The 576,716-nt window shown below is 46.8% G+C and overlaps 7 protein-coding genes across 17 annotated transcripts; 4 read left to right on the forward strand and 3 right to left on the reverse strand.

Moving 5' to 3' along the window:
* The first annotated feature begins 2,528 nt into the window (after positions 1–2,528).
* On the forward strand, positions 2,529–75,879 carry PRDM10 (PR/SET domain 10). Of its 4 annotated transcripts, XM_077839622.1 has the most exons (24): positions 2,548–2,647; positions 12,684–12,929; positions 18,062–18,251; positions 20,634–20,798; positions 22,685–22,744; positions 26,285–26,404; positions 27,937–28,156; positions 28,741–28,982; positions 29,941–30,144; positions 31,754–31,826; positions 32,740–32,857; positions 33,980–34,109; positions 39,208–39,435; positions 50,783–51,130; positions 53,900–54,055; positions 55,889–56,068; positions 57,245–57,355; positions 58,610–58,810; positions 60,004–60,147; positions 65,139–65,309; positions 67,081–67,221; positions 69,153–69,321; positions 70,315–70,427; positions 72,188–75,879. In XM_077839622.1, the coding sequence occupies exons 3-24, from the start codon at positions 18,159–18,161 to the stop codon at positions 72,422–72,424; spliced, it is 3,624 nt and encodes a 1,207-aa protein (XP_077695748.1). In that variant the 5' UTR covers positions 2,548–2,647; positions 12,684–12,929; positions 18,062–18,158; the 3' UTR covers positions 72,425–75,879. The 4 variants fall into 4 exon arrangements, with proteins under 4 accessions (XP_077695747.1, XP_077695750.1, XP_077695749.1 ...); XM_077839621.1 differs by lacking the exon at positions 12,684–12,929 and having other exon boundaries at positions 2,529–2,647; XM_077839624.1 differs by lacking the exon at positions 12,684–12,929 and having other exon boundaries at positions 2,529–2,647; positions 18,062–18,209.
* Positions 75,880–79,013: 3,134 nt separating this feature from the next.
* NFRKB (nuclear factor related to kappaB binding protein) lies at positions 79,014–113,118 on the forward strand. 4 transcript variants are annotated; one of them, XM_077839764.1, is made up of 27 exons: positions 79,014–79,160; positions 81,517–81,617; positions 82,846–83,015; positions 83,729–83,930; positions 84,385–84,512; positions 87,851–88,025; positions 89,010–89,111; positions 89,939–90,012; positions 90,919–91,003; positions 91,718–91,898; positions 92,201–92,309; positions 93,609–93,735; positions 94,577–94,642; positions 95,723–95,802; positions 95,902–95,945; positions 96,914–96,974; positions 98,112–98,286; positions 99,623–99,729; positions 100,228–100,351; positions 101,633–101,712; positions 102,543–102,763; positions 102,903–103,176; positions 103,474–103,695; positions 104,304–105,089; positions 107,385–107,491; positions 109,076–109,211; positions 110,069–113,118. In XM_077839764.1, the coding sequence occupies exons 3-27, from the start codon at positions 82,881–82,883 to the stop codon at positions 110,192–110,194; spliced, it is 3,927 nt and encodes a 1,308-aa protein (XP_077695890.1). In that variant the 5' UTR covers positions 79,014–79,160; positions 81,517–81,617; positions 82,846–82,880; the 3' UTR covers positions 110,195–113,118. The 4 variants fall into 4 exon arrangements, with proteins under 4 accessions (XP_077695890.1, XP_077695889.1, XP_077695892.1 ...); XM_077839763.1 differs by having other exon boundaries at positions 82,860–83,015; XM_077839766.1 differs by having other exon boundaries at positions 82,860–83,015; positions 96,917–96,974.
* Positions 113,119–119,706: 6,588 nt separating this feature from the next.
* LOC144278380 (transmembrane protein 45B-like) lies at positions 119,707–124,468 on the reverse strand. Its single transcript, XM_077839636.1, has 4 exons — positions 124,285–124,468; positions 122,834–123,043; positions 121,303–121,487; positions 119,707–119,928 (listed from the first exon to the last, which is right to left on the reverse strand). The coding sequence occupies exons 1-4, from the start codon at positions 124,466–124,468 to the stop codon at positions 119,707–119,709; spliced, it is 801 nt and encodes a 266-aa protein (XP_077695762.1).
* Positions 124,469–128,825: 4,357 nt separating this feature from the next.
* On the forward strand, positions 128,826–222,659 carry ST14 (ST14 transmembrane serine protease matriptase). Its single transcript, XM_077839732.1, has 26 exons — positions 128,826–129,039; positions 132,074–132,220; positions 178,063–178,222; positions 179,100–179,227; positions 179,763–179,833; positions 181,291–181,451; positions 182,305–182,340; positions 182,995–183,232; positions 185,015–185,154; positions 185,552–185,649; positions 186,497–186,606; positions 188,202–188,332; positions 189,387–189,491; positions 191,959–192,066; positions 193,397–193,510; positions 193,925–194,050; positions 194,528–194,714; positions 196,212–196,486; positions 197,162–197,298; positions 198,251–203,032; positions 204,469–204,680; positions 205,700–205,850; positions 209,469–209,570; positions 213,530–213,635; positions 215,409–215,505; positions 222,473–222,659. Exons 2-20 carry the CDS (start codon positions 132,206–132,208, stop codon positions 198,410–198,412), a joined length of 2,502 nt encoding a protein of 833 aa, XP_077695858.1. The 5' UTR covers positions 128,826–129,039; positions 132,074–132,205; the 3' UTR covers positions 198,413–203,032; positions 204,469–204,680; positions 205,700–205,850; positions 209,469–209,570; positions 213,530–213,635; positions 215,409–215,505; positions 222,473–222,659.
* ZBTB44 (zinc finger and BTB domain containing 44) lies at positions 210,152–359,887 on the reverse strand. Of its 5 annotated transcripts, none has more exons than XR_013348587.1 (8): positions 359,802–359,887; positions 333,725–334,793; positions 329,959–330,043; positions 317,761–317,924; positions 314,667–314,750; positions 299,482–299,675; positions 282,400–282,590; positions 210,152–212,195 (listed from the first exon to the last, which is right to left on the reverse strand). XR_013348587.1 is itself a non-coding variant. In XM_077839733.1 (6 exons), exons 2-6 carry the CDS (start codon positions 334,740–334,742, stop codon positions 311,468–311,470), a joined length of 1,851 nt encoding a protein of 616 aa, XP_077695859.1. In that variant the 5' UTR covers positions 334,743–334,793; positions 359,802–359,887; the 3' UTR covers positions 306,203–311,467. The 5 variants fall into 5 exon arrangements, 2 of the variants coding, with proteins under 2 accessions (XP_077695859.1, XP_077695860.1); XR_013348585.1 differs by having other exon boundaries at positions 314,450–314,750; XR_013348586.1 differs by lacking the exon at positions 210,152–212,195 and adding an exon at positions 268,911–268,931 and having other exon boundaries at positions 314,450–314,750.
* A 23,723-nt stretch (positions 359,888–383,610) lies between these two features.
* Positions 383,611–409,039, reverse strand: ADAMTS8 (ADAM metallopeptidase with thrombospondin type 1 motif 8). Its single transcript, XM_077839893.1, has 9 exons — positions 408,331–409,039; positions 393,872–394,111; positions 392,817–392,949; positions 391,831–391,998; positions 390,840–391,138; positions 388,434–388,617; positions 387,689–387,861; positions 387,402–387,577; positions 383,611–384,593 (listed from the first exon to the last, which is right to left on the reverse strand). The coding sequence occupies exons 1-9, from the start codon at positions 408,961–408,963 to the stop codon at positions 383,861–383,863; spliced, it is 2,739 nt and encodes a 912-aa protein (XP_077696019.1). The 5' UTR covers positions 408,964–409,039; the 3' UTR covers positions 383,611–383,860.
* Positions 409,040–433,235: 24,196 nt separating this feature from the next.
* ADAMTS15 (ADAM metallopeptidase with thrombospondin type 1 motif 15) lies at positions 433,236–459,716 on the forward strand. Its single transcript, XM_077839761.1, has 8 exons — positions 433,236–434,201; positions 447,102–447,234; positions 449,239–449,406; positions 450,767–451,050; positions 452,067–452,244; positions 456,403–456,584; positions 457,459–457,634; positions 458,936–459,716. The coding sequence occupies exons 1-8, from the start codon at positions 433,236–433,238 to the stop codon at positions 459,714–459,716; spliced, it is 2,868 nt and encodes a 955-aa protein (XP_077695887.1).
* Positions 459,717–576,716: the final 117,000 nt, after the last annotated feature.

The following is a 576,716-nucleotide window of genomic DNA, read 5'->3' on the forward strand; positions in this document are numbered from 1 at the left end:
TCCCTTCCTGTGTTTGCCACTCAAACATTTCAGCATCATGTCAGTGTGAAAGTATGAAACTGACAATAATAATAATAAAGGAAAAAAAGATGACCTTTTTAATTGTCTAAGCAAGCACACAGTATAAGTGGAGAAAAGCAAAACAGACCAAATCTTGCTCCCTTTACTCATGCAAGTAATCCTACTGTCTTCAATTTTTAAAACTACTTTAGTTTTAATAATCTCAGGTGAAATTATTGACAGAGGGTAGGCAATGTGCATATATGATTTTTAAATTGACAGTGTCCCTGTAGGTTTTAACTTTAAATAATCTAGTGAACATTCAACATTTGAGGAGACTACTTCAGTGTATACCCATTAGCCCTTCCCGCATAGAAAAACTGAGTATCATACATCTTAAAAATAGAGGTTCTGGACTAGATCCACACCTGAAGATCAGTTCTATTGAGTCAATAATGCTCCATCAATTTATGTCTGATGAGGATCCAGTCCTCTGTGTGCTCTCCTAAGATATTGCGTTTCTATGGCACTTTTTGTAAGAGTAATGCTTTGCCTTTGCATCCTTGATCAAAATTTCCCCTTCCCCCACTGCCCTGCTCTGTCAGTTGGCTGCCATACTCTACTGAGGATATAACTGCTCACAAGGCGGCAGCATTTCAGTGGCGCTGTAAATATATCATTTGTAAAGCAATTTGGAAGATTATGAGAATGAAAGCTGCTAGGAAGTATTCTTTTTAAAAAAAGAACTTGCCAAATAGAAAACTTCCTGGGTATGTGGTAAATAAACACTAAGATAATTAGCAAAAAGAGTATTTTTCTGTCCCATAACCAATACAAAGTCTTTTTCCCCCCTTAGAAAGAACAGTGGTAACCCCAAAAGAAACTGGAATATCAAATGTGTAGGTCAAGTTTCTGAACGATGTCAATTATTATCCTTGATTTCTTTTAGATGACACTTAAAACTCAAATTTCTTATAGAACACATGAACAGAAAGTAGCAGTAAAAGAGACAAACAATGCAGGAGTTTCCAGAGTATATCAGGGCATTATCTAATAGTCAGGTAGGATCACCCCCAATTGAATATGCATTTCCTTGTGTACTGAAGTTACCCCAATCACATTTTATAGTTTTCACTTTAGAATACCAATTCTAAGTGAGTCTATGAAGAAACAAACCAAATTGCTGTTTCTTTTATAATTTGCAAATATCCTTTCCCAAAGAATCTTGAGAGAGTGCAGATAGTGGTAATGTTTTAAAAAAACCACCTTTTTCAGCCAGGCTAGACAAAACTCAGAGTAAAATGTGCATTAGATTAATAATTTTGTATTTACATTTTTTTATAAACACCTGTGAAGCATTTTGTGTTCACATCAGTGCTAAAGATGCTATACAAAAATATAAAGTGTCAATGGACTAGGATCAATGTCCTTATACAACAGAAGCCAATTGACCACCCCCACAAAAAACAACAACAAAAAGAAAACCAACATTCTCAAACAAAAAGTGAGTTTAGGTTAGATTTTAAATTTATTTTTTCCCCTACAGAATAATACAGTGAAGATGAAAGGATCAATTATGTCATCTAGTTCCTTCCTCCATAAAGCATCCCTAGAGCATGTGCACCAGTGCTTTCTTCTGTCTATAATATAATAATTCCTTACATTTATACAGCAGCCTTCATCTCAAAGGGTCTAAAAACCCATTACATATGATGCAGGCACAAGAATGCCTTTGACTCAAAAGTGCAGCCACCTCTCAATGGCAGGGGGCTGCACCCCAGTGCGCAGTGGGAAAGGTGGGGAAATGTAGACCAAGAGTACCAGGCAGAAGCCCCCTCTTACAAGAAATGTCCCCTGGGCAGAGCAGATGGAGACACAGGATGGAAGGTCCCATCCCTGAAACGCACGCATGCAGCAAATGATACTGAACTCAGTTTACCTGGAGGATGAAGGGCTGGCTGAGTCCTGGAGTGGGGGGCCTAGAGAAGAGAGAATAGGCTGAGGGGCTGGGTGTCAGGACCCCTGGGTTCCATGCCCTGCTCTGTCACTGCCGAGCTAGACAGCCCAACTCTCCCTGTACCCATCTATTTGCTCCCCTTACCCCTTGGGTCATTCCCCCCACCAGCAGGGGGCGTTGCTGGGCTTCCCTTCTCCCCATCTAGCCAACAGGGGGCACTGCTCTACTCCCCTCACCTCCTCCCACAGCAAGAGGGCGGAGCACCACGCTGAGAGGAACACTGTGATTGGCGAGCAGGCCCGCGGCGGAGCTGCGGTTGGATGAGAGCGGCGCTGTGATTGGTGGGTGGTGCTGGGGTGGGGTGGAAGCCCGGGCAAGGGTTCCCCCTTTCCTGTGGACTGGGGGGAGGGGGGGGCTTTGCTTCACCTTCCCCCTGGGGACCAGGCCGCTTGGTGCTTTTTTGGGAGGGGGGTGCGTTTGCCCGGTCTCCCCGGGCTCGGGATTCCTGGCCAATCAGCATGCGGCACTGATAGCTGTTGCCAGGCAGATTATGGTAATGAGGTCCGGGCGGCCGCCCCCCCTCCTGGTCTGCAGCTACCATTGTGAGGTGAGGACAGGTGGGGGGGTTTGGGGCAGCGGCGGCGCCTGCGGCGGCGGCCGGGGCGCGGCATCCGCATGGGACCCCTTCAGGTAACGCGATGGGACGGTCCGGGAGGGGAGTCTGGCCCAGGGGCACCGCGGAGACATGCCAGGAATTTGGGCTTGTTGTTTTAGTCGCACCCAAGATGGCGCCGGAGCCGGCGGCTCCTTAGCGCTGGGGCCGGGACAAACCGTTCGCTCCCGCGGGTGGGGGGGAGTAGGGCGCTGTCATTTCCCCCCCACTTGCAGGAGAGGTACAGTCCGCTTCTTCCCCCCCTCCCCGACCGGGATCCCCCACCCGCCCCGGACAGGGGGGTAAGGGGCTGCCCCCACCCAACTTCCCCCCCTCCCGGATGGTACAGTCCGGACCCCGGCACCTCATTAACGGGGGGGGGGTGTCGGAGCCATTTTACCCCCCCTCCAACACGCTGGGCATTTTGCCCCTGTATGGCCCGTTCATCTTCCCCTGCCCCCATGGTTGGATCATTCCCCTTCCCCTCGGCTTCGGTCTTCTTCCTCTCCCAGCCCATGCGGCGCAACCTCTCTGCCTCTTCCCCCCTCCCAGTCCCAGAGTGGTTGGGGCTGAGTGACCGTTGGGTGCCAGGCCAGCTCTGGGGGCTGTTGCGCCTCACGCTTTGTCGAGGGGAGAGGAGTCTGTGCGGTGGAGAGGTCCTTGTTCTGATTGGCCAGAGACTTCGCACCCCTGTCTCCCTTGGATCCGGGGGGGGAGGGGGGTCGCGCCCCCTCCTCTGATTGGCTGGTGCCGGGGGTGTCTTTGTGTGTATGTTGGGGAGACCGTTAGGCTCTAGGGCGGGGGAGAGGTTCTGCCCCGGACTCTGATTGGCTGGGGTGTGTCTTGTCCCCCTTCTCCGATTGGGGAGGGGAGGAGTGGGGGAGACCATGGGGCTGCAAGAGCCCAGTTCTATTGGTGGGGCTGTTTTTCTGCCCAGGCCCCCCCCCCCGTGATTGGCTGTCCAGGGCGGGCTTGGCTGGTGCCTGCTCCTGGTGTGCTGGGGACTGAGGCCCAGTGGGTTCCTCCCCACGCCCGGCAGGAGCCTGGAGGGTTGCCCGGCATGCAGGTTGAGGGAAGAAGCCGGGGTGTGGGCAGGCATCTTGTGGGTGCTTGGGAGGTGCCACTGCAGCAGGCGGGGCCTCTCCGGATCGAAATGCGAATGACTTGCCATGCAGCCACCTGTGCGGGACCCAGATTTGACTTCGGGGGACGGGAACGTTTCAGGATTTCTCCATTTGAGCGATCGCTGTCCTCGAAATACTATGGCAGGGCTACCTTACTGAGACTACCAAGCCCAGCATTGTTGGCACTGTGCGGTTTTTTGTTGGGGGGTGATCCTTCCTCCCTAGCTCATGGGACACGACTGTGGCCTTAAATCACCGGGGGCGGGGGGGGGGGGAGCTGTTGAAATGGGACTATATTGAGATACGCTGACAATTTGCGATCTCTGTCATAGAGCCAGCTTTTGTCTTCCAAATCTTTTGAGAAGTTTAAAATGGCATGATACTTTAATCTAGAGATTTAGCAAAAAGATAGAAACACTAGTAGAGGAAAGCAGAAAGAAATACAGAATTGGAGCAATTAGGAGATAAAACTTTGGGATGAGTGTGGTGAGCAAGAGGAGGAATACAACAAAATGACCGATGTAGGCTGGGGCGAACCCAAGCAATATTGTAGTGTTGATATGTTTCTGTCACCTCCCTTTATGGAAATCTAAGAATGCTCTGTACCTGGATGTTCTGTACATGTCAGCTTGTGGCACATGTACTTTGATAAAGCCCCTCATTTTGCTTTTATCTTTTCCAATTTCTGAGGCCTCTGTATTTTTTTTCATTAGGTAGCTTTATTTTACTACTGCACATACCCTTATAGTGTTATGTAAGCAATATGTTGCTGTTTCCCGAACAATTTAACAGGCAAGGGCCCTGACTCAAATTCCTTAGAATCTAATAGGCTATGTCTACACTACAGCTTATGTCGGCAGAACTTAAGTCACCGAGGGGTGTGAACCCCCTGAGCAATGTAAGTTACACCTACATAAGCGCCAGTGTGGATAGCGCTGTGTTGTCAGGAGTGCTTCTCCTGCCCACGTAGCTTCTGCTGCTTGCTGAGGTGATTTAATTATGCCACCAGGAAAGCTCTTTTCTGTCAGCATAGAGCGTGTTCACCAGAAGCGCTGTTGAAGCACTGTACAGGTAGACATGCCCTAAGTCTGAGTAGTTTGATGTGTGGGAGATCAGTCTTAGTACCAGAAGGCAAAGCAGTATCTTAATAAGATTAGAGCAAGAAATCTTTGTGAAAGAAGGAAATTTGAAGGAGACTGTGCCAAATTTAGTGGGCAGCATAAAGACTAGAAGGCCAAGAATGGGAGAAAGACAAAGGGAGTAGTTAGAGAAGCTGATGTGTAGCAGCTTAGTTGACAAGAGGAGGTGGAGGATGAAATGAGGACACAGATTTAGGTAGGAGTTTGATGAAGTCGTTGTAGTCCAGTCAAAAAGACTAGGACTGTTTCTTTGATAGACAGATCTGGGTGCAAATTACAGTCGGGAGTTTGTAAAAGGAATCACATTTCTTTTAGTAGAAGATTCCTGTTATAATTTGCAACCCCCGGTCAGTTGGTATGATTGCGTTTTGAAAAAATTCAAGCATCAAAATGTTACACTGTCCTGGGATTCATTCAGAATGGTTGATTCCCTGTTATACTTCATGGTTAAAATAAATAGATTTTTAGCAGCTAAATCTAATAAACTGTGGGAAACGATTTAGGAACATCATAATGAGATTTTAGATGATCAGCTAATATGATGACGGACATGATATAAGAACTAGATAGATCCATTCCGCACAATTTGAGTAAAGATTTGTTTGTGTTTGGCCAAATTATTCTCTCTATTATATGGTTAAATAAATTGCAACCATTACTCCTGTCCTGGAAATAAATAGACTTTTGTGTCCTAGCTGTAAGTGTGATTTCCATCTCTATTCCACCAGTGAAATATAAATCTTGTGGTCCTACTTTACCTGATTACTAACATGCAACCAGAATGCACTAGAGCCAGAGTTCCTTGAAATAAATACGTTTTTGATGAATGAAAATTCAGAAAAAAGACAGCAGTCATGACTCAGTAGTCAGTGAGGTTAAACATATTGCACCTTCCAGCCTTCTTGCTGCCATGAGAGCAAATTCTTCCAAAGGTTCTCAGAAAATTTACTGACTTACCTCCCATGTGTGCTGGGATAATTAAGTTAAGTGTAGGATACAGCTTGTTACAGACACATGGGTTTCTACTTTTGAGCATAATAAACCATTTTGATATTAAAAGCTGGATGACAATTCACAGCATAATTTAGTATAAAGCCCACCTTGCATGATGATCTTGCTGTCCTTGTATATGATTAGTGGTGAAAGAGAGTATTCAATGCTCAGCACCAATAGCATTCAGCTAATAGCCATTCCTGTTTTTGCTGTAAGGAACCTCAGCATGCAAACCTCTTCTGTAGCCTTGAGTAAATCAAAGCAACTGTTTTATGCAGCCAATATTGTAAAGGGATTCTCATTTGAGATATTGCCATGGTTTTGTGATTCTCTGAGCTGAGAGGTGGACCATTACACTTGCATAGCTCCAGTCTTCTTCCATCTTTATCCTATCAGATCAGGGGCAACAAAGAATGTTTGGAAACCCCTTGATTTTGGTTTCTCTGTGGGATCTCCCTAGTGGGCTCAGTGGGGGCACTGCTTTAACTCCAAGGGTCCTGCTGCAGAATCTGTCCTCTCCATTTGTCAGAGTCTTCTGCATATTCTCACCATTGAGAAAAGGTGCCCTTTCCCCAACAGCAGGAATATAAAAGGGCAACACCCTTGAAATACATATACTGTTTAGTATTTTGTATGTGTGTCCACTTCAGGAACCCCCATATCAAAAATCCCTATGGAAGAAGAACCAAAATATATTGAGCCCAGCTATTCCCAGGAGAAAAATGCTACCTCCAGCCATGGTTTCCAGCTGAGCGACTCTGATCTGAGAATGTCTACACTACAGCTTATGTCGGTATAACTTATGTCACTCAGGGGGGTAAATAAATCACCCCCAAGCAACATAAGTTACACCAATATAAGCGCAAATGTGGACAACACTGTCAGTGGGAGACCTGTGGGAGACCTTCTCCCACAGACATAGCTTCTGTTGCTCACGGGGGCTGGAGTAATTAAGTCAACAGGAGAGCTTAGCGTGGCGACATTAGAGAGCTTACAGGGGTGCTGCGCCACTGTAAATTCTCTAGTGTAGCCATGCCCTGAGTGTCCTCATAAGGAGATGAAAGAAATCACTCTCCTTCTTTGCTTCCCTGAAAAAAAGGTGGAGAACGAATTACTGTGGTGGCCAGAAGATATTGGTATGGTGGAAGCTGTTAATGGATGCCATCAGGCAGGTCTTTGATCTATAGACCAGGGGTTCTCAACCTTTTTCTTGCTGAGGCCCCCCCCCCCATCAATATGCTATAAAAATGCCAGGGCCTGGCAGAGGGTGGGGGGGAGAGCGTGAGCCTCTGGGCCGGGGTGACCCTTGGGCATAGTTTTACTTCTATGCGGGGGGGGGGGGGGGGCAAGGGCTGGCGAGGCTTGAGCCAACTCCACACAGCAGGGTGTAGGGAGGGAGCGCCACCTCCATCCCTTGACTCACTCAGGAGGCCACCCAGCCTGTCTGGGCTGTACGGGGACGCAACCAAAAATATAACTCCGGGGAGGGGGTTGGTGTCAGTTCAAAAAGTTTGAAAATAGCTCAGGGTGCAGGCAGAGGGTAGCTAGGGGCTCTGTGAAGTGAGGGGAGTAGCTCAGGGTGCAGGGAGGGGGACAGCTAGGGGCTGCGTGCGGGCAGGGGGGTAGCTCAGGGTGCAGGCAGATGATAGCTATGGGCTGTGTGCAGGCAGGGGGTAGCTAGGGGGTGTTTGCAAGCAGGGGGTAGCTCAGGGGGCAGCTTGGGCCTGTGTACGGGTCGGGGGGGCTCCCAGTGCGGCTCCCAGCTTCAGCGGGGAGGGGGGCGCTGGGGTTCCCTGCTTCAGCCATCCACTGTTCCTGGCTTGGGAGGGGGGGGCATCAGTTTCAGCCCTGCACCACTCCTGGGCTGGGAGGGTGAGGGGGTGCAGGCTTCAGCCCTGCACCGCTCCTGGCTTCAGTGCTGGGGCTCAGGGAAATTGGGTTTCAGTAATGAGGCTCCGCAGCCCCCCCGAAAGGGCTCACAGACCACCAGTTGAGAACCGCTGCTATAAAGAGACCTGGTTAAAGTCATGGGTGTGCTAAACATCCTTCTTTCTGGCTGGCTGGAAGGAGCAATTAAATGTTCCTTTATGAAGCGAGATAACTGAAAACTACAGAAGCTTCTGGCCAAGGCAGTGGGCTACATGACAAGGCTTGAGAAAAAACTAACCCTGGGAGAATAAGAGGGTTTCCCTGGTACTGGTTGTAAATGCAGGGCTAGAAGATTGTTTTGACAGGCTCTTTGTGAGAGGCAGAGAGCCAGCAGACAACCAGCGAAGCAGTCATGAGCATGACCCAGAAAAGGATCAGAGTGACAGCTCCTTGAGCACAGAACTGACTGGAGGAGCAGACTCGGAAATAGTGAGCAAGGAAACTTCCTGCTGTTTTTTTTGTTTCTACTGTATTCAGGGATGCAAGACTTTGTGTATATTCTTTGTAAATAAATAGGATTGAACCAAAGAAAGTAGCTGAGTGTTTCATCAGTTTCTCTGCCTAATGGAAACAACACTGCAAGGCCCTATGTATTGGCTAACCATTCAGACCAAACAAGCAACACTATCTGTGCCCCAAAAAATGTGAAGCGAATGTTCTGTGCTCAAACACCATAGCAATTATTGTAATGTAAGAACCTAAATAGAAGAGAAAAGAAATGGAATCATATGAGTGGAGGAAAGCTCTTTGGAGAGCCTCTCAAGAAAGCAGTTATATAGGCAGTGGACAAGGAGCAGATGTCTTTTCCCTCTAAGCAGATGGAAATATATACATCATTTCACAGAAATAAGCCCTACTTGTGGGGCTTCTCTGCCTCCATATTCATTGGACCAGAAAACAGGTACTTACCATAAGATGACCTCGGAACTGACTCAGAATCAACTTATTTCAGAGCACTTTGCTGTAACATGACCTCAGCATGATTCACCACCTTGCCTGCCTAAAGATCTGTGTCCCATGGGGAAGACTCCTCAACTTTGCAACTCCTGGGGCTTCTGCTTTGAACAGGTAGTAAGGAGTATGCAACAGAATCTCTTAGCACCCTCCCTCCCTTTAACCTCTTCTTAATCAATTCTTCCCTCTTCTCAGTTTGTCCATTTTCCCCAAGAATTCCAGATTCAGGAAGTTAGTTCAGACTGGAGTAATAGAAGTTGTTCTAAGGAAAGAGAGGTACCAGGAAGTCAACTCTTCCTTCTTGGTTTTCAAACAGTTTGATGGAGTTGGGAATTCTGGATTTATATCTCTTTCTCCAGAATTTCTGAGTCATCCCCAGTTCAATATCACTGTTCCCCAATCAATAATCTGCTTAGTTTACTGGACTGAGAAGCACAGGGTCAAAGCAGTTCATCCTAAATCGAATTGACCAGATCCACATCAGTGGATACCAGTCTTTTCAGCTGGGGAGGCCATTCAAACAATCAGTTAATGCAGGGGCCAACTCTTGCAGCATCAGCTTTCCAGAACTAAGGTATGTCATTAGCTCTCATAAGGTAAAATTATCAGCATGTCTTCATTATAGCCAATACTATGACCATGGCCTATGCTTGCCAGCTGGGGGACACCAAACCTCATTCCTTATACAAGAAAGTGATGTACTTTCTCAGGTATTCAGAGATAAATATAGCCTCTCTGAAAGTCTTTGATACTGAAAGGGAACTTTTTGCCACTGTCTTCTAGCTCAGTCGGAAGTGAGTGGATTCATCATAATGGAGTTTTCAAACCTTCCTTCTCAAAAAGTTAGGAAACCTCAGTAATAGCATCATGCAGGGAAAACCAGTGCTTTGGCTAGACCCGTAGCTCATGTATTTTCTGAGGCTGCCAGCAATATGGTGATATGGATACTTGTCCACCGGAACTTGAACTGAGAATCCCATTAAAGCCAATAGCAAAACTCCCATTGACTTTGGTGGGGCTGGATTTCACCTCCCATCCGCAACTCACTTCACAATGATCTGATGATACAGGGGCTGATGTAGACTTCTGATTCAATGAGTACTGGAGGGTGGGGAACTGGGGGGGGTAAGAGAGGGCCCAGGCCTTTGGGGTTGCTGTCTTCCCTGTGGAGATGGGGGGCTCTGCCCTGCGTGCAGCTGGGGGTCTGCTTCCAGTTCTATCTTTCCCTGAGCTCCAGACCCACTGCTGATGGGAGCGGTATCCCTGAATCTGCGCCTACCGCCGAGCTCTTGCCCTGGCAGGTTGACTTGGGCCCAGCATGATGATGCCAGTGGTGGTGATATTGGGATCTGGGACAAGCAAGTTGCTCCCTGCACTACCTATGGCAGGTGCCAGACCTGATTGGTGCTGAAACTGCATACACCAGTTTGCAACTCCGTTCACTCAAATTTGGCCTGGTTGTCCCTCCATCAGACCAGGACAAACAGACCCTTCGTTGGAGGGGTGGCCAGGCTGAATTTGAGTGAATGGCATTGCAACCTGGCACAAGGGGTCACAGTGCCACTCTGTCAAATTTGGCCTGGCAGCGCCTGCATCGTGATGGGGGGACAGCTAGGCCAAGCTTGAGATGGGGGTCCTGTGAAAATGCACTGAGTGCATATTGGTTGGTCTGGGCCTGATTTCTGTGTGTGCAGTTGCACCCGTGGACCTCGACTAGAGCTTCCCTGGGGTGCTAATAAGTTAGTCGCTACTGTTGTAAACTGGATTCAAACTGGTGGTCTAGAAATGAAGAGCACGGTTCTCTTCTGTCCGCATCTGAAGCCTTCCAAGTGTTTAAAAAGGTTTGTGTGTGTGTTTGTTTTTTAATTATTAATTTGGTTAAAGACATTTTGTGTTATGGAAGATATTTACCAAATAGAAACATCAATTTTCGTATAAATGACAGACATTGCTGCTGGAATTCACTCTGAGGTGAGGTTACACTGGTGCCATGAGTACAAAAGTAGAGGGTATTTATTATTCTGTATTTGTTATAAAGGTGCCACTGTCCCTGTGCAAATGACTTTCTTAGCTGAACGGTTATATTCTGCAAGTAAAAGGTTAGACCCCTGTTATTCAGAGAATAAATTGAGACAAATTAAGAATTTTACGTTTGTAAAATTTAGTAACCAGTATACGAAACAGTTCCTGGCCCTGACACTGCAGTAACAGAAATACCAAGTGACAGATTATTTGTCATTCTCTAATTCAAAATCCATCATATCAGTAAACGGTTGAGCAGCTTTATTTTCTAGTGAACATTTCTCAGATTAAGGGCATGACTGAATCAATGTAAGTGCAGCTGCTTGTGCATAGTGCTTCCTCCAGAGCTGCATGCTGTAAATGTGAGAGCTAAATACAAATTGGTTAGGGGAGGGGGCAGAACAGGGAGGAGGTGGGGGCAGCCATAGAAGGTGAGGGGAGGAGGAAAGGGGAGGGAATTGCTCCTTCCCTTCCTTGTCCTTGCCCCTTCTGAGTCCAGTTACCCCTGGTTTCTTTTTTCCATGTAATTGGTGAATTTTCACCACCCTGTGGTGTGGGTCAAGCCCCTTCACTTGAGAATTCCTGAATTAAGCTCATTATTTTGTACATTTCCAGTTTTCCAAGTTGCTGCTGAGGTGCACACCTGCATTTTGTCTTGCCCCAATCTTCCCTCCAATTTTGGGGAATCTCAATGGAATAATATATTATTTTGTGTATGATTGTTTCAAAGAATTTGAAGAATTAATAATAGCGTTGCAGTTAGGGACAATATGTGACAAGGGGAAGAAGTGAGACATGAGAAGGTATCAAAGGAATAAAGGCAGGTTTACACGTGAGGCTTGGAAAGAGATGGAGAATTGTAGAGGCAAGAGACTGGAGCAACATTGAGATTTTGGAAAGGTCAAAGAGGAAGCAAGTGCTGGAAGAGAAGAGGGACAGAGTCTGTGAGGTTTGCAGAAGTCCCCAGAGGATTTTAACAAAAGTAGGGCAATTTTAAACCGTATCCTGAAATGAATGAGGAGCTAGTAGAATCGTCTGAGGAGTTTGCTGATGGGGTTGCACTTTATAGATTTGAGAAGACAGGCAGCTGCATTCTACATGTGCTGGCATCTGGAGGGCGGGACCTAATAAAGGGAAATGTGTGGGTTTCACCTCACACCATATCCTGCTGTGTTGTTTATGCTGCATTCTATTGGTATCCTGTTTCTTTCACACTCAGGGATGATGATATGATGTATTTCTACCCATTAGCATTGCAGCCCTTGTGTCATCACCTGATTCCATACTGAGTGAGGCATGGCTTCTATTTTGAGGAGGAAAATGCTCTCTTCAGGGGTGCTGTAAATGGTTTAGCATATTGCACATTGGCATACTGCTTAACATGCTGCTTATGCTCTATATAGGTCTCAGGGATGCTATAGAAATGCAAGTAATTGAGTTACATCTGGTTCACACTGCATCTGCATGCATCTCTTCTGACGCAGCAAAATCCCCCATTGGCATATTTGCACGGATATTCCTGTATTCCTAAGATGTCAAACTTCTACACGTGGTGTGGAAAAGCCCCCAAAATATTTGGAAAGAGAAATGCATACATGTAGAGAATGATCCATAGACAGGTAGCATGGATAGAAGAGAGTATTCCCTCATTATGCCAGAAGTTTGGGTATCCCAGGCAAAGGACAAGGCCCATGCAAGTCACCTTCTAAAATATGCAGAAGCCCAAGAAAAGATCTTTCATCTATAATTTAATGGAGGCACCAGTCAGAATGATGGACTAGCACAGATTCGACAAACTTTCCATATAATTAAAATTAATTGCAATCTTGTGCATAGGGCTATATTTGAAGAAACTAGGTTGTAATTAAGCTAAATATTAATGAGAATTGTGTCTTGTTTTTATGGTTTTATAGCAGGGGTGGCCAAACTTATTGGCCCTCTGAGCCACATATGACAATCTTCAGAAGTTCGAGAGCCAGGGCACACCTGCCGGGAGCCGGGGGTTGGAGCTTTAGCTCCGCTCCTGCTGAAGCCCTGAGCCTTGGCAGGAGCGCCCCTCAGGGCTGAAGCCCCAAGACCCCCCTCCTCGCTGGGCAGAAGCCCCTACCACACCATGCTGCTGCAAGGCAGAGGTCCTGAGCTTCCCCCACCCAAGTCTGGTAGGTGGAGAATGGTGGGGGGTGGGGGTGGGGGTGGAATTGGATGGGACTGGGGTGCTCTGCATGCCACACTTTAATGGGAAAAGAGCCTCATGTGGCCCGCGAGCCACAGTTTGGCCACCCCTGTTATATAGGCTACAGACAGTAAAGTAAACAGTTCATGTAACCCTTAAGTTGGGCCATTGTGAAGTCACTGTCAACTCACTCAATTACCACCCTTTCTCAACAGCTAATCTAAACGCAACATTTCTGTTGGGTGTAATGAGTCAGGGGGAGACTGGACACATGTCAAGAATTTTCCTTGGTAGATGACTTGACCCAACTGTCACTGCCTTTTAAAAGTTCCATAGCCACATGCCAGCTTGGGTATCTGTTACTCCACTGTGCACTGAGCCAGTACTGCTGGGAGAACTGAGAAAAGATCATAGGGGAGCCCTGAAGTGCAGAGACGTTAGCACTTATTTCTTATAGGTCAGAAAGCTGGAGTGGATCTTGAGGATGCATTTGGAGGGAAGAATAGCAACCTCCCAGATTAATTCAAGGAGGGTCACCTATGCATAAGGTTCAGCAAGGAAACTTCTTTCAGCCTGTCCCCTTAGCATCCTTCTATGAGCTCAGTTTTAAAACTTATTCAGGTCTGGTCTGCACCTCAAACTTAAGTTGACCAAGGTACATTGCTCAGGGCTGTGAAAACTTGCATGCCCATGCAATTGCAATCTATAGTTAGGTTGACCTAACTCCCAGTGTAGACACAGCTAGGCTGACAGAAGGATTCTTCTGTTTACCTAGCTACCACCTCTCAGAAAGGTGGGTTACCTATATCAATGGGAAAACCTCTTTTGTTGATGTAGGAAGTGTCTACACCATGGCACTATAATGGCAAAGCTACAGCGCCATAGCTGTGCTGCTGTAATGTAGACACCCTCAGGTATTTACATTTCCTGGCATTCTCGCCTTCAATGTCTCAGGGTGGAAAGTGACTTCTAACTAAACCATTTTCAAACTTTCTGAAGTCGTGGATTCTTTTTCAAAGGCCTTGTCTCCACTGGAAGTCTTTTGCTCCAATTTAGCAGCACTGGCGCAAATGCACTGCAATGATTACAAAGAGACTTGCAAATTCCCTTGTGCCTTGTTCCAGGGAAAGGTGTTTTGCTGTATATTCTGATTATTAAAATGGAAGGATAAAAAGACTAATGAAGAACCAATTTTTGATAGCCATGTATTGCAGCTATATAGCCATTCAAATCGAACAATAACTTACCAGATTTTTTTTTACACTAATTGAATCAAAGGCATGAACAAGTTCTGCAGCTTCTCAAAAGAAGGTGGTTTTCAGAACCAACGTGGTCTAGTAGTTACAACAAGTGACTGGGATCGAGTATTCCTGGGTTCTATATGTGGCCTTGGACAAATCACTTAACTTCTCTGCCTCAGTTCAGCTATGGTGTAAGCAAGATTTCCTCATCTGTAAGCAGTGAAATCTTCACTGTTCTCTGAACAGAATCTAAATACATCAGGCCAGATCTTCAGCCACTGTATAACAGCATAGCTCCATTGAACTGGAGCTATAATGGAACTATGCCAGTCGATAGAAGCTGAATCTTTGACCCACTGAATGTAGACCAAACTTCCTCTCTTCCTGAGATTTGGTTTTATCAGTAACTCAGAGCCACAGCAAAAATTTAAACTACACCCTATGCTTTCTCCCTAAGCTTGGTTGTTCCTGGTGTTTTCCTGCTGTGATTATATTGTAAAGTTCAGTTTGGGGCCAAAGAGTCATCCCAACCTCCCTTATATTCAACATACAAGAGTTATTCCTACCACCGTGAGCCAGCAGGAATGAATCAGCATCTGCCTTCAAGATTTCAACACCTGTTTAAAGGGGGAGTCAGTCAAAAAACTCTGCCACCCTGTTACACCATCTGTTAATTGGTTATATTCATGCCTTCCGCTTAATTCAATGCTTGGTTTACTTGATCAGATTCTTAGTAACCAAATCTCTCTCTCTCGTGTGTGTGTGTGTAAATAGAATAAATAAACCAAACAATAAAACTTCAGCATTTATTTTGATCCATTTTGATTGTTTTAGGCAGGTAGTTATTGGATAATTGATTAAAATACTGGGTATGCAATTAATTAATTCAGTTAATACCGACGGCCAAAAACTTAGAATAAATTGATAGAAAAGGAGCGCAAGAAAGATTGTTATGATATTAAGATAAATTCAGCTAAACGCTGTCTTGTTCAGACTTTGTTATTAATATTATGAACACTATCATGCGCTACACAATCCATTATATACACCCTGGTGATCATAGGGCTAACAAAATCACTGAATTATTTTAGTTAAAGGAAGGATTTGATAAGAATAAGAAGAAAGTCTTATAATACTTACCTACATTACAAAGCACTTTGAGGTGTTTGGATGAAAGATGCTATAGAAGGTCAAAATACTATGTATTATTATTTATTATAGTAAACTCTTTCTTTAACACCTTATAATGTAGCCTCTTGGACAGCAGTGTTAGATGATTCTCAGCACTGACCATTGTTCAATGCAGCTAATAGTGTTTTTTTCTTACTAGTAAGATCCCTGGCTAAAGCGTCACTCATTGATTTGGCATTGCATTTTTTCTTACCTCTTCATCTCTTTGCCCAGATTTTAGGGTTATATTTTAGGATATATATACCGTCATTCATGAATGTAACATTTCTGTTTTCTTTTCCCCAGAGTCTAACGGCATGAGTGTTTATGAAGTCACATGACATATCCTACTTTCTTCCGTCACCCCTTGGGTTGAGCAAAACATGCATGCGATGTGTTTCTTAGCATGAGGGAGTCAGTGAGAGGTTGTTACCAGTGATGATAGCATGACATACTGTCTAATAAAGCACAAAAGCCTCTTTCCTCCATTTGTTGTTTTTCAGTGTGGCGATGGTGTTAATTTTTCCATCACTCCACGGAGTGAGGTTATAGTAAAGCTTTCCTGAATTATTGCTTTGTGCATTGCAGGGAAGGCCTATGTAGGATGTATGTGCTCAGGTCCTGCAAGGCTCCTTCATTGTTTGTGAGATTAACAGAAGGCAGAAAATGCCTGCTTTTTTCCCTTTTCTTTTTCTAGCTTGTCAGTGACAAACCGAATGTCAGAATTTATGGGAATAAATTATGACTATAATAATTTGCCTTTAAAATGTAAATCAAGGATAGCATCAGTGAGGGACTGTCAAGGTTCCTTCTCCACTCTGAACTCTAGGGTACAGATGTGGGGACCTGCATGAAAGACCCCCCTAAGCTTATTCTTACCAGCTTAGGTTAAAAACTTCCCCAAGGTACAAACTTTGCCTTGTCCTTGAACTGTATGCTGCCACCACAAAGCATTTTAAACAAAGAACAGGGAAAGAGCCCACTTGGAGATGTCTTCCCCCAGAATATCCTCCCAAGCCCTAAACCCCCTTTCCTGGGGAAGGCTTGTTAAGAATCCTCACCAATTTGTACAGGTGAACACAGACCCAAGCCCTTGGATCTTAAGAACAATGAAAAAATCGGGTTCTTAAAAGAAGAATTTTAATTAAAGAAAAGGTAAAAGAATCACCTCTGTAAAATCAGGGTGGTAAATACAGGGTAATCAGATTCAAAACACAGAGAATCCCTCTAGGCAAAACCTTAAGTTACAAAAAGACACAAAACCAGGAATATACATTCCATCCAGCACAGCTTATTTTACCAGCCATTAAACAAGAGGAAATCTAACGCATTTCTAGCTAGATTACTTACTAACTTAACAGGAGTCGTAAGTCTGCATTCCTGATCTGTTCCCGCAAAAGCATCACACAGACAGACCAACCCTTTATTCTCCCACCCCCCCACACACCTCCAGATTTCAAAGTATCTTGTCCTCTCATTGGTCATTTTGGGTTAGGTGCCAGCTAAGTTACCTTAGCTTCTTAACCCTTTGCCGTTGAAAGGATTTTGCCTCTGGCCAGGAGGGATTTTATAGCACTGTATACAGAAAGGTGGTTACCCTTCCCTTTATATTTATGACAGGGACCTTCTGCTTTCTTCCTGTTGCACAGGCAGGTGCTGGCATCAGATCAGCCCAACTAGACAGCCAGTATAAAATAAAGTTAATTGGACTTGCTGAAAAATCAGATGGGCTCAGCCTCATGCTAATTCCTCAGTCTATGATTTAATATGACATTGGAGATGAAGGACTGGGAAGGTGCTAAAGGACTGACTAACCCAATCAGCAGAGCTGTAAATTACACTTCTAAGATTCCCGATGGCAGCTTGAGAGGCTCTGATAAAATCGCAAGGGGTGAATAAAACCTAGCATGGAAGCAATTTGTCAGGATTTCCAGGCTTACATCGATTAGAATTTAAGCTTCATTGTTCTTCTCTTTCTCTGTTTAAAAAAATGTCTAGTTTAATAGTATGTGAAATGCCAGCTGGGATTGCAGACCTGTGCATGTGGAGAGTTGCCTCTAAATGCAGGATCGGTTGCACTAAAAATTAAACAAATACATTGAGAAAACAGTGGCTGCCTCTGAACATAATGATTATTTTTGTGAAAGACTGAGGTTCAATTCCCAGCACTGTCTCTTGATCCGTAGGCCATTAGAGGCTGCAAAAGTTGTAGACGGAACACCTTGTTGCCAGGAAGAAACAAACCCCTTCTGACCAGTGCAGGAGCAGTAGTGATGGGATTCAAAGGGAATCCAGTCTAACCCTAAGCTGATGGATGGTCTCTGTAATGTGATGACTTTGAGGGAAGGGAAATGGATCTTTTTTAAACTCCTCTCTCTGCTCTGCAATGATTATCACATTCAGTGCTGCAGGATGGGAGGGTTGCTTCATGAGTATCTGTTTCTCCCAGGCCTCCTCAGAAGCTCTGCTGTTTGCAGTTGTTGGCCTGTTTCCTCATCTACTGTAGATAGAAAATACTGTACAGCAGGATTTGGGAAAGAGAACTGAGAAAAAATATGTTCGTAAAATTAAGACTTCTTCTGTCATAGAAGCACATCCCTGCATGTGGTAGATAGTAACACCTTTCAGCTGCCTTTCTGTTACAATTGAAATTGATTGCAATGTACTCGGCTGTTTAATATCTTGGGTCTCTTTTCTCTCGTTATAGCCATGTTACAGAAGATCACCTTGTCTTGTGTGAGTAGAGACATAGCGAACAGATGAATCTATTCAGCCAAACACTGCTCCTGTAATTAGCTATCACCATGGAGCACCACAGCAGGGACGAGATGGACTCAAAAGAGGAAAGTCCACAGGTGTGGTCTGAATCTACTGAGCAGGAACAGAATACTGCTCAGGTGACTAGTGGCTCCTAGAAATTTCTCTAATTATTTCTTAGAGTGAGGGATTGAGTTGAGCTTGCTTGCAGCAGGTCAACAAGCTCGTACTTTTTTTCTGGAGCCTGCCACCTTGTGCTCCAGAAGCTAAGCTTGAAAAGAAATCGAAGCCTAGCCCCTATGTTTGCAAAGTAAAGCTTTAGCAATTGAACTGAGTGTAAGCCAATGCTGTGAAGTGTGTCTGAGTTTGCAGACAGCCTGAAACAATAGCTCTGAGAGGTATTAACTATCTCTATTCATTTTGAGGGGTGTGATCTCTGGAGCCTATCAATGGTCATTTAAATGTCAACATTGTTCACAATTTCACTGCTAGTATAAGCACGCAGGGCAGGGGGACAACAATCCATAAGAAGCTTTGCACAATCTGCTGGTACAGGCATCAGAAGTGGACATAGCTGGGCTTGGAAGCATGGGTGGAAGCTTGGGAAAGAACCACAGTTTCTTTCTTTCTAATTGGACCTCTGGTTAAAGTTTTGTGGTAGTGTAGGAGGGAGTGATGCCAAAAGGAAATATGTAGTTTCCAGTGACTGCTACAGCCAAATCCTTCTTTTATGTGTAAGGATTCATCAAATTAGTCCAACTGATGTCAGTAGGATTAGTCACATGACTAAGACAAGACCATAATACATATGTAGTAGATTCCTACTGCCATTTTTTCATTGTAAGCATGACAGAAAGTCACATCACACATCCTCTTTTCTTTAATTTTCTAGCACCAATGTGGATCAGTTCAAAGCATCACTGTCAAGAGTAATATCGTATATACAGATTTTTTTTTAAACCATGGTTATTATTGGGCCTTAGATTTATAAAAATCTCATTTACTTTACATTGCTTCTGTTTCACTCTTTGCATTCCACTCAGTTTGGACAGCAAAACTGAGATTGATTAGTTTCACATTAGTTTCAAATCAGTTTCATGTTTACTTCTCAAATATTAGTAAGATACTGTTTCTCAGAGTCTCAGCAGTGCAGAGGAATGATTTAAAATATACATTAAAAACAATTATTCAATTTTTGTTGAGCCGAATTTGCACAGGATTGTGAATAAGGCCTTGGAATCCTGGCTGTCCCAATAACTTGCTCTCTGGACTTTGCAAGAAACTGCATTTCTCTGTACCTCAGCTCCTCCAGCTGTAAAATAGAAATAACAATACTTACTACCTCTGGCTATTGCACAGGGGTGTTGTGAGGGTTCATTAGTATTTTCACAGCATCCTGGAAATGAAAGGCACTGTATGCATACTATGTATTAGTCTCATCATTGTTATTAGTTTTGAAATGGCATTTTATTTTACAAGATCTACAGTAGTGCCTAAACTAAGATGCTTATGTTTTTTCTTAGAAAAAATATCCCAAAAGATCAAGCAAAATCAATTATTTTATAACAAGTTTTAATAAAATAAGATTAATTTTATTTCAAACTCTGTGAAAGTGCAGTACCTGCGTATACTTTGGCTAAGATACTTTGGAAATGGAGATCTAAAGTTAGGTTCCTCACTCCATATTCAGGTGTCTAAATAAATGGCCCAGTTTTCAAAAATGCTGAGCACTTCAGCTCAAAGTTGTCAAGAAGAGAACACTTGCCTACTGGCAACAAGATTGAGAACAGCTCATTTCAGACAGGCCACCGTGGACAACAATTTCTAGTCACTACCTGGGTAGATATGAACTGCTGGCCTGGAGGTGCAGTCTCTATATCCCATTAGCAGCTTTAGGAGCATCAAATAGTTTTTGCGATTATATTTTTTTCCCATTCAAATAGCTTTATGAATGTACATCTTACAGGGAAACAGTCCCACATATCACATTCTAATATCACAGATATAGTAGTATCATTTGCAGCAGCATCAGTAAGTTAATGAACTATTTTAGCTGTTCAAATAAGAACTAAATAATTACCATCCAAATACAAAACTGAGTGAATGAAATAATATAAATCCACAAGATTGCATTAAAATAAATTGAAAAAGTATATAAACAATTAATAAGGCTTGTCCTGTATCATATCTACTTCTTTTTGCAAAAAGCAGAAGGGAGAAGAATGATCCAAGAACTAAGTGTTAGGGATGGCTGTGTATAAATATTTATGTCTCTAGTTAAAATGCGGAGTAAAAAGGAAAAGTTGTAGTGATTTTTATGACCAGGTTTCTACCTCACTGGCATTTAGATTAGGCTTCTCAGTTCAAATTATACAATGATTTTTGTGTTATGTCCATAACAATTGGCTATGTAGAATGGACTCAGGAGGCCTTTACATGATGAATTTGGCTATTCTGAGTGTGTTTGTGGACACTTTCACAGAGACATTTATTTAAGGATATCATCTTCATTTCTTCTCCAGGTGCACTTTGTCCCTGAAGGTGGAACAGTGGCACAAATTGTGTACAGTGATGATCAGGACCGTCCCCCGCAGCAGGTGGTCTACACAGCAGATGGCACCTCTTACACCTCAGTGGACACCTCGGAGCACACGTTGGTTTACATCCATCCTGTGGAGGCTACGCAGGCACGTGTAGTTCCACAGCCGTCCCCTTTCTGCCCCCTGTGGGCCTTACAGAGTAATAATTTAATTCAGGATTAAAGCCAGCTACCTGCAAAGTTATATGGTTTGTATTAATGGCCATCAGCTGTGCATAGCCACCTCTCTCTAACCATTGGTGAAGAGGGAGTATGTACTATTCATTCCAGTCAACTCTGCATATGTGGTAATCAAGGGATGTCGGGGCTATTAACCACAATGTACTGGCTATTGCACTTCAGTTAGACTGGACTGTAATTAAATCAAAGGTGTTTTTAATCACTGAGAAATTCTGCCTGCACTATATATATATAAAATGCTAAAAGCTGTAGGCTGTGAATACTTAGGAGAGGGAAGAGGTGCTGCTTAATCCATGCTTTTCTTGGAAACAGTCTCCTTATTTTGCACAGCACAGTTCTGGTAATTAATAATAATAGAGTCTGCACTTGCACAGCACTTCTTGTCATAGGATCTGAAAGCATTGGCTCTAACCCAATAATCCTTATTTAGGCAAAAGAATTGATTTCAGAGGCCTGATTTTTGTCCTGCATAATTATTAGATTAAATAAATATCTAATAACTGCTGTTCCTGATAGTATATATTTTATGTGATATATATATGTATGTATCTAAATCTCCATGTGTATATATAATATATTTAAAGGGAGAGAGTCCTTGTCAAGAGCATTTAATCCCTTTGCTGATATGGCAGCATTCATATTAACATTGTAAAGGAACTGTATTTGGTATATGGGGCAACACCAGAGTTGCCTTTTGCCTCATTTTCCACCTATGTCATACAGCTCTGAGCTAGTATATACAGAGTTTCTCATACAATGGTGCATAGGCTGCCAGCAGTCTTCAAGTCCCATCCAGTTTGAGAACAAAGTAGTGAGGGACTGAGGTGTTGAGAGGAGATGGCTCACAAGTGGCAATTGCCTAGAAAGTTACTAATCATGGACCTCAAAAGGCCCTCAGACTTAGATGCTGTAGTTTGTAAATAGGACAGTAACTTAAATCTGAGCACAATGCATTATAAAGCACGGATTGAGTTTTTACCGTATTGTGTTTATTCAACCTACAGCCAGACCCCTTCAAGCTGTGATATTTTTAAATCTCAGAAGCCAAGTAGAGTTGACCTTGGTCAGTACTTAGTTTTCCTAGGGTTTTCTCTTCCCAGATGCTGTGAAAAGCAGTGATTGTGGTTCACTGGGTGGCACTCCTTCTAGTTATCAAAACAATGCTGGAGGTGTCATTTCTCACATGAGACTAAAACCCAACTTCCTGACCACTTGTCGCCTTTAAAGATTGTTTAAATATAGGAGCTATTTGATACATCTTCTCCCACACTTGCAGAATGATGGAATTAGTAGTCTCCAACTTCTTTGATCCTGGTTCAATTCCATTTTACCTCTCTAAATCCCCCTGTAATTTCAGTTGAATCCAATATGTCTAAATTCTTGCCCTAAATTGTTCTGTAGTGTTGCTGTGTACTGTTAAACAGCTGTTGTATTTCATCCTAGAGGTTGTTACCCTTTAGCAATGGAGAAAAATATTATTCCATATATACGATCAGTAAAGTCTATAAACACCTGTTGGGTATCTGAATGAAAGGTGCTATATTAATGTGAAATTATTATTCTTTTATGGAGCTGCCACTAGTCTATATGGAGGCCACTGGTTTCAGTTTAATTTCTACATACATAGGGTTACTGGTATAAATTGAATACAGCTGCCACAGTAATATGCACTTTGGAACTTCAATAAAATAAATAATTCTTACATAGGTTGCGTCTTAACAGGACAGTAATTCTCCTTGTGTGATTTGGTAGTAAATTGAGGCCTGATTGATAAGCCTTTTTTGCTTTGTTTAGACTCTGTTTACAGACCCGTCCCAAGTGGCTTATGTCCAGCAGGATGCCACAACACAGCAGGTGAGAAGCACTTTTTTCTATTGGATCCTGAATACTACACTGAAGGAATTCTCAGGGAATGCAAAGGGGCACTGTGTATTCTACTGTGGATTGTGTATTAGACTGTGATACTTTGAGTTATGTCCAAAACAAATCGTGTTCTCTTTCAGTCATTCAGTACCAGCTTCTTGGTGATCACGAACAACCAACCTTACAATAACAAGCCAGTGCTATCTTGACCAATGTGTGTGTAAATGAGTAGAAAAATTGTAGCAGAATTCAATTTTAAGCTTTAAAGGAGTTATATTACTACTACTCTGATTTGTTTCTCCTTAATATTATGAAAAATCCCTCGACAGTGTCCCTTTAAATGGGAGAATCGATCTGTGTGATTTTTTTGTTTTGTTTTGTTACTTCTTTTGGTTTTTAGTGTAGTCACAGGTAGCCAGGGCTTCTAAGTTTCCTCATACAGGGTCTGATCCAAAGACCATTAAAGTCAATGGAGTCTTTCTACTGATGTCAATGGACTATGGATCCAGTTCTTAATTTGCCAAACATTTCTCAGGTGTTTCTTAGGAAAGTAATTGTAAGGGCTAAATAGTTAAATTACTTGGTCCATGTCTGATATGTGTATTCCAGGCTTTCTGCTTGATGTGCTCACCAGTTTGAAATTGACTGGGAGCAGCATGAAATTGAGAACTGTGGTTGTGAAGGCTGGATGATGTAAGTTTTTTTTTTTGGGTGGGTGGGGAAGGATTGTTTTTCATTGTGTCTAATATATATCTAGGGACTGGATAGTTCAAGGAAATGGTAATAAGATATGGATACTTTCACTTCTAAGTTATTGGTTCAAAGTCAGCCCTAGTCATTACTGATTTAAAAATCATTACCATTTGATAGCTGTTTCGTAATCTGTATGAAGTGAAATGGTAGCTCTCAATCAGTTCCACGGTATAAAAGCTACCGCTACAATTGATTCTATCCTGCAACCTTGTTGACAGCCTCAGCAGAGACTCGAAGGAATGAACGGAGACAGAGAACAAGGTCCTTTCTCACTGCTAGAAAGAGACCCTCCAAATCAGGGTTGAGGCACATTGGTAGAATGTGAAGAAAGCTTTCAGTGCTGTTGTCTGTACTCCACCTATTCTGTGAATAGAGGATTGCAGTCCATAGTTGCCAGTCTGGCATTTTTTATTAGATTGGATTCACATTTAAAAATAACAAACATCCCCCACCCTTATTATTGTCTGTTTAATCTGTGTTTTTTCAGCAGGCTTTTAGCTGTAAATGTATGATCAAACTTAAAATCAGAAACCTTATGTACACAATGCAAGTTATACACTTAAAACACAGCAAAGATACTGGCTCCCATCCCCACACATACGGTATCTCCTGATAATGACAGGATATGCCACGTGAGTACTAAGCACTTTATCTCTATATCCCCAACCCTCCCACCAAGTTCCCGCCCCTACACCAACATCTTTTAATATCATAATTTTCCCAGGATAGGACTTCCATGTTTTTTGTGAACCATTATCATATCATTAGAGCAGCTGCTGCTTCTGCGAGTGTTATACATACACATTTCCTGTGTGAAATCTGAGCTAATCATAGCAGTTAAAATGATAGTGAAGGCTCCTCCTGTCTTTCAAAAGAACTTGGTATGAAAGGGCCATTCCAAGGTTTTTTTTAAAAGTAATGTTGATTCCTTACAATGCATGTAATGGAGATGAGAGTAACAATGTGTTTGAAGTGTGATATATATGGGGGTGCTAATATGATATATGCACAGACACAAGCTTTGTGTGAACGCCTCATTGCTGGCAGGTCTGGAGGCATGCCACTGAATAATGATGCCTATTGCATTGCCATTTGGCATCAGGAAATGTCAATACCCGACAGTTAATTTCAGCTGTCTTCTTGGCTGAATCCTGGTCATTTTCACACTGTTCTCTGCAGCCCTAATTTGAAAGCAATTTTATAAATTAGACCAATTAAAACAACAACAAACTCAAAGGAACTAGGAACTTGAGTATCCATGTATTTTGGGTTTTTTTGTTGTTTTTTTTGTCTGTTCCCTGAGAGAATACTTTTTAGCCTTTTGGGGAATTGCACTAATTTACAGCTCTCTAAAGCCTAGTCTACACTAAGTGGGGGGAGATCGATCTAAGTTACGCAACTTCAGCTACGTGAATAACGTAGCTAAAGTCGACGAACTTAGACTTACTCACCGCGGTGTCTTCACTGCGTTGAGTTGACAGCTGATGCTCCCCGTCAACTCTGCCTGTACCTCTCGCTCCGGTGAAGTACCAGAGTTGACGGGAGAGTGCACAGCGGTTGATTTATCGCATCTAGACTAGATGCGATAAATCGACCCAGCTGGATCGATCGCTGCCTGTCGATCCTGCGTGTAATGTAGACAAGCCCTAATATACTAGCCAATGCATCCTTTCTGTTGTGCCCACTCTAGCCCATAGGGAAGCCTGGGCTGTTCTAATATTATCTCTTTTAGAGCAGAACTAGAATTAGAAAACATATACCACCTCCATGTATATATCTATAAGAGGGACTTCCTCCCTCTCTGCTCTTGACTGCACACGTTTAGTCTGGTTTTGATCATCATTTAGTTCTCTCAAGGCCTCTCTATAGATGGACAAGGGTTTGTGTCTCAGTTGAAAGACTGCTTATATAATTATATACAACACAAGCGCCAGTGCAGTGGTAATGGTTAAGAAAGGTGAAAGTTCAGACAGGACAGTGATGAAGATCATGTAAAATACCTGCACGGATAAGTAGAAAGCAGCACTCAGAAGTCAGGAAAGGTCATTTCTGTAATGTTAATTCAGCAGTTTTACACAGCTAAATTGTTCTATGGGAGAAGAAAATTAATACACTCAATAATACTGTAAATTAAGATGTGCGTTACTATAACAAGGAAAAAAGAATAGAAAAATACTGCACGTGCCATGTGGCCAACTAAGGGGGGCAGTAGATAATGCTAACTTTTGGAATCCCGAGTTTTGAGGGCTTCATCTCTCAACTTATTCTCATTATTACTAGTTTCTTTAACGTATTGTCCCTTGGCTTGTTAAAGGAAAAGAAACAGAGAAGAAATTAGGGAGCTATAGTCTTTGTTGCAAGGGAAAGGAAAAGGGAGGGAAAAGTGTGTATATGGGAAGAATAAAAGAAAAAATAAAGTCCCTGGTGCACTAGTTCTAGCAGGAGCCAGCTAGCTAAAGGGCATTTAAGCACACTTGCACCTAGCATGGTTTTAATCCCAGACTGGAAAGGACCTTAAATTAAAGCTGAAAGCTGGAGATGGACTATTCCAAAGCTGCAAAATTCAGATCTGGATTCAAAACCCTTTCCCTCAAATTCAGGAATGCTTGGGTCCAGGTGCTTTGTTCAGGCCCATCATCTCCACCAAAAACACCTTTAGAACTCTGCATTTTTTTCATCTTGTGAAGAGCTCCAAGAAGCTTTGTATGCAGGGCACTGCCCATATGTAAGTGACTGATGGAAATGCTGCAGTGCTAAAATGAGTGCCTATGATTTTAGGTAACCGTGCTCTTGCCTGCTGCTGCTCAGAGCATGAATTCCACCAACCTCTCCGTGCTTGGCAACGTTGCCGAATCCCCGCAGCAAATGGCTCTGGAGCAGGGTCCACAAGCAGACAGAGTAAGTTGCCAGGACCCCATTTCTTTTAAATGTAAAGGTACTCTGATTTCACTGCTCCATGGAAACAGATGATTAAATATGTCCTGATGCAGGAAGCGATGCAAAAAGAGTTTTAGTGAAGGCTTCTACAGCTTTCCACTGTCTTGTCATGCAATGTGAGACTTTTTTGAGGGGGTGGGGGATATTTGTTTAATGTATAGTGAAACATGGACTGTTCTATCTAGGGACTGTTCTATCTGAAGCAATCACTTTAAAGCAGCGGTTCTCAAACTGTGGGTCGGGACCCCAAAGTGGGTCTGGACCCCCTTTGAATGGGGTCACCAGGGCTGGATTAAACTTTGGCTGAAGCCCAAGCCCCACTGCTCAGGGTTGAAGCCAAAACCTGAGGGCTTCAGCCCTGGGCGCCAGGACTCAGATTGCAGGCCCCCTGCCTGGGACTGAAGCCCTTGAGCTTCAGCTTTGGCCCCCCTGTCCAGAGTGGTGGGACTCGGGCAGGCTTAGGCTTCAGTCCCACTTCCTGGGGTCAGGAAGTAATTTTTGTTGTCAGAAGTGGGTTGCGTTGCAATAAAGTTTGAGAACCCCGCTTTAAAGTATTCTCCAAAGGCTTTGAGTATCAAATTTAGTAATCCCTACTATTATATGTGACCAGTGACTGTTGGTCTCTTTTTGGTAGTCTGTTAAGACAGGTTTTACAATATATAATCTTTCTTATTCTCTGTCTGAGATACCTGTTTTGGAGGTTGGATATTTTTGTACATTGTGTAGAATTTACCTCTGCTTTTTTGTGTGGGTGAAGAGAAAGTAAATCTTCATTAAAATCGGAGCTAAAACCAAATACCCTTTAGCTATTAAGAATCAGCCTCATTATCTTATGTTGTTAGGGTTTTAGATCTTAATTATCTACTGCCTTATTGAACTCTGCCTCTGTGTGTGTGTGTGTGTGTGTGTACACATGTGCATGTGAGATAAAGTGTGTGTGTGTGAGAGAGAGAGAGAGTGTGTGAACTCTGCCTCTGTGTGTATGTCAGGTGTTGTTTTCATTTGCTTTCGTGATAGGAGGGAGAAGATCATATGCCAGAGCATTGAATAATTGCATTTTATAAATCAAAATAAATTAAACTAGCCCATGGAGACCCAAGGTACTTTCTTCAAGCACAGATAGGGAGTGGGATTTGTTTAGTTGCTAAGACCCTCTGTGAAGATTCAAAATTCCTCTCATTTGATGCATCCTCCCCACATGTCACTCTTTTATGGGGTTAGGTAGATATTTTCACAACGCGCCTACTGGGCAAGGTTCACAGTACTATGAACAGTGACGCATTACAGGGCACATAGCCTCAGCAGTGATATACACATGATTTCACTTTCTCTCCTTCTCTGTTTGGTTACCAAAGGAAACAAACAGGTGAAGAGTAGATTGTCAATAATTTTGTTTTCTTGCCTTTGTGTTAGAGGTGATGATCTAATTGTGAGCTTTGATCCCCTCTGGATAGGAGAGCCATCTAACTCTGTGTTGTGAATTTTTTCCTCAGGCATCATTACCAGTGCATAACCAGGTATTACCTCCTATGGAGGCAGTGGATAGTTCTGATCCTTTAGCACCTCTCCAGAACCCAATGGGGAGGATGGAAACGAAAGAGGAAGAGGATGACGATGACGAGGATGATGAAGATGAAGATGAAGACGGGGAAGACACCGACTTGGATGAATGGGACCCAGATCCACCTCGACCCTTTGACCCCCATGATCTGTGTAAGCATAAGAGGAAGCATTTAGTTTATTGCCCTCTTCCCCCAAAGGTAGTTGGTTCTTTTCTCTTTCCTCCTTCTCTGTGGCTGTTGTTTTAAAAAGAGGCAGCTAACTTTATAACCCATTATAGTGGTTCCAATCCTTCGGGCAAAAATTCAAATAGGAATCTTACCTTTCTCAACCATTTGGTAAGTGGAGTCGAAGACCATGCAGGGCTTTAGAGGTCATAGCCAACACCTCAGATTGCACCTAGAAGCATATATACTCACACCAGCCTATCTGACTTTGAGAGTATGCAGCTGCATTCTCCATGAGCTGGGGCCTCTGAGAAGCTTTCAAGGAGTGAGTGCACTGTTTGCTTATAAGTAAAACGGGAGGCTTCTATGTTTCGCTTTAAGATGACAACCTTCTTAAAGCATAAAGAGACACCATTGGCCTGAGTGCTGTGGTACCTGCATCAGTTTCTGGCAAGTATTCAGGTCAGAGGCGGTTAAAGGGAAATCATATCTTATGTGTAAGGGCCTTTCTTTATGCCAGTGCATGGGAATTCATGTCAGTTATTCATTTCCTCTCTGACTGTGTTGCAGGGTGTGAAGAGTGTAATAACTCACATCCCTCGGTGTGTCCGAAACATGGACCCTTGCACCCAATCCCAAACCGGCCAGTGCTGACCAGAGCAAGAGCCAGCCTCCCCCTGGTGCTCTATATAGACAGGTTCCTGGGGGGAGTGTTCTCCAAAAGACGCATTCCCAAACGCACACAGTTTGGCCCCGTGGAGGGACCTCTGGTCAGACAAACTGAACTGAAAGACTGCTACATCCATTTAAAGGTAACACTCTGAGGGTGTGTGTGTGTGTGTCTGAGAGAGAGAGAGAGAGAGAGAGAGAGAGAAAGAGAGACACCTTACACCTACTTGTTTTTCATGCCCTAGAATCTGTTGTTCTGACTTTATCAGAGGTGTTCTCCTGACACCTTCAGCTTACTGCAATGCAACTGTTCCCAACCATGTACAGCCAGAGAGCTACTTAGTCATCCAAGGTAGTTGCAGGGAGCCACAAAATAGTCAAGGTCCACATCCTGATTCTATTGTGCTGTGACACACATGATTCACTGTTAGTAGACTTAAAGCAGAGTGTCAACACAAACGTTGCAACTCCGTCTCAGGACATTTTGCAGCCATTGCTTTGTGGCATGCTGTGACTTCAGTTGCCAAATTTCTTCTTTCTGCCTCTTCCTCCCCTGACTTCTAGACAGAAGGGGGATTTTCTCCCTTTTTCAAGTCTGTTTGGATAAAAGAGGAGGGATTTGAATGGCTCTGATCTATTTGCTCACTGATTTGGATGCAGGGAGTACTCCTGTATTCAGTGGAGGTAAGGCCACAAAGAGCTTTGAGAATCTGTAGAGGCACCGACTGATGACCACTAGTCCATATAACCTAATACATTAGGTCTTTGCCATCTCCAGCTTCCATGGCCCATTTGCAGAGGTACATTAGGTATAGATGAATGAACATACTTCTTTCACTCACCATCTGAGGAAGGGACCACTGTCTTTGCATGTCCCTTATAATCATGGATCCCATCTGTGTCTATTTTTAAGCCCCTTCCTAAGTTCCATCTGTTGCCGGAGTCCTGTGGGGAAAGTGAAAATCTCAGCTCTGGCTGCATTACCTTCCTCATGGAGAAGCTGTTGGTGTCAGAACAGATTTTTAAAGGCTCAGGTTCCTTTGTTTTATGTGACCACTGTGGAATGTCGACTACTCTGGTGTATTTTGGTTTTTGCCTTAGGTGTCTCTTGAGAAAGGTGACAGAAAAGACAGGGATTTACAAGAGGATCTGTGGTTTGAGCTGTCCAGTGAGGCGCTTTGTAATTGGATGATGTTTGTGCGTCCAGCCCAGAACCACCTGGAGCAGAACCTGGTGGCATACCAGTATGGCCACCATATTTATTATACAACAATTAAGAATGTGGAGCCCAAACAGGAACTGAAGGTAAGAGACTTCAGTGCTCACCCATCATGATTCCCCTTCATAGTGGGAAAGAATGTAAATTGAATTGTAGAAAATAACCCAAATACCCAATGCAGTTAAAATCCCACCTATGCTACAAATTGAAACCCTGTTATCCCTGGACTTGGTTGTTACTTTAGTGTAGACAAAGCCTTAAGCATTAGCATTTATTGCTCTAAAATAGTCTGAGCAATTTCTTAACCTTTTTAGCTTGGTAAAGCATATGGGACCTGATCCACAGTCCACTGAAGTCAGGAGACAGATTTCAGAGTAGCAGCCGTGTTAGTCTGTATTCACAAAAAGAAAAGGAGGACTTGTGGCACCTTAGAGACTAACCAATTTATTTGAGCATAAGCTTTTGTGAGCTACAGCCCACTTCATCATCCGATCAGATCCTAAGTGAGGAAGCTTAAAATAAATGTATACAAATGATCTCTCTCTCTCTCGTAGTGTACTCTTAGCAGCCATCTTGACTTGTACTCCTCTGATTATAACCTAACTAGTACTGCAGCAGCTTTATGCTCTGTTTTCCTCTTCCCCTTCGTCCCACCCGCACATGAACATCATTGGCTGCTGGAGTACTAGTGCTCTGTAAACTAATGAGGTCTCTTACTTCACTCAACTTTCCTGTGACTTTTTAAACTTACACTCCGCACATGGAATCTAATTTTTAGGTTTCTGGTTAAGAACATGTTGAAGTTACTTTTTGTCCCAGACTGAAAACATTTTAATTCAATTGAGCTTAGTGCGGGATGGTTGGGAGAGGCTGCTTTAATTTCAAACATCTATTCTGAGAACTAATTAGAAGGCTGATTGCTGCTGTCAGGAATTTTCTTGCTTTTGTCTGTGTCCTTCAGCATAGAGCGGCTACACCAGAGATCTGCATCGGTACAGCTGCGCTGCTGTAAGCTCTCTAGTGTAGATATAGCCTAAAATCCTGTTTAAGACTCATCTAAACAAGCCATTTGTAAATTCAGTCTTTTTAATGGGATGGGTTGGTAACCTCTGAATCCTGACCTTGACCCTGCCTCTACTGAAATCCTTATCCAAGCTGTAGTAATTTTCTGTCTTTCTTAGGGCTCTTCCCTCTTCATTAGGCTTCCTAAATCCCTATTCTCTAAATTACAGGGAGTCCAGGTTTTTCTTTAGGAAGCAGGAGCATGATGCTCCAATCCATTATTACCTTAGACACATTTTAAATGAATCTCTGCATGCCATGCTGCATATTGTCTGTAAAGAGAAAAGCGACCATCTCTTCTGGAAGAATCCCTGCTAAATATTTATTCCATCTTTTAAGTTTAAGATTAACCTCATTTCCTTTCCAAGTAGTGGTTACCATGTGTGAGATGAAGATTCATATTAGGAAACGGTACCTGGAAATTAAATGGATACACTTTGTGAGCAATGCTGTTTTATTCCTCAGCGGGGGCACAATGAACTCAGCAGGCTTTATCGAGGGTGAGAGGAGAAATACAAGTTATTGGGTCAGATGAGAGGACTAAATGCAGTGCTTAAGAAAGCCTCCAATGAATTCCCCTCACTTCGGGGTTCATCTAAGAAGATGCCTTTTTGCCTTGTGTGTCTGCTCCAGGTGTGGTATGCAGCCTCCTATGCAGAGTTTGTGAACCAGAAGATCCATGACATATCCGAGGAGGAAAGGAAAGGTAGTTGGTTCTTTTCTCTTTCCTCCTTCTCTGTGGCTGTTGTTTTAAAAAGAGGCAGCTAACTTTATAGTGGTCCCAATCCTTCAGGCAAAAATTCAAATAGGAATCTTAGCTATGCCAGAGCTCCAGTATGGGGCCCTCCGTTTGCTGTTATACATGCTGAAATCAGGATAATTCAGCCTCGTGCTTAAGGGCTTCAGAGTATTACCAGAGAGTGGGCAAGGAATTTCCCCCCATGTATATGGGTATATTACTGGGGGTTGCTTTTCTCTGAAATGTCAGGTCACTGATGGCGGTGGAGTCCTGTACTCGAAGTACCAATGGTATGATATATCTGTGTTGCAGTTGTTTTTCTGGGAAGTTTTGTTGGCCAGTGTAAAATACAACAAAACCTAACCTAAGCTAAGGAGAACATCCTCAGTAGGCAACCTCCTGTCTTAAATAACTGCTTCAGAGTCTCAAGGAGGTTTAACCACATCTACAAAGGAATTGATTTTTGCTGGTCCAATAAGCCAAGCTTAAGTTTCTGGGTATGTTGGACTGTATTTTTGTAATTATTTATTTGAAAGACTTATCTGTTATTTAGAAATGCAACTTAATATAGGGAGTTTGTTAGGAGAGCAGTGTAAATATTTAATCTGTCTCTGGCCTTCAATATAAATGTTCCTCAATCCCATTCACTACCCTCTGCATTTTTCTGCAATCAGCTGATGTCAGCCTGTAGATCAGGGGTGCTAAGAGAGAAGCTTGCAAGCCACATAGAGCTATATGGTAGAGTGATTGCAAGACACAATCTTCAGTATGGAAATGTGTCCCACAGAAACTACTGGGGACAAAAGGGCTTGGAGAAAACTTGGGACATTTAACTGTTGATGACTGAGATGCTGTCATTGATATTTCCAACTTAATATAGTTCTCCGAGACCAAGAGAAGAATTGGCCATGTTATGAATGCAATCGTCGCTTCATGAGCTCAGAACAGCTCCAACAGCACCTCAACTCCCATGATGAGAAGCTGGACTTCTTTAGCAGGTACTTATGATTTTGCAGTAACTGAGTTTCCCAACTCCCAGCACTTTACGTCCTGTATATTGATAGCACTAATGATAGGTCAATCTCAAAAGATCTGGCTTTATTATCAATTATATAGCACTGTAGATATACGAGGTGTTTTACAGAACTGGTAAAAGAAAGGGCCTCTGACACCCAGGAATTTACAGTCCCACGCAGACAAACATGGGACAATGGTTCAGGCAAAAGAATATAGGGAGATATCACTGGGGAAGTGATTGGCATAGGTGGCTTTGTATAAGAAGTGATATGAAGGAAGGGAAGGGCACTTATTATGTGGGAAGTAGGGGTACAATCCTGTCCTATTGAAGTCAGTGAAAGTTTTGCCGTTAACCTCAACAGGGTCAGGATTTTAGCTGTTTGGATGCTTATTGAAATTACCGTGACCTCTTGAGTCTACAGAATTGGGCTAGAAATCTCAAGAGAACCAACTTTCTAATGATATTTCTGGTGCATCAGCTCCCTGTTGGGTCAGAAATCGAAAGTACAGAAATGTCCAAAAATTACAAGTGAGAAAGATATCCACAAACATTTTAAACCTCGAAAGGTTTGAATCTAGAAATGGATGGCAGATCAGCAGGAGAGAGGGAAAATATCTCTTATTTTTTCCGAACCTGATTCCCTGTCTCTCATTATCAAGTGAGTGCTAAAACATCCATGTAAAAAATGGACCCCCTCCGACTGCTGTCTGATATCAGTAGAGCAGCGTCTTTCTTGGGACAGATGTTATGCTTTCAGGCTTTAATGTTTTCCAGGATGCCTAGAGGGCTGCTACTAGCTGTCACTGTAGAGGACATGATAAGAGCCAGTAGCTCCACTGCTTGTCCTACAGTCCCACATCAAGTGACATATGTTTGTTTGGCATGGGGTTTTATTTCCATTAGAGGGGTGATAGAAATATGCACCAACCAGAGACCCAATTTTTGCTCCCAAGGTTTCTTCACATTTTATAATATACTGGAGGCCATTATTACTGAACCGTCTGGGTAGTTCAGGGGTGATTGCTTAGAAAAGGTGCAGGAAAAGAGTGGAATCCAAATCCATGTCCTCTTTCTCTAACTTGGAGCGCTGTGTGTTCTGCAGAGCAAGAGGCAGAGGTCGCGGGCGAGGAAAGAGGAGGTTTGGGCCAGGCAGACGGCCAGGGCGCCCACCGAAATTCATGCGCTTGGAAGTAACCAGTGAAAATGGGGAAAAGTGTGAAGAAGGAACACAGGTATATTTGGGGGAGCGGGGGAGAAAAATGTCATCTACGATGTAATCTCTTGATTTATGCCTGTGTTACTGGGGGCAGAATTCAGCCACTAGTTTTTATTGTTCTGGCCGTGGCACCTCAGCCTGGGGAAAGCACAGTAATTTATTTCTAACTTGCATTTCTACAGCACTTTTTATCCCAAAGCAATTCACCGCTTACTGGAAAACAGCTGTGGGATGGAACCTGGCAGCTGTTTAACAATACAACAGCAGTGACAGCATTACACAGCTGTGTAGGGTGGACAGTGGAAAAGGTCAGCTCCAGTTGAAACTGCAGAGGGAATTTAGGAATTTGGCTGGGACACTAGGGCCAGGTCTACACGAGAAACTTGCTATATAATAATGTTGGTTAGGGGTATGATTCTTTGCAATATTTTTGTACCAGCCAAAAGCCTTAGATCCAGTTATACCAGCATAAAAGGTCCTTTTTCTGGTACAGGTTATTTCATTTGGGGAACTGATATAAGCTATCCCTGCAAAAAACCCGCTCTTTTGCCAGGAAAAGGTGTACCTCACCTGGGAGGTGGGGAGTGTTGCTGGTATAGCTTTGCCAACAAACTCTTTCTAGTGCCCATCAGGCCTAGAGTTAATGCCCTTTCTTTTACGAAAAGTGTCAAAAGTGATCAATGGTTCAGTTTTCTGTCTCAGATGAAAACCGACATCTGGAGCAATGATCTGCCCTTTGGCGTGATGCTGGGGCATTGGTTCAGTACTGACTCAGAGGGAAGATTGCATACGTTGCATACAAATGACTCTATTGCATCTTTTAAAGCCACACTTAGGAAGAGGCAGGTCTACCTAATTGGGGACTCCCTAACTACGAAGAACAGATAGGCATGTCACCAGAGCTGATCTGGAGAACAGAAGGGAGCTAAGGTATGGGATGTGAACCTGAGGCTGAAGAGGATCCTAATGAAAGCAGGAAAGAATCCACTGATTGTCATTCATGTGGGAACAAATGATACTGCTAGATTCTCACTGGGATGTGTTAAGGAAGACTATGCCAGGCTGGAGAAGATGCTTAAAGAAATGGAGGCTCAGGTGATCTTTAGTGGGATTCTACCTATCCCTAGAGGAGGAGAGCAAAGGCGAGACAAGATTAAGATGACCAACAGATGGCTCAGGCAATGGTGCTATAAAGGGGGCTTTGGGATGTTCATCCACTGGGAGGCATTCTCAAACAGAGGACTGTTCTCATGGGATGAACTCTATTTGAAGAAAACAAGGAAGAAAGAAGTGGACAGCTGAGCATTGAGGATAGGGTAGAGACTAAAGGTAATCTAGGCATGGGCCCACACCTAAATGGATACTTTGCCTCAGTTTTTAATAAGGGTAATGAGGAGCTTGTGAGTAGTGGCAGGGTGGCTAGTGGGAGCAAGGATATGGAAGTCGAAACGACCACATCAGAAATGGAAGCCACACTCAAGAATTTAGTGGGACCAAATCCGGGTCCCAGATAATCTCCATCCAAGAACATTTAAGGAACTGTCATACGAAATGGCAAACCCAATAGTAAGGATTGTTAATGAATCCATAATCTCAGGGGTTGTACTCTATGGCTGGAGAACTGCAAATAAAGTATCTATATTTACGAAAGGAAAAAAAAAGTGATCTGGGAAACTACAGGCCTGTTTGTTTGAGCCCCGTGGCATGCCAGATGTTAGAACATATTGTGAAAGATAGAGTCATTAAAGGTAGCAGTAAATGGCAATTGGGATAAAGTACATCTTCGCTTTTAAAAAGGTAGATTGTGCTAGACCAACCTGATCTTTTTCTCTGAAAAGAGAACTGATTTTCTAGACAAAGGAAATGCAGATCCAATCTGCCTGGATTTCAGTAAAGCATTTTGTACAGTTCCACAGTGGAAACTATTAGTTAAATTGGAGAAGATGGGGATTAATATGAGAATGGAAAGGTTAGTAAGGAACTGGTTAAAGGGGAGTCTACAATGGGTCATACTGAAAGATGACCTGTCAGCCTGGATGGAGGTTATTAGTGGAGTTCCTCAGGGATCGGTTTTGGGACCAATCTTATTTAATGTTTTCATTAGTGACCTTGGGACAGAAAGCAGGAGTCTGCTTATAAAATTTGTGGATGACACAAAGTAGGGATGTATTGCCAATGCAGAGGAGGACCGGAATATCATACAAGAAGATTTGGATGACCTTTAAAAATGGAATAATAATAAGTCAAAGTGAAAGTCATGAGTTTATGGAATAACAACAAGAATTTTTGCTATAAGCTGGGAATTTACCAGTTGGAAGCGGCAGAGGAGAAAAAAGATCAGGGTATATTGGTCAATCACAAGATGACTATGAGCTGTCAATGTGCTGTAACCATGAAAAAGGCTAATGCAATCCTAGGATGCATGAGGCGAGGTATTTCCATTAGAGACAGGAAAGTGTTATTATCATTATACAAGGGACTGTTGAGACTGGAATACTGTGTGCAGTTCTGGTCTCCCGTATTTAAGAAAGATGAATTCAAATTGGAACAGGTACAGAGAAGGGCTATTGGAAGATGATCAGAAAAATGGAGAACCTGCCTTACAGGAGAAGACGTAAGGAGCTTGGCTTGTTTAGCCTAACAAAGTGAAGGCTGAGGGGAGAGATGATTGCTCTCTATAAATACATCAAAGGGATAAACACCAGGGAGGGAAAGTAGTTATTTAAGTTAAGGGTCAGCATTGGCACAAGAACAAATGGATATAAACTGGCCATCAACAAGTTTAGGTTTGAAATTAAGCAAAGGTTTCTGACCCTCAGAGGAATGAAGTTTTGGAAGAGCCTTCAAAGGGGAGAGGCAAAAAACTTAACTTTTGTCAGACTGAGTGTGATAAATTTATGGAGGGAATGGTACGATGAGGTTGCCTACAATGGCGTATGGCCAATCCACGGGCGCTATTAGCACATACAGTAGAACCCTCTTTGTCCGACCCTCCATTATCCAGCTCTCCGTATTAATCGAACAACCAGCGCACACAGGTCCAGAAGCGGGCGATCTCTCCTGTGGCCACAAGATGGCACTGCAGCCTTGCAGTTTCCCTTTATCCAGATTATCTGAATTTTTGATTATCCGATCTGGCCCTAGTTCCAGTTAGATCGGATACACGGGATTCTGCTGTATCTCCAACAGCTGGACATGGGACACTAGAAAAGGAGGGCTCTGAGTTACTACAGAGAATTCTTCCCCAGGTGTCTGGCTGGTGGGTCTTGCCCATATACTCTAGGTCTAACTGATCACAGTATTTGGGGTCAGAAAGAAATTTTCCCCTCGGTCAGATTGGCAGAGACCCTAGGGGCTTTTTGCTTTCCTCTGCAGCATGAGGCACGGGTCACTTGCTGTTTTGCAGTAGAATACATGGTGGACGCTCGGTAACTTGAAGTCTTTAAATCATGATTTGAGGACTTCAGTAGCTCAGCTAGAGGTTATGGGCCTATTGCAGGAGTCACTGGGTGAGGTTCTGTCGCCTGCAATATTCAGGAGGGAAAATTAGATGATCATGATGGTCCCTTCTCGCCTTAAAGTAAATGAGTCTAAGTCTCCCATCCAAGTACTGATCTGGCATAACCCTACTTGTCGTAGCAGACAAGGCTCAGGGTGGTATGGCCACAGATAAATATCATTAAGTAGGTCCAAAGGATAGAAAGGCTACTACACTCTACAACTGGCACCCTGTGAACACTGCGCCATGTCAACTCTGAGTGCCATAGGAGCCTGCTGTGTACAGCGCTGCTAGGGAGGAGAGGTGGACGTGGTGTAGAACAGCATCTTATATAGGAGGCTCTCAAACTCTGCAGCCACTATAGCTGTGGTAGAGTTGGAGAGTTGCCATGACACTGAGGAGCACAGTGAAAGAGGCCTGATGCCCTCCTGACTCACATTGACTCAACTCAGTGCTGCGGGTTATCCATTGCTTAAACGAATTGTCTTGCCCAGCCTTTCATAGATTTTAAAGTCAGAAAGGACAATCGTCATCATCTAGTCTGACTTCCTGCGCAGAACTTCAACCAGGAATTCCTCATCAAGTTCAGCAACTTGTGGGAATTTATCAACCAAACCAGGATTTGAACCTTGGATCCTCAGATTAAAAGTCTCCCCTGACTGAGCTTCAGGGCTTGTAACTGGATGCATTTCTCCTCGCAGTGCTCTCTTTCTCCTCCCCCTACTGCTGAGCTTTGCCAGGACACCTCTTGAGCTTGGATGCCCTTGGCTCCCCATTTCATGGCTTTCATCTCACTCAAATTTCTTTAGTTGTTTTGTAAGCAGTTAATATAACAATTCATTATTTTTCTAAAGCTATTGGAATCTTCCATCCCAGAATATTTATTGAAATTTGTCAGAGAAGAGAATGTGGGGTTTGGGGCATTCTGCTTCTCATTCCCAACATCCCCTCCTCTTCTGAACTGGTTCTGAGAAACAGAAAAGCAGCTCTGCTGTGTAACAAATGGAAACTCAACACACAGTTTGGTTTTGCTGCTGCCTGGAGAGGTGGAGACTGAGAGTCAGAGATGAAAATCAACAGGGCACAATTTTATGTCCTCGTGTCTTACGCCTAGCTTCACCACTCCTGTTCGTTTGCTGTGCACATGACAACACGATAATATTTCAATTCACTTGACAATTAACTTGCACAAGAGAGAGACCCTCTGTATTTCCCCTGAGGCCTCATCTACACTAGGATTTTTCCTTAAAATTTCCCACTATGGCTAACAGGTTCATCTCCCTTGGTGATAGGAATGGTAGGGCACTAATGTAGCTAGGCCACCTGTGGTTTAACCCCTGTGTCATGAGCAGGCTTGGACAACATGGTGGTTAGAACCCGGGCTTCCACCAGCATCACCAGCTACACCACTGCTCCAAACGTTGCTACCACTGGTGGACCTGAGCTGCTGTTAGCAATGGGACATTTTAGCGGAAAAAGGCTCGTACAGACCAGTGTAATGAGTGTGATCATTTTACAATATGCAGAAATCCAACCACCTGCCAACTGAGTATTATTAGAGCCTTTCTCGCTGGGTGAGGGAAATAATCACTGGCTGTGTGATTTGCAATTTCAGGACTTGCTAGATTTTTCCAGCAAGGGGCAGTTTGATGAGGCTGGACAGGCTACACTGAATGGGCTGGAACAGCAGGAGCAGACCCCAGTGCCGCCAGAGACGCAGTCAGCACTGGGTCAACAGCCAGAAGGCCATCCACTGCAACTGCAGCAGCAGCATGATGAGAGCCCGGTGCCTACACAGAGCACCATGACAGCAGATGATATGCGGCGAGCAAAGCGCATTCGGGTAAGTGAAGATGATGGTGGCCCATGCCCTCTTCCGCCCTCTGACTTTGCTTTAGCCAGTGGAAGGCTTGGTTAGCCAGTTAGGCAACAGCTGGTCTTTTTCTCCAGTGTGGTGTCCGTCTTCAAATCCCAAACACAGCGTCTCGAGCTCAGAAAACTCCCTCACTCAGAAAGTAAGACAGACCTAATACAAAGAGTTAGTGTGTCATGAGATGCTAGTGAGATTTGGTCACCAGTTGGAGCTGGTTCAATTCCAGCACAGTAATTCTTTCATAGAAACATAGTCCATCCAAGTTGGCAGGCAGGAGCCCTCTGAACAGCCGGCCGAATCATAGTGCTGTGGCATGGACTAATGGCCTGTTCAGAGCACCATCTGCATGTCTCGCAGATGTGTTGGCTTTAGAAGTCATTGCCAAAGAAGCATTGTGTCCATTCATTCCTATGATGATGAAGATTTTTAATTATAAAATTATTTCTTGGAGTAGGAAACCTCCTCCTTTTATGAGGGTAAAAGCTATGCTGAGAACTTTACATACCAACCGCAAACACTTTGAACCTGTGCTTCGTGGCAGCTGAGAAAGCTGCTTTTTCCACCATGTGTGGGAGGGAAATGATTCAGGCAAATAATCCTCCAAGCAATGTAATTGTGAGATTGGTTTATGTAGCTTAAAATCTTTTTTTCCCCTCCTCCATGTGTAAAATTTTGATTACAGAAGGAAACAGCTGCAAACAAGTTGAGACTTCATTTTTAGGGGATGAGCGAAATAGAGAGAGAGGATTAAAAAAGGAGACAATGCATGATTCTTATAGGGGGACCCTGAGCCAGATTTTACTCTCTGTACACCAATGTATATGTGACTGCATTGATGGTGTTACTTAACAGATACAGGGACTTAACTAAGAGTAGAATTTGGCCGAGTCACACTAAAAATACATGTGTGTGAAGCTTATAAAATGCTTGGCATCTAGGAGTCACTGTTCTGTGAAGTGGTCTTTCTTTCGATCTTCCTCTCTGTTGAAAACACTAGACTTGAAATGGTGTGTTTATGTAAGGCACCAGACAGCTGTAACCCAAGAACACTGGGAACATGGCTGGTAGGAGCAGACAGTGGTGATCAAACTATTATAGAGTAAGGAGCCAGCTGCTGAAGCTCTGACACTAAATAGGATTGGACCAGTTCCCAAGTGGGTCTTGATTCATTTTGCATAAGATACAGTAGTACAACTTCTGTCCTAAAAGGTACAGCTGTGGGTGTGATACGTAGAGAGGTGGTTTTCTTTAATTACTGGATTTAACAAGGTCTGAAGGTCTCACTCTTGGTTTGGAGGTAACGGGGAAGAGATGGAGTTGGTTTGTCTCATGCATTAGCCTGTTTCCTGGAAACTTGAGTTTGGGTCACAAGTGAGATGAGTGTGGTGGTTATTTATTCCTCAGTGACATGTTTGTATCACAGATCTCCTCCCTCAGCTCCCCTTTCAGATTGGCACATTTGGCAACCCTTGATTAGCAGAGCCCTAGAGATGTATGGTTCTTAAAAGCAGAGGTTCTTCAACTCAAAGGGCATTGGAAGGGATGTGGGCATTGCATGTGGGATGGTTGCATAGAGGCTGCCTAGGTTATGTTAGACTGTGAGCAGTTCTGTCATTCAACCTTGGATTTTAAACATGAAAATTCACACCATACTGTGACAATTTGTCAGAACTTACTCTTCCAATGTGTGCGTGCAATTCACTGCACCCTGTTATCACAGCGTGTGGCTAGGAAATGTCATAAACCAGCAAAGGGAAGCCAAAGTTATGGTTTCAAATATGTAAAATGTCATTTATTTTTAAAGAACGGGTACAAAATTTGTGGCTACCCACTGGGACCTGGACCTAGGTAGCTGTAAGTCACGCTGATTACTTAAATAGTATTTCTTACTCAACAGCAATAACTTGGCGCTTGTCTTGACCTGACAGTTGAGAAACTGTATGAGAGACATGAAAGTAATTTTATTTTTATAAATCAAGCTTTGTGAACCTCTTCTACCTTTTTAAGAAAGGAATAAAGCATGAGGTGATGGTAGGACTGCCCCTCTTCAGGCAAACAATTCCAGTCAAAGATTTAAAAGAAATAATTATCATGAGGAGGCCTTCTGTGATTTTTTCCAAGCCTTTATTAGGCACAAACCTCAGTTTTACTATGTCTCCTTCTGTTGCACTCTGAAATTAAACATAAAACGGTATCCTGGAGCATGAGTAATATTAAAAAAATAATAAATCTTTTACATATGTTGCGACATTTGCATCCTAGATGTAACTGAAGGCGCCTTGTTCAGTGAATTGACATTCTTTAGAAATGACACATGATTCTTTTATATCTGCAACAAAGGGGAGCAATATTCTTGTATTTTAAATAACAAAAAATGACTTCTGCATTACAATACACAGTAATAATAAACTAGCTCTTAATGGATATTCACACTTGTACCATTGCATTAGCGTTTATATCATCCTGTAGGATGCAGTCTCTTGAGAAAAACATAGTAACATAAACCTATGCATCTGCAAGGCTGGCAATGGGTCCAGAAGAGGGCACTATGCATGTAGGGCTTGATCCAGCCCCCACATTAGTCAATGGAAAGATTTCCATTGGCTTCAATGGTTGCTGGATCAGGTCCACGCTGAAGGAAGTACATAGATTTGTCTGTCTGTCCTCTCTTGGATTTCTTGTTTACAGCTTTGGCATTGATTTGCCTTTGCAGTTCTAGAACCTGTTGCCTGAAGCAGACATGTGGAGGGACATCACCTTTTTGAATGTATTCCATGAAGTAAATAATTCTCTTGAGACATTTTCTGTTTCATTTACTTGTGCAACATCACATGGCAAAGATACAAAGCTGTCATAACAAAGTGTTACAACAATCAATATAAATATAAGGCTTGCATTTGGAAAGCACCTGTCAAAATCAGGACCATCCTGCATGTTTTGGGAAGGTACAAATCTACTTCCCAAGAAAGCTACAATTTTTAGGCTATAAGTCAGAGGGAACGGCTTAATGGTTTAAATTTCTAGTTTGAAACACTGAGATTCACTGGAACTGTAGGTTCAAATCCTGGAAGGGTCAACACATGCCTTCTTCTGTAGAGTTCATGGAGTTTACTCTGTGGGAGACTTGAGATCAGAGCTTAAACACTGAGGTCCTGCCTTGTTTTGTGTGGACACGAAAGATCCTGTGGGACACTTTTTGTAAGAGTAGGGTGTGACAGCCTGACAATATTCTGGACAAATCTTATGGAATTAAGATAAACTTTATTGAATGAATTTAAACCTTATTGAATTAGGTTTAATACCTTTGGGGTCCATTGTATTAAAAATGTGTTACTGTGGAATCACATGTAACTCCTCAAGGAGGAAGGGGATGCAAATGTAATTCCTCCGGTTATCAGCTCTTTGAAGCTCCTCCCTGGAAAGGTTCAGATATACTAGTTCAAATTGGATTCTTCAGGGACCGACAGACAAAGAAACAACTTTTGGAAAGTTAGCCTGGTTTTACACAGGCCCAGGGCTTTCTTCCTGATACCATAACTAGACAGGACCCCTGGCCCATGGCGGGTCCCAATCCGCAGGGAAGGGCTGGAAGAACTGGGCCTAATGAGACACCATAACACTAGGTGCTTGTTCTGAGATGAAGCTATGATGAACTTGAAACCTTGGTGGGGTGTTGAAGGACTGCTCCTGCCGGAGCCCATTTTAGAGTTGGGGTGATCTCTGATAGCCTATTAGCATGTGCGTAGGTTCTTTTATTATTTGTAATGTATTTTGTCTGTCGTGCTATTACCTAAAGAATAAAAGAGGCTTGCATAAAAAGAGCTTTGTGGTAACTATACCTGTGGGCAGTCACACTGTTAGCCATCTCTGAAGAGAAAGCCAGCAGGCCAGCTTGAGCAGCCTGTCTCTGCTGGGAATAACACAGTGAAGGCAAGGAACTGCTCAGCCTGGAAATAGCCCTCTCAGAAGGACATGAGATGCATGTCTCCCTTCAAGAGAGGTGATGGCCAGGGGAGCCAGTGGGTGCTCTTGCTGAAACATAGGGGGAGAATACAGGTGCAGTTGCCCTGAACTGTGACATGGGGGATTACATCATTGTCCTTGGTCAAAATAAATGTTTCCTGCCCACTGTTGTGCACCATCCAATGTGTTCGTTAGTTGCCACTCTCTGGATGCATTTCAGAAATGGCTGTACTTACTGAGGCTTGGTCCTGAAAGTTGCTCCGTGTGGATGATGCCCTGCACTCATGCAGAACAGCTTGCAGGACAGAGGTGCAGTTTGTAAAGCACAATGGGATCCTTCAAGCTGAAAGGCACAATAGAAATGTAAGACATTATTAAATTCTGACGAGTATCGACCAGTAGGACAGCACTTAAATAAATCACTACCCGTTACTTCTCAGCAATCTGATTCTGGCATCCATAACCTCTTTATCTTCCCATAGCTACCACCTCTTGCCAGGCACATTTCATTCTCACTGAAACTCTGCAGGGTTCATTATATAATTTTTAATAAACACGATATCTGACAAAACATGAAAGGCAGAAAGACACTGTGTCTTAAAGGTTATCTGTGATTTTCATCTTCACCCTTTAACTCCTTCTAGGCAGTTATTAACGGAAGGGCAAATCCTGAACTCCCTGCTTAGTCCTTACTGAGGCAAAACTCTCATTGGGAGTTTTGCCTGAGTGAAGACTGAGCTAGGACTTCCAGATCTGGCCCTGACTGAGAATGACCCACAGGAGACTGCCGAAGTCAAGTCTTCTGTTTTACGGTCCATTTCGTAACATCAATATTTTTCTCTCCCCCAATGCTGCCTGCTCAGTTGGAGCTGCAGGTAGGTTTGGTTTTTATCCTGTGTCTAACCTAATGGAACGAAACAAAATTGCCTTCCATGTCGTTTTGTGCAACCTCTGCTTAATGTCTCCAGATGGAATCTGCGTTGTTGATGGTCTTGTGTTTGTTCTTTTGTACAGATCATGCACAAAACTGGGTGTCATCCCAATAACTATTGTTTGCATAGTTTCTCTTAGTCCCCTTCAGACTGATCCACTGCAAGGACTTAATAATAATTAGCTCTTTAAAAGATGTTTAAATGGATCATCCAAAACTTTAAGCTGGGTATTGAATGGGCTGTTCCTTTGTGGCCTCAGAACCTGATTCAAGTCTGTCTGGTGCACCTCTGTGTACCTGATTTTGGTAGTTTATGTTAGTCTTCGGTGGTTTTAGTAGTCTGGCAGAGTGTGCACCATAACAATATATTTTAAACCTTTCTGTCTAGTGCTTTTAACAGTTCCCACTTAGGAAATACCTAATATGGAGTTGCATGCAATTTGAAAGAAACATTTTCAAGTACCTTGGGTCCCAAATTTTACCCGTCTTAAAACTTCCTTAAATTTGGTCTTCAGTCATATAGATTCATCTAAATATCTAGTTTTCTAGTGATTTAGCATTTCTTGTAATGACTATTAACAGGTATTGTGGTGATAAGCTCCATACTAATGCCTCTAAATAAATAGCTTTTAAAAAGGCATCACTTGGTTGTTGATAAATATATTTCAACAACTACTCCCAAACATTCATTGTTGAAACTTTTGGGGGTAAAATCCTGGACCTATTCAAGACAAATGGGAGTTTTGTCATTGATTTCAATAGAGCCAAGATTTCACCCTGGATTCTTTAGCAATAATTAAAGAGACACTGGTCAACATAAAACTAATTTATAAAAAAAAAATCCCTTATCTATGTTACTAATAACAACTACAGCTATTACAACCTTGAGAATTTAAAAAATCAGGTATACTTTTACTATTGCTGTTTACTTACTTTGAATGTAAATGCAAAATATTATGTATTTATTTATATTTTAAAATATGCTTATCAGATATCTTTAAGCATACTTACAGAAATAACACATTCATTGAATAACAAAATAACATACAAAAATTGTGCACATCACTCAGTTTTGGCTGAGACTAGTCTGGTCAATATCACTTACGTTCCCAGTCAGTTTCACTTTCTGGTTCTCATGGCACTAGCACCTTAGGGCAGTGTTTGTGTTTATAACATAGTGAAAGGGGAACCTTTAAATCCAAAACTAAATGGAAAACAAACAAGCAGTCCCCTCTCCGCCCCCAACGAACCACAAAACCACCACCACCAACTAGAGAAACATAGGTACTGATAATAGGTTTTGTAAATCCCCTTACCTTTTTCAAAATCTAAAGTGTGGGTTTGTAACTAGTTGACAATAGTTCTTTAATTAACAAACTATCTCCAGAGCAGATCTGGCATCGTCATGATGTAATTGTACATACAGAGTAGTATACAGGAAGTGCCATGCAGGATCAGTCCCAGGGTCCAGATAGTCCAATATTCTGTCTCAAATACAATATGAGTACCAGAAGAAGGTGTAAAAATCCCACAGATGTGCAGCAATCTGCTCCCCCCACATTAGGTCTCATCCTGATTTCTAATAATTAAAGACTGGCTTACACCCAGCTCCATTAAACCATATGAAAAGGAAACGGGATGGATCATGGAATTGGTAGCTGGGAATCAGAACCTTTCCCCCTTCTTGGTCATCTGTTCCAAATTTGATGACCTTCTTGGTCATCAAACCTGATCAGAAGAAACTGGAGAAGGGACTTGTTGCCATCTTATACATGTTTTTTGGCCTGCATGAAATGGGTCTCAGTCCAGTTCCCAGTGAACAGATGTTTACATCATTATTGGCCCACATTGATCGCCTCTGCTAGGACATTCATGAATATAAGGGCAGCAAAATCTGAATCAAGATGCAGTGGGCTGCTCTGAGAGTGGAATTTTGCTCTGAAATTAAAGCCAAGCCTGACTGCTTTTCTAAAAGACTTTGTTCATTTCAGTTCTCAGTCACATCTTACATATTACCCCATCAAGGAAGAGCCTCATTGGCAGTGGGTGAGGAATCGGAATGATGTAGCTATCTATAAAATAAAATCCAACAAAATACGTTACTTCCCCCACCTTGTAGCTGTCTATGGTTTTCTTTGACTGAGGGTAGATCTTTTGTAACACTTGCATACGACCATGTAGAGTGTGACTTCATTGTTTCAAATTCTGCAGTTCATTACACTTAGAGGTGAAAAAGGCAAAGGACAGAAGTGATAAGAAAAGAAATACGATTTTTAAACTTCTAAGAGATAAACGGAGGAGAGTATAAAAGTACGCAAAAGCCTGTTTATAGAGCCTCCTCTGGGGTAATGAGTATAGCGTCTTTGACATCAATGGAGCTTTGGCAGTTTATTCTGGATGAGGATCAGGCCTCTGTTTTGCCATTCTGATAAAGTATTTGGGTTAAATACATTAAGAAACAGTATTGGAGGAGATAGAAATTTGAATTCCATCTGTCTAGACTGTTTGACTTCCTGGTAAATCCCTGTAACTAGCAGAAAATTATGCATTTTTTATTTCAAAGCACAAGTAAATTGTTATACAAACAATAGAAACATGTAAACCCAAGATTATGGGACAAATTGAATCACTGTGTAAGTGCACATAGGGAGTTACACCGGCTTACTCTAGGACTGAATTTGGCCCAGTGTTTCTTAAGAGAAATGGTTTTAGTTGTTAGAAGTGGGGACAGTGAGTCAGCACTTCTGGGTTCTGTTTCTGCCTCTGTGTGACTTTGGGCAAATCACCTCACTTTCCTTTCCCTCGGTTCCTCCATCTGTAAAGGGGAGATAACAACACCTCCCAGGGACACTGTGAGGTGTAATTTCTCATATTTGCAAAGTGCCTTGAGATCCTTGGCTAAAAAGGGGAACAAAGAGGACCCGGGGAATTACAGACCAGTCAGCCTAACTTTGATACCTAGAAAGATACTGGAACAAATTAGTAAACGATCAGTGTCTAACCACCTGGAAGTTAAGAGGATTATAAGGAAGAGCCGGCATGGATTTGTCAAGAACAAATTCCAAACCAACCTAAGTTCCTTCTTTGACAGGGTTACTGGCCAAGTGGAAGCAGTGATATATCTTGATTTTAGTAAGGCTTTTGACACAGTTGCACAGAATGTTCTCATAAGCAAACTAGGGAAATGTGGTCTATATGAAATTACTAGAAGGTGGGTGCACAAGTGGTTGAAAGATCATACTCAAAGAGTAGTTATCAACGGTTCGCTGACAAACTGAGAGGGTGTGTCCAATTTGGTCCCTCAGAGGTCAGTCCTGGATCTGGTACTGTTTAATATTTTCAGGAATGACTTGGATAAAGGAGTTGAGAGTGTCTTATAAAATTTGCAGATGACACCAAGCTGGGAGGGGTTACAAGCACTTTGGAGGACAGGATCAGAATTCAAAATGACCTTGACAAATTGCAGAATTGATCAACAAGATGAAATTCAGTAAAAACAGGTGCAAAGTATTTCACTTAGAAAGGAAAAATCAAATGCATAATGACAAAATGGGGGGAAACTGGTTAGGTGGTTGAACTGCTACATCTGGGGGTTATAGTGGATCACAAATTGAATATGAATTAACAATGTGATGCAGTTGCAAAAAAGGCTATTATCATTCTGGGGTGTGTTTTTTATGAGTGTTGCATGTAAGGCACTGAAGGTAATTGTCATGTTGTACTCAGCGCTGGTGAGGCCTCCCCTGGGAGTATTGTGTCCAGCTCTGGGTGCAACACTAGGACAGATGTGGACAAATTGGAGAGAGTCCAGAGGAGAGCAACAAAAATGATAAAAGGTTTAGAAAACCTGACCTCTGAGGAAAGTTAAAAAAAAGGGGCGTGTTTAGTCTTGAGAAAAGAAGACTGAGGGGGGACCTCGTAACAGTCTTCAAATATGTTAAGGGCTGTTATAAAGAGAACGGTGATCACTTGTTCTCCATGCCCACTGAAGGTAGGACAAGAGGTAATGGGCTTAATCTGCAGCGAGGAAGATTTAGATTAGATATTAGGAAAAACTTTCAAACTACAAGGGTAGTTAAGCTCTGGAATAGGCTTCCAAAGGAGGTTGTGGAATCCCTATCACTGGAGGATTTTAAGGACAGTTTGGACAAACAGCTGTCAGAGATGGTCTAGGTTTACTTGGTCCTGCCTCAGTGTAGGGGGCTGGACTTGATGACTTCTTGAGGTCCCTTCCAGCCCCATATGTCAATGATTCTATGAAAAGTGCTATAGGAATTTGAGGTATTATTGTGTCTTAAAATAAAGACCAACCACTCCAAAATTTGACTCAGTAACAGAGCAACATGCCTCCAGTATAAGAGTGACTCCCAACTCCAGTGAAGTCCATTATAAGGCATTTGGGATTTCAGCTAAATTAATCACTGGTGTCGCTGAACATTCCAAATCATCTGATTGTGACTAGAAATTTTCCTTATGCCATGGGATGGTGTCTGAGATTACCTGGGAAAAGGGAAATGTGTGTGTGTGTGTATATATATATATAGTGTTTTTTAGTTTTCTATAAACAGTTGCTCTTATGTTTCTCTTTTACTGGAAAGAGTGCATGGTTTCCTCCTTTTACAGTTTAGACAGTGGAGAGAACCATTCAGATTCTCTTCATGTGTCTGTAGCCCAGTACTCCAGAATAACTGCTGAGGTGTCTTCTAATTCTGACAAAGCAGCTTTGAACCCTGCTTCATCAGTATCTGCTTTTGACACTGACTCAAGAGTAGCAGTGCATGCCAGCCAAGAAGTCCCATAAAGAAAGGAGAGTGGAGATGGTTTTAACCAGGGAATTTTGTTCTTTAAGACTCTGTTTACTCTAAAGTATGCTAATAACAACAAGCATGTTCAAACACAGTAACTAGCAGCATTCTAGCCTTGTTTCCCTGGCTAGCATGGATGTGGATTAAAAAAAAAAATTAGAGAAGCTGAGTGAAAAGGAGACAACAGTAAACACTGGACGGGAGATCCTGTCTTGAAGGAGTGTAAAAATTCCTTAGATGTCAATAGCACCGCGAGAGAAATGGCAGAATCCCCAGGCCATTTCAGTCTTCTGCAATGTAATATGAGATTTCATATTTGTCAGGGTAGTCTGCTCCCATATGCACTGCCAGCCAGCATAAAAAGTTCCTGGCCACTACTGAAGTGCAGGCCCACTGGGCAACCAACTATTTCCACAGTTTGCAAGTCCAGCTGTGACTGCTCCTACAGCAGCCAGAGCAGAGATCAGGAGCTGAGCAGGGCTTCGCTGGATTTGTCTAATCTAGCAGGCAGGAGAAGGAAAGAAACAGCAGTTGTTAAATGTTATAGGAAAACTAGATCAAAGGAAAACAGACACTGAAAGAGGGGACGAGAGAGAGAGAAGAAAAGATATACGATAGAAAGAGAGAATGAAAGAAAGAAAAATGGAATGAAGGAAAAGGGAAAGAGAAGGAAGAACAATAGCAGGAGATACATTAGAAAGTTAATTTAAAATATGCATTTAATAGAGTTTAATGTCTAAACATTGTAATGAATAAAAATGCAATTAATGCTTGATTAGATATAATCAAATACCTTTGATTGGCCCACAAAATTCTACCAAAGCTCTTACCAGAACTCTGTATGTGTTTCTCTGTGAGTGTGTTTACGTCTCTACTTCACTCACAAACACACACACACAGTGTGCGTTTAAGGGTATAATTGTGTGGGTTCCTCACAAGATATTACGTGTTGCTCTTGAAGCTGCCTATCTGGCCCTGCTATAATGTTTTTGAAACTCCCATTCCTCTTTTTTAATAATACTGAGAAGGTTTAGGTTAGCACAGAGATCCACTTGATCCAGCATTATTAGTTTGGGGCCATGCTAAACCACTGCTGCAGATCTCTCTGATGCTCCGTGGTGCAGAAACTGACCCCCCCAAAAGGCTGCAGATTCCCAGAGGCTCTGCTAACAGACAATGCGTATGAGTAATTGGGAGATGCCTCGATGTGGTGGCTCATCTACAAATATAAATACACAGAGCCTCGTCCTGAGAGATCAGTTGCAGGTTCCCAACATCTCTCAGGCTCAAGCCCACCCTGGAGAGGAAAGAGTGAGTTTATGTTACAGAAAAATTGTATATCAAAATGTGCTTAGAGCAGGGCATGGGGACTCAGGACTCCTGAGTTCTGTTCCTGGCTCTGCTACTGTCTCACTGTGTGACCTTAGGCAAGTCTTGGAATCACTCTCTGCCTCAGTTTCTCCATCTGTAGAATGGAGATAATACATTTCTACCTCAAAAGGGGTCTTTTGAGATTTAACTGCTCAATATCTTGGCTCACTTAAATTTGACAATACTTGTATGTAAAGTCTGTATGTGATAATAAACACTGATGTTCTTTCTTGGGTGTGTCTTTCAGAATGCAGCTCTTCAGCATCTATTCATCCGAAAGTCCTTCCGTCCCTTCAAATGCCTGCAGTGTGGGAAGGCGTTCCGGGAGAAGGACAAGCTGGATCAGCACCTGCGATTTCATGGGCGGGAGGGGAACTGCCCTCTGACCTGCGACATTTGCAATAAGGGTTTTATCAACAGCAGCGCTCTGGAGAGTCACATGAAGTTCCACTTGGACCAGAAAACATATTCCTGTATTTTCTGTCCTGAATCTTTTGACCGCTTGGACCTGCTTAAAGATCACGTGGCAATCCATGTCAATGATGGCTATTTCACCTGCCCTACCTGTAAAAAGCGCTTTCCCGATTTTATCCAGGTGAGTGCCATGCTGACCACAAGCAATGGCTTCCAGACCTTGGGCACGTGTAATGCTTCTCAGTACTGATTCCATTCAGGCCAGCTTATGCTGTAAGTCTGTATGCTCTTACAAGCTAAGCAGGATCAGTTTGTGGATGGGAAAACTGACAGCATTGCAGGAAGTGGTAACGTTCATTTTGTAGATGGCACTTTTCCCTCTCAGTCAGTAGTGACCCAATACCCCAGCATGGTGTAGTGGTGTTGGTGCAGTCTTTTGGACAACGTGAAGCAGAATTCTTGATCGCACATGGTTGTTTGAGAGGCATGGCACAACAGATTCTTCCCTCTTGCTGGATGCAGTAGACATCAGAATGTACACTTGTCCCTGTCAAGGTTCCTTCCCCACTCTGAACGCTAGGGTACAGATGTGGGGACCTGCATGAAAACCTCCTAAGCTTACTTTTACCAGCTTAGGTTAAAACTTCCCCAAGGTACAAACTATTTTGCCCTTTTCCCTTGGACTTTCGCTGCCACCACCAAACGTCTAACACCAGTTACTGGGAAAGAGTTCGTTTGGAAACGTCTTTTCCCCCCAAATCCTCCCAAACCTTACCCCCCTTTTTCTGGGGAAGGTTTGATAAAAATCCTCACCAATTTGCGTCGGTGAACACAGACCCAAACCCTTGGATCTTAAGAACAATGAAAAAGCATTCAGTTTCTTAAAAGAAGAATTTTAATAGAAGAAAAGTAAACAGAATCACCTCTGTAAAATCAGGATGGTAAATAGCTTACATGGTAATTAGATTCAAAACATAGAGAATCCCTCTAGGCAAAACCTTAAGTTACAAAAAGACACAAAAACAGGAATATCCATTCCATTCAGCATATCTTATTTTCTCAGCCATTTAAAGAAATTATAATCTAACACATATCTAGCTAGATTATTTACTAAGTTCTATGACTCCATTCCTGTTCTGTCCCCAGCAAAAAGCATCCCCCAGACAGACCCAGACACCTTTGTTTCTCCCCGCCCCTCCAGCTTTGAAAGTATCTTGTCTCCTCATTGGTCATTGTGGTCAGGTGCCAGCGAGGTTATCCTAGCTTCTTAACCCTTTACAGGTGAAAGGGTTTTTTCTCTGGCCAGGAGGGATTTTAAAGGTGTTTACCCTTCCCTTTATATTTATGACAGTCCCTAACTGCTGAACTTGTATATTAAAATGCATTATATGTTTAAAATCCCATTGCCTTTTTTGCAAGAGTAATGCTGTTGAGTCCAGGGCAGTAATTCCAGAGCATTTCAGTATGTTCTGCTTCCCTAACTTCCTCCTGTAGGTTCAGTTGAGTATATTCCTCTTCAATTCCATGTTCCATGCAAGAAGTAGCTGCGCTTGAGTGGTGGGTGATGTAACCCCTTTGTGCAATTTGTGGAGTCCTTCAAGATGAAAGACATGATAGACATTTTAGAGTACTGTTTTCTTGCTTGGTGAGAAAAATGTAAACCTACCCTACATACATTCATTACACTTAACATGAATAAAGAAGATGACATATATCTCACAAAGGTACCGTGACCTGAGACTAAACACGGAAATCCAGTTTCAAGTCAAGTGATAAATCCAGGAACTGATAGGCATTATCCAAAAGTTCATAGAAGAAAAGATGGTGTGGGGGGGTTATTAATACAACCCTCCATCCCCAAAATAATCCAGCCTCTATTAACATGGAGCAGAAAGAAAATAACAAGCTGGTTACCTAAGCTATGACCATCTCCCCCATCAATTTTTCAGTTAAACTGATCTAGTAAGAGAAAGGTTACCAAATTCTTTCCACTTTTTCATATACTGTTGTATGAATAATTAAGTCCAGTCACTCTGGGAATTAATCATCAGAAATCATGGTCTACGTCCCTGAGTAATTATTGTTGAGCAGATATAGAGACCAAGTGGCTCCATGGTGCAGGAGGAAAATAAGGATTGCATCAAAGGTCCTGTTCTCTTCATGCTGGGATTTGGAATTCCAAGCCTTACTAGCTGTTTTATTACAGATCTTGCTGTGCACCTGACCAGGCAAAGGACATTCCTAAAACATGCAAAGGAAACTGCACGCCGGAAGGTGTTCAAAATGAATTGCTCCCTACGTCCCATGCGTACTGTAACCACCACCTAATTCTTTCTGATCAAAAGGAATTAATCTGTGTTCTCAGATTTCCTTCAAATGAAAGAAATAGAGGGAATGAGCATCAGCTGACTGTGTAACTCGAAGATGTTGGTCTGGTAAAAGTTGCCACTACGTCAGCCATCCTTTTTTATCGTCTTTAAAATACCCAGTCATGCAGTTGCAGGTGCCTTCGAGAATCATTCCTCGGGAGATCAGAGTGTCCATGCAGATCTGTAACAAAGATTATGAGGATTCATTCATTATGCTGTTAGCATCTGTTAAGCTATTATCAGGACCCCAAGTATTCTGGTAAACCACTGAAGAATTGAGTTTCCCTGGGACAGACTAGAGAACTCTTAAAAACTCTTTTGGCCCATCTCCACATCTCCCAGGTGTGCAAGAGAGTAGGATTCCAAAGCACCTCTAGGGAACTGCTTTGTCTAATGTTTTCTTGGAAACTGTTATTCAAGGCTGTTCAGTTTCTTGTGCTGATGGATTCTATCCAAAGAACAGAGCTTCAGCAGTAACCAAGTCTCCCCCTAGTGTTGCTAAGAGCTGCTGCGACGGTTCGGTGGTCTGTTTGCTCCACATCCGGAGTGCCCTGAGTTTTCTCTGTGGTCTTCGCTGCCAGGTGAAGAAGCACGTGCGCAGCTTCCATTCGGAGAAGATTTACCAGTGCACGGAATGCGACAAGGCTTTCTGCCGTCCCGACAAGCTGCGACTCCACATGCTGCGACACTCGGACCGCAAGGACTTCCTGTGCTCCACCTGTGGCAAGCAGTTCAAGGTAAGGTCTCTACGAGGCTGTGGTGTTCCCAGAGCGATGCCGGGACAGCTTTCTCTCCCTCCTTTGCCAGCAAGGTTGCCTTCCCAGAAACGGAAGCAATCAGCACCTGTAGGCATGCTAGGTTTGCACGCAGTTTGCATGCGCCAATCTATGCAGTGTGCATGCTGCGGCATACATTTTTGAATTACTCTCTCTGGCCTGAGCAAACTATTGAGCTCTTGCTTGTGATCAGCTTGTTAACACCAACGGGCAGGTCCATCCTCCTTCCATCCACTTGTAGAGTCACTTTGTTGCACAGCGTTAGTGCAAAGTGCCCCCAACATTGTGCTTCCCATTACTTGGTTTCGGAAATCTTTTTTATTGGAAATCCATTTACACCAATGGACTAATATTCCACACAAGCCACGAGAAATAAGTTATAATAAGTGGCAATGGACATCTGATCTTAAAATTAGAACTCTAAGTATAGAACAGATGGAATTAAACTGGTGTAGAGATTTTTAAAGGGACAGTATGAAACTGAACTGGACCAAAGGGGAGCAGAAATCTAATAAACACGTGTGAGAGTTTTCTGGTAAGATCCAAACTACAATAATGTTGTGAGTTTGGTCACCACTGCATAAAACTGTAAGTTGCTTCAGCCTCTGAAAAGTTAAGAAGTGTAGCAAAATGTGATCATAGCATCAAACTAGAAGGACAAATAAAACAATGGCATTCATGCTGCCTAGGGAAAGGGTTATTTTAGAGGAAAAGTGACGGAAATGCTCTGTTAATGAGAGGAAGTATTGTGTCATTGGCTGTGCCCAGGAGTCGAGACTCCAGGCTTCCATTACCAGCTGTGATCTTGGTTTATTGTGTGGCTTTGGGGAGGTCACTTTAATCTCTCTAGGCCTCAGTTTCCCCATCTGTAAAATGGGTGTAATAGTATAGCGCCTATGATACGTCAGAAGGATAACAATGCCTGTAAAGCATTTTGAGATGACAGCTGCTGCAAAAGTGCAAAATATTACAACATTGTTATTATTATAAAGCCTTTCACAGCATGGATAACATCAGCCCTAGTAGCTATTGTTACCATTATGCACAGTGCAGGACAGAGGTGCGTAAATGGAAAGGGTTGGGTAGAAAAAATGTACAACAACAGTGGGCCACCTAGTGAGATCATTTTTAAGTAGGACTCCCACTGAAGTCAGGAAGATAACTAGAAATGGATACATGTGCATCTTTGCATTGAACAGAGCAAACTGCAGCTGCCCTCTGTATTTTCCCCTTATGTTTTGCATGTGTTTGTGAAAAGTCCCATAATTCAGCCCTGAGACCTCTACCCAGATATAGCCAGTGGAGGTACAAGCCTCGTCTCTGCCTTTGAGGAACTATTTCTAGGGGGGGAGGAGGGAACTTGGCCTCTACAGCTTAGTCAGCAGTTGGGCTCTGCCATCGAGGGTTACATTTCGTGCCAACCTGTAGTCATGGGAACCCTTTGCCACTGGGAACTGGACTGAGACCCACCAGCTCATCTCTCAGAGACCAGTGAATTAGTGTTAGCCAGGTAACAGCTTTCAGTGCCTGCCAACCATAAACTTAGAAATGAAAGGTTCTATAGCTTCTTATTGATCCAGTTCTCTTGTCAGCTTCTTTAATAATGAAGTGCAGCCCACAGAAGCAAAAGTTCCCAGCATGCCATGCTCCATCCATATCTTAGCTGCCTGCTCCATTATTGGAGATGACAGTTCCAAGAATGGACCTCTCTGTGGTATGTATTTTGTCCACCCCTTTAACAAACAAATGCTGTAAAATTGATTTTTCTTCCTCTCTGACTGTTGTCCTAAACAGAGGAAAGACAAGCTCCGAGAGCACATGCAAAGGATGCATAATCCAGAAAGAGAAGCTAAGAAAGCTGATCGAATCAGCCGCTCCAAAACCTTCAAGCCTCGGATAGCTTCCACCGACTACGAGAGCTTCATGTTCAAGTGCCGACTGTGTATGATGGGCTTCCGGAGGAGAGGCATGTTGGTTAGTGTCCTGATGCTCTTGAGATCTCTGCCAGTGAACTTTTGTCGATTAGGCATGATTTACTACATAAGATAGCTTTCGTATTTAGCTTTAGTGAATAATAAACAAATGCCTGCAAATTTCAGGTGATTAGAACAGAGGAATGTTGAGAAAGAACTGCAGGAATTGTAGTTCTTCCAAAGGGTCCTCTTTTTGTTTCTTTCCTTTTTTCTTTTTTTTTTTTTTGGCCTGTCCCCATGGTGTATAAGCATTGTGATGTATAATACATCCATCATCGTGCTGTCTGGGCACCAAGTTTGAGATCAGTAATACAATTGCATGGTCCAGATGGGACAGGGAGGCTCCACCGCTCAGTTTCCAGATGTTCCTTTATTATTTACTAGGAAGTTTGTTTTGTTCCTCTGTCCCCATTACTATTTCTCTCTCTTTTCTCTTTTTTTTCTCCTTCCTGTGTGGGACCTCACCAGCCTTTGTCACTGAGGGAAAGCTTGTGCAAACACATCTGTATTGTACGCCACATTGGCTCAGGGTGGTTGCGATCTCTGCTAATAAAGAGTTACATAGCCAGGGGGCTTCTGGTGATAAAACCTTGCTCCCAGCCCTGGAGAGTTTGACACTCTTCTCCTCTTATGTGGATCAGGCATGCACATTCTAGTATCTGCCCCACAAGAAATAAAATGCCTCTTTGGGAAACCGTCCCTGTGAGATTAGTGGGGAAGGATGCTCAGTGCATTGGGAACCTTGTTACACACACAAACTGTACTGCTGCCTGGAGCCAGCAAATTCTGGAGCAATGCGAAAAATCAGTCTGAATCAGACACCTCCCACCCCCCTTGATTTTCCATGGCACTGGCTCAAACAAAATTAAACTAGCGTGTATCAGGAGCGTTCACCAAAGGAAATTCATGTGAGTACATTTTTGCTTTTTCCAACAGCAAGTCTTTCAGCTCAACAAACTGGAAGTGGGATGCAGGGTGACTAGGTTCACCTTCAGCAACTGACCACAAATGGACGTGAAGCCCAGTGCCCTCAGGTGGGCATGGCGTGGCTGGTTAGCAATGTTTTGGTGGGGCAGTGCGCTGGGGAATCCATACTCCCCGTGACCAAGAGAAGAGTCCATTGTTTAGCTTCCAGCTGTAACATATTTTCTTCTTCGCATTTGCTTCTTTCTCTCAGGTGAATCATTTATCCAAGAGACATCCAGACATGAAAATAGAGGAGGTGCCAGAGCTAACATTGCCCATCATCAAACCCAACAGAGATTACTTCTGCCAGTACTGTGATAAGGTATGTGAGGAAGTCACCAATGAGAGCACAACCCTCTACCTTCTTGCAACCAATTTGTGTGTATGAACATGTGGCAGGACTTGTGATTTTCTTGAGATAATACCTGGCTGAGCTGGCCAACGGCATTCGTACCAGCTCTGTCCATACAGAAATGCATTGAAGCTAAGGCAACTAAATGCAAACCAGACATTTCAGTTCTGTTTTTCTCCACTTTGTTTTGGAGCCTGTTCTAAGGACTCCGTGTCTGATCTCGGTGTTGAAGGTTGCCAGTCCAATTAGGGGGTTGCACACTTCATAGCGTCTGTAGGCTCAGCTATTTTTCACACACCACGAGCTCCTTGCACTGTCAGAGCCCATGTGGCGAAAGGTCTGGTTTTCAGGGGTGCCATGAACCCGCCGTTGCTTTTGACTTCAGCGGGAGCTGTGGGTGCTCAGCACTTGTAAAAAGGAGTTAGGCACCTATTTATCTTGAAGGATTTGGCCTTTTATTGTGAGCTATCCACTACTCAGCCACATTCCAGTGATTCCCAGTGTTCTGTAGCCTGCAGCTTCTTCTCCTTTGCCTTTGGTGGGTGCCTCTGCTTTCCCTGAGTACGACCTGCTCATTGGCCTCTCTCCCTGACACGGACTTTTCTTTATTCTGGAAAAGTTGCCTTCATAATGTGGTTCACTGATGCCTCCTATCTGTGGTTGAGAAGAGCATCCCGCTCCTTGCTGATGGTTTCTTTAGTTTTGTTTAGCTTGCTTCTTCTTTTAACATTAGTATACAGGGTTACTTTGCTGTTTTTCTCTAACTGGAGCTCCTAAGATGTGTCTAAAGAAACTAGACTTAAAACAGACTTGCTGATCTCTTGTAGTTATTAAAGACCCAGTGATGCTTGAGCAAGAGTGGAGATGTTAATCCTAGTAGCCTAGGCAAGGTGATTCCAGTTCAGGTGATTACATTCTGCCTCCCATTGTCAGTGGAATAGGGTTTTCCTTCTCAATTCCTGACCTAAGTAGTTGTGTAGCGCTGGGTTTCTGTGCAGTGTCAAGCAGTTATTACACTCCATCCTGGAGATACTTCTCTCACCGGCTGGTAAAGTGATACGTGTGTGTGTGAGACAGAGAGAAAGAACTATTATATAAAATTGTTATGCAAATCCCTGTTAAAAGAGGCGTGTGAATTTTCTGGATGGAGACACACAAACTCTATCTGTTTTGGGCACTGCCGTTGGTGTTATGCTGCTCTCATTCGAAATTTTTGACCCACAGGTGTACAAGAGTGCCAGCAAACGCAAAGCCCATATTCTGAAGAACCATCCCGGTGCTGAGCTACCTCCGAGTATCCGGAAACTGCGCCCAGCAGGACCGGGAGAGCCAGACCCCATGCTGAGTACTCACACCCAGCTCACGGGCACTATAGCCACTCCACCAGTCTGTTGTCCTCACTGTTCCAAACAGTACAGCAGTAAGGTACTGTGAGTGTCTCCTTGCCTCAGAACAGAGCCCCTCCCTTGTGACCTTGTTCCACCACAGATCTTGCATTGGTCAATCCAGGGGTTCAGCCTTTTCATCATGAATCAGACAACTGATTTCAAGCTGACTGAGTGCTAACAATGTGAACACAGTTTATTTGATTTACAAAGAAAGGAAGTGTTTAGTGGTTAGATTAGGGAACTGGTTGTCAGGATTCCTAGGTTCTATTCCAAGCTCTGCCATTGATTTGCTGTGTGATGTTGGATAAATTGCTTTATCTGCCTGGGTGTCAGGGCTTGTCTATATGTGGAAATTGACCAGAATAGCTATTGTGGAATAAGTTCTTACAGAATACCTTCCCATGTAGACACTTCTATTGCAGAATAAAATTGTTTACACAGAGTGTTATTCCAGATAGCTATAGCACTTTACATTCAGACCCTACCATATTCCGGAAAAACATCCCTTAGCCAAAGGAGATAATACTTACGCCCCTCCTGGGTACATGAGTTTAAAACAGTGTTTTTTTTTCCTTTTCCAGGGTTGAGTCTTGATGAATTCCTGGTTTTCTAGGAGTGGGCCTCGCATGGTACACGCAGAGCTTTCGCTCACAGTATTTCCTGCTTTTTAAACACTGGTAACCAGGTTTTCCAAAGTGGCCTCTCATTTTGCACACCTCCATTTTGGGATGGTCACTTGCGACATCTTGGGCCTGACTTTCAGAGGTGCTGAGCATTCACAGCTCCACTTGAAGACAACGGTTGTTGCAGGTGCTCAGCACCTGTCAAAATCAGGCACAGCGTGTCCCAGGTTGGACACCCAAACTCTGAGGCACCCAGAATCAGGGCCACTTTTGCAAACGTTGTTTGTGGGTTTTTCAAAACTGTCCCCTTAGGTTTTTTTTGATGGGTCTTTTTTTATGAGATGGATAGTACAGAGAGGAAGGAAGGAGTCAGAGACAGAAGAGACTTTCTGCTCTCTTCTGAACAAGTACTCAAAACATTTGATGGTGTGGGGGAGATTGGTCCATGGGGCCATGGAGTTTGAGAGGCAAAAGCTCATCATCAGGCAAGTCTAATTCATATGAACTCCATGGTCTTTGTGTTTTCTCACTGGTGACCGGAGCATCGCATGGTCTGAGGAATCTCGCTGGCCATCTCCCTAACCCTCTTCTCTGCACCCCTCCACAGACCAAGATGGTACAACACATTCGCAAGAAGCACCCTGAGTTTGCTCAGCTCCCTAACACGATACACACGCCCTTGGCAGCAGCCGTCATCAGTTCCACCCCTGCCGTTTTAACCACTGACAGCACTACTGGGGAGACTGTTGTGGTAAGAATGCAAAGGATGGTAAATCAGGCCATCTGAGTGAAACAGTCAGATATCCTAGATTATAATGATTATTAGCATTTGCTTGGCTCCCATCGCTTTGGTATTACAAGGCTTATGTTGAGACATTCCCATAGATCACTTCTGTATATGAATCTATGCAATTTACTGTTGTTCCTCTAGAGGGTCTGTATTTCCCTGTTTAAAGATCTAAAGATTTGCCCACTAGCCTTACCCCACCCTCTCCTGTCCTCACTACTCATATGTTATGGACTCCAGATGGTATTTTCAAAAACACCTGAGTGATTTAGGGCACAAGTTTCAGTGATAGTCGATGGAACTTGTGCTCCTAAATCACTTTAGCGCTTTGGAAAATCTTCTGTTCCATCCTAATGGCCGAGGACTGGATTATACTCCCTTTAGAGCTAATCAAAGCCACCCCTTAATCATTTGGGTGGGGTGTTATTTGAGTGATCTCAGCTCCCTCCATCACCACTGGTGAAGCGTGCTGCCTCCACAACACTCGCAGCTGCCAAGTCAGCGAATGGCAGAGACCAGAAAATTGTTCTGGTCTCCCCTGAATGGCAAAGGACCAACCTCCTGCAAAATTTAAAAAAAATGTCATCCACACTTTAAACTTTATTTCAAGACTGTTCACTGAAACTGTAAATAACAGTGACCAGTGTGTGCTTGAGAGAGGGCAAACTCGTCCCTAATTACTATTATTATTTATATTACCATAGCACCAGTGGCCAGAACCCTATTGTGCTCGGCCCTGTACTAACAGAAAATGTTCCTGATGCTTCTGGCTTGATACATCAGATGAGCCCAGTGTTAATTGTTTCTTCATGTTTAGTAAATACAATAGCACAGAGCAGCACTGCTTCACTTAGGTAGGTAGGATAGCTGGAATATATTTGCAGAAGTGATTAGTCAACCTGGAAACACAGACCAGGCTCCTGGAAGGACAACATTTCTGCTTCTATAAAGAATAATTCAGAGCTTGTGGATACAATTTTTTGTTTATATATTTATTATTTGTTCATTCTATTATGATGACACCTAAGAATACCAAACAGGATCTGGGCCTGTTGTGCTTAATGGCTGTATAAACACAGAGCAAAGAGCAGGTTTCAGCTTCATTACAATATCACATTCTAGTGTCTGGGCACTTAAATCTGCATTAAGATGTGTAAATTGTGCATTTATGTGCCTAACTGCCACTTTAAGTGCCCTTATGCTGGAATAGGACTTTCTCGATCGGGCTTTTGATGCACGCATTTGCTCCAATACTTGAATAAAAATGCTACAATTGCAAGGAGCAGAACTTCCTCTTTATTTTTGTGTAACCTTAAAATACTATTGTAGAAATCATTTTCTGGTTGACAGGGCTGGTGCAAGCAGAGAAAAACAAACAGCCACTTTGCATCCTGCTCTTTAGGGAAATATGAATCTCAGGCGAGATCTGTGACTCATAAAGCTGCCTTATCTGCTTCTTCAGCAGCTGGAACAGATGGGGAATAAGCTCATCTCTTGCTGCATAGGACCCTCTCTTGCTTCGCAGTCCTGTAGATCATAAGGATGGCACTTACCATTCAGTTCAATTATACCAACAGGAAGGTTTTCAGAATGTTCCAAAGACGAACGGTTACATTTCCCAGCTGCGAATCCAGATCTCTTTTGGCTTGTGAATGAAGATAGTAACAGTGTGATGTTGGCATGTGGGGTTTCTCTGCACATGGCTGAGTGAGGCTAAGGCTGAATTAAGCGGGGCGCTGAGGATCACCAACATAGGTTCTGTAGCTGGGAATGGATGGAACTAAGTTTGGAACCCACTAGCATAGGTAGCAAGAGTCAGTGTATAGTAACTCCTCACTTAATGTTGTAATTATGTTATATATATATATATACACACACACAGTATAAGTTTTAAACAAACAATTTAATACCGGTACACAGTGATGATGGTTGTGAAGCTTGGTTGAGGTGGTGAAGTCAGAGGGTGGGATATTTCCCTGGGAATGCCTTACTGCTAAATGATGAACAAGCACTTGGCTGAGCCCTCAAGGGTTAACTCGTTGTTAATGTAGCCTCACACTCTACAAGGTAGCATGAATGGAGGGAGGGAAGACAGCATGGCAGAGAGAGACCAAGACACACACCCTGTGTGTGAGAGAATTGCTTCTTTAAGTAAGCTTACCCAACTCTTAAATACACTGCCTTAATCAGCAAGCTGAGACAGCAGCTGCTGCCAGGAAGCTCCCTCCATCCTGAGCCCTGTCGTGTGTCCCCCCTGCTCTATGGAAGATGGAGTAAACAGGGTGCAGGAGCAGGGGGGAGGGGGACACCCTGACATTAGGCCACACACACGCACAGCAAGTAGGAGGTTCTGGAGAGATGCTCCAAGGCAGAGGGCAGGAGCAGCACACGGCAGTGGTGGGAGGGACAGCTGAACTGCCGGCAATTGTAGCCTGCTGGGCGCCTGCTGCACAGGGAGCTTAGGGAAGCAGGGAGCTGATACGGGGGCTGCCGGTCCACCCTGGTTCCAAGCCCCCACAGCTCGCTGCAACGGGCTGCTCTTCCTGCAAGCAGTGGACAAAGCAGGCAGCTGCCAAAGGACATTATAAGGGAGCATTGTACAACTTTAAACGACATTGTTCCCTAATTGATCAGCAATGTAACAACGTTAACCAGGACGACTTTAAGTGAGGAGTTACTGTAGAGCTTCAGCCTTTGATTCCTGAGCCAATCTAAATGGGCAGAGTGGGCACAATGCCAATCACAGAGGCACTCTCCACAGTGCCAGGCAGCATGAGGAATATTGACCACCGCTTTGGAAGCTGCTGAATTCCCCTGCTTCCCTTCATGCAGTGGGAAGAAGGAAACTATTGGGTCCCTCAGCCTATTGCGAGGCAAGAATTAAATCCCTGCTCTCCAACAGCTAGGGAAGGCGAAGGGAGGTGGAACCCTTGTTCCCAGGAGCTGGGGGTGGAAAGGGAGTAGAGATGTGATGACAATCTTATGAAACTACATCTGTACAAAATAGCAAGACTATTGGCAAACACTAAATCAGTTGAAAACTGGCTAACAGATAGGTCTGAACATGTAACAGTAAATGAAGAATTATCATCTATCAGGTCTGTTTCCAGTGGTGTCCCACAGGGATCGGTTCTTGGCCCTACACTATTTAACATCTTTATCGATAACCTGCAAGAAAACATAAAATCATCACTGATAAAGTTTGCAGATGACACTAAAATTGAAGCAGTGGTAAATAATGAAGAGGATAGGTCAATGTTTCAGCGTGACCTAGATGCTTTGTAAACGGGGTGCAAGCAAACAATATGTCAGGGGTCTCAAACTGGGGGTCAGGATCCCTCAGGGGGTCGTGAGGTTATTACGTGGGGGGGTCAGGAGCTGTCAGCCTCCACCCCAAACCCCGCTTTTCCTCCAGCATTTATAATGGTGTTAAATATATAAAAAGTGTTTTTAATTTATAAGTAGGGGTCACACTCAGAGGCTTTCTATGTGAAAGGGGTCACCAGTACAAAAGTTTGAGAACCACTGCAATATGTGTTTTAATGTGGCAAAGTGTAAATGTATACATCTGGGAACAAAGAATAGATTGCAGACCGTACTAACGGGATGTGGGACTCTGTCCTGGGAAGCAGTGCCTCTAAAAAGATTTGAGGGTCACAGTGGATAAATTAGCTGAAAATGAGCTCCCAGTGTGACGGTGTGGCCAAAAGAGCTAATGCAATCCTGGGATGCATAAACAGGGGACTCTTGAGTAGGAGTAGAGATGTTACTTTACCTCTGTATGACTGCTGCTGGAATCCTGTGGCCGGTTCTGGTGCCCAAATTGGAGAAGGATGTTGATAAATTGGAAAGGGCTCAGAGGAGAGCCAAGAGAATGGGAAATATGCATTATCATGATTGACTCCAAGAGCTTGTATGCAGTGTTGTTGTAGCAGTGTCAGTCCCAAGATATGAGAGACAAGGTGAGTGAGGTAATATCTTTAATTGGACACTTCTGTTGCTCAGAGAGACAAGCTTTCGAGTTACACAGAGCTCTTCTTCAGGTCTGTGTAAGCTTGAAAGCTTGTCTCTCTCACCAATAGAAGTTGGCCCAATAAAAGACATTACCTCACCCACCTTGTCTCTCAAAGAGTTCTATTTAGCTTAACAAAGAGAAGGTTAAGGGGTGACTTGATCACAGTCTGTAAGTAGCTGCATGGGGAACAAATATTTAATAACGGGCTGTTCAATCTAGCGGGGAAAGGCATAACACAATCCAGTGGCTGGAGGTTGAAGCTAGCCAAATTCAGACTGGAATTAAGGCATAAATAGTGAGAATAATTAACCATTTGAACAATTTACCAAGGGTCATGGTGGATTCTCCATCACGGGACATTTTTAAATCAACAGTGGATATTTTTCTAAGAGAGCTGCTCTAAGAATTATTCTGGGGCAGATCTCTGGCCTGTGTTAGACGGGAGGTCAGACTAGATGATCCCAGTGGTCCCTTATGGCCTTAGACTCTACGAACGTATGAACTGTTCTCTCACAATTATTCGCCAGCATGACACACCCATTGCAGCCCCATCACAAGATGTGTTTATTTTGTGATTGTCTGAAATGTCAGTCTTTGGGAAGGTGGCCCATAGCAATTAAAAGCTGAGTACAGCTGTATTGAGTAACAGGAGAGTAAATCTTAACCTGGGAGAGTGTGATGTTCCTTCCTGTATGCCTTGTCCCTGCCAGTGATAAGGAAAGAGAGTGAGCATGAAAATATGGGTCCCCCACGATGTAGAACAGAGCTCTCCCACTGGCCTGATTGCTGACAGAATCTCATTAAGCGGAGCTCCATACACAGTAAGCTCTTCTAAATTACTGACCAGGCTTCAGTGGTTTAGGTTAGGTTAAGTACAAACGTGCAAAGTGTTCAGCCCAAGAGATAACATTGCACGATGCACTGTGCCTCTCTTCCTCAGACAACAGATCTGCTGACGCAAGCAATGACAGAACTGTCCCAGACCCTGACGACAGACTATCGAACGCCACAGGGAGATTATCAGCGAATCCAGTACATCCCTGTGTCACAATCCACAGCTGGCCTGCAGCAGCCCCAGCACATACAGCTGCAGGTTGTGCAAGTGGCCCAGGTAGGTAATCTACTGAGGATATATCTTAGATCTCTCCTCAAGCCTAAGTGACACCATGGTTTTGAAGACTTTAAACAAAATGTTATGATGGTGAAAGGTTTTGGGGAGGTCTCACCTGGAGACTGAAGCTCAAGCTAAATTTCCGGTGCTGCTCCAGGGGCTGCCCCTCGGGAATTGACAAAGTGAGTCAGAGGGTGACTCACTTCTGCACTTGGGAGGAGCAGTTTGAACTTCTTTTTTCTCCCGGAGACCTGGAGCCAAAATCTGAAAGCTTGGCAAGTGTTTGCTTTCTCCATGTATTAACTCTTAGGGTGTTCGTCCTCTGTGATATTCAGTAACCCCTTTAAAAATAAATAGAGAGGGTAACTGGATTAATGGAGCTGGGGAAATGGATTTCAGGCAGCTTTGCACAACCAGATCAGCTCCTTTATATCCTTCAGCCTCTGATTGCTTGGGTGGATCTGAAAGTGTCAGACAGGTTATATTTGAGCCTGAAATGGGGAGCTGTTTCCTGTCCTTTTGTTGCTCATTTTTAGCAATACTGCACCCCTTGTTAACGGTGGCCTAAATACTGGCACCGTTTGACATAAATTTATGAAGTTTTAATGATTTAGCTGCTGAGATTCTGGTGCCTGCAGCTTTGCATTGATTTTAACAAGGTGTGATGTCTCTAATTAAATTACTATAATTAAGTAGAAGTTGGTGCCTCTAAGGGTCTTTAATAGGTAAGACACTGGAAATTTCACTTTTCTTTCCCCTAACGTAGATCTGTATCTGGACCATCCTTCCTCTCTGTAAATGTATGGATATGCAGTTCTGGAATGTATGAACACATACATTTACAGAGAGGAAGGATGGTCCAGTAGTTAGGGCACTAGTCTAGGACTTGGGAGTTCAAGTCCCTGATCTGCCATGGATTCCTGTGTAATTTTGGGCAGATCACTTACTCCTGGTCTACACTACAGAGCTAGGTCGACGTAAGGCAGCTTATGTCGACCCAACTCTGTAAGCATCTACACTAAAACGTAGCTCCCACCAATGTAACTCGCCCACCACACCGACTGGATGGATAACTCCACCTCCACGAGAGGTTTAACGCTTAGGGTGATGTAGTTAGATCGACACAGTGTCAGTGTAGACACTGCATTGCTTACACTGTCTGGCGCTGCCTGTCAGAAGCCGTCCCACAATGCCCACACTGGCAGCTAAATCTGCGCAAGTGCTCCTGGTGAGGACGTGCACCACCAGCATAAGGAGCGTAGCGTAGATATGCAAAAGTGATTGAATTACTGTGGTGGCTGTACGTCGACCTAACTTAGGTCCACTTAATTTTGAAAAGTTGACTTGCCCTTAGTCTCTCTGTGCCTGGGATCCCCATCTGTACAGTGTACTTCTCTACCTCACAGGGGTGTTATGAGAATAAATACATTAAAGATCGTGAGACACTCAGATGCTATGGTAATTGGCACCATATAAATGGATAGATTTAATAATTAGAGAACTGTCTCTTTGCGCCACTAAATTTATCATTTACCTTCCATTATGACTCAATTTTTTAGCCCTGTTTACAAGTTAGCAACAACCCTGTTGTAATGCAGGCTACTGATCAGTCCAAGTGTTGCTTATTGTTTAATATTTGTATTATGACAGTGCCCAGAGGTCCCCATTAGGATCATGGCCCCATTGCTCTGGGTACTATGCAAACAGAAAGGTGGACACAGTCCCTGCCCCAGAGAGTTTACAGTCCACAACTCTGCTTTGATTTTCCCAGGCTACCTCACCTCACCAGTCCCAGCATTCCACGGTGGACGTTGGACAGCTGCATGACCCCCAGACGTACACCCAGCACGCCATCCAGGTGCAGCATATCCAGGTCACAGAGCCAGCCCCAACAACGCAGTCGTCATCACAGGTATCCCACGCTCTCCATGCAAAGAGCATTCTCCGTGCCAGGATGCTCAAGCTGGAGTTTTATACAGCCCTGTGCAGCTGATGCTCTGTCCGCAGGACTCCCCTTGAAATCCTTAAGAGTACTGCACAAGAGTACCGTTGCAGCATTAGGACCTTGATATTATTTAATAGTTCCCAGATATTCCCATTTATCGCAGCATATGCAAGGTAGGGGTGTAAAGACACTTAGGTGGACATATTTATGACTCCATATGGTTAAAGGGATGAAAGAAGGTCACAGATCTGCGAATACTGGCCATCCTCAAGGGAGCTCATGGGAAGATGTGCATTTTAGAGAGACGTTATGGACTCGGCATGAGGCTAGCAAATCCTGAGTTCTAATCCTGGTCTGCCATTAACCAGCTCTCTGTGCCTCAGTTTTCCCATCCGTATAATAGGGCTAATGATACTTAGAGTGCATATTTGAAAATATAAAGTGCCCACGTACAATGGTGGTGGGTATTTTAGAAATGCAGAGATAGCTTATGAGAGATATGGATAATGATTTATTAATTTATTTAGATTGTTTAAATGGGCAGTTTCTTTTTAAAAATGCAAGTCTCTTTATGTATGTACAAGATTAACATAGTATTTAAACAAAAGCATTTACATGCTGGTTTGGTGCCAATAAAGGATTCTCAGGAGTCTCCCAGTCATCTGTCCTAAAACCCTATTTGACTTCATCCCTCCCTCAGAAAAGCTTGAGGTAAAATATAGGCCTTGCAGTCATCAAATCAGGCTGTGGCAGACACAGGAGTGAGGTAAACTCCAAGGCCCTTCACTGAAAATGCTCTCTCAGCAGCCCTCTCTTATATAAGCCAGGGGATCATGTAGAGAGGCAGCCTTGAAGGTAGGTACAGCCCCCACATTACTCTCTGGCTACTTGTTTTAAAGCAGTGATGACTAATGGCAGAGGTATTCCCAGGCAGTTAATTCCCAGGCTCTGAGACCAATAATGAATTATTTCTGTTACACACTGAAACTATCTGAAGAAGAATTAAAGCCCTTTTCCTAAGCATCAGAAAGTTCAAAATTCAACTCTTGTTGCCCCAGAGAGTGTTCAGTTTGTAGTACTGGTCTTTTCTGAGCAGTTAAAAGACTTGTACTGTTTCTGGTTCTGATCCCGGCTCCCTGCCCCAGACTTGCTGCGTGACGTTGGGCAAATCACATCTCTGCCTCCGTTTACCTATCTCGGAACTGGGTCTAATAGTAGTGACTGAGCACACAAAGAGGTTGTGAGGCTCTTTGGGTGGAAGGTGCTATAGAAGGTCAAAGCACTGTTATTATTACAGTATCAGAGGGGTCGCCATGTTAGTCTGGATCTGTAAAAGCGGCAAAGAGTCCTGTGGCACCTTAAAGACTAACAGATGTATTGGAGCATGAGCTTTCGTGGGTGACTCTTTGCCTATTATTATTACAGTGACCAGTGGTAGAGCAGGACTTAATTGTAAACATGCAACGAAGTTTATAGTTGTCCACAGAACAGGTGCAGCATGGGTGGCAGCAACGGAAGATATTCCCATACTGTTCTGCCACCCTTGCCCTGGTATGAAAGAGACCTGAGGATGAGAAAGGAGTTCATGCTCCACGTGCATTCATTCAGAGTTCGGCCTCTTCTGAGACTGCCGGTTGTGGGAGTGGTTGTGATACGGACATTTTTTCAACTAGGAATGACTCAGGGAACCCACTGATTCCTGTGCCAAAAGACAGCTGCAAATGTACAATAACTATTGATCGCTGCCGACCTGGGCTGAGGCTTGCACTGTCAACTAAAGGATTAGTCCGATAGTATCCTAATACTAAGAGGAACGTACCTCCAGCAGTACAAATGTGTGTGAGCCTTACCGTGCTGGCAGATAAATAATTATGTCTGTTTTCATGGTGTTGTTCTAGGTGGGAGCTCAGCCATTGAGTCCCTCATCACAACAGTCTCAGCAGGAACTCAGCCCCTCCCAAATGCAAACAACCACATCAGCACCAAGCCAAACTCTCCAGCAACAGCAAGGATCCTCGGTCCAGCACACGTATCTACCCAGCACATGGAACTCGTTTCGTAGCTACCGTAAGTATCAGAAATGCGAGGAGGTCAGCAATCACACTAACTCCTTTTGGGACTGGATTCAAGTCTCTTAGGCCCTTTTCCTCCATTTCCCCAGATGTAAAATGGGAAATGTAATACTTCCCTACTTCACAGAGGATTGGGAGGATTCATTAGTTAATGTTCATTAAGCTCTTTGAAGAGGAACAGGGCTATATAAATACAAACTATTATTATTGGACTTTCCCCTTTCCAGGCTGGAGTCACACCCTGGTGTTTTAAGTGGTCTGTTTTAGCAGGCTGGCTTCTCTTTTCCAAGGGGAGTGCATCTGGCACGAATAAGTCTGACTTGGAGAATGGATTGTTTAAATTCAGAGGAAAGCCTGAACGCATTTCGAAAAGGCTCATTTAGGAGAGGGTGACACAAAATGGACTTTTCACACCTGATGTCAAGTACCTTCCTGTGCAACTCTGTCCAGCAACCCTCTATGAATCCTGGAGCAACACATCCTTGAGGAATACTTCCATTTATGGCAACGATGGGATATGATGGCTATGATCTAAAGGCCAGATCCTGAGATGATGTCAGTTGGTGTAGCTCCACTGAAGTCAATAGGGCTATGCAGATTTTCACCACCTGAGGATCCGGCCCTAAGTGTCTGATTCTTTTTTCCACGGGAGCTCAAATTTTGCCCAGATGAAGGCTGTGTTGACAACTCACCAGAAGGCCAACACTTAAATTGCATGATCCGGCATCAGTTGCTGCCTAATCTTCCAGCCCTTGGAGACTGGGTGCCAGCATGAAACTTCCATCTTGATTTAAGCAGCCGCACTGCACTTCATGCTGAAACCTATACTCTTGGCCAGTCAGCCTTACCTCTACGTTAAAATGGGGATAGTCTCAGGCCCTATTGTAGCACTCCCAGGCTTTATTTGACCCTCAGGCTACCCTTATTATTGTCTTCCATACTAACCTCTGAGAGTGTTTTAACTATAATTCTTCATCCTCTTTTCTAGCATCTGAAATTCAGATGATGGCCATCCCACAGGGTCAGTATGTGATCGCAGAGACCTCTGTAGGCACTCCTGTCACCACAGTGAACACAGGGCAAGTAAAAGCAGTCACCCAGGTAAGCAGAAGGATGGCAGTCTTTGTTCTGGGAGGATGAATTAGACATAAAGCGCTCGGTCTGAACATATTAAAGAAACACCAAAAGAAATGTCAGGGGGGCCCAAAGTAGGAAACATGGTGGTGTCATACCAAGGGTACATGAAAAGGTGTTATCTGAAGTTAGGAGCTAATGTGCCTTACAACTGATAAAAACTGAATGTGTGTGTGTGTGTAAGTGACAGAGAGAGAGAATTGTATGATCTAAAAGGTCACAACTGAATATGTGTGTGTGTGTGTAAGTGACAGAGAGAGAGAATTGTATGATCTAGAAGGTCACAACTGAATGTGTGTGTGTGTGTAAGTGACAGAGAGAGAGAATTGTATGATCTAGAAGGTCACAACTGAATGTGTGTGTGTGTGTGTAAGTGACAGAGAGAGAGAATTGTATGATCTAAAAGGTCACAGGCCTTCTGCAACACTTGTACCAAGTACCATATTGGGGCAGTGTCCGTAGCTACGCTTGCAACCCTTAGTTACGTTACATGCTGGGACTCAGGAGGCCCAAAGCTGAGCAGCAGTGTGGCATTGTTCTTTAGGCTCCAGGAGACAAGAAATAATCTATTTGGTGGGAAAGTGTCAGTCATCTACTTCAAGGGAAAACATAGTTAATTATTTATGTTGTACCACAATCCCTATGAGGTGGGGTAGCAAGGTGATCTGCCTCTTTAAGGGGCTGCAGAGCTAGGGAGCAGCAAGCCCTGGCCTAAGGAGAAGCCCAGCAGGTAGGAGCTGGGAATCAAAGCCAATCATTAGCTGAAAGAAAAGGAGTACTGGTGGCACCTTAGAGACTAACCAATTTATTTGAGCATGAGCTTTCGTGAGCTACAGCTCACCTCACGAAAGCTCATGCTCAAATAAATTGGTTAGTCTCTAAGGTGCCACCAGTACTCCTTTTCTTTTTGCGAATACAGACTAACACGGCTGTTACTCTGAAACCAATCATTAGCTGCTGCTTAGTTGGATATGCTGATCACCCTGCTACACACAAGTGAAAATGAAGAACCCTGTACCAATGCATTTACAGTCTGATGCCACCATGTGGCAGACATTTACTCGTATGAGTGGCTTTACATGAGCAAATAGTTTCATTTAGCTCATCAAACTGAGTCCAGGACTATTCCCTTGCATAAATGATTGCAGGATCAGGGCCCAAATTAGTAGTATTGATTAGTTATAATACTTCAGATAGGTAAATATTTATTAAAGCTGGCTACAGATAGAAATTAATTTTCAAAACAGTTTTAGAAACTTTTAAACTCTTTGCATAACTGAATGGTATGAATAGACTCAGTGAAAGCTGCCATGATACTCATATTGTCTAGCAGGAGATCCAACATACTGATATAGAATACAGAAAATACAGCTCCCACTGGAATGTATGGCAAAATAGGAGACTTTCAGAGTTATTGTAAAGTGAGTTAGTTATTTTAATTTTTTGCATGGGTGGGTTAATTATACAGTTGGTTTTAGCCAATGTTAAATTAACCCCTTTTTTTATAGTAGTTAAATGAGCCGTACAACTCTGAAAGTATCCTGTTTGTGTTTTTTTTTCTGTCAACGTTTAAATACAATACAGTTTAGTTTTATAATCGCTCATTCATATAGACAATATCCCCCAGTGCTGAGACAGAAAAGTTGTAATAAGAAGGTGTCAGAGAAAGATGGCAATTCAGCAGGTCTGAAACACAACTGTGACTTGTGCTTCTACTCTCTGTGCAGACCCATTATGTGATATCTGAAGGACAACCCGATCTGGATGTAAAACAGAACTCTTCACTCTCCAGTGGGGTGCAGGTGGGTGTGTCTCAGCCATCAGCGCACTGTGACCCCTTGGAATCACAACCAACCAATCAACAGCAAACCACGCAGTACATCATCACTACAACCACCGACGGGAATGGGGGCAGTGAAGTGCACATCACTAAACCAAGAACATTCTCCGCAGAGCACGAATGAAGAAACCCCATTGTGTCACCTGACTTTAAGGACAATCTCTCCCCCAAAACATCTGGATGTCCTGGAGCTCATTATGTTTTAAAGTATTCATTCACATAACTTCAGCTAGAATCTTGGCGCTCTTATTGATGCTTTATAAGGGGGTTTAAGTCACAGCAACAACTAAAAAATACCCTCAAAACCCTTTGGGAATGGTGCCATCTTATGCAAATCTTTAAGGAAAAGGAAAAAGTGAGAAGCGGAAACTGCTTGCCCAGAACTTTGCTTTTTGGCATGTCTGATGACCCTTATTTTCCCTTTGTGGAAGTATCACAGTATACAACATTTATTATAAAGATGGGAGAAAATACTTGCCAAACAATTAGCTAACGGCAGATTATGCCCCATGTACATTTCTACCATCTACAGGTAAACAAAAAGACATCATATAAACTGCCTGTGGTATTTGCTGTATGTCAGAACTGCTCCCTGTGTCTTTATTTTTAAATGGCCAAGGAAGAAGGGAACATACCAGCTAGATAAAGAGCAGACCGCCTGGAAAGAAGCAGCAAATCGGTGACTCCTTGTGTGTGCGTGAGTGTGAGAGAGACAGATGTAACAATGAAGCTGTGAAACTGTGCACAAGCAGTCAATTAAATTATTATTTTAGCAACCTTTTAGAACTGTTTACATGTTCTCTGCGCTGCCCTGCCAAGAAGTTCTGGGGAGAATGAAAGATGCAGTCTTGAAACCTCAATGTTTGGAATTGAAATCCTAATCGCACATGACGGTAACACTGAGCCTATACTGTGTTTCCCCTGCACTCACAGGGAACTCTTCTTTTCCCTTGTAAACCAATAAAAGGCTCAGTAATGCTTAAACCTGAATAGTAGCTTTGTGCTGTGACCCCTAATGAGAATGGGGGGAGAGAGTTTAAAGAAATTGATTTTTTTACAAAAAAACCTTTTCTTTGGTAGTTTTAAAGTAAAAAGGCACTCCGAACTCTGTGCCTTACAATTGCTGTTTGAAACTCACTTTAACCTGCAATGTCAAAAGAGAACCTTTGTAACCTGCTCCCTGTGTACACACTTTTCGCAAATGTGGTATACTTATATCTCTAGGGCTGCCTCAAAATTTAATTTCTTTTCCCCATGAAGGTTGAATGGAAAGTTGGTTGCGCTGATAAAGTTGGTTGCTCTGATTTTCCACGTACCTTGTGCTGCAATTCGTATGGACTGTTTCATAAAATGACCAGCCTTGGACTCAGGAAACATAAAAAAAGAATGCTAGTGGACCACTATTATAGGACAATGAAAGCCATCTCAAAGGATTGCTTGATCCGGCAGACCTGGTCTTTTATAGAGCTTGTGTTATGGTTTGGGACCAGGAGAAAGGGAAGCTGTGTCTTTAAAGCAGTTTATTTTTTCTTACATTGCTCCCCTTTAAGGGTCTGTTTGTTTGTTTTTAAACTAAGGGGAAGGGGTAATTTTTACTCTGGTACTTAGGAGAATATCACCACAGCTCCACTGATTGTTGATGGGAGATACTAAATATGCCTAAATCTCTAGTGACTCTGTTTGAAAAGCTACCCCAAAGTGTCAGAGTCTAATAGGATACATTGTAAACTTTGGTCTTAATGGCCTTTTGTGATGTAATAATTAACAGATGAGATCTCTATTTTGAATAACTTTTCTTTCGTGCTGCACTGAAGATCCCTGGCTTATACACATGTCCCCATTGGTTTTGGTGGGGCGACTTGTGAGTGTGTGTAGGAATTGCAGTAGCAGGCCCGATGATGCCAAACCTTAAAGTGAAATCACAATTTAAAACCGTAACTGGACAACTACTTGATGGCGAAGCCTGGTGACACATATTGCTGTGATAAATAACATATCCGTTCATATGGAGTGGAAATAATGACCGTACACGATGAGGTAAACCCTGTTTAAATATTGGCCAGCTCAGCATTGCTTTAGGGTAGTTTTGAAGTGATTGGCCAAAATGTAGACTAAATTTGTACCTGGGATCTTCCTGCTTTGACTGTTCTGAAATGCTGGGGCATTAACAAGTGAGGGGCTTGGGTCCTGATCCAAAGCCCATTGAAGTGAATGAGCATCTTTCCATTGACTTCATTGGGCCTTGGATCAGGCCCTTTCTTTGCAGAGGTGCTGAACAACGGTCATCCTTATTGATTTCAACTGGAGTTGTACGTGCTGAGCACTTCTGAAAATCAGGCCTTTGGTATGTTGTTTGTGTCGGAGAAAAGAAGGAAGCTAACTGCCCTGACTTTGCCTCACAGCTTCTTATTCAAAAAAGGGGGGCTTTTCTTAAATTGCCAGACGATCTACTGACTAAAAATGAAGGTATACACATTCCTCTACACAATTCTACAAATTTAAAATCAGATATGTGGTATTACAGATAATGAGAAGTAGGAGATCTGAAAATGTCACATGGTAAATAGTTACCGTTTTACAGGAGTCTTTTAAAGTCTTTCAAGGTCCAGTTTCCAGATATGAAGAATAAGCCTTTAAAGCATTGCAAATGTAGGCTTTAAAAAGTAATGTTTTCTTCAACTCTGTTTAGAAAACATTGCTAAATGGGGACACTTGTTCTTGTACCAGTTATTTCAAGTTGAAAACAAGCCAGTTGTTATGGAATGCAGTTTGAAAATGGCCTTTTTGAACTTGTATCTTGTTTATCAAGGATTTTTGTCCTGTGTCTCACAGAGGCACCACGTACAAAACCACCAGCCAGAAACCAAAGTGGTGGTTCACTTTGTGTCCCAAATTAATGGATGGATGAGAATACAATACAGTATATACAAAGAGAGACATAATCTTCCCTGGGAATTAAGCATCATGCATATTCATTCCAAGGTAATGAATTATAATGGTTACACAGATTTGGGGAGAGAACAGAAATTTGGTAGTGAAAAATAGTCCTACAGTTGGGTCTGTAGTGCAAGGCTCCTCTTAAAAAAGAAAATCTGTTTCTATGGCTGCACTGACCTGCAGTGCAGAAAACATATGAATTTCTTTTCTTTTGCTGGAGCCAGCCCAAAGATCTCTGTCTCCTAAATAATGTCCCATCAGAGCTTAATTCTGGAGTACCCTTCATTGTCACTGAGAGCTAAAGGCTGCCCTAAGAATTACATGCTGGGTGCTTCCTTTGGCTTCCAGTGGGGCCCCCTGCTCATGCTGCATCTGAGCGCAGAAGTTGGCCCTGACTCTGTACTCTCCAAAAGAATCTTACTTGCTTCTTTCCAAGAACTATTAAAAAACCTGGAACTAAATCTGGATGTTTCGTGAGACACTGAAGCTGACATACTAGTTGCATCATTCTGACCCTGTTCTGTTATTTAAATGTGTCTGTTTATTGTACATTCAGTGACCGTTATAGTGTTAATAGTATTGTGATTTCTGGCAGGTGTAAAAACAAAATTAATAAATTTTTCTTCTTTTTTAAATACTGAACATGATTTGTGCATTCATGATGATTGCAGCAGCAGGTGTTGTAGTCAAATATGATTCAGCTTACACCAGTAAGTTACTTGTCTTAAGCTTCCAGGTCCCCTAACTTCCAAGGTGCTGCATAATTCTGCCCCTCCATACTTCTGCCCTTGGGACTTTTTGTATTACCCTCCACTTTGACATATACTGATCATATAATTCTCCAATAAACACCTTCTCATCTTCTTCCATGCTGCCTGCTCTGCATGGAATGTCTACCTAAGTTCACATGCAAGGCCACTGTCTTTGCCTTGATCAAATCCTTCCTCAGGACCCAATTTATCATCACGCTAGCAGCGTAATTTGGGATTCTTTATTCTATAGATAGCCACTGTGTCATTACATTTTTGGCGGCATCCTGATCATACACCTAGACCATGTCTACACTAGAGACGTTATATAGCGGCGCAGCTGCACCGCTGTAAGATCTCCCGTGTAGCCGCTCTATGCGGATGGGAGAGAGCTCTCCCGTTGACGTAATTAAACCACCCCCAACAAGCAGTAATAGCCATAGCATAGTGTGGCGGCTACCGGAAATCAGTAGATGAGCCGTTCAAATCCATCCTATGTCGCTAGTGGCTAATGGCTGATACCATGTGATGACTGTTTGGTGGCCTTTGTGAATATGGGTGTCAGTCCAGTTCTTCATGACAGATGTCTCCAACACATGGGGAAAAAACATATCCAACCCTTGTTGGCAGTCTCAGCAGTATGAATGGAGGGCCATGGACACACCGACCCACTCCTCCTCAGATCCCTCTAAGTTAGGGTTCAAGCACATTGACCACACCGTGTGGAAAAGCTTGTACAGCTGCTACCTAAGTTGCATCTGTGCTGTGGAGAATCTGAAGACATGAGGTTCCTGCACTATCAATCTGGCACCTTTTCACCAAAACTAAATTAAGTGATAGGAAAGAAAATAAGTTTCTTTGTTTTTTCTTGCTCCACAGCCTGGCAGGGGCTGTGAACACTACATACTCCTCATCAGCAGCCCTGCCAGCAAGAATGGGGCAGATTCTGAAGGTACAATTGGGCCTTTGGGACTGGAGAGATGGTAGCTATGATACAGGGTATGATGAGTGGGGATGGGGACAGGGAAAGAGGTCCTCATGGTTCTGTAAGAGATGCTGGAGATGGGAACCTCATAACTGAAGTGTTTACAAAACTGTTTGAGGCCTAGACAAAAAAATGAAATACAGACTATGCTGGTATAACCAAAGATTACACTCAGTGAGCTAAAAAGAAATGGAAGGATCCCTGTATCTCAGAGTCACACGGGGCATACTAGCCTCTTGATATCTTTTCTGCAGAAGGATGTACAGATCCAATGATGAAATTGTTAATGTAGTCCTTCAGAAATATAAGAGATAGGACTTCATATCTGAAAAATCAGAGGGGCTTTAATCCCATCACTGCTGTGAATGTATGAACTGGCCATGCAAACAGTGGTTAATTCCAAGGAGAGAGAAGTGTTACTTAGTGATTTAGCATCACATCAGCACCACATGACTTACCTCCATGTATTCTTGATGCAGTTCCATTTTGACATTTTAGGCAATGATCTTTCAGAACAGTATTTGAGGAACAGAGCTGGCTGCATGAGAAATGCAGACCCAGGGTCGAGGAGGACAAGAGGAGCAGGGGAGAAGAAGGGTCTTGGGGGACTCAGAGGACTGAGCAGTGAGGAAGGGAAATAAAATGAAAACGTGCGCACTGTAAAAAGTGGTCTGATTGTGTGTTTTAATGATGGGAGCTAGTAAAGAACTTCCCCTAAGGTCATGCTATTGCATAATTGTCTACTATAGAGACAATTCCTTCCTCCAAAGACTTGGCAACAGACATCGTAAGTAAGGCTACACATCTGTCATGGATTCTGTGATTTTATGAAACCTCTGTGATTTCTTGAAAATTCCAGTAATTCAGCCCCGGGTGGCAGGGCTCGGGCTTCGGCTTCAATAAATCCATGATTTACTATTTATTGTCGGCATCCCGTCTGTGACATTTGATAATAATACCAGTGCCAAAATCATAGCCTTAATTATAAAAGAAAGGATACTGGATTAAATGGATCTGAGCGAGTATGGCAACTCCTCTGTTCTTAAAGGGTGGGGAAAAGGGAATGAAATGGATTCCAGAAGAGAAGATTGAGGGACAACCTACATAACTGTTTTCTATTTGCAGCCAAACTGATTCCCCAAAAGGAGCTGCACTCATTAAAGAGCCTCATATGCGGTTTTAAAGCCAGGTTTAACCTGGTCTGGCAGCTGTCCAGACGGCTCAACCACAGCATGTGATAAACCAGTTTTGGCTGGAGAAACGCATCAAGCATGGTTAGAGACCTTGGAACTAGCAGGTGCAAGGTCACCCCTACAAGGAGAATGCTGAGAAAAGCTCAGACACTATCAGACCCCCCCACACACACATATCTATCCGCCTCCTCCACACCAATGCCCCCCCACACGTCTATCCGCCCCCCTCCACACCAATGCCCCTCCCCCCCACGTCTATCCACCCCCTCTACACCAGTGCCCCTCCCCCCACGTTTATCCGCCCCCCACCAGTGCCCCCCCTCACGGCTGTCCGCCCCCTCCACACCAGTGCCCCTCCCCCCACGTCTATCCGCCCCCTCCACACCAGTGCCCCTCCCCACCACGTCTATCCGCCCCCTCCACACCAATGCCCCTCCCCCCCACGTCTATCCACCCCCTCCACACCAGTGTCCCTCCCCCCACGTCTATCCGCCCCGCTCCACACCAGTGCCCCTCCCCCCACGTCTGTCCGCCCCCCTCCACACCAGTGCCCCTCCCCCTCACGTCTGTCCGCCCCCCCCACACTAGTGCCCCTCCCCCTCACCTTGGCACCCGCAGCCGCACCCCCCGGGGCACCCAACAAACCTTGCTCCCTATTTTTCCCGGTACCGCCCCCCGCGCTGCGCTAACCCCACCCACCCAGAGCCACGCCCACTACGTGACATCACGCCTGCGTGATGTCAGGCTGCCGCGCAGGCTGTTGACGCTGAGGCCGCCGGGAAGGGCAGGTGCGCATGCGTAAGAAGGGTCCGCCAGGCTGAGCTGGGGGCTCCGCCTTCCGGGCACCGTGCTCGTGCTCTGGGGAGCGGGTGCGCGCGCACGCGCCTCTCCTCCCTCCCCCCCCGTTACTCCGCGAACTCCGTGGCTGCTGCGCCCCTCCCGACATTTGGGAGCTGGGTGAGCCGCGTGCGGCCTGGAGCCGGCTGCGCGGGACAGGTGAGGGGGGGCTCCTGGGGGTGGGGAACGGGGGGACAGGAGCCTGGGGGGGGAGCTGGGTGGTCCATGGGGCTCCTGGGGGGGCTCCTTGGGGGGGGGGAGCTGGGTGGTCCATGGGGCTCCTTGGGGCGGACTTCCTGGGGGGTCCATGGGGCTCCTTGGGGGGGCTCCTTGTGGGGGGGAGCTGGGGGGTCCATGGGGCTCCTTGGGGGGGCTCCTTGTGGGGGGAGCTGGGGGGTCCATGGGGCTCCTTGGGGGGGCTCCTTGTGGGGGGAGCTGGGGGGTCCATGGGGCTCCTTGGGGGGGCTCCTTGTGGGGGGGAGCTGGGGGGTCCATGGGGCTCCTGGGGGGGGGTGGTTGGGTTCCCAGGGATGAGCTACTGGCATGGTGTGAGGGTTCCTGGGGGGCGGGGTGATCCGTGGAGAGAGTGGGGTTTTTGTTGGGGGTGCTTGGCAACGTCGTCCAAGACACTGTTTGTGACCCGGGTAACCGTATTCCTTTCTAGCGGCTTCTGATCCCTTGAGTGGACATGTGTCCTCAGCCAGGCTATTTTTTCCTCCATCCTGTGCACTTACTGTTTGTTTGTTTGTAGTGTTGCTGCTGACTTTGGTTATCCACTTTTGTTGTTAGCAGAAAAAGCATTGAATTATTTTGGGGGATGAGCACTCCCTGAAGAAATACCTAGCCATTGCAAACAGATCTATCTATGTCCATCCTTCTTTCCCAGGGCTCTTTGGAAGGGATGGTTAGAGGGTGATGATCAGTGCCATTTGAGAAGTTTGTTTTGTTATGTGATATGTTAGCACTGGGGTGGGCAAACTTTTTGGCCCAAAGGCCACACCTGGGAATAGAAATTGTATAGCAGGCCATAAAGGCTCAAAAACTGGCTTTGGGATGCAGGAGGGGGTGAGGGCTCTGGGGTGGGGCCAAAAAGGAGGAGTTTAGGGTGCGGGAGGGGCATCCAGGCTGGGGAGGGGGAGTGAGATGTGGGGTGGGGCTTGGGATGAGGGGTTTGGGGTGTAGGAGGGTGCTCCAGGCTGGGATCAAGGGGTTTGGAGGGCGGGAGGGGGATCAGGGAAGGGGGTTGGGGCTTGGGGAAAGGCTCAGGGATGCAGGCTCCGGGCGGCGCTTATCTCAAGTGGCTCCTGGAAGCAGCGGCATGTCCCTTCTCTGGCTTCTATTCGGAGGCGCAGCCAGGTGGCTCTGCATGCTGCCCTGTTCGCAGGCACTACCCCTGCAGCTCCCATTGGAGCGCCGGAGGGGACCATTGGAGCGTGTAGGAGCCGGAGCGGGGCCATGCTGCAGCTTCCGAAGCTGCGTGGAGCGGCCCCCAACCCTGCTCTCCTGCTGAAGCACCAGAGCCAGGCCATGCCACGGCTCCCGTGTGGAGTGGCTCCACACCCTTTGCCCTGGCTGGAGCACCGGAGCAAGGCAAGCCCCAGACCCCACTCCCCAGCGGGAGCTCGAGGGCTGGCTTAAAATGGCTAGCAGGCCGTAGATTGCCCACCCCTGTTAGTGGGTGTATGTTGTTATAGTCTCTGTGGTTTGCGTTTGAGCATTTGTTTTGTTTTCATTTTATCTATGGTTGATGTTATATTTTGTAAGTGCTTTGAGCCTGGTATAGGCCGCAAGATCTAAATAAATTTGGAAAGCCCTTTAAAAATAAATGAGGGTGAACTGGAAGAATTAAGTAACTGTGTCTTATTTCAGAGTAACAGCCGTGTTAGTCTGTATTTGCAAAAAGAAAAGGAGGACTTGTGGCACCTGAGAGACTAACCAATTTATTTGAGCATGAGCTTTTGTGAGCTACAGCTCACTTCATCGGCTCACGAAAGCTCATGCACAAATAAATTGGTTAGTCTCTAAGGTGCCACAAGTACTCCTTTTCTTTCTGTGTCTTATAGTAGCTAGTGTAGAGTATCATGATTGTAATATTTTTAATAGGGAATGGTAGGTCAGGCATTGAATTTGCTGTGTAAACAGTCTTTTGGGCAGTGAGAGCAAGGACTGCTGAGATTTATTCCTGACTGCCACTGGCTCTTAAGCAAGTCACTTAATCTCTGTGCCTCAGTTTCTCCCTGTATAGTGGAACTAGTATGACTTCTCATACCTCACAAAGCTTATAGAGTATATTTTGTAAACCCCATTGAAATGCTAGTTGACAATGTTGGATTATAATTGTCTTTATTGGCAGTGTAGTTGTCTGTTTCTCCAATTTATGATGAATTCACATGGTTTAACCAGATTATTTATGAAGCGAGAAGTCCTAGAACTTGGGTTTTAATTTTAAAAAAGTAAACGTATTCCCATTTTTCTACTCTTATTGATTAAAGTTCAATCTCTTGTTTATTCACAGATCAGGTACATTTGAGATGACTTCAGTTCACATACTTTAATCCCGCTTCTCTAATGTTCTTAATCCTTGGCTAGAGTGTCCACGCTTTCTGCAGGCAAGAGGTAATTCCTCCTCTGAACCAATTTAGTTCTGAAAAGGAACTCATCCCCTGTGATATATTGAATCAAACTGCACTATGGCTTGGAATAGAAATGAGATTTCAAAATTAATTACGTTCAGTGTTCCAGTGGCTGAACATGAATCGGGATTCACATGTAGGGCAAACTAATGAATGGCTTAACATTTGCTGTTTGGACAAGCCTGATGCTGCTGAGTAGTTGGCCCTTTGTAGATGGTGTATTGAAGTAACAACCACAGAAGCAAAGGCTTGAATTCTTTCATGTCTACATCATCTTATTGTGGCATATTTTGCATGGTGGCAGAGAGCTCAAGAGTGGAGGCATGAGAGTAATGTATAACTCACTTGTAAGAAAGCTTCAGGCTGCTATGGAAAATAAAGGGAAAATATTTACGGGTCTCGCATCTGGTCAGAGCCTTGAAGTATCTTTGCAGACCTGTAGCCCGAGGTCTGGTTTGCTCAGCAGGCAACACCCTCTAATTCTAGTAGCTCTTACTTCATCATTCTTTTTACACTTGTCATCTATCCCCATATCTTGGATTTTTCTATTTCTTGTAGTTTGCATTACTCTACTTATAGGTTTCACCCTCTTCAGAGTCTTGGGTTGTGAGGCTTCTGAGCATGAACCATAAACCATGTTGTAAGAGTGAATTGAATGTAAAAGTGATTTAAGTTTAGGCCTCCAAATTAGTTTGTATATAAAAACACTTTTTTTATGTGGATTTAAACATTCCTCAACAGTGTTTCATCCCAAATATTGCAGCAATGATGTAGTGCATAAGACTCAAAGTGAAGCTGACCAGGCCAGTCTTTATTATTAAAGTTTAGTGACAGGCAAAATATAGATTGCATATATAGTGAAAAGTAAATTATTAGTGTTATAAGTGGAACAGGTAAGAAAAATGTAAAACTATGGCTATTAATCAGCTAATGTCCATTTCTGTTTCCCTAGTGGTGTTTATATATACTCTGTGTATGTTTGTGTGCTGGCATGTCACCTGAAAGAGTGATTGTCCCCAGTACGTCTATTGGATCTGCATTGTCTATTTCACTATTTAGTAAATTCACATGGCAGTTTCACAATTCTGTGGAACTTGAATGGATTGTGTTAAAATAATTTCTTCATCAAACCTTCTAAAAAACTGACCCTTTCAGTTGTATCTGAGAATTTTGGACTTTGTTGTTGGCAAGTTTATGCCAGTAGATGATAGTTTCTTTTGTTCAGGGACTGAGAGTACAGTGCAGAATGGATTCTCTGGACCACATGCTGACAGACCCATTGGAGCTGGGACCATGCGGGGAGGGAAATGGCACACGGATCATGGAGGACTGCATGCTGGGAACAACAAGAGTTAGCCTGCCAGAGGACCTCTTAGAGGATGTAAGTAATAATAAGAGCACTTTCCATTTCCAGAGTGTTTGTCAAACGTAACTACTTACTCACCTTGCAAGGAGGTTGTGGATATTATTCTCACTGTTTCACAGAGGAAAGTCAGAGCAGTTGTGAGGTGGGGGAAAAGAGAGGTAACATCCCCAGGTGTCCCAGGCCCTGCTGAAAAAAGGTGGGTTTTGAAATCAGCTTGACTCAGTCTGGTTAGTTTAACACAAATGGAACTTCCCCTTCCCCGACACCTGTATAGAGACATTTTAACAGCTAGTGGTTGACAGCTTGTTGTCTTGTAGCCTGGGTTCCCTCCTAGATTATAACATAGCTAGCTAAACATGATTTTAAAGGTGCTGAGTGGTGTTTCAAGTCATGTTAGCCAAATCTATTTTAAAAGCCCCCTTTTTTCCTAGTCTGTTCTTTTATCTAGTAAACGTAGTGAGTCTCACTGTCTTCTCAGATCTAATATTAAAACGTCTTTCTGTTACTTTTATACCTCCTGATCTCTCTCTCTCTCCATCTGTTATGGGTCCTCGTGACTGGAATCCTTTAATACGTTCGCCTTTCAGTGTTTTACACTACCGCTTTCCACAGTCTGCACCACACAGTGTCTTGTGACTTATATTTAACTCTGGAAACCCTTGAGGGATAAAGATTTGTTAAAGATGCTGAAAGGTATTTTGCTTCATTCTTGTCTTTGTCTCCTTCAGCCTGAGATCTTTTTTGAAGTTGTCAGCCTGTCTACGTGGCAGGAGGTGCTGACAGACTCACAGCGAGACCACCTAAAAAAGTTCTTGCCCCATTTCCCGGAAAACAACACTGAGCACCAGAACAAGCTCATCCCAGCCCTGTTCAGCGGAGAGAACTTCCGCTTTGGAAACCCACTGCACATTGCCCAGAAACTCTTCCGAGGTCAGTGTCAGCTCATTCTGCTTTTAATTTTTTTTTATTGAATGTATATCTGATGAAAGGTGCCAGGTTGATCGAGAAGGAGACTGGAGCTCTGTTTATTCATGGGCTTGGTACAACACAGACCTGTTTGCTGAGACTGTCAACAAGGCATCAACTAGTGCCTTTTTTGTGATGTGTACACTTGTCTGCTGAGACCTCCAGACTTATTTCTCAGAGGCCACTGTAATGTGACAAGAACTCTTGGTCATCTGACCTAGAACAGCAAAGCTCCAGATCTTGTCACACCTCTGAGAAATGTAATCTCTTTGATATTATACTTGATTTTTCAACAGGTCGTGGCTGCTGTAGCATCTGGATTATTTATGTAGAGAAAATAAACTGAAAACTTTTAAAAAAGGTTTCCTTTCAGCTTGTAGCTAAGGGAAGTCAAAACAGTTTTTATTCTTTTCTACAGATGGGCACTTTAATCCTGAAGTTGTGAAATACCGACAGCTCTGTTTCAAGTCCCAGTACAAACGCTACCTGAACTCCCAGCAGCAGTACTTCTGCCGACTGCTGAAGCAGATCCTTGCTTCCCGCAACGTAAGTTCTTGCCAGGGGCAGTGAGTTACTTGATGCGTTACATGAAAAACATGGTTTCAGTTTTTGTCTGTTGAAGGATTTGGTGGTGTTCATGTAGCCACTATTCCCTGCTGGAATGTTTTATTAAATACTGCCGTTGTTTTGATTTGAGGCTTGGTTGGTCGCTAAATGTAAAGTTGCTGAAAGGATTCTGGATGCTCACGCAGATATTTGACCAGTATCTATCTTGCCCTGAACCTGCACAGGCGCCTTACTCTTCTATGCAGCACCCCCCCACACTTTTTTTTTCCTTCCCCCATGAGAACCTCATTGTTCTATAAATAATGTATAGATTCCACGGTCAGAAGGGACCATTGTGATCATCTAGTCTGATCTCCTGTAAAACACAGGCCATAGAACTATCCCCAAAATAATACCCAGGGCAGAGCTTTTGGAAAACATCCAGTCTTGATTTTAAAATTGCCAGTGATGCAGCATGACCCTTGGTAGATTCTTCAAGGGGTTTGTCAGGGTTCCTTCCCCACTCTGAACTCTAGGGTACAGATGTGGGGACCCTCATGAAAGATCCCCTAGGCTTATTCTTATCAGCTTAGGTTAAAAACTTCCCCAAGGTACAAATTTTGCCTTGTCCTTGAACCGTATGCTGCCACCACCAAGTGTTTTAAACGAAACAGGGAAAGATACCACTTGGAGACGTCTTGTCCCAAAATATCCCCCCAAGCCCTACACACCCCCTTTCCTCGGGAGGCTTGAGAATAATATCCTAACCAATTGGTTACAAAATCATCAAAGACCCAAACCCCTGGATCTTGGAACACTGGAAAAATCAGTCACGTTCTTAAAAGAAGGATTTTATTTAAAAAAAAAAAAGGGGGGGGGGAGGTAAAAATAATCTCTGTAAAATCAGGATGGAAAACACTTTATAGGGTATTCAGTTTCAAAACACAGAGGATCCCCATCTGGGTAAAACGTTAAATTTACAGAAAACAGGAATAAACCTCCCTCTTAACACAGGGAAAATTCACATAAAACAAAATATAAACTAATCCGCCTTGCCTGTCTTACCTATACTGGTTGTAATATGGGAGACTTGGAATAGGATGGGTTGGAGAAGATGGATTTCTGTCTGGCCTCTCTGTCCCAAGAGAGAACAACCAAGTAAACAAAGAGCACAAACAAAAGCCTTTCCCCAAGATTTGAAAGTATCTTGTCCCCTTATTGGTCCTTTGGGTCAGGTGCCAGCCTGGTTAGCTGAGCTTCTTAACCCTTTACAGGTAACAGGATGTTGCCTCTGGCCAGGAGGGATTTTATAGCACTGTATACAGAAAGGTGGTTACCCTTCCCTTTGTATTTATGACAAGTTAGTTACCCACTGGTATACATTTTCAGCTTGTTTCCCCCAGTCTGAACTGGTTTAGGTTCAACCTCCAGCCTTCTCTGTTAGACTGAAGAGCCCATTGTTAAATATTTGTTCCCCATGCAGATACGTATAGAGTGTAATCAAGTCACCCTTTAACCTTCCCTTTGTTAAACTGAATAGACTGAGCTTTGAGTCTGTCACTAGAGAGATGTTTTCTCATCCTTTAATTGTTCTCTTGACTCTTCTCTGAACCTTCTCCAATTTATCAACCTCCTTCTTGGATTATGGGCCCCAGAACTGGACCTAGTATTCCAGCAGCAGTTGCACCAAGGCCAAATATAGAGACCAATTATATTTAGCTCTCAGCCTTTCTCCCTCACCCCCTTCCATCCCAGCAAAATAAATATTGTCATTTTAGGGGCTGGTGAAGTGCGGGTCAAGTGACTTCCCCCAGCATCATGTTGTTCAGTGTCAACGTTGGGAATAGAACCAGAGAGTTCGGACTCCCTGGGCTAGTCCATTCCCAATGCTGACTTCTTGTCACCTGTGATAGCAAACCACTAGTACTGACTCCAACTATTTTTCTCTAACCATTAGTCTGCATTCCATTTTCGTTAAGGCATTGGCATCTTGGCTTCTAAATGTATCTGACCGGGAGTGCAGTGAAGTATTGTTTTAGGTTATTTTTAATATAACAATGTTTTCATCAAGTTGTTAATAGTCATGAAAAAATACTACTGTATTAAACATTAGATACAGTTTCTCTTCAGATTGTATAAATCTTTTGCCTTGTATTAAAGCTGGTTGCATGTGTTGTTTAGAAGGCTAATTGGACAGTTTTTCTCCTGCTGAGATTGAGTTCAGTGTCCCGTTTCTTTTGTAAGTGGTCATAAAAACCTAAGCTTATCCGCTTGGATGTTACTGATGCCATACCCTTTAGCAGGGGAAACCCAGAACCCGAACTTGAGTCTCTTGGTAGATAAGGAAAGAGGAACTATCTTCCATAAACCATTTATTTGTACCAACGTCGCCACTTCTGCTGTCAGTCAGTAGTCTCACCTTTCTTAGGCAGTCCTTAATTAAGGACATGACTCCTGGATCTTTAATCTGAGGATCTCAAAGCATTTTACAGACACCAATTAAACTTCACTGTCTCTTGAAGAAGCAGTCCTTGGAAGCTGCAGTTTGAGTGAAACTAGACAGTGCAGTGGAGGTACTGAGGTCAGGAGTAGGGAGAGTTTCTGGCTGCTGGTAGGTAGAACAGGTCTGGACTTGTGGAAGGGCCTCCTCTACTGGGAAGATCGCTCAGTCTGTGCTCCTGAAGCATCTTGCCTGTCCCTCAGGCCAGAAATCGGAGAGAAGAGATGTCACAACAGCAATGTAGGCTGGAGGCATATAATTACTGGGCTCCATGCTATGATGGTGGCTTTTGGCTAAGGTTAGATAGTCAGAGGGACTGAACTGTTCTACCTGTTGAGCGGGACAGGAGCTCTTACACTGGGGATGGGAATGGGAGCTGGGGTTTGCATGTGGATCAAATATCTCCTCTTTGTTATCCTAAGGGTTAAACAACTGTTTTCTTTTGAAGTGCTAAACTTCATGGGGTGCAAACTTCTTCAGGTGCTCTTCCGAACAATGAAAAGCCCGTACTTGACAAAATGGATCATATAGAATGAGAATAAGGGATAATGAGAATGGAAAGCGATGCAGGAATACCGTCAGTTATTAGACTTCCCCTTTATTAAGTACTGGCATACTTTTTGGGATTCCCTACATACTAAATACTAGAATGCTGTTAGTTAGCTTATAAAGAACTGGGTAGGTAATACCAGCAACCATGTAATGCTGGTATATGTTATAATTTTTTTAACTAATTAAATTGACCTGTAGGTGGGTATAAGTTACTCATTCCCCTCAAAGCTGGACTCTGCATCCTAGAGTCTTCCCTCTGTTGTAGATGTCTGTCTCTTTACTACAGCACCTGCTGGAACTGGCTAGGAAAGGTGGCCCTGATCTGACCCTTAAGAAAAAATATCCATCCCCTCCATGTGGCCCAGAAGAACGGGATAGACGGACACATCAGCGCTACCTGAAGGTTCTGAGGGAGGTGAAGGAGGAATGTGGAGACACCACTTTATCCTCTGATGAAGAAGGTAATGTAGCCAGTGTGTTCCAGGAATAGCATGAGAGATGGGGGTGTGGGCTGGTCTGAAAAGCTCTCTGCAGATACTGGCACAGTTGAAAGCCTTCTTTGGCCTTGATGCCAGCACTGGACATTGGAAAAGTCACTATTTCCTAGGAATTTTACTTTTTATTGGAGAATAATAAATCCTTCCTCAATACGTTTCTGACATAAACTTGCCTTACACGGGGCAATGGATGGCTCAGGGAACTGATGGATAACAGATAATACAGACTTCCAGCTCTGGGTTCCTGGTTCCAGGGGTGCCCAAGGTGGTAGTAATCAATGGTGTACCACCTTCTGATAGACTTTATGCTTAGGTGGGGGTTGAGAGTCAGGTTCCTAGCGGATAGGCGTGCACATCACGGAAACAATCACCTTTATTTACTATAAAAGTTCATATGTTTTCTTTCCCTGACAGTCTTTTGTGTTTGTGCAGGTTGGGAAACGGGTGGACCATGGTTCTCCTGCTTGTACTGGGGTGCATACTCAGACTGTTTGTTTTCTGGGGGAATCAATAACACCTTATTTTTTTTTCAGAGCTCTATACAAAATTTTAGTAGTAATGCCTCGCAATATTGCTGTTAAAGAGATAAGAAAGGGAAATTGAAATATTCATGCAAAGATGAAGTGACTTGGCTAAAACCATGCACCGCATCCGTATCGGTGTTGGGATTAGCCCTGAGACTCAACTACCAGACTATTAAAACACTGTTCCTCTAATTCAGGTCTGCTTTTAATGGCTGTTTAAATAACTAGTCCAGTTGGTGGAAGGGAAGCTACCAGGGAAGTGAGAGGATGTGGAGAGTGTCTTTTTGATAGGAAGGTAGCTATTGGATTCGTGTTTCATTGGCTTGGCTCCTTTGAACCCTGGGGATAGAGTTAATTGGCTATTTGGGCAGCATTCCCTGTCGGGGGGGGAAAAAATTAACTTTACAGCTTTTTGTTTTCTCAGATCTAAGTTCCTGGCTTCCAAATTCTCCAGCACATTGCCCGAGTCCAGCTCTTCCTCTGAGAGTGATTCCCACATTGTCAACTCTGGATATGAAAACAGCAGGTGAGAATTGAGCGAAGGCACAAATGAAGTAGTCAGAAGGTGCTTGGAACTACTTAGGCCATGTCTACTCTACCATGTATGTTGGCAAAACTTATGTTGCTCAAGGGTGTGAAACATGCTCCCCTGCACACCTTCCCCCAAGTGACACACACTCTCTCCCATTGTCATAGAGCAGCGACACGAGATCTTACAGCGGTGCAGCTGCATCAGTACAGCTGTGCTGTTGTAAACTCTCTAGTATAGACATAGCTTTATTCAGAAATGGTGATTCCTTCCAGTCCCTTGTGAAAAGTCAAGTACTGAAAGTTAATGACATCATGGACATGATCTTTTGAAATGCTTCACTTTATTCTTGATCCGTGAGGTCTCTAGATATACTCCTTCCGGTTTCTTTCAAGGCTGAATTTCTGTTGAGGCAAGCTAGTATTTTAACACACAGCCTTTCTTCCTCTCTGTTGCTCTGATGTGTATGTTCATTGTTCACTCTCTAATGGATAAAGCAGCGCCCCATAATGCAAGTTGAACGGTATTGTATATCAAGGGAGCTAATCCTAGGGCTGTCTAGTCAAATCTGCACACTACTCTTACACACTACTCCCAAGAAAACCACCAAGAAAAGCTGGATAAGAAAGTGTTGTGGTGGCTTTTCATGACCTGCTCTGGTTGGGTCACAGACTGAATTTCAAGCTGTCAAGTTGCATTTAGCTATTAAAACTTGAAGATTGTTGAAGGCGGGGATGGATAAGGAAAAGGTATGTTAAATTACTGTAATAACAGACTGACAGGGAATTCTGGTAATAGCTTTTCTTGGATTTATTTCATTACAGATAAACTTGATTTTGGGGAGAATGACCTGAAGATGATGCTGAAGAAGCATCATGAGAAACGGAAACGTCAGCCTGTAAGACACCTAGGAGACACGGGGCTGGGAATTACCTCTGTTTCTTTTTTAGCTTGTCTGTCAGCTGTAAGGTATAGTGCAGTTATGGCTGGTAAAATTATTGTAACTTCTTATGGGCCCTTCTCATACGGGCCCTTCTCATACAGCCCCTCTACTTTCCATCTGTCATATCTGCCTCCCCACACCCCACAATGAGAAGTTTTTTATCTCTTTCAGCCCTTCAAAGTCAATACAGCTATGGGAGACCCAAGTTGGCTTCTATTCTTCCTCATGCATCCTCAGCAAAATTGTCAGCTAGGTTGTGGCTTTGGAATCTTTGAGGATGGAAGAGGTAGAATTCATCTTGGTTTCCAAATCCCAGAATGTTGGGGAGTTACGGCTTTGCAGGCATGGTCCCTGAAAGTGCCAGCATTGAGATGCCAGGAGTTAAATGTTTAAGTTTTAAACTGCAGTTTGATTTGGGAGCCCAGGGAGAGAATACATCTGGACTCATGAGGGCTTTGTCACTTGTCCAAAGCATAACCAGTTTAACCTTTATCACGCTCTGCAGTTAAGTCTACATAGATATATACCTTTTGTCTTTTATTTTGACATCTACAGAGGTCTCCTAGAACTCACCAGTGATGTGTTATGGGGAGATTAAATGTTTGTGGACTGTATGCCATGCTTTGTATGAACTATATCATAATTATATGTCGGGGTGAATGTGGAGGTTCCAGGGGGATGCTCTGAGGTACGGAATGCCACAAGGGTTAAGTAGTTTCCTAGGTTCACCTTCAGTAAGTTGAGTTTCTGTAGGCAATCCACAGATACATTCTAGGTCTTTACCATGGCCTCTTCGTTATTTTAACACGCTGCCCTTTTTCTCCTGTTCCTCTTTTCCCTATCCCTCTTTGTCCTGTGTAGGACCACCCTGACCTAGTGACAGGGGACCTGACTCTTGATGACATCATGACCCGTGTGAATGCTGGCCGGAAGGGCTCCTTGGCAGGTCAGTGTTGTCATGGGAATGTGCCCCTTTGGCTTTCTGTTGCTGCAGCTCTCCAGAGGGAAGTAGAGTGTCCATCAACTTACAGTGCAGTTTGTCTGTTAGCAATGAACAGCTCAAAATATTAACAAAAATAAACATAGCTATAGATTTGGGTCTGGAAAAAATTTCCTTCATGAAAATAACCCTAATTTAATGATTACTTGGTAGGCTAGTGGATATAAATAATGTAGATGCAGGAGATTATGTGCACAAGAAAAGCTGAGGATAAATGCAATCTGTGGCATGTTAGATATCTAGGTAAATATGCCAGTCCTCCCAATCTCTGATGTCACCTATTTTTTTAAACACCCCTTTCCCCAGCTAAAGAGTTTCTCTAGTCAAGACCAGTACATTGAGGAAGAGGAGGGGATTTCCCACGGAATCTCCTTACAAGTAATGCAGAAGATTGAATAAGTGCCCTGTGGCACCAACTGCTTATTTTGCAGCAGTTATGGGCGAGATGCTGTTGTATGGGGATATGTGTAATGTTATACAAACATCTATAAAGATATAAAAAGTCACTCACTCCAAAAAGTTAATCCATATTCCAGTGGAATAATTTGGTGGTAGCATACATTTCCAAATACATAATTGAGTATCTAGTTCATTTCTGATCCCTACTGTTATAAACTGAAGTGTTTCACTGAGATTTGTTCTGTCTCCTATTATCCAAAGCCTTGTTTGACCTTGCCATCCTGAAGAAGAAGGTGAAAGAAAAGGAAGAAAAGAAGAAAAAAAAGTTGAAGGTGATTAAATCTGAGGTGGAAGATTTGGCCGACTCGTTTAGCAATGCTGATGGAATCCCACCAATACCACAGGACCCATCCCCCATTGCTCTGTCAGCTGTTAAAGAAGAGTAAGTGGTTTCCAAAAAGTGAATAGAGGGGTGGGTGTGATAGAGAGAGAGTGAGAGACAGGCTATAGCTATACTACAAGCGAAGGACATGATTCCCAGCTCACAAACACACACTCGCATTATCTCACTGAGAGCTAGCGTGGGTATCAATAGTAGTATAGCCACAATGGCAAGAGCAGCAGAAGCAGTGGCATGGCTAAGCCGTGTTGAGTATGCTGGTAAAATGTTTTTAAACCCAAATTATTTAATATTTTGTCGTTTTTGTTTTTTTGGTTTTGTTTTTTTTTTTTCTTCATTCAAAGACCTCTTGAAGAGATCAAGCCATGTCTTGGAGTAAATGAAATCTCTTCCAGCTTCTTCTCTCTTCTTCTGGAGATCCTCCTTCTAGAAGGACCTGCTACTCTGTCTGTGGTAAGGATCTACTAATTTATAGGTCTTGTAGAAGTCTTTCTATACTCAGCAAAATTGTGGAATTTTGTGCTAGTTAAACATGTCAGTGATTCCCCTGAATCAAGTGAACAAGCCTTTAGATACCCTTCTTGGTTTTAAACGTGTGTTTCATAAACTCTGGGAAAGGGAACTTTTGCACCATTCATAATAAATTTGAAGCCATCTGACTGTAGAACTTTTCTCTCCCTTTCTTCCTGTTCATATATTAACGATAGATGAGGGGGGAGCCACTTGTTTTTCACATGTGCAGCCTTCGTTCACACTGGTGCAAGAGCTTTCTCCTCTGCAGCTTCTGTTGTCTGACATATCCTTTTCCTATGTGTGTCTCCTCACAATTTAGCTGGTGTCAAGGTTCCTTCCCCACTCTGAACTCTAGGGTACAGATGTGGGGACCTGCATGAAAACCTCCTAAGCTTACTTTTACCAGCTTAGGTTAAAATTTCCCCAAGGTACAAACTATTTTACCCTTGGACTTCCACTGCCACCACCAAACTTTATCAGGGTTCCTGAAAAAACGTAGTTTGGTCACGTCTTTCCCCCCAAAATCCTCCCAACCCTTGCACCCCACTTCCTGGGGAAGGTTTGGTAAAAATCCTCACCAATTTGCATAGGTGAGCACAGACTCTAAACCCCTGGATCTTAGAACAATGAAAAAGCATTCAGTTTTCTTACAAGAAGACTTTTAATAGCAGTAAAAAGGAATCACCTCTGTAAAATCAGGATGGTAGATACCTTACAGGGTAATTAGATTCAAAACCTAGAGAATCCCTCTAAGCAAAACCTTAAGTTACAAAAAAGACACACAGACAGAAATATTCATTCTATTCAGCACAGCTATTTTCTCAGCCTTTAAAGAAATTATAATCTAATACATACCTAGCTAGATTACTTACCAAGTTCTAAGACTCCATTCCTGTTCTGTCCCCGGCAAAAGCATCACACAGACAGACACAGACCCTTTGTTTTTCTCCCTCCTCCCAGCTTTTGAAAGTATCTTGTCTCCTCATTGGTCATTTTGGTCAGGTGCTAGCAAGGTTACCTTTAGCTTCTTAACCCTTTACAGGTGAGAGGATTTTTCCTCTGGCCAGGAGGGATTTTAAAGGTGTTTACCTTTCCCTTTATATTTATGACAGCTGGTCACATCTTTTTCTTTTTTGGCTGCCCTTTCTTTCTCTCTGCTGTATATTCTATTATCTTACATATTAAACCTTTAGCACTTGTATGAAAGACACTATAAATGCATCTTGTTTTCTTTTTCAGCTTGAGGATAAAGTTCTGGATTGGCAGTCTTCCCCTGCGAGCACTCTGAATAGCTGGTTCTCCTTTGCCCCTAACTGGTCAGAACTGGTTTTGCCTGCTCTGCAATATCTGACAGGTGACAGCAGAGGTAAAAATCTCATACTCAAATGCCAGTACAAACAACATTACTGTTTTTAATCTGTGCTGGTCTGTATTTTAACCCCAGTCAGCAATTAATTCACAAAAGCACTGAGTCATTGCCAGTGTTGCTTGCACATCTGATAGGGGTTCTGCAGCATGGTTGAGTGGTGTTGCAGTTGTTTTGTATCCTGTTACCACAGTGCCTGGGATCCAGCTTGGTTCCTGATCTCTTTATAAACTTTGTATGTTGAGCTGAGTGCTGGTGAAAGGTGCCTGAAAGAGCCCAGGGAACTGAAGTTTTCTGATTATCCACAGAACAGGTACGACCTGGGTAGTGGCGGTGCAGGCTTCTTCCATTAAGACTCCAACGCTCGGGGCACAAAGAGAGTTCAGTCTCCATCGCCCATTTGGTCCCTGGCTCCTTAGCTGAGGCTTCCAAAAGGGGAGCAGGTAGTATCATTTGTGAGGATAGTCTTTGCAATGTGGATTCTTCACTGGGAATTGGGCTGATGTTTCCCGAATTCATTTCATGTTGGCCAAAAAGCAGCCGTCATATGGTCACTTCTGGTCTCTTTCATTCTGAACAGGATTCAAACTGGCAACCTATAAGTGAAAGGCTCAGTATTCTGTTCTGATCTATTGAGGTTTCCACTGCCACCCTGACCTGCTAAAATACCCTTCATCAACTCCATATTTAGAGATGTAGTGACTTAATCTGTTAGAGTGCTTTATTTTTCATCATGAGACTAACTGCAGCTTGAAAGACAGTAGTAAAAGTTTGCATGTGCGCCTTTGTAAGACATCCGTGGAACATGGGGCATGAAACGCCTTTGTCTTTTCCATTGCAGATGTTCCTTCCAGCTTTTCTCCCTTTGTTGAATTCAAGGAAAAAACTCAGCAGTGGAAATTGCTTGGTAGGTAACTTGTTTCATACCATGTTTTCTAAATAGTTAAGATCAGATGTTTTCTCCAGGTGTTTCCTTCCCAATTTGCTGCAGCTTGGAGAAATGAGAAGAGCAGCTATTTCAGTAGTCGGCTACTCTCTCTACTGTTAGCTGTGGCAAGGTATCTGTACCCTGCAAGACTTACAAGAGGGAAGTCTTGTTTGTGCCATCAGTGAAGTCTCAATGATACACACGGGACAGCTATGTAGAGTAAGTGGCCAGAGGGGATGGAGCATCTTGCTTTGTGTTGCTGACCTTCACTTCCATCCTTCAAGCGTGACTAAAACATTTTTCATGTTTGCACTTCTATAGTGCCTTCCTCCCAAAGATCTCAACGTATTTTGTAGAAGTTAATTATGCTCCGCAGACCTCTGTGAGGCAGGTCTGTGTTGTTACACACAGTTTGGGGAGCTGAGGCATAGCTTGATAGATGCTTACCCAGGGTGTTAGTAAGTAAATGGCAGAGCCAGGAAAAGGGTCCAGATCTCTCTACTTCTAGTTCTGTGCTCTAGCCACCAGGCAAAACTTCCTGTCCTTAACCACAGTGATTCTTGCTCATATTCACAGGCTTAAACCGATTGTGAGCTTTGGACTCAGGAAGGTACTCCTGCACTCACTTCAGAATTTTGGCGTGGGAATTTTCTGCTCAGGGATTGGGGTACTGGGGTCCACTTTTCTGGAGTTCACTTGGAGCACTGAGTGAGGATCTTCTGTCAGTATCAGATGCACTTATCCCACACAATCTTTCTTGCCATTGCTGAAGTTTGGGGAGTTGGATCTTGACTGTTGTCTTCCTTCCCTATACTGCTGTACCCACCTATGGGACACCTAGGGCTTCCTGAACAGTCTGTGTGTATTTAACTCTGGCATTATCATGGTATGTATGGAGAGTGACTTATCTGTAAGTGGAAGTTGCTCTGGAGCTGAATGAATGCAAAGTGGGGGGAGGTGGTGGGAACTGATCAGGATGTACAGGTAGGAGGGTGCTGGCTCCATAAAGAATAAAGAACTTCTGTGAACCATTTTTTCTTCTTGGACTTCTTGTACCAGGCTCTTCCCAAGACCACGAGAAGGAACTGGTAGCACTCTTCCAGCTCTGGTTGGAGACCAAAGACCAGACTTTTTTCAAGGTGAGGCAGTCTCTCCTTTCGTAGTACGGTTACCTGCGGGGTAGTAGCACAGGTACGAGCAGATACCACAGGCTGACATTTCTCTTTGTTTCTTGACAGGAAAATGAAGACAGCTCAGACGCCACCACACCGATTCCCCGGGTGTAAGTATTGGGCAATGAGAGAGCCTGAAAGTCCAGGCCTGTGATGCCTTCTAAAGCTGTGGGGTTCAGTCACCAGGCCTCTGGGCCTGAACCCCTGCTTCTGGAACAGCCGTCACCACATACTATCCTTTCTTTTGGTAAAGCTTCTGTAAGGGCCACTTACTCAAGATCTTTGCTGATGACTCTCTACTAATGACATAAACAAACCTTTGTCAGTAAGCCTTGCAGAGCCAGTACAGCACCAGGAGCATGAGCTGGATTCTGTGCTCCTTTGTGCATTTCTGACCGTAGAATCTTCACTATGGACCACAGCTCGGTTTCCAGATCTCAGGTGTAGTTTGTTGTCCTGGCAAAATTCCTACTCTGGCAATTTAGTCTCTTCCTCCTTAAATTCCCCCTGCCATTTAAGTTAGATGGGGAATTCTTCTTTGCTTCCTGTTGTAGATTCTGTGTCGTCTGACTGTGCTTTGTTAGACAGACGCTACATTCCGTTCCAGCCGTAGCAGCGTTTTGATGGTCCCTGTATTACAGACCATGTGCATTTCCGTAGCATCTTTTCCCTCTTTGTCTCGGAGCTCTTTGTATTTTAAGAAATCTACCTCGCAGGGAGGTTGTGAGCCATGTACAAATACTGTCGTGTAAATGGGGGTGCAGAGAGGTGAAGTGACCTTTTCCTCAGTCCAGATAGGATTTCACTGGCAGAGCTGGGGATAGGACCCAAGTCTCCTGACTCCCAGAATCCTGCTCTAGCCTTTAAATGATGCTGCTTTTCCATGGATACAATCTGGAGAATGCTTTGAGATCCTTAAAGATGAAAGGCTCTGTATTAATGTAGATTCATTCAGAATCTATTCCTCCTGTCCAAGACACATTTGCAGGTAGGCTGTGTGTGGCTAGTCCTGCTTGATATCCTTTGGACCTGCAGTTTGACTGCAGTCACTGAGGGCTGACACTAATCTTTGTTTCAGAAGGACTGACTACGTGGTCCGTCCCAGCACGGGGGAGGAGAAACGCGTTTTCCAGGAGCAGGTGAGGGGAGAATCCATTTTTGTTTCAACATGCATGTGCTTAAAAGTCAGCTGGCAAGTAGGATAATTTAGAACAGGAATCAAATATCTTCTGCAAACCACTTACAGTGAAAACGAGAACCATTGTAATAAACCTGTGCTGCCTTCACGCCTGCTGGCTTAAAGCATGTTTCATTGAGAATAGAGCCCAGCACTTTCAGTTCTACATACACTAGTGCTTCCCACGTGGGATAAAGGAGAGAATCTATTCAAATCAGTAATATTAAGGCTTGCATCCATGTTGCAGCTTCCTGCCTCTTGAGCATTACCTAATCAATACTCTTGAACAAGTGTGATTCTGTCCACCTGCAGGCCATGGATCATGGTTGCCCACACCAGGAAGTATTCAGTGTAGAAGATGTTGTTGGTTTCAGTGTATCTTACAGGCTGGCAGTCTATGTAAGGGCCTGTGAACGAGGAGAATTTCTCTTCACCTCTTCCATGTGTACGCTTCATATTTGTTTTGCTTTCAGCAGTGTGACCTGCATGCAGCAGGTCTATGAAAAGGGGTGGACTGAGTCCTTTGCTTTCCACTTGTGGTGTGGTATACATTTACATGAGAATCCTCGCCACCTGGGTGTACTAGGGTTTCTGACTCCATTCACTAAACAGGAAATAAACTAGTGGAATTCACCTTTCATGTTTGGAATCTCTAAATGATTTGACACTTGTGATAGTTGCTTAATTTCTGCCACACTTCACATTCCTCTCCCGCCCCCCCCCGCCCCCTTGACTCTAACGGGTGGTTAGATTAGCCAATTCAAACACAATACATTTCATTTGTATTAAAAATAATCCTTTGTGTAAGAGATGTTATATTAAATTAGGACCCAAGGGCACCAGCTGGCAGATGCTTCAGGGAGAGGCTTCAAACCCACTATTGCACTTCATAGTGCATGGTATTGAATCACGGGAGCTATTCTTTTGTGACCTGACTGGTACTGCCTCACACCCTGAAGCATGATAGTCATTTCACTCAAGTTATAGTGCAGATGCTCTGCTCTCTAGATAGACGACTAATCGTCAAATGTGCTAAGACCTTTTTCTTCACCATATACCTCCTGCTGAGCTGTGTCCTCTCCCATCTCCCCACATCCAGGAGCGCTACCGTTACAGCCAGCCCCACAGGGCCTTCACCTTCCGCATGCATGGCTTTGAGTCAGTGGTTGGTCCCGTGAAGGGAGTGTTTGACAAGGAGACCTCGCTGAACAAAGCTCGGGAGCATTCTCTCCTGCGATCCGACAGGCCGGCATATGTCACCATCTTGTCTCTTGGTAAGGTGGCAGTGTCCTCTGCAATACAAGCTTTTTTTTAAATCTTTCCTACCAACTTGCCTCACTCGGGGCTTTACACAGCGAAAACTTAGCAGGAGGAGCGGGGAATTGGGTGACCTATGCAAGGGTAAAAAAAAATTTCAAATGAGGAGCTGATAAGGAGCTGGAGAGATTCAGGGAGGCTGTTCCAGATGTCAGGAACAGCAGAAGTGAAGATTTTTTTTTTTTTTTTTCATTTGAGAGAGACAGAGGAAATGGGGAGGAAAGCAGAGAAGGAGAGATGAGGTCCTTGAGGCTGGTTGGAGCAAACCATGGAGAGTTTGGAAATCAGGAGAGGTATTTTGGGCTGGATCCTGATATAAAGAGACCCCAGGGGAATTGTTGGGCAGTGTGGAGTGAGAAGGTGGGTGTTGGCATTCTGCACATGCTGGATTCAGGCATTACAGAAGGGGGGCTGCAGTAGCCGAAGTGAGAGAAGTTGACGGAAAGATGTAGAGTGGAGGTGAATCCAGCTTCGTTCTAGAGAGCTGGCTCTTGTCTTATGCTCCCATGGATAACATTTTTGACAGTGTTTCTGTTCTGCATTTTTATGCCTCATGAAGAAAGGGATATGGATCCGTTACAGATCAGCCCTTAGTTTTGGAAAGAGCCTGTTAGGAGCTATTAGCCATGGGGATTTAACTCATGCCTGAATGCACTATGGTACTGCCTCTTCACGACGCAGAGTGTTAAGCCTTCTGGCAGAAGGCCCGAAGGCTTAGTCCACAGTACAGGCAGAGATAGCCATGACTCAGAGCTGCCCCTTCCCTGTAACTACAGTTTGAAGAAAGAAAGTCTTTAGCAGTTGCAGGTTTCTATTGCTGAAACAACCTCTACTGATTTACAAGGGAAGTTTCAACCAGGCGCAAATGTTAGTGCAGAAGGTATTTTACTTTAAACCATTATAGAAGAGTACATGCAGATTAGGTACAGCCCTTGGGCTCTGACCTAGTTGCCAGATTGGTCCTCTGTATTGCAAAGTTTGGATGCTGAAGTTGAGTGGCAGAGCCAGAATTTGCACCCAAGTTAGTCCCTCCAGCCCACAGGCCCCCAGGGGTTGAAGATGCTGCATATTGCACTGGAGCTGCCCTTTGCCATCTATGCCAGTCTCAGTATGGTGGATTCTGGGAAGGTATTCGTGGGAGGCTCTCCTCAGTCAAAGGAAAGAGCCCATGATGGGGAGCCTGTGAATGAGATGGAGAAACAAAACAGGAAAATATAAATTGAGGGGCTTGAAGACAGCTGCTTAGATTTGCAGCTGGAGCCCTGACTAAGCCTTGTTTTCCTGTCATCTCAGTTCGCGATGCTGCGGCCCGCCTTCCGAATGGAGAGGGTACACGTGCTGAAATCTGTGAGCTGCTTAAAGATTCCCAGTTCCTGGCTCCCGATGTCACCAGTGCCCAAGTAAGTTGGATGACAAAAGTCCATATAGGGATAGTTGCCATTTCTAAGCCCCAGAAACCACCATCCCCTGCTAAAAAATCCATTGAGGAAGATAGGCACTATTTGGTGACTGACGTAAGGCCCGGTACCTTGTGGCTCATGGAGGTGGAAATGGGAGCTGTATACATTTTATTGGGCTACTACAGCGCCCGCGCACCCTCTGAGCTTTCGATGGCCAAAATACAGCTAGCATGTCAAATGTGGCCCACAGAGTTCATACTGCTCTCATCTTTGCTACAGAGCTGAAAGTCTTTTGATATGGGTAGACAAACAGCAGCATAGGCTGGAACCTGTATTCTCCAAAGGCTGCACCTCCTTGTTCAAATGAGGTTCGCTAATAGTCGCTTCCATTTTTATGCCAAATAGATTCAGCCTTTAAATTCCTGGCCATTTGCGAACATGACCATTGGTTGGGTAAAGTTTGGGCACGTTTAGTTTACTGAGAGTTCTGTTTTTCAGGTTAATACAGTTGTGAGCGGTGCCCTGGACCGGCTACACTATGAGAAAGATCCCTGTGTGAAATACGATATCGGACGCAAACTGTGGATATACCTGCACCGGGACAGGAGTGAAGAGGAGTTTGGTAGGTGCTTGCTGTAGGAGCCATATAGCATTTGGAGTGGACTTGTTTGTGATACTTTAAAATCTTAGTTTGTGATAGTTTAAAATCTCTAGGGTTAGTGTGAGGTTAAAAATGTCCTGGCTTATTAATACAGCAGTAGGGAAGCAGTGGCTCTGAAAATGATTTGTGGGTTGTGGTGGATAATCAGCTGAACATGAGCTTCCCAGTGTCATGCCCCGGCCAAAAGAGCTAATGGGATCCTGGGGTGCATAAACAGAGGAATCTCAAGTAGGAGCAGAGAGATTATTTTACCTCTGTATTGGTCACTGGTGTGACCACTTCTGGAATACTGTGGCCAGTTCTGGTATCTGCAATTCAAAAAGGATGTTGATGATTTGGAGAGGGTTCAAAGGAGAGCCATGAGAATGATTTAAGGGTTAGAAAATATGTCTGATAAGTCTGAAGAAGCTCAATCTATTTAACGTAACAAAGCAAAGGAATAAATATTTAATAATAGGCTCTTCTATCTAGCAAAGAAAGGTATAAGGCAAACCAACGACTGATAGTTGAAGCTCGACAAATTCAGACTGGAAATATGGCACAGATTTTTGACAGTGGAATAATTGGAACATTTTACCCAGGGTCTTGGTGGATTCTCATCCCTGACAATTTTTAAATCAAAGATCAGATGTTTTTCTTAAAGATCATCTCCAGGTATTATTTTGGGACCGTTCTATAGCCTGTGTTATACAAGAGGTCAGACTAGTTGATCACCGTGATCCCTTCTGGCCTTGGAATCTATGAAATACCTCTTCTATTATTAGAAATTAGAAAATGCTAAAAATCTTATTTTCATCTTTCCTGTTGTTGCTCATCTTGTGTAATGAAATGAGTATAGTCTGTTTCACTTCCCTTTCTAGTCACTTTCTGGTCTTTGACACCACTCCATTTGCTGTTGAGCACTGATCAACAGAATAATATATTAAGCTGAAAGACTTGAATGTTTGCCCAGAAAAGGGATGATCCATGTGCAAGAAAAGTGTACAGGTGTACATACAGCTGTGGTAGATGCATGTGCAATTGTCTGTGTGTTTCTGTGCACATTTTTTTCACATGGATTTCCATCATTTTGGCCAAACTTTCAGGTCTTTCGGTCCGATTTTATTTTTTGTTGATTGGCAACTGACAGCTTTTGATGTGGTGTCTCTCAAGACGAATCTAAAGTTGGTGAATAGCCATTCAAGTATGCTATTTCAGCTTTTCTTTATCCGGCGATTGTCCCACAATTGTTCCTGTCTGCAGAACGGATTCACCAAGCTCAAGCTGCTGCAGCAAAGGCCAAGAAAGCCCTCCAGCAGAAACCGAAACCTCCAGCCAAGACAGTAAGTTGCTTTGTGCAAGTGTGTGGCACAAAGAATACAAGGGATAGGATGGCTTTGTGACACCGAACTTCTCAGTTTGAGGCTATTGGTTCAAATTCAGTTCTTGTTCATGGGGCTTCAAATCATTACCATCTGTTTGGAGTTATATTCACACTCACACAGAATGAATTGGTGAGTCACAATCCAGTTCCCAGTGGACAATTGTCCATGCTACAAAATCCACACCACAGTTGGCACTAATAGTCATCGGTGGTGGTGGTGGGCTCAGCAGAGAGGCCAATGAAATGGAATTATGCATCCTTCCCTAGGTTGAGGCTCATTGGCAGGATGGGGGGGGCGTGTGTGTAATGCTTGTCCTGCCATTACCCATGCTGTTCTTAAGCTATGGTTAAATAGAGGACTTCATTCTCTAGGGCTGTCAACCAGCATTTTTTTATTAGCACTAAATTAATTTTTGAGCAAAATAATTTCTAGTTAGCAAACTAGCCAGTTGGCAGTGGGAGACATGAGATTTTTAGGTCTGTCTGACATAGTGGAAATAGAAGACCTAAGAAATCTGCATACATCCACCACTACTGAAATGTAGTCATCCCTGAAAGCATCAGCAGCCAAACAGCTGCAGTCACCCTGTGCCACATTGGAAAGGGAGGAGAATCATTTGCCTCTAACCTCAAGGTTCTGCTTTTATTGAAGGTGCTTTAAGAGCTCATTTACGTCCGCACAAAGAAGCGTACCTCCATTTTTAAGGGCTCACCCACAATATCCCTGCGCAATGAACTACTGCGCTTGTTTCCATAGGGACCCTCACTCCAGTTGTACTTCTGTTGCAGAAGTCGAGTAGCAAGGAGAGTTCAGTGAAAGTGTTCCCCAGCAGCACTTCAGAGCCAAGCCAGCTGAGCCTCAGTGACTCCAGTATGCCACCAACTCCTGTGACTCCAGTGACACCCACCACACCGGCATTGCCAGCGACACCCATTTCACCTCCTCCAGTCTCTGTGGTTAGCAAGACTGTTACAAGTGTTGGACCGGAGCCAGCTAAGCCAAGCCAAAGGTAATGCTTCCCCTGCGCTCCTTTGTGTTCCAGTGTTAGCAGAGAACAAATTCAATGCATGAACTGTGGGCACTGTTGGTCTCTCTTGTTGTCTTTCTTTATAGCTTCATTAACCCACTGACTTTCCATTTCTCCGTAGCGTTCTCTTGGTGTCCTCTCCTCCCATGCCCCAGCTTGGGACGCTGCTCTCCACAGGTCAGAGTGCACAGACGCAGGCTGGGTCACAGCCGCCTCCAACCAGGGTGGTAAGCCATACCACCTCCTCCTCAGGACTCCCGCAGGTCCGTGTGGTCACTGCGCAGTCCAGCCTCCCACCTGTGTCTCAGCAAACCCCAGTGGTAACACAGCAGCAGCAACCTGCATCAGTGCCTCAGATCCGTGCGACAGCCACACAAACAAAAGTACCACCTCAGGTGAGAATAGCCATGTAGAAATGGTGAACCAGCTCTCGACTACTTTTCACTCTGATAGATCCCATAGCACTCTGGAGATGATATATACGAATCACTCACCAGCTGCTAACAAGCCATCTCATCTGAGGTGGAACAGTTTTCAAGGAGGAACGTGATGAATGGAGGCATATGGGTCAGGGCAGGGAGAAGGGTCCCAGGTCTCTTGGACAGTGTGCCGGCGAGTGGCAGAAGGGCACAATGGGGAAGTGAATATCTTGCCCGTGACCATGCGTCTTTTGCTTTCACTTTTTACATTAGGCTGTTATGACCGTACCAGTGAAAGCCCAAACCAGCCCAGTGCAGGTGCAACGGCCAGGTGCCTCTGTGACAGGGCAGGCAGGTATCGCTGTGACAGCGCTCTCTGCAGCATCCAGCCCCACTGCAAAGCCAGCAACCAGCTCTCCAGGCAGCTCTGCACCAACCTCCTCCTCTTCCACTACTGTCATCCAGAACGTAGCTGGCCAGAATATCCTTAAGCAGGTGAGAGGCACAAATGGGGAGCTGGACTGTGACTCACTCTTCTATTTCTTTTAGCTTAACAGAGGGCTTAGGTATCCAGATATAAAAGGCTAGTGGAAAACTACAGCAAGTCCATTACCGCTGGAAGGTTTTGTTGCCTGTGCAGGTTCAAGCAGTTGAAGGCTTGCTGTATTTGGACCATGTTTTCAAATTCCAGTGTATGCACTTGGTCACACTGCAAGTGTAGATGTGGGGTGTGCGTGTGTGGAACATGCAGACTCCAAATGAACGTTTTTGACCCCTTCGGTAACCAGACGGATAGGCTTGGATGTTTCTTCCTGAGCTTGACTGAAAGGGAACTAGTATCTATTGTCCCTCAATCTCTTGTATGGCATGTGAGGGGAGGAAAGAGGTGCCAGCTAATGAGTCTTCGACACCATTTCCAGCAGCACAGTGCTCTCTAGAACCTTTGTTGGAGAATTGGTTCAGTTCTGATGGGGGAAGAGGTAAAAAGAGCAGCATCTGCTGAGTAATATCTGCCTGTTGGGAAGTTTTGTTTGTGTCTGGCTGCGTCTCGGGCCATTTCCTCACTGGATATAACAGGATTGTACCTCTTTTTGGTTTTCCAGGTGGCTATTACCGGGCAACTTGGCATGAAGACCCAGGCTGGAAGTGGCATCCCACTCACAGCTGCTAACTTCCGGATCCAAGGCAAGGATGTGCTGCGCCTGCCTCCCTCTTCCATCACCACGGATGCCAAGGGCCAGACGGTGCTGCGCATCACCCCAGACATGATGGCCACCCTTGCCAAGTCCCAAGTCACCACAGTCAAATTGACTCAGGACCTCTTCACAGCAGCCGCCGGGAGCAGCACTAGTGGGAAAGGCATCTCTGCAACCTTGCATGTGACGTCCAATCCTGTCCAGGCTGCTGATTCCCCAGCCAAGACTAGCACAGCCGCTTCTGCTTCTCCCAGCCCTGCTGGGACCACGGTGGTTAAAGTGACACCTGACTTAAAGACTGCGGAGTCGACCAGTTCAGCTTTCAGACTGATGCCCGCTCTGGGCATGACTATGGCAGATCAGAAGGGCAAAGCCGTTACGACAGTGGCGTCCACTGAGGCTAAGCCAGCTGCCACCATAAGAATTGTGCAAGGACTGGGGGTTATGCCGCCGAAAGCAGGGCAGACTATTACTGTGGCCACTCACACCAAGCAAGTGCCCTCTTCCTCTTCAGTGAGCATACCTGGCACAGTTCATACCTCAGCTGTTTCTTTGCCAACCATGAGTGCTGCGGTGTCCAAGGCAGTTGCTGTGGCCTCCGGGGCAGCTGGCACTCCAATAACCATAGGAACAGGAGCCACTGCTGTGCGGCAGGTACCAGTGAGCACCACAGTCGTATCCACATCCCAGGCAGTAAGTAGCTCATGCTGTCCCTTGTGGTTGGGGTGAGAGGGGATAGTCTCATTCCGTCTTTCTGCTGAAACCTCCCAGATCCCTCTTAATTAGGGCACTAGCTGAACTTCAAGCATAGAGCATTTAAGGACTAACCAGCTCATAAGAGTTACACAGTGACTGCTAAGAAGCATTGTGCCAGGAAGTGGGATGGCTTCTGGCCACTAGGAGGCAGATTCAGTTAGGTCATTTGCCCCCGCTGCTGGTTCCCAGCCCTCCCCTCAGGCCAGGAGCCTGCACGTTAGAATTGGGTGAGAAGCAGGAAGGCGCCCTCGTTTGTTAAGTGTGTGGGTTATGGAGTAAGATTTAGAGGGGTGGGAAGGGTCTTACCCGTCCCAGTCCCATACCAGTGGTCAGAAGGTTGGCAGAGCTCCTGCGTCAAGGAGAGTGGCGACGGGGAGGGAGATGGGAGCTGAATTTACTTTCCTCCTCCCATTTCAACAAAGAACTGATTTAAAGATAGGGTCTCACAGGTCTACCCTACCTGGGAGCTCAACTGTAGAAAAGTGGATACAAGTTTATAAAGCGTGCCAGTCATCAGTAACCAATGTTGATGGGAAAAGGTACAAAAGGGAGTTAAGAGACTAAGGATGAATCTGCTAAACTAGTTCTAATGATAACCCATCTCTGGCTGCAGTTTATAGTCGCTTTTTTTCCCACCCCACCCTGTCCCAGATAGGCCTCCTTAGTCTGGACAAAATCCAGAGCCAAGGTGGGCTGCAGGGAGAAGACTTGATGCTGATTTTTCCAAACTGTCAGCACATTATTCCAACTTGATTCTCGGCCCCAGCAAAATAGCCTCACCAAGATGGCAAGCAAGGCCCCATGTACTCTGCAAGCTGGATGGAAATTATGTGGCAAGATCCCTGGATTCTGCAGTCCACCAGGGCAGCAGGCTGGAGATGCTGTGTCAGCTTTGGATAAACTGAAAAATTTGAAGTTTTCACTGAAATCAATATGAAAAGGAATAATCCAGTCACTGCAGTTTTCCGTTCTGTTTAATTTAATATTCAATTCAGTATTATTTTATGCTGCCCGACAAAGTTGATTTTTTAATATGCTAAAGAATTTTATATAAAAGTTGCATAACTATTATTGAAGCTGTTGCAGAAGCTGAAGGTTGGGAAGCGGGGTAAGGTAGGGTACGGTTGGGGTTGTAGGCATCAGAGGCAGTATGAGAGGCAGTCAGTGTGACAGTCCTTGTTACCTGGATGTTAAAATGATCAGCAGTGAAATAATAAGTAGATTTGACAATAACATTTCCACCTTTTAAATTCAACATCAATACTTTACTGAGGTGAATGGGGGCAGTTTGGTGCTCTCAGATCCTATTGCTCAGGCTCTCAGCAGACTCCGGCAGACATAACTCCATTGGTGTATTCTTGGTTCATGTTTGGAAAGCTTTCTTTGCAACCAGAAAGGCTAGAAACCATTTTTTGTTGCTAAGCATCAGAGGGGTCGCCGTGTTAGTCTGGATCTGTAAAAGCGGCAGAGTCCTGTGGCACCCTTATAGACTAACAGACCTATTGGAACATGAGCTTTTGTGGGTGAATCCCCACTTTGTCAGATGCATTTTTTGTTGTTGTTTGTTTTTTTAATGGGGGCTTATAGTATAAAAGGTGATTGTGCAGCTAATACCATGGCTGCAGAACCTTGAAATATGCTTGGTCTTGGCTAAAAGCTGCCTTCAAAACGCTGGTGGAGAGGGTCTTCCTTCTCATGTTACGGTAAGTTTTCTCTGTGACAAGTTTGTCCCTACTGCAGTAGTGGCCTAAAATCCTCTATCTTGTCACTTAGCCACACAAGCCTCTTTTGCGCCTAATAAGATTCTCTGGAACATGTACCTCCTGGAATGGCGTCCGCTTTGGAATTTCATGAGGTGCTGCCTGCGTGGAGCTGGGAGTTCAGGAAAAGTTGACGCCAGCCCTTTTTGAGTTGTAATGCCCAAAGATAAGCACCTGAAACAATATCTCCGTAAAGGCAGCTAAATAAGTGGGCTGATGACAACTTTAGGCTCCCAAAAGTTAACCAAACAACCCTTCCCTGAGAAATGCTGCTGTGGAGACACAGGGGTGAGCAAGCTGTTGGGTGGGGAGGGTAGGGTGTATTTTAAAAAGCCAGAAACGAGAGACAGATTTCATTAGCAAAGCTGAGAACTGCTGTCGCTTTCTACCCCAGGACTGCAAGTGGCACCTGTATGTTGCCAGGCTCTTCACTGAACTCCCAATATTGTCTAATATTCTTCCACTTCCCTAGGGTAAACTGCCAGCTCGAATCACGGTGCCGCTGTCAGTGATCAGCCAGCCGGTGAAAGGCAAGAATGTGGTGACAGCCCCCATCATCAAAGGCAACCTCGGGGCCAAGTGAGTCATGTGCAACCTTCCAGTGAGCAGCATCTCCGTTTGTTGGATCTCTCCTTCTCGCATAGAGAGCAGTTGGGTTCATGGAGAGCTAGAAATAGAGGCTGGACGTGCCACAATCACAGGAAATCTGAGGGGATATGCCCATCTTGCATGATCTGATCACGATTCCTGCTCAGTGCTCCAGAGGAAGGCACTTCCAGATAATTCCTCCAAGGCCATGGTGGGCAACCTGCGGGCCACATGTGGCCCAGGCGGGTAATCTGATTGTGGGCCGCAAGACATTTTGTTGACCTTGACCGTCTGCAGGCACCGCCCCGCAAAGCTCTCTGTCCACGGTTCGCCATTCCCAGACAATGGGATCTGCGGAAAGTAGCAGGCTGCAGAGACCTGCTGGCCGCCACTTCCCGCAGCTCCCGTTGGCCAGGAACGGCGAACCGCAGCCACTGGGAGCTGTGTGGGGCCCTGCCTGTGGACGGTCAATGTCAGTAAAATGTCTCGTGGCCTGCAATCAGAATATCCTGATGGGCCACAGGTTGCACACCACAGCTCCAAGGTCTTTGTCCTGGAGGAGAATTTGTTCCCTACTCTGAACTTAGCTATCAGCTCAGCTTTCTCACATGAGCGAGAATCGCCCTGATGAAGTATCTAATCCTATTCATGATTTGAGGCCCAGTCAACATGAGAGAAACTAGGTCACAAGTGTAACTGCATCAACATGCACTGACATTGACCGTCCACAGGCAGGGCCCCACACAGCTCCCAGTGGCTGCGGTTCGCCATTCCTGGCCAACGGGAGCTGCGGGAAGTGGCGGCCAGCAGGTCTCTGCAGCCTGCTACTTTCCGCAGATCCCATTGTCTGGGAATGGCGAACCGTGGACAGAGAGCTTTGCGGGGCGGTGCCTGCAGACGGTCAAGGTCAACAAAATGTCTTGCGGCCCACAATCAGCATGCAAGTAATGGTCCATTTTCATTCCTAGATTCCTTGTCACATTACTCTAGCCAGCACATCCAGGGCAGGAAATTCCACATGCTGATTGCATTCTGCATTATCTAGGAGGGTGTTTCATTACCCACCATCTGGTTAGACTAACCCACGGACAAGAAGCAGGGATGACCCTCAGAGCTGCTGGTGTTGCAGTCAGATGACTAGCATGCCGTTCCTTCTGCCATGCAGCATGGTGAATGTTAGCATAGCTGATTTGTTCTAACCTCTGTCAATATAGTCAAATGACAAACTAAAAACCAGTGCTAAATAAGTCCGGGGCTTTCATCTCTTAGCTGCTGAAGAGCAGTTTAGTCACAGAAACACACATACTTTCTTACAAAATCAGCAGTTACTGCATTTAGCTAAGTACAGGTATGCTACAACAGAACCATATTATCATTTGCATTTCCAGCTACTTTTGAAAATAACCAAAATTTGGTAGTTACTCTTAAATGCCAGGGTGGTCCCACTGTCTCGCTCACAGCTAAGTCGGGAGCTGCATGCAGGGCTATATGGGGAGTCCTAGGTTGTGTCACTGAGGTCCAGTTGATTCAGCCCTCTGCATCACTATTAACTTCACAATTGGTTTCTGTCTTTAGCATCAGTGGACTGGGTCGGAATATCATCCTGACTACCATGCCAGCTGGGACAAAACTGATTGCTGGGAATAAACCAGTGAGCTTCCTGACAGCTCAACAGCTACAACAGCTGCAGCAACAAGGCCAGGCCACGCAGGTAGGAACTATAGGTCTGCCCTTCCGGTCTTCACTGCAGTAACATCTCCATAAAGGTCTTGCCCTTGAAGAGACAAGGTTCCATGGACATTGGTACCCAATCTGCAAATGTATGTCTTTGGTGTTTGCATTGAGCATATTTAGTTCATTGCCCCACTTCTATTTATATAGCATCTGGATTTATGTTTTAAATTTTAACGAAATGGGCTGCTGGATAGTAAGGTTGAAGAGAGAGAACGATATTAATGTCAGGCAGCTTTTCTCCCTCTGTGGTGGCTTAGGGCTAAAAAGATTGTATCTTACAGTTTTGCTCTTCTCTAGCACCTTCCAGCCAGAGATCTGCAGCTTGAACTCCCTCTGTCTCCTAGGGCAAATCACATCAGTCTTTGTGCATCAGTTTCCCATCCATAAATTCAGTATGATAATAGTGATTGGGAAGTTGCAGGGTACTTCAAGAGCCTATGATATGAGGCCTGTAGAAGTCCAAAGTATCCAACAGATCAGATGCCTTTGTTCTGAAAATCTGAAAGCTGCTGAGATTTGGGATTTTATTCAAACTGGTGATGAATCCTTTTTTGCTAGAATCTGTCTCTTACCCCGCCACCCCTCCCTCCTCCACTGCACCGTCCCAGACAGTCACTGGATGCTTTGAACTTGCTGATGACAAACTGTGCAGTCAGTGGCTTTCAGTATTGCTCATATGGGTGACTTTTGGACTAACTTTAATGCTGGCTGAGACTGAATCAGGTGAAGTCTTTGCCCTGAGTTAATGCTGGCCCACTGGGATTGATGCTGTGCATGCAGTGTGATATCCTATTGTGCTCTGGTGTGAATTAAATGCTCTTTCATTTCAAACAGGTGCGAATTCAAACAGTATCGGCCTCCCATCTCCAGCAGGGAACAGTGTCAGGCTCTACCAAAGCAGTCTCTACTGTTGTTGTGACAACAGCACCATCTCCGAAACAGACACAGGATCAACAGTGAACATCAGCTGTGAAAAGGAATCACTTTGCAAGAGCTTCCCTGGCCGCCTTATCCTCCCCCTATCCATCACCAGTCACGGCTTCTTAGGTGCCAACACTGGCCATCCAGAGATTGGACTGGAGCCCCACCTGTGCCAAAAGCAAAACATGGCTTGCCTGGAAGCAGAATTGTGGTATCCACTGGAAACCTCAGTAGAGCAACACAAGACTGTACTTAAGAATCTAAACATCTCAGTTCAGAGTTGTAAAATCCAGCTCTAAGCAGTGACTAATTGGAGATTTTACTATGCGTCTTCATTCGCTTCTCATTCTAATTGCCCCTTTTGCAAATGGCAGTGTCCTTTGCTGTCATTGCATTATGTTCTGGGTTAGCCTCAGGCAGTCAGCCTGCGTTCTTCCTTTACCAGTGAAACTTGCTGCTAGGGGAAGAGGGATTCGGTGACTCTCTGAAGTCATGGACAAGCTTCATTCTTGATCTTGAAGTCCAGCTGTCAGTTCCCTTTATATCCTGTAGAGGTGGCTGTAGTTGGTGGCTGATTTTATTGTTGCGGCTTAACCTGTATGTAATACAAATTCTATATATTTATTTATTTTATAACTTTTTAAGGCCTCTGCTTTCACTTCCCAACTACCACCACCATGTCAGATTTCTGGAGAAACTTTCCCTTTGTTATCCTTGCAAAGGCCAGAGAGAAGAGTCCTGTCCCATAGCATGCCTGATGAAGAAAACCTCTGCTGTAAAATAGCTAATAACTATTGGTGGGAGGAAATCTGCATGTCTGAGAGTCTGGCTGTGAATTAGCTCAGAGCAAGGACGCAGGAAGAAAAGTCTGCCAGGGAATTTCCCTTCTTACATTTCTCAGTGACTGAATCATCAGCCAGAGAAGACGACGGCCTGTTTAAAAGGAAAAGAGAACAAGCCTTCAGTTTTGTCCACGCTGCATTCACTCTGACTCAAGCAGGAGAAGTGTTTTTACTTTTAACCTATGTTGATGCTGGCCTGGCCTTATTTGATTTTTATCTGTCTCCGATTTTTCTTGATATGCAATTTGTTGGGATTGTGCATGTTACAGATCAGGAGATGAACTGACTTCTGCTCCGAACTCTGACATCACTGGAATGCTTTCTCTGAATGAGTCTAGAAGAAGTGTCCGGGTACGAAAAAAAAATAATGCAGAAAGCAGTTTTATTTACAACCCATGCTCCAGAGATCTAACTACCCTCCCACTTAAATCCAACTTGCCATCTCCCTTCAATTCTAGACAGACCATTTCATTTTGGCAAGGAAAGAGTTCTGTCCTACTGTTGTGAAATGCAGTGTGATATCTGATCTGCTAAGGGCTAATAGACACTGTTCGTCTACATTTATAAGGTTTCTTTAACGTTGTTCCTCTTGTTTTTTTAATACACTGTTTTTTGCCTTTGATACCATCATTGAAGTAGTCTATTTAAAAAGGAAAGCCCTGCTATTCACCATCTTCCAATGTTTAGCTGAATTGTTGAGGCTCAATTCTGCTTGAAAGCCTCAGTTGTAGCTAGTCATTGCTGGCTCAGGTACTATTGATCCAGGCAGCATGAGGCTTTTGATCGAATTTAGATTGAGACCTTGTATGTCATGCACTCTTTTTTTTTTAAAAACGATAGCCAACCCACTTTGGGAAAATCAGGTAGAAAAAATATATCAGGAGGCAGATGGCAGCTGCATTTGAGCAGAGCTAGGTACCTAAATGCAGCATTTGAAAATATTCTCTTGAATCATGGTTTTTGTGCAATTAACAAGATCTGGAAAGATAAAGCTGCCTTTCCGTCCCCATCCCCATATCAGTCACTTCCTGCGTCTTTGTCCCTTTTCCTTCAGGATGGAGAACAGGAAATCTTTTGGTTTTGAAGCTGAATTCTTTAACCCGAGTTTAGCTCCGTCAGGTAACCAAAGCTAGTCAAATATAGAGCTCAACTGAGGTGCTATCCACAATACACCTGAATTTTTTATATATAAATCCTATCCCAAATCAGGGTAATCCCCATTTGCAAGTCATATTTAACAGAGTTATGTCTCAGGCCTTGGAGACGTGCAGAATGTCTTTTTTACAGTGTGCAGCCCTGCGGCTGTAGTGTAGCCTGTTACTGGTAATTAGATGTGGTTTGTAACTCTGGAACTCATGGCATTACACAGGGGAAAAAAGCTGTACCCTAGCATCAAACCAGATGCATTATTGTGGTGGGAGATATCCTCTGTTGTGCAGAAGGTGGGGTTTACTCAGGGCCAGCCAGGCTCTATTAAACTCGACCCTCTTGAACCCTTGCCCCCATTATTTTTGATGGTTTTGAGCTTGTTTTCCTTTCACCAGCTGGTGCCACAGATAAGTTATTGATCATCTGTGTTGTGGTAGCACCTAGAACCTACATGTGAAGGATCAGGGCCCTGTTGCTTTGGGCACTGCGTACGCACACAGTGGAAAGATGGCCCCTCCCCCAAAGAGTTTACAGTCAGTTTAAAACTGACTCCTCCACTCAAGATACTTGGGGTATCCATGCAGCATTCATCGGCTCTACCCACCCAGGGAGAGTTTGAAAGCCATTTTCACCAAACCAAGTTCTCCAACAATTTTTTTTGTTTGTTTTTTTCGCCAAACCATTCTAGCAGTTTAGACAAATGTTCTGTTTTCCTCTGCTATTTTTAGGTTTGGCACAATTCACTTTTTAAAAAATAATTTCAATGGATAATTCAACCTTTATCTTTAAGCATTTTTTTTTTATTTTTATCATTTTAAATTTTCATAGTTATGGGAAATCATGGGGGGGATCGGACAATATTTTAATGACCGTAGATGTTGATATTCAAAAGTTTAAAGCTTTATAACCAATAAAACACCAATTGTCAATATGTCAAAATGTACAAAGTAAATATCCTTAAATCAAACTTCAGTACTTTCTCACGCAGCACTTTTCTTTCTTTGCCGATCTGTCTGCTTTGGTTCTTATCAGTGGAACTTTTTTTTTTGTCGTGTGTGTACGTACCATGAAGTTAGATAGACAAGATGGGTGAGTTTTGGACCGACTTCTGTTGATGAGAGAGACAATCTTTCGTGCTTACATAGAACTCTTGTTCAGGTCTGGGAAATGAACTCCGTGTTACAAGGCGGAATAGAATAGATTGCATAGCATGGGTAATTAACTCCTATTTCAAGGGACTATTCAAGGTGAAGTGGCCTGTTAGCATTTTTCCAGTCATAGAAGGGAGGTGGAGGGGCGGGGCAGGAGAGAGAGAGATGGGTTATGGATTGTTGTAATAAGCCATAAATCCAGTGTCTCTGTTCAGTCCATGTTTTTAGTATCGAGCAAAGTTATTAATTTAAGCTCCCAGGCTCATCTTTTGTAGGAGCTGTGCCAGGTTTCCTTTGAGGATGTGGACTGAGAGGTCAAATATAGAGCCATCACTTTGTGAAAAGTGTTCACCCACAGGTGATGTGGTGTTTCTCTCTTCTATCATTCTTCGATGTGAGCTCTTTGAGAGCGTAGTGACAGTCTCGTTTCACCCACATAGTTGTTGGGGCATTTCGTGTACTGGATGAGGTACACCACATGTTGTGATAGGCGCATGTAGAACCCATGGATCTTGAAAGTTGTGTTTTGGGGGGTGTTGATTATCGTAGCAGTGGAGATAAATCTATAGGTTTTGCACCTGTTGTTCTGGCAGGGTCTGGTGCCACTTTGAATTGGTGTGTCCTGGTCTGTGGGGAGCTTGCTTCTGATGATGAGCTTGAAGGGTTGTTTGAAGGCCTGAAGAGGGGATTCAGAAAAGACTTCTTTCAGGATGTGGTCCCCGTCGAAGGTGGATTGTAATTGTTTGATGATTTCCAGTGTGGGGTGCTAGGTGACAACTAGGAGTGTGCGTCAAAGGGGGTTTAATTTCTGTATTGAAGCAGGTTCTCCTGGGGTATTTGGGTACCCTGTTCCATGATACAGTCTACTTCTCTAGTGGAGTGTCCTTGATTGGTGAAGGCATTTTTAAGTGTGTTATGGTACATATCCCAGACTTCCTTGTTGGAGTATATTCTTTAGTAGCTGAGTGCCTGGTTTCCTGGTGTTTTTGGGGTGTTTACTGGATCTGTGAAGGTAGATGTGGTGATCCATAGTTTTCTTGCTTATAGTTGTTTGTGGAGTTCCATTGCTGAAGCTGATTGTGGTTTCCAGGAAGTTGATACTCATGTGGGATTGTGGGTTTATGGTTTGTTCCGACAATCCTTCCACTTAAACCCCTCACCCTATTCTTTTGTTTTGTTTTCTTCCTTTCCTCCCTGTGACTGGAGAGGTGTTAACAGGCCACTTCACCTTGAATGGTCCCTTGAATTATGACGGTCTTTTCCACCTTCTATTTAGCTGCGACACTGAGTACCTTTCCCAGACCTGAGGACGAGTTCTGTGTAGCTCGAAAGCTTGTGTCTCAGCAACAGAAGTTGATCCGAACAAAGCTATTACCTCCCTCACCTTGTCTTGCTACTGTCCTGGACCAGCATGGCTACAACACTGAAAACAGTGAAATTGATATTTACCAACCATCTAATCCTTTCAAGCCTACCCTATTTCCTCCACTGAGGATAAGAGGGGATACCCCTTCCCAGAGAGCTTTTGTAGAAGTCTGATGCTTTACTCTTAGGTTTGCTCTGAAGAAGTCTTTCCTACCAGACAATGTTCCATGTTTTTTCACTGTTTGCTGGAAATGCTGGGGTCATCTATAGCATTTGGTTAAAACTGGACCTTTGTACTTCACTCTAGCTGATGCACTTTTGTTTCTCTGCAGTTAAGAACTTGGGTCTCTAATTCACTTGCACCTTGTCGCAGATACAGTCAGGCTCTCCCTGCTAGCAGCCCAGCAGATCGCTGTGAAGGGAATCCCTGGGCGCCGACTGTGTCTGCTACGCCTTCACGGAAATAGCACCCCTCCGCCCACCTGCTGTAGGCCCCTAGGACCAGTACTGATCTCTGGAATACCCCAGTAGATTAAACGCACCCTCTCTGTGTTCTACCTGACAAGGCGAGCCTTCTGGTTTACCTTTCCAATGGGTCCAGGGGAGTTCTGACACACAACACATACCAACTTTGCACAGTACTCAAACACTGTGTTGCTCTTTAATAGTCTGAGAAATACACAGAGTACAGCTCATATAGAAAGCAACAAATAAGCTGAAAGCAAGCCACTCGCTAGCTCACCTTTGCGTGGTGTCCATCTATGTTAAGGAAAGTAGGCAGGGACCCCTGCTTCATCAGGCTTTGCATGCTGGGTTGCTTCTCCCTCCTCTTTCGCTGGAGGAAAAAGTCCCCCAGAGTAGAGCAGCTCCTGCCCTTTTATAACTTTCAGCCCCCCCTTTGTCAACCCAGCCATATCATGCAGGGCTGTGGAACATCCACACCCCCAGTGCAGACAGTATTAGGTTGATGAAAGAATTCTTCCATCGACCTGGTCCCGCTAGGATTACCTGTCTCTTGGTGTAAGTAGCGTCTACAGTGAAGCACAGTTGCAGTGTACCACTGTAGCGTTTCAAGTGTAGACCAGCCCTCAGGTGATCAGATCCCTGCCAGTGACTTCATTGCCCATGTGACCATCTCCCTGAGTTCAGAGTAAAAAAACTAGTTTGCTCTGGGCAGCAGCCGTCTCCGTATCATTTAGATGGAGGATTGTCAATGTTTAATGACTCTTATCAGGCCTTTGCGTTGGAATTTCAGAACAACAGGAAGGCAACGGCACAACAGAGAAGACAATGACTAGCCCCACATTCGAAATGGAGTTTGCAGCTTGGTAAAGATACAGAGTTCGTAATCTGACAATGGATTCATAAAGTGTACAGGCAAATCCCCCAAATCCTCACACACCTCTAGCTCTAAATGTTATGTGCCATTTAGGGACAAATTCCTCTGAAATTTTTGAAGAAGCGAAGTACAGTGCAATATTAAAATGATTAAATTAGCTTATACCAGCCAAGAAACTGCTCTTGGCCCTTCTTATTACAAAGCCAGTACTAAACTAGTGTTCGGTTGCTAACTCCACCCCCAACCCCCACCAAAAGGGGTAGAACTTTAATATCCCTGCTCCTTATGGGCTCTTTAAATGGCAAGAGTTTTTCATTCTTCCACTGTTGCTGCTGAGCTGTTGGCTGAACATGAGCAGCCCTCCCGGGGTTACTGTTGCTCTGAAGCTCCTTCTGCTAGAATTTGAGGTTTTTGGTCTGAGGTGCAGGAGGTGCATAAACCCTTTGTCTGGAAAAGCTACACATGGAGTTAGAAAGAAGGAATGTATTATACGAGTGCCTTAATACCTCCTCCCTCCACCAATGGGATAGACCCATTTCTCATCAAGAGAGTAACTTTTAGCCACCACCCACAAAGGACTAAGGGCCCTGGTCTCTGTTACAGAATTGGGTTGATGCAAGACAGCTTGCATCGATGTAACTAGGGAGGCAGCTACACTTAAATTTTGCTCCTGCCTGTGTAACTGCCCAGCTCCGCCAATTTAATAACTCCACCTCCGTGAGCGGTGTAAAATCAAGGTTGGTGCAGTTTGGTCGACACAGAGTCTGTGTAGATGCTGCATTGCTTTTGTCGACTGTTACTGGCTTTCAGGAGCCTTCCTGTGATACCCCCCGCTGACAGTACAATCAACACAAGCCCTCCTTGTGAGGAAGCGCACCACCGACACAAGGAGCCAAGTGTAGACATGTACAAGCGATGTAGTTGCTGCTGGGGCTCTATGCCGACGTAAGTTAGGTCAACTTAATTTTGTAGTGTAGACATGACCTTAGTACACTTCCCCTACCCCCCCCACACACACACACACACATCCATAAAATATTAACAGCTGTAAGGAGAAGCAAAGTCTGTCTTTTTTTTTTTTAAACAACTGGTGGGTGGGTGTGTACTTAAAAATAAAAAAATTTAAAAAATGAAGCCAGTCTGTTCTGTAACTGTACAGGGTACCCTGACAGCTAGAAACTCACCCTGGAGATACTGCTAGGGGGGTTCTTAATTAAAATGACTTTCCAGACCATGATTTAAATGTTAGGAGCCACTTTTTCATCTTCAGCATGCTTTACAATAATTCTTACACTGTAGCTGAGGTAGAGAAACCCTTTTTAACTCATTTTTAAAAAGAGGGAAACTGAGGCACGTAGCTGCGACATGGCCAAAGTAGCGGAAAGTGGCAGATCCAGGCTTAGTACTTGTGACTCCAGTTCTGTACCTGGTGCCTATTTTCAATACTTTGACATCTTTCTGTCAAGTATTATTTACATAGCTCTAGAACTGAATGCCAGGCTAACGCCTGCGCTCCTGCCTTAAACACCTTAAAGGCACAAATGATACACTCCAGAGCACCAGGCAGCGTTGTTATGTGGGAAGGGAGAATGTGCTGCTGTTTCTGTTTAATGGAAAGGGTGTCTCTCTTAGCAGGGGGGTGTCTTTATACTTACTAAAAAGAAGCAGAGAGTAGGAATGGAATGATGATGATGAGCAAAATTCTCAAAGTGCTTAAGACGCCCCACTGAAAGTCACTTTACCTAAGTCCCTTTATATTCTGCTGAAAGAGAAGTGAATGACAGCTAGAGTATGTTCATTTGCATTTACAGTAGTGGCTAGAGTATAGCTGGGTGAATAATTCATTTTTCAGTTCACTTGGCTGTTCTGATGGGGGTCGGGGGGGGAGGGAGGGCCTGATTGAAATGAATTTGAAGATGGGAGAAAATGTTGCTGAACTGAAAAAATCTGTTTGGGGGTGAATGAAGCATGTTGTTAACAAATGTTTTTGTGCCTTCTTAAATGACCACGTTCACAAAACAACCAGAAGAGGAAGAGGTGGTGATGCCTTTCCTCCATTTTGTGGATGGCATTAAGCCGGGGGTGGGAAGACGGGGATCTTGTGAATTTGGGTCAGTCGGTATTGCACCTTTTTTTCCAGCAAATAAAGTGTGTGAAATTTTTTGGCCTAGCTGTAATCTAGAGCACTTGACCAACATCATATCCCCTTTGTGCTAGGTGCTGTATATACATAACAAGAGACAGTCCCTGCCCTGGAGAGCTTACAATCTGAATAGACAGTGGTGGAAAGGAAATATTGTTATCCTCATTTTTACAGCTGATTAACCGAGGCACAAGAAAGGTTAAGAGACTTGCCTAGAATCACAGAGCAATGTTTGGGAGGAGCTAGGAATTGAACCCAGATCGCCGGATTCCCTGTCCATTTTTCCGCTCATTAGTTTGTCATGGCGGGGTGGGGGGAGTCAGATACTGTTTGGTTTTTTTCTCCATTGGTCCATGACGTTTCTGGGAGGCCTCAGGATAGGAGCCCTCCTGCAGGGTGAGTGTGGGATGGGCTCACTCTCCAACCTTCCCCAGGGTCTCCCAGCCTTCAAGGGTTGACCCAATCCTCCCCCAAGGGCCTTCCATCCCCAAGGGGCAAGACCCAACACCACCACTCTGACATGCCCCCCTGGTACCTTTAACATTTCTTCTTAAACCTGTGACTTTTACTAAATGTAGCGCTCTGTGATTTTTGTTAACACCATGACAAATCTGCAGCCCATGTTGTTTGGGGGGCAGGAAAATCCTCCTGGCTTCTAGGAAGGAAGAGACTCCAGCGTGGAGTCAACATTTTCCATGTTATCCGTTTGCAGTAGGAGTGGAGTATAGGAACTCATGTCGAATGTCGAACTCCCAATTTTTCCCTGTCTGCCATATATCTTCCGTCTCTCAATGCAACTGTAACAGATTAATATTGATACAGGCATAGTTAACAAGCTATGAGACAGCCTCCCAGCTTCAGGAAATGAATCAAGTGAGAGAACTAAGATTTATATGACTTTTGCATAATTTTTAATCTTCAGGGTTAAATTTTAACAAGGTCCTGTTGCGTGATGAGAGGCAACCCTTCACAAACAGGTCCTAAATTGACGATCCAACTCATGAGCCAGTGCTGAGTATACCATGTATGGGATAGCCAAGTAGCCATGTTTTCTTCAGGATACCCTAGGCTCATCTTGCCTGTCTACAACATGTAACTCAATAGACTGGATATTCCGTACCAAACTGTGTCTGGAGGGAATTTACATTTTGGCAGCAGTGAAGCAGTTAAATGTCCCCTCTTGTTGCTGCTCTAGCGTTTAAATAAGTTCAGAAGGGGAGCATGTTCAGTGTGTTCTATTTTAGATTGAGCATCTCAAGTTGCTACGTTAGGGGCTTGTTTGCCCATGGAGTAAGTGGATATAACCACCGTTGACATCAATGGCTAGGCAGTGCTGGAACTGCTGCTTATTACACCAGTCAGAATCCTCTCCCTCTCCCATCTGTTGTCTCTCATCAGATACATAGATGATAAACTCTGTGGGGTGGAGGCTATCTTTTTGTTAGGAATGTGCACAAGGGGGAACCCTGATCCCTCACTGGGGGCCTCTGGGTGCTACCACAGTACAAATAACGGGAGTTCTTTGCCCACTGTATATAAGCAGATCTGTTATCTGTTGTGTGTCACTGACACAAACCAGGGCTCATGACGGTCATATATGCACAGACCGTTCTCCCACCGCCCGGCCCCACTACGTACCAGTACACGATGAAGTAGCTGATGATAAAGAGGAGGAGAGCACCTAGATAGTGCCAGCTGAAGCACATGGTGAGGAACATGATGTTTCCATGATCAGTCTGGTCCCAGCCTGGCCCGCCCCATGGTGGGTACAGCACAAACCCGATCTAGTTAGAATAAGTGGTGATCTGATGAGCAGGCCAGCTCCTCCAACACCCCATCCTCTCCTTTATTACACGGCTTCAGTATCGAATATGGATGCACTGACCAAAGGCTCCCCATTGTGCTCTAGTGTCTGCCTAGGAGATTGCACTCCTTTTATACCTGTGCCTTCCTGCAGCTTTGCACACCAGTTTGACCTGCTGATTATGCTATTCTAACATGCTGTCTTGGGACTGCTATAGGAAACCATCCAGACACTTCAAGGAATGCAGAATTTGCTTAGTGACCAACTACAATGAGTGTATTGCACTGGGTCCTTGTGTGCATCCAGGTGAAATTTCCAGTGTGTTTTTAATCTGCAAAGCCTGATATGCTTTGGGTCCTGGCTATGGAGACAGCTCATCTATCTGGGGTACTAACATTAGTATAGTAATGGGGGAACTATCCAGTTTTTCTTTATCTTCATAACACCCCTCTGAGATAGGGAGGTATTAATATCCCCATTTTACAGATGGGGAGTTGAGGCACAGAGACACTAAGTGATTTGCCCAAGGTCACGCAGGCAGTCTGTGGCAGAGCAGGAGATTGAGTCCAGGTCTCCCAAATCCAAGGCTAGCACTTTAACCACTAGCCTATCCTATTTTCCCAATGCACCATCCTGTCAGCTGAGATCATCTGAGGTGCTTGTCCTGACGGTCCTTACCTTTGAGTTTAGTCAGAAGGGGGCAGGACTTAGGTCTCCCTGCTTGTCTGACAGAGCCCAAGGCTGCTGACCTCGAGGGCACAGTGCAAGACTTGCTTGGCTTCTAGATGAGTCCTGATTCTATTACATTGTGAATGCTATAATGTAAAACAAAATGACCAACATTCCCAGGCTGAGCCGCTCTTACAAATGTTGTGTTTTTTTTTTCTACAAAATCAGAGGTAAAGTTTTCAGAACCAGTGTGTACAGTTATAACCTGGAGGGAGAACTGCTGTAACCCAGAGAGGAGCTGTAGCTGTGCTGGTCCCAGGATATTGGAGAGGCAAGGTGGGTGAGGTAATATGTTTTTATTGGATCACCTTCTAAGCTGGTGACAGAGACGAGCTTTTGAGCTTACACGTCAGATCTTGATCTGAAGAAGAGTTCTGTGTCAATTGAGAAACTTGTCTCTCACTAACCGAAGCTGATCCAATAAAACACATTACCTCACCTCTCTAATAATCTGGAGAGAGAACTTAGTAAACAACGCATCATGGCTAAAATGAATTTAAGTCCAAGTCTGACAGTTGTAGATCATGATGGTCCCTTTTGACCTTTGAGTCTGAGTGTTTTACCCCTTTTTTGCTCTCCACTATAGAGTCAGTCAGGCTGAAAGTACAGGATAACAATTACTAACCTGCAAGAACCAGGATCCTTGGAGAAGGAACATGGTCGTCCTTAAGAGCTCCAGGACTGGGTTATCTCGCATGAACACTTCCAGAAGGGAGCAGAAGGCACCACCAAATATGGCAACGAGCATCAGTGAGTGGATGTGCTGATCCAGCGCAAGGCGGTGATGGGCATGAAAATAAAAGAGAAAACCTGCCAAAATTCAAACCAAATTGTGCTAATACTGCTTAAATGGTTAGTGAAGAACTGGATGCAAAGAGCCAACCAGTGACCCTGGAGCCTAGGTTGCGGTTGATGAGACAGATATTTTCCCTACCTTGTGCACATGTAACTGCTATGTATTTGGATAGGATAGTGCAGTTCACAGGGAGGACCTATTGTTCTGAATGGAGATGTTGCCACTTAAAAACTCGAGGCAAGCAAGTAAAGAGAAAATGTCTGGGAAAAGCCAGGTCCTATTGTCCAAATGACTATGAGGCAAACAGTCTGTCCCCAGTTGTCTAGGCAAGTCACTGATAGGTGACTGTAAGTCAGGTTTTTGAAGTACCCTTCTTCCTGTAAATAACTGACGGTTCTGAATCCCACTGTTTTGGAACAGAGCTTTGTGTCTTTCTTCCAGTGCTGATGCCTGAGTTTCTGCCCATTCTTTGAAAATATGTTTTCTCCCTCTTTTTTTCTTTTGACAATGAAACTCTGCCCATGTGCCCAAATGTTTTCCAAGTTTCTCTCTTAGCCATTGATTTGAAATGAGCCAAGAGCCTCCACTGAAATGGAAGTCTCAAGAGAATAATTTACAGATGAGAAGGATTTTTATAATTGTTTAAGCCACATCGGCCTGGTCTACACTTAACATTTAGATCGACCGAGCTGTATCGCTCAGGGATGTGAAAAAATTCACACCCCTGAGCACCATAGTTAAGCCAACCTAATCCCCAGTGTAGATGTGGCTAGGTCGAGGAAAGAATTCTTCCATCGACCTAGCTGCTGCTACGCGGGGGGTGGATTACCAACATAGACAGAAAAACCCCTTCTGTCGATGTAAGGAGCATCTATGCTCCAGCAGCATAGCTGCAGTCGTGCCCCTATCGTGCTTGTAGTGTAGACGTAGCCATAGTGTTGCTGATGGTCTGAAGAGTTAACAGGATTTTTGAAACCTGTAAGACAGAGATCCCCAAACTGTGGGTCGCACGCTCCTGAGGGAGGCACAGAGGAACGGTTGGAGGGCGCGGCGGGGCCTGAGCCAGCTCCCACAGGGGGTGGGGAGGGAGCACCGCCCTGTTCCGCTCCCAGCTCTGCTCCAGCCCTAGCTGCGGCCGCAGCCTGCCCGCTGCTCTGCACTTGGCCCTGGTCCCAGCCCCTGGCTGCGGCCCTGGCCTTGGTCCCCTTACTCCTGTCTGCATCCACTCCAGGCCCTGACTTGGGGGGTGGGGGAGGGGGCATGACCCTAAAAATTTTGGGGACCACTGCTATTAGAGCTTCTGACTCATCTGTTTCCTAGGCTGCTGTAGCCTTTTGTCAGAAGTGCGGTTGCTACTAACCTTCAACACACAGCGCCTGCGAGAGCATGAAGCGATCCAGCCCTGGGGGCAGCCCAAGTGGGAGGGGGATGAGAATATCCACTAGGCCAGAGAGGCCATAAGTGAAGTACATGGTTCCATGTGTCCAAGTCAGCAGGTCCACCCACTTGTGATCCTGGGTGTAGAGATGCAAATGGGGGCCCTCGGGAATAAACTGTCCAGCAAGAATCCCTATCCAACAGGAAAAGGGCCAGTGTGAAGGGAGGACAGGATCCAAGTCACTGAGAAAGCTATTAGCACTTAACCACCTTTCTACTCTAGGTTTGGCACATAGGCGAGTAAAGGATCAGAATCCAGGCGTTGGGCAAGGATCCCCTTGCCCCAGCCTTCCAGCTCTGCCTGTTTTGCCCCTTGCCCTGTCGTGGTACAGGAAGGCAGGTGCAGCTGCGACAGAGGTAAGTATTAACCTAGACATGACATGGAGTCAGCACTACTGCCAGGCATAGCGAGACCTCTTGTCTTAAGTCTGCAAATGATTTACAGTGCATCTGCCTTCTTTTAGCTTCAGAAAGATCTGTTACTGTTCAAAAACCCAACATGGCCTAACTATGAACTTTAACTGGAAGACAGGGCAGGCTATTGGAGCCTGCTGAGCAGATCCTGCCTGCTTTCCCATTGTCTATAGGTAGGGCCCTACCAAATTCACGGTCCATTTTGGTCAGTTTAACAATCATAGGATTTTAAAAAATCATAAATTTCCTGATTTCAGCTATTTAAATCTGAAATTTCACGGTGTTGTAATTGTAGGGCTCCTGACCCAAAAAGGAGTTGTGGGCGGAGTCAAGGTTATTGTAGTGGAGGTTACAGCACTGCTACCCCTACTTCTGCGCTGCTGCTGATGGCGGCGCTGCCTTCAGAGCTGGGCAGGTGGAGAGCGGCAGCTGCTGGCCGGGAGCCCAGCTCTGAAGACAGCGACCCGCCAGCAGCAGCGCAGAAGTAAGGGTGGCCTGGTACGGTATTGCCATTTTTACTTCTGTGCTGCTGTTGGCAGGGTGCTGTCTTCAGAGCTGGGCACCCAGCCAGCAGCCGTCACTCTCCCGCTGGCCAGTTCTGAAGGCAGTTCTGAAGTAAGGGTGGTAAGACCGTGACCCCCCCTAAAATAACCTTGCAACCCCCCTGCAACTCCCTTTTGGGTCAGGGCCCCCAATTTGAGAAATGCTGGTCTCCCCCGTGAAATCTGGCCTGTTGTATGCTCTTACCCTATACTATGCAGATTTCATGGGGGAGACTAAACTTCATGGTCAGTGACGTGGTTTTCATGGCTGTGAATTTAGTCGGGCGCTATCTATAGGAGGAAACTTATTTGGTGCTCATTATTCTGATCGACAAGTGTGGGCGCTGACACGTCAGGCAGCTGGGGGAATGATGCACTGCTACTAGCTGAAAGGAAGGTAATGAGCTCCAGTCCTTACCCACTAGAGCAATGATAACTTTGCCCAGCCCTTCCAGGAGCTCCAGATACTGGTACCACTTATTTTTGCTGATGTTTTCATTCTTCCTCTGCATGAGATACTTGATGGGGTGTTTCACAGACCACAGGACCCCAACAGTCAGGAAGTAACACCCTGGCAGGGCATGACCTTCAAAGTTTTTCATCTCTGAGAGCCATGAAAAGAGAGAGCCATCAGTGTTGATGCTGGAAAGCAAATGAGGTGTTTTTTGATGCTCTTAATTACACAGATAACTGTGATTTGTATTGTATTACAATTATAAATTGCTCATTTGTAACTGGCCAGCAAAATGAGCAATTCTTCCCAGCCTATTCATAAAGGGGTGATTGTTTTTCAAAAGTCCTGAGCACCTACAAATCCTATTGATTACTTCTACCCACCCAGGTTTGAAAATTTAACCTGAATAATCAGGATTTTTTGTGTAGGGGTAAGACTAATTCCCGCCTCAATGTTTTCCTCTTTTTCTGAGATCCTAGCCAGGTTTCCAGCCAACACAATCCTAGAGAGTAAAACGTCACTGGATTTGGAAAGGTTATGTTTAAAATAGTTTATGGGGACTTTGGCTCTGAAGCCAGAATGGGTTATGGCTTTGCAGGTGGCAATTATTTCATGAGAAAGATGCTGTTATGATGGTTTTTTTCCATGCATGTTTCCAGGACTGATGATTTTCTAATGACGTGGAAGAGCCGGTGAATAATGAGGTGACCACTTGTATTATTATTATTTAAATATTCTAGCCAGTGTAGGTAGGACTGTGTACGGTTAAGGTTGGTCGAACACTTCCTAGTTATAAGACCCTGTTTTCAGTTGCTTATAACTTTGCCAGTCTTTAATAGTTTGAGCTGAAATTTGCCATTCTAGGTGTCTACCTCAGGCTGAATTTTTGGGGGAAATTTCAGGTAAAACAGCTGGGTCATTTTTGAGAACGAGATTAGGAAGAAACGCATTTTGCCCATTTAAAAAAAAAAAAAAAAATCTTACCACTGTTTTGTTGAGAAGCTGTATTCCCCTGTGATTTGGAGCAAGGACTTGAAATTTAGCAGGGGGAGCTGTGGGTGGTGGCTGTGGTGCCAGAGATAGGCCTTTGGGCAAACCTGTGAAAATGCATCCAAATTAGCTCAAGTTAGAAGTCTCTGGAAAATCTCTGTTCACACACGTGCAGCAGAGACTTGTTAGAGTCTAGCAACTAAACTCTTCAAAGATTCTGTCTACACAGAGCACACACCATCCTGTCACAGCTCGTGGTGCTGTGTGGACTACGTGCCATCCCCAAAGAGCCACTGAGCAAGCGTTGTCCTTGGGGCAGCCAGCTCTGGGCTGGACTTTCCCTGCAACTGCTCTTCTGTCTCCACCACCTGCTATGGTGCCAGGTACCAGAACTGAGAGCTTGGTGTCTTTTTAGCTAGGCCAGGAGGAGGAGGAGAGAAAATTTGGCAATATTGTAAATCAGGAGTTTCTTGCCTAGGCAAGAAGAACAATAGTCTTATCTGACCATCTTAGTTTCTGTTCTTGGAGAACTGAACCTCTCACTCATCTGTGGTTCCTCAGACAAAGCATCCTACACAATGTCAGCTGTTTTCTAGGATATGTCTACATATTTCCCCACAGCAGAGCCTCAGAGCCCATATTTACAGGCTTGGGCTTGAGCTACGGCACTAAAAATAGCCGTGTAGACATTCGTGTTCGGGCACTGAAGCCTGGGACGGAGGGTGGGTTTCAGATCCCCAGTTCCAGCCCAAATCTGAACATCTACATTGCTTTTTATAGTGCCATAGCATGAGCCCTTGTAGACCTGGCCTCAGAGACTCGATGCTGCAGGGTTTTTTTTTATCATGTAGACATATCCTCCTTGTATTTTCTTCCTAGGTGACATTCAGGACTAGGTCGGTGGACCATATTTTGGAGTAAACAGATGAGGATAGTTTCTCTGATTTTTGAGGCCAGGAAGAATTAATTATTATTAACCATTGCAGGCCTATTTGTCACCTGTACCTCTCCCATTCATAGAATAATAGAATCATAGAATATCAGGGTTGGAAGGGACCTCAGGAGGTCATCTAGTCCAACCCCCTGCTCAAAGCAGGACCAATCCCCAATTAAATCATCCCAGCCAGGGCTTTGTCAAGCCTGACCTTAAAAACTTCTAAGGAAGGAGATTCTACCACCTCCCTAGGTAACGCATTCCAGTGCTTCACCACCCTCCTAGTGAAGAAGTTTTTCCTAATATCCAACCTAAACCTCCCCCACTGCAACTTGAGACCATTACTCCTTGTCCTGTCCTCTTCTACCACTGAGAATAGTCTAGAACCATCCTCTCTGGAACCACCTCTCAGGTAGTTGAAAGCAGCTATCAAATCCCCTCTCATTCTTCTCTTCTGCAGACTAAACAATCCCAGTTCCCTCAGCCTCTCCTCATAAGTCATGCGTTCCAGACCCCTAATAATTTTTGTTGCCCTTCGCAGGACTCTCTCCAATTTATCCACATCCTTCTTGTAGTGTGGGGCCCAAAACTGGACACAGTACTCCAGATGAGGCCTCACCAATGTCGAATAGAGGGGAACGATCACGTCCCTCGATCTGCTGGCTATGCCCATACTTATACATCCCAAAATGCCATTGGCCTTCTTGGCAACAAGGGCACACGGCTGACTCATATCCAGCTTCTCGTCCACTGTCACCCCTAGGTCCTTTTCCGCAGAACTGCTGCCTAGCCATTCGGCCCCTATTCTGTAGCTGTGCATTGGGTTCTTCCATCCTAAGTGCAGGACCCTGCACTTATCCTTATTGAACCTCATCAGATTTCTTTTGGCCCAATCCTCCAATTTGTCTAGGTCCCTCTGTATCCTATCCCTGTCCTCCAGCGTATCAACCACTCCTCCCAGTTTAGTATCATCCACAAATTTGCTGAGAGTGCAATCCACACCATCCTCCAGATCATTTATGAAGATATTGAACAAAACCGGCCCCAGGACCGACCCTTGGGACACTCCACTTGACACCGACTGCCAACTAGACATGGAGCCATTGATCACTACCCGTTGAGCCCGACAATCTAGCCAACTTTCTACCCACCTTATAGTGCATTCATCCAGCCTGTACTTCTTTAACTTGCTGACAAGAATACTGTGGGAGACCGTGTCAAAAGCTTTGCTAAAGTCAAGATACAATACATCCAATGATTTCTCTTCATCCACAGAACCAGTAATCTCATCACAGAAGGCGATTAGATTAGTCAGGCATGACCTTCCCTTGGTGAATCCATGCTGACTGTTCCTGATCACTTTCCTCTCATGTAAGTGCTTCAGGATTGATTCCTTGAGGACCTGCTCCATGATTTTTCCGGGGACTGAGGTGAGGCTGACTGGCCTGTAGTTCCCAGGATCCTCCTCCTTCCCTTTTTTAAAGATGGGCACTACATTAGCCTTTTTCCAGTCATCCGGGACTTCCCCCGTTCGCCACGAGTTTTCAAAGATAATGACCAATGGCTCTGCAATCACAGCTGCCATTTTCTTTAGCACTCTCGGATGCAACTTGTCTGGCCCCATGGACTTGTGCACGTCCAGCTTTTCTAAATAGTCCCTAATCACCTCTTTCTCCACAGAGGGCTGCCATCTACTCCCCATGTTGTGATGCCCAGCGCAGCAGTCTGGGAGCTGTCCTTGTTCGTGAAGACAGAGGCAAAAAAAGCATTGAGCACATTAGCTTTTTCCACATCCTCTGTCACTAGGTTGCCTCCCTCATTCAGTAAGGGGCCCACACTTTCCTTGGCTTTCTTCTTGTTGCCAACATACCTGAAGAAACCCTTCTTGTTACTCTTGACATCTCTTGCTAGCTGCAGCTCCAGGTGCGATTTGGCCCTCCTGATTTCATTCCTACATGCCTGAGCAATATTTTTATACTCTTCCCTGGTCATATGTCCAACCTTCCACTTCTTGTAAGCTTCTTTTTTATGTTTAAGATCCACTAGGATTTCACCGTTAAGCCAAGCTGGTCGCCTGCCATATTTACTATTCTTTCGACTCATCGGGATGGTTTGTCCCTGTAACCTCAACAGGGATTCCTTGAAATGCAGCCAGCTCTCCTGGACTCCTTTCCCCTTCATGTTAGTCCCCCAGGGGATCCTACCCATCCGTTCCCTGAGGGAGTCGAAGTCTGCTTTCCTGAAGTCCAGGGTCCGTATCCTGCTGCTTACCTTTCTTCCCTGTGTCAGGATCCTGAACTCAACCAACTCATGGTCACTGCCTCCCAGATGCCCGTCCACTTTTGCTTCCCCCACTAATTCTTTCCTGTTTGTGAGCAGCAGGTCAAGAAAAGCTCCCCTCCCAGTTGGCTCCTCTAGCACTTGCACCAGGAAATTGTCCCCTACGCTTTCCAAAAACTTCCTGGATTGTCTATGTACCGCTGTATTGCTCTCCCAGCAGATATCAGGAAGATTAAAGTCACCCATGAGAACCAGGGCGTGCGATCTAGTAGCTTCTGCGAGTTGCCGGAAGAAAGCCTCATCCACCTCATTCCATTGGGAGGAAACCAGTGAAGAGTTTACCGAGTATTTTTACAAAGCAAAACCCAGACAGAGAGCAAGCACATGCAAGTCACCCTGGAACAGCCAAAGTCTGCTGGCTACAGCACTCACCTGGGATGCTAGAAACTCTGGTGCAAGTCTCTGGTCTGCATCAGGCAGCACAGAGACTTGAAGCTGCGTCTCCCACAGCTCGGGTGAGTGTCCACCCCTGCAAGCTATTGATGTGTGTGCATGTCCTAGCTCAAGGAATTGGCGTTTTCCATTGAAAAACCACGATCGAAAAATGCCCGATCCACTCTAATAATAATACCTCGGAGCAGTAAAAAAAAAAAAAAACCCAAAAGCTTTTCTGAACGCATTTAGTTTTCCAACCAGCAGTTGTGAGCCTTATAATCATTTCAAAACAACCCAGTTATGATGGTCTAGCCTTGCTCTTGTGATAACCACCTCAAACTCGGACGATTACTGTTTTGCAATGATGCGTATTATTTAGCAGAGATGATTATAGCAGCTTTCCTGAAGTCTGTAAGATCAGAACCAAAGTGCCCATATCAGAAGGAAAGTGGGACCTGTGATGCTTCAGAGATTGTTCTTGTCTGATGTAATGAACCTGTACCAGATCTTTAAAGGCTGGGTCCTTGTTTGTAATTTACTGAGTGCAGTGTTTAAAAATATAAAAATCCCTCTCTCATGGGTTCTTCATCTGCTCACTCCTGTGATCTCTGCACTGGTATTCCTGTTGCTAACCTCCTTGGTCTCTGACTCAGAATTTAACCCATTAAAAAGCTTTTGTATTGCAAGGGCTTTGTACAGTATTCTACCTATTCACCTCCCCACCCCAAAGCTCTTTCCTAGGGTTTCATTCAACGCGGTGGAAGTGTCAGATTCTTTTAACTAACTTTATAACTTCAGTGATATTTCTCTTTCCTTTATTTACTGCTTGTAAACCTGATGCAGAAGGAGGCTTAAAGTCATTTTTTCTGGAGATGGGGGAGTTTGATGGATCCAAAATATTGGTCATACTCTCCGTGTCTTCCACCACCACATAGATAAACTCTCTATTTCCATCCTCAACACTATACATTTGCTTGGGGGCTTGAGGGAGACCCCCCCTCCCCCAAGAGACTTTGGGGAGGTGAGGAGAAGGCATATAACTGCAGGAATTGCCGTGCCCCTGGACTCACTCCCAGGGCCTTTTCCCTCCCCAAGGACCTGCACTCCGCCTCCTACCAGCGAAGTCTGGATAACGGACCTCCCAAAGCTCCGTGGTGTCCCCACTGTGACCATCTCTTTGGCATCCAAATGATGCTCCCCTCTCTGATCCATCATCAGTTTCCAGTCTGAGTGGCCCGGCCCCACATAAGTACCTAAGTTGATAGTTACAGTCCCCATTGTGGGATGAGGAGGAGGAATTTACCTGTGCTGCCCACGCCGCTCTGCTCATGGTCTGTCCTCCTGGCTGCAGAGAGCAGGGTGCATCTGCCCTCCTTGATCTCAGGATGCTGTATGAGCTACGGCAGGCTCGGGGTTGTTCACCTGGTGATAGGGTGGAGAATAGACAGGAGCAGCCATGTGGATGAACATTCCAAAGATCAAAATCTCTGGGTGTTCCCTTCTTTTGCAACATTTAATCCATATAATTGCTGAATCTTCTATAATCTCTTTCCCCACATTTATGGTCTTTGTATTACTGAGATTTCCCAACGTTGCTTTCTCTCTCTAATTTAAATGTCATTTGAATGTTATAATTTTTTTAATTAACTTCTCGCCCTAATTTTTCTTTGTGGCATAAAGGAAAAGTGGGGGAACACGTACGGTTTCTTGTTGTTTTTTAACCTTAGAAATACCAGGAATGGCTTTGGTGGAGTATCTCTGGAAGGTTTTGGGTGTTTGTTTAATTGAGTGGGCAGGGGGACTGAATCTTTAACAAATGTTAATAACTGAAATTAAAGAAGTGATGACCATTTATTTTTGGTAACTCTTTTTTTTCTTGTAAGGATCAAGGTGAGGAGAGAGTTTAAACAGAAACTGCTTGGGTAATGGGCAAATGTTGTAAGAAAGCATGGAAGAGAATGTGAGGGTTGAGTATAATGTATTGCCTAGTTTGAAAGAGTTTTTAAAGCAAGACCTTTAAAGCAAAGACATAACTATCCATGTGTTGGAAACCAGCAATCAAAAGCTAAGTTCTTTGATCAGCCTCATGATATGGCATCCATGCTAGCCCTGTACAAAGTGTCCTCATTTTATGGTGGACTGGGGCAAGATGTCCCCTTCGCTGGCCCTAGTTAGTGTTCCTGGCCCCTCATCCTGACCCTCCTGTCCCCTACCCGAGCATGCTGCTCCACTACCCAAGCAGCTCACATCTCTCAGTCACTGCTTGGATTATCACTCTGCTGATCAACAGTCAGAGAGACAACAAGGAGTCTGGTGGCACCTTAAAACTAACAGATTTATTTGGGCATAAGCTTTCGTGGGTGTAAAACCCTACTTCTTCTTCAGATGCATTTTTTTACCCACAAAAGCTTATGCACAAATAAATCTGTTAATCTTTAAGGTGCCATTGGACTCCTCGTAGTTTTTGTGGATACAGACTAACATGGCTACCCCTCTGATACCAGTCATAGAGAGCAGACATCCTTCATGGATTGCAAATTCTATTGTCTGGATTACCCAGTTATTTTTTCATAGAAGTTGAAAGGACTTATGAAGAGTCCCTCACTGAGGGACGTATGTTCGGGCATGTCTTCTCTGAACCGTTAACCTGAGTTCTTTCCCAGGTTTTAGCCCAACCGCACCCTTTACCATCCACGCAGAAAAACCACCCACCCAAGTTTGGAGGTGCTTTAAACGCAGGCTAGTTTACTTGGCTGGGGATACTGAATGAGGGAGGCAACCTAGTGACAGAGGATGTGGAAAAAGCTAATGTGCTCAATGCTTTTTTTGCCTCTGTCTTCACAAACAAGGTCAACTCCCAGACTACTGCACTGGGCAGCACAGCATGGGGAGGAGGTGGCCAGCCCTCTGTGGAGAAAGAAGTGGTTTGGGACTATTTAGAAAAGCTGGTGGAGCATAAATCCATGGGGCCAGATGCGCTGCATCCGAGAGTGCTAAAGGAGTTGGCGGATGTGATTGCAGAGCCATTGGCCATTATCTTTGAAAACTCATGGCGATCGGGGGAAGTCCCGGATGACTGGAAAAAGGCTAATGTAGTGCCCATCTTTAAAAAAGGGAAGGAGGAGGATCCTGGGAACTACAGGCCAGTCAGCCTCACCTCAGTCCCCGGAAAAATCATGGAGCAGGTCCTCAAGGAATCAATTCTGAAGCACTTAGACGAGAGGAAAGTGATCAGGAACAGTCAGCATGGATTCACCAAGGGTAAGTCATGCCTAACTAATCTAATTGCCTTCTATGACGAGATAACTGGCTCTGTGGATGAGGGGAAAGCAGTGGACGTGTTGTTCCTTGACTTTAGCAAAGCTTTTGACACGGTCTCCCACAGTATTTTTGCCAGCAAGTTAAAGTAGTATGGGCTGGATGAATGGTCTATAAGGTGGATAGAAAGTTGGCTAGATTGTCGGGCTCAACGGGTAGTGATCAATGGCTCCATGTCTAGTTGGCACCCGGTATCAAGTGGAGAGTCCCAAGGGTCGGTCCTGGGGCCGGTTTTGTTCAATATCTTCATAAATGATCTGGAGGATGGTGTGGATTGCACCCTCAGCAAGTTTGCAGATGACACTAAACTGGGAGGAGAGGTAGATACGCTGGAGGGTAGGGATAGGATACAGAGGGCCCTAGACAAATGAGAGGATTGGGCCAAAAGAAATCTGATGAGGTTCAACAAGGACAAGTGCAGAGTCCTGCACTTAGGACGGAAGAATCCCATGCATCGCTACAGACTAGGGACCGAATGGCTCGGCAGCAGTTCTGCAGAAAAGGACCTAGGGGTTACAGTGGACGAGAAGCTGGATATGCGTCAACAGTGTGCCCTTGTTGCCAAGAAGGCCAGTGGCATTTTGGGATGTATAAGTAGGGGCATTGCCAGGAGATCGAGGGACGTGATCGTTCCCCTCTATTCGAAATTGGTGAGGCCTCGTCTGGAGTACTGTGTCCAGTTTTGGGCCCCACACTACAAGAAGGATGTGGAAAAATTGGAAAGAGTCCAGCGGAGGGCAACAAAAATTATTAGGGGACTGGAATACATGACTTATGAGGAGAGGCTGAGTCAACTGGGATTGTTCAGTCTGCAGAAGAGAAGAATGAGGGGGGATTTGATAGCTGCTTTCATCTACCTGAAAGGGGGTTCCAAAGAGGATGGATCTAGACTGTTCTCAGTGGTAGCTGATGAGAGAACAAGGAGTAATAGTCTCAAGTTGCAGTGCGGGAGGTTTAGGTTGGATATTGGGAAAAACTTCTTCACTAGGAGGGTGGTGAAACACTGGAATGCTTTACCTAGGGAGCTGGTGGAATCTCCTTCCTTAGATATTTTTAAGGTCAGGCTTGACAAAGCCCTGGCTGGGATGATTAAGTTGGGAATTGGCCCTGCTTTGAGCAGGGGTTGGACTGGATGACCTCCTGAGGTCCCTTCCAACCCTGATATTCTATGATTCAGGTTAGAACCTGGGGGGTCCCACTTCCCCGCAGGCTGGAACCTGCCCGCTTCGCAGTGAGGACCCAAGCAAAATCACGCACGTGCTAATAGTTCTCAGTGCCCCTCCCAGAAGGCAGACACAGTTTCCCATGACTGACACACATGATGTGGCAAAAATTGTAGAGCGTCTCAGCACAAAGAACAATGGGCTACACCCCCACCCACACATGGGCAAGTGCAGACACAGTAACAGGGGTAGGGCTTTGCTGTGTAACCTTCATACCCAGGCTAGTCTAACTTGGGTGCTGCAAATCACCCAGGTTAACTGTGCAGTGAAGACATACCCTCTGCACATATGAAGGCCTATCATTCCACTTTCCATCCGGGAAGGCTGTAGTGTCCAGGAGGAGACAAGAAATACAGCCTGAGGAGATCCTGAGACATGGGACAATGAAGCCGTCGTAGTGGCTTAGAGGGAGGCACAAGGAGTTCCCATCCTTACCCACGAATTCACAGAGCAATTTGACCACACCTTTGTGGAGGTAATGGAAGCTGGAACAGGTTTGTGCAATGGCAGGACCTTGGCATCTGCAAGAGTTATTTTAAGGAGCGCTTCAGAGATCACCTGAACCCAGCCAAGAGGAAGACTGCCCAGAAGGGCAAAGTCTCCAGATATAGACACCAGCGCGGACCCAATTCACCAGAGCACCTAAAAAAGACACAAGACCTCAATGATCCTTAACCAAATGCACATTCACTGTGCAGAACCCTGGCCAACTCTGGCTTGGTAAGCAGAGTTCCTATGGCTTGGTTTGACTTGTGCTATTTACCTATCAGGTAAGTAGCCAGTGAGCTGTTACTCTGCATGATGTCCAGCTTCTGCCACCCAGAAACCTGCACAGACTAGAAATAGAGAGATGAGCACATGGGATGAGATTAATCCTGCCCTTGCCCAATAGCTGTTGGTGGGGGGAGCCCCATCTCTGGCTGCACGCAATAACTGGAGGTGCTGCAGCAGGATGGTGAGAACAGTCAGCCAGCATGACATAACTACGGCGTCGTTCTCCCCTGCATGCTCCGAGGCCAACTCTTATTACATGCATTTGGCAAAGTCTCAACACAATATTATTGCTAGGGAAGAGTGTGGGTTTAGACTTTCTTGTGCCCGGTGGCACAAGAGGTAAGCTAGTTTTCTCACTGCTGTCTACCCAGAGCAACAGTTTGACTCCATTGTAAATTGTCTCCATGAGGGCAACGCCCTTTTAGATCATCCTGTGATAGGTCATTCTTTGTCCTCCATGCTGTCTTTCTCTCTAGATGGGATCCAATTTAAGATTGACTTTGTGCTTCTTCCACGGGATAGCCCATAGTTCAACCACCACACTGTGTCTGTCTGATGCAGTCTGCTCACCTGCATGGCGCAACAATTCCACACTGTTTGACCAATCTCCCCAATTAAATCCCAAGATAATTTGTACACAGTGCTGGTGGACTGCGTTCAATCTTCTTTTGTGCACTTACACCATCTGCCACATAACTGAGGTGTACAATAGCACTGGGAGAAGAACAGTGCTAAACAATCTCACTTTAGTGTTCAGATGTATCTTCTTACTCTTCCAAATGTTTGAAACATGGAAGAAAGATCCACTGACTTTGGCCATTCTTGCCTTCAGTTCTTTAGCGATCTGGCCATTTGAAGATACTGCGCTTCCAACGTAGATGAAGTCATCAACTCTTCTCAATCAATCCCAAATGCAACCGTATTGACAGCATTCTGTCTCTGACACACAGTCCATTTTGGCCTCTTCTGTTTTTATGCTCCTGAAGAGTCTTTTCATTCCATCCAAGTTGGTATCCAATATGACCCTCTCATCTGCAAACTCTAAATCTCGCAGCTTATCTCTTGCCCAGACACGGCCAGTTTCCTCGGCAGCAACCATCGCTCTTCGCAGCACAAAGTCTGTGAAAATGCAGCAAAGCAGTGGAGATTACATGCACCCTTACCTTAAGTCAGTAACCATCTTAAACCATTCCGTGTCTCCCCTCTCTATCCTGATGCACACGCAGACTCGCCAAACAAAGCTTTGATTAAATTAATAATCTTTGCTGGAATTCCATAGTGTCTCAGGATCTTCCAGAGTTTATCAGTAAACTCTAAAAAATGCTGATAAAAACCATCATCTGCTGGTATTCTAAGCCTTTCTCAGTAAGTCTTGGTAAAGGTGAAAGTCTGGTCTGAACATGACCTGCCAGGTTGAAATCCAGCCTGTTCTTCTCTGAGTACTTTGTCAAAAGCTGTTTTCATCCTATTCAAAATTATCGGGCAAAACACTTTTCCAGGTACAGATAGCAGTGTCACCCCTCTGCAGTTATCACAAGCAAGCTGGTCCCCTTTTTAGAGATTTTTGCGGATAACATCTCTTCAAGCTTTAGGACAGACCTCCTTTTGCCCATTCTGTACAGCTTGCATATGTAATTCACAATCCCTTCCTCCCCAGCTTCAAATATTGCAGCATCTATCCCAGGGGTGGGCAAACTTTTTGGCCCAAGGGCCACATCTGGGTATGGAAATTGTATGGCAGGCCATGAATGCTCACAAAATTGGGAGTTGCGGTAGAGAAGGGGGTGAGGGCTCGGGCTGGGGGTGTGGGCTCTGGGGTGGGTCCAGAAATGAGGAGTTCAGGATGCGGGAGGGTGCTCTGGGCTGGGGCACGGGGTTCGGGTGCAGGGATCTGGCTGGGGGTGCAGGCTCTCGGGTAGGGCTGAGGATGAGGGGTTGGGGTGCAGGAGGATGCTTCGGGTTGGGACGGAGGGTGGGAGAGGGATCAGGGTTGTTGCAGGGGGTTGGGGCACAGAAGCGGGTAAGAGGTGTAGGCTCTGGGGGGCACTTACCTCAAGCAGCTCCCAGAAGCTGTGGCATGTCCCCCCTCCAGCTCCTACGTGGAGGCACAGCCAGGCTGTTCTGCGTGCCGCCCTGTCCACAGGCGCCACCCCTGCAGCTCCCGTTGGCCGTGGTTCCTGCTCAATGGGAGCTGTGGGAGCGGTGGCAGCTTGCGGAGCCCCCTGGCTGCCCCTATGCTTAGGAGCAGGAAAGGGGACATGCTGCTGCTTTTGGAAGCCGCCTGGAGCGGGACAAGCCCCCGACCCTGCTCCCTGGCGGGAGCTCGAGAGCTGGATTAAAATGTCTGGAAGGCCGGGTGCGGCCCCCGGGCCGTAGTTTGCCCACCTCTGATCTATCCTATCACAGCCTCGTGCTTTACCACTCTGTAGCTGGTTTATACCCTTAGTTACTTCTTCAAAGTTGATTACTTCTAGTGATGTAGGTAAATCCACTGTTTCTTCACATCTCTCAACGTGTGTTAGTGGTTCTGGCTCGTTCGTAGCCTGGAAATGTTCCACCCAATGGCCTCTCTAACCACAGAGGAAGGACAAGGTTTTACCATTTCCAGGCTTTCATAGCAGTGTGAGAATTGTGAGGTTAGTTATTTAGGACTACAAAAGGATTTTTAGAATCCTGTCTGGTACACCACCTCAGCTTCTTTTGCTTTATTTTTCAGTGCTTTCTTTTCTGTCTGATCTTTTAACTTCCTTGTCTCTGTTCACGTATGGTTGCCACAGAATAGCTCTTTTTCTGCTGTCTTATTCCTGTTGAATTCTCTTCTTCTTTAATTTTTTTCTCTCTTTAACAAGCCCCCATGTGTTTGGCTGGAGCCATTTTTCTTTCTTACGCCAGGTCTACGCTACAAACTTATATCGGTATAACTCTGTCACTCAGGATATGAAAAATCCACACCTGTGAGCGATGGAGATATACCGATCTTACCCCTAGTGTAGACCGTGTTATGTCAATGGGAGAGCTTCTCCTGTCAACGTAACTACCAGCACTCAAGGAAGTGAATTAACTACACCGATGGAGAAGCTCTCCCATCGGTGCAGTAACGTCTTCACTGAAGCGCTACAGTGGGGCAGCTGCAGTGCAGTATGTGAAGACAAGCCCATAGGGCATGGCTACGCTTGCAGATGTAGAGCACTGGGAGTTAAACCAGCCTTCAGAGATGGCAGCAGGGAAAACGCTGCCGTGTGTTTACACGGTCAGCTTCAAGCACACTGGCATGGCCACATTAGCAGTTCTTGCAACGCCACAAAGAGCAGTGCATTGTGGTAGCTATCCCAGTGTGCAAGTGGTTGCAATGCACTTTTCAAAGGCGGGATGGAGGTGGAGTGTGACAGGGAGTGTGTTGTGTGTATGTGGGGGGAGAGAGGGGAGGTTTTGGGGGGGGGCTGAAAGCGTGTCAGCATGCTGTCTTGTAAGTTCAGACAGCGGCAGAACACCCCCCCCACACACACACACAAAAACACACACACTCACAACAGCAGCATTCCACACTAATGGCTTGCTTTGTCCCAGAGCCGATAAGCATGCCGGCTGTCAGAAATGGAGCTTTGAAAGGGGATATCCGCATTCCTGTAGCAGAGCTCAAAACAATGAGAAGAGTGGCCACTTGATTGCAGGGGATTATGGGACGTTCCGGAGGCCACTCACAGTGCAGTAATGCAACACCTCATTCACACTGATGCCCGGGCGTTTCAGCCAGGGTGCAACAAGCTTTATGCTTCTCGTGGAGGTGGATTACGAGGAGCACTCCAGCTGCAGAGTCCAGGCACTCGACGTGCCTTGCCAGTGCGGACACATCGGGAGTTAGGGAGTTTCCCGCAGCAGCGACTCTCTTAGCACTGGAGGATTCTCCCCTCACCCAGCGGTGGTTTGGCCTGGTGGAAATGGATCCCTGACTGGCTGATGTGACTCCAGGCAATGGACGGTTGCTCGTGCAACCCGGCGCCTGGCACGGCTTTGCAGGAAGAGCCCTCTCTGGAAAGGGCTAACAGAGAAAAGCCTCCCAAGGTAAGCTGGGAGTCTGGCTAGTTTTTCTCTGCCAGAGCTGGATTCATGGCCAGGGCTCGTTGGGAACAGGTTGAGCCTGCTGCAGGGAACCTTGCTCCCACTGCTGTTCTTGTTGGCACACAGCACACACTGGTTATACCTCTCCTGTTAGTCCACAGCAATCAAATTATGGTTCCCTCCTGAACAGGGGCACTAAGAGGGGCTAAGACCCACTGCACGCTCTCCCCCTCTTGCACATATATGCACAGCAGCCATAAATTACCCTTTACTGTTTGTAAATCCCTGTGAGCGACTCGGATCCAGGGATGGTTTTATTGGCTATGGTGCAATGAACTTTGGTTCAGAAACTGTTGATGGGTTTGAGTCTCTGATGGGAAGATAGAGATATGTAAATCTCACTGCCCATGCACAGACAAGTAACAGACAGGAGCTGGGAGCGACTGAGAGCAGGCAAGACTCAAACATACAACAGTAAAACAAGTCTGTACGCAAGAAAAGGCTCGAGGAAGAGGGATCAGGTGGCTTCATGGGGATTTTCAGATCACATCTTCGCAGTATATTTGCATTCTACTATCCCAGCAACTGGAGGCTGCTGCTAGTTTTCCAAGCATCCAGCCAGCTGCTGCTCCCTTAGGGCAGTTTTGTCTTTGCATCTCTCGCTATGGCAGAGTTACAAGCCATATCTTTGGGATGTGAAGAGTAACAAGAAGGATTTCTACAGGTATGTTAGCAACAAGAAGAAGGTCAGGGAAAGTGTGGGACCCTTAATGAAGGGGGAAGGCAACCTAGTGACAGATGATGTGGAAAGAGCTGAAGTACTCAATGCTTTTTTTTGCCTCGGTCTTCACAGACAAGGTCAGCTCCCAGACTGCTGCACTGGGCAGCACAATATGGAGAGGAGGTGAGCAGCGCTCAGTGGTGAAAGAACAGGTTAAGGACTATTTAGAAAAGCTGGACATGCACAAGTCCATGTGTCCAGATCTAAGGTATCCGAGGGTGCTGAGGGAGTTGACTGATGTGATTGCAGAGCCGTTGGCCATTATCTTTGAAAACGCGCGGCGATAGGGGAAGGTCCCGGACGACTGGAAAAAGTGCCCATATTTTAAAAAGGGAAGAAAGAGAACCCGGGTAACTACAGACCCGTCAGCCTCCCCTCAGTCCCTGGAAAAATCATGGAGCAGGTCCCCAAGGAATCAATTCTGAAGCACTTGGAGGAGAGGAAGGTGATCAGGAACAGTCAACATAGATTCACCAAGGGCAAGTCACGCCTGACCAATCTGATTGCCTTCTATGATGAGATAATTAGCTCTGTGGATATGGGGAAATCAGTGGACATGATATATCTTGACTTTAGCAAAACTTTTGATACAGTCTCCCACAATATCCTTGCCAGCAAGTTAAAGAAGTATGGATTGGATGAATGGACTATAAGGTAGATAGAAAGCTGGCTAGATTGTCGGGCTCAACAGGTAGTGATCAAAGGCTCGATGTGTAGTTGGCAGCCGGTATCAAGCGGAGTGCCCCAGGGGTCGATGCTTGGGTCGGTTTTGTTCAACATCTTTACTAACGATCTCGATGATGGGCTGGATTGCACCCTCAGCAAGCTTGCATGTCCCACTTTTCCAGTTCCTTGGGTCTGCTGCAGGGCTGTCCCCACTGATTTAAATCCTGGTTTAATTACTTAACCATTCAACAAACCAGAAGAAAAGACTGGCTGCTTCCCCCATGTCCCCTCTGCTGCTGAACAATCTTATCTCTAGCTTTATGGGCCAAGAGAAATCTCTCTCGCTCGCTCTTAGGCTCCCCTTTCTAGCCCTGTCACTGACATTTCTTCCTTTAACTCCATTTTCCTTTCCTTTCCCCTTCATGGACCTAAGCCAGAATCCCAGATCCAGATCCCTCCAAGCGTAGAGTGACCGTACGTCCCATTTTGGCCAGGACCGTACCTTTTTAAGCCTTGTCCTGGCTGTCCCAACTTTTTTGGCAAAAACGGGCATTTGTCCCGTTGGCTCTTGATCAGTTGATAAGAGCAAATGGGAGAAATGCCTACTTTTTTTTTTTTTTTTTTTTTAGAAAGGTGGGGTGCGAAGGAACATGGGGCGGGGTGAGCGGCGATGCCAGCCCCGGCCTTTGGAAAACATGGTCACCCTATCTCGTATTTGCATCACTGCTTGCCCAAGCCCTGCCTGCCCACCCCACGCCCCTGCGGGGATGGGGGCTAGGACGAGCAACTCAGGCCAGCTCCACGTGGGTAGGTGAGCTTGGGCCAGCCGGGGGAGGGCTCGGGCCAGCCCTGCACAGTGTCCAATTTGCCCTTTGGTGAAAAATGGTCACCCTATCCAAGCGTGAAGGAAGTTCCCGATCTAGAAGTCAAGGTTCCAACTCCACATCGTTCCTTCAGACTTTCAGGTCCTCTTATTGTCTCTCCCCTCCTATTGCAGCTGTTCCACAGCTCATCTGACACACATTGCTCATACTCCTTCACCCCATCCCAGCACAAATACCCTGACTTCCTGACTGAAGCATTCCTCTGCCAATCAAGCTGGTGCAGGGGGCAGGACATTCTCTCACAGACCCCAGCTCACTTTCCCTTGTGAAAGGTGACAAGTCAAGGGAATGAAATTGGACTCTGCCTTTTTCCTCTTTGTGCTGAGCCATGCAGAAGTCTTCAATCCCTCCTCCCACCTTTTATTAACCTTAGAAATATCAGGAATGTCAAATCTGGCCTCCCTTAGTGCTTCTGGTAGCCCCACTGGAGGTTTCAGAAACGTGGAGTGTGAGGTTTCTTGTCCTTTAATCAAAGGGTAAGGGAGTCTGTTGACTCTTTAACACCGATATTTTCTCCCAAGTGTTTCTCAAGTGTCTGAGTTAAATACATTGTTAAAATCCGTGTCTGACTAAATATTTCTCATTCAGATTTAAATGCATGAGGTGAATCTGGCCTCCACTGAAGTCAACAGAGTGAGGATTTCACCCATAGTACTTTTAATGCCATAATCCTTTTCATTCTCCAGTCATCCATGGAGTCTTTTGAGGAAAATTGGACAGAGGAGATCTAGTTTCCAGTGCAAAAGCACCAGCAGGAAAAACCCAGCCACATGTTAGGCCCTTGCTGTATCTCATAAAGAAGCAAAAAAGAGCTCCCACTTCCACGTTGGCAGGTCTCGTTCCAGCTCCTCTGCTGTGTCATTTTAGAGCTGCCATCGACACGTACTTTGTACTGCTGTCTTCCTGGAGAAATGCACTCTCCTTCCCGACTGCTGCTGCTGGCTCCTCTTCTACCGAACATCTGTATTTGGAGCCAAACCCCAATGTCTTCACTTACTTGGGAGTTTTGCCTAACAACTAAGTCCCATTTCTCTTCCCAAATCACTGGTATTTCCATGGCTGAGAAAGCAGATCCTCTTTCCTCTTCATCAGAGGGCCACCAATCACAGAATGATGTGAGTTTCATTATTGCCCTCTGGAAGGTGGAATAAGACGGGTTCAGCTTCATCTCCTTCCTCCTCTACTGCTAACAGCAATTGTCAATTATTAGCTCTATTGGTGTGTGCTTTTAAAGCAGGAAGAGGCTGTCAGCAAGAGGTTTTGAATCTGTACAGAGGAGAGTGGTCATCATGAAGCTGTAGCTAGTCATGGATTTGTTTCAATACTTTACCCTTTGCAAATGTGACTGAATTTACCCTCGTTCCCTTCCTGAGAAGTATGTGATCTCAGAGAGGGACCGTGGCTCAAAGAGGTGAAATGACTTACCCAAAGCTACGGAGAATCAGTGGCTGAGCCAGAAACCCCCTCCTGACCCCCCAAAACTCCTGACTCCCCATTCTGTGCCTCAAACACCAGATCAAATGCCTTTGTAGGGTGATATTAAGTTCCAAACACCAATTCAGAAGCAGCTTTCACTTTAATTGTACTTAGCTCTTCTAGATGGCTTTCACTGAGAGCTCTCAAGAACTTTACAGCTGCATGTTTTTGTTTCATCCACCTGTTGCTTTTTATCATTAACATACACTGTAAATGCTTTAGCACAGGGATTTCTTTTTTAGTGTGTTGGTACAGCTCCCCGCAAAATGGACAACCTGAGAGCTCTCGGCATTGTGTCATGACAAATGGGAAACAGGCACAGAAAGACAAGTTGACTTACCCAAAGTCACCCAGCAGGTCCATGACAGAGCTGGGAATGGAAAGGAGTCCTATGCCCAGATCCTCAAAAGTATTTAGGCACCTGATTTCCATTTGAAATCAGTGGGAGGAAGGCGCCTTTGAGAATCTGGGCCCTAGTCACTAGCATCCCCAACAGCTTCAGCAACAGCCCTCAGGATGTTTATAGAGAAGCATGGGTGGGAAGGACCCTGTCTGTAGAACAGCTGCAGGAGCCTTACAGTTGTCTGCCTGGATCACTTCCCTGGTGTGATGCAGACTATTACAGTAGATGTAACTATAGGTAGCATTTATGGATATCGTTGCCCGGAGCACTTCCTGTTGCTCAGCACTAAATTGGATTGCCAGATCCTTCTCCCATGTGCTCGTTACTGGGAGGGAGGTTCAGGCACTAGCCTATCTAGTCTGGAAATCCGCTTCTGGGCACCCAGCTTTCCCAGCAATGTGTGTGCTAGCTCTGTTGTTTGATCTACTTTACTCCGATTGCTGCTTCTTGGAGGGCCCGGCTGTGCCTAGCTCTGGGATGAGCTCACAGTGAGGGAGCAGGCACAGGAGGGGACTCTGGCATTAGCAATGCTTGTAGGAAGCATATAAGCAAGTTCCAATAAAGGGAAAGAGTGTGAGGGGGCGGGGGATGCAATGCAACCTGTGGAAAGGGGTAGCAGATGCCAGTGCTATGTGCAATCCCTGGACCATTGGGCCTCCCTGAGGTGGTGTACTTCTGGGAGCTGCTGCAAGGGTAGTTCTGTTCTAGTCCGGTTCTTACGGCCCTCATCAATGTCATACAAACTCACTGAACATTAAATCCCATCAAATGAAGGTAAATCCATCCTCATCAGCGTATCCACACATTATACTCCACACCTGAACATAGCCATTATATGAACAACATAGCCCTATATCTCAATGTCTGTACTTTGACCCGTTAAACTTTTACCCCCAATCGGGGAGATTGCAGATTATGTATTCCTTACGCCACCTGTTCCTAAACCGAATTTCGCAGCCCTTGATAATCTGTACCTTATTCCCTGATAACCAGAAACTTCTACGCTTAAACTCTGTACCGTTTTCTTTTTACTTCGACATCATCTTAATAAAATTATTAAATCTGAGCCCCTGCCTGAAGTGCATTTGCATCTTCCCGCAGTGATCCCTTCTTTCTCTCTCACTCTGCCCAGGGAGAAACCATGTGGGGATGATTAATTCTGTTTTACACAAGTGATATGTAAACTCACCTGGACACCCTGCTACCATGAAAACAATTGGAGCAGCCACTGCTTGACCACCTCCAGTGAACACATCTTCAAGGTGTTAAAAACTGTCAGAGGTAGGTGCTAACATGTTTTAAACCACACTTGATTAAAGTATAATAGCCAGCGTGAGGTGGTGTTTTTTTATTAACAAAATACCATTTTTCTCCCTAAGCTAGACAAGGCCGAAGTCATTAGATCCTGGTTTGTAGTTTCTCAAAGTTACTGGCTCCTGGGTTGACCATTTAAACCTGGACATGGGTTAGCAAAAATGGGACCACCGTGGTGAACTAGAAATTCATAAACGCGGTCACCCACTGCAATCCAGCCAGCTCTCTGACTGGCGCTGCTCAGACAGGGCCATTCCACTCACTGCATTTTGCCAGCTCTCGCCAAGGTCTTGCTTTCCAAAATATCATTTGCAGCCAGGCTTTGCAGGACTGGGAGAACGATGAAAAGAAAATCTAAAGGTGCCATACCCTCCCTGACCTGAGTAAGCTGTCTGGTCTGCTGCTGTGAATCGTGACCATCTTAACCCACTCTTTTCACTCAGCTTTGGATTTTCTTTAAATGTTATGGAAACCCATCAACCCAGCTCCCCACCCACTGCTGGACTTTAGAGTCTGCTCCTCCATTAACACCATGTGTGGCATATTCCTCGCCACACTTTTTTTTTTTAAACTCTTTAGTTACTTAGGAAGTTGTAAGAGGTTTACAAATCCTTGCTCTGTAAATAGAGGCAAACCAATAATCGTTACCACAGTGAGCTTTTGTTTAGAGAAATATTATACAGTAATAGGGCTATCACATCTCTCTATTGAACTGGGTGTTACCATATCACAGAGTTACCATCTTGACAGTACCCAGGACATGCTGTTGCTAGTGATTTTATTAAATTGAGTGAAATCCCTGATTCCATGTATTTAACAAAATAGGCATTTCTATTAAATGTTGTTCAAAAATTTGGACAGGTGTGCTGGTTTGTTTGCAGGCAAATATACATTGAATATTGAATAAATGGTAACCAGATATGTAAATATCTACCTGTCCCTTATTTATAATTGGTGCATTAATTTTTCCATTACAACCACCTCTCGTATTTTTTGTACCATTCCTGTAAAGTTGGACTATTTTTCTTATTCCAATGAGAAGCCATCAGTATCCTTTCACCTACTAGCAGGCAAGATATTTATTCTTCATTTCCTCTTAGTGTGACCATTTCTGCCCGAAAGCTCCCAGATGATTACCCAAGGATCCTTTGGTAACAAATATCCAACCGTTTGTGATATTTGGTTAAGAACTGCATCCCAGTACTCTCTGCTGACTAGACATGTCCAGCATCAATGTGCAAAATCTCTTCTTTCACCACAGTTATTCAATCTTTTATTTATACATCCAATCTATGTGTATTACTTCTTAACCTGACTGGTGTGCGCTACCATTGAAACAGTAGTGTAAAGAAATTTCCTTTTCTTGTACTACACACAGAGGTTTTTCCAGATCAAACCTCGTTCCTCTGACACAACTGGTCTATCCAGATCCTTTTCCCAGAGTGCCCACACATTTTTTTGTATCAAATGTCCCTCAGGAATACAGTGACTGTCACTTTGTCTCAAAGAAAAAAATTCCAACTGATTTCAACTTTATGCAGAGGAGATTTGCCTGCTGCAGTACCACATCGATCCACTAGATGGATGATTGCCTCAGAGATATCTCAACAGGCTTGAGAAATGGACCACTGTACCCGTATTCATGCTCGGACTTGTACTGCTTGTATTTTGCATCCCAATTTAACTCCTCCCATCAAAATACTTCCAACGCAAATTGTCTGTCATGGACCAGCAAAGTGAACTGATTTATGACGCTTGCAAAAGCCTGAGATCCTGCCTTTAAACAGGTTTCAGAGTAACAGCCGTGTTAGTCTGTATTCGCAAAAAGAAAAGAAGTACTTGTGGCACCTTAGAGACTAACCAATTTATTTGAGCATAAGCTTTCGTGAGCTCCAGCTCACTTCATCAGATGCATACTGTGGAAAAAAGAGAAGATGTTTTTATACCTACAAACCATGAAAACATGGGTGTTTACAACTACAAAAGGTTTTCTCTCCCCCAACCCCCCACTCTCCTGCTGGTAATAGCTTATCTAAATTGATCACTCTCCTTACAATGTGTATGATGATCAAGGTGGGCCATTTCCAGCACAAATCCAGGGTTTAACAAGAACGTCTGAGGAGGGGGGTAGGAAAAAACAAGGGGAAATAGGTTACCTTGCATAATGACTTAGCCACTCCCAGTCTCTAGTCAAGCCTAAGTTAATTGTATCCAATTTGCAAATGAATTCCAATTCAACAGTCTCTCGCTGGAGTCTGGTTTTGAAGTTTTACTGTTGTAATATCGCAACTTTCATGTCTGTAATCGTGTGACCAGAGAGATTGAAGTGTTCTCCGACTGGTTTATGAATGTTCTAATTCTTGACATCTGATTTGTGTGCATTTATTCTTTTACGTAGAGACTGTCCAGTTTGACCAATGTACATAGCAGAGGGGCATTGCTGGCACATGATGGCATGTATCACATTGGTAGATGTGCAGGTGAACGAGCCTCTGATAGTGTGGCTGATGTTATTAGGCCCTGTGATGGTGTCCCCTGAATAGATATGTGGGCACAGTTGGCAATGGGCTTTGTTGCAAGGATAGGTTCCTGGGTTAGTGGTTCTGTTGTGTGGTATGTGGTTGCTGGTGAGTATTTGCTTCAGGTTGGGGGGCTGTCTATAGGCAAGGACTGACCTGTCTCCCAAGATTTGTGAGAGTGTTGGGTCATCCTTCAGGATAGGTTGTAGATCCTTAATAATGCGTTGGAGGGGTTTTAGTTGGGGGCTGAAGGTGACGGCTAGTGGCGTTCTGTTATTTTCTTTGTTAGGCCTGTCCTGTAGTAGGTGACTTCTGGGAACTCTTCTGGCTCTATCAATCTGTTTCTTCACTTCAGCAGGTGGGTATTGTAGTTGTAAGAATGCTTGATAGAGATCTTGTAGGTGTTTGCCTCTGTCTGAGGGGTTGGAGCAAATGCGGTTGTATCGCAGAGCTTGGCTGTAGACGATAGATCGTGTGGTGTGGTCAGGGTGAAAGCTGGAGGCATGTAGGTAGGAATAGCGGTCAGTAGGTTTCCGGTATAGGGTGGTGTTTATGTGACCATCGTTTATTAGCACTGTAGTGTCCAGGAAGTGGATCTCTTGTGTGGACTGGACCAGGCTGAGGTTGATGGTGGGATAGAAATTGTTGAAATCGTGGTGGAATTCCTCAAGGGCTTCTTTTCCATGGGTCCAGATGATGAAGATGTCATCAATATAGCGCAAGTAGAGTAGGGGCGTTAGGGGACGAGAGCTGAGGAAGCGTTGTTCTAAGTCAGCCATAAACATGTTGGCATACTGTGGGGCCATGCGGGTACCCATAGCAGTGCTGCTGATTTCAAGGTATACATTGTCCACAAATGTAAAATAGTTATGGGTAAGGACAAAGTCACAAAGTCGCATGGCCCCACAGTATGCCAACATGTTTATGGCTGACAGGCCAGTCCTTGTCTACAGACAGCCCCCCAACCTGAAGCAAATACTCACCAGCAACCAAATACCAGACAACAGAACCACTAACCCAGGAACCTATCCTTGCAACAAAGCCCATTGCCAACTGTGCCCACATATCTATTCAGGGGACACCATCACAGGGCCTAATAACATCAGCCACACTATCAGAGGCTCGTTCACCTGCACATCCACCAATGTGATATATGCCATCATGTGCCAGCAATGCCCCTCTGCTATGTACATTGGTCAAACTGGACAGTCTCTACGTAAAAGAATAAATGCACACAAATCAGATGTCAAGAATTATAACATTCATAAACCAGTCGGAGAACACTTCAATCTCTCTGGTCACACGATTACAGACATGAAAGTTGCGATATTACAACAGTAAAACTTCAAAACCAGACTCCAGCGAGAGACTGTTGAATTGGAATTCATTTGCAAATTGGATACAATTAACTTAGGTTACCTTGCATAATGACTTAGCCACTCCCAGTCTCTAGTCAAGCCTATTTCCCCTTGTTTTTTCTGACCCCCCCCCCCCCCCCCCGTTCCTCAGATGTTCTTGTTAAACCCTGGATTTGTGCTGGAAATGGCCCACCTTGATTATCATACACATTGTAAGGAGAGGTTTCAGAGTAACAGCCGTGTTAGTCTGTATTCGCAAAAAGAAAAGGAGTACTTGTGGCACCTTAGAGACTAACCAATTTATTTTAGCATGAGCTTTCGTGAGCTACAGCTCACTTCATCAGATACATACCGTGGAAACTGCAGCAGACTTTATATATACACAGAGAATATGAAACAATACCTCCTCCCACCCCACTGTCCTGCTGGTAATAGCTTATCTAAAGTAATCGTCAGGTTAGGCCATTTCCAGCACAAATCCAGGTTTTCTCACCCTCCACCCCCCCACACAAATTCACTCTCCTGCTGGTGATAGCCCATCCAAAGTGACAACTCTTTACACAATGTGCATGATAATGAAGTTAGGCCATTTCCTGCACAAATCCAGGTTCTCTCACTCCCTCACCCCCCTCCAAAAACCCACCCCCATACACACACAGACTCACTCTCCTGCTGGTAATAGCTCGTCCAAACTGACCACTCTCCAAGTTTAAATCCAAGTTAAACCAGAACATCTGGGGTGGGGGGGGGGGAGGAAAAAACAAGAGGAAATAGGCTACCTTGCATAATGACTTAGCCACTCCCAGTCTCTATTTAAGCCTAAATTAATAGTATCCAATTTGCAAATGAATTCCAATTCAGCAGTTTCTCGCTGGAGTCTGGATTTGAAGTTTTTTTGTTTTAAGATAGCGACCTTCATGTCTGTGATTGCGTGACCAGAGAGATTGAAGTGTTCTCCGACTGGTTTATGAATGTTATAATTCTTGACATCTGATTTGTGTGCATTTATTCTTTTACGTAGAGACTGTCCAGTTTGACCAATGTACATGGCAGAGGGGCATTGCTGGCACATGATGGCATAAATCACATTGGTGGATGTGCAGGTGAACGAGCCTCTGATAGTGTGGCTGATGTTATTAGGCCCTGTGATGGTGTCCCCTGAATAGATATGTGGGCACAATTGGCAACGGGCTTTGTTGCAAGGATAAGTTCCTGGGTTAGTGGTTCTGTTGTGTGGTATGTGGTTGTTGGTGAGTATTTGCTTCAGGTTGCGGGGCTGTCTGTAGGCAAGGACTGGCCTGTCTCCCAAGATTTGTGAGAGTGTTGGGTCATCCTTTAGGATAGGTTGTAGATCCTTAATAATGCGTTGGAGGGGTTTTAGTTGGGGGCTGAAGGTGACGGCTAGTGGCGTTCTGTTATTTTCTTTGTTAGGCCTGTCCTGCAGTAGGTAAGGAGAGTGATCACTTTAGATAAGCTATTACCAGCAGGAGAGTGGGGTGGGGGGAGAGAAAACCTTTTGTAGTTGTAAACACCCATGTTTTCGTGGTTTGTAGGTATAAAAACATCTTCTGTATTTTCCACAGTATGCATCCGATGAAGTGAGCTGGAGCTCACAAAAGCTATGCTCAAATAAATTGGTTAGTCTCTAAGGTGCCACAAGTACTCCTTTTCTTTTTGCCTTTAAACAATCCACCCCAGAGCTCTTCTGTGTGAGTGAGATTTTGTTGCAGACAATTGCAAGGCAACTGAAAGTCCGTTAAGACCATTGGCTTGCAACAAACCAGCAAAAAGCGAGCAATGCCAATGTGTGCACTTCACTTGCAATCAAGTCAAGGCATCTAGATACCTGGTTCTAGTTTATCATAAAGACAGGGCCTTAACTGTGTCTGTCACGGTTGGGCATGCCTGACTCTTTAGCCTGGTTTCAGAACACACAACACATTGGGAACCATGGCACCAAGTCATTTGACTCGGTTGCAGTTAAAAAGCAGTTGGCAAGTGCTGCCTTTTCTAATTCACAGCCTACTGCAGAGGTTTTGCCTTTGAAGCCATGATCATAGAAATGCAGGGCTGGAAGGGACCTCAAGAGGTCCTCTAGTCCAGCCAACCATGCTGAAGCAGGATTCAGCAGGTAAACCTAGCCCATCCCTGACAGGTGTTTGTCTAACCTGTTCTTAAAAACCTCCGGTGATGCGGATTCCACAGCCTCCCTAGATAGCCTGTTTCAGGGCTTAACAAGTCGTATAATTAGAAAGTTTTCCTAATATCTAATTTAAATCTCTCCTGCTGTGAACTAAGCCCATTACTTCTTGTGCTACCCTTGGTGGACATGGAAAACAATCAATCACCATCCTCTTTAACACACCTTTTCTGAAGACTGTTCTCGTGTGCCCCCTCAGCCTTCTCTTCTGAAGACTAAACGTGCCCAATTCTGTCAATCTTTCTTCACAGGCCACGTGCTCTAAATGTTTTATTTTTATTGCTCTCCTATGGACTCTCTCCAATTTGTCCATGTGCAGTGCCCAAAATGGGAAACAGTACTCCAGCTGAGGCCTCACCAGTGCTGAAAGGGCAGAACAATTATGTCCCATGTCATACATATGGCACTCCTGTAAATACGCCCTAGACTTTTGCCGCAGCGTCTCACTATTGACTCATAGTCAATGTGCAGTCTACTATGATCTCCAGATCCTTGCCGGCAGCACTGCTGCCTAATCAGTTTTTCCCCCTTTTTGTAGTTGTGCATCTGATTTTCCCTTCCTGAATGTAGTACTTAGCTCTTGTCTTTATTAACTTTCATTTTATTGATTTCAGACCAATTTTTCAGTTTATCGAGAAAAACTTTTATTCACTTTTTGAATTCTAATCCAGTTGTGCAAAGTGCTTGCAATCCCTCTCCCAGCTTGGTGTTAGTTGCAAATTTTGCACACGTATCTTTTACTTCTTCATCTAAGTTGTTAAAGAAATTATTGAATAGTACCAGACCCAGAACAGATGCCTGCAGGACTCCACTCGATATGTCCTCCCAGTCTGAAAGCAAAACAATCAGCAATTCTATGTAAAAGAAAAATTGGCAAAACCATACTTATGCCAGCAAGATCATGGTCTAAGTGTTACCTTGTCTATTCTTACTCATTATCCATAATAACAACTTATTAAAAAATAACTATCAAAGTTCTTAATGTACCTTTAACAATTCTTCATTGTATCTTTCGCTCTTGTGAATCAGTATATATCACCTACTACCCTTTAGTCTGTTAGAAGTGGGGGGGATTATGGAAAACATGGTGCTTTACTGTCAGCATTCCAGATCTTCTTTAAACATGGGTTTTTCATTCAAAGTCCAGTTTTGTTTGTGAATTACCATAATTCCTCCTCCCCCCCCCTCCCGCACTTCATTAGAAATTTTCCTGTGAATGTACTTTGAGGGAGTGGCTCAGTTTTAGGACCTTGATATTTAGTTGTTTTTAATAGTATCCCAACAGGTCTTTCTGAAAGAAGGAATCCAATTTCAAGGTTCTTACAGGGGTTGTAGCTGGTATCAGGAGATGAGCTGCCATTCAGGGAACCGCGAGCGGTCATCTAGTCCCGCCCCCTGCACTCAAGGCAAGACTAAGTATTATCTAGACCATCCCTGACAAGTGTTTGTCGAACCTGCTCTTAAAAACCTCTAATGTTGCAGATTCTACAGCCTCCCTAGGCAGTTTATTCCAGTGCTTAACTACCCTCACAGGAAGTTTTTCCTAATGTCCAACCTAAATGCAAGCCCATTGCTTCTTGTCCTGTCCTCAGAGATTAATGAGAACAATTTAGTACACCGCAATTATTGAACAGCTTTCTAAGAGTATTAACACATGTCGGCTCATGCCCCCCAGGCAGTGCAAGGGTACTTGTGTTATGACTGCTTTAGTCCTGAGCTACTCAACCATAGATCCCTGGATTACCTGTTCCCTGCTCTTACCCCACTAGACCATGCTTCTTCTATGCTTCACACTCTCCTGGGCATTGCATATTTAGCTGAGAGACTAGAGTGGTTCTGAATGACATTTTCCGCTCATTGGCTTTTGCTGTGTCTCCTCCTAGTGAATCAGCTTTTTATTTACTCTTTGAAACATGAGGTAACTGGACACCACGTACATTTCATTTCTCTTCTGATCCCACTTTTATCACCATGCGAGTAGCTGGATGAGATTTATGTCTCTTCTTGGAAATGAATGTGGACATAGATGGATTGGTTTCTGTATGACTGCCTCGCAGAAGTGTGTGTGGGAGGAATGGGTGTTAGCGACTGCTGCTGGAGGTTGGATTTAGGACCTGTCTCTGAGAGCAGAGCACTTAGAGTTTATTGACTTCCAGTAAAGGAAGCACCTTAGCTTTGAAACAGTTTGAACTCAGCCCTTCCCTAGCCAGGGAGCGTGAATGCTCATAGATTTAGTTCAGCGTGGACTATTGTGATTATCTAGTCTGACCTCCTGCACAGTGTAGGCTACAGAACCTCACCCCACCCCCTCCTGTACTAGACCCCTAACCTCTGCCTGAGTCACTGAAGTCCTCCAATCCCGATTTAAAGACTTCAAATGCAGAGAACTGAAATTATTGCTGTTATAGTATGCTATGGCGTGAGAAGTACCAGGAACTTGGCAGTTAGCCGACATCTAGAAGTCACTGTGTAAGCACGCTCCCAGTCCAACAGCAATGGAATGGCTAGCCCCCCTGAACACAGCACATTGGTGTACTATCTTAGTGCTTTAGCTCATCATGAATGGATATCCTTCCTATCTGATAAATGTTGTACAGGGCAGATAGTGTATCAAGCCTCACCTCCATTGGCTTCTTTAACCTGTAATGGATAACTCCTGGAACAGTTACGGCATGATTGCTGTTTCATACCAAAATACATTCACTGTTAAAGATAAGGACCCTCCCTGAGATCAGTTTCAACCCTGTAAATCTAATGGCTGAGTTCCACCCAGGATGAATTTGGCCTGTAATGTTTAAATGGCGTATGAAGAACACAGTCACACTCTTCCTAAAGGAGTGACTGTGTCTGAGTAAAAAGAACAGGAGTACTAGTGGCACCTTAGAGGCAAACCAATTTATTTGAGCATGAGCTTTCGTGAGCTACAGCTCGCTTCATCGGATGCATTCAACGGAAAATACAGTGAGGAGATTTATACGCACACCGAACATGAAAAAACGGGTATCATCGTACACACCCATTTTTTCATGTTCTGTGTGTATATAAATCTCCTCACTGTATTTTCCGTTGAATGCATCCGATGAAGCGAGCTGTAGCTCTCGAAAGCTTATGCTCAAATAAATTGGTTAGTCTCTAAGGTGCCATTTGTACTCCTTTTTCTTTTTGCAAATACAGACTAACATAGCTGCTACTCTGAAATGTGTCTGAGTAGTTAAGCAGCAAGAGCTATGAGTCAGAACTCCTGAGTTACTCATCTCTCTGCTCCAATTTCTGCATCTGTTAAAATGGCTCATTATACTTCCTTCTCTCACAGGGGGCTAGAAGACTTAATTGATTACAACTTGGATTAGTGCTTTGAGATCTTGGTACTTCTCGGTCCCTTTCCCCCAAAGAGTTGTTACTACATTTATTAGAGTCATGGAGTTGAAGGTCAGAAGTCTGACCTCCATGTATCACAGGCCAAGAGCCGCACAGTAAACCCAACAACCGAAATGTGAGCAAATATTACAGGCCTCAGGCACCGAGAGAGTTCTGTGCCACAGGCAGAGAAGAGAAGGGACTGAGGTGCACTGGTGCCCCAGGCCCTGGCAAGGAATTGATTTAAGTGAGCTGTACCCAGATGATTCTGGTAAGTGACCCACACCCATGTGCTGCAGCGGAAGGTGGAAAAACAATGAAAAAGCCAAAGTCCCTACCATTCTGCCTGGGGAAAATTTCTTCTGCCCCTACATAGGGAGATGAGTTAGATCCTGAGCTTGTGAGCCAGCCAAGCATCTGAGAGAGAGAATGTTCTTTGCCACCTCCGAACACTGGCTCTCCCGCTCCAGTTTCCCATCTCCAGCCGTAGCCATCCCTGATGGTTCAAAGGAAGGAGTCATACAAAATCACTGGGGGGGGGGAGAACAGGGGCATTCCTTTCTGACCCCTTCACACGATCATTTATTTTGTTCTCTCTCCCCTGATCTTTATCTAACAGTGTTTAAGTGACTTATGTTCATGATGTATCAAAACCCAATAAAAATATAACCTCTGTGGAAAAAAGAAAGCTTTGGGAGAATATATCCATCCTCTATATAACTGCATACCATTGAAAACATGCCAAGCAGATTGTCAGCTCAGTGGGGCAGAGACCATCTTTTTGTTCTGTGTTTGTACAGTGCCTAGCACCAGGGGCTCGTGGGCCATGCCTCGGGTTCCTGAGTGCTGCTGCACCATGAAGAATAAATCAATAATACCATTATTGCAGTGAAACAGACCTAAGGCCAGCTCTCTGCCCCCAAACTGTAGAACTGAAAGGCCGTAATTAGCTTGGGGCCCCTGACTTCTCTGTCTCTTTAGTTCCTTTGCATCGTCACATTTTTCCCCCCAGACACTTCAGATTGCTGCCTCGTATGCAAAAAGCTGCTCAGCACAGCAGGTGAAAGCATTAGCCTGTAAGCAGTAGGAACCTGATTCACCAACGTGCTGAACACTCCCAACTCCAGGTGACGTCAGCAGGAGTTGTGGGTGTTTGGAAACAGTAAATCAGGATGGCAGCGTACAAATCCTGTCTTCAGCCCCAGCGCGGAGCTCCTTCCGCTCCCAGCAAAGGCACTTAGCTTGATGACACAATGGGTGCTGAGGAGGGACTGGAGAGGGAAGAGAGGGCAGTGGATCAGTTCAGGGAGGGTGCTGCATGGCTCAGAAATGCCCTTCCGCCTGCCTACCAGTGTAACACAGAAACTGCTCTCTGGCCGGCAGCCCCCGAGGCTCCCAAGGCAGGGAGTCTGGTAGAAACACAGCCAGCTATTGCACAACACAGCTGGCTCTCGTCCAGTCAGTCTTCTATGATACTGCATAGGCCACCTGTAGGCCCCACCTGCTCCTGAGACCAGCCAGCTATCAGTTTCAGGTTTCGAAGGTTAGTCTTTATCTAAGGATACTTCCTGGTTAAGTGATTGGGATGGTAGGAGCTTGTGAGAGAGCAGGAGAAGGGGGGTGGGGAGGGAGTTAAGGTTTCTACATGCAGGAGAAGGAGCTGTCAGTGTACATTGTGGTTTATATGTACACAAAGAGCAAATCGTAGGAGCAGATCTTCCACACATGGGCTGCAGGAATGGCCCACGGCAGATTTGCAATCAGAATGATATAGTTTAGACTAAGGAAAACAACAGAGAGAGTGAGCACAGGATATGACAGGTTTCAGAGTAACAGCTGTGTTAGTCTGTATTCGCAAAAAGAAAAGGAGTACTTGTGGCACGTTAGAGACTAACCAATTTATTTGAGCATAAGCTTTCGTGAGCTACAGCTCAATTCAACGGATGCTGTAGCTCAAGAAAGCTTATGCTCAAATAAATTGGTTAGTCTCTAAGGTACTCCTTTTCTTTTCACAGGATATGAGTGTGTCTCCTCTGTCACAGGCTGTCCCAGCCACAAGTGTGAGAACACAATGGCAGCTTCTGCTGTGCACTGGCAGAGTTTTTAGGAATATAAAAGATCCCACTTTCCCAGCTCCATCCACCCCACTCTGTAAGGATGGATTAAGGCTGGATCCGTGGGGGAGAGACCAACTGGTGTGAAAGGGACCCAGGTCAGCAGTGAGGAACACAAGGCCAGGCTATAAGGGGTGTGGCAAGCGTATTAGAAATTCATGTGGATCATACCCAAGTCTGGAAAATGGAATTGAGACGAGGTCAGACTGTTTTGCTGGTGTAGCTATACCCGTATACCAGGCCAGCAAACATCAGCAGAATGGGTGCAGCTTATACCGACAAAACTGTGCTTTTGCCAGTCGCATCACTTATTCCAGCCTCCCTGAGCAAAACAATCTGTACCTGTCAATGTTACAGTTTTGGCCAAATAACTTCATCTGCACTAGTGGCTTCTGCCAGCACAGTTATATATCGATCACAGAGCGGACCTCCTCTCATCTTTGACCAGCACAAGTATGCTGACAAAAGCTTTTGGAGAGTAGACATGGCCTAAGGAGGAAAGAGCTGGGTTGGAAGAGACCCTGTGAATGGCAGGAGAGGAAGATCAAAGCGTTGCAGGAGAGGAGCTGGGCAGAAGCTGAAAAGTTGAGGTGAATCCATGTTTCATTTATTCTTAATCCACCCCTGAGCCTGGAAGATTAAAAATTAGGGAGTTCAGGGACTTGGCCCCTTTTTGGCCACACACCTCGTCCCTAAAGAAATAGCCGTGGAGGAGAATGTGGGTGGATGGAGTTTCAATATAAATAGGCCCCACCCACAATTTTCAAATCTGCCTCCAGATCAGTTTCCCCAAAGTTTGGATCTGAGGTTTTGTTGTGGCTTCATCTCACAGTCTAGCGATAGATCCGGTCAGTCCCACTGCAGCCACATCTGTTGTTAACCTTAACATCTGATGGTATGGGCACCACATGCCATGCTGTAGGCATTTGTCTGCATCCTGAAACTGTTACCAAGTAAATGCCTTCCCTTGATTCATCAGAGCTTAGCTGCCCACAAAAGTGGTGCTGCTTTAACTAGTCGGGTATTACTAGAATGGTATAACCTCCCTGTTGTGGATGCAGTTATATCAGTATAAAGCTGATTTATGCTGGCATAGGTATTCACATACACGAAGGGGACTAGGCTATACTGGTCTAAGACTCCTTTATACCAGTATAACTGGCCACGCTAGGGGTGTACCAGGATAACTAGTCTGGTAAAAAAAAAGTCACTCCCAACAACAAATAGTTATGCTGGTACAAAAATGGTGTGTGGACCGAACCATGGTGACCAAACACATAGGGACACCCAGGCATTAGAATCTTTGGTGCAATCTGCAACCCTACTCAAAGCAGTGAGAAGATGGGACCTGGTGTTTGCTGGCATAGACTCCCCGCTGGGAAGTCCTTTGTTCACTCCCTGTTGCTTCCCAGCTCTATTCTAGTGGCTCACATTGTCAATTTCACCTTAGCAGCCTATTCAGAAAGGTTTGATTGCTCTGTGCCTGCATGAAATTAGTGCATTTCCCCAGCACAACCTCTCCCCTGAGAAGTAGGGCTCCATTGTTACCTTTTGGCTTCAGTATGTGAGAGAGAGAGAGAGTGTGTGTGTGTGTGGGGAGGGGGGGCTCAATTGAGAGGAATCTGCTGTAGCTCAGGAAATCTTATGCTCAAATAAATTTGTTAGTCTCTAAGGTACCACAAGTCCTCCTTTTCTAATTGCTGTGTATCCCCCCCAAATATCCACTCCCAGCTAGTGCCTGGGGGTGTCCCCAAAATTTGATAAGGTTTTGGGGAAGGTTATTCTAGTGGGAATAAAGGGGGCTTTTCTGCTGCTTTGATTTACCAGCTGGCTGGTTCCTTTATGTATACATGTTTATTTCTATGGGGGGGGGGGGCTCCTCGTGTTACTGTAAATCTAATTAATTTTTGGGTCGCCCAGAGTTTTTCTAATTGTTAAAATATATGAAATGCTCGCTCCTCACCAGTGTGTGTGGGCACCCCTGTATCTGGGTGCCTCACAGGGACAGAGGACTGGAACCACCAGGGTTTTTTTTTTTGCAAGTGAATAGAGTTGCTGAATGAGCCTTTTGCAGGGGCAGGATCTTTCACCTGCCAGAAGAAAGAAGAGAGAGAGAGAGGAGGGGCTCAGGCGAGGTAATCTCGTGTGATCACACACACAGAGAGAAACAGCCACACCTTGAAACTACCTGAGCTCCAGGAGAAGGGGAGGAAAACTCCAGATAAACAACACAGGGAGGAGAAAAGGGCAAGGGAAGGGGACCAAAGTGCGGGACCCAAGTGGGAGGGTAACCTAGGGAGCAAGGAAGTACTGTACTCCGAGACCTTGCAGTTTCCACAGCTGGCTTCACCCGGTCTCTGAGTTTCAGCTGAAACTGATCAGCCATGGACTCAGGTTTTTGAGCTACTCAGGCACCAGGAAGGATTTTGCACACCGCAGCAGGACCAACTGCTCTGTGCGCTGGGACTGAAAACGTTGAATTGTTTGGGGTGCAAACTCCACATCCCCGTTCTCCCAAACCTCCAAAAAAAAAGGGGGGGGGGAAGGAAAACATGAACTATTGGCCTTCGGAAGAAAGAAAAATGAATGATTATCAGCTTTCCCCAGGAAGAAAACTGAAAACCTCGGATTCAGGGCTGAAGTACAACAATAGAAAAGAGGTGAGCTGCATTTGAGGGGGCTGTTTTCTAACCCTTTCCCTCTCCTGTTTGAGGAGTGAGGTGGCTTTCTTCAGGGAGGGGAAGGCCAGTTCTAAGGGCGCTTGCTTGCAAGATGCAGCTTTTAGGGCGTTTTCTAAAATAAAAACGAGTTCCAAGTATTCCCTAGTGCTGGCTCGAAGGCTTGTGGAGTGACCGGGAGCATTCTGCTTTCCTGGCTTGTGGGATGGATAAGCAGCAGCTCTTGCACAGCAAATCACACGTAGTGGGGAGGGAGGCTGGAACTGGTTGCTGCTTTAGCTCAGGGTGTCTTCGATTACAGGGTTTGGGCTGGTCTGATGAGTCCTTGCAGGGCTTTTCATATGAGAAATGCTGTCTGTTAGTTTTCACAGCAACAGAACTGTTGGATAGGCCTTTCGTCCCACATCACCTTAGCTGGAGGTGACTTACAGGAATGCTCTTGTTCAGACTCTTTCATGCAAACTGGAACCTGTTTTGAATCCGTTTTGGTTAAACCAGCGGACAGCCTTGTATGGACCATCTTACATAGACTTAAACCTCAGGTTGTTTTGATTTTTAGCTTAATGCAGGCTGTGGCTGTGTTACAAACTGTACTGTGCCAGCTTTGAATCAGTTTGAATGCAAGTAATTGAGTTCAATACAGGGGTAATTGGGTGAAATGCTGTGGTTTGTGTTATACAGGTCAGACTAGATGACCTAATAATAGTTCATTCTCACCTTAAAATCCATGACTCTAAAAACCAATTTAGTTAAACAGGTGCAAAACATAATTTCAGTACTCTTAACTCAAGTTTGAACCAGGCTTATATCGTTTTAGGTTAAAACGAGTACAGATATTTTCAATAGCTATAAATGCAATTTAAGTGTGTTAAGAGTCCACACTGTTTTGCACTGGATCTAACTCAAATAGTTCAAAATCCCCCCTGTATGTGATCTAGAGCAAGTTACTTGTGCAGCCCAGGCCTTACCTCAATTAAGGGGCCTGTTTTGTTGCTTATTGGTTGTGTGGATTATTGCTCTTGCCTTGTGAGAGGGCCAGGCTAACCTGGTCTTGTCTCTTAACTCCAAGGCCTTGGTTTGGAATTTCCTGCTAAGGTGTTGAACGTTCTGGTGAGGCCTTATCACTTGAAGGGTAAGGTCATGTCAGAGAGGATATTTTCTGAGAGTGGATTTGGGCCACTGGTGCTCACCCAGAAGCATGTGCACCTCTTGCAGTTTCTGCTTATTTTAAAACCTGGCGTTTAGAAAATTGTATTTTTATATTAAAACAAAGTGCAAGTGACTTCCCAGATTGTTTCTAGTCTCTTAGTTTCAGAGTAACAGCCGTGTTAGTCTGTATTCACAAAAAGGAAAGGAGGACTTGTGGCACCTTAGAGACTGTACTCCTAGTCTCTTAGTTGTTGATCTTTGATCTGTGGGTTCCTCCTAGAGTGATTGTTAGCGGGCAATGGTGAAGAATTGCTGAGTCACTTTCTTCTCGCCCTGAATGAAGAATTTAGTTATTCAGGGCAAATGGCCCCATCTGGTCTCAGGCTGTGAGAATGTCTTTGATGTAGAGTTAACTCTGCATCAATCTACACTCAAGTTACTCCTCTCCAGTGAGCCTAGCTTGTAGCCATGCTACAAAACAACCCTCAAGTGCTGTCTCGGCACAGGTCACGGCAGTGGTGCGAGGAGGAATGATAGGAAGGCATTGGAGGACTAGTGGTGCTACCCTGCATTCTGGTTGTCCTAGCAGCTGATTAATTGTGCTCCCAGTCTGAACGTCCTTCCAGGCCAGCCAGCTTGAGTTAGCACCACTGACACTGAGTGAAGGGGTTTTGCTGTGGATGGGATTCTAGGAGCAACCTGGGAGTTAACTTTGCAGAGAAGATGAGCCCTGTCTTCACTGCAGAGTTTCTACCTATTATCTTTCCCCTGCCCTGCCTAATGGCTTGTTACAGATTTAAAGAATCAGTAATTGTATCTGCATCTATGCAGCCCAAGCAGATCAGCTGCTCTGTAAAGACCTTTATCGTTTCATATTCTGTGGTGCCGAGAGCTTTCATTAAGCAGAAAACTGAGAGGTTCTCAGATTTGGAGTCACATTCTGTTCTGTGTCTGCCTCAGAGCCCCGCAGGAGTCCCTGACGCGAATGAGAGCAGAACGTAGGCCCTTTAGAAATACCATTGGTGGAGAATCCATAATGCAGCCAAGCAGAGAAGAGATGGCAAGGCCTGATTGCTTTAACCTTTCCACGCTTCATGTGCAGCTTGTTCAGAGGTAATCAGTGTTGCAGCTGAGGAGCTCGTTCTGGTTAGCAACTTCAATTACAATTCCTCCTTGGGGTGACAAGGAAAGACTGTGTGGATCTGCAAAGCTTTGTGGCCATGCCATTTGTGTGAGCTGTATAGTTAGTCCATCCTGGAGCTGAGTGAACTCTTCCCCAGGAATAATCTTACCTGATTAATTCAGCCTTTATTTTCTCTTCATGTGTTAGCAGCAAGCAGGTGGTCTGGTCAGTAGAACAATTCCAACTACTTCACTCAAATGAATTTTATTTAGCCTTTGGGCTGTTTGGTGACCTACTCGCTGCAGCTCTCAGCGGTGTCTGATTGCAGCTGTTTCTTGCTCCTTCAGTGTGTGATTTCCCCACAGGGCTTGTTAAGGCTACTGTTGCTGACAACATGCAGCAGAACTGGTGCGCGAATAAGCACTATTTTGCTGCAGTTGTAGCCAAGGAGGACAAATTATATTCAGGACTAGTTCAGTAACCATGGTTGAATCTGCTCTGAGCAGGAGGATAGACCAAAGATGGCCAGTCAAATGCACAGACTCATAGACTTTAAGGCAAGACGGGACCATCATGAACATCTAGTCTGACCTCCTGCTTGTTGCGGGCCACAGAGCCTCACCCACCCACTCCTGCAATAGACCTCTGACTGAGTTACTGAAGTCCTCAAATCATGGTTTCAATAATTCAAGTTACAGAGAATCCACCATTTACCCTTGCAGTAAACTAGTGACCCATGCTGCAGAGGAAGGCAAAGCCCCCCCCTCCCCCGAGGGTCTCTGCCAATGTGACCGGGGGAAATTCCTTCCTGATCCCAAATATGGTGATCAGAACTCATGAGCCAAACTATTTGAGACCTTTGCACTGCAAACGAAATTTGCTCTGTTTGTGGTGGGAAATGACTGAGCAGTGTTGTTAAAGTGAATACATGGGTTGTATTGGACCAAATTTTCACAAATTAGTATTCACCCAGATCTGGGAAACATATTATTTCCATCCATTGGAGGGTTATAGAGCCGTATATTCACTGGCCTTTTCATTGAAGCCTTCTCCATAATATCAGACCAAAAAAATCAAGCAGAAACAAGTAGCTAATATGAAGACAACAGGATGGTTCCACCTACACACACACTTCCTCCTCTACCAGGCCTAGGTGCTGGTATGTAGGTGGGGGAAAGTTTGTGACTGAAAGAAGGTGTGTGTTTGCTAATGATGTTGACTGGTAGCAGTCCTAGGAGTTTTATGCTGCATTTCCAAGGTGAAGGGTCTGTGGTCTGTTCAGAGCAGGGATTAGGCAATAATGAAGGAACAAACTGTAGACCTTTTAGGGTAGGACTAGTTTTAGTTAACAAAACTTCCTGCTGTTTGACTCCTGCCTTAGATTGCAAGGCTCAAATTTGTCAAAGACGACTCTGAAAAAGCACATGGGAGCGATACAAGGAGGACGCTTAAAATGCAAAGAGGCAAAAGGGGCCTTTTTCATCCAGGAAACTCCAAACCATGAGTCCTTTCAGTGCTAGCCCGACAAAAACTGTGTCCCTGCCAGCCTTTGGCAACAGAAAAAAATGTTTTTCCAACAGGAGTAGCTGGTTTTAATGTTGCCAATCCTAACTGCTCAGGAATCCCAAAAAGAAAAGTACTACTTGTGGCCCCTTAGAGACTAACCAATTTATTTGAGCATAAGCTTTCATGAGCTACAGCTCACTTCATCGGATGCATACTGTGGAAAGGATCTTCTACACTTTCCACAGTATGCATCCGATGAAGTGAGCTGTAACTCACGAAAGCTTATGCTCAGATAAATTGGTTAGTCTCTAAGGGGCCACAAGTACTCCTTTTCTTTTTGCGAATACAGACTAACACGGCTGTTACTCTGAAACCTGCTCAGGAATCATGACCCCTGCTCCTCGTCATATCACTGGCATAAAAATCATGAAAGGGCAAATAAACTTTTTTTTAGGGGGGAGGATATTTGCCTTCTGGGTTTTTATTGAACCTTTAAGGGTGTACTTTCAAGCTCTGTCCACAACCAGCAGGTCTTGGAAGTTGGATTGTTTTAACTAGGTTGTTTGAATCACAGAATCATAGAAATGTTGGGCAGGCAGGGACCTTGAGAGGCAGAACCAAGTAAACCTAGATCGGCCCTGACAGGTATTTGTCCAACCTGTTCTTAGACACCTCCCATGACGGGGATTCCAAAGCCTCCTTTGGAAGCCTGTTCCAGAGCTTAACTACCCTTCTAGATAGAAAGCTTTTCCTAATATCTAATTTAAAGCTCTGTAGTTGCAGATTAAGCCCCTTATTTTGTGTCCTACTTTCATTAGACATGCAGAAAATTTGCTCGTGGTACTCTTTATAACAGCCCTTAACGTATTTGAAGACTATTAGGTGCCCTCTCAGTCTTCTGTTCTCAAGATTAAACATGTCCAGTTTTTTAACCTTTCCTCATAGGTCAGGTTTTCTAAATCTTTGATCATTTTTGTTGCTCTCCTCTGGACTCTCCAATTTGTCCACATCTTTACTAGTATGGCGCCCAGAGCTGGACACAGTACTCCAGCTGAGGCCTCACCAGCACTGAGTAAAGTGGGGGCAGTTACCTCCTGTGTCTTATATACAATGCTCCTATTAATACACCCCAGAATATTAGCTTTTTTTTTTTTTTTTTGCCACTGCATTACATTCTTGGCTCATACTCGGTTTGTGATCTACTATAAACCACAGGTCCTTTTCAGCAGTACGACCACCTATTCCCCATTTTGTAGCTGTGCATTCGATATTTTGTTTTCTTCCTAAATGTAGTACTTATCACTTGTCTTGACTGAATTTTGTCGTGTTGATTTCAGATCAATTCTCTAATTTGCCAAGGTCATTTTGAATTCTAATCTAGTCCTCCACAGTGCTTGCAACTAGACTTTTGGTGCCATCTGCAGATTTTCTATAGCCTACTCTCCATTCCATTATGCAAGCCACTAATACAAATGTTGAGTACTACCAGACCCAGGGAAGACTTCTGCAGGACTTCAGGAGATACACCCTCACTGTTTGTCAGTAAGCCATTGGTAACTACTCTACTCTAGTTGCGCACCCATCTGATTTAATCAAGACCACATTTCCCTCGTGTGCTTATGAGAAGAATGTTCTGTGGGGCTGTGTCAAAAACTTTACTAAAATCAAGTTATATCTAGTCCTGGGGGAAGGAGGTGCAGAATTCATACCTTCAGCAGATTTCTTGGCTCCCCTGCAAAAAAAATGGGGGAGCCAAGAAATCTGTGGGAAGCACCCCCGTTCCCTGGCAGCCTGGTGCGGAGGGGAGGAAGGAGACTGGGCGTGTGTATGGGTCTCTGGAGACAGGGTAAGAGGCTGGGGCTGGGTGCCTGCCTGCCTTGCGAAGGAATGAGACAGACTCTCTCTGTCCCTGTCCCTGCATCCCAGCCTTGGAGGTGCAGGGCTGTGTGAAGCAGGCTCTGTCCCTGAGGCAGAGCAGAAATGTAGCAACTAAGCAGGCAGGCTGCTAATGTTCCCATTGTCGGTGAATTGTTCCCATTCTTAGTCAATTAAGGCTCCTTTACCTTGCCAGAGCCTTATTGTAAATGACAGTAATGGAATTCTCAGCTAGGAAGGTCTATGTGCTTTCTCCCTTTTTCTTTTTTCCCCCCTGTGCCACTGTGGACTAGATACCTCCTGAGGTCTCTCCCAACCTTCATCTTCTATGAGTCTATGAATAGGGTTAGATTACAGCTCAAGATCTGTTTTACTTACCCATTTAAAAAAAAATGCAAGACAATGATTAGCAAAACTGTACGGCTTTCATGTGTGCAAGTTGGAGCCATTTAAAGCGACAGTCTACTTTACAACTCACCAACCACCAAAGTAAAAGTCATGTAATTTTAAATGAAAATCCAGAATTATAACTGGAATGCAGGATATTGGTTACCAAGTATTTGTAACTTAACTTCCATGTGTTTAGGAAATGCTGAACAGTTGTTGTGATTCCCGCCTCCCCTCCCCACCCCGTATGGTAGTTTAAATAAATTAGCAAAATAAGTGAAACTGGTGTGATTATAGTGCACTATTCTGACAAACAAAATATGCAGAATTTTGGGGTTTTTGGCGCAGAATTCCCTCAGGAGTATATATCCCAGCTAGTGCTTCCCCTTATTCACTAGATCAGCAACCCTGGCAAAGAAGGAAACGGGGTTGGTTTGGTGTGATTTGTTCTTGACAAATCTGTACTAGCCTATTAATTATAACCCTATTACCCTCTAGGTCATTGGTCCCCAAACTTTTTTGTCCGCGCCTCCCCCTACCTGGTCCGTGTTCGGCCAGGAGACAGTGGCAAAGGCCAGGGTAGGACCTGCAGCTGGTGCTGGGAGCGGAGCTGGAGTGGAGTTGGGGGTAGAGTGGGGCAGGGTGATGCTCCCTGCTGACCCCCCATGGGGGTTGGCTTGGGCCAGGCACCCTGTGCCCCCCGAACGTTCCTCCGTGCCCCCATAGAGGTCTGCGCCACAGTTTGGGGACCACTGCTCTAGGTGCTTACAAATTGATTTCTAGCTTCTTCCAGTATCTTTCTAGGTTCCAGAAGTTATGGCTGACTGGTTTATAATTCTCTGTATATTATTATTCTCTGTAATTATAATCCCCACCTCCCCCATTTAAGGGTAGAGCTGAGAGTATCAATGACTAATGACTAGCCTCCAGGGGCTGGTTTTCCTTTTTTTTCTTTTGTTTGCCAAATATCTCAGGAATTGGCAACAAATCTATTCCACTGTGTCATAGGCCTTAGCCTGCGACAAATAATAATGGAGTTCTTCTTTAGCTCACATGTAGGTTTCAGAGCAGCAGCAGAGTTTTAGGTGGGACCAGATTTCTTGCACTAGTTAAGTGTAAATCCTTGCCAGCTGGTGTGGATGGTAAAATGATAGAATGTCCATCTGCTTTCTCTGGGTTAGTGTCTGATGCAAAGTGCTTGCATCGGTCTTCTGCTGTCTCTATTAATGGGCCTAAATTGGAACCTAGATTCCCCACCCCTTAAAAACAAATCAAAACAAAACAAAACCCCTCTGGTAAAGTCTGACTCTGACCTTCATTACTCAGGGAGACCATTGCTAGGTATTGAATTCCTGACTGTCTTCTATTTGGCTGTACGGTGATCTGAACACCTAGACAGGAGAGGGCTGCCATTTACATCTATTGTCATTTATTGCTAGTTAAATAGCATCAGGTGACTAATGGAGGGATATCATGAACATATTCTATCTTGGGGGGTGGGAGGGGAACCAAGATTTAGATTTATGCTTAATTAAGAACCCAGAGAGGATGCTCAGTGCAGTCTGAATCATGAAGCTGCCTGTGCCCACAAGGAGCTTACAGTAGACAGACCAATCAGCCACGTGGCATGCTGGGTGCCTTTGAGGAATGGCGATGATATCAAAGCAGGTGCATCAGACTTGGTCTTGCCTACACACCCCAAACTCCCACTGAAGTCAATGGGAGCTTGGCATGCAAGATCAAGTCTTAACTATCCGGCTTTAAGTGAAACTCCCTATTGATTTCAATGTGGGATTCTGCTTGAAACTCATTGAGGGAGACAGTCCCTTGTGGGGGGGCTTTTTTTTTTTTTTTTTTGACATCTTTATCTCTCTACAGCTGTATTGGAGAACAGCTTTTTTTAAAAGGGTGCACATAAATGTCAAGGCATGCTTCCTTTCTCACAAATAGAGGTGTAAATTGGTGTTTAAAATCCGTTGACATGAATGGCGTTTCACTGGTGTGAGTGAGATCAAAATCATGACCATAATGTAACTTTTTATTCCAAAGAATTCTGAAGTCTTATGTAAAGTTCTATCCATGTGTCTGATGCAGCCATTTCTGGGGTGCAGGGCACCAGCCAGCTGGCATGCAGCACACTGCCCAAAGGCAGCTGGGTTGGTAACCCTGGCCTGGGGCACTGGACCAAATCTTCAATGTCTATGCAGAGCAGAATGGGCCTTGGCTTTCAAGTTTCCTCCATGAGAATCCTCCACAGTAAACATAATGGGATTCAGTTTCTCATCTAACTCAGAAAGGCAACAAGATGAGTTGGCTTAGTGGGGAATTGAACTTGTGGCTCTAAAGACTCAAGGCAGCTTCTAACCAGAGGTGTGGCTCACTCAGCCCTCTTTACCAGATTTATGCTGAACTGATTCCCACAGGTCTTTCCCCCCTTTATCAGGAAGGACACTTGTGTTGGCAGGAAGCTCTGTCTCTCACTTCCTGCAGTTTATTCCTTCCTTAGGTTAATCTCCATTTTATAATCTAATTGTCCTTAACAAGGAACTGGGGAGGAAGAGAAATGCGGAGACTGACAGGATTTCTCTGCTGCCCTAAGGCTGTTTAGTTGTAGGCATCCTATTTTCAAATAAAAAGGAGTACTTGTGGCACCTTAGAGACTAACCAATTTATTTGAGCATGAGCGTGAGCTGTAGCTCATGAAAGCTCATGCTCAAATAAATTGGTTAGTCTCTAAGGTGCCACAAGTACTCCTTTTCTTTTTGCGAATACAGACTAACACGGCTGTTACTCTGAAACCTATTTTCAAATGTTTGTTCTTATCAAAAGCCTATTCCAGCCTTGCATGAAAAGGATAACCTCTTGTTATATACTTTGATAATGGTACAAGCAGAGTTTACAAAGGATCTGGGTGTAACACTGTTATCCAACTGAATTGTTTAAACAATTCTGACTCTGTGCTTCGTGCTGCCCAACTAACAGCGCTTAGGTTTGGTCTCTGCAAAAGGAAAGTGACTCCATCTCACTCCCATAGCTGTACGTTACAGCCAATATGTGAACACTTGCTCTCATTTGAAATTTAGTGTGAAATCTCGTGTGAAACACAGACCATTTTAACATGTAAATTTTGTTGGCTTTTGGATTGCTTAGATTTCTTTGTCAGATGCACCACGTGCCAGCTCTCATGATTTTTGTCATAAGTCTCGCGATATGTAGTGCATATCTTAAAGCCCCAGCTCCTGGAGCCATGTGGTTGCCTGAGAATCTTAGTTCTTAAAATCATTATCATCATAATTAATAAAGCTAAGTGACTAGTTAGCATAGTTCCAGAGAAAAGCTTGAAAATGTGTCCTCAAGGGCTTAAAACCCAGCGGGCAAATAACCCCCTAACAAGTATTGGGGTGTGTGTGTGTGTGTTTAAATATCATGATTTTGGGGTACCATGATTTTATTTATTTATTTATTTATTTATTGTTTTGATTTTTTAATTTATTTTTGTGGGCTTGGCTATTGGTGTTTAAGCAGAACTTTCTGTTGATTTCAATGGAGAAGTCTGAAAACTTGCTGCGGGATGCAGTCCCGTGTGATTTTTCATCGTTATTGCTGTTACATCTTACAGTATTAAAACAAATAATATTTTCATGTTTTTCTGGTTTCAACTGTAATGTGACATGATTAGGTTCTTGTGTTGGGACAAGGGAAATAGATATGTCAATTTCACTTCAGCAGTTAGTTACTGACTAGTCATTTTGCTTCCAGGCTCTGCGATGCGGCACCGTGATGGATCTGAATGGGTTGCAGGGGAATATTTAGGATGGGATATTTCCAAGTAATCAAAGAGATTGGGCTGCCCAATTCCCATTCAAATTAATATGAATAGTTTGAAGTGAAAATCACGTCCTTACTGGGCAAAAATACCCTGTTTCCATTAGAATCACTGAATATATGTGTGGGAAAACTTAGAGATAAAAAGGCATCTACTACTGTAAAGGTTTTTATGGAAAACTTGTTACTGCAAATTTTGACCTGAGTGTCTAAAGTCTCATTCCTGCTAAAATCCAGGAGAGTTTTGCCATTGACTTCACTGGGAGCAGCATCAGCCATTTGTGTCTCAAACACAGAGTTGGATGTAATTTGTCTGGATGCAAGTCTTTCTTGAAATAGTGTCTCTTGAGCATATGTTTGTGAATGGGGAATTAAAGTGCGATCTATTTGTGTAGTGACTTGGAGCATCCCAAACCTGTCTGGTTTGGAAGGCTGAGTTGAATGATGTGGTGCTATTTTTGCCCCTTCTGGCACTTACCCCCGGTCGGGTTTGTATTACAAACTTCTGTCAGACATAGCTGTGTTGGCCAGGGGTGTGATGAGGTGCAATCCCTGACCGACGTAGCTGTACCAGCAAAAGCCCTCTGTGTGGACACAGTTGTACTGGCAAAGCTGTGCGGTTTTGCTGATATAAGCTGCATCCCCACTAGGAGTGCTTTGTCGGCGTAGGATAGCTGTGCGGACAAGACCTTCCAAGTGTAGACCTGGCCCCAGGCTGCATATTTGGTGTTTATTTGACTTATTAAACATCAGCCTCGGCAGATGAGACCTGGGGTGGGCAGGTCTTTGGATTCACAGGCTGGGACCTGGAGTCTTGAATTGAAAGACTTGTTTACAGATAGAAAAGGAGTACTTGTGGCACCTTAGAGACTAACCAATTTATTTGAGCATTTCTTTTATGCAGTTGATAGATTTCCACTCCATACGGCTAAATGCAGTGCCTTGCATAATGACAGGTTTCAGAGTAGCAGCCGTGTTAGTCTGTATTCGCAAAAAGAAAAGGAGGACTTGTGGCACCTTAGAGAGACTAACACGGCTGCTACTCCGAAACCTTATTTACAGATGACGGCAAAAAACATTGCTGAACAGAACGGCACTGAATCAAGGTCAGATGCCCGCTCCCGTCCAGCTGCCCTGCTTGGTCAGATGAGACCTGCCTTTTCCTACAGCTCTCAGCCAGCCCTCTGAGTTCTGCCTCCTCGACATGTGCTGGGCTCTCTTCTTGTCCGGGGACTCTTGCTTTAGGGTTTCTCTCAATATGTGCCTCACTAGCAGTTCGAGATGTTTGCAGGTCTGTACAGAGACCAGAAGAGATGTAGCGAGGCCTTGGAAAGTACGGACCCCTGTCCCGAAGTGATGGCTTGGCTGGGTCGTATCAGGTTGAGTCTCATGTGTGCCTAGTGTTTCCAGTTTTTGTCCTGCTTATCCCAGAACACTGCAGTGATGGTGAAGAGACGGGACTCAAGTGTAGTACCCGCAAAGGGGGAGATATGCTGGATGCCACAGCTGACCATGGGTGTGCGAGGCAAACCCGCAGCCCAATCAGGGCTGCTCCCTCAGCTGCCCGTCCAGCAGAGCTGCTGTGAGTGACTGCAACAACCCGATTGCACTCGCTCACCCTTCCCACAGAGCCTGCAGTGACTCAGTCTTTGGTCACAGGCAGCAGCCTGTCCCAGGGTAGAGCCTGGGTCAAATGACCTGCCCCCCAGGCCCCGGGTATTTCTCCAACCCCGCCAGAGCTGCAGATCAGTCTGTGCAACAGCACCACCCGACCAGGAACCCTCCTGCAAGCCTCGCGGTGTGTCAGGCTTTCGAGACTCCGAGCCTGCTCTCAATCCTGTTCCTGCCCCATCCTTGTTTGAGCCCTACTGTGACTTTGCTCCAGCCTTGCCTCCACTTCCTGACCTTCCTCACACTCAGACTACCCGGCTTTGACCTTTGGCCTGGACCTGGATCCCAGCTACGGTACTGATTCTGGCTTGTCTGTGGACTCTGATCTCCGTTCTGAGCCCTGGATCTCAATTCCAGCACCACCCTGGGCCGGTCCCATCCCTATGTCCCGCTTCGATCTCTGCTCCAACTAGTAGGCCTGACGACTGCAAGGCAGAGCCGGACAGAGTGCCGCTGAACACTAACTGCAGGTAAAACCAAAGACTGAATTGCATTTAGCATTGGTTCAGAAACTGAGGTTAAAACAAACTTTTGAAAAGCTTGTGTGGAACAGCCAGGCCATGCTGTAGCCCCATCCTTCCCCATCCCACGGGCACTGCCTGGTCACGTCCTGTCTCAGTCAGGCCATGAGCTAGACTGCAAGCTCTTTCGGGTAGACTGTTGGAAAGGGTCCTGTTCATCTCTGGGCATTGCATTAATAATGGACAAAGGTGATGCTGCGGTTCCTGACCCCTGGGCCATGCTGTCCTGCAGTTGAACTGATTTTCCAGTATCACCTTCCTTTCATCTCCTTTTGCTCGTTCTTCCTGATCTATTGCCCTGCCGTCTTCTCAGTTGGAGCTGCCGAGCAAGCCAGAGCCTGCAGCCTGGATCAGAGCCGCTGCCTCCAAATGCACCAGGGTTTTTGAAAGGTCACAGGTAACCTTTCTCCTGGTAAATCCTGATCCTCATGGGGAAGTGGAACCCCTCCTGGAACTCAGGAATTGGCAGCGTGGGGAGGGCAGGTATTGGGTGACACCGCAGACTGATGCCAGCAGCATAGAGCCCCGAAACAGCTTGCTCCCTTTTGAGAGTGTTCGTTGGTTCAGCTGGAGGATAGGTCTCCGGAGGTACAGTGAGGTGTGGGCTGATGGTGAAGGTGAAGTATCCAGCACTGGGACTGTGCCTTCTGCTCTGCCCAGTCCCTCACCACAGATGAGTCTTGTCCTGAGGCCCAACTCTGCACACTCAGTCCCTGCCTTTCGCCAGTGTGGATCTCATCCCTGTGCCCGGAAATTGTCCTCTGGCCACCGTGCCTCTCCTGGGACCCCACCGCCACGTAGCTGGACCTTGATCTCTGCCTCATGTCAGAGCTAGGATGGGAGGGTGCCAGCAGCTCTGTGGGGTTGGGCATGTGGCTTGAAAATTCCAGGTTTGGCTCCGGCTTGGGTGGAGGGAACTTTTTTTTGTTTAAATAAAAATCCTTCTTATGTTCATGTGAGAAGAGCTGGGGGCGGTGTGGAGAGCCAAGATGTGTCCTTCCCCCCCCCCCCCCCAAAAGAAAAAGTGTGGAGTGAGCGGGTGTCAGAAGCAGAGCCAGTAGCAGCCTGGGTGGAGCCCGGTATCACATGTGCTGGGTAGCTGGATAGCTTATTGCTTCTGTAGCGTTTATTCTTGTTGTCACTGTGTCACATGGCCTGACCGTTCAGAACTGTATGGTGACAGCAGGCTAGGACTCTCTGATCCTCCCTCTCCACAAACAAAGCCCTCTACCCACCTCAGCGAAGGAGACTCCCCATTAGCTGCTAGCAGTATAGGGCTAATGGCACACAGCTGAGCACTTTTAATCCCATCCAGCAGAGGGCAGTGGTGTGTACACACACAAACTAGCCAGTTCATTCCCAGACCTTGAGTGGGAGTGGCTGTGTTTAAATCCCATGTGCTGTTAGGTCAGGCATCTCTCAAATTGAAGCGGCTTGATCTTCTGAACAGCACAGCACCTGAAGGCGGTGATGCTGAGCAGTGGCAACTTGCTCCATGAGCAGGGTGCTGCGCTGCACGCCCACCCGTGAGTGGTCTGCCAGCTAGAGAAGCCGATGCCTCTGACCATGAACTCCTGAGTCACCATAGCAGTACAGCGTCACGTTCCAAACACAACCTGGCTCTCTGAGCGGTAGATCCCATCGGCTCCTCTCTGCTGGCTGGGGCGTCTGTTTTTCAGTACTGTAAAACCTTCCTAGTTCAAGGACCCTGACTCCTCTCCCTGCTGCCCATGCATGCTCTGGACTTGCTGCTGGCAGCGTGAGTCATTGCTTTCCCTGACGTTCTGGTTTTTCTGGACAGATCACGATTCCTGTCTAAAAATACCTTGAACAGCTGGATCTCAGAGGCGGGAGATTTCAGAGTAGCAGCCGTGTTAGTCTGTATCTGCAAAAAGAACAGGAGGACTTGTTGTACCTTAGAGACTAACAACATTTATTAGAGCATAAGCTTTCGTGGGCTACAGCCCACTTCATCGGCTGTGTAGAATGGAACATAGAGTAAGATATATTTGTGGGGGCTTTTTTTTGGACTAACTTGCTTTGGTCTTGTTGACGTTAGTTGCGTGTGGCCTCTTTCTTCCCGTTGAGTCACCGGGGCTGCTAAGGAGGAGAAATTGTAGTTTTCTGCCTCTGCCAAAAGGGCTGAAGTGCTGCGTGTGGGTTAAAATGACAGATGGCCTTGTGTCTCGAGAGTGGTGTGAACGGAGAATAGGGCATGGTGCCACTCCAAGCTACCCAATGATTGACATGGCTCCCCACCAATGACCCTACAGCTGGATTTGTTGGCATCTAGCAGAATGTTTTTATCCTGTCGTTAAAAGCTGAGTCGTGGGAGTCACGCAATGAATCAGGTCAAATGAAACCAGCCCACAGATTACGCAATAGCTAGGGAGGACTTGTGATCGGATGGGCGGAGAGCTATAAAGCAAAGACTGGAACAGGAAATCTGCTTCCAGTGTCTGAGAACTGAATGTATTTGGTGAATGATTTTAGGCCCCCAGTTTTACTTAGTAAAGTTGAATCTTCTGGGTTTTTCATTGCTCATTGCATGAAAACGTAGCAGCTGGTGAAAGATGCCACGTTAGCAGCCCTGGAGACTGAAGGCTCTTGGTTTAACCACAGAGCACCTAGGGCACGAGGAACAGCAATGCAAAATGCTCCCCCTGCCCCTTACTGTTACGTCCGCTCCCTGGGCTGCATGCCCCAGGAGAAAGTGCCACTGGGCCACCTGCAGTCTTGCTCCTTTAACCGCCTGCCCTGCGGGAAGGGAAGGTCTTTTTCTTTTTTTTAACAGCAACTCAGGGCTGGTCTACATTATACAGTTCGGTCGACAAAAGGCAGTTTATGTTGACCTAATTATGTCAGAGTCCACCCTACAGCCTTCCTCCTGCTGATGTAAGTTCCCTAATATACTGACATCATAACTCCACCTCCACGAGAGGCTTATGTCAGTCTGGTTAGGGCAATGCAGTGTCTGTGTAGACACTGCTTCCCTCCCATCAGCCGTCTTGTCAATTTCACAGCTCAGGCAGCTAGAGCCTAGCTGCCCCCTGCCCCTCCGGGGAGCTGAGTGGCTGGACCCTGTTCCCAGCTAGGGTGAGATGCCCCCTGAGTGGGGGCTTTCCCCACTCAGAGTGGGTTCAGGGGAGTCCACTGGGAGCCTATGAGACAGCCAGAGCGGTGATCTCGGGATGGTTAGTTTAAAATAAGACTCTTGTGTGTAGTTGTGGCTCTTGGGGTTACAGTGGAGCTGGAGGGGAGGGGACCTCAGAAGGGTCATGGCTGGATTTGGAAAAGCATCCAGACGACCGCATTCTATTCTGAACCTCTTGGTCAGCACAACTGGGCTGGAAGCCTCATGGGAAGGAGGTTTCCCCGGGGGATGGTGAGCACATTTGGGAGTGTGGCAAGGACAGCATTGCCATCCCAAAGCAGTCACAGCATATGAATCCAATTCCAAACACGCATGAGATTGGCTCAAAGAAGATGAGATTTTTGCTTTTAAAGGCTACACTGGAGGCTTTTTATTTTCTTTCTGGTTCCTGAGTCTTCAGGGTTTGCATTTTCAAGCTTTTCTCTGTAACCATGAAGCTAGACTGTTATTTATTCCTTTATTTCAAATGAACGCTGAGATTCTGAGGGGATAACGTGACTTCAGAGCCAGGGTTTTAAGAAAAGCAACTGCTATAATGAATGATAAAATCAGGAGAGCTGGCAATTCCGTGAAAATGACCTAGATGGAGGTATTTTATGGCTTCCGGTTATGGCCAGTTATTGATACTGAGGAGAAATGTGTTAGAACCTCCAAGAAGCTTTGGTTCCAGTTGGTTTCTGTTGGTCCATCCTGATCAGTGTGCACAATAAATTTGTCCATTTGTGCAATATTTGGGTTTTGTGGCAATCAGTCTGTCCTTTCTTCTATTGTACCCAGCCTCATGGGAATTACATGCTGTTTAGGTAAACTAGGTCCCTATAGTGTGGGCCATCATGGACTTCATGGTGGTTCTGCTCTTCCCCCTCTTTTGGTGGACAAGCCATCTGATTATCAAGTCACAGCTGTACATGGTGGTTTACAAATGCTCCTCAGAGTCAGCTGATGGAGAGAAAGCCAAGGGTGCTAGAAGCCATCTTAATAGAGCCGACTCTCAGGGCTTTATGGTAACGATGTGCCTCTGAGTCTTGGACTAATTCATTCAGCCAGTAACTAAGAGAAGTCTTGAAAGAGCTGTTGAGAACCCTGTGTTCTTTTAGTATCCAGGGCCTTTCAATGACCACCTTAATAATTACTTACAAAGGGTTCCATTTACATAGGGTTTAGCAGATCGTCAGTAGAATGTGTTCTCTGTCCTGGACAGTTTGGGATAAAAGGCCTGAGGCCATGGCTTGGGAAAGAGAGGGTTTGGAGAGGTTATTGGGGAAGAGGGCAAGGTAGGAAGTATTTCTGGAATTATGGGAGTGTTAGGGGAGAGGGCTGGGCTCAGCAGCAGACAGGAAGTGGGAGACTATTCTAAACTTGTGGGGGGTGGGAAATAAGGGAAGGTGCAAAGTTGAGAATAAGTGACAAGCGGTGCAGAGCTTTGTAAGCACTAGGGCAAATAGCCAGGGAGAGCAGATACATGGATAGGGTAGGAGGCAGCTGAGTAGGGCCTCACCCTCAGGGGTCCTTGGATTTGTTGTGGGAAGCCCAGAAGGAGCCTTGAGTAGAGGTAACATGGCCAGGGTGAAGGGGATGGGAAGGTGAGCTGGGCAGCAGTTAGGGACAGGCTGGAGTTAGGCTGCAGTGCTCAAAGGGAGAGGAGGCCTGGACTTGCTCATTACTTGGCGCATTTCAAGCTGAAGGGTCCCAGAGTGCTTCACAAATTGCACCCCTTCAGCACAGAAATGCAGCCACCTCTGGATAAGAAGTGGGGCAGCTGGCTTGCTATGGGGGAGCAGAAACTTGGCCAACGAACTGGGGCTCCGAACCCCTGCTCTCATGAGAAGTGCCCTGGGGTTTTTAAAATCCCTTCCTAGCAGGTAGGTCTTGATGTCAAAGAGGCTCAGAAAGGCATGGTGAACTGTACAAAGCAGGATGAAGGGCTTGTGTTAGCTCAGGTGGGATTTGAACCCCTTTTAGTAGGATGTATCTAGACTGCAGGGCTGATGGTTAGAACTCTGCCACGCCAGATGGTGCATAAAACAGGAAATGCAGTAAGTGCAAAATGAGACCTCCTTGCGTCAATGGCTGAGCATACGGAGTGTGTGCAACCACAGTTCATCCCAAGGCTGGTGAGAAACAAGCAAAAGCAGAATGTATCACGTTTCCTCCTTCCTGTTTGCCCATCCTTCCGTGATCTTGGAAGGAAATGCACAGGCTGTTGCTGGGTCCCTCCCTGGCCTGGCTGAGTTTGCTGCTTGCACATATGTGGGTGGGGTGAGGCGAGCTGGGGGCAGGCGTTGTGAGAAAGTGAAGCTCCGTGTGTGTCACTGAAACCGTCCCGGTATGTGGCACTGAGTTCATCGGCACCTCCCTGCAGCCTCTGGGTTTCTGTCTGTTCATGCTGCAGGTGAGTCAGGACCCTTTCTACTCCTTGACCCTGCTCTGGTGTGCATTTGTGTGGCGTTCCCTGGTAACTGTGAAAACCACAAATGATTCAACAGGTGCTCTGAGCCATGGGGGGAGGGGTGCTGCTCTTAGCACTCGAACGCTCAGATGTAGACTGGCAAACTTCTCAGCTTGACTTCTGGTGGCCTGTTCTTGGGCAGGATGCCCCCGTATGAACATCCCACAGTCAAGTGTCGGAAACAGTGATGTCTAATGGTTAGAGCGAGGAGACCTGGGCTCAACTCCCAGCCTTGCCACTGTCTGACAAGTCACTTTGCCCCTCGGTGCCTCAGTTTCCCCAGCTATGAGAGGTGAATACTTGCTTACCCTTGTACTTAAGGGTGCAAGCAAATTTTGCGACTACTAGTGCTCTTCTACTGTTCTGTATCTGCTATTATACAGCCCTCATCACCCTGATATCCTAGCACCTTCCAGCTGTGAGTAACTAAAATCTGTTGTGTGCTCTGTTGCCTCTCTCATCCTCTCCCCAGGGGGAGAATTGTACTCTGTGGAGTGTTTTGTTTAGGCTTTGTTTGTGTCCATGCTGCTCTGCATTTGTTGGAGGCAGCAGGTCAAAGTAATGTGCCTGGAACTTGAAGCAGGAGGCGGTGTGAGGTTTGGGATGGTCCCTAGTGCCCGCGGGAGTTTGTTCCACAGTCTAAGCCAAGCCCCTGAGAAAACCCTGCCTCCTGCACGGGCTGGTGGTGATTTATGGCAAGGCTGGAAGCTGGAGTGGAGACAGGACCAGGGAGCTCTGACCTCCCTCTACCCTGCGAATTACGGTGCAGCCTGCTGGTGTGGACAGAGCCCAAGCTCCATGTGGTGCCCACATCCTGATGGAGTATCTTTGTCCACCGTGTTTCTGTGCTCTCTAGATCTGCGTGCTCCTTCATGCTCTCCCAGTATCCCACCTGGGAGTTTCTGGTTTTAGGCTACTGAAATGTATGGCATGAGCTTCTCTCTGAACCTAGAACATTTTGCATGTCCGTAGACTCTCTTTCCACCAAGCACTTCAAAGCACTTTACAAACCTCTCTCTCTAAACCTCACAAGGCTCTTGTGGTGATCCCATTTCCGGGTGAGTTTAAGTAACTTTCCAAAGTCACTAAGCAAGCTGGAGATGGAACCCAGGAATCCTGCATCCTAGTTCCCTGTGATAACCACTAGTCCCACTTCCTTCCAGCCCTCTGAGTACTTTAGCGGTCACACGCTGCATGCATCACACCTTCTACATCTCACCGGTCTCCTCTCTTTAAGCAGTCACAGCTCCTGCCTGATGTGTTCACACACTTGGTCTGTTATCACTTTTGATTTCCTTTAACTGGCATTGGATTGATTTGCCTTTTGTGAATTCAGGAGCTGCTTGATTTTGGGTTGCAGAAGCATGTTGCAAAACTTTCCTGGGAAGTCAAGTTATTTATAGTTTGGTGTGTGTTGCAATACGCAGCCGGCTGTGTGTGGTGCACACGTTGCAGAATTGTTTTGGGTAACTTCGTGTTTGTCTTCAAGCTGATGAAACTAAATTCTTATAAGGCTATAACTCAGTGATTTGCATATGTGCACCAGGGCCCTCTGGTAGGTGGAATGTTGACCTGCTCAATCTTTTGGCAGAGCTGATCTCATTGGGTAGGCCTGTACGTTGGGACCCAGTCGTTTGTGTGTGTTCATTAGCCAACTGTGGTGTCTGGGATTCAAGGACCACTTCGATGTTGCCCTACTGTTCTAGCGAGTTTCTCTGCGATGATGTGTTGAATTATTGCACGGGGGGGTTATTTAACGCTCCTCAGGGTTGACACCGGAGCCCATTACTATGGCGAGATGGAGGCTCTTGGGGAGAAGGTGCCGAGTGCAGGTTACCAGCACTGATGACGAGTTCTGGGTGGGATGGGGGCTGAGCTGGGAGAGGGGGGTTATTTTAACCCTGATCAGTGGCGAGAGAGGACTTCCAATGACTGCTCTGGCATCGCCCAAGGGTCATTATTAAAAAGAGAAGAGAATGAGTGGTAACAGCTTGTTACAGAGAGAGGTCCAATTATTAGATTACGGCATATTATTTCTCTAGACAGAAGCTCGCTGTTGTAACGATTGTTGTATTGTCTGATCTTTATGTGGCTAGAATTATCAATGCGTTAAAACTTCCTAAATAAAGACATTGATAAATCAATCAATCAGAGAATGGGATCTTTGTGCTTCACGTTCACGTGAGGGGAACCAGGACTAGAACCCACATCTCTCAAGTTCCAGTCCTGTTCCTCTGTTCTGAAAAGCCCTGGCACCAGGGCGTGGTATGCCTGTAGCAATGAGCTTTCTAACCCTGAGTCCCCTACTCTCCTTCCTAGGACATGAACGGCCAAGAGGAGGGGGTGGAGTTCCTCCCCACCATGAATGCCAAGAAGGTGGAGAAGCGCGGCCCGAAGCGATGGGTGGTGGTGACTGCTGTGCTGATTGTCTTCCTGCTCGTCTCCCTCCTTGTCGGCCTCCTGGTGTGGCACTTCAAATGTGAGTGAGGCGCTTTCCCGCCCGGACGGTGCAGCTAGAGTGGGCAGCTGGGGGGGCTCGCCCATGGCGCCTGACCCCCCCCCAGATCAGAGGCCTTTAATTCCCACAAATGAGCTGCCCGCAGACGAACGATGCTGCTTTTTGGGTTCACGGGCCCCATTGTATTGTCCTCTGCACAAACACCGAAGTAAGATTCAGTCCCTGCTCTGCAGAGCTTTCAATCGAAGTGCCACGTAAAAGCTGGTGGCCCCCTCTCTGCTTAGTGTGGCTTATGTGGCTCAATTGCACTACCTTGGGGGGCAGCTGCAGCAGCCCATCCTGTCTGGGGTGCCCCCACTTGATGACCGACTCCTGAGGTGCTGTGGGTGAAAGTGGGGTGGCCATTGCGGGGGCCTCTGGCACTTGAGCGTCCCAGTTCCTCCTGTTTCCTGCCTGTGGCACACTGCAGTTGAGTCTCCTCTGGGCTGGAAGACTTTGTCTGATTTTGGTGGCAATTAGCCTGAGATCAGACTAGATGATCTGGTGGTTCCTTCTGGCCTTAAATTCCATAGGTGGTAGTGTAACCCACACACCTCCTGGGTGTGGTGTTCTTTCCCATCTCGTGGCATCAAGACCACTTAAAGAGAGAGCGTTAATGAGTCTGCTCTTACAACTGTGGCTAAGAGCCAGTTGGCTTTTAGCTCACGCAGTAGAGGCTCATGCACTAAGCTCCAGAGGTCCCACGCTCAGTCCTGCCTGCTGACGACCGGGGTCTGTCTGTGTTTTCCAGTGGTTAGAGTAGGAGGCCAGGACCCCTGAGTTCTCTGTCTTGCTCAGGCTTTCTCGCTCTGATAGCTGCACTGAAATCCTTTTCTCTTTCTGCGATGGTGCTTTCCAGACCGGAGAGCCCCTGTCCAGAAGGTTTACAATGGCCACCTAGTGATTCTGAATTTGAACTTCATTGACGCCTACGAGAACTCCAGCACCACCGAGTTTGCCCTGCTCTCCAAGAAGGTGAAGCAGACGGTAAGGGACTTGCTGACCTCTCCCCACGTGGGGCTTCCCCAGAGGGAGCTCTCAGCTCGGCCGTCTTCCCACCCCAGAGCTTGTCATGGGCGCTGGGATCTTGCACGCAGCACTGCGGTTCATTTGGCCCTTTCTTGCCCTGATTCCTCTCCCCGGCTGCAGTAACGGCCTTCTATATGTCCGGCTGAGCTCAGTGCTGTGGAAAGGGTCGCGGATCCAGCTGTATAGGCAGTTATAGGATGTCAACACCCCTTCCTCTACCTCCAATCGCTGAAGGATCTGAGCCCCCCACGAATGATGCTGACGTTGTCCTCCCATGACTTTGTAGGTGTCTAAATATGGACTCGGGAGCCTGCCTTAGGTTCCCAGGCTCGCAAACTTTGGCTGTGATGTTAGTTTTTTTTAACCTGACTCTGTTCTTTTAACATCCAGACCTGCTGGGAATTGAAGTGCTCCTGATTTTAAATTCTTTTCTGTATATATAATGTGTTTCTCTTTACTGTTGTGTTTTTTTTTGTTTGTTTGTTTTTTTTAGATCAAGGCGATGTATAAAAATAATCAAGACATTGGCCCTTATCACAAGGAGACAGTAATAACTGCATTCAGGTGGGTGCTGCCTCCCTACAGTTGCATCCTGAGCCCGTATGTAGGGGCAGGGAGCTGGTACATCCCGGAAATTACAGGGAGGTAAAAACTCACCTTCCCTGGGTTACCATGGGACAGACCCACCTCACTGCAGCAATTTTCCCCCATGCACAGAGAGCAGCTGTGAGCTCCCCAGTCGGGCTCCCTTTAATTTGGATTAAGAGAGTAAGAATGACCTCACCGGGACTTGAGCCCAGTGCAATTAGTCGTCTTTGTAACACGCTGCTTCTGAATGGGAGCACCCAGTGGCAGCCCCCAGGGAACGGAACTGTGTGGCACCAGGCAAAATTAAGTGACGTTGGTCTGTGATGGGCCTAGTCGTGGTATTAAGGGATAGACTCTCTATGGGTGACTCAGTCTGGCAGGGCCCTTCCCTGAACAGAGCTCCTGACAAGGCCATATTCAGCCCTTTTGTTTAGCTCACCTTCTGCCCCAAGAGCCTCAGAACCAGGCTGAGCCAGGGGGTTTCAGGTGAGAGCAGTGTGCCCTCATTCCCTGCAGCCTCCACTGCTTATGGGCCTTGACTTCAAAGTGGAACGGGTGCAGAGGAGGACATCTAGGATGATCCGAGGAATAGGAACCTACCTTGTGAGAAGAGACTCAAAGAGCTTGGCTTGTTTAGCCTAGCCAAAAGAAAGCTGAGGGGAGATATGCATGCTCTCTGTAAATACCAGGGAGGGAGAGGAGTTATTTAAGTTAAGCACCAATGTGGACACAAGAACAAACACATATAAACTGGCCATCAACAAGTTTAGGCTTGCAATTAGATGAAGGTTTCTAACCATCAGCGGAGAGAAGTTCTGGAGCAGCCTCCCAAGGGGAGAAGTGTGGGCAAAAAAACAAACTGGCTTCAAGACTGAGCTTGATAAGTTTATGGAGGGGATGGGATGATGGGACTGCCTACGATGGTGGGTAGCCGATCTGTGACTGCTACCAGCAAATATCTTCAGTGGCCGGTGATGGGACACTATATGGGAAGGCTCTGAGTTACTACAGAGAGTTCTTTCCCAGGTGTCTGGCTGGTGGCTCTCGCCCACATGCTCAGTGTCTAACTGATCGCTGTATTTGGGGTCAGGAAGGAATTTTCCTGTGGGTCAGATTTGCAGAGACCCTGGGACTTTTTCGCCTTCCTCTGCAGCGTGGGGCACGGGTCCCTTGCTTGTTTAAACTAGTGTAAATGGTGGATTCTCTGTAACTTGATTTGAGGACTTCAGTAACTCAGTCAGAGGTTAGGGGTCTATTATAGGAGTGGGTGGGGGAGGTTCTGTGGCCTGTGATGTGCAGGAGGGTCAGACTAGATGATCATGATGATTGATCCCTGCTGACCTTTGAGTCTGAGTCCCAGGATCCTGTCTCCTTCTCCTCCTCCCCCCGGTGTTTGCACGCTGTCGGTAACTTGGCTCCCTTTTCCCCCGCAGCGAAGGCAGCGTCATTGCCTATTATTGGTCGGAGTTCATTGTCCCAGCATACAGGGCCAAGGCGCTCGACAAGGCCATGGCTGACGAGCAGAGTCTGATCCAAACGGTGAAGTACAAGTCACGGAACCCTGTGTTGCAAGTCAATTCGATTGTTGCTTTCCGTGAGTCCTGGCTCCGTTCCCCTTCTCTTCTTCCTCGTTGGGCTCCGGGTCAGGTGGGAGGGAACTGCCTGATGCCCTTGGTGATTCTTGGGGAGGCGGAATAGACCTGTGCTTGGAGGCCTGCGAGCTGTCCTATTAGCTTTGCCACTAGCTCGCTGGGTGTGGGTAGGTCTCTTAATGGCTCCATGCCTCAGTTTCCCTGTCTGTACAGTAGGGACGATGTTTGCTTGCTTTGCCCGGGCTGTGACGGTTAATGACAGGGAATGGCTTGAGAGTCCTTGGAGGGAAGGCTCTGCAGAAGGGCAAAGTGCTAATTTGACAAGCACTGGATGCCTGGGACAGCTGACGTGCTCTATGGATGGTGTAGGGGAAGCAGCAGTCGCAGCGCTAAGGGACTCTTTGGGGCGGGGCCTACCTAGGGAGTGGGATTTTATTTTTTTGGCTTGAGAAAGATCATGTCCCCTCTGATGAGGGCGATGGGGCTGGGGAGAAAGGAGGATTCCGCAACCCCGGTGGGGAATCCCAGCTGGAAGCAGGTGGTGCTCATGGGGAAACCCAGGGTTCTCCCTGCTGCTTCTGGAGAGAGCCAGAGTCCTCCCTCTGGGACGAGATCATAAGAGAACTGTGTACTGTGGCTCGTTCGCTTGGATTCTGAAGCCTCCAGACCTGAGTCCTCTCCCCTGTGATCCAAGGCACCCAAGCCAGAGCTCTGCTTATTTTGGGGGCAGAGGACCAGCTTCCCTGGCTCTCACTGTCAGGGAAGATGCTCTTTCCCCTGTCAACTGCTGGGTGCTCCCTGCCTAGCATCTGAGCAGTGAACTTGTTACTAATGAAATGTGTTTTTCTCTCGTAGCTGCTGATCCCAGTATAATCCAATCATCACGAGGCAGTAAGTGTAACTCTTACTGTTCTTGACAGCAAATATTTCCCCTGAATTGGAGGGTGGGACCGATTCCTCTTTTCCACTAGGAGCCCCCTGGGTTGGGCTGTAGGAAACTGTTGTATTTGCTGGGAGGGTTTTCATTCGCGGGCAGGAGAAGCCTCGGGATGCCCGTGATTCCGAATACGTGACCCCTCGCTGGGCCTGACCTCGGGATCCTCCAGTAGGATCAGGTGGGCCTATCCCAAGTGGCAGGTTTTTCCATAGATAGTGTAACTTTCCTTTTTAGCTAAAGGAAAACAATAACAAGAAAGAACAAAGGTCAGGTCTCCCTGAGAGAGCATAGCGCCTAGGTTTCCTCTGTAACAGTCAGCAGAGAGACTAAGGACTAAATCCCCTGTTGGACTCTGCAGGCAGGGAGAGTGTTTAGAAATTTAAAGCTGCACTCAGAAAACCAAGTCATCGGAACTTCCTGGCCTCTTAGCCCACACCTTGGGATTACTGGGGGCCAGATACAGTGGTGGTGTTGGACCTCGGCGCTTCTCATCTCTTGCGATTTAAACCAAGAACTACCTGCTTGCGACATCTATCTGGTTTCCCTTCTGTGATGCCTTTACTGACATCCGGACCATCTCCCCTGTCCCTCTGCCCTCCTCTCCGCAGATAGTTGCAGTTTTGCCCTTCATGCCGAGGAAGGTGAGATCACCAGCTTCGCTACACCGGGCTTTCCCAACAGCCCGTACCCGAACAATGCTCATTGCACGTGGGTCCTGAGGGCCGACGTCGACTCCATCATCAGCCTGACCTTCAAGACGTTCGACGTGGAGCTCTGCAGCGAAGGGAGCGACATCATCAGGGTCTACAACTCCCTGAGCCCCGTGGAACCCCACGAACTTGTGAAGTGAGTGACTTTTCTGGGCTACCTCCTTCTGTGGGGAGATATGGGGGCAGGGAAAGAATGCGGGGCCCGTTCTGAACGGTGTCAAACGCCAAGGAGTGAGAGGAGCTGTCTTGGGCAGAGCGAGAGGTATAGTTAGGAGTAATGGATTATGCTGAGTCACAGGAATCTTGTGCTGAATAACAAGGGAATTGTCCGACAGCCAGAGCTGCTAGACTGTGGAATTAGCCTCCGAAGGAAAGTGAGTGGGATGCAAGCCCTTTAGGGCAGGGACTATCTTCCTGTGTGTCTGTGTGGCATCCAGCACGATGGGGCTGCTGTCACAATAGAAGTAATCTGATAAATCAGTGGGGTGATACTGAACTCAAGACTTAACCGGGGTCGGACCAAATACTAACTGAACAGAGCAAGAATGAATAAATGCAAGACCAGCATGAGAGCAGCAGGGGGTGTGAGCAAAGGGATTGCAAGGAGGAAACCAAGATGGGGAGAGAGCTCTTGAATAAATAGGTCATTTGAAGCCTCCTTCCTGGGAGGATTAAGATAATTAATATATAATTAATAATTCACTTATTGTGTTGTGGTGGCACTTAGGCGCCCTGGTCATGGCCGGCACTGTACGAACACAGAACAATGATGGTCCCAAGCTGATAGAAATATTTCTTTTTAATGCATATTCCAGTGGAAGCAGTTTGTTTTTTCGCCTGCCGAGCTTTCTCATTGCAGAGTGAGCCAACGTGAATATTATCGCCATAAGCCTCTGCAAGTAAAGCTGCCCTCACTGATTTGTTTTTGTCCACGAGGAGGGTAATACAATGAATGGACAGTTGTTGTGATTCTTTTGTAAATCCATTTTAATAACCGTAACGTGTTGGCAGCCCAGGCAAAGAAATGTTCACTTAAAACAGCTCTCGAGATACGGCGCCAACTGTGAAAAAGTTGAACCGAAAGAAAAACCCCCGTTTCCTTGACTGACTTAGATTGCGAGTTTCTCAGGACCGGGGCTTCCGTTTTGTTTGTACAGCACCTGACACAGTGGGGTCCTGGCCTGTGATTTGGGTCTCCGGGCTGCTGCAATACACACAAAATCTATGCGGTGTTGGTATAGCTTTGTGGGTCCCAGGGTATTCGAGAGACAAGGTGGTGGAGGTAATAGCTTTTGTCGGTCCAACTTTGGTGGGAGAGACAAGCTTTCAGGCTTCCATGGACGACTTCTTCACCGCTGGGAAACCTGCTTCGAGTGTCATGCGCATCCTAGATGCCAGGCTGCCTGTTCCTGACCGCATACAATCCCTCTGGCAACGACAATTGCTCACAAAAGAAAATCTTGCATTTCTTGTCATGCAGTTTAGCAACTAGGAGGAAAAGCCCACTCTGCAGCCCCCAGTAACAGGGTCCCAAGCTCAGCATGGCCGAGTGGACTGGGACTCAAGAAAGCTGAGTTCTGTTCCTGGCTCTACTACTGGCCAGTTAGGTGACCTTGGGCAAGTCACTCCCCCTCGCCCCTGCTCCGTGCCTCAGTTTCCCCAGCTGTAAAGTGGGGATTATGATCCGGCCCTCCTTTGTAAAGCACTGTGAGGTCTAATGCAAACTGGATATTATTACATGAGTGAGCTGATAGTGTCCCTTTAAATCTGGGATTTGTTTTTTCTGGGGCGCGGTCGGGACTCTGTTCGTGGTGGGGAAGGGGAATGCCGAGCAGTGAAGAGGGCTTAACGCAGCGACTGAGTCCCTGTCTCTGCTCCATTCCATTGTGTGGTGCTCTCTGTGCTTTTCTCCTCCCAGTCTGTGTGGCAGTTACCCTCCGTCCTACAACCTGACCTTCCTGTCCTCCCAGAACGTCATGCTGGTGACACTGATCACCAACGCTGAGGGGCGGAACCCTGGCTTCAAGGCGGAGTTCTTCCAGCTCCCGAAGCCTAAAAGTAAGTTAGGGGGCTCGGGAAAGCCTCTCTCTTGTGGAGGTGGGGGAAGGGAGAAGCCAGGTGCTTGTGGTGATGATGCCAATTGCACAGGAGCCCCTTAGAATCAGGTCTCTTCCTGGCTCTCAGAAGCTCTTTTCTTACCCACAATGCTCTTGTCTTCTTTAATGATGCCCCCTAAAGAGAAGGGGGAAGGAATTATGTTGGATTAGCTGGGAAGACCATGTAATTGGTCTCCTGGGTTCTATCCATACCTTGGAGTAGAGCCGGTATCTCCAGAGATTGGCTTAACCTCATTTAAAGGCTGCTCTGCCTGTGTCTGTTTCTGCCTCGGGTAATAGCCGATCGCTGCTTTTGGAAGCCCTGGCATCTTGATTTCCTTTTCCTGCTTGTCTTCTAGCCTGCAGCAAGACTTTGAAAGGAGAAAGTGGAACCTTCACCACCCCTTTCTACCCGGCCCACTATCCGCCCGACATGGATTGTGTCTGGAACATAGAGGTGAGAGCACAGGACGGACCCTTCTGCCTAGTGTGGATTGATAGAAGCGGGAGGTGGGGTCAGCTTAGCCCATTGTTAAAGTCATGGCAGTGAGTTCGGCAGGTGATCGCCAAGGCCAAGAGATGAACAGGATTCCCACAAGGAATGGGGATGAGGATAGTTTTGGTTTTTTTTAGGTGCCTAGCTCCCATTGACTTTCATCCCCCTCAGTGTTGTATGTGAATAATAGCATCAGCTATGGCTTTACACAGGGCGTAAGGGACTTCGGGGAACAATCCAGCCTCTGATTGATGGGGTAGGAAGAAACTTTTGCCGTGGGCAGGTTATTCCACTGGTGTTGGTTCTTGCACTTTCCTCAGAAGCGTCTGCTACTGGCCACCATGGGGGATGGGATGCTGGAGATGATGGGCCCTGGCTTGTCTGGATTTGTCCATTTCTGTGTTGGTTTCTCCCCTCTGTCAACATCCCCTACCTTGCTTTGTTCAGTCCTTGTTCTGAATGACTCCAGGGGTGTCATGAGGCTTTTCCCTGACCATTCACATCGTTCCTCTGAAACTGATCAGGTCAGCTGGGCGATGGGTAACTCCTGTAGCAACACCTGGCCCGATGCGGCTAGGACTGAAGCTACGGCTTGCCTGGTAACCCATGGGAGCTGTTCAGAGTAAACTACAGGTGGTAGATTTTCTGACTGGCCTGGTCTCTGTTGTGAATCAGGTTTGAAAAAGCTCTGCATAAATACCTGAAATACCCATCCCTTTTCTGATCGCCAAAGGAGGAAGGAAGAGAAACCAGTTCCCCCCTCTCATTCCCTTCCCACTGACTCTGACTCTTGTCTCGCCCCTCTCAGGTCCCCTCTACAAAGAACGTGAAGGTGCATTTCAACGTGTTCTACGTATTGGAACCTGACATCCCAGTCAGTTCCTGCACCAAGGATTATGTGGAGATCAGCAATACAAAGTAAGTACTGGGCAATGCGACGTGACTCAGAGACACAGGCTGGGGACAGCCAGTGAAACAAATGGTGGCAAATTAAACTGATCAAAGGAAATACTTTTTCACACAACATGTCATTAGGCTGTGGAACTCACTGCCACAGGATCGCTGAGGCCAAGAATTTTTCAAGATTCCAAATGGGATTGGGCATTTATATCGTTTACAAGAATCCCCAGAGCTGCTATAGCAAATGCTAACAGATACTGGAAGGGATATAAAACCTCATGTTTCAGGGTTTAAGCCAATAACTATTGAGGATTAGGGTGAGATCTTCGTGGGGGCAGGTTATCTCTCACTTTCCTCTGAATCACCTGGCACTGGCTGCTGTCAGATGGGATACTGGACTGGATGGACCAGGTGTCTGATCCAGTCTGGCAGTTCCTATGTCCCATGGAGAATGGTGGGATTACACTATTGTTGCTGTGAGCATCTGGCTCGTTGCCCATCACTGGGGATCGCTGCCGAGTGGCTATAGCTGGGGGTTACTCTACTTGGATTTCAACATCAGATGCGGTCTACAAAGCTAACCGCTGTCAGATGCCGGTTAGGAATCCAGACAGGACTGTTCTTCTTTCCGTTCGCACCGAGCAGCCCTGTGCTTTCAACCTCAGTAATCGTCCTGAAAGAGAAGCACAAAAGTCAAGTGGAGAAGGGGAGTGATTGGCGTGTGAGTCATCTGAAACGAATATGCCATGGCAGACTCGTAGAAATTTAAAGGTGCAGTGTGCAGAAAGCAAGATCAGCTATGTACACTATGTAAGGACAACTTGGTTACATTAGTTTTCCATTAATTTGTCAATGGAATTGAAAGCAACACCTGCTTGCTGCTTTGAAGTGTAACAACTCCTGCAAAAATAACTAATGATTTAAAAAGTTTTAATAGAAATGAGCTATCTTGTTGAGTGCTTGGGTCAGTTCTCTAGGGCTAACCACCCTTTCGGAAACGTGGGGGAGATCAGAATCTAAATCCAGACCCAAATTTCACAGCTAGCCCTTGGTAGCACTTGTATTGTGGTAGGAGTGAGGAGTCCCAGCCAGGGTCTAGGACCCCATTGTGTGTACAGTGCCTGGCACACAGAACAAAGAGATGGTCAGTGCCCCAAGGGGCTTACAGTCTGAGTATAAAACAAGAGACAACAGGTGGATCCAGGCAGCCAAGGAAGCACAGTGACCTTGCTGGTCAGCGTGAGGGGCAGCACACCATCTACCAACAAGATTTTCTGCAGGCCCTTATATTTCGCATGGGCCATATCAAACAGCCCCCCCCATACCACCGATCCAAGCACCCCGATTGAAATCCAGGTCTCAACTTTGCAGCTCTGCAGTTTGGGGCAAGGCATCTAAATCTGGCACCTGGCATGGAGCCATGACCACCCCGCTAATCCATGCTGGGGTCAGCCCTTTTTTAGAGTGAATGGGAGTGAGAAGACCCTGCTGATGTCCTAGGCCAATGGACGTGTGAGAGACACTGAGAGGAAATTGCCTTTTTCTACTGGTGGGGGAGGGACCATCTCTTCCGTACGGTAACAGTTCCTAAATCTGTGCTGTCCTCTTTCCAGGTACTGTGGAGAGCGCTCCCAGTTTGTGGTGGCAAGTAATACCAGCAAAATCACTGTCCGGTTCCATTCAGACCAGTCGCACACAGACACTGGCTTCTTGGCAAAGTTCCTGTCTTATGATTCCAGTGACCGTAAGTTGAAACCCAGATGCTGTGAACTTTCAGGGGACCTGGTTTATTTTCTTAGCTGCTGAGGAAGGAGGGATGCAGCTGGGTTATTGGTCTGCCCTTTGACCTCTGGAGGGTTTGGGTCATAAGTGAAATGAGTTGTGGTGACAGATGTGCATAGCCCAGGTAGGCCATCACATCTTGGGGAGGACACCTGCTTGTGGACTTGGCTTATTGCTGTAGTTGCCCTATAAGTTGGGTAGCATGCATTCATTGTTGACTGATAAAATCCTGGGAATTCAATATGTATCTATTTGCATATCCCTTTTTTTTTCCTAGTGCAATTTTGTGGCAAGCGTAGGTTATTGTTAAAGATGGGCCAGAACTTTGAATTGGATCACTCCAAATGCTGGGCAAGTACTGAGCCAAATCTGAATTTTGTTACTGAAAATGGGCCAAAGGAAATCCTAGCTCGAATTTAATGAGACCACCCCAGGTTGCAAGACCTTAGGCGTCTTGAAAAGAGTGAAAAGAGTAACTCCTCTTCATTGGGAGTAAGTAGCAGATTGTTGTAGTCACTGGACCCAGCACTCGAGGGAGACATAGAATCATAGAAGTGTAGGACTGGAAAGGACCTCGAGAGGTCTTCTGGTTCAGTCCTCTTCACTCACTGAGTCCACGAGGTACAGATACACTTGTGCTTTGGTGAAGTCTGGATCAGGATCCAGTCTGTCATTCAAACCTTGTCTCTCATGTTTGTTCTCACATAATGTCTCATTTTGGCTTCTTCATGCCAAGTGTCCAGTGGGTGGAAACAGACATGGTGAGATGCAAGCACAGGGTAGACTAGCCAAACAGGGTCTAGGAACATCCCAGTGTGGGAAGCAGCTTGTCCCTGGAAAATCCACTCCACTCGCAGAAGAGCATTCACCCACACTGGTCCAGATGATGTGTCCTCAGTGCTGCATGTGTTTTCAGAGGAATGGACGCGTCAGAAACTGAATGCAAGAGGAACTGATGGGTTATTGGCCAGGCTAATGCATGTTGCTCCTTTCTCTTTCTCCCTTGTTGCTTGCAGCCTGTCCTGGCAAGTTCACCTGCAACACTGGCCGCTGCATTGATAAAGTCATGCGCTGTGACGGCTGGGTGGACTGCACGGATGCCAGCGACGAGCGCTCCTGCAGTAAGTCCTTCCTTTGGAGTCTCTTTGCAGGGCCATGCTATGGGATGGAGAGGTCTCTGCCGAATGCCAGCAAGTGGGAGGGAACTCCTGGCTTGCTCAGGGATCCCCTAAGTGGACAGGTTGGGTTAATGCCTCAGCGCTGGGGGCTGAAGGCAGTTCTTGGTAGTCCAGCGGCAGGGCTGGAGGTTAGCCAGACTGGGGTGTCTTGGAACCGGTGCATCCTAAGCCACAAGAATGACCCCTTAGGGAGAGAGATCTCGGTGGGGAAAGTCCTTTCTTCATTGCTGGGCCCAGCAATCCCCTCCAGCAGCTTGCAGAGCTGCTGTCTTGCTGGAGATGAATTTAGACATGGGTTACAAGTCCAACGCTGTCTCGGTGGCTCTGGCAACCAGCTGCATGACCTGTGGGGTGCACCACGAACGGATCCTACCAGGCTGCCGAGCTTTTGGGTGACGGCTGTACTGCAGCTCTACACAGGCTGCTTCAGCTCTGTATGTGCGTAGCAACTGACGCAAAGGCGTCGGGGCTGCTGCTGTTCCTGTCATTCATCAGGAGTGAAAATGGACCTTGGTGCTGTAATCCATGGAGCAGCGGCCTTCATCCCAGCACCCAGCTGACTGAGTTGATCCGAACCCCTTGAACACAGGGGACATGGGGTGTGTGGGTGTGTCTGTGTGTGTGGGTGTGTCTCCCCAAAGATCAGGTCTTCTGGCGCTGTGGCTTTTTGTTTGAGACCTGAATCTGACTGTGAGTCAGACTGGTCTTCCCCTTTTCACGGAGGAAAGCCAAAGCCTGCTGGCTTGGGGATCTCCCCAGTCCAACTAGCATTAAGCTTCCAGTGGAAACCGCTTCCTCCCGCAACCTTCAGACCGGTGTAGATAAGCAACAATCAGTGGCTTGATCAGTCTGGAATCCCTTTATAGTTTGGGAGGCTTCATTCTTATTGTTGTTAATCTCCCTGCAAAGAGCCAATGCCAGGTGACTTTCACTCACTAACCTTCCTCCGACCACTGCCTGTTGGGAGATTGTTTCTGCTGTTTAATCCTTGCTGATGCTGCTTTGTGGTCCCAACCACCTGGCCCCTGCATGCCCCAGGGGTCTGGCGTACCTGCATGCATTTCATTACCTGTCATGCTCAGGGCACTGCTGTGCTGTTTATAGCTCCTTCCTGGGCAGAGCATGGGTGTGTGTGTGGATTCATTTTTATCTCTTGGATTAATATACAATCCCACAGATAATGTCATTAGCCATGGCCTAGAGTCCATGAGAGGAGAATGGAGCCTCTGGCTCAGGTCTCATTGTACTAAATGACAGGACTCAACTCCCTTGGGATGCAAGTGGTGTGCTCCCGGCCTGTGGGTGCTCACTGCCCCCCGGGGCGATGAGTGGGTGCTTGGGTGTGTACTCAATCCTAGGCTCTTTTCGAGTGAAAAATCTGTTCTCCAGTTCTTTGCTCCCTTATCCTGGAAACGCATCGGGCTCTGTCTGTGCTACTGAATTTGACCAGTTAGTGACACAGTCAGCTCAAAACATGTTTACTGCCCTGTCCATTGGCAGCTGAGTCTTGTCTAGCTTGGAACATGATTGACTTTTTGTAATGGGTTTGGCTGGTGTTGCTTCCTCCTGACTCTTCCAGTGCATCCCAGAGTGCATTGCTCCGTGTGCTTCTGGTATCAGTCTGTGCACACGTTTGCTGGGCACTCAGTTCCCTGCTGAGGCATGATGGGGTAGCTGCCCAGCTTTTCCCAGAATGCACTGGGCCAAACGCTTAAGCAGTATGGCTGGTGAGGATGCCCAAACTGCCTGGAAAAAGCTGCTCCCAGGGTGCCACTCAGCCATGCTTGTAACCGCTCAGATTAAGATGCTGCAAACGGGCTACCAAAATATGTCTGTGCCTGCTGCCAGGCCCCCAGGTATTTGCAGGGCACCGATCCCCGGTGGTATCTGGGCACCCTGTGTGTGTGAGGCTGATGCCAAGTGCTGAACTGGCCAGTGACTGGCAAGCTGGAATGGCCAGTTGTTGCAGAAGGTTCCTTCTCATCCAAATGCTCAGCCTCAGATGTTGATTCAGACTTGCTCTGAGGGACTAAACATCTGTCCCCATTTGATGTTAGAGTGGCTCCCATTTCTCCTCCTTAAGGGTGCATTTGAAAGGTTCTTTGTGGCTTTGAAGATCCTCCTTGGTGTCCCCAATGCTCTCCCAGTACAGTCAGTCGTTCTGGCTCTTCTGTTTCTCAGGAAGGGGCCCAGCCTGGGAGACTGCTGAGCACGTTCAGCTCCCAGGGGTGGAGATGCAGGAAGGACTCCGCCCAGGGCCTTGTCCAAAGTGTATTCTGTGCATGTCTCCAAGGTAGAGGGACCTGCTGAAAAGTCACTGTCTGAAACCCCTCACCAGCTTGTAGTTGTCTATCGTACAAGTGAGCGATGGCATCGGTGCATCATCTAACGTCTCCCCTTCCTTCCCCAGATTGCACCAAGGAGCAGTTCAGGTGTAATAACGGCTGGTGCAAGCCACGCTTCTGGCTCTGCGACGGTGTGAATGATTGCGGGGACAACAGCGATGAACTGCAGTGCAGTAAGTGGCTTGACCATTGCTTCACCCCACACTGAGACCTGGCCATTAAGTCACAGTGTCGAAGGCCAGACGATGCCACCAGAACATCTGGGCTGACCTCCTGTATAGTCCAGGCCACTAACACCCCCACCCACGAAATCAACAACCACCATTAGACCAAAGTATTACAGCCCTCAGGAGAATAAACTAATGTGTGCCGCAGACAAAGAACGGGAGGGACCAAGACCTGACAATGTGTGAAAAACACTGGTGGGAAGTGTGCTAGAACTGGTGAAGTGAGAGCTGGATCTGACTCTAGCTGCAATTGAGGTGACTTTGTGTTTAGTTTGAACTGGTTTTAACAAAGAGAGGGAGGATCAACTTTGCCTGCTAAATAAATAAATAAATAAAAAAAATAAAAATTGGAGTAACTGGAGCTAGATTAATATTTTCACTTTTCCCACAGAAAAGCAAGAGTTTTATAATTTATTTAGATTAAAAAAAAATTTCCTATCCCATGTTCTGGGGGCCCTAACATAATTAATCCATGCAATAAATACAATTAAACTAAGTGCCAGCTGTATTAAAATCAGTTCTGCAGGAACTCTGCTGCCAACTAGCTACTAACCTTCTGTGTGATCTAGGAAGTGCACCCTCACCCAGACCCTTTCAAAGCAGGTGTCTTTTGTAGAGCACCTGGAAAGTTGCCAAATTCAAGCTATTTGGGACAAAGTGGGGGTAATATAAGGGGCTGGGTAAGGAATAACTAGGCTTGGAAGGGTTGGATTTTTGTAAATGTCAATTTCATTGTACACCCAAACCTGAGGAACAAAGCTGTAACTTTCTGAATCTCAAAGTCTGGCCTTCAATAATTTTTGCCTGACCCCAGCCCCAGTTTCCAGCCACTGAACATTTAAATCAATAAAAATTGGGTAGATTTTGCACAGCTGTGCAAGTTTAATTTGATAAATAGCTCAACAAAAAGCTTAAGAATAAACCTCAATATTACCCATGGAAATGATAAATCAATAAAAATGGGAATTCTGCCAAGCCTAGGAATAACATAAATGTTTTGTGGAAAAGGGGAGAAAGAAAAGAGCAGATTCCTAGGAAGAGATGGAGAAAGAAACAGAAGGGAAATAGAACATGAGTGTGGGGTTAAAGAGGCGTTAGTCTAAGCTAGAGAACCACAGGGTCTGTCTGCGTCCTGCAGCCTCACTAAGGAATCTCCTTTATATCCCTGAAAGCACAGTCTGTCTCCTCCCTCGGGCGGGTTGCTGAAAACTGGGTGTATGGCACTTTGTGCCCTTTTTGCCATTTCTGAGCAGCGGCTGCTTCCTCTCTCTCCCAGAATGCCCAGATAAGCACTTCAAGTGCAGCAATGGGAAATGCATCCCTGAAACCCAGAAATGTGACAGCAAGGACGACTGTGGGGACGGGAGTGATGAGGGCACCTGCAGCAAAGGTGAGGACGGGCTGGGGAGGAGAGTCTTGAAATGGGCACGCTTGTTAGCGAGACCCGCGTGAGCCTCCTGCAGGTCCCCAGCAAGGGGCCACGAACAGGGCTTCCGTTTGCTGGAAATCTGTGGGATCATGACAACGTGCCAAGAGGGGGCTCTCAAAAAGCCACGACACTGGGACACGGGTGCGATTCCCGTTGGAGCTGCATGTCACTGGTGCTGCATGTACCAGCAAAACCATGTAGCTGAAACACCAAGGGGTTCATATGGTCCCCACACCCTTCTCCTGGGAAGGAGCCTAAAGGGCTGTCCCAGACAACATTCCTCCTGGCCTCAGCGTCCTCCCCATGAGCTAGTGTCTGGGGGGTTCCCCAGCACGGTGCCATCTGGGGCTAATGCTTCTCCCTTCGGCCTGCCAGTAGCGAAGTCCGTCTCCTGCAAGGATTACACCTACAAATGCCACAACAGCTTGTGCTTGAGCAAGACCAACCCGGAGTGCGATGGGATGAAAGACTGTGATGATAACTCGGACGAGGAGAGCTGTGGTGGGTGATGCTCCTTCTCAGTGCTGGTGTGGTGGTTGGCACTCCCCTGAGTCAGGGCTTAGATCCTGAGACCTCTTAATTAATTGTTTTATGGAGTTGGAAAGGGAGGTTGCGGGGCGGGATAGTTTGGGCTCCCGAATAGACATGTGCTTTTTGGAATGGATTTGTTTTGCTAGGGAATAGCCAGACTGTCATCAAGAAGTTGAGGTGATGGTTTGATTTTTGTTTTTATATTAAAAAGTTTACATAGGACCTACACAAACACTCTTATTCGCACACTGCTGACTCTGCCACTGCAGTTCGCAAACTCTCTTCCCACTGCAGTGATAACTCTAATATCAGTTGCCAAAGCAAGGCAGCAACAACACCGTTAAATAGATTCCCCAAGGATAGAGAGGGTGTCTGACGAGATTGACAGCAGGTAACTAACAGGAGTGGTCTCTTTTCTCCGGTCTTTCCCTCACTCTCCCATCTCAGATTGTGGGATCCGCTCTTACAGCAAGCAGACCCGGATTGTCGGCGGGCAGGACTCGGAAGAGGGCGAGTGGCCGTGGCAGGTCAGCCTGCACGTGAAAAGCCAAGGGCATGTCTGTGGGGCCTCGCTGATATCGGACAAGTGGCTGGTGTCAGCAGCACACTGCTTCCAAGAAGAGTCGCAGATCAGGTTGGTGGGTGCAGTGGGATTGGGTCTCTGCTGCTCTCTAGGGTTGGGCAGACTTGGTGCCATGTCAGACATGCACATGGAGGATAGGAATTGCTATAGTAGATCAGACCAATGGGCTCTCTGGCCTAGTATCCTTTCACTAATGGAGGCCAGTATCAGCTGCTTCAGAGGAAGGCATAACCAACACATGCATAGGCTGCCCCCTGCCCATAAGGGAATAACCGAGAATGTTCTCTCCAAAGGGGAGTTTACTCTGATGCATAGGGGATGCTGCTTTCCCTCCTAACAATTCAATGGACGCTTTGAATCCTGTATTGGGCCTGGTCCAAGTAATGAGTCTAACCCCACTGTTAGCAGATGGCAACCTCTATTGATTGGGGATGATGGGTGTGCTGCCACTGGTCATGCTCGTTGGATGGGATTTCGACTCCTCTCCAGCATCCTGTTGTGGCTAGTAGTTCTTGGCAAGCAGTGGCTCTGCCATTGGACCGCTGGGGGAACCTGCCATGCTTAGAAAAACGGAAGGGTGTGAGTTTATCATCACCTTGCTGGTCACAGCTGTTTAAACTGCATCTCGGGACCACCTTCCAGGTGGTTTGCAGTAGGTGCTCTGGTGGCCTGGGAAGCAGCCACTCGGGGATGATCTAGTCCTGCCAAAGGACTGGGAGTCAGGACACCAGGGGTCTATTTCCAGCTCTGCACCTGATTCTGACTGTGGGTGGGACCCTTAATTTCTCTGTGCCCATCTGTGAAATGGGGATAATACCCACCCTTGTGAAGAGCTGTGTGAGGTTTTTGGATGAGATGCCATGAAACCATATGGTAGTGGCATTGTGCTGTGCGTATTCCGGTAGGGGGCTTTGCAGGGAAGCTCCATGTTCCACCCAATAGCTCGGCAGCCACAATGGAGCTCTGAGGGACTCCTGGGTGCTCTGTGGAGCTGGTCAGAAAATGGGCACTCTTTTTCCCGCCCCCGAGAAGTTCAATTTCGGTGAAAAAATCAAAATGGGAAGTGATGCTTCATGGGAGTTGTAGACTGGCTTCCTTATGCTCCTATTCGGTCTAGGCCGGGTTACCTGGTAAGTCTACATCTCTCATTCTGCATCCCTCATAATGGGGGCAGGTCATTGCATCATGGGAATCCGTGACTGTAGTGCATCATGGGAGATGTAGTCTTTCTGGGGAGCCCAAACTATAGAAGAGAATGAGGGCATGAGGTACCTGAACTACCGCTCCCATGAGGCGTCGTGACAGGATAGCCCAAAGAGTCCTAATTCAGTTTTCAGGCACTTGTTTGTTTGACCAGAAACCAGACGTTTCCATGGAAAGCAAACTCCATTTTATGGAAACGCGATTAGTTGAAAACCCAATTTTCTGTTCTTTACAAAAAAAAAAAAAAAAAAAAATTTCGATGGAAAACTTTTACCCAGTCCGATCCCAGCCCTAGACCCATCTCTGGTTTTGCCCCGTGTCACCCTGTGGCATGTCTCTGTGCAGGTACTCGGACCCCACGCTGTGGACGGCCTTTCTCGGGCTTCACGACCAGAGTGACCGGACTAATAAGATGGTGCAAGAGCGGAGCATCAGGCGCATCATCACCAACCCCCAATTCAATGACTTCACCTACGACTACGACATCGCTGTGCTGGAGCTGCAGAGTCCCGTCAACTTCACCACGACCGTCCGGCCCGTCTGCCTGCCCGATGCCACCCATGACTTCCCTGCTGGCAAGGAAATCTGGGTGACCGGGTGGGGGGCCACCTCGGAAGGAGGTGAGGGGGTCACCTGGGAAGGGGTGAGGGAGGTGGGGCTGGATGCCTGTATTTGCTCTGGGTGCACCGGATGCCACTTGGCTGATCAGCGCGTAGCTCGAGTGGGGAGGGGGAGAACCTGCAGGTCTTGGTAGTTCCTCACCTCATTGGAAACTCATTTAACCCATAGGCCGCCATTGGAGGGGTCCTGTGCCGAGAATGAAGGCATGTTTCCAGCAGCTGAGAGAGAGGGTGTTTTGGGACTGTCTGGAGTGAGTCCTGAGTCTGCTGCCAGACTTCCCCCTTAGCCTGTTCCGCACATGCTGCCCCCAGCCATTGTAGCTGGTTTTGGATCCTCTTGCTGGGAGGAAGTGGGCTCCCGTCAGGAGCCTGCAATGCAGCGGTGGGGAGAGGTCAGGGCGTGGCTGGCAGTCAGTGGTGGGATTGAATCTGACTGGAAGGGAGGTGTCTCTGGGGCACAGCTGGGTTCTGATGGCTGGAATTGGGGATGGGAGGCGGGGGCCTCACTTTGGGGGAAGTCGTGAAGGGACCATGTTGGTGAGGAGAGCACTTGTCCGCTCCTAACCCTCAGGGCGCTGAGGATTAGGAGTTGGGGCATGTGCTCTCCACCCCAGACGCTTTAGGCACGGAGGGGACTCCCATCTTTAATGCAGCTCTCCCCTCTGGTCCTTGTAGGTATTGGTGCCACCATCCTGCAGAAGGCGGCGATTCGGGTGATTAACCAGACCATGTGCAACACGCTGCTGACTGACCAGATAACGTCGCGCATGATTTGTGTGGGGATCCTGACCGGGGGTATTGATGCCTGCCAGGTAGGAGCTTCTGGGTTTGGAAGGGATTTAACCAAATTGTGCTGAAACCCTGGGAAGTGGGAGTAGCCCTTTCTTAGCAAGCTGGGTCCAGCACGGCGGCTTACTTTGTATCTCCGTCAGCCCTTGTGTATTCTGGATACATAGGCAGTCTCTCTCCGAGGGGAGATTTTATTTCCTTACTGTTAATCAATGGGACTCGCTGATGTTCTTCTGTTACACCCCGTCCTTTGGCGGGGAGGTGTGTGCGGGAGGTGCTCTTTGACTCTGGATTCAGATTTCAAAACATGGGTCACCGCCATTTGCTTGTCGGTTCTCATCCGTCCCTGGCTCACTGGTGCTGGGAAGCTGTTGCTAGCTGATAGCCGTTTGCCTGATTCCTCTGGCCTACCTGCCCGGAGCCGTGGTCTCCTGCAGAGAGGCCAAGGACTCAATGAGCCCTGAGGCTGGACTCTCCTGCCTCAGCCAAGGAACCAAGATCAGGGTTGAGAAGGCGCTCAGTGCTGCTGCCTGCATAACAGGTTGCTAAGACGGTTCTATTCACCAGTGTGAAATTCGCTGGAAGACGGGACTCCCGTTCCCTAAATACCGTCAAGGTCACCAAGGGAGGGGAGAAGTTGAAAGAGGAAGTTAATGCAAACATCAAGGAGCTTCAGGGACTCCTGCGAGGTCTTTTTAGGTGAAAAAAATAAACCACCTAGAAAATTCCCATGTGAAAATTTCATTAACTTACAGTGACGGTTGATCACCCTCATACCTCCTACCCCACCTCTAAACACACTCGGGTGCAAATGACCAGTGGACATAACTTCTAGAAACATTCCACGTCCCTTACGAATTCCTTCATTTGGTTAATCACTGTATGTGGGCACAGGCAGATCCTCTAAATGGAGGAAGAGCCCAAGGTGAGAGGGGATTAGCCTGTTTTTTCACCTGTGGTTCCGTTTCCGTGCAGGGGGACTCAGGCGGGCCGTTGGTTAGCGTGGAGAGCAACAACAGGCTGTTTCTGGCCGGTGTGGTCAGCTGGGGAGACGGCTGCGCCCGGCGGAACAAGCCGGGAGTCTACACTCGGGTCTCCAAGCTGCGGGACTGGATCAAGCGGCACACCAGTCTCTAGGAGGGCTCCAGCGAGGGGCTCTTGATCCGGATGGACACACAGGGTGGGCGGCGCCTCTCACGTTCCGCTCTGGGTCTCTTTCAAGCCGGTGGTTGAAGACACTCCCAGCTGATGTGAAGGGAATCGTGTGTGTGTGTGTGTGTGTGTGTGTGTGTGATTTCCTCCCCTCCCCCATGGGACTAGACCAGCGGGACGCCTGGCCTGTTCGAAGGCATGGGGGTGAGAAGTGGGCAGCTTGTATCCTTCCCCGTATTCCCTCCCCTCCTCCTTCAGGGAGCTGCCTCTAATGTGAACTTAACCCCTACCTCTGGTGAGCAGGAACCTACAAAGGGAGAGCATAGGAATCCTCCTCCCATCTCACCTCAGCATGAACTGTGACGGGCGGGCGCACATTGTGGAGGGAGCGGAGAGAACCCCCTGCTCATCCTAGTCCAGAGGGACAGGGCTGCAGCAGCCACCGGGGGGTGCTGCACAAAGGACACGCTTGTCCGTATTTAAAGTGGGGCTGTGTGTGTGTGTGTGTTTTTCCCCAGAACTGCCCAGTGTTTGGCAGGTGATGGCAGAGCTGTTTTTTGATGAATGACGAGGGACTGCCCATTCAACCCCCCGCTCTGGCCCTGGCAACCATCTAGTTCCCGTTCAGATGGGCTTTTAAATACCCATTTTTTTAACTGTGTTTTTGATTCTTGTTTTCGGAGCAGGTTTAATTGTTGAGGATCTCCAGTTGCCCCCGATAGTGCTGCACGGGGCAGGTTAGCAGTCTGTATTGGTTGCCTACCGTTGAATGACCCCCAAAAAACTCCTCTCCTTGACTCCAGTAAAACACTTAAATGAGAGGTTGAATATCTAGAGGTAAAATCTCCCCTGATCTGTCAATGATGGAAAATCCAGGCTCTGTTGGACCCGCTCCCTTCTCCCGCCCTGAGCTGCTGCACTCTGCCTCCGGCCTGGCGGTGGTTCTGGGACGGGACAGCTCGTCCTGCTCTTAGATCCTTTCCTTATGTCAGTGCAACGAATGCCAGGCTCTGCATGGCAGGGAAGGCTTACTGCTGCCCACTGCAGGGGAGTGATGGAGGTGATAGTGATGCTTCAAATGAATCTTTCCTCACAAGAGTGGTTTTGATCTGCTTGTTTTGGAGCAAAGCGGAGGTGGTTGGCGACACCCTGCTTGGATCCTGAGAGCTGAGTCAGGGAGGAGATGACTGGGAAATCCCCCTGGTGCAAGACAGCTATTCTCATGTGCAGGGCGGTTGAGATGGCACGTGGCAGTCAGCTCGGCCTAGCCAGGGCGCTGTTTGTGCTGGGGTGGCTGCCGTTCAGTCAGTCCGTCTGTTCTCACTGGACCGTTACTGAGTGCCAGCAGCTGACCCTGCTTGCTGAGAGCTAGGTTTGTGTACCATGCACACTAGGGGATCTAGCGTGTCAGGGGATGGATCTACAGAGCCTCCATCTCCTTTTGAGGTGGGTTGTGCCTAAGTTTAAACACAGAGGTTTGGCCCACCGGTCTCAGCACACTGCTCAGATCCACTACCTTCTGGGACTTGTAGTCCCTCTGCAAGGTTCGTCACGCAAACCCACAAGGAAATGCATCTAGCCTCTGTTGAGGGGCCTCTGGGGGTCACATTGCAGAATTCCAGATGGGCCAGTCGCTATTGAGTTGCAGGCTAAACTTTGCTCCCCCCTTGTCCGCCTGCTTTTCACAAGAATGGTTTAAATGTAGCTACTGGAGAGCCTGTGCGTGTGTATGGTGTGTGTGTGTACGCATTATCTGTCTTCTGACCTGTTTACGGGTCAGATTGGCATTGCCACAATGTGCCTTAACTGTAAGAAGGGAAGTGTGACCTCGTTAGCTGTCTGTGAAACCCCACCGCCCGTCTGTGGGACGCGAGCGCCTCAGTCCTTTAGCTGCTTCTTTAGTCCTTGCGGCAGGCTGAAGCCTTAGGTGCCATGTGAGATTGTGGAGACGAAGGGTCACACGGAGGCTGCTCTTCAGGGTACCCCAAAGTAGGCCCCCAGGCAGTGCGTTGAGATCCTGAGCACAGGGCTGACCCTGTAGCCCTTATATGGACCAGTGGGAATATTGGGAATGATAATGGCTGCAGCGTCAGACCCAGACTCTGTAATGCCTTTGAGCAGGACGTAGGCAGGGTATGGACTCGGAGCCCCAATAGGAGACTTCTGGCTGCTTGGGAACATGACTGCAAGCCCTGCTCTGTGTGTATGTGTAGTGGTGATGTAATAGAAGTTATTTTGTGATTGGCTAGCGTTGCTATGGGGACAAGGTGGGAGTAGGGACTTGTAGGTACCGGTGAGGTGGTTCCTCCATGAATCTTTGGTACTTCCCTTTTCTTGCCAGTGCTGGGCCCTGATCCTGGAATCACTGGCACCCTGCTCGTTGCAGGATCAGGCAGCAATCTGCCAGGACAGAGGGAGCTGATAAACGTGTAAAATCATTTGCTCGTTTGAACAGCTTGCCGCAACCCTAAAGAGAGTGTTGCCGTTTTAGGAAATGTCTCTGCCTGCCCCTGGTCCCTGGCACGAGCCAGGCTGGGTTAAGAGGCGGCGCCTGATGGCTTTTTAATCTGTTTTTTAAAAAGGAATGTTGCAAAATGATTTCAAATGTGCTGATTTTGATCCGGTTTTCTTCTGTATATATTGCTCCCTACGGTAGTATTGTACATATGTTGGAAGGATGAAAGCAGGCCCTTCCTGCTCAGTTTAACCTCCTTCCGCACTTCTTTGTTGTAAAGTCACTTTTTTTGTAAAGATCTGAATGAAATGGAGAGGCTTGGAGAAAACCTGTATTAAACTGGGGATTTTTGTATTACTCTGAACATTTCATTCTTTATTGCTGTACCGAGAGGTCTTGGAGCACTTCGTAAAGCTCGCTGAACTGATCTCAAGGCCCTCTGTGAGGGACGGATTGTTGTGCCTATTTCACAGCTGGGGAAACTGAGGCGCAGAAAGGTGACTTGACCCAAGTTGCAGTGGTGGCTGTCTCGGTTGGATATTAGGAAACACTATTTCACTAGGAGGGTGGTGAAGCACTGGAATGGGTTACCTAGGGAGGTGGTGGAATCTCCATCCTTAGAGGTTTTTAAGGCCTGGCTTGACAAAGCCCTGGCTGGGATGATTTAGTTGGGGTTGGTCCTGCCTTGTGGGGGTTTGGACTAGATGACCTCCTGAGGTCTCTTCCAACCCTAATCTTCTAGGATTCTGTGATTCAAAGATTGTGCAGGAAATGGGTGGCAGAATATCAGACAAGATCTGGTAACCTAATATTGATGAGGGTCTAGAGAGGAAGCATGGTCCAGTGGTTAGGGCGCTGACTGAAGACCTGGGTTGAAGTCCCTGCTCTGCCACAAATTTCCTATGTGAAGTCACTTAATCGCTCTGTGCCTCAGTTTCCCATCTGTAAAATGGGGTTGTCACCCTGTCCTATGTCACAGTGTATTGCGAGGGTCACTCCGTTACAGATCATGCGGTGCTCGGATACTCTGGGGAGGGGGGCTAGGTACGTACGTCAGATAGATGCTGGGTGTAGGGAGCTGCGCAGCTGGAGAGAGAGGCTTGCGGAGAGCTCCAGAGGACGCCAATAGCCAGCCAACCTTGTTGCAGCAGCCCCTTGGGCTGAGCCTCGGAAGGAAGCCAACTGCAGCGGATGACGGCTGAGCCACAGGAGGGTGAGTAACCCTACGAATCTCTATCTGGTATCGGCCCCTGGCGGCCTCTGCTCTCCACGCAGTGCAGCGGGATGGCGATTTGTACTTATGCTCTCAGGAAGCGGGGTTTTCACTTTCCCAAATCTGCCCGTCACGAGGCATTGAAACAACCCCATGGCTTGTCCTCCACCTCGCTACACGTTGCTCCCTGGGAGCTGCCTACATGGCAGCGGCAGCTTTGTGAGATCCCTGCTCAAGGCACACCTCTGATCTTGGGCCTGGGGAGAGGAAGGAGGGTTAGCTAGTGACCTCGTGGGCTGTAGGAGCATCCTGAGCAGAGCTGGTCCCAAGTCACAGAGTTAAGCCGGAAATTCAAACGTTGACATTGGGGCTGCACAGACCTGGGCTTCGGCCCACTGTGGGGATGACATCAGCCATAAAACTTGACTCCAGACCGGGCCTCGCCCAAGCTCAGGGCCACCGGATCCCGGGATTCGGCTGGCTGCCTAGTGTGCTCTGTGGAGCATGTACCTGTTAGCCCTGTGATCACCATCCCTTCCCATGCCGGAAGGCGGGATGCTCTGTAGGAAAGAGCCTTAGCTTGCTGCACGTGACATGGGCCTTGCCAAAGGCTGGCTCGGTCACCGATGGCAGCGTAAGGAATGCAGCAGGAAGGCTTGGCGATGTGAACTGGCTGTTTGAAGGGGATGCCTGGAATTCTGCACTCATGGGCACGGAATGGGCTGGTGCAGAAAAAGGACCTCCTAGAAGGGCCTTGATCTGTGACGGAAGCAAATTGGATGCAGGTTGTCAGGGCAGTGCCACTTGCTCCCCGTGCACCAGGCCTATCCTATACCCTAACACCAACCTCCTCCCTCCCTGCAGGACTTGACCTGTCTGGATCCTCACTTGCTCCCAGGTTGGGACCACGGGGCTGCTTGTCAGACTCTCAGCTCAGGTAAATGGAACCCACATCCTATCTCCTGAGGGGGCTCAGGCTCGGAGGCTCCCTCCTGGTTGGAATGTGTGTGGCTCACTCCAAAGGGCGGGCAAAGAAAGAGGAGGCTGGATCCCTACGTGGCGGTGGAGGGCATTTTTGGCATTCCAGTAACCTCCACAGGCCCCAGCCCAGGTCAGGGCTCTATTGTGCTTGATGCTGTACAAACCCAGTGAGAGAGAGACTCTGCCCCAGGTAGCATCCTGTCCAAATAGATGAGGCAGAGGGTGGGAAATGGGGCACAGGCAGGGGAAGAGACGGAGGTGGAAATAGAGCCAAGGTTTCCTGATTCTAGTGCCAATGCTCCATCCACTAGACCACGCTCTCTCCTGTCCTCAGTCTGAATGGATCTTCCTCAGCTGTACTCGCCCTGCAGTTCAGTTTCTGGGGCTCTTTGGGCCCGGGGTGGGGTGGGGAGACATGTGGTTTTATGTTGCTCCCCCTCCTAGCTAGTGCTTCCTGTGGGTTTCCTTGGTGGGCCCTCCCAATTATCCAGTTGTGGGGCCTTCATTGCTCGCCAGCCAGGACGGAGGTGGGGGGAAAGGAATGCCTCCTTTGTCAGCAGCGTTCTCTGTGGAGGTGATGCACATGTGAAGAAGGGAGGATGGAGTGTCTCGGGGCTTGTCTGTGATCAGAAGTTACTCCAGAATGAGGTAGGGTGGGAATTTAAAGTGCTGTAGCTATTCTGGAGTAAGATGTTCCACATGGAGAGCTATTCCAGAATAGCAATAGTAGAATCCTTATTCTGGAATAACTATGCTGGCCAATTTCCCCTTAGAGACAAGCCCTTACGGTTTTCCAGCCGTCTGGCTATTCTGGTTCAGGGTTGCAATCACACTTGTAATACTTTCCCCAATCCATAAGCTTTGCTGTAATGAAGCACTGTGACCATTAGGTGGCAGTGCGACCCGCAGCCCATTCAGGATGGATTATACTGTAGCTCAAAACTTTCTGTGGTACTTGGGATGGGAAAGGCCGACTAGACCCGGTCTGTCCCCTCTGCAAGGGCAGAACGTGGTCCACAAACAGAAGACTCATTGTTCTATTTGGGAAGAGCAGGCCTGGGGCAGAAGACTGAGGGGCATTGCCCAAGATGTGGAGGGGTGCTGGAACAGGAAGCAGGGGGGCAGTGGCAGAACTGGCGGGGGCAAGGGTGGAATAGCGGGGGGGGGGGCAGCAGCTCAGGACTGGGGTCTGGGCAGAGCTGTGGGTATGAGGGGAGGCTGCAGACTGGAAGAGGGGATCAGGATTGAAGGGCATAGAGCTTTCACTGGCTTTGGAAGCCTTCATGCTCTCAAAATCGCCGCCCTGGCTTTCCCACAAATCCCTCCAGTGCCTCGTTTTGGGGGCTTCGCTTGCTGTTCCCCAAGTTCATTTGCATGCATCTCCGGCCTTAGGAAGAAGCCATGTCCCCGGAGCCCTGGAATTGCTGGCTGGCGGTTGCTGCGCAGCCTGGAACTCCAGCTAGGAATCTGCAGAGGAGGCTGTGGTGTGTGCCCTGCAGGGAGGAGACTTCCCAGCTGGAACGAGTAAAACTCCCTGAGCAGCAGGAGAGCTGACGTAGTCTCTGAGATGGGCATAGGGAGAGGCAGGTGTGTGCTGTATACAGGTAAGCAACATGCAGTGCAATGGCCCCAGGGGATGGGGGAGGATTATCGTGCCAGGGGACCTGGCTAGGGTAATCACAGAAAAGTGGGCAACAGCATTATGGGATGGATCCAGGAGGCCCTTACGATGGGGTGTATGAACCCTATGCTGCAACAGAGGTTAACGGACAGAGCAGCTACTTTCCTGTCTGCGGCTAATTAATGGACTAGCAACAGCTGGCATCAACGGCTGCAGCTCAGGCAGACAAGGGCGGGTGCCAGAGAGGCTGGGGACTACTACAAGGAAGCTCATTGGCAGCCTGGCAAGGAATGACCCAAGGAAGAGACCCAGAAACCACCTGGAGAGCTGGGTGAGATTGCTTTCCTTCCCCCCATGAGGCAGGGGAAGCACCTTCTAAAGCCCTTGGGAAGGTCAGGGTCTGGCTACTGAAGAGTACTGGATATAGGGTGCAAGAGAATGGGATGTTAACGGCCCAGTATATTGTGCAATAGTCCTTAAGTGCGGGGGGGGACCGAGCCCCCTCTGGGGCATCTGCTGTACTAGCATTGCAGAGGCATGTAGAGAAGCCTCATTCAGGGGTGGCTGCAATGTTGGGGCACATCTGGGTGCAGGGACTAAGTTAGGAGCCTAAATACCTTTTGAGGATCTATGTCTCAGTGTTGTCCCCACCCACCCTGAAATTCTCAGGACAGGCTTGCAGGGCAGTTCTGGGCTAAAAGGAAGCTGGTGTCCTGAATTTCCCTAGGGTCTAGCAGTTGCCCTTCTATGAAATTAACTATTCCCGTTTGACTCTCTGCCCAGAAATATACCCTAACCCGGTAATAAAACATCCCCTATAAAAAACTGCTCCTATCAGCAGCTTGCCAAAGTCCACCATGTTTGGGAGATGCAATTGATACCTTGCAGGGTGGAGAGTTTGTATCTCTGGCAGCTTCCTGCTCTGCTTCCTCTTTCTGAACTTTGTCTCCCCATGGATATTTCATTCCTCAGTTTATTTCACTTGTTTACTGTCCCATCAAGGCACTTGAATGAACAATGGTAACTGACCTCATCCATGGTCTGGTAGGTGGAGCAGGAGGCTGCAATCCAGAGACCCGGTCCTGTTCCTCCCCTCTACTTCTGACTCACTGGGTGACCTTGAGCAAGCTACTTCCCCTCTCTGTGAAATGAGGCAAGTGCGAATGCTTCAGGCATGAAGGGCTTTGAGGTCTGAGGATGGAAGGCTCTGTAGCCACACAAAGCCTTTAGTTAGTGAGTACATTGGCTGGTCTAGTGGGTAGGGCACTGAACAGGACTGGAGACCTAGATTCGGCCCCAGCCTCTGTTTGATCATGGGTGAGTCATTTAACCTCCCCTGGCCCTCCGTCCTCCAGCAGTGAAACGGGGATTAAACTTCCTTGCCTTCCTGGGTGTAGTGAGGATAAAACCTATTCTGATTACCTTGTGCTCTGATCTTACGGTGATGAGGGCCCGGGGACCCATTTCTCTCTCCCCATCTCTTCCAAAACTGGAGCTTTTGACCAATCAGTTTTGCAAAAAATGCTTGCTATGTTCTCAGCCAGCCTAGAGAGAACGGTCAAAAGTCAAATTTTCCATCTGTTCTACCCCAAATCTCCTATCTGTAAAATGGGGGTGGGGTGGTGTTTAGGAGTGTGGGAGTGGGAATCAGCTGTTAAAGAAATCCCTGGACCTCACTCCCCTTGTAGCTTCCTTTCTTGGCCAAGGCGGTGGAAATTGATGTTAGTTCCTGGTAGCAGCCTTCTCCAGTGCAGGGCAGAGGTGCCTGCAGACTCCTGTCCAGCGGTAGCGGGCACACCGTAGAATTACTGGAAGTGAATGTCCTGCAGTCCCCTGCGAGCTGGCCAGCATTTCATCTTTATACCTTGTCAACATGATCTATGAGGTGGTAAGCAGTGTCTGTCTGGGTGGAGGCAGTACCACTAGCTGGTCATGGATATATTAAAGCAGGATCTTTGACATCTAGGCTGAGTGGACAGAGGGGCCCTAGCACAGCCGTGACTCAGTGGGGAGCAGCAGGAGGGGAATATTTTTTTCTGCCCTCAGGCAGAAGGGAAGAGAGAGGTGGATGGAAGTGTGTGTGTGTGTGTGTGTGTTGGGGGAGGGTGTTGAAGTTATAATGGGTTGGGACTAGGGTGACCGGATAGAAAGTGAAAAATCGGGGTAGGGGGGTAATAGGCGCCTATATAAGAAAAAGCCCCAAATGTCGGGACTGTCCCTATAAAATCAGGACATCTGGCCACCCTAGTGTAATTCAGTCTTGTTTCAAATGTAGGGTTAATGTCTGCACAAGGCTGGGCTCGCTGTATGACCCACGTTCTCCTAAGATTGGCTGTAGTGTTGGCCGGAGCATGTGCCCAGGTGGATTGGTTGGTAGAAACGCTGCTCTGAGGCTGCCGTACATTTAAATGGGCACAAGCTGCAGCGCTCAGATCCAGGTCCGAACCTCTTTGATGTGCAGGGCTGTTTGGTCCAGGAGATGTGGGTCACCCGATGAGAGGTGTCCCCTGCACAATTCAGATCTGAATTGGGGTTGGCCCAGCTCAGAGAGGGGGCACAGCTGAGCAGTGCAGCTCTGGAGCTAGTCTCCAAAGCATGGGGTGGGGGAGAGGGAGGAGGGATTGGCTTTGCAGTGTGTAGTTGCCAATACATAGTCATTGCAGATGCATCTCAGCATGCTTTTCACAGGCCATGGCACGGGCTGTCTTTGTGGTTTTCAGTCCCTTCCAGTCTGTCGTCCTTTCCCTCGCCCGCTGAGTTAACATGGTTGTACCCACTGCCCCTCGGTTGGTGAGATTTTCTCTTGTGATGCTGCTGTCCCCTCTCAGCTCAGAGAATAGTGACTTGCCTCTGGTGTAATGGCCCCAGGGTGATGTTTGCGTGTGGCTTGCCGGATATTGCCAAGGTCAGTGGAGCAGGCTAGCTGCAATAACTCAAGTGCCAGCTTCCCACCCCCACCACGTTCACTATTTACCTAACCACCGGCTAGCTGCACCGTCCCGCTCTGGAAAAACCCAGAGCTCTATGATCATTTCACTAGCTCTGGCAACAAACAGAAGCCGCAGAGGAGAACAGGGCTCAGCAAGCCAAACTGATCCCCTCCCCCATGGGCTAATCCCTGGATCAGACTGGGGTAGGATCTTGCTGCTTGAGGTGAGTCCTGGAGCCTGCAGCTGTACAGCGACACTCCTGCAGCACTTGGGAGATCCTCTTGCTTTTTTCCCCTCCCTCCATCTCTCAAGCATGAAAAAAGAACTAGCTCTGGTTTTAGAGTTTGGTGCATCTAGTCACCATCCCATGAGGAGTCAACAGGGCTCATGCCACCCTCTGCTGAACATTCTGCAGTGGTAAATCGTTCCCTAAACTATTAGGGCTTGAGTGGCATAGCCACTGCCTAGCATGTTGGCACTGTGGGCAAGGGGAATTCTTTAAGCATCTGCAGACATTAGTAAGTGTATCCTGTGCATGAGACATGGGTGTGTAATACACGTGCCACCCATGGCTTGCTATGGAGGTCCAGTAGCCAAGTATTCATTTAGCTTATACTTTGGAAGGGACCAGGATGCTGAAGAGTTTAATTTGTGCTCTGCAATGAATGAAGAGGTGGCCAGAACCCATGGAATATTCAGCTGTTGTTCCCCCAGAGAAATTGCCCGTGTAGCTCCTGTGGAATAAGCTGTTATGCAAAAGCAACTCTGAATAGCTCCTCCCGTGCACACTTATTCCAGAATAAAAGCATCTACACAGGCAGCTACTGCAGAACAGTGTATTCCATTCTGTTTCCCCATGTAGACAAACCCCTGAAGGATAAACGTTCGATAGAATCTGGTGTGTAGGTGGAGATGCCCCTTGTGTGTATTTGTTCAGGCTTCTGGTACAATTCTCTGCTCTGGGCACAGGGCAGACAGGCTAATGTACAGCAGCCGTTTATCCCTTAACTGCTGGTGGCAGCAGGAGTGCTGTAATAATGGGGTCTTTGCCTTGTGAGCCCAACTGTAAAGAGCTGGGTAGAGTGTCACAATAGCCTAAATCAATCAATGGGATGGGAAAAGGTGTAAAAGGGAAGGTCGACTAAAACAGGCCTGCTGCTATAGTTCTGTTATAGGTTACATTATGCCTGGTAAACAAGGGAAGTGCAGGACAGGAACTCACTGACCCAAAAGTGGTGTGATGGGAATTAGGCCTAATTAGTGGACAAAAGAATGAGGGGATGGCTATTCCACCCATCACTTAGTCAGCCAAGACCTGTATATATTTTGCAACACAGCTGTAAGCCTGTGACCAGAAAGGCAGCTGAATGCAGTGCCCTAAACAGCCGAACGCTGGTACAAGTTTGCCAGGTCTTGGAGAAGACAGTGTGTGCTGGGCCTTTTTTTCCTGCAGCGAGGTGCTGAACTCTGCTACCAGCACCCTGGACTCTGAAGAATTTTAGATCTAAACTTGTTTGCAGTGTTGATCCCAGGATATCACAGAGACAAGGTAGGGGAAGTAATAGCTTTTACTGGACCAGCTTCTGTGGGGAAAGAGACAAGTTTTTGAGCTGCCTGGAGAAGAGCTCTGTGGTGCTGGAAAGCTCGTCTCTTTCACCAACAGAAGTTGGTCTAATACAAGCTATTACCCCACCTGCCTTGTCTCTCTCTGACCCAGACTTAGCTGAAATCTACTGAGTGGGTAGAGGAGGTTTGGGCCAGGAGGAATTGTATGATCTTTTTCTGAGGAGAGAAGAACTCTAGAAAGAGATACCTGAGCCTTTCCCCTCTTATCTTCACAGTGACATCGATTCCAGCCATCGTCATCAACATCTGCGTGGCTCTGTCACCTGGACCTGGACTCAGCACCATTGAGGAAGATATGCACCAAGTCTCCTTGCTGAGTAAGTTAACCAGCATTCAATCACCTCTGGGTATAGGCAGCAATAAAACCGGTGACCACGTGAGATTGTGAGCCTTTTGCCTCTGACTGGTTCAAGTCCAGCCCATGTTGGAAGGGATGCAAAGTGGCTACCAGCTGATGGTTGTTGGCTAGCCTACAAAAAGTGAGTTGGAGGGTTTACAATTACAGATTCCACTGGGAAATGGCTTGACTAAACAAGTGTTCGTGAGAGAAATTCTCTGTGTCAAAACCGGGGGGGAGGGAGGGAGGGAGGGAGGGAATCAGTTTGAGTTTATTTTTTGATAACTTGACATTTAAAAAGCATGTCGTACCCTGCTCTAATCAACTCCATGACCATGGGGAATGAACTTTTTCACTCCCAGCAGAAAAGGGAGCTCAAGCCAGGTCATGCTGGTGGCCTAGAGCTTCTAATGCTGCACAGCCCTGCAGTATCTATCTGTCTGTTTCTTTTTAGGGCTGTCTGTCTGGTACCTTTCACCAGCATTAACCTATTTTGAATAGTTTTAAACACACAGGAGAGATATCACATACTAAAAACTAGAGCCACTGCCCTTTGGTATCAGAAGCATTTATTTACATTTTTGTAAACTCTTAAACAGTGGAATAAGTTGTTTACAGGTGAGCCCCCTCCTTTAAACAGTACACATTAAATGGCAAGCACATTAAAAGCCCAGGTATACAGGCACAGTGTAAAATCCATTCTCCTATTCTTAGTCTCTGCTCCCTGTGCTTCTGAACTCTCCCTCCGCTCTTGTGAAGGGCAAGGTGTGGTGGTGAACAGACAAAGTGAAATCTACTCCAAAGAATCTGAAGTAGTTCAAGGTTCCCTCCCTCTCTGCCTTTGAGCTCCCCTATCAATTTCTGGGCTTTCATAAAAGATCCCTTCCTGATCTTTTGCTTTGCAGGGGGGGGCAAAAGGCCACAAGGAGCAGCAACTATGAAACTGATCATACATAGTGGCGGTGTCCCAGCCAAAGTAAAGCAGACATGGTTTTAGCCCGATCAGTTACAGTTATAACGAGAGTGGATACAAAACTTTAAGTGATTATATTGATTAGCCCTGAACACCTCACAGTAATCATCTTAAAAAAAAAAACCAAAAAAACAAAAGGATGTGTGGCACCTTGGAGGCTAACCCATTTATTTGAGCATAAGCATTCGTGAGCTACAGCTCACTTCATCGGATGCATCGGCTGCTACTCTGAAACCAGTAATCATCTACAGTCCTCTCCCGGAGCTAGTGGGGAAATGGCAGTGGTCTCAGCAACCAGGCACTTAGTAACCTCTTTAAAATAAGAAGCACACAGCTTGCCAGGACAGGTGCTAGCTAGGGCCCGTGAAGGCTGTGTTGTGGAGAGACTGGGGATGAATGTGGCCACCAGGGATCATTGCTGGAGCCAAGACTTATCTTTCTGTATAAGCCTGGAAGAATTTGAGGGGAGGAGAATGGAAGAGCCTTACTCTAGCTCCTGTGTGGGAGCAGAATGAGGTCCCTTCCTTGCTCTTGAGGGGGGTGGTGCTGGCCTGAGCCACGAAAGGGGTGGGGGTATGGAGGTGGGCTAGACAGAAAATTGGGCTGTGCCCTGGCTCTCCGTGGCCCTGCCCCTGGTCCTCCTAAATTCTGGCCCCACCTCCTCCCAGGCCCTGCCCAGGCTGTAACTGCTCCTCAGCTCTCTGGTGCCCTTCAACTGCTTGTAGCCAGTAACAGCCACCAGGCGGGGGGACCTGGCTCTGGGGCCAAGAGCCTGGAGCAGCAGCCATGGGGGGCAGGGCCCAGGAACATGGGCCAGAACGGGCAGCCCCAGACCCTCCACCTGCCCTGGACAGTGTGCCCTGATGGGCGAGGACACAGGGTCAGGAGCTGCTCTCTGGCCCCCCCGCCAGTGCGGGTGGCAGCACTGCCTTCAGAGCTGGGCGCCCAGCCACTGCTCTTTCCGCTCTGTCTTCAGCCCTGGGTGGCTGACTAGCAGCGGCTGCTGTGGGGGAGCTGATCACCCCTGCAAGCTCCACCCACGCCGAGTGCAGCCCCTGCTCCCAGGTGGTGCTTTATTAAAGAACCTTGGCATCAGCAGCAAGTCTATCTGTGGGGCCTGGAAAGATTTCAGTGCCTTTTTTTTTATTTCTTCCCAGCCTAGTGAGAAAGGAGTTAATGCCATGAGAATTATACCCATGGGTTGCGGTGAAGGCTGAGACAAAGATTCCCAATTCAATATCTGCAGTTGTCAGCTTGACGATGATCTTGGGGGCATAAAATCTGCAAACACACTTACGGCAGCACCAGCTGCAGAGGAAACTTGCTGGCTACCAGCAGAGTAAGGCAGAGCGAGAACCCAGACAGAGCAGAATTCAAACACAAATTTTTGCAATTGTGGTTTCATTTCCCCAAGCCTGTGGGGGGGGCAGCACCATGGCCTCAGCCTAAATTGTAGAAGGGAAACTGGGTTGGTTGTGCTGCTTTGATCAGCTCAGCTCTCTGGATCATAAAGAATATGGTCGCACCAATGCATGCCAACCCGACCACCACAGCGAGGATGTTGATGGTTCTTGCGGTGTCCGAGGCGGCCTTTGCTCCTGCGATATCTCTGCGTGCTAGGCACTCCTCCACCTGGGGACAGAGGCATGGGCTAATTAGTGATGACATTTTGTAAACTGCTTTCAATCCCCAGTGTTTACAGGTCTTGTACCTAATGAACTGGCTTCCCCTACAACAGGTAAAATATGAGATCTGTTTGACAGGCAGATAAAAGAGAAACCAGACCAGATTCTGCTCGGTTGTAAATCTAAAGTCGCTCCACTGATTTCACTGGAGTTACTCTGGCTTTACACCAACAAAAATGAGAGCAGAATCTGGACCATCAAAGCTAAGGTCAGTTTTCAGGCACTCAACTTGTAACCCCCTTTGGCTTCAGAGGTGCTGAGTTCCTAGGAGAGCTGTTGGGTGTTCTCTGCACCCCTAAAACGAGTCCGTAGGTATCGCGCTGGGCAGACAATCCATGGCTGTTCCTGAACATTTAGGCTTGACTGACTTGTCCAAGGGCCATGCAGCAGTCTGCTGCTCTCATGCCTGGAGACAGGGGTGCTTCATGGTTGGGTAGGTCAGCTTTCCCTCCTGGGGCAAGATGATCCAAGTATCAGAGTGTGTGTGGGGGCGGTGGGGGGAGGAATTTAGATTAAATCTCTTCCCTTTAACTCATCTGTGTTGCAACTAGATTCTATCAGGGGATCAAAAGTTTCAGCTTCTCAAAGATACTGAGATCACCTAGCTTAGTGGTTCTCAACCAGGGTACGTGTAACCCTGTGGGGGGTACGCTGAGGTCTTCCAGGGGTACAGCAACCCATCTAGATATTTGCCTAGTTTTACACTGACAATCGAAGTCAGTGCAAACTAAAATTTCATACAGACAATGACTTGTTTATACTGCACACAAATGTAAGTACAATATTTATATACACTGATTTATTTTATAATTATGTGGTAAAAATGAGAGGAAGCAATCTGTCAGTACCAGTGTGTGGGGACACTTTTGTATTCTGATGTCTGATTTGTAAGCAAGTAGTTTAAGGGAGGTGAAACTTGGGGGTATGCAAGATAAATCAGACTCCTGAAAGGAGTACAGTAATCTGGAAAGGTTGAGAGCCACTGCTCTAGCTCTTGGTGGTATGACCCACTCCCACAATGATGTGGGGAAGGGAAACTTGGTACTGTTCCTTACCTCTAACAGAGGAATAACATCCCCCCTCTCTGTCTAGAAAGCTATTTGCAACAGAGTTCTGCTGAAATAAGCCAGCAGTGACCAGAGTCACCAGTACAGCCAGGTTGAGCAACAACCTTGATGAATGAACCATCTAACTGAAAGAAGTCTCTTATCTGGTCTACGTCATCCTCCTGTACATTGGTTACCTGACTGTGTTTCCCTGCATACATTTTAATATTTTTAGTGCTGGTGAGAAGGGTTTGCCGGCCCAGGAAGCAGCTGTGCAAGACTCCCCCAACTCTAGTCAGTCAACGTGTTTCACCTTTGGAGTGACCCGCCCCCTCCAGGAGGTGAGTTGTTTTCCCTTCAAAGCATTCTAACACACAGTGGAACGAATGAAACTTGTTCAGACCTGCTGAAGTTTCCATGAAACTCTCCTTCAGCCAGTCACACCCCAATCCAGCAAAGCACAAGAGCGTCACTGAAGTCCCATGGGCTTCCACAAGGAGTATATACTCGTGTTTAAGTGCTCTTCTGGATTAGGGTCTTAGAACTTGTCTACATTCGTGCTGAAGCCACCAGGGCAACTAATGCAAACCCCTAGCATACACGTGCTGCACCAGTGCAGTTCACTCTTGTTTCATACCACGCAGTGTGTTGACACTACTTTACATTTGTGCAGCTGAGACCGTCATAGACCTGGCCAAGGTCCGGAACATCACAAGCAGGGTAGTGAGCTATAGCGGCCAACAAATGAGAATTTTTTTAAAAATTAACTTTTTTTAAAGGGTCTCCTTGTATTTAATACACAAACTAAAATGCCCCAGTGTCTATTTAGCAATTCTGTATTTTAAGCCCTGTTGCTTCCTGGTTTTGAAAGCTTTATGGGTTAGGCAGAAGCCACTGAACTCAGCGTGGGTTTAGAAAGTTTTTGCTGCTTACAGCAGAGCTGACATCCACTCTGAGCTGGGAGGAGAACAGGAAAAGCTGTTGGGGAAAAACTGCCCGAAGCAGTGAATCCCAAGGAAGGGGCTGGCTGAGATGATGCTTTTAATCGGATTTTAAAATCAGTTTTCCTTCCTATTCCCCATTCCTCCATTCACAGGTCCCAGTTAGCCAGCTCCTGCCAGACCCCCCACCCCCGGCCACACAAGCTGCCTGCCCATAAGCGCATGGGGTCAGAAACAGCAACATCAAATCAGATTTTTTTCAGACTCAAGCATGTGGAGTGACTGGACTGTACAAGGCATCAAAATGGGATAAAGGCCTGCCCTTCCCCTCTAGGCCCTTGCTTCAAATCTAGTCTAGGTTAGGATCAACTACGTATGGTTACTTTGGCTGTGAACAGTCTGCGCTTGAAACCAGGAAGATTTTGAAACAGAGGGACTATGAAGTTCAGCTCTGGAGCTGAACATCCCCAGGGTTTGGATTGATCTAGCTTTCCTTTTGTCATCCAGCTGCCCCTTTTAAATGGCCACTGCCTTAAAATCTAACATCAGAGACTCCTGGGTGGGAGCCAGAGCCGAGTGTAACTACTAATGCATCCCATCAGCAGCTATCTGAGTATCACAATATTACTGCAACAGGATTCCCACCATGAAGCCTTGGGTAATAACCTGGCAGCTGCCAGGTTGACTTTGCCTTACATGAGTGGCGCTACTCCAAGGAGGTGCAGACCATGGAAATGACACCTCCCCATAGGCACTAGGGAACGTCCCCAACAGCATGAGCAGGCTTTCCCCAGCCTCATCACCATGTAGCCCTCTGATGGGCACCTCTTTATTTAAGGGGTCAGCAGAGGGCAAGGGGCTCTCCTGCCGTGCATGGGAGTGCTGTTCATGCTGGCATATCAAATGTAAAATAGTAAATTAGGGTGGATCCCCGGTCATCTTTATTTTGGAGGGGACGCATTGGGTCCAGCATCCTACTAAAATGATAGGAAGATACAAGAGTTGAATTCAACTGCTGTGTGTGAGAAGGGTTATTTTGACATTGCTTTGCTTTTACAACTTTCTCCCCTGATTGTGGGTCACACATGGCAATGGGCGGGGGGGGAGGGGAGGAGTGTTGAGTTGTCTCTTGTCTAAATTAGACTTGTAAATGTTTTTTATTCTGGACACTAGGGCTCCAGGAATGCACCAAGAAAAGTCACATGCATCAGTGGGCATACTTGGAGCCTGTCTGAAACAAGTCTACACGTAGACTGCACCACTACTGTGGGTAAGGAAATACAGGGCACGATATTCAAGGCTGCACGGCAACCTGCTCATGCCCAAGGAGAAGCTTAAGAGATTTCTCACAGCTACATCCCTTACGAAGAGGAACAGATTGAATCATCATCATCTTTAGTGCCCCATACTAACTACAGGGTGGAACAGGAGCATCTAACACCTTGACTCCTTCATTGGGGCTGAGCAAGTTCCTGACAGCCACCCAACCCACTTCCCCATGAACATGACCATCTTGAGCTAAGTGAGGAGTTGAACATGAGTTCAAGACCGGGGGGGTATTACTTGCACTGAGGTGATAGTTCTGATTTAAGAATCCTATTAGTCGCTGCTGCCATTGTCTTGATTCTTAGTTACCCTCTCACTGTACAGTTAAATCAGAGTTGAAAACCAGGGGCTGTGTGAAAGTATGGCTCTAAAGGGTTTCATATTGCTTAGTTCAGGGCAAGATGATTATACCTGTAAAACAAGGTTTTAAAGTCCATTTACTTTGCAGCCCTGCTGTAGGAAGTCTTCACTCTTAGTAATCTGTGTGTGTGGTGTTTATGGGAGACTTACTGTCTTCACATAATCCCTAAGCAAATGAAGTACATAGGTCATGAGCTGAGCAACTCACTTAACCAGCTGCGACTAACTGTCAGTGTGCTGCATTCCTTGCTGTTCTGCTCATGTCAGCGTTTCACGTGTAGACAGGGCTGCACAGCCCGTCAGTGGGACAAGAAACCAGAGGGGCTAAGTTCTGAGTCTCACTCCCCAAATTAGCCACCTCTACCACAAGACTAGTTAATGGAGGGGGGAGGTTTCAGATCAGGCAGATTGGAAAATTCACACAAGTACACCTTAAATTTGGGAAATTTTTTTTTTGTTGCTATGGGAGCTGAAAGCCTAGTCTAGAGGCACCATTGTGTCAGTCAGATGAAATACAAAAAATGTATCCATCTGCTTTTTAAAAGGGCACTGTTAAAGATCAGTGTGCCTAGGAGAGACTTTAGCCTTTATAAAAAGAAAAGGAGGACTTGTGGCACCTTAGAGACTAACCAATTTATTTGAGCATGAGCTTTCGTGAGCTACAGCCCACTTCATCGGAGTGATCCGATGAAGTGAGCTGTAGCTCACGAAAGCTCATGCTCAAATAAATTGGTTAGTCTCTAAGGTGCCACAAGTCCTCCTTTTCTTTTTGCGAATACAGACTCACACAGCTGTTACTCTGAAACCTGTCATTTAGCCTTTATGTTGTCCTGGTAAAGTGGTGTGAACAGTCTATGTAGCTACTCCAATATGAGAGAGAGAAGACAGGCCACTTAAAGTTTTACTAGGCCCAGCTAGGCTCTTTGTTAGGAGGAACTTCATTATTACTTGAAACCTTCCTTCCTCCTTTTGTTGATGTGTAGCTAGTTACTTGAATGAATTAAGCTGGCACAATTGCTTTGTTGTTAAACCTAGAATAAACGCCCTTTCAGTATCCAGTCATGGTTGTGTTACACTTCTGCAAAGGGATTGAGTGATGTGCTAAACCCAGAACTAAAACTTCCCCAAATCCTGGGATAGGTTAGATCTGAACTTTCCAGCTTCTGCCTCTCTAGAAACCCCCTAAGATGACTGACTCACCTGTTGCTTGTGCAATGGTTAAAAATGTAGAGGGGGTAGACTTTGTCCAAAGATCTTTCAGAGTAGATAGAGCAATGGTCCAGCTGAGGAAACCCTACCTCTAGAGTAGCCAACTCAGCAGTATTAAACAGGTGGGAGAATTGCCTGCCTTGCTCCCCAACAGACTGTGCACAGCCTCGCATGTTCAAATCCCAGCCGATAAGGGGTAGGGGGGAGACTTCTCTCCCGCTCCCTTGAGTGATCCACCTCCAAGCATGAGATCTGAATGTTTGTGTCAGAGTTTGCATAGTTACAAGCATTCGTGTCGAAGTCATCACTCAGCCCTTAAAAACGTCCAGCCACAGAACTAAGGTGAATCAGTGAAAATGGTGTGCCCACTTTTGTGTTAAACTTGGAAAGAGGATTAGATTTTAAACCAGTAAAAGGTGATTTTGATGTTCAAACACAGGGGGGAAAAAAAATTTCCCTTGATAATTGGAATTTACAGCTAGTCTAAGTGAGAAATGCTGCTTGAGAACTTGTGTTTTATTTAAGGACGTTTACTTTGTATATTTAGACATATGATTTCAGTTTGTTTCTGAATCAACACCTACTGTCATCTGCCTCCATCCTCAAATGCCTGCACCTGTGAAAATTTAATCATCAGGGGAGGGGTGGAAATCCATAATTTTGGGCAACAGCGACCATTAAAATAGACAAATCAGAAACTGCTTAAAAACAAACTGGTATATGTCAATTATTTTTTTAAAGTAGTATCAAGTTCAGCAAAGTCTGTAAATCAGAGGTGGGCCACCTGCAGCCCGTAGGACCATCCTGCCCAGCTCAAGAGCTCCTGGGCAGGGAGGCTTCCCCCCAGCCCCTTCCCTGCTGTCTCGCCTCAGTGCGCTGCACCGAGCAGCATGATAAGGGGTCAGGGTCCAGGCTGTTTGGGGAGGCACAGCCTTCCCTACCTGGCCCTCCATAAAGTTTTGCAACCCTGATGTGGCCCTTGGGCCAAAAAGTTTGCCTACCCCTGCTGTAGATAGAACATAAGTTGATACCATGCCATGCCCTTGAACTGGTTTTCTAAGGACATTAAAGGCTGTCTGTCTTTAATATTCCCTGGGGCTGTGAGAACTTAGCCATTCAGTTTCTCCTTCAGGATAAAGGTTTAGATGAGGTCTGAGAAGCAAGGATAAACCAAGTGCTAAGATATACTACTTGGTATGCTAAAGCAGACCTTGGTGCAATATGCTGCATAAATGTAATGGGCCATCAGATTGAGTAGATTAGAAGAAAACCACCCATAAATTGTAGAGCACCAGGTTAATTATGATTGCTGCTGTGTTCCATCTAACAGCTCTAGCACGTGCCACAAGCACTCCTTTTCCTTCAGAGAGAATTTCATTTCAGCAGCCTGGAATTTCCAGACCCTAGTAGCTGGGGAACTAAGCCCGTTACCAGCAGTTTTGGGGGGAGGCATGGTCCATGTCAATTCTCAGGTGAGAAGCCCCTGACAAGTCACTGCTGGGAGCTGGGATTTCTCCAAGGCTGCTCTTCCAGGACCTTTGTTGGGGGGTTCCCTTGTTTCATATAATTCTCCACCTAGGAGGGTGCTTCAGATTTCAAACCCCCTAAGCGGCTCTGGCAGCTAGAAGGGAAGGGGAGCAATCTCTTCCTCCTCCACTCCCACAGCAGGGTGTCTTGGGAGGCTACAAGGGTGGCTGAGGAAGGAAGGGGTGCTATTCTACCTTTTCTCCAGCCTCCTGGTTGCTGCTCTGGGTGTGCTTACATAGCTCCACCCCTCCCTCAGCTTTCTAGCTCTTTAGCAGGGTGTGTCTGCTACTCTATCCCTCCTGCAGTCTCCCCTTTTGGGCCCTCCTGCCTAAACTGATGCTTGTCACTTTCACCCTGACCACAGGCTTCTAAACAGCAGAGGTGAAAACTGACAAGAAGTGGGTTAGTTTTCACTATGGGCAGCTTGAGAGAACTCTGAGCTGCAGACTCAGGATGACAATACTGCATTGGTTCACACATACCATTACCAATCAGAAAGCTTCCTGAACAGCAAGAAGAGAGAGATTTTCTGGGTTTTTTTAAAGCTTAGATTCTGCAGAAACTGATAGCCCTTGCCCTCTGATTTTTCAAACCCAGCTAAACAGGTAAAAAGAACCCACCTAATGCAAGTGTTGATGGAGAGGTAAGTGGTGGATTAACAGAACAAGCACTATACCAAGAGCAAGACTAAAATGTGTTGCATTCAAAAATCAGCAGCAAAAGTTGAACTCACTGGGCCAAATTATGCCTGGGTGAATTTGGCCCATTTGTTCCAGTAAGTGAGAAATCTGACTGATTGCACAAATGCATTCTGGCTGTGTTGTGGAGTTGTTCTATCATTCAGAGACAGATCTTTAAAACTAGTGGATTACAGGCTTTTCCAGTAAAACATCCCCTATTCTGAAGCTTTGCACTTTTCATGCTTCCATCTCCAAGTGTGGTACTCTGGCAGGTAAAGCAGCGTTGTCCCCACTTTACAGATGACAAAACCAAGGCCAAACACAAACTGAGGTGCTGCTGCTGCTTCTGCCACTAGGTGTCCTGATTCTCAGCCCAATACCTTCTCTGGTGCACCATGTGCCTAGTCACGCAAGGAAATGCTACAGCCCAATCGTTAGTGAAAACTAAACTAGCATATGATTTATGAAAATCAAGTCACACAAGGCTTCCAGTCTCTCTGCTTGGTCCCAAGAGTGCTGAGCACCTGTAACTCCTACTGAAGTCAGGGGGAGATGCTGGTATTCAGCACTGCTCTAGATCAACCCCAGAAACACCACTGCAGAAGATAATAGTAGATGGAATGAACACAGGGAAGTAATTCATTGCCATTAAGATAAATCCAAGTTACAGATAATCAAACATATGGGGAAAAGCAATTGAGCAGATGGCTTAAATACAGAGCAGAATAGGGAAAGATGTAAGCAGCAGCTCTGTGTGGTTTCCTTAAGCACAGAATCTAAGCTAATTCCAGGAGAGAGTTCATGGCTGACACCTCCCTCTAGCCTGTTGTCAGGTACCTAGAGGCCCAGATCCATGGGAGTTAGGCACCTAAGACCCTCTGTGGATTGGACCCTAAGCCCCACTCCTTTCCTCTGCATTTCACTCCTGGCTGGCTTAGGCAGCTCCCTGTTCAGAGTGCTGACTTTTGAGAATCCCTCTCTTAGGGGCCTAACTCTCCCCTACAATGCATGTGAAGCCTGGGCGCCTAATTGGGGGCTCTGAATTCCACTGGGTGGCAGGACACCTTTTTTAATCTAGTCCTTAGCAACTTGCCTGAGGTGACCCAGGGAGTCTGTGGCAGAACCAGAACTGAACCCAGATCTCCTGAGTCCCAGCCCAGTGCCTTAACAAAGCCATGCTTCCTCATCTGAAGCCCTTGGGGGTTACATTTGTAAGACGCTGTGTAAAACTGATCACTGTGCTGCTTGGCAACAGTTTTATATTTAGTTCGGATCAGTCCACATTTGCCCATTTCATCCCTGACCACTTCCAGACAGTCTAGATCACGAGTCAGACAGGAGACCAACAGCAGATTCCACCAGGTATGTGATAGAAGAGGAGGAGAGGGCACTGGGTCTGCATTTGGCGAGATGAGATCCTCAATTCAGCCAGTTGCTCAAGGGATTGATTGTCTAGGCAAATCTCTCACTAAGTCATTACAGAGCCTCCACCTCTGAGAACATCACGGATAACAATCTTTGCCATTCTCTAGCACCTTCCTTCCAAGCTTCTCTGAGCGCTGTACCCTCAACAGTGACTTTAACCCCTACGGAATGTCATGAGGTTAGGAAGGGAGCAATGCTTTACACAGTGGCAAGTTATAGCCCAGAGTGGTGAAATAACTGGCCTGAAATCTTCCCTCTCCCACCAACAGAAGTTGGTCCAATAACAGATATTACGTCACCTGCGGTCTCTAATTTGCACAAGATTATACTGTCTGAACATCATCCTGGAAGGAGTCCAGTCTTAGCTCTGAAAACTAGGGCCCCTCTGGCATAAGCGTTATGACTTGACTTAAGACCATGAGCTGTGTGGAAATGGGAGTTTCTCCTCTCCCCCCTCCCCCCAAAAATACAACCACAGCAATGAGTTATACAGATTCCTTCCTGCTACCCTGCCCTGTTTCCTGTGTAGAAATCACAGAATTACCGGCACAGGTGGGCAAGGTCTCCCTGCATGACTTGGAGCCTTTCATTAGCTTGTTTGTACATTGTGAGAAAAGAGGGAGGTCTGGCTGAGTGCTCGGCTGCTGCTGGCATTTGCTATTGTGACACTGGGGAGAGTTTGATTTGGCAGAGGAGTCCTGATTTTGGGGCCAAAGGCACGTCTTTAACGGTTTACGGCGCCTGGAAATAAACAGGGCCTGGGCAATACTTGCTCAGTTTAAAACCAAACTGCTGTGGGAAGTTCATGCAGAGGTCTTGCCCCCCACCCCCATTCCTAGCACACATTCAGCTTATCACAGGTGCCAGCCCACCGAGGTAGGCAAGTTGCCATTTTACACACTACTTCACCTAGCTCCGTGGTGCTCAACCAGGGGTATGCAGGGGTCTTCCAGGGAGCACATCAACTCAGCTCGAGATCTGCCTTGTTTTACAACAAGCTACATAAAAACCACTAGCAAAGTCAGTACAAACTAACATTTCCTACAGACAATGACTTGTTTATACTGCTCTAGGAATGGAATGCTGACCTGTGAGTACAATATTTACATTCCAATTGATTTATCTGATAAATGGTTAAAATGAGAAAGTCAATGGTTCAGTGACAGTGGGCTGGGATGGTTTTGTATTCTGTAGGTCTGATTTTGTAAGCAAGTAGTTTAAGTGAGGTGAAACATGGGGTATGCAAATGTGACACATGGCCAGAATGCATTAAGAACCCTGCAGGATAAATAACCCAAATTCAACCTCTAGGGACCTGTTATTAGATGCTTGTGTTTTTGTGTGGTTATATATTTATATTGTTTGAGGTTGATAGTGTAACCAAACGGTTACTGTCTATGCTGAATTCTCCTTTTGATCTCTGGATTAACAGATCTTAACATTTAAATGAACTGTAAATATAGTGATATCACTGTATTGATCTCTTTGAAATGTAAAGCAATCACCTGTGAATGGTGGAAAACAGGCAAATGCCTTGTTAGTTAACTACCAGTGATGCTTAGGAAATAGGTCCACTTCAAAGTCTTGATGATTGCCTATTGTTGTTTATTGCCCAAGAACTCCGTGCTGTCAAGGGAAGGCCTGGAACTGTATTAAGGTGTCTTAGGTCCTGATCCTTTTAATCTCAGATCTGCTTGATGCTTTATGCAGGGGAAGCTTGAGTCCTAAGACTGAGATCTCCGGTCCCACCTGGATCACCGCAAATATGAACATTGGACTATAACCTATGGACCAACTCTGAAAGGACTTTTTGAAACTACAAAGCTCACCATCTCTACTATAAAACTGATCTCAGAATGGTGCTCATGTCTGTATGTATACTGATCTTTTAACCAATACTCACTTTTTAAAAAAAATAAATAAATTCTAGTTTACTAAGAATTGGCGGTAAGCGTGTACTTGGGTAAAATCTGGAATATTCATTAACCTGGGAGGTAATGTGTCCGATCCTTTGGGATTGGTAGAACTTTTTTATATGATGAATAAGATTTTCAGTAATCCTCATCATATTTGACTTGGGTGTCTGGGTGGAGGCCTGAGGCTGGGTTGCTTTAAGGGAACTGTGTTTTGGCTTCTGGGTAACCAGAAGCTGTTTTGAGGCTAGCTTAGTGGATTTAAGTACTGGAATGACCACCAGCTTTGGGGATTGTCTGCCCCATTCTTTGCAGTTCACCCTAGTTAAGGAACTTCAGTGTGGGACCCCGGTCACAGCAAGACAAAATTCCGACTCCTGAAAGGGGTACAGTAGTCCGGAAAGGTTGAAAGCCACTGACCTAAATTATAAGCTTTTGGGGCCAGGGACTCCCCCCCCCCCCCCGGGTCTGTCCAGTGCCAAGCACAATGGGGCCCTGGTTCATGACTAGGTCTCTTAGGCACTACCCTAATACAAACAATTATTAATAATTAGACCCGAGCCAGCTCAGTTGACACAGTGCTTAAAACAGCAGCAACCCTTCTATACTAGGGTTCCCTGAGTCAATAACAATGGTGCAGATTCTTCAGTGTTATTAATGTCAGGTAATTTTGGCCAGATTTTCTGAGAGAGAAAAGCTAGAACAGTGACTGAGCCCATCCGGGTTGCATGATTCAGTAGGTCCTGGAGTGACAGAAGCTGCAGCTGGAGGAGAGAACTTCTCCTGCAGGGGGTGGAAGTGGAGCCCAAAAGGGCTTGTTGACCAGGAGGTGCAGCACCAGCATAGGGAGAAAAAACCACAATGAACGGGGAGCATCGGGGCCCGCACCTTGGAAGCACAGCGCCAGTGCGAATGGGACCTTATTGCAACAGAGGAGCCAGAGACCTAGTGAACGTAATGGCCGGACTGGGTCAGACCAAAGGTCCATCCAACCCAGCGGCCAATGCCCGGTGCCCCAGAGGGAATGAACAGAGCAGGGAATCATCCAGTGATCCATCCCCTGTCGCCCACTCCCAGCTTCTGGCAAACAGAGACTAGGGACACCATCCCTGCCCATCCTGGCTAACAACCATTGATGGACGTATCCTCCATGAACTTATCTAGTTCTTTTTTAAACCCCGTGAAGGCCAAAACTATAACAACATCCTCTGGCAAGGAGTTCCACAAATTGTGCACTGTGTGGAAGAAACACTTCCTTTTGTTTGTTTTAAACCTGCTGCCTATTCATTTCATTTGGTGACCCCTAGTTCTTGTGTTATGAGACGGAGTAAACACCACATTTACTTTCTCCCCACCATCTTGATTTTATAGACCTCTATCATATCCCCTCCTCAGTCGTCTCTATTCCAAGTTGAAAAGTCCCAGTCTTATTCATCTCTCCTCATATGAAAGCTGTCCACACCCCTAATCATTCTTGTTGCCCTTTTCTGTACCTTTTCCCACATATCTTTTTTGAGATGGGGTGACCCCATCAGCATGCAGTATTCAAGATGTGGGCGTACCATGGATTTATATAGAGTTAAGAGCCTTTGGTGAGGGACCTCGTCAAAGGCTTTCTGAAAAATCTAAATACACTATATCACCCTTGTCTACGTGCTTGTTGACCCCCCCAAAGAATTCTAGTAGATTTGGTAAGGCATGATTCCCCTTTACAAAAACCATGTTGACTCTTCCCCAACACATTGTGTTCATCTATGTACCTGACAATTCTTTGCTATAATTTCAACCAGTTTGCTAGTACTGATGTTAGGCTTGCTAGCCTGTAATTGCTAGGATCACCTCTGGAGCCCTTTTTAAAAATTGGCGATCCGGTAAGCGGAGATAGAAAACAGCATGCTGACTCTGCATGGAGAACAGATGCTGACTTGTTGCCCCAGTTTAAGAATGGGAATACCGATGGCTCTCACCTCCTTCGATGCCACGAAGGCAGCTCCCTCTGTGGACAATCTGCCCTGAGCACAGAATAGCTGCTGCTCTCTGCGCGCAGAAAATGAACACAGGAGTTTAAAAGGGCTACACAGAGAAAACAAAAAGCATCACAGGTTCACATCTACCCACACCACAGAGGAAAGGGGATACAAAGTAAAGTCCCATGACTATGCTCTATGTTCTCCTACACTAAAGTGGGATCCTAAAGCGGCTCATATGGTCTGATAGCATCTTCCAGGATTCAAAGGGGTTTCTTCGGAAATTGTTAATGATCTACATTATTCCATTTACATGTAAAAGACAAAGGAAAAGGTCTTCTCATCATGGGATGTATCAGAGCACTGTGCTGAGCGCCAGGCTGTCGGGTTTCCCTCTGCGGATCAGCTTTGTCACTCCCTTATTGGAGGTAAAAAGCCATAGCAGCCTACAGCCAAATGGCCAGGCCAGTCTCGGAGGATTACGATCAATTTAAAGTGGCCTTGATCCTTAAATTTGAACTGACTCCCCAGGTTGATCAGAAAAGATCTTGGGGGGTGGACTAGAAGGTCGTAGCGACTCAGCTGCAGCATTACCAAAGGCAGGGGGAGGCTCTCCCTGCGGGGAGCAGCACGAAATGGTCAGGATGGAACAGGTTTTGGATCTGTCCCCCCCACAATCTTACAAGGTGGGTAGGGCGAGGAAGCCAAAAGACCTCCGTGCCACAGGCTGATGAGTATGTGGATACCAGGCCTGGTTCTTAACAGAAGCCCAAAGGGGGACTGGCCCAAGCATGGGACCTAGGAGGGGGGAAATAGGCAGGTGCAGCTCAGCAAGGAGAAATGGATAATCCTAAAAAGGGCAAAGGGAGCAGCCCCAAGATGACTCACAAAGAATTAAAAGCCCTCCAGTCTCTGGGAACAGGCCACAAGTGAGCAAGCTGCCCAGGTTTCAGATGCCAGGGGACTGGCCGTGCTGCACGGCTGGTTAACATACCGACCGTCCAGCTGGAGAGCCAGCCTGAGTGGCAAAGATCTAGCGTTAACTAGGGTATTCAGCCTTGAGAGGGAGGGGAGTTCCACGTCCTGTACATCGGGCATATGGCTGAATTTACTCAGCCATCTGTACAAAAGTTCTCTTCCTCACGGGAACAGAAAAACCCAATCCCCAATGCAAGTTAAGGGGCAGACATTTTAGGGGTGGAAGGACACTGGCCTAGCCCATACCCTAGTAAGGCCCCAGGGGGTGAAATCACATCAAGTGCTGGAAGGGAGATGGACGTGGGTGAAAGCTCCCAAAGGTAGAACCATTTGCAGAGCCCTTAGCCCAGACCCTGGTAAAGACTGCTCAGGACTATCTGGGGCCATTGCAATTGAGATTTCATAAAGAAGTGATGTGGCAAGCTTGGGGCAGAGCCCAGCCCTGCTGGCTGCTGCCTGGGCAAACAGAAGGCTTTGTTAGCCTACAGGAGCTGGGAGGAAGGTGGGAGCATCTCCTCCTCATTGTAAAGAGCAGGTCAGCTCAGAACACTTGCACAATGCTAGGAAATGGGAGAAACGTGTCAGAGCGGGAAAGGGGAAAGACTTCTGCACAGGGCTCCACAATCTGCATCAGCCAAATTGGCTCTGACGCACAAGGTCAGAGGCAGTGGCCCAGGGCCAAGGGATTATGCAACCAGGGATTGCACCAGAGGACACAGAGTCCTGCCCCATAACGGGATGGGCACAGAGAGGACTCTGGCTCTGGAGGATTGAATCATAGGATTGCTCCCCAGGAAGGAAAAGGTTTCCTCTTATGAAAAAGACAACCCAGGGGTGAGGATGGATATCCTGAGAAGGCATACTAAGAATTGGAGGGGGGATATGGCTCCTTCCCATCCCTGATTTTGGGTAACCAGAGCCCAGATGGCAGAGTCAGGAATGAGGGATCTCATTCATTCACAAGGAATGCACAATTTGCTCACACACAGAAGTTACTCATAAAATGTCTCTGTCAAGACATGCTCCAGCTGGTCTCTACACAGCACAGTCTCAATGGAGGGGGAGCTGCCGTAGAGATCTGCACAGAGCAACTCACATGTTCTATAACGGTAAAGTCCTGCGGCCTTTTCCAATGTGCACTTGTGAGGCCATCTTACATACCCTGGGACTGCTCATCTAAGAAAGCCTGACGCATTTCAGCATCAGATTTCCCACACCTCCTCCACGTCTCCGCTCAAGGTGCAATATTTGAGCCTTCCCTCAGTTTTTTTGGCACTCGGGGGGTTATAAAACCATCTATCTGTCAGAATATGCAATTATTTCACCACACTCGGTTTCACCAAAACGACCAGCCTAGTTCATCGATTCCCAGACGAGGCCCCAAAAGAAAACATGCAGAAGAGTCGCAACAAGAGAGAAATTTCAGAGACGGTAAAAAATACAGAGCGAGTCACTGAGACCGAGGCCACATACACGCTACAAACTTTGGTTGAGGCAAGTTACATGGGTATCAAGGCCAGGCAGTCAGTACATCACTGGGGCATGTGCATAGTCAACTCCTTGCACTCTGCAGGAGGGCCGGTGTTGATGTACAGGGCTTAAAGGGTTTCGGCGGGGGACTGCATCCCCCAACTCCCCTTGGCCCTCGCAGGAGTATTATAAATACACAGAGTTTCCCTCACTCCCAGTTCTGAGGAAGAATTCACAAACTCAGAGCCCTCTCCCCCACCCACTAAAGCATGCAGGCCGGCCGTGCAGCATGGAAGGGTTTATTAAATATTATTAAATACCCCCCAGACAGCAATGCAGTCTGCGCACCATGGTGGGAGGCGACAAAGTTTGCTTGGAAGAAAAACACCAATTTAAAAAACCAAAAAAACCCCCATGCACTGAACTACAGCGTCCCCTGTGCCTTTAGACACGCGCAGGCTGCCTTTGCACACACACACACGAGTCAAGGGAGACGAAAACAAACGGGAGGCCTTGCCCCGAGAGCCCAAAGGCAGCTGGGGACGCTGCAGTGTGTGCAGCGGCGAAGGAAGCGGTGGAGGGGAAGGGAGCTCTAACCCCAGGGCTGCTTGCTCCGGTCCCTGTCTGACCCCCCCCCCCAGCCTTTGGGCTCTCCCCGGAGCGGAGCCAGGGGGCAAGTTTCCAGGGGAGCGGGGCTGCCCCCCCCGGAGGAGGGCGGCTTACCTGCCCCGAGTAGTAGACCGCGACCAGCCCCAGGGGCAGGCAGCAGCACAGGATGTTGCAGATGGCCCAGTACTTGTAGGAGGGCACGGAGTCCAGGTCGGGGAGCTGCAGGCGGGCGTAGGGCACCGTGCTGGCCGGGGGGGGGTCCATGGCTGGCTCGGCAGAGAGGAGGCGGAGGAGGTGCCCGGCGCAGGGAAGCAGCCCAAGCACCTCGACCCCGCCCCGGGGCCGGCGTTTCCCCACGCGGCTGCCCCGCAAACCCGCGCGCGGGGGGGGGCTGGGCGCGTTTTAATCAGCGCTGCCCCCGCCGCAGCCTCCCGCGGAGCCCCGCCCGCCGCCAGCCAGCGCAGCAACCCCCCGCCCCGGCCCCGGCCCCGGCCCGCCGGCGAGCAAAACCTGCGGGGTGAAGCGGGCAGGGCGCGGGAGGGGCCGGGAGCTTGGGGCTGCGCTGGAAAGCCGGGGGGCTGGCTCGCTCATCCGGCACAGCTGCAAGAAGCGGCTCCTTACGGGAAGGCCCGAGGGGAAAACGCTTAAAGGGCAAGGCTGCCCCACAAAGGGAGCCGTCCTGAATCGCCTGGCCGTGCAGCGGGACTTCACCGGCTTGCGCAGGCCCGCACCCCGCTGGCTTGCAGCGAGTTCAGGGCCAGCGGGCGCCCTTGCGAGATGGGCGGCAGCGCCGGTCGATGTCAGCCATGGGGGGTCTACACGGTCACTGCCTCGCCCTAACTACACCGCCCGGGGCAGGCTCAGGTGCCTGACCTGTTTCCTGTGAGAGGGTTGGAGCCTTGGCTAATGCCCCACAGAGGAGACGGGGGAGACACCAGGGCCTCCTTGCCTAACCTTGAGCCTTGTGGTTAGGTCCTCACCTGTGATGCCGGGGACCGTGTATCAATTTCAACTTGGAAAAGCAAAGGCTCAGGGGGGGATGTGATGGAGTGGAGCAAGTGAATAAGGACGTGTTATTTACCCCTTCACCTAACCCAAGACTGGGGGGTGACCCGATGACATGAACAGGCAGCTGCTTTAAAAGCACTGCTTCACACACAGCAGGCTGTCTACGTGTAGGACTTGTTGCCCGTTGACGTTGTGAAGGCCAACACTATACGTGGGTTCAAAAAAGCATTAGCAAGGTTGTGGAGGCTAGGTCCATCAATGGCTATTAGCCAAGGTGGGCAGGGATGCAGCCCCATGACCTGGGAGACCCAAACCCTCTGACTGCCAGATGCTGGGCGTGGACAACAGAGGACAGATCCCTTGATATTTGCCTCCTGTTCACTGCCTTTGAAATGTCTGGCATTGGCCACTGTCGGAAGACAGGCTACGGGGCGAGCTGGATCGGTGGTCTGACCCAGTCTGACCGTTCTTACGTCCATAACACCTCTGCCTGGTGAGGAGAAGGGATTTGAAGGGGGCTCACCTTCCGCCCAGGTGGTATAGTGTTTGGGGTGCCTGACTTCTTGCCTGTTGAAGCTGTTCCACGTTAGTTAAATGCGCTCTGGGCCAGCCTCATAGCTACCCTCACTCTCTAGTCCAGTGGTTAGGATACTCGCCTGGGTTGTAGAAAATCCTGGTTCAAATCCCCCAGCTGCCAGTTCAGCAGGGATTTGCACAGGGATTTCCTGCCTCCTAGGTGACCGTCCTTTGGGGTGGGCCATCCTTGTCCGAAGCCCCTCTCTTTCTCAAGAGGCTGTTGTCTTCTTGGGACGAAGAGGGGATTGGGACAGGGATCGCTTGCCAGTGACTCTCCCCAGGAGGTGGCGGCCCCCAGTTCACACCCCTCAAAAGAGCAGGGGAGTGCCCTGGGGTCTGCCACAACCTGGGCGTGTATCCTGATCAGGGTGGACAAGAGTGAGAGGGGGGTTTTACTGTTTAGGGACATTCTCGTCTTTACTAAAAAGAGCAAGAGGCCCTGTGCTAGGCCTCTTGCTCAGCTAGGAGGGGTCTCCTCTCACCTGCCAGAGGCCCCCCTGCCCCCACAGAGCAGGGATTTGAACCAGGGTCACCCACAATCCAAGCAAGTGCCCTAACCCCCATACCATAGAGGGACTTAAGAGCTTATCTTACTCCGGTTAATATATAGTTAAAGTGGAAGGCTTTAGAGGTAAGAGATTAAGGCATCACTCCCTTCTCACCCAACCCAAAGGGGCTTTGAACCAGGAGCACTCATATGCTAAACGAGCACCCTAACCCCTGTACCATAGAGGGACTTAAGAATGTAGTTTTCTCTGCTTAATATATAGTTGAAGTGGAAGGCTTGAGAGGTAAGAGATCAAGGCACCACTCCCTTCTCACCCAACAAAAGGGGGCTTTGAACCAGGAACACTCATATGCCAAGCAAACACCCTAACCCCTGCACCATAGAGGGACTTAAGAGTTTAGTTTGCTCCGATTATTATATAGTTAAAGTGGAAGTCTTGAGAGGTAAGAGATTAAGGCACCACTCCCTTCCCACCCAACCCAAGGGGGCTTTGAACCAGGAGCACTCATATACCAAGCAAGCACCCTAACCCCTGTACTATAGAGGAACTTAAGAGTTTAGTTTGCTCCGATTATTATATAGTTAAAGTGGAAGTCTTGAGAGGTAAGAGATTAAGGCACCACTCCCTTCCCACCCAACCCAAGGGGGCTTTGAACCAGGAGCACTCATATGCCAAGCAAGCACCCTAACCCTCATACCATAGAGGACTTGGAAAGTGTCCTTTGCTCCAGTTAATATGTAGTTAAAGTGAAACACCTGCGAGGTAAGAGATCAAGCTGCCAATGCCTTTTCAAGAAACCGAAAGGGGATTTGAACCCGCAGTTTACTGCTTCTGGGGCAAGTAGCCAAACCACAGGACTACAGAATTCTGCTGCCCCAATTCTCATGTGATATTTACTGAAAGTGACCTACCTTCAACAGAATAGACTGAGGGAGACCCCACATCCCACTACTTCCTAGCCAGGCACTTAGGCCATTCAGTTGAGAGGGAAGTCATCAAGGCACAACTCCCTTTTCTTCAAGAAGAAAGAAGGGGATTCGAACCCCAACCACCCACATGCTGGGCAGCTTGCCAAGCCCCTAGAGTACCCACTACTGCTTGTTTTGTCTTTGGCCCAATGAATATGTAACAAAAGTGGCCCTCCTTCAACAGACAAGACTGAGAGTGCGCCCACGTGGGAAAACCTCCTAGCCCAGCACTTAGGCCATTCACCTGAGAGGCAGGAGATCAAGGTTCAAACCCCTTTCTCAGGGAGAAGAAAGGGGCTTTGAACCCCCACCTCCTCCACACTGGGCATACACCACAACCACTAGGCTACACGTTGGACTTGTGGCCCCATGAATATGTAACACAAGTGGCCCACCTCCAACAGAAAACACTGAGTGAGCCCCCACATGGGGAGAACACCCTAGCTCAGCACTTAGGCCATTCACCTGAGAGGCAGGAGATCAAAGTTCAAATCCATTCTCAGTAAGAAGAAAGGGGCTTTGAACCCCAGCCTCCCACCCAATAGGCACACACCCCAACCATTAGACTACACAGGGTTGCTGGCTAAACTAGTGGCCCCATGCATATGTCATGTAAATGGAACAGCTTCAGCAGAAAAAAAAAAAGTCACAGGGGGGCCAAGCACTCCAGGAGAACACCTCTTAGTCCAGCAGCAGGATATTCACTTGAGAACAGGCTGTTCAAATCCTTCCTCAGCAAGCTGGGGGAGGAGTTGAACTAGCATCACCCACATGCTGGGCAAGCACCCAAACCACTGGACTACAGAGGGATTCATGTCGCAAGGCTGGCCAGTTACTACTTAATGAACGTGGCACAGCCTCGACACGCTACAAAGAGCAACCCTCCTCAGGCGGTCCTTCCCTTCAGTACTGGGGCTCACGCTTGAGAGAATGCAAAGCCCTACTCAAATCCCTGCACATCAGGCAGGGGGAAGGCACTTGAACCAGCGTCTTGCCCTCCCAGGTACTGACCTCTGCTTGCCAGCCACGGCCAGGAACCCCTCAGGTGACTTAGGTGCCTAGACCATTTAGTGTGAGAGGGTTAGGGACTGGCCAAATGCCCCACAAAACAGCCCAGGGGGAAGGAGGCAGAGGCCCCCCGTGTAACTTTTAACCTAGTGGTTAGTGGGGCCTCACCTGTGATGGGGGTTGGGGGGGGCACTTCCAGTTCAGCTGGGAAAAGAGGCAATTAAGTTGGTATCTGATAGTGGTCTAGACAATCAAGACTGGGGTGGAGAATGTGAATCGGGACGTATTATTTACCCCTTCACGCAACGCAAGAACTGTGGTCACCCGCTGAAATGAGCAGGCAACAGGTTTAACCCAAACCAAACTTCGCCCCACAACGCACGCTCAGCCTGTGGAACTGGTTGCCGGTGGAGGTGGGGTGGGCCAAAACTGTACGTGGGTTTGAAAAAAAGAATGAGAAAGTTTGTGGCGAATGGGTCCATCCGTGGCTATTAGCCAAGATGGTCAGTGATGCAGCCCTGTGGTCCGGGCATCCTGTGCCCGCTGACTGCCAACTGCTGGGAGGGGCCGATGGGACGGGTCGCTTGGTAAGTGGCCTCTTCTGTTCATTGCCTTTGAAGCAGCCGGCGTTGGTTGCTGTGGGAACACAGGACAGTGGGCTAGCTGGGCCGTTGGTCTGATGCAATCTGCCCATTCACGTTCTTAACTCGCCCCTCTGCCTGATGAGCACAGGGGATGTGAAAAGGGCTCACCTACTGCCCGGGTGAGTGCCCTAATCATTGGGTCCTGGGCTACAGCGATGGGAGCACCCTCAGTTGAAGCTGTTACACTTTAATTAAAGGCTGCTGGGTCCAGTTAAAGGTTGTGGTTCCCTCTCTGATCCTGTGGTTAAGTGTCACAGAGGGACTATGAGGCTGGATTGGTCAAATCCTGCTTCTCCCTGCTGGGAAGCTTGCAGGGGTTTGAAGAGGACTTTCCTACAGTTCTGTGGTTCTGTGGCTCTAGTGATTGGGGGGGGTGGGGGTCTCATGCACCCTTCCTCTTGCCCGTGAAGCTGTTCAACTTTAATGAAATATTATTTGGGTCAAGAAACCTAACATCTTCCTGTATAGTCCAGTGGTTAGACCACTGGTCTGGCTTGTGGCTGCTGTGGGTTCAAATCCTTCCTCTGTCTGTTGCAGGGGCCTCTGAAAGGATGTCCCCAGCCGTTCCGGGGTCTCTCTGAGTTAGTGGTGGGCATGTCCCTTGCCTTTTGCTCGTAGAAGGTGTTTCATATTAATTAACTATTGTTTGAGCAAAGCGGTAGCAGTCACTCCTTCCATGGTCCAGTGGTTGGGCTGTATGTGGGGGTTATGGGTGTTGTGGGTTCAATTCCCTCCCTCTGCTGATACGAAGAAGGGCTTGAGATGAGTCTCCAGCACAATGCAGGGACTCTGCCCTATTGCTGTAGAAGCTGTTCCACTTCAATTAAATGGTTGTTGGGCCTCAGGCTGACACAATTCCCTTTGTAGGCTGAAGGTTAGACTATGGGCCTGGGGTGGGGGAGACATGGGTTCAAATCTCCCCTTGTGCATGTGCTCTCATTTTTCTGCAGTAGTGTTGTGGGTACCTGCCTTCTTGCCTTTCAAAGCTGTTTCACTTTACTTAAATGATATTTGGGCCAAAAGCCTGAAGCAGTTCCTGCTATAGGCTAGTGGTTGGACTATATGCCTGGGCTGTGGGAGATGTGGGTTCAAGTCTCCGTTTGTGCAGGTGCCCTGACCTTGCTGGTATAGTGCCTGACTTCTTGCCTGTTGAAGCTGTTCCACTTTAGTTAAATGGGTTCTGGGCCAGCTGCATGGCTACCCTCACTCTCTAGTCCAGTGGTTAGAATACTCGCCTGGGTTGGGGGAGATCCTGGTTCAAATCCCCCAGCTGCCAGTTCAGCAGGGATTTGCACAGGGATTTCCTGCCTCCTAGGTGACCGTCCTTTGGGGTGGGCCATCCTTGTCCGAAGCCCCTCTCTTTCTCAAGAGGCTGTCGCCCTCTTGGGACGAAGAGGGGATTCGGACAGGGATCGCTTGCCAGTGACTCTCCCCAGGTGGTGGCGGCCCCCAGTTCACACCCCTCAAAAGAGCAGGGGAGTGCCCTGGGGTCTGCCACAACCTGGGCGTGTATCCTGATCAGGGTGGACAAGAGTGAGAGGGGGGTTTTACTGTTTAGGGACATTCTCCTCTTTACTAAAAAGAGCAAGAGGCCCTGTGCCAGGCCTCTTGCTCAGCTAGGAGGGGTCTCCTCTCACCTGCCAGAGGCCCTCCTGCCCCACAGAGCAGGGATTTGAACCAGGGTCACCCACAATCCAAGCAAGTGCCCTAACCCCCATACCATAGAGGGACTTAAGAGCTTAGCTTGCTCCGGTTAATATATAGTTAAAGTGGAAGGCTCGAGAGGTAAGAGATTAAGGCACCACTCCCTTATCACAGGGGCTTTGAACCAGGAGCACTCATATGCCAAGCAAGCACTCTAACCCCTGTACCATAGAGGGACTTAAGAGTGTAGTTTTCTCCGGTTAATATATAGTTGAAGTGGAAGGCTTGAGAGGTAAGAGATTAAGGCACCACTCCCTTCTTACCCAACCCAAGGGGGCTTTGAACCAGGAGCACTCACATGCCAAGTGAGCACCCTAACCCCTGTACTATAGAGGGCTTGGAAAGTGTCCTTTGCTCCAGTTAATATATAGTTGAAGTGGAACGCCTGCGAGGTAAGAGATCAAGCTGCCAATGCCTTTTCAAGAAACCGAAAGGGGATTTGAACCCGCAGTTTACTGCTTCTGGGGCAAGTAGCCAAACCACAGGACTACGGAGGGAACCACAGAAATCTGCTGCCCCAGTTCTCATGTGATATTTACCGAAAGTGACCTACCTTCAACAGAAAAGACTAGAAACAGAAAAGATGTGTAGAGCCCCCACATCCAACTACCTCCTAGCCCAGCACTTAGGCCTTTCACTTGAGAGATACCATCAAAGTTCAGATCCCTTCTTTTCAAGGCAAAATGGGATTTGAACCCCATTCTCCCACATCATAGGTCATGACCCACCCCTCTTAACTACACCCAGCTGTTTACTATGCCTTTTGGCCAACGAATATGTAATTAAAGTCACCCTCCTTCAACGGAAAAGACAGAGGGAGCCATCAGCTCAGAATACCTCAGCACTTAGAACATTCACTTAAGAGGCAAGAGATTTGGGTTGAACTCCCTTCTCATTAAGAAGAAAAGGGATTTAAACCAGACCCACTAGAAACCTGGGCACGTACCCAAAACCCTGGACTACAGAGGGGTCTTCATGTTCTTTGTTGCCCAATTACTATTTGATGAAAGTGGAACAGCTTCAAGAATATATGAAGAGCAACCAACGTCCAAATATCCCTGTGGCACTCACTTGATACGATAAACAGCCCTATTCAAATCCCTTCTCGTGGGCTAGAATGGAAGAACTGACTCAGAGTCTACCACAGCCCCCATACATTATCTAACCACTAGGCTAATAGGTATGCATGAGGCCTCTTCTCAGGACACACAGATCCTCTTCAAATCCCTTTTCCGCCCCAGTAAGGGAGACGAAACTGACCAAGGCTGTCCCATACCCTCGGTGAGTAGCCTAACCCTGGATCTGAATGTGATAATGGAGGCTGTTTGCTCCCCAACCTCCTTGTGTGGCGTTATGCATGCAGTGTAGCTGTGTCGGTCCCAGGATATCAGAGAGGCAAGGTAGGTGAGGTACTATCTTTTACTGGACCAACTTCTGTTGGTGAGAGAGAGAAGCTTTCGAGCTACACACAGTTCTTCTTCTGGTCTGGGAAAGGTCCCTTAGAAGATGTGCTAACTATTAAACCATTTGTTCCATCTCGCATTTAGCTGTGCCATTTGGGATAGCGTCGTGGGGGAGTGACCCCACTCCTGGGAAAAAAGGGTAGGCTGATTGGGGAAGCAGGCACAGCTGTGGCCTGACTGGGTGTGGCCACAGCTAGCCTGGATATAAGGGCTCAGGGAGGTAGTAGGTTAGTCTTACTCCAGCTGGGGAGTGAGAAGGACTTAGCTGCCTGGGAGAAAAGGCTTCCTGAAGCAAAGCAAAGCAAAGCAGTGCTAGGAAAAGGCAAGAGGAGCTAGGGAGTTCCAGCCTGGCAACTCCCCAGGCTGAGGCCTTGTTTAAGGCCCAAGAAGGTACTGGGGCTGCAGAAGTGCAGCCTGGGAGTAGGTAGAAGCAGTTGGTCTAAACCCCTCGCCAATGGTGAGTGGCCATTACAGACTGCAGTTTGCACCAGTTAGAGGGGGCTAGATGATGACTGGCAGCACCCTCTGAGACAAGGTGGGTATTGGGGATTAGGGGTTTCCCCTGGGAGGGAAGACCTAGTGTGTGGGGGCACTGCAGTGGGCAGAACTCCAGAGTAAGGGGTCCTGGGTCTGGGAGGGACAAGGGGCCTGGGGCAGGTGAGACACTGGCCAGCAGGGAGTGTTCTGAGGCTGGAGATTGAGCTAATTCCCAGACTATCCAGCAGGAGGCGCTGGTGAGCGAGCTGCTACATGTCATGATGAGTGCCCTATCTGTTACAGGTACTTTCCCCAGTGAAAATATTTAAGGCTAAACTGATACTTTATTTATTATTATTATTAAACACCTAGGAGCCCAAGTCATGGCCCAGGACCCCATTGTGTTAGCTGCCATATAAACACTGAATAAAATGACAGCTCTTCTCTTCTCTCCCCTCCCCCCTGCCCAAAAAGCTTATAGTCTTAAGTTTAAGACAAGAAAGAACAGATGGGTATCAACAGAGCAGAGAGCACAAGGGGGGAAAGAGACATTCATCAGCATGATGGGCAGTGGACTCCACTCACCAGCAGCTGAACCACGGTCAGTTTTATGTAAGCCTTGTGGCAGAGATCTTTGTCAGATCTGTTTTATTTTTTTTGTAATTTAAAACCCAACGCACCAGCTGCGTAAGTACCAAGGAAATAAGAAAACCACTTAGTCAAAGCCCATTTCGTACTGACTAACCTCGTCCTGGGGGAGGAGATGATAACCTGCTTGTGGTCTCCCCTGCTACATGCAGAAGCACAATGAATGTCATCAAATTGGTGACTGAATGTCCCAAAAAGGCCTCCCAATCATTAGCTGAGCAATAGCAAAAATAGTCCCTTTCCAGGCAAACTGGATGCCGGCCCCTCACTATGTATAATGCAGTTACCCATTATGGGTTTATCCAGCGCAAAATGCAACTACCTCCTGAAGATCCTATAACAGACCCATGTCCTTTTCTCTTGCTCCAAAGCTGGGATAATTTAGTTGCTGACCTTCCAATTCTATGAAGTGGTTTGCGGCCACCCTTGTCTTCGGCAACAAACTTAGCGTTTATGTAGTGCTTTCCATTTGGGGATTTCCAAATACTTTACGCAGCTGAGCAGGGATATTACTAGCCTCGTTGACAGGAGGACAATTAATCCCCATGCATTAATGAATGGGGATCTCCTAGTCCTGTGCCTAATGCCACTAGACCACATTGCCCCTCAGCTCTGAGCAGCAGCTTGTGAAAATTGCAGGTGTCCTAAATATAAAGGGAAGGGTAACAACCTTTATGTATGCATTAATATAAAATCCCTCTTGGCCAGAGGTACAATATCCCCTTACCTGTAACGAGTTAATCAGCTCAATTAACCTAGTTGGCACCTGACCAGAAGGACCAATGGGGAAAGAAGATATTTTCAAATCTGGGGAGATGGGGGAAGGCTTTGTTTTTGTGCTCTGTGTGGTCTCTCAGAGACAGACCAAGCAATTAAACCAGCTCCTACTGAAATGATGCATCTAATATTAGAGAAATAGTAAGTAATAGCAAGGAATGCATTAGATTCTTTTGTTTTTAGCTTGTGAATTTTCCCTCTGCTAAAAGAGGTTTAGCTCTGTTTTTTTGTAACTTTGAAGTTTTACCTAGGGGGGAATCCTCTGTTTTAAGTCTTACTACCCTGTAAAATTACCTTCCATCCAGGTTTTAGAGGTGCTGCTTTTACTTTTTTCTTTATAATAAAGTTCTCTTTTTAAGAATCTGAGGGGGTTTAGTGTCCTAAAAACCCAAGGGTCTGGTCTGTGCTCACCTTGTTTACCTATCTGGTTGGTAGATTATTCTCAAGCCTCCCCAGAAAAGCGGCTGAAGGGGTTTGGGGAAATATTTTGGGGAAACAGGAACTCCAAGTGGTCCTTTTCCTGAATCTTTGTCTAAGTCACTTGGTGGTGGCAGCAGTACTCATCCAAGGACAAGGAAGTATTTGTGCCTTGGGGAAGCTTTTAACCTAAGCTGGTAGAAATAAGCTTGGGGGTCTTCCATGCCGGTCCCCAGTCTGTACCCTAGAGTTCAGAATGGGTAAGGAACCGTGATAGCAGGTCCCCACATACAGTACTCTACCTTCATCTGTGCATAACACCTCACACGATCATGGATACCTCCAGGCAAAAGATGAGGACAGTTGCAATGGGTTCCATTTTTGACAACCGTCGAGATCCTGCCCTGTGGCCAAAGCACCTCTCACTTAGGCAGAGCTGAGGAAGCGCTGCTTTAAAATGGAAACCTCAGTGGCAGCTGACCTGCATTCAGTCCTTTCAGACAGGGCTGCAATGTATCCTTTCAATAATATTGACAAAGCATAAGGGCTGGAGACAGGGCTCCAAGGAGGCAACGGCCCTTTGCTTTGTAAAGCCTGAAGTTCAGGTCTTGAACGTGGCTGGGAGATTGTGGGCTGTGGCCTGGCCAAAACCTAGGCCCTGCCCTGGGTGCCGCGTGCCAGGCCTCAACCACCACCAGCTGCCGAACCCGCAGCAGCAGCTCCTCTTGATGTCAAGGGCTGGCTAGGTCGGGGCAGCGGGATCGACCAAGGGAGGGTAAGATAGGGAGGGAAGCAGGGGCTCTGGTAGATTCAGGCTGGTGGGCTGGGAGGTGTTAAATATGAAAACATGTTCATCTGCCATTGGAAACAGTATGATTGTTACTTCAAACACTGTCCTGGTTTAATACCTTAAAAACAAAGAAATTTCTCCCTTGTTACTTTCATTGCATGTGACCTTTCTTCCTTCTCTTCCCCCCCCCCCCCCCCAAAAAAAACACCAAACCCCACAATCACTTGACTGTGGTATAAAACCATGACACATTTATGAGCAGGATCCATGGGGTTCTTAATCTTTGGTTTTACATCTATGACAAAATGGTGACTCTGACAGGTTTCCAGAATGCTCTCTACCATTTCTGATTTTCACAGGACTGCCACGCATCCTGGTGGGGGTAGGAGAAGGAGACAAATGAATAATTAAATAAATTAGTGAAAGGGGGGAATGGGGAGACAACTAGTCCACTGGCTATTTATGCAGCGCTCTCTACAAGGCACTCACATCTGCCTCTCGGCATAAGACCCTTGGTAGATCATAAAAGAGACCAGAAATCCCAGATTGAGGGCTGGATTGTAACAGAGTCCCAGGTTTCCTGCTGGGGAAACCGAGGCAAATCTTTTAATGGCTCAATGCCTCAAAGTTGTGTTTCTGGAATGAATGGAAGAGCTAGGAACAGAACGCAAGGGTTTTAAACTAACTCCCCTTTCCCTGCTTGAATGTCTAGATCGCACTTGAGCAAGAGAGAGGTTATCAATTTCATCAATTCAATTCACTCTCTCCCAGTATAATGCCATGGGCTCAGAGACACGTGCCATATTGATGAAATGGAATTGGTTTCTTTTGTGCGCAATCACAGATTTCCCAGCTACGTGTTCCTATTAACCACCTCTGATTTGTCCCACCACAGCACTGAAAGATGACCAATTCTTAGTGTGAATGCAAATGACATTTAATACCCTTCTGATGAGCTGCTATAATCCCTCCAGAAAAAGCCGGTTCTCTGAAGTGTCCTGATGGATGGACGCACACACACACATACATATATACATGTATTTGTATACTAGCAATTCTATAGCAGTTTGCAAGGGTGCAACATAACCAAAACAAACCTAGGTATGGGGGAAATATACCCTAATCTAATTTAGAATCTCTAGTTCCTCCTACTTTAATTCTCAAATTCCCATTTGTAGTACATTCAGAGGAATCTTTTCAGCCACTGAATGTGTTCTCTCTCGCTGCATATTTTAATGGAATTTGCTGTAGGAATGATTTTCGAGAATTTTTCTACAATTTGTCTGTCTATTTAATGCAGTTTTATTGTATGTTGGTGATCTTGTGTCAATCTATTAAGATACATGAAATGATAAAAATAATAATACAAAGTGTTCAAAGGTGTGTTCAAAGGTGATTCCAAGCACATCCTCTCTAGGAAAATGCTTATTTGTCTAGGTCATTATATATTTAAAGGTCTGCCCTGCGCCCATCATAGGGTTGCCAACTTTCCAATCGCATAAAACGGAACACCCTAGCCCTGCCCGTCCCCCCAGGCCCCACCACTGCTCACTACATTCCCCCGACCATGGTGGCTCGCTCTTGCTCATTTGCACTGGGCTGAGGTAGTGGGTTGTGCAGGAGAGGTTTGTGGGGCTTGGGTTTGGGGTGCAGTAGGGGGATCCAGGCTGGGGCGTGGGGCTGAGGGATTCAGAGTGTGGAAGGGGACTGTGGGTTGTGGCAGGGGGTTGGGGTTCAGGAGTGGGTATAGGCTCTGGGGTGGGGCTGGAGATGAGGGGCTGGGGGTGCAGGAGGGAGCTCCAGGTTGTGTGTGTGTGGGGGGGGGGGCTCAGGGCTGGAGCAGGGTGTTGAGGCTCAAGGTTGGGGGCATGGGCTAACCTCGGGCGGCTCCCAGTCAGTGGCGTAGCAGGGCTAAGGCAGGTTCCCTGCCTGTCCTGGTACCGTGCTGCTCCTCGGAAGCAGCCAGCAGGTCTGGCTTCTGGGCAGGGGGAGGCTCTGTGCGCTGCTCTTGCCCACAGGCACCCTTCCCAGCCAATAGGAGTGCGGAGCCGGTGCCTGGGGCGAGGGCAGTCTATGTAGTGCGGTGCCAGGACAGGTAGAAACTAACCTGCCTTGGTCCCGCAGCACCACTCACAAGACTTTTAACAGCCCAATCGGTGGCGCTGACCACAGCTGCCAGGATCCCTTTTCAAGGGGGAGTTCCCGTCAAAAATCGGACACCTGGTCACCCTAGCCCATCACCTTGCCACTGTACGTTCCTAAACACTTCATCCATGATCCTGCAAGCACTTATGACCATGAGTATCTTTATTACTGAGAGGACTGGACTACTCACAATAGTAAGGTTAAGCACATGCATGATCGCAGGATCCGGGCTTATATGACAGTAGCACGGAGAGGCCTCACATTGTGCTAAGCATTGTACAAAAGAGGATAAAGTCCCTCCCCCAAACAGTTCACAGTCTATGAACTATCAACTCTCTACGATGCGTCTTCTGAAGTCTCTCGGGGGTGAGCTGACAATAGTGGACCTAATTTATTTACTCAGTAAGCCCAAACAGTGCCCCTGAAATCTATTGGAGTAATTGCAGGAGGAAGCACTACTTAATGTAAGTCAGAACGGGGCCCAGTCTCTGCACTGTAGTTCATTCCAAAGGCAAAGATGCTACAGACAAATCATTACTTGCTACACACTAAGGCCTGATCCCACAAACATTTACATATGTAGTTAACTTTACTACAGCGAGCAATGCCAGAGATTTCAATGAACTCCTCGCTCGTTTCACGTATTTTAACGTGCCAAACTGGTCACGTCTCTGTCGCCTTGTCTACAGTGGAGTTTTAGAGTGGGTTAGTTAGCATGGGTGAGCCGATGTGTTCTAAAAAACAATACGCCTTTAAAACCCTAATCCCAGCTCTAAGGTAGCCAGCAAGCAGCTGAGGAGAGTTAGTTAAGATGTGAATCTAGAAAAACAACGAGGAGTTCGGTGGCACCTTAAAGACTAACAGATTTATTTGGGCATAAGCTTTCATGGGTAAAAAAACCCCCCTTTTTCAGATGTGAATCTAGGGGGTTTCCTCCCGATTGGAACACTGGTGGTTTGCTTTGCAACTCAGCTTTCCTTTCTCACCCGAACCCACTGTGCTTCTAAGAAAGGGAAAGGTCCCCCCAGCTCTGCTGTCCCCTCCCACCTCCTCGCTTTTCTGGCGACAGAGAAATAGGTCAGCTCAGAAAACGTTAAGACCTGATTTTGATCTTCCCCACAACAGCGAGGTGAGAATGACTCCAACGAAGTTCCCCACACGTAGGCGAATGGAAAAGCAAGCTCTTTAGCTCTTATATGCCAGCTCTGCGCCAGTCTAGACCTACATTCGCTTCCTCCACACGCAGACCTGCTGTCATTTCACTCTTACTGTGGTGAGTGAGTGATTTATGCTGCAGTTATAGATGTTAATCTGATAGGGCGGGAGCATCCTCTCCTCCTGTGGGCCAGATGAAGCCAGCCTGAGGCAGCAAGGGATGTGACCTTTGAATTGGGGGAAGCCCAAGGGTGCAAGAGAAAATTTGGATATGCCATTATGGATCTCTGGGCATTTATGTGGCTAGGCAGCCCCTGCCACCAATTCCTAGAGTGAAATAAAAGTTAGACACATGAAGCTCCCAGAGGCCAAGGAAAAGAGGGACTGAAACCATTTCCCTTGCACCACCTTGTGGCACACATGAGAATGGCAAATTGCTACATTTAGATGATCAGCGGCAGCTTTTACACAGCTTTCCGCAATTGCTCTCACATTGTCAGGACTCTCTCTGACTTCACTGTGAATCATTGGCGTTGTAAAACAATCACTGGGAGTTAGAAGGGCTGTGAGGATATAGAGGGTACTGAACAGCGTTACAACCATCATTAAAGGTGCAGTTGAAAGGATGTAGAGAGAGGTCTGTCGACCTTGGGCCACTTGCTGAGCAGAGAAGCCCGGTGATGCTCAGCACCCTGCACTGGCTTCCTGGTTCATGTCCTGTGCCTATTCAAGCACCTATCCTAATTGTGGAGGTCCCAGCAGATGGGTCATGACCCACCAAGACAGCTGTGAGTATCATGTATGCAGTGGTGGTGTAGCCGTGTGGGTCTCAGGATATTACAGTGATAAGGTGAGTGAAGTAATAGCTTGTATTGGACCAATTTCTGTTGGTGGGAGAGACAAGCTTTCGAGCATACACAGAACTCTTCTTCAGGTCATGAGCATAACTAGTAACAGCTTTCAAGACAAGGACATAGTTTCTGGTTGCGTGAACCCTGCATAAAAAAGAAAAATAATTCTGGGATTGGACATCTGACCTAGTTGGAGAAGGCTGTACACTCAGCTGGATGGCATTTCTGCAGCTGTCTGTCTGGTGTGAGAACGTTGAATTCCACATCCAATCAAGTCCAAAATTTCAGGAAGCATTGCAGGCATCAGTGGCCAGATCCCTACTGATTTGGGGGTGGGGGGTGGAAAACTGACAGGGAGAGTTCCTGCCATCTATTTAAGAGGGGGATGGAAGGTGGCTCAAGGGACTTGTGAAGTGAAATTGAGGATTCAAAGAGCCCCTGGTGTGTGCCATAAGCTCTGCCTACAGAAGCAGTTAAGTGTGAGACCCCCTAGTCATACAGACCACTACCCCAGACACCACTAATTGGCTTCCCCACTCGGCTCAGAGGCCAAGCACTGAGTGGGCCATGGAGGCTGATCTCCACCTCTTGGACGAAGGGGGATTTATCCTGCATGTGTAGCTGGGGGGGGGGGGGCAGGGACATCGGTGGGACATGCTGGGGGAGGAAGCCTGCCCTGCTTCCTGTCTACACTAGCAACATGCAGATACTTTGCTAGTAGAGGTGAGCCTGAGCTGCAGTTTGCCTTGGGAGCTGTATCCCTCTGGGATGCCAGGACCAGGTGCAACTGATCAGGAGCTCGCTCTAGGAATAGGCCTCAGCCATGAAGTTCGGCTCCGGAATCCAACTACCCCAGAGTTTGGGGCTGCTGGGATTGGATCTGGGCCCTTCTCTATTCTGTTTGAAACTAGGCAGATATTTGTCTTCAATGCACAGACTGGGGTACAGGGGCTAGACCTGAAGGCGGAGGCTCAGCATACAATCAGAAGAGAGAAAGCACCAGGATGCCCCCTTTATCCATATCACAGGCTGGGTTTGCTCTGATAATTCAGTAATGCAGGTCTCAGCTCTTGAGGGTGGGATACTGATCCTGGACTTTTACACTGGCTTGCCCTGTTTAAACCAGCGGAAGGAAAGGCTCAGCTAAGCACGCTTGGCCTCCCCCCGATGAACCCAAAACCCCAAAGTACTATTGCTTTGCCAGCAGATGTCACTATCGAACAACTCAGCAAGGGGCTGCAGTGCGGCTGCCCTGCCACAATGCAGAGGTGGATCCAGATGTCCAGCAGCAGAGGAGAGAGAGTTCACTTGGAATGGGTCCCTTAGGGGCTCAGTTTCCTCCATCTGTAAATGAAGATTGTTTCTTAACCTTCGCAGGGGGAATTGTGAAGCTCAGTTACTGCAATATAGGAAGTATTTTGAGATGCTTGGGTGAAAAGGGTTGATGTTATCATTGGTGGTGTCAGGGAACGTGCAACTGTGGGTTAAAGGCACTTGAGGTACATTAACTAAGCTCCGTAATACTCAGCCTGAGGGGTAAAGGTTTATTATTGCACCTACCATACAGATGGGGAAATAGAGGCACAGAGACACAGTAACTTTCCATGAGTTCACCCAGCAAGTCAGCGGTGGGATTAGAACCCAGGAGCCCTGTCTCCCAGGCACCTCCCATTCCCACCTTCTGTCCCAAGTCCACACTCCTGTATATATCACATGAGAAAAAGGACTGGAAGGCAGAAATGGAATAGGGAGTTTGCCTCAGGGCAGTAGGTAGCCAGGGCTAGAAGAGAACTCCTGGGAGCCCCAGGGGACTCTTCCATGCAGTTGGGGTGCAAAGGCAGGAGGCAGCAGAAATGAGATTTCTATTGAATGAGGTTTTAAAAACTGCACACCAGGGCCCTCTAGCACTTCAAAGCTGTAGCAGGGACCAAACGCTGATCCTCTTACTCCAGAATTACAGGCCTGGGTCAACCCTTTTCCCCAGCCTCCGCCCAATTGACTCCACTGATCCAAACACACTGAATGCTCAGGAGCTGGAATTGGGATTTGACGTTCACAGCTCAGGAATGGCTCAATTTGACAGAAGAACAGATTCTCTCCAGGGAAACGGATTTTATTCTGCCTATTACACGATGCTGCCTGTTTTTCTAGGAAGAAAGGATGAGCTTGAAGTTAAGATCCTGGGTTGCAACTCAGGAGACACTGAATTAATTACTTGCTGTGTCACAGACTCCCTGTGTGACCTTGGTCAAGTCACTTCGGTGGGCCTAAGTCAGTGGAAAGACTCCCACTGATTTCAATGGGCATTGGCTCATGCTTTAATCGCTCGGTGCCTCAGTTTCCCCAGCTGTAAAATAGCATATCACGTCCCTATCTCACTGGGGTATGGCAAGGATAAATCCATCAATCTATGTGGAATATTCAATGCTTAGGGGGCCTTATAAGTAGATAGATGTTACAATAAGGGAAAGTGTTTAAATCAATTTACCAGGCTCTCGTGTTTGTACATTACTATGGCTGTTCTGTACCTAATGGTCACAGACTTCCATAGAACAGCCTGGAGCCCTTTGGTTTAAGAGTCCTGCTTCTTTGTTGCTTTTTTAATTCCACCTTCCGAATTGCACAAAGTAGTTTTCATTTTTTTTAAAGGAGTCCTGGACAATGGGAGTTTGCATTAAGAAAAATTAACCCTTGACATTTGGTTGCTATCTAGTAGGCAATCATCCCCTCCCCTACCAGTACTGTATGGAGTAACAGTCTGGCATGCAACAAGGGCTGCTAAGAAACTAGACTTCACTTGCTGGTTCCAGTCATATGACTGGAATGACAAAGGTTTTTGGGACTCAGTCCCGTGTCGGGTCAGTGGCTATGGTTATATAAGCAAAATCAGCAGGGAAGACAAAATGATCTTCTGGTTGCAGCAGTGGGCTGGGGTTTAGAGATCTGGGTCTGGGCTCTGTCACAGACAGTGCATCCTTTGTCATGTCACTTATTCTCTCTGTGCTTCAGTTTCCCCCACTGTGAAATGAGGGCAATAATACTTCCTTCCTCCCACCCTTTACATATCTTGTCTCTAGATTGTAAGCTCTCAGGGGGCAGAGATTGTCTGTCATTATGTATATATACAACTCCTAGCACGATGGGCCTCCCCTGATCTTGGCTGGAACTATTTAATATAAATAAAAACCACAACACAGGAGTTATCGAAATACAAATGAATCATAACAAAGAGAGTCAGCTATGGATTTAATATTTTGACATAGCTTAATGGTGACACCTAAGGGCCTGATTGTGCTACCCCTCCTTACTCTGAGAGGTCCCTTTCCCCACAAGTCACCCACTCGAATCAGAGCTCTCCCCGTATCCTGGCTCATGATTGTCAGTCTGATCATTCCAAATGCCAGCAGCTCATGCTTCGAGCCCAGAGTCAAACAAGCATTATTCAGGAGTGTTACTGCCTGGATCTCTGTAATCCCCAGTCTGCTCTCTCTCTTTTTCAGGCTGCCTTGCTCTAGTGGCCAGAATGAAACCTGCAGCAGGGCTGATGACTATGAATGTGCTATTTGACTATTATGATTGATGATAAACAAAATTACAAAGGGCCTGATCCTGACTACAAGGCAGAGCTCAAGCTCTTTGGGTTCCCTAGCTGTGCATTCCCATCTCTTGGCTTGTCTGGATTTCTTTTAAATTCAGCCTTGACTGAATATCTTGGGTTTATAGTGCTTGTTTTGGGACGAATTACAGCATTCTTGTAATGTTTTCTACCCTTCGGTTACTGATACGGCCTCACAATCTTAATTCCAGTTTAACATAATTTAGCGTCCTGGAGTAAGTGAGAGTATCTAGGTAATCTCTCTCTAGCTGTGTTTACATCTTATCCATTGACACTTGATGATCTCTTTTCTTCCTTGTACAAGAGTGTCACTCTTGTGCACGCGTGCGCACACACACACAACTTCTGAAACTTTCTCATATTGTGTCCACTTCTTATGACCCCGATCTTCTAGTGAACATCTCCTTTCCCAACCACCCACTCCTGATCCTGCATCCTTCCCGTGGCATTTCTCGTGGTCTGTTGTATGAAGCAGTCACATTTGGACAGGATCAAGGAGAGAAGATGGAAATAAACTTACTTTAATGCACCCACGTGGGCTGGTTGGTTCTGTCTCCCCATTACTCCCACCACCACTTTGCATCTAGGCTCCTGCTGAGCACAAGACACTGCATTCACTAGCACGAACCTCCCCTATCGTTTGCACTTTTCTGTGTTCTGAATTCACTTTGCTTCTCTCCCCTCTGTATGTTAGTTATTCCTCCAGTTTTTTTGTCATCCACAAATCTGATCCTGCATTTACACCGCACAAAAAGAAACAGGCAGAAAGCCATGGAGCAGGGCTTCATGGTGCAGCAAGGGGTTTGGGTTGTCATTAGCCTCTGGGAATCCATCAATGGTCCTAGTCTGAGCTAGAACTATTAGGAAGCCTCATGCCTGGGGATCTGGAGAGGCGCTTTTCCAATAGGACAGAAGCTGCTCCATGGACCACCTGGAAGTGCCATGTGGGCTCTAGTACAATAGCCACCAGACTGATCTATACTGTCGGACTCTCCAAGTGAATCACGAAAAATTCTTACTCAATCCAGTCCTGTAAAATTAAGGTGCTGAGCTGAGCCTCTGGGCTAATCAATGTGACAGCATCAGGACAGCCTCATTCACCAGTGACTAGGAGGAACACAAACCAAGCTGGGTATCTACAGTAGACTCTGGGGGCTAATATTCTCAGTTACACAGGTATAAATCAAGGGTTAACCACACTGAAGACAGTGACACTAAACCGGTGTCAAATGGTGTAAGTAAGAGAAGGATCAGGCCTTGGGTATATAACCCAAGTGTATAGATCCTGAATGGCAGAGGGTCATATTCTGTCATCGCTCACACCTGGGTAGTTCCAAAGCAAGTCAGTGGAGTATGAAACAGCAGCCCATTGGTGCCATCTGGCAACAGGTTCACTGCTCTGTAACAGCAACTTCTGACAAACTCACGTCACCTAGCCTGTCACCATCATGGCATTTATCCATCAATGATGTCATGTAAGAGCCTCAGTGAAAGCCGGGATCATTAATATCATTATGAAATGTATGTCCAGTTATTATGTAAAACGTTCTATCTGTAGAATGAAAATATGTTTCTCAAGTCTGAATCAAGGCAGGGTTGGCAAACAGGTCTCTGCCAGGTATCGGATGGATAGTCACCTGTCTGTCTTGGTTCACACAAAATTGATCATTGTAAGCGAACACACTGCAAGCTCCATTTACATCTGAAGTCAGCAGGGGGATGGGAAGTCAACAGAGAGGCAAGACACTGGAGAATAAATCCCGAAGGGGGCGGGGGTCCTCTTAACTCTGGGGACAATGACTTTGGGGAATATGAGAGGAAGGCAAAAAGATACCCCTTTATCCTGCACCTGCGGAAGTAATTGAGTAGTGCGATTACACTCATGAAAACAGGCTCCCACCCAGCCTGGGTTGGAAATACTGCAAGACAACTTTGGTGAGTTTAGACTGCTTTAGACAGGAGGTTAAGCCGAATCGCTAGAAAGCGTGTTAGGATTTTGTTTTATATGTAACTTTGATGTTTCTATCATTCATCCTTACTCCCTATCTTTCCAATCTTAATCTTTGATGACAAACTGATGGGTGTTTTCCATGTAAACAGATCTCAGTGCTGTGATGCTGAGCTGATCAAACATGCTAGCACTTCACCGGTCCCTTGGGGATAGCAAACCTGGTATTTCTGTGAGTAGCCAGTGACAGGGGCTGGATATCACAGGGTCTCAGGGCCTGGGGTGCACCATTGTTAACCTGCAAGGCAAAGTTCGGGCTGGTGTAGCCCAGAGGAGATTGACATGCTGGTTCTAACAGGGAGCTGACAACCAATTAAGAACCAGCAAGTTTCTCTCTCTCTTGCTGGAGGCAGAGGTGTAACAAGTGACTCACAGCTCTGGGAACAAGAAAGTGTCACATGGAGTTACTTCCGATTTACATCAGTGTAACAGAGATCAGAATCTGGCCCAGAGCCTGTGACATAACTAGAAGTCAAGCTGCTCTCAGTTTTACTCCTCGTAAAGACTAAGCAATTCCAGTGGTTCAGTAGTTACTCCAGATTAACATGGGTGTCAGAGAGCAGACCTGGACCTGCGATCAGTACAGTACTGCTCCTGAGAACAGCCCTATGGCTTCTTCGGAAGTTTTCAGCCCCATCCTAAGGCTTGGGAACTCTGGTCTCTGGGTGTGTGCACTCATACTCTCTCCCTCTCTAATCAGAGGTGGCGGCTGAATGGGTGAGAAACCTCTGGGACGTTGGCTACATACATGGCTTCCCTGGGCCCCTGCACTTCCCATCAGGGCTGTGCAGTGCCACCCACAGCAGTGACTGTTCCCCTTAGCCCCTTCGCAGGCTGAGCTGCTCTTAAACCTCTGAGCGAGCGGATTAGGGGAGTCACTCAGGGTCTGTCACACAAATCTTCGGGCTGGGAGTGTGTCACATTGCTCACAGAAGCCAAATGCTCTTTGAACCTACCAAGCAGGATCAGTTCATAACTGTCACCGTTCAGACCGATTTGGGCCAGCAAGGGGCTCACTGCAGTGAGTATGATGGGAAATATTTAGTGTATATTAGTCTCACAGCAAAATGACTCACCAAGTATTATTATTTTAATCAACTACAATTGGTTAATTACATAGTAAAAGCATCCTGATTGGTTAATAATTAAGTCACACATGTGTTGCAAAGACACATTCAAGAGCCACATGCGGCTTGCGAGCCACTGTCTGAGCATCTCTGCCCTCAGCATCTGCCCCGGTCACGGGATACAGGATTAGATGAACCATGGGTCTCTCCGAAGATCATAAATCCTATCTCTGAACCACTCCATTTCAATGGGTAGCTAGATCCAGTCTTTCCATAAACATCACTCGTGTTCCAAGCATGTGGTTTCTCTCTCCTTCACCCAGTCAGAACAAGCCCAGGAGATCTGGGGTCTTCTCCATCCTCCTGTCCCCCCACCCATCCATCCTCACAGTCACTTGAAGTTAAGGCAGATCTTATGATTGGCAATGAGGAATCAAACTAATCCCAGATCATGTTAAACCACCAAGATGACATTGAAGCAATTAAATTTAGACAAATCCAATTACAATCCAGACCCTTTAATTGGCTCGGAGTAATGGAGGCCCTGCCACAACAAGCAGAGATTACCAGGGCAGCTGGGCTGATCCAGACAGACCCTTGCTCGAGGGCCCTTGTCTCTTGGGAATGGCACAGCCCTGGTCAGCCTTGCACTGCAGGTTGGAAAGAGAGAAGACAAGACTCAGGCCTTATCTACATTCAAATTTGCACTGGTTTAGCTAAACTAGGTTTACTTAACGTGGTATAAGCTTCCCTGTGGACACTCTTATTTAGGTTTAAGAGCGGCTGGTTTATTTTAAACTTGTTTGTAACTGACTTAAATGAAGCCAAACTGCAAGGGCCCAGGTGGCCTTTGGCAACAGTTTAACTAAAGCAATTTTAAAACCATACCTTAAGTTAAACTGGTCCAGACTTTAGACCTCCCTACCCGGGGAATCCTTCCAGCTTCTTCTGTCCTTGCGGCTGTGAACACAGAGGGATTGTACTACAAGCAATGTTGCATCAGTTTAATTTAAGGGGTGATTTTAAACTGTCCTTCCACTGAAATACAACTGTTCACACACATGGGTTTGCACTGGTGCAAATCTGTGTGTAGACATGGCCTGAACTAGAATCCTGGAAGACTCTTAAATTCAGTGATTGGGTTGACTGCTTGCCAAGGGGCTATTTCCCAACACCCTAGTCTCCCATCCCCCAGTATCTGTCTCAAAGGGTCTGTCTGCACTGCAATAAAACATACGCAGCTGGCCCATGTTAGCTGACTTAGGCTCCCGGGTCTTGGGCTGTGAAGCTATAAAATGGCAGGGTAGACGTCCGAGCTCTGGGACCCCGCAACGGGCGAGGGTCTCAGAGCCCGGACGTCTACACTGCCATTTTATAGCCCCGTGAGCCCAAGTCAGCTTAGTGTGCAGTGTAGACATACCCCAGGTGGCCTCAATTTCCACTGAAGTATTGAACGGTTCAGCTCCTCCCTATAAGCACTCAGATGCTATGGTGATGGGCATGCTTTCCCAGCCTGTTCTGCGAACACCCTGTAGAGTCCAAATTCATCCCCTTCCTAGGGTTTGGCTTTACTAACAAAGTAATCAACAACAAAAAAATTCAGCACAAATCTTCTCCCCAGCTTTGGCTGCTTCTTTGGTTCCCCCTTCAGGGCTACTCAGCCCATACTCTAGGTCCTCTCTCACCTTCCTTGTATCCCAGTGAGGCAGTGAGTCAGTGGAGCCCAGTTAACCCTTTCTTGGGATGTTTCAGGCAAATAAATCATACCAACTGTTAAATCGAATATACTAGTTAAAAGATGGGTAAAAATCTCAAAAACACCTACATAACTAAAGATACTTTTGAATTTTTACCCACCCTCCCTAGAAACAAAACAACAAGCAGCAGGCCAAGACAAATCATCGTGAAGTACCTGAGTTCATGTGGACGTGACTGCTTTGCTTAGTAAACTCCTTGCTGACAAAGCCCAGTTAAAAACACATGGGTGCTTGAGGAGGCCAATTTAATTCCTGGATGCGTCAAATCAGAAACCACCGGGTGATCCTTGAACAGCTGACGCGGTTTCTTAAGAAGTACACTGGGAGGTGGGGAGAAGAACGGAAGGACAATACTTTTCATCCATCACTGCAGACTGGATCTAAGATAGCCGACTATCATCTGTCCTGAATTAATTTTGGGAGAGGAATATCTTAAAAGCCTTTTTGGCTCTGACATCACATTCCTTCCTTCCTTCTCCAATGTGTCCTTTATGCCCTGAACGTAAACGTGACGCAGCCAGGGTCCTATCACCCAAGATGTGCAGTGGGAGACATGCAGCGGAAAGGAACATTCTGCCCGTTCTCGCTATGAATGGATCTTAATGGAACCTTTGATTTAAAAGTTCCTTCCTTCCATTTTTTGTGGGTTTATAACGTCACCTGATTTATAATGGAGCTATTGTGATTCTTGAGTAACATGGTTTGATAGGCAGGGAAGGTTAGTGGAGTAGAAAACTCATTCTTCACTCTTGGCACTGCTAGGTATGTGTGTTTATTGTGTCTGTAATGCAAGATGAGCATGGACTGGAATGTATTTTTGAGGGCTAGCGTTTGGCAAAATCGAGCTCTGAAGAGTGGTTGGGAGATGGGCCGAAAACATTAGTAGATGAAAGGGGTGGATATTTGACATACTCAGTATGCTGAAATCACCTGGGTCTGTTTGGTAAATGGCCTAGTTTTTTTTGCCTGATCCAAGGGGCCAATGATCTCTTCAAAATATACGTCATGAGCTTGCATGGATAGGAACTAATGTTATACCTTACTAGAAAGCTGGGAAGATTAACTTGTTGATGATGTCTAGGAGTTTTTTCCCCTAACACTGGGGTGGTGTGTAAGAAATCCAACTTTCAATGACATTGTTTCATTGTTTCAATGACAAGGTCTAGGTTGGATATTAGGAAACGCTATTTCACAAGGAGGGTGGTGAAGCCCTGGAATGGGTTACCTAGGGAGGTGGTGGAATCTCCATCCTTAGAGGTTTTTAAGGCCCGGCTTGACAAAGCCCTGGCTAGGATGATTTAGTTGGTGTTGGGCCTGCTTTGAGCAAGGGGCTGGACTAGATGACCTCCTGAGGTCTCTTAAAACCCCAATCTTCTATGATTCTATGACAGTCTTGGTTTCTTCCTCTTATTTCACTTCCAACCCGATTTTCATGCTCTCTGACTTCTCAAGGACTGTTATGAGACAGTACCAACACGGAATGCCGTCCAAGAGCTTGGAATCCCACTTTTCAAGCGGCATACGTCATTCAACTCTGCCTCTAGGGACTTATCAAAATATTGGCTGCCAACACCATGCTAGAATTGAAATGAGGGAGAAAGCCACACTGACCAGCATGGCCTAGTTTTAAAGCCATGGGGTCATCTCACTCATTTTAACACCAGTGCCTTCCTTACTACTGAACATGAAGTATGGAAGTAGTGTCAGAAGTGTCCCGCACGGAAGGAGATTGCTGGGAGAAGGAATCCAAGCTGAGGCGCAAAGTTCACGAGGTCAAGAGATCTCTTGAGCTCTGCTCTGACAATGAGAGGCCTGGCATGGCACATCAGCCCTCTGTGAACCACTGGCATCCACTGAACAGTGCTGGCAGCTCATCTGCCTATGGGCTGCTTGGTGAAGTGGGGAGAGGGACCAACGAGCGGGACTTTCAAAGGAGGATCTAGCTTCATTCTTCTCTTCTCAAGTTCTCATTACCCCATTCAGACCCTTTGCTGTTGCCCACTGTCAGATCGCATTCGCTGACCCCATTAGACACCACAGGGCCACCTTTAGCTTGCCAATCCCCAACAGGGCAGATACTTTGGCAGCAGCATCTGAGGAGTTCCTCGGGGGCACTTTGAGGTTTAGTTACCTGACTCACTCGATCCTAGCCATAGACGTGCCAACGTCTACAAGGAAGACATTTCAAATGTCTGAATGGGCTCAGAATTAAACAAGATGACATTCCCTGAGCTTGTATAGCCCCAAATTCACGTAAGGGGTTTGCCCTGTGAACAAGAATGCTTACACTAAATGGAGTTCCAGAAATGGCTCCTCTCTTCTCCCCTGCTCCATAAGTGTCATTCCCCACCTTCTCATGAGATGGCCAATGGCAAGGTTAGAGAGGAAGGATGGTTCTGAGATTATGGCACCGGATTGGAACCCAGGGGAGCAGGGTTCAGTTCCTGGCTCTGCCAGAGACAGGTTACTTCACCCTTGTCTCTCTCTAGTCTGTGTTTGTAACATAGAGATATTTTCTCTCTCACCCCTTGTCCGCGTTGCCTATTTAGATTATAAACTCTGCACAGCAGGGACTGTCTCTTACCGTACAGCGCCTAGCACAATGGGGCCCTGATCTCAGCTGGGACCTCTGGGCACTGTTGTAATAGAAATAATAATGGCAACACTTTTCTGTGTGTCATCATCCCCCTTTATTAAGGGCCACAGTCTAGACCCAGGATGTGAGATCTTCAAGACTCCTGTGACTAGTCAGAGCAGCCAGCCAGGTTCAGAGCAAGTTATTTATGCCACACACCAAATCCCCCATTCTCCTGTCTTACATGAGAGCAGAGAAAACTTTCCCATCACGTGCTTTATTCCCTGCTGCTGCTGCTGGCGTGTTTCTGCCTAACTATGTGCAACCTATTAGAGAGAGAGAGAGAGGTAGCAGTGCCAAGCATGGGATTTCAGCAAGAGACAAACATTAAATCAAAGATTAGCCCTGTCTTTGGGGAGCCAGGAGATTACAGGTGGGGGTCTGTGCCTGTATGTTTGTCAAACAAACAGGTCCTGTGTATTATTGTAAGCTACTTCTGATGTGGCAGACTTATTCTTCCCCTCCCCATACCCTTCACAAAGTTGACTGCTGGATCGCTTTCCTCTTTGAGAGCCCACAGGGAGGGCTGATCAGGAACTACAGAAGAATCCCAAATAACAAGCCAACCCATCAGTCTTCAGAGCTAGGAACAGAAGGACCCAAGTCAAGAACAGATGACTTGCCAAACTGGAGAAGATGGACCTTCTAGCTGTCAGGAAAATGTAACTGCTCATTTAGCCTCACAGATCACCAGTGGAGGAGGGAGATGTTTTCTGGACTCCTCCCCAGCTGGTGATTGGCTAATGCCCGCAAAGCATAAAAGCCTTGCAATATTTACCTTCGTTAGCGTCACTGTCGCTACTACTTTCTTACCCTTACTAATGTCCAATCCTAGTATGAAATTTACTAAGCTATTTGGTTTCTTCAAGAGAATACGAAAATATTGTCCTTGTGGATGTCACATGAGCCATTCAAACAGCTCAATGGGAAGCAAGAAACCCCTTGGTCATTGCTGGGTTATTCAAGCGCAAGCCTGTGAGCCACAAGAGACAGGTCATGCGGCTGGCCCTTCAGAACCAGCCTGAAAAAGAGCAACATATTATGGCTGGACATCCAACCTACTTCTCCTACATGGCAATGCAATTAACTAACCCCAAAGGAAACCAGGGCAGCCCCAACCGAGCTCCCAGTCTGAGGAGCAGAGAGTCAAACTGGACAATGCGGAGTCCTAACGACTAAGCATCCGGGCTTCAGAGCAGAACCAGACAGACAACGGCTAAGTTCACGACTACCCCAAAACTCAGTCTGACGTACACACCTTCTCTCAGACCCACTCACATCTTCTCTACTTATATGTGGAAAAAGGAAGATGTTAAAAATCATATTTACTTCATCTCCCACTAGATGTCTCTCTTTGCCATACTAAAAAGGGCTCCTGGCTATCCTGCCTGCTGAGAAACATCTCGGACGGTTGAGATGGTGAACAGAGGGGCACCTAAAGGGCAGGTGTCCATCCTGCAATCCACGTCCCTTCCTCTCTCCAAGCCAAGGGGGTGGTGGCAGACAATATGTGAGACAGCACCTGGAGAGCACAGAGGAAGTATGAGAAACTCTACAGGGAAACAAATGTACTCAACACTGTGTGTTGAAGGGACATGTGCAGTTCACAGCAGCTGGGAGACATTGTCAGGTAAATAAATAGACCTCTCAGAGGGAAAGGGGATGGAAATAGAACTGAATCAGTCTGGAAAGTTCCTTCATTCTGTTTAGCTCCAGGTTCAAGCCTGACAGCATATATAATGACTGACTTGCTCCCGCTAGAGATGATCCTGGATCTAAACAGCCCTGAACTAGAGAGGGAAGAGGGTAGATTCTGATGTGGAACCTGAATCAGGATGTGAATTTGGCAGAAATAAAACTCTGACCCAAACATGGCCAAATTTGGGTGGGGGAGAATCCCTATCTGGATCTGAATATTTGGGTCTCAGATCCTTCTCTATTTTCCACAGTCGCTGCTGGTGCTGTTCTCAGGGCCTTGGTGTCTTTATGTATTGGGGTGTTTCCCATCTTCTTTGCTCTGAAGCTGCTGTTTCTCTCAAGGAGTCTCAGAGACTTTAAGGTCAGAAGGGACCATCATGATCATCTAGTCTGACCTCCTGCTCATTGCAGGCCATAGAACCTCACCCACCTGTAATAGACTTTTAGCCTCTGGCTGAGTTACTGAAGTCCTCAAATTATGGTTTAAAGAGTTCAAGTTACAGAGAATCCACCATTTACACTAGTTTAAACCTGCAAGTGACCCGTGCCTCACGCTGCAGAGGAAGACGAACCCCTACCCCGGGTCTCTGCCAATCTGAGCGAGGGGAAAATTCCTTTCCAACCCCAAATATGACAATCAGTTAGACCCTGAGCATGTGGGAAAGACCCACCAGCCAGACACCTGGGAAAGAATCCTCCGTAGTAACTCAGAGCCTCCCCATCTAGTGTCCCATCAGCAGCCATTGGAGATATTTGCTACAAGCAGTTGCAGATCGGCTACACGCCATCGTAGGCAATCCCATCATCCCATCCCGTCCACAAACGTAACAATTGCTGTGCTGAATCGTAGACCCTGATTCCAGTTAGAGGTCAGTGAAGGTAGCTAGCCACTGACTCTTGGCCAAATCTCCTTAACTCAGCTGTGGGTCAACTGCAAAGCATTGTATTTAACCTCCTAAGACATCCTTACTTTGTCACCTTCCAAACCAGACTAATTTCCATCAGCCAGGAAGCAGAATCCTGGCTTATCCAATGGCAGTACGACGATGTAATTGTTCAGATACCTGTGCTGTAGCTATTCTAAAGCCCCCTTGAAGGACCCCTGAGGAAAGCACTGTCTGTGACAGCTGGAATTCAATGATCTCTTTGAGTGGTGGGTGACCTCTATTCTGGGGTGGGTTTGCAGGAGCCTCACACCCAAAGGCATGGAAACAGAACTAGTCTTTTGTCCCTCCAGGCAGATGGTCCTTGTCAGGACAAAGGCACACTTGGTGGGGTTGTGTGTGAGGGAAGCTTGCCCTGTCACTGCCATGTCTGTTTTTGCTCTGTGGATAGACAAGGCAGCCCCGTCTGTGGGGCTGTCAGTTTGGCACTTCTCACCACCACTCAGCTTAGTCTAAAGTAAAAAAGAAACTGCAAAGGGTCTGTTGAGGCCACGCTCCGGGCTGGCCATTTGCCCACTTGCGTCGGCCTAAATAAATCAGCAGCAATGTAAGCACAGTGTTCGGTCCGCTTTGTATGTCAAGCCGTTAGGGGTGAGTGGTTGCTGTGCTCATGGCTGGAGACGTTTAACAGTAACACTGAGAATGGGGGAGGCAAGAGGCTTATGTAACCCGAGGGCAACAGAGGAAGTAACTGGGAGGCGAAGCAGAGACTCAGACCTGTCCACACACAAAATATACAAGGGGGACTGATGTTCAGCTCTTATTGCATCGGTCGCCTTAGAAACGGTGAGAAAAGTAAAGAGATCAAGGATCCCAAAGCAATCATCGGTGCGGCCTCTAACCCCAAAAAGCCCACTCAGGCAAAAGGGTCAGGGAACGGGGAGCTGACAGCATTTCACACTGCTGGGAGGTGGAGGAAACCCTAACGAGATCTGCAGACGGTAGCTGGAAATAGCTGCATCCCTTAGAGGTGAGTGAGAACACTAGGAGCAGGACCCAAAGCAACCATGCCCAGACCAAGAACAACCCCCAAACAGATTGTGAGTGATTGTGAAACTGCACAGGGCCCTCTGGAGAAATTACACATGATGAATCAAACCAAGGAAAATATCCCAGGTGTACATGGTTACATGGAAAAGATTTTCCCATGACTTGGAAGGGCCAGACAAAATGACCATGCGGGCTTCCCTTTCAGAGTAAATCTAGGTATATTTCTGAGTTCCCCTGTTCTGGCCAAGATGGACAATTATGTTCCGTGTCCCCAACCCCCGCCCCCTGCAGTTTTAATTGGATACAGGATTCTTCTCCACTTTGTGTCCTAAACCCTGACATAGCAACAGTTACCTTGTTCCACTTTGGAGGTGGCTGCATTTCACTGGCAGGGATGCTGGAACAATTTGTATAATGAGGGGTGCTGAGAGCCATTGAACCAAACTGTAAACCCTGGATAGAATGGGAACCACTTCAAGCCAGGGGGTTCAGCAGCACTCCCCCATACCCCTAGTTCCAGCACCTATGTTCACTGGTGCTCCCTGCATTTTAAGGACCAAATCCTAAGGGGTTCTGGGTGCCTGTGGATCCAGCTGGAGTCTGTGGGTATGGCAGGTGCTAAGTGCGTCTCAGGGTTTGGCCTGAAGTGTGTAGAGAGCTCTGGAAGCTTGCAGAGGAAAAGTTCTCCATTAACGCACAGAATATTTGCCCTGTGCAACCAATGAAGGCTTCATGCTCGCCAGTGGCTCCGGTAGAGAGATAGAAACACACTGGGAGGAGAGGAAAGCTGCCGCGTGAGGGCACCAGACTTGTTGAAAGAAACATTTCTCCATATACTGGCATTAGTGTGATGGATAAATGCCATCCCCATGCGCTGCCTAGTCCAAAGCCTTGGCCGTAACTAGCGCACACACAGCGGGTACTCAAGGAGTGATTCAGTTTGCTCAAAAGGTGGCATGGTGCCAGCTGCCCTTCTGCTTGGCTGATTCTGACTCTCATGCTTAGCTGGCCTTTGTGCCAACACTTGTCAGCTTTGATGCCCACCTCCCTTCCCCCTCGCCCATTCTTGGCTGGCCCTGGCTCTCCTCATACAGAAGCTGTTCCATACTCCTAATCATTTTTGTTGCTCTTTTCTGAATCTTTTCCAATTCTAATATATCTTTTTTGAGATGGGGCGACCACATCTGCACGCAGTATTCAAGGTGTGGGCGTACCATGGATTTATATAGAGGCAACATGGTATTTTCTGTCTTATCTATCCCTTTCTTAATGATTCCCAGCATTCTGTTTGCTTTTTTGACTGCCACTGCATACTGAGTGGATGTTTTCAGAGAACTATCCTCAATGATTCCAAGATCTCTTTCTTGAGTGGTAACAGCTAATTTTATATGTATAGCTGGGATTATGTTTTCCAATGTGTATTACTTTGCATTTATCAACATTGAATTTCATCTCCCATTTTGTTGCACAGTCACCCAGTTTTGTGAGATCCTTTTGTAGCTCTTCGCAGTCTGCCTGGGACTTCACTGTCTTGAGTAGTTTTGTATCATCTGCAAATTTTGCCACCTGACTGTTTACCCCTTTTTCCAGATCTTGTATGAATATGTTGAATTAGACCAGTCCCAGTACAGACCCCTGGGGGACACCACTATTTACAGCTCTCCATTCTGAAAACGGACCATTTATTCCTACCCTTGTTTCCTATCTTTTAACCAGTTACCCATCCATGAGAGGACCTTCCCTCTTATCCCATGACAGCTTACTTTGCTTAAAAGCCTTTGGTGAGGGACCATAAAGCTTTTGCCATCTGTTGGCTGCAACCAGAAGTGGGGTGTCATCCCTCTCATATGCCCGCACACTGTGGGGCTAACAAGGACATTCAATTTCTAGCCAGGAGAGGGCAGGCCAGGGTAAGCTCCAAACCTTAGCTATTCAGAACTTCATGGCAAGAATGGGGATAGAACTCAGGTCCTCCTGCTCCAAAAGCGCAGGCCCTAGCATGTGAGCTAAAGGAGAACCACACTGCAGTAGGTTTCTCATCCTACCTGTTCCACAGCCCCTAGAGGGCAATATTCTCTCCCATACAGCTCGGCTTTTACACCACCCTTTTGTATCAGGCCCTACATGTGCTTCAGCACTAACCTATCTCCTTCCCTATATTTCACTTATGAGCTTGATTAAGCAAGGGGACCATGCACAAGCCCATTTATTTCTGTGCATGCCTCACTTGGAGAGCAGCAGCCCAGATGTTGCTTCCTCTCTCCTCCCAGTTCATTCTGGGGACATTGCAAGGCAGTAGAATCTCTGTCTGGAGTTAGCGTCGCTGATCTAACTGTTCTTTGGGAAACACGGGTCCATCAAGGAGCGCATCCATGAGAGGAGAATTACTGTAATGTGTCTGTCGGCCACTTCACTTGAAGCGATCCATTTCCAAAACACATTTCCCCGCTCGCTGATGGGGAGATGCGGGAAGAAGCCACCTTAGCAGCCAAGACATAAGTGGACAGTCTCCATAACATCCCTCAAAAACAATTATCTCAACCTGCCAGGCAGATTCATTATTTCACACTCAGGCTCTTATCTTATCGCGGCTGACAGCTCAGTGTAAATGCTGCATACTCCAGCCTCATTTGGCTTTCCTGTTGGGTGATATTCTCCCAAGTATCACTGAGTTACAGCTCCTCAGAGGTGGAGTGGCAGGCATCGCCACCCCTCTAAGCCTTCTCTCTGCTCTGATCCTCAATGTAATGCAACAATGGGTTCCATCAGTTCTCTCACTGGTTGCTTTGGGAGACTTGGGGAGACTCAGGCTCAGAGTACCAGGCCTGTGTCACACCTTAAACTGATTTGGTGGCATCTGCTTGGTCCCTGGAGGATGCATGTCTAAATAAACACATCCCCACTCTTTGGCACAAGTGGCAGACTTGGCTCAGGAGAAACCCAGGACTGGACTAGCAAGAGATGCTGCAGCTGAGGTCACTGGCAGAGCTGTGCATGTCTAGTCCAGATAGCCAGAATCTGATTGGGGAGAAGGTAGGGCTCACAACTCCAATATGGGATTTCCTAACTACTGTTATTGCTGAAAAATAATAGGTGAGCAAATGTACCTGAGCAAATGAAGCAGCTCAGGTTTGCATCTAGCTCCCTGATACTCAAACAGGTTTAAGATAGAGACAATATTTTTTATTCCTAGGACAATCATAAGGCAGTGTAAATGAGAATGCCATATATCTAGAGTACCTGTCACCCCGGAAGAACTCAAGATGCTTTTGCAAACCCTGAGCCAAATCCTGCAGCCCTCATTGGTAAGAACCGTGGGCAAGATTCTCCCCTCCTTATTCACAGCGCATCGAGCCTTACTCTGTAAACCCACACTGAAATCAACAAGACATAAGATGCTACATAACACAAGTAAGGATAGCAGAAGCAGGCCTCGAATGAGGACACCGGGATAGGAGATTGTCTACCAGCGTAGGTCACAATTCATCCTCATTTGCTCCTTGCCCCAGGTTAGGGGTGGCCTATACCAGCAGATTTTTATTGCACCCATCAATGGCTGATCTGTGCCGGCCACTGAGAGTGGAGCCAAGGCTCAGCCTACACCCAGCTCTCTCTCACCCATGCGTTCTGGACAAGGAGTAAGGAAGCAGGCAGCCCTGAATTCAAGGTCTGAGCAGGAAATGTTGGATGGGAAGGGGAGGGAGTGGCTCTTATTCCCGTTTACGTTTTCACATGGGCATCGTAGTACAAATCATGATCAAGAGGGAGAGAGGGCGGCTGGTTCTGACCCTTGAGTTTAATGGGACCATTTGCCAAGTCAGGTGCTAAGAGGTACAGAACCTGGCCCATCATTTATAAAATGCCAGCTCCTTACAGAGTTGCTGGGAGGGTGGCAGCTGAATGAGGGTTCCCAGTAAGTGAGGACAAAAATGCAATCAAACCATTAGCAATCCGACCCTGCGAGACTGGCTGTGGTGTGATTGGGCCAGGCTGCTTTCTGGTTAGCAGCTGTAATTCTACGACTGTCTTTTTTGTGTGTGGACAGAATTCCAATCTCAGAAGTTTCACGAAGGATGAGGGGGAGCCTGGGCTTAGCATAGGGTGACCAGATGTCCCGATTTTATAGGGACAGTCCCGATTTTGGGGTCTTTTTCTTATATAGGCTCCTATTAACCCCCACCCCCGTTCCGATTATTCACATTTGCTGTCTGGTCTCCCTAGCTTGGCAGAACACCCAGGGCCCGGGCAGCACGGAGCTGCTATTAGAAGCTGAGGATGTGCCATGCTTCCCAGGATCAGACTCATAACTTCCAGCTGACTTCAGCTTCAGTGTAGGAGTTTTACAACTTTTCATTTTCTCTTATGCAACGGATTTTTCCCTGGCCTCCTGCCAGCCCAGAACGTTAAGAGCCCAGCATTCTCAGAGCGCAGAAGATGGGGTTACACTGCCTTTGTCGAGCACAGAGACTCCTCCCATGTATTCCTGCATGCACGGCCCCTGCATTTCCCGGCTCTTCTCTTCTCACTGACAGGTGGGAACACTAGATGCTAGAAGCCTTGATGTCAGCAGCCCGGATTGTTTTCTAATCCTGGAAGGAGTGAGAAGGCCTGAATTCCCCCACCCCCGAAAGTCATACTTGAACCGTGAAAGGGGAAGGTTTGGTTAGGGGAAGTCTTGCTGATGGTATGTCTGGCTGTGTTGAGCACACGCCAAGGAAGGCACGGACACTGTCATACTAGCGGACATGTTTAGAAGCAGTTCATGGGCCTCTTACTAGTCAAAGATAGAAGGCCACTTATTTATATTGATACTTTCACGAGATCGGGATCCCTTTATAAGCTCAGTGCAGAAGGTCAGTATTTTTTCTCGACGCACACATACCCCCATTTCAGCTCCATCTCGGCCGCGCAACAATGCCTGTCTGAACTATAAATCAATCGCGGGAATTGGGTCAGTTATTTGTCCTTCTGCAGCAGGGGTGGCCAACCAGAGTCTGAGAAGGAGCCAGAATTTACCAATGTACATTGCCAAAGAGCCACAGTAATACGTCAGCTCCCCCCGTGCTCCCAGCACCTCCCACCCACCAGCAGCCCTGCCAATCAGCGCCTCCCCTTCCCTCCCCATCAGCTGTTCCATGGCATGCAGGAGACTCTGGGGGAGAGGGGGAGGAGCGAGGGCACGGCAGGCTCTGGGGAGGGGGCGGCAAGGGATGGAGTGGGGGCAGGGCCTGTGGCAGAGTCAGGGGTTGAGCAGCGAGCACCCCCCAGCACACTGGAAAGTTGGCGCCTGTAACTCCAGCCCCGGAGTCGGTGCCTAGACAAGGAGCCGCATATTAACTTCTGAAGAGCCGCATGTGGCTCCGGAGCCCCAGGTTGGCCGCCCCTGTTCTGCGGCATCAGTGCTCTTCAAGCCCTTTACAAACATTTGTTAAGCACCCTGGCACCCCTGTGAAGAAGGTGGTATTATATCCTCTGTCAGCAGTACTCCACTCAGAGAACTAGACAGCTAATCGGGCAGTGGTGTCCCTTTAAGGACTTCTGCACCTTGATTGTGTCACTGCAAAGCCGCATCATGACACATTTCCACGGTTATGTACTCTCTGCCTGCACTCGGTTGCTTAGAGGCAAGGGAAAAGCAATTCTCATACCTTCCATCTCCTCTCTTACTGGCTGCTTGGAAGGAATGCCAGGCACTGAACCCATTCTGATTCAGCACTTCGCTGCTCTTTGCTCTGCCTCGTGTGCCTCAGGCAAAACGAGAAGAGCTCTGAGCAGCCTGGGGGAGTGTATGAGAAGCACATGTGGAGCCCCCAGCCCTGTGTGTGAGGTAACACTGATGTACTCAGATGGGGAAACAAAGACAGAGGCGGTTACTTGCCCAAACCTGAGGCCAAGCCAGGGCTAGAACCCAAGCACCCAGTTCTATGCACAGACACCACAATTTCTGGGGCAGCCTCGCACTGCAGATTAATGCGCACGGGTGTTTACGTTCGTGACTGTCCGAGTTGCATGTTTGTAGGGTCTCCCTTTTCTCCATTTCAGAGATCATAGTATCATAGAATATCAGGGTTGGAAGGGACCTCAGGAGGTTATCTAGTCCAACCCCCTGCTCAATGCAGGACCAATCCCCAATTTTTTTTGCCCCAGATCCCTAAATGGCCCCCTCAAGGATTGAACTCACAACCCTGGGTTTATGGTTGGTTTATAAATAGTTATCAACTGTGGGCCTGGCAAACTCACCATGGGACCTGACGGCTGAACTGGGCTCTTTTCACCTCATGCATCAGCATTATTAATAAACGCCTCTGTGTACACTGCTATACCCCAGGGATATCTGTCTCCAGTGGGTTTGTAAACAAGATAGTAGATGATGCCCAGGGAGTAGATTCCAGCTCACTCTCAGAGGTAGCTAGAGGAAGAAGTGAAGCTTTTTGTCGCTGACATCAGCTAGAGACAGACAGACAGAGGAGGAACAGACCTTAGATGAACATAATAGTCTCTTCTGGCCTTAAAACCGATGAATCTTTTGTGCAAGGTCATACCATTTGTCACAGCAGAGCTGTCCGGTAAAGGTTCACTGGCATGGGTAAAGCCTTTCACATCTGCCGGGCTTACAGTAAGAGAGAAGACAACATGCACAATGTCCAAGGGTTGCCTCGGAGACAGCAATAAGCAACTTGCTGCCAGATGACTGAGTCTCATATTGCAGCCAGCTCCTGCTAAAAATGTGATCTCAATTGTGTGCACACCATTATCGGACATTCCTGCAGGAAAGTCTGACTCTGATTCACCCAGCCGTGGTTCTGCTTTATGAAGCTGTTTAGTCATGTTCATTGGCTTTGTCTCCCAACACCTGGGCTGTGATTCCCTGCCCCAACAAACTCGCTCGTTCACTCATCCAGTCCCACACCAGTTACAGTAAGACTGAGGACAATGCAAGTGAGGGATGGAAAAGACCTACTAGAACATCTGCTCCACCCCAGGTGGTGAATGCAAGATTGTTCCCTATGTTTTATTCCCCAGTCTGACTTAGAGGTTCCACCACTCATCTTGGGAGACCGTTCCATAGTTGCACAAAACTGACCATTAGGAAACATGCCCTGACATTCTGCCTGATTCCATCCCATTACTCCTGATTCCGTCCTCTTGTCCCGGCCTAAGCAATTTCTCACCCTTCTTGGCATTTGGCTCTTGGAAATACTTAAATGGGTCTCCTGTTTCATCCTTTGTCCAGCCAACCTATACGTATTATCACTAAGGCTAAGATTTTTGTCATGGATATTTTTAGTAAAAGTCATGGACAGGGCATGGGCAATAATGAAAATTTCATGGAAGCCCATGACCTGTCTCTGAATTTTACTAAAAATATCCCTGACAAAATGGGGACTAAGTCTGGGCAGCTGCGTGTGGGCTGGGAGCTCCAGGGGCCCCCACCACCTGTGTGGGCTCGAAGCTCCAGGGTCCCGCTCCGCTGGTGGCTCTGAGCTGCGGCGGTCCCCCCTGCCACCCACGGCAGCCTGGAGCTGTGGAGATTCCTCCTGCCACCAACAGCCGCCAGGAGCTCTGCAGTTCCCCAGTCGCCTGGGGCGGCCAGGAGCAGTGGGGGTCCCCCCTGCCGCTAGGGCGGCTGGAAGCTGCAAGGGTTCCCCTGCCACCCATGGCAGCAGGGAGCTATGGGGGTCCCCATGCCACCCACAGCGGCCTGGAGCTGTGGGGGTTCCCCCTGCCACCAGCAGCCACCATGAGCTCTGGGGTTCCCCCCATCGCACAGGGCAGCCAGGGAGAGCGGGGGTCCCCCCTGCCACCTGCAGTGGCTGGGAGCTGTGTGGGGCTCCCGGCACCCGGGGCAGCAGGGGTATCTTGCAGCTCCCTGGTGCTGGTGCTGGCTGAAGTCACGGAGGTCTTTGGAAGTCACGGATTCTGTGACTTCCATGACTAAATCACAGCCTTAATTATTACTAGCTTTCACTGTTTTCACTTACTCTTCCACTGGCTCCTCTTTGGCCAAATTGTGCTACATTTCCTAAAATTACACTACCGTTTTTCGTTACACAAATAAAACAAAGCAAATGTTGAAAAGAATTAATTATAGAATCACAGAACCACAGGGTGAGGAGGGACCGCAAGGGTCATCTAGTCTAACCCCCTGCCAAGATGCAGGATTTGTGGTCTACTCTAAACCATCCCAGGCAGAGGGCTCTCCAGAATGAATACAAGATTAGGTCCTGGGAAGCGGCTTTACCCTGTAGTGACTGATCCATTTAGCAGGTTGTATTTTACACTAAAGTAGATAGAGTCACCCTGTCAGGTAAGTGGCAAGGGCAGCACAGACAGGATTAACTCCCCCTCCCCCAAACAGAAAAATCAATAGCTTCTCAGGTAATACAGGAAGAAGAAGAAGCGGGAAAGGAAACACCTACTTCCTGATGGGGATGTTTAAGCAGAGGCAAAGCCTAAATAAAACAGCTGTCAAACTGGATCAGACCAACAGTCCATCTCATTCAATATTCTGACCTCAACAGTGGCCAACAGCAGATACTTCAGGGGAATGTGGAAGAAATCCTGCAATAGTCCGTGATGGAATAACCGGCTCACAGAGAAATTTTCTTCCTGATCTTCAGCTATTAGAAATTGGCTTATGTCCTGAAGTGGGTGGCCTTCCAAACCTCGGGATTTTTAAGCCCTAACTGCAACAAATGTGGATATTCTTGTTATCCATATATAGTGATCAATCCTTCATTGAACCCTGCTAGTCTTGGCCCCAGTGATATCTTACAGCATCAAGATCCACAGGTTAAGTGTGCTTTGTGTGAAAACACTGGGATTGACTGAAAGGGGCAGAGGTGGCAGCTACCAGGTAGCTGAAATCGTAAGGCCCAGCTACCTAGGAGCAATGGCCGAGAGTTCACCTCTGTTACCCAGAGGAGACAGACTAGGTTACGGAAAGGCTCTGAGACAGCCTCAGGGATAGGGGTAGAACTGCAAGTGCTCCCAGGTATTCAGAAGACCGTAACGTTCTCTACCGTTCTATCAGTTTAATTAATAAGCATCCTGCCTGTTTATAATTTACTGCCAACTCGTTCAAGTAATCACTCATCAGCCAACCCCAGCTGCTCAGCTAAGGGATGGGACAGCTACACTGCTTCTGCTCTGGCCAGCCCTATTTCATGGATAAAAGTTTTGACTCTGTCACGCTACTGCCTTTTAGCAACATTAAATTCAAATCATCAGCAACAAGACAGTGTAGAACAGACTTGTACCTGGGCAAACGGGGTGCAACACTTGGTGCGGTTTCCACTGGACTGGAGGGATGGATAAGAGGTCAGAAAATATCATAATGCCAGTCTAGAATTCCATGGTACGCCCACACCTTGGATATTGCTTGCAGTTCTGGTCGCCTCATCTCAAAAATGTTATTTTAGACTTGGAAAAGGTACAGAGAAGGGCAACAAAAATGATTAAGGGTAAGGAACAGCTTCCATATGAGGAGAGATTAAAAAGACTCAGCTTGGAAAGAGATGACTAATAGAGGATATGATAGAGGTCTGTAAAACCATGACTAGTGTGGAGCAAGTGAATAAGGAAGTGTTATTTGCTCTTTTACATAACAGAAGTTGAAATGAAATTAATAGGTAGCAGGTTGAAAACAAACAATGAAATTAATAGGTAGCAGGTTGTAAACAAACAAAAGGAAGTATTTCTTCACACAAAGCATAGACAATCTGGGGAACATGTTGCCAGGGTGGTTGTGAAGGCCAAAACTATAACAGGGTTCAAAAAAGAACGAGACAAGTTCCTGGAGGATAGGTCCATCAATGGCTATTAGCCAACATAGGGACACAGCCCCATGCTCTGGGTGTCCCCAGCTTCTCACTGCCAGAAGCTGGGAGTAGGCGACAGCGAGATGGATCATTCGATGATTGCCTGCTCTGTTCATTCCTACTGAAGCGCTTGGCATTGGTCACTGTCAGAAGACAGGACACTGGGCTAGATGGACCATTGGTCTGACCTGGTATGGCTGTTCTTACGTTCACTTGACTGGCATGAAAAGGGTAAATCACAAATGTAAGATTGACACCTAGAGAGTAAGATGATAGAAGGTCTCACGTAACTAATTCTCAGCAAAATGCTATATTTTGTATTCCTCGTCGTTCCAGGAGATGGAGTTAAGAAATGGAACGGTTAGGTCGAACATTAGGAAAAACTTTCCTAATGGTGAGAGGTCTGCCAGGCTGTGGAACAGTCCCCAAAGGGAAATGATGGAAGCCCCATTGCTTAAATCACTGAAAACTGGACAAAATACAGGAAAATATAGTGTAGGGAACAAATCTGCCCCAGGAGGAGGTGGATGAACCAGATGACCTCATAGATCTTTTCCATCTCTAATTTCTGTGATTCTAGGAATTCCCAAAGGGAAGAAAAAAGTGGTTTACAGACCATGAACAGCTGAGAGCAGAAATCTCAGACTGCTTAGTGGGTACTATGACCAGTGGTGCCTGGGGCAGCCCTCACTGGAAATGCCAAGGTCAGGACAGGCTGCACAAGGGAGAGTAGATACTCCCAAGACTGGTGGGTAACACTGAAGTTAAACTCCCCAACCAGTCACAAACTGTGCTTCTGATCCCCCACACTGGTTACCAAGAAGCAAAAAAGAAATCACACAGTCCCCACTTTATTGTGTTCCAGCTCTCTGGTTCCCAATCAGCACCTAGGTCCAGTACAGTGAGAAGTTATTTAAAAAACTCTGCTCACATATACAAAATGTTCTTCTGACCCCAAAGGGTCAGCCACATTACCAGATCAGTATAGGTCTGGCTTTTACCCAAAATACCATGCTGCCAGCCAATCCTTTAGTATCTAAAACTAAAGGTTTATTATAAAGAAAGAAGAAAGAAGAGAGATGTTAAACGGTAAAAGAGTCAGACATATACAAAGACTTCAAAGTCCACATATCAGGTTCCTAGCAGTAGTGGTGAGTTTGCTGGTTTAAAAGTCCCTCTGGATCACATCCACAGCTTGGATGGGTCATTCAGTCCTTTATTCAGAGCTTCTGTTTGTATCTAAGTTCCTCCAGAGGTAAGAAACAGGATTGAAGACAAAATGGAGAAGATGCAGCTGCCTTTTATAGTCTTTTGCCATGTGGCCTGTGCTTCGTTTGTTTCCAACACAAACTGCCCAGCACATGGCTTGGAGGCCTTAGAGTTCTGTCCATAGGCATGCCCCTGCATGCTTTGCTGAGTCACAAAGTGTATCTGCCTTCTCTCAGTGGGTCAATTGTATAGCTGTTGGTCCTTAATGGCTAGGCAGTGCTAATGCCAAACTCTCTGGGGGTGTCACCCAGAAGCATAGGCCAAATTTGAAATACAGACATACATATCTATAACCCAAAATACAAAGGTGATACACATATAAATGAGATGATCAGATCTGGCAAATTATTAACATTTTTTCAGATATCTTACACGGCATATCTGGCATAACTCATTGCAATTTTACAGTATTGATATTCATATCCACAGGTGTCCCCCAGATTCCATACAGCATCACCAGTACTGTAATGTTGGATGGGTTGGGAGGAGTTGTAACAATGACAAGGTGATCACGCTTTGCTGTACTTCCAGCATATTTCAAATTCTCGCCCAACATTTCAAAGCACTTTACAGAAACCAGCCAATCCCAAGTGAAACTGCACCAGTGAGCTATTGCATAAGGCTTGATGTGCCCTCTCTGGGTGCTGAGAAACCATGGACAAGAACGAGAAGAAAGAGTTATTCAGCCAGCCATCCTCTACTCCCAGTTAACTGGCAGCTGCCACACAGGGTACTCACACACACACACAAAAAAGGCCCTTAGAGCTAGGCTGTCAAACACAGCCCATCAAGGAGAACAACAACATAGCACATGGGTGGGACAGAGTCTTGTGTATAGGCAAGTGGGATCAATCATCAGAAGACACTGGTCCACAGGCAACTGGTGTTCACTGCAGACTTCTTCAGTCCCACCGGTGAAGCATCTTTCAGGCTTACAGAAGGGATTGCTTCCAGGTGCAGTCCAGGCAAGGTGTTCAAGCATTTTCAGAGGATTTTTTTGACTAAATGCAAAAGTTAAGTACCTCACCTGGATGCTTCATTTCCATCTGTGTCCAGTTTTTTGGTGTAAATTCCACCATGATCTGATTTGTGGATAGCATCTTGGTTGGAAACATAGCAAACACCCAAGGAAGGATATTAAAAAAAAAAAAAAAGGCCTTGGAGAGATCAGAGCAGTGGGAACTGGTGGAGGTTAGGGGAGAGTCATAAATCATCATGGGTAACAAAGAAAACAACAGGGAGATGTACTCAATTAGCTGCACTGGCTTGTTAAAGGGAGTTTACTTTCATGTGTCTCTAACACTGTCCTCATAGGGCGCGTTCATACACCCAAGAACCGTAGTTGCCACGGAGACACCGTGCACCGTCCGAGGCACCGTCCGAGACCAGGCAGAAAAGGACGGGGAAAGGAAGCATTATCCCCATTTCCCATATGGGAAACTGAGCCACAGAAAGACGACATGACTTGACATTCAGCATGGCTTACGCCACGCAAACATCTTTGACCATGTGCCACGGACAACTCCCTAGGCAAGATTCTGTTACTGTTGGATACAAGGACCAAAGCCTCTATCATAAGTGAAGACAGACACTTGTCAGAAGAACTGTAAGTGTTAAGCAACCCCACAGCTCTTCTGACAGGGTATAGCAGATCCCAAATCTACAAGAGAGATGTCCACTGTCCTGGCTTGTCACAAGTCCATCATTTTGCTGGCTTTTAACTTGTAACTTCCATGAGCACAAATATCCACAGTGGTAACCTATTTCACTCCTTGAATCTACAATTAATAAAGGATATTTCAACATAATACTAACTTATTTCCTGTGACATCCACATGCTATCACTGAGGCCATCAGTTTAGCAGAATCCGAGAAAGGATTGGACATGAGAACATCCCCAGCTACCTTAGCTAGAATAACAATTTTTAAAGAAAATATCCTTATGCTCCAGGGAATGAGGCAACTACTCATCGCTGGGGGGTCAGGAAGAAACTTCCCTGAGGGACAGGTTATTCCATAATTGTACATTATGGGGTTCCTTGTACTTTCCTCTGGAATACCTGGTGCTGGCCACTGTCAGCGACAAGATAGTAGGCTACATGGACAATTAGTCTCATCCAGAATAACAATTCAGGGCAGGCATAACAGCCATCTACAAGATGCCTCCATGATTATCCTCCTTTTCCTGGATTCATCCACCATTATTGGGCGCACTCCTCAAGTGAACGTCAAGTAGGCAGCTGAGTTGAGAGTTACAGTAAAGACATCCACCACAGCCCTCTGCGTCTGCCTGGTTATTCATAACAAGGGCACTGCCCCCATACAAGAACTCTGGCCCCAATCACTTTTCCGTAATATGACAGGCACTTTGCGAAGAAGTCAGAGGTTCTGTTATCATTGTAGCATCAGCAGACAGACAACCTACTCATTAAAACAAGGTATTGGCGGGGTGATGAATTCCGATTTCAGGATAATGATAGTCTCAGTGAGGTAAAACAGGCTTGTGGCTGTTCAGACCGTGTCTTAGTCTTACAAAATTGCCCCAGGCAAAACATGGTAAAAATAGGACACTATGTTGAGCTGAGGGACAGACAGCAGCAAGGTGAAGCAAAAGCTTTTGCTATGTTTCCATCAGTTTGCTATGTTTGCTATGTTTCCATCAGTAACAGAGGACCTTCCTGTTCATCTGAGCCTACCATAGACTCATGTCCCCATTTGCTTCCTCTGTGCTTATACCACCAACTCCCATTCTCCCCACTCACACAGTAAAACCCTATTTATCTGAAAGTTCTGTGATCTGAGATGGTATCACGTCCCCCCCGATCACAAACACCCCCTCATGAACAATTGACATTAAACACTTCTGGTCAACCCATGCATCTGAATTAATTTCATTCCTCCACTTCCTTTCTCTACCTCTGTTCTATTCAAATACTTTACATTTTGCTCCATTTGTGACCACAACGTTAAATAATTTTTAAGGGATAACCAGGAACACAGCTCAAAAACATTGTTGCCAAGTGAATAATTGCTAACAAATAATGTATTATGCCAAATTGTACATGTTTTTCTTTTCATTAGCAGATGGTGATATTCCTGACTCTGAAGTTATTCACAAAAGTTTCCCTCTGTGTCAATAACCATCTGTCACAGCCTGGCCCAGTCCCATTCTCTGGACAGACACTAGTCTTGGTTTGGATCCAACCACTGGATCCCACATGCTTCCAAGCCCCTGGCTCTGGGTAACAACTGATCGCCCTTTCTAGCTCTGGGTCCCTCAAATGCATGGTCAGGTGCAGATGCTGTTTCTGACACCCTTTTTGGGGAGTGGGACCCTGCAGCCTGGATGCCGAGACCCTGAAACCAGTGCCTCAGTCCTTCCAAGTCCCCCAGTTGCTTAAACACGTTTCCCCTTAGTCTGTCTGGCTGTGAGAGCTCTCGTTTCCTAGTTACAATGTGGTAGTAAATGAAGGAAACACAGGCCTAGCAAAGGAACTTCTCACACATATGTGCACACGCACACACATTGTACTCTTAAAGAAGCACAAGAGAATCACACGTCTATGGACACACAACAAACTCTTGAATACACTCTTCCTTAGGGTCCTCGCAAAGTCAATGGCCCCGCTGGTAGCAAACCCATTGCAGATTAGTTGGTGGCCCCCTGATTTCTCTGTCACAGCTTCCCAGACACAGTCTCTCCACTAAGTGTGACGTTCCTACAACAAAATCCACGCTCAAAGGTGACATTCAAAATGGAGTTTGAAATATGTGGCATTTGCAAAACCAAAATGGATTCCATCAACGGACATAGACTTATCCCCCAAACTGTCAAGCAATTGTTTACAATACTTGATATTCAAGCTTCATGTGGCATTGGTTAGTTATATAGGTCACATGGTGTGGGTTTTGTTTGCTGGTTGGAAAACTCAGAACTAAAGCTGTGAATAGTGCAGCAAAATATATAATTAGAATTTTGCATTTATAGAATGGAGGATTCAAGCATAAAACTCACTTTCTTATTAATTTGTATTGCCATAGTGCCCCCCAGAGTCCCAGTCATGGCCTGGGACTTCATTGTGTTAGGCGCTGTACAAACACAGAACAAAGAGAAGGTCCCTGTTTTCAAAAGCTTACAATTTATGTATAAGACAAGAGACAACAGACAGATAGGAGAGCACAAAGAAACAATACTGGCTAGCAGGACTGGCAGTGGTCTCAGCACACCTGCTGCCTAACCAGTCACAAAACAGGATTCACACTAGGAATTCCCCTCGCATATTCCCAGGAAATGAACATCAAAAGCTCGCGAATGCAGCTGAATCTAAATTAGTTTTAGAACACAAATGAATGTCCACAAAACAGATTTTCCCCACTATTCGCCTGGCTCTAGCTGTTTCCTTAATTATATGAAGCACTTTTGCTAACATGCCCTGAACTTCAACTCCTAACTGTTTCGATGCCTTTGGGCATATAGAGCCCAACTTTCAAATGTAGGCAACGCAATAGGAAGTTCAAATTTTACGTTTGGGTGCTCACATTTTCATTTACCCATTCTATGGCTTTGTGGTGGCATCTACATGATCTTAAAATCTAAAGGGTGGATTTGGACACCCTATTAAGGCATACATTTGAAAACGGAGCCCCAGCATATATTCCTCAAAAGGGCATCCTCTCTGTGACCTGGAGGTGCATCCTAGGTCCTATGTGTTCCACAGGGAAGACATGGCATATGTACCTAGGCAGGTATTCAGGGGTGGCAGAGCCTTTCCAAAAGTGGGGGGGCCAGAGGCCCTCCCATGGCCCCGCCCTGCCCCTTCCGCCTGAGGCCCCAGACAAGCCAGAAGCGAGAGCAGGCTGGGAGCCATGGACCATCCACCTGCCAGAGATAGGGGTGGGGGTGTGTGTGTCTGAGAGCAGCCCCTGGCCTGTGTCTCCACCTTGCGGACCCCCCACCCCCAGGGCAGGTGGAGGTTTTGCAGCTCTTTACAGCTGCCCACATGGCTCTCCCCGCCCCAGCTCCAACTGAGGGACAGGACCTCAGAACTGCAGCCCAGCCAGGACATTGTGGGGAGCCACAATGCAGACCCTCCACCTGCCCTGGGCGGGGGGCACGGGGAGCGGAGACATGAGCTGGGGGCTGCTCTCGGCCCCCGCCCCTATCCCAGGCAGGGGGAGGATCCGTAGCACGGCGCCCCATGCTGCCCGGGCTCCCCAGATGGGCTCCTGCTGCCAACCTGGCTGGGTGGGAGATGGGAAGGGAGGGAGGCCTGTGGTGAAAAGTGGACAGGCCAGGCCCTTCCACTTTCAAAAAGTGGGAGGACCATGGGCCCCCTGGGCCCTCTGGTTCCGGCACCCCTGCAGGTATGCCATATCCAGAATAGTGTCCATGACCGATTAAGAGAAATCACATCGTATGACACTGAGGCCCATTAGTGGTTCACTGCTCTGCATGAGCCACTCTTCTGAGGCCTGACATAGTCACTACACCTAGCACACTGTTGTCATGCATACATACCCAAATGGTGGCATGTAATATATCATTGGAAAACTCATAACTCTCTGACCATTAGTATTCTTGTGTGATGTATGTATGGGGTGTGTCCAAAGAGTTATGGATATGTGCCAGAAGTATGTTTTTAAAATTTGGTTTGGAAAGCAATTCATAAGCAAAGTCTGTCTCAGCTAAAGACGTGTATTTGCTTGTCTGATCAACCTGGTTTTTTGAACGGAAACAATGGAAGTCTGTGATTGGGTGTCCACCCCACACTTTCCCTGAAAAAAGGGTAAATGAAGACAAAGAAGGCAGCTAATTAACCCAACAGGCCACAGCTGAGAGGAACCAGGTGGCTAAGTAATCCCCAGATTGAATGAAGAAGCCCATTTGAGGATGAATCAGCTGGGCTGGGACTATCAAGGCAGGAAATGGGAAGCAGAGAGGGCTGCTAGGAAAGTCTGCTGTCACGCCCTAGGAGAAGGGAGGTGAATTTGGGCTGGTAAAGCCCAGGGGCAGCCAGGAAGGTAGGAAAGGGCTCAGGCAAAGGCAGTAAGGCCTAGAAGAGAACAGACCTTGCCTGCTTTTTAGAGTGTCCCTGAAGCAGAACCCCGGGGTAGAGAGTGGGCCCAGGTTTCCCTGCCAGCCACTGAGGGAGAGGCACCACTCCCAGTGAATGGGAAGACTGCCTAGGACTGCTGAAGGGCAACTTTGATACCCCAGAAAGGGACAATGCAGATAGTGACCTGGCCAGAGGGCTGAGTCATGACAAGGCAACAGCAGCTTGTGGAGTTAGAGAGGGGCTAGAGAGACAGAGTGCAACCGTGGGACGGGGTGTTGACCTTGTGAGCTATCCCCCAGAACAACCGGGAGGAGGCGCCATCCTAGCGGTGAGTAGAGCACCCCGTCACAAGGTACATTTATATAAAAGGTAAACAAAGCCATCAACCTACAGTGGGGCAGCTAGCCTCTTAACTATAGAAACAAGGGGTCTGAACCACAAATGATAGATAAATGAATTAACTGACTGTATACAATACTGTATTATAAGTGTATTGAGTATGCCTTTTCTGAAAACTAATGACACACTGGTGATTGATTATCATTGTGAAAGGTACGTATAACACTATATGAAGATTTATGGCCATTCACTGGTATGATGCTTTAAAGTCTGTGATTAAAAGGTCTACAAACCAGACATGCCAGTAGGAGTTGAAAAACAGGTTTTCTCCTAACAAAGAAAAGAGGCCAACACCTCAAATCAAGTGTGGCCAAATTTAATGGGCTATTCATTTGTATTGGTGGTTGCAGGGAGAGATCATTGGCATGGTAAAAATCACCAGTGGGGGAGAGGACACCCTGGAATCTACCCTTGACAGCCAGGTGTCCACAGCCAGCAGGGAAAAGGAACTTTATCGGGGTTTACTTTTCAAAGAATACATTTCAAAGGCATATTGCACTATAAAAAGAAAGGAGAGAGACCCCCGCCCCCATAGGTATCCATCACTTGGGGGTGGGGGTTCAAGAGGCCAGACCTCTTGAAATCACAGAATATGGGCCCTTCATGCAAGGGGGAGGAAGTCTCTGGGCCCAGAATACAGGTGAGAAAGATTGTAACTTGCTGAAGTTAAGTTTTAGTTTAGAAGTCTGTTTTTGTTTGTAACCATTTCTGTCTTGGCCCCTGATACTTGGTATCACTTAAAGCTAGGACTTTTTGTTTAATAAACTTGTTTTGCTTTTGAGCAGTGCTGTGCTAGAAATGAAAGTGTTTGTCAAGCCCAGTTAAATGAATGAGGAGCAGTGTACTGACTCTTTAAAGGAGCAACAAATGTAAGGTTCTGAGTATGCTACAGTCAGCAGGACTTGACACTACAGTGCAGACAATTTAGGAGAAATTTGGGACTGGAGGAGTGTATGGGGTCTCTGCAAAAGGTAACCGGGCTGTAGAACCCAGACTGTGACTTGCATGCTTGTAGGTTGGCTGTTGGTGTCCGGGCTGTGAACCACAACAGCATAGCATTGAAGGCAGCCAGAGTTGCAGAGTAGGAAGTGACACAATCCTTTATTGCTCTGGGTTGAACCCCCAAATATCTCTCACAGTCATTGAAGGTAGTGATGTTATTGTAATGAATACTGTCACCAGCTGGGATTCCAAGAACCACCACAAAAATGAAGAGGGGGCTGGAGGGACTGACTCAGGAGAAAATGATTAAGAGGGGGTGAGGGAGAAAACATAAACTGCTCATGATATACAGAGCAAATAAACATTACAGAAAGTGGAATTATTTAGGACAATAGAAGGGGGCGGGTATAACTAGGAGTCATGGGATGAAATTAGGAAAGGGAAAATTTAGGCTGAATATCAGGAAAAACTCCTAATGGTGAGACCTAATAGGTTGTGGAATAATTTCCCAAGGACAGAGGTGGAATCTCCACCCCAGGGTACATTTATAATTAGACTTGAGAAAACAATGGAGAGTGGAATATAGGAAACAATTCTCCAATAGCTGAGGAAAGGGATTAGATGATCTAATAGGTTTTATCCCCCCCCTTATTCCTATGCATCAAATCGTCAAGACCTTAGTCCTTATTCAGCATAGTTATTACTTCTATCAGGATAAAGCCCATTGGCCCAGTCAGGATTGGGCCTTGTTGTGCTAGATACAATACAGACAGAGAAGTGGACATGGCTGCTTTCCTGACCAGCTTGCAATGTAAGAAGGGAGTTTTGCCATCTTAAGGAGGGTAAGATTTGGACGAGGGGTTCTGCCTTTTCACACCAGGTAGAACGTGCTCAGCAAAAAGCCAACAAGATCCCTGGCCTGAAGCATGCATCAGAGAACAAATGGGTACAAGATAGCGAACAGACACAGAGTGAGATGTGCCCATGACAGCTGGCTAGAATGAGGAAAGCCCAGCAGCCAGGAGTTTGAAAGCTGGTCCAAGCATACAGGACAGCCTGGATAAAGCTGTGAAGTCAAGAGTGAGTGGAGGAGACAAATGGAGCTACCCTGAGACCCCTATGGTCTGAGTAAGGAGAAAATGGTGGCAGAGGTGGGAGGACGTAGGCGGGACCAGAACTGTGGAGATCAACTCCAATTAAACCAAGAACACACAGGGGTCAATACTTAAGTATGGAAAGTGGGGTTGGCCTCTCTGGAAATGCTTCCAACACAGAATCCTGTACCCGATGCCGTCCAGTTATTTGCCACAAGAAATACAACCTAACCCTAATCCTGACAATACATCCCAAATGGTAATACAAAGTTTCATTTGGATATAGACCCTTTCCTCAATGTAGCTGTGGACTGTTTGAAGTGGGCATGGGAGTCAGGAGACGGTTTCTTTTAATACCTCTGCCACTGACTCACTTTGTGGCCTTGGGCAAATCATTTTGCCTCCCTGTACCTCTGTTTCCCTCTCTGTAAAATGGGATAATGATACTCTACCCATCTTCGTAAAGTATTTCCAGCTGAGAAAATGCTAAGTGCTATTGTTATATCAGATGATCTTGTAGTAGTTCATGTTTGTAAATCAAGCAACACAACATCCCTTCTGAAGCAGGCAAATAGCCTTGCTTTACAGATGGGAAAACGTACAACAGAGGTGAAGAGACTTGCCCAGGGTGACTTAGTGAGTCAGTGACAGTGGTGGGAATAGAACCCTGAAGACCCAGGTGCCAGTCCCCTACTTCAGTTACTAGATTTTATTTGCTCAAAATGAGGATGGCTCAGCCAGCTGCAGAAATCTGGACGAATCACCTCTTCCCCCTTACCCCCCTTCCAAAGGGACATATTTACATACAGGTGGAACGAATACAAAGTACGTCCCACATTATGGAACCTACGATAAGTACTAGAGCCCTGAAGAGTTTCAATCTGAATCTGAACTTCCCCAAAACGCAGGGGTGTTCTCTGACAGGCTGAGTCAAACTGCTGTGCCTACAGAGACGGGTCAGCTGAAAAGATTGCAACTATCCAGGCACTTATATGGCCTCCGTCAACACAGTACCTGAGCCTCTCACAAAGATGAATTAATGTACTCTTGCAATAGGCCAGTGAGGCAGAAAAGTTGTCTCCCCAGGTTACTGATGGGCGGGGCGGACTACATGAAGGCACAAAAAGGTGAAAACACTTGCCCAAAATCACTCAGGGAGTCAGGATCAGAGCCAGGAGTGGCACTCGGGTCTCCTACCTCCTAGTCAAGTGTCTAAACCACAAGATCAACCTTTCCCTCAGACCATTGGGTACTCAGATCGGGAGCTTCTGTACTGGCCTATTGCTAGGCCAAAGCCCAGTCCATGTCCTGTGAAGCCATCTCTGCCACCGCAATTGCATTTGATGTCCCTTTTTCCTCCATCGTTTCAAGGGAGGCATAGAACATGTCCTAAACCTCGCTACGAGATCTGGCTTCTGCTCGCCAGCGTTACTTAGAGCTGTTGCTGCTGCTTGGGAGGTTGGGAAGGGAGAAGGGGGACTCTTGTACATACACCGTTTGAATATGAACCACACAGAAGAGGTTTGTATTTCCTGAATGGAAACGAAACCCCTTTGTATGGGTTGGAGATTCAAGGGCCAAACTGTTCCCCTCTGACTCTTTTTCTTTTTTCCCCTTGGCTTTTTATTCTATCCCATGTGAGATATCTGGCCTGAAGTTTACAGGTCACAGTTTGCTTTGGCATTGGATGGATTTTGGAGCCCACCGGGTTTAAACACTATTTTATGAATTGAACCAAGTCCTTCTTTCCTGCCATGCTTCAAATTAAGATTTCCACATATGCATTTAATAGAGATTCACTTGAGTAAAACACTTATTACATGTTCACTAAAAATCTACCGACAAAACGGAACACCCTCGTTGAGGATTAACAAATCTATAATTCAGTGGATCCATGGCAGCTGTTCAACCGCAACACAACGGTCATGTCATAATCTGTTCTTTTATTAAGATAACTGCCTTATTAATGGTGATTAAAGGGCTAACGCTTCTGCACGTATACAATGCCTTTCGCTGAAGGTCCTCAAAGCAAATCACCGAAGTGGGTTTTACAGAGGAAGAGGCTAAGTACATCTGCGCAGTTCCTGGGAGGGTACTTCCCAGCATGACACACATGCTAGCTCTGCTTGAGCAAGTGCACTAAAGAGCAGTGTAGCTGGGGGTAGCAGGAGCAGCAGCTTGGGCTAGCTACCTGTGTACAAATCCCCCCCCGGGTACGTACTAGGGCGACTGGCCCAAGATAGCACCGCGAGTTAGTGGCGGAGTCAGGAAATAACCCAGGTGACTTGGCTCCCAATCCCCTGCCCTAATTACTACATATTACCTTTAAGGAAGTGTAACCTGGAGGTCTAAGGAAGGATGGCTTATAGCACTGGACTGGATCTCTGCAGATCTGGGTTCACCTCCTAACTGTGCGGCAGACTCCCAGTCTAACTATGTGCTGGTCACTTCATCTATACAGAAAGACAGCGAGGGGCGAATGAAAGTATTTTTATCCCCATTTTATAGGTGGGGAACAGGGAGAGATTCAGGGACTTTGCCAAAGTCACACAGGGCAGGGAATTGAATTAGTTCAGTGCCTTAAGCACAACGACTTGCTCAGAGGTACAGAGTCAGTGGTGGAGCCAGAAACAGAGTCCCGGGTCACATTTTTTAAACAGAGCACAGCATGCAGCAGCTCTCATCAGGACACTTCTGGGCAGGGAAAGATGTGACCCTTGCTACTGAGCTCTTTCGAAAATCTAGCCCCTCATTCTGGTGCCTAAATAGAAGCTGAATTTTGAAAATTTGGCTCAAGGAGTGTAGGCTCCCAGTCCTATGCTTAGTACACTAGAGCCTGCTGTTCTCCTAGGGTCCCAACAGTCAGTCATTAGAACAAGAAACTGTGTCGCCCTTCGTTCAGGCTGACCTTCCATCATGAGAGACACCAGAAGTTCCTGCTTGGGCTACAGGGCTCAGTGATGACATAATTCTCGCACTAAATCTAAACCATATTGCAATGCTTGGCTGAGTTTGCAGAGTTTTTTCGTCCTACTTCCCAGATTTTTTTGGTAACAATGATATTTTAGGTTTACAAAAATAAAAATACCTCCTAACCTCAGCACTAAGGTTTGAAGATGCTCTTCCATGTATGGTAAAGGCAACTGCCCCGTTCCAAAGGTCATACAGAGAGTAAAGAGACTTAGGAGGGGCAAATTACTATTTGACACAAGACAATAGCCTTTATTGTAGCCCTGGGAGTTGGCCTATGAATACACTTGGGCACTCTCCCAATTATTTGAGTATGAAGCGAAATGTTTTGCCAAAGTCCTATAATGGGCTGCAGATTTTGATATTAATTAATGGTTAAAGCATTTGTAAAATGTACTACGTTTGGCTGGAAATTGCGTCACATTTCCCTTGAGATATTTCATCCTTCTCAACAGAGATTCTCTGACCATTTGCTGTCCCTTTTAATCACCATTCTGCATGTGGCTTTCCCGCAAATCCGACTGACCCTTTCCCACCTGTGCAGCAGGGACGGTGAGGCCTGGACTACACAGCTATTGTACTGGTATATAACTAAGTCAGTTAGTGGTACTGATAGTTATACTGGTACACACATAATACCAGCATAGGTTATTCCCCTTCCTCTACAGGAATAAGCAGTTCGGTGTCCCCTGGAAGTTGGAGCCAAGGGCAGCTGCCCTCTCACCCACCCCTAGAAATGGCCCTTATCTGCACACACAAAAGGAGGCTTGTACCGCTTCAACTGTAGTTAACGCAGTACAACTTTTGTATGGTGATATGGTCTTACTAGCCCATTAATTTACAAACAAGGAGGGATTCTTTTCATCCTGCATCGTGTGTTTAGATACTATAATAGTGGGTACTTTAAAAATACCTTCGCAATCTAGGGCCTGATTTGACAAGTGCACTGAGTACCTGGCAGCTCCCATTAATTTCAGTGGGAGATGTAGATTTTCAGCACCCCTATGAGCCCATTGTCCAATTCCGGTTGAAATCAATGGAAAGTAGTGACAACAGGAGTTAAATTCAGCTCAAAATCAGGCCCATAGTTAACCCATTCCCTTGTCAAGCAAAAACAAAGAAAAATGGGTCCAGATAAGCCACTTTTCTGCAAACACTTGAGGATTATTAAGAGACAATACTAGGACAGGGAAAAGCCTGGGATCCCAAAGAACTAAAAAACTATAGCAACTTAAAACAAGTCTGTCTCTCAAGAGAGCAGGGAGTTGTTTGTAGGAACCGGATTGAGACACACACCTGCTGGGGGTGTCTGAAGAAGTTAGGTCTGCCTTTTTCTCTAAATGCTTTGTTCCTATTGTTAAAATAAACAGTGCATTGGTTTCAGAAGCCTGTTTTGTCACTGTACACCACTGGTCACAGAGAGGCACCTGGCCCTATACCCATGACTGCTACTATTCCCTTATGCAACTGAAGACAGAAAGGAATCTTAGTCATTAGCAATGTCCACTAATCCCCTCTAGGACTAGTCTAAATTAGCAATGACCCTTCTACAACATTTTGCAGGTACATTTTGATCCATTTGTTTTGCATGACCCTCTGAGCATTCAAAGTGCTTTTCCATCAAATTCTAAACTTTGCCACCCTTTCCACAAATCCCCTCTCCCTCCTCCCCTGCCCCAGGTCAGCTTGCAAAATTCTCCTCTTCTAGCTCATAATTTTGCCCATTCCAAATGTCACACAAGACCTGTGGCTGCCATTTGAGCATTTTTGGCATGTAGAGATATAGAACAACATGTACAAAAAGCCTACACAGATTAATATAGGAAGTACACACACACAGATGGGGGTTGACAAAATGTACACCTTTCAGGCAGAATTTCAGGCATCCCAAATGAGCGAACCAAGTTTGAAATCACATCTTAAATTGTTCTTGCTGTTGTCATGGTGTGTCAGACAAGCCAGCCAGTATCTCCAGCAGCATTACTGATCCTTATGATCCATACACTATGACTACAAGGGCAACAAAATTTTAAAAAATGTAGATTCAAGGGTGCTGGAACGATTTGTATAGTGGGGGTACTGAGAGCCGTCGAACCAAACTGTAAATCCTGTATATAATGGAAACCACTTCAAGCCAGAAGTGTGGCAGCACCCATATGCAGATTTTAAACTAATAAAACTCTATTGTACATAAACACACAGAGTCAACCAGCCCTGCATCCTAAACAAACTCCAAGGAAACCTAGGCACCTCAAAAGATTCAGGTACACTTTGGCCTTTAACTTCAATCCTACCTTTTATTGTCTTCTCATTGGCTGAATAGTCCCATGATCTGGAATCCTTGCTCTCTCCCAGCTAATGTTTTGTGGGAGGCTGCCAGGCGAGATCGCTGCTCCAGTAAAATCTTGGGCTGTCTTCAGGGTGAGGAGACATTAAACAACCTTTCTCTCTACTGCATCAGAACACCCAGCTGCTGCTTCTGCCTCTGAAAAAGAAAGTCATTATGGCTTCTACTAGCCCATTTGACCACAGGAGATATGCGCAGCCAATCAGGTAACCAGAACCAGTACCATGGGACTCAGCCCAGTTCTAAATGGAAGGAAGGAATGGAGAAAGTTAAGGCATAGGCTTCTATCTGCATTGTCCCCTTTCACCCATTTGGGTCGGGGGGACTCAGTTTTTTTTAAAGATTTTTCCTCTTTACAAGGTTTTTTTTTTTAAAAAAACAAAAAACAAAAACCTCATTTTTTACCTCTCCTTTCTTTGCATTGTTCTCCAGTTCTTCCTTGCACTCCAGGCTTTGGCTGAATGTAGGGAAATTGCTGGATTGTTTAACTTCAGTGAATAGCTAGCAAAAAAACCCCAAACCAGTCTCGTTTGCATTTTCCCATGCAGCCAGATTGCATGTTCCTTTTTATCTTTTGCATTTCTCCTTTAGGTGGGACTATTACAGTAGGCTGGTCAGTTTGGCTTTCTGGGTATCCCACAGTAACTCAGTGTCTGGGATGCAAATAAAACACAAAACCTGCGCTCCACCCCAAAACCTCTGTTTTCATTTCATTAGGTGTTTTATGTTCATTAAAACATTTCATTCCATATTTGTTTGTCTAAACTTTCAAATTTTACTTTTTGTTTTCTTATTTATTATGCAGATTTTTTTTTTTTCAAAGCAGGGCAGGAGATTGACTATCCACTCTCATTAAAATTAGCAAGAGAAGTTGTGGCATTGAAGGCAGTGTAGCCCAGTGGATAGAGCATTAAACTAGGAGTCAGGTTAGCTGAGTTCTCTCCCTGGTACTACAATGTGACCTTAGGTATGTTATTCCCACCCAGGGTCTGTCTTGTGTATTTAGATTCTAAGCTGTTTGGAGCAGTGACTCTGTTATTACACATACAATACAGCACCTAGGACAACAGGGTCCCAGTATCCATTATGGATTTGGGATGCTATTGTAATACAATACAAAGAATAAATCCCCCCAACAGCTAGGAAATCTTATAACTGCAAAACCTTAAACTGGGTACAGCCTTACTGGTGAACACCTGTGTAAATTAGGAAGTCTCCCACACAGCCAGCTCTGTATTAGTCTAATTGATTAGAAACACCTGCCTGTATTTCAAGCCCCTGCATGAGCAGGGTGGGAGGGAGGACAGAACAAAGGGGACATTACCCCCTTCTATGGCACAGGAATCACACGTCTGTGCCTCAGTGAATGGGCCATGGCAAGGTTACAGCTCAGACACACAATCGTCCCTCAGTCACACCGTCCGGCCTTGGCCTGGTTGTCACTGGGACACGTGCCCCTCCCCTGGCCAAGTGCTTCTCAGCAGTTCCCCTGGGACACAGTTATGTCTCATCACACAGAGCTCTGCAGCCTCCCGGCCTATTTCACCCCTGAGAAACTAGGGAGTCCCTGGCCAAAGTGGCTCTCCCACAGGCCATTCCGAAGGAGAGGGGCCAAAAAGAAACCAGCATGACAGCCTGGACTTTCCTAAGTTTAGGCACCTGCTCCCAGAGCACCCCATTCTATGGCCCATTTTTCTTAGCAGATGTGGGGTAGGTGCTCTGTGCTGCGTCCATATGGGTAGAGTCCCACAGGATCGCTCTAGGGGTCATCCAGGACTCTCTGCCTAGACCCGCCCCCACACACACACTTTTGGCTGCAGAGATACAGTGAAAGTTGTGGGCTGTGTGGGTCTATGCAGACAGGTGCTCTAAACATAAGTCCATAGCCACAGGCCAGCTGGGGACCATGCTCCTGATAGGGTCTCTCTAGGCAGGGAACTTGTGGGTAGTTGGGGGGGTGGGGAACATATGGGGAGCCAGAGGAAGAGGGAGGTATGGCAGGGAGTCAAAAGGGGAAGGGCAGCCGGAGGTATGGGAGCATCGAGGGAACAAGGGATGTATTGCTGGGGAGGAACAAGAATTAATTTGTTCTCCAGCATTAGAGGCGTTCCACCTTTTGAAGTGTGATAGCTTATCACACTGCAGCTGGTTAGTTTGTTCCTTCATATAGTCACGTGCAAGGTCCTTAGTCCATACTGGGGCCTTTTCCCCATTTAGCAATATGAAAACAGTACAGTGGTCATAACCTGCTGGTTCAGAACCCTGGCTCTAACAGAGTACTGGATGGGTACTCAAACTCGGGAAACAGCTTCTCTTCTCATGACTCTTGGTGAGATCTTGGACAAGTCACTTTGCCACTCTGTGCCTCAGTTTCCCCCACTGTAAAATGGGGACAATGATCCCGCTTTCCTTTGCAAAGTGCTTTTGAGATCTACAGAGGAAATGCATTACAGAGAGCGGAGTATTATTATTTCCCCCCCAGTGCACTGATTCCAATATTTTCTTAACAACACCTTTTCCTCACTTCTAGATCATAGGCTAGAAGGCACAAAATAAGAGATGGCCCATTAGGATGGATGGATGGGTCCCCCTATAGTGTGGCAAAATCCTACAAAGCTGAATTTGACCTTGCAGGGTCCATGACCGCACGTGGTGGCATCAGACACACAGGCCTGTGGTCAGGCAGGAAGAGAAGCTGGATTACAATTGCCACAACAATAGCAAGGGAATGCATGTTACTGGCAAAGGAAACTACCATTCCTATGCTGCCATGGAAAGGGGAGTGTAAAATGGTGGTTGGAGCTTGGGAGTTGCAGGCCCTGTGTTCTGGCTCTGACACTAACCGCAGGCTTCAGTGTTTCCATGGTAACAACACTACTTACTGCACCTTTGCAAGGTGCTTTGAGCTCCCTGGGATAAAGGGCATGAGGTAAAGGCAGAGGGTTATTAGTGTTTTGGGATATCTTGGCTTTATGAGAATAAACTCAAAAGAAAGGCAAAAGCCCCTCTAGTCAATTAAATTAAAGGCGCAAATACCCCTAATTACCACAAGATGCTCCCCAAGTCAGACAGCAGCTCCTCAAGCAGATGTGCTCACATTCTATTTCCTCAGCCCCCAGCTTGCGTGGGCAGATTCCAGCACCAGCCACTAAATAAAAATTGTCTAACAAGTGTCGACATTGAGATACTGCCTTGGCTTTCGGTCCCTGCATTTTTCCCATCCTCTGGGCCAAGTTGCAAACATTTTGTCTGCATTATTCACAACAGAAAGAGCTTGTTTAAAAAAAAAAAAAGTCCATAAAAGCAACTGCTCGAAAGGAGAGTTTGCATTCCTTGAAGTCCTTCTGTGTTGTAGGAGACCTGCAAAGGCGTAGATTTGATTTTCTACAGTGAAAACCCCCAGCAAACTCTGCTTGCCCTGCAAAGAACTCATGCAGAGTTTAGTTGGGAACGTGTAATCCCAGCAAGGTTTTCACATTGATAAACTTGTGATTAACTTTTGTTTAAATATAGTACGTCAGTGCAGGTTGTTAAGAGTGACATCCCTGATGGCTAATAGCCTCTATTATTATTATTATTTGTATTCTTGTACCACCTACAGTCCCCAGTCATAGAACGGGACCTGATTGTGCTAGGTGCTGTACAAACACAGAATTGGGACAGCACGGCCAGCAGCAGATCAAACTGCCCCCTGACTCCTTCTCCAATGTGCCTTTCAGGCCACAGTTAAGCATGGGTGAGCAACTCCAGCACCCAGGCCTATTTGATCTTTGATCTCCCTGGTGATATGGCCAACAAAGTGAACACCCGTCATAGTGGCGATTTTGACAGCCACCTTTGAGTGCTTCTGGGGCAGCGTCATGGGGAGCACTGGAAAATGCTGATTTGGATAATGTTCTGATACAGGGCAGGGCAGGCGTGGCCTGGGCTATACACAACATTGTATGACCATAATTGAATAAGTAACTAAAGGTGTGATTTTAAACTGATTCAGCGAAACTGGTGCAAAACTCTTGTGGGAATACACACAAATTAGTTTCAGTTTGGCTCATAGAGGTTTAGCTTGCAGTGATAAATTTAAAGGTGCAAGCTAAACCTATATAGCCCATTTAAAACTGATTTGTGAGCATCCACACAAGCATGCACGCTGGTTTAGCTTAAACCAGTACAACTTCTGTGGGTGAACAATCCCACACCGTGAAAGGGATCTGTGCAGCATAGCACACTCTGGATATCCAGGCTCCATTACATCCAGTGACCGGCCCCTTTACACACATACTTCAAGTGAAGTTAGACCTGGTAGTAGGTGTCAGACTATATAAATCCTGGGGTGGTGGGCACAGCCTATTTAAATTGATCCCCAGTTGGCAAGTGGAGCCCACCACAACAACAGAATTCCTGCCCCCTTAAATAGGGTGAGGCTACAGAGCCCAGGCAGGTGTCCAGTTCACAGCCCTGGCATCAGATGTACTGTCTATTGGCAAATGGGCAGTGGCTAGGCAATACGCCATAGAATCAAAGAACCATAGTGTTAGAAGAAACCACAAGGTCAGCTAGTCTAACCTTCTGGGAAGATGCAGGATTTGTTGTCTCTAAACCATCCAAGATAGATGGTTATCCAGCCTCCTGCTGAAAACCTCTAGGGAAGGAACTTCCATGACTCCCCAGCGTAGTTTGGTCCATTGTCCTATTGTTCTTACATCCAGCCAATGTTCTTCATCCTGCACCTACACGGTGAGAGAGTCAAGTTCTGTGTTTGGCCTCTCTGCCAACACTGCCACTGTGACTTGTGTGATCTGGACACCTGCCCACAGGGAATGAATCTGAGCCCCTCCTCACCTCCCACTCATTTTTCATAAGGCACCACATCACTCTTCAATTATGGTTACCTTTGCTTGCTAGCCAACTTTGCAAAACAATGATCTAGAGGTACAGTGCCATCAGACTGCAATAGGTGACTGGGCTCAATGGGAGAAATCGGAAAGTAACCAAAACTCTGCCCAACAGATCTTCATTCTGTGATGGGACTTGAGTATGTCCATGGGATAGGGGTTGAGCTATGGAGCCTGTGACTTCCTAGTTGCCACTTCAAATCTTGGTCAGGATCACTCTGGCTGACAGTCAGCTGTGGACTGTCTGGTGGTCTAACAGAGAGGAGGTTCCGAATCCAGTTGATGCCCACATTACAACCAATATTAATTGGCTGTTGCTGCAGAGAGATAAGAGATCTGCAACCGAATTGTCCATGGAAAATTAACTCACTTCTCATCGCTATAGGTGGCCTTTCCGGGGCAAGGGGCAGTAGCACAATGAAGGTATCTAGATACTTAGAGCCCCCATCACCAAGCATCCAGGAACTTCACCTACATTAGCAAAATCTTTTCTCACAACACCCCTGTGTGGAAGGAATATCAACCTAATTTTACAGCTGAGGCGCAGAACCACAGAGAGATTCAGTGACTGGCCCACAGTCATGGAAAATGTCTGTGGCAGAGCCAGGAAAAGAATAAAGATCTCCTGAGTTGTCCTCAAGTGCTCTAACCTCTGGACCATCCACGCTCTGCAGCCGGTGCGGTTGCAGTCCATGCTCTAGCTGCTCTTGAAGTACGTCAAGTGAAGAATATTCACACAGCTCATACAGAACTATTTTGCTGGAAATTAAATCCCTCCTCCATCTCCTTTCTACAGCTGCCAACTAGCCTCCCCATTCCTCTCCTTTGCCCATAGCTTGCGCTCTCCCCCCCGCCCCCTGTCCCTTCACTAAGCCCCATTAAAGCCCAGAAAGCATCTGTTTTAATTAGGCAACAATTGTTCTAACCAGAAAAACATGCACTGGATTTACAGCAGCCTGGGACAAGTCGCCTGGGCCTGTGGTCGCCACCTGACCCCGTATCGGAGTGATGCAGTGCATGCCCCTCCCGCAGCCCCAGGAGGGCAGAGATCAAATTGCTCTTTGGAATAGCTGGGGATTAAGAAATGTTGTTTGAAATGTTGCCAGCTCATCCTTCAAAGGGTGAGGAGCCATCCCCTGGAGCACCCTGATGACAGAAGGCATCTTTCCTGCTTGCCTGGAGTTCAGTTTAAGAATCTCCCTCCCTCCCTCTTCTTTTCTGAATGAGCTCCAAAGGTTGATTTCCTGCATGCTTGAATAGGACCAGCTTGACACAGCCTGCCTTGGGATGAAATCACCAACTTGGCTTGCCTTCTGTCTGAAAAACAAAATCCTTCTGCAGGGCTTTCATCTAGGGAGAGGACAAGGATTCTAAAACACAAACAGGCCTCTGCCGACGGACCGATGTCTGAGTAAAGCTTCCACAAGCTAGCTATTCTCTTCAGGTTTTTAATAAACGTCACCCTGCTAAGATTTTTAATGCTTAAAAAAATTTCTCTTCTTGTTGCCTCGATAACTCCAAATTGAGGAAGAATGGCCAGCCAATTAAAATACAAAATACTGAGAGGTCAAATCTCGGTAGAGAGCTTCAGAGTCTCTGTGATATCAAAAATTGAAAAGGGATGCCATCCAGGTAGAAATCGTACATAGGGCAAGCAAAGTACAGGGCTGGAAGAGAGGAAGGATGGCCCAGTGGTTAGGGAACCAGCCCAGGATTTTGGATAGTTGGATTCAATACCCTGCTCCACCACAAACCTCCTCTGGGACCTTGGGCAAGTCACTTTAGCAGCGCTGGACCTCAATTCCCCATCTGTAAAATGGGGATAATAGCTCTGCCCAAAGTCACAGGTGTACTGTTAGAGTGTGAAGGGCTCAGTAATGGGGGGCCAGATATGTACCTAAGCACGGATAGAGAGAGGGGGCAGAAGGCAGAGGACACAGGCGAGTCATTAATCTGTCTCTGTTTCCCCATCTGCAAAACAGAGATAAAACAGCCTCTGTACTAAAAAAAACTTGTCACTCCTGGCCCAAAGGCTACTTGCCAGCCTTCTCCTGTAAGGGGAAAGAAACAAAGTATTTATAATATTTACAAGTCCATAAAAACGTTTTTGAAAGCTGAAATATTTTGAAAAGCTGGGCTAATGCTGACTTACGCTGGGAAGGCGAGGGACTCAAAGCTGGAATTGCCCAAAGGAGACTATGAGAATTTGCTCCTAAAATGCATTAAAATTCAGTAAGAGTTAAAGGTGATTTAGGAGCACAACCCTCATTGAGTTTCAGGGCAAGTTGTGTGCCTCTGTCATGTAGGCACTATTGAAAAACCCACCTGTAACTCCCACTGAGGGGAAGATTTTGGAAAGCACTTAAGGGATTTTAGGAGCACAAGTCCCATGCAGGAGTCCAGGGCAAATGGACACCTAACTCCCCATGGCACTTTTGAAAATCCCCCCCTGAATTTCTATGGAACTTGGGCATCTAACTTCCTGAGCTTCCTTTGATATCCCAGCCTAATTCCTTAGTGTTTTTGAAACACTTTTGGACTCTCCGACACCAGTGCCAGGCACTAGGGTTAGGGCCTATGATGGAAATGCCTGAATTAGAGGGAGGAACACAAAGTTCTACAGGAGGGCAAAGTGTAACTGCAGTTAACTGAAAGTTGGGGTTTCCCCAAATCTTGGTTATGCCTCCGTTTGTGTCTTCACTGTTCTCTGACTGAGGCTAAACCTCAGGCTTGGCAGCAACTAAAACTACCAGAGTAGGACAATACAGGGGGCCAGTCTCCAGCTCTCCCGTCGCTCCTCATCAGTCAGAACACTGATGGAATTACTGAACGCCTGACTAACATGCTCATCCCTGCACTCCATGTTTGTTTACCAGCTGTGCTGTCTGGTCTGGAGATTTCCTCCCTCCCACCTACTGCTAATGATGACCAACCTACCCAAGCACAACTTTGACCTATCTGCCCTTTTCTGTGGATGATTACGAAAGGGAAAACAACAGGCCAGCGTGGTAATTCCTCTGCTCTTTTCTCATCCTGCCACTAGGGACAGTCAAGGATGTGCTGCGTTATGGCGTCAACCTACCAGGAAGCAAAGAACCTGTCATTCAAGCTCTGAAGATAAGGTGCCAGTCCACTGGCTCTCTTCCAGAAAGAGGCTGCTGAACTAGGGAAGAAATTAGGGTAGGAAAATGGGAATAAAAGATACAAGGATCTAAGGCAGTGCATCTCTTCCAGGGGAGGAGTGTGGGATAGAGGATGGGCAGAGAAAGGACTATGACTGAAGGAATTACCTATGAGGGTTCCCTTGAGGAACATCCATCTTCCCTGGTCCAATCAGTAGACACGCTCAAGGACACACTGTAGAATTAATGAACAGTGCACTGAGGAGGAAGTGGCATATCTTTTGTTGTTGTTGTTGTTGTTGCTTAGAGAACCCTCCTACTGAAGGTGCCACTCTCAGACGTAGCCAGAGTCACTCAACAGTGGTTGACGAATGGGTGGGGTGATGAACATGATGTCGTCTTGCACACCTGGGAGGTGGAGGCTTCTGCCCAGCATGTCATGAGCGTCTCAGTCGGGCGATGTTTGACCTGCTTGGGATGCTCAAGTTGCTGGAGTTGTGGTTCTGCACCCATATGGCGATGATGGCTTCTGTATCAGGGCCCCCCCGCCCACGCAAAAACAGACGAACAATTGTTGGACTTTTCCGAACTCCTGAGAATGAGATACATAGAACTTCAACCTGCAGGTAGCATCTAGGCAGCTCAACCTACGAAGGAGGCAGATGGGTCCTGCACTTAGGATGGAAGAATCCAATGCACCGCTACAGACTAGGGACCGAATGGCTAGGCTGCAGTTCTGCGGAAAAGGACCTAGGGGTGACAGTGGACGAGAAGCTGGATATGAGTCAGCAGTGTGCCCTTGTTGCCAAGAAGGCCAATGGCATTTTGGGATGTATAAGTAGGGGCATAGCCAGCAGATCGAGGGACGTGATCGTTCCCCTCTATTCGACATTGGTGAGGCCTCATCTGGAGTACTGTGTCCAGTTTTGGGCCCCACACTACAAGAAGGATGTGGATAAATTGGAGAGAGTCCAGCGAAGGGCAACAAAAATGATTAGGGGTCTAGAACACATGACTTATGAGGAGAGGCTGAGGGAGCTGGGATTGTTTAGCCTGCAGAAGAGAAGAATGAGGGGGGATTTGATAGCTGCTTTCAACTACCTGAAAGGGGGTTCCAAAGAGGATGGCTCTAGACTGTTCTCAATGGTAGCAGATGACAGAACGAGGAGTAATGGTCTCAGGTTGCAGTGGGGGAGGTTTAGATTGGATATTAGGAAAAACTTTTTCACTAAGAGGGTGGTGAAACACTGGAATGCGTTACCTAGGGAGGTGGTAGAATCTCCTTCCTTAAAGGTTTTTAAGGTCAGGCTTGACAAAGCCCTGGCTGGGATGATTTAACTGGGAATTGGCCCTGCTTCGAGCAGGGGGTTGGACTAGATGACCTTCAGGGGTCCCTTCCAACCCTGATATTCTATGATTCTATGTCACTGAACTAAAGGGCCACTTTTGGACATAGTAGCTTCCTGGGCCTTGTCCCACCCTCTGTGGGGCTGCAATGGGTGGCCTGTGAGCACTTGCAAAATGTGGGCAGACGGGGACTTTAGATGCAGGGCTTGACTGATGGATTCTTTGCCTTTTGGCTTTCTGGCTGGAGGGGGCCGTAATGCTACACATCCTTGATTGTCCCTATAGGTCAGTGGTTTTCAACCTTTTTATTCCATTTGTGGACCCCTAAAAATTTTTGAATGAAGGTGTGGATCCCTTTGGAAATCTTAGACATAGTCTGCAGACCCCCCCAGGGGTCTGTGGACCACAGGTTGAAAACCACTGCTCTAGGTCTGGTGGGAGAAGTTGGTCCTAAAAATCCCCTGTATACATGCCCATCAAATTACTTGCTGCAGGCATACAGAATTGCACACGGTTGCCCTAGCATGCAACAAAAAAGCATCTCAGAGCCATCCCAGCGGCACTGCTCCTTTTTCATAGATCTCCCATTCAAGCACCCCCTCAACCCAACCCTGCTTAGCTTGGGAGAGCTACTAGGACCACAGCACAAGGCTCTGTGATTGTGGCAGGATGGGACTGTGTTTAGTGGGTGCACACAGCCCAGCTGCAGGCAATGCTGGGTTAAGCCCCTGTTATGTATGTGCCAGGGCTAATTCTTGCTTGCGCTTCTGCTGGTTGGAAAGAGGGGGTCTGGGAGCGGCCATATGGTTATTATTGGTAGTGGGGAGGCATGTGGCAGGGAATCACATTTTCCTTTGGGCCACATTCAGCCTGCACTTGTTTATCATGGGGGAGGGACTGGAAAAATCATTGACTCACAGTCAGGAACAAAACATCGCAGCACTGAAGATGAAAACGGCTCGTTTCAATCAAGCTTTATTTGGTTGGTGCGGGGAGAGGGAACTCAACATTTTAATGGGGAAATTTGGCAGCTGCATGTTGTTCTTCCTGAGCCGAGCGTGTGGGAGGGACGGATCCCAGCGCCAGTTCTCTTTGGGGGTCTTCCACCAGTTTCGCTGCTCTGTACTATGCGTGGTTTAACTCCCACAAAAAAACAAAACAAAACAAGGCTCTTTGCTCCTGAAGCTGTGTTTATTTCTATATTTCTGTGTCTATAAAGCTGGCTAGATCATCAGGCTCAATGGGTAGTGATCAATGGCTCCATGTCTAGTTGGCAGCCGGTATCAAGCGGAGTGCCCCAAGGGTCGGTCCTGGGGCTGGTTTTGTTCAATATCTTCATTAATGATCTGGAGGATGGCGTGGATTGCACCCTCAGCAAGTTTGCAGATGACACTAAACTGGGAGGAGAGGTAGATACACTGGAGGGTAGGGATAGGATACAGAGGGACCTAGACAAATTAGAGGTTTGGGCCAAAAGAAATCTGATGAGGTTCAACAAGGACAAGTGCAGAGTCCTGCACTTAGGACGGAAGAATCCCATGCACCGCTACAGACTAGGGCCCGAATGGCTAGGCAGCAGTTCTGCAGAAAAGGACCTAGGGGTTACAGTGGATGAGAAGCTGGCTATGAGTCAACAGTGTGCCCTTGTTGGCAAGAAGGCCAATGGCATTTTGGGATGTATATGTAGGGGCATTGCCAGCAGATCGAGGGACGTGATCGTTCCCCTCTATTCGACATTGGTGAGGCCTCATCTGGAGTACTGTGTCTAGTTTTGGGCCCCACACTACAAGAAGGATGTGGAAAAATTGGAGATAGTCCAGCGGAGGGCAAGAAAAATGATTAGGGGACTGGAACACATGACTTACGAGGAGAGGCTGAGGGAACTGGGATTGTTTAGTCTGCAGAAAAGAAGAATGAGGGGGGATTTGATAGCTGCTTTCAACTACCTGAAAGGGGGTTCCAAAGAGGATGGATCTAGACTGTTCTCAGTGGTAGCAGATGACAGAACAAGGAGTAATGGTCTCAAGTTGCAGTTGGGGAGGTCTAGGTTGGATATTAGGAAACAGTATTTCACTAAGAGAGTGGTGAAGCACTGGAATGCGTTACCTAGGGAAGTGGTGGATTCTCCTTCCTTTGAGGTTTTTAAGGTCAGGCTCGACAAAGCCCTGGCTGGGATGATTTAGCTGGGGATTGGTCTTTCTTTGAGCAGGGGGTTGGACTAGATGACCTCCTGAGGTCCCTTCCAACCATGATATTCTATGATGATTCTATTTCAGCTACCAAAGGGTTTTTGAAATGTCCGGATCAGAGGTGCGGTCTGATGTGAAATCTTAGACCTGCAATCGCCCCCAAGCTATAGCAGATGTTCAGGCCCAGCTCTGAATTAGAACTTTGCATGTGGCCCTTACCTGTGAGATAGATATGGCCAGGCCCAGGAGATAGAGCACAAGATTGGTGCTCAGGAGACCCCAGCTTTCCATCAACTTCCTTGCAGATGGGCCTAGTCGTGTCAATCTCTGAGACTCAGTGTCCCATCCGCTTTGGGGCAGAGTTAGCAATGCTTATCCACTTCATTAGAGAGCTTTGTGATCCACAGTAGAAAAGCATTAATAGCGTGAGTTATTCCAAGGGGACAAACCACAGTCCCGGATACCACACCTCTGACATCTGTAAAAATATTTCTATGCACATCCATCGGGACCCCCAGCTCCAACAACTAGAATGAAAAGCTCCTGTATGGTGAAAATATTTTCCCTTCCCTCCACATGACACAATTCTCAGAGAAGGATCCTACCAAGTGTTAGGTGAGCTTCCCAGACCATCCAAAGTTGGTTCAAAACAAGGACTGCTTATCCAAAGCTCAAGTCTGCAAAACTGGGCTGGCAAGCTCACAAGAACGGCTCTCCCCAGTTAGGTTTCTGGTGCTTCCTGGTCCTAGTGAGAGTGGTTGAGAACAGACTCTTCATATCACGCCAGCCCCAACCAGAGCACAGAAGTCATTCTCTCCCCCCCCCACACCCCAATTAAAACAACAGGGGGAAATTACCCCACATTTGTGCAAGTCTCCAAGGGTATGTGTCCACTGCAATCACGGGATGGGACTGTAGCTTCCCTAGACCTACCCAAGCTAGCTTTAATTGGGCCAGCTCAGGGACGGGAGAAGTGAAGCTGCAGCAGCATGCAAGTAATCACCCGGGGTCCTGAGTGAACTTGAACAGTCCATGCTGGAGCGCATGCTGTCATGGCTTCACTTCGTCTGGCACCCGAGTTAGCTAGCTTGGGTACGTCACCACAAACTGCAGCCACCCCCTGTGATGCAGAGTAAACATCCCCTATCATTGCCTACTGCCCCATTTACACAGACCTCCGAGCTGCGCTTATGCATGGTAAAATGAGGCTTGACGAAGGGCGTTAAGCTCCCTTGCGAGGCTCCAGCAGACAACGCCTAAAGGGGATCTGAACTGGGTCTAAGTTCTGAGCAAGGATTGAGCCAGGAGGAGGTGCCACAAGTCCTCCTTTTCTTTTTGCGAATACAGACTAACATGGCTGCTACTCTGAAACCTGAGGATTCTATTGTATCCAGTTCCATTTGCCCACCATGAACGCAGCCAGGACAATATGAGCACAGAAAGAACATAAGTGTTTTCAGTTGTAATTCGCAGCTCTCCTTTTTGGCCTCTCTTATCTCACAGCAGGCAAACACATGAACAACGGGAAGAGCCAGAGCTCCAAGTCCCTTCAAGCATGTCCCCACAAAAGTGGGAAACTTTGTTTCTGCTTCCATTTCTTGCTGACATCACACAAGACTAATCCCTCCCCTCCACCCCCAGAGATCCTAGAACAGTGAGTGTCTCACACAGCTGAAGAGGTTCCTATCCTGAAGTGTAACAAACAGGAAAGAGGAATGAAACATCTGGAAGAAGCAGCTGGTTCTCATCTCTGTAGACCATGTGTTCGGCACATACTCTATACCTGCCAAGGCTCATCTACCTACAAAGAAACAGAACGTGGATGCCCAGACAAAACCACGCCTGTCAGAAATGAGCTTTTGTTACAGGTTCTTTAACGAGCAGGCACATCGATGATCTCTTCATGTAATGCATAGAATACTCTGCAATTACACTGTGCCTTTCATCTGACGATCGCCAAGTGCTTCCACAAAGCACTTGGTTATATAGTAAGCTGGGAAACCAAGGCCCAGTAAGGTTACACAACTTGCTCTTTATATCACAGGTAGTCAGTGGCAGAACCAGGTAGAGAACCCCTGGGCTCTACGTCAGCCAATCAGCGGAGGGGAGCACAACACACCTCCCAATCTATGCAGGTACTTACCTGGCTTCCCTCACCAGAGAGTCTGAGCAGACCACAATCATGAACGGATTTATCCTCATTGCACCACCGAGAGGCAGGGAAGTGCTATGGGGAACTGAGGCATGGGGTAGATTAACTGTCTTGGCCAAGGACGAATTGATCCCAGGTCTCTTGAGGCCCAGCCTAGTGCCCTCCCACTAGACCTGCCTTTCTTCCAAGCCAGGTGTCCCACATGAGGAAATGGACTACCTCTTTTGCCCAACCAACATCAGTCAGGGCATGAGAGACTAGGAGATGCAGGTCTTCTCTGGGAGAAGAGAAGTCACTGCAGAGCAGCATGTTCCATCTGCCAGATGGGAACAGAGGAATCATGGGGTCAAGGAGGAGGCAGTTCCACCCAGGCAGCACTACCTATGGACAGAAGGAGACGGAGGTGCAGGGAAAGGAGTGGCTCCCATCTGTACTCAACTAAACTGAGCTCCAGCACTCAGGCTCATGGATGTTTATAGGTCAGCTCTGCTTGTATTGATCTAGTTCAGTCATTTCTAACACAGTCACGGCGCTGCCAAGCAGCAGCTGTGGGAGTCGCACAGAAATAATCCCAGCCTCAGCTTCCGGGGGCATCATAAATTGTGAGCATCGTCAGCCAGCAGAATCCTGAGATGAAATTATTTCCTCTGCAGTTGATTATTTCCAAACCCTTCCAGCCCTTACGGCACTTGTGAGACAGACTGAATTGACAGCCCTGCAGAATTAGGCACTCCGGTTAGCCAGCGAACAGGTATAGCCCGGGCAACGGTAATGCAAGTGTCCGTTCCCCCCCCCCCCCCCCCCCCCCCCGTCCCTGCCAATGTGCTGTTACCCTGAACTGGACAGACCCAAATCAGGGGAATGATGGGAGTCCAGGCTCTATGGCCATTCAACTCATTGGGCTCTCTGCAGAGGCTGCCAAGAAGGGGGTGAATTAGAGACAGCTGAAGGGGGGATTCTTACAACGTGGATGCCCAGCAACTGGACTGAGAATCCACCAACTCATTCTATGTAGGCTACAGAACAACCAGCGACCTCAGGGTAAAAAGTTCTATCACCTTGACCCATTCAGCTTTACAGTATCTGGTATTCAGCTGTACCACACAGGAGACTCAGCTGTTTGGGTCATTTAGTCACACTTCTGTCATGGTAGCAAACACACATCTTAGTCATTGGCAAGGATGGGAAGGGACAGACAGAAAACACATGACAGGGAAGCAGCGTTCTGATCGACTGTGGCATGAGCAGGGGTTAACTGTAATTCCCTTTGCTGCAGTTCCCATGCTATGCAACTCAGCATCCCCCTCTGAAACGCCAGTGCTCCAAAATGACGTCCCTGGTGCGTGGGGCCAAACCCAACATGGATTTTGCCCTCCCCCCGCGACATCTGAGAGCACTCCTGGAGTGAAACAGACCTAGTGCTGACGTTTAGCGTAGCCAGACACACATCTTCTTGTGCTGGCACAGAGCCATGAAACCATTGTGCTTTTAAGAATTTCCCCTCACTACCAGACACTGCTTTTCAATATTTGGCCTTAAATCTTCTGCTGTATTTGATTAACCTGACCCAGCTGTTTTCCACTCACAACAAATCATAAATCTATATGCTTGTGTGAGACAGTGTGTGTCTAATAATGTGTGTCTGAGGATCTGTCCATCCACATCTGAATGTGTCCCTGCATGTGTGGAAAAATTGCAAACGCTTAAGTCCAAGTGGGCAAGAAAAGTTGAAACGTGGATGAGACGATGGCTGATGCTGTGCACGTACCAGTATGCAGGGATCGGGGGGTGGGGGTACTGATCTCCATGAGTCCGTGCATGAGTTAATATACCTGTACGTGTGTACACATACATACGAATGTACGTTTATGTATGCTCACGCATGTGAGCATGAGAATGGGTGCCAGGGGTTGCATGAGTGTTGTGCGTGGTGCGTTTGTGTGTGTGTGTGGATGTGCACATGTCTAAGCCCGTACAAGAGAGAGTGCGTGAGTCCATGCCGGAGGGTGTGCATTCCAGGCACGGTGAGTGTGTTACAGTGCGTACGACTGTTCATGCGGGGGGGTTCAATCAGCAACTGACTGTTGTGTAGCTAGGGTTCTCTGCACCCCATATTGTTCAGAAAAGGAAGAAAAATGGCTGATGAAAAATGTTACTATATACATTTTTTCCAGAAATAAAAAGCATTATTCAACGACTATAAAAGGCAAAAGTTTGGATGAAGGAGAAGAAGAGGATTTGCCAAGTTGTTTAAAAAAAAAAGAAGGAGCAAGTTGCTGCCAGCTCCTGGCATGCGTATTCTCGCTTGTATAAATCAGTCTCCCTAGACCTATGGTAGTTCTTGCTGATGGACTATCAAGCTCCTTGGCTAGATGAACAGGACATATGCTTTATATGCACTTACAGAATAGTAAACTGTTATTAAAAGTGGAAAAAAAATCCACAGTCTGATTTACTTGCGGTTTTGCCTGCCCCGCTGTTTTAGCATAGAACAAACATCTCCATGCACTGAGCGGAGTGGAAGCAGAGAGATTGTACGTGGAAAACTACAGGCTACCTCCTCTGTGTGGAAGCACTTGATGTGTTACAGATGCAAACTGAAACAAAGCAAGAACAACCTGTCCCCCGCAACACAAAAAAGAAAAGCCAAACCAAAACAACCCCCGCTACCAGGGAATATTAAATCAAGAGATGAGCTCATGCCACTAAATTGTGTCAGTTTCCAAACAGCCCAAAGCAAACAGGGGCTTGGTTCACTTTGTTATGAAGTCAGGGTGCACCTGCAAACTTCTGACCTTGGGCATGGGTTTGGATGAGCCACCCCCAAGAAGTCTGGTGGTGCTTGGATCCAGGGTTTGGTGTTGGGTCCATATCTCTGTAAACCCAACCACTAGATTTGGAGTGGAAAAATCCAGTGGGCTCAGCTAGCCGCTAATGGCTCTGCATTGCCAAACTGGAGAGCCTGGGGTCCTGGACAGGCAGGGTCTGAGTGCACTGAGGAGGCAACACACTCAGGCAGTGGAAGGAGAGGGTGCCTCATGCTATGGGACAATTGGGGAAGCATGGATGGGCTCCCATGGGTCTCTTAGGTCGGTGCTGGGTGGATCATAGTCCATCTGGCTTATTTTGGGAAGAAAAGGGCATTAAAAGCAGGAACATCAGAAAGGATTTTCAGGGCTCCAAACGGGACATGGGGGAAATAAACATACAATGAAGTACTGAAAACCTGACCTGAGCAGACTGGTTCTCTCTGTACAGAGTCTGGCCCCATCCCATGTTACCGCTCATTCCACTTTATCAGTCAACGTGCTGCATGTACATACTTACCACTCGGGGCTTGTGTGGCTGTTACCTGCTAGGGCCAACCACGAGAGACCCCAGGTGTGTGGAGGACAGTTGTTCTCGTCAGGCTCATCAGCCCTGTGCATGCCATTAGGAGTCTGCCAGCTTTCCCGTTCGATGCTTCTGTTTTTCCAGGCTACACATGTCAGACCAATTCACCCTGGGCAGTCACTTGGCATCTACAATATCAATCCACATGCCAAGTTTTTAGAAAACACATCAGAGTAATCTGTCAAGGTATTTGAGTTTATAGGAATAAGTAAAACCCACTTTGTTTTTCAAATGCTGTTTTTGGCAACTAATTCGAAACCAACGTAGCTCTTAAAACATGGAATTTGATTGCTCAGAGCAGAGCCATGCAAAACCCAGAATGCCTCTGTATGTAGCCCGTGAGATCCTGAGAGCACAAACTATACCTCCTTGTATGTCTCGTACCACTCTGCGCACACTGTGTATTAATGAGTTCGGTGGATCTCAATAAACAGGCGCCTACATCACCAAGAAAAAGGACCCTGGCAACTGGCACTTGTGACGCCGTCCCATTGGCGCTCCAAGGACAGAATGACCAGTGATCTGCTCAGTCTAGGTCATTTCAGGTCAGGGTTGAGGCAGAGCAACGAGGCGGTCTGGAGAAACTTGCACTACAGTGGTCTCCGCTGTAACCTGTTCTGTGGAGGAAAATCAGTCCCCAGGGCTGTGTCAATCTTTCAGCAGCTCTAAATTCATAGGACGTATATAGTTTTATAATTTATATTGGTGTGATCGGAGTCCCAGGGGAGCCAACTGAGGTCACTTGATTAGGGTGAACTGCAAAGAACGGGGCAGACAATCCCCAAAGCTGGTGGATATTCCAACACTTAGATTTACCAAACCAGCACAAAACAGCTTCTATAATACCTTACTGGTTACCCAGAAGCCATCAATGCAGTTCTCTTAAAGTAACCTAGCCTCAGGCCTTCACCCAGACACCCAAGTCAAATACAATGAGGATTACTGAAAATCTTATTCATCATATAAAAAAGTTCTACCAATCCTAAAGGATTGGACACATTACCTCCCAGGTTAATGAATATTCTAGATCTTACCCAAATATATGCTTACAGCCAATTCTTACTAACTACTTACTTACTTACTTACTAACTAGACTAAAATTTATTTAAAAAGGAGAGAGAGAGTATTGGTTAAAAGATCAGTATACATACAGACTTGAGTACAATCTTGAGATTCAGATTCATGGCAGAGATGGAGAGCTTTGTAGATGCAAAGAGTTATTTCCAAAATAGTTCATAGGTTATAGTCCAGTGTTTATATTCAGAGTGGTCCAGAGTCCAGGATCTCAGTCCTTGTGGCTTAGACTTCCCCTGCATGAAGCCTCAAGCAGATCTGAGATCACAGGATCAGGACCCCAGCTATTACTTTTATACAGTTTCAGGCTCTCTTGTGACAGCTCAGAGTCCTTCGTGAACAATAGGCACTCATGGGAAATTTGAAGTGGACCCATTTCCTAAGCATCGCAGGTAATTATTGACATAAGGCAATTGCTTGTTTTTCCACCATTCACAGATGGGAGATGAATACAGCATATTCAAAAGGGAGATGAATACAGCATATCCTATGTTTACAGTTAATTTAAATGTTAAGATGTCCTTTTGATCTCTGAAGTAACAGAATACAGCATAGACAGGGACTGTTTGATTACATTGTTGACCACTACCATATATATGTAAATAAACAAAAACACAAACATTATCTCTCCATATGTCTTTAAGGGTTGAATTTAAGTTATTTATCCTGCAGGATGCTTAACCCTTTCCAGTCATGCGTCACAATTGGATATGTCCTTAATTACACATTTCCACCAGCCAGGCAACATCACACATTTTTATGGCTTGCTTATTATAGCCATGTTTGGAGGACACCGCTTATGAAGGGCTTAAAAAAAAATTCCTGCTGTAAGAAAATTGGAGAGTAACTCCTGACCCCTGGTGAGCTCTCACTCAAGTAAGCAATCAAAGGAGCAACTAAAAATAATCAGCCAAATCATTATTATTATTAGCATGACAGTAGCACCCAGATTGTCCAGCTAAGATTGTGACCAGTCGTGCCGGTGCTGTACATACACCTAATAAAAGAGACTGTAAGCTCTTCAGGGCAGGTACTAAGTAGACAAGATGAAGGTGGGTGGGGAAACTGAGGCAGACAGGTGGCGTGACTTACCTAAGTTCATGCAGTGGCAGATGGCCTACTGAATTCCAATTCAGTGCCCTAACTGCTGGACCACGCTGAATATCAGTAGAAGAGAGAGTTGAAAGGTTAAGCAAAACTGCAAGAAATTACACAGGGATACTTCAAAGCTATTTGCTTAAGTCAGGGACTTGACCAGCTGGAGGTGGCAGGATGCGTCTCCTGTTAAGATCAGACTTGCACAGACAATCAGCATACTGCCGTGATCAATCCATTCATTTAGGTTTAATGCCAGGCCAATCACTGCAGTGTCCAAGTGACTAAACAGCACTAGTGAGGACATGTTGCAGCCAGAACATGAACGTATCTAAGGTGAAATTCACCCCTGAGCAGAGGGCCAGCATAACGCCCATGCACCACTTACATCCTCAAAACAGGGCTTAAGTGGGATTTAGAAAATACAGAGGGGCGAATTTTACCCTTAGCAAACACATTCATAACAGCACCCTTAAGTGTGGCCTTTACATTGACATAGCACCTTTCCTCCAAAGATCTCAAAGAATTTTGCAAATAAAGGCAAGGTCTCATTATCCTCATTTTACAGATAGGGAAACACAGGCAAGGACTGACAAAGTGACTTACTCAAGTCACACAGCAAATTGATGGCAGAGAACCCAGGCCTCCTGAGTCCACATCCCCTGATTTAAATGCCATAGAACTCCACCTCTGGGAACTATTACAAAGTAGGGTCTTGTCATTTAAACAATAAACAGCAGAAAACCAAATGTAACTGAACAGATTCAAATCAAATAAGAACATCTACATTGCACAGAGACACTAAATTCACTCAATTAGTTTACCCTGCTCCCTCTTGAAAGGTGTGGCTGTGCACAGGACATAAAGGGCTAAAGGAAGTGGGGAAGAATGAGGTTAATCGGGGTCTGTTTGGAAAGGGATTTGGATTGCTTGAGTTGATTCAGTAAGCAGCACGCAGTAGAACATGTCACTGGTAACTGAGCTAATGAAACACCTCTGGAGACAGAAAAGCATATGCTAAATTCAGTCTTGGCTTCCTAGGGTATGTCTACACTGCAATTAAACACCCGCAGCTGCCCCATGTCACCTGAATTGGACTCAGGCTCCCCTCCCCAAGTCCCAGAGCCCAGGTTTGAACATCTACACCGCAGTTAAATACCCCCATAGTCCAAGCCCTGCAAGCCTGAGACAGTTGGCACAGGCCAGCCATGTTGACTTGAGCTCCACTCAAAAACCTGGAAATGTTTTCCAGATGGCAAAAGGCAAACAAAGGGGGAATTATATATATATAGGCCATATCCTCAGTAGGTGTATCTCCATTGTAGGCAATGGACCTGGCTGATTTACACCTAGCTCCCATGTTAAAAAATTTTAAAAAGTGTTTTAAACAAAGTAAACAAAACTGACATAAAAATGAACTATTAAACAGCACCGCCCTGTTTCAGACTCAAATGTGTCATAGCTTTTAAAACAAGGTTCTCCCTTTAACATAAATAGTGTTTTTAAAGAGCAGCGCCTTTGGCCAACTATTCTCAAGCAGCTTTTTCATCCAGGGTTTGCATTAACTTTGCAAAAAAGGTCAACCTGAAAGATTTTTATTTATTTAAAACATAAGCTCCCTAAAGGGATTCTTTTTTTGTTTGTCTTTTCCTTTAAATTTATTAATTTCAGCTCAATCAGCTAAGAGGTTACATAACAGTTGTTTATAATTATTGTCACGTCAACCCTGAAACTGATCACTATAGCTCCAACGTTACATAAAGGCATTTTTTGTTAAACTGTGGGAAAGATGAAGTCTGAACTTGGAGGGGATTTTTTTTTCTTCCTTTTTTAAAGTTCTGTTGTCTATTATGCAGTGCTTCAGACTCTTCTTTCTGCGGGATTTTATTCTACAGTTCATGGGTCTGTTTTCATGTAAATACACACTAACAATAATATAGTTTCCATCTCTCTCTCTCTCATGCCTCTCTATTCAATGCAGAACATAGGGTCTTCATCACTGCCTTCCATCTTTGCTGGGCTCCTGCTGCAGTCTTAGCTTCTTCCCATGTAATTCTGATAGCTTTCTATTCTGCTTCTATTGTGTGTTTCCATGTTATCTTGGTCCACCTTATTGCCGCTTCTTCTGGGGTTTCCAGTCCAATATCTAATGTAGTTTCCATGAAGCCCTTTAAAAACTGAAGTTCAAGATCGCTCAGATGAAAACAAGTTACAGAAGCTACTAGCATTAAGGCCCCAATTCAGCAAAGCACGCAAGCACAAGATAACAGTGTGTTGCTGAATAAGGATGATTTGAAGCACGTGGTTAAATGCTTTGATGAACTGGGGCTGCAGTGGCTGCTCCTGGTCCTTTGAAGCCAGTGTCAGTGTTACCCATTGCCTTCAACGTGCAGGATCAAGCTTTTAAAAGGGGGTCATTTTAGGCTGTCATGGGAAAAGCACTAAAGTTGGAGGTGGAAAATGTGATCCTTTTTGGAAAAAAAAAGGTGTTTCCATTTTTTGTCAAAATTTCATTTTCATCAGAATGTTTCAGGAAACTAGTAGTGATTTGACCATGAAAGCAAGACCCATCTCCTCTATCATCCATGCTCTATTTCACATGACATTTGTTCTCAGCTGGGAGTTTCTTTTCCCTGGGGAATAACATCCACCAACCCTTCCATTGCATTCTATGTCTATCACCTTGGCAGCAGACCCACAGCCATCAGCCCTTGGACATAGTCTTAATCATATCTCCTAGAACAGGGCACTGTATCTTCAAGGCTGGAACGCACTGAAGTCATTAATACACTGACCCAACAAATATTGAGGGTCATATAACTAACCTTGGTATGAGCCAGTGCTGCCCCCACTGATTCTGCACTGAGAAGTTATTCACAATGGGCTCTGTGGTCACAGGTTGGATTTCCTGAGCAATTGCTGGAACTATGTGGCAGAGCCTGGATGAAGAAAGGTCAAAGAAGAGAAGTTCCTAAGTACCACCCGCTGGCCTGCTTTCCTGCAGGAGGAGCAATTCCTATCCTGAGGTTACAAATAAGTGTAGACGTTCAAGCCCTAGGTTAGCAAACTCAGGGTCTGCTAACTCGAGGTCTACTAACCCTGGGCTCACATTATAGTATAGAGACACCCTAAGACAGAGTACAACTGCCAAGGCAAGGTCTTTAATATAGAAAAAGTTTCACATCAAATTAAAATGCATGTTTAGCATATTTGGATTTGTATTGCAAAAGTCCGCTTGCCTGCACACTCAAGTGACCTCTTTGGACCCTGAGATCTATCAAGGGAACACACACTATTGGTCTTTTCTCATCTCAGCAGATGTTCACACTGAGACTCATATATTGGAATGTTGGCTTTCGATTTGTGCCAGTTCATTCAGAATCACTGCTCCTTTCCCATTTCAGTCTGAATGTCTTCCCAGGGACTTTCTAAGGTTCCTATTTTCAGGACAGTATGACCAGAAGAGTGTAAAGGCCTCCATCTCAAATCATGAATCTGTCCAAAACACTTTTACCAGAACCCCGCCGTTCCCCAAACAAAATCCATTATGATTCCCACACCATACACCAGTCACGAGGCAAAGTTTTCAAAGGGGAAAGTAAGAGCACAAAATACGTAAAACTCAAGCTGTCCTAACCCACCCCTCCAAAGCTCATCATGGATGCTTACCCTGTACTCTGGAATCTCATTGGCTTTTCCATTTGGTTTTCTAATCCCAAGTTCAGATGCTGAACACAGCAAGGATAGGACTGCTAGCATGCTCATATTTGGCAGTCACATCAGACCATAGCAGGAATGGCAAATATGCAGGTGGCTGGGTAGAGTTTTAAACATTTCAGTCAAGCTATTCCAGAAGTCAAGTGCCTTGACACTGGTTCCCTAGCCATGTGGAGAGCCAAGTGTTCTAGCACAGCCAGGGCCGTGTGGACTTGTCAAAGCAGGCCTAATTTAACTGTAAGGGGTGACAGAGATGGCATAGCTTAAGCCCCCTTCCTCTGAGCTTGTGCCATAGTCAAACTGAAGCTCGTAGCTGCAATTGCAAAGACTCCATCGAATGACATTTTAAATATTGTTCTTTTCAGAACAGGCCTGTTTCCAGTGATGTTCCACCAGGAAAACCACATTAGGAAGGAAGCCTTCCCTGTGCCTTTTTTCTTCCCCCTCCAGAACACATGGCAAAAGAATAGCAAGGATCATACACACATGTATGAAAGTCAAATGATGTCAGGTACTTCTTTATAATACTCCTTACTCAGGCAGTCTCTGCGGTCACTCATTAATACTCACTTCGTTTAAAGCTACCTTCCTTCTGAACAGGATGTTGAAAACAGTAGTTTTGCACCCTATTTAACTACTTCAGACCAAAGTCAGCCCTAATATAAAAGGCTGAAATCCCACTGAGAGTTGCACCTGCTTACAGCCCAGCTGAATCGAGTCTGTTGTCCGTACTCTTAGGCGTACGTAAAGTAACGACACAAAGCAAGTATATACTCCATAAAACATTAATATTTTAATGAAAAATCTTAGCTTCATGTTTCTATCCAAAGACACTCAAAACTAGTTTTTCCTCCTCCTGCCCCCCCTAATTTTGACCTATAAGGGGACCAGTTTGGAGATTTTTATTTTTTTTTGTATTTTAAAACATTTTTTTTAAAGATTAAACAATCAGGCTAGCAAAAAAGTACCCAATACATACTTTTCTTATATCAAACAAGCTAGTATTTCAGTACAATGTAACTATACAGAATATATACATTACACATATGATCACAAAGCAAACACTACAGGCTCAGAACAGATTTGAAAAAACATGATATTCACATTGATTACAAGAACTCTAAAAATGATTGTAACGTTGAAACGGCACTTAGTTTACAAAAAAGTCACAAAAATATATATAGCCACCAAGAACTATGGTTCCTGAAAAATACTAATAGCCAGATAGTATTATATAAAATGTGAAGTGTATTTAAACATCGTATACATTAAAAACAAAACCAAAAAACATTTCTGTTAAGTCAATAAACATGCCAAGTAATCTAGCGGTGACCAGCGTCAACAAGAGAAGCTGTACTGTGTATGAGATGACGACTGGATATACGGCTGGTGACTGGAGACTGGCACAGTTAAAAGGGTTGCACTGTTACTAAAACACACAAAGAAGCCCAATGATAATTTAATTCACATTTCTCCTCCAGCTTTACCCTCCCCCCGCTCAAGGATTCCATCAAAGGCCAGTGCCCAGAGAGTCAAGGCACTGAAACAGCAGGGCAAGGAAGCCACTGAGGACTTTCTTGTAGGCAGGGCTATAGTCAGAATATCAAAAGCATGCATCAGCTAAACAAAATGGTCAAAAATCTCCTCTGGGGACTTTATCAACCCTCAGGAAGACTGTGGTGTCCATACAGGAGGGCAGCCCCAGAAACTGATTTATTTTTATTTTTATTTTTTAGTGCAACCAGATCTGTCGGCGAGCCCTGTAGGATACTGAATGACTGTTGTAGCATGCACCAAGTTAACAAAAACCCAGAGCGTTAACAATTACTGTTGTATTTTTTAAAAAGTTCACGTTTTACGGTTTATTCCCTCTGAATATTTTGCACCAACTATGTTCTGCTGGTGACCTCTGATGTGGTTGAGGCACAGTCCGACCCTATATTTGATGGTGAGACCAGTACTTTTTTCTGCCCACAATGAACTAGGAACAGAAGGTGCTCCCTACATCTGCATATTACCTATGCCAGCCAATCCAGGCAGCGTGCACAAAGCCTCTACCCCTCCAAATTGCATATAAAATGCTACAGGGTATGCCCTGAAAACAGGATGGCAAAATTCTCATGCGCTGAAGTCTTTGGACTGGAGGGGAAAACCAGCAACCAAGAAATGACGGAAGCCCACATATAAAAACTTAAAGCCATATCTTAAAAACAATAAAATTTTATACCATAAGGTACCTAGGGACCATAGTTTTATAAAATATATTTTACTGCATTGGCAGCTATTACTTTTTTTAAAAGTTTAAGTTCACACCTTTCAGCCTCGTGAAAACCAGAACCATTTTCAAAGATCTAGTCAACTAAACTCTCAGTATGAGAGACTTGACCACAGTACTTGCTAGCCTGACAACTGAACTCAAATTGTAGTGAGAAAGACAAACTAATAAGGGACACAAAAATTTTAACCTGTGATAATAAAACTATGTTGCAGAAAACTGACATTCCAATTAGTACTGGGGGAAAGTTTAATCTCCTCAATGCGAATGTATCCTGGGGAGCTGTGTGCACAAGCATCAAAAGGAAACTATTACTTGGCCAAATCGGCCAGCGCACAGCTGAAGCAACTGCTCCTCCTCCTTCCCCTCTCTGTGGGGGAGAGGGGAGCCAGAGGTGACCCTCTCCCCTCCGCCTTGAGGCACTGTCCAACATGTAGGGAATGCAGATCCATGTCCCTGAATCTTGCTCCCTGCCATATAGCAGAACCATCCATGGTCTGTGGTAGTCAGGGCCCTCTTCTAGCGTAAGTGAGTGGGGGAAGGAAGGATTTTCCACTTAATGCACTGATCGTCCTCTGTACACCAGAAGATTATGCAAAAGGAAAATGCACTCAAACCACTTTCTGAATACTTTTGGAGAATACCTGTCAATTCAACAGTTGCTGCCAGGGGTACGACAGCCTCAGTAAACCGAATCTCCTCTATTTGAAAGAAATTCTGAACAACTTACTTTTTAACCAAAATATAACTTAATTCCTTGTATCTATTTTTAGAAAAAGCAGTCCAGGAATCAAACCCCTCTGATAACATCTTTTAAAGAAGTTATGTTTCAGGTTTAATCCCCAGTGTAATCTAAGGCTTGCTGCTTTCAGTTTACTTAGACATTTATCTCACTTTAGAACCTGGATATCCAGCAATAGAGCTTGATGTAAAATGTTAGAACATTTTAAATCTCTCCTTTGAGAGACATTAGTACTCCCAAGAACTGAGCACTTCCAGAAAGACACGGAAAAGAGAAATGAAAGAAGATTTACATTTCATTTGGACTCCGCTCTATGGAGAAGGGATACATATATTAACAGGAAACAATTACAAATACCAACCAAAGAACAGATTAGAGCTACAATACAGTCCTTGTAGCTACCAAGTTTTAATGTGTTCTCCACAGCATTTCAGACAGCAGTTAACCATCCTACAAAATTTTAAGTCATCTAAAAATCAGTTATTCTAGGTGTATGTATTCTGCATTTGCACATCTCATGATCAGTGAATTATGTGTTACGACAGATCTTGTCCTGGGTGAAAACCATCTTTTTTTGGCAGAAGGAATAAGTCCATCCATGTGTGATGTGTTAATTCATTGTGCATTATACACAGTGGGCCAGCTGCGAAGTACGAGTTTGTGTGTGTACCTAAGTGCTTTTTAACTTATGACTGACTAAAAATTGTCATGTACAAGGAAGACTGATGCTTCTGTAACAGAGAAAGAGGATCATGAATTAGAGTTTAGTACCAGATCCTACTTTTATCCTGAACTACTGGGGGGCGAGGGAAGAAATATTTAACAGGCACTGTCCTGACTCACTGGATTCTTAATTATAGAAATCAGAAGTGGAAGAGGACTGGTCCTCTGATCCAGTCCCTTCAATGGATACTGGCCTATTTCATAGTACAGTATCTTGAATAAAAATTTGTTCTGCTCCAAGCCCTTTACAAAAGACCAAGATAGACATATAAGATGAATTGTAGCTGTGACATTTTCTGCAGATGAGACAGGGGGGAAAAGGTAGCTTCAGTAATTTGGAAAAAACTGGGAATCTTATTAATTTTTTTTTTTTTAACATAAACACAGGGTAGGGAAAACTTATTTAAAGAAACACTAGAAATGTGTAAGTATGTTATCATTGAAGCCTTTTAAAATATTACCAATGTGCAACAAGCTTTACACTGATTTGCTATCAGCAGATATTTCATAGTTCTACAGATACATTAGAACTGCTGAAGTCATTGCACACTAATCAGTCTTGCCATTTGAGCTCTGCATCTCCTCTCCCTCCCTTTTTAAAAAACATTTCTCTATTTTTCTCTTTCATAGAATCATAGAATATCAGGGTTGGAAGGGACCTCAGGAGGTCATCTAGTCCAACCCCCTGCTCAAAGCAGGACCAATCCCCAATTTTTGCCCCAGATCCCTAAATGGCCCCCTCAAGGATTGAACTCCTTTCAATCCAATGTGTGCGTGACAGAGGGACTCATACCCATGGTATGAGTTTACCACGTAGATCTAAAACCAAGGGAGTCTGACACATGCCCTTGGAATACTAAGGTCAGGTAATACTTAAACTCTCAGCATGCTGTGGGTTGTGGAACACAGCTGTTTATGTATCAAAGAGAGTTAATTTCATCAGCAGCCAAAGAATTTATACAATCCCTCCTTTAAGTTTTTAAGCTTTACTATAGCCCAAACTGCCTGCAACAAAATGAGAATCACTGCTCTGAAAATCCCATACCCAAAATTTACAGCCATTTCTAAATCTGGAAAAAATGAAATTGCAAATCTTTCACTTTATTGCTTGCTTGAGCTGTGTACGTAGCTGGAGTAACAGCCTTTAATAAACTAACTTGGCAAAGGTTTAAAATGTTTTGGAACAGGAACAATTTAACATTGTTATATAGGGTTTTTATAAACAACCCCCTGTTGGGTTAGAAACTTGGCCTCTAAAAAGAATAAATTGGTTGTTTTGTCCAAAACAGACTAATAAAAACTGCAGAAAGTATACATGCATATGTATAAGCACAAAAGTGTGCAATAATGCACAAAAGAAGAACAACTTGTTTTTTCCTTTCTGTAAACTCTCTCTAGCCAGCTTTTGGAGATTAGTGATATGTATGATAGGGGAAAGTGAGTAGGACTGCAAGCAGTCTGGCCAAGGTTTAAGAATTTTAGTCTGGGACACGTTTTCTTTTTTTTAAAGGTGGTTTCCTTTACAGAAAGATACAGTGATGACAGACTTGTCAGGCTTGCATGGATTTATACTTTCCTTGACTGTATGCCTCGCCCCATATAAGCAAATCAGGATAGGTTATTTGAATGAGCGGAGTGGAATATCAGAAGTGGGAGGACCTGGCATGGCATCATCACTCAATTTGTCAGAACTGATTCAGAGATTTTTTTGTAAAGAGACATTTTTTAAAAAGGACAGTACTGTTATATTTCAGAAATGCTTACTATTTCCAAAAAAAGGGTTATAGTAAGCAGTTTGAAAAACAGTAAGGACAAAGACAGGACATGCCATATTTTAAGCAGAGGATTAACACGTCTACTTAAAGTTAGTCAAAACTCTGCTCATTAATTAACTTGCGAGCATGCATGCTTGTACTGGTCATTTTAAAAGTGTCTTCTGATTCTCTCCCTTTACCAGAGGGTCTGCAGAAGCATTAGAAATTTAATGAGCTGTTCTAATTGTGGAAGAAGGAAGTTGAAGTGATTTCAGTCGATTGCTTCTTCTTTAGAAGTGCATCGCAGCTTCTATGATGCTCTGACAGGACCTTATTGTGCATTCAGTCTTAAACATTTTCACAGAACTGATCATTCAGTCATGAAAAATAATGTAACGTCTGTTGCAGTTTTCTGTTTAAAGTGTAGCTTACAAAGTAAAAAGGGAAATCTCCCTCCTTTTGTTTAAAAAAATTAAATTAAAATGTACAGGACCAAACACAGGCACTTTCCAAAGAACAAAAATGAAACCAAACCATGAATTATTCAATAGTAATAGAGGACAGCTCTGATTTCGGGGGGTCATCACTGGTTGCCTCGGCATTGGCATTAGTCTTTGGCTGCTCCGGCATGTCTTCCTCTTTTTCTGCCAACCCACCCAAAGACCCCAAGGGGAAAGTGCTTTCGCAATTCTGAGTCGACGAGACCTGTGAAATGACAGGCATGTGGACAGAGGAGTTGCTTTCAAACCCATGCTCTCCTAGCTCATATTGCCCGAGGGTCTCTTCCTGCTCCTGGTTTAAGTAGTCCGGGACTAGGAAATCACTAGAAGAGGGGCAAAGGACAGAAGAGAATGTTAACCTTTCAAAGAAACATCAGATACAGCTATGCTAACTACTGCATTGCGCAGGGAATAAAGAAACTATTATCATAGCTAGGGCTACAATCTTCACACTAATATGCTTCACTAAGTGTTATAACTCAGTTTTTATTTACATGTTTGGAGAAGCTATACCTGGGATATCAAATTTTCATGGTTTATGCAACCATATTTCCTCAGGGGTAGCTTCGTATCTGGGTTTGAGCCCCTTGAGGAGGATGGGAGTTGATGTTAGTATCGCCACCTGGTGCAGAATGCTTCCATGCCAAAAAAGGGAGTGCTGGAGTTTTGTTTTTTTAAGAACAAACTAAATTTAGTGCAGGTAAATTCAGGTCTATTCAACCTCTGTAGAGGGGGCAGGGACTACCAGAGAATCAAACACAACCTTCCTCTCAAAGGGGAGGGGTCCAAAGTCAAAGGGAATTAAAAAGGATACAGGAAGCAAAAGAGACAGGGCTGAGGCACGGGGACAAAGGTATAACAAAAGTGTGTTAGTGCAGGACCCAGCGCACAGACCTGCAGACGACAACCACTGCTCCAACAAGTCAAGGTAAAGAAGTTGGACTGATAGCTCTCTATCCACAGAGCAGATGGAGCACAGGCAGCAGCAATGAAAGCCGAGCCTCAAGTTGCCCCGCCAACGTGCCTCAACAATGACACAGGACTATTCGAGATGACTGAGGGTAGTTCAATTTCAATAGCCCATTCCATCCTTGGCCTCTCTGCTAAACTATCAATAAGGATGCCAACTGTAATGTTTTTTGTGATGCTGACACCTATCCTATTACAGTAGAACCTGCCTTAGCGATCACCCCTGAAGAGAGACCGCCTGTCATGAGTGACTACTTGCAGAGGCCATGGAACACCACCACCATCTGGTCTGCAAACTTTAAAGAGACCACTTCTTACAAGCGACCACTTTTGCTAACTCCCATGAGTGGTCACTCTTGGCAGGTTTCCCTGTACTAAGAAGTGGACTGAATTTCATTTCCTCCCGAGCCACCCAGTCCTGGCTCTTTTGTCACAATAACTATACAGCTTATTCTCAGAAACTGGGGGCTGAACATGCTCAGAGGAAAGGTCTCACACACTCTACCAACATTTCCTGATTTACTCTGTGCGAGCACGATACAAAGTCAACTTTTTTGCAAATATCCAGCACCAGACATATTCATAACTAAAACCAGTATAGGCACTCTTTGGTTTTTCCATGTAGTTCATTCAAAAGGGAGCAGTTTCCTGGAACAATGATATGAGATTCAGTGACCCTTTTCTTTCTGCAGAAAAGGATGAACTTTTCCAGATCTAGGGGAAATCCAAATCGGGGAATAATTGGAAAATGCACTATGCTAACATGTTAATCTGTATTTTCAAAAATCAAATAAGGCCCAGGAAATCACTAAAAGGAGTGTGTTTTAATGTATTCAACAACAAAAAAAGAGTGCTTACCACAGCAACCGCATCATCTCGTGGTATATTCATGCTACCTCTGGCACAAGTGGTACCCTCAATGAACTGCACACACCAGAAGGTACTGAACTTTGTACTTTTAAACTATATTTTCAGGGAAAGACAGCTGACAAGCAAACATTTCCTGATTTATGTTCTTTTGGAATTCTTTATACAAGTGGTGTAGAACTAACCACCAAACAAAATGTTGAAACCTTTCATAAGACAAAAAAAATATGACATCTAGAAAACACCTGACAGATTATTGCTAGGGAATTTTAGTTGCTATGATGCAAAGAATAAACTTACAACAGGTTTACTTCATACTTTTTAAAACAAACAGCCTACTTACATGTACACATCTGCATTACCGTGAATGAAGGAACTTTTGTTTTATTTTTTAAAACCTAACTTGTTCTCAGAAGATTAAATATTTAACAGTAATGAAGTCTCCCTCTCTCTAGAGTCCCCCTCATTCACTTTCATTTACTTATCCCTCTATTTAAAAATCTCTTGTTTACAAACACTTATCCCATATTAGTGTGATATTACTGTGCTACTTTAACTCCTCAAGACTCATTTACAGGCCTCTGAAGAGCTTTTAGTGAAATGTTTTTGTATGTTAAGCCAATTCTTTACTACCTGATTAACAAGAAATGTGCAGCAGGCCTGTATGATTAATACGTTGGAAATTTTAAAACGTGATCATTTAGCAGTAAATAAACCTAAAAATGAGAATGAAGATGTGATCATCTGGATTCATGCAGTCTCATAATAAAATCCTTCCCTCAATAAAAAGTACTTACAAAAAATTAGGTCATAAGTCCACCCCCCATCTAAACAGACAGTCCAAACTCTTTCAGATACAGCCATCAAATAATTTATAAAAACTCACAGACTGTGGTATATAATGCTATTTTTAGCACTATTAATGTGCTTTTAGATACTAGTGGAAAGAGAAGTAGCCTAGTCACTAAGAAGCAGTCTTTCGAAACTACTAGATTCTTCAATGCCTTATTATACAGTTTATACACACTAAAAAGCAGCTCAGAGATTACAGATAGTAGTGCAGGAATGAACGTGACTGCAATTAGCTGGCAACCTGATGAGAGGAACAGCAGGCTGCCCTGAAAGCAGGAAGAGATGATTTAGAAAAAGCAAGTTTCCCCTGTTAGGTTTTTGTTGTGCACCTCACCTGCTCTGGAAGTAGTTTGCTAGCTCTGACGCTTCATGGTTCAGACTCCTCAGGTGAACGATTAAATTTCCAGAGTTGGTGAACATGGCGCCACATGTTTTGCACTCGTAAATCCGAGGCTTGCGGATAATATGCCGGGAAACCCGCATGTGGTGTTTATATTCCCCGAAGGAAGTGAAAGTGGCACTACATATCTGGCACCGGAAACAGCGTTTACCTTCGTGCTTCAGGCGATGCATCTTTAGCGAGTAAGCTCGGGTGAACTTTTTCCCACAACGGTCACACTGAAATGGTTTAATGCCTGTGGGAAAAGAGGGGGGAATATTTACTTTGTGCAACTGGAGGTCACATTTGGCAATTTCTGTTCAACAGGACAGCAGCTGTGACCAGTCAGAGTAAAGTGCTGATTTAAGAAGGAGAGAAACAGGTTATCTTTAAAATGGCAGAAGCGATTAGCATAAACCTGATATTTCTCTCAATCAGATGACAAGGAAGTTTTATAATGACCAGGTCCTTATACAGAGAGACAAGGTGGATCCTTATACAGTCCTTCTTCGTTATATAACTTAAACCCGCTGTAAGGCTTCTGTGGGTTAGAAACCAAGGCAAAGATACTGACCTGCAGCCAGAGTGTTTGATGCAGCAGAACCTATAAACCACCTTTGTTGTCTCCTGATCTTGGACTGATCTGAGCTGGGCTGGTCAGTGCAACACAGCAACCTTTAAATTGCTTTTAGTAGAAAGTTTCATCAACTGTCTATAGCCCCAATAAGCAGTTCTGGTAGTAAGGGACTGCCTGGCCATAGGGATACCCTAGCTTATGCAAGGAGCCTGACAAGGGAGTTGTGGTACAGGAGCCTACACAGCAGCTCTATGCCACCTGTGGATGCTTGCATACAGGGGTGATCCTCTGGGGGCCAGGTAAGTAAGCCTTAATGCAGCTTTGCACGGTCAATGGAGCACAAAGCAGCACTAACACATCTGATGATCTGGCCCTTAGTTTTGTCCTACATCCAATTTAGAAGCCTTGTTACCAACTCTCTCATCATTTACTGACCATGCTCATTTCAGAGTGAATACAAATATTACACGGTACAACAGCAGTTAATTTGCAATGGAATGCGTATGGCTGAGAGAAACATGCTCTCCCTAAACAATCACATCACTACCAGCACTAATACTACACAAAAGGTTAAACCACAAAAAGTCCTATTAAATGGTCTGACAGAATTCAGGCCAAGAATCTGGAACTCTGACCTCAATTCACACTATAGTTCAAAAGAAAAAAAATGTTAAATGGTCTAAATTAAGGATGTTGTTTCAGTCCAAGCTGTTAACCTTACTTGTCAATTCTTCTGCTTTCCTCATGTGTAAGTGAGCTCCTTTAATTGTGGCTTCCAACATAGTGAAAGCTACAGTTAAGGTTAAACTGAGTCTCTTTATAAACTTGCTTTCACATGCTAAACATTCTAAAATATTGTCCTTTGGGGCTGAAACTTTCCATGCTTGGTCTCTATCCAAAAGCATTTATTTTCTTGAAAAGTTTGAGGCAAATCTCTTCAGCCAGTTGAGTTAAGGGAAAATACTTCTGGCATTTACAGATTGGAGGTTTCCTCACACGAGTAACTCAAAAACAGCTAGTAAAAAATATCTTCCAACTTCCCATACAAGTCTTACTGACATCTGTCCACTAACAGATCAAGCTGAAATACTTTATGCATGCTTGATGGATATCTTAAAATGTTAGCAGCCTACCTGGGACAATTTAATAACCAAATATGCACAGGCAGGTTGTCTTGTTACTGTCAAATGCCAAAAAACTACATTAATGGATCATTATTGGGCTAAGTAACAGTTGCTAGTAAAAACTTGTGCCTTGAGAATTGTGGTTCTTCTGCCCACATACATTTTATGGCATTTGTGCAAGATGACAGGTCAAATATAAACCAGGAGAGGGTAAACTTGTTACTGTTCAATTGCAAGGATCCAATTTCTCTTATATCAAAATGACTTTTATAGATTTAAACATTTTATTAGGTAAATGGTGGCTAACTCCATCAAAAGTTGCTTTCTATATACACTTTATATAACTTATTGTGTATTTCAGCCATAAACATGTTTAAAATATCAAAACTATTATGAATAATCTGATTTCTTAAAAACCATCAGCAAGGATCAACCATTCTGACTGACGGGCACAAATTCCATTTGGTATACAACTATAAGGGGCATCTTAGAGGCCTGCACTGTAACTGTTAAAAGTATCTCTACATTCACTGGACTATCAAAGACACAGTTAATGCTGATCTAGCAAATCCTACACTGTTAAATCTCTGGGTGACAAACAGTAACAACCTCATTAACAGCTCATCCTTTGGTCACTTGTTTGAAAGAAAATGGCTGCAAAGAAATCTGGAGAGAAAGGCTGATTCAAAAGCAGCAGACCTAATACTTAACTCTTGCTAAATGACACTGACTGCAACCACTTAATTTATTAGTCATTTTGATTGCTCCCCTTCACCTATCCCTTTAGAAGTTTCTGAGACACAGGAGGACATAACTACTAATCTCAGCTACCTGCTTTGGATAAAATGGTTTTGGTCACAGCTTTCTTATGGTTTATGAGTCTCTTCAAGCAACACAGCAGACAATTCCGACATCCAAGGATGAACTCCAATCTACACCACTTGAGACTGGTATAATAAAAAAAGCCAATGCAGTACAACCCTTGCAAAGGATTCATAGGGCTTGTCTACACTAGAAACTTGCACTGACGCAGCTGTGCTGCTGTCTGGTGAAGACGCTCTAAGCCAATAGGAGAAAGCTCTCCCCTCGGTTTAATAATGCCACCTTCGCAAGAGGTGATAGCTGTATTGGCGGGAGAAGCTCTCTCACTAAGATAGCGCTGTCTACACCAGCACGTAGGGCAGTATAACTACATTGCTCAGGGTGTGGATTATTCACACCCCTGAGTGACGCAGCTTAACATCTTGATTTTGCCTCAAACCTTTCCATAAAAGCAGGAGCCCCTTTACTGTATGAATGTTATATTCCACCAACTTTAATAAATATGTTTTCATCCATACAAAGTTTAATTATTCAGCAACACAGCTAGACTGTATGTTGGAAAAATAGGTATGCACACAGTGATTAATCCCAATTTTTAGAAATCTGAAAAAGAGATTGAAGCAAAAAAGTCAGTTTGCATACAGCAGTTCATTTAAAAACAGTTACAGTACTAAGCATGCTGTAAAAACAGCAAGCGTCCTGGATCCATGACCTACTTATTCAAAACAGTTAAGTTTCTTTACCTGAGTGGATGAGCATATGCTGTTTTAAGTTCTGAATGCGGGTGAATCGGACCCCACAGGTTGGGCACTGAAAAGGTCTATCCGGGCCATTTGGGCTGGGTCTCTCTGTGCTACTGGTAGAAGGGGCAATGTAGAGTTGGTAGGGATACTGAACGTTCTCCAACCTGGGGGGAGAAAAAAATCACTAATTTACAAGCAGGCTAGAAAAAAAATTGAGGTGGCCTGTCCAAAGAAAACCTGACCCGAGGCAAGAAATGACACTGGCCTCTGACCTCAATTTCTTTGGAAACAGTCACTGAACATTAGCTGTACAATGCACTTCATTTTTCAGAGAACATATATATATATATATATATATATATATATATATATATATATAGAATATGTGCATTCTTCCAAAAGTACATAACAAAGTGCAACTGGCAACTGGAGCAAAAGAAAGAATTTAGTAAATTAGTAAGATAGGTAGGCAAATCCAATTTTTTATTTCTGCAGTTCCTGTGACATTTAAAGGAAACTGAGGCAGGACAGTTCATTTTCAGCTCAAGTCAGATTCAATAATTAATCAATAATATGATTTACAATTTCAAGTCATTAGCTTGCCTAGCAGGCAGCAAGAAAGTAAACTGTATTTGTTTATACTGGATGTTTGTTTGATACAGTCTGCTGCGTGACAGGATATGTATCAGTATGTTTAAAGTTAGCTAAACTTGGTTATAATTTTAAGGTCATTAGGTAGCAGATGAAGGAAATATTTTAACTTTCAAAGAAATTAATTACCTGACATTATCTAAGTCCCCCACCTATTCTCTAACTGCAAACTAACTGCGGGGAATATAGCACTGTAATTTGGTCTTCTGGTGTGGTGTTTTCTTCACGGTGGATGGGACACCTTAGTCAACTAGAAACAGCCCTGCCTATCACTTAAACACAAACATAAGAATGGCCATAGTGGCAGTGGCCAGCGCCAGATAACGTCAAGGGAATGAACAGAAGACGGCAATTACTGAATGATCTATTTTGTCATCCAATCCAGTTTCTGGCAATCAGACGTTTAGGGATACCCACAGCATGGGGTTGCATCCCTGATCATCTTGGCTAACAGCCATTGATGGACCTATCCTCCATGAACTTATCTAATTCTTTTTTTGAACCCAGTTATACATTTGGACTTCACTACTTCCCCTGGCAACAAGTTCTACAGGTTGACTGTGTGCTGTGTGAAGTAGCACTGCCTGTTTTAAACCTGTTGCCTATTAGTTTCTTTGAGTGATCCCTGATTCTTGTGTTACATGAGGGGGTAAACAACACTTCCCCATTCACTTTCTCCACATCATTCATGACTTTATAGACCCTATCATATCCCCCCTTTTCCCTCACCTCTATTTCTACACTGATCAAAGTCTTTTTAACCTCTCCTCACACAGAAGCTGTTCCAATCCCCAATCATTTCTGTTGCCCTCTTCAGCCCCTTTTCCAATTCTAATATATCTTTTTTGAGATGGGGCAACCAGAACTGCACGCAGTATTCCAGGTGCGGATGTCATGGATTTATATAGCAGCATCATGATATTTTCTGTGATTATATATCCCTCTTCTAATGGTTCCTCACATTTTTAGCTTTTTTGACGACAGCTACACATTGAGTGGATGTTTTCAGAGAACTAGAGACAATGACTCCAAGATCTTTCTTGAATGGTAACAGCTAATTTTATATAGACCTCATCGTTTTATATGTATAGTTGGGATTATGTTTTCCTAATATGCATTACTTTGCACATATCAACATTGAATTTCATTTGCCATTTTGTTGCCTTGTCACCCAGTTTTGTGAGATCCCTTTGTAACTCTTCGCAGCCAGCTTTGGACTATCTTCAGTAATTTTGTATCATCTGCAAATTTGCCAGCTCACTGTTTACCCCCTTTTCCAGATCATGTATGAACACGTTGAACAGCAGAGAGACAGTTCCTTGAGGGACCCAGCTATTTACCAATCTCCATTGTGAAAACTGATCATTTATTCCCACCCTCTGTTTCCTACCTTCTAATCCAGGGGCAGACAAACTTTTTAGCCTGAGGGCCACATGAAAATTGTATGGCAGGCCATGAATGCTCTCAAAATTGGGGGTTGGGGTGTGGGAGGGCTCCATCTGGGGGTGTCGGTTCTGGGGTGGGGCTGGGGGTTCAGGAGGCTGCTCCAGGCTGGGACTGAGGGGTTTGGAGGGGGGTAGGGGGGATAAGGGCTGGGGCAGGGGGTTGGGTCATGGGGCGCGGTTGTGGGGCAGGCTCTGAGCGGCGCTTACCTCAAGCAGCTCCCAGTCCCCGCTCTGGCTCCTTCCCAGAGGTGCAGCCAGGCAGCTCTGCACGCTGCCCTGCCCGCAGGCACCGCCCCTGCAGCTCCCACTGGCTGTGGTTCCCAGCCAATAGGAGCTGCAGGGGCGGCACTTGGGGCAGAGGCAGTGTGCGGAGCTCCCTGGCTGCCCCTATGAGTAGGAGCTGTAGGGGGGACATGCGGAGTGGGACAAGACTCCGACCCTGCTCCCCGGCTGGAGCACCAGAGCAGGGCAAGCGCCGGACCCCACTTCCCGGCAGGAGCTCGAGGGCTGGATTAAAACGTCTGGAGGGCCGGATGTGGCCCCCAGGCTGTAGTTTGCCCACCCCTCTTCTAATCAGTTACTGATCAAAAAGAGGACTTTCCCTCTTATCTCTTGTGACATTGGCAGACCAGCCAACCTATGCAGGACTCATAACAACTTAACAGGAGGCATTACAATTGTATCAGGATAATTCACTTGTATGTGAATTTCTAAGAGATGTACTAGACCACAACAAGAAAAGGAGTACTTGTGGCACCTTAGAGACTAACCAATTTATTTGAGCGTAAGCTTTCGTGAGCTACAGCTCACTTCATCGGATGTATCCGATGAAGTGAGCTGTAGCTCACGAAAGCTTACGCTCAAATAAATTGGTTAGTCTCCAAGGTGCCACAAGTACTCCTTTTCTTTTTGCGAATACAGACTAACACGGCTGTTACTCTTAGACCACAACAGTCATTAACTCATTCATAACAGACATCAAGGGTAGATGCTAAGTATATTTGCCTGTGTTTATATATATTTTGTTAGAAGTTTATCAGTGTAATCAAATTAGCTTTTAGCTTCTAAGTCTGTTTTCATGTCTTAAATTGTCTTACGTTATGTATGTGACTGTGTTCAGTTAACCTTAAGATCAAAGATGTGAGATACTGCAGGAAGTTGATATTACCTACATTGTCTGCAGCTTATCTATCTCTGTTATAATGGAAGACTGGCTAATTTCATTATGTAAATGAGTGTAACTAGTTTACCTGTGTATGCATAGGAAATAAAAGATTAACTTCAAAACAAAGGTGCCACAAGGACTCCGAGTTGTTTTTTCAGAACAAAGGTTCACAAACTATCTGCACTGCCTACTCTTCCTAGGAGAAAAGCACTGAGGAGGCTTGGCAGCCTGCTGGAGAGCTATAAAAGTGAAACCTTGGGCCTGATCCTGCATCTCTAGTCTGCCAAACTTTAAACAGGGAAAGTTTAAGCTTTGGGACTGAGATCTTCCAAGTAGCTATTTGGAATACCCTGGAAAATCCATGGAAAAACTAACAGACTTTACATCTAAGATGCCTTTAGATTCTGACCTATTGGGATAATTCCAAAGGGACTTTTGCAAGCCAGGAGACATAACATCACTGCTACAATTCTGATCTATGAACACTGAAAATCACTAGTTATGTATATGATTCTTTAACAATTCCAGTAACTCTTCTTTTCTTTTATTAATAAATCTTTAGTTAGTTTACTAAGGATTGGCTGATAGTGTGATATTTGGGTAAGATCTGAAATACATCTTGTCCTGGGGTAAGTGTCTGATCCTTTGGGATTAGTAAGAACCTCACATATGATGAATTAGGTTTTCAAGAACTCTTCACTCTATTAACCTGTTTGTCTGGAAATTGTTATAACCAAGGGCTGAAATGCCTAAAGAGGACGGTGTTTGGCTTCTGGTTAACTAGTGTGGTACTGCAGAAGCTCTTTTGTTACTGGCTTGGTAATCAAATTACAGAAAACCCTCCACCAGTTTGGCAGGATTGTCTGCCCTATTTCTTCCAGTCTGCCCTGAATGTTGCATTCTCAGTGTGGCCCACCCTGGCACCCAGTTTACTTTTGTGAGGGACCTTGTCAAAGGCTTTCTGGAAGTACAAATACACTACATCAACTGGATCACCCTTGTCCACATGCTTGACCAGAGTAATCCAGTTGATAAAAATGGCATTTTCTATTATTTGTGCTTACCTGAAAATGTCCTTTCTTTGAGCAGAAAGGTCCACAGATCTATTACTGTGGCTGCTGCAGCCTGCTCTCAGCTTAGGGGCAGAACCAGACCTGTCTATCACTGCCACCTGAAGTTCCCTCCAGTTGAGGCAACTTCCACAACCAGGATAATTTCCCCCCTAATGGAACAGAACCAAATAGCTGGATGTCAATTTCCATCCCTATTCTGGAAAATCCACTGGTCTCTAGGGTGGGCTGAATCTGTGGATCTTAAAACTCAAAAAAGGAAATTTTCAGGTAAGCAGATATATTTTCCTATACTTCGTCATTTGAAGGTTAACAAATCCGTTACAATGGGATTTCCACAGCAGTGGACAAACTAGGATCATCCATTAAATATGGACATCCAATTTAATGCTCCTTCCCCTGAACACTAAGACATGAAAGAATACTTCTGCTAAAAAAAACAGTATTGACTAAAGATTGGATTCACCAGTATGCAGAATTTTTGTGAATTTATGTATCTATGGTCATTTGGCTGCCTAGCAGATCTCAATATAGGAGATATGACTTCTCTGCCCTGAGACTGTCAGTGCTCCTGAAGTTAGACTTGATGCTCAAGAGAAGGAAGAGTATTTCTTGAATTTACTTTAGGAATGAATCGTATGACACAGTTGAGAGGACGACACTTGTCTGAATGAAATACAATAGTGGGTCTCATCTGAGAAAGCTAACTTCATAACTCATCTGACTGGAGATTACGGATATTGGAAGCTTTACTTTAACGGATAGCAAGTATAATGACACCTCCTACAGGGGCTCAATCTGGGTAACACTGTAAGGAGCAGAATGAGGTTCCAAGGTCATGCTCTAAGGCCTCAGAGCTAGAATAATAGTTGTTGCCTTAAGAAAGTATTTAATGCTGGGATTTACACAAAATTCCCTTTTCCTGAACATGTTGATAACATTATACTAGAAACATGACCTTTTTACTTGGACACTTATTCACTGACACTAAGGCCCTCCTATAGGAATTCCAGACTGTATTTTACTTGTTTAACATTGTAGTTAAATTACAGACTTTGCATCAACCAGCAGAATAAATTCTATTTGTTGAATGATTTTTAGGGTCCATGAGAGTGAATTCACTTCATTCATGTATCCATTTTAAACCTGTCTGGATTGGGTTCCCCCCCTCAGAGGAAGTCTACTGTTGCAAAAACCACACACTGGAAGGCTCAATGCTAGGTTAATGAGGCCTGACAGGCAGAAAGACAACAGTTTCATTGCCACTCACGCCTTCCTATTTTTTGTATGGTTTTGGGGAGCAGTGGAAAAGCACACAGTAGAGGCATTGCTCAGCTTTGTAAGTCACTTCTGATCTCACACGCCAGTCCCGACCCATGGAAAGGCCACAGGGTGCTTTTTTTGTTGTTTCCAGATGCAAACAGGTGACTCACCAGCCCACCACACTAACTTACAATGAGTAAGAACATTTTTTGGTCCAGGGTCCATTTTAATCAAACTTCTGCCATGTAAGCCTTGGTGTTCATCTCCCCTTTGATAGACAGTGCACACAGGGATAGGAAACTTTGCTCTGACCAGGAGAAGCCGATTTTTCTATGTGATTGATATGATCATGTTTCCCATGTTTATTTATAAAAAACCGTATCAGACACTTTGACTGTCACAACCCAAAACAAGTCTGTGACCCATGGAAGGAACAGTGTTCTGAGGCCTCAATGAATCATTGTGTCCCAGATCGTAGGTGCTGTGCTCTGCTTTTTCTGGTACCCATTCCCTGGATTGAACTGGGACCTGAATGAGCCCTCTCCATTACCCCCCAGCTAGCATCTACTGAAGATTGCTCTGCCTGGTTTGCTAATGGGTGGATCCCTTCAAAAAAATCTGATTTAGTACACTCATCGGAGAGAGTGGAGACTATCCAATGAGACCTTGATTTCTGCCAATGGATGTGATGCAGAGGGGGATAATTATTACTGGATGTTTCTCATGAACTCTCGATCACTGAAGCATGTCTGTGTATAAGAACAGCATGCCCAATAGAGCTGTATTTTTGTTTCTGTGATACTGCATGCCCTTCCTTTGTTCTTCATCTTCTGCTAAAAATAGTCTGAGGTGAAACCTTGCATCTGATCGTATTTATTCTCATCCCAATCCTATGATGGACTTCCCCGGCACCATATAACATGTATCCAAGATATCCTAGAAAACATATCCCTGTCTTTTTTGCAGCTGACCCTGTACAGAGCCCTGATCAGAAAAATTGTCTAGGAAGAGAAGTGAATTTGCTTCTTCCTTAAAGTCAATATTAATACTGGCATGATCCTGGAAGAGACCCTGATTTAACCACTTGTCAAATCAAATGGTAATACAAATTGAGAAAATAAAAAGCTGCCATCTGCATGTAAGAGGGAAGAATGGTCTATGGGATGGTGAAATGGGAAAGATAAGCATTTTTAAGGAACTTAGGCCCTGGTCTGTTTGTTCCTGACTGCTTGAGGCTAGAAAATAGGATGGGGAAAGGGTTGTACTGCTCTGATCTGAATTAGACTTTGGATGGTTTCATTCACATCCTGGCATTTCCATAGGTTGCTTGAGATTCAGAATGGACAAAGCTGTTCATGAGATTCTTGCCTTAGAATGCCTCCTGTGGACCATGTCCAGTGACCTCATTTTAACTGAAGTGGTTGGTAGCCATTCACTTCCAAACCAAAGGACCCAGAAACCAAACAGATCTAAATCCAGATAGGCCTGGTTTGGGAGTCCTGCATATAGTTCTGAGTCAACTGAGGGAAGCGACTGACCTTGCCTTAGTTGCCTGCTCTTGTTCTAGCTACCACTTGCAGTATTTTCTCCTGCTGTACTTCAGGGACTACTTCAATTTGTTTTATGACCCATAACGAAGGCTAAGATTTTGTCAAACATATTTTTAGTAAAAATCACAGACAGGTCCTGGGCAATAAAGAAAAATTCAAAGAGGCCCATGACCTATCCATGACTTTTACTAAAAATATGCATGACAAAATGGGGAGCTGAGGGTTCCCACACCACCCCTAGGGACCTGGCTGGGAGTGGCAAGGCACCCCCTTGGCCCCTGGCTCCCAACTGCAGGGCACCCCACCAGTCCGAAGCTCCCGGGGCACCCCGGCCAGCCGCAGTGGGTCTGAGCTCCCCTGCCCAGGATGGCTGGGAGTTCAGGGCCCCGGAGTTCCCAGCTACCATGGGTGATGGGGTGGAGGGGGGGAATACCCTGCAGCTCCCAGGTGCTGCAAGCTCAAGTCACGGAGGTTTCTGGAAGGCATTGAATCCTTTACTTCCGTGACAAAATCGTAGCCCTACCCATAACCTCTAGGTCAGTGGTTCTCAACCCGCGGTCCATGGGCTGCATGCAGCCCAATCAGCACACAACTATGACCCATGTGACATCCTCAGGGCCATACAGATATATATATTGTGTGGATGCAGCCCAAATAACACAAAAAAAGCTGCATATACGACCCACAATGGCAAATAAGTTGAGAACCACTGCTCTAGGTACACGCTGCACTCGATGGAGATGTCCCGAGGGAACAGTGCTGCTTTTGTTTATTTCCCCTTTGGAAATTTGTTTCTATAATCTTGCTTTGAGGAGAGACTGGGCTCAGATTGCTCCTACAACTATTTCAAGTGGCTAGCAATCTCTCTGTCTTGCGAGAGGCTGGGTTTGTTGCCTCTCCTTCCCCACACAGACCTGTCATAAAGTTCAAGAATGAACTCCCCAGAAATTCTACCCATCTCTAGCACAAGGGATCGACCTGGGCCTGATAGATCTGCATTTCTCCTGGAGGGCCCAGCCTGGAATATCAGCAGGGAACACTAGGCCTGTTATGGAGATGGCAGCAGCTTTGGCAGAGTCCATGCTTTGTCCACTGTCCTTTATCCATGGCCTGAGAGAATGTGAGGGGGAGGAGACGGCTGAACTCCGCAGTTGGAGGTATGGCTGCTGTTGCAGGCTGTATGGTGCACTGCCCTTTAGGTAATGCTCCACTCACAAAGCCAGTGGAGGGGGAGCGACTTGTTCCTGGAGCCAGTTTTTCCAACCTTGCTTAGCTACTTTCCTGCCTGGGGGAAGGGGTCTGAGATGACCCCGCCTGGAGTGCGCTGGAGAAAGACTACATTCTGCCCACAGAATCAGACAAGCTCACCAAGGAGATACTTGAAGGGGGGGAGAAAGCAGGAGACCTTTTCTTTCGCCTCTGGCTTTTTTTGGCCTAGCTCACTCCCTGAAGCCTGCAGGAGCACCAGCTGCTGCAAATGCCTCAGAAGGCAAAGCAGAGCGGAGGGGACAATCTCCCTTAAAGGCAAATGCCACCCTGAGGTACCTGGTAATCAGACCATATTTTATTGAGTTAAAATAAGAAATCTGAAACAGGGTTTGGAATTTCCCCCAGAAAGCTCTGCAGCAAGGCAGGCTTGGGTGAGCCATCTGCTTGTCCCTGGGGAGGCAAATAAAACTGGAGGGCATTTCAGGAAGCAGAGCATTTTCTAGCTCCCAATGACTGACAGGTCAGTTTCTTCCTCATGCTGCAAGCTGGCTGAAGTACCCATCCTCATGGATCTGTGGACCTTAGCACAAGGAAGAAATGTAAAAACAAAATCACCCTTTCCCTCCCTTCCTTGCATTCTATACACTCACTTATTTAAATATTTGGAAGCTGTGAGCAATTCTTATTACATCAGGTATAATGGGAAAAATCTAAACTAAAACAAACATTTTTGGACGTTTTGTAACATACATAAAAAAGCTTCATTTTAAATAAAAAATATTTTGTAATTTTCAAAAAATTAACAAAAGCACAGAAAACATTCCAATCAACCCAGATCAAGAAACAAGAACTGTTCATTATAATTAATGTGTTATAACCTCCAAGCACCACATTCTATAAGCAACTGATCTGCTTCTGACATTCTGCAAATGGACTGGAATGCACATTCAGCTATGCAAAACTAAGTCCTGACAAATACGAACGCTAAAACATTGAGTTTGTTCCAAGAATGCCCCGTTTGTAGAGATGGACAAGCCATTTGAACAAACAGATTCTCATTAGACTTTACAAACATTATATATTTCGGTACTAGTAATTTGCCTCATCTTAATTTAACAGTAGCTAATAAACTAGACTAAACATTTAACCCAGTCTACTACATATCCATATTATGGAAATTTACAATCTAATAACGTTCAACAGAAGAAAGACTACTACAGAAATCAGTTCAGTGAGAACAGTTCAAACACATAAAACATTCATGTGTCTACTTCAAGTCATGTATCATATGACCTGCTTTTGAAACAAGGAGGCTATTTAATCGTATTAAACAATTAACACAGGATGAAGATATTTTACCAGAAAAAATATTTTATAAATCAATATGATTTTTGCATGGAGAACCTACTTAGATTAGAATACAAAGACTAGCCCAACAGAAGACCAGCACACGCATAGTCAACTAAGTGTTTCAAGATGCAAGTCTGTCTAAAACTTGATTCCGAGTTTCAAGAATCTATCAATAAAGGAATTTCCAACTTAGGTTTAAACTAATGATCCCTATGGAAAAAACCCACTGAGCAAAGTTTTTGTATCCATATCTGCTAACAAGTGTGTTTAGAGCTTTGTTCAGTAACAGAAGCTCTACTGAGTGATAGAAGTAGAACACCAAGTTCTTATGCTTATTTCAGATAGGAAAAATTCCTGTTGCTCCCAGGAGCCTGGAGTAAGTTCAAGCTATATTTGAGGTATGGTGTTTCTAGAATGAGCCTAGGGCATAATGGATAATGCTATCTGTAGGAGGAAGCCTTTAGATTTTTATTTATTTATTTATTTTTTAACCGAAGGTGACTAAGAGAGTTACAGGCTTTATTGTACTCCGAACATATGAGGAATCAGCATCCACCCCATTTCTAAAGCATCTATTCTAAATGCTGCACAATGAATTAAAAATAGTGGGCTGCCCAGGAAGCCAGTTTACTGTCCTCCAGACAAAATCAGAGCCCCTTATATATACACATACAGGCACTGAGAAAGAGAGAAAGATTTTTCTGTTGACTGTGTACTACTAAGCTGAGCAGATCTGAATGCTGGTAATGATAAAGTCTGTTACAGAGTGAGAATAAAGTTTTGGGGTACATAAACAGCTCTTCCCACTACATTAGAGTTAAGAGTGAGCTTCCTGGGACTTGGAAACTCTGCCTTAAATATTTAGCCAATTTATGGGGTAGGGCCTGTAACCTGAATTTGAACTTATAAATCATTTGGTTTAGAAAATCCAAAGTCCCGGAGTGCAGAATTCTGTTCTTAATAAATGCACACAGCTCACAATTTTTTCAGTACTGTGTGAACAGAACACAAATCCTGCTGGATTTTACTGATGGTTCTTCCAATCTGTGTTTGGGAATTTTTCGAGCATGGGCTTAAAATGGGGCATAAATTCCTTTCTCCTTTACATGTAAGTGGCCTTTCAGTGTGAAATTTCATAACATGTTAGTTTTATGCCCTTTGAATTTTCTGTTAAGTTTCTGATTCATTTCTTTTCGTATATTTTTTAATAGAAGGTGCCTGAATTTGATCCATGGCTGAAATCAAACTGTGACAGTTTGGTTTTTTTGTTGTTGACTCGTATCTTTTTAAAAACTGGGATAGAGATGAACTTGGGAGTAGATCTGGTGCAACAGGTAGTTTTAAAAAGGGTATTTAGGGTTATTTTAACTATTAGTCATAACTATAAGAACTATGTTATTATTATAACTACGTTCACAGACCGAAGTGTGTAAAATCTTCTCAATCATACACCAAATCTTTTGCCAGCAGTTACATTCTTCTTTCACATGTAACCCTACAATGGAGAAAGTTTTACGTATCAGCTGCCAACAGAGATTTTGTGCACTAGAAAAGTGCAGCTGCTGGCTGATGACAGCTTCTCTATCAGACACTGCAACTGTGTCAGAGCTCCTGGAACAGCCAGCATAGGGTCCATACCTCTTGCTCAAGACCAACTCCCTTGATCAAACATTTAAACATTAGGAAATTAATACACTAAAAGCTTCACTGGGAAACAGTGTGGCTCCATACATACCACACGTGACAAAAACTACAAAAGCTAGGAAATAAAAAGTTAAACTACCCAACAGCACATACCCCATACCCTGCCCATGAGCACATACCTTCCTTTCATCACAACTACCATACACTTCAGTCCATGCCCCCATAACTTTAACTCTATATACCTAGGTATGCCAGCCTTCCATCACCCACTTTAACATACTACCTGCTCCCAGCACAGCAAACTACTATGTTAAACATCTACACCTAATAGTGATGAAACAGGGTGTTTTGGTAAAGGTATATTAAGATCAACAGATTGAGGGAACAGAGTTACGGTTGTGGTATGTGTGATGTACAGTAGTTGTAACAGCTGTGCGTCTTTCTCTAGGTGGAGGAGGAGAAGATATGTACTGTTATGTGGATTAATTTTTCATTTCCTTGTTTTTGTGTCAGATATACCATGTATGCAACAACCTTAATTGTTTCACAATGAAGTCTGTGTATAAATACAGAACAGTGGGAATACACAGCACAGAAATAAGCATCTCTTTCCTCTTCAGTTTCAGTTGGAAACTTCACAAAAGGAAACAGTGCAACTGCTAAGCAAAACACGGACTTTCACCACCTCTGCTCTCCTAAAGTATTTGATCCTTCAGGCACTGATCGTACTTTGTTCAACACAAAGTATATGTATGAGCAGCTAACCTTTCTCCGAGCAGGGCTGGGGCAAGTTAATTATAGCATACCACTCACTCACTACAGAACAGTTTGCACACTATGTTGGTACATACCGATCATCATCATCTGCATGAGCATTAGTGCCAGAGGTACTTTGGAGAGTGGGTAATCCCTCAGTAACCCCTTCATCTATTGAACCTGGGGAAGAAAAAAGGAACATCAATTTGCAATTTAATGCAAGTAAAAGTGCTCAAAAAGTGGGAAACTACATGTGGGCTCGCAAGATCAGATGTAACACAAACCGTAAAAATAAGAACACTGAATTCTATATTGATTTTATCCTTCACAATATTGCCAACTAATAAAACCTAGTGCAAAAAAGGTTCATTTGCTGCTAGAGTTTTTATTTTGTGTACTTATCTTTCTGATGGGGCTGATGTCACAGAGTTATGAAAATATCTTCTCAAACATAACAAGTGTTGCTACCAGACTAACATAATATATTTATAAAGGCTCTCTGGCTTGTCTTTCTCCAGTATTATAAAGTGCTTTTACACACTGTTTAAGTGATACTATATATAACAAACTGCAAAGGAGCAATTCTTGCAATTGCCCAAGTAGCGAATGAGAGCTCTTTACAATATAAGAAAAACAGGCAGGGGAGCTTTTATAAATGCATTATAAAACACTGAGATAAATACATGTAATTTTAAAAGGGTAATGTGTGTGTTCAGGAAAGAGAACATTGTGTTTTAACACACCTCCTTGCCCCCAACAGTTACTGCTATACTGGATCATCCCTAATGTTGTGATCGTGTGCAAGGCAATACCTCTTTAGGAAATAAAGGAGGCTTAGAATGTGGCCTGGGCTGCAACTGTGCTTTATCATACCTTTGGTACAGTGCAAACCTTCTAAAACAAGGAATTTGCACTTCTTTAGAATACAGAAAAACAGGAATATAATCTATAATCTATGGTATAATAATGCTGTGCAAACAACGCTAAATGTAAATTCAAATACACTGATACCTTAAGGGCCCTTTATGCCAAATGGCAAATGGAACACAACACACAGTTGTCAAAATATTTAGCCAAACAGTTTGGGTAAGGTATCATATAAAAAGAGGTGACATGCTGGTCATATTGTGTGATCTATGTACAGGTTGTATATAAAGAGTTATGTGTATGGGCTGGAAATATGTTCTGGAGGCAAGCCTGGCTTAGACAAAGGAATGTGGATTTACCTCTCTGCAGAGAGATGTTTCTGGTGAACCTGTGTTCACTCTATTACCTGCAAGGCAAGGCAAGGACTGGCAGTGTCTCAGGGAGTTTGCTGGTGAGGCAGACCGATTGGTGCAGCAGGGAGCTGTCTCTTCTAATCTAAACTCCAGCAAAACTCTCTCTTGCTAAAGCAGAGGTTAAGAGTGGCTTAAAGCTCTAGGTGCTCTAAGGAAAGCATCACACATGCATCATTCAGGCCAACTTTTTTGTATCTGCAGCCATGAAGGTGCAGCAGCATGCTATACTGAACTATCCTCAAAGCTTACAGACATTTAATTTTAGACTTTAGAGCATTTGGTTAAAATGATGGTCACTAATGCAGTACACAAAAACAAGGCACAAACCCCAAATCCTCTTTTTGCGGTGTAAATATGGATAGGGAACATGCCCGCAGTGGCAACAGACCCAGAAGGGTAGAGATCAAAGAGTTAGTACTATAAGGTGACATTTTCAAAGCTGCTTCTCAATCAATGTCATTTCACAGTTAAGGATTCTGGCTAGGTCAATCTTTGGCAAAAGGAACTCAGTCACACACATTATCAGGGGCTGATCACTAGCGTACGTTCAGTGCATTTGTTCAGTTCTAAGACTTTCTTAGAAAAGAACATTTAGGCCACTCACTGGAGTCCCTCTCTTTATGATCTAGTGCTAGTCTCATTCTTATATTTCCATTCGTCCCATTCTCCTATGGTTAAAGATTACTTTTTTAATGTTGGACACGTATTTTTATACACTGCTATTTTTGGAGTGGCTTAGAACAGATATCTAATGTACCTTTCCTCTGACATTTTCTATACAGATCACACTGAATCCTGATCAAAAGGAAGCAGCATAGTTAGTTGTCTTTCAGGCTGCTTGAATAAGAAATACAAGTGGGTAAAACTTTTCAGTGAGTATGATTTTTTTCTTGACCCTTAGTTTCATTGTCTTTTTTGGTATGTTGCAGTTTATATTTCTTTCTGATAGATACATATATATCTCAATATAGTCTCCTGCCACTTCACACAACTGATCACATGTCCTTGGCAATTTCTTTTCTAAGGTATTGCTACAATGTGTTAAGGACTAGGTCAAATTGCACCTTCAGTGAACCAGTATTTACTCACACTTTTGTGGCTACTACTCAAAGGGGATTCACAAAAACTGTGTCTGTAAATCTCCAGTAAGCAAAGCAGTTTAGATTGGGCATAAATGCTACCAATGTAGAATGCTATCATATGAGCTATAAAAAATAAAGACATACAAAAAAATAGCAATATACGAAGAGTGGAAGCATGTACTAATATGACAAAGTTCCTGCTTCTTTAGAGCAACTGATATAGTATAATTACAGTGACCAGATATTTCCTCCTTGAAAGGGTCAGTGAGATCAGCTACCACTCCCTCACGAAGGCACAGTGCTATATCCACCAGACAAAACTCTGAGGTAGAGTTAGTACAAGGCTATATTTAAAGTTTTATTAAGTGAAACAGCATTTGGCATGATATTATTTGAATGAAGTTGACCAAACAGTTCTCAAATAAACCAGATTTACTGAAATAATCCTTCAATAAATAGGCTTTATAAATACAAAGGCAAATAGATAATCTGTACAAAATTCTGGCAACCAAACTAGAAATATTGCAAACTGTGTCCAGACTTACTAAAAGCCATTTTAAGAGTCTTTTCTATGCAAAGAGAAAACTGGATTGTTATAGTTATGTCCTCTAAATCAGTGGTTCCCAACCTTTCCAAACTACTGTACTCCTTTAAAGAATCTGATTTATCTTGCGTACCACAAATTTCACCTCACTTAAAAACTACTTGCTTAGAAAATCAGACAAAAAACACAAAAATGTCACTGCACACTATTACTGAAAAATTGCTTACTTTCATTTTGTCTGTATGAAATTTTAGTTTGTACTCACTTCGCTAGTGCTTTTTATGTAGCCTGTTGTAAAACTAGGCAAATATCTAGATGAGTTGATGTACCCCCTGGAAGACCTCTTCATACTCCCAGGGTACACATACCCCCGGTTGAGAACCACTGCACTAAATATTAGCTATTAATAGATAACAGCTCACTCCAGGAGCCCAAAAATGGCTACAAATTGTCATTTGGGAAAAATGTTAGTCTCAGCATTTGGCAGAATAACAGCTGCAATTTGTGATTAAATCCCTTTGAAATGGAAAGATTCTATATATTATGACTGCACTGTTTTGTTTTTGTCTGGGATATTAATTTGACAGCTTTCCACCATTTATTCTGCAACTTATGTTCTTAACTCTTATAATAAAAGCTCTCTACTATCATTGTACCTACACTGATAAAAGGCTTGATTTTGGCTCAAAGATACCGTAAAGGGAGTTAAAGGTTACTGAAAGCACCAATCTTTCCAAAATGGTACTGTGAATGGACTGTGGCCAAACCATTTGGCACTATTAAGAAAATAATTATTAATAAACTGTTAAAATCACTGCATAGCATTTCATAAGTCAGAACAAAATACAGTTTCACCAATCTTCTGTGACCTAATTAAAAATTCAAGCAGACTTTCTTACATAAAATCACGAGCGCATGTATGTATGCATATATAAAATAGTAGAAGTGGCTGTACCTATAGAGGAAGACTGTGGGCTGATCAGGAGATCTTCCTGAACTTGCTCACTTCCTGGAACTGTCTGCTGATCACTCAGAGAACTCTGGGATGCACTGACAGGCTGCGATACTTCCTCATGAACCTCCTCATCACTTAACCTTTCCACTTTGACACGCACATCTTCTTCAATCACAAGAGGTGAACTGGCCTTTGTGCTCTCACATGTCACATAATCAGTAATTCTTCTGGCTGCTTCAGATGGACCAGGCAGTTCTAAAGTCCTAGAATTCTCTACCTGTTTCACCTTCTCAGACTGAAGCCTTCGATCAATTCCAAAAGGAAAAGTCCAAGGAAAAGCTAAGGAAGAGTCTACTGGTTGATTTCTGGACTCTGCATAGGAAGCTGAAGGATTGAGCACTTGGGGGGAGTTCGTCTGTGTGTTACACTTAAGTGGACTTTCAGGAGACATGACTATGTAGCTTTTGCGCTTTCTTCGGGACTCTCGACAAACAGGAATGGCTCTTTCCACCACACTGCATTCGGAGGAAACCGGAGAAAGGCTGCCATCTCGAGATGTAAAGTTGCAGTTTGCACTGTTTTCTTGTCCTGCATCTAGCACCTTGTCTTGCTGGCTGTTGGGCGTATTCCATAAAATACTCGACTTCATGAATTCTGAGCATGTGCTAGCAACACTGAACATTTGCATGTAGCTGGCTGCAGCCAACACATCAATAATATTTTCGGTGTTGATAGACAGCGTGGCTGTGTAAGCATACTCCAGGAGGGGAATAAAGCCAGTCACTGTCACATGATGCAAATCTAATACACTCTTGCTGTCATCTTCTGCTTGGCCAACTAGCTTAGAGCGGAAGAAGTCACTGCAGGCTGCCAAGACCACCTTGTGTGCCCTGAAGATTTTGTCCTGTACGCGAATGGTGATGTCGCAGAAATGTCCATCATTGCGAAGCATGTTAAGTTTTCCAAGCATCTCCTGGCTGTGAGCAGGGGAATTATGAGTAAACGTTTTTACACCCATTTTTTCACTTTTTGCTGATGCTCTTTCACCATGCAACTGGTCACAAGTGTCCTAAAAAACAGACAAAAAACATTATCTTTTGTCATTTTTATAAAGATATTCTACACTACAAATTTCTACACTGAGAATTAAAGATTAGTGACTTCATATTTGCAGAGACTAATATGAAAGAGAATCTTCCTTTACACTAAAGTCCAGTACATTAGATCTTTTAGAATCCAGACTGTCCCATGGGCCAGGAAAAATTATGTGAGATTATATTAGATTTGCTCAACGAGAATGCACTGAGTTATTAATATTTTGTAATAATGCAAACGAAATGTCAAAGTCAGATTATCTGAACTCAGCCAATAATATCACCTTTCACATCTCTGCTGTCACCTGCTCAAAGAAATAAATTGTGATCAGGGTAATTAACAGGGACGCTTACCTGTTGAGATGGGAAATATGGTCTTTTAAATTAGTACGAATGCATCTTAAAACCTGTATTTTTGTTTTCTGGAATCTGCTTAGTTATTAGTCTTCAGGGGCTTTGTGAAATGGTTCTGTAAACTGAAGACCCTGACATTAGTTTGGGCTGGGATGCAAATGTGTAGAATCAAACAAACTTCTCAGTGAAGGTTCTAAATAAAAAAGCTGTATGGAGTCCACTGTATGAATTTTCGGAAGACGGAGTTCAAGCTATCAAACATAGAACAGTTTTTGACAATAGCTAAGCTGTGCTGCTGGTAGCGAAGGCAGTGATTGCCTAAAGCTGTTTTCAATACATGATTTTGGACTAGGATGAGAGGTTGTTGAAAATTCCTCCAAAACCAAAATGCATTGTAAACCTCAGAGTACACTTCTGGCTTACCAAATCGTATCTACAACGCTGGATTTTACATCTAAGGTAAAGCAAACACAGGGGATATAACATCTTCCTTTGCATATCTATTGCTGAAACAATATAAACACAGGTTTCAGGGTAGCAGCCGTGTTAGTCTGTATTTGCAATAGATTTCCAGAACACTTCCAACTATTTTCTTAGGGACAAATCCTCTCTTTGATGCTAATCTAAGTAAAAAGGCTTGACAATTTCCTGGAGGTGTGGAAGACAGAGAATCCTCTCCTCCAGGATACAGAGGAAACAGTCTCAAGACATTATTGACTGTTTGAAACCTACACACACACCTCTGATTTCACAGGGGAATAAGATGGTCCAGTGACCCCAACTCCTCACTTTGCAGACATGTGGAAAGAGTCCTTGCACAGCGAGGCTCTGTGTGCATCTTCTGCTTCCATCTTTTGCAAGGGAACCATACGACTTCTGCTGCATACACAGCCCTCTGCAGTGGCAGAGGAGGATAGAATTGGTCTCCAAATGAGACCTAGTTTCTGAGGCAGCTTTAATTATGTATTTAATTGTTAAAGGGGAAACAAGCTATCATTTCAGTTACTTAAGCCCTAAACATGCACTCCTTTCACGAACACAACTCCCAATTAAAGTGGGGACCCCATTTTCTTCTGTGTTTATAGGCTTTACACAGTTCAGAAGCAGCTGGATGCATAAATAAAGTGCTCCTCCATGTTTAAATATCAGAGACTGAATTATACCTGGTTGGTTGACAGGGGTAAGTCTCTCCTCCCTTCTAGCCATATTACCTCCCTCTCACACTCACAAATCTGTACAAGTGGATCTCATGCCCAGGAGGAGTTTTATAAGCTCATGGATGCAGGGGGCTGCCTATGTGGAATAGGTTACTGATCTGGAGCCTTAAAATATACATAAATAGTGGCTATCAGAACCTCCTGGTGAATCTCTCTCATTACTCACTCACTCCACTCTTAAACATGAGCCATATTTCCACCTCACATTATCTTGTTCCTGCCATTTCACTCTTCATATTGCAAACTACTTCAGACAGAGAAAAAAGTGTTACTCCTTCTGGAGCACAGAATCAACTGACTAACATTAACAGATGCAGTCACATGGCTAATCTATTTCAATAACCGTAAATTATGAGAAAAACGTTAACAATTTATGAAGTCTGAGTCAAATTATGAAGACAACTTGGATTTAAAATGAAATTTCACGCCACTGCGAAGGGAGAAATTAAGCATAAACAAAACACTTGTTAAGTGAAGGTTTCAGAGTAGCAGCCATGTTAGTCTGTATCCGCAAAAAGAAAAGGAGTACTTGTGGCACCTTAGAGGCTATCAAATTTATTTGAGCATAAGCTTTCGTGAGCTACAGCTCACTTCATCAGATGCATTCAGTGGAAAATACAGTGGGGAGATTTATATACACAGACAACGTGAAACAATGGGTGTTACCATACGTCATCCGATGAAGTGAGCTGCAGCTCATGAAAGCTTATGCTCAAATAAATTGGTTAGTCTCTAAGGTGCCACAAGTACTCCTTTTCTCTTTGTTAAGTGAAAGAAATCATATACCAGTCTCATATCTAGAGAGGTCTGGAGAGAGATAGCTCCAGAGGCTTAGTTTATGTTTATAGCTTTACTGAAGAACAGGAGAGGCAGACTAGAGTTTATCTGCGGAAGAACCACCAAAAATGAAGAGCTTGGGAGTGGATGGAGTAAGGGAGAACTATTCCTGATGCTACTTTGCAGCCAGGAGGCAGAAAAGTAGTAGAGATTCCCCCCAACAGCAACCTGGAGTGGAGTTGGGGTATATGTGTGGCGGAATGGAACTGGAAAAGTTTAATAACTTCCAGCCATAGGACAATATAAGATAAGACCAACTCTGAGAGCAGAGCAGGGACAGCACCCTGAAAGAAACACAGGCATGCTTCCCCTTCCCCACGACTGGTGGCATGGGTGATGGACTTCTCACCCCTCATCTCTCAGAAAATTCAATTGTCCCACACACGCAACATGCTACACCACAGTGTTTTTTCAAATTCAAAGAATAAACCACTCATATTAACTGTAAACATTTAAAATACTATTTTCAAAGAAGTTTAATAGGTTGATGCAACAGCAATTTCAAACTTTCCCTGACATTTTCTTTACTCTTATGGTTTGAGTGAGCCAGTCACACACTACTCTGTTGAAGTGTGACAAGAGTGCCTCAGAATGCCAGAACAAGGAGAATTTTCTGAATTGCCAATTGATGGGTAGTCTGATGATAAATGTTAGGGCACTGGGTTTTCACACAAGTTCAGTTTAATAGATTTTAAATCGAGTTAGAAGTAGGGTAGACCTTGATATTAAATCATTTAAGGTGGCCTCTCTCATTTTTACTGTTTCAAGACTGAAGAAATCAAGCAGTTACTTCCAAAGGAGAAAAAGTTAAAACCTCTGAATCAACAAATCACATTTACCAGTTCATGTCCTCTAAAGTACTTATTTTTCAACATCTGAGTTGTATGTAAAACTTGTGTGCCTGGAAACTACAAACATATTTGAAAGTACAAACTGTACAATGTATACTATGAACAAACAATAGGTCCAACTTCAGCATTCTCTATCTTATCCTGCTGGTCCTGTCTCATTACCAATACTTTTGTTTCTCACTTGCCTCCTGCTTTTTAATTTTTCTTTATACCTTAAGAATATCATCTTTGTGACACGAGATTTATAGTGTGAAATTGGTTTTCTCTTTAAAGGTGACACCATGGGCCAACTTCACCAGTTGTGCCTCCTTACAGCAAAAGTGGATTTAGCCCTATAACTTCAAAAATACACAAAAAATATTCAAGATGTTAGCTTTAGCTGACAGAGGCCTCCCATTTACACTGGACCAAGAACACTATTTGCTGAATTTCCTTTAAAACACTGTTCTAAGCCAGCTCAGTAGCCCTTTTTGAGCCTCAGTGTGGACAAACCTATGGTATTTAAAAAAAAAAAGAAGTAGGGGAGGGCAGTCCAACACTGCAAGGTCTCCTTGCATGCAATTACTTCAATACGAAATATTCACTCTGCTGTAATGGAATCTATGGAATGCAAACCTGTCACTTTTAGAGGTAATGAGTGAATACATCAGGGCACTGAGCCATCAAGATACAAATTCAATGTTTTAACAGCCCCATCTCTGTCAGTACCGCATACTTAAAATCACAAGTGTCCAACAGAATTACAGTTAAGTTATTGCCATAAATGCCAGTTACATTAAAACCTGAAACACGTGTTGAGCTGCAGTATTTCCACGCATATTGAAGAACTTACATCAAACAGACAACATGCAACAAACAATGGCTGAACGCAAGTTAAAGACATCAAACTACAAGTTTGGGGATAGTGTTGATTATCACAGCTTTCATAATCAGTCTGACGAGGCTACACCAGTTGCTCCACAGATGCTATATTTCTTTTACGACAGAGCTTGGAACTGTTATAATCAAGGATATTAGGTCTAAAAATTGATCTACCTTGAGAGTTGTCATGAAAGTAGTCCTTACTTTGTGAAGGCCATTGAAAATTTATTTCTGCAATAAACTACCATCTCTTGGCTTAAATAGTGATCTTTCACAAATCACCTTGCTGAAAGTTTTACATAGAGACACCATATACAGCACTTAGTTTACAAGAATCAACAGGGCTCAGCACCAAAAATATTAAATTTTTGGGGTGGGGGTAGGCACAATGTAACTCACAAAGCAGTACCTTTAAATTGTACTTGAAGCAATATCTATACCATTGTTATCTGAACGGTAAGAAACTCAATCCTTAGTTTGACTATTGAACATGTCAGTGTCTCTACACACAGATGTGCTGGTGTGGATACAGAGTGTAACAGCAGTACACTTAACCCTTTTCAGCAGCAGTGCCTTCTGGAGCTGCATCTCAGAGTTCCCAACACCACAGCAAACTGCGGTGCCTCACGGATGACTACGCAGGCCTCAGAGACTTTTGCAACTGCTCAGGGAAACTGCACACAGAGGGGTTAGTTTCTCAACTCCTATAACCTGTCCTGGAAAAATCCCAAGATTCCTCGGGGGTAGGGGGCTCTCATAATTTCTCCAAGGTCCCAAAGCCTATTATATAATTTCCTAGCATAGCTAACGTGGGCCTGGTGTGAGGAATGCCCTGCAAGAAGAGAGTCTCAGAGGAGTTCCATGACTAACTGCATCATTTCCTCACGAATGAAGGGAACACTCAAGCAGCAGTTATGGGTCAGGCCCACAAACACAGAGTGATTACACTAGATCAGTGGGTCTCAAACTTATTTGATCGGGCTCCCCTTCTTTGTGTCTGTAGTCATTTATGCCCCCCCGCCAAGTAGATATATCGCCAACCAGCTCTGAAGTTAGAGGGGATCGCAGCGACTGCTGGCTGGGCACCCAGCTCTGAAGGCAGTGCCACGCCAGCAGCAGCACAGAAGGGAGGCAATATAAAAAGTGATATTTGTTAATAACAAAGATTATAATTGTTACTGTAACAACAAACAACACCACCACCACTTTTCACAGCAGACTTATTGCCACCCTTACTTCTGCACAGCTGCTGCCACCCCAGGGCTGACAGATGGAGCCCCACAGCCTCCAGGTGAGGGATTGGGAAGGAGGGGGATGGGAAGGAGAGCTTGGGTCACCTGCTGCTGAAGGATTTGTGGGGGGGAGGGGGGGGGGTGAGGAGAAGAGGACAGCCTGAGCCCAGTCTGTCTCCCAATGAGGGATTTGGGGGATGGGGAGAAGGAGAGCCTGAACCCTGGCGGTGAGGCTCTGGCTGTCCCCTTGGGTGGTGAAAATATTACTTGAGACAGAATTATTTGAAGTGCAAGTAACAAATGAGTAGTTTTAAACACAGCTTTATTGGAAGTAGAGAGAGTAGACCAGATGCCAGCTTGTGACAACAGACTAAATCTGAAACTGAAAAGACAGTACACGGTGCATCCGGCATTACAAAACAAGGCCAAGAAAGCAATTCTTGCAATAAGACTAACATTAGCTCCCAAATGTGAATTTTTGTATGGACTATTGTAGTATACCCCCAACTAACTAGTCAGGTTTGCATATGTAACCTTAAATGCATTCTCCCAAAAAGAAAGCTTGGGGCTACTCTTCTCTGTAACATCTTGGAGGTAGTGGAAGTGCATCACTTCAGCGTGCTGTTTCTCATTCCTTCTTCTCTGCACTGGCATGCACAGGCTATGGTTGAGACACGAGTCTGCTGTTTAAAGTACCACAGCGCACTATTCTGGAGCGCATCGTTACATGGAGGTGAGGGAGCAGGTACAAGCAGTGCACATGAGGCAGAGGCAGCAGGATGGCTTGAGGGTTTGTGTGTAAGCACCTCAAAATCCCTGAAACTTGTGTCTTTGGAATTCACCGTCCTCCCTTTAAATCTGTGAGAACGAACATATTCGGCCACGGTCCAGCAGTCAAACTACTTGCCATCCTCTCTCTGCAACCTGAAGTATCCTTCTCAGCTGGAGCTTGGAAAAAGCAGAGGTATGACAATGCCTGAAATTCAGGCAGTCTGCCCTCTTTGGAATCGTTCTCCTGGCATGACGACTGTGAAGCATGTCCAGTTAGGACATGGTCTTCTTGATTCAAGCCTGGGATGAGCAGCATTAAGAGGGCCTGTAGGAAAAGCCAAAAGTCTATATCAGTGTCCACAGCAACATACCACCAAATCCTTTCTGGAAAGGGAAAAACAGACACTTTTATCTCCACTTTTACATTCCAATACATAATTTCACCAAGAGACATGGGCAGCACTACCATAAGCTACTGCCTTCCCTTTATGTTTCCCAAAGACTATCAAGGCATTGGAATTAGATCCTTAAAAACCATATTTATCTTTTTTTAAAAGGGGGGAGCTGCTCGAGAATGTCACCTGTACAGAAAATCAAATATTGATCATTTCTACACATTTCAGACTGTCTGACAACATGTTGCAGATTCCAGAGTATGAAAGGCCCCAGGTGTTTCAGGCAACAAGAGGAAAGCTAATGAGCTATACCAAAGAGTCATTTTGGCATATGAAGACATTTGCTGGATGCTCGGAAAGGCGGCGTCACCTGTAAAAGGTAGTGGGGGTGGAGGAAAAGCAGGCCATCTCTGTAGGCCTCAAGAACAATGTGGAATATTGCATAAAAGGGAAAGTTTCTGATCTTGTGCCAAAAGGGTGGATACCGATTAAGCCCAAAAACAGATTAAGGTAGAGTGTCTGTAGTATCTGCCTCACTAAAATAATTTTGCCTATACTGCATGCCTGCAGTGCCTGCAAAAGTGCACTCCCTCTCAGTGCTCTGAATGCGCTTCACACGGCTACATTTTCTTACAGCATACGATCCAAACCAATCAGATAACTTCAGTGAACTCTAGTTTGAAAATCACTTGCATTGTCCTAGTGCTACTATGGAACGGGAAAATGCATACGTGGAGTAATCTCCACTTGTTTGCTTACCTGTGTAAGTGGGATGTCATATTGGGGTTAAAAATGCCACCTGCAACTCCTGTATTCTGGGAATGCCTCTGCTTGTGTTAAAGTATGGGTTCGCAACTAGGGTGGGAGTATCACAACCACCCACCCTTTCTTTATGGCTAGATGAGAGAGGGTGCATCACAAAACTGTTCCTGTGGTAAGACGGAGTACCACTGGAAAAGGCTGAGCGCCATTGTTTTAAAGCCATAAAACCCTCCTAGTTAAGCCTCAGTGCACTGTGTGTGCAGTTCACTTTTGAAATTTTTCCCTGATTACCCATTTTGCCTGCCAGTATGTGCCATGCCAACAGGCAGTCATAACCAATGGTAGCGTGGACATTCTTTCCTCGCTCAGCAACTGTGCCCCAGGAACCTTGCCAGAGATATCAAGGGGTAGAGAGACTGGGTGCGGGTCGGTGGGAAGGAGGTGGCCAGAGTCCAACCAGGAGATTAGATTGCAACCGGGATGGAACCTGAGGAGGCCACAGAGATGGATGGAAAATTGTGCGCCCAAATGAAGCTGTATCTGCCAACGGCTGCCTCCACAAAACCTCACAATGTCTCCACCCGAAGCCAAGTAAAGGAGTATAATAAATAAAAGGAACTTACCAGGCGGTCCATTAAGTATACCAGCCTTGTACTGGGGCAGAATCTCATAATTCAATTCATTTCATGGGGAAATGGACAAAACATTGGTAACACTCCTGGATTTACCGTTCTTTGTCTTCTTATAGGCCACCTTCATCCCCTTGATATGGCTTTCATTCTGGTCTGGGAAATTTCCAGGTTGGCATGATGACTTGAAATCTCATTGTAAGCCTTGTGATTTCTGTTAAAGGAATTCTGCACTGCTGGTGCCTTGGCCCAGAAGACAGCCAAAATTAAGATGCCCACAGCTCACACGCTAGGAGCACTGTGGGTAGCTAGCTGCCAACATTATAGTTTTATAGCAGATAGATAACTAATTTACAGATGAAGCATGAAGCAGTTTGCTGATCAGTTGCAAAAAGAAGTTGGTTGCTGTGGAATCAGTCTTCAGCTGGAATGCATGTGGCCGTTCAGGGAAATTTAAACAAGTAGCTGTTTTTTGGCCTTGCTGACCCCTGAGCAATGAAGATTAGCTACCTAGCCAAAGAGGTCACTCCTGCAGTGCAAAGGGTTATGGAAGACCAATTTGACTTGTGTGTTTTAACATGACATTAGCCTCCATCCACATGGACAGTAACACAATAAAGCTGACATGAATTGTCTTGGTCATGGTCAGCCCTAGCAAGAACTCCACTGTTCGTGGAACCTAGACACAATTGAGTGACTTGGATTGGATGCAGGTTGCGCTAGAATCATACTAGAGGGAACACATGATGTTAAATGCAATTATAGCTTCCAGTCTACAGAAAGGTCTAAGTATCAAAGCTGATCACATTTTAGGCATGCAAACCTTGTCACTGCTCCTTTCATTAAAATCAGTTTAAAGCGCTTCAATTTTAAACTGTTGCAATTACAGCCAAACGCTGCTGCCAAATCCGCATGGTTCAAACTTTGTTCTGAGGACGACTAGTTATCTCCATTCGCAAGGAAAAACTGCTAGGATGAAGGGGAGAAGAGTCAGGAATATTCAAAAAGACAGTCTCATTTTGTATTAGACCCCTGTCAGAAATCTTGGTGGCACTAGTGGTACTTTAATTCCATCCTCCAAAATAAGGAAGACTATAATCCCCATTATTTCAAAAACATAGTAAAATTTCTGGCTCTTTCAAAGACCAGTAATTAGATATAAAGTAAATATTACATCACATGTAACTGCAAGAATTTTGGCAAAATTAAGAAAGAATCCATGTGCCCAGTAAAACCACAGAACTACAAGTAGTCTGGAAAATTCTAGAAGCCAGAAAGGAAATTTTTCCACTGTAGTCAAGTTCATTTATTCAAATCTGAAAATAAGATGTTTACACGATCAATTAACTCAAGAAAATCTTTGCAGTGTTTCTTTGCAGCAACGTGTGCGCACTCATATTTTAAAAAACAAATACATTTCCTGATATATAAAATATTACACCCAAACCACAACCACCTACTCCGCTGCAAACATTCTCCAGAGTTTAGCTCATTAGTACCCAGTTAGAGAATAATTCATTGCAAAAAAGCCACATTATTTAAAACACGAAGGCTGCACAGTTAGTTGGAAAATTAAAAATTTAACATTCTTACCAAAAAGCCATATGTATAGTATTATTCTCAATTCTCATTTGAGAAATATGCAGATTAACAGACCTATTTATTTTCAACATGCACAATATATATGCCCTACAACACACAGAATACTCACATTGGCCAGTTTAATATTCATGTAAAGAATATTTTCAAGTATGTTTGCATAACTGGGATTTAGTTACCTAAATTTAAGCACCCAAGATCAAACCTGTTGACTTTAACATTACGCTGATCTATTTATGTACACAGTATTTTTAAAAGAAAAAATAGTTACATTTGTCCATTTTTGCTTCTTTATGATGTATAAAGGTGTGAAAGAAAATTGACTTTAACATTACAATGTCCCTGTTTATGCTACAAGTCTACTGAGATTATGGCACGACAAGAGTGAAACCTGAGCAACTGAGGGTTTGTCTAGACCAGAACTTTTTAAACTCAAGTAAACTGATAGCCAGTTAATTCGAATTAGCTAACGCATTTGTAAATGCCAGTGTGGACACCCAAAAATGTTTGTCCAGAATACTCATTTACAAACATATTTGCCATTTAGGGTTTGCTATAAATTAACTCTGGATTAAAATATTCTCATCTGGGAACAGACTGAGGGAAAGGACCTGTGTCACACTGTTTTGGGTTTTTTGTTATTGTTAGGTGTTTATTAACATCTATTTTGATTGTTTCTTGGGAGAAAGGCACTTTGATATCTCCACCCCTTCAGCTGCTTATTGAGAAAGCCGTTTTAGGGCAAGTCTACACTACAAAATTAAGTCAACCTAAGTTACATCAATATACAGCCACCACAGTAATTAAATCGCTTTTGCATGTCCACACTATGTTCTTTGTGTGGGCAGTGCGCGTCCGCAACAGTAGCGCTTGCACCAATTTAACTGTCAGTGTGGGGCATTGTGGGACGGCTTCTGAAAGGCAGCAACAACAGATGTAAGCACGCAGGGTCTGCACTGACATTGTGTTGACCTAACTACATTGATGTAAGCACTACACTTTTTGCGGAGGTGGAGTTATGAAGTCGGTGTAATGGGCAAGTTACATAGGTGGGAGCAACATTTTAGCGTAGATCTGGTTCCCAAACTTTAACAACCTGTGAACCCCTTTCACTAAAATGCCAAGTCTCTCAAATTCCCTCCTAAAAATGAATATTTCCAGGAATTTTCTCCTTTACCCGAGTATAAATTATAAAAGCAGTGATCTTGGAAATATAAAATTTGTTTTTAATGACATGCTTATTTACACACTATTATTATTATCATTACAGTATTTTTATTACATTATGAAAACGGCAACACTCTTCCTAGAGCTCACTTTCGTAGCTTGTATCACTTTGAATAAGCCTGTTGTAAGACAAGGCTCCTATGTTTCATCAAGGAGTATCCAATGTGAAACAGCATGAAGGTATTTAAGAAGCCAACTCAAAGAGTTCCTCCTACACAAGCATTCAGGTCTCGAGCAGTCCGGGAAACAACACACGTTACAACAAAGTTTAAACTTGTCCTTCATAATAATTTTAAAAACAATACTAGCTGCCTAATAAATTTTAAAAACAGCAAAAAAAAATATCCACCTATCTTTCCATTTCTTATAAGGAGTCTTGAAGTTTAAATCTCCTCAGTGTGATAGATATGCTTGTTTTGATCTGCTTAGCTCTTGGAAGCCCAGAGGCTCCAGGCTGCCTGGGATCCCTAGGGACAGATCTGTCCACCATTAGGGAATCCCCCCCCCCCCCAAGAACTCCTGTGACATTTGGGAACCTAAGTTTGGGAACCACTGATGTAGATGCTGACAGTTAGGTCGACATAAGCTCTAGTGCAGACCAGGCCTTAGACGTCCCTGGTTTTGCTGGAAGTCCAGACTTGATATTCTAAAGTTTTTGTTTTTTAAACAATTAATTCTTTATACATCACAAAGCAACAATCCCCTTCATCTCCCTCTCCTCCACCCGCGGCGCCTCCCCCCCCCCCAAAAAAAAACCCCCCAAAAGACAGACTTCTCTTCTATGCAAGGTCACTTCTAATAACACTTCAGTGATCCATGTTAGGCTTTGAAGTTCACTCACTGAGATTAAACAGGTGGTGGTGAGTTTGCACCTTGTTCATGTTATTACATGGCTTGAACAGCAGAGCCAGACTGGAAGGTACAAACATCTGGGCAATATCTTTTGATTAGTCCATCAAATTCTATCAGAACTCTCTATTATTTACCACATTTTCAGGCACAGGTGAGTTCTATGGGAATTTTGGCGGGAACTATCATCCAGTCTTAAGATACTGATATTTTTTGTAAAATATGCATTTTTTCATAACAATTGAATATCCAGTATCTGCCTTGGTTTTATAAGACATACAATATTGCTTTGATTTCTACTTCCTTTACAAACTTATTTCCAATACTTTAACACTGCAGGTTTTTTCTTTAACTGTGAGTTAATATAGCTTAGCAAGTGTTATTTTTACCTTTACACTAATTAGTCAATCACAGTCATTTCCATGTTTTCTATTTAATTATGGTGTAATATTTAGAATGTGGAAAAGAAAGAGGACCATCATTTTCCTCAATCCATTTCAAATATTTAAGTACAGAGGCTCAAATTGTGGACTTGTCACATCTTGGTGCACCAAAATGAGCTCCTAATACATTTTCTCTAATGAGGGTTTAAACAGATTAACTGTTCTCACTAATCTTTTGACAAATGCAAGAAAAAAGCACCTGTCTCTTCATCAACTTGAATATGTTGTCTACTACCATAACCTAAATTATATGCAAGAAAATCCCCCAAGAAATTCCCATCCTTCCGATGTCACTGTTTTTGTAAATCATGTGCTTTTTTTAATCTTACCACAACTTTCTTGAAATTCTGGCAGAAGTATTTGAGATCAGCGCTTTCAGAGAGTAGAATCTTATCAAGTGCAACTTGAAAGCTAACCTTTAGATTTAACTAGGGCTGTCGATTAATCGCAGTTAACTCACGCGATTAACAAAAAAAAGTAATTGCAATTAAAAAATTAATCTTGATTAATCACACTATTAAACAATAGAATACCAACTGAAATTTATTAAATATTTTGGATGTTTTCTACTTTTTCAAATATATCTATTTCAGTTACAACAAAATACAAAGTGCACAGTGCTCACTTTATATTATTTTTTATTACAAATATTTGCACTGTACAAATGATAAAAGAAATAGTATTTTTCAATTCACCTCATACAAGTACTCCAGTGCAACCTCTTTATCATGAAACTTACAAATGTAGAATTATGTACAAAAAACCCCCTGTATTCAAAAATAAAACGTAAAAGTTCAGAATCTAAAAGTCCATTCAGTCCTATTTCTTGTTCAGCCAATCGCTCAGACAAACAAGTTAGTTTACATTTGCAGAAGATAGTGCTGCCTGCTTCTTGTTTACAATGTCACCTGAAAGTGAGAGCAGATGTTTGCATGGCACTGTTGTAGCTAGTATCACAAGATATTGATATGCCAGATGCACTAAAGATTCATAAGTTCCTTCATGATTCAACCACCATTCCAGGAGACATGCATCCATGCTGATGACTGGTTCTGCTTGATAACCATCCAAAGCAGTGTAGACTGACGCATGTTCATTATCATCATCATAAGTCAGATGCCACCAGCAGAAGGTTAATTTTTTTTTTTTTTTTTTTTGTGGTGGTGGTTTGGATTCTCTAGTTTTCACATCAGAGTGCTGCTCTTTTAAGTTTTCTGAAAGCATGCTCCACACCTCATCCTTCTCAGATTCTGGAAGGCACTTCTGCTTCTTAAATCTTGGGTTGAGTGCTGTAGCTATCTTTAGAAATTTCATGTTTTTTTAAACGCACAATCAATTTTTTTAATTACTTGACAGCCCTAGATTTAACCCGTTGCCTTTCAAAAGTTGTATTTCCAAAACAAAGAATGGATCCTGGGATATGGCCTGTAAGTTGTCTTGTGACCAGCAGGTCTTTCATGTGCAGCCTCACTCGATCCACTGTCAACAAGTGTTGGGAGCTTTACAATCTTTTTCATTAAGACCATATCTAGACTAGAAAAATAGGTTTAAAAATGTTTGAATATGTTTTCTTAGCGTCCCCCATAATTGACCACAAACAAGAACACTTATAAACGTGCTAAATCCTGTTGACACTACTGCTTAAGAATGTTTCCTTGTCTAAAGGTAGCCAAAGAAAATTTACTGTACTAAAAAGGGGAAGAGTAAAATTGTATTTGACAGCTGTCTGTGTAATGCAAGTAAACAAGTAAACAAACCAAATAAATATTTTCCTCTTTAATCCTTCAATTATAATAATGTGGCGATATTTATTTCCAAACACTGGGGTGCTTCAGTGCTACAACTTCTCAGGCATTGAAGTTTGAGAACTCAGCTGAGATGGTGTGGTCACGTGGTCTGTATATCTGACAGCAGAATACCGAAAGCCATCTTTTAGGCAGAACTGAAGACTGCAACTTGTTTTAGGGGCAGATCAGGGAAACGTACAAATACACTCTCAAGGTCAATCTGCAGTGTTGTAATGTTGACCTCAACACCTGGGAGCTCTTAGCCCATGACAAGAGTCAATGGCAGCATCTCTACTATCTCAGACTGAAAGACTGAGAGCTCGCGGATTGCTGCAACCAAGGAGAGAGGGCATAAAGATAAAAGCAACACACATTCATCTACAATGGTCTTCACCTCTGGCACTTGTGGATGGGGCTGCAGGTCCAAAGCTGGTCTTTGGTCCCATCTCAGGACTCAGAATAAGTGACTGTAGCTCACCCATCAAACTCAATGGGAGACTCCATCACAGTAATCTCACTTACGCTGTTTAGAATAGCAGGCAAGATGATGTCCCATTAACAATATCTGAACAGTAACTGATTACAGGTCTTGTTTTAGAATGAATTTTATTTTCATGTGGTAAAATAATCTGCAATTAGCATTTGAAAAATTGTTATGTGGGGGAACCACTTGACATTCCATGAAATAACTAGCAAAGCTTCAGGGCTCTGCAATTTCTGCATAACGATAACAGTAATCTGCAAAGTGTAGTTGCTGACCTACCAGAATTAAAAACAGAATTGTTTCACTTGGTCTGAAAGTGCTTAAAGAGACACTACCAGCTTAAACACGTAAACAAATTTACTTGTGTTACTATCAAATAAAAACAATACACAATTTAGTCTTTGTTATTTATGAATCTGTGAAGCCCATTTCACGTTTGGGCTTAGGTTTGATAAAAAGCTTGACGTTTATAACATTTATGTTTGGACCAAATTAAGTTGATTATTGTGCTCTTAAAAGGCACCACATGTAAGACCAGCGTGCAAAATGAACCTGCAGATTTTCTTCTAGATGTAGAACTTATATCCTATATAAGCGTGTCAATTATCTGAACACAAAGAATAGTAATAGTCATACCTAGATCACTGGCATAAACATGATTACAAGCTTATGCTCAAATAAATTTGTTAGTCTCTAAGGTGCCACAAGCACTCCTTTTCTTTTTGCGAACACTAGAGTTGTTAGGATCAAAGTTTGACCTTTGTGACCTCCCACTGCCTCCATACACTACACCTTTATAACAAATACTTAACTGTTCCCAGCCCACCATCAGAAGCAGTACATGAAGATGATACTGAAAATGACAAATAAGAATATGCAAAGAGAAGGGAGAGAAAAATAAAAGGAAACCAAAATACAATTTTTAACTTGTACGGTTCTACAAGCCACTGTGAGAAATGATATAAACCTCTGATATCTGGCACATGGCAGTGACCACTGAGTGAAGCAATAAAAAAGCTTTGAAAGAGCTAATTGAAGGAAGTGATTTTCTATCGATTTTCTACAGTTGCATACAGCTTTTCAATCAATGTCAATTTTAGAAGCTCTGCAAATATAACTACTATACAAATTCAAATTTATGACAATAATATTCACTCTTACGAACCTAGTCTGGGTAAACTTCACCCGAATTTAAAAAGCTATTTGTGGACATGCTGTGTAAAGGAAATCTAAAGCAAAGTGGGATGCTTAACGTGCTTATTTGCATGCCAAAACACAATTATAGTGCAGCTCACTATTTATGCAAACACTAGTGTTTCAACTCTGGGAAGAAAAAAAAAACTTGAACATGCTTGTGTATGCATCTTTAAGTTTAAAAAGATGTCTATTTACAGAACAAAACTTCTGTCCCACTTAAGAAAACAAATAATGTGAAGCTACGAAATTCAGCAGAATCTCAATTATTCAAACCAAACCAACCTGAACCCCCTATCTGAAAAGTCACATCCCCTGCGGTTTCAAACAAGGTAATATAAGATTCAAACTTCAGTTTTAGGAGAGAAAAGCCGAGGTTACACTTTGAAAATCAATTCCTTCTTCACTTCCTCTGAGAAAACAGAGCCTGGCTACTTGGGTGGGTTCCCCAAAGTTCCTGGGACAGTAGAACTTCACTACCTGAAGAATTCTCCCCCATTCCTGCTCTGAGACTTTACTCCTGTCACCCAAAACTCCGATAAAATTATGGGATAGATTCTACACTAATATACAATTGTAACTTCATACATGACAGCAATGATTATGACAGGTAGGACAGTTTTGACAGTTTGCTGGTTTTGTGTGTTCTATGTCTAAAGTTTACTTGCAAACAGATTTCCTTTTATAACAATTGATATCTTTCCTTCTCTAACTTCCGTAACAAGTTATTGGGAAAGCGTTACACTCTTTTTGATAATATACAGTGTGAACCTCCATGATTGGGTTTCTTAATGAGCTATGAAGCAAAATGTAGCCCTCCACTTCACACCCCAATAATCCAAGTGATATTAATGCCAAAGCTAAAGAGAAAACTGCAGTAACAAGAAACTACATGTAATATATTTGTGCTGGGGCTGCGGGAGAGATCAAGACACACATGCAAAAACTTAAACAAGACAACAAACAGGAATCATCAGTCCAATAGATAGAACAGGCAGCATGGACTGTCATCAACTCCTCAAAGTACCAGACCTATACTGTATAAACAAGTATACAGACACTTTTTCAAAAGAAAGTGGATTTAAAGAGTCCTGAACAAATTTAAGCAAGGAAGGAATACAGCTCTGTCTCAGCACAGTTAACATTAAGGGCTTGTCTACACTGGCAACGCTCTCTCCCAGCATTCTAAAAAAACCACCTCCACAAGAGGCGTGGCTCCCAGCGCTGGTGCATTGTACAGCGCTGAAACTTGCTGCACTTGGGGCGGGGGGGGACGACGGGGGGGACGGGGACACAGCAGGGGAGGGCCCAGGGGCTAGCCTCCCCGGCTGGGAGCTCAGAGGCCACGCAGGACGGGCCAGACGTGGTCCGCGGGCCATAGTTTGCCCACCTCTGGCCTAGGAGGAACTCTGTCCTTAGCCCTGGAAACTGAAGAGTGCTCTGTTTATCCACAGAACAGGCAAAGGATGAGCAAAAGCAATGCAAGTGTCCCACATTTTTCCCCTTGTACGATTGAGTCTGCAAGGACTCTCTCTATGGGTATGAGCACAGTCTCCTCATGGCTATTCAGTCATTGGCCTAACACTGCCACTAAACTTGCCAATTAGTGTGTTTTTATTGTGACACGGGTACCCTGTACATTAGAAGTTGGACTCTGTATCACTGCAGGGACCCTAGTTTTCTTCTAAATCTTTGTAAAGTGCTATGCAGAGTCTAAAACTATGTAAATATAATAACTAAGGCTTCGTGTTTGTCATGGAGGTCACGGATTCCGCAACTTTCCGTGACCACTGTGACTTCTGGAGCAGCCCATGCAGATGGTCCAGGAGCCCCCTCAGCAGCTTGGGCAGCCCCTGCACCAGTCGCACCTGCCACTGCTGGGGAAGTCTCAAACCCCCCCCGCCCCCAGCAGCAGGAGTTTGGGTGGGTGGGGGGCCTCAGGGTTGGGGTGTGGTGCTTACCTGGGGGGGGGCTCCCCAGAAAGGCCACAGGAACTCCCCTCCTTCAGTTCCTAGCTCCACATGCTGCCTCCTCCCATAGGCACCACCCCCGCAGCTCCTATTGGCCACGGTTCCCAGCCAATGGGAGCTACAGAACCTGGGCTTGGAGCGGAGGCAGCAAGTGGAGCTAGGAGCTGGAGGGCGCTGCTTTCCAGGAGCTAGGTAGGGAGTCTGCACCAAGCCTGACAACCCCCCTCCCTCCCAATGCACCCCGCCGGGCCACACCCCTAGCACCCATAGTCCCCCCCGTGCCGCTCCCGGGGTTTTAATCAGGTGTATATAGTAAAAGTTATGGACAGGTCACGGGCCATGAATTTTTGTTTACTGCCTGTGACCTGTCCATGACTTTCACTAAAAATACCTGTGACTAAAACGTAGCCTTAATAATAACCACACTTAAGTCATCAGATGTTAACAACTTTATGTCATTACTAACATGGGCTGGACTCAAACCAGCAAATGAGGGGGGTGGGGGAGAGCCTGTACAGAGTCCATTACCATTCCTGAGTGCTCCAGCACCCTGAGGTACTTTACTTCTAAATGCTATCAAACATGTTTCCCAAAAGACTTGCTCCTGGCAAAAATCCCAGTCATTTTAAGCCATCTTCCTGTAAAGCTATTTTTATATATAAAATCCAGGTATATAATATGCTAGATCAGCGATTCTCAAACTTCATTGCACCGTGACCGTCTTCTGACAACAAAAATTACTACACGATCCCAGGCGGGGAGGACCAAAGCCCGAGCCTGCCCAAGCCCTGCCGTCCTGGGTGGGGGTGGAGGTGGGAGGGGACAAAGCTGAAGCCCAATGGCTTCTGCCCTGGACAGGAGGCATGTAACCTTAGCCTTGGGCAGTGGGGCTTGGGCTTCAGCCCCAGGCAGTGGGGCTTGGGCCGGAGACCCAGCAAGTCTAACACCAGCCTTGGCGACCCCATTAAAATGGGATCGCCACCCACTTTGGAGTCCCGAACCACAGTTTGAGAACCCCTGTGCTAGATAATCTGCCATCTACTTCATAAGTGCCCTCTTCAGCCACGTTTAGCAGCCTGAAAGTCTTCCTCAGTATCCACAAACTTTCCACTAAAACTGCTCTTAATACAAATGAACAGGAGTCACACTTTTGCATGCAAGACATTGTACTCAGTAATTACACTGTCAATACAGATATGCTATCAGAGAATAAACATCCATTTAGTAAGATGCTTGTGCTTTAGAGAACCTGCCTTTATTCATTCCTCTCAAATAAAATGAATGAAACAGTCTTCAGTTAAAATACCTATTCCATTATTCACAGTTCATCTACAGAATTTGATTTCTTCCAACTTCAAATTTAAATAAAACTCATGATTTAGCTTAAGCAGACTTTTCTTTCTAATACATGTTACAAACAGCCTGTCTGTAAACACAATATGTAGTTTAAGAGGCTTCCTTAATAACTTGATTAGATGGAAGCTAGAAGAAGGAATGTTGCTAACGCTTTAGAATTCTTTTTTCTCTCTTCTATAGTGGTATTAGTTAAAGCCATTTTTATTTGACTACATTTTTATATATCCCACCCATCGTTTTTCAGTGGTCCACTTTTATGTCCATTTGACATGGCAGCACTAAGCATTTGTTTTCTTCCTGAGAGTTCATTGTATCAATTTTAACTACTAAGCAAGTTAAAGATAGTGGACTCTGCTGGAGTTTAGTCAGGAGCAAGGGCCAGATTTTTAAAGGTATTTAGGCACCGCTGTCCTCGGCATCACAACCTGTCAATGGTTTAGAAGCCTGTTTCAAAAGGTTTCAGACACTTAGCCGTCTAAATTCCATCAACCAGGTTTTGTGATACTGAACACAGAAAACCCTAAATACCTTTAAAAATCTCTCCCTAAGTGCACAGAGGTTGCATTTTCATATTTATTCCAAAGTATATTAAAACAAACCAATTCCCTTTTAACTATTTCATTATTTCCAAATATAATTGTTGAAATACTTCTAATGTCACTACATATTAGTAAGGCATACCAACCACACACTTTCTTCCTTGCAATTTTACATGATCCTTATAACAAAACATTTTCAGAGACATACGTGTTTTTAAGGTGGTGTCCCTTTAAAAGACAAATTCCACAACTTATGTCATAATATTTAAAGTAATGTAGATCGTAAAAGCACTGTTCAACTACATAATTTCATTTAAAAATGTGTGTGCTCTAAGCATGAAAGTATTCAGAGTTTCTAAAGTCTGGCTCTCTGCACAGGCAGAATAATTTGGGATAACTTTCTTGCAATGGATAAGACAGAAATATGTCAACAGAAATTCACTTCATGGCCATGTTCAGAAAGTATTAAGCAGCTTTTTGATAACTACTAGCTTGGATTCCCATCAGTTTACTGGCAATTTCTTCCACACCTGACCTTTTAAAGTTGTGACATGTGCGGGTGTTGTAAAGCAATTAGCTACTTGTGCAAGGGAAATGTTTTTGCTTTACTACAAGTCCAGATACTTGGATGAGGGGTGCCACGTAAGTATTTAGAACAAATACATTATGCGCTCTTTAGTATAACAGGAAAGCGAACAAAAATAATCTGAATGTACTGCCACTAATGAATACTAGAAACCATTTTTCAGAAAAAGGTTTGCTACACACCTGATAGGTTTCAAAAACAGCCTACAAACCACAATGCTTTTAAAAGAAACAAAGGAAAGAGCTATATAGACAGGCTAAAAAGAGAAGATCTGGCACAGACAGACATTCACAAAATGATGCTTATTTTTGGTCATTCAAGTTCATGGATTATAATTAAGGCTCACAAATGGAATCCATCACCATTACTTAAAAAGCTGATTCTTCATCATCAGAGACTTGCAAGCATCCCTTAGATTTCAGTAGTTCTCTCATCGAATCCATTCTTAAAAATACACCATTTCACTTTATGGCCTAGAACTCTAATTCTCTCACCTTCCTTTTTTGCACCCCAAAACGAAATTCTTTGGTTTACACAGAATACCTTTACACTACTATTTTCCTATAATTTCTACTGTTTTCTATTTTTTCATTTTATAGTTTTATAGAGTTAAGAGGTTTGATTTTTTATTTCCTAGCAGACTTCGACACCTAGGTTGTATAGTACTGAATGAACATATACTGAAACGCTCAAGTGGACTGGTACAGAACCGATGTGATTTACCAGGAACATACAGCAAAGAAGGTGCTACTGGACTGCACAATGTCAAAAATATCCGGGGGGAAGGTGGCGCGGTCCCAAAGCCCTCCTTTTCATCAACTACACAGTTTATTAAAAGAACAGACATGGCTGTAATGTCTATTATTATTCCTGTAATACAGACATCATACAGCAAAGACTCCTCATGAGTAGAAAGATACCAAAGAGAAAAACCTCCTTAACTAAAATAGTCACCAGATTTATCATACTGGATCAGATACTCTATCCCTGGCAATACCTGAAGCTGCAGAAAACGGCAAACATTCTAACAATGGATTTGGCTACTTGTGCAATGTTATACAAGGTAGAAAGGGAGTCAAATTTCTTTCTGACCCATCTAGCAAATATCCAACATCTGACTGGACCCTCATTTTAGCACACATTTTACTATCAATACCACAAAACTGCCCTCCTTAAAACCAGCCAGAGCATGTGATTCAACCTCCTGCAGCAACAAATGATGCATGGAGTTCGTTTCACTAATTCTTTCATTTACATCTTATGTGACAACAATAAAGAGAAGTATGAATCGGTTGTTCCCCCAGTGCATCTGTAAATCTCAGACAGGGGACATTTCCCTCCCCCTGTAAACTTAATCTCTGTGCGTGTCAGGTTCAGGAAGCAAATTAGGGAAATCACCGACATGCAAAAGAAACAACAATTCTCTCTAGTGTAAAGGGGATCCTCTGTGCATTTCCCACTTGGGGAGAACAGCACGGGAGTGGAATTCCCTCTAGTAAGGGATTACCTACATACACTTTTTCCACCAATTTAAATACTGGAATAGAAACAAAGATAGCTAAATCACTGTAACCCCCTACTATGGACAGTTATATCACTACAGAAGTGTTTATATCAAAACAAGTTATACCAATACGAACACCTGCACTGATATAATTGGATCACTCACTTAACTATGCTGCTTTCTAAGCAGATATAGCTAAATTGGTGCAAAACCTGTGGGTGGGCCCACTCTAAGAGATCATCTCTGTGTGCCTGGTTCTGTGGTGTGGGTGGGACTCACACCCCTATGCAAAGAGGAAGTGTGTCATCACCCACCGCCCCCCTCCGACAGACAGATTATCCTGTGAGTGTGCAAACCCTGCTAGGCCAGGAGCACCTGTGCTCAGTGCATCACTTTGCAGGGCTCCCCAGGAGGCCCTACAAGCATGCATGGCACATAAAAGACAACTAATGCCAAGCTGCTGCCCCGAACAGCTGCTAGCCCCTATGGCTGTGGAGAGCAACCCCCTGGGATGGGGGGTAGCAGTCACCCTTGGGAAAGGATGGAGAGAGATCACCACCAACCAAAGGGTGAGTGGGGTAGATAGATGCCAGGGGGAGGGCTGATGAAAACAGGAAGGCAGCATGGGGGGAGGAAATGGACACACAGACCAGACCAGGCTTTGGAAGAGAGAAAATGGAGAGGCCTCAAGGGCTATGGGAAGGGGTAGATGTCAGGAGGGAGTGGGGAGAATGGGGAGGAGGAGCTGCTAAGCTTTGGGAGAGGGGAGTAAGGGGTACTTCTAGGGTGTGTGTCCTGGAAGGGGGGGGGGGCACACCTCCAGAGAGTTTGTGTTGGGGTAATAAATGCCAGGAAGGATGAGGAGGCGGCAAGGTTTTGGGACAGGGAAAATAGGACGGCCTCTAGGGTAGAGACAGGAGGCATCTAGTGGCCTCTAGGCCAACCCCAGGGGAGCAGGGGTGGTGGTTCTTGGGAAGGGGGGGGGCGGGAAGGCCCTCTGGAGGGGTTAGTGCCCAGGGAGGGCTCTTGGGGGAGCATAGGGGGTAAGAGTTGGAGGACCCCTCAGGGGGTTACTGCCTTGTGCAGCTGGGGGTGCTCACAGGGGTGCATGGGGGATTAAGAGCCTGGGGGGAGCTCTCCAGAGTGTAGTGTCTGGGGTAGGGGGCTTTCAGGGGCTTAGTGCCCAAAGGGGGGGGCAAGAGTTTGGAGGGGCTCTCAGGGGGTTAGTGTTCGTCGGAGCAGGGGGTGAATGGGGGGTAAGAACCTGGGGAGGTTCTCAGGTGATTAGTGTCCAGGGGAGCAAGGAGAGCCCTCTTGAGGAGTCAGTGCCCAGGGAGGGCTCTTGGGGGGGCCTCTCGGGAGGTTAGTGCCCCAAGGAGCGGGGGGAGGGGCCTCTCAGGGTGCATGTAGGGGGCCTTTTGGGGAGTTAGTGCCCAGTGGAGGGGGAGCTCTTGGGGAGTACTGGGCAGGGGCTTGGGTAAGAGCCCAGGGTTGCAGGAGGGGATTCTCGGGGGGGGGTTAGTGCCCAAGGGAGCGGGAGGAGGAGGTGGTTCTCAGGGGGGGGGTTTAGTGCCCAGGGGAGCGGGAGGAGGAGGGGGTTCTCGGGGGGGGGGTTAGTGCCCACAGGAGCGGGAGGAGGAGGGGGTTCTCTGGGGGGGTTAGTGCCCGGAGAGCAGGAAAGAAGGGGGGCTCTCAGGGGGGGGTTAGTGCCCGGGGAGCGGGAAGAGAAGGGGGGGCTCTCGGGGGGTTAGTGCCCAGACGAGCGGGAAGAGAAGAAGGGGGGGCTCTCGGGGGGTTAGTGCCCAGGCAAGCAGGAAGAGAAGAAGGGGGGGGCTCTCGGGGGGGTTAGTGCCCAGGGGACCGGGAGAAGGAGGAGGAAAAGGCGGGGCTCTCAGGGGGTCCAGGGAGGGGGTTAGGGACCGGGGAAGCGGGAGGATGGGGGGCTCTCGGGGGGTCCAGGGAGGGCAGGAGGAGAAGGGGGGGCTCTCGGGGGGGGTTAGGGCCCAGGGGGGCGGGAGGAGGAGGATGGGGGGGCTCTCGGGGGGGGTTAGGGCCCAGGGGGGCGGGAGGAGGAGGATGGGGGGGGTTAGGGCCCAGGGGGGCGGGAGGAGGAGGATGGGGGGGGTTAGGGCCCAGGGGGGCGGGAGGAGGAGGATGGGGGGGGTTAGGGCCCAGGGGGGCGGGAGGAGGAGGATGGGGGGGCTCTCGGGGGGGTTAGGGCCCAGGGGGGCGGGAGGAGGAGGATGGGGGGGCTCTCGGGGGGGTTAGGGCCCAGGGGGGCGGGAGGAGGAGGATGGGGGGGCTCTCGGGGGGGATTAGGGCCCAGGGGGGCGGGAGGAGGAGGATGGGGGGCTCTCGGGGGGGGGGGGATTAGGGCCCGGGGAAGCGGGAGGTTGAGGATGGGGGGCTCTCGGGGGGGGGATTAGGGCCCGGGGAAGCGGGAGGTTGAGGATGGGGGGCTCTCGGGGGGGGGATTAGGGCCCGGGGAAGCGGGAGGTTGAGGATGGGGGGCTCTCGGGGGGGGGGGGGGTGGTTAGGGCCCGGGGAAGCGGGAGGTTGAGGATGGGGGGCTCTCGGGGGGGGGGGGGGGTTAGGGCCCGGGGAAGCGGGAGGTTGAGGATGGGGGGCTCTCGGGGGGGGGGGGTTAGGGCCCGGGGAAGCGGGAGGTTGAGGATGGGGGGCTCTCGGGGGGGGGGGTTAGGGCCCGGGGAAGCGGGAGGTTGAGGATGGGGGGCTCTCGGGGGGGGGGGGTTAGGGCCCGGGGAAGCGGGAGGTTGAGGATGGGGGGCTCTCGGGGGGGGGGGGGTTAGGGCCCGGGGAAGCGGGAGGTTGAGGATGGGGGGCTCTCGGGGGGGGGGGGGTTAGGGCCCGGGGAAGCGGGAGGTTGAGGATGGGGGGCTCTCGGGGGGGGGGGATTAGGGCCCGGGGAAGCGGGAGGTTGAGGATGGGGGGCTCTCGGGGGGGGGATTAGGGCCCGGGGAAGCGGGAGGTTGAGGATGGGGGGCTCTCGGGGGGGGATTAGGGCCCGGGGAAGCGGGAGGTTGAGGATGGGGGGCTCTCGGGGGGGGGGGTTAGGGCCCGGGGAAGCGGGAGGTTGAGGATGGGGGGCTCTCGGGGGGGATTAGGGCCCGGGGAAGCGGGAGGTTGAGGATGGGGGGCTCTCGGGGGGGGGGGGGTTAGGGCCCGGGGAAGCGGGAGGTTGAGGATGGGGGGCTCTCGGGGGGGATTAGGGCCCGGGGAAGCGGGAGGTTGAGGATGGGGGGCTCTCGGGGGGGGGGGGGTTAGGGCCCGGGGAAGCGGGAGGTTGAGGATGGGGGGCTCTCGGGGGGGGATTAGGGCCCGGGGAAGCGGGAGGTTGAGGATGGGGGGCTCTCGGGGGGGGGGGGTTAGGGCCCGGGGAAGCGGGTCTCTGAGGACGGGGGCCCCGGAGTGGGGGAGGGGCAGGTGGCGGGGGAGGCCCTGTGGCTGCCCGGGGACGAGGCAGCCCCCGGGCCCGGCTCTCGCAGTCTCCCCCCGGCCCGGCCCCGTTCCGTTACCTGCGGTGGCTGGGCCCGGCGCCCCGGGCCGCGCGGCAGACCGAGCCCCTAGCTGGGGCCGCGCCGGGGCCCCCGCTGGGCCATGGCGGCGGCGGGCGCGCGGGCGGGGGGGGCCGCCGCTGCCTCCTCCCTGCTGGGGGCGGCGCCGGGCGGGGGGGGCGGCTCGCGCGGGCTCTCCGGGCGGGGGGGGCGGGGGGCACGCGGGGCCCGGGCGCTCGAGCTCCGCGCTCCAGCCTGGCCGGGCACTTTGTTTGTGTCCCACAATGCACCGCGGCCGCGGCCGGGCGGGCGGAGGAGGGGCCGCCTGCCCGGCGCAGGCGCAGTGCGAGGCTCGCGCGGAGCGTGCCCGGGCCCCAGCCTGTGGCCGGCGCCCACGGTGCAGCGCGGTGCACGCGCGGTCCCCGGGGCAGGTCCTGCAGCCCGGGGCGTGCACGGCTCCAAGTTAGTGCGGAGCCCCCGCCCGGGGCGTGCACGCCCGGTGCTCGCATCAGGCTCCTGCGGGAGGACACAGTGCAGCCCGATGCATTCACGGCCTCCAGTGTCGGGGCAGGTACTGCAGCCCGAGGCGTGCAGGGTCCCCAGCCTAATCCATATGGTACAGTTCCCAATTTGAATCTTAAACTGTCATTTCCAGCTGCCGCTCCCATCACTTCAAGTGGCCGCTCCCAGGTGCCTCCTCATTTATGCCCAACTGCAGCAGAACCATCTGATACTTCCAGCCCTTTTGGTGTTAAAGGATTGTCAGCCCAACCTTGCTGTGCAAAGAGCAGCAGAGAAAAAGAGACTATCATTTCGCCTGACATGCCTTTTATGTACGAAGTAGTGTGTGGATTTGCATCACCCCAGGGTCAGCTCTGAAGGCAATTGTAGTTCACCACGATAAGCCAACGGCAGCTCTTGGGAAGTGCAGCCTCTACCTGCTCATGAGGGTAGCCCTGTTCCTTCCCTGTCCTTTTGGGTAGACTGTCACCTCACCTGGTGCTCAGGGTTCTCAGGAGAATGGAATGGCGTCTTGCCTCTGCTCAGGGCATACAAGGCAAGTGAGGGAAATCTTGCCCATTCTCACACCAATGTGTTTTCTCCCAGGGGCCAGATCACAATCTCCCCCTTGGAAATGCACTCCATGTTCAGCCGCTCCTGACAGTACAGAAAATGACTGAACCCTGCTCAGAATGAGAGATGTCTTTTAGAATTTGGCAGTGGCAGATTAGAGCAATGGTTGACCAGATCAGCCACATGTCATGCTCTGAAGCACCCTGGAGCCTGTCCAGCTGTGGATTTAAGGAAGCACCCTTCCTCGCTCCTTGCATGTGGAATTATTTTCTGACAGCACCCTTCCCTTCCCCGCCTCCCAAAAGTCACTCTGCATGGCTGCATAGTTCATCCATCCAGGTCAAATTCTGAGTTAATCCCTCCCTTGAACTTGGTCCACGTTAATGCTAACCCAAGGTAAGCATGGCTTGATTTAACTTGATTAGTGCAGCCATTTGCTACACATTTTTGTAAGAAATTCTAAATAAATTGCAGCAGGAAACACAGTGAAAGGCCACAGTCCAAAAGTATTAATCAGCAGTGAAAAATCTAAATCATCTGCTGGAAAGTGACACACTGCTCACTGTTGTAAAGATAAAAAACAGGAGCAAGTTCTCAGTGCTATATTAAAAATACTGGGGTAATTGTAATAGGTTCCTAGCAAAACTAGTGAGCCTTGCTGGAAACCAGCATGAGAATGAGCAGATTCCAGGAATGCTCTACCTGCTTCCTGCTTCGTCTTTGACTTATTCTGGCTTTACACCAAAGTACAGCAACTACAATGGGAGCTTGATTCAAAACTGCCTTGCACCTTGTGTTGTCATTTACACCTCTGCAAAGCAGGAGTAAAATTTTCCCATGCCAATTTGGCAGCATTAAATGAAGACCCACTCTGCACAGGTGTAAATGGAGACATAAGTTGTGAGGCAGTGGAGAATCAGGCCCTGGCTGCCATGGATTATTCCTGATTTACACCAATTTGAGTTGATAATCAGACCTACTTTATCCCAGCCTCTAAATGCTGATGCAAAAATTGCCAAGCCAATGCATCAGCCGAAGTAAACTGGCATAGTTCAACTGATTTCAGTGGAACTACAATCAAGGATCATGCCTACACACTTTGAGCCTGATTCTCCTCTCACCTAATCCTTGCAAATCGGGGTATAGCAGATGTGGAGCTGCTATGTACTAATCTAAGAATACTATAGTAATTGATGAATTCTATAGGTGATCTGGTCAGTGAGGCAAAGATACTGTACAGTTGCACTGGATTATTAGGCTTTCCTATATGAATGTATTGATCTAACTTAATAGGGGGCTGTTGGCAAAACAAGCACACACTTGAAAGACAATGGGGAAAGCTGTTTGTTTTGTGGATCCTATAACCTGTCTTCAACGAAGGTACAAGCCTGGTGTTGCCACTGCTGGGAGGTAGAGATCATCAGAACACCAAATGCTCAAAAGGACACTGGCGAGAGAAGGGCAGGGACTTGAGGATGCTGTACCTGGTGAGAACAGACTGAGATGAAAGAGAGAGACAGGTCCAGCAAGGGTGTCTAAAAGCAACTGAGGCTTCTGTGGCTTCCAGGGAATGGTAAACCTTAGGGAAAGACAGGCACGCACATAGGCTGTCCATTGGAGTAAGTGTTGTAGCTGTGTTGGTCCCAGGACATGAGAGAGACAAGATATCTTTTATGGGACTAATTTCTATTGGTGGAAGGTACCAGCTTTCAAACTACACAGGTTTAAGACCTGTTTTCTATTAAATGCTTTTGTTCTGAATAAATAATCATGTGCTTTCAGGAGACTGCCTGGCTACTGCTGCTCCCAGAGGTAACAGAACTGCAGGTACTGAACCTAATTCAGATCTGCCAAGAATATCATGACTGACATCTGGGGACTGCAGCACAAGGCCCAGTCTGAGAGTGAGAGCATCATGTGATTCCACCCTAACAAAGGTGATGGCTTCAGGCCCAAGAGGGGGTACAGTCCAGCAAGGGATCAGAGGGGCAGTTAGCTCAGATAAGGGGTAACTTTATTGACGTCCATGGAGTTACACTGCTGTAAAACCAGTGTAAAATAAATCAGACTCTCACTGCTGTCATAGAATCATAGAATATCAGGGTTGGAAGGGACCTCAGGAGGTCATCTAGTCCAACCCCCTGCTCAAAGTAGGACCAATCCCCAAATTTTTCCCCAGATCCCTAAATGGCCCCCTCAAGGATTGAACTGACAACCCTGGGTTTAGCAGTGTAGTCAGTCAACCAGTCTGACAGTGGAATGCAACACACCCTAGCTTGGTGCGGTATCTTCCACACAAAGCACATCTAAAAATGCTGTATGGAATCAAACAAAGACACTGGATAGTGCACGGCATAAGTTATTGAACAAAGCAGTGCTGGAAAGCCAGAATGCATGGTGAACAAATAAAGCATTCTAGTTAGAAGGCCATAACAACGGGTAAGGGAAATTAATAGTCATACAGGAGAGAGAAAAGGTACATCTTCGGGTGAGATTTTAAATTAGCTGAAGTGTCCGTGAAGCGTGGGAACATATGAAGAATATCCCAGATAGAAGAATCTGTAGAGAAGTTTCTCACCCCAAGTGTGGCTTGTGGGAGAAGAACAATGAACTTCTGATCTATGCCACCAGTAATGGTAGGTAGGTTCAACTCTGGTGGTCAGATAAACAGGGATATAACCTGTGTGAACGGTGGCATGGACTGGCCCAACTCCGCTTGGATAATGGGGTTCCCGCTAAGAATTATGGCAGTGATAGAAATGCCATCACACTACAGTGGGCTCAGAATGACCTGCAAATAAACACATAAGACTTATCATACCGGAACAGACCAGAGGAGCATTTCAAGCAATACCCCACCACTGATCAGATATTTCAGAGGAAAAGGAATGAACCTCCAGTGAAAAAGCATTTACATCCACCTGTCCTTGTTTGTACATGTGCAGGTTGGCAAAGAGATATTAAATTCAGTACAGAAATGGGAACAAAAGTGTTGTGTCATTGCATGAAACAAAACATTGACAAAATTATTTATTGTTTGATTTACCGTTTATATAGTGAAAGCACCTGGAGGCCACAGGCAGGCACTGTACAAACATATAGTAAAGGACAGTCCCAGGCCCAAATGACACAACGTATGTGATCACAGGTAATGAGCTATCATCTTATAAAATGAGGCATGAAGAAATGACAATGGACAATGACTATAGGCGAGAACCTCAGTGGGTGTAACTGAGCATACTTCTTCAACTTTGGAGCAGAACTGATTTACACGAGTGAGGATCTGGCCCCATTCCTCTAGGTATTCTGTTCTGTGCATGGTAGGGAGGAGTGTAAATTATCTAGGGTCTGATCCTGCAAACTCTTACTCCCACAAGTAAACCCTTGAATTCAAGTGAGGAAGGACTGCTCATGGGAGTAAGTGGCTGCAGGATCAGAAACTCAGCGGATGCACTTTGCTTTCCTCGGAAAACTCCAGCCCCCAACTAAAACCCCTCCAACGCATTATTAAGGATCTACAACCTATCCTGAAGGATGACCCAACACTCTCACAAATCTTGGGAGACAGGCCAGTCCTTGCCTACAGACAGGCCCCCAACCTGAAGCAAATACTCACCAACAACCACATACCCCACACAACAGAACCACTAACCCAGGAACCTATCCTTGCAACAAAGCCCGTTGCCAACTGTGCCCACATATCTATTCAGGGGACACCATCACAGGGCCTAATAACATCAGCCACACTATCAGAGGCTCGTTCACCTGCATATCTACCAATGTGATATATGCCATCATGTGCCAGGAATGCCCCTCTGCCATGTACATTGGTCAAACTGGACAGTCTCTACGTAAAAGAATAAATGGACACAAATCAGATGTCAAGAATTATAACATTCATAAACCAGTCGGAGAACACTTCAATCTCTCTGGTCGCGCAATTACAGATATGAAGGTTGCTGTCTTACAACAAAAAAACTTCAAATCCAGACTCCAGCGAGAAACTGCTGAATTGGAATTCATTTGCAAATTGGATACTATTAATTTAGGCTTAAATAGAGACTGGGAGTGGCTAAGTCATTATGTAAGGTAGCCTATTTCCCCTTGTTTTTTCCTCCCCCACACCAGACGTTCTGGTTAAACTTGGATTTATGCTGGAAATGGCCCACCTTGATTATCATACACATTGTAAGGAGAGTGGTCAGTTTGGATGAGCTATTACCAGCAGGAGAGTGAGTTTGTGTGTGTATGGGGGTGGGGGGATGAGAAAACCTGGATTTGTGTTGGAAATGGCCCACCTTGATTTTCATACACATTGTAAGGAGAGTGGTCACTTTGGATAAGCTATTACCTGCAGGAGAGTGAGTTTGTGTGTGTGGTTTTTGGAAGGGGGGGGTGGGGGGTGAGAAAACCTGGATTTGTGCTGGAAAATGGCCCACCTTGATTATCATACACATTGTAAAGAGAGTGGTCAGTTTGGATGGGCTATTATCAGCAGGAGAGTGAGTTTGTGGGGGAGGGGGGGGCGGAGGGTGAGAAAACCTGCATTTGTGCTGGAAATGGCCCAACTTGATTATCATACACATTGTAAGGAGAGTGATCACTTTAGATAAGTTATTACCAGCAGGAGAGTGGGATGGGAGGAGGTATTGTTTCATGGTCTCTGTGTATATAACGTCTTCTGCAGTTTCCACAGTATGCATCCGATGAAGTGAGCTGTAGCTCACGAAAGCTTACGCTCAGATAAATTGGTTAGTCTCTAAGGTGCCACAAGTACTCCTTTTCTTTTTTCCATGAGGGTTGTTAGCACCTCCGGCTGGATTAACTCAACCAACTGTGACCGTTGCCTGAACTCTGCCAGGTCAATTAGAACGGCCCATTGACCCAGTGCAGTTCAGCAGGATCTGCCAATTGCATGCTGACCCCCTTCCGCTGGATTTTTCAAATCACATTTTTAGTTCTGCTTTCCCAGCCCTCACTGATGCATTTGCTCAGACTTTGGCAGATGTTTAGGACTGAAGCAAAGTGAAGTCATTAACTTCACATGCACGCAGATGCCAAGCTGCGCAAGTTTTAGCAATGTGACACAGTTGCTTGGTATTTACCACGCAGTCATGCGGGGACATGACCAGCGTATGCAGTCATTCAGCTTCTCCCAGGTCTGCCAAATGCCCCTCACAAGGAACAAGCCTGGTTGGGAAGACAGGCAGGTCAGCATGTTTGATGCCCTTCCCCCTCCCCCCCACATAGTTCTTTCCACAGAAACTTGCTCAAGGAGAAAGATTTTGATTGACTTCAGTGGGCTTTGGTTAAGACCCCCAGTGAGAGCAACCCCTTCATTTGTTTTCTTCCCAGTTTTCTCTCTTGTTCTTGGAGAATCCTGAAATGGAACTGTGACACAAAGGCCCCTTGGTGCCAGCTGGCAAAGGGTTCACTGCTCCAGTGGTTCTCAACCAGGGGTCCGGGGCCCCCTGCGGGGCCATGAGCAGGTTTCAGGTGGTCCTCCAAGCACAGCCAGCATTAGACTCGCTGGGGCCCAGGGCAGAAAGCCAAAGCCCCGCCGCATAGGGCTGAAGCCTGGGGTCCTGAGCCCTGTCGCCAGGGGCTCAAGCTGAAGCCTGAGCAATGTAGCTTCGCAGGGGCCCCTGTGGCGTGGGGCCCCAGGCAACAGCCCTGCTTGCTACCCCCTAACGCTGGCCCTGGCTTTTATATGCAGAAAAACAGTTCTTGTGGCACAGGTGGGCTGTGGAGTTTTTATAGCACGTTGGGGGGGGGCCTCCAAAAGAAAAAGGTTGAGAACCCCCTGCACTACTCTGTCAGCAACTCCTAAGAGGCCTAACAAACTCGGTACACCTAACACACTGCTTTCATAGTTTTCAGAGTAACAGCCGTGTTAGTCTGTATTCACAAAAAGAAAAGGAATACTTGTGGCACCTTAGAGACTGCCAGAGCTCGTGTCTTGCAAGGTACAGATTAAAGCTGGTGTCATGGTGGTCATTAATGTCATTGTGAAATGTACGGTTAATAACTTATGGGTACCAACTAAAACTATGTAACAAGGCAGAGTTGACAAACATGTTTTCTGTCAGTAAAAGCCTATCTATTCGCCTGCGCCTGTCTCCGATGTAAATTAAGCATTGTCAGTCAAACACAGTGGCAGCCGCATTTGCATTCCAAGTCAACATGAGGATGTGAAAGACAACATTGTGTCAGCCCACCAGGGACTTAACCACAAGTGGTTATCCTGTCTTGGGTGCAAAGACAGTGAACTTTGGGGTATAGGAGGAGGGCAAAGAGACCCTTGTTTTATCCTGCACTTAAGGAAGGAATTGTGCAGTGCAATGTATTCATGAAAATGGGATCCCAGCCTCTCCTATCTGGAAACATTGCAAAGATGCTTTCAGTGAGAAACTGCTTTAGAAAAAGATTTTACCCAATGAAAGTGAAGTGTGAACCCTAAGGAGCGTGTTATATCTTATGTCCTACATGTAACCATTTCTGTTTCCATTATCCTTTCTCAGTATCTCTGAAATCTTTGTCTTCAATACTCAACCTCTTCGATAATAAACATCTTTAATAATAAAAGGTACAATTGTTACATCCCTATGCTGTGGTGGTACCAAGGCCTTGATTTTGAGTTGTATCAATTAAGCTGTGTGCATACACTGTTCCCTTGGGAATAGAAAAACTGGTAGTAACTGAGTGTCAGTGACAGGTGCTGGACACTACAGGGGGGCGCTTCAGAAGCGCTCAGGGACTAGACAGTGTTACCCTGCAGGGCAAAGTAAGAGCTGGCAGAGCTCTGAGGAGATTAGGTGGCTAACAGCCTGGGGGTGTCAGGGAGCTGGCAACCAATTTAGTATCAGCAAATCTCTCTCCCTGCAGCAGCAGGGGTGTGTCTCAGTCCTGGCGACCCCAAGAAAGCATCACAGGTAGACCTGACCCACAGCACCCAGCTGAGATCTCTGCATGCCTCATTAGGCTTTTAATTGACAGCAGATTATTTTGGATTTAGGAAGAAAGGTGCTAGAAACTGCTCATGAGTTACATTTTGATATACAGTGTTCTCTGCACATCATACATCACTGTACAGCACTTCAGACAATTGTATCACCCTTGCCCAGTAATTGCAAGTAAGCATTATGTCTGCACCGCGTACAGCCCAGCCGAGCCTGTCATGTTTGCATCCCCCAGCTTTCAATTGTGAGAGGTCCTGGGACGTAAACCTTCCCAAGCGTAACCTAAATAGCAAATTCTTCCAAGTAGGGCAGAAGAGGACTGTTTTTGGTAAAAGGAAATCATTGGTCCCTTCAGAATAGGTTCCTCAGCAGTTCCACAAGATTATCAGCTGGGGGTAAATCTATGTAGGAGCTGTCCTGATGATTTGGCCTCCTTGTTCCTAAAAAAACAGGTCATTTTTTATTACTGTTTGCTTTTTCTGTCCAACTGGTAATTTCTCCATGGGGCACGATGGTGCCTCTGCTTTCTTCCAAGGACATTGAAATGAATGGTGCCCGGCTGCCTCTAGCACCTGCATGCCACAACTTGCATGCAGTGAGTAGGTGGGATGGATAAAGTCAGCCCCTGAAGAAATAGTCCAATAGGGATGAAACAAGTAGGATTCTCTAGGAATGTAATAGCGTTCTCGGGGTAGCATGCCGTACCTCCACTCCCTGGTGACCCACGATGGCACAGCACAGCAATAGCTCCCTGCTGTTCCCCTCTTAGTCTCAGCAATACTGCTTTGACAGGAGCATGTTTTCCCAGGGAGGCTATGTCAGCAGTTAGCTAGTCCTAGGACAACATCAAACAAAAAGTCTTCTACTCCTCCTGGTCTCCTCATCCACCCTGCATTCTCAGATTGCTGATTCTCCAGACTTTCTTCCTGGCCAAACCACTGACCCTCAGAGCTTCTGTCTAGGAGTCCTTCCCCCTAGCTGGGTCGATATACCCAGTCTACCTCCAGGCCATCTACCTGGAGGCTGGTCTTTTCCCAGGCCTGCCACAAGAATCATCTTCTCTCCAACGACCCTCTTGCTTCAGGGCCAGTCACATGAAACAACTCTCCTCCCCAAATGAGAGCTCCCATCCCTTTATGGCAATCACCCACTCTTCCCTAGCTGGGCCAAATAATTGAATGGAGCCACCTGATCCCCCAACCTGATCAAGATCAGCTGGGATGGAGGGATGGGAGCAGGGGAATCTGGTCTGTCACAGGCCAGGCAGATCCAAACTCCCCTTAAAGAGCCAGCCAGCATGTGACAGTTCTATAAACATTACTCTAAAAACCTACCTAATTAATGAGAATGAGCTCCTTTCTTTGAACCCTCCTACCCACCTCTATAGCTGGGCTATCATTTTTGATTAAATTCTACAGGATGGTTAAAGAAAGCCCATGGGAAAGCCATCATTTTCTACAGGACTTTTCCATAAAGGGTGAGCCTGATTTTGGTCTCATATTCATTTTACAACATTATGGGCTTGAGTCGTTGACATTATCAAAGTTACACTGGCATGAAACTGGAGTCGTACAGTGCTGAATCAGGCCCTATAAATCCACTGGAACTAATTTGAAGCTCACTTAATTTGTACATCTGGAGTAACGTCACCAAAGCCAATAGAATTTCAGAGGTGTAAACTGGACTGAGAGGAGAATTATGATACATTTTTCAAAAGCACTGAAGTAACGTAGGAGCCTAAATCTCATTGATTTTCAGTGGAAGGCTCCTAAGTGCCTTAGTCTTGTGGTTTTCAACTGGGTACCCATGGCCCCCTTGGGGGCCGTGAGCAGGTTTCAGGGGGCCCACCAAAATAAACCAGAGCTGGTGTTAGACTCTCTGGGGCCCAGGGCAGAAGCTGAAGCCTGAACCACCACCCAGAGCTGAAGCTGAGCCAGGATGAACACTGACCATGACATGCATATGTGCCTGTCGAAGCCACTCCCATGTCTTGACAGAATTGGGTGGGAACTCAGAAAGAAAAAGATTGAGAACCCCTGCCTTGGTCCCTTTTGAAAATAAGACCTAGGTGATTGAGAGTTTTACCCTTAGGCTCAGAGGCCTGGATCCACAAAGGGGCTGTGCGTTGCTTGGCTCAGTACGGTGCTGGTGGCGGCCAGAGTTTGAATGGGATTTGATGCAGGCAGGCAAGATAGGGGCAGGCAGAAAGAGGAGAACACAAGGTAAGCCAGCCCCTTTCCTCCTGAAGGCTCCACACATACTCTGTCCCCCCCACAGCCTCTGCACCCCCAACAACAGCCTCAAGCAGAAAGAGATCACCAAGGAAACAGTCCCTCTTGGCAGGCAAGGTAAACACTCCTCAACCTATCTTCCCCCTGTTCCTGGATGGCACTGGTGTTTAGGCAGGCGACAGGTGTCTGGAAGTCTAGAACCAGGCAGCACAACTTATGATCAGAGGCAGAAACTTAGGTCTATTGGGGATTTTTTTTACCCTGAACGTTTAGGTACCGAATAAGTTTAGGCACCTATCTTGTTGGGCAGCTGCTGAGTGTGGTTTGCAGAGTGGTGCCTAAAACTGGGGCTTAGGTGCCTAAATATCTTTGCAGCTCTGGCCCAGAGTTCCTCTCGCCCTTTCACACCACACCATATACCAGTTATGGTGCAGGGAGCGTTGATTCTTTGCTACCTTGCACCTGGCATATTCTCGTGCGAAACTCTACCGGTAGTGTAAGGGAATGGAGAATTCTGATCTGAGAACATTTTACACCATGTTGCATTCCCTTTGCGCACACACACACAAGAGATTATGTGTGATTTAAACAATTACTTTGCAGCTCCAGTACTCCCTAGTGTGCACTGACGAAGAGTCTCTTGGTTTTTTTCCAACAGCACAGCAGATAGATGCTCAGCTTTCCAGGACGCTGCTTTTGAATGCGTAGGGCTTGTGCTCTACATTACCGAAGGGCCCTGTTTAGCTGGCAGAACTGCTAATAGCTTATCTTCTCTCAGGGCCGTTATCGGGGGGGGGGGGGTTGCTGCTGTTAGAGCAAAAAGATGTGAGAACTTTTTCCTTAGATTTCCCCGAAAGTGTGGCATGAAGCGCAGGGCAGTTATCAGCGCTGTCTTGTATCACTTTCAGCAGCTTGTAGCGCGCCTTCCTGTGGAATGGAATGCCCGTGGCTTTGGCTCAGCGTGAACATTCTGTGCCACAAAGCCAGGGAGCTGATTTGTTTGGGTCGATCTTTGACGGGCCTGCATCAGCGCAATTCACTAGCGATAACACTTCAAGCCCTCTCGTCTGGCTATGAGATTCCGGTTTCCCGTCTATGCAGCAGACACCTAGGTATAGCTCTTGGCCCTTTCGACAGCAGGCACGATGTGATTGCCTTTCTGATAGCAAGGTTTGGAGGAGATGACTAATTTTTTTTCAAGCTGAACACTAACAAGCCAGAGCTGTGATTGATTGGGCTCTGCACACTGAGACCTCTTCTCCCATCCTGGGCTGTTTCCTTTCATGGCAGTGCTGTTCTTCCTGCTGCCAAAGTTTCTCAGACTGGAAATATCTTTGACCTTGGGTCTTTGGAGCTGCATTTTTAGGCAGGCAGCCTTAGTACAATTACAGGAATTATTCCACCAGGATGTCACTTTTGTACTCGCTAGTGTCCTGGCTGCTTCTTCCTCAGAGAATTTGCAACCCATGCAGAACTTTCTCCCCACTTCCATACAAAAATATTCACTGAGCTCTCTGCACACTCAGTGTTATATTCCCCTTTTTACAGATGAGGAAACTGAAGCACAGAGAGGTTATGAATTGCCCACAGTTGCTCAATAGGTCAGTGGCAGAACCAGGAGTACTTCTGGCTCAAAGTCTCATGCTGTAACCCCAGAAGGCACCGCCTTTCCCGGATTGCTCACCAGTCCCAGGATATTGGCATGTGTTACTCCTGATCGGATACAGGGTGGCAGGCACAGTACCTTTGTCCTAATAAATTAGCCTCATGAGCAGTCCCTTGTAGTCAACGGGACACTATCCATTAACTTCCATGTGTCTTGGGTCAGATGCTATTCCCATTTTGATTCAGGTTCTCTGGCATATTTGGGTCCTGTACATCATTTCCTACCCAGGAAACTAGTCAAATCCCTTACATACAACACTCAGCATAGGCTGTCTCCCTGCCACACTTACCCAACCTCTTTGATCTGGGTAGTTCCATAGGGAAACGCTTTTGCTGCTACCCTCAAGAGACTGCTGCATATTCTTTGATTTAGCCCGAAAGCTTTTAAGGCTGCCTCGTGGTTCTCCAATTCACCTCCTCATTACTGCCCATATTAGTCTCTAAAGGGCCATTAACTAACTTCATATCAAGTCCACTGACTTACTTGCTTGGCAACTGCCAAATTTTTTTCTCCAGTTTTATGTTTTATTTGGTTTTATCTTGTGAGTAGCATGGCAGGCTGTTCCTGCGCAGGCCACTAGGTACATGTGACTGACTAATCGCCCAAGGGGAATACAATTCAGTCACCAGGCCCTGCTGCGAAAGCCACGCTGCAGATTTGGATGCACCCTCTAGTGCCTGAGGGTCTGATCCTGTGAGTGCTGAGGGCTCAGCTGCCATTGAGTCACAGGATTGGGTCCTTAGCTGGCATTTGATAAAGAAACAACACGAGCTAAAAGGCAGGCAAAAACGTGGCTGACTGTTTAATGGTTGTGAGCCTGGACAGAAGGGGGGGGTGGGTAGAAGGGACTGTGTAAAAAGCCTGTCAGAATAGGCTTATTATATTAGCATTTGATTCCTATTAGGAACGGCTCTCCAGACATAAGCGCTCTTTGTTGGGCTCTCAGGCAGTTATTGAGAGACAAGATTTTCTTGAGAGTGGACTCGTGGGGGATGAAAGAGAGACACTTGCCCCAGGCCTGTCGGCATGCCACATACTTCAGATTGGCTTTCGAGGAAGCAAGGGTGAGAACACAGAGTGTTTGGCTCAGGCAAATAGCTCTCAATGGCTGTATGAAAAGAACGGTTCCTGCAAGGAACCAAAGTCTCAGCTGCCACGGATTTCATTGCTTTTCAGCTAGGATGACCAGATGTCCCGATTTTATAGGGACGGTCCCAATATTTGGGGCTTTTTTTTATATGGGCTCTGATTACCCCCCACCCCCTGTCCCGATTTTTTACACTTGCTATCTGGTCACCCAGCTGCTTGTAGGATTCCCTGAGCAGGATTCCCTGAGTAGGATTCACTCAGGATATTAACTGAGGCCGAAGAAACTAATAATTATCCCTCTGTGACGTTACACCCCAGATTCTTTATGGAAATACGCTTATGATATGGGTATGGCCTAACTGAGGTATATTTTATGCAAGATGGGTCTTTTGTATAATCAGAAAGGTTATAATTTACTGAAAGTGATTATCCAATTTGTATTCCTGTATCATTTCTGTACCTAATGTTAGGTATCAGAGTAACAGCCGTGTTAGTCTGTATTCGCAAAAAGAAAAGGAGTACTTGTGGCACCTTAGAGACTAACCAGTTTATTTGAGCATGAGCTTTCGTGAGCTACAGCTCACTTCATCAGATACATACCGTGGAAACTGCAGCAGACTTTATATATACACAGAGAATATGAAACAATACCTCCTCCCACCCCACTGTCCTGCTGGTAATAGCTTATCTAAAGTAATCGTCAGGTTAGGCCATTTCCAGCACAAATCCAGGTTTTCTCAAATGTTAGGTATATTGACTATGTAACAATGACACCTGCGTGTGTATTTGGGAGACACCCACCAGACAACAGGCCATCAGCCTTGATAGGCCATTAGGAAGAAACAATAAGACTTTGAAGATACTAATCTCTCTCCTTTCTGAGAGATGTCCTGGGATGTAGCTGTCACACTACTAGGTCAGGTGGTCCTGCCACCTGGTACTAAACACCATCTTGGACTTCTAGTAATTTTCCACTAAAAGGAGGGGGTGATCAAGACTGGGAAACAAAAGATTCCCGCCTTATGTAAATCTTATTTGAGGCTGGGGAGTAAGGCAAACAGGACTCTTCTCCATTGCCTTCCAGCCCAAGAAGAAAGACTGCTGAAAGTACCTGAAGAGACAAAGGAACTGAACGGTGGGAAAAGCACGGGCTAGTCCAGACTAAGACAGGAGTCAGACTAAGTCTAGCCTGTAAAGTGAAATTACTGGAACTCTAAGCTACAGAAACTCCGCAACTTGCCTAAAACAACATTTAGGGTGGGAAATTATTTCTTGAAACCAGTCCCTTTAAGATCTTAAGCTTAGTATGTGTGTTTTGTTTTATTTGCTTGGTAATCTGCTTTGTTCTGTTTGCTATCCCTTATAAGCACTTAAAATCTGCCTTTTATAGTTAATAAACTTGTTTTTGTTTATTATTAAATCCAGTTTGTGCAATTGCTAACTGGGGGAGGGGGGAAGAAGTTGTGCATATCTTCCTCCACACTGAGGGAGGGGGCGAATTTATGAGCTTACATTGTATAGATTTCTCTGCAGCACAAGACAATATTATTTTGCGTGTACTTTCCAGAGGGGAGCTGCACTTGAGTGCTGGGTGATTTCCTAGCTGAGTCATCTCATAGAGAGCTGTTTGCAGACTCTGTGGGATTCTACAGCTGGTGTGGACCTACCCGTGTGTGTGTGCTGCCAGAGGCCGGAGAGCCTAATTCAGCAAAACAGGGAGAGGGAGCCCAGGCTAGCGGAGCAGGCAGGCGCATTGAAATCCCAGTACATCAAGTGACATCCTAGAATGGGAGGCCAATCTGTCACACCCACCTCCTTCTGACCCAGGCTGTCTTTATAATGCTTATTCTGACCCCCACTTTTCCTTTGGCTTCAGTAGCGTTACTCTCCCATTTGCACTGGTGGAAGAGTGATCAGACTAAGGTCCTATATGGCCAAACTTTGCAAACCTGGGTGCCCAAAGTTAGGCCCCTAAATTCTTATTTAGACTCCTACATGAAAGTGGAGTGATTTTCAGAGGCTCTAAATGCCAACAAATCACACTGATGTCACTGGAAGTGCAAGTGTCCAGCACCTTTGGAAATCAGTCCACTTATTTAGGGGATAGTAAGAGAGAACGAAATCCATGGCTGCATACTTAATGATAGAGCAGTGGTACTCAGACCTCAGCGGTTCAGGAGCCAAATTGGCGATCAATGTTACCCAAAAGAGCCCCAGTATTGCGAATTCATTGTTTCATTTACTATTCATATTTAAACAATCTGATGGGGAAATATTTAGTTTATATATAAGTCTCATGGCAAATAAGTTAATAACTTAGTGCAAGTTGATAACTTAATTGGTTAATAATGTAGTAAAAGTATCCTGATTGGTTACTAATTAAATCACACTGTTTTAATATCATGGGCTGCAAAGAGCTGCAGGGGATACATTAAAGAGCCAGCCGCAATCTGAGCATCACTGTCCTAGCCCCTTGTGAGTGGTGGGAATCTGGCTTTGGCTGGGATTTTAGATTTTTGGGCCCATCTCCAGTACAGCTCACACACGTTATACGAGAATGGCTACTATGTATTGTGCATTCATGGCATGATCGTGACGGATGCTGCACTCAAGGCGAGTGCTCAGGACCTGATAGGATTAAGTGAGTAGGTAGCACATTTCATCCTACAGGACCGCTCAGTGCTCTGCACCAGCACAGAGACACGTACGTGACTCACATCACCCACTGCTGAAGTGCAGCTATTCCTGGGGTGGAATGCAGCAACTGTTTGGCACAACGCAGCCCGTTAGGATGAGAAGTGACGGAAATGCCATAACCAAGGAAATCTGCAGTGAGGGAAGAAGGCTGACAAAATATAATTACCCCAAACTGGAGTGCAACCTCGACACTGGGTCACAGCCCTAGTTCTGCATGCTAGAATGGAGTGAATCCAGGACTGGGACACATCTTCTCTCCCTGGCAAAAATAAGGTAGCGCATCTCACTGCCCACTGTCACCTAGGCTTTCTGTTTCCCGAAAGGGAACAGCTGCAGAGAAACTCCAGTGATATGCATTTCCTTATAACCTTCCCCCTCTTAAATCTAGTTGTAGTGAGATTGAGGCCTGATTAGTTGGTAGCTTTTAGCTACCCATTAATATTCTATCACCCATGGCTTCACCGAAATGCAGCAGCACCAAGCTGACCGATACTCATGAAATTCCAGCCATAAGAGCAAAACAACGTTTCGATTTGAAAAGCCAGTCTGGCTTTCTAATGAGCTGAAAGGTAGGACCCAGCCGTACAGGGGGCCAACAGAAGTTGTCTAAAATTAATGGTACACAAGGTTATAAATAGGGTGTCATGCATTTTTATGCCCACTAACATAGTGACATGTAGAGTTGGCTACCATGCACTGTCTATGGTAGAGGATTAACCCTTTCTGGTTTTCCTGGGCTGAGACCAAAAATAGCAACCCACACCCTCCACCATCAGCACCATTTGTCCAGTCCATCTTCGGGAAGGAAGTAAAAGCAACTGTTCCCAAACCTCAGAGGCGTGTTAGGGTACCATTCCCACAATAAGCAAATGGATAAGCTGCAAGTACATGCCTGAAGCCATTGGAACGGGTGTCCCTCAAGCAACTCCTGGTGCAGCTCCATTGTTCAAGCTGGGGGCAGGACAGAGGGAGCTTGTGCATGGAACATAGACCATTTGTATGCCAAGAGGGCCAGCTCGGTGGGGAGGCACCATCCCTGCACTGCAGGGCAAAGCCAGGCAAGGAGTGATCCTCTGCTGCATTTTGGCTGTTCTATGCCGCACTGGCAGCCCAAGGAACTTAACCAGACTCTTCAGGAGTCTGTCCCTTTGCCTGGGAGATTCCTTAGGGTATAGATGTACTGCAGTAACATCTGTGCCATGCCACCAGTTAGGGGGGGAAAGGAGGCCAGGCCAGTGTGTCCCTATAGCATGACAAACCTTCAATAGCACAAGAGCAATCTGTGGCCGTGGGCGACAAGTGTGTAATCAAAAAAGGTGCAAATTAGCACCAGGGGGAAGCACAAACATCGCTTAAAGCAACGTTTGAACCCCATTGTCCTGAGCAGCCCGGGCCCTACCACAGGGAGACCCAACCACCCCAGATCCCATCCCACATGTCTCTTTGTTGGCAAAGAAACCAGAGACTGGAAAGATGCAAAGAAGCCATTTCAGAGGTGCTCACTTTGCTTTGGGACCAGAATTTTCAATTCAAATTCTCCTTGGTATTTCAATCCCAAGGCTTTGTATTTCACTGGCCAAGTCATAATCTTGCAGTGACAACAGTTTTCAGGAAGGAACATGGTTTAAATGTATGGTATGTGCTGGTTTTATTTTACCTTCCATGGATGGCATGTCAACCATCCCTATGGCTGGGGTCTAGGTCTAAACAGAACAACAGACGAGCAACCATGTAATACAAAGAAGATAAACTTTAGCCTCTATATGATGTCCAGCTGTGTTTTTGCAGAAGGCTTCTGGTGACAGCACAGACTAGAGAAGCAAAGCTTGTGGGAACCAACCATGGAATCAGACAAACTCAAGTAGAACATAAACAGAGTAATGGGTCAATTTCTGCTCAGAGACACCGGTGTAAATCCATAGTAACTCCACTGAAGTCAGTGGCGTTAGTGTTTAATGCCGCTAGGATAAATTCAGAAGGGATATATAAGACGCAAAGGGATATGTTATACCTTGCCAAGTCAGTAGGAGTCTAAGACCCCGGTTGAGCACAACACCTAAGTATGTGCTTAACTTTAAGCATGTGCTTAACTGGTTTGTTGAATCAGGGCCTAAGTCATTTAAGGGAAGGTAGAGGAAGTCCAGCTAACATGCCCGTTGAGAAAGGCAAACCATCTATATTATATGAAGTGAGACACCCTCTAAACTCAGTCCATACATCCAGATAAGTTTGCTAGCTAATATGAGGTCAGAAGTTCCAAACTTTAGCAGCTGTATTTTTAGAGGATGATGCTGCATTTATAATAATAAGGGGCAAATTCTGCTCTCTCTGACACCGATATAAATGCAGAGTAATTCATTTGGCAGCAGAGTTAAATGAAGAACGCAGCAGTCCTGCTATTTTAATGACTAGACCATAGTTCTTCTCGGGTCTAATAAGTCACAGAGTTCTGCAGTGCCTAACAACACAGCATAAGCAACCTGTAAAATGTAAACAACTCCTCAATTTCTCACCGATTTATTTTGACTGCCTCCTATCGTAATGTTTTATTTCATTATTTTAAAATCCAGAGAGATATTTCTGAAAAGTTACATAGAAAAAGGAAATGTGAGGATCAGAAATAAGGCTCATGGCCTGGACATATAAAACACACAGAGGAAAGTATTCATGAAACCAAATCTAACCAGTGGAAAACAAAAACTGACAATGTGGTAACTTCCAGGAAGTCCTTTATTAAGAGATAAAGGCTAGCATTACAACTGGACTATCCATTTTCAAAGATTAGCAAAACAAAACAAAACCCAGGATAAAACAAGAAAATGTTTCTTTGTTAAAATAAAATTAGAAAGTTTATTTCTATTGGTTTGTTATGATTACAAAGCTTGATTGGAAATCGCGTCCTGATTTGCACACCAGACAGTAGTGAGACACCAGTTGTGTAACTAAGCAGTTAGAAAGATTAGCGAGATTTCCTCCCCCAAAACTCCACTGCGGGTGTACGATGGGGGCGGACAGCAGCAGCATGTTAAAACACAAATGGTCACACCTTCTTTTCAGACAGCTACTGTACAAAACAAAAATTCATAATAAATATCTTACAGAAGAGGCTCAGTACACTGCTACAATCCTTCACTGAAGGGAAACATATATACATCTTTCTCTCTCTATATATCTCCTATATATAACTTATTTGACTTACATCACCATAAATGCTACAGGTTTCTAAGAGAAGGATAGGTCAGGAATTCCAAAACAATCATCACCCAGTGAAATGTATGTATCAGACCTGGGCCCCAATGCCTGGGATCAGAACACCACACAAAGAAGTTCTGATCCTGATCCAGATTTTGTGCTGAGAGCGAATCTCTAGTAGCTACAGTAACTGGAAGAGTGAGAACAAGAGACTCAAAAGGTCTGCTTAAAATAGACAGGATTGACATTGGCGTGAATGAGGAACTGGCAGGTTTCCTGCCCTTGTCACCTCGAGGTTAGCTCAACTTTTCAGTGGTCAGGGCTGGACCGCACATGCTGGCGTTAAAACTCTTAACCCCCAGTAACAGGAATGCAGCTGCTGTAAAGAAGTCCCACTTCAAGCTTAGAGACACAGGCCTGGGCTGAATAATATAAAACAACAGCACCAGTGTAAATGCTTGCTATAATGTTACTTCCATATCAAGGACCAATACAGCAAAACACCATGGTATTTTTTCAACTGAGCTTTCTATACCACAGATGCATTCCCCCCTCGTGATCCAGCGAATCACTTAAACCCATGCTTAACTTTAAACTCATCTGAAGTCCACAGATCTACTCACATGCTTAAAGCCAGATGTGCTCTTCAGTACCTTGTTGAACTGGGGACGAAGATTCCTCTTTCACATTATTAGGACTAAGGGGAACACAAGCCAAGCTAGAAAGTAATTGGGGAGCTAATCAAAAATATCACACTGATTGGGATTTGTCTGTAACCGGGAACTTGCACATGCAAGAAGTTCTAGCTAATGAACTGCGCCACGGACATAAACAGATGGAGGAGGTCTCTCTGCTTGTTTGACACCAGGGTGGGCTTCATTATTAGCACATATGTTTTTCTTGGCACAATCTCAGGGAAATCTCAGGTCAGAAATTGCAGTCTATCTCAAATGGGCGCTACAACCTTGGAGAAAAAACACAGTTGCTTTTGAGTTAAACACTCACACACGAAGGAAAAAAATACCAAAGCAAGAAAGCATGACTTCAGCATCCAACTATTTGTTGGAGCGTGTGAGATGGTTTAAATTCCTGGAGCTAGAGCAGCGTTCCATGTATGTTCATTAGAGAGGCCTGAATTGAACCTCAAACTCTGGGGAAATTCAGCGCTGGATCCAAACTTTGCAGCTGTCCATTAGCTCCATAAAGGGGCCTAACAGAAATTCTGGATCCCCTATGCTGTGAACGTTTTCAAAGTCTGGATCCCGACGTGCACTCTCTGGCTCGGGTCCGTCCGTTTCATATATTGTGTAACATGCCGGTAAAATGATATTGGAGGAGAGTGCTATTGAGTTCATGACCTGTTCTACATACACATTTTCAGATCAGTGAAGGGAAGGTGAGAAACGTGTGAGCCACTGCGTCCTGAAGGAACCCAATGTGGATTTGTAAAGATTTCCCAGCATATTTGGAGGAGCGCAAACTTGAGATTCAGTGGTTTGATTAAAGGAAACAACCAGATCAGCAGGGGTCTTCTCTTCCCTCCAGCCGACCCCCAGGATAAGAATATCTTCACTGGGCTTCAGTGGAAGTTATCCATATCCCGCTGGAGGAAGATCAGGGCCTGAATGTTCTAGGTCTTCAAAATTAAGCTAGATGTCTGGTGAGGACAGGCTTTCTGGAAAGATTCCTGGTCCAAACAGCCGTTCTCATGCTATTTTGGCACATCTGCACCCAGGACCTAGAAATGCAGACGCAGCGGTGCTAAGGTTCTCTCTGGGTTCAGCTCAGGTTTGGGGCCCAGGTTTGGGTCAGTTCTTATTAAGAGGTGGGTAGGAACCAACCCTCCTTACTCCAGCTTCTGATAAGAGTTTAAAGCTCAAACCTCTCTCTGTAAGGGTCTAGATCCAAACCTCAAGGTTGAATAGGCCATGCTTTTGGATCTGGATTTTGAACCCCTAAATCAGGAGCTTTCAGATCTGGGATTTTGGTTCAGCCCAATATTGAGATACTGGTTGAAATATTCAAATGCAGCCAGAGAATTTAACCACACACCTTTGCACGAGCTAGCTAGATTTCCTGAAAGAAAGGACTAGAGTTTAATTGAAGAACCAAAATGTTTGTTTTCGCACTTCTCCTATTCCTGCTGCCCCTTATATTAAATACAGTGCACCCAGCAGCCAGACTTTTCTTTGTTCAAGATTAACAAAACCGACTTCTCTTTCACTATCCCAACTCCATTCGAAGGTGGAAGGGTCAATCCCCTTACCTTTTTCCTTGGCGTGGCTGTTTAATGGGGCCCTTTCACGTGGGCCAAGCTAGCAGAATGTTAACACTGGTCTACTCAGGGAGTGGGTAAAGGCCGGGGAGCCCCCTAGCACACTTCACGTAGCAGCTTTAGTTTGAAAGGTCACCGACTGCAGGAAAAAAAAGAGGGACCCCACTGTGGATGTTGTCTTGGGGCACCCCCCATAATGAGGTTGCCAGAGCACATTCTGCATGCAGTGCCAGCCCCAGGAGGAGCAGCAAGTCAAAGATGCAGGAGTCAATTTTTAGAATAATAACAACAGCGAAAAATAAATAAATAAACGAATGGCTCTTACAAGGGCTTGCAGCCGCCCACCACACAGTGCGCCCTCAGTGCTGACATCTGTGGTTGAAATAGCTTCCGTGGGGCCTCATCAAACACTCCCATTCTGTAACAATACTTTGCTGACCTTTAAGGAGCTGACCTCGGCCAGGCTGCTCCTATACAGATAGAAGACCTACAGCATGGCTGCAGCTAGCCTGTGTCAGCTCACTTGGGCTCGCAGGGCTAAAAATTGCAGCGTAGACATTCAGGCTCAGGGTGGAGCCCAGGCTCAGGGACCCTGGAATGGGGGTGGATCTTAAAGCCTGGGCTCCAGCCCGAGCCCAAACCTCTACGTTGCTATTTGCAGCCCCACAGCCAATCCCTGTGAGGCCGAGTCAATCAACCTAGGCTCGGTGTCACTGTGTAGATGTAGTCACAGGTACAGAGAACAGATGCGATTTCCCCAAGGTCAGAAAGCAGCTGCAAAGCCAGGAACAGAACTGGGGAATCCTGCCTCCTAGTAATCTGCTCTCACCACTATTCTGATGGGGAAATGCTGGCATGTCCCTCCCTATAGTACAGACTTTGCTTGAGCTAGCAAAACCTAGAATTAAAATACAGGGAAAATAGGGTCAATAGGTTTGAGAACCCTTCCCCTCCACCGAATAGTTTTCAATGATCACAGAATCTTATCCTCCAGGAGGGTCACCCAGCCCTAATTAGAAAAGGACACACATGAGACAGGCAGAGAGAGAGAGAGAGAGAGAGACAGACAGACAAATGGAGACCTTTTTAGTTCTCTGTGGTTTGTTTCCAACAATTAAATGGAAGCCGTACAAACGCGAGACAGAGAGAGAGCATCAAAAGAGAGAAAGATGCTCAAGAGTCCCCAGGGTAGGGGCATAAGAAAAGGGAACTTCTGGGTAATATGAGGATCCCCTATTGAGAAACTTTGATGAAAAGTAAATTTGCACATTTTCCCTAAAGCCAGAGGCCGCTAATAGCTCTGATCAGTCTCACCGGATGCGTAGCACAGGGCGCTTGCTTCGAAAGGTGAAAGTTCAGAGACTGGCCAGATGTCTGCACTAGGGACAGACAACATCTGGGTCAGAGAGAGCAGAGCTGGCTACATTACTTAGCTCTGGCGGCAATCCCTGCTGGGGAAAAAAAAGAAAAGACTCCAGCCTTGGGAGAAGCTGTTTTAGATGTTCTAGTCAGGACTGGTCAGATGGAGAACAACACTAGGGCAAAGTAGTGGGAGAATTGACTGTAAACCAGGGAGGGTTTCTATGCGCAAGGAAACACTAGCTCGCACCCTCCTGGTCAGGAGGCAAGGCATAGTTGAGATGCAGCATCTAGCTTATATCATGCAATAAATATTTCACTCTTCAAAGCACTGTACAAACATCAGCTAATCCTCATGACATCTTGTTAATCAGGGTAGTGCCAATAACCCCATTTTACAGCTGAGGAAATTGAGGTTAAGTGACTCACCTAAGGCTGCATAAAGGAATTAGTGTCCTTTAGGCTCAGGAGGAGCTGGAGCTCAGTCCCCTGCTCACAATGCTATGCCTTCTGCAACAGTTCATTGCTTGTCTGTGCAGGCTAACTGAGAGAGACAAGTCGGAAAGATTCAGATGGGCATGTGCAATGCTGGATTTGACTTTGCAGGTTGACTTTTCACAGGGCTTCCACTGCAGTGTGCACCACTGATGGACCGACTTTGTCCCCTCTCCTTCCATCTGTCCAGATGGTGGACAGCCATATATAACCATCTAAGAAAAGAGATGGCCCTGAACAAGCCCCCGGCTCCAAACACCCCCAAACGTTGGGATAAAGGGGACCGAAATCGGAGCCACAATCCACAACAGAAGTTTTGCAAAGGGGCCCAGCTTCAAATGGGCTGAACCAAAGCCCTGGGTTCGAACACCACTACTGGAATTTACCAAATTAGTAGAAGGTCACGTTTTAGGCTTCTGCTCTCACAGTCTTCACCGAAGAACATGGGAATTGTACCTGAGTAATGGTGGCAGGATCAGGCCCTTTGTCCCACACAGGTTTTTTTTTTTAAAAATCTTTGTTAAACTCAGGAGTGCTGGAACAATTTGTATAGTGGGGGTGCTGAGAGCCATTGAACCAAATTGTGAACCCTGAATGTAATGGAAACCCCTTCAAGCCAGGTGGTGCAGCTATCCTACCCCTCAGCCGCCCTGCAGATGAGTCTCTCAGGCCACATATGGTAAATAATGGAGAGTGGGTGGGCATGGCTGAAACTCAGGTCGTTCTTTTGGGAAATAGCCTAGAATATGACTCTCTCCTTAAATTAAAATTCATCTGCCATTGACCGGTAAAAATAAATCACATGACTCCTCCCTTCCCCCGGGCTATTTCCTCCCCCCCTCCCCTTGAGGTAGATGTCTATTGGCAGGGGATGAAACCAGAAAAGAGTCTTCCAAGCAGGTCTGCCCCCCGGGGGCCTGCTCAGGTCAATTAGTGCACGTTCACTTTTAAACCTACGTCCCTGCTTGACTTGCCAAGCCAGGTCTGGTCTGGTTAATAGGTGGCTACGTTATGTGTCTCCGATGCACTAGGCCTGCCCAGGCTCAGCATTCTTGCAGTACACAGGCAGCCGTCGCCGTCTGGGGTGGGGGCGAGCTGCATTTCTCAGGGGCTACAATCTTTCCTTCATAGTCAATGCAGGTGGCGCTCCGTGTCCGCACTCCCTCGCCGCAAGTTCGGGAGCACGGCGACCAGGGGCCGACGCGCCAGATGGGGCACGGGAGGTCGCCGCAGGGCTTGATGTCCTCAGGCTTCAGAGCCTTGTCGCAGGTGGCAGAGGCCTGGCCCTCCACATCCCGGCATTCCACCGTTCGCCTCTGCCAGCCAGAGCCACAGGTTTTGGAGCATTCGGACCAGTCTCCCATAACCCACTGCGAGGTCAGCATGGGCTGGATGATGTTGGCGGATTTCTTCTCCTTGACCTTCTGCTTGCTAAAGGGGACGTCCTTGGGGATGAAGAAAGTGTACTTCACCTTGGGCGGGAAGACCTCACTGGAGACGGTCAGCAGTTGGACGGTGAGAGATTCCGGAAGCTGCTGGAAGCTCTGGAGCCGCTCCAAGGTCGTCAGAGAGCCGCTGTACTTCAGGATTGTCCCCTTCACCAGGAGGTCTTGCTCCATGGCTGAAATGGCAAAGTCTCCATTCAGGAGGTACTTGCCGTCCAGGGTTCTCAAAGCCAGGTAGTTTCCATCGTGTCGGACCCCTCGGTGGCTGCGTTGTTTGATGTCAATGTTGGTAGCTCCAGCAGGGATCGTGACAATGTCATTATATCCATACCTGCATGAATCAAGAGGAGATGGTTGTCGTCCTGAACTTACAAACAAATTAGTACAGGGACGGGATAGCATATTGCCCATGACAAGCTTGACCTAATCAGCACTCCAGTGCTGTGGCCGGGAAATTCTGCGACAGCCTCTGATAAAAAGTTAAACAGGAGGGTTTTTCTGAACAAAATGTGAAAATGGGCCGTGCAATCAATTATTTATTTTGATATGAAATTTCCTTTATTTGACACTGCCCCTAAATTTTTACATTGCAATGGGGCTGCAGAGTTTTGTACTGAAAGCTCAGATCCGTATTGGGACCTCATCACGGACACAGAGGAGAGTTTTGACAGCTGGGTATGAGGCAGCTGGGGATTTTGATACCTGGGGAGGGATCAGTGACAGTTTGGAGCTGGAGGATAAGAACACTGGCTGGATGTTTCTGCTAAAACAATCAGCAGTTACTGATATTTATATTGTCCTCTTTAGGTTTCAGAGTTAACATCTCCTGTGAGACGAGGAGGGCAGTTCACACCTGTCTGAGCTATTTTTCCAGGCCGTCTGCAGATTCAGGCAGGTATCTCTGCATTGGTTGCACTTGGTTCATAGACTATCAGGGTTGGAAGGGAGCTTAGGAGGTCATCTAGACCAACCCCCTACTCAAAGCAGGACCAATCCCCAATTTTTGCCCCAGATCCCTAAATGGCCCCCTCAAGAATTGAATTCACAAGCCTGGGTTTAGCAGACCAATGCTCAAACCACTGAACTATCCGGATTTCTTTGCAACCATCAGAGACAGCAACTGGGTTTTAAAAAAAAGGAAATAAGATTCTGGAGTGCAGTTTTGCCGCTGGGCTGGATTCCAGGGCAAATTGTGTTGCTGTCGAATCCTGGAGTACGCAGGGGCCTAGGGACTGCAGTGTGAGCACTGAGTCATGGCTATGGACTAAAAGGCCTTTAAGTCAGGGACACTCTGTCATTGTGCCTTGTACATTATCTGTGCTCAGCAAACAATAATGATCATCTGTGACAGGTATGAGGCAACACACTAGAATCCAGCACTTGGCACAAGTCAGCACCTGTAACCGACAGGAATATTCACACATGGCATTTCAAGGGCTTGCGTTGTGGCTGGCAATTATGCGTAGAGTATTTTGGAACAAAGCCTTAGGGTCGAATTCTGCTTTCCGTCGCGCTGGCATCCTTAACCCTGATCTTAATAGGATCTCTTGTAGATTAAATCCTTTTGGCTGTCATTACCACATTAATCTCTCTTTAGTCAACCACAAACAATTCATTGGCAAATGGAAGTTCCATTCATTGTGTTCCCTGGAAGGAAACCATTTAGGAAATCTAATTGGACTTTGGGAGTAATCTCGCCACATGGAATTTGATATCTCAGCCCTTTGTTACTCTCTTTCCAAGAAGCCTTTTATATTGGGCTCTGTTGGCTAGCATTATTCTGCTTGAAGTTTAACCTTTAAGCACACAGGGCCAGCTCTTCGGATGGTGTCAGTTGCCACAGTTCTATTGATGTTAGTGGCAATACACTGATTTATACCCTCTTTAAGCTCTGGCCCAGACAACAAAACTCACCAGCGTGTCAGGCCAGCATGAGATCATTGAGCCACGCAAGCATTGCATAGGTCTTGTGCTGGCCCACTGCACGCAGGTGAAATTCAACATCTCCGCTCAGGGCAGGGACTGACTTTGTGTGCTTGGTAGAGCACCAAGCCCATGCCAGTGGCACCAGATAATGTTGAAAGCAACAGGCACTGATTGGGTTATATAAGGAATAAACTTTGCAGAAGTTTCATGGAGTTTGAGGCAGAGATAACGAACAGAACAGGGTCACTTGACTGGATTCGGAGCTCATTTACACTACTGTAAATCCAGGTTAACGTTATGGAAACCAACAGAGTTATGCCTGATTTATACTGGTGCAAAGTAGATCAGAATCTGCCTGACTGACAGGTAGTTTAGAGTCTAAACTTGTGTGTGTGTGTGAGAGAGAGAGAGAGAATTGTTTTTGCAACCTTAATAATATCATGATACCTTTAAAAGTTAATGTTAAGAGGTATTTTTAAAAAAATATATTTAAAGTTTTTCCTGCTATTTTGGCATCCACAACATTGCAGCACTTAGATAGCACATAAGAATCAGAAAGTGTAACGGACAAGGGACAAAATGTTAGTCTGACCGGGTCTGGGTTCACTATCCAAGCTGTTTCAAGAGTAAAAATTAAAACAAATGGGGAAGAGTAACCTAGATGATTAAATCTGAAATAATTGTCAACATCTGACATGCTGCTGGTCGTCTGTGTAAGGAGATATGCTTTTAGTAATGTGTGGGGGTATTCTTTGCTCGGCTACACCCTGTGTGAATGTATTAATGTCAGTGAGGTTGCAGAGGTGTAACTGAGTGAAGAATCGGGTCAGAGGCTGGATCCTGAGCTACTGTACATCAGTGGAGCTCCACTGAAGTCTAGTGTTTGGCCCCTTGGGAAAGAGCCTTGGAAATAGTGACTATGTTTTATGATTAAACCCCTTTTCTCACTGGGCTTGATCCTGCAAAGCTCCCATTAGCCGGAACGATGGAAAATCAGGACCTCTGAGAGCATCCGTCCAGAGTTTGCAGGTTGTTTGGGGGTTTGATCCTGCCAGGGGCTGAGTGAGTATCAGGACCATTATGAGGTGAAAGCTGCTGCTCCAAAAACATCCCCAGGAGAGACAACCCTCTCTCACTTGGTGCACCTTTACGCTACGATCATGTCCTTCCAACACACCCTGGAATACCAGGCTTCAACCTTCCCAGGACTTACTTGGATCTGTTGAGTGAGCCAGATATTTTCCTGCATGTTGACCCATTGCCACCGCACACCCCGCACTTGTCGAGCTTCTTGGAGGAGCCAACCACGTGGTCACAGCCAGCTTTGATGCACTGCCCGTGGACACAGATGGAGAGGGTCTCTGGCCCACACAATGTCCCATCGATCACCTGGGCCATAAGAAGCAGACAATAATGAGACAGTTCCATGACCCCAGCTGGGGCCTTTCATTCAATTATATTCCAAGCAAGGACAATAATAATGAAAGGCAAGTGTCTTACTTTGGCCTCAAATACTTTGAATTCGCTCCTCCCTCTGGCTCGGCAAAAGAGCTTGCAACGGTCCCGGGGGGACACCCCTGAATACTTGGGGAGCCACTCCAGCAGATTCCCATCCAGATCTGTGAAGTTGTAGCTGTTGTACTTTTCGCACTGCTGCTCTCTAAAGCTCTTCCCTGAAAGGAAGGGGAAATGTGACCCGACAGCAACCTAAGGGCAATGAATCACTTGCCTGAAGTCTTACAAATGGCATCCATCCAGTCAGTGAGCTATGCTTGCTGCTTATCTGTGCATACACACTGCAAGTCTCACCAGTAGACCCTGTGGGAGGTGGGAGCTGGTAGCTGGGTGGATACCCCTACCAGAAGACTGTGGCCAGTTAACCTGCCAATGGCTCTTGGGGAAGTGGTGACTGGGGAAGGGGTGGTTTTGATGAATAAGCCTGATGGTAAGTGTGGGATGGGAGGCCGTGAGCTGCCTCCAGAAGCTGGGTGAGGGATACTCTGATTGTCTCAGTGGCAGACAGAGCCCTCCCTGTCTCCCTAACATTACGCTATGCAGTGCCTGGCAGTCAGATCTCAGCAGAAAGGCTGCTGCCATCCATAATGCCTCCTAAATTATATCGATAGCTGTACAATGGCTCCTTTCACTCCTGCACTGGGAAATCCGGCCGTTCTCTCTGGAGCGTCTGCAGACGGAGCCAGGGATATTGTGTGGAGGGTAGTGTGACTTGCAAACAGCGGATTACCATCCAGCGGGCATTCCTCTGTGCGGCATGACTGATATTTGGCTCTCTGACCCTCGCAGTATTTTCCACCGTTCTGAGGTGCAGGATCATTGCAGTCCCGGTACGAGAAGTGCACTCCTCCTCCGCACGTCCTGGAACAGGCTCCCCACGGGCTCCAGGGGCCCCAGTTCCCATCCACCACGGGCTGCAAGACATTGCAAAGGATTCTGTTACAGAAGGCCCTTGTTACGGCAATGATATAAATCAGTAATAATCTTTTGCTCTTATCTAGCGCTTTTCAGCAGTAGAACTCAAAGTGCTTTACAAAGCAGATCAGTATCATCTCCATTATACACATGGGGAAACCAAGGCACGGGGAGGGAAGTGACTTGCCCAAGCATTAGGCCAGTGGCCAAGCCAGGAATAGAAGCCAGGTCTCCTGAGTCCCAGTCCCATGCACTACTCACTAGAGAGGCCATTTGTGGGATGTTCAAAAGGGTTCTGGGTACCAAAGATGGACAATCTCAGCCTATACAGGCAAGCCTAAGTGCCTAAGGGACGTGGCTGCTTATGGTGGCAGGCTGTTAATGAGCCTAGAAGTTATGTTACAGTGTGTTTGTCTGTCAGGCGGTGTGTTGCTGTAGCCCGGGGTCGCTGGCAGCGTTAATTTCTAAATAGATAAATATGGCAAAAAGGTGTTCTACAAAACCCGATGGAGGTCAAAATATTTTTAAAAAAAATGCAGCCAAGCCACATGCTCTGGCTGAGGTTTAAACATCCCCTGTGACATTTGCAACCCAAACCTTGCAGCATCACGGGAGACCCAGACAGGGAACAAGCCTGTGGTGCCCAAGCGAAACGGAGCAGTCCACGTCCCTCGTGCCAGCTGAGTGACGTGCAGAAAGCAAACAGCGAGCAGCAAGGGGGGCGGGGTAGGGGGGAACACAAATATGATTGTTTGCACATTAAAAGATCATTATGATTGCAGCAGGAGCCCACAAAGGACAGGAAACTCACAGTTAAAGGAGTAAAGAGCCGATACTTTGGCACACCAGGAGAGGTGTTCTCTCCTCAGTTCTTAGCCTCTGTACTCAGTAGCAAGGTCATGAAGGCCAGAGGAATCACACCAGAGGAAAGCGGTTGTGAATTATGACTCAGCCTTGTGATTTTTATCCTGACATTGATCCTGTCATGTAAATATGGAGGGCAAATAAAGGACTACAGCACCAGTGAAATGACCCCATATGTTGCTGCCTAACAGTGCTGACGGGGGCCCTGATCTATCAAAGCACTTATGCACCTGCTTATCTTTAAGCACCATCAACTTTAATGAACCTATTCAAGTGCTTACAGTTAAGCGCGTGTTTAAATACTTTGCTGCACTAGGGCCTGATTCAGACGTAGCTGATCTCCGTGTACGTTCCCAGCGGGGAAAGAAAATGACTCAATGGCACAAGGACAATCTGCTCTGTCGAGTTCAGACCAGCGCAAACCATAATGCAATTCACTGCAGAGTTAATCTATGAGCTGGCCTTACCCAGCACAGGCTGAAATAAAAAATCTCTCAGTGTAACATGCCATCAGAGGAGATATTCACAAGAAAACCAGGTAAATCAAAAGATATGAGCCCTTCCTGGAAACAGGTTAGGACGGACTAGGATAAGGGAACCGCCTCCCCCCCTCCAATTTTGTAACATGAGGTGCTTCATTTATAAATTACCAGATGTCTAGGAGCCCAATTCTAATTGGCATAAACCTGATCCACAGGGATCCACATTAACAGACTGGATTACAGGATCAGGGCCATCGACACTATCAGCAGTTAACACTCACACCCAGAATATTTGCTCATCTTGTCTCTTCCTTGAGAGCCGGAAGCCGAATTGTTTTGTGTTTGAGTTCACCCTCCTTGGATGTAGGCAATGAGGAAGTAGGGTCTAGCAGTCTGAGCACAAGGCTGGGAGTCAAGACTTCAAGGTTTTAATCCCATCTCTGCTAGTGAGTTGCCATGTGGCCTTGGGCAAGTCACGTCGGCTCATTGCCTTAGGTTCCCCACCTGGGGTTAACAAGACTTCCCTGGCTCTTGGGAGCAATCATGTATGCAAGTGCTAAGTATTAACTCTACTTAGATAACAAACTGTTTGTGGCAGATGCTCTCTTTTTGTTCTGTGTTTATACAGCACCTAGCGCCGTGGGCTCATGGGCCATGACTTGGGCTCCTAGTGCTACAACAATACACATAAGAATGATAATATGGCCTTCAAGGCCGGGCAATGCCTAAAGCTCAGCTGCTTTTTAAAGATGATTGTGGAGAGGAAGATCATGGGCAGATGCCAGAGGGCCCGGCTCTTCAGCCTCATTCGTGGTGAATAGTTCTTTTACCCAGGTAGAGACAGATCATCTCTTTCCCATCAGCCATTCTGTTACCTGGGGCTTCCTCGCATCTTGTGCCACGCAGCTGCCATCCCAGCACAGCCTGCCCACTCCACAGGGCGTACCGTCTGCCCACGGCAAGCTGCCATTTTTGGTGTGACATAGGGGCTCCCTGGTGTCCATTCTACACCACAGCTGTGCACAGATGTCCTCGTCCGTGGTGTTTGGGCAGTGCCGGAACTCCTTGCCAAAGATCTGCTGGCACTGGCGGTCCAGGTCGTACATGGAGAGCTGGCCTGGAAGGTCTGTGGGGAGGACGATGGGTTCGGCTGGAGCATCAAGCAGACAGTCACCTAGTCAGCAAACAGGGCAAAGCAGAGTGAGGCTGGAAATGAAGGAGTTTACCATTCAGCTAAGGCATAGTCCTGGGCTCCTAGGGGCCAGCTCCATTCTCTTTTGCTGTCCAGCAGGGATGACTTTATTATCTCTATGCTGTCCCTGATCAGTGGGCGTCACGTCTAAGCCGGCAGTATCCCCCAGTGAAGCAATTCCTCAGCTGCCATTGGCTGCATGAAGCTGCCCCAACACCACTGCTTCCCGAGCATAACTGGGACGCCCCAGTGCACGGTGTCTGTGACGGAGAGCTTATAAGCCAAGCAGGTGGGTAAAAGACTGATATGGGACCTTGGGGGCCTGTGACCTATTCAGGCTTTGCCTGGCTAAGATGTCAGCCAGGGCCCACTGCCTGCCTTTCACAGCTTGCGTGTTCCAACCTGCCGCGGTGCTTGGACTGGCCTAGGAGCCGTTAGAGATGAAGTCTGTGCACCCAGCTGAACAGGAGCCAGGGATATCAATAGGGCCATATTGTCAATGGCATATAGGCACCAAAGGATGCAGATGGGCTCGAATGGGATTTTCAAAAGTGCCACAGCAGCTTAGGGCCTAAATATGTTTGAAAATCTGGCCCTGGAGGACCTGTGCTGGCCTGGGTCCCCGTGGTCTGGAATAACCCCAGCCATCCAGTGGGTACTGAATTGATTCCTACCATGTCCCCCGTCAAGAAACTCTGTGAGGTACATGGCGCTGCAGGGGGACCAGGGCAGGGTCTTGTTCAAGTGGACAAAGAGAGGCGCCATCATGTGGTGTTTTCCCAGGGGCCCAAAGAGCCTCTCACAGGTCTTGGAGTCGTCATGGGGCATGCTGAGCACGTGTCCTGGAAGAGGAGAGCACCTGAATGTTAGCAAGCCATCTTCCTCCCTCCTCCCATCCTCACTAGCCTACATCCTCTCTGAGTACATCCCGACTGGCCTCTGACACTTCCCGCCCTTCTCAGGCTGACAGCCTTGTCGTGGGTTTGAACGGGGAATCCCCATCTGCTTCCAGGAGAGTCCCACACACAGAGGGCCCAAGGGGAGCACCTCTCCTAGGACAGGCGTCAGCCAGGTGCAGGCAAAAGCAGGTGCCACCATAAAAAGGGAATGTTCAATACAAGAGCAAAGGACCACAGTGAATAAAAAGAAAAGGGTTTGGAGTGCTTGGGCCAGATCCTCAGCTAGGGTAAAGTGGCATAGCTTGACTGCAGGGGAAAAAAAAAAAAAAAAAGACGTTTGGTGCCATCATCTTGTTTGCTCTGTTTGGGTGTATTACCTCTGCCCCCACCCTGGGTCTGCCTGGTTTATTGAGCTGATAAACTCTTTGGGACAGGGACTGTCTACACTCTGAGCACTGAGCAGTACCTGTCACAGTTGGGCCCTGATCTTGATTGGCCCTTAGACACTAATATAATAAACATCATTTATAATAAAATAATAATAAATAATAATAATTGAAGTCAACGGAGCTACGACAGTTTACAATGGTGTACACCAGTTGAGGATCCGGCACTCCAGTTTAAACTGCCCCCTCCCAGCCCCCCTGACTTGAGAGAGACTTCAGAGCCGAGAAGCTGGAGCTATAAAGACCCTGCCATGGATTCTGCTGCAGTGGCCCGGCTGGCTGTTCCTCGAGTGCGTGCCATACAAAAGGAGTTACCTAGTTCATGAGCCAGGGTGTAGGCAGCCTGGAGACCCTCATCTTCAATCACAGAGCAGCTTTTGTTCGGGTCACACATGGTGCCAATGTCTGCCACTCCCAGGGTGTCGCAGCTCTGGTGCCCACAGAAGTCCTGTGTTTGAAAACGGAACCAGGGGAAATATAGTTAGAGAAAGCATGGGTCCCCATCTGATTCTATGGACTCATGGCCTGGATAGATTTGTCGGAATATGGCTAACCAGGGATCTATCGATTGTTCCGTTAGCATGCCACTCCCTGGGACTGCAGGAGCCCTGGGGTCTATTCCCACTTCTAGCTTTTCCTTGTATGTTAACCTGTGTCTTGCTACATAGATTGCTGAAAGAACTGTCTATGTCGGTATGTTTGTGCCAGGAGATGGTACTGCACGTTAGACTCAAATCTACCAAGCTCTCTCATGCTTGAGGCAGAGATAAAATGAACTCCTAGATCGTTGCTGTCTATAAATCCCATGGTTCTGTGATATGAAAATAAGTAAGACAAGATGTGGCCTATTAACTGACTACTAAGTGAGATTCCTCGAGCAGCTGGTTTTCTAAAATTCACTGTTATGGGATCTGTAGGTCAGTGAGTTTCCAAGGAGTTTTCATCTCTTCCTTTTCTCTGAAGTTCTGATGCCTTTGCTGGGCACTTGATGATGGACCAGAAAGAAAATATTTAATGGAGAGGAAGGACGGCTTTATGAGTAAGCACTGGAGTGGGAATCAGGAGATCTAGCTTAAACTCCCAGCTCTGCCTCAGGGTCCCTGTGTTACCTTGGACAAAGTCATGTCATCTCTCCGGGTCTCAGTTCCCCACCACGGACGTGGGAATAACAGTCTACACTCTAAATAGAATGTAAGAGCCTTGGAGAAGGGACCATCTCTTAGTAGGTGTATGTACAGCACCTAGCACTGTTAGAATATTGGACTGGAGGGGTATAGTTCTGCCCCCTCCTTATCTCCCTCTCTGCTCCAGGCCATGGCCAAGGTAAATCCCATATGGATTCTGGTCTGTCAGCGGCTGAGACTACAGACCTGTCTAGTCAGCAGGACGGCAGTGTCATAGTGCTCTGGGTGACGGTCACTCGCGGGGTTGAAGCTCTGTTGCCAGTTGCAAAAGTTGCGCAGCGTGAGCCCTCCATTATCCGACACTTCCGGCCCGGCCTTCTCATCCTCCACAACCAGCACCTTCACCACCACCAAGCTGACGGAGTTCTTCAGGGTAGGGTGCTGGTAGATCCGAGCGGCCACTGACATCAGGGTCAGAATATGGTTCTGAAAGGAGAAAGGCGGGTGGGCAACCAGAGGGTTAAACCCTTGGGTCCAAAGTATACAGCGTGAAGCCTGCCACTTTCTGTTCCTTCGCAGGGGCCGCTAGTTAGGGTTCTGTTAAGTCCCGGGCACTAGGGATGAAGCAATACAACCTTCCTGACAACTTCTACGGCGTCTAAAGTGGGCACCTAACAAACATCCTCAATACGCTCCATGGGCCGCATTTTCCATTGCCCTGCGCCTTGGGCAGTCATTTACACCAGCCCAGAGGGGGCGTAAAATTCTTACACCTGTTCTGTACTGGTTTAAATTACAACCCAAGGTGCAAGACCAGGGAAAATCAGATCCCCTAGATCGGGGGGGCCAACCTGAGCCTGAGAAGGAGCCAGAATTTATGAATGTACATTGCCAAAGAGCCACAGTAATACGTCAGCAGCCCCCCATCAGCTCCCCCCCCCGGCCCCCGCTCCTAGTGCTTCCCGCCCATCGGCAGCCCCGCCGCTCCCCCTCCCTCCCCGCACCTCCTGATCAGCTGTTCCTTGGCATGGAGGAGGCTCTGGGGGGAGGAGCGAGGGCACGGCAGGCTCAGGGGAGGGGGCGGGAAGGGGCGGAGTGGGGGCAGGGCCTGTGGCAGAGCCAGGGGTTGAGCAGCGAGCACCCCCCGGCACACTGGAAAGTTTGCACCTGTAGCTCCGGCCCTGGATCCGGTGCCTAGACAGGGAGCCGCGTATTAACTTCTGAAGAGCCGCGTGTGGCTCCGGAGCCCCAGGTTGGCCGCCCCTGGCGTATCTAGGTGCATCTCAGTCGATGTCGGTATTGCCTTTTGTTATAGCTTGGAGCACTGCCGACCCTCTGTACGGCAAATAACGCACTGCCGTCTGCAGCTGCTCAGGAGAAGGATGTCAATGATCTGAGGGACGTGTCTGTGTCCTCGTCCTCAGTAATAGCGTGAGCCATGCCCTCATTTTCCAGCCCCAGTCCACTAAAGCCAGGAACCAGTCAGAATGTAACCACTTTAACTTGACATTTTCCATCTCAGTGCTGCGTATATAACACCCACATGTCCATGTGGTCAGCGGGGTTTGACCCGAGGGCCTTCAGCTCCAAACTACAGGCCTCTGCTAGTTGAGGTATAGCAAAAACTCTCTTAGCTAGCAACAGTAGCAGGTTATTAACCTCTATGTGGACCAGCCTCTAGAGGGGGCATGACACATGCTTTACAAGCAATTTAAAGATACAAAATCTACATTATTGGATGTATGATTGCAGTACGAACATGGGGGAGGGGAGAGCAGAGGTAAAAATCAATGTAATTCTGTTGACTTTAATGGAGCGACGCTAATTTTGACTAGCTGAGGATCTGGCCCCAAGTCTTCACTCTATGGTATGGTGGAGTATTTGCTGGCCTTTACACTCAGCTTCAAATATGTGCTCTTTAAACACATTCTCCACTCCTGAAGGGTGGTCAGCGTTCCTGGCTCAGAGATTCCTGGGAGGTACGAGCACAGCAGGAAATAGGCGAGTTTGTTCCAGCAAGCGCTGAGTGCTGCGGTACTTTAGTCCAAACCGCGTGTGGGCGTTAGGCTCCGGTGTTATTATTTGTGAATGGGATTTGTTCCTATAGCACTTATGAAAGCTGCCAAGCATTCACTCAGGAGTTCCTTCTGCTTGGGCGAACCGGCGAACCAGAGGTTATTGAATACGTCAAACGCTCCAGCAATGTTTAGGTTGATGTAAACATCTTATCGGCGCATTGAAATTCCTCCTCTGTTTGGCACCATCTCACGGAATCATATTCATGAGAAAAAAATGCAATCATGTCACAACAGCATGAGAACTGGGGAAGAGAAAGCGGCTTCTCTCATCCCAGGCAAATTACACTTTGCGGTCTCAGTGACTTTAGCATAATTATGTAATTAGATTAGAGTCAGACATAAGGACTGAATTCTGCCCTTTCTTACACCTGTGCCAATCCAGAGCCACTCTGAAGTTAGCAGAACTGCTACAGATTTACACCAGCAGCTGAGACCAGAATTTGGCTCTGTGAGTTTAACAATCTCAGCTGTAGCTGGAGTGAACAGTATCCCGTAGAATGGAACGCGCCAAGTTCTTTGCCTCAGTGGGGAATAAACAGCTCGCAGTGCTCACAGCCTTTCCTGGGCCAGTGATTTGCATGGGAGGAGCAGAAGCACCATTTGTTTAGCAAATTAGTAAGACTCACCAATGCACACATGTAAATCAGTGGCCATGATGGGAGTCTCGCTTGCATCCCAACATTCAGTGGATCGGAAATGTTGTCACAACACGGAGCCTCTGATGTACTTTGCAACGTTCATACATAAATAACGTACAAAATGACTTTCATCCCCAAGGATCCCCAGGCACTTCACAGACTGTGTGTAGAGATCAGTCATTGCTGATAATGCAGCCACTTCTGGGGTGGAATGAGAGAGCTGTTTAACAGCAACACTGAACAGTACCTAAGGGTATGAAGTGAAGAATACCACAATCAACTGAAACTGCAGGGAGCGGCAAGAGTCAGGAGGTGCAATGTAATTAACTAAACAGAAGTGTGACTGACACACTGCAGTCAGCGTATCCCTGTTCCTATGAAAAGTGCCACTCCTAATTTGCAAAATGTGGTCAGGAGCTTGGATTTATGTCTCATCTGAAAGATTAATTGGTGCACTGGGGCCGCCTTGAACCAGTGCCATATAAGCAGGACATTCCTAGTTATCTTAAATCATTCTGCAACATGTTATCCTATCACAGAATAGCCACGCGAACAGATGTCTAATTTTAGCAATAGGCACTTTAGTCAAATTCAGTCCATTGTGTTATAGCAGGCACCAGAAGGAGTGAGGGGCACACTCGCTCGACCTGTTTATTCAGACTGGCCAGAATTCCATTATGTGACATACAGCTACAAAGCACAGAGCAGATGCAGCAAAGAATTCACTCTTGAGGCAAGAAACATACACAAGACTGTGCAATGTCCACTGTTACTGTTCCAGGGGAAATGTGGGAATTCTTTGTCTCTGCCTCAAGGTAAAGTCAAAATGGGCACCCTGATAAAGAGGCCACAAAGCTGTGGAATAATGCATCTGAAGAGGACTCCATATTTCACAAGACTAGGGTTGAAATTGGCATAATAGCCTCTAATTTAAAGCAGAAGGCTCCCCGAAGCACTTGAACGCATATGCAAACCATCCAGGGGTTCACATCAGCCACCACTGAAATGCAGCTGTCTCTGGGGTGGAATATGGTCACTGCTTAGTAGAATATAGCAATGTTTGGGGGGGGGTGGGGGATGAGGTAACAAGGGAGACTGGAACCAGAATGAGAATTTTGAAGGGTCTGAAAATAATTACCTATATTGAAATGGCCCAGACACCTGGGTTTACAGCTCAATTCTTGCAAAGAGTGCTATGAGATCTTTTCTGGTCCAAAGATGCAGGATACAGGAGCACGCTGTGGTGGGGTAAGCTGGTTTGGCAGATGGCACAGTGGGGCTTGGGTTAAATTCTTATTTCCTGCCTGTATCTGCAAACATAGAAAAGAACTGGAAGGCAAAGATGGAAAGTGAACTGAACAAACAGCTATTTAGTGTAGATTAAAAGGTCAAATTCACTTGTTCCACCATCTGGTGTCTATTTATACCAGCGCTCGGCCTGGGCAGCGCTTTCTGGTTCAGCTGGCCCATGATAGGAACCTGGCTGCTCTTGGGAGAGAAGCAAGTCACCTGCAGAATGTACATTTGACCAGCAGAGCCAGTTCAGAAACACGTTGGAATCTGAGGGGTTCTGCAGAGGCCGATCATTGTGTTTTCTCAGCCAAAGACAACATTTAAAGTTGTTTGATCCTGCTTTTCCACCTTCCTTTCTGCCACCCCTAGCCCTAGGGGCCTCTGTATTAATGAAGAACATCCAGGGTGAGATTTAGCCTCTCTCTGTCGTTGGATCTCCATGGATTTGCCTTCGTGGTGTCCCTGCTGCTGAGGAAGCAGGGTTAGATTTAGGAAAAGAGTGGAATCAAGGCTGAGGAGATCAGATCTGATGAAATTAAAAATCTTGTGAGCCATTTTTGCCACCTTGAACGGAGTTGTGGGATCAGGAGCATTCTTGTGAGATTTCCGCCATCTTGCTCAAAAAAACTGCTCTCGAGATTTCACTCACATCTTTAACTAACGCGAGACAATTGGTCCTTTTCCAGTCCTGGATCTGACCGAGAATTAAAACTGGAGGGGCAGGTTCCAATCTGGGGAGACGAATCTGGATCATTATCAAATTCTCAGGGGAAAGGGAGAGGAATCCTTCCTTTTCACCCAGTGCATTGGTACAGCTGCCTGGGCAGATGCAGCAGGATTTGGCCCATACTGGAATAAAGTGGTAAGTTTCCACTGTTTAATGAAGCCCACGGAAAGTTTCCACCTCCCTAGTAGTGGTTGTGGAGTTGTGATTCTCTGCTCATTGCTATTGCGAGAAAACCAAATTCCATCCAATTCCCCCAGAAGGAGAAACAGACAGGGGAACGCATCAGAAAATGCCACTCAATGACCCTCAGTAGCAGACACACCAGACTTAGGAACTTAAGTGGTGCCTCAGTTTCCCTCTGGGAATGATGTTTCTCAATATCCCTAATGAGGCGCTTGAAGATCTATAGCTGACGTACTGCAGAAGCCTAGATATTAATTATTATTAGGTATTATTATGCTCAGGTATTATTAACAGCTTCTGCTCAGCTGAGTTACAAAGCAAACAAACTGCCTTCCCAGCAAGGAACCCACGTGCCCCATCGGTCACGCCAGCAGCTCTGCAGCTGACTGACATGAAAAGCATGAACCATGACAGATCATGAGACTGCTACTAGTGTACAGCACAACACAGGGCGAAGGAGATAAGATGAGAGATAAGAACGTAAGTGGCGACGTTTAATTTGATCACATCTAAGGATTCCATGTGACTAAAGAGTCTTGCGAAACGCCTCTCTGCACACTTATTTATCTGAATCTGCACTGTCCTCTGAATATCGTCTGGGTGGGAAGGATAAAAAACTGAATGAAACCACACACACACACCCACACCCACACACACACACCTGTTGCTGTAGAGTTGTTTCAGTAGGACACGCATTCATTCAACATGATTTTTTACTGTCGGGTTATTTTTGTAGAACCCCCCCACCACAATTTGATGTGTTATTGTAGGGCCCGCACTGCAATTTGCTATTGGAGGGTCACTTTTTAAGCCAAACATCCTAACTGGCTGTGATTTTTCTCCTTAGAAGACAGCATTTATTGGAGGGGAAATAAGTGCAGGGCATTCTGTACGCAGACAGGCCCCGGGAAGAAAACAGGTGGTCGTTTTTTAAGACTGATGAGCTCTGAAAAGGACCTTTAAAAGCCACCCCCCACCCCCCGCAGTAGGCAATGATTTGATACTATGCAGCCAGTTCCCCAAGCATTTGTCCCTACTGCTGCAAAGCAAAACTCACTCCCTGCTGGGTTGTCAGTGCATTAATCGGTTGGTGCATGCAGCGTTGAGCCGGGGGACTGGAGTGGAGCTCCTCGGGAGATGGCTCAGCGTCAGCTCCTGTTCCATTATGATAAGGGCTAGTGGGAACCAGGAGGACGTTCCAGCCCCAGCTGGAATCCCTGGTGGGTGGGGAGTGGGGCAGCCTCCTCAATGTTTACCAAAGTCGCTGGGAGCTCTTGGGGCTCCTGCCAGGGCCTTGGCTCCTGCCTCTCATGCAACACCTCCTTCGGCAGTTTGATGGCCGAGCCAGAAATTTCCTAGCACAAAGCCAGGCTGCAGCCAAAGTAAGTTGTGGGCAGTACGGGGGCAGGAGGCAAAGTGAACCCTGGCCAGTCCTCCTGTTTGCTGCCCTGCTCATATTCCTCTCGGCCCTCTTTCTCTCCAGCTCCTCTCCTCCCTCTTTTGTTTGTTCCTTCACATGCTTTCCCCTTTCCCTTTCCTCCTCTGCCCCATCTTTTCCTTTCCTTCATCTGTTTCTAGTCCTTTCTTTCCCCCCCTCTTCAGCAGCTGTGTCTCTCCTCCCTCCTTTCCTACTCTCTCTCTCTTCCTCCCACTCTCCTTTTCCTTCCCTCCTCGCTGAATGTTCCATGCTTAAGGAGTTGGGGATCTCCGATGTTCTTATCCTCTGCTCAGAATGTGCTCTTCATACACCCCCCACCCGTAACCTGACCTAGTGCCCTAGGGGAGGTGGCTCATCGTCAGTACAGCTGGGCCTGGAATCCAACCTGCTTTCCTTCTCCTTTGAGATGACAGCATTTCAGTCACCACGGCCCTTTCCTGATCAGCTGACCCACCGCCCATCGCTGCAAGGTCAGAAAAATATCATTATCCCCATTTTACAGGTGGGCAAACAGAGGCACAGAAGGGTTAAAGTGACTTGGCCAAGGTGACACAGCTTGATAGCGACAGAGCTAGGAATAGAACCCAGTCTTACTGACTCCAAAGTTCCTTGCTCTCACTACAAGAACACACTCCATCCCAGAAGTAGAACCCAGGAATCCTGATGTCTCGTCCCACCTTCTAACCTGCTAGACACACCAGATCGGAGAGATGACGCAATGTCTGTTTTCTGATGGAGCTTTGGACAGGCGCACAGTCACATTTGTTTAGCCTTTTGCCATCACTGTAATTATTCCAGGGTAGGTTGTTTTCTCAGCATGTGGGAGTTATGCACAGATCCTTAGGCATGAGACACAGAGTAATAACAATGATCTCTTACACTGTGCCTTTCATACCAAAGTGCTTTATAATCAACAGTCATTTTGCCAGCAGCCACCTCTGGGGTCAGCTGTGGCAGCTGTTTAACATTATGCTGCAGTTCAGGAAAGGAAGTGGAGAAGATTCCCACATCCAGTGGGCAGAAATTGAGGGGGGGAGAATGTATTGGCCCCCTCTGGATTATGCCTCTTAAGCTCTTTGCTCAACCTTGTCCTGGACTTCTTGAACCCAGAGTTCAGGCTGCCAAAGTTATCCCACTTCCATGTGCAAGATAAACTCCAACCAGGAGCCCTGGAGCACAGAGGCCAATGCATTGATGTGCTCAGCCACCCACTTCTCTTGCTCTTCGCCTTCCTCCAGGGCTGCAGTGAAAAGCAGCCGGAAACAGCCCGTGTTAATTGAATCTTCAGAAATGGCCCCCATGGATTGCAGAATGCCCACTTTCTCCAGAAATCAGATAAGGAGGGCTGGCTCCCTTTGTCAAGGGATTAATTGAACTCTATTGTGCAAACTGTGAAAAATCCTGGCATAAGCCTAGGAGAGAGAGCCGGAACAAGGCGATCTTAGCTCCATCTCAATCACATCTGGAGCCATCTGCTGTCCCGGCCAGAGAGCACAGAGTGGCAGAAAGGCAGCAAAGCAAATATCCGTTTCCTCCTCGGAGAGCTGCGACTGTCCACCTGCACCAGATGGAAGCCCAGGGTGACATTTTCAAAACCACCTAGGGGTTCAGACATCTAGTTCCCATTGGAATCAGCAGGAACTGTGCATCTTATTTCCCTAGGAGACTTCGGAAATTTCACCCTGGGACTTTATGGGACACAGAAAATTCATCTGAGCTGGAATAGCCACTTGGTAGACGAGAACTGCTAGAAGCAACTCTACCAGCAAGATCTGGTTGGGTTTAGCTCACCTGCAAGGTCACTTTGAGGGACAGTTTGCTTATGTAGGAGGCTGTGCCCTGCTTGTCTGCAATAGATGGGACTTTGACTGTAACCTGATGCAATACAGCCTTGCTCCACAAACTCGGTCCAGCAGTTTAGCTACTGGCTGTTCTCAAAGGACCCAGATTGTAACAGGCCCAACAGAGCTCGAGCGCAGACCCCAACTGTATGGAAGAAACACTACAGTCAACGGTAGATCTTATGACTTACTCAGAGCTGCTGATTTTATCACGAGTCTTATGATATTTGGTGCTTTTTCTTCAAGCCCCAGCTGCTGGAGTCAGGGGATACCCAGAGAGTCCCAGTTTTCTTTGACAAGAACAAAGGAAGAGTCTAGCCCTTGTGGTTAGAGAGAAAAGCTTGAAGACATGACCCCAGTGCACCCTGAAGGCTCAGAGACAAGATGGCAAAGAAAAAGGACCCAACATTTATTATTGTTTGAAATTTCATGATTTTTAAGATCAAACTCATGATTGTGGAATGCTTGGGGTTGGCAACACTGTGCCCACAGCCAAAGCCCTTACTCCTACCTGGCGGGCTGAGGTCACTCTCAAGTGAACTGAGCACATTGCTCAGGAGATTTGCATCTGAGCCCTGACTCTGGCACTGACTGGCTGTGCTGCCTTAAGCAAGTCAAAGAGACCCCATTTTCAAACACACCCCTTGCTTTGGGTGCCTAACTCCATACCCCCAGGCCCCATAGAAGTCATCGGCAATTGTGGGTGCTCAGCATCTCTGAAATAATTAGGCCCGAGTCCTTTCCATGCCTCAGTTTCCTCAACTGTTAAAAAAAAAAGCCCTATGGTGCTAATGATGTTCACCCACTTTTGTAAAGCGCTGTGGGGTCTCTGGAGGAGACGTGCAGAGCATTGTGTGCATAGCGCGGGTATTTGCATTTATCACTGTAGAATCTAGGCACCGTTCATCACTAACACCCTCTTGCGAAGGTCTCAGTGCTCCCAAGGCCTGCTGAGTGGAGAGTGCTCAGCACCTCTCAGGAACATGCCCATAGGTGCAACAACAAATGCCCACTGGAATAATCTGATTCAGAGAAGTGATGAGAAACAGAAAGCCTTAGGGCCCGGTTCTGCTGTCACCTCCCCGACTGATGTCAGCACAGTTATTCCTGATTTACACCAGTGTGAAGAGGGAGCAGAATCAGACCCTTGCTGTCTGAGTTAGGCTAACTGCTGAGCTACTTGAGGAAGAATGGAGCAAATGGAATGGAATGAATAAAAGCAAATCATTGATAGAACTTCCTTAATAGCAGCATAAAATTGATTATAATTTACACTGCTCAGACTCCCCCATTTCCTCTTATGTATATCCCACGCCTGATCTGTTACAGCTTATGTAAGAAAATAGCTTCTTACTATAAACAATGCTTTTGACCTTTAATAAATATTTGGTCATGAAAGTGTTGTTAGGGGAAGAAAAGTAACTATGTAAATATGGTCCCTTCTGTCTCAACAAGTTTTGCTCGCTGTGCATCTTCCAGTCAGATGTGCTGCTCCCACTGATGCAAACAAGTGTGCATTCCCACCAGCTCAGCAGGGCCAGTTCAGCTAAGGGAGTGTGAGCTGGATTCTGATCCGCCTCCCGGATTGCCAGCTGAAGCTCAGAACTCTTGTCGCTGATCACGCAAGAAGCCGAAATAGACCAGGTGAGTTGGGCCATTTTGAATAACCGCCCTGACGTGTGTAAACTCAGCACTAGAACGGATTGGCATTTTTTTTTCAAATGTCAGGTTTTTTTAATCTTTTTTTTCAGCCAGGAAAAAAAAATTGACCCTCCCCACCTGTCCAAAATAAACACCTTGAAAATGATATTTCCCTCCCCTGCACCTTTTGGGATCAAGCAGAGAAATCAGTAGGAAGGGGAAGAGGGTGGGGCAGGATGGGGAACCGAATGAGGATTACTAGGATATTCCCTACCCAAGATGCTCCTCTGAGTTACGCCTCTAAATCCTGAAGAACTCCCCTGAAATCAGTTCAATCTTGCTTTTGTGAAAGATGATGAGCCAGAATCCAACCTCAGTTGCAGAAAATGGAGTTACTCCATTTTCCCCCTGAGAAGCCCTAAAGTTTATGCTCCCTTCCCTCTACACAGCTTGGTAACTTCCAAGAGTGGATCGGGAGAGGGCCCCTCCACCCTTCTACACACTGTCCTGGGATCTCTTGGCTGATAAGCAGCCTGTTTACATGGCCCTCAGGTGGCATCACGTTCCTTTAAACCACAGTAACTGGCTTCTGGATTTGTCCCATAGCTACATCCTTGGCATGTCAGCATCCCATCGGTTCTAAGTGCAGCTCAGTGGCCGGGGTGCCATTGAGAGCTGCCTAGTGAGAGCTCGATCACATAAACCCAGCAAGATCAGTTATTCGGTCAGAGATCTGTTGATTTCATCAGTGTGTCCGTAGACAGCTATGAGCAGCTTCAATAACCAGCTGAGGACAAATCCTGAAAACCCTACCGTTGTTTTCAAGCCACTTGGTGCCCATTTGAAAGCACAAATAGGACATGGAAGATGCAAAACCTCATTATTACCACTATGGTCTGCACTGATGGCCCCTCTAAGGGCTGGGACCGGAAATGCAATGGTGGGGTGACATTTTCTCCAAGACCAAGTTTTTTGATATGGGCCCAAAACATCAGGTTCTCGCATTCCAAACTCTCACTGACTTTGTCTGGTGAAGAACTGAGGAAACCAGTTAGGACCTTAGGATTTGAGTCACAATGTTGCATCTAATAGGACTTGATCTACTGCTATTTTGAGTGTAAGCTCTTTGGGGCAGGGACTTTGTGTATCTCAAAGCACTGAGCATCCTACGAGTATTATATAAACAACAAGAAACAAGGGCCAAAACCGGAGTGTTGCTGAGCACCCTCAAGTCCCATTGAAGTCAGTGGGAGTTGGAATGCTCAGCACATCTCAGGATCAGGCCCACGCGTGCTGGAACAATTTGTATAGTGGGGGTGCTGAGAGCCATTGAACCAAACTGTAAACCCTGGATATGATGGAAAGCACTTCCAGCCAGGGGGTGCAGCAGGCCCTCCCTCCAGCACCTGTGATCAGATCTCAACTGAAGAGAGCAGGAATGAGAATGTGCCCCACTGGGGAGAACATGAGGGGGAGCCTTTGGGAAAGGGTCAGACCCCACCTTAATCCTGCTGGCTGCTTGCTTACTTCAGGCAAAATGCAGCACATGGGTTTCATCTGGTTAAAATTTACCCACCCCCATATCCCATTGCTTTAATCTGAGCTCAGTACCTAGAACTGAGGTCCCTTCCAACCCTGATATTGTATGATTCTATGATTCACTCCGTTGGCCAGAAACACTTCCTTCACCTCCTGCTACAACCGCGTTTCCTACTTCCCCGGCTAGCTCTGTAGCAACATGAAAGGCACTAGCCTTAGCTAGTATATGTGTTGTGTACATACAGTGAAGGCAGAGGGCAAATCCATCTACTCAGCTGCAGAGTCAGGCCTTGTCTCGTCTCTTGCACATCCTCCACTTGCACATGCTCCCCAGTATGTATGTGTACACACACACACACACACACTGTACACACACAGAGGCTGCTTAGGGACCATTCACCATTTAGTATCAACCGCTGCTATCCTACAGACTTTACTGTTTAAGACACTGGTGCCAGTCTCTTGCACCGTCTGTCACTTTAGTACCTAGAAGCACGAGTGGGTCACTCAAACCATGCGATGACAAACCTAGAATCGGTCTGGCCTTCAGTGCCAGATCCACCCTCTGCTACAGAATACACGCCACCCAAACAACGGCAAATACCTGCACAAGCAGGTGGCAGGGTAATACACTGAGAGGTGTGGATTCCACTTGGTGCCAGTGATGGCTGGGGTATATTTGCCTTTGAGGCATGGTCTCCTTTCCCCCTACACTTGGGCAAGTCATGTCCCTCTGCGTGCCTCAGTTTCCCCATCTGTAAAAAAGGGGAGAGTGATACTGACCTCCCTTGCAAAAAAATCTTTGAGATCTGCAGATAAAAAGCACTATAAGACCTAGGGACTGCTGTTATTATTACACTAATAGAAGTTATACAGGGATTTCCTGGGGTAGATTGTGTTCTGCTGTCGAAATGTGCCCTATGCCCCCACACAAGAGCCGGTGGATTTCATGCTTACACTTGTACGACTGCTTCTGGTGCATCTGATGGCTGAGAAGGTGGATAGAAGTTGGGTTTGGGCAGAGACTATAGGCCAAGGGCTTTACAGGTGACAGTGCTGGTGACGGGGGCCCAGACTGACAGCCCTGGAGACAGACACTCTGTCCATAGAGCAGGCTTGGCAGGTATGCACCTTGCCAGAGAGCATCAGTCCTGAGCTGGAGGGTGAGAAGGGAGATCCGCCTCCCCAGCCCACCCAGTCCTTTGCCTCTCCATTCAGACTGAACACAGGGGACAACCAGTGCCATCGGTATCATGCTATGGACACGTGAGACCTGGACTTGTACCGGGCCAAGGACACCTCTTTTACCATAGGAGAGAGAATGTTTCCCAGGGCAGGAGCATGGGGAAGAGTCTGTTTGCCTTGTGGCATGAGTGTGTCCGTGTGCAGGGAGGGTCTGCGCTAACTGATAGCGAGTGGCTAACCCCAAGCAGGCTGGTGCATTGTTCAGCTGCGGCTTGCATTACTCCCTGTGCTAAAGCTGCAAGAGGCAATTCAGTTAATCCCCTTTGCAGCAGAGCACTTTCCCGATATATCCAAGGGACAATTCTGCCCCTCTCCCCTCATACTCCCCTCCAAACCCTGTCCTCAGACCCAGGTGAAAAAGTAGCACTTTCTCCTTGGTGAGATGCAGGCCCAGACACGGATCACTGAGGTCCCTTCCAACCCTGATATTGTATGATTCTATGATTCACTCCGTTGGCCAGAAACACTTCCTTCACCTCCTGCTACAACTGCGTTTCCTACTTCCCCGGCTAGCTCTGTAGCAACATGAAAGGCACTAGCCTTAGCTAGTATATGTGTTGTGTACATACAGTGAAGGCAGAGGGCAAATCCATCTACTCAGCTGCTCAGAACAGTCTCCAGAGTTTTCCTTTCAGGCTGAAACGGCACCATTTGTCAGCTCAAGAGTGCAAGACACTTTCTGAAAGCTTCATCAAAACCCATGCAGCTATCTTTGAATGACTCAGATAGGGAAAATACTATTAGCCTGGTTAAAACACCCCAGATCATCGTATGGTCATTTGTGTGTGTGTGAACGCATAAACATTGTTTAACAATAGCTGAGTTTTAAAATGTGTCACACTTGGGATGTAGCTGGACCTCAGTGAGGGATCATGTGATCATGCAAATGATCATGCTCATTACAGGTTTGAAAGCCCACCTTACAGATGCTGTAGATGCCCAGGCATAACCAGGGCTGGGAATGGGCAACAGGGGATGGATCACTTGATGATTCCCTGTTCTGTTCATTCCCTCTGGGGCACCTGGCACTGGCCACTGTCGGAAGACAAGACACTGGGCTAGATGGACCATTGGTCTGACCCAGTCTGGCCGTTCTTATGGTCACCTTCAAGAATCATCTCTTTCATTTTATATCTATGTTATAAACTCACACTTCAGTGACACTTAGGATCGGAAAGCACTTTGGGAACATTAGTTAACTAGCCTTGTGTCAAAAGCACGGAAATTTAATGGAAGACAATACACTTGTTTGGAGGGGGGAAGAGGGACCATGTTATAGTCTCTCATAGAAATATATCCCTGCTACAAAATTCAGCCAGGTGGGGCCAAGACCCTATAGAAAGGTGCGGGGGTTTTTAGACCGATTTCTATAGCAACCCATTACTTGTCTGATCATAGGATGTTTCCATACAGGTAAGCGTCACAACCGCCCTGGGAGCCAGGGCACTGGCCATGTTTAGAAACGCCTGCGGTCACCAGAGGGTGAATTCAGGTCTCTCCCTCCCGCCCTGCCACCCATTCAGGGTACCCAGAGAGGGACAAGCCGCAGAGCCTTTGCAAAGCAAGCTCGTGGACAATCACCAGCAGCTCCCAAACCGGAACCCCGCAGGCTCACCCCTGAGCGCAGGGCATTTCTTCTGGGTGGATGCAAGTGTGGAGACAGGACCGAGAAGCCCCTAGCCCTTGTGGGGAGCAGCCGGAGCGCAGCGCTAACCCTGGGGCTTGGTTTCTGGGCTGAGACAGCAGGTCTCCTCGGAAGCTCCGCTCCCTCCAGGGGGAGCCAATAGGTCGGGTTCCTGGGGAGGCAGCTCCTCGCCCTGAAGTCAGCGCGACCCCTGAGCGTGGCTGCTCCCCAGTGGGGCTCACCCCCGGATCTCTGATTGGGAAGGTCCCCCCCCCCCCCACCCCAGGAACCAGAGATGCTCATCGCAAGGGGCTGGATGCTGCCCCCTCTCATTCCCACGGGCGCCCGGGCTGATCCAGCGGGCGTCCCACCGGCGCAGACACGCGTGGAGGGTGGAGAGGGACCTGCCAGGTGCTGGAGGGGGCTCGGGGGGCGGCGGGGGGGAAGCATCGTCTTACCTTCAGCTCTTCCCCGTAGAACCGGACCATGGACGCGTCTGCCACCAGCAGCGTCTCCACGAAGCGGGCCGCGGACACGAAGCGCTTGGCGCGGCGGCTGGCCCCCAGGGGCAGCTCGCTGCCGGGCGCGGGCGGCGCGGGGCCCCCCCGGCCCCTCCTCTGGAGCCGGTGCGGCTGCCGCAGCGGCTCGGCGCCCCCGCGGGCCGCGGGCTGGACGAGGTATTCGTCCCCGTCCACCAGGAAGGAGCCGCGGATGCCCCGGCACAGGCTCACGGCCGCCAGCGAGCCGGGCTGCGAGTTGACGGTCCCGGAGTAGAAGCATCGCCGCAGCCCGGCCTCGCCGCCGTCGGCCCGCGGGCCCCGCCGGCCCAGGCGCTGGATCGTCAGCCCGGGGGCGAGGAAGCGGGCATCGGGCGCCAGCTGCAGCACGAAGTCCCGGCGGAAGGCGGAGAGGCAGAAGGAGACCCGCTCTCCGCCCCGCGGGTCTGGGATCCGCACGGGCACCACCTCCTGGGAGTCCCCGGGCGGGCTGGGCAGCGCCCGGGCAGCCCCCAGCAGCAGCAGCAGCAGCAGGAGGGGGCAGGCAGGTGCCCGCCTGCCAGGCACGGGCGGCTCCCGACGGGAAAGGGGCATGGTGGGACCGGACAAGTGCGACGGGAGACCCAAGTGCCGCCCCCCGGCAGGGCAGGGCAGGGCAGGGCAGGGCGAGCTCCGCAAGCCGGCGTGGGACCGGCGCTGGGGCGTGAAGCCAGATGCAATAGAAGAGGGAGAGGTTCACGCCGGCTGGTTTAATTACCAGCAAGCGGGAGAGATGGAGAAAACTCCGCTTCCCTCCGGAGCCCGAGCTGGGGGCTCCCTGCACCTTTGCAAGCCAAACACCCAGCAGCAGCCAGTCAGCTGGCTGCTTGGGCAAGGTGCTGAGGCGGAGGGGGGCTTGGGGAAGGGGCTTCTCACTCTCTCTAAGAGTTTGCTTCCCTCCTGTCTTCCCCAGGCGCTTCTGGCCGAGCTCGCCTGGAGCAGCCCCTCCAAAGCCTTTGCAGCCCCAAAGCGGGCTGCCGACTCCTCGGTATTTATACTTTCTTCCCCCTGCTTTGACATAAGAGGTTTATTTTTGATCTCGCACTATTCCACTTCCCCCTCCCCTGGGACCCGGAGAAGCAGGAGGAGGAGAAGTGAAAAAGGGAAAAAAAAAAAAAGTTTTGGATGGAAGTGGAGGCCAATCAGGAGCCAGAAGGGCCCGCCTCTCCTGTTTAAGTGTCAACTCCAGCATTCCCCCCGACCCGTTTACTCGCTCCGGATTAACTCCTTCAGCCCAGCCTCTGCCGAGATCAAAGAGCCCGCTCTCACAGCAAGAAGCCTCTGGATTTCAGGGGAGTTACTCCTGATTTACACGGAGACCAGACGCAGACCCTCCTTCTCCCCAGCTTACACCCGTTTCACCCCCACTGATTCCAGAGGACTTGCTCCTGATTGCCATGGCAGAGTCCGACCCTTGGGGACTGAATCGGCGCCCACCGATTCCAGGGAGACCCGCCGAGAGCAGAGTCAGCCCCTTACCTTTCAGACAGCATTGTCGCCAGGGCTGAAAGCAAACCTGCTGCATCCAGTTTTTCCTCTGCAGTCCACAATATCCCCCCCATATCAGCCAGCGCAAATGCACCCTGTGGTCCAGAAGCAAATGCGGTCACACAGGGAGTGCGGACTCTGAACAGAACAACCCCCAAGCAGCTGGATGCTGAGGGTTTGAACGAAGCTGTTTTCCTAAAGCCAAAATAAAGCACCAGGCTTTATGGACTCGCCAGTAAAGCAGATTCCTAGTGTTTGCCTATGAGAATAAAATGACCCAAACAACACTGTTCCTTCCCCATTTTTTTTTTTGTGTGTGTGTGTGGTGTGCGCGTGATGGGGGGAATTCCTGAAACTATCCCATCTCATGATTTAGAGAAATAGAAACCACAGCTAGCTTGCTACCGGAGTGTCTTTCCAGGGAGTGGGATTCCTAGAGCTGGAAGCAGACCCAGGAAAATCACCTGTTGGCAGGTGCTCAGCAAGCAGAAAGCAGAACACAGCTCCAACAGAAAGCAGATGTTCTTGGCTGGGAAAGTTTTTAGAACCATGGAGCAGCTGTTGTGAAGGGGAGAGAGAAATAACCCCTTTGATAGATTGTTTCTTACCTCCTAAGCGCCCTTTCCCACTTGCCCCAAGAGACACCAAAGCTTTGCATTTTGCTCCAGACCCCATTAAAAATCCTATGGAAGGTCATCACTGGTGCTGCTTCTGCAGCCAGCCCTATGGAAAGGGGCCTCACTTTGCAAAGCCCCCCTCAGGTCTCAGGAACCGCCGTGGAGTTGCAGGTGCTCAGGATTGGGCCAAAACTTCCTTTCCCTTCCAGTGCATGAAACCCCAGAGATCAGCCAATCTAACCTGTGTTTTAAATCTTTTGAAAGATTCCTTAAAGAATCCTTAAAACATTTGAAAGGCTAATGCAGCATTTTGAAGCTCTAGCCACCAGGAAATCTAGTTTATGGCCAAGACTTGGGGGGTGGGGCAGAATCACGGTTTACAGGCTATTTTCCCTCCACAAATGTCTTAGTATGGGGAGTATTTACATCCGCCCCTCTCTCTGATGGTCTCTATTTAAAAACCAAGTCTCTACCTATATAGTAAACACACAGCAGTGTCTCCAAATAGAGTGCTACCCAGGGCCAAGTTTCTAATTACTGCTTGTCTTTTTAAAGAGAGCTGTAAAAACAACATGGTGGGAATCCATCTGTGACCTCTCTCTCAGTGGCTCAGTATCAAACGTGCTCAGTTTACAAATAAAGGTTCCCCCCCACCCCGCCAACTCACTGTGGGATCTGAAAGTCAAGCTGGGGCCTCTCTCACCCACCCATCAGCATCTATAATAAGGAGGCTGCTCTTGGCTCTTAGCTGCTAATCCCGTTGCTTGGGACGCATGAGCTAGAATGGACTCCTGCACACTCTCTCTGTGCTTCCTAGGGGACAGAGGACTAAGACGTACTGCATATTTATTTTGTAATTAAAGCCTGCAGATAGGACTCTGCTGCACATGGCTTGGTGGTGTAAGATGAGGCCATTTTTCCCATAGTGATTTTTCTGGAAGAATGTCACTTTCAGCATCACTTCACATTGCTATTTTTTGGGTTACTTTAAGAAAAGTTCACAGTCGTGACATGGCCCTTCTGTAGTGTCTTTCCTCCAAGAACCTCAGCACACTGATGACTAGAGCCTCACAATCCCCTGTCCTGTGAGGTTGATATTATCATCCCCATTTAAAAGATGGGGAAACTGAGGCACAGATAGATGACATCTGACAGGGTCATGCAGAGAGTCAATGAATGGAACCCAGGAATCCTGACTGATTCCTTTTCTTTAATGATATGCCATCCTTCTCATCAACTCTCACTGCCCTAGCATCTAGCCCTATAATGTGAGCAGAAACAAATCCGACTAGGGTTTGGTAAAAGGGAATCTGGAGGTAACAGGTTATAAATTATGACCACAACAAGCTTGACTATGGCAGTAACATCTTCACAAGGCACAGGGGACACATCTTTCCAATACAACACAACTCATTTCTTATCCTCCCCTTCCACAGCCATGCCTTTGACCTATGAGGACACATTTATATCTTAGATTTTAGGCAGCCCTGGTTTTCATTAGTGGTTTTGTCTGCAAACAGTAGCTCGTAGTTTCTTGTAGCTGATACAAGTCTCTCAGGACTTGTTAAAATCAGTTCTAAGGAGTGCTTTGGGATAACATAACCAAACCTGGTTTTCACCTCTGGCTTCAGGCACTGTCCTTTCACAGATCTGAGGAGCAGATAAAAAAAAAGAACCCACTGACTTCTCTGGAGTATTTGTTTCTCTTTGTAACCCTTTCAGATCCACTTTACAAACCACCAACAGAGAACAGGAATTTATGGTTCAGTGCCCGTGACACTGAAGTCAGTGGCAAAGCTCCCTTTGATTTCAATGGGAGTAGGATTGGGACTTTAATTTCCATAGGAGGGGCTGAGCATATAAAAGCATCTAATTAATAATCAGTGTGAATTTAAAGCCCCTTTGATCAAATTGTTTGCAAACTCTTTCCCCTTCCCCTCTCCAAACACCTGAATCTATCACTGCACTGAGCCAGGAGACTAAGAAACAGAAACCTCAGGGAAGTCACCAATCTTCAAAATGCAGAACCCCAGTCCTAAGGTGCTGACTCTTGTGTGAGTTTTGCTTCCAGGATTGGGCCCGTTGCACATGCTCCCATGATTATGTAGCAACGAAAAGCCTCTAGTATTACTGATCGCTTTCACCTGCCACCCCTGATACATTGTCTTGGGTCACCTGCCTAATTTGGAGGTTTACTTCTTTTTTGGAGCACTGACTCAGAGCTGTGTCTCTTTTCTGTGCTTTCCCTGTTTAATTTGCACTCAGTTCTCTGCCTTCCCTGTGCTGTCTAGGGACAACATCTCTGAAGTACATACAGTCCTACCACTCCAAAAACAACCGCTAGATGTCAGCGCTGTTTTAGTCTCTCTTGCTAGTGTAAATAATGAACTCCCGGCAAGGGGAATAGTCAGTGTCTTAAAGTGTGTTCTCAAATCACACAGACAGTTATAAGAAGGGTTGGGGAATAATGTTTAGTCAGCTGAATTCAGTATCTATCTATCTGTTCATCCAGTGATAGATCAGCTGGTAATCATCCAGGTTGAATTACCTTCACACAGTGAATATCACTCTGATTTGACTAACGCTTGGAAGTGTGTTCTCTACTGAATTCTCAGCTGGCAGCTGCCTGAGCCTGGCCCCCAATATTCCCCCTGTGTGACTGTCAGTTTCCATGAAAGAACTAGCAATGATCAGCCCGAGGAGACAACTTTTCCCATACAGGAGAACAATTTGAACAGGCCTTACGCTGCAAATATTGGCTCAAGATGCAGCGAGGCATCCGGAGTCATGGGATGTTGAATTTGAGATTTTCATTCAGGCCTGTAGCTGATAGTGAAGTGTGCAAATGAAGAAAAAAGAAAAAAAAGAAAAAAGACAGGGAATTATTTGTGTACACAGGGCCTGACTCTGAGTTCACTTCCATAGTGTGAACCCAGAGTAACTCCACTGAAACTATCAGAGTAAATTCAGAGTAACTAAAAACAGCATTTGGCCCAGCCTATGTAAATACTGTATCTCCTGAGGTTGAAATAATACATTTGATTAGTTTTCCTTTAAAACAAAACCCAGTGGATAGGAACAAATCTCTTTAGGAAAAGATCCATGGACAGGATCTGTTTCTTGCCAGATTATTTTCTAGTGTGCTCATTGAAAAACGTCTTGATCATAAAGATGTGAAACTACAATGCCGACAAATGTTGATAGCTTAGCATTTTCTTTAGCTAACTTGTGAAAAAGAATCACAGCCCTGCTTAGCACCTGTACCGCTCAAGATCAGTGCATAATAAATGGGCAAGTGCATCCAACACCAATATATATCATTGTAGGATATCAATCTACAATAAGTGTATTAAACACTCAATCGTGTAAATTTGGCCACCAGAGGTCACCCTTGATCTACAAGTATTGTTATTTTAGACTTTAAACACACAAATCCCTGCAATATTATGCAAAGAATCATTCACATTTCTCCTCACTATAATGCTTTACTCCATTTATACATGTCCGTTTAGGGCCTTGACATTTTCGTTTCAGTTAGTTTTTAAAAATACATTTCTATTGAATTACAGAACTAAGGAGGATATTATCTGCCTCCAGAGGGCAGTCTTGATTGACTGTGGTTTCAAATTATTTTCCACACTGACACTCCAGTCCATGGTACCCTTAGACACAGGTATATGAGTGTGCTTTAAGGAGAACAGGTTTAAAGCTTTCCAAAAATAGAAACTAAACAATAGCCCCATCATTCCAACTCAATTAGTAACTTACAAGGAAACATGCTAAGAAAACGTTTGATAACAAGCTTGCGGTTTAGGCGCTGGCTGATGCCTCAGGAAACATGGGTTTAAGTCCTACCTTTCCGACCTTTGGCAAATTAGTTTAATTGCTCTGTGCCTCAGTTTCCCCTGAGGATAATGCTTCCTTTCTGCCTCTTGTTGTCTGGCTTGCCTATTTAGACATAATAAAATGAGCTTATTTGTATTATAGCAGTGCCAAAGGACCCCAGCTGAGATCAGGGCCCCATTGTGCTAGGCTCTGTACAGAATAAGAGACAGAATGTAAACTCTTCAGGGAGGAACTATTATGTGTCTGGCACAATGAGACCCCACTCTTGGTGCTGTCTTAATGTCTATAAATGACGATACATTCCTACATTTCTGGACACAGGTAAGGTGCGACCTACATTTACCCTCACAGCACTCCCAGAGTGAGGGACATGCTAAGATCCCCATTTTTCCAATGCGGAACTTGCTGAAAGCCTATGGCAGAGCTGGGACTTGAACCAGGTCTCCTATTTCCTGTGGCTAGGGTTCTAGCCAAGCACTTCCTTCCCAATACTTCTTAGCTCTTTTCATCTGCAGCGCGCCAAGTGCATTACAAAGGAGGGCAGTATTATTAGCCCCATTTTACAGATGGGGGAACAGAGGCCCAGGGCGGTGAAGAGATTTGCCCAAGGTCACCCAGCAGGCCAGTGTCAGGCATAAAGCGTAGATCTCCTGAGTACCAGTCTAGTGCTCTATCCACCAGATGCACATACCTGTTTATTTCCACATTGCATTTCATACTTTTATTTCCCTTTTACACTATGATGGAAAAAGTCACATCTCTTCCTTCCTTGTTTCGCCCTTTCCCCTGCTCAGTATTTCTTTCTTCAGTGAATTTAGCCCTGGAATGACACCAAACTCCTCTCTTCTACATGGTAACAGGCCTGGAGATGGGTGAGAGAGGATTGCACTTTCCATGGGCTCGTTGGTGCTTTTGCTGTCTCTGCGGAGATGGATTAAACACGCTGGTGATTTTGGGGATGTGCATTAGGCACCAGGCTGAGACTCAGCAACTCATTCCATACATGTCTTCACAGACCCCTCACACAGCAGTTCCTTTTGGCCACTAATGAGCGGTGCATGATTTGATTCGGTCCCCTAGCCATGACAGATTTCCTAGCCCACTATCAGTCCCCCAGGCCACCCAATCCCCCTTGGCTTATGTTTCCTATGGCTCCTGAGACACACCAGCTCTGCCTTGTTTTATCCTCATCAGCAACACTGATGCTGCCAGGCAAGCAATGGGCTGATGGGTTTGTGAGCCTTTTCCCTCTGCTGAGTGACTCCAACAAAGCACGTGGGATGGAGGGGTGTGGCACATGGCATGAGTGGCTTCTGGCTGGACTATTTCAGTGGTGGATCCATAGGCAAGGGGGGGCTAGCCCAAGCCTGGCTTTGCAGCCGCAGGGCAAGTGGTCTGCCTCCCCCAGCAAGGTGGCACCTGCACTGTGAGGTTGCGTTGCCGAGGTCTCCTCCCCTGGGCCCTGAGATCCTTTCCACCCATCCCAAAGCCACAGGCAGAAGGAGGCGGCCAGGTTGCAGGGCAATAGCAGAACCCAAACTCCAGCATGAACTTCCCCAGCTGGGATAGATTCTTGTGTGGGGCTTTCGCCCAGCTGCTAGGGCAGGGTGGTGCTGTTCCCAGGCCTGAAAGTTTTAAATGGTACAACAGGGGCATCACTGGGTGAAACCCTGCAGAACTGAATGAGGGAAGGGGAGGGGAAAATCCTACTTGCTAGTGAAACCCAGGGGCTGATGTAACTCAGGGCACAAGAGGCTAAGCAACTCATTCCATACATGTCTTCACAGCCCACAGCAGCAGCTAGATTGCAGCGGCAATGTCCCCTGTCCCCACTCTGCAGCTCCAAGAAGAGAGAACAAATCTAAGGACACAGCCACAGAACATCCATCCACTAGTGGACAGGGCAGGGGGCCCTCACATGCTTTCCTTCCCTCCCCACATCCCCACTCTCTCTTCCCCTCCCCCGTTCGCCTTTATTTTCTCTAACTTATTTCTCCTCTTTGTGGGGCAGGAACTCTCCTCCATTTGTTCCCATGGTGCAGATCCTCCCCACCCTGCCCCATTTCACCCCTGAGCATCTTTCTCCCCGCCCCATCTCTCCTCTCTCTTGTGTCTCCCACTGTTCTTCCCTTCACCTCCTGGCCTCTCTGCAGCAGTTCAAGTAGGTGCAAACAGGAGGGGGCGTTCTGCTTCTTTCCCTTCTGAGTGATCCTGCCCCACAGTCCCCTTCCTTGTGCTCTGGGAGCACAGCACGCCTTCAGCCAGCTCCTTTGCCTCAGTCCCGCTGACCCATGCACACAGCTTGAACCTGGGGGCCAGGAGCAGAGAGATGAGAGGGGGAGCCCCCCCAAAATGCATCACTCAGATAAGAGATCAATCAGGGAGCAGCTGCAATGTGGCTCTGCCTTCAGTTTTAACACTGAGCTGGGGCCACAGATCTACCCGTGGCTGGGAATCCCACCTGTTGGCAAATACCCCACAGTACCCTCCAGTCCTGGGTCAGACTCTTACAAGGGGCACGGTTTGGGATTGTGAGATAGTCTCCCACCTACTGCAGAGGGAGGGAGAAGCGTGTGGGAGATTCCCCCTGCTGGCAGCCCCAACATCAAAGGGCCCCTCTTTAAGTCAAGCTCTGCTCCTGCCAGCACAGCCGTGCTTGAGAGTTGTGCTTATTTCCCCTTCCACGGGGCCAGACTAGGCCACGGCAGGACTGAGAGCTCAGGGGATGCTGCAGGACTGCAGAGCGGAGATGGTCATGGCGCAAGGCCTCCCCAGGGGGAGAGGTGTAGGGTTCCCCTGCATCCTGTTCCTCACAGGCCTACCAGGCCCTGGATTTGGGTTTGGTTCTGAACCTTGGGGGAGGGGGCTGGAGAGCAAGATTCTGACTAGCAGCCTCCACCACAGGCCATGCCAGCCTTATGCACACTACGGTGCAACATACTGGCTGGTGCCTGTGGGTTCCCCTGTCCTCGGAGGGCTATTGGGGATAATAATCAGGGCAGCTCCCCCGACTGCTAAGCATGATTCTCCCACAGAGGATGTGTAGAGGCTTGTGGATTTATTTGCAATATCCTGTCTTTGATGCCACAGGTGCCCGGTTCGGTGGTCAATCCATCTGCACAGATCCATTACAGAGGGGCACCCAGCTGTGGGATCCACATTGTTTCAGGAAGAGCTTTCATAGAATCATAGAAGATTAGAGTTGGAACAGACCTCAGGACGTCATCTAGTCCGACCCCCTGCTCAAAGCAGGGCCAAACACAAACTAAATCATCCCAGCCAGGGCTTTGTCAAGCCGGGCCTTAAAAACCTCTAAGGATGGAGATTCCACCACCTCCCTAGGTAACCCATTCTAGTGCTTCATCACCCTCCTAGAGAAATAGTGTTTCCTAATATCCAACCTAGACTTCCCCCACTGCAACTTGAGACCATTGCTCCTTGCCACCACTGAGAACAGCCGAGCTCCATCCTCTTTGGAACCCCGCTTCAGGTAGTTGAAGGCTGCTATCCAATCCCCCGTCACTCTTCTCGTCTGCAGACTAAATAACCCCAGTTCCCTCAGCCTCTCCTCGTAAGTCATGTGCCCCAGCCCCCTAATCATTTTCGTTGCCTTCCGCTGGACTCTCTCCAATTTGTCCACATCCCTTTGCCTGGCTTGGAGCGCGTGTGCTCCGATGACCCCTGCTGCCGGCCCAGAGAAGGTACAAGTGCTGTGTCTGGCGGCAGATCTTACTTGGCCTCAGGTGTCAGCAGCCTGCGGAGCCAAAAGGCTGATGCTCTGTTTCCTAGGCAGGATGTGAAGCTGGGAGCAGAAGAATTGAAACATTATTTGCAGACTTTTCCCTCCACTCACTTGGCTGAAATGTCAAATGTCTAGAACTGGAAAGAAAGTTTTGATGCAATGGATATCTCTGTATTCAGGCAGCACAGATCTGCACGGGGCAGATCTCTTTCAGGCCAGAGTCGGTGGGTTCTAGGCCCTCTGTTTACAAAACCTTGCCAGGAGGCTGCAGAACACTGGCTGGCGGCTGATGGAGAGCTGGCTGGTCACCTGGTTTTGGCCCCTCTTTATTCCCAGCAGCTCGATCCCTGATGTAGTGGGAGGAAGCAGGTGGCCTAGTGGTTGGGAGCATGAGGTTCAATTCTCAGCTCTCCTACAGTGGGGGAAGTCTGTCTATCTGTAAATTGGGGGTAAATAGCCTTGCCTTTCCTCACCGGGATGTTGAGGATAAATTCATGAAAGATGTGGAGGTGCTCAACTATTGCACCGACAGCAGCCAAATAAGGGTCAGTCATAGACTAAAGTCAGCTACCAATATTTCCACTACTTTCCCAATGTGATTTTCCACATAGGCAATTGCTGCAGGGGTCTTACGTGTTTATGGAGGGGAAAGAGGTGGCCATGCAGAGCTAGATGGGAGAGGAGCATTTTACTGAGAGAGAAAGGGTGGTTGTATGGTTAAGGTGCTGGATTAAGTCTCATGAGCCCTGGGCTCACTCCTGGCTCTGCCACAGACTCTGTGTGACCTTGAGCAAGTCCCTTAAAGTCACAGTTGCTCAGTTCCCCTTGTCTAGGACAGGGAGCGTATGCTGGTTAGCACACAATGGTAAAGCGTGAGAATCCCTGCTCTAACTATGCTGGTTTATAGGCTGACAAGAAAACAAATGACCTGTAGAACAGCTCGCTCACCCTACATGTGTCTTTGGTATTTGGATTGTGAATCCCCATTACACCAGGTTTATTCCTGAAGTGTAAACTTCGGGCAAACTGTCGGGCTTCCCCAGCTCAGGAGCTTCGCAATTCCGTGAGCGCAGTATTTCTGGTTTTGTTTTGAACCTGAGCTACGCTCCGCATCCATCTTTCCAGCTGGGACATCCTGCAGGAGGCTTATTAATCTGGGAGGAATCCTGTATAAAACAGGAGCGTACAGTACAATGGGCTGTAAATCTCAGGGTTGCATATGAGGGCTCCAGTACCTGTGGATGCATTTTACATTAAATACCTGCATGATGTTTTGCTTCTGCTGCCTCATTGGGAGGCATTTTACAGACAGGGAATTGAGACAGAGAGACTACGTGACTCAACTAAGGTCTCACAGGAAGCTTGTGGTAGAACAGAGGTCCCTGGAGCCCAGGCTCGTGTACTAACCCCTGAGCAACCCTGCCTCTCATGCAAGTGTTTGGTCAGACAAGCCACTACAGAAAAGCACCGATCTACAACGAGTATCCGTTGATTTGGAAGGACAGTTCACTGACCAATTGCTCTTCCCAGGGCCCGAAGGAGGGTTGAACCTTTGAAAGGTTGGGGGTTACAGAAAAGAGCAGGTGGATGCTTTGCTGAAGCTCAGTTGAGCTACATGCAGCCCTCAGGCCTGCAAAGCTGGGCTGGAGGTGTGGTAAGAACGGACTTGCTTGGGATATTTAGGTATTTCCAGATTGAGCACCAGCCAAGGCAGGAGTGACAGAAAAGTACCTCTATGCAGTGTTGGAGCTGTGACAGTCCCAGGATATTAGAGACAAGGTCGGGGAGGTAATAGCTTTTATTGGAGCAACTTCTGTTGGTGAGAGAGAGAGAGACACAAGTCTTTGAGCTACACACAGGGCCGTCCCTAGTGGGGTGCAGGGCTCAGGGTGGAAGTGACGAAGTTGTCACTTCCAGGACCGACCCATCACTCCCAAGACCGACCGTGGGGCCCAGAGCAGTCGCCCCCATTCACCGTACCCAAGGAACAGCTCTTCAGGTCTGGGAAACGTACTCAGAGGGTCACAGCTCACTACAAGGTAGAGCAGATTGTTTAGCATCAGTAGGTAACACATGTTTAAAGGCCCAGTCAAGGTGAAGTGGCCCATACCTGGACATTCTCAGAGCTCTGCAGAAATGAAACTTCTTGCTTGTCAGGAACTACAGCATGGAGGCAGGGAATGCCACTTGAAAAAATAAACTGGTTTGCTCATCCCTAGCCTCCATATAGAGGGGGCCTAGAAGGGCAGAGACCCATGGAGCAATAGAAGAAATTTCTATTTCTTCCTCAAAACAGTTGCTTAGCAAGGTAGCCCACTCGAGGGGAACTGGCTGTCTTAAGAGCTTCGGTACGCCAGGGAATTCTGGCATTGCTGTAGTTTCACTCGTGCAAACCCCTAATTGTAGATGTGCTGCATGCTGTAAAAAAGTGACTTGCATTAGTGAAGTTTACCCAACTTTTTACGCCAGCATGACGCATTTACACAAGGGGTTTGCACTCATGCAGCTACAAGCGTGCAAAACACCCCAGCATAGACGGGCCACATACCATTTGGGGCCTAAGTTAAGCAACTCCTGTGTAAGAATTACTTTTTAACTAGGAATACGGTGATTCATGTAGGCTTGTCCTTTTGGAGGTGTTCAGTAGAGGACAAGGCCCCATACAAATACACTCTACTCTGGCTCCTAATCGGTTGGCATTGATTTGTTTAGACAGATGTGTAACTCTCCCAGGCCAACCCTGTGTATATCTGCAGCTTTTGCATACATAACACAGACAGATGGACATCAGTGTCTTTACATGGCCCCCCCGTCACTATAGTATCCGAGTGCCTTACAATCGTTAATGCATTCAGACACCCACAAGAGCAGAGCAGTGCACAGAGAGACTAAGCGAGCAAGAATTGCTCCCAAGTTTCCCCATGTTGTCGGCTAGTCACCTAACACTCCTATGGAGGTTATTTGGCAAATACCATGGGCCAGATAGATCCCTGCTGCAAATCCTCTGACTGCTTGGAATGACAGCAGGGATGGGTTTGGCCCTAGGTGTACAACGGCCTCCCAACGTTCAGATTGCCTCCATTTCTCCCCAACGATCCCACTAGGACCCAGCCAGATTTCATTCCTGTCAGCCTTCTCCAAAGAGCAGCCAAACAGCTTGGTTTGATCTACCCTCTCTCCCTGGAGACAGGATACTTCTTCCTGATCAGGTGGTCAGGACGGAGCTCCTGGCTTAGGCAGCGGGGAGCGCTCAGTATGTCCTATTGGGCTGCAGTCCAGTTTCTGACGCAGCCAACATGACAAGTGGGGTAATAAAGCCAGAATTTCCTCTGCTAGAACCTTTCCACTCTGTCTCTGGCTTTGAGTGCTCTACCAGGCTATTTTAAACTAGTGCTCTTTTTGAACTGCAGCATATGGGAGATCGTTGGGGTTTTCCACCCCTCCCCCCTTCATTTGACTTTGCAAAGTGGCTTCAGAATGTAAAAAAACAAAAATAAAAATCTCTCTGCCTTTGGAAACACACCAATGGGAGCAGAGAGAGCTGGGAGAAGGGCTGAGGAGGAAGCATTTGGATCCAGAGCAGATTTAAAATTCCACATTAGGTTGGGATTTTGAGTTTAAATCAAGGCAAGGGTTAATGTTTGGATCCAGTGCTGCCCGGATCTCACTAGCTAATCTTGGGAGAGTTTAGCCTCATCTGAACCAGATCTGGAAAAACCAGCTCCTTCTGTGTCTGGATACTATCTATTTTAGATCGCACCACTCCCACTTACAACCTACAATTCAGGGCTGACTCCCATCAAAGAGAGTGGAATTACCGGAGTGTAAAGCAGCAAAATCTAGCCCCAAGTGCCTTGAAAGAGATTTACAGTGCAATCCCAACAATGCATCTTTCCCCCATTTCTTGTCTTAGTTGATTCACAGATGCACATACAAAGGGCACCATGGTGTTTGCAGTTTACATAACAGTGAAGAGATCCCATTCAGATTTCTCTTTACTGCACCTTTAAAGGTAATAGAGTCTCTGCCAGCAGCAGGTGAGACACTAGGGACCATTCTGTGTCAGAGGTCAGATGCAGAATGGTACAAAGAGAATCACTGCATGTTCCCTCTTTGACTTGAAGGAAAACAAGAAAGCACAAAGATAATCTGAAATAAAAATTCCACCTGTGACCCTACGAGCCCCTCAGTGCCAACTGGCCAAGGGCCCATTGTTCTGTAATGCCTGACACTCATTGCACCCAACACATTTCTGTCATAGGAGTTATCTGTAAAGAGCATCATGGGAAGTAGCAAATGAGAGCTGGTGACACCCCAGTCATGAATGTTGTTGCAGAATATATGTACCGATGGGGGATAAAAAGTTATATACTTGTGCTGGAAATAGGTCCCGAAATATGTTTTGGGGCAGGCTTGATAAACAAGTTTGTTCTAGACAAAGGGATGCTGATTTGCCTGTGTCTACAATATAAACTGAGCATCGGGACACCAGAGACAACGGGCAGTTCATTTGCATCGGAGATAAACCCCAGTTATAAGGAGAACGAGTAAACAGCATGGTGTTGGACACCCCACAATCTGAACCCAGGGGTCATCTTGACACTTGAGACAATGACAATGAATGCTGGGGACTATAAAGAGAAGCAAAAGGGCTTCTTAGCCATCACTGAGCGATCAGTGCTCTTTGTGTCTATGCATGGCCTCTCCTACCATGGGAGAGACACGTGTTCCCTTCACAGCAAGATACCTTGAAATGATCAGATTTCCAAATCTCTGCTGTTTGTTTATCAAGGGGACTGGGTTAGGAATCAGAAGAGCTGGGTTTTACTCCCAGCTCTTCTACTGCCAGTGACCTACCGGTAAATCACTTCCTGTCCTCGTGCCTCAGTTTCCCCCCTATGTAACATAAGTTTAGTACTACTGCCCCTCCTTAATAACAGAGCTTAAAGTGCCTTATAATGTGTACTCCAGTAACCCCTAGCAGGCCCAACCAAGATAGAGGGCCCCAAATCTGTGGATGAAACGCACTACATGAGAGCTAGGTATTAGCTCCTAGAGGAGTCCTCCTCCTTCAGCAATGCCTAGTATCTGCGGCATCAAAGGCAGGCAAATCCCAATAAGTGCATTTGGCTGACTGTGCAATGCTTGACCCTGTGTGCGATCCCTTTTTGCCTCCTTGAGGAATTCTTATAGCCACAGACGGAGATATCCCGAGGGAACAGAGACACATGTGGGAGATCTCCCCCGCTTACACATAAACTACTCTCTCCAGTAGTGAATCCATCCGGGGACAATGTTAACCGCAGATGCAGGAGATGCAGAGCATGAATATTCCCTCCAGCTGTCACTCAAAGGAAAGATCATTACAAAGAAACCTGCAGTCTCCTTAAGTTTTTCAAGAGCATCCCAGCAGCAACAAGACCCACCTGCAAGCTGCCGTCAGCGTCAGGCCAAGGGACACTGCGGTGCGGGGTGCTTAGTGCAGTCTGCAGCCCCGAGGTGTCAGGAGCAGGTTCTGGAACCTTTCCCTTCTTTTGCCTTCCAACAGGACTTTTGAGAGTTTAATCCACAGCCTATTTCATTCACCTCCTCTGTCCAACTCAAAGGGCACCACTCACCCTCCCCCACTTGTATATTAATGAGCATCAAGGCCTTTGTACAAGGCACGGGTAAAACCTCAGCTGGAATACTGTGTCACACCCATGCTGTCCTTTGTATTGCTGCAGCACCTAGGAGCCCTGCTCATGAACCAGGATCCCTCTGCGCTAGGTGCTGTACAAACATAGAACAAAGACAGTACATGTTCAAGAAAGGCAAATTCAAACAGGCGCAGGTGCAGAAAAGAGCTATTGGATGATCACAGCCAATCTCACAAGGAGGCAGCTAAGAGCCCTTAGCCTTCATTTTCCTAGGCTAAACAAGCCAAGAGGGGATCCGATTGCTCTCTGACAATACATCAGGTGAAGGTTACAGAGAACCTGCACCCTCATGCACAGGCCCAGCTCACCTCAGTTGCTCCTTTATCGGCCCATTCGAAGGAAAGCATCAAATTCAAGCCCTTCTATTCATAGGGATGTGCCAGAGGCTGCAGGCCCCTCAGGGCAAACATAGCTCCTCCCAAACCCCCAAAGTAAAACAAGGTTACACCACAGCAGCTCTTCAGTCCCATTTGAAGGCCACCGTTCCCAGCACACCCAACCCAGAGTCATAAGCCCTCTGTCCCACTTCCTTTAGCTCCTGTTTCGGGGCCCTGCTCCTCAGGCCTCCTACTACAGAGTGCCAAGACCCACTTCTTGCCCAGGAGTCATCTCCTGGGACCCCAAGTCAGGGTTCCTCACAGCATGTCACTCCCCAGGCCCCTCACCTCCGCTCCTGGGGATCTCTCCCCCTAAGCCAACCCCTTGCTTCTAGGCCTGGCTTGCACTGACTATGTTGGTTCTTCCCCTCACTCCTCAGCAGACAACTTAGCAGCGTCCCCAGCTCTAGCCAATCCTCCAAAGAACTGGCCGCAGCACTCATCAGCAGCTGCTTACAGATACCATTCTCCTTCAAGTTTCCTGCAGCTTTCCCCCTCTGGCAACTCTCTGCTGCTCCATCCATTTCTCCTCCATTCTCAGGAAACTCTCACATGAACTCTGCCTTACTTTAACTCTAGCTCAGGCTCAGGCCTTTTAAATAGCCCCAGTGCCTTCTCTGAAGCCCATTGGGGGGCGGGGGGGAGCAGCTGACCAGTCACAGGTGCACTGGGCCGCACTCTCTCTTAAAGGGCCAGTTGTGCCATTGGTGCCAACTGGCAAAGGGCTCACTGTTTTTTACAAGCAACTCCTGTCTCAGACCTGACAAACTCGCTACGCCCAATACACCACTTTCATGGTATTTATCCATGAAGGGTAGCCTGTGAGGGCTCTCCTGAAAGCTTGTAACTTATCAGTACTCCTAATCATTGTGAGATGAGCATAGGGGTAATATTTAGGAAATAATGTAACTATACTTAGAACTATGCCTTGTGGTCTTGGAGTAAAAGCTAGTCACCAGGGAATCATGTGTCTTGGGGAAGGCCCATTCCAGTGGGAGGGAGCTGTCACCCCTCTTCTGGTGATGTAATACAAGGCTCAATTGTCTACCTTTGCCCCATCCCAGAACAGTCAATGGAAAACCGTCAAAGACAACTGCAAACAATCAAACCCACTTGGAGGTAAAAAAAGAACATTACAACAGACGGGGATGGCCCTGCCTGTGAATAAAGACAAAAGACGGATTCAGTATATCACAGGGTGGAGAAAGACACCCTGCATCGATTCACTGAGGAGGTATCTTGCTGAGCAGGGGCGTGCCATGAAAGATTGGGTCCTGGCTCCATGGGGCTAGCAAGCACTGCAAAAGGCGGTACTTTGGGGTGAGGATCTACTTTGCTGGGGTGGAAGGGTGACTAGCAGGAAGTGTAGGCCCTAGTTTGCATTATCCGATTTTGTTTTGAGTATAGCTATGTGTTTCCAGCATGCACACTTGTTTCGGTTGGCGTCTCTGTTCTTTCTTAAGCAAAATTTCCTCTTGTTGCACTAGAACTGACAGCACCTGCTGTGTGTGGGATAGGAGCAGTGGGCTGAGGGAAAACTGGTGAACTGGGGCACACTGCTCCTTTGGCGACAGAGGACCTGGGATATCTGTGGGTGTCCAGTGGTCAGGGGATAGATATCACAGGGGCACACCTTGAAGGGACTCGGCATCTGGGCAGGTTCAGAGGTGGGTGCTTAAGCAGTTGACAGGCTGGTTGTGTTAGGGAGCTGACACCCAGCTGGCATAGGCAAGACCGTCGGACTGGAGGCACGTGGCAACTCGGCAACTCCCAGCCGGGGTGCACTGAGACGCGTCGCACCAGTCACCCTATGACAGGTGGTAAGCCCGGGGGCTGTGGGGAGTGGGGAAGGAGAGGTATTTAAACTAAAGGACAATGTTGGCATAAACAAATGAGGTAAACTGGTGAGGAAGAAATTGAGGCTGGAGCTTAGAAGTAGGTTTCTAACCATCAGAGTGAGGCTCTGGCACAGCCTCCTAGTGGAAGTAGTCAGACCAAACAATCGAACTAGCTTTAAGTTGGAGCTTGCTAAGTTTATGAGCAGGGTTCCATGATAGGGTTGCCTGTGATAGCAGGGGATGGGACTCTGTGACCAAAGAGGTCCCTCCCAGTCTGATATTCTTAATGATGGTCCTGCAAAACTGGCTTAGTAGAAGCCCATTCAGGCCCATTGGGATGCTATGGCCAGAAACCAGTGCTGGACACTTGGAGGAGAGGAAGGTGATCAAGAACAGTCAACATGGATTCACCAAGGGCAAGTCATGCCTGACCAACCTGATTGCTTTCTGTGATGAGATAACTGGCTCTGTGGATATGGGGAAAACAGTGGACAGGATATACCTTGACTTTAGCAAAGCTTTTGGTATGGTCTCCCACGGTATTCTTGCCAGCAAGTTAAAGAAGTATGGATTGGATGAATGGACTATAAGGTGGATAGAAAGGTGACTAGATCGTCGGGCTCAACAGGTAATGATCAATGGCTTGATGTCTAGTTGGCAGCCGGTATCAAGCAGAGTGCCCCAGGGGTCGTTCCTGGGGCCGATTTTGTTCAACATCTTCATTAATGATCTGGATGATGGGATGAATTGCACCCTCAGCAAGTTCGCGGATGACACTAAGCTGGGGGGAGAGGTAGATGCAATGGAGGGTAGGGTTAGGGTCTAGAGTGACCTAAACAAATGGGAGGATTGGGCCAAAAGAAATCTGATGAGGTTCAACAAGGACAAGTGCAGAGTCCTGCACTTAGGATGGAAGAATCCCATGCACTGCTACAGGCTGGGCACTGACTGGCTAAGCGGTTCTGCAGAAAAGGACCTGGAGATTACAGTGGACGAGAATATGGATATAAGTCAACAGTGTGCCCTCGTTGCCAAGAAGGCCAACGGTATATTGGGCTGCATTAGTAAAGAGTATTGCCAGCAGATGGAGGGAAGTGATTATTCCCCTCTATTCAGCACTGGTGAGGCCACAACTGGAGTACTGTGTCCAGTTTTGGTCCCCCCACTACAGAAGGGATGTGGACAAATTGGAGAGAGTCCAGCGGAGGGCAACAAAAATGATAGGGGGCTGGGGCACATGACTTCTGAGAAGAGGCTGAGGGAACTGGGCTTATTTAGTCTGCAGAAGAGAAGAGTGAGGGGGAGATTTGATAGCAGCCTTCAACTACCTGAAGGGGGGTTCCAAAGAGGCTGGAGCTTGGCTGTTCTCAGTGGTGGCAAATGACAGAACAAGAAGTAATGGTCTTAAGTTGCAGTGGGAAAGGTCTAGGTTGGATATTAGGAAAGACTATTTCACTAGGAGGGTGGTGAAGCACTGGAATGGGTTACCTAGGGAGGTGGTGGAATCTCCATCCTTAGAGGTTTTTAAAGGCTGGCTTGACAAAGCCCTGGCTGGGATGATTTAGTTGGGGTTGGTTCTACTTTGAGCAGGGGGTTGGCATAGATACCTCCTGAGGTCTCTTCCAACCCTAATATTCTATGATTCTATGACACTAGCCCAGCCCATCCCAAGTTTGACACACAGGGAAAAAACCAGTTAGATTAATACGGGAGTTGAGTTGCATGTTAAAATAACAGGGTTTTGTTTTCTTTAGACATGTGGCCACAAAGAATAAACAGAGTGGGAGGGTTATATTAGAACAAAAAAATGTCAAGTTCAAAATGCCTATGTGCTCTGCTTGGGAGTTTTGAGTCATGGATTCCAGCAGGGCTTTCTGATCTGTGCGGATCCCCAGCCACTGAGCCATGGGGAGAGAGAATTGGGTTATGAGTTACCCCTCCATTCCGGCTGCCTGAGTACGGGATCACGTAGTGGGATAATTCCTTGTATGTCAAGGGAATGAAGAACAATGAAATGAAAAGGCTGATTTTTAAAGAGTGGCATCCCCTAGGCTTCTATTCCCTGCCCATATGGCTGAATCACACTGTGTCATTCGTCACTGAATTACGGAACAAAGGCCTCAGAATCCAGCTTAAGTAAGACTTAACTGGTACCTTGTACTGGCCCTCTGCACCGGTGTAAAATTCACCCATGGTGCATTCTGCATCCATATGGCATGTGTGATGTTAGCCTCCAGATAAGGGACATCCCTTCAAATACCCAGGGACCCACCAATGATGTGGACAGTTGTCCCACACCGCCATGTGGTGTTGGTGTCAGATTGGGAAATCTGACCTGAATGGGAGTAGCCAAGTCAGCCCAATGGAGCTAATTACTATTTATATTGCAGTCATGCCCACAGGAGTCAGGTCAGGGCTCCGTGGTGCCGAGTGCTGTACAGTACTGAGCTGCAAAGTTCAGCTCTGGAGTTCAACCCCTCCCCACAGGGATGTTCCGGTCCCAAAGGTTTGTTTCAGCCCATTGTAGAGAGAGGGGTCTAGTGTCACATTCAGATCTGAATTCAGATTCTGAGCTACCCTGGACTTTGAGCATGTTTGGATCCAGGGGTTTGGTTCAGGCTCATCTCTCCAGCATTGGGTCCTCGGAAGCCAGGTCCTTTGTGATGTCTTGAGTTGCTCATACTTAAACCTGGCCGTTTCCTCTTGCACTTTCATTAACTGTACTTCTGAGTCCATCTCAAAACACGTCCACATCAGGGCACACAGAGCCTGATGTGTTATCAGGTGCACAGTGTGAGATTCTCTGAGGGGTTCCCTCCTCCGCTCATTGCTTTCTGACTGCAGCATGCAAAAGAGAAACCTTGGATAAAAACCCAGGTTTACCAGGCTATCAGCATGAAGGAGGGACTCTGTTTAGCGGGGTTAAATTAAGGCTCTTCCGAGCAGTTTGGAAGATCTGACATGAAAAATGAAGTATGAATTCCCGGCTGAACTCAAGTCACTGCTGTGTTTTGGCTGGTGTACAAACAGAGTTTGATTCATTAAAGTCACTGAGTTAATTAGCTAAAATTATGGGTTCATCAAGTCTGATTTTTGGGTCACAAGTTCAGATTGAAGGTAGTTTACGGGGTGACCTGATGGTGAATCCAGTCAGTGGTGAGATCCTGGTGCTAGGACAGACGGGACTGTAGGCCGAGAAGCTCAGTCTCCCTTAGGCAGCACTGTAGGTTTGTATTTTGGAAATGCATAAAATTCTTCTGCGGCCATCACTTCCATGCCAAAGCCTTTCAATCATATCAAAGCCACCATGTCTACAAGACCGGCTTAATTTACCATTAAATCAACGCGGTGGAGTAAAAACAAGCCTTTGCTTTGAACACGTGACTTATGTATTAGCAGCTAACTGTAGAGCATTATTTAAATGCATGTGTCTAATTCAAGCATAAAACCATTTAGCACGGAATGAGAGAAGCCAAAGATGGAAAAAACCTCTTTGGTCACCTTGTGCATCCCTCCCAATCAGTACAGGATTGTTCCACAGAGGACGATGGCCAGTGATTTGGCAGCTGATAAAGACACTATAGGCCCAGATTCTCAAAGGATCAGTGGAAGTTAGGAGCTTAAATACATTTGAGGCTCTGGGCCTATGGACACTAATGCACAGAGAACCAGATACATACAAACAAACACAGCCTCTCTGGCAGCCCTTCCCACATGAGCGAGGGTTTCAGGATCAGTCCCAAACTGACTAGGTTACACACAAGAAGGCCTGAGCCTCAGCTAGTATTAATGTTAGTGGAGTGAGGTTGGTCTGCGCCAGCTGAGGATGTGATCCACGTTCTGCATATACATTTTCACACATACCTACGTGCTCAGACACCTAGACATAGTCAGGTGTTTATACCCGTGGACATTTGTCACAGACACCCTCCAGGAACAACATGTGCAGTTACATCACGGCCACACAGACGCTCGCACGCCCAGAGATCTCACAGTCTCTCAGACACATCTACATACACTCACCGTACGCACTTGTACACCCAGTCGTGGGTATATCTACATTTACACTCCCCCCCGACACCATTCCATACATCTACTGATGCTTCTCCAATTCAGCCAGGCACAAGAGCAAGTACATGACTTTAAGCATCATTAAAGTCAAGGAGACTCCTCGTGTGTGTAAGCACCTCGCTGAATCAAAGCCAATGTGCTCATTGCTGTAATAGCTTAATTATTATGATCACTCCCAAAGACTCCAATCAGGATCAGGGCCCCATTGTGCTGGATGCTGTACAGCACAGAGTAAGAAACAGGTCTTGCTCCAAAAAGACTGAAGTTTAATGCAAATCAAGACGCAATAAACATGCAATTAACAATAGGAGAGAAGCGGGGAATGAGGTACTGGAATTACAATGCCAGACAGATAGCCCAAGGATTGTCCCTTGCATTGGGACGTGCCCAGAAAGTATGTGTGCTAAAGGTTTTGTTTGGGGCAGTTATTGTCAAAGGCACACAGGTTGAGATTTGCAAAACAGTGCAGGGGATTTAGCCGCACATCTTCTCTAACATTAAACCCTGCTCTGAAGATCCCACGTGTCTTTACCATGGTCCAAATTCTGCCACCTTGGTTCATTGGGCTAAATTGTGACTTGGATAGCACATCAATGCAGCAGAGTAGGAGGGAATAAGAGCCCCCCCCTTATGCCCCAGGGCAACCCAGACCTTGAGCCTGAGTGTATACATGGCTAAGTGCTCAGGTGGGGTAAGATTTTCAAGCGCTATGCATCCAATGTGCCAGGTTGCTTTGAAAATCCAGCTACTTATTTTGGTGCCTAAATGAGAGCAGAGCTCTTCTGAAAATTCCAGCCTTTTTCCATCAAGGCAGGTGTGTGGGGAGGGACATAGGTGGAGACTTAGCCCCACCCCCTCCATTAATTGATTGGTGCAGCTAAGAGTTTGTGTATTAACTGATTGTTGGTATAGGCCAGTAGCAAATTACTAGCTCCCAGGAGGCTGGTGGGGAGCAGAAGGGAATTGTGATGGGGGGCAGGCAGTTAATTGTTTTCTCCTCCTGTGAGAATTTTCCAAATTTAAAAAAAAATGTCCTTGTCCAGGATTGGGCCAAAAATCAAAATCTTGAAAAATTTCATGAATCAACAAATTATTATTATTATTTGTTGTTTGGGCCAATTGAAATGTTTCCCTTTGATCACTTTGAAAGGTCTCATTTTGATTTTGCCCTTTTGTTCTTTCTTCAGTTTGTTTTTAGTAGAAATGAAGTGAAATTTCAAAAAAGACAAAAGTCGGTTTGAACCGTAAAACCCAAAGTTTTTCCATTTGAAAAAGTCGAAATAGGACCTTGTGACAATTTCAAAACTTAATTTTTTTTCAATGCTTTTTCAAATCAGGAACTGTTTCCAAACCAAACTGGGCGACAGGGGATGGATCACTTAAGAATATAAGAACATAAGAACGGCCATACTGGGTCAGACCAAAGGTCCATCTAGCCCATTGTCCTGTCTTCCAAGAGTGGCCAGTGCCAGGTGCCCCAGAGGGAATGAACAGAACAGGGAATCGCCAAGCGATCCATCCCTGTCGCCCATTCCCAGCTTCTGGCAAACAGAGGCTACAGACACCATCCCTGCCCATCCTGGTTAATAGCTATTCATGGACCCATCCTCCATGAACTTATCTAGTTCTTTTTTGAACCCCGTTCTAGACTTGACCTTCACAACATCCTCTGGCAAGGAGTTCCACAGGTTGACTGTGCAATGTATGAAGAAATACTTCCTTTTGTTTGTTTTAAACCTGCTGCCTATTCATTTCATTTGGTGACCCCTAGTTCTTGGGTTATGGGGTCACCAAATGAAACTAATAGGCAGCAGGTTTAAAGCAAACAAAAGGATTCCCTGTTCTGTTAATTCCCTCTGAAGCACCCGGCCACAACTGGAAGACAGGATACTGGGCTAGATGGACCTTTGGTCTGATGCAGTATGGCTGCTCTTATGTTCTCACATTCTTTCCCTTTCTCCACCCGCAGTCTCGGATTTGACAAATTGGTGTTTGGGGGTGAAAAAAACATTTTGTGGCAAAAATTCCAGCCAGTTGCAACTGTGATTCTATGAGCCAATATTTCTTCCTTGGGACATTCTTGGGGTGACACTGTTATATGCTGTGTCCTTGTGAGGAAAGCTAGCCCACTGATTTCAGTAGGACCACTGGCAGCTGAAGGCATTATTCAGCAAATGCAGGGGAGGCAAGATCAGGCTCTGGCCCTGAGGGGCAGAACTCCGTGTAACACTAATTTTAAAACAAATCTCCAAACTGCCAGGGCAATGGCAGAAAGGTTTCTTGTTTTAAAGAACCTTTTTTGCAACCGGTGGTCAGCAGTGAAGATTAATAGCTTCTCATCAGGATAAAGCCAGCACTAATTAGGAGAAGGGAGACACAATGCAGCCTTATGCAGCCTGTTTTGGACTATCTAGTGCATTTCCTAGCGAGTCCTCTTACATAACATGCCCTTGGCACTTCTTCTTGAGCTGTCAACACTTTGGGAGGGTCAGAACACTAAGATCTCGTCTCAAAGCAGCCACAAACAAACACAATAATAAAGAAGGACAACAGACACAGGGAAGCCAGGACTTTAATCAAAAACAAACCCCCCAAAACAAATAAAAAAACCCCCAAAAACATCAAAGCTGCCAAAACAACCCCAAAGTGGAACAAAGTGCAAACCAGCTGCAGGGGAGGAGAAGGGGAGCAAAGACCAAGAATAACACCAGCACACCAGCAACTCCTTGCAGTTTTGTAACGAGCTGCTCTGGCTCTTTAAAAACTTGCAGCCCTGTGCAGTGATGATAGTATTTGGAGAGCTACAAGTGGCTGAGGGCAGGTCCAATAAGCGCCCTCAGCACCTCCCCCCCAAGAACTCTGGTTACAAATCCTCGCTCTTTTGCCCATGACAGAAATGTATATAAACCCCCGGAAAAGCAGATGCACTTGAAAAGACAGGTACGGGGGGCGCGGGCTGGCCCCCTCCACGGGCGCTGGAGTTGGCGAGGCTGGTGCTGACAAGAGCGCGCACCTGGGGGTTCCCGACAGCTGGATTTACCGGTGCGAGCGGGCTTGGGGGCAGGTTGTGATTGCTTCTTTCGCCCTCGCACGCCTGGATCAGGCTGCTGCTCTGAAACTGACCACCCCTTTCGGCAGCGCCCGGGATCATGCTGCGGCTGCTGGGCATCTTTGGGCTGTGCCTAGCTGTCCTGCCCTCGCTCGGCTCCCCCCTGGAGAGCGAGATCGTGACCCCGCTCCGCTTAGACCCGGACATCAACGGCCGGCACTATTTCAAAAGGGGCCCGGAGGAGCCCAGCCCCCAGGGGGTGATTTTCCAGATCTCCGCTTTCCAGGAGGATTTCTACTTGAACCTGACTCCGGACGCGCAGTTCATTGCGCCCGCCTTCGCCATCCACTACCTGGGCGCATCCCCCAGCGCGGCCAGGGAGCGCCCCGACCTCAGGCACTGCTTCTACTCCGGGGATGTCAACTCCGACCGGGAATCCTTCGCCGCCCTCAGCCTCTGCGGGGGGCTCCGGGGGGCTTTCGGGTACCGGGGGGCTGAATATCTCATCAGCCCGCTCCGGCACGACGGCGGGAACGGGGCGCGGAGGAACAGCCAGGGCGAGCACCTCTTGCAGCGCAGGGGCGCGCCCATCCAAGCCGGAGACCCCACCTCCAGGTGCGGCGTGGGCTCCAGCTTGAACCCGGCCATCCTGCAAGCGCTGGAGAAATACAAAGGCTCCCAGGCGCCGCGGAAGAAGCAGCTGAACGAGACCAGGTTGCCCAGGAAGAGCGGCCGCTCCAAGCGCTTCGTCTCTGTCCCCCGCTACGTGGAGACGCTGGTGGTGGCCGACGAGTCCATGGTGAAGTTCCACGGGGCGGACTTGCAGCACTATCTGCTCACCCTCCTGGCCACGGCGGCCAGGCTGTACAAGCACCCCAGCATCCTCAACCCCATCAGCCTGGCGGTGGTCAAGTTCCTGGTGATCGGCCAAGACGACAAGGGGCCCAAGGTCACCGGGAACGCGGCGCTCACCCTGCGGAACTTCTGCGCCTGGCAGAAGAAGTGGAACAAAGTGAGCGACAAGCACCCCGAGTACTGGGACACCGCCATCCTCTTCACCAAGCAGGTGGGTCTGGGCTCCGCGGGCCGGGAGGGCAGGGGGAGCAGCGGGCCAGGCTTTCCTTCCCTGGCCCTGGCTGGGACAAGGCCCGTGGCACGGCACCCTGCCTGCCCTGCCGCCCCTTGCCCGCTCCTGCCAAAGCTCGGTCCGCTCCGGTTTGCCGATTGCGCAAAGCAAGCCCCCTTCCCGTGTAAACCCGGCGCGGGCGTGATTTTGCAAGGCCACTTAACTTACTGTACTTCTTTTCTGGTCGCTCGTGCCGATACGGCCCCGTCTCCCCCAGCTCCAGCCTCCCAGAAAGCGCCGAGCGATAGGCACCCCCAGCGTGGCTTGAGCAGGGAATCTGCGGGGGGTGGGGGGGGGCGCCCCCTGGCCAGCAGGAGGCGCTCCAGGGATGAAGAGTCAGGCAGCGAGCTCAGGCTCTTCCCCCTGAGCGGCGCGTGTGGGTCTGGGTCATGAGCTTGGTGCGCCGTTCCCGAGGCCGGGGGACTCTGCTGGGGAGCAGCCCTCCTCCCAGCCAGCCAGTTACAGAGTTCTTCAAGGGCCCGAACTCGGGCTGGGAGAGCAAAGATGGTGGTGAGGGCAGAGGGTCGACTCAGAGCTACAGGGCAAGGCCAGGGCTTCTGCTGGATGCATGGCATGCCTTCCCAGCAGCAGCCCAGAAAAATCTCTTTGCAACCTGCTTGAGTCCATCTGAGGACAGCCTCAGAAGGGGAGCAAGCATCCGGCCCTGGTTTCCGAGCCTTCCTCCTCAGCTGGGAGTAAATGGAAAGCTGAGCCCTGGAGCTGCACATTGCACCTGCCAAAGAGAGAGCCTCTCCCAGCTTCACACTTCCTCTGACTCATTCGCTTGAAGAGCCCCACGAGAGCCTGGAACTCTCTCCTCTACTGGTCCTGAGTGAATGGAGTGCTGATGAAAGGTGTCAGATCCCTGCAGGCTGGAGTCCTCTCTCTGTCCACAGAACAAGTACGGTACTGGCAGCTGTGGGCTGGAGGGAGACCCTCTGAGGCTCCGCTGAGAGATGGAAGCATTCCACTTGATGCGTTTCAAGCTCTTTCTCTTTGCCTCATTCAGTCCTTGGACTCAGCTGATGCTGCCTGCAAGGGTGCCAATGTCCATGCTGTTTGGGATGATTATTTTGCCGCATGGTGAACTGTGCAATGGGAACAAGACTCAGAGCGGCAGCTCACTTTGCATGGGCCCCAAAACAGCCAATAGATGGGAACGAGTGACTTTCAGTCACTGCCCACTTGGACTGGATGCAAACAGATGACATGCTTGAAACTTCCTTGGAGAAACTCTGCCACACTCAGACAGCCTTTGGGCTCCTGACTGCCCTCGGTCCCTGGGAGGAATCCCACTTCTCCGCATGGGAAATGCTTGCACACATCAAGCTTCGTATTTGCCCCTTAAAATACTCAGAATACTTCACCCCAACTCATTAAAGCACTCTGGGCTTTGCATTCCCCTTTCCATGGCTGCTATTTGCTGATTCACATCACATCGCTTGAAGCTTTCTCCTTTCTGCTACAGTGATGAGTGCTATTGACAGACTTAACTAATCACCTCCAACTACCTACCTAGGCCTTCAATGACTCCAGACCGACATAGGCTAGACTGTACTCTTAGCTACCCCTCTGCAGTCCTTACACAGTGTGTAAACCAGGACACAATCTGGCTCAGTGGACCAAATCCTCATCCTGTTGTTGAAAGCAATGGGAACTTTGCCACTGTCTTCAGTGGGACCAGGATTTAGGGCAGTGACTATGATACCGTGTGGCTATAGCCATTAAAGGGGTGAGATGTTACTTGCTGAATTTGGAAATCACCGATGGAAGGTGTCACGCAGAAGAAAGAGGCTAGTCAGCAAGAGAGGAAGTGTCTACGAATACACAATATCATGGCAATCAGCTAGGGTGGGTTGGATGATAGGGAAAAATCACATAGAATAGTGACAGTGATTCTTCAGTTCTCTTTTCTCTACCTCCCTCCCACCCTGTTCTCTTTATCCTGGGGGATCAGATCCCGGAGCAGATCGGTAACCCCTTTGGAAGCTGTGGGGGCATTTCCGTAACTTGTGTCCTAGTAAGGCACTCATGGAAGGAAAGGATATTGATGACCACAAGACTTAATGATCAAGAGGATATGAGCACCACTGACCTGTGACACCAACTAGCGACCTCTGATCTACCCTGGAATGGTGGCAACACAACCACTGAATTTCAGCAGTGGAAATTCATCTCTTCAGATCGAGTCCTTTAGATGGACATGAATCTCTTTAAATGGGAACGAATACAGATGGCCTGATCCAAAGCCTGCTGACATCAACCACTTCAATTGGGCTTTGCATCAGGCCCTGTCTGGTTTACGATTGTTGCAAGGACTGGCAGCTTGTTGACCCTGTCCCTAATGGGCCAGATTCACCACGGCATAAACCTGCTGAAGTCACTGGAGTTACACCAGGGATGAGTTTGGCCTTAAACATGCGTGTGCTGCCACACTGGCTGCATTTTTGACGCATGACAAAACCGTCCATTCCTGAAACCCCAATGCAAGCTCAGCGCAAGGGCACGTGATCAACGGAGACATCTGCCTTCCCTGAACTTGTCCATCTGTAGTCTCCTGGTACCCAAGAGTTTATCTCCCTGCCAAAAGGCTGTTACATAAACCCTTAACTTTTATTTAGTCTAAAGGCCAATTGATAGGCAGTTTCCAGTTGTAGTCAGCAAGTCGCTGATAGATGGAGTTGTCCTTTCTCAATCTGGCATCAGGAGCTCCCGCACAGCCTTGTTTTCTATGATGTCAGTTGCTCTGGATTGCGGATATGTCCTTGGTGAACTCATTTTGTGCATCTGGCCAATTCAGGTCTGCCAAGCAAGTGGGAGCAAGAGATCTCGTTCTTCCCACGTTAGCTGGTGCTTGAACAAGGGGCCATTGGAGCATACGGCATTAAGCTGCACAGCTGCCCTTTGTGACTGCACCTAGGGAATGGAGATTGGTTCGGCAAGCGGCGTCCAGTAACTTGGCTGCATTGACAACCATCTGGAGACTGATGCTCTGCAGCTTTGTCCGGATTGACATCAGCCAACGATGACCATGGAGGTTCTTAAAATGTCTACTGCCCGGTCGCTAAATGGACGGCTTTGCCAAACAGCTGTTCTCTTTACTGCTGTGCACCAGAGGCGGGAGAGGGTATAGAATTCCATTATCCATGAACTCAAGGGTGGGGAGCTTAGAAAACATGCAGCTGACAATGAAAAGCTCAAGTACCTTTGAGTCAGGCTGACCCAGTTGTGTGTCTGTGGAGGGAGGAAGTTCCATCCTCAAAGTGCTTGACACAACTGCCGCAAGGTTCCCTGCAGCCAACTTGCAAAGCATCTGGAAAGACACGGATTAGGAATCACTGGGGAGGCGGCCACGCCTGGTAGGAGAAATCCAATGGGACAGCAGCACAGTGGTTGCATAATCCTGAGTTTTTCTAGTGGGGATAAGGAGAAAGATGAGTATCATGTGGGATTATGGAGCCCATGGGAGATGGGACCACAGTCGCTGTGCTTGGCTGGTGAGAGGCAACGGCTCGGGCCCCACGTGGAGATGGTGGCATCTCTGTAGAGCCTGCCAAACTGTGGCAACGACAGCTTGTGTAGGCTATTCTCCAACAGCCACACAATGGAGGGGGATAAAAGAGGGTGGGCTAGGAAAGTCTAGGAAGAGACGGAGAAGAAATACGTCTGTTTCATCTTCCACAAACGCAGCTGGGCAGGGTCAGAGAATGGTCTAGCTGTTAGAGCAGGGAAGGATAGGTTCTCTTGCCTTGCTCTGCCATTGACTCTGTGTCACCCCGGATGAGTTACTTCATCTCTCTATGCATCAGTTTCCCTATTTGTGAAGTGGCTGGGAAATACAGGGTTATGGTGAGGCTCCGGGCCTCGGGATGAGAGGGCTGTTGGAGCAAAGTATTATCACTTTGTAAAGGACCAGTGGGCAGAGCCAGACCAGGAGAGCTGTGTCTGGATCAGGCAGGGAGCTAGCGTGACAGACAAGGCCTTAGTTTACTGTAAAATCCCATTCTTGGACCGGTATTAGTATCATTTTCAGCATAGCCAAGACGAAGTGAAGTAATGAGCATGACTTATCTGTGAACATTCTGCAAATCCCATTGGATGCAGCAGCTGTAACTGGGCTGTTTCCACCTTCCACCCTTTCCCACCATAGCCAGATCTCCGGGGATTTTAAATGGGTGACACTTGCGTATGCGGTTAGCATTTTCCTGGCTTCCAGTGGGATGGGAAAGCTCTCCCTAATCCAGGTTCGGATGCTTTCAGCCCCCTCTCGAGTTTTGGTGGAGTCATGTTACATGGCTTGATGCTGGAATCTCTGGGGAAATTCTCTGGCCTGTGCTGTGCAGAAGATCAGATTAGCTGAGCCTAAAGAATCCATTAGCCTTAAAATCTCTGTGGATTCAGGTAGGAAAGGAGACTGTTTTAGGGCAGGCAGGAATTGTTTGTTTGCCTCTTGCTTTGGATTCTTCCTGCTCCCTCTTTCCAGCATGTAGTCTGCCTATCTAGGTGTCTATAATTTGCCATCCCTGTAGTACACAGCTCCTGCCTCTTCCCTGTAGTCCCAATAACCATCTTCCCGCGCTTAGGAATACGCTTTGCCCAGCTGCACAGTTTGGGCTTGGTCCTCTCCTGTCTTGCCCCTGTGCAAGGCAGGTGCAAAACGCTGCTAGGCCAGGAGCCTCCACTTGCTTGCCCCAGTGGTGCAGTTTCACACCCACACATTGCACAAGTGTCAGTGCTGACAGAAGGACGTGGAGGGTCAGGCTCTTTGCATGGCAAACTCACACTCTCTTTTCTCTTTTGTTCTTCTCGTTTACTCCCCCTATTTCCTTCCCCTCCTCTTCTCCCCCCATGTAACCCTGTCTCCTCCCAACTGCCCCTCTCTCTTTTCTCCCGCTCCCCTCCGGCTCTGTGTAGAGTCTTTCCCCGCGCAGAGGAGATGGTATCCCATTGTTACTCTGGGAGCCCCCAGACGCATTCCCAATCCCGTGTTTTGGAATCTCTTTCTCTGCTGACTCCTCTTTGCAGCTCCCCTCGCCCGGAGCCCCTACGCTGACCTTTCTGACCCAGGCTTGGGAGCTGGCTGGATCTCCAGCGTGGCTGGAGGAGGGGTTCTCCGGGGGGGGGGGGGTGAGGGGCACGGCAGGTGGTTGTGGTGCTGCCATCTGGCATTTCAAAGGGGAATGGCACCGGGAGGGAGGCTGAGGTTCAGATTTGAACCCGGGCCCAGAGGTTAAAGGAGGGCCGGGTAAGAGCTGCTTGTTACTCTATCCCTGCAGTCAGCGGACAAGGTTCGCAGCAGTAAGTGGGTCAGTGTGTCAGAGTGCAGGTGTTCGGCAGGGAGCCAAGAGCCACTCTCAGCCAGCAAGGAAACAGGAACTCTTAAAAGAGCAATGAGCAAGGAGACTCCAGCCTCTTCCCGCCGTGTCCCCACGGTGCCCTCCCCACTTTTAACCGAGACCATTTGCCCTCGGTGGCTCTGGCTGTGGCAGATACTCCATGTTCAAGCAGACTTACCCAAACTACAGCCCTGGGCTGCTTTGCTTCTCGGTTCCGGGGGGGAGCAGATGAGCCGAGAATCGGGAATAAATGGTTGTTCTGTAAACACTATACCATCTTCAGCTCAGCACGCAGCGCGGGCTCGTTCACAGAGTGCTGAGAAGGGGCCCAGCGTTTGGCTCTGTCTGGCTGGTTTGCGGCATCAGCCCGTATTTGTACAGAAACGACTACAACTCTGCCCTGACTAGTAGATTCCGGGTGTAGAGCTCCACGCACTTTACAAAGTGAAGGTCAGTTTCAGTATCCCATTGGCCAGATGAGGAGGGTAAGCTGCAGAGAGGGGAAGTGAACTGGAAAGGGTCCCACAGCATATCTGTGTCTCCTGACTCCCAGTCTAGTGCCTCATCCATTGGATGCTGCTGCTTCAACCTTCACGAATGTGCATATTTCCCCTATATTTATCGAAGGCATTTATCTGGCCCCTGCTAGCATAGTACCTGAGCACCTCATAACCTCTAACAAATTTATCTTCGAACACTCCTATGCAGTAGGGAAGTGCTTTTATTCCCGTTTTTACAGATGGGGAAACCGAGTTACAGAACGGTTAAGTGACTCACAAGATGCTGGAGGCAGAGCAAGGACTTGAACCCAGGTCTCCGCTAGCATCGTAACCACTGGACCATCCTTCCAGGGGTGACGTTCAGAAGCAACGCAATAATCCACAGATTCACACCTCCTTCAGTCTGTGAACACCCAGACCTGCAGCTCTCAATGCTCCCAGGAAATGACGATGGGGCTTTCCCTCCCTCCCCCAACAGAAACCAGGTCCTGACACTTTGGATTTCAGAGGGTCTGGTTCTGAGCTCACTTACCTCCGTTCTATGCAGGTGTGGCTCTGTTGATTTCAGCAGGGTTACTCCTGATTTGCACCAGCATGAGTGAAAGCAGTCAGGCTCCATGGTCTTCATGTTGCTCACCATTTCCCTTGGGCAAGATTTAAGAAAATGCAAAAGCAGAAAGAGTGAGATGGAAAGTTAAAGGGCATAAAATAGGAGCGAGATCACAGAGATCCGACTGGCTTGGCAACACACAATCCTACTTTATCTAAACCAGATTACATTAGACTAAGCTAAGTACCCTCTGTCCCTCGTGGGAAGCTGTGTCACAGACTAAAGCAGGTCACTTACCCTGTCTGGGCTCCAGTGTAAAGCGAGGCTCATGATACCAGGGGGTATGAAGATTATTTCCCTGGTGGTTTGTTAAAGTGCTTTGAGTCCATCAGCTGTGAACGTCCGAAGCACTGTATGAAGGGAAGTGCCCAGGTGCTCCTACGCATTGCCATGATGCTCACCAGGCACATGGACAAGTCATGCTGCTGATCTTCCGGACCCAGGGACAGCTGCAAGGGCAGTGTAGAGCCAGTCTGTCTGAGGAGTCGAGATCGATGTCCATCCCTGGCGGGCAGGATACAGGGGCCTGGCCATCCTGGCAGAGGCATCAGCACGACTTCCTCTGATGTCAGTGGTCAGGAGTTCATGCAATGGTGATGCTGCCCACACGTGACGGAGAGACTGTTGGCCTTAGGCCTATGGAATCCAACAGGGCCCCGTCGCCAGGAACTGACTCAGCACGCACTGCAGGCCACTGCAACAGGTGGGGAGGAAACTGGCTAGGTTTCCTCATGCCTCGCTGCACATAGGCCCCCAGAACCTAGGGCTGCCCCTTGGAGATCAACAGAGACAGAGCGGTTAAGCCAGCTCTCCTGAATTCCTCAGCAGCCAACAGGCTATCTCGCTGATGGATTTGCTGAGTGCCCTCTTGTAACCTGCCTGTCAGAGAAAGAGAGATTTCCCTCAAGACATATGAGCTACAGCCCTCAGCAGTCAAGGGAAGAAAGCTCTAGGAGCCTCCTGCCTGGGCCAGGCCCTGGAGATAAGCACCAGTTGCTCTCTGCCCAGTTGTGACTTTAAGCTTCAAAGATCAAATGAACCAGATCAGGCTTCCACTCCCCCAACTCTGTCCATGCACTTTCAGGGTCAAGACCTTCTGCCCCTCCTTCCTGAGACTCCCACTCAGCTCTGCCAATGCCCCTCAACCCTGATCTGCAGCAACCCATACTATTCCTTCTCTGGGTTCCCCATGTGGCTCTGCCAGCTTCTCTCTCATATCCGAGTTGTGGTCCTCTCCTTGTTGCCGGCAGTGTCAAAGCGTGGGATGGCTTTGTGATGCTGATATATTCTCACCAGGGACCAGGGTGAGCCTAACACATTCATTTCACACCCAGACAAGTGCAGGTTTGTCCATCCAGTTCTTCAGTCGTGAGAGGCTTGCTTCTTTACTATGCAAAGGACAGCCCTTTCCCGACAGATTATTACCTTGATGTTTTCAAAGTATTTAATGAATTCTCAGCCACATGCTTTCTACTAAAGCCAGCGGGGCAGGGCCAGAACCCTCTGAAGTTGTTGACATTGGTACTTATCGAGGACGAACCTTGAACAAGCCCCCAACGGTTTAGGTTCTTATCGGAACTGCAGTTTGGAGATGACCTAAGCCTCTCTTGTGCGATTACACAGTATAAGAATGGCCCTACTGGGTCCGACCACTGGTCCAGCTAGCCCAGGATCCTGTCTTCCGACAGTGGCCAATGCCAGGTGCCCCAGAGGGAATGAACAGAACAGGGCAATTATTAAGTGATCCCTCCCCTGTTGTCCAGTCCCAGCATCTGGCAGTCAGCACGGGGCTGTGTCCCTGACCATCTTGGCTAATAGCCATTGATGGACCTGTCCTCCATGAACTTATCAAATTCTTTTTGCTGTTGGCCTGGAGAGGAATGCAGCACGAATCACTCTTATTTATTGTGTGATAGCACCCCAAAGGCCCACCTATTGTAGCTTGATCCCATCCATATTTAAGGTGGGAGAGATTCCCTGCCCCTTCCCACAGCCTGTCCTGCGAGCACATCCTCTCCTGGATTCCTGCGTCTCCCAGCTTGATCTCAGAAGATGATAAAAGGGTGAAAAATGATGCTCAGATCTTCACAAACAAATGAAATGTCAGCGTGTAAATTCCAGGGAGTTACTTCTCTTCCCAGACTCTCCCCTGTGGGTGCACTTCAAAGGAGAAGGCCGCACAGCCAGGGGCGAGTCCAGGGCTGCCTAGAAGGGAAAAACTGAGCGGGGCTGTCAAGTGGAATCCGATATGAGAGTCCTGGAGTGAGGCCGGCACTGGGGATGGGTCATCCTTGGTAGGTCTCCTTAACCCCCTCTCTCCCTTGAGCTCTGGAGAAAGAGAATAGTGTGGGGAAAAGGAGGAAGGACACTTTGTGCTTACGCAACAATAATACTGTGTATTTGAACAGTGACTTATCTGACCGTATGATTTGTATTACAGTAGCACCTATTGGCCTCAACAGAGATCTAAGCCCCTTTGTGCTGGGCCCTCTGTAGACATATAGTGAGGTACAATCCGCTGGCCTTCCTTTGAAGAGCTCACCATTGAAATAATCAGAACAAAGGCTGGGAGAAAGGGAGTGTGGTTATCATTATTTAACAGATGAGAAACTGAGCTAGAAAAATGCTAAGTGACTTGCCCAAGGTTATCCAGAGAGTCTGCGGCAGAGCCAAGAATCGACCCTAGATCTTTCGCTCATGGAATGTGATGGTCCAAGCACCTACAGGGATTCTGGCCCCAATCCAGCCCCCTTTGCAGACAATAGCAAAACTCCCACAGATTTTAATGATACAGGAGCAGACCCTAATTAATGCATTCTCACTCCACACTCCATACCAGGTGTGTAAGGGTCGCCAACTGCCTTTTACAGATGGGGAAATTGAGGCACTGAGAGGTTAAAGACCCAAACCTTCAAACTGGAGTACCAAAATCCATATTTTGGCATCCAGATAATTGGTCTGGTTTCACCAGAGGTGTTGAGCCCTGGCAGTTTCCATTGACCTTAGCAGGAGTTGTGGGTGTTCAGCACTTCTGAAAGAGGGGTTACACCTCTTGTAACCTGGCTCCTTTCACACCCACCCCTCCTCTGGAATTTAGATTGGATGCTCCTTGGGTCAGGGACTGTGCTTACCATGTCTCCTGTGAAATGATGAGCATGCTTTGGGGGTGCTATAAGATAATCAATACTGTGTCTGACTTTAGGCACCTCAGGGTGAAGATTCTGGTTTAAGTGATTCATCAGTGGCAGAGGTGTGAGAAGCACCCAGGAGCCCCGACTCCAAGTGCCCTGCTTGGATTGCAGTTCTTTCAGATGGGAAATTTCCCTTCCCCCATGGCTGTGCATCCCCAATGTCTCTGTTATCTCTGTTATGTAGCAGACTATTAACGTGACTGCATGTGTTCTGGTTTAAGGGAATTCCAGGCCCTGATGTAGTTAGCCAATCTGGTTCTGTTCACCTGTGAGCTACAAAATAAGGAAGCAATTTATATCTGGCAATGGTACTGCTCAGCTGAAGTCTATATACCAGCCTCTGTCTCCATAAGCAACATCTGCTAGACACAATCAGTCCTGGCTCCTAACAACTCCAGCAGAGAGAATCTCTGATGGCATAGATGTGGCATAACCCCCTGCTTGGGGCTTCTGCCTTTGGTGGCTGTCACTATTGTCTTCTTCAGTGTGTCTGTGTGGTCACATGGGAACTAGGGGGAACAGCAGGGTCAGACCTAAACCTCCCAGCCTGGGAAAAGAGGGGAATGGGTTACAAGGAGAGCAGTTAGTTGCCTTCAGGGCTTCCAGCTGGGAGATAAAACTTACCTCTCTGGTGTCAACTGGGAGGCTGCAGATTTCCCCAGCTGCAAAGAACCTTTTGGCAGCACCTCATCCGAGCAGGAGAAGCTTCCTCTATGAAAAGCTGTTCTGGGTTTGACAGAGATACTCCCTTGTTTCTCTTTTTGGGGCTGGGGATCATCTCCCCACCTATCTGCTTCCTTAAGTCTATTTGCCTCAGGTGCTTAGAAAGCCCCCATCTCCTAGGGGTGTGACAGAAACAGGAATCAAACCCCACTCTCCCGAGCCCCAGATGAGCATCTTAACCACTGGACCACCCTTCCTAGTAGTTGCAGTCTCACAACTGCATCCTTCATCTCCAGCATGGCTCCCCCAGCTGTTTCTGTGATTTCTTCCTCTGCCACTTCCATGCTTATTCCTTCTGAAAGGTTCTCCTTTGGTGTGGCACAGAGACACAGCACCAGCTGGTGGTGAGAGCATGGGTATAGGTCCCAAGATACCTGGCTTCTATTTCCGGCGCTGTCACTGGTTTCCTGTTACTTCCGGCGCTGTCACTGGTTTGCTGTTACTTCCCTACTCTATGCCTCAGTCCCCACATCTGTAAAATGGGAAGAGTGATGCTTACCCTCTTGGAAATGTGCTCTGAGATCTTAGGATGAGTGGTGCAAAGTATGATTATCATTATAAGGGTTCAATCCATTGGTTAAAAAGGCAGCCATTTCCTGCAAGCTTCACAGAATGCCATCTCCTCCTTCACAGAATGAATCATGCCATTCACTGGCTAGTGTGAGTTATCTGTGTCTGGGAAGCACAGATAAACTGCAATGACCCATGAGGGCTGAGAGCTGCAAATAGTTTGTTTAGGGTAGGGGAGTTTAAGCAAATGTTTGGGGAAACTGGTGCACTGTTTGCATATGTGAGGGAGGAAGGCTGGTCTGGTGGTTAAGGTCCTAGCAAGGGAAGCAGAAGGCCTAATTTCAACTCCTGGCTATAGGACAGACTTCCTGTAGGACCTGGAGCAAATCACTTAATCTCTCCAGTCAAGATTTACTTATGACTTTGGATGTCTCAGTTCTTGTGGAACCAATCTGAGATACCCTAAAGGGACCTAATATTCAGAGAGCAGATGCTCAGTGCTTTCTGAAAAATCAGATCTTGTTTAAGGTGTCTTGAGCTGGGCACTCAGAATCACCAATCACTTTTGAAAATCTTGTTGTCTGTGTCAATTTCCCCAGCTGTCTCAGTCTCCCCATCCTTTGGCAGTCTGGAGCATTTAGTCTCTAAACTCTTATAGGCAGGAGCTATGTCTGCCTCTATGTTTGTACAGCTCCTAGCACTCTGGGGTCTTGATCTCAGCTGGGGCCTCTAGGCACGACAGTAATACACATACTCAATAATCATAATGAATATGCATGTGTATGCACTGTGCCTATAACAATAAGCATGCGTGCAGAATATTTTGATGATATTTTGCCTATGCTTAAAAAATATCCCCACTGTGCAGAAGCCCATTCTGAGAGCGGACAGACACTCTACAACAGAGGGCATCCTCAGGCTATCCTCTGGCAGGGCCTAGTCCTGCTTTGGTTTCATTCAGACAGACTAGCCCTGGACAAACCTCAGGCAGTTCACAGATTTGGTTCAGATAATCCCTCTGAAGCCTGGCTCCTCTGAACCCTGCAGGCCTCTGGGATTTGCAGAATCGGGCTGGGAATCTGGTGATCAGGTGGTTCTTTGTGCCATTTCTGACATGCCCAGGAAATACTCTCCTATGCGTTCACAGTTCTCCAACGCTTCTGGACCCATCCAGAACTCGGACAGGCTGGAGTCACTATGAACTGGAAGGGGAGACGGAAAGGAATGGAATAATCTTTTGGCCCTTAAAAGGTCAATTGCAGTTTGAATTGCAGGCAAAGGTGGGCCCAGTTCTTGTTTAACTCAGACTGCCTGCCTGTTCCCAGTGCAGGGCTGGCATGGGGCCTGAGCCAAAGCCCACTGAAGTGAATGGGAGCCTTTCCAATGAATTCAACAGACTTTGGCTCTGACCCATCAACCTCTCAAAGCCAAGCAGAGGTGAGAAGCTGACCAGTCTCCTTCCTTTGGGTCTGATCCAAGGGCAGGAGCCTTCCCATTCACTTCAGGGGCATTTGGGTCAGGCCCTTTGTCCTTTGGAAACAAAAAGAAAACAGGCTGCCTCCCCTGGTGGTTAGGCTGGGCCCCTCCCTGGCTATGGGGCCCTTAGAAGTCAGGAATCCGTGTCACTGAAGACTCAGGAAGGTGTGATATATAAGCTATAGCTGGTGCCAGGGTTAAGTCCAGACGTGGCATTTCGTCGCACGGGACAGCCCAAGGCAGTGTGTGTTTTAGGCCAATGTGCCGCAGAGGGTTCCTGGCTCCTGCGCAGTGTGAACAGGGATGCACAGTTCCTATCCTGCAGTCTCCTGTTGTTCTCGCTGTCTAGGGGTTAGTTAGAGCAATAACGACAGCCACGCGCTGGCACCGCAGGGGGGTTTCTCTGGTGCTGGCGTCTCCGGGTCTGCAGCGCCGGTGCGATTCCTGCCCACCGCTAACTGGCCCCGTTTGTCCCCTCCCCACGCTCCCTGCAGGATTTGTGCGGTACCACCACCTGTGACACCTTGGGGATGGCCGACGTTGGCACCGTGTGTGACCCCAGGCGCAGCTGCTCGGTCATCGAGGACGACGGGCTGCCGTCTGCCTTCACCACGGCTCACGAGCTGGGTAAGGGGCTGAGCTTCAGGGGCAGGGCGTGCCCGTCCCCTTTCGGGGTTGCTCTCGCCTTTGAGTGCGGCGTGGCTTTTGGGGGGACAGAATTTTGGCTTTCTGGGCTCACCCCTGTTCCTCGACTTCACAGATCTCAAAGCAGGGATAGCTCAGTGGTTTGAGCATTGGCCTGCTAAACCCAGGGTTGTGAGTTCAATCCTTGAGGGGGCCATTTAGGGATCTGGTGCAAAAATTGGGGATTGATCCTGCTTTGAGCAGGGGGTGGGACTAGATGACCTCCTGAGGTCCCTTCCAACCATGATATTCTATGATTCTATGTGGGAATCTGAGATGCAGGGGAGTGATGTGACATGCCCCGGGTCACACAGGAAGGCTGTGGCAGAGCCAGGATGGAACCCAGGAGTCCCGATTCCTAGCCCACTGGGATGTGCTGCCCTGCTGATAATAGCATGACTGCGTTTTCTTGTGCAGTTTGCTGACTCTCTGTTCCCCTGGCTGTACAATGCTAGTGTCACTGGGGGTGTGCTTCCATGAACCACACGAGCGTCCAATCTCCCGGGCAAGCCATTCATTCTCGGGTTCTCAAGCCTCCGCCTTGCATGTTGTCCCTCAAACAGTTGCCAGACCATTTCTGGTTTTAATAGCGAACGCCTCCATCCATCATTCTGTGGCTTAGAAAGCTGCCACTTTAACCAAACCCACAGCAGAGATGTGGAGCCCCAGGCTGCGGTTGCCACCTGGGGAAAAAAAAAACAAAACAAAAAACCCCACACCCATATCCCAAACCTGCTAATGTTTATGGCTCCATAGGAGGGAGAGAAGCCTGAGCTGTTTAAAATAACCCTGAATTGCAGCCTCAGGAAGTTTAGACAATAGCCAAGTGTCCGGAACAGCTTTCAGGGGAAACTCCACCTCGGGGTGAGAAAGTGACATGCACCGGCTTTCCTCCCAGTGCTTCTGGGAGGTGAGAGAGGAACGGTTGGAAACCAGCTGCTAGGAAAGCAAGAGGGGCCAGTGTGGGCGGGTCAGCCGGCCCAGCTATATCTTACTGTTGTTATTGCCACTTTAGTTCAGTTTCCAGGATTCGGGTGTCCTGAAATAACACAGCGAGGCTGGGATGCATTAGGCACACCCCTAAATCCAGAGACACTTGTAGTCTCTGGGGGGTTGAGCAATGACATCGCTCTCTCTCTTCAGTGTTTTCTTTCTTCCTTTCCTTCTTTTCTCTCTGAATAACCCGCATCCATACAAGAAGCAGAGGGTGTGTGTTTTGGCCAGCAAAGTGCCGGCTCAGAGACCTCATTGGCAGGCTTAACGTGTGTGAGAACTTGTCCGTCTTAAGGACGATCTGATTTAAACACAAGAAATGGAGCTTGTGGAGCCCGGGGTGGCGGGACAGGACACCCAGACCATTAACCACCGAGCTGCAGGCATTTTAGAGCCATTAGTCCCACGAGCAAAACGATTTCTTCTGGCTTAGCCACAATGGCCAAGATCTGGGGTGATGTGTCTCATTAGCATCCGGGAAGAAAACACGGGGTGGTGGGGAGAGACATCAGCTGCTGAGGCCGTGGTGGTTTTGCTGTTACAACAAGGCCCATATAGGTGTGGTGGTTCGTCAAAGCAAATGAGGGCTCCGTGGCATTAGCTAGAGCAGGATCTGTGCCAGGATCCTAGGGGACTAGCCAGATATGTGTATAAACTGAGACTAAGCGCGCTATCCATGTACAGGAGACTTGGTCAGATCAGAGCCTCCTGCTAGAGAAGGAGAGGTTGTCTTGTGATGAAAGGATGACCTTGCAGCTTCGGCATGGGCCTCCTGGGTTCTCCTCCTGGCTCTGCGCGAGGCTTCTTAGACAAGTCACTTGGCTTTGGTGCCCCAGGCTTCTCAGCTGTAAAATGGGGATAATGGGACGGACGTTGTGAATTGGTCCAAGATCTACAGGTGAAAAGTGCAGTGCGAGAGCTCAGGATGACTAAAGGCCCCTCTTGCTCTTCCAGGGCACGTGTTCAACATGCCCCATGACAACGTGAAGGTCTGCGAGGAAGTCTTCGGCAGGTTGAAGACCAACCACATGATGTCACCCACCCTCATACAGATCGATCGCGCCAACCCCTGGTCGGCCTGCAGTGCCGCCATAATCACCGACTTCCTGGACAGTGGACACGGTGAGCTGGGCATGCTGGGACGGGGGAAGCGGCTGCAGTTGCTGACGGCGGCTCACGCAGCTCTCAATAAAACAGACCGAGGGGCAAAATCCCTGCCCGGAGGGGCTTACACTGCTGCCGGGGGACAGGCCATCCAGCTGGTAAGGGTTCAGACACAAAGTGTGGAAACACTGCGGGGAGGAGAAGCGGGTAAGCAGCGAGTGCAGGCGTTGGGAGCCTGTAGCTACCTACCCCTGTGATGGGATCCATGCTTGCTCCGTGGTGAGATCCGCTCCATCCCAGTGCTCTGGGTCAGTGCGGCCTGGGCTTTCATCTCGCCTTCTCCCAGCTGCAGGTCACCCGTCCCATTTCGCCTGCTGGGACCTGGTTTAAAACAGGCCCTGCAGCTCTGGAGCTTTAAGTGTGAAGAATTAGAGCCTTTGCCTCTCACGGGGATGTGGGGGTGGGGAGAGAGGAAGCGTCTGTGCTCCTCACACCAGATGTCTGCAGCCTTGAAGCCCTCACACAGCTGAGCTGGGACGTCCCTCGGCTCCACAGACTCCGGCATGGTTCTCCCTTTTTAAACAGTTTACTCTTGGCAAGCAGTAAATCATATAAGCTGCGTTCATGCAGGGGGTCAATAGTGGCCGAGGGCAGGTCAGCTTGGGCCCTGGCTAACTCGGACTCAGTTGTTTCTTGGTTTCAACCTGATTAAACCAAAGCCAGGTCAGGCTAGAGACCTGCCTCTGCCCACCTACATCTCCTCCCCCTGCATGCACCATCTTGCTGTACTCATTCCTGTGAGGTCGACATGATGTAAGGGCTAGATACACAACTACTGCAGCCCTCTCTCCTGGGATGCGCCTCTGAACAACTCACGGCCAACATGCTTATGTCTTGTGACCCAGAGGGGTTGGTTGAGATTTTCAAGGACATTCAGCTTTAATGGGAGATGTGTGTCTAAATCCCCTAGACTGATCTCAAAAGCTCAATAGTTACTTCTGAGTGTGAGGGGAGGCTGGTCACTGGCCAGGCTGATGAAGCTGCTAGTTAGTGCCAGTTGCATTGGTAGGTTTTGCTTAGTGGACACCTGTACCCGTAGGAACGGGATGGAAACCACTGAAACTACACACGCTGTTGATTAGAAAAATCACACAGGCCTTGTTAAGAGAGAAGAAAATCCAGCTTTAGCTTTACTTGATGGCCTCCTGCCGCAGTGAGTTCCACAAGTTATAGAGCGCCAAGTAACAGGTCTGCCTGCATCAGCCATGAACGTCTGCTTTGCATGCTCTCCAAGGGTTGGGTGCAGCAACGCCGTGTACTGAATGCCGGGTCACTCGAATGGTATCTCCCATTTGATATTTCTCTCCCTGCCCCGCAGGGGACTGCCTGCTGGATCAGCCCATCAAGCCCATCTCGCTGCCGGAGGACCTCCCTGGGGCCAGCTACAACCTCAACCAGCAGTGCGAACTGGCCTTTGGCCTCGGCTCCAAACCCTGCCCCTACATGCAATACTGCACCAAGCTCTGGTGCACGGGGAAAGCCCGGGGTCAGATTGTTTGCCAGACGCGCCACTTCCCCTGGGCTGATGGCACCAGCTGCGGGGAGGGGAGGTTCTGCCTGAAAGGCGCATGTGTCGAGAGGCATAACATCAGTAAGTACAGGGTGAGTACCTGACGGCTCCGTGCTGGGGGATGCGAGTGGGGAGGGCTGGCGGAGGGCATATAAGGCAAAGCCCGGCAAGGCAGCTTGAGCTGAAGCTGAGAACATGTAGCTCAGAGTTCTTTGTGCACTGAAACCAGGCCACTTAGTGCCAACGCTCTCCCAGGGGCTGGCCAAGGGAGGGGCATGGCCGAAAGCCACCGGGCTGTACCTCGCTGCAGGGAGGAAAGCTGCCAGAAGTTGAAGGGGTTTGTCCATTCCCCACTTGCACAGGCGTGCTTGTCATCATCGCCCTCGAACCCAGCGATTGTGACAGTTTCTCCAGGGCGCTGGGCCTGGCTGCAGTTATCCAGGGTTCCTCTAGACCGGATAACCGCAGCGTACTCCTCATGGAGCAGCCTCACCACGGCGCGAGCACTTGGCGGGCTCAGAGTGGAGTTCATCTCCGCGGCCGCCATCCAAGACACTGGCTGTGACGGTGGGTGTTGCTTGAATACCTGGCCATGAATAAGCAAACGTGTTGCGAACAGGCCAGCCAATTCCAAGCACTGCGGAAAGTCAGCAAGCTAGATGGGAAAGTCCCCACTTCCCATCTGTAACCCGGGAGGCCAAGCCGAGTCCCCAGCAGGTGTATAAACAGCAAATGTGCTTGTGGGGATGGAGCAGAGGAGGAAACAAATGATTATCTTTTGCAAAGGACTTGGGGCCCTGGTTGCTAGGGCTGAGGCTCCCTCCGACTTAGCTCTTGCCCCAGGACAGAGCTACGCCCAAAACGTCACTCTGAAGCAGCTCTGTTCTCTTGGTGCCTGGCAAGTGTTTTCTCCTGACACCAGGTGTGAATGGCTTATGCTGGGTGTGGCAGCCATCGAGAGTAGAGTCCCTTTCTGCTTAATGCTGGGTACCTCCCCCCGCAGTCGGATTCCCTCCACCGGGGACCCAAATATTGCACGACTGGCTGCTTTTGAAGAGACATGGCGGTAGGGCCAAGGGATTTTCTCTTAACACCCTCTCTCCCACAGGTGGATGGCAGCTGGGGGAAGTGGACCCCGTACGGCCAGTGCTCTCGGACCTGCGGTGGGGGAGTCCAGCTAGCCAAGCGCGAGTGCAACAGCCCAGTGCCTGCCAACGGAGGGAAGTACTGCGAAGGTGTCCGGGTCAAGTACCGCTCCTGTAACCTCGACCTTTGTTCCGAGTCAGGTGAGGCTTCCCCAAGGGTCGGGGCCAGCCGGGAGGGGAGAGACCTGCCCTGGCACTAGTTTCTAATGGGCACAGTTGGGCCTTTCAAAGAGCTGTACGTGTTAAAGCAAACCACCAGTCCCAAGCAGCTACCCGCTATCCCGCTCAGTCCTGTTGCTGTTGATTCTCGGTTGTGCTCATGGCGCTGTTAGGTGTCACTGAAGTTAGTGGCGGATGAGGGGTTTGGAGGTGTGAGCCTCAAAAGCTATGGAGGTTTGGGTCAGGTGACCCCAAACGTTTGGCAGCTTTTCTGCAGGCTACACAACTCTCTCTGGTCTTCAAATCAAGTGGGAGATCTCAGTAGGTACCAGAGGAAGGCAGTTCAATGGTTAGAGCACCAGCCTAGTACTTAAAGGGAGACAGACTCTGTGTGTGACCTTGGGCAAATAGGTTAGCCTCTCTGGGCCTCAGTGCCCCATCAGTAAAATGGGGACAATAGCACTGCTTACCTCGCAGGGGATTTGTGAGGATAAAAACACGAAAGACCGTGAGACGCTCAGACACGATGTGATGGGACCCGTAAGTGGAGAGATGTTTCGAAGGTTGAGCGCGTGGTCAGTACTGATACGCACACCACAGAGCAGTGTCTCAGCCTCGTGAGGCTGCAAAAACGAGCAGGTGAATGAGGGAAAACAGACGGTCGGAAGGGATTTTCATGCCGGAAGTGAAGAAAACATCTCTAAATATCAGTCCTACAGTGCGTTTGGGAAGATCTAAAGTAGGTCATGGTTTAATGGGAGCTTGTGTCTTTTAGTAGAATCCAGTTTGGCTCGTCCCTATTGAAAATGGGGGCGCTCATTCCTTCTCTGCTCTATTTCCACTCAGTCCAGTTGAGCTGGAAATACCATAAAAATCCCAGTTTTCATGGTACTTCTGCCCTGGCCAACATTCAAAGGCCCACAAAACCTGGTTGATGGGGGCAGAAAGGGAAAGTTAACCAGACCTGAAAAGAGCTGGTTTGGGTTTTTAATTTGCCCACGTTGATTAGGAGGTGGTATTTGCAGCTGGTAACATGTGACCTAACTCCACCTGCAGTAACAAGCAAACAATACATCATGAGAGACTAAAGCTTGGACAGATGTCTGCAACTGTTTCATCTGTGCATAGCAGAGCTAAAGTTAGAGTATGTGAAAAATATGCAGAAATTTTTTATGTGCGCACAAAATAACTGTAATCAAAAACCCAATTTTCTGGAACATTTTGAGCACTTTAAGCTGGTAAAAAAATAAGCAAGAACATTTTGCAAAAAACGTCAAACATTTTCGACTAGCTGTAGCTAGCCTTGTTGCAGCACCCACTACCATGTTTGCAAGTTTAGGGACAATTTCACGAGAGACAGTGGGCCCAATTCTCCTTGGCCTTGCTGCTGTGTGCAGTCATTTACAGCAGTGCAAAGGGGGGGGATAAGCCACCAGCCTGTTCTATTGAAGCCAACAGAGCATCACCAGTTTACTCCAGCCTGGCCATGGCACTAGAGTGGAATATTACACACTGGATAAGTGGAAGTGACTGCACAGTTTGCAGGGCAGGGGAATATAGTGCTAGGGCATGTGTGTGAGAGAGAGATTATACACTCCAACTAAATCATCCCAGCCAGGGCTTTGTCAAGTCTGACCTTAAAAACCTCTAAGGAAGGAGATTCCACCACCTCCCTAGGTAACCCATTCCAGTGCTTCACTGCTCTCCTAGTGAAAAAGTCACTAAGCCCAAGACAAAGCCACTGAGAGCTGGGTACAAAGCACTCTCAGTTGAGGGGTTCTGGCTAGGGAACTGTCTTCCAGGGGAGGTCAGGCGCATCCAGTGTCTGAGTATCGTAAGAAAACGCTGTACAACTTTGAGAAAGCCAGGTTCCATAAGTGACACTGACGATACAAACCTCGCTTTCTATTTCCATCCCTCTGTCAACACCCGAAACACCATCCCCCAAGCAGAATTTTGACTCCCAAAAGGGAGAGTTGCCAAAGACACCATGAAATCCTCTCGGAGCTTTGCTATTCTTACCAGTTATATGTGGAAGCCGCCCAGGTACTATGGTGATGGGCAACAGTCTAAAAACCTTTCAGATAGATATTTAACAACCCCCTAAATATCCCTGCACAGTGAGAGACCAATACCCCAAGCTCCCTCTGAGCGTGGCCTTCTCACAGAATTATTCAGAAGGACATCAGACGGTCTGGAGGGTAACCAAAAGGACTGATTTGTGCAGCTCAAGCGTGGATCCATTTGGAAAGGCCTGTTCAGTTAGCTTTTCCTCCTCCTTCCCGCCAGCAGGACCCAGCTCCTAATGCCAGCTACTCCAGCTTTCTCGCAGCACATGCCTCTTCTAATGTGCTGGGGGGAATGGCCTAATTCACCACAGCTGGGCTCAGCCATAGTCATGGACAGGAGCCACAATCTCTGCACCGAGGGGCTGTGTACTGTAGTTTCCTCTGCTCAGGAGAGAGTGTTAACTCTTTCCTTGCCATCTCCTGGTTAGGGTCTCGTTGTCTCTTCTAATAATATAGCTGTCAGATGTCTTCTTCGGGTTTTATTGCACACTGCTCAGAGGCCTTGCAAGGAGTGCCTAATACACAGATAAAACAAACAAACATAGTATGGAATATCCATGGTACGCCCACATGCTGAAGACTGTGCAGTTCTGGTCACCCCATCTCAAAAAAAGATATATTAGAATTGGAAAAGGTTCCAAGAAGGGCAACAAAAGTGATCAGGGGCATGGAACAGTTTCCATATGAGGACAGATTACAAAGACTGGGACTCCTTAGCTTAGAAGAGAGACAACTAAGGGCGGTGGGGAGAGATAGGATAGAGGTCTATAAAATCATGAATTGTGTGCAGAAAAAGTGTTATTTACCCCTTCACATAACACAAGTACCAGGGGTCACCCAATGAAATTAATAGGCAGCAGGTTTAAAACAAACAAAAGGAAGTATTTATTCACACAAACGCACAGTTGACCTGTGGAACTCATTGCCAAGGGATGATGTGAAGGCCAAAAATATAACTGGGCTCAAAAAGAATTAGACAAGTTCATAGAGGATAGGTCCATCCACATCTATTAGCCAAGATGGTCAGGGATCCAACCCCAAGCTCTGGGTGTCCCTAAACCTCAGACTGCCAGAAGCTGGGACTGGATGACAGGGGATGGATCACTCAAGAATTGCCCTCTTCTGTCCATTCCCTCTGAAGCATCTGGCACTGACGACTGTTGGCAGACTGGATACTGGGCTAGATGGACCACTGCTCTGACCCAGTATGGCCATTCTTATATTCTTACTGTGTTGCTTTGAGCAAGTCACTGCCCAAATCTGTGTCTCACCACTTCCCTATCTGTAAAATGAGGATAATATTTACTCTCCTTTGAGACCCTTGGGTGAAGAGCTTTATTATCTTTTATTACACACCTTGTTCCCATTTCTGAAAGACTGCAATAACATCAAGTGGCTACCCCCGCCCCCCTTACTAGATATGGCCTGCAATACGAGGCAGTGATTTCCAAGAAGTGAGCCATTCATGCAGACTTTACAGTCTTGCCGGTTTCATTTTTCCCTGGAGTAAAAAGGTGGCAGTTGTTTTGAGCAACGGTTGTAGGACGTTACCCCTGGAACTGACACTGCCTTAGCTGTAAGTGTGGCCTGAAGTGGCTCTCTGTACCCCCCACCATGGTGATACTGTAGCGCTGTTATCCTACCCCCACAAACCGCTCTCCCTTGTATCCTCTCTTCATTGGGGGTGCCCTGACTATACAAAGAGTCAGACAAGTTTCCTCTGGTCGAGGACATAACATGTCTCATGAATTGCAACACCAAAGCTTCATTTGCTTCAGTAAACCCAGAGAGCCAGATAGTCTGGTAGACACCTACAGTCCTTAATAGTCCAGTTGGGGACCAAGTCAGACCAGCCATACATTTGGAACCAGAGCCTAGCCACTCTAGTGTAAATCAGGAGTGACTCCACTTAAGTCAATGGAGCAGAACTGGAGTAAAACCAGTCGCAGGGAGAGAAGAATCTGACCCTGGACACCCCCAGATTCCATGGTGCGATACTGTATGGCTGATGCTTCCTAGCTGAGGATGTCCTCTCTGGTGAAATGCTCACGTGTGCTTTGTTTCCTTCCAGGGCTAGGAAAGAGTTTTCGAGAGGAGCAGTGCGAGGCTTTCAACGGCTACAACCATAGCACCAACCGGCTCACCGCCACTGTTTCTTGGGTCCCGAAGTACTCGGGAGTCTCGCCTCGGGACAAATGCAAGCTCATCTGCAGAGCTAATGGCACGGGTTACTTCTACGTATTGGCTCCTAAGGTGAGCAGGAGGACAAACAGTGTGAACCAGGGAGCGTGGGGGAAGGGGGGCGGCTGTAAATGAAATCAGGTAAGGAGCTGTAGGGAAACACAAGGGCACCTGGAAATGAGTGAACAGAAGGATATTTTTGACCCAGCGGGTGACATGTAGAATTCACTGCCCCGGAGGCTGGGATTCCAGAAAAACGAGCCTGTTCTTTGGCTATCAGTGTTATCGTGGGGCATAAAGGGGATTAGATGAGAGGCCGTGTGCCAGATGAGCTGGTGTAAATCAATGGAGCCGTGCTAATTTACGCCAGCTGTGGATCTGGCCCCATGCCTGGACCTGTGTTTGTAAAGCATCCCAGATTGCATGCCTATGGCACTAGAAAAGAATAAAGGATAACAACTAGACACTTCCCTCCGGGGATTCTGGCTCACACGCACAGGGCGGGGCCGGCTGCCAGATTTGGGACTGGGCATGTGGTGCGCACATGACACCGCCGAAGGGTTAATCGAATCTCAAAAGCTGCTAGTTTGCAGGGTGCTGCCCTCAGGATTAAATGTGGGGAAAGAGAGGGAGAGGTGGTTATAGACGTGGCAGTCAGCAATCAAAGAGCACCGTTCTGTTTAGTACCTCTCGAAGGCACAGCCCGGAACGGAGGCAAAGGCGGCTTTATGTCCTCCAACACAACAACACCTCCACGCTGGGCTGCTCTTTAGTTTAGAGCAGCTGCCGGCTCAGTGGCACATGGGGCTATGATAGTCCCAGATGGGCACCCAAAAGTTCTTTCTTGGAATGCCGGTGAAACACGCACAGGTGGGGCAAATATCTTCGCCTGAGCACAAAGTGACTTGATTGCTCTGCTTTCCCTCTGCCTGCGGGTCAACTTCAGGTTGTGGATGGCACTCCCTGCGCGCCCGACTCCACCTCGGTCTGCGTCCAGGGCAAATGCATCAAAGCGGGATGTGATGGCAAGCTGGGCTCCAAGAAGAAGTTTGACAAGTGCAGCGTGTGTGGAGGAGACAACAAGAGCTGCAAGAAGGTCTCGGGCTTGTTCACCAAACCCATGTGAGTGCCAGAGGATCCTGCTGCTTTCCCAGTGTGCCCTATAAAATGGGCTCATGAAAGGGAGGGACCAATGGCAGTGTTTCCAGGGATGGGAGAGCTGCCTTTAGCTTCCTTGGTTGGGCCTGAATTTTTGGAGCACAAGGCTCCAAGTTCTAGGCTACTCTCAGGGGTTTCAATCTGGTCTCTTGCACTGGGGGAGAACTGTCTACAGTTGAACCTCGCTAGATCAGTGGCTCTGCACCAGGGGTGCACGTACCCCTGGGGGTACGCAGAGGTCTTCCAGGGGGTACATCAATGTATCTAGATATGTGCCTAGTTTTACAACAAGCTACATAAAAAGCACTAGCAAAATCAATACAAACTAAAATGTCATACAATGACTTGTTCATACTGCTCTATATACTATACACAGAAATATAAGTATTTTATATTCCAATAGATTTTTTATTTTTATATGGTAACAATGAGAAAGGAAGCAATTTTTTCAGTAAGAGGGTGCTGTGACACTTTTGTAGGATTTTGTAAGCAAGTAGTTTTTAAGTGAGATTAAACCTGGGGTTATGCAAGACAAAGCAGACTCTTGAAAGGGGTACCGTCATCTGGAAAGGTTGAGAGCCACTGTACTAGATGACTCAGGGGCTGATCCTGGACCAGAGACCCTTTCAGCTGTAGGTTTCTGAATCAGACCCAGCCCAGGTTGGGAGTGAGTGGATGGTTTTACTGTGGCTTTCTAGTGGACTGTGTAAAATGAATGATGGCTCTCAGCCTAGTACCTAGTGGTCAGGTGTCTACATCAGAAAGACCCAGCACCATAATTGCCTGCCTTGGTAGCCATCTCAGCAGGGGGACCAAGGAAACCCATGGAGACTGAACTCCTCTCTCATCACTAAAGGTGATCCCTTCAGGGTTGAGGCCCACTGGGGAACAGGGAAGCCTACCCTGATGCTGTCTGTCCAGCACCTCTTGTGTGGATTTGTCAGGGCCAGGAAAGTCTCAGGAAGCGAGCTATCGAGCAGCTGTGGGGCTGCAGAGTACTGAAAGGGCTGGAATGGGATACTGTGGGTCAGGACTGAGGCATGCCGGCAGAGCTGTGGGGTCCCTCTGTTAGTCTAGCAGAGGAGGGTTCAGGCAAGGGGAAGGGCCCCGGCAGAGCTGGGAGGGAGAAGTTTGGGAAGCACCGGCCCTAGAGAGGATGAGTCTCACCGCTAAGAGCAACAGCCTATAAATGAAAGGCCCATGCCCAGTGATGTTGGTGATGCTGACACCACCTCCCGGGTGGCTTGTCTGCTGTTCTCTTACAGGCACGGCTACAACTTTGTGGTGATCATCCCAGCAGGAGCCTCCAGCATTGACATCAGGCAGCGGGGCTACAAGGGCCTCATCAGCGACGATAACTACCTAGCTCTGAAGAACGGCCAAGGCAAGTATCTGCTGAACGGGCACTTCATCGTCTCGGCTGTGGAGAGGGACCTGATGGTGAAGGGCAGCGTGCTGCGGTACAGTGGGACGGGCACGGCGGTGGAAAGCCTCCAGGCCTTCAAGCCCATCCAGGAGCCGCTGACCGTGGAGGTGCTGTCAGTGGGGAAGATGACCCCACCACGCGTGCGCTACTCCTTCTACCTGCCTAAGGAGAGCAAAGACGACAAGTCCTCTTACCGGAAAGATGGGAAAAGCCCGCCCGTGCTTAACAACAACGTCCTGAGCATGTCCAACCGCTTGGATCCGGGCAGGCCGAATTACAAACGCGTGTCCTACAAGTGGGCAGCTGGTGGCTGGGAGGCCTGTTCCGTCTCCTGCGGCAATGGGCTGCAGAAGCGCTCCGTGCACTGTCGCGACTCCTACGGCCAACTGGCCTCCGCGTGCGACGCCGCCCAGCAGCCCGTCGATGTCAGGATATGTGGCGACCCCTGCCCCACGTGGGAGGTGAGCCCCTGGTCCCCCTGCTCCAAAACCTGCGGCCGGGGCTTCAAGAGGCGCCTGTTGAAATGCATGGCGCGGGCCGGCCAGCTCTTGCCTCGGGATCGCTGCAACCTCAGGAAGAAGCCTCAGGAGCTGGATTTCTGCACCCTGAGGCCGTGCTGACCCCGTGGGCGCTGCTTCCAAAGAAGGCCTGGTGTCTCTCTGGCTGGAGATAAATGGCTGAAGGCTGAACAGCAGCTGGGGGGAGGGAGAGGGGGAGCTGTCTGAGGTGAGGGGTCTGTTACATAGGGCATATCAGCGGACAAAAGGACTTGTACGCAGGGCGAGAGCGTGCCCACGTGAGAGGGGTGTTATAGAACAGGTTGCTCAGAGATTAAGTAAAATAAACATCTACCTCGAAGCTGCCAAACTGTCCAGGCTCCCTCCCCATCCAGACGATGCTATGGGCGTGGTAGGAACAGGATCGGTCTCTGGGGACTGCTCTCCGGGATCGAACAAAACACCAAGGACAACAAGAGTGTGTTTCTGTATCGCCATGGCCAGCCTCCCTCAAGGCTTCAAAGGGTCACGCCTCAACCCCTGAAACACTAGTGCTAGATGGGATCAAAAGGAATTACCATTGCAAGGACGACAAACTATACTGCTTAACGACCGGTGCAATAAAGTGCTGGGGTCTATTACGAACCGATGCCTTCAGGGCTTGCTAGCAATGACTCCGCAGCCGATGTGTTGCTGCTCTCCAGACCTGTGCAGCAGCGTTGTCATGCAGGGCTGTACGCCGGCCACTGATCGGCGGCTTTTGCTTTTCATGTGTATGGACCGAACAACGTAGATTCTTATGGTGCTTAATATCCGTATTTTTATTCTCCTTCCTCGTGGTTTACGCAAACCCTGCAGACCTGGGGTAATTTTGTCATTTCCATTGGATCCTCTCAGAAGACTATGCCTCTTTATATGGTGCTTTGAGAAGGGTGTGTGAAGGGGCAGTGTACCCCTAATACAGCGTGAGTATGTATTTTAAAGAAACCTCTTTTGGCCAGATACCATTTTACACTTAGGTCCCTTTTTGCTGTGCTAATAGTGTAAAGGTGCCTTAAAACGAGCATAAGTTGCATTCCCATGACCCCTTTACGCGGCTGAAGCTTAAAGGGATCTCAGTGTATGTGAGAATATGGCCATAATTCTAGGAGGTACTGCACAATCGTGCCCCACCACAGTGCTTCCTGGTGGAAGAATGAGACACGCTGCCAAGAGCATTGTATGCGTGACTGCCCTGGGTGGCAAATACTGAGTCTTTTCTCAAAATGGTGCTCCGTGTATGTCACTAACTGTCACTCCGTGCCCAGTACTCGCACTATCCTCTTCTCCTAACGTCTTTGTTCAGGGTTATTTCTTAGGGCTTGTCTACACTATCGCGCGGGGTCGATCACGAATAGCGTAGCTGAAGTCGACGTACTTAGATCGACTTACCGCGGTATCTTAACTGCGGTAAGTCAACAGCTGACGCTCTCCAATCAACTCCGCTTGCACTCCTGGTTCTGGTGGAGTACTGGAGTTGATGGGAGTTGATTTATCATGTCTATACTAGACGCGATAAATCGACCCCCGCTGGATTGATCGCTGCCCACCAATCTGGCGGGTAGTGTAGACAAGCCCTCAAAAACACAGAGATCTTCGGTGCTGAAATATAAAAGAAACGGGGACTAACTCTCCTTCCAGCAGATGTTTGTATGGGCCTTTCTGGCCTTCAGATATATGCCACGTACCCTGCTTAAGCCCATCCCTACGTTTATGGGTGTGTCTATCCTGTAACTGAGGAGCGTGATTGCGTCTTGTGCAGACATACTTGAGCTAGCTTTAATCTAGCTAGCTCAGGTCCCTGAGCAGAGACGTTGCAGTCATGCATGCTTCAGCCCAGGCTAGCCTCAGAAGGGGCCCAGGAAGGTTTGGACAACCTTTGCTGAAGCACAAGCCAGCAGTTTCATTTCTCCAGGACCCAGATTAGATAGATTGAAGGTACCTTGGGTAGGTCAACTCAAACTATAATCACACCCTGCGATTGCAGTGTAGACAGACCCTAAGTCTGCAAGTGTTCCCCCTGGTATCAAGGGGACAACTCACAGGCTTAAAGTGAAGCATATGCCTTGCTGAATTGGGGCCCCCGTGGCCCGATTTCCCCACCTGTTCAATGGGGATCATGATACTTGCTCATTTTTTGCAAAGCTCTTTGAGATCTTAGCATGGAAGATATCAGAGCAGGGGAAAGTATTTTTTATTATTGGCCCTTGGCTGGGTTGCAACTCAGGCACTGAACCGAAGACCAACTGCCTTCCACTGTCAGAGAACGGCAGCTAGCTGTAACCCCCCCTCTCCCCCCCCAGCACTCTAAAGTGCATGAGCAACTCATATGCAGATGTTGCTTGGCAATGGGCTAATTGTCCATTCCTGCCCTTCTATTGGGCTCCTCGTGGCTCCATCATAGCCTGTCTTACCCACATGCTCCCTTCCAGCCAGCCCACTGAATATACTTTGATAGGACACTCTTCCAGAGTGAGCTTGCCTTCAGGAGCCCACCTCTCAAGTGTGGGCCCATAACAGAACAGCTCAAACAAGAGATTTGGATGCCTGTCTTACATGCAAAGTGCTGCACTGAGCATCTGCATCTGTTGGATGTTCTGTCCAAGCTTTGCCCATGGATCATTCTCCAGCCCCAAAGCCCTATATTATCAAGAGGATTCCCTCTGATGTTGTGATGCCAGCAACAGTAGTTCGGGAATGTCTTCTGGGGCAGCTTCTCCACCCTATGGGGAAGATGATTCTCCCTTGTCCCACTGAAGCAAGTAGGAATTTTGGCATAGACTTGCATGGGACGGGACTGGGCCCATAGATCTCTGGGCTTCAAAATAACCCCAACTGGAAATTCAACAGAATTCTGATTTTTGATTACAAAGGGCATTAACCACACCTAATGCTGGATTTCAGATCAAGGAACTATAGCACTGGGATTATAGATGGTTCTTCGATGGCAAAACCCCTTTCTGATGGATAGATTTAGGGCCTCTGGGCTGGATCCTCCTCTGGTGTAAATCAGTATAGCTCTGTTGCCTTAATTATGCTATTGACTTTGATAAAGCTACACCAACTCTCTCTCCCCACCATCCTTCACAGATGCTGTGCAGAATGGATGATGGGGTTTGTTGTTACCTAACTCCAGCTGTGGTTCAGCACTGCACCTTGTCCTCTTTAAAGGCCATAGTTAACAGAATCAAACCATGCCCCGTCTCCAGGACAAATCAGCTCTTCAGTGTTCACTGCACTTTTCTTCCCAGTGGTGAGTGATCAATGAGCATTGATAAGATAGTGTCAATGCTCAGCATTCCCATAATCTCTCATGATATAACATTAGTATCGGCATAGGGGAGAGAGAACTTGGACTGGTTGGTTACTGGTTACAGAAGAGAAACAATATGTTTTAGTGAGAGAGGATCAGGAGAAAGGAAACTAAATCCCATTGGGCAAGCAGTTATCAGGGTAGTCAAAGAGTTCTGCACTAGCCCAGTGCTTCTCAAGCTATGTGATGTGGGGGGGGACCGGCAATTTTTTTTCCCCAATGTGCGCGCAGACCAGCAGCCGATGGCTGTTGGACCGGCACCGGTCCGCGGACCACCACTTTGAGTGGCACTGCACTAGGCCATACTGGACCAGGCCCTAGATTATACAATGTCTGTATGTAACACTTCTACTTTACCTCTTTCCCTGTCTCAGAGTCCACCCCCTCCACATCCTTAGGAATATACATGACATTTATTGGTGGGGTTTCTGTGTCTAGCACAGCTGAACCCCTACCGCTTCCAGTTGTGCAGCTGGTCCTGAGGGGCTGCCCTTTGTGTCTTTCCACTGAAAGAATTGGTTCCCAACACCATCAAGAATTGTCAGTCGTGGGGGGCAGGGGTGGGGGGTTGGGTTTGTTTTGTTTTTTTGTGGTTCTTTTGCAAAATGTATGGCAGAAGGACAGAAATGCCTATTGTACTGGCTGCTTTGTGTATACCATGTATACTGTACATCAGTCTTTGCTGTTTGTGCATTGATAGCAAACCTGAAATAAAGTGGTATTTAACAGTTCCATCTGATTCTTTGGGGGTATGGGTCCGTGCATTCTGCCTACTTGGGAGCAGAAACTGGCCATACACTCAGCCTAACCCTACTAGGGTTGGACTTTTATTCCATACGGGTGTAGTCTTCACACATGTTAACTGGTCAAGGTACACCCTAAAGAGCCTAAAGTTTATGGTAAGGAGCTAGCATGTATCAGACAACAAGCTTGGCTTACCTACATGGAGGCTGGCAGAATGAAATTTGTTTTTAAATATAATTTCAGATATACTGATGTTTAAAAAAAAAAAAGGTTAAAAACAATCAATTTATGTGTCCACAGTTGTGTGAGGGGCGGGTCAGACAATCTGACAGTAGAGATTCAAGAAGTTAGCGCTTTCTAACAGTTAAAACAGAGTTTACAGTGGAGCACTTCTGAAGCCAGGCTGATGTGATGGACATTCGTATCCCCCGGGACCTGCCAAAAAGATGTGGAAAAGGTTGTCAAGTGACGGACTGGCTCAATGTGCCAGAACCCCTTGACGCCACAGAACAGTGAAAAACTTTGGCTCTGGATAGAAGAACTTTCAACACTGGCAATGTGGAGTGACTTGTTTCAGTGCTCTGTTCAGTGGTTTTGGGTCAAATGCAGCTCCTCAGCTGACCTGATGGTTCTCTTACCCCTACAGGCCGGGGATCCCTTCTGTGCTAGTTTCAACAAACATATCAATGTCTTTTCTTGTCAGGCTTGCCAGTTCCTTCTTCAGCGACTCTACCAGGGCTAATGGAATGCTGTATTTTGGTAGCCTTCTGGGCTGCACATGAGGTTCCCCCCCCACAACTTCAGTTTGCCCTCTAGGTGTCCATCTCTGGAAGTAGGTCCTTATATTCTGTTACAATGCTGGACAGGACCCCGGGTGACTGTTCTCCCTCTTCTCTCACATGGAGGATATTTTGGTATTGCTCTGTGATTAAATCTATGGCTTTTGCTGCCCAGCAGCGGGTGGTACGTTTGTGGGCGAACATATTTGCTAAGTGATAATATCTCTTATCGACATCCTGCATTTTGTTAATTGGCCTAACAATGGTTTTATTGTACATCACTAACACTTGGTCACATTTCTCCACTCGAACATTGCTGCTTATCGCTGTTGCTAGGATTACACTGCAGCTGGCTCCACAATCTAGCTGGAATAAACTTTGTCGTTGATCCAAATATGGCAGTTGAATGGCTAGCAGCCTCCTCCTGCAGCGCATTGAGAGTCTTTGGATGTGCTAAAATCATATTGCAGACATCATTCTCTCTTTCCTCCATCGCTGCATGTACCGTTGCATTTTTCTTCCTGGGGGCAGCTGTAGCATTGGGACATAAAATGGTTCCTGTTCCCCACACTCCTTGCACCACTGCCCATAGCCCAGGCACTTAACTTCTGCCATTTTTGCTGCTCTCCCTAGTATATACACGGATGTCTGCAATCCCAGTCGGTCTGCCTCCATCCTGCTTCTTTTAGCGAGAGCCTGTGTTCTCGTTCTGCTGTCATTGTTTTGATCCTGTCTCTGGTTCAGACGCCTGCAAATAACAAGGGTATTTCTCTAGGGTTAGAGCCGTTTCTCTCCACAATCCCTCTTGTAAGCTTGAGTCACGTCACCCGCATGCCCTGCCGTCAAGGAATCTTCATGTCTTCAGAATTACATGTGGGTGCCAGAGCTCTCAGTTCTGTAAATGTTAGTATCCATTCCCTCTTCTGTTTTTGGTTTCCAGTAAAAAAACAAAAACACTACTCTTTCGACAGTCTCTCTGCCTAGGGTCATAGTACTCAAACACACTTATTAGCGGTTCATGTTTTGGGCATTATTTCTGGCAACAGTGTCTCTCTCACTTCTTCTCCTTTTCCCCAATGAGAAAGCTTTTTTTTTAAACTGTATCTTCATTTTCTCATCTTTTGCCCCATGGTCAGCTTCCTATAAAGACTCGGTTCTTGCTTCCATGCTTGTGCAAGGTTTTTAGGAGAGAAATTTAGCATTGCCTATGGTCTCCATCTCTCCATGCTGCCTGTTTGCTCTGTTTCTGGATGATGCTTTGTTGGTCTCATTCTTGCTCACTGAGTCTCACTAGACGGACCGTTTCCACTCTGTTTCATGCATTGTGTGCTGGGTAATGGCATGAGATTACTTCAACTAACCATTAAAATAACTACTTACAGGGATGCTGCAACTGCAGCTAACATTCCAACCATGTGCACGCAAACTGACTTCATGGTGCCTCTTCCAAACGTATTCCTCCTGCAACCTGTGCTCCTTCTCTGATGTTCAATGCAGGTTGCTATAAGCTGCATCTTCATCAGGCCCACTCAGTGCTTATGTTACACCAATTACTCCTTCTCAACTTAGACTCACACAGAGTTACCTATTCATTTACATTGGTGTAATTCCCATGGACTGCAATAAGTTAGCTGTGAATCTGGCCCACTGAATGTAACTGAATCTAATCTGGAGGAATTCCCATGCTTTGGGGCTAGAAGATGGTTGCTTTCGTTGCTGAAAAGGAAGGTGTACATTAGAATAGCCTGCACAATACTTTAACTGACCCTTGTTTACACCTCCTTGAGGCTCCTCTGGACCATCTTATTGACCAATGCTTGAGGGAGTCTAGGTATACAGAGGTCTGAAGGAGTCATACTCAAAGGGACGCGAAGTTATACCACTTTGCACATCACCTGTGAGTTCTTCCTGAATGCAACTCCAGATTCACAGGGGTGCCAGTGAGAGCAGTTTGGCTCATTAGCAATGTTGCTAGGTGCTTAGAAAACATTAGATATGCCTTCCGTTGCTTGCTCGCGGAACGATTCCCAGCACACCCTTGATGAGTCAGTTCCTGCTCCTTAAGTCATATCAACACCAACATGAGATAAGCCCCAATTCCTTCCCTGTAGCAGGACAGGTCTGCACAGAGACAACGACTGTCACATCCAGCTCTCAGCAAGGACAGTTTGTCCTTTAATTTTATCCCAAACAAAGGAAACGACAGCTTGATTATCATATTGCAGTTGCTTGGCAAATTTTGAGGGCACACCAAAAAGTTTGGGGGTGAACATCTTTTGCACAAGAAATTGCTACCACTCCCGCATCTAAATTATCTATGGAAAAGTGATTGATAGTTTGTTCTTCTTTCCACAAAAGAAGAAAAAAAATTCTGTTCAACTAGGTCACAATATTGCAAGGGATTCAGTTACAAACAGCTTTATCAAGATCACATGGCCAGATCCTCAGCTAGTGCACATGGGCTGCGATCCAGTGATTGGAATGGAGCTATGCTCATTTACACCACCTGAGGAGCTAGCTGGAACGTGTACATGGCATAAATGTCTCCTGCTGCTGGAGAAGTTGGGAATAAGGGAGACGGAGATATTGATCCTGTCCCGTTACGATTGCTGGATTTCTAAGATATCAGCAAACCAAATGTGTAATAATCGAGTCTGGTAGATGCTGGTTTGGTAGTGTGGGCATCTCTCACTCTGTCATCATTGCTTTAGAGTGAAATTCAGAGGACCCGCACAATTTAAATCCCACTTTTGCACAAGATCTATGTGCCACTTAAGTCTCACTTAAGCACAATGAGCTTTGTGCTAACCCTCTGCACTGGGGTGAACTTTACTCTTATTCCATACCTCCTCCTCTGAGTGCCCATGTGAGGAGAGGTGGGGAACTGAGTTCAAGTTAACCCCTTGTTCACTGGGGACTAGATAGCACCACTGCATCTCATCAAATGCCCCTGGGGCGGGGGGCGGGAGGAATCTATGTGGATGCAAAGAAACCATCTCCAGGCGAAAGACTAAAGGAAACAACCACCACTATTTGAAACCCCAGCTCAAAGTAAAGTGATTAGAGTCTATGTTTGGTCAACTCCAAGTTTGTTTGCTCAGTGCCTTGTCTGGGAATATCGCCTAGGGAAAGCTGCACAATTGCTTAATGTATCTGAGAAATAGACTATTAAAGGGCATGACATAAATGACGTACGTGATATGGAACAGCCATATCAAACAAACTGTTCAGGAACAGGACATGGCCGAAGAACAAACAACATTAAAAAAAACAGAGAGCCAAACTAGTGGCAAAGGAAAGAAGTTCTTACGGACAGGCAAAATCTCAACCAAGTGCTTTATCTCAACCCCAAAATACAGAGTTTGAAAAAGAAGTACGTAACATTCCAACAAAGGGTTAGTTTTGTGATAGGGGTGATCCATCAGTGGCCATTAGCCATGATGGTCAGGGAGGCAGCCACATGCTCTGGTGTCCCTAAACCTCTGACTGCTAGAAGCTGGGACTGGACAATGGGATGGATCACTCAATAATTGCCATGTTCTGTTCATTCCCTCTGAAGCACCTGGCACTGGCCACTGTTGGAAGACAGGATATTGAGCGAGATGGATCATTGCTCTGTCCCGGTATGGCCATTCTTATGAGATGTGTTAAGACCAATATGGTCAGGTAGCCACCTAAATCCATATTTATGCCTATGGATTTGGGTGTCTAGCTGTAGGCACCCAAATTAGAACTTTTCCCCCAAAAGGATCACTTGGGTAAGGTCCTGAATGCTGAAGGCCAGAGCTGCAGCAGTTGTGATTCACAGAGCTCCTTTGACTACAGTGGAGTTCTGGTGATGGATACCAGCTGAGGATCTGCCCCTGAAAACTAAAATTATTGAGAGTTCAGAATGCTCAGCACACTTTGCAGGATTGAGCCTTATGGCTCTCTGACTTTCTTCAGATCTGTTATCCCAGTGAGAAAAATCCCATACGACCACACTGAATTTGACAGTTACTCCAGATTTACACTGGAGTACCTGCACTAATGTAAATCTGTAGATTTCCCTGTGGTCAGACTGGGTTTAAGGGACATCAGCTTCTGGGTTTCTGACACGGAGCTGTTTTCTTTCCTATTCGTAGGGTCTCCCTAACAACGTGGTTCAGTCTGTTTTTGTCTGCATCTGGGAGATACTATCACCAGGTCCCCAGGAGACAAGTACTGATACACCTTGGCCACATTGCTCAGATAAATCCGTTTTTAACCACAGCCAGTCCTTACGTCCCTCCTCTCAATATGTCTACCCCTCCAAAATAGCCCCCAGCATCTAGGAGAAAGGAAGCAGGAGATCACTTCAACTCAGCGTCCTTTACCCACCATCACCTCAGCCTTTGGCTGGGTTAACTATAATCACCCAGGAGCCATCCCCAGGCAAGCCTTGCTCCAGTGAGGCAGCTGATGTACATATCCACACCATTTAGAAAAGAGCAGCTTAAAATAGTTGGGAGTACTCTGCACAACAGTGAAACTCGATGCTGGGTTGTTGTTGCACCTCTCTCAAAGGATGGCTTCTCTTTAAGGGGAAGCAAGGTTCAGGAAGAGATATGGAACCTCTCCCACTTCCCAATGGACATGGGCCAGCATGAGATGGACAGTCTATTGAAATGGAGATGCCACATCACCCTACAGAGGGAGGAGAGCTAATTGCTCCAACAAAGGAGGACTGTTTATTACTGTTGGTCTGATGGTAGCTCCTCAAGGGCTCAACTGAGATCATGATTCTAGGCGCTGCACAGACACAGAGTAAGGGACAGGCCCTGTGCTGCTGACAAACAACCTAATGGGTTGGAGGGGAAGCAGAAGCACAGAGAGGTGAAGTGACTTGCACAAGGTCAGCAACAGATCTTGGGGCTGAGCTAGGGATCCAGATCTCCTGAGTCCCAGCTCAGTGCTTGATCCACTGGCTCAGTCGTGCTGACTTCCCCTTGCAGAGAGTTATGGCAAACCCAGTGCCTTCTGGACAGAGTCCCCAGTCAGCTAATGACGTTAGGCTGTAGCAAGGGGACAAGTCTGTCCAAACAGAGCCAAGTTGCTCCAGCCACTCGCTGGGGGGAACCCCTCCGGTTTGTCATGGCAATTTGGCAGTAACTGCTATATGACAGTCACAGGGATGTAGCGAAGCTTGGAAAGCCCATGGTGTTCATGGGCGATATTCAATTTGAGGGGAAATGATGGTTCTTAGGAACTGTTTTAATACCAAGAACCATAAGACAAAGGAAAAGGTATTTGTTCAGCGTGTCTGACTCAGCTGTCTGCAGTTCTGGGGTTTCCCTCAGCCGTGCCCAGTGCTCCGGGTCTCTTGATGGCCCCGTGGACTGGGAGAGGCTATTCCAGGAAGGCTTCACATTTTAGGGATGGGTCAGCTTGTAACTGCAAGGCCATTTCCTCTGAGTGGGCAGTTTCCAAGCTCTCTGCTGGCCACCCTGGGTGACGAAGTGCCCCAGGCATTAGTCACTGACCTGACAGCATTGGGCCTCCTGATCTCCTCTGCACTCAGGCCGAGAGCACTATTTATAGAGTGCAGAGGAACGTTCGCTCTGAGAGGGGAGGGAACGAATTCAAGATGCAAGGGGGTAGCCTTGCCTCGCTGCATGGCAGGGCGAGGCTGGGGCAGTGCTCAGAGGGGGAAGCTGCAGTAAAACCCCAGCGTACAGCGGCAAGTAGCATCGGAGGCACTTTCCCTTGCGGGCCGCTCCTGAACCAATGCCTCAGGGCCGTGCCGGGCCACTGGAGATGCCTCTTTTCACGGGCATCAGAAATCTGGGCTTCAACTACCTGATGAACATGCAAAAAGCTCCCAAAGAATGACAGCCTAGCGGTGAAAGCACTGGAGCGGGATTCACGAGACCTGGATTCAGTTCCTGACTCCGGCCCAGATTTCCAGGACAGATGAATTGTGAGCAGTGACACTCCCCTCCCACACAGGGGTGTTGAGCGAATGATTGATTCATGTCCAGGAGGTGCTTAGGTAGTACAGTGAATGGAACCATAAAACTATGGTATTGAGTTGACCCTCAGTTACCACAGTATCTGAACGCCACTCAATCTTTAGCGTATTTCCCCTCACAACACCTCTGTGACGTACAGAAATGCTATTATCTCCATTTTACAGACGGGAAACTGAGTCACAGAGAGGCTATGTGATTTGCCCAAGGTCACACAGGAAGCTTGTGGCACAGCCAGGACATAAGTGGAGCAATAGACAAGAACAGAGATGTAGGCATGGCCCAGTTCAGTTGGGGTAATTACTACATTTTACCTAGCCTAAATCTCCGTCCCTGTTACGACTGCATGCAGTATTGTTCCTCGCTACTTGTGTGGCGCTGCTAAGCAGCTCTGTGTAGCAGCCTAGAGCAGGCTGGAATAAGTGACTCCTATCTAACTAGCAATCACGGTTACTAACCTTTCAGGATGAAAGGAGTTGTGCAAATATAATCTTCTTATCAAAAAGGAACTGTAGAACCTCTTATTCCTTACCAAGGTCACCTTGTGGCTTTGTTCACTGTTCAGACTGGGAACTGGCTATAAGGCACTTATAAATGTTTCCCTGCTGCCCACCTTTAAATGAATGTTTCTGGGTTTTAATTCCCGTTCGCTCTGTTAGCACCTCTACACGTGCCAGCAGCAGGGCCAAGATGTGCCAACAGCAGGTTGCTTTCAAACACTTGCCATTAATAAAAGCACAATAGCACCTTATAAATCACATTGGGCCGTGTTTTGCTTTTAGAGGGAAGTCATTTACTAAAAGGCCCAGTCACTTCGATGGAGCCACCAAACAGGAATTATTGCTGTACTAATACAACCCGCTTCCCCTCGCCCCCCCCCCCACCTTTTTTCTCTGAACTTTATGGAGGTGTTCAGTGCTGCGCTGAATGCATGGTTTTAGGGACATCCCAATGGTCTCCTGGAGGTGGACTCGCAGGAGTCCCTCTGAGAACGCCAGCCCAGGAATTCCCTGAAACTCTCCCAGCTGTCAGGGATCATTTACAAAGTCTGTACTAGTGGCAGACAGGGAGAGGGACTAGTACAACCGAGGGGTGAGGGAAAGAGTCAGGTAGAAGGAGGTGTAGATATCCCTGGTGTCAGACAGCCGGAGGTGCAGGTAAGTGGTGTTAGGTAGAGGGGAGAGGACTTAATAGAAGTAGCCATAGCATCAAGCAGACAGAGGACTTCTGCTGTCTGTTGAACATTATAGGAGAATCATGATGCATGCTTTTCCCCAGCTGCATTTATCCCAGAGCATTCTGGAGGAGTGCACCTCCTCTTCTACCCTCAGAATGGCTCTGAATTTGCCCTGATGTAATATGCTCCCCTTCGGCCCAGGGCGGTCCCTTCGATGCATTCGTTTGTGGTCGTCAGCACTAAACCCTGGGAATCTAGTAGTGACTAGAGCTGTTCAGAATGTTTCAAACAATTTTCCTCCCATGGCTTTGGTCTTCTCCCAGGGAAATTGCAGGGGGGTAGTTGTGGGCAATTTCTCCACTTACACTAGGGCATGATGGCAGGGCTCCATCCTCACTCCTTTTGCACAGGCACATAAGGCCGTTAGGTTCTGGTGCCTTTGACCTAACTGGTAGCCAGCCCAGGTCAGCAGTCAAGGAAAGGTCAGCTCTGTGAAGGGAGCTCCCAGGGGGTCTGCATTGCAAAGCTATTGTCTCTAAATACCGACCCCCAGCATGGCTGTGGAAACTGACCTTTCCTATCCATAGTGTAGTATTGTTGTGTACTATGTGGATAAGCAGATCTTTAGGCTTTTGGGCCATCAGTGTAATGCAAATCATGAGCAATAAACTTTGCTAAGTGATTTAATACGCCGTGCGGTTGGTGCCCGGGAGGAAGTCAGATGTTGCTTTCTGTGCAAATCCACTAATTTTTCGCTCCCAATTCATTCCTTATGTATCCCCGTTTAAGTCAATGGAAGGAAGATGGCTTGATCTGTGCATATGAAATACTTTTCAAAATTAGATTCTTATCCTGGGTCTGGGACTGAATGGGATTTTTGCTTGTTTTTCTTCATTCTAAATGGAAATAAAAGGAATTGAGGGTGGGGAAGAGAAGTGTATTAAATGTATTTTGAGGGAGAGAAACCTTCCTAAGCAATGTTAAAAGGCCTCCTGGTGTTTCTTTTTGGTCAGAGGATTTAGTTCTGATTGAGATGTGGCTTCAGATCAACTCGTTGAGCCTGGGTTCCTGTTTTGTTTTGTTTTGTTTTTTGGCCAAGAGACAAAAACAAACAGACGTAGATTGAATTAATGGGCCTAATTCGTAACATGTGGAGTGAAATGCTGCTCCCGAGTGCAACCAAGCTGCGCAGGATGTTTTGGGGCTCTTAGCGAGTCATGCCTAGCATCAGAGACATAAAATACAGGCCGTCATGTGGGGTCGGCAAAGCCAAAACAAAAATGGCAGCCTGCACCGGAGGATGATACCAAGTGACGTGGTCAACTCCTTTCCCGCTTGGATGATTGAAGACAGCTGATTCGCTTGATGCCCCTTAGTTTATTCTGCTGTGGTCACTGTTTATTGCAGGACTCCTGTCAGCTGACCACTGAATTAGTGTGCTGGCTCCATCTTTTTTTTAAATTGTAACCACTTTTGCAGACAAAGCAGCTGAAATTAAGTCTCCAGCTCTTCAGAAGGTAAAGAGTGAAGAACAAATTGGGGACAATTTTTTTCCACTTAGTAAGGGTGATGTGTCTTTAAGGGAGGTGGAACTCTCTTGCTCCATCCAGTGGGAGGAGCTAGGTCCTGGGCACCCCAGCTGGCGCGAAAGGGGCAGTTTTATGTTATCTGTTGAGTGGGCAAGAGGTGCGAGTCATTGGAGGACACTGGGTACATGCAGCCTCAAACTTTGAGCAGGTTTGAGGAAGCTCATGGCACAGTTGGGGCCTGCTTGATTGAAGCCAGGCTAAAAATCTTGTACGGGATGGACTGGCGAGGAGCCTGGTGGCAGACCTTTCTGGGGTCCACAAAGATTCAATGGATCAGCATCAAATTTAGTCCCCATCCACTTACAATGCAGAGTGGATGGTTTGCTCAATAAACCAACCAACAACATCTGGAACAGAATCCCTGCCTGACACCTGCTTCTGTTGTTTTAAGCTGCTATTAGTCCTTTAGAGCAAAAGAGTGAGAGTACGTTCAACTCCAGATTGGAATGGCACAGCAATTAGCAGACAGGACCTGCCTAGCTCAGACATAGCACTTGCATCCATAGCTCTTAAAGCGCTTTACAAAAGCGGCAGGCGTCATAAGCCCCATTTTAAAAACTGAGGCATAGAAAAGTGGTGGGGCTGCCTCAGGTCGCCCAGCAGGTCAGAGGAAGAACCAAGTACCAATCCAGCATCCTACGCACTGAGCCACACTACCTCCCATAGGCCAAAAGGGTGAAGGATGGACGATGATCAACAGGAAAGCGCCTTCTACTCACAGGTGGCGAAATCCTGAAGTCCCTCCTCTGTCTAGTCTCCCATGGATGTCCAAAGGAACTTTGCAGTGGCAGAGTTGTGGCCATGGTGATTAGTTCTCAGCTTGAGCTTGTCAGAGCAGAGAACAGTGAAGCACCAGGAAGAAGGGAGAATTGCCCCCATTCTGACAGAAGGCACGAATTAAGTGTCTCTTTCCGCCAGTGTTGTCACATGGAAATGCCCCAGTGTGTCCCAACAGAGTTCAGATACTGACAAGTTACCTTGCATGCAGTTTGCTTTTCAGTAGAGCTGACCTCACACTGCAAAAGCAAGATCTGAATCAGAATTTCAAACTCCCAAAGCCCACAGTAGATCAAATCTGGGAACTTGTCTCAAGTCCCTCTCCAACTTGTGTGTGAGACTGGGGCACTTGAACGGTTTCCTTTGGCTGACTGCAGGCTTTGCTAACTGTCATAGCCTTCTTGCCACAACGTGTGCTCTCCAGAGGCAGCTCTGCCCAAGATTTGAGTCTAGCCAAGAGAGGCCCTCCATGCAGGAAAGTCTTTTTTTGGCCCCAAGCCAGTTTTGACTATCTGATGCTGATAATGGCCCCGGACACGTGCCTGCAGGAAGTCTGGACCAGTGCCAGATAAGCATCAGATCTATATCAAGAAAGGACGGACCTAATGGCATGTTTTACATTACTAGGAGGTGGGTGGGGAATAGCTCTAAAAGCCTCTAAGTGCTGCTGATCTGCAAAAGTGAGAAAGTAGGGGAAATACTGATCAGTTATGGGGTGATGCCTACTGAACTTCCTAAAGAATCAGACTCCCTAGCCAGGAAGCTGATGTTAGAGCTGCCCAATTATGCAACATGAAGATCATCAGACTTGTCCAGCAATTGTAACCTGGAGAATGGGCCTAAACAGATTGATGGCAAATATGCTTTCAGCTCCTTGCTGATAGTCTCGACTGTACCAGTGCTGTATGCTGGGAAGCACTGGAGCTCCATGCTGAGGTCTCCATCACAGACTTTGCCTTTATGAAAAAAAGGCTTAATCCTCAAAGAAATGGCACCAGAAGGAGGAAGATTACACTCCTCTTCTGAGATCCATGTCAGCATCTCTAATGAAGGGTGGAAAATGAGTTGAATAAATCAGGCAGCTGTTAAAGATTATAACCTTTAACTAAGTAAATCCTTTAGAAATTGCAGCCACGGAGTGATCAGGGAGCACTTTCCATCCGAGTACCACAAAAGACACTGCTTTTGGATTTGGCGTAATTCACATCAGGTGCAGCCAGGACACCAGCCGAGCCTGATGAAATCGCGGAGGGTAATTTAATTTAACGGGATTATTTTTACATCTTTTTCTTGTAAACGAATTTAGCGCTGGTGAAAGGTGCCAGCCCAACATCCCTGGAAACTGAAGGTCTCTCATTTTCTACATGATAAGAATATCAGTATAACAATAACAACTAACAATTATATGGGAAATTCTATGCTACAGAGCTACTGCTCTTTCCTGTCCCTTGAAGGATGGATACTGGCTAGTGATTGCGGAGATTAGCAAGAAGCATTTTCCCCCCTTTTGGGACAGGATAACTAAAGTCCCCAGTTGCACTTTTTCCCACGTGGGTGTCCAGGGGATTAAGACCCATAAAATCTAAATTCTAATCCCCGCTCTGCCACAGATCTGCTATTTGATCTTGGGCAAATCCTTTGATCTCTCTCTGCCTTGGTTTATTTTTCTCTAAAGCAGAGATAAAACTTCTCCCTCCACGGGCTGTTGTAAGGATAAACTCCATTTATGACTGTGGGGTGCTCAGAACTGGGGCCATGAGGGCCATATCAGCATGTCAAGTGCGATTTTCTGCACGTAGATAGAGATCTCCTGAGCTCCAGTTCTCCAATTTTTATCTTGCACTTACACATGCCAAGTCTCTGCATGCACGCTGAGGAGGATTGCCTCCACATGTAACTCTAGCAATGGAGAACAGCTGCAGGGGTGGTGAGAAATACCACGGACACTACGCCCAGAGACTTTTAACACTCTGGAGTCCAAACGGACTCATCAAATGAGATGGCCAAAGCCAGCCTTCCACCATTGCAGACTGTCAGCTGCTCTCTGCCTGCCTGCCACCATGGCTCAACAGGGCGGGACCTATAACGGTGATAGACTTATTAACAAGTAGAGCACAGTATCGACACAACTGTTTGGCTAGAGCTACACACTGTGCACGGTTTCCCTTTCTGCACCAGCCCCTTTGATCTCCGCGACCTTGACCTCACCTCTCAATGGACCAAATCATCTTCAGCTCTAAGAGACTTTCGACAGCAATGGGTCTGGGTCTCCTTTACACTAAGGCCCCTTTATACCACTCTGGCAATGCAGAGGAGCCTTAAAGTGGGTGTGTGAGATTTAGGAGACTGAGAACAGAGCAGCTCAATCCTAATTAGTTTGAGAAGGGTAGGGGGCAAGTTAGAATGCCAGTTGGAAAATCAGCCATAAGCTACTCTGTGCATTAACTAGCTGGTAAATCTAGCTCAGTTAGACATGATGGGCTTGCTGCAGCAAATACTGGATAAAGTTCTTAAGCCTGTGTTATATAGGTCATTATAATGGATCCTCCTGGTCCTAAAAGCTATTACATTTACCCAAGCTATAGTAAGTAAGAAACTCTTATGTATTGATATATACGGTGTCCCTGAGTCAAAGACTTTAAGCACATTCTTAAATTCAACCATATTAATTCAGCATAGGGTAACCAGACAGCAAGAGTGAAAAATCGGGATGGGGGTGGGGGTAAATAGGAGCCTATATAAGAAAAAGCCCCAAATATTGGGACTGTCCCTATAAAATAGGGACATCTGGTCACCCTAATTCAGCAAAATACTCAGCAATGGGACTTAAGCACATGCTTAAAGGTAAGAACAGGCTTGAGTGCTTTGCTGAATCAAGGCCTGTGCGCATTTGTGCCTTAGAAATAAAATAGATATCATCTCTCTCTCTCCCCCCTTAGGTCACAGAACAGGGTCCTTCTATTGTTAGTTTACTACCTTGATCTTCCAGTTAACTAGATATCATTCATCATTTTTTTCATCATTCATATTTTTGAAGTCCAATACTTAATATCTGAATAGCAGAAACCTCTTATATCAGCTTTAGGGACAATATCAGCATGTTTGAGATGACTCCTTACATTCCTGATGACATAGGTTATCCAGAACCAATCCCTTCTGCTTTATAAACACAGGCACAAGAGGTACAGACAGGACCTCTGGACAGGAAACAAGAGGAAAAGAGGGACTGAAAGCAACATGGAAGGAGAGAGAGAGGGGATACAGGGCTGATTTCCTACAGATGAAACGAGAGGGCTTGGTCTTCCCCTGTGGTTTTGACCTTGGGATAGCTCATGTGTGTTAGTTACCCTGTTGTAAAAAGATCACCCATTTTATCAATGAAGGCAAGGCCTAAGGTACTTATATGGCCCCTATTACCACAGGGTCTGAACCCTCACACCTTTTAGTATCTTATCCTCCAACATCCCTGAATACTGTCATCTCCACTTTACAGATCAGCTAAGACACCAAGGTCATATCTACACTACGCGCTAGAGGTATGATTCCCCTGCTTGCGCACACATACTCCTGCTGGCTCTCACACTAGTGCAAACGTACATAGCAGTGATGCTGTGGAACAGCTGAGTAGTGCCAACTCACCAGTTCCACACGGGGTTGTACTCTGCACAGGCTCAGCCACGCCCTGAGTGCCACTACAAATGATTCTTTAGGCTGCACTGCTGTTTAGAGCTGCAGTCCAGGTTTGCCTTTTGATACCCATCCCCAGGCCCTTCTCGTACACATCACACCACGCTCATGAGCTAGGAAGCCGAGTCCCTGAAATTCAGGGAGCAACAGAGGCTGTGTTCATTCAGGAGGCCAGTCTGGCCTTAAAAATCTGTGGGTGAATATGCTGGATACCACCTTGGAAATGCATTTGCCCCACTGCGACCCATTCACGGGGTCCATCCTCACCAAAATTCATTCAAATGGATGCACTGAAAACTGGTTCCAGGGCACATGCAACAGATCAGGGGCTGGTTAAAGCCACTGGAGATATCCCCAATAATAATGATGTATTACAATGGGCTACTGTTATGGTCTCACAACTTCTTTGTCTATCTCCTCCTCCTCCTCTCATTCCTTCTTTTATTGCTCTTCCATTTTTACTCTTTCTTTCTTGCTGTTGGAGATAACAGGACTAGCTGCCCATCTACCAGGGCACCTGACAAGTTGGCTTTCTATGCCATGCCAAAAAGAGAGGGCACAGGGAGCTCTTGAGTGTTTGACCCTCAAGCCCACTAGCCGCAAGGCAGGGATCTCTCAGGGAAGTGGCTGCAACTTAATCTACAGCATGGAAAAGCCACCTGAAATGAGTTTGTTTCGGGACAAATAAATGAGCAACAATAGGAAGCAATTAACCCATACTCAGAAGTCTCCTGTAGGCCGAGGTGTCTGAAATGGGTGCACACGCTCTCTCTCGCTCTCTGGCTGTCTTGCAGAGCCACCAGGAGTACCAACCCCACCATTTAAAAACAAAAACACACCAGGTATAAAATATATTAGCAAAACACCTCATGCCTTCTCAGATAACAGGAAAAGCCAAACAAAAACCTAGACTTCCAGGTCTTCAGCCTCACCAGTCGCTGTCCCTTTATTCCCAAGGTTTACAGCTCCCCCCCCTGCAAAGGATGGCATAGGAACCCAGTCCCACCCTCCAACAATACACAGCTAGGGTCTAGTTCTCACAATCCCTTGCTGATTCCCTGAACTGCTTCCTACCTTTGCAGGGATCTGCCACAGATCTGTAATTTCCAATCACCTCTCCCTGGAGTTTCCATTCTCCATGCAGCTTTTCCTAGTTGGTTGCTGAGGTACTGTCTCAGGGTAGTTTCTAGCCACTCTGGCAGCCACCCGCCTTGACCTCCGCTGAAACCTCCTTGACCTCAGCTGGGGTTAATCAGCTGCAGCTGAAGAAGTAACTGACCCATCCATTAACCCCTTTCTGGCTGTCAGTGTGATGGGGTGTATAGACCCCACACTGCGGCACATATCAAGACAGTGGGCCCGAGTTGCTGCTGCCCTGAACTCTGGGTCATTGACCCCAGCACAGAGTCAGCTCCACGTGGGTATAAAACACTGACTGGGTAGCATTGTGTACCCTGGGGTAAATGGCTACATAGTGGGAAATGAGAGCAAATGTCAGGCCCAGTGGGACTATTCGCATGAGTAAGTGGACCTTGGGACGGGAAAGAGGAGCAAAATTAAGCTCATCATAATCTAACATTAGCTCCCCTCCCCATCAGACAATGCTCCTAGCCCTCGCCCAAATAGGCATTGACAGCAGCAGGTTTTTGGATGCTTTCCAGGCTTGACTTGCTGATCGTTCTGAGGTTCACAAGCTCATATTATTATCCATGGCCACCCAGAGGATTCAGGGGGGCTGGGGTCTTCGGTGGCGGGGGTCCTTCTGCTCCGGGTCTTCCCAAATTGCTGCCGAAGACCCGGAGCGAAAGAAGCGGTGGCGGGTCTTCGGCGGCGGGTCCTTCACTTCAGGTGTGTTCAGCGGCACTGAAGGACCCCCTGCCGAAGTGCCACCGAAAACTCTCATGGGAGCCCCTGCAGGGCCTAGGGCAAATTGCCCCACTTGCCCCCCCCCCATGGGCGGCCCTGTTATTATCTTCCCTACAGCAAACACATCACGGCTTTTGTACGGCAGTAGAGTTTACAGGTGCCCCAGCTTCTGGCTGGGAGCTGCCCAGGGTTTGGGGAAAATGCAATGCACCTTTTGTAGAGCACAGAACAAGGAGGAGGTGGAGATGGTGAGAAGAAGCCACCTCCAACCTCATGCTGCCTTCCCCCCGTGCAAAGGAAGCTGGGGCAATTTGAAAGCCACTTTGTTCATGGCTACAGAATGCAGCTGCAGCCTTTAGAGCTAAATGTGCATTGCTATATAGACTCAAATGCCCAGGGGGAGTCTGTGGGAGCAACACGGGGCCAGGCCCCTAAGAAACCACAGCAAGCTTTTGCTCCCAAGAGAGCACATTTTCCTGCCTGGGTCCCATCTCTGAGCCCACTCAGCTCCGATGAGTCTCACATTTTGGATTCCCCAGCAAAGTTCCCCGTTGGTGATTGGCATTACCTGGGCTAAGCCATCAACTCACGGTGCCAGGGAGCGTTCACTGTGATCCAGAGAGGAGGAGGAGGAGGAGGAAACTAGTTAGGTATTGTCCCTCTGACACAATGGCATTTGCCTTTGCAAATGTGATTGCTGCTGACTAAAGAAACAATGACCATGGGTGAGTTGAGGCCAGCAATCTGTTCTCCATGCTGCCAAACGCTGACAGAATGGAATCTGGAAGGGAGACAGCTCTGATTGGAAGATCAAACTCCCCCCGCTGGCCACGTCTCCCATTCAGCAATAGCTGACCTACAAAACCACTTTCCTTTGTCCTCTCTGGCTCTGTGCTTAGGTACAGCTCTTAATGGAGTTGGGAGCTAGCTCCGCTTCCGTGCACTCTGGGTGTGGACAAACGCTGGGAGAGAGGGCAGAAAGGTGTGGTCTAGAAACGGAGGGCTCGCGGAGAGCAGAGGGCTAGGGATCAGGGTCTGGCACTGGCGAGCCTTGGGACGTCGCTGGGGTCAGCATTTGCGAAGTGGGGTGCCAACAGTTAGGTGCCTAGGACAAAGTTTTCAAAAGTGACTAGCCTGGGCGATGGATAAGGGAGGCTGGGGGAGGCTAAGCCTCTCCAAACGCCTGCTAATGCTTCCTGCCACAGCCCTGGGGCCAGGCCTCAGAGCTCCCGGCTGGGGCTCGGGGCTCCTCCGCACTGCTCTGGGTGCTGGCGGCTGTCCCCGGCTCAGGGTTGCTCTGGGCACGGGCTGGGGTTTGGGGCTCTGTCAGTGGGCTGGCTGGTGGGGGGGCATAGTGGGGGCGGGGCCCCAGGCAGAAGAAGCAGGACAGGGGGTAGCCTCTCTGAACGGGGGGTGCAGATTCTGCCCCTGGTGACTAGTGATTTTGGGAGCCCAACTTGGAACACCTTAAAGGGGCCTGGTTTCCAGGGGACGGGTGGGGGGCGGGGTGCCCAGCACTTTCTGAAAACCAGGCCTCTTTAAGGTATTTCAAGTTGGGCTCCCAAGAATTGGAAGAAACCAAACCTAGTCACTTCTGAAAATCTTGGCTGCAGTATGTAGTGCACCCAGCTGGGCCGGCTGAGCTCTTAAGGGCGCTGCTCCCCCACCTACACAGCTCAGCCAGGGAAAAGATGTCATGCCGGTTGTGTTTTTTGAAAATTCAAAACACCCTTGAAATAAAGTTTTTTAAAAGGCTTAAATGACAGGAGAAGACATTTGCGAATGTGAACTGAGTTTGCAAAGCAAACAAAATTGTTCCAGAGGTTTGATCTCGGGTAGGGTGAAGGCTGAGATGCTGTATGCAGAAACTCTAACACACAGTGGGAGAGACACAGGCTGAGGAGATGCTTATGACTTATCTAAGCTGCTGTATCCAGTTAATAATGGAATAGCAGCTGTGCTGTGGAATATGCCAGGGGACAATGATGGAGTGGAATTTAATGATTGCAAACGATACAATGAAGATCAACAGTTCCGACCCGATCTAGAAGAGACAGTAGGCAGCCACAGGGTCAGAGCTGAAACTCCTTGTTTTCCACTAGGACTGTCTCCAGAAAAGTATCTGATGGGCATCACTGTGTCAGACCCGCCTGAGCAAAGGCTGCTGTTCACCCTTCCGCCGAGTGAAGGCAGAGCTGTGACCACTGGGAAACTTCCCTCATTGCCACTGCAGGGAGGCAGGGGATGTGCAAACGGATGCCCCTTTGCAACGGAGGAGACGGCTGGGGGAGAATTCCGAGCTGCCGCCACAGACTTTCTTTCGCAGCCTTGAGGTCAGATCCTTCTCACGCTGCCAAGGCATTTGCAGGCCTCTGCTATGCTAGCCCGTGGGTATATTAATAGCTCTTAGCTCCATAAGTAGAATCCAGGGGCCCCAACTCCCATTCTGGTGCCCTGTCAGACCACACTACCCCCTTCTCCCACTTGCTCCATAGACATCCCCTCTAGCATTTTTAACAGGACAAGTTTCTGATGGCAGAAAACTGGTAATATAAAGGAACCTGCTTCTGATTCACACACTCTCATTTTCCTTTTCCCTGCTACCGAATATTCAACCTACACACCACAATCTCCTCTGTTTCAATGGGATGCCGAGAGCTTGATGGTGCAGCGATGGCCAGGCAGCCAAGGGTTAAGTATTTCATAAGCCTCCCCCCCCATTGTGTTTCTGAAGAAACAAACAGAGAAGAATCCCACCCTTTCCCCCCTCCCCCGACTCTTTTTCTTGGCTCAGTCCAGAGAACACGCAAATAATAATAATTTGTACTTTGCTCTTTTTCGGTGCCATGTTTCAGCAGCCTCGGGGATTTAATAAATTAAATGACAAAATGAACAAGTAAAGCAATAAACCCAAATAAACAAATAACTGATAAATCTGGAGTGGAAAGGAGATAAAACCCGACTGCGTTCCCCCTTGCAGCGTGAGGCACAAGGGCTGAAAATGACTGTAAACCAAACAGCATGATGGGAGAGACAAACAAAGGGGCTTCAGGGCTTCCTTGATGGATGCCAGAAATGTGCTACAATGGAGAGCTAGGGAGGGAGAGATACAAACACTCACATTGTCTGTGTAACGGGCCTTGAATCCCATCCCCTGGGACTGATTCTTCTTTCACACTGGTGTAGAGATGGAGTTGCTCCACTACAGTTCCCCGGTAGGAGACACGTCTTGCTTCAGGAGACACACTCCCTCGTCAATATGCAACTCGTCTGACATCCTTTCGCGGAGGTGGTTCATGCACTCATCCAGTGCTGCCGGCCCATTGCCAATTTTGGGCCAACAACGGCAAAGCAGGGCTGACAGCTATGTCATCGCAGAGTGGCAGCAACTCTGGGCTCGAGAGGCGAGCTGACAAATTTCAAAAATGCTAACTTGCATCCACCCTGGGACGCAGACCCTGGACTCGGCTTAACAGGCTGCTGACTGGGTGTGTGTTGGGGTCACCCTGAAGTATAACCAAGGCTGGTGAGAGCCAGAATGTAACCCAAGTGTGGCCAGCAGGCTGCAGTTACACACAGACACTCAGGGTGTGGCTTGCATCCTGGGAAAATGTTTGTGAGCTGCCCAGGTGGGAGCTACTTCAGCAAGGCGTTGTAGGGCACCCGAGGTTGCAGGGCAGGGGCGATGCAGCAGCTCATTAGTTTGGATTGTACCCTGGTATATCACATCCTCCACACCCTTGTGAGGAAGGGAGACGTTATTAATCACAGTCTGCAGAGGGGGAGCCTGAGGCACAGAGAGAGGGACTAGCCCAGAAGCCTGGGCAGAACCAGTTCTCCTGAGCCCAGGTTACTGCTCCAGCAACATGACCCTTCTTCCTCCCAGCGGCCCTTACACATGTGAGTGGGCCCATGGAAGTCAGTCAATGAACCTGAGCATGATATGAAGGAAGGCTGCAGGAGTGAGCTTTCTGTCCCGGGCTGATTTACAGAGGGTATTATTCGTCTTTCCTTTGAGCAAGTGAGCTACATCCTGGTGACCTGGGACATGTAATCACAAATGCATCAATGTTTACCAACGGAGGGACGGATGTTGCCAGGTGGGAACATCTCTTCTCCCCATTGTACATGTTTCCCCTTCCTGTAAATTTGAAGCAAAATGACACTGGTATCAGCATGTGCGTGTGACATGCTGCAAACCCTCATAATGGATTTGGCTTTTGCAGCTGCTGACATTTCTTTGTTGTTTTCTGCTGCTCTGTGCCTATTTGCCATGCACCTTCCACTTCCACCCTTCTTGGGGGTGTGTGTGTGTGTGTGTCCTTTTTGTTGCTAATTGATGGTCACTCATCCATGACTCATCCTTTACTTCTGCATTGTTTTATTCCAGGCATCCTCTGAAGCAACAGCCAGCATAAAGTTCTCGTCATAAGCTCGCCTGGCTTGAATGCAGGCATTTCCCATTGCAGTCAGCGTGAGAACTAAGTCCAATCACATTCCAGTAAGGGTGCCCTCTGCGATGCTGTAGGACTGTCCTCTACTGACCAAGAGAGAGACAACAGGGGATCAGATTCAAAGCTCAACAGGACAGTGGGGGTGTTTAAACTGACTTCAAAGGACTTTGGATCAGGGTCTGAGAGAGACAACGGAAGAACAGCCGTAGTGGGTCAGACTAATGCCCCATCTAGCCAAGGATCCTGTCTTCTAATAGTGACCAGTACCTGATGCTTCAGAGGCAATGAACAGAACAGGGCAACTATCGAGTGATCCATCCCGCGTTGTCCACTCCCAGCTACAGGCAGTTGGAGGTTTAGGGACACCTGGACATGAGCTTATATCCCTAACCATCCTGGCTAATTTATCTAGTTCTTTTTTGAGCTCAGTTATACTTTTGGTCTTCACAACATCCCCTGGTTCCACAGGTTGAGTCTGTGTTGTGTGAAGAAATATTTCTTTATGGTTGTTTTAAACCTACTACCTCTTAATTTAATCAGGTGACCCCTGGTGGGTCTTTATTTAAGGTGCCTTTCACTGTAGATTCTTTGGGCTTGTACACACTACCACTGTCTAGCCTAGCCCTAATACACTGAAGTCAGAAGTCAGCAAAGTACTAAAATGAGTGCCTAATTTAAATCCCACGAGGAATCCCACTGTTTTGCTGGATCAGGGCCTACTCCACAGCATACAAAAATGGTAGAGAACATGGCCTATATCTCTCCTTGTTATTTTATTCCTTCAGGAACTCCCCTGTTCCTCTATTCTCCTCCCCACTTCAACCCTAAAGGCTGACCATCAATATATATATATATATATATATATATATATATATATATATATATACTCACATTATAAATGCACAATTGGAAAAATAAACCTTCCACAAAGAAAAGAAACCCCCGGCAACACTCACTGAGATGTGTGTCCTGCTCTCTAAGCAACCACATCATCCCATTACTGTCATGTCTATACACTCCCTTATTTTGTTTTTCTCATATTCCCTTGTTGTGCCATATCTCATGTAGATAGTATGCTCCTTGGGGCAAGGACTGGGTCTTTTATATGCTCTGTAAAGTGGTCTGGGCTGCTCAGAAATATTCCATTGAAATCAGGCTTTCTGGCCAGACTACATCTTCCATAATGCACCATGGCCAGGGACTATAATGATGAAGAACCTCCACTCACCAAGAAGGGATAAAACAGTGCATCATGGGAGATATAGGCTGGTGAGAGAGTCTGTCCCACATAGGAGAATGGGAGTACCTGAACTACAACTCCCATGAGGCACCATGGTGCCATATCGAATAGAAACATTTTGGTTTTCAGTGGAAATATTTCTCCAAAAAGTCAAAAACTTCCACAGAAAAATCCCCTCTTTTCTGATCAGTGCTATCTAGCACAATTTAGGTGTGAAACCACTACTGATAATTATTCCTAATCTTTACCTGGATAATTCTAAACACCCATTGATCAGGCCCTACAGCTCAGATTTTTAAAGATAATTTAGGTGTTGCTCCATTCAGTGGTTCAATGCCTTACTGATTTAGGAGCCCAAGTCTAAGTCACTTCTGAAAATAAGATTTAGGGTCTCTCTCCACTGCAGTGATGGCTTCTGACTGCCGCTCGAGAAGACATACCTGAGCTAGCTTTAATTGCCCAGACCCCTGAATGATTAGCTGCAGGGCTAGCCAGCTCTGAAACACATGGCTGCAGCTTCACTGCTCTGTTACCCAAGCTGGCTAGATTAAAGCTAGTTTGGGGATGTCTAATCAAGCTGCAGTGTAGACGTACCTTTAGGCTCCCAATCCAGTTAGGTGTTGCAACGCTGAGTGAAGTAATGCCCAAATACCTTTACAAATCTGTGCCTAAGTGCTTTGCTGAATAGGGATGGATTGAAACGTGCGTTTAAAGTTAAACAGGCCCTTAAGGTTGCTTTGCTGAATTGGCATCAAAGACTCCACAGAGGACAGCCTGAGACTCTCTGGTCCACCATGCCATTATATCAGTATGAGATATGCCTACATGGCTCCATCTTTATGGGCTATGTACTTGCAACTGTTAACACGGTGAATTCAAGAATCCTGCCTAATGATTCTCCTCTGAGAACAACAATGCCCATGCCAACAATGCCCACACATACACCCAACTTGCCCCCTCCCTCCAAACTATTGTTGTTTGCTTTTTCAAAATCGTACTTTTAACCTTTAAGCAGATCTCTGTCCGTGAAATGACATCTGCTGAGTGTGTATAAACCAATTAGCCCAGAGTGTTTGTTCAGCCTTTGCGATCTAGGCTTCCATGTTTACTTGCATCGGGCTTGTTTAAAGCTGATTTGACAGTAAAATGAATGAGAGCATTTTTGTTATGACTCAGGCAAATTTGACATTTCCCCAGGGTCCGGCTTTTCAGGGGCAGGGTGCCTGATCCAAAACTCAGGGGCGGGGAGTCTTTCCAGTTGGGTTTGGATCAGGCCTTTCGTCAGTGTCAGACAATTTCCAGGAGACTAAATAAAGGAGAACAACAAGAAGAGGTCAGGTGGGCAGAGTAGGTTCATTATTCCTGTAGTTTCACATGCAGAGACGAGTGTCAGAGTCTCAACTGGTGTAAATGGGTGGAGCTCCCCATTCATTTCATTGCCCCTTTACACCAGTTGAAGATGGGCCACTGGTGTCAGGAATTAATTAGGCTCCTAGTTTCGCTTCCTGATTCTGCTACTGGCCCACAAAGTGGCCTTGGTCAAGTCACTTTGCCTCAGCTACCTCCATCTGCAAAATGAGGCTAAGAATGGATTCCCTCTTCACCAGGGTGCTGTATGGCTTCATTCACATTTGCAATGAGCTTTGAGATCCTTGGATGAGTATGAATCATTCCTACTCAGGCTGCGGGTTAGGCTTGGTGGTAGAGAGAGGGGAGGGGATTCTAGCTGGTGATAGCAACCCTCTTTTAAGGAATTAGAAAAAGGTTCGTGGAGTGAGTTTTCAGTCACACTATTGTCAGCCAGACTGGGAAACTTGTCTGCAACTTAATGCTCATCCTGCTCAACCAGACTTATTTTTAAGTACATTGGCCTGCTTCTCTGTTGCCCTGTGCTTTGTGCTGTCATTTACCCCAGCACAAGCTAGGTGCAAAATGCGACCACTCAGAACGGCAGCGTTTTACACCTGCCTTACACAGGAGGACATGACAATGCAAGGAGCAAAGTCGGGCGAAACAGGTTCGTTATTCTCTGGGCTCGCCTCTTGCTTAGAATCAAGCAGCTCCTGTAGGTGAGGCTGGTGAGTCGAAGTAATAGGGAGAAGGGAAACAGCTGCTTGTGACGTTTTGGGGATCACCCAGAGCAGTCAGCATTCTGTCACCACCTGCCATGTCACTTTGGGTGCCCTAATGCTGTGTGGTTATGGCTCAGAACTCTGATACCAGTAGCCAGCCTACAAGGCCTTACCCTGGCTCCCACCGGCCTTACCCTGGCTCCCATTGGCCTGCTTACTCCTTGCAAGGTGACCCCAATAGCTGTTCTGGTCCTGTGTCTCCCCAAGTCCGTCCCCCAAGCGCCTAACTTCCAGACACTCAAACTTTTCCATTCTGGTTCATCACCGCATGCAGGAGTGAAACCTGCCCCCAGTCATCAGTGCACTTGCACCATCCACCCCCTTGGCACCCCCGAGACCTGCGTAGAGTCTGAATAAACAAAAAGTGTATTAAATAGAAAAATCACAGATTCAAAGATGAAACGGTCAGGAAAAGCAAACTCACAGCAGTCGCAGAAAATAAACACAGAGACTCAACCACAGGTTTCACACTTCTATATGAGCTAAATCCCCTTTTCTCACACAAGTTACAGCTTCCCAACATGTGATCCAGTGTTTCACAGACAGCACCCCCACTTAGATGCTGGCCCTTCATTTCTGGACAGCCTTCACTTCAAACCCCTTCCCTTTCAAGAGGGTTTGTAATTTTTTTTCTCTCTCTCCGACTATGCTAATTCATGGTTACACAGAGTGGGGGAAACTCCCTCCTTCCTTAGTGTTCCAAGACTGGGTGTTTTCTTTTCCGTTGTCAATGGCTTTCCATTCACTTTAATGGTCTGTCATTGTCTTTTCTGGGGGTTGTACAGTACTTGGAATTAGTCCCATTTGCTTCCCTACACTGCTGGTAGGTGTTGGTGCCGTTCAGTGTACAATGTTCTGCACACATACCTATGACTACACTTATAGCCATAACCTCTACGCAGATCTCCTAGGGACCATCGAGTTCAGAACATTGCACTCTTTAATTAAAAGAGCCCTTACCTGACGTATATTGATACACAATAACAGTGTATACAACCAGTTGATTCAATTACTTATTCTCTGGGGTTCACCCACTGTTCCCCCCTTAGGGTGTCTGGACTCACATGGTCACACTGCTTCTCCTGGGCAGAGATTTTGCTTCCATAGAGAGTGGCCTGGTAGTTCCTTACACTGAAACCTCTTCCAGACAGCAGCACTTAGCATTTCTACAAACCAGCAGAGATGCTTTTCTCCTGCTGCTTCTTTTTGTAGCCTCTTTTGCCCTCCTCAATCCCCTTAGACTCCAGACCCTACTACGCTGGGTCACTTTGTGGATGGGAGACCTCCAGAAGGAATCTCCTCCAAGGTCAGCGTAATGATGAGGGTCATGCAGGTTTCCTCCTGCACTTTCAGTTGCATCTTTCCTGCTGGAGTTGGAAAGCCCTCAAGACTCTCTAAGTGAACTGTGGGAGCTGGAAGGCAGGGATTGGGTTTCTACTGTGCAGTGCTGGATGGTACCAGGGTTCTCTTCTATCAGAACCAGACAGGAAGTTTTGGGAAGGGTGCATGGTGAGAAGATGTTCCCATTCAAGCAGATTAGCAGGGCTTGCCTTTGCCTTGTATGGCATTGTTTCAGAAGCACTGTGACCATTTGGAGGCATCTCCATAAGGGATGGCTGAATCTGATGGTGTAACATTGGAACCCAAAGCCAAGCTCAATCCCTCTTCTTTTCTGCTTCTTCAGTTGCACGTTTCCTCCAGAAATATTTGACAGGTTTCAGAGTAACAGCAGTGTTAGTCTGTCTTTGCAAAAAGAAAAGGAGTACTTGTGGCACCTTAGAGACTAACCAATTTATTTGAGCATGAGCTTTCCGATGAAGTGAGCTGTAGCTCACGAAAGCTCATGCTCAAATAAACTGGTTAGTCTCTAAGGTGCCACAAGTACTCCTTTTCTTTTTTCCTCCAGAAATAGAAATTCCAAAAATAGCATGAGAAAGAAGCTGTTTTGGAGGGTGTTTTTGTTCCATCTGGGAGCTAGAAGGGCTGGGAATTCTACAAGAGAACCAGAGAGCTCTCATGAGGTTTCCAGACAAATTTGCAGACCCAAGAGAGCCAGGTTACTTGGAAAATTCAAACCAAGATTGTGCATTGATCTGAAAATCTGGATACTCACCCAGCTTTGATCTTGTTAGAGCTTTGCAACTAAGCCCCTTCCCCAGATCTGTGCCCTTAAATCTTCCCCTCGTAATTCTAGCAAGGGACAGGAGGAAGTTTTGCAATAACAGACCAAGTCTCCTGATAATTTTGCTGTCAACCAACACAGGCAGGCCGAATAAACAGCACCAGACAGAGAGAGCTGCTTTCACTCAAGAGGCCAGCTGCTTCCAAAGAAGAGAAGCCCTGAGCTGTTTAGTTCTTAAACGGACCCTGCTGCATTTATATGAGTTTTCCAAGATGTCATTGCCACTGAAGGGGAAGGAAATGGAGAAAGTCCTTGATTGAGTAAACAGCTTTCTCCAACCACTTCTTCTGGATGCCCCACTTCCCTAGGAGACATTGCAGTCCTCTGCCGGTCAACATGGAAGTGACTGATGGGAGAATCACTGGGCTGCAGCCTCCTTGAGTGAGGCAGACAGGAGGAGGCAGTAATAATGCAGATGCTATCAGGAAGAGGAAGACAGTGGCAATGAAGGTCGTGTTGGCTCTGGTCATCAGGGTGGGAGGCCTGGCCAATGATGGTGGTGGGATGGGGTGTGGAAGAGGTGGGAGGTATTGTAACAAAAGTGATGTTAATCTGGGGGTTGATGGAAGGAGTTTGGCTAAATGGTTAGAAAAAGGGTCTAGAGCCCTAATGTTTGTTGAAGTCAATGCAAACCCCCAGACTGACTTTGGATCATCTCCTAGGAGTCGGGACTCCTGGGTTCCATTCCTAGTTCTCCCATGCATTTGCTGTGTGAGCTTATCTTCTCCGTGGTTCACTTCACCCCCTGTATAATTGGTATAATCACATCGCTCCAGCTGCCTATATAGAAGAGAGAAACATGAGAGCTGGTCAACATTTTCTGACCGTCAGTGTTTTGATTAAAAACAAATGGGGGATGAATTTTTTCATGACAATTTTTGTGAAAAACTCATTCCGTTTTCCGACCAGCTCTAAGAAACGTATATTTTTTCTCTTTCAGTTCTACTAATCCTAGTTGTTACTTGGGTGGCTGTCATCATGATTTCCACAGTGCTTGTGTAGGAACTGAGATACAAAGAAGTGGAGTGATCATTCTGAGGTCACACCCTGAATCAATGGCAGCACCTGCTAAGATGGAACCCAGGAGTTGCTTGAACCAGAGAGTCACATTGCATCCTTCAGTTAAATGGAGCCAGTGTTTTGCCAAAATTGGGCCTATTTTCATTGCAATTTATTTGTATTTCTTAAAGTTAAATCCCTCACCCAAGCTGTTCTCTGATATGCCTGTGCTGGAGGGACAGGGCTGGCTCAACAGCAGTGTCTCCCCGCATTCCCTGGATGCTAATGCAATTCAAAAATGCCAAATCTCAAAACTCCAGTGATTCCCAAGGGCAGATGGGGAGCCAGGCGCAAGATCAAGTGTGGCCACATAAATGCAAATGGGAAAACCACTCAAAGGGCACCTTTCAAGTGGAACTGAGCTGTCAGTTGCCTGTGACTGGCACAGTAACACCTCCAGGCCTGTAAGGCACCACACAAGTCATTCCAACCACTCATTTCCAGAGACGGGGACCTGAATGAGTGAGATGAAATCAAAGGGCTCCTCAACCCTGTGCTAGGACACAATCCCAATGCCCAACTCACGGCCTGCAACTGATTTCAGCAGTGCTTCCATGCCAGGTAAACATATCCCTGCCATGTGGGCATTGCTTCTTGACATCAACACTGGTTTGCCTCTCTCTCTCCCTCTCCCTCTCTCTCTTCCCAACCATTGGTTCCTGAGCTGTGAGATAACAGAGGCTTTGCAGGTCTCTTCAATGTAACAGTTTAAACAGGTCAGTGGATCTATCTATCCATGCATCAGTCCCCATATACATCCATCTATATATGCCCACACACCCTCATTTACCTACCTACCTAGGATTTTACAAGGCTGTCATAGTACCTAGGCACTCATGAGAGGGATACAAGTGCAGAGCAGAGAAAGTTTGATATTACATTAGCAACGTTTGCTGTGCTGCAATCCAAACGGAAACACAGCCTTTCAGCCGAATACAACATATTTCCTGATGAGCCCAAGAGTTAGTGAAGTAACAGCATCTGCCAAACAACACTTCATCGAATGCTTTAGAGAATTAACAATACGGGTGGTCTTTCCCAAAGGCCCATGAGGCATTTAAGGCAATCAGTTCCCAGTGAATCTCCCTGGGACCTGGGCACCTCACTCCCATGAGCTCTTTTAAGAGCCCAGATTGGTTTTCAGAGGTGCTGGGCAAGTGCAACTCCTGACGTAGTAGAGATCTGAGGGTAGGCAGCACCTCAGATAGTCGGGGCCACAGGTTTGTTAGGGCACAAGTTCTCAGCCAAGGGTGTGTCCCCCTGGAGAGTCACCAACTTGCTTCAAAGAGTCACAGCTGCCTTTCCTTTCTTTATGGCTCAATGAGAAAAGGGTCCCCCAGATGTTTTCCTGTTATAACACGGGGTCACAGGGTGGAAGAGATTGAGAACCGCAGTGCTAGGGAATCAGTCTAGGGAATCCGTGCATCCGATGAAGTGGGCTGTAGCCCACGAAAGCTGATGCTCTAATAAATTTGTTCGTCTCTAAGGTGCCACAAGTACTCCTGTTCTTTTTGCGGATACAGACTAACACGGCTGCTACTCTGAAACCTAGGGAATCTGGTAATTCTAACCCAGTCATCCAGCAGAACCTCTCACAAGAGATTTGTGAGCTGCAAAGTTTGGATTCTGGTTCCAGACCCCTGCAGCGTTCAGAGGAGTCAGACCCGGGGCTTTGGTTCCATCCTTTGCCTAGCTGGGACCGAGCTGCCATTGGGATCCAGATCCTGATTTCCCTGAAACTCTGAATCTGTTTTTTTTCCCCCTGGCCCTGCTCTGTTTATTCCACAATTTGGTGACTATATGTTTCTGCTGCGTCCCCTCAGTGTTTGGACCGGGGGTACAAACCCCACTCCCTCCTGACCCTCTGCTAACAAAGTATCTGAGTGTGGTGTCAATGATCCCCCCTTCATATGGCCCTTGGGCCTGACTCTTCTCTCTCACACCGGTGTAAATCAGAAGCAATTCCATTGCAGTCAGGGGATTTACACTGCTGTAAAGCCCCTTTGCTCTGTGGAGTGAAGGAAAAGGAACACGTGCCTTATGTACAGACCCCCTCAACAGCTTTCAGCAGCAGCCAGAGCAGGAGGGCTCTCTGTGGAATAGGATGGCCCAAAGGGTAAAGGCGACCTGAACACTGAGAGACAAGATGAGTTCTCTTTCCTGTCTCCTTCCCAGAGGGAAGGCCTTATTCCTCATTGCCCAGCAGTACCTATGTGCCTGCTAAGGATGTCAGCTGCCCTGGAGAACACCCCCTGCCCCAGGTGCAGAGAGCCCCTGCTCCTGGCAGGCTGCTGATGGAGCAAGGGGAGGGCAGGAAGTAGGAGGGCGTGGATCAGATGTGGATCAGGTGCAGAAGCATGCACATTAGGGGTGGCCTTTACTCCGGTGATTCGTCACCCCTGCAGCGGCCAATACAGGGTCTCATTTAGGGTGACCCTCAGACTGCTCTAACCTGCATCCAGGGTTGCCCTAGTCCTTGGAAGCCCCTAAATCAGTGAGTTGCAAGCTGCCTCCAGTCTGTCCCTGCACTGGTGCCTCCCCCGGCCCCGCAGAGCCGAGTTTGCTCTCAAAAGCTTAATGACTTTTGTTTATGCGAGCTAAAAATATTGACTTGGGGAAAAAAAAAAAGGTTAGTTTGCTTCATTATCGCTTGGGGGCTTCACTGGCCTGATTTGGAAAGAAGCTCGGATAAAAATAAAATGGTATAAAAAATCCCAGAGTGAATGCAGCTTCCTCCAGAGAGTGGGAAGCTGGAAAGAAAGATGGCTGAGACCCTGGGACCGTGCTGCAGAGGGCCAGTCCCAGCAGGAGGCTGCCTGGCGCTTCACGGAGCATGTTAAAGGCACAGTCCTCACCCCAAGGAGTGTAAAGATATGTTCCTTCAAGACCTCCGTACTGGAGTTTGGGAATGCCAGCAAAGCTGGAGCAGTGCGCTAGCTGTCAGGCCTTTTCTACAGTAGAGGACTCAGTCACGTGCAACTGAGCCAAGTGTCTTGCACCCCGTGAAGCACAAGTGATTCAATGCACCAACACAAGCCAGGCTCGCCGTTTTGCCTCTGCTATGCCGATCCACCTGCAATGCACTCGGGGTCCCAGCACCCCTCCCAGAAGCAGTGCGTTGTGGGAGATTTAGGAAAGACATTGTGAGCTTCCAAGTGACCTAGGAATTGCAGGAGAAGGGGTCAAACTCCCACAGCTCCTTGTGAGACTCCTGTAGTCCCTGGGGACTGTGTCACAACGCGTCTGATGCTGGTACCATTTCCAAGCTGTTTAGCAACATGGAAGCTGGGAGCAATGCTCAGCCTGAGGTCCCTGGTTTATGCTTAAACTTTTGAAGAGATACTGGAACTCTGCGAGCAAATAAGCACCAAACCCTATGTGCGTGGGTCCTACACAGATAGACCTTGCAGTCTAATTCAGGTTGACACGTGCGATGCAGAAGATGGAGATGGGAAAGGAGATTGGTGTAGGAGGCCTCCTGAAAGAAGGAGGTTTTAAGGAGGGGTTTGAAGTAAGGGAGGGAGGGAGGTGATGGAGAAGAGGCAAGAAAGGAATTCAAGCAGAGAGGGTGGTGGAAAGGGGAGGCGTGAGGACTGGGCGGGCACCGAAGGGGCACGATGGAGGAGACGATGCTGCCCGAGTCTTTCTCAGCCTTTTGGAGGAAAGGTCTGGAGAAAGCTAAATACTAAGTAAAAGTATCACAGGGAGGGGACATGCTGCTGGGCAGAGGGAGGGGCTCCGTGGCTGTTCTAGCCTGGGGCTGGATTCAGAGCTCTTCAGGCCATGGGCATGGTTCTGCTGAGCTCACTGGGCTTTTCTCTGTGGCGGACTGTGAGCCCATTGAGCGTCACGGCTGGCCAACAGGAATTGCCTCAGCCGCTGCTGGGGTGGAACATGGCTGCAGCCTCATCGCAGTCCGAAGCGATGTTGCACTCAGCATGGGCAGTGAAGAGTTAACTTCTCCAGCTGCAGCTCCAGTTGCAGGGTCCAGAGAGCTGAGTGTACCCTCCTGACCCCGTAACCTTCATCCATTTCCATGGCACTTCCATTCCAGTGCGGCCGCTCCTCTTCCTGCTGCCTGGATTCTAGGAACTAAGGGGAGGAGGTGCCTATGACACCCAGAAGGAGACACTCTCGTTGACAAAGAAGAGAACATTTCATTGTTCCAAGCACATGACTGGGGAGTTCCCACGTAGGGTGGTGCACAACTCCCACCGAAAGGGAGATCATTTTGCCGTGTCCTTTATTCAGCAGTGGTGCCTGAATGATTAAATATGGAGGCCACGTCGCATAATGGAGACCCTGTCCCCATGTACTGGTGTGTAGCACTGATTTATCACCTTTCATTCAGGGATCTCAAAGCGCTTTCATTTGCTTTCCTCGTGGAGAAGTGCCCCCATGGCCTAAGGACACGCCTGCGCATGGCTCTAATCTGCAGCCTGATCAGCCAGGACAAAGACTGAATGGGCGTTGGAGACCGGGCTCCTGTCTCAGCATTAGTGGGGATCCTATCAGATGAGGCATGTTTGTGTGGCAGGGTGGCACGAGAGAAGCTTGCATGGCTGCAGTATACGCTGCATCTCGTCTGTGGACGGACAGAGGATGCCAGTCACCGGGGATGCCAGCCTAGCACCATACACACATAGGCACCCTTAGGTCCAGACCCTCAGCTAGCGTAAATCAGCGTAGCCACTGAAGTCAAAGCATCTGTGTCAATGTACATCTTCTAAAGATCTGACCCTGAGCTTCTTCCGTGATCTGAAAATCCCCTTTGGGGTCCGGTTCTGCTCTTGGTCCCTGTCTTGCAACAGAGCGGCCATCAATGAGGCTAGGTGAGCGTCAGCGAGGAGAGAATCAGGCCCGGTGCATTTGATCTGGGCAGCGATGCTACGACACGGCTGCCAGAGCTAGATGAACACCCTGGATCTTGGCTGGCTGGGTCCCGCTCCAAGCTTTCATGGTAGAAAGATGAAGTGCTACTTCCCGTCCCCTCGGGGACTTGAGCCAATGCCTGGCTGGGGTTATCTCCCCAGTCAGGGGAATGTTTGTTTAGTAAATCAAAGCGCTTCCTTTTCACTGCCACTCTCTTCAAAGGGGGCGATGTGCTGACAGGGCAGGACATGTTGGACCGACACTTCACCCTCTTGATCCTGCAGCTTCCTCCTCGCGGGTCAGCAGGATGTCCTGCGCTGGGCTCGATCCTGTGCCAGCTGAGGCCAGTCAGAGTTTGGGCCCATCCCTTTGAAGCTGTGTGAGGAAGGCAAAGCCAATCCCAGGCTCAGGCCAGTCACGCTGAAGGCTTCAGGACCACTTGTGTGCACCTCACATACTGAAGGTGGGCACCAGGAACAAGGGGCCATGGGGAGCGGGAGCAAAAGACTGCTAGTTTACAACTAGTTTATTCGAGGCATGAGGAATAACATAGGCACCCTGCCAGTCCCTGTCTTGGCATGTGCAGCTCTAGGAGATGCTGTGAGGTATGGTGAAGAGAGGTCTCTCAGGCAGCAAAGGATGGGCAGGACTCTCTTGTATTCAAGACCTGTGGCTGGGCTGTCTCATGAGCCATGTTGCCCTCAGCGACCCCTCTCCCCCAGCCCCGCTGTAACGCCCTCTCATCCCTACTGAGACGCTGGTTTGTTCATGTGAATTTGTTCTGAGCAAAATGCACCATTGTCTAGAGTCATAGAGAGGGGTTTTCCCTGAAAGCATCATATGCGCTTCTGCCATAGAGTTCTGCTAACATTTGACATTCCTCCTGGCTGGTTATTCCAATCCTGAGCTGCCACCCCTCTCCGCAGCACACAGAGCTCTGCTGTGCCCTTCACTCCTGATCGACAGCACCCCTCTCTTCTAGACCCAAGCACCACCCACCACAGCATGGCCAATGCACCTCCGCCCTGACCTGCTATGTCCCCCATGGGTTCTGGCCATGGACCCTCCACTAACGAACCTCTCTTCTGTCCCATAGCAGCCCTGCTATTCTAGCTCTTGGCCACATCTGCGGATACATGCCAGTCCATCCAGTCCAAGGCCTCGCCTCACCACATTGCTGCCGATGTACCTCAATTCTGCTGCTCAGAAAACAGCTTTTCCATAGCAGACATTTTCCAGGCATGCCCAACTGTGCTTTGCTTTTGTAAAGGGAGGAAAACATTTATGAGGACTCAGACTCCAGCCATTGCCAACTGAGTTCTTTTGATTTATTTTAAAGGGCGTTTTGTTTAAAATAAGACAAAGAGATAAATCAATGACATTCATAGCTCTTCCACTGAGAAGGGACCCACTGTACCATCCCTCCTAGGCCATAAGGCCCTTATTGTGCTGCCAATCCCCTCCAGTGACCTTATATTGGTGATCTGATGTGCCAACGTATACAATTTGTACATTGTGCAAGACATTTCCAGTGGCAAATCAGGTCACTCAGACCTTGTACAGTGTCAATGAAGCCTTTACGATCGGCATTGGTGCAGGAAATCAATGGGGGTATTGTCTGGAAAGAATGCTATGTTGTCTATAGTGGCATGGGGTGATAGCACAGAGGTCGAATTGCAAGGATGACTCCAGTAACGTTCACATGTGCTTATTAATACTATACATTATGTACGAATTCTAATGCACCTTCCACTCAAGCAGCTCAAAAACATGAGTCCTAACTAACAAAGCACCACAATAATCCAGGCATATAACAACAGATGGATTGCTTCACCCAGCATAGAAATGCAGTCATCTTTGGTTTGGAACATGGCAAATGTTCAAGGACTTCATCGGGTGAGATGCAGTTGACTTTGATCACTGACCCTACAGCAGTAAGAGAAGATCAACAAGCCCTCTTGCTTCAGGCTCCCCCTAGCAGGTGGTGGTCAGAAAGAAACACCACCCCTGAACAACTGTGTGTGAATGGAGGAGGTCAGAACCCAAACCTGAATCTGGACCAGCATTTTGCAGGTGGTCCCTATCTCCATATGATGGGCCTAACCCAAACCCTGAATCCAAACCGTCCCAAAGTTATGAGAGCTCTGACACTTGGATATGCATCTGGATCTGACTTTTACAGATCACACCTGACTCCAAAGAGCATCTTGTGGAATATTTGTGGCTGGTGATGAAAGAGGTAGAAAGAACCCAGCGGTATTGCCAGCTTCCTGGCTGAATTTGCAGTGCTTGGAGGTTAGAAAAATAACCCTTTAACTTGTAAACTGAGCAAATTTGATCTGGAATCACAGCAAGAGGATCAATGCTTAATTTGTGCCAGGGCTTGCCAGGGCTGAGCTCCGGCACCTCTAGGCTTGGCAGTTCATAGCTCCAGCACCTCTGGGATTGCTGAATCAGTTATGAATGTAAAAAAATTGCTTGAACATAAACATAAGAACATAAGAATGGCCATACTGGGTCAGACCAAAGGTCCATCTAGCCCAGTATCCTGTCGTCTGATTGGCCAATCCCAGGTGCCCCAGAGGTAATGAACAGAACAGGGAATCATCAAGTGTTCCATCCCCTGCCGCTCATTCTCAGCTTCTGGCAAACAGAGACTAAGGACGCCATTCCTGCCCATCCTGGCTAATAGCCATTGATGGACCTACCCTCCATCAACTTATCTAGTTCTCTTTTGAACCCTGTTATAGCCTTGGCCTTCACAACATCCCCTGGCAAAGAGTTCCACAGGTTGAATGTGCATTGTGTGAGCCCCAGCACCTAATTGCTTGAGACTCAGCACCTCTTTCATTACAAATTAAGCACTGAAGGGGATAAATGATGGATGCCAGTTTTACAGCCCCTTTTCAGAGCAGAACCACAGTCTGAACTAGCAGGAAAAATCACGTGCAAAGTCTTCTCCCTAAGCCAAGTTTCAGCCTGATGAGATTGAATCTAATCAAGCTACCCCCTCCGCCTTCTCAAAAAGGCAGGTTTGATCATGGAAACACCAACATGGGCCCTAGCTAGCTGGCTTGGCTCTGCTAGAGTCAGCACTGAGAGCTGGCAGCCAATCAATGTCCCTATTCATTCAAACAAACGCTGGGATTTGATGTTTTACTTTCACTTGCGATTCAGGTGTGCACAGACAAGTGGGATCAGTGCGTGGGGCAGAAGAGAGAGCAGAAACCTGGTCAATTCCAGCAGCTAGAACCGAAACCTGACTTCTTCAGTCCAGAATGCCTACTTGTGAGCTCCATTTTCCTGACAACTGATAGCCCAGGAGGGACCTGGGCAAGGTGAGGGCTGTCACTCCCTTGGGGTTTCTCTGTGAGTTTAGCTTGTACAGCTTTGAAATTGGAGAGGACCAGATGCTCAGCTGGCGTAAATCAATGTCACACCATTGATATTGACAGAGCTCGGCTGATTTACACCAGCAGAGGATCGGGCTCCCAGCGAGGAGACCTGAGATGTGCAGAGCTGCGTGGGACCAAGCCAGATGGGTCACAGGCATCAACCCTAACTTGCAAGCAGTGCTAGCTTCTGTCTGCAAATCTTTTGTCAGCTCCAGCTTTACGGAAGATACAGCTTGCTAGCTGGTCTGAATCACAGCATGGAAATGGCACACCGTTTGGAATAACTCAGCATGACTCACCACCTCTGATCAGGATGGTCAAGGAGTAGAATAACAAACGGCAATGCAGAGCAGTGCTAAGGTGTATTGGCTGAGTTGTGTGCGAGACCAGAGCTGGGATTGGCGTTGCATCACTGTGGGGTGTCGGTAAAGCAGCATCGGGGCTGGAAAGCGGGATAGAAAGGGATGCTGCAGGTCAGGATTGAGGTGCACCTGTGTGGGGAGGCTAAAACTGGAAGAGCAGGAGGTGTTCAGGTGAGATGAATAACAGGGCACTGCGGGTGAAGAGTGAGAAGCATCAGCCAAATATTCTGGGTATGGCTCTGGATTGCATACACCTGTAGGGGAAGCCAGCCCATGCTGCTTGCCTGATGTTTGAATCTATTCAGTATTCTTATTCCCAGGAAAGCAGGGTGCCTCTTCCGCACCCCAGTGGGCACCAATAAGATTTTGTTACCTGGCAGCCCTCGCCCATCTTGCAACGCCAACGTCTGTGCACATGAAATTTCTCCGAGAGCCCAGCCTCGCTGAGGATAAACAATGAGTCAGCTAATCCAAACCAAACCAGTAATAAAACACAGGAGGTCAACTCGGTACAAGCCTGAAATCTTGAAAAGCAAAATAAAGAACAAATTAATTGTGCAAAAAATATCTCCCTCGGCAGATGTGGAGAGAGAGGGGCAGGGCAGGGGAATTAAGGACACATGCTCGCTCTCATTCAGGTGACCCGAGAGCACAGTTATGGGCATGCTATAAATAGATAGATAAGTCCGTGCTACCTTCTCACACTCTCATCTAAGAACTAGGAGACCAATTTAAGGCTGTTGGACTGCAGTGAGCAGTGACAGCCTCATGCCTCAGAGAAGGCCCCGTGGCCTGCTAGTGTAAACACACTAACCTGTAATTATGTGGAGTCAAGAGGAAGGATGGGCTTGTGGCTGAGGAACTGCACTGGGCCTCAGATGCAAGTTCTTTCTCAGACTGAGAGGAAGGATGGTGCAGTGGTTAGGGTGCTCTTCTACAGACTCCCTGGGTGACCTTGGGTGAGTCACTTAATCTCCCTATGCCTCTCCTGATGGCATTTATATTGCCATAGTATCTGAGCGCCGTACAGTTTTTACCGTATTTATTTTTGGCTCTACAAGGTAGGGCAGTGCGGTACTATTATTATTTGTGTTATAGACGGGGAAGCAAGGCACAGAGAGACTAAGTGACTTGCCCAAGACCACATGGGAACCATCCGTTCAGCCTCACTTGCCCATCTTTGGGGACAATAATACTCCATTCACCTGTCTTGCCTACTTCGATGCTCAGCTCTGCGCGGCTGGGACAATCTAAACAAACAAGACAGACAAAGGGTGAGAAGGGAAACAGAAGCCCAGAGAAGCGAAGTAACTTGACAAGGTCACAAAGCAGTTCAGTGGCAGAGTCAGGAACAGAGCAGAGGTCTCCTACATCCCAACCCTATCCACTAGACAGTACCGCATGAGCAGATGCACCATCTCCTCACTTTCTCCTGAGCCTTATGTTCTCACCAACTACTGTCCTTCTCCTAAACATCTCATCAAAGGACCTTTAGCATACCTCTCTAGCCCCCTCACCCTCTTCCTTGCCTGTTTTAACTCTGGGTTGTTCTGGGGGCTGCAGTGCAGAGCCCCCTCTCCATCGGAGGGAGCCCTTCCTTCCTCCTGATCATCTTTCTCTCATTCTCTTTGACCCAGTGCAGACTCGCTCACAGGGAGCCACTCCATTCCTCTGAGCCACAGCGATGCACCAGCCTCTGGTTCTGTTCCTTCCTATCTAACAATCGCCTTTTCTCTGTCTCTGAGAGTGGCCTCTCCTCTGTGCCAAGATCTTCTGTGAGGACGCCCACAAAGTTCTCTTCTTGACCCTCTGCTTTTTTCTATCTACTTTCACCCTCTTTGATCTCCATCTGCCTCCAACATTGGCTTCCACTGAGGACTCTCAGCTGCAACTGGAGCAAGTCTGTTCATCACCCGATGGGCTCGGTAGAGAATCCCAGATCCCAGCACCCCCAGATTCAGGTTCTATCTGCATTGCATTACAGGTGGGACTGCAGCATGTGGAGACATACCTGAGCTAGCTTGGATCTAGCTAGCTCGAATAATCTATTAGTAAAGCTGCAGAAGCATGGGCTGTGTGAGTCCACCTAGGACTTTGGGCCACGCGGCTATAGCTTTGCGGTTAGTGTTATTCGAGCTAGTGCTACCTCCAGTAAGTCCACACGGGCTGCATTGTACCCTTAAGGAGTGGGGGTCGGGGTGGGTTGGAACCTGCAACCAGATCTGAATGACAGGTCCAGCTCTACTTTTCATGACACCAGGGAAGTACCGGTAAATAGGTTTCTCTTGTCTGTCAGGATGCGGGGGAGGTATGTAATATTTTCACACCCCTCTAGTTGGTCTCCCCATCTTGCCTCTCTACTTAACACCCCCTCTCCTCCAAATTCCTGGTTTGGAGACCCTGGCATAGAGAAAAAAGATACCTGCAGCCAGCTGACAGCTCTGCCCTTGGACTGCGTGGGTTTAGTGTTTGACTCTAATCCCATAGTTTACACAGCGGAGCCCTGGGCCAAACCTAACAACTCCAAGAACCTGCCAGAAACCTCAGCTTTTCCTAAGCACTATAAACAGTTTCCTGCCTCCGACCCTGCACCTGCTCCCCTGTGCCTGACAGTGCTCCTCATACCACGGCCGAGAAGAGGAAGGGATGACGGTGGCCCCGGGGGAATAGGGGAAGCCTGGAGGGGCGTGCTGAGCCATGCTCTTCCAACCATCCTCCCTCCCTGCTTTCCCCTCAGCTTTCATATCCTTCAGCCGCTTGGCAGGGACCGCTCTGAACACTTTGCCTGCATCGAAACTGGCTGCATCGCCGCCGATGTGAGCTAATTACACAAAGTGCAGCTTCTCCCCAGGGACAATGTCGTTTTTCCTGGCAAGCCAGGCACCAGCCGCTTCCAAAAATACATTCCTGCCTCAAGCAGCTTGCTGAGTTTTTTTATCTCACAGTTTCTCTCAGGCTGGAGCGTCCCAATGGCCAAGGAGTCAGATGTCCGGTGCCCACTCAAAATGACTCGCCCCTCACCATGCGCCACGGAGATGGGGACAGTGTCCAGCCTGAGTCCTTCAAACAAACATTCTCTTGGTTGTTGGGCTCTTTGCTCTCCAAGCCATCAGGTTGATTTCGGCTTGGAAGATAATGGGACTTGCAGGCGGAATTCATGGCCAACAACTTGGGGGATTTCTCTTTTTTGATAGGTGTTCTAATCAAATCAGAGTGTTTTCCCTCTCGGGCCAGATTTTCTTCCCTCCATGTTGCCTGCTCCTGCAGTAAAATGGCTCTCCTATGTTTGGGACATTACATCCCCCTGCTGGGATACCGCCAGCCACCACCATGACTCCGTCTCAGTACCTGACAGGACAGGTGAAGCACATGGTGGAAGCCTGTGACTTAAATGCAAATGCCAGGGGCTGAATAAGAAAAACATGAAGGTGAGAAACACCCCTAAAGCAAGATGCTAAATACATGCAATCTGCTCTCCCTTACTGCCTAGTACAAATGTCCCTCTGAGGCTAATGAGCAAGAGTACTGCTCTTGAAACAGTCCCTCTGTATACCCGAGCAGGCCCGTGGAAGGACTGAAGGAGAGATTGCTCCCCAGAGAATCCATCTCAGGTTTCACACTAAGCCCAGGGCAGGCCTTTGGGTCTCCAGTCAGTGCTGAGTGGATACTCCTTCACTCCAATTTACCCCCCTATTCACTGGGAATGTATCTATTTCACAGCTTAAAAAAAAACAAGGGAAATTTTGAATTCCAGGGTAATAATTGCAACTGAGATTCTGGAGAAAATATATCAGTAATAATAAAAAATCTCCTTTGTTCTTCTACTCCTCCTTCTATCTTAGGATCTCAAGGCATTTCATAAGCATTGATTAGTTAATCTTCCCAACACCGCCGAATCCATTATTATCCTCATTTTATAGCTGGAGGAACAACTTCTTGGCCAATGGAAACGTTAAATGGAAAGTTAGAGGCAGAGTCAGGACTGGAAACCAGGAGTCACGAGTCTTTTCCTTGCTGAACCCCACGGGGTCAAGCTTCAGCCTCAAAGCTTACGACACCACCAGAAACCCTGGCTGGAATTCTAGCCCTAGAATTCACTGTTACCTGCTTGGTACAGCACAGCAAAACCCACATTTCCAGCCAGGGAGGAGAAAAAACTATGATGTCATTTCAAGGGTATGATGTCATTGTCTTACTACTATGTCATCACAGCCATAACATTTGATTCTTTTTCTTTTATGTGTAAGAAAAATCCAAACCACTGCTACAGCATATTAGCCAACAGAAGTGGAGCATATGTGTGAGATAAAGTAAACTGTATAAGGTTGGTTGGCTTATCCCCACTGGGCACTGAGTAGTTCCATGATCTGGAAGTTCACACAGACAATAAATTTTCCTTTTGTTTTTTCCTCCCTGTTTCTCTTGAACTAACAAAAGCCTAAGGCCACAACAAGCAGGACAAGGGACTACTTGTATGTGATTGCAATAAAAACATGCTTTCCTTGTTATTGTAGTGTGATCTGCTTGATATACAGAAAGCACAAAACAGGAAACGGTGAATAAGGTAACCGCATTTATGATGAAAAGATGTCTCGGTTGATGCGTGGGACTGTTTCTTCTTCTTCGGAATAACTTGGGTAAGACTCAAGACACAATGCAAAGAAAAGCAGCTTTATCTGATCCACACACGCAGCAAGTTCTTTAGGACGGGGTCATTTTATGTGTCTTTGCCCATAGACCAGCACAATGGGATGCTAATCCTGACTAGGGCCGGTGGATGCTATTGTAATAAAAATATTTATTTATCTAGAGCTGATGCAATGAGCTGCATATTTGCAATGCATGCAACAAGTTGTATATGTTCTACAAAGCCTAGGAGCTATGCTATGAATGATTGAGCGTTGTCTCCTGGTACCTTCTTTATTAACTATTTACATTTACGGAGACACAGAGCACTCTAGTATCATTATCTATGTGGCTATCTATTTCTAATTCACTCATCACTGTGCTATGATTGCCAATGGCTAGCTATCTAGGAATTTTGTATCATGCTCATCCCTGTAATCTCTAAGCACCGAGACATCACCAGAGGCATTGCTGGCTTAACCCTAGCCTGTGACTGTTTAGACAAGACTTCCAAAGCATTCGCCATTAGTTGTGACTGTTGTAGCAGGACACATTTTCTTCATGATGGCCTGGCTCATTGGGTGTCTTCATTCTTAGTAGGGCTGTATGAAGACTGCTAGCCAATCAGATGGCAGACTCCAAATTGCATCACCTTTTAGGGTCCTTATAAGGACTGCCTCAGAGCTAAGGGCAGAGCCAGCCCTAGGGAAATCTGGCTGCTAAAGTATATGGCGTGAAATCCTGGCTCTCGCACGCAGAAGAAGGAAGAAAAAAGGATTTGGTTAGTCTTTACTGGCAGAATTCAAGGATCTATGTGAAAGGGACATAAAGTCATTTCCTCCTGTATAAATCAGCTGAATGGTTTTAGCTCACTCGAAGCCCTTGAACAATGATCTCGGAATCAAACTTGCTGATTGGTAGCATATACTGGCACCTGGCTCCATAAATCACAGGCAGAGATGAGCAACTCGGGCATCCAAGAAGGGCCGATTTATTGCTCCTGCTAGTAAATCAACATAAAGCCGTCATATTCCTTGCAAATATTTTTACAAATGAAGCCCCCGCTCCTGCACAGGGAAAGGTTCTGATTCCTGGCGAGACAGGCATATAACTCGTAATGGGCTGCTGAATATCAAGCCAGCCACTGGCGAAGGCATTTGACAATGGAAAGAAAGCATCCCCCCTGTTTCCTGTGCTGAAGATCCCATTGGCTGCACTTTTCCATTCTGCCGCGGAAAACCCAGTCTAGTCTCACTCCCTGGCCCCCCGCAAAAGACTTTGCCTTTCTCCCAAGAGAGACCTATGCTATCAGTCACCTGTCACTTATCCTAATGGCAAGCAAACTTTCAGTGCCCATGAGACGTGCCCACTGTATGAATGGTAGCCATCAGAAATACAGTGGTCCCTTTGAGTGGCTGTTCTTTCACTTGAGCTTCTTCCCTATCTGTCTAAGGTACTTGTATGGCCTCCATTACCATAGTATCTAGGCACCTCACGCTGTATTTATCTTCACAACACCCAGTGCTATTACCTCCTTGTACAGATGGGGAACTGAGAGACTAAGTGACTTGCCCGAGGTCACACAGGAAGTCAATGATATTGAAGCAGGGTATTGAACATGGGTCTCCTGGCTAGCACCCTAACCACTTGACCAGCTTTTCTGCCCCTTGTTAACTCAGTATCCTACACAGTGAGGCTTCCACTTCAGCAGAAGAGCAGAAGACTCTTGCAACAGCACCGGTGAGGATGGCCTAAAGGCAAAGGTGCTGCTGAGCAGAGAAAGGTGGGGAGCAGAGGAAGATGAAGTCATCCAATCCAAGTCCATGGAGGGGGATGTTCCTCTGAATTGAGTGTAAGAGTGTTCCTGATCTTGTTAAACTCCTTGGGACGGATTACCATGTACACTAAGGTCCCATTACACTGCTCTGCCAATGTAAAGGGGCTTAAAGTGGACTTAAATGTAGCCCTAGTGTGAATGAGAATCAGGCCCTACCTTTCCCAGGATGTATTTTCTCTTATGCATCACTCTGCTGGTGATCTGTAATTGCTAAGCTTTTATTCTTATTGAAAAGCTACTCCTCTGGTTTGATCTGTGCGCTCCAAGTAAAGGCCTGGTCATAATCCATCTTTTAGTGGAAGATGTTTGTGTATTTATGTAAAATGACAGACTGGCTGATCTTGGAGCTGAAACCAGATGCTTTCCCAGGACAAGAAAAAATTTAAAATCTAGAAGCACAGGAACCCAGAAGGAGGGGCTGATTCTGTGTCGAGACGAGGACGGGGGTCACAGCGTCTTTCATAATATCCATACTTTGCTTTCCCTGGAAGGTCTCCAAGAACTTCAAAAAGTTCTTACCTCCTTTTACAGATCAGGAAACCGAGGCACAGAGAGGTGAAGTGAATTGGCCAAGGTCACACAGTGAGTCAGTGGAGGAGTGGGGAATAAAAACCACGTTTCCAGTCTGAATCCTGGCCGTTCTCTGTTTTGACCAGTAGACAATTCTACATTTGGCAACCAGATGATCATTCCAACCTAGAGGAAAAGCTTTACCCTTTCATGACGGAAGAAATGTTGTACATCCACTGCCTAGACCTCCACTGATATATTGGCCAGCCCACCCAATGCTGTTGGGTGACTTTTGCTACAACAAAATAGCTGATCTAACCTCCCATCTTAATTTACCACAGTACCCAGTGGCTTAAAAGCACTGAAAGCAGGGGATGAGATGGCTAAGGGATCTGATGATGCAGCATTTCACTTCTGGGTCAACAGTCTTTCCAGCTGAGGTAGGCAAAGATCAGAAGTTACTACTATCTGTTGGCTGTTTGATGGGCTATGAAATACATCGCAAATTCATCGATTTTAAGGCTAAAATGGACCATTATGTTTGTCTGGTCTGACCTGCTGCATAGCACAGACCTGAATATTTCATCTAGTGATTCTTATGAGAAGCCCATGACGTCTTGTTGAGCGAGGGCAGATTTTCTACAAAGACACATCCGACCTTGATTTAAAGCTTTTAAGCAATGCAGAACCCACCACATCCCCAGACAAGTTGTTCCAATGGTTATCTACCCCTCTTAAAAATGTGCATTCCACTTCCAGTCTGAATTTGTCTACCTTCAGCTCTTTGACCACTGGATCCTGTTATGTCTTTGCTAGATGAAAGAGCCCTCTGCTATCCGAATTCTTCTCCCCGCATAAGAATTCATAGACCATGGTCAAGTTATGGTCAAACTCCTGCCAGTCTCCTCTGTCTCTCCATCTTCCCCATCACCACGAATCCTCTGCTGCCTGATCCCAATCACTGGCCAATGGGGCTGCCCAAAAGCATTGTATCTTTTGCATGTGGCTTCGAAATTGGAGCTGCCTGGGTTTCACTGATGCCATCTCTTTATCCTTAAGCAACAGGGCCACCCTAGGTTCCGCCTAAAAGGCTTTACACATCTCTATAACATTCTGTATACAGGGAACGCAGCACAGAAAACTCACTGGGAAGGAACTTCTCCAGGACCTGCAGGGTCACTCCAGTATCCTAACAGCAATGCTAGCTGCAAGTGAACAAGTTTATTAGTGGGTCCAATAGGCCAGTAAATTCAAGGGGCTGGAGAGGCGTGTGCAGCCTGGAGGCAAACAGCAGCCACAGCTCAAAGCCAAGCCCTGTCCAACAAATACCTGTTAACAGGGGGGAGATTTATGGCACTCCAGTTTGTTTATAAACACCGTGTATCCAACTCCGGATCCAGCCCAGGCATGCAACCGAGCTGATCTAAGTGGGGTGAGTGATACAAGAACCTGCTCAAACCCACCGTAGGTCTTTGCTGAGTTGTGAAACTGCTTTTGTTACTTGTTCTGGGCTGGATTTTTCATGTTTGCTAATTGCCTGGGTTTGGTCACAGCCTGGAACAGCTGATCACACTGTGATTCCCGAGGAGACTGGAACCAGAATGGAGCACAAACCCTGCTATGATGCCTACTCTCAGGAAACTTCTATCATCTCTCTGTTTCTGAGGCCAAAAATATGGGCAATAAGCCATGAATAGTATTCTTTAGGGTGCTAATAAAGCTAGATGGTAACTGGACTGAAAGCCCTGTGTCACCAGTTCAAATCCAGCCATGGTAGCTTAATATTATACTCTGTGTTTCTGGACAGCCTTCTGCATGGGGTTCTCCAGATGCGTTACGGCCAAGCTTGACACCTACCCCCACCTCCAACACCATATGAGCTAGTTGGGGATCATCTCCATTTTACAACTGGGGAAACTGAGGCTCAGACAGGTGAAGTGACTTGCCCAAGGCCATCCAGCAGCTTTGTCTACACTAGGGAACATTGGGGGGGGGGGGGAAAAGGGTTTCCATTGGTGCTGCTACTGATTCACAGGGGTATTGGGGATCAGGGCTCTGAGAGGGGAGCGTGATCTAGCAGTTAGAGTAGGGGAGTGGGTATTAGGACTCCTGGGATCCTTGCCCAGTTCTACCTCAGGCTGTGTTCGTCTTAGACAATTTTACGTGTGCACACACAAAAAGTCTGTGAGTGGCTGCTGCCAAGGAAGCAAATTCCAGGCTGGGAACAGAGATTTTTTCCACCAGGGGGTTGCCTCTTTTGCCCTTGAGTTTCTACTGCTCAGCAGACAGTCCTACTGGGAATAAAGAATGAATGGGTTAACAGCCTAGGCAGGGAAGGTGGGGTTTGCACACAGCCCTGTTATTTCCCAGGCTTGCTTTCTCCTTCCCTGCCTGTCTCCATTGGTTCCCCTTACCCTTTTCCTCCCAGGGCAGTGGTGAGGAGCTGCATTCCTGCATTATCACACTTCCACATCCCCCCCTCTGTGCAACCCCCCACCCCTCGTTAGCGCACTGATGCCAGGGAGCTGAGCTGTGTGAAACCTCCCACAGGCTGGTGGGAACTCGGCTTCCAGAGAGAATCCGACTTGTTTCGGAAGCTTATCTCCCAGCACCTGCTCTCCCAGCGAGGAAGGGAGGGGGAGCAGGGGAAGAGGGCTGCGTGCATGGAAGTGGGCCAAGGAGATATGCCTGGATACAACACCCCCCTGGAGACTGATGGCCTGGCTCTGCTCTGGCTGCCGCTGGTGTAGACCTGGAGGAACTCCACAGAGGTCAGTGGAGTCAGACTGGTGCAAGTGAGAGGCGAATCAGGCCATGGGTGTTTGCCATAGCTGCAATGCCCCCTCTGAGGCCTGATCCTGCCCCCACTGAAGTTAATGGGAGTTTTCCTGTTGACTTTAACAAGAGCAGGATTGGGTGCCGGCATACACTTGGGCTCCCCCGCCTACATCCCAACAGAAGAGGCTTCCATCCTGCCTGATACCTGGGAACGTCACGCTTCCCATTGGACGTGTTTGGGAAAGCAAGATCCATGATGGGGTTACTACTGAAACCTCAGATTGTTCACCCTCCTGCCCCTTGACCCTCCAGGGTGATGCCCGTCCCTCGCTGGCTCCTGTGCCACAGCAGGGCTAGAGCTGGGGCAGTCACAGGGCAATGAAGAGGGAAACCCTTGCCAAAGTCAGGGGTGCTCAGCTGAGAGCCGTGCCAGCAGCTTGCCAGGAGCCTGAAGGCCACCGTTAATTGCTATCAAGTGGAGGTGGCAGTCACCTCTCAAGAGGAGAAGGAGTTCAGTCATCATGGCCCATTCGCTCCTTGGTCCCCTTTCCCATGCTTGCCAAGAAGGGAGCCAAGTAGGGGTTCTTTGAGCGGGGCATGCTGGCAACTGGAGTGACATGCCCAACACATGGCATGCAATCATCACAGCATGGTAAGATCTTTCAGTCACTCCTGGACTGCTGCATATTGGACCTGGTGTCCTAGAGGAAATGGCTCCATAGTAGCTCATTGCCAACCCCATCAGCCATCCAGCCTCCTTGCATGATTGTTCTGACAAGCAGGAGGAAGGCTCTTCATTGCTGGTACCCAGTAAAATCTGTTCCCTTGTGATTGAACCTAAGCGCTTTTCTCAGGATCTCTGACAGGATTGGGTGCAAGTCTGACCTGGTACCAAACTAAACCCTCCCAGCTATTGCCCGTTCCACTTCTCAGGCCCGGTGGAAGGGCTGAGCCTAGTACAATGTGAGGCTTCCTTTGCCATCACTGCTCTTTGTTGCATCTGGCAGGGTGTCAGCAATTTGAGGAGGTTGCTAAATACGGTAAACAGAAGGCCCCACAGGCTGGCACATTGGCCGAGTCTATAACACGAAAGGATCAGTGTCGACAGGGCCCTGTCCCAGAATGAGCTCCATGGGCATAGAAGTGACTCACCAGGGGGCACCTCCATGTGGTTACTTGTAGCTTTGCAGGATCTTTGAAGCACTTGAAGGAGAGGAAGGTGATCAGGAACAGTCAACATTGATTCACCCAGGGCCAGTCATGTCTGACCAACCTGATTGCCTTCTATAATGAGATAACTGGCTCTGTGGATATGGGGAAAGCCGTGGATGTGATATACCTTGACTTTAGCAAAGCTTTTGATATGGTCTCCCACAGTATTCTTGCCAGCAAGTTAAAGAAGTATGAATTGGATGAATGGACTATAAGGTGGATAGAAAGGTGACTAGATCGTCAGGCTTAATGGGTAGTGATCAATAGCTCGATGTCTAGTTGGCAGCCGGTACCAAGCGGAGTGCCCCAAGGGTCGATCCTGGGGCCGGTTTTGTTCAACATCTTCATTAATGAGCCGGATGATGGGATGGATTGCACCCTCAGCAAGTTCGCAGATGACACTAAGCTGGGGGGAGAGGTAGATATGTTGAAGAGTAGGGATAGGGTCCAGAGTGACCTAGACAAATTGGAGGATTGGGCCAAAAGAAATCTGATGAGGTTCAACAAGGACAAGTGCAGAGTCCTGCACTTAGGACGGAAGAATCCCATGCACCGCTACAGGCTGGGGACCGACTGCCTAAGCAGCAGTTCTGCAGAAAAGGACCTGGGGATTACAGTGGACGAGAAGCTGGGTATGAGTCAACATTGTGCCCTTGTTGCCAAGAAGGCTAACAGCATATTGGGTTGCATTAGTAGGAGCATTGCCAGCAGATAGAGGGAAGTGATTATTCCCCTCTATTCGGCACTGGTGAGGCCACATCTGGACTATTGCATCCAATTTTGGGCCCCCTACTACAGAAAGGATGTGGACAAATTGGAGAGAGTCCAGTAGAGAGCAATGATAAGGATCAGGGGGCTGGGGCACATGACTTACAAGGAGAGGCTGAGGGAACTGGGGTTATTTAGTCTGCAGAAGAGAAGGGTGAGGGGGGATTTGATGGCCACCCTCTCACAAGGACCATTCCCCAAATGCTGCCCCGGCTATATGGCAGGAATAGGCTTCTCAGGCTGGTTTGAAAGAGGTGGGGTACTGAACTATGTGTAACCTGTACTCCCCGTTTGGGGAAAGAATTCCTTACACAGATGGGCCTCCATGTTCATACCTCGGGACTCAGACCAACAGGGGTTGACCGGTTTGAACTGGAAGAGATATCACAAAGTATGTTGAACCAAGCTATAAAAGCTATACCTTGTTCTTTGTTCTGGGCTTCGCCATATTCCTCTGTGTAGGAATTGGTGAGCCCTTCAGCTGTCGTACTTGCTAGCATTAAAGTGCCTCATTTTATCTAAGAGACCTGACTCTGTGTTTGTTTAGCTAATACAGAAGTCCAGGGAAGGCTACCCTCCCAACCCTAGACGGGAGGGAAACGCTTTTTCCCTAACAGTACAGGACGGCCTAAGAGGACTTTCTCAGGTGTCAGCTCTGCACAGGAAACGGTGCTTTGTAGCTAAGAGACAGGGAGAGAAGAGGAGCGTAAAGAAGGGAATGGAGACAAAGAGAAGGATGGGGAGGAGAAAAAGAAAGAGGGATGAAAAGAAAGAGAGAAAGTGGTAAGTCCTGCTTAAAATGATTTGATCTCCTTATAGTGAGAGCTGGTCCAATTATATTCACAATGGGTTAATAATACTTAAAAATGACAGTCACAAAGCATTAACAGTATGTAATAAAGTGCTACTTTGACTTATTTTTCCCAGCAGTTGTGGAGAAAGAGCCGGTTCCTACACCAGTAGGAGTGGTGGCTTTTATTTCTATGGATCTGGATCAGGCCTTACATTTCTAGTGAATCCTTTTCTCGACTATTCAAGCAGCTCCACCAAGGGCCAAATAACGTGTGTCCAATGAACAGTTGGGCCATTTCCCTTCCAGAGCCACAAATAAGTTATTCCCCAATAAATGAAACCAGCAGTGGTTTGGCCAGATGTTCAATAATGACTCTGAGCTCCAGAGAGCCCCTGTGCAGAAAGGGTCAAATAAAAAAAAAAATCCAATAAGCATTACAAATTAATGTTTGCGTTTCATTTGCAGTGAGACTGGCTTTTCCAGCTGGGGCTGCTCCTGGCCTCCCCCAGCTCCCAGGCTGTGCACCTCCAGTGGAAAAGGGCATGCTGCCCGCGGTGGGAGAATGTACCAAGCACAGGAAATGGGGAAAGCCGCTTTCGAACACAAAGGGGTGAAACGTTTGTTTATTTTTTGGTTCCGTGATAATGGTCTGGCCCCTCATTTTTGATGGGAACGCGGCGGGCGGAAGCAGCATATGCTAAGTGAGCAGCTCTGCCGAAGGACCTACAGCTAAGCATGCAGCACCCCTTTCCAACTAATCCAGTCTTGGGCTCCCCACACAGCTTTGGCATTGCACCCCAGAGCTGACTCTGATCCCCTGTCATTCCAGCTGGGACCCAGCCCAGCTCCACCGAACACCTCAGTCCCCACAGACAGCACCCACTGCCCTGGGGCATTCCCCTAAAATACCAGGTCTTCCTTGCAGCATTCCTGCAAACCCAGGCCTGGGTCCCCCTACAGCTCTGCCAATGCACCCCACTGCTCACCTGCATCATGGTACATTGCAGCACTGGGCCTCCACACCCAGTTCTGCCAGTGCCCCCCCCCCCAATTTCCCTCCTGCAGCACCTTCTGCCCTGCTATTTCAGTCCTCAGATACGCCACAGTGTCCCTTTTGGAGCCTTGCACGTCAGTTTCACAGGACCTGGATCCCATCAGCCCCCATGCTCAGCTCCATCGATGCAGGTCAGTACCGATTTGCATTATTATGACCCTGGCCTCCACAAAGCTTTGCCAATACACCTCAGTCCTGACCTACAGCACCCCAAACTTTTCCAGTTCGGGGTTTGTTCTGAGCAGACTGCAACAGGTGCTGTCTTGTCCCATGGTCCTCTGAAGTGGCCAGATACATCCTCTAGGGGCTGACTGGAGACCACCACACTAGTCTGCACTTGTGACCTAAGTAGGACTTGAACCTATGTCTCCAGAGGGAGACAAGGATGATTAATGCTCTGGCTTTGCTACACAAAACTTCCCCACCCATCCTTTTATTACATGTTATCCAAAAGACATGATCAAGTTTTTAAAGATTTAACTCTTGCTTACCTGGCTCACATCTTATTCACCCCCCCTGGGAAGCTGGGAAAGGGGAAGTTGGACCCTGAAAAACAAGCCCTTGCATTCCAAGATCTTACCATCCTCTATGGCATCTTACAAATGACGGGACAAGGCCAGCTCCTAGTGCCACTGAAGTCAATGGCAAAACTCCCATTGTTTCCAGCAGCATCAGGATTTTGCTCTCAATATTAAGGTCTTTACTCAGTATTGGCTCACTCCTAACTCCCATTGGCTCACTCCTAACTCCCATTGGCTTCAGTGAGAGCTTTGCCCAGGTAAAGATGTACGGCTGATCCACACTGAAAACGTATATAGGCATAACTACATCTTTCCCCTGGGCGTCACAAATCCACGCCTCTGAGCGATATAGTTATGCCAACGTAACCCACAGTGTGGACAGCGCTAGGTCAACAGAAGAATGGCTTCTTGGGTTGATAGAAGAACCTCTCCCGTCACTGCAGTGAGTGTCTACACTGAAGCCCCAGAGCAGTGAAGCTACAGCGTGACAGCTATGGACCTAGCCGAGTGAATACCGATTAGTACTGCAGGGTGGGGCCCTTAAAGACAGTGATTGCTTCACCCACTGATTTGCAGCTACCACTGGGGGTGGAGGGTGGGGGCTAGCAGATGTTTATATTGCAGCAGCTCAGGACAGGAAGAGAAGAGCTTACCCAGCCTGAGCTGATGGGGAGCCCAAAATCCTGAGTAAAACGTTTTTCAGATTATAAATAAAAATTGGCCCTCGTGTTTACTGATGGTTTAGCATACTTTATTCACGGAGACCCTTCGGGTTCTGGTTTGAGCTGTCACTGAAACAGATGCCGATAACATGGCAAGCATAGAGTGGGCGAGAGTGTTTTTCTTAAAGCACACGCAGCACTGGTTCAAGTATTAGGCTGGCGTTTGAGGAGAGTGAACTCCTCTTTTTACCAAGCAGGTAAAATAGCAATACAAGGTCCTCTCAGCCCACCAGTCAGACTCTGCTCAGGCCTTCACAGACAACACCAGAGATGTGGTCAGTAGCCATGCTCATTCAGACCTCAGCCTGTCTTCTGCGAGGGCCAGACGTCATGCGGCACCTGACCATTAGGTATGGTGTTGAGACTCCACAAGCTCATTTCACATAAGCCACCATAAGACTGCAACAAATTGTAGTCATGCCAGTTCCAGATGGGCAGCCCTCTGGAGACAGACTATCTATGTTGGGTACTTATTGGGTTTACGTTACCATAGCATCGAGCACCTTGCAGCCTTGAATGCATTCATCCACACAACACCCCTGCGACACAGGACAGGGCTCTTATTCCCATTTTACAGATGGAGAACTGAGACAAAAGAGCTAAGTGACTCACCCAAGGTCACACAGTCTGTGGCAGAGACTCCAAGTCCTAGGCTAGCACCTTAACCGACCCACTTTATGCCATTGCCAATCTCCTGATCAGTCCACTCTCGTCCACTCTAAAGAGTGGATTCTTTCCATGCAGCTTGGGTGAAACTCCCCCGTCCAGAGAGCCTGCCCCAGTTAAGGTTCACTTAAGCCCTACTTTGAGATTTTAAGAAGCTGAAGCATAGTTCTTGTGCAGACCCTGCAATTTCTCTCCATGGGGCCAATTTTCTGCACCTTGTACAGGCATTTACACTGCTCCAGAGCAAAGTGAGGGCAAAGCACTCCCTTAAGCACTACCATTCTGATCTAGTGGCATATTATACTCCCTACGCACTGGGGTTCATAATGACACAAGGTGCTGGGAAATGCAAATCAGGCCTCACATGAGTAACTTGAATGGGAGTTACCCACATCTTGTAAGGCAAGAACAGAATCCAGATGACCAAATTCAACCCCTTTCTGGACACCCACTGATTTCAAGCAATGGTCTCCAGTCGACGGGAGCTGTGCGGCCTCGAGCCAGGGCTGGATTTGATACATGAGGCTGGTTTTTGTAAGAAAAGTATTATTGTTTGTGTTGTGGTAGCACCTAGCTGCCCAGTCATGGCCCAGACCCCAGGGTGCTAGACACTGTACAAACACAGCCCAAAAGGAACTGACAAGGTCAGTCTAAGACAAGAGACAACAGATGGTTGGAGACAGACAGGGAGCTCAAGGAAACAATGCTGCTCAGTGTGATGGGCAGTGGTCTGCACACCAGCTGCCCAGCTGTTGTTAAGTTTTGGGTAGGCACCATGGCAAAGGAGAGTTTTCAAAAGGGGAAAGCACGGAGGGGTTTGTTTGAAAATGTAACAAGTAAGGGAGGGAGGCTGGGACAATCGTGGAAGCAGTGGACATTGCAATTGAATAGAAATGATAGATTGGGTGGGGATCACCATGGAAGGGCTTTGCAAGTGAAGACATTTAGCTTGTTTGCTGCGCTGGAGAAAGGGGAGCTAGTGGAGGGATGCACGGAGAAGGGTGATGTGGTCAAAACGATGAGCTAGGAGAAATGAGCCGGGCAGCCTCTTCTCCCATTCCTTGAACTCAGCTACAGTCCCACCCAAATCACGCTGTGCTCAGCATGTGGCTTTAAGGGTAACGGGTCCAAGTTCTTGTACTCCGCCAAAAAATAAACACTGGAGATTTACCGATAAGGCAGAAGAACCTTTTATTTTGTTTTATTTTTCCAGCTGGAAAGAAAGAGAAGGAGAAGAGAGCGCTCTCTCAGCGGAAACGCCGGGCTTTCTTTTTTTGTTGTGGTCGAGCCGAACTGTAACAAGTCACTTTAACTCTCTCGAATGAAGGATTTGCTGGCTTTCCGGTAAACTTCAGTTACCATGGAGAGGTCTGTGACAAGCCAAATGTAAAACATTGGAAACTACACCCGAACGCACTGCAGCCATATCAAACAGTTAATTAGAACGACCCACCATGTGTTTCCCATTCCCTGGAAAGGTTTGAATCAATCGCCCCATGATTTATCACCTGCTTTCTGCGCTAACATTTCGGCTCTGCTGTCGTGCACGTGTTGGAACGGGGATTTGTGTTGTACAGTGAAAGAGGGAAGGAGGAAGGGAAGGACTTTTTTTTTTAAATGATCAAATAACCATCCCCCTCACCCCAAAGTATAAATCTCTCCTCGGAATGATGCACCAATGAGAGGACGGCTCTGGGTCCTGGCAGGATTTGTAGCCCCTGGTGAAGGAGGGGAGGGACAGATCCTCTGGATTGCCTTTATATTCAGAAGGTAGGAGAGTCAGGACCTTCCAGGGGAGTGAAATACCATACCCAGATGGAAATTTCAGATGAGCAAGCTTCCTTGGGCTGTTCCGTTTCTCTCTGCACATGAATTTGGTTGTTAGGGGTGGGTGGGAATCAAACTTTCCACAAAGATCTCATCTCTATGTGTGAGGTTGTCCACCCACTAACTGTAACACCTCATTCTCCGGTGGAACAGTAGTAGAGATAATTTGGTGACATGACTTCGAGTTAATAAGTCGTTTGGAGATGGCTCCAAGCTGCCAGGTACAGATCTGGAGCGAAACTTCTTTACCGCTGAAAAGGGGCTCTTGCTCAGTGCATAAACAGTAAACTGGCTGCCACAACTCCTTATCTTGGAATGATGTCTCCTCTGGATGATCCGTTTTCCTCCACACTCCGTCTCATTGTTTCAGGGCTAGCTAAGGGCGCCATACAGACAGCCTTGCAGACTGAAATCTTCTGCCCACCCGCAGGACCGGCACAGCAGCGGTCCAGTGTACCCCACAATGCCCCTCAACCTTCTTCGAGAAGCATCACCATCCAGCCTGCAAGAAGTTTGGTCTCCTTCATCCATTCAAATCAGGAGGCTGCCAGAAAGAGGGGGCAGTTAGTGGTGATGGGTTTTATGATGTGGACAGCTGGATGGAGAACAGCAGCTCTTGATAGATGAGCTACCAAGACTCTATCAAACTTATCGTAAAAGGCTCTCATATTCTCCTAGCCGTTCCCTGACCCACCTGCTGTCTAGTTCAAATTCAGGTAGGGAATGCACAGAGAAAGGATAGACTTGTGGTTAAAGATTATGGCTCAGAAGAGGTGGGCTTAGCTTGTGGCTCTGCCTCAGACTGCTGGGGTGACCTTGGGCAAATAACTAACTACTCTGTGCCTTGATTCTCATTTGTAAAACGGTGATACTAATGCTCATTGTGACTCCTTGCCTTGTAAGCTCCGTGGGACGGGGACTGTCTCTTACGTACGTACGGCACCTCGTTCACTGGGGCCCCTGACGTCTATTGGGCCTATCATCCTACGGCTCACAATGCTAACAGAGGTTGTGTGCACACAAAAAGAGGTGGATCCCCATCACTGTCCCTATGTTCATTTCAGTTCACTCAAAACTAGGATGATTTCATTTGACTCCATCATTTCTTAAATATCCCAAACTGCTGGACAGTCTCATTATCAGCTGCTGTGCCCCACTGCAGGGGTGGATGCATTTCAGTGGAGGGTGAAATTGAATCCTGTATGTGAAGATCTTTGGGATTTTGTGAGACAGAGGCTATTATGAATGGAAACTATTCTTGTTTTTCAATATTCCAGCTAAATTTTAGGGCCAGAATGTGGACTGACCACAAATCCTGCATCTTCATCTGTTCCATGCCCCAACTTGGTGGCAGTCACTCTGCTATAACAGGCCATATCAAAACCCTGGATCCAACCCTTTGTGAGCTGAAGAGTTCAGAGATGGAACTCAGCCTTCTCGCGAACTGGACAAGAAACAACAAGTGGCAGAGACTCTGAGCTGAAGCTACCGTGAGAAAAATCAGCACACTTGAGCGGAAGCATAGAGTTGAGATTAAGGTGCCAGTCAGGGACTCAGAAGATCCAGCTTCAAGTCTTAGTTCTACTGCAAACTGCCCGTGACTCAATCTCATTGTGCCTCAGTTCCCAAATGGGGATGCTGATACTGGAACCTCCTCTGTCTATTTATACTGTCAGCTCTGGAAGGCAAGAAGTGCCTCTCCCTCCACGTATGGAGTCAGGGTAGCTAGGGTTTATAAATAAAAAACACTCAGAAGAGGCCTGTTTTGCTAAGGCAGCTGATTGTGTCTGGGCGGCGCTCGCAGGCAAAGCTGAGTTTGGAAAGTTTCACAGCAAAAGCAACCCTGGCACATAATCTGGGTTTCTTTTCAAAAATGAGAGGAAAGACGCAGGTACCAGGCAGGCAGCAAAGCTTTGCAAAACCTCCTGACTGAAGCAGGCATGGGAATGGCAGAGAATGGGAGTGGAGCTTGCAAAGCGAATGTTCTGAGAACTTTCTACTTGGAAAAAGGGATCTGAACTTTACCAGGAAAATATTTATGAAGCGCTGTGCTCCCAGAGGATCTTGTTTTGATTGCACACGGGTTATGATCAGAAGGGAGACAGCAGTGCCTATTTATATACGGGAGAGAACTTAGTTATATCAGGACTATTTAAAACAAGCTGAAACAACTCTTGGCATAATATACTTTTTGACAGGACAATTAGCGCACTTGGTTCATTCAGCATGACACAGTCAAAAGAATGGATCTCTTGGGAAAATGCCGGTGCCATGAGAATCAAAATATGAGGGAATCCCAGCTCTGAGACCAGAAATCACCTTGGTGGCTGCAGGCACGAGTCCCGATCCTGATCTCACACTGGTGTAAATCAGGAAAAATTCCTCTGAAGTCACGAGAGAGCTACTTGTGTAAGTCCACTGTCGCCTAGGTACCTGCATGGGTCTGTGAACTAGTAGACCATGGATTCAAGTCTCAATTCTTCAACCAGGAATTACTTGGCATGATGCAGGAAGTTCTGATCGAAACTGTCTGGTCTGTGTTATGCAGAAGATCAGACTAGATGATCACAATAGTCCTTTTACATCTACAAATCAACAGGAGGAGTCTAAACTGAGCTTGTTTCATAGCTGTTCTGCACACTATGTGACGGCCAACACTAGGAACTGAACCAGGGACCTCCACCCCTAAAACCATGAGCTGATAACGCTCCCTGGCTGGGGCTGTAACAGACTCGTTTTGTGTGGATGGCACCTGGGTAATGCACAGTCACCAGCTGGTGTGTAAAAATTCTTCCAGATCACAGTGATGCTCTTTTGAACAGGTGTAATTGATAACACAACGCTGAGAGCAGACAAAAAAAAAAAAAAATCTGGCCCTGGGCTTTCCTGGAATTAAGCCAAGTGACCTCAGTGCTTGAAAAAGTTTCAATTAGGAATAATTACTCAGCTGATTTTTGGGTACATGCTGTTTCTGTTCACGACCAACCTGCCCCTGGATATCTCTGAACAGTACAAGACGAGATGCTTATGGGAAGTTTCTGTGCTTAGTGCCTGGGTTATGCTGCCTTTTAATGTATTAGGGAGACTCTGTGGTTTTTGCATGTTATTAATTTTAATTTTTTCTTGCTGGCTGTTTGTTTCAGAGATCACTCCCAGGGGAGAACTCCCTTTGGCTGCTTGGATGGCACACAGAATGACGTCAGACAGACGCTCGGAGGAATGGTAATGAGGCAGAGCCTTCTTCTGAACAATGTTTGTTGGCAAAATATATTGAGTAAAATTAAACACGCCAGGCAGAACCCATCAATGATGCTGTCAGGGGAGGAAGGGGCAAGAAAAGTAGATTGAAAATAGGGCTAGTCCCAAGCAGAGAAGGAGGGTGTAAACTTGTTCCCCTGGCGCAAGCTGCCCTGCAACATCCCCTAAAAACCTACACAGGCAACTGTGCTAATGCCCCTCAGTTCTGAGCTGCAGCACCTGAGGCTCTCCCCGTCCTCTCCTAAGCAGATACTGTCAATCGTGACTACAGTATGGCTAACAATAGTGTGTGGCATACTTGTTAGATGGACAAATCATATATTCTCTCCACCTGGGACTGGGTTGGAACCTCCTAAATTTGTTTCACTTGACAGTGAAAGAAGGTTTGAATCCTAATCTCTGGAAGGGAAGCCTCATGCATTAATACATCATGCAGCTCGAAACCCTCCCTCTCCCACCACCCTTCTCATTTCTAACTCCATTGTCATGCTAGCACGAGGATGCTCTCGAGTCAAACCCTAAACCATCTTCAGCTCTAGGGTTTTCCTGCATGGTCCCGGTGCCCCGTCCAGCTCTCAGATGGGACTCTGGGAGAAGAGCAGGTGAAGCTCACACCGTCCCTGACTTGGCTCTGTCACAGCCAACGTACCAGCCGTCCCCTCCAGAATGCATCCTGCTGGTACTACCAGTCTCATGCCCACGAGGGAACTGTCCTGTTCCTGGCATTTCTAAGCTAAATACCTCAAAGCACTCTACACATGTTAACTAACTATGCCTCCCAACACCCTAGGTGAGCGAGGCAAGTTCACTAAACTCATCTCACAGGTCAGGAAACCAAGGCTCCAGGAGCTTAGAGTGACTTGCTGAAGGCCATGAGCAGAACTGGGAAAGAACCCGAGTCCTGGCTCCCAGTTCCTTTATCTAATCCCACGGCAACACCTCCCTTCTTTCAGATGCAGCAGTCAGGATCCTCGCATCCATTAAATCTATGGCAGTTCCAACACTCTGACCCCCTGCAGCCCTAGTGAAGCCAGCAGGTGCTGAGCGTGGCTCAGGGTAGTATTTTTCTCCATCACAAAGTCACGAACCACCCCTTAGCTTCATAGCATGAACAAGGTTATGGAGCAAGGGTAGCCATCAGTACAACAGATATTACACCTAGAGAACTTTCCTCTGAACAAAGACGACATTCTCTCTGCATACTTGCCTATTGTTCCCATGCAAGAGTGCCTCCTTATTTCTGTGCCGGGATTGTGTGCTCCAAGGAGCCTGGGGCTGGTGGTCTTGACTTCTCATAAATTGCTGTGGGCCGTTCTAATAAATAATACCCCCGTTATGCAAGTGACCATACATCAGATTGGGAGGCGGAGGTCTGATACAAACAAAAAATGGAGGGCGGCTCTGTATATTTTTAAACACCATTTCTTATTTTTGGCATAAACTTTCTGTTCCCCGCCCTTGGAGAGCAGAGAGAGGAGCCCGGGCTGGGCTTTTCTTTCTCTCTCTTTTTGATACCGCATTATCACACTGAGTATCCTTAATATGACACTTGTTACAGCAAGCTACCAGCGTGGGAACTGGCCCCTGCAATGCCCATGATGTGAAATGAATGCACAAGCGGCTGGCTTTCCAAAGCAGGGCTGCTAGAAATTTCACTCGGAACATTTTTTGGCAAAAGCAGGGGAGTTCTTCATGGCAAAAAAAAAAAAAAAAAAGTCAAGGAAGGAGCTCAGCTGCAAAGATATTCCATGTTTCGAAGCCTCTTTCGTCCCGCACTTGGTAGGAGCGAGAGGAACATTTCATTGCAGATGGAGAGAACTGGCCTTAGGCATGAAAAAATGTAGGGCAGGATCATGGCTGGGATATTTGAAAGGCCTAAGGAGGTTAGATGCCCAGGGGGATTTGGGTGTCTAGATCCCCTCTGCTCCTTAGAAAATTCCAGTCTGAATCAAGTTCAGTTTCCATTAGTTTAGTGGCCCAGGCTGAAAAGACTGATGCTGGTTTGGAACACCCCAGAGCGTGAGACTGTTTGCATCAGGGGTTTGGGTTTAGCCCTTTTTTCTGCCCAGTTCACCCCTGTGCAGGGGCCTGCACATCATCTATGCACCCACCGTAGCTCCGGTTAAACCTACTGCCTATTAATTCCATTGGGTGACCCTGGGTTTTGGGTGATGTGAAGGGGTAAAATAACACTTACTTGTTCACTGTCTCCACACCAGTCATGATTTTATAGACCTGTGGCACCTCCCTGCCTAGTTGTTTCTTTTCTAAGCTAAACAGTCCCTGTCTTTTTAATCTCTCCTCGGATGGAAGCGGTTCCGTAACCCTCATCATTTTGGTTGCTCTTCTTTATACTTTTTCCAACTCCAAGATAGCTTTTTTGAGATGGGATGACCAGATCTGCATGCAGTATCCAAGATGTGGGCGGACCGTAGATTTATATATTGGCATCATGATACCTTCTGTCTTATTCAGGGCCATCCCCAGGGGAGTGCGGGGCCCCGAGGCGGAAGTGACGTCACTTCTGGAACCAACCGCGCCAGGAGCGGGTAAGGGAGGCTGGAGGAGGCGGTGCCTCCCCAAACAACCAGGCGTGGCCCCACTCCACCCCCACCCCCCAGGGCCCCGCTTCAGCGGTGCCGCTGGGCTCCAGGGGGCTGGGGCCACGCTGCCCATCTTCCTGGGGCTGGGGAGGCTGCAGCGGTGCCGCCGTGCGCTCTACCCCGGCTGGAGCTGGGGGTGGCGTCCCCCAGCCTGCGGTTCACTCACCACCCATGCGGCGCTGGGCAACCGCGCCAGCCCGCGGGGCTCCCCAAAGCTTGGGGCCCAGAGCGGTCGCCCCAATTCGCCATCCCCTAGGGATGGCTCTGGTCTTATTATTTATCCCTTTCCTAATGGTTCCTAATATTCAAGTAGGGTTTTTTTTTTACTGCCCCTGCACATAGAGCAGATGTTTTCAGAGAACTATGCACAATAACTCCGAGATCTCTTTCTTGAGTGGTAACAGCTACTTTGGACTCCATCATTTTCTATGTACAATTGGTTTTATGTTTTCCAATGTGCATTACTTTGCATTTATCAACATTGAATTTCATCTGCTATTTTGTTCCCCAGTTTTGTGAGATCCCTTTGTAACTCTCAGCAATCAGCTTTGGACGTTAACTATCTGGAGTAATTTTTATCTTCTGCAGACGCTGCCACCTCACTGTTTATCCCTTTTTCCAGTCTACACAGGGAGTTAATCAGGAATAGCGATTGTGCTCTTAGTTTACACCCTATCTTAATTTGAATGATCTGCCCTGTATAGGTAAGTCGGAAGATTTATGACACTTCCAAGATCTGCGACTATTTTCTTTAATAAACCTGCAGGCACCTGCATATTTGTGAACTATGCCCCTGCCACTTGAGTTAAGGAGAATCTCCACGAGCTGTTAGCAGCATAGAGCCCATGACACACTGAGCAATTCTGACTCCTTCCAGTAAGAGTCAGTGCACACACACCCAGGAGTTCATAGAAATAGCTGATGTTGGTGTCGCACTTTGAACAATTGTTCTATGATAAGAGTGAAGACTTACGATGGCTCTGCTTTCTCACCTGCATTGCTGCAGCTGTCTCTACGTGCTGGGGGGGGGGGAAAGGAGGATAGAGAAGTATGGAGGCAAAGCCCTTATGTTCAAGGAGGGTAAGAACAAAAGTATTACCAGAGCCATTCTGTTCTGGATTGGGAGGTCTCCCTGCCTCACCCTCCGCCAACAGCTGTCACCACCCACTGATCAGACACAGGCTGCAAGAAGACTTCTGCCAGTCACATGCTTGGGAAACATTGGCAGGCCTTCGAGAGAGAAAGGGGAGATGTAAAAATGGCCTCGGTTCAAGCTTCCCAGGCAGGAAGCTAGTAGGAAGGGGAGGGAGTAGAGGGACAAACGGCGGCGCACACAGCTCCAACGCTGCAAGGAGGAGGAGCCCTGAGAAGAACCAGATGGGGGTGTATCAATTCTGGCAGGGTCAGCCTGGAGTTCACTGCCAGAGAGGTAGGTCTGCAAAGCGAGAAACCAATGCTCCTTACCATCAGTGCAGCCTCCCATACCCCTTGGTCCGGCTTTTAGCTTGTACAAGGAGATCTGGAATAGGAACCTCCACACGTCGGGCAGCTGGGTTCAGAGGCACTCTGAAGCTATCCCAAACTCACCCAGTTTAAGGCCTGGGTCTTTTCTTTCCCCCTTTCAGCTTACACCCTGACAGTTCTGCTTTGAATTCCAGATTCCCAAACTCCAAAGCACAAAGCAAAATAAACAGAACTCCCATGCTTTGCTTGTTTCCTCCCCAAATCATAGATCGAGCCAGGCTAGCCACAATGGAAACCATGTACATGCCATTTGGTGATAGCGAAATCCTTGTCTTGTTAAAATGATTAGATCTTATTACTCCCCCAAGCCAACTCCATGGGTATAGAAACAAATGTGTCAGTGGGGCATTGCCCCATGCGTTGACCTCAAATCTGATCTTGCTCCCTCTGAACTCAATTGCACAGCTCCTGCTGGCTTCCACAGGAGTGGGACCATGCCTTTATTTGCCTGTTTTGCAGCTGGAAGGAGTTCAGAAACACAGGGTTTCTTGGCATCCCTGCCGCTTGCTTCCACTCACTTCTCTGATGCCAGGATCTAACAACTGGAATTTCATGAGATAGTGGGATACTCCCTCTTGACTGGAGACTAGGGAGCCATTTATTGTTCAAACACAGCAATGAAGTTCAAAATTACAACAGTGCCTTGTTCCATACATTGCAGCAGCCTTAAAGAGTTCCAATCAGAGCCTGGAAGGATTTAAAACTAAATAGCCATATTGGGCTATTGTTAAATTTCTTCTAACCACCTCCTCTTTTAAGTGGCTCATAAATTCTTCAAATAAAATTCCCTTTGGTTAAGATTGGCCATTTCTGGACTCTAGCCAAAAGTGCTTGAAAAATGTTGGCACAAAATTGGACCAGCCAGTTTTAAGAGTTTTTAGAATAAAAACACACATTTCCAGTATGCTCAAGCAGAAAAGTTATACTCGGACCTAGCTATCTACAGTAACTAGTGGAGTGGAAGGTTTCTGAGCAACAGGGGACGGATCACTTGATGATTCCCTGCTCTGTTCATTCCCTCTGGGGCACCTGGCACTGCCAACTGCCAGAAGACAGGATACTGGGCTAGATGAACCATTGGTCTGACCAATATGGCTGTTCTTATGTTCTGATGAGAGGGATCTGCCCATTGCCAAGAAGGGATGGGTGAACTGCTGTGCCAAAATACCAAGGTGTGGCTGCTCTTGTATTATTTCTGGCCAGACCAGCAGCAGGAAGTCTCATGAGAAATCCTGTTCTCCACATATATTAAGCAGACCCGAGAGGACATGGCTTGGAGAAGTATCAGAATGTATGGGTGCCAGTTGGGATCAAACCAAATCTTTTGAGGTTCTTCCATCATCCCTGAGGATGTCTTATGTTTGGAGCTGCATGCATCTGCACTAGGGTGACCAGATGTCCCGATTTTATAGGGACAGGCCCGATATTTGGGGCTTTATCTTACATATGCGCCCATTACCCCCACTCCCGTCCCGATTTTTCACACTTGCTGTTTGGTCACCCTAATCTGCACACCGAGCTGCTCATGGAGTTGAATTGAGGCTCTGAATGTAGCACTCGTCTTCTTAATTCCCTTCCAAGCCCTTAACTGCTCTTACTGCAAACACAGCTGTGCCCTTCCACTCTTGTAATGCAGAGGAACAGCATCCCACAGGTGTGGGGTGCCCTGACCTGACATTATAGGGTTAATACAGCTGGACTCAGAGCAACAGAAACATCAGCTCTCATGCCCAGATGTGTGCATCCTGCTTCCTTAAAATAATCCACCGGATCCAGCTGCGATCCAGCAGCCTGCTGGGCTTTGATGATAGGCCCCGCGGCTCATCCTTCAGAAGGCAAATTAATCCTGACAGCTCTTGGAACAGCTTGCTGCAGTCCCAGGGTTCCCTTGGATGACTTGGTCAGGGTGGGTCCTAAGGAGGGGAGTGGGAAGATGGGAATGAGGAGGGTGGGGATCCAGGAAACAGTGAAGACAGGATATTGCACATTTCATTATGATTGCCAATGAAAGGGGCCTGGGAAGGCAGGGATAGGGGGCTGACTGCCTGGCAAGAGTGGGATCTGGCTGCCTAAAATCTATAGGGCCATGTTTGTGGAGCCTCCAAGGACTGACAAATGATAGACATTCATCCAACTCCCTTGTAATGCAATGGAAAGACCCCCAGAGAGGGGACAAGTTTCCAACCCTGCCTGTGGAGATTTACAGGGCCTCCTTGGCTCGGATGGATGATGGCTGTGACAGAGGAAGATATTCACAGGCCGGCAAGTAAGGTGCTCTCTGCCATGAGGTTCCAATCCCTGGAATGGGAGTTGTCCAGGTTCTTTCAGTGCATTCATAGTTTGTGACTGGGAAACCTCCAAAGGATTAGAGTTTGGGTTGGGATTGGAGAAGCACTGCCTCCAAATCTGACAGCTTCCCAGAGCATCCAAACCTCCTGGGTCTGTGAAAGGGAGCTGGACATGCCCTCTTGGGTAGGGAGTGGGGGGGATTTCCAGTGCTTAGAGTTTGGGCAACTCCAGATGAAAAGCATCATACAAGAACCGGGCATTGTTATTACCACTCCACCGGAGCTAGAGGTAACCGCAGCCTCTCACCTGGTACTGTGACTTTCTGTCTTCATGTCCTGGCAGGGACAAGGTGGAGATGAAGTTCATGGGGAGGGTATGTGTGGAGAAATCAGACTGAGCTGTCACAGATCTCTAGAACTGGGTGGCTCAGAGAGTTTGGAGGAATGTTTAGGTGGCTTTTGTTTTGCCCTGCTGTCATTTCACTCACTTTAGTTACAGGCAGGGGAGGGTTAGATGAGTGGGGATGGAGAGCTCATACCATGAGCTTCGAGCTGGAAATCAAAGGCAATGTCCCATTGCTGAGTTGGTAGTGGAGGGGGCCTTATGAAAGCAATTCCTCTGGGGCTCGATCCAAAGACTTTTGAAATCTATGGTCCCAGAATGAGCAGAACAAGCAAATGCTTAATCCTTTTAAATGCATTTACTACATCTAACACTGCTCAGCAGCGCTGCCCAAGGGGTAGGTGATTAGTAATAATAGCAATAATGCTTAACAGCTGTGCAACGCTTTCACCTTCGAACCACTGTTCCCAGATCAATCAGATAATTGGCTGATATGGATAGGAAGACTAGCTTTTCCAGCCAGCCCCTGAGTGAGGATTCAAGGAAGCAGGATTACTAGAGTTTGAATTTGGCCAAGACACAAGCCTTAAAATTTCTGCTGTTGAGGGAAAAAGAACAAAAGTGTACCATTGCCTTTTTAGGGACTAACCGGGATCAGGAGGACATTGATTTTATCTCTCATCTGCAAGACAGCACCTCCAGCAGCATCGGGACATCACATCACCATTGACCCTGACAGAAGAGTGCATTAGTACAGACCCAGGTGAGGCAGCAAGGTTCAGTGGCTAGAGCCCTGGCTTGAGATGTCAGTACTACTCCCACCTCTGCCACTGACCTGCTGTGTGACCTTGGGCAAGTCACTTTGGCTCATATGCTCAAAGGTATTTAGTTTCCTAATATCCCTTGAAATCAATGGGAATTAGGTGCCTGAATTCCTTTGAGATCTGGTTCTCCCTCCTACCCTTTGTCTGTCTTGTCAATTCAGACAGTAAGCTCTGTCAGGCATGGACGGTCTCTTACTAGGCTTCTGTACAGTGCCTGGCATAATGAGGTCCTGATCTCAGTTGGGATTTCTAGGTGCCACTGCAATATAGATAATATTACCTTACCTTGGAAGTCTCATATGGAAGTACTGACCAGCCGAACCTTGCTTAGCTGTAGAGATCTAGTAGCATCTCAATACAAGATAATGCAGCTGGTGGGCAACCTGGGGAATTTTTCGCTCACCGGTGCAGCTGTCCTGCAGGGGCTGTAGAGGCAGACCAGCTGACGGGTATGGAAACCCCTCTTACTCTGTTCCACCATGGTCCTACCGAGATGGCCCATGGGTTCCATGAAGTCTGATTAAGTTTCTTAGCCCTAATCACAGCGTCCCATGTGCCTTGAAAACGTCCAGAGCCCACTTCAGCTCTGGGATATTTAGTGTCATTTACAGAATTGTTGGGGTTGTAACTTTAAAACTGACAGAATCCAGCTGGGATGGAGCTGCTATCACTTTGTGCTGCCATGCTCTATCAGTTTTTATAGTCCCAGGTAGGGACGGCTGGCCCGGTTTCACACAAACCAGAAACCCCATCAGCCTTTGAACGTTGACATGGTTGGGCTGGATTGTGTAATCGCATTTCCGTCTCTTACCTCACGGAGTTGGCCAGGCAGCAGTAGAGGGATGCAAGGAAGGACACAGGTCAGCCTTGATCCAAACTCCGATAAAGAGATTCATTCAGTAATCCTGAGAGAACGAACATACAGAAGGATCAGCTTCCCTTTCACAGATCCAGCATAGAACAGCTACCCGGCCACATGCAAAGAAAGCTGCAGTCTTGATTCAGGCTAAAGGCCCATTGATGTCATGGTGCTTTCTTGGGAGACAGAATTGGTGGTTTGCCATTGTCTCACCATGTGAGCTCTGACAAGTCACTTTGGATTCAGTTTCCCCTCATTTTGGGGAGCTTACCTAAAAGGGCCCGATTTTCAGAAGTGCTGAGCATTCACAGCTCCCACTGACTTCCTCTGGAGCTCTGAGTGCTGAAAATAAGGCCCAAAGTGGCACCCCAAAAAAGGAGGCATCCAGAACTAGTGGAGGCCTTGGAAAAATCTGAGTTTTAACTGCTCCATGTCTCAGTTTCCCCATCTGTAAAATGTGGATACTGATGTTTATTTCCCTTTGTAAAGTGTTTTGAGATCCATGGATAGAATGTTCTATGTAAATGCCACTCTTATTATGAAAGAAACGGGTTTGCACCGTGAACCCAGAACTGTCAATGCCCCCCTTCGTAATGAACATTCATACATCTTTCATCTCAAAGGATCCCACCACTGCTATGCAGCCCACTCTGGGGTGAGACATTTTAACAGCCCACAGCAACAATCGTACAGAGAGGTGGCAGAGTGAAGAATACTATTTTCAACAGCAACCACAGGGTATTTGCCATAGGATACTGGGAATAACACTCACATCTTTCTTGAAATTTGCCCTGTGAACTTTACTGATGACAGGACCAGACTTTTGCATCTTACCATCTTGCAGCTCAGTGCACTGGTTCACAGCAAAGAGTGACACCTACTGCATTACCTACACGAATTGCTGTGGCATCTCTGTACTGGACTCAGCTCCCAAACTAGTACAGACAAGACCCGAAGATACTTCGGCTCATAGCAGAAGGCAGTCCAGCCAAGCGTGAGCTGCTTGTTATCACGAGACAGCCACATTTTGCTTGCTTGATGGGTGTCCCAAAGTCTGACTGGGCTGGTCCCAGCTGGAGCTCGGAATAAGAAACTAGCATGGCTGGGATTCTCTTCTCTTTTTCTTCTCTCTGTGGGGATTCGATTGCACTTTACAGCAGAATCCCTCACTCAGGAGGATACTTCAACACATGCCTAACTTTGAGCATGTGAGCTGAAGTCAAGTTAGGCCCATGTTTAGGAACCAAAGCCCATCACAAGCCTCCACCTTCCACTTCACGTGCAAGACGCGTTTCTCCAGCCCATCTTCTCCAACATAAAAACACAGACCACGTGTAGAACTAAAAACAGAATACCCCAAACCAAAACCCTAGCAAAGTGAAATCCAGCATGGCACGTAGAATTCTCGCGGGGGGAGAGGATGAGAGACAGAATGAACCTCATAACACAAATGTTAGTTGTGTCACTTAACACAAGACTGGTAGGTGCACAGATGCCACTGTGATGAGGGCGGCAAAAGAACCTACATAGAATAGGAAGTACTTTCCTAGCGGAGGGGCTATGTGAATTCACCATTATCCGAACCTCCCTTTGAAACAAACCTTCTGGCTTCCTGGTCTTTTGACTCCCTTTTGCTCCGGTTATCCAGATTCCCAGTTATCCCAAGACGCTTGGTGTCATCCAAGCAGCAGGGCAAACCAGAGTATGAGCATATTTAATGGCACACATTGGGGCAGGGGGGCCGCGAGATGGCTCAGTGGACTGGGAATGGGATAGAAGACTTTTCATCTCCAGGTCACTGGTTCAGATCAGACTAACTCAAGGTCAGATCTCCAGTGGATGTAAATCAGTATTGCGACACAACTGTTAAGGGAACAATGCCAATTTACACCTTCTGAGGCTCTGGCCTCAAAAATCATTTGACTGCTTTATGATGGTCTGTATAAAATGAGGTGACTGGCCTCACTCCGGTTGTTAGGGGACAAGTGTCTACATCACAACTGACCCTCTTTTTGGCAATAGGTGAAATCGGACTTAAGCTCATAAGTCACATGGGTACTTTTGAAAACTTTACCCAATATGCCCTTTTATTGTTAGCAATGCTCTGCCCAATCCATGATTGAGGAATGTTGGCTGGGGATGCTTGCACTGTTGCTGCCCTTGTATCTCTTCACTGGCAATAACTGGCTGCAATGACCGTCAATCCAGCACCCCCTGTAAGGTGGAATTCAAGTGCAAAGTTGGGAAAATAGTCACCCCAATCCTTCCCTCACGTCTTCAGCCTTCTCACCCCCATTCCCTCCCTTCAAAAATGAGTAGCCCGGAGACAGGTGTGCTAACATACATGCCCCTTAATGTTAACTAAACCAAACATAGGAACATTTGAAGAAGAGAGTTGAGGGAATATCAGGGTGTTTTCAGCAAGGGTTAAATTCAGGACCTGGGAAATCTTTACTGTAGATTTACTGTACAATAGGACAACGGATCCCCTGTTGCTGTGAGTCAGCACTACCTGCTAAGACTGTCCACACTAGAACATGTTGCAAGCCCATCCCAACAATGGTGCCAACAATGGAGTGACTGCTATTGCAGGCAGGGCTCCTGGGTTTCCATCAGACATTATTCCTATTACAGTTGCACATTGAGGCTCCTCCAAGATCCATTGTGCTAGGTTTATGTATGTCTAATAAGAGCCAGTCCCAGCTCCAAAGAGTTTATAGTGTCAACAGACAAAGAAAGGGTTATTGTTCCTATTGTATAGAGAGGAGAACTAAGACAAAGAGAGTTTAGGGGACAAATTTTCAGGAGTGCCCAATTGACAAAGAGGCTGAGGTCCAGTTGGCTTTCAGTGGATTTAGACCCCTAAGTCACTTAGATGCTTTTGAAAATTTTTCTGTAAGCATCTCAGCTAGGACCCAAACACAGATCACCTGAGTCCCAACCCATCGTCTTAACCTTCTTCTGACAATGCCCGCACCTTGCTACAGTTATGCTTGCCCTGGAGAAGCCGGGGTACCAAGGCTCAAGAAAACCTTATACACATTTTCCAGCAATGGGGAGGCAGTCTAGCACGGAAACAGCCTAAGGCAGAGTTGTCCGTTAGGCTGATAGCAACAAGTGATTGATCCCCACTGGCAGGCTGTACGCGGAGGAGGAGAACACATCCAAAAACTGAGATCAAGCAACTCCTCTCCCTCCCCGCTGGATCTTAATCAGAAACACGAGCATGGAACACTCAAGTTCCTTCACTCACGCCTGCAGTATCACCGCAGCCAGATGAAATCCAACAGATGGGCTAGGAAATTAAACGGATGGCTTTGATGTGAAACAACCAGCCGGCTTCTCTCTGTTATTCCTTCTCCCTCCCTTTCTCGCTTCCCCTTTGCCAAATGGTTATTATAGATGCTTCCCTTCCACTCCTCATTTTTCTAGGGTTACAGAGTGGTTGAATTATTCACCCAGATAAATAATATCACCAGCCACAAGGCAGAGAAGGCCAAGGTAAATACCACATCTATCCACAAGTGCCGAATCTTCCCCTCTAAGTTAACCACATTAGGAATTAAATAACAAATAGTCACTTTAGGGAGGGAAATTTTGGAGTGAATTTAGCACTCATGAAATGTACCAGATTGACAGCTGTGCAAACTCCATTTAACTACAGGCCACGCTATCCAAGTATCCGCATTGCAAGCTTTCTTGCCCATGGGCTTCACCCCAGCGCTGCAGAGACCATCTCTAATGGGAAGAGGGTAGTTCACCATTCATGTTCCATTTCAACTTTTCCTTCTTTCCCGATACTGTCCGTAAGAGGGCTGGTTAGCGTCAGTTGTGGTTTTTGCAACATGCACAGAAGCCTACTAGGAACAGGACAAATCCCATCAACTAAGGGCCTCTGAACAGTTGTCAGGCAATAACCATCTTGTACTAGTTTTGACAGTGCTGGGTTTCTGATCCCACTACCAACCTCTTGAGATATATGGTCCCAAGCTTTTTATGGTCTGTTAATATTATGGGACAGATTCACAGCTGGTGAAGTTTGATGCAACCATACTGTCTGCAGTGGAGCAATGCCGATTTACACCAGCTGGGGATCTGGTCTCCCAGCTTTTTTACTCCTTGGGAATCCCCTTGTGGTAACAGCAGAGGCATCCCATCCTGTTTGCACAGGGGGCATGTCATGCACTCACCTGGGGCCCTGTGGTGATGTAGCCTGGGTGCATTTAGAGCTGGCTAAGAAATGTATTTTATTTTCTGTAAAATATTGGATGGAAACAAACAATTTTGAGGGGATTTTTTTTGAGATTTCGGTTTAATTGAAAACCAATTCCCTCCCTCTCCCACCCCCTTTTGACACAAACCAGAACCTTTTTGAGGAAAATAGAGTTTTTACATTTAATCCAAAAGGGCTTTTTTCAATTAAAAAAAATCAGTAATGACTTTTTGACAGGCTCTACAGACACTTACACCAATGTCTTTCACCCAAGGGTCTCACAGCACTTTTCATGCATTACTTTATTCTCCGGCTGGGAATGTGTTTCCATGGAGATGGTGTTAGTTTGTCATCAGGACCTATTGTAATGATTTTTATTACAGAGCCAGTCCCGGCTCCAAAGAGTTTATAGTGTCAACAGACAAAGGAAGGGTTATTGTTCCTATTGTACAGAGAGGGGAACTAAGACAAAGAGAGTTTAGGGGACAAATTTTCAGGAGTGCCCGATTGATGAAGGGGCTGAAGTCCTGTTGGCTTTCAGTGGATTTAGACTCTTAAGTCACCCCCGGGCCCTAGTCACGGACCAGGGCTGCATTGTGCTAGATAGAAGAATGGTGTAAAAGGGGGATAATTACTCCCATCCTAAGTCCTGTCTATTTAGAGTGGGAGAAGCTTCTTGGAACAGGGGCTGCCTCTGTCTCACAGTGGACCCCCCAGTTGTGGTTGGAGCCTATGACCAAATCACCTTACCTTGGCTTCCGGCCATAGGTCTTGCTCTCTGTCCCTGGTGATAATCCAGCTCCCTGCACTGTTGGATCACGGAGGTGACCCAGCCCTCCTACTAAGTTATAATAGCCCATCCCTCCGGAGTTAACAAAAACCAGAGTCCCACAGAACAAAAAAGTCTTCTAGCCCAACTCCACACTCACTGGTCCTTCTGCCCCGGTTTTCCACACTACCTTCCCCAGTGAAACATCAGGGAACCCAGGACTCCTTCTACTCTGGCTTGTTGTCCAGGGATGCTCTAATAAGCTACAAAAATCCATCTTCTTGGATATCTTGCTTCACCCCCTGGAGCACCGCCCATTTCTAGGAACTGCCTGGACTGTCTGCGCCAGGCCTCTTCCTTGCGCTCACAAAAAGGCCCCCCATAGCACTCCCTGTCGCCCATCAGGTGGTACAATAGGAGAGCCTTCCACCTACCTATGGGTCTCCTTTCTCTTGCAGAAGTCCCCATTCTACCTTCCCCTTGGCCTTCCTCTCCCAGTAATCTAAGCAGGCTCCCTCCCATCAGGATGTCTCAACAATCATCAGCCGGGGAGACAGTGGACTAGACACAAGCGGAGTTCAGTCCATCTCCCTTAAAGGGCCTTGTGAGAGTGACTCTGGGCACTGCTGTACTGTGAATAATACTAAGCGACTTGCCCAAGGTCAGAAAACAATCAGTGCTAGGAATTAGAACCCAGGAGTCCTGTATTCCAGTTGCTAGATCACACACACACTTCCTATCTATGCACATCAAGCACAATCCAAAGAATTCTGTTGAGTAGCCAGTGTTATTTTGTTGCGTTTTTTTTAAAAATATTATCCCCTGCTCCCCTTTTTCCTAAATTGTTTCCAAACACATGAATGTCCATTTTTCTGGTAAAAAAAAAATCATCTCTAAAGGCAGAAAAGAAAAGAAAACTTCAGACACACTCGCAGAAGACAGCAAAACGGAGAGCAGTGTCTCCATCATGTCTCTGCGGATCACTTTCCTCTGGAGACACAGGAGGGTTCTGGATGGCAGCCAAACCCCAGCTTGAAAAGAAAGGAGATTTTCAAACATGACAAACTGGCCAATTCACGTGACACATCGAGCAGCTTCCCGGGCAGCAGGGCACCTTGTGAGGAGCTCCCCCAGCAGGGAAGTGTGCTGCGAACGAGCCCCGAGGCTCGCTTGCTCCCTTTGGAAAGGAGCAGGAATGTCTAGCCTGCTGGGCCAGCTGAGATAAAGGATGTTCTGTCTCCTTCCAGCATGGCAGTGCCATGGGACATTAGCAGCCTTAGGGTTTCTTCATGAGCTCTCGGGTTTGTTTTCTTCCTTTTGTGCGGCCAGGTTAGAGGACAATTCAGGCTCATGTTTCAAGGGAACAACAAGGTGATCACAAGGGCAGATCGGGATGGGGGCAAGCTGGGAGACTCTGCCACGCATGAATAGAAAGAGCAAGAAGCAGGGGCAACAGCAGTGGCAGCTCAATGACTAACACCCCTCCGCTTTGCTCTTGGTTTAGCAGCTGAAGGAAGACAGGCCATCCCCACTTTTAAAGTACTGCTATGAGTACCCTCTTCAAAGCAGCTGCTGGCAGCTCAAGTGCCCTTCAGCTAGGACTTCTCTGCACTTATTTCTTCCTCAGCGAAGCCACCCTGAGGCTGTGCTGCACGGATGTGAAGTGGGGCCTTCCCCCAGTTTTGACCTAGGGTAACTGCATCCCATCTCACACCGCAGCAGAGGGTCTATGCTGAGGGTTCATACGGGTGTAGCTCCAAAAGTATCTAATGTAGACAAACCCACAGAGAGCGGCTTAAGCCATACCATTAGGGTCTGGGTTCAGATTTCAAACCTTTCTTGTGTTCCAATCTGGGGTTTTGGTTTGGGTCGGTTTCTCCTTTAATTACAGTTGGCAGGAATCTTATGTTACTTTTGCAAGTTTCACAGGAATGCCTGAGTGAGCTGGGGATGCAGCCCATTGTTTCCTGCTATTTTATTTGGTATGGGTATTGCTTTGGTGACATGAAGCACAGCTCAGTATGGATAAGGAAGGAGAGTCATCTAGTGCTTAGACTCAGAGTGTCAGAGTCAGGACTCCTTGGTTCTCTTTCCAGGCCTGCCCCTCACTAGTTGCAAGATACATCAACTTTTTGTGCCTCAGTTTCCCCGTCTGTAAAATAGGGACAGTAACTACCTTGCAGGGGAGGTCACATAATTAGTGTTCACAAAGCTCTCTGAGATCCTTAAATGAAAGCTGAAAATTATTATTATTTTCCCCAACTTGTGTTCTGCATCCCCCCCACTTCTCCTGTTGTTCCTAAGGGCAGATATTGGCATGGGGAGGGGCTGGATTTGGGATGGGATTTTTATCAAAGGGACACTGTAAAGATACTGGTAATGGAATATCAAGGCTCCTGCATCCTCCTCATACCTAAAGCCAGGCAACAGCATATAGCAGAGTCTCCAGCATAGTGTGCTTTCGGAAACAGTGACGGTCGACAAGCTATACCGCAGTAATATTCCCATCCTTAGGGCAATACTTTACCGCTATAAAACAGGCCTTGTTGATAATTATCTTATAACTTTAATAATAATACTTTGCAGGTAAATAGCAGCTTTCACTCCAGGACTCCACTGTACTTAAAAGCATTGATTACACAACCCTGCTATGAGGCAGGAAAGGAGATTTAAGGCCAATAAAGAGACAGGAAAGTGGCGGCACAGAGAAGTTAAGTGAACCATCCAAGGAAACAGAACTCAGGGCCCAGCTCCTTGCTCTAATCACCACAAAGCTGACTGAAAACATGGGTTGAAGCTGTTCACATGGAAGAACACCAACGAACCTTCAATCAAGATGTAAACTTAGTCCAAATGGAACCTTTATTGAGGTCTGAGATTTCTAAATTCTTTCCGGGATGGGGTCCCATGAGCACCCATGTTTTTTGCGATTCCTGGCAAAGCTTTGCAGGACTCCAGAGGTTTCTCAAGTTGCCTAAATATCCAACCTTTAGGGTTCTCACCACACTATTTCTGGACCTCAAGCCTTTTGCTGGATCCAACTTAAATGTCAGTTTTGTTACTAGAACTGGGAAAACGCACCACAAAGTTTTCTGTGAATAATCACGTGAATGGGGGTGGGGGTGGGATGGAGGGATGGGGAAGGAATTTGTTTTATCTTTGTCCATGCCCCTTTCATAGTGGTCTGAGAACTCCAGCAATCTGGCCAGAAGGCTAGCAGAAAGAGTGAATTTTAAGCCAATATTTGAAAATTTTGAATTTGTAATCATGAATATTCACTCTGGAAACCTGATTCTAAGAGTTACCCTCATCCAGTCAGGGAACAGAAACAATACCATCTGGTTTGTGTGTCCGATCAGTCCTAGTTAGCTAACACAGCTCACATTTCATATACGTAGTAGTCATCTGTGAATGCCTTCCAAACAAACTATGGACCAAGAATTTATCAGAGTGTGCCCCGCAAACAGTTCCACTAAATACATTTGAGAAAACAGGAAACTTGTTGGCCTGCAGACATTTCGCAAGCAGAAAAAGTGGTGAAATTAATCAGATACATTATTCACCAAGAATGTGCCATTCAGCTCTATTTGTAAAGCAGTCCTGAGCCAAGTGAAACTTGTTTGGTTTCAGGCTGTGTGGTGAAGGTTTTTCTCATCTCATGTAATGAGGGGCCAAATTAATTACCAATGTGAGCAGGTGCAAGTCCCATGGAAGGATCTGGGCCAGATTCAGTGGCAATATCAATAGAAATGTTAAGTTCTACTTTGGGAGTAAGTTGGTCGGTAACATGCTCTGAATGGAGGCTGCCATATGAGTGCACTTTACACCCAAGGAGGCGTGTGTGTGTGTGTGTGTGTGTGTGTGTGTGTGTGTGTGTGAGAGAGAGAGAGAATGGGGGATAAGAGAAAAAGCAACAGGTGGGTACAAAAAAAAAAAAGCAGCTTCTCTGCATACTTCAGCCTGTCCCCAAGCCACCCGCTAGGCAGAGGACTAGATTTGGATCTATGGATATGTCTACACAGCAATCAGAGGTGTGATTGCAACACGTGTGCTCATACCCAAGCGGTCTTTAATCCAGCTAGCTCAGTGAACAGTAGCAGCAGTGACTTCAGCACGGGTTAGCTGCCCACGGAAGTACCCAGGGGTCCTGTGCTGCCATGGCTTCACTGCTCCAGTAGCCAAGCAAGCTAGATTAAATCTAGCTTGGGTATGTCTACACGTGCTGCAGTCACCCCACTCACCCCCAACTGCAGACCTTATGTCATGCTTATGGAAATCCAGAGTGACTCCATGAAAGCAATGGGTGTCATCAGAGTGTAAAAATGGTGTGGCACCAAAATGGTGTAAGTTATACTCATTTTGTACGAGACACTGATTCATATTAGAATACTTTCGCATCACTGGGACCCATTTTCTACTCCTGGCATGTAACTTGCAGCCCCATCCTACGATATTGCTGACCTGGCTCCATCCATTTACATCTGGTCCATGCCTGAAACTCCCCTCCTATTCACGATGTCATACACGCAATCAGCCCAGAAATGCTGATAGAAAGGAAACACGCTGACCACGGTAAGCACTGTGCATTAGTCCCATTGACATACAATATATCATGGTTAATAGCCTCTCCTTCTTGATGCTATTGGCCCCAACCCGGGAGCTTGGGAAGAATTCAAAGTCCAGCTTATCAGCAAAAAAATAAGCTTGTTAAACTTAAAACAAGCAGACGCGGCTCAGGCTAGAGGATGATTTATTAGGAAACATGGACTTGGGGACAGGGAGTGGGAGAGGGAGCCACAGAATCCCACTTACAGTCTGTAAAGGTTCCAACTTGTAATCTAATGAGCCAGATCATATTCCTTTGGCTGAGGACTAGTCATCTGGGATCCATCACTAGGTGGGGATGAGCAGTGGGAAGGAACCCTGCTTCTTCACGTAGAGAATACTTGTTCCAGAGTGCCATGCACAGGAATTGGAGAGTATTCCTTTCAAGAGTTTGCGAGCCCTCTGGCGGTGCTCACTGTGTTCTGTGGTTTTGAAGCCAACCAGAGCAACAGTGTGTATACGGGACAAGGCCTCACATGTTTTATATAGTGAGTAAACGCATTTCTTTGGTCCGTGTGGTGTCTTTGCACTAATATTGTGTAAACGGCAAAAAGACACAATGCTGAGCCCTCTGGCTGCTACATGAGCACAAGTGGAAAGCAGTGGTGCTGGAACCTCCAGCGGGTGCAGAGAATCCATGGACCACTGGGAAGTTTGGATGCGTCATTTTCTATATGGGATCTCTCCCCCTGGGATTAGGATAAAGGGGGAAAAGGGAAAGGCATGGCTTCCCCTCCTGTTAAATGCATCTCCTCTACCTGGCTTCAAGGGATCAGTGCCCCATCCGCCACAGCTCCCTCTGCTGGCGCCATGAGAACTCCCCCTTCCTGCTTCCACCTCCGTTAGCCACTGCCTCCCCTCTGGAGTAGCAAGCAGCAGCCAACGAATGCAGAGGCTTCAGTCCCACTGTGCTGAGCACTGGACAAACAGTGCTGCAACCTATTGCCGTCTCCAGCTATGAAGACCCAGGGCCACACAACTAATGAGGATTCTTGAAAATCCCTTATCCAGAATCCTCTCTCCCACAGCGACACAATAATTTGGAGGAAGAAAGTAAAGGGGGGGAAGGGAAACTTGGCGAAGGCCCATTGACTGAAAAGCTCATGTGGAGTATACTTAGCTCTCCTGAATAGATGACTGTCTTGGGGCATACATGGAATAGGCTCCATCAAGACCTGGTGCCAGGTAAGCCTCTGTGTGTCTAATGTAGTTGTTTGCACATAGGGCATCTGCAGTGCCTGTGTCCTGACTTGGACAATAGGTGCATTAAGGTCCAGTGAGAGGAGCAGGGACTCCTGGGCTCCTGCCTCTGCCACTGTCTTACTGTGGGACCTTGGGCAACTCACTTCCCCTCTCTGTGTCTCATTTCTAAAATGGGGGTAGTAGCAACACTTCCACATGAGGTTTAGTTCATGTATGTCAAGTGCTCTGAAATCTTGGACAGCCCAGATTTTGTGCCCTTTCTGGGCAGTGTTGGCAAAAACATGGATGGGCTACGGAGGATGAATGGCTTGCTGATCCCTGCTTGGCCAGGACCATCCCACTGGCCAAGAACCCACTTGAAAGAACAAAGACTCCCTTCCCTCCCAGAACTCAACAGCCTCCCTCAAATGAAAGGCCTGCTCCTGCAGCCACCCCAGGCTCACCCCCCGGGAATCCTCCAACGGCAGCTCTTCATTGTAATGGTGCCTTAGTTTGACCCTTATGTTAACATACAGACTGGGGTTCCACAAGGGCTGCCACCATCCTGGCCCCCTTCAAGCTGGAAAGAGGGAGCTCAAGGCAAGAGAAATCCCCGAGGGCCCTGCAGAGGAAAGGTTTGTGGAATCAGAGATTCTAAAATCAGAAAGGGCTGCTGTGACCATCTAGTCTGACCTCCTGAATAACACAGGCCACAGGGCCCCCTGAATTAATTCCTGTCTGAACTAGGGCAGAGATTTTGGCAAAGCAGCCAATCTGGATTTAAAATGGTTAGTGATGTAGAATCCACCATGACCCCTTGGTAAGTTGTTCCAGTGGTTAATTACCCTCACTGTTAAAAACGTGTGCCTTCTTTCTAGTCCGAATTGGTCAAGCTTCAATTTCAATTGGATCTTGTTCTACTTTTGTCAGCTAGATTGAAGAGTCCATTAGCAAAATGTTGCTGATTTGATGCCTCACCATGGTCACTTTATGGGGCAGCATTTCCTCCAGTCCTTACGCATGAGCAGAGGAGGGGAACGGGAAGGTTTACTTTAATGCTATTTCCATAACAAGTCAGGCATTTTCCTCCACCTCCAGCTCTCTCTCTTTGTGCGAGTGTGTTTGTGCATTGTCATTTTATAGAGAGGAAAAAGCCAGCAAGAGCCAGCGGATATAAACCGAGCAGGCAGGAAAGGTAATGAAAGGCTGTCGGGCCAAACAGCCCATAAAAATACTGGAGCTGCAAAATGCAATGCTAGCCGGGGGCAAGGGTCCTTGGCCCCCGCTTAACACATTCCCAGTCCCATCAGCACTGAACAGTGTTATCCAGGGCTACTGTGCAGGGAAAGAGAGGAGAAATGGGCCCCCTCAGACTTGTCACTATTTGCTGGTAGTAGTTAGCATCCAAGAGGCTCCAACATGCTTAGGCCCACCATGAGTGCAGGGGACCGGACTAGGTGACCTCTCGAGGCCTCTTCCAGCCCAGAGAGTCTATGTTTCTATGCTAGGCACTGTATAGACACGTAATAGGAGGACCCAGTCTCTGCCCCAGATTGTCCACAGTCAAACTAGACAAGACAGATAAACAGTGGCAGGGGAATCGGAGACATGGGAAGGTGAAGTGACTTGCCCAAGGTCCCACAAGAGAGTAATGGCAAAGCCAGGAACACCACCACAGCAACTGGATCAAACAGCCACCTAACTAGAGCAGAGAACAGACTGGCATGGCATAAGAACTGACCCAGATCTCTGCTGAAGATGCCAGCTGAGCCACAATCCTAAATCTTTCTGAGGCTCTGAGAAATGTGCTATCTGCCTCATTTTGTAACCTCTTTGACCTTTCTGGCTCCAGGCCTGTATCTAGGCCGCTGGTATTTTCTCCTGCTCTTTTCCCCCACCTCTTCCTTTAAAGACCCAACCACAGCATGGGACTAACACGCTTGTTAGAGTTGCTTCCTGGGCATACGATCAGGGCAGGATTTTCTCACCAAGGCAGCATGTAATTATTGCCAGGGCTTCAGCGCCGTGGCCAAGATGAACCACGTCCAAGCTCCATGAATTGTGTGGCTAATGGCTGAATCGCCCATTGGAAATTTCCGGTCTAAACTTGGAAGGGTGGGGATGGAGGAAGCCAAGCAGCAGCGTGGATCAGGTGTTGGCCTGGGAGTCAGGAAACTAGGATTCTATTCCCAGCTCTGACCTGTTTCTGTGAGTCACTTTCTCATCCTTTGTCTACTTAGACTATAAGCCATTTGGGGAGGGGACTGTCTCTCTTGCTGCGTGTACATTGAGTTCCTCGTGAACTGGGACCTCTCCGTGCTGCCACTGGTCATAGCTGTTAAGGCATTTGGGTGCTAGGAAGGCTGTGCCTACCACGATTCATTTCCCCATTGTGACTGTACTACTGGGTCAGCAATGCTCAGAACGCTGATGTAGACAGGCACCTGCAGCCCCTGGAGTTTTGACTATTTTGATCAAACCAGGCTCAGAGCAGGCCCACATGAGGAGGATAAAAACGCAGGCAGTGGTGCTCACATGACTATCCCCACCAAGCCGGAGGAGGTGAGGCTATGGTAGCAATGGTGGGACATTTAAGGTGAAAAAAAATCTATATGAAATCCTGGCTTCATTGAAGTCAGTGGCAAAGCTTCCCCAATGCAGACAGGGTCAAAGGGCCTGATCCTGACCAGGCCTCTGCTAGTTTTATGCCAATGCTTTCAAAGGAATTTCTCCTGACTGCCACAAAATTGGGTGAGTATTATATATTTTCCACCCACGCGCGAACATTAGTCTCTCTCCCCCAAAAACCTGACCCAAGGCTCAGCAAACATTTGGGTGAATCTGGCCTGAGTATGTAGTTGGGGGATTTCTCCCAGGTTCTGGTGCCATTATGAACATTCCTTTCCCTCCCAGCCCCAGACGCTTCTCCCTAGAGCTGCTCAGGACATTTTTGACTAAATATTTTTTCATCAAAAAGTGTGGTTTTATTGAAGCCAGAATGTTTTGAGTGACGCATTGATGTCAACGAAGTTTTTGACAGGAAATTTTCTGAGGTCCAGGGTGGAATCTCTGGTCATTTCCAGAGAGAAAGAGAGAGTTCCAAATTGAAAACCTGACCTTCTCTACCTGAACACGGATGTTTCCAACACAATTCTGTTTCATGAAAACATCCAAAAGGTTTTGTTTTGTCCACTGCTGACTTAAAACAAAAGTTGTTGCAAAATGGATATGTAATTCTCCAGTCAGTTCTACGTGTCTCCTTTGCTGTATAGCTTTGTTTGCTTGTATCAACCCTTTCAGGTTGCATATGTCTCACTTTGCAGTTAACACCAAAGGAGCATTGCCAGCCACAGTGATCAGTGTGCTTCCAAACTGCCCTTCTAGCTCATGGTCTGTGCATAGGTGCGGTGGGGCCAGTTACTCCTTGTGTAGGAAGAGGAACTTGGCAATGAGACCCCCTTTGAGCAGCTGCATCCAAGTGGCAGGGTTGAAAGAGCCAATGGGAGCTTGAAATATAGCCCAGGGATGTGCTTTCCTGGCAAGATGAAGGCTATTTGATGACACAGGCAAGGAGAGAATTCCCATACAAGTTATTAAAAAAAAAAAGTGCATTCCAGCCATTTGCAGATTGGGAACATGGCTGAGGTGACAGAAAGAATAGGAGCTGGATGCTCACCAGCAACTCAGACACTGCAAGCTCTGGGAAGAAAATACCATGGCCACTGCCAGTGTTCTTCAGTGCAACCTGCGACAGAATTAACCACATCAAACAACAGCCCGGCAGGTTTTAGTACAAGTACATTTGACTCAACTGGAAAAGTAGAGAAACTTGCCAGCAATTACTTCTAGAATTCATTTGCTTTCCCGGCTCCTTTGGTCTGTAGTTATAGATACATATCCCTCTCCACATCTCTTCTAGCCCTGAAATTTGGGATTGGGGTTGGAGGCAGAGAAGAAAAGGAACAATAGGGGAATCTCAGTGTCCTAAGCCTAAATTTTTGAGTGTAATTAGTAACTTTGGGTGCCTCCATTTTGGCTCCCCCCCCAAACTGAGGTGCCTCAAAGGGGGGCTGATTTTCCGAAGGTGTTGAGCACCTGTCCTCTGAAAACAAAATGGCTTGAAAGTGTTCCCTTCAAAATGGAGGCATCCAAAATCACTAGTCACTCCTGAAAATTTAGGCCAGGCTTATGTTTAGGTCTCAGGCCTTGTCTACATTGAGGACATTTAAGAAACTATTCTAACCAACTTCAAAACTGGTCTGAATATACTGGCAAATTTCCCCAGTGCAGACAAGGCCCAAGAGTTAAACATAGGCTTGGCCTAAATATCTCCTGCTCAGTGCTGGGTATTTCATATTAGGCAATAAAATAGAGACTTCCCTCTCATAATGCACTTAAACTCAATAGCTTGACATAATAATTCACATAAGCTTGATAGAAGCATCCGACCGCTGGGGCTGTTAAATCTGGCCTATACCCCAACTTTGGGGATTTATCCAGCACTTCTGGAGACCTCAAAACAAAAACCGCCAAAAATCAATACAAAGAAATGCATTATTTTCAGAGACAACTAGTATGACCAGATAGCAAGTGTGAAAAATCGGGATGGGAGTAGGGGGTAAGAGGTACCTACATAAGACAAAGCCCTGAATATCGGGACTGTTCCTATAAAATCGGGACGTCTGGTCACCGTAAAGACAACTGAACAGATCTTCTCTTCCTCATATTTGTTGGGGTGGGAAGCAGGTCCGGCTCCTAGGCGTGGGGGCCACACGGCTCCAAGGGCTGCTCCTGCCCCAAGCACCGGCTCCGCACTCTCATGGAGCTGGGGGGTAGGGGGAGATGCCTGCGGGCAAGAGCCATGTAGAGCCTCTTCTGTGCCTCCACCGAAGAGCCAGACCTGTTGCTGGCCACTTCCGGGGCTCAGCGTGATTTGTGGTGCCAGGACAGTCAGGAAGCCTACCTTAGCACCCCTGCTGTGCCACTGACCGGGAGCCGCCTGAGGTAAGCCTGTGCCCCAACCCCGTGCCCCAATCCCCTGCCCCAGCTCTAAGCCCCCCCAAACCCAGAGTCCCTTCCTGCACCCCAAACCTCCTCATCCCTGGCTCCACCCCAGAGCCTGCACCCCCAGCCCAGAGCCCTGACCCCCCTCCCACACCCTGAACCCCTCATCTCCAGCTCCGTTGGGTCACGAGCATCAACAATTTTCTTCAACTGGGTCACCAGAAAAAAGTTTGAAAACCACTGGTCTAGACTAGGATGCAAACCCAAGTATCAAGTTAAACACCAAGGACATTAATCTAAAGCATCTGCAAACCCTTTCTCCCATCAACCTCCATCTCCGTGTTTCTCCCATCCTGGTGACTACTCAGATCAGGTTCTTTAAACACCCGGGTAAGGCTGGATACTGGGGAGGGATCGATCACTTCTATTTGTCATCATGTGAATCTCAGAATAATGTGTGTTGGGTTTTGGATTCATTCAGCCTCAAACCCATATGAGGAAAGATTCACACAGGCCCAAAGCCGGGCTCGTCTTCTTTCTCCTGGGAGCAGAGTTTGTGTTTTGATTCTGGACCAAATAAACTCAGGCAGGAGGCCTGAAGCATCAGCCAGACTGACCCCAAAGGGCCAGCTCCCATTCCTGTATGGCCACGTGAGGGGTGGGAGGCTGTCAATCATCCCAGTCCTCACATCCGGTGTGGAAATGACATAAGTTCCCTTTAGAGAGACATGGTGGGTGAGGTAATATCTTTTATTGGACCAATTTCTGTTGGTGAGAGAGACTGAACTAAACTAGCTGTTTGATCTTGTATTTAGCTGAGACACGGAGTACCTTTTCGAGACCTGAAGAAGAGCTCTGTGTAGCTCGAAAGCTTGTCTCTCTCACCAACACAAGTCAGTCCAATCAAAGATATTTCCTTACTCATTTTGTGTCTCTAATACCCTGGGACCCCACCATGGCTACAACAACACTGCATACAAGTTCCCTTTGGTTTTATTGACACAGTCCCAGTTCTGGCCTGGTTTTTAATTGCTTTGTAATTCCTGCTGCACTTATGATTTTTATAAGCCCTCTGCTTTCTCTAAGGTCAAGAGTTATTCCTCCTCTTTCTTTAAGAACAGAACAGCTTGTGAGTAGTAAAACAGGAACACAGATGCCTATTTCCCTGCATGGATGGGGTGTGTTTGTCGCTCAGGGCTCTGTTGTTAGCAGTAAGTGCTCCATATGCTGAGGAGGAAAAGCTACCCATAAACTAAGCAGCTTTGTCGGCCCCCCCCAATCTTTTGACTCTCGTGAACCTCCAGAATCATTGAGAATGAACGTTGGCCCAGTCCTGCATGACTTGGCTGTGGAACAGTTTGAGAAAAAACTCAGTGCTCCCCACCCCTTCTCAGGGCTTGTCTACACTGGAATGTGGCACCAGGATAACTTAAAGGATGAATTTAAACTGATACAGTTAGCCAGGACAAAAGGCTGGGTGGATGCTCTAATTTCAGTTTAAATCAGGCTTCTTTTGGTTTAGCTCAAGTCAGTTAGGAGCAAGTTTAAGCTAAATGGAAATCAGCCCCTCAGAAAACCTAAATGAGTGTGTTCACACAGGGGCCTGCACCTATCTAAAAAAAAAGAAGGACTTGTGGCACCTTAGAGATGAACAAATTTATTTGAGCATAAGCTTTCGTGAGCTACAGCTCACTTCATCAGATGCATTCAGCTGTAGCTCACGAAAGCTTATGCTCAAATAAATTTGTTCGTCTCTTAAGGTGCCACAAGTCCTCCTTTTCTTTTTGTGACTACAGACTAACACGGCTGCTACTCTGACACCTATTTATCTGTACCAGTTTAAAAACTGATTAAAGTGATACCAGTGCAATGTTCTCAAGTTAAGGATTCTTGCAGAATGGCCAGCTGATCAGATGACTTGTAAGATCTTTTGAAGCAGGCAGGTGACCAGCCATCGATTAGTGATGGGAGACAGCATCCACCTGAGCTTTGTACGTAACATATTTTAATGAGATGCTGATGATCACAGACCTCTATAATTAAAGGTCTATGATCACGCGGTCCTCAGCATCTCATTCAAATAGTATCTGTTGTGGAGGGCTCTGTGTTCGAAACAAACCCATGTGGAATTCAGCACAGATTTTCTTGGAAGAAAGATTTGGTTTCCAGGCTCATGTCATGTGCTTGCAGCTCCATACTATGCCACTGGTCTCTGCTGCTGTCCATGCAGGTTGAAAGGTCAGCTAGCAAGACTAGGGGAAGCTGCCTGTGTTGTGGATGGTTTACAAACACAGAGGCAGCTCTACGGCCATTGTCTTTGGCAGCAAAATGTCTATGATGTGTTCACCCATGAGCCTTCTAAGTGGTTAGGATCTGGCTTTGAATCACAATACTCCTGAGAAGCCACAAGAAAGTTATGATCTCCACTTTAATAATGGGGACACCAAGGCTTAGAGAGGTTAAAGTAACTTGCCCAAGATCAGGCAGACAACTTGTGGCAGATTTGGTAAAAGAATTCAGAGCCCTGACTTGTAATCCTGTGATCTAACCTCTATTCCCGACGAATTCTTTAGCATATATAGATAGTCTGTAGGACAGGTCGGGAGCGAGGGGCATTGGCAGAGTTGAGCGTGTGGAGGTCCAAGGCTGAAATAGCAAGCAGGCTGCAGATCCACACTGAGATACGCTGACAAGCGGAGTGAGAGAGAGCAAGGCAGGGCTGCTGACTCACAACTGAGGTGCACTGTTAAGACACAGGAAGAACCAGAACACAAATAGCAGAGTGCTGCAGGTTAAAACGGAGGTGCAGCAACAAGAGTTATATGAGGGACCCTTAGTCAGAATTGCATGGGCTCCTGCATGTCTGAGTTGAACCGCTGGGTAGGATTCCAATGTTTATTGGGATCAGGACTGAGGTGCATTGGCAGGGGCCCAAAGCCGGAGTAGCAGAGGGTGCTGTTAGTCAGGGCTGAACCGCATTGATGGAGCCGGTGGGTGGAAACAGGACTGGAATCTCTGGTCAGCATTCCCGTGCCTTGGCAAGGCTGTCTGAGGGAAGCTTGCCCAGCACCTGCCAGAACTCTGCTTGGCTGTAGCTAGCACCACGAGCCCCGCTTTCTCACGGGCAACAAGTTACAACAACAAATTAATAAAACAAGCAACTGTCTACTGCTCTGAAGTCTGAACAAGACAGAAAGATGCAGCTCTCCTCTCCTAAATAAATCAGCTCAGTCTCCCAGGGGCTGGAGCCACCACGATTAGGAAAGAGAAATTCCTTTGCAGCCTACATGCAGTGCACCAGACTGGCTGTAGCGCCAGGATCTGCATTTGCAAATGGGGGAAATATACGTAATACACTGTTGGTCAATCTGCCCTGTTTAGCTTGGCTGCATGGGTCCATGTGAAATTAACACACACACACACACACACACACACACACATACACACACACACACACACACACACACACACACACACACACACACACACCCCCCCCCCAAGAATCTTGCTGCTCGGTGCAGTCAGTCATTCCCTTCAAAACCAATGCTCTTTGCAACAACAGAAAAACCAAGCATTCCTGAGGCACAAAGTATAGATCTTTGAGGAGGCAGAAGGTCTGCCTTTAGCAGACAGTGCTGTTTTGAGGGTGGTTTTGCAATGCTTCCCTCTAGAGGCTGAGATGACACATTCCAATTCCTTTAAGGATCTAAACAGGTTGTGTCCTTCCAGCCCTACTTTCCACCCTCTTCCCACACATTTGTAGGTTCTAATCCTGCCTCTGCCAGTGCCTGCTATGTGATGCCGGGGAAAGCTTTATCCATGGCCAAGTGAATGAGCAGGTTCCTCAGTTCCCCTTTCTGTATATTGGGGATAACAACCCCTGGTTGGGTAGGGAAGCATGAGACTTAACTGAGGCTTGCAAAGCACCCTAATGATAACTCCATCCAAGGATCTTATCCCCTTCACCTGGTGATATGTAATTGCTGCCCTTTTGCAATTGGGGTGCTCTTTACTGCATCATAGACATTCTGGGGCCCAGAGGGAAAAACCCACATGCAGGCTCATGGTTGACACCACTGACCAAACCCTATAGCCAAAATGGATGGGAGAAGAGAAGTCCTTCAGGGAATGGAGGCAAAGGAAGAACAAGTCAGTGTCCTTTGCAGCTATACACTGAAAAGGAAGAGGCCATTCTGAAGTGCCAGTCACACCCAATACCCAGACAGGAATAATAGTTGACCTGCCTGAATCCTCAGTTAGGGCTTTACTGCTGCTGGCAACAGCTGATTTTGTTTATTCAGATGAGAACAATTTTCTCTCTTGCACTTTCGACAAGCTCAACCTGGAGGCCTCTCCAACCTGTCTGCCAACAATAATAAGCGGGAGGGGTGGGGTGGATGGGGAAGCATATCTATTTCCATTTGAGCTGTCAGTTGGTCTTAGGGTTTTTTGGATTCACTGTCCTGTTGACTGAATTCCCAGTCTGAAGCTTAAAGCTATAGGTTAGTTAAAAAAAAATCTCCAACGATTCTCTAAATAACCATTAGCTGGTGCATGTGAGCATTTCCTTTGGATATGTAGAGGGAACCCCCACTGATGCCCAAGGAAACAGAGGGCACTCAGCACCATGAAGAATTAGTGCTAAATGAACTGAGATAGAGTTGCCCTCAGTTTGATAAGGAAATACACCAGCCTTGTAGAGGTGACTGAGTTATGATGGCCCTCTTAGCCAACACCCCAAGGCCAAAACCAAGGTCCTCCAGAATGAAAGCATGAGCTGCTACAGTTTGACCTAAAGAGGCAAGCCTTTGTAGCTGGGAAGGAGGGGAGGAAGAGGAGGGACATAACATTCTCTATGGATTGGCCCAGTGGGGGACTAGAACACAGACTCACCAGTGGGTTACAATTGGACATGTCTCACTGGGCTGGGAGAAGATGATTGACCAGACATATGAGGACATTGGTCCATGCAGCAAGGTTATTCCCATGCAAGACAAAATCCAAACCCTAGCCTTGATGTGACATTAAAGATGAACATTCAAGCCCTTAAAAGTCTAGAAATGCAGAGTGAGTGGTCAAATCTCAATCTCAGCTATGGCCTCTTGAGCTTCTGCCTTACAGCTGGACCTGTCCATCTATAACGCTTAACACAATGTGCGATATAATGAATATTTTCTATACTTACAGTCTTACAGACAAATGAAATACAGCACATATAGGGCTAAGAACCACAACTGGCATAAGTCAACATAGATCCATTGGCTTCAGTGGAACTATGTCAATTTCCACCAGCTAAGGATCTAGTTCAAGAGTTTTCAGATTTGTTTCTGGTCTCATTGAGATCTACAAACCAAACCAAATTTGAACAGTGGAACCACGCTTCCCGGGATCAAGAGCAGAACTGGAGGGAGCCCAGGACCAACACGGAGGCATCTTTGCAGATTGCCCCATGCCCCCGCCAGCTCCTAGAGACCCATGGAAGTCTGATGTGTTCTATTTGTGGAACTAATGCTCGGTCTCTTCCAGCAGAAGACGGCAGAGGAAACTCCATGAGAGGAAGCTTGCTGAGTTTCTTGGACTCTATACTAGTATTTTCATGCAGAGATACAATCTGGCCTGAACTGTCTTGACGGGAGTTCTGCCTGAATAAAAACTGAATAAGGATCTCAGGATTTGGAACATTTAGAATCCAGGCAAAAATGACTCTCAGACAAGAATCTTTCCTGATTGCATAGCACAGATTCTAATTCAATTAGATTGACAAGGTTCGTTTGTTATAATTAAATTTCCCTGGGGCAAAATAGCTTTACACAAGGGGGAGTTGGGAGAAGTGTCATGAAACTCAAAGGAATCAGGCAGACCCAGACTAACAAACCCCAGAATTCTGCCATTCATCACATGCTGGAATCACCCTTGCCTATGTATCTCCTTTAGGATTTTATAAAGCCCATCACTGTGGTATCTAAAGCCCTGGCATGCAAGTACCCCCTTTCGGAGCAAAGTTAAGCTAAAGCTAAGCACGTGCTTCAGTGTTTTGCTGAATCAGGGCGTACATGCTTATACTACACCCTCATGGCGACTGTCCCAAACCCCGTGCTGCTGGCTCAGACAGACGCTGGGACTACGGCAAAATCGCCACCAGCACAAGATCACTTGGTACCTCCTGCAAACTGATGTGCATTCAAGGCCGTGAATCTATTGATGTTGAGCTTAAAAATGCACAAATAACTGAGAACAACACACACAGGCAGGGGGTAATTCAGAGCACTGGGCCTGCTCGGTAGAAGCCAAGTGAGATGTTCCCGTGAGAAAGTCAGATTGGAACTTCAAATGAATTTGATAGGAAGCTCAGAAATGCCTCTCTATCCCTAGACATGCTCAGCTGGGAAAATTGGAAAGGGACTTGGTTTTTCCTGATTTCTGCTTTCCCCAGACACCAGGAGGGATAAACATAGCACTGGATGAAGCCGAGGAGAGAACCAACATGGTCCCACATGGACGGCCAGTACTCCTGGGGCAGGATGAATATAGCAACTTTCCTGGCTTGGTTGTATGTGAATCCCTCTGGAAGATGCTTGGGAAGCTCTTTGAACTGGGTGGGTGGGGAGCAGTTGGTTGGGGAGCAGCTGGTCTGAAATAGAGCTCTGGAAATATCTTCTCTGTTTTTTGCCCAGGGACTTAAGGTAATGATAAAAACCAGAGCAGGCTGCAACTCCCATAGTTGCCGGTGTTTTTCTGACTAGGGTCTTGTCTACAGATTTGTGTGGCTAGCAGAATTCCCTCTTGATGGCCACATGTCAGTGGGCCACATACTCAAAAGCAGCCACAAAATTAGCATGCCCACTGGTTGCCAATGCATAGCCTGCAGTTGCCCATGCCAAATAGGGGCAGTATTCATGTGCGAGCTCAAAGGAGCTATTGTGTGGTACGCTACAAAGCTTCTCCGGCGGCTGTCCATAGGAACCTGCCTTCGAACACTGTCAGATGCCTCCTACTCAGACAAATTAAAAAATATTCCTGACGTGACTCCCCTCTTGTTTACACTGGACTTCAGTGGATTTACTCCAGATTAACACCACTGTGAGAGCAGAATTGGACCCTCTATCTAAGAATTGCCTACATTCCTCTGTATTTCCTCTTCCCACATTCTCTGCTGGGACATGGGTGTGAAAGCAGAATTTTGGGTTGTTTAGAAGTTCATCTGCTGAGGAATCCCCACCTGAAATAATCTAATCCTCTGAGATTTCTGTGTTAATAATACCTGGCACGGCTCTGCACTTTTCCAGCAATGATCTCACACCAATTTACATGCAATTAATGAATCCTCAAGATAACCTTGAGTTGAATTGCTCCATCCACTGCCACCCAAATAGAATCAACTCCGGGGCAGATCGTGATAACTGCATTACAGCACATTACACAACTGTTTAGGACAGGAAGTAAAAGGAGAATGCTGTATCCAGTTGAAACTACATTGGGAAACTGAGTGGCAGTTTGTATCCTATAGGGTGGAATTAATGCCTCTTCCTACAAATACAAAATGGGATCTTTGTGGTTTTAAATGATGCAATGTCCCTAAAGCATGAATGGGTGTAATTAAAGCCAGTCTAATGATTTGTTAGCAATAATAGTCGTTAGTGTCTAGATTTGCAAAAGTACTCAGCTCCCAGAAGCTACTATGCTTACTCCAAAGCTCGTGTATCTAGGTACAGTGATTCTTGACAGATTTCTGAAATACTTTTGCAGCCCCATGTCATTTGGATAAGAATCCAAACTTTTGGGTGCTTATCTGATCCCCTGAGAATGAAGTATGCCCACTGCTAACATGCTCCTGGGGAGGAAGGGCAGAGGGGAATAGGGATCCATGGTTCTTATGAGACAATATGCCAGCAAAGAAAGGTAAGAAATTGGCAGGCAAGGTCAAATTTTCAAACCGAGGCACCCATGCTGGATATTTTTTGACAAATCTATCACTTGGTCACCAACTAAAAATCACATGGGTGGCATCAAGAATAGAACCTAGATCTTTAAAGATCAAAACTACGGCCCCCCTCTTAACAAACAGTTGTTTAGGTGGAATATTATTTGAGCTTATATTTGCTACTAAAGGGTGACACACAGAAATATACATCCACGTACACACACATTAGCACGTCTTATGTTCCATCTGGTAGAGCAGTGGTGACACACGCTTAACTGGTCCATTACCTATGACAGTGGCGGGCACTTCAGTGCTCATTTATGGGTACAGGTGTCACGTGCAGCTCTTTAAATTGGGTTTCTAGAGTCAAACTGCTGGACAAAGTGCAAAAAAGTAGAGCTGACTGGGCATTTTTTGCCAAAAATGTCTATTTCATTGAAACTGAAACTATTGGTGGAAAAGGGTTGGTTCTGACAAGTTTCCCAACTTGGGGAAAAAAAATGAAAAGTTTTGAAGGATGTTTCAAAATTTTCAGAACGAAACATTTCTGTTTCTTGGTTGGAAATTTTGTTTCAAAACGTAACTTAATTTCTACTCAAAAAAAGTTAAAAACAAACAACAACAACAACAAGTTGAAATAGAAATTAAGCATTTTGATTGGCTGCCAATATATTTTTCAGTTTGCTGGTTCCCAAAAATATTTGAGATTTTGATTTTTGGTCCTGATTTGGGATGGGAAAAAATGTCAAAGTCTCCAAAATTCTGATAGGATGGGACAACTGTTTTCTGCCTAGCCCTACAAGGGACCACCATATTTCTAATCCAGGAGGTGTGAGGCTAAGAACTGAACTATGCAAATATCCTTCCCAGCCCTAAATCCACTCCTCCGAGACTGTTGTCCAAATGGGTTGTATTGGCAACAGTTCCATCAAGCTCTGTGTTGTTGGAATGACACAGCCTGGGGGATTCTGACCCCACTCCAGGACTGGAGGACTGACCCCACTCCATCCATTTGCACAGGCATAGATACATGCAAGTGGCAGGGCACGTTTCTGTGCACTTTTTAGCACAGCTTTTCTCCCAGGGTGTGCACCGGTGGGAGATGCAAAACAGAGAGAAGGAGAAAGGAAGACAGAGGGAGAGGGAGAGAAGTTAAGGAAGGTGCAAGAGAGGCGAAAAAAGAAACAAGTGTGGAAACAATGGCCTGATTGCCTACTGGAAATTCCCATTCTAGCTCCCCACAGGGACAGAATCAGCTCCCAGTACAGGAATGGGTTGGTGGCCATAGACAGTTCAAAGCCAGAGGCAGATAATCTGAGGCAGAGACAAGCCAGCCTGCATTCCAAATCCCTGAAAAATTACAGGTTGTCATTGCCAATTAGGAGACAGAAGATCCTGTATGGATTGGGTGTATGGGAGGGCGATGTCTATTGGGGTGATGTCTATTGTCTATTGGGGCGATGTCCCTGCTCCCTGGTTTGTACCTAAGGTTTGTCTACATGGAGCAACAATGCGGATTACAGGGGTGTGATTGCTACAGCACACGGTGGTGTGCATTCATTGGTCCAGGCAGACCCTGCTGGTGTGCAGAGAAGGGTCCCCACTGCGCTTGAACATGGTACTTCATGCATCCGATGAAGTGAGCTGTAGCTCACGAAAGCTCATGCTCAAATAAATTGGTTAGTCTCTAAGGTGCCACAAGTCCTCCTTTTCTTTGAACATGGTACTGTTTCAAACAGCACTGACTGTACCCACAAAGAGAAAGCCCTGACCCCCCCTGACTTTGAGACATCGACATAGAACTCAAACATTGCCCAAATAAAGCTGGGAAAATGAAGTTATAAACCCCCCAAAACAGAAGCCCTGTGCATACACATCCACTCCCCATCTGTGAACGAAACTCTGAGCACAAGCAAATGCTATGGTTGGGCATAGAGAGGGGCTTAGAACAAACCCCCCCCCCACCACCACCACTACTCCAACTCCTGCCTCTTATATGGAGGTGTGTCCAAAAATCAGAACCAAATGCCCCATTTTTCAAATGCCCACTCACCTTGCAGAGTCCCCAAACCAGCTCTGTGATCTCAACAGCCCCCAAACTTTGGGGTGGTCCAAATCCTCCTCTGGAGCCAGACTGCCATTTAAGCTCCTCTTTCAGGCTGCATTTACATTCTGATTTCAGTTGCTGGTGTCTCCCTCTGTGTTTTAAGTCCTGGGACTGCAAAGCCATTGGCACCTGCAGGCTCAATCCAAGGAGTCTACAAGGGCCTGTATCATTGTATCACCAAAACCTCCCTCTTCTGCAAAGATGTGCAAGCTTTGCCCAGGAGTTCCACCTGGCTCATGGGCCAGTCCCCCCTTCCCGCACCTTCTGACAATGGAGTTAACCGTGCACAGCCCATTGCATCGAGCTAGATTTTGTGACTCCCTGTTGTAAAAGACCATTACCTTGTAAAACCACCCTGGAATTAACTCAGCAGCTCCTGGGTTTAACTTGGGCCCTGCACTGAAGAGAGAACCTGAGCTGAGCAGAGCAAAACAAAACAACCTACCCCTTCCCGGCCGGCTTGTTAGCTATAAACTCTGCAGCATTTCCTCCCCCTTGCTCCTGCAGAATTAAGGGAACTGCTTATTGACTCATCACCTGCAACATAAGAGCTCTGGTGCTTAATAAACCCTAATGAGGCCCAGGCCCCCGGCTTAGCAGGAGCTGCCTTACTGTCGTGTTAAAAATGAACAACGAGGGAGAACACCTCTCTTGCTTGGCTGACCACAGGCTGAGTGATTGGCATTTTTTATCCCTGCTATAGAATTCTATAGGATGGAGCCTGGATCATTTCTGCTTAAATATTGAAGAGAAATAGCAAGGAGAAGTGAAAGCAAATGAGGAATATGTGAGAGAGACCAGCCCTTTGGCTTCTCCTTGGCATTTGTGATTGGGGTCTTCTTTGCACCAGGTGGCTTGGCCCATGTGTTCTGTAGGTAAAGGTTTGTTGCTTCACCTGGGGAAGCGCAGGATTAACCACATCTACCTGGCACACTGCAGAGGCCCCAGCAGAGTGAGCTGCTATCTGCGATTGAGCTTTGAAGAGGCCGAGGGAAAGCTCTTGCCTGGCACTCGCTGACAGCTCGGGGCTAAGAAAACAGTCCTGCCTTCCAGTAGCTCAATAGGACAGAAGCACTTGGTCTGGGGAAAGTGGGGTCCGGCTAGCAAGCGACAGACTGAACCATCTGGCTAACGCGTGCGACTCGTTCTGCACTCAGTCCCAAATATCAGCTTTCCGCCGAGTGAGCAAGAGGGGCCAAGGTGCTCAGAAAAAGAGGGCATGAGACAAGAGGCGCTGAGGCAGAGGTACTGCACATGTGGCCACACCTCTCCGACTGAAGCCTTATGCCCATGCAGAAGCAGGGGGGCTGAAAGGGCTGAGAAAGGGAGCATAGATGGATCTGACCTTTCTAGTCCAGTATACCCCCTCTGTCAGCACCAGACGCTCTGGAGAGGAAATTGGCACTATCTCCTGCAGGAGGCAGATGGCACACCTGCTTCCCCCTCAGTGAGGTCCCCTCTCAATCCCGAGTAGTAAGAGGTGGGGAAAAGCGAAAGTTTTCTGCTGAAACTAGTTTTTGGAGGAAAATTGGATTTTTGACTCAATCAAATTTTTGGCAAAAAATGTCTCCTTTCCCCAGCAAATTTCAAGTTTTGGTGAAAGAATGAAAGCCCAGATCAGAAACTTTCAGCCAAACCTGGAAAGGGTTTGGTTTTCAGTCTGAAAATTAGAGGGTTTTTTAAAATGAAAATTCAAAGTTTTCCATGGAACACCCCCTCACCCATTTTTCAACCAGCTCTAGTTAGGGGCTGGTCTAAGCCCTGAAGCCCAGGAATTTATTTTCCGTCCCAAACTGATTTACTCTTTTAGCATTTACGATTATAACTCCAGATAACCTCATTATCCATAGAATTCTCTTTCCCTTTCGGTTCCCAGATGAGCTCTTGGCCTCTATAAGGTTTTGTGGCAATGAGTTCCAAGGGCTAATTGTCCAGGCTGTGAACAAAGGGACAGGTGAGAAAGGGAGAGACAGCCCCAAAGCCTGCAGTCATGATTCCATCCCTCACCTTTGCTGGTAAAGCTCAGGGCCGCCCTGGGAAAGGTGTAACAAAAATAAAGAAGAAGGAGAAACAAGAGGGAAAGCTGCAAACCTGCCATGCTGCTCCATGTGTTGCTTTCCGTCTCATTAGTTTTAACGAGACTGCTGGCAGCAAGCAAGTGGTTTTTCTTTCTGTTAACCAGCGTGCCATTCCTGCCCCACACTTCTCTGGGCTCCAGAGGGGACATATAGCTAAAGGCTCCCTTCCCAGGACTAAGTGAACAGCTGCTTAGCCAGCAGGGCAGGGGATGTATCCATCTGTGACATCCAGGTAGAGCGACTGCAGCAGGGTGGGTAACAGGAGTTCAGCAGGCTTGGCCAAGAAACAAAGGCACTGGTTCTGGATGGATGGAGCAGTCAGCTCCAGGAACCCTTGATATCAAACCCCTCCAGGGTGAGAAGCTCAGGCAGCCAAGTGGCTCAAGGCCTCGTGCATCTGGGAATAGGCTCCAGCCCAGCTCGGTCCGCAGTTGAATGGATTTTGTGGTCCTAACAGGTGTGTAAAACCACTGCACAATTCAGACTTTTGGCAGTCTCTGCTCAACACAGGGCCCAGGACTGGAACAGCAGAGGGGGCTGGAGGTCAGAATTTGGTTCCTGTGGCAGAGCGATGTGCAGTGCCCAAGGCTGGAACAGCAAGGGGTGCTGGAGGATAGGGTTATTGTTCATTAGCAGAGCCTTGGGGGGAAGAGGGAGAGGTGCAGTATGGCCACAGTGGTGGTGCTGCAGATGAGGGGGGTGGGACAGGGCTGGAACCGTAGGGGTGCCAAAAGTTCCGATTGTGAAGCATTGGCAGATCTAAGGAGAGGAGAGGAGAGAAGCTTTTAATGGGCCTGCAGCATGCCTGCCCCTGGCCAGTGCTATTGGCCCCTCCTATCATAAGCCCAGCGTATACACAGAGGAACAAATGAACTAACGTCCTGTCTGTTCAGTGCATGGTCAGATCCCTGCAAGGATTTCTCAGGAAGATGGAGGGGCTGGCTGACTCCCGGGCTCTTGGCTCTGAGTATTCCCTGTGAACCGAAGGAAGTGACGGCATGTCACCATAACACCCTGGCTGGATTCAGGCCTTGACGCGTACTCGGTTTGCAGTACACGGGCTGGCCCTATGGAAATCCAGACAGCTGCGAAGAGTTAGGGAAGGGTGGCAGCCCCTAAAAGCCAATGCGTCTCCATATCCTCCCCCTCCCCGCACTGCTGCCCTCCCTGAGGCTGCCTGAGCTCAGACGCCATGAGATGGCCAGTGGCAATGTGGCAAACAAAGAGTCCCTCACCCCCAACGGCATCCCTCTCCTGCCGAACGGTGGAGCCTGTCTCACTTTGCTCTGGGATAAGAGACTCTCTCTGCTTGTGAGGAATCCCCTGGGGATCCTCTAAACAACTGGCCCTGCCAATTGTGACACCCTGCCTCTCACCCAGAAAGGGGATTGATGTGTTGGCTTGCGGCCGATGGCCAGCTGGCCTGGGGTTATCTGATCGCTGTCTGCTCTTCACAAAGAATGGCCCTTTATGTCTTGGCCAACAGGGCTCCAACGACTGCACAGACTTCTCCCTGTCGGACAGGAGGTACGACTGGGGTACAGGACAGGAGAGGTGGACATGGGAACAGGCACACAGGAGCTGCCAGAATGGATCAGATGGGACTTCCCCTTAGCCAAGAATCCTGTCTCAGACAGTGGCCAGTTCCAGCTGTTTCCTCCAAAGGCGCAAGAAGCGCGGAAGTTAGGGGATAAGATTCCTCCCCAGCCCTATAGCAAGGTTCAGAACTGGGGGAGGGAGCTGTAGCCTCACGACACTCACGACAGCAAACTGCAGTCAGCCCTAGAGCTGGGAACGACGCAGAGCACTGCCCCGTTGAGTGCGTGAATGAATCTGGAGGGATGACTCCGCGCTGGCGCACCTCCTCGTGACTGGGCGTGGCATAGCCGGTTTTCCTACTGTAGCGCACCCTGTCGACATTCACGCCAGTCCCGCAGCGGTCGGCCTCTTCCCAGGACTCAGCCCTCCGGCCAGGTCACGTTTAGTCCTGCCCCTTCCAGAGTAACAGAGTCCAGATGTCCCATCGCTCCAGGCCGTCTGTTGTCCTTGATTCTGCACCCAGTGGCCAAGACGCTCTTTTTGCAGAGCTTCCAGTCATCCATATCCCTTTGTCAGGGGCTTCCCAGTGGCTGGTGGGGCATCCAGGCCTGCCCTCTGGATATTTTGCAGGCATAAAAATTTGCTCCTGTGCTGGATAGTTTCATTCATCCTGCTGGATTAGCCAATAGACCATGAGCTCTCAACCTGGGGGTCTAGGGTACATAGGGTGACCAGATGTCCCAATTTTATAGGGACAGTCCCGATATTAGGGCTTTGTCTTATGTAGGTGCCTATTACTCCCCACTCCCGGTCCTGATTTTTCACACATGCTATCTGGTCACCCTAAGGGTACAAGGGGTTAATTTGATTTCTGCAGGTGGGTTGACCTGACCTACTGTTTCAGCATCCTTTCCCTTCCCTTGGAGCCGTAAAATGGGCTGATTTCCATTGGCAGGCACGCCTGCAGTGAGTGAATTGAGCTCAGTCTGGCATTCCGGACGTTCATTTCAGGGTGATGGCAGCCATCTCGCACTGAGCCCGAGAGCCGTGAAGGCATCAGGCAGGCATTTGCTTCAAGCTGTGAGAAGGGTTTATTTTTCCAGCTAAAATAATTTAATTTAATGTAAATTCTTTCCTCTCTCAACCTTCTTCTCCTGCAGGCAGCAGGTCTCGGGGAACAGTCAGTCATCTGGATGGGAATCAGGTGCGATAGGACATCAAGTTTGAAGGTGTTTTAAAAGTCAGCCTGGCTTTTGTAGCTTATGTCTGAAGCGTGTGTGTGACCTCAGAACACTTTCCCCCCCGACCCTCTTCATCGTAAGAATAAGACCCAAAACACTGTTGTTTGTGGAGTTTGGTTTTTGACATTTTCACAATATTTTTTAACTGAAAACATTGTTCCCCAAATGGTGATTGGTAAATTTTTGATAAAAATGCATGTAAAAATGTGAAAAGTTTCCATGGAACAAGTCTACTGCGAACGCTACAAAACAGAAACAACTTTGACATTTCAAAATATTGCACAATTTCCTTCCTCCCCCTTTTTAAAAATTTTTACTGGACCCCCTTCTCCAGACTCCATCCAGTGCATCCACCATTTCTGAGGTGCCCAGCAAAAACACAGTGAGGAAGACAGAGAAGGAGCGATGAGAGAGAGAGAGAGAGAGGGTGGAATGATTGCCTGATTATCAGAGGGGCTGAGCACGTACCAATCCCAAAGGTTTTGTCTGATGGCTGTCACTGCTCAGCACCTTTGAAGATCAAGCCAAAGCACTCAAGGCTGTCTATTAACTCTGGTGGTAGCATGCTATACACCATCTTAAAGACTTCCTCTACAGGCCATCCTCGGACTTACAACACAATTGGTTCCTGAAAATCGCATCTTAAGTCTAAATGTCGTAACTCAATTTTCCCAGAGGAACAATGTCAGATCGAGTGTTGGAAAGTCGAAACCAATATCGGAAAGTCGAAACAGGATGTCAATTTATAAACATTGTAAGTGCTTTTCATTGTAACTCGAATGTCGTAAAGTGGAGGACTGCCTGTATCCTAGCCCTGCTCCTCACTCCTATTTCTAGTCCAGTAGAACCTAGAGGCCTCAGCTGAGATACGGGTCCCATTGTGCTAAGGCAGGGGTGGGCAAACTTTTTGGCCCGAGGGCCACATCTGGATATGGAAATTGTATGGCGGGCCATGAATGCTCACAAAATTGGGGGTTGGAGGGTGGGAGGTCTCTGGGGCTGGGGGTGTGGGCTGTGGGGTGGGGCTGGCAATGAGGGGTTGGGGGTGCAGAAGGGTGTTCCAGGCTGGGACCTAGGGGTTCAAGAGCAGGAGGGGGATCAGGGCTGTGGCAGGGGGTTGGGGTGCGGGGGGGTGGGGGGGCTCAGGGGTGGGCTCTAGGCACCACTTACCTCAAGCAGCTGCCAGAAACAGCGGCATGTTCCCACTCCAGCTGCTACGCGGAGGTGTGACCAGGCAGCTCTGCGTGCTGCCCTGTCCACAGGCACTGCCCCTGGAGCTCCCATTGTTTGCAGTTCCCGCCCAATAGGAGCTGCCGGGGCGGCGCTTGGGGCGGGGGCAGCATGTGGAGCCCTCTGGCTGCCCCTATGGATCGGAGCCAGAGGGGGGACATGCCACTGCTTCTGGGAGCTGCGTGGAGTGGGGCAAGACCCCAAACCCGCTCCCCGGCTGGAGCACCAGAGCAGGGCAAGCCCTGGACCCCTCTTCCAGCTTGAGGGCTGGATTAAAATGTCTGGAGGGCCGAATGAGGCCACCGGGCCGTAGTTTGCCCACCGCTGTGCTAAGGGCTCTACAGATAAGTAGTGAGAGGCTATCACTGCCCTGAAGACCTTATGGTCTAAGGGTGGGAGGGGAAACAGAGGCACAGAGAAGTAACATAACAGGCCCAAGGCCACTCCACAGGTTGGCTGCACAACCAGAGTTAGAACTCAAATCGTCTGATTCCTAGACAAGCACCCTATCCACTAGTCAACGTTGCCTCCTTAATAGGCAACATGGGCAAAAAAAAGTCTTCTATATAATGAGTCCATCCCTATCCGCCCATTCTCACAGACACTCTGGTGCTTGAACACTTGAGAGGATCTCTCTCTCTCTCTCTCTCTCTCAATTTAGTAAAGTCCACTTTCAAAATCTGCACTCTCTCTCCACGCAGCAGAACTTAATGAATCTGTAGGAAACCAAACCAAACAAAAACCTGCAATGCTTTATATTAAGGCTGCCAAATATACATTACATTTAATAGGACAGTTATTGTATGTTAAATACAGAAATGATTAAAAACATATTTATAGAATATTAACAACTCTGTAATGGCTACATGTCTGCTCCGTGGCCAGTCAATTTCCAGAAATATGTTTCTAATCATCTATACAGTAACTGGCTTAATAAATCAGAACTAAATGAATATTTGGCTGAGTGTGGATTTCAATAGGCACCTGACATATTAGCGACAGGGGGTGTCCTGTGTGGAGCAGAAGAAGAGAACTTGACCCAAATGAAAGTCATAGTTCAGGCCAAATCCAGTTTGAAGGACTATGCTAATGGTCAAGGTGGAAATCCACGCTGGCCCCAAATTAGCCAGGACTGATTCTGCCGATCTCTGCACAAACATTTCCAGAGTTTCTTTGGGAGATATTTGTGCTGTCATAGCCCTGAGCCTCTCACACGGCTCTGCCAATGCCCCTCCGTCCTGACCTGCTATTTCTGCCCTCTGCCAGTGCCCTCGGTCCTTAAGGTTCTAATTGCCCAGTCCCACACAGATTGCTGAGATCTAGGCTGCTCCTAGACCCAGGACAGGAGGGATGTATTCCAGTGAGGATGTATTGCCAAGTAATCTTCAGAGCTCCACTTACAGCATACTAAAGACTGGAGCAGAATAAGGCTGCATTTGTTAATGAATTGAATGTTTATGACCACCAATAACTTTTGCATAAGGCAAACAGGCCTCATGCTCCAGGGCACAGTCTTCTATAGGGTCAGGAAGGTTTTCTCACTGACCCAGTGGCTAGGTACATTATGGATATCTGCTTTGCCTTGGAACAGCTGGTGCTGGTCACTGTTGGAGGCAGAATACTGGACAAGATGAGCCAATAGACTGAACAGGAATGGCCAAACCTATGAGGTTATTGAATACTCACTAAATGAATAAGACAGATTAATAGGAGGAGAACCGGCTAGTGCATCATGACACACGGACAGAATGTGTGGAGCCCTTTAAAGGGTTAAATTCAACCTTTGTCTCTTTTTTTGTTTCACTACATCTCTCCTCACTCCCCCCTCCCGTCACGCTCTTCCCCTTCTCCCATCTCTATGTCCCTTTCCCCCACATCTGGAGCGCTCTCCCTAGCCTAGCACTAGCCGTCTCCATCTCCTGAAACTCCATCCTGCCATGCGCTCTCAGTGCTAATGCACCTCCTGGAAACAGAGCAGGGTCTTGCACTGTTGCAGTTTGGCTCATATACACAAGCGATTAATTTGAGCCCAGGCCTCTGATGCGCTGTTGACTGTAAGCGCTACATTGCCTACTGTCAGCAAATACATCATCACAAATTAAAATAATTAAACCTTGTGTGCCCCTGCACAATGCCACCTCCGAGCCACAAGGACACACACACACACCATGGAACTCAGACACTCCACACTGTATGCAAATATCATGCATAAATCAGACAAATAACAACACCTGGTCAACACAACAGTCTCCTTACACACACCCCAGCACCTAACACTCTTTGCACACTCTCCATGTACACACACACATACCAATACGTAACACTCTTCAGATTCCTACACATGCACCCTCAATGCATCACATTCTTCATGGACACACACATTGCAACGCATGACACTCCATGCACTTCGTGAACACACGTAGATCAACAGGTAATTCTAGACACACACCACTCACCACCTCTGATTATAACACCCTGGATGTTTCTCTCTCAGCAGTTAGGACGTCTCTTTGGGTTCCCTTGTGGGATCCCTGGTGCTTAGGTGAGAGGGATGTGGCCTCGTGAACCAGACCCCTGGGGCAATGTGCTTTTGGTTTTCGCCGTTGTCTGTGCTGCACAGGGTAACCCTTCCAAAGTGGTCTGGAGTAGGGTTTGGAGATGCAGAGGGAGGATGTGTGCAAAATCCTCTCTCTGCTGCTAATGACCGTGACACGTAGCCCCCAGGGAAGGGGCGCGCGTTAGAATAAAACCGGGAACATCTGCAATGTGCAGAGCTCTCCCTCACCCATTGCCATCTCTAGGTCTGCATTCTGCCCTCTGGCCTCACGCAATCTGCCACCTCCCCCCGCTAGCCTGCGAGCTCGTCGGCTGCCTCGCAAGGTGCAGAGCAGTGTAACACAGGCAAATGGGACATTTCGAAGACACCCAGCTAAATCTCTGAAATGGGATTCCAGGCTGTGGCTTTAGATTCCCTTGTTTTGTGAAGCTGGAAACGTGAAACACGGAAATAGCTAAAGACATATGTTCTGTGGTCTACATGGAGCAGGACGTCTGAAGCACGCACCAATGCACCAGAAGAGTATGTTTACATTGTGTTTGTATGTGCGTCCATCTGCACACATGCACCCCGGCCAGTGTTGCCAACTCTGGTGATTGTTTTGCAACTTGAGCGATAGTAGGGCGTTCTCTTTAAGTCCCAACTGCTTGAATCACAGGACTCCAGGGGCTGGGGCTTTAAGAACACCCCCAAATATTGTGAGACTCATGATAAAATCATGCGAGCTGGCAACAGTAGTGTGTATGTATTTCTAGGCTGAATGCCCCCTGCAGCCTGCCGCATAGGAAAGATTCTGCCCTGATATTTTCAGATCACCTTTAGGAAGTGAAAGTGGAGGGGTTTGGAGTATAGATGTCAATGATTTACAGAAGGCTGGCCCTCCCTGCACAATCCCCTCGTGGTGGAGCTAAGCGATGCTGTCCTGGTGCAATGGATCCCCTGTTGCTAGATAAATGCTGAAGCAAAGCCAAATCATTTAGCAAAAATAAACGCTGAGGCAGACCTTGAAATGTTTATTTTCAAACTCAGAGCCATTCATCCAGCGACAGGGCTCTGTTTCAGTGAGTCTCCCTTTGTTTACACCAGATGATTAATGAGACACGTGTTGTCATTATCCCTGATGGATGTTGTAATCACCAAGGGTAAGTATCCCACCCTCAGCTAACATTGCAGCTACCGGAACATTCTGATTGGCTTAGAGAACAGATTTTCTTTTTGGTTCATCCAATCAGAAATCAGATTTTTGCCCCCCACCCCCTTTTTTTTTCTCAAATGTGTGACTCAGTTTCTGATTGGTGGAAGCTTTTATTACAGTGTTGCAACATTCCGCTATGAGCACATCTATTACCCTAGCCACCACTCTCAAAGTGCTGTACAAAGCGAGCCAAATTAGCCCCCAATTTACCTCTACCTTTGGGGATATTGATAAATGGGTATTAGGTCTGAACAAGTGATTGGTCTGGAATAAATAGAAACAGATTAGACATTAGGAAGACAAGCAAATGAGTAGACTGATTAGAAAAATTAGTCTTGATTTTAGTTTGGCTAAACCAAGTTTTTGTCCATCTCTAGAGTGGCTGAAATTTGATAGATAGATAGATTAGATTAGATAGATACAGGGAGTGTATGGCGATAGATTAGATAGAGGGGGTGTATAGCAATAGATAGATAGAGATAGATAGGGTCTATGGGGTTAGATAGATCGAGTAATTATTACTGTAAAAGGTTCCCCACCAGCAATTTAATATTCTGAAGCCATTTCCATTGTATGCATTATTGTACCTGTCCCAATTAATGCTGGTAGTGCCTAACTTAACTCACACTCTCTTTCTCTCTCTGCTGAGCTGTTGAATTGCTAAACACATGGGCTTTTTATATGCATCCCATATGCATGTGACTCTACTTTCCCTACAGAGGGAAGAGGGTTATCAGCAAAGCTCTATTTCCCCCCTCCCTGCCCCAAAATCCCCATAAATTGCTCCAGGCTGTTTATTTGTTTATTTCTTTTGCCTGGCCCCCATTCCAAATCAGTATCTCACACCTAATACACTTTGAGGCTAAGGAATGGGGAGTGGGGGAATTTATGAAGCGAAGCTGATATTCTGGCTCCTGATGCTAATGCTTTGGCATTTGTTGAGCGGCTGTATCGTCTTTGGTGAAATACGAAGTGTCTGGGGTAGCTTGATTCTGAGAAACTGATATTTTCCAGCTTATTTTCTGCTACTGGATGGTGCACTGAGCTGGCAACCCTTCTCTGGGTAAGAAGGGAGTCGTGCCAAGGTGAATCATGCAGGATCAAATCAATGGGAATTTTGTTATAAACTGCAGCGGCACCAGGACTGAATAATAATACCAACTAGCTCTAATTGTCAGGAGATCTCAAAGCACTTTACAAAGGAGGTCAGGATCATTATCCCCATTTTACAGCTGGGGAAACTGAGGCACAGAGAAGTGAAGTGACTTGCCCAAGGTCACCCAGCAGCAGAGGTGGGAATAGAACTCAGATGTCCCAAGTTCCAGCCCACTGCTCTAGTCACTTTAGCCTATAGTGTTTTCAGGACATGGGTGTAAATTAGCAATTTGGAACATGCAAAATCACAGGTTGATTTGTTGCCCTCCTCACTCCTGGATATCAAAGGGTTAACAGGTCATTATACTCACAAGCCGGAGATGCCGGGAGGTCAGGAGTGAGGGATGCTGGCAGAACTGTGAGTGCACTCAAGTCAGTCTGAGGGTCATGGGCAGGCGAGTATCAAGAATAGCAAGAAGGGCTGGAGGTCAGGATTCGGGGGCATTGGTAGAGCTGTGTAGGGGCCCCCTGGTTGGAATAGCAAGGTGGGGGTGGCAGATCAGGACTGAGGTGCATCAGCAGAGCTGTGCTAGCATCTGTGACTGGAATAGCAGAGCCCTCTTGTGTGTTAGGGTGCTCAGGACTGGGGTCCAGATCTTGCAAGCCATTTGTGTGCGACACCCCCCGCTGAAGTCACAGGCAGTGCCATACACTGAGGTCTTGCAGCACCGAGCCCCAAGAGAGCAAAGAATCCTGAAGGACCGGATGCTATCTCTGACTCACTTTTGTCAGTGTCAAAGTTCACCAAACCCAGTGGGAATCCATGAAACCTGGTGACCTATAAACTGCTCATACAGCAGCCGCCACTACACCCTGTCACACAGCCTGGAAGCCAAACCACTGGTGCTAATAAAACTCAAAAACAAAAGAAACAGGAGTGGGACTAATTAACGCCGATAGTCAAACGCTGCTGGGAGATCGTTAGGCATGACACAGGTAGCATGAAGTGAGTGAAAGAAATAAAGAAAGATAATGATAATAATAAAGCCTTGTCTGTGTGATCGCTAAGCAGGGCTTGATTGAAACCATCTTAAATGTCTAATCAAAACAATGTTTTTCTCATCCCCCATGGAATAGCTCCACACAGGATCATTTGACACATTTCTCCAGCACTTGAAGCTCAAACTGAAAACCTGCCATTAACCATTAAAAAAGAAAAATAACTTTTTAAAACCCCATATATTTTTTTTCCTGATTCATCCTTTTAATATTTTGCTTGGACTCCAGCTCTAATGCACTCGTTCTTCTCCTTAGCACATTTTTGGGCTGCTTCCACCATTGTTCTTGGAAATTATTATTTTTTAGACGTATATTTAGATATACAACCTGGTCTTCTGCACTAAAAAAATCAGACCTCAGGCCGCCCCGGCTGCAGAGCAGGGAGGGTCGCCTTGAAAAAGCACTTACGAAAGGAAGCTGTGCTTTTAGGACAACATCTTGTGTTTAAGTGATGTGGCCATGTTGTGTGTGTGTGTGAGTGTCTTGTGGTGCAAGTGCTCATATGTTTGCATGATGTGGGATGTGTGCATGTTATGTGAGGTAAGTGCGAAACATGAGGTGTTCATGTGATGACGTGTTGGGTGAGAGAGAGATGTGGTGTGTTTGTATGTGTATGTGTGTGTGTGATCTGGGCTCATGGGGCAGCTGGGATGTTTGTCTGCACCCCATGTGAGGGGTGTATGTGATGCAGGGTTGTGTCTGTGTGTTGCAGACTGAATGTGTGAGTGGGTGTACGTGGGTAAGGAGGGACAGCAGACCAATGCTCTGTCTGGATGTCAGCCTGATAGCACTGGGTGTCTCAGAGCTGGGAGAATGGGGCAGAACAGGTGGGATGCACCTTACGCACCAAAACCTCATGGTGAACGAGTCCTTTACCACCCAGTCTATGAGCTGTGAGACAGGGGAACCGACCATGCCCCTAACTGGTAGGCAACTCTTCTTAGCGGGCAAACCATGATAATTTGGGGACACAAAATGCTCCAGCGGGCAAGAGAGCTCCTCTGCTTAGCAGATCTGTATGTGCAAGGTTGGAATGGTGCACATGGCTGCTGCACCGGGGCCTGGAGAAGAGAACCCCTGTTCTCCCGCCCCCTCAAGTGCACATGTACGATACAGCATAAGATCTGGGCATTAGTCTTTGAGAGAGCAGGAGAGGCAGTGTGTGTTTGTACCTGGAGGAAGGACATGGCGATAGTATTCATGAGGGACATTTTTATTTGCTACAGCAAGAGCCTGGAATGCTGAGACGAGCCTGACATGGACAGTGCGGATGGATGGACCTGTCTGCAACTGCAAAGCACCAACTGGATCCTTTGGCCAAACACAAGCGGACCCCAAGCCCTAAATCTTTCTGTCATTGGTAACTCTCCGGGCTTGTTCAGATGCGAGTCCTGGTGAGGAGTGGAGAGCACTGAAACGCTGGTAGGCTGGTCTCAGGGTACTGCTGATCTAGCTGAAGCCAAGGCAGTCTAGAAAACCTGCGAGGTGTTGTGGCCTAGTGGATAGAGTACTAGACTGAGACTCAGAAAACCAGAGTTGTAGCCTTGTCTCTGCCACGGGCCTGCTGGGCAATCTCGGACAAGTCACTTCCCCGCCCCGTGACACAATTTCCCCATCTGTAAAATGGGGATAATGTAAAGTGCTGTGGGATCTATGGATGAAAAGCACTATATAGAATCAGAGCAAGGTAGAGCTGGAAGGTAGCAATTGCAGGGCTCAAGAGGTTATCAGTTCCTGAGGCAGGACCAAGTAAACCTAGATCATCCCTGACTGGTGTTTGTCCAGCCTGTTCTTAAAAACCTCCCATGATGGGGATTCCACAACCTCCTTTGGAAGCCTATTCTAGAGCTTAACTACCCTTACAGTTGGAAAGGTTTCCCTAGTATCTAACCTACATCTCCCTTGCTGCAGATTAAGTCCATTACATCGTGTCCTATCTACAATGGACGTGGAAAACAATTGATCACCATCTTCTTCTTAACTGCCCTTAACATATTTGAAAACGGTTATCAGGTGCCCCCTTCAGTCTTTTGTTCTCAAGACTAAACGTGCCCCATTTTTTTAACCTTTCCTCCTAGCTCAGGTTTTCTAAATCTTTGATCATTTCCATTGCTCTTCTCTAGACTCTCTCCAATTTGTCCATATCTTTCCCAAATTGTGGCATTCAGAACTGGACACAGTTCTCCAGCTGAGGCCACACCAGTGCCAAGCAGAGTGGGACAATTACCTTCCGTGTCTTACATATGACACTCCTTTTAATACAGCCTAAAATGATAGCCTTTTATCACAATTCTGTCACATTGATTCATATTCAATTTGTGATCCAGTAAAACCCTCAGATTCTTTTCAGCAGTACAACCACCTAGCCAGTTATTCCCCATTTTGTAGTTGTGCATTTGATTTTTCCTTCCTAAGGGAAGTACATTGCACTTCTTAATTAAATTTCATCTTGCTGACTTCAGACCAATTCCCTAATTTTCAAGATCATTTTTAATTCTTGCACACACCCCCGCCCAGCTTGGTGCTATCTGCAAATTTTAGAAGCATGCTCTCCACTTCATTATGCAGGTCATTAATGAAAATATTGACTAGTACCGGACCTAGGTCTGATCCTTGCAGGACCCACTAGATATACCTTCTCAGTTTGACAGGAAACCATTGCTAATTACTCTTTGAGTTTATTCCTCCCCCCCACCCACCCACACACTGTTCCTCACATGTTCTTGTCAACTGCTGGAAATGGCCCACCTTGATTATCACTACAAAAGGATTTTTTTTTTCTCTCCTGCTGGTAATAACTCACCTTACCTAATCACTCTCGTTACAGTATGTATGGTAACACCCATTGTTTCATGTTCTCTGTGTATATGAAATCTCCCTACTGTATTTTCTACTGCATGCATCCAATGAAGTGAGCTGTAGCTCATGAAAGCTTATGCTCCAATAAATTGGTTAGTCTCTAACATGCCACAAGTACTCCTTTACTTTTTGCGGATACAGACCAACACGGCTGCTGCTCTGAAACCTGTCTTTGAGTATGATGTTTTAACCAGTTGTGCGCTCACCATAAATTCTTGAAGAGAATTGCTAACAGTTTTAAAATTGTTTCAGCTAGTTCCTTAAGCACCTTAGTATGAATTTCATCAGACCCTGCTGACTCCAATACATCTAAATTATCTAAATGTTCTTTAACCTGTTCTTTCCCTATTGACTTGCATTTCTTCCTCTTGTTGTTAATATTAATTGTGTTAAGTATTTTTAGTAAGACTGAAGGAAAATAGGCATTAAGACTTCAGCCTTCTTGATGCCATTATTTATTAGCTCTCCCTTCCCTCTAAGTAGAGGACTCCACTTCCCTTCATCTTTCTCTTGCTCCTAATGTATTTAAATAGCCTCTTCTTATTGCCTTTCATGTCCCTTGCTAAGTGTAACTTGTGTTATGCCTTAGGCGTTCTGATTTTGTCCTACACACTTGTGCTATTCTTTTGCACTCCTCCTTACCAATGTATCCATGTCTCCATATTTTGTAGGATTCCTTTTTCCTGATGGAGCCATACTAGCCTCTTATTATTCTTCCAATCTTTCCTTCACATCAGGATAGTTTGCAGTTGTGCCTTTAATACCGTCTCCTTGAGAAACTGCCAGTTCTCCTGAACTCTGTTATCCCTTAGATTTTCCTCCCATCGGACCTTACCTACCCGTTTTCTGAGTTTGTTAAAGTCTCCTTTTTATAAATCCATTGTCCTTTTTCTCTGCTTTCACTCCTTCCTTTCCTTAAAATCACGAAATCTAACATTTCATGATCACTTTCACCCAAATTACCCTGCACCTTCAGATTTGCTGCCAATTCTTCCCTTTCGGTCAGAACCAAATCTAAAATGTGTGTCCCCCAGTTACTTCCTCCACTTTCTGAAACAAAAAGTTGTCCCCAATACATTCTAATATGTTCTTGGACATTTGTGTTTTGCCAATGTATTACTTCTCCAACTGATGTCTGGCCTCCATTACTACCAGGTCTTGTGTTCTGGAGATTTCTGTTATTTATTCTCTCAATGCCTCTTTCACATCCTCTTCCTGATCTGGCGGTCTATAATAGACCTCTGTGATGGCATCTCCCCTATTATTTCCCCCTTTTTATCTTTACCAAGAGATTTTCAACTGGTCTGCCTTGCACCTACTTCTGGATCTCAGAAGAAATGTATATATTCTTGATGTATAATGCAACACATCCTCCCTTTTTCCCCAGCCTGGCCTTCCTGAACAAGCAAAACGCTCTAAACCAGTGGTCCCCAAGCTTTTTACCTCACGCTCCCCCCTTTTTTATCTTCCATGGTCCAGGAGGGGGATGCGGACAGGGATAAGGGGACTACAGCAGAGGGGTGGGGGCGGGCCTGGAGCCTTGGCCAGGGCTGAGGCCAGCAGCCAGGGCCCCAGGCGCAGGGCCGGCAGCCGGGGCTTCGGCCAGGAGTGGAGCTGGGTGGCGCTCCCTCCCTGCCCCTATGGGGACTGGCCAGGGACCCCCAAACATTCCTCTGCACCCCCCTGGGTGGGCACGCCCCATAGTTCGGGGACCTCTGCTCTATACCAATATTCCAGTCATGGGATTTATCCCACCATGTCTCTGTGATGTCAATTAAGTCATAATTTAGCTCATGTGCTTATATTGCCAGATCTTCCTGTTTATTCCCCATACTCATGGCACTAATATAAGAGCTAGGTGTTATTAACAAACCCCAGTATCTGGCCCAGAGCAGTGGGTGAGCCCCTGCACTCACAGCTGCTTAACTGAAGGGAACCTCTGCCTCCTTTCTCATGGTCACATCAGTAGCAAAGCTGGGTGACCCTCAGGGGGGCCTGAGGTGTTGGGAAGCTCATCACAAAATTAGTGTCACTCTTGGTGAAACTCTTCCCCTGGAACTTAAACCCAATTTCCTTCAAGGGAGAGTCATCTCTAAAAGAATAAGCATACTCTTCTAGCCTGGGCCCTGCACTAGGGATAGAAGCTTTGGAACTCCAAGCAATGCCCTGCATTCCATTTGTAACCAACCCCCCCTCCCCCCCCGGCCCCCCCGAGGGATTGCTAGCAGGGTTGGGACACTGGTTCCAGTGCACAGACCTCATCCCCTTTAGTTAAAGAGCCAACGTGCCATTGCACTAAAACATCCCTATTCAGGGTAGCACTTACGCACAGGCTCAACTCTGAGTCCCTTTAACTTTAAACTTAACTTGATGTCAGTGGGACACAAGCATGTGCTTAAAGCTTGTGAAATGGTCAGATCCTCCTTGTAGAGCCTCACAACAATGATTTTTGTAGACCATCACAACACGGTTTGGGTTGGATAATGTTTCTGGCGACAAGACAAGCCAGCTCATCATTAGCTTTGTGTCCACCTGTAATCTAAAGAATAGTGGTGGCCCACTGGGAATCAGGGAGTATAACGATGGCCAGATACCCACGTACAAGGAAGCGGGGGATTGGGGAGGAAGGGATAGGCTATTTTTCCTTATGAGGTGGGTGGGTTTGAATTGTCTATTTAGAAGCTTAACTTTTTACATTGAACGAGCACTCAGCCCACACCCAAACATCTAATCTCGAAAGCATGTTTGGTTCCAAGAAGCACTCGCAGGCTTTTCATAAACACACGCTCATAATCTTCACCAAGAATTTTAATGCAGAATGATCTGCCTGCCAGGAAATGCATTTACACTGTCAGCCTCAGAGAGAAATAGCGTTTCACTGCTGTTCAACACCAGAAACACCCCCGCACTGCTCTCTACCTCCCCAGGAGCTTTCCCTGTCTTTGCTGTGCATGAATATGTTGCTCGTGAAATGGAAGGGGCGAAAGCTGTTGCTGGGATCTCGGCCCAGTGCTGCTGGCAGGGGACGTATAAGCGTCTGGCTTTGCCAGTGCAATGCAACACCTGGTTTGAGACCACGACATAGCTCTGCCAATGGACCTCATTTTTGCACCCCCCCACACCCTCCCGCTCTGAAAATTCTTGTCCTGCACTGCCACCCATTCTGCCTGAGTTTGGACTTACACGGCTCCCCTCGGTTCCTATCCTGGGTTACCACATAGTTGTACCAATACACCCTTACTCCTGACCTTGCAGTATCCGTTGCTATTTCAGTGCTCATTCCCTATCCAAACATACCACTTCCAGGACACTTCACTCTTCAGCTGCTTCACCAGGCTGCAACAATCTTGGGCGTCTCCCAAGCAGAGATTTCTTATCCTCACAAGTTGCAACGTGGCCTAAGCTGAGACCACTGGGAAATCAGTCTGGACCTCAACATACATGTCCAGAGTTTGCAGGACCATGATACAGAAATGCATTGCAACACCAGCTCTCTAGCCTCCACTTTCTATCAGAAATGACCAAGAGAAGGCTTGGCAGGCTGACCTGCTGACTGATGGACACAATGGGACCCAGTCCAGGTCTTTTGTAGAATTGCTGTGCTTGTCGTGCACATGACATAAAGGTTGCTAATTAGCTAAATCCAGCTGGAGTATATGGGGGCTGGCTGGCTGCCCCTCCCCCCACATAACCCCCCAGATCTGACTGGAGTAAAGAAACAGCTGGAGCATTTTTATGTTTATGGCATCTTGGGGTCTTTCCAACTCTCCCTGCGTGCACATGGCATCTAGTCTGAGCTGCCATCGGCAGAACCTGTCACCAGAGTATTTATGCATTCCACTGCCCCGGTAGCTACAATCCCAGCATGATCAGCCAGCCAGAGGCTCTTTGGGACAAAAGGGACAAAAGGACTGTCAAGTCAAATTTGCAGGACAAGAGGAAGCACTTGAGAGATTGTTATGCTCAAATAAATTTGTTAGTCTCTAAGGTGCCACAAGTACTCCTTTTCTTTTTTTGTTATATCATTATTTACCAAATACCAAACACCAGTTCATAAGGACACACACTCTCTCCCATTAACACAGCCATAATCACAAAGACACAGACCTAATCTCACTCCCACACAAATGCAAATTGATTGCACCATTTTACGATACTCTGCCAAGTTTTCACAAGTATAGTGTGTTAAATAGACGTAGGCCTGGCCCTTAACACCCTAGAAGCTTGGAGACTTCAGAATCTGAAGCCAGACCCAGATTAGAATATTCCAGTTGGAGCATCTATCTATAATGTAGCGTTAACGCGCAGAACTTGCTGCTGCTGGATATTATTGAGGGAAATAGCTCAGTAAAGATCAGACAGAAGAATCAGAATAACATCTGTGGTTCTGCTAGCTAGCAGGAAATTACAAAGCCTCATGCTTCATGCCACAGACTAATCACTAGATGAGATCACAAAGACCTTTCCCTGCAGTCTGAAGCATTAAACAATTAGGCATATTATATGGGCACGCCACTATCCTACTGTGCATCAAGTTTTGGCTACTGCCAGAGGCAGGACACCGGATTAAATGTACTCTACTGTTGGTCTGGTTCAGCAAATCCTACCAGCCTGCTCAGAATAGGGATCACATTTTACACCCTTTCACCACCCCATCCCCAACAGCTGAAAGTACATTTCCTGCCACAAGCCACCCTCACCAACTTCAGGCCCTTCCAACGGGAGAACTCCCGTCCCAGCATGAGGCTGATTCCATTTGTTCTGGAGGAGTGGGCCGGTGACGGTGCACCGTTTATCGTGGTAACAGAGACGCCGTTAACGTGACTGGGGGATGAGTTCTCAGGACTTGCGGCTGGCACGGTTCCTTTCCAAACACAGCCAGACAGCGTTCCCGCAGCAGACCACAGGCCTGGAACACACTGAGGGGGAGGGGGCCTGCTGTGCATCTGCAGGAGTGGAGTCTACAGCCCTCCCCATCTATGAGTAGCTTTTGTTGTTTTCTGCTCATTCTCAGTGGAAATGCCCCATTTTTCATGCTGCCTTGATTCCTAAGCCCCATGTCGGCTAAGAATCAGAGCCTTGGCCAGTCTTCATTTAGCACACTTCCTCCTCAGCTTGGCCATCAGTTGTCCCCATTTACCTCCCTGCGGCAAGACCCCAGAGACCCTACTAATTCATTCACAGGCCACATAAGGAAATAGGAATTTGGGACCTTCCTCCTTGTGTCCTCTCCTGGAGACTTTCACCATCTCTGTGGAGCCAGTGTTAGGATCATGGTGCCTGTTTTTATTGTCATAGTATAGTGTCTTACAGCTTGGAGGTTCCATGAGGTGGCCATTCTACCAGGGGTTGAACCCGCAGAGTTGCTACGAACTGAAGCCCTCTAACTGGGCCTGTAACAGACTCAAATCTTCTGCAGAATAGGGCAGAGTGCGGGACTCAACACACACACTCACCAGTGGGTTAAATATACTCTGGATGTTAGGCTTTGTCTCCACTGGGAGGTGGCGTGTGTATGTATTTCTACTGACTTAGCTACAGCAGCGTGAACCCCTCAGAGTAGATGTGCTTTCTGGTGTGAATTGTATAGCTACAGCAGTGGCTCAAACACCACTGTACATAAAGCCTTAACTAAAGATGGGTAAGCAGGTATGTTCTGAGCTCTGTGAAGTTTGGCTTGAGGCCTCTCTGTTAAGGAGACAGAGCGATCAAGAGACAGATGGAGAGAGAGTTGTAATAGATACAGGGAGAAGAGCATTTCTGAATTTGTCAACTAAATTTTTATTGTCAAAAAATACTCATTAGTCCAAACCAAAATTTTTCATCAGAAAGGGTCGGTTTTGACAAGTTTTGGAAAAGAGTTTTGAAACTTTCAAAACATCCTAGTTTGACATTTTCTAAATGACAAATTCTACTTTTCTAGTTCAAAATACTCCCCCACCCATTTAAGCTAATTATAGTAAAATAAAAATAAATGGTCAAAATAAAAAAAAAAAAGAAATATTACAAATAACCTGAACCAATTCCAGGGGAATGGGGGGAAGGATTTGCAGTTTGTGAAAATGTCAGATTTGGACTGTGTGTCCTGATTTGGGATGGGAACATTTGTTGAAATTTTCAGAGGCTGGGAAAACCATGTCCTGACCAGCTTTTGTAGGGAATATGGTTTAGTGGACAGAGCACTGGGATGGAAGTCAGGAGATGTGGGTTCCTGCGTGACCTTGGGCAAGACACACAATCTACTTTGTGCCTCAGTTCCCCATCTGTCTCCTGGGGATGATAGCACTGCCCTAGCTCACGGGAGTGTTGCGAGAATACAGTCCATTAAGAATTGTGAGGTGCTTAGCTGATACAATGATGAGGGACATGTAAGTCTCTAGACAGCAGTGGTAGCTAGACCAAGCCATGGACAGTTGAGACCAGCTGGGCTTCTCTTGCCAAGGCTTACTGGATTGGCATGTCTGAGGGCAGCGGGCCCATTGGCAGCTCTGGAAACGACTTCCCCCCATTGCTCAAAAAGAGCAAATGGAACCACTTTGAGCAGGAAGAGTCCAGATTTTCATGGTGCCAATGGTAATCATAGCCCCACCGTGTGTTAGCGGCCAGATCTGAACAGTGCTCCTTCGGTCCCACTGGATAGTGCAGGCACCATGCTGCACCCAGTTCTATGTGGGAGCGACGTAGGTCATTCGCTGCCCAGGTACCCCACTGCACTTGCTAATCAGGCATCAAAAGGACCTAAACCGCACCTGCTCCGTTACAGGAAGGTTGCACCGTATCCCCCATGTCTCTGTATCTAAGGTGCTTACCTCTAAGATCCCCTTTGCTATGGCAGCTCAGCAGCTCATCATCTGTAAGACACTTATTCTCCCAACACCCCTGGGAGATAGAGCAGTCCTTTTCCTGATGGGGAGCTAAGGCCCAGAGAGGCTAAGTGACTTGTGCAAGGAAGGCTTTGGCAAAGCAGGGAATTGAAACCAGATCGCTCAAGTCCTAGACTGGTGCCCTAACCACCCTTCCTTTGTATCATCATTATCTCTCCAGAAATATATATCCCCAACCGCTCTTCTCCCCTGGGGGTTTTCTTGGGTAAACAAACACCAAGGCTGAAAGGTTCAAAAGCAGCCTCAGAGCCCAACGCCCATTGAATTTCCCCTGGTGCTGGGTGTCTAAATCCCCTAAACTCCTTTGAAAATCCCAGCCCCAATCACCACACCCAGGACTCAGCTGCCCACAGGGGGCTTGCAGCACCTGCATCAGACAAGAGCGCCCTCTTCCCCATCTCAGGGAGTCATAATTCAGCTGTGGAGATTGGCAGAGATCGGCCGGGTAGAGGAACTGGGGGCACAATGGGGTAGAAGGCCACTGGGTTCTCTTGGTCCCGTCCCATGTAACCGCTGCCTGACATCTCCAGCAGCTCTCGCCTTGCCTGATTCCCACACACATTCCAGAAGGCTGTTGAACCAGACTAAGAAAAGTTCAGCCCTGCCAGAGCAATATCACACGCCTAGGGAGAGAACAGGGAAAGAAGGAGAAAGGGGTTCGGAGAATTTCCCAGAAGAGGCCAGATTCTGCTGGAGTTTAGCATCATTTATTCCACCTTCCATTTCTTACTTTTTTTTAGTTTTGCCTCTTTTTTTGTTTGTTTGTTTTTGTCTGGAGGATTCCTAACAAGGTTCTTTGGCATGTGCGCTAATTATTCTATTTATAAGGCAGCGCTTTGCTCCCAATTGACGGACAACGTGAGAGAAAACAAAATCTCTCAAATAAAATAAAAAAAGATGATGCGATTAAAAATAAAT

Source organism: Eretmochelys imbricata, chromosome 22 (genome assembly GCF_965152235.1).
Source record: "Eretmochelys imbricata isolate rEreImb1 chromosome 22, rEreImb1.hap1, whole genome shotgun sequence".
In the NCBI taxonomy this organism is placed as follows: Eukaryota; Metazoa; Chordata; order Testudines; family Cheloniidae; genus Eretmochelys; species Eretmochelys imbricata.

Bases quoted from the DNA above. Each gene is read 5' to 3' on its own strand.
- ST14 (XM_077839732.1), top strand. The intron at 178,223-179,099 runs GTGAGTGAGGCG...GGTGCTTTCCAG, and splicing joins CCTGGTGTGGCACTTCAAAT to ACCGGAGAGCCCCTGTCCAG. The intron at 197,299-198,250 runs GTAGGAGCTTCT...GTTTCCGTGCAG, and splicing joins GGGGTATTGATGCCTGCCAG to GGGGACTCAGGCGGGCCGTT.
- ADAMTS8 (XM_077839893.1), bottom strand. From the start codon at position 408,963: ATGCCCCTTTCCCGTCGGGAGCCGCCCGTGCCTGGCAGGCGGGCACCT. The intron at 388,618-390,839 runs GTAACAGAATGG...AATGTCTTGCAG, and splicing joins AAGATGCGAGGAAGCCCCAG to CCCGTGGTGGATGGGAACTG. The intron at 387,578-387,688 runs GTAAGACACTTG...CTTATGGCCCAG, and splicing joins TCAAAGTATTTGAGGCCAAA to GTGATCGATGGGACATTGTG.
- LOC144278380 (XM_077839636.1), bottom strand. From the start codon at position 124,468: ATGAAAAACTTTGAAGGTCATGCCCTGCCAGGGTGTTACTTCCTGACT. The intron at 123,044-124,284 runs GTAAGGACTGGA...CCTGTTGGATAG, and splicing joins AGTTATCATTGCTCTAGTGG to GGATTCTTGCTGGACAGTTT. The intron at 121,488-122,833 runs GTTAGTAGCAAC...GAATTTTGGCAG, and splicing joins GCAGGCGCTGTGTGTTGAAG to GTTTTCTCTTTTATTTTCAT.
- ZBTB44 (XM_077839733.1), bottom strand. From the start codon at position 334,742: ATGGGTGTAAAAACGTTTACTCATAATTCCCCTGCTCACAGCCAGGAG. The intron at 317,925-329,958 runs GTATGTACCAAC...TTCTCCCCCCAG, and splicing joins CATGCAGATGATGATGATCG to GTTGGAGAACGTTCAGTATC. The intron at 311,751-314,449 runs GTGAGGTGCACA...CCCCTCTTCTAG, and splicing joins GCAAACTACTTCCAGAGCAG to TGATTTCCTAGTCCCGGACT.
- PRDM10 (XM_077839621.1), top strand. From the start codon at position 18,159: ATGGAGCACCACAGCAGGGACGAGATGGACTCAAAAGAGGAAAGTCCA. The intron at 30,145-31,753 runs GTAAGAGACTTC...TGTCTGCTCCAG, and splicing joins AGCCCAAACAGGAACTGAAG to GTGTGGTATGCAGCCTCCTA. The intron at 67,222-69,152 runs GTATCCCACGCT...GTGTTGTTCTAG, and splicing joins CAACGCAGTCGTCATCACAG to GTGGGAGCTCAGCCATTGAG.
- ADAMTS15 (XM_077839761.1), top strand. From the start codon at position 433,236: ATGCTGCGGCTGCTGGGCATCTTTGGGCTGTGCCTAGCTGTCCTGCCC. The intron at 449,407-450,766 runs GTGAGCTGGGCA...CCTGCCCCGCAG, and splicing joins CTTCCTGGACAGTGGACACG to GGGACTGCCTGCTGGATCAG. The intron at 452,245-456,402 runs GTGAGGCTTCCC...GTTTCCTTCCAG, and splicing joins CGACCTTTGTTCCGAGTCAG to GGCTAGGAAAGAGTTTTCGA.
- NFRKB (XM_077839764.1), top strand. From the start codon at position 82,881: ATGGATTCTCTGGACCACATGCTGACAGACCCATTGGAGCTGGGACCA. The intron at 91,004-91,717 runs GTCAGTGTTGTC...TATTATCCAAAG, and splicing joins CCGGAAGGGCTCCTTGGCAG to CCTTGTTTGACCTTGCCATC. The intron at 103,696-104,303 runs GTGAGAGGCACA...TTGGTTTTCCAG, and splicing joins GCCAGAATATCCTTAAGCAG to GTGGCTATTACCGGGCAACT.